Source organism: Canis lupus, chromosome 15 (genome assembly GCF_011100685.1).
Source record: "Canis lupus familiaris isolate Mischka breed German Shepherd chromosome 15, alternate assembly UU_Cfam_GSD_1.0, whole genome shotgun sequence".
Lineage (NCBI taxonomy): Eukaryota > Metazoa > Chordata > Mammalia > Carnivora > Canidae > Canis > Canis lupus.
Genome location: NC_049236.1, coordinates 15,171,651 through 15,651,687, shown reverse-complemented (window position 1 = coordinate 15,651,687; position 480,037 = coordinate 15,171,651). Strand labels below are relative to the sequence as shown.

Below are 480,037 nucleotides of genomic sequence, written 5' to 3'. Positions count from 1 at the left end.
ACTGGTAGAAAGTTTTCCCTTGGATGGCCTTCTGCCTATGTGGACTGGCGACTGGTGGAGCCGCCGCCCCCCCCCCCCCCCCCCCCGCCCTGCCCCATCTCGTCCTGGCTCTGGGAGGAGGGAAGGAGCCTTTAGTCCAGCTGTCTGCTGACTCTGGCCTGCCTTCCATGCCCTTGGGTCATGCACTATATCTTATAATTTAAAAAAAAAAGTCTTTGGGATCTCTTCCTTCCCTGGTATTTTATGTGTTTACACACTGTGTCTAGCAATAAAGAGGAAAAAAAATCCGTCTGTTGAGTGGTGTACAGGAAGGTCTTGAAAACTTAGAAGTTTGCCAGGTGGACTAAGAAACCAAGCATAAAAAAAAAAAAAAGAGAAACCAAGCATAGAGGATGGACAGTTTGGGAGCTGGAGGATTCCAGATTGTCATGGAACATTAGTTCTCTGAATAGTAATATGCTACTGAAACCTGCCACACAACCAAATGTGTGTTCTAGAAAGGCCCCCGGAAGATGGGTGGGGCGCATGGGGTGTATGGGCTACTGCAGAAACTCTAGAGAGGAGTTGGGTTGAACAGACTAGGCCCTGGCTCTCCCAGCCTCAGTTACTTCATTTGTAAAACAGGCACAGTCTCTGCCTCATTAATGAGTGGAAGGTGCCATTCAGTAACCAACTATGGCACCTGGGTTCAGAAATTCAGCTGAAAAAATTTTTTTCAGCTGAATCAAGTTCACAAAGCTGGCACTAGCTCTGAGGCCTTAAAAGCTTCCAGATACTTAACATTTCCCCCCACCCCCACCCCTATCTGTGAAATGCTACCAAAACCCACCTCACAGAATTGGAGAGATTACTTGAAGACCTTACCAGACCTCCCCTGGAATACTATGCATCACAAACAGGACCAGCCAGGGACATCCTTACAAGGCATCCCTTGCTTCGAGCCCTTTAATAGCATCCCTTCACACAACAGATAAATTCAGAATGTCCTACTGTGGCCTGGTCAGCTCCTTGCTCTATTGGTCCAGTTGGAATGCAGTTTGGGCAGAACAGTTTGGAGGTTAAAAGCCCCCAGCTTCTGAAGCCACACATCATTCTGTGACTGTAGAACTTTATGTGGGTTTAACATCTCTGTGCTGTGACATGGGGATAATACTGGCATAGAGGTGTTAGGAAGATTGAGTTGACATACACAAAGTAGTAAGTACAATGTCTCACATTTAATAAATGCTATCTAAGTGCTAGCTATTTAAGCACACAAGGACAAAGATTGTTCAATACTGTAGCCACAATGTCTAGAACATATGGTAAGCATACAACATATATTTTTGGACGAGTAAACACTATCTCCTATGGCTCACTGTTCTCCAGCTACACTGGCCTTTATTTCTTGAGTATGCCAAAAGTTTTTATTTTTTAAAAAGGTTTTATTTTTAAGATTTTTTAAAATTTATTTATTCATAGAGACACACAGAGAGAGAGGCAGAGACACAGAGGGAGAAGCGGGCTCCATGTAGGGAGCCTGATGTGGGACTCGATCCCAAGTCTCCAGGATCACGCCGGAGGCCGCAGGCGGCGCTAAACCGCTGTGCCACTGGGGCTGCCCAAAAAGGTTTTATTTACTCATGAGAGACACAGAGAGGCAGAGGGAGAAGCAGGCTCCATGCAGGAAGCCCGATGTGAGACTCAATCCTGGGTCTCCAGGATCATGCCCTGGACTAAAGGCAGTGCTAAACCACTGAGTCACCTGGACTACCTTTGTTTATTTTTTTTAAAAGATTTTATTTATTCATGAGAGACAGAGAGAGAGAGGCAGAGGGAGAAGCAGGCTCCATGCAGGGAGCCCGATGCAGGACTCGATCCCGGGACTCCAGGATCACGCTCTGGGCCAAAGGCAGGCGCTAAACCGCTGAGCCACCCAAGGGTCCCCCCTTGTTTATTTTTAAATAACAGCTTTATTGAGATATAATTCACATACTATAAGATTCACCCTTTTAAAATTCACAGGAAGGACACCTGGGTGGCTCAGTGGGTTAAGCTTCTGCCTTTGACTCAGGTTATGATCCAGAGTCCTGGGATTGAGCCCCGCATCAGATTCCCTGCTCAGCACAGAGTCTGCTGCTCACTTTCCCTCTGCCTCTCCCCTGCTCATTCTCTCAAATAAAATCTTTTAAAAAATAAAATTCATATACTATAAATTCAGTGGTTTTGATATATTCATTTAATTGGGCAACCTCAGGGCGCCTGGGTGGCTCAGTCAGTTCAGCATCTGCCTTCAGCTCAGGTCATGATCCCAGGGTCCTGTGATGGAGCTCTGCATCGGACTCCCTGCTTCAGCAGGGGTCTGCTTCTCCCTCTCCCTCTGCCCTTCTCCTCTGCTCATGCTCTCACTCTCACTCTCAGATTATTTTTAAAAAAATTAATTGGGCAGCCATCACCACTAATTTAGAATATTTTCATCCAAAATGAAAACCAAGTACCTGTTAGCAGGTACCCCCCACTCAACTCTTCCCCCCAGCCTCAGGCAACCACTAATCTGTACTTTCTCTATGGACTTGCGATTCTGGGTATTTTAAGTAAATGGAATAATACTGGGGTGCCTGGGTGGTTCAGTAGGTTAAGTGTCTGCCTTGGGCTCAAGACATGTTATCAGGGTCCTGAGTTCAAGCCCCATATTGGGTGTAGAGATTACTTGGAAAAATTAAAAGATTTGTCCATGTTGGTCCAGTGCTTCATTCCCTTTTATGGCCAAATATCCCATTCTGGGTACCACATTCTGTGTATCCGTGAGCTGGTGGACATTTAGGTTGCTTCTTTTTGGTATCAGGAATAATGCTCCTCTGAACATTTGTGTACAAATTTCTGTCTGGGCCTGGGTTTTCAATTTTCTTGGGTATATTCAGTCCTTTGCCCATTTTTTTTTATAAAGATTTTTTTTTTTTAATTACTGATGAGAGACACGGGACGGGGGGGTGCGGGGGGAAGCAGGCTCCATGCAGGGAGCCTGATGCAGGACTCGATCCCGGGTCTCCAGGATCATGCCCTGGGCTGAAGGCGGTGCTAAACCGCTGGGCCACCTGGGTTGCCCAAGAGTTCTTTATATATTCTGGATATTACACTCTTATCGTGTATGATTTGCAAATACTTGCCCTCATTCTGTGAGTTACCTTCACTTTCTTGCTAATGTCCAGGAAAGCACAGAAGTTTTCCATTTTGATGAAATCTAACTTACCTTTTTTCTTTTGCTCCTTGTGCTTCTGGTGTCATATCTAACATTCCATTGCTGAATCCAAGCCTGTGAAGATTTGTTTTCTTATAAGAATATTATGGTTTTAGCTCTTAAAATTAAATCATTGATCCAATTTGAGTTAATTTTTGTAAATGGTGTAAGGGGTCTGAATTCACTTTTTGGCATGTGGCTATCCAGTTTTAATAGCACTGTTTGTTGAAAAGACTGTTGTTTTCCCATTGAATTGACATGGCACCCTTGTTGAAAATCAATTGACCATATAGATGTATGGAGTGATTTCTGGACTTTTTTCTTTTTGATACATTATTCAAATACCTGTCTGATCACAGATGATCCAAGCACACTCAAATAATAAACCAAATATAAATAGATGTTAAAGATTGATCTTCAAACATTATCCCAATAGTGCCTTGCTTGTTTATTACCTCACCAACATAAAAATCACATCCACACCTTGGTGGCCACCAAGCCATTCAGCAGAGCTTCCTTAACTATGAGCTGTTTGAAGGACCCAGTTTGACCATTCTTGACTATTTTTTTCAAGCTCTGAATAGCTGTAGGGATCTCAGTGGGGGTTGGAAGAACCAGCTGAACCTTGGCATAGTGCCGAAATGTGGCCAATTGGGTCATTAAGGCTTAGAGTAAGTCACTGTAGTTTTATTTTTTTAATTTATTTATTTATTCATGAGAGACACACAGAGACAGAGAGAGAGAGGCAGGCTCCAGCAGGGAGCCCGATGTGGGACTCGATCCCGGGTCTCCAGGATCTTCCTGGGCTGAAGGCGGCGTTAAACCACTGAGCCACCCAGGCTGCCCCGTCACTGTAGTTTTCACTTGCACCAGAACCTTCTCTCCAAGGTTACAGACAAAACTGGGCCATGGTTTCAGGATAGAAAGTTGATTTCTGGACTTTAAATGCTATTCCATTTGTTTGTATATCTGTCCTTATGCCAATACTAGACTGTTTGATTACTATAGTTTTTTTTTTTTTAAGATTTTATTTATTCATAGAGATGCAGAGAGAGAGAGAGGCAGAGGGAGAAGCAGTCTCCATGCAGAGAGCCTGATGTGGGACTCTCTCTCTCTCTCAAATAAAATCTTTAAAAAGTATGATTTTAGCTACAAGTTCAAAAAAATTTTTTTTAATTTTATTTATTCATGAGAGAGAGAGAGAGAGAGGCAGAGACACAGGCAGAGGGAGAAGCAGGCTCCATGCAGGGAGCCCAACATGGGACTCTATCCGGGGTCTCCAGGATCATGCCCTGGGCCAAAGGCAGATGCTTAACCGCTGAGCCACCCAGGCATCCCTAGCTATGTTTTTTGTAGATAATCTTTATCAAAATGGAGGAAGTTCAAAAATTTTTTAAGATTTATTTATTTATGATAGAGAGAGAGAGAGGCAGAGACACAGGCAGAGGGAGAAGAAGGCCCCATGCCAGGAGCCCGACATGGGACTCGACCCTGGGACTCCAGGATCATGTCCTGGGCTGAAGGCAGGCGCCAAACCGCTGAGCCACCCAGGGATCCCCGAGGAAGTTCAATTTTGTTTCTAGTTTAAGTGTTTTTATCATGAAAGGTTATTGGATTTTGTCAAATGCTTTTTCTGTATTTTGAAGTGATCATATGTTTTTTCTCATGCCATTAACAAAGTGTATTATGTTAATTGATTTTCAGATGTTTAACCAATGTTGCAAACCTGGGATAAATCCCACTTGCCCATGGTGTATAACCTTCACTTTTTGCTTGTGCAGCTCCAAGATCAGCTGTATCTTACAAATAGCCAATATTGGGATCCCTGGGTGGCGCAGCAGTTTGGCGCCTGCCTTTGGCCCAGGGCGCGATCCTGGAGACCCGGGATCAAATCCCATATCGGGCTCCCGGTGCATGGAGCCTGCTTCTCCCTCTGCCTGTGTCTCTGCCTCTCGCTCTCTCTCTCTGTGACTATCATAAATTAGAGAGAAAAAAAAAAAACACAAATAACCAATATTAGGGTCTTCTCAGGTCTTCTGGGTATGTACTCAGCCCTGAATATGCATGTGGCCTTTAAATTCCCAGGAATATGTGGGAGTTTCCCCAATCCCCACATTCCCCTGCTTTTCCTTTTCAGTTTGTTTATTGATTTTGGGGGTTTTTGGTCAGCCTCTTTTTAGCCCCAACTGGTAATGGCACCTCAGCAGCTGTGCTGCCCCTGATTGATTGATTGATTTTTTTTTTTTTTTTTTTTTTTTTTTACAAACACCCTTAGGGATAGGGCTGTTTCCAGAGTGAACTGTGAGTGAGGTCAAATAAAGACAAGCACTGAGAATGGAGCTTTTCAGCAAGCTGCCAGACAGGTCCCATGGTGATGATTCTTTAGTGATGGGGCTTTGGGGAGCTCGAGACCCATCTTCCCCCTCCAATTGTTGGTCAGGCTGCTGTTTTTCACAACTAACATAGTTGAAAGGCTACTGGTTTTCTTTTTTTTTTTTTTAAGATTTTATTTATTCATAGAGACAGAGAGAGAGAGAGAGAGAGAGAGGCAGAGACACAGGCAGAGGGAGAAGCAGGCTCCATACAGGAAGCCTGATGCGGGACTCCATCCTGGGTCCCCAGGATCACACCCCAGTCTGTAGGCGGCGCTAAACCGCTGCGCCACCAGGGCTGCCCGGCTACTGGTTTTCAAAGCCTCCATGGAACTAGGGGAAGAAGATGGGACTAGGGCAAATTAAAAAGCAACAAAGATCACTATTCCCAGAGTCAGCTGCTATTTTTTTTTAACTTTATCCATTTATCATGAGAGACACACAGAGAGGCAGAGACATAGGCAGAGGGAGAAGCAGGCTCATGCAGGACTTGATCCCAGGACCCCGGGATCATGATCTGAGTCAAAGGTAGATAGATGCTCAACCACTGAGCCATCCAAGTGCCCCTCAGCTGCTATTCTTGAGTAAGGTCTCCTTGGATTGTTGCAAACCTTAGTTAATTTCAGAGTTCCGGAAAAGCTGATTTTGACAATTTGGATCAGTGTTCTTGTTGCTTTTATGGAGGAGTGGTTTTCTGAAGGTCCTTATTCCACCATTTCCAAAGTGCCAACCCTTCTCAGGGCTTTTTACATTTGACATCCTTTCTGCATGAAACCATCTTTGCTCTTCAAAAGGTTCTATTTGGGGAGTTGTCTGGTTGGCCCAGTCAGTAGAGCAGGTGACTCTTGATCTCAGGATCATGAGTTCAAGCCCCACATTGAGTACTGGGCCTACTTAGAGTACAAATTAAAACCATACAGGGGATCCCTGGATGGCTCAGCAGTTTGGCACCTGCCTTTGGCCCAGGGCGCGATCCTGGAGTCCCCTGCATCGGGCTCCTAGCGTGAAGCCTGCTCCTCCCTCTGCCTGTGTCTCTGCCTCTCTGCCTCTCTCTCTCTCTCTCTCTCTCTCTCTCTCTCTATCGTGAATAAATAAATAAAATCTTAAAAAAAAAGAAACATACAGTTTCTTTTTTTTCTTTCAGGTTTCAGTTTACTGCAGATCTCTGCCACCCTAGAGAGGGCATCTCATACCATCTTACCTCATTTGCCCCTTTACCTCATGATAGCATATTATTTCCTTCACAGCATTTATTAAAAATCTATTTATAATGTCTTCTCCAGTCAAGTTTATGCTTCAGGTAAGTCTTTCATTATAAAGATTTTCCAAAGTCTAATACCAGTTATTTTTAATTTCTAATGTTATTAGTCTGCAAGAGTTACATGACTTTATCTAGGTATCAGGGACAAGAGGTTGGATTGATCCCAGGTTTAAGGACTTACTGGGTGAGGAAGTGGTGAAAGGTAAAAGTGGAAAGAGATAAAGACACACATGTGTAGGCATCCAAAATATAACAGGAGTAGTAGTAATGAGAAAGTTACCATGACTCGAGATCTAAAATCTAGGCACAGGTTGGTGAGAACCAAAATTTATAGGTAACTACAGAAAAGAGGAGTAATGAGTGTTACTGTCTTTTTTATTATTATTCATGAGAGACACACAGAGAGAGAGAGAGAGAGAGAATGAGAGAGACAGGCAGAGGGAGAAGCAGGCTCCATGCAGAGAGCCTGACGTGGGACTTGATCCCGGGTCTCCAGGATCACGCCCTGGGCAGCACTAAACTGCTGAGCCACCTGGGCTGCCCTGAGTGTTACTGTTTTATAGCATAAGATTCAAAATCTACGGTTTTTAGGATAGAGTAAGAATGGTCCAAAATTGGCCAACACTTGTCTCTCATCCAGAGGAGTGTAGTCGTCCCCCACTTGAGAAGACCGACAAGGAAGAAAACCATGAGAGAACCAGATTTCTGTTAGAAGGCTATTATGAAGGCAAAGGAAACATTTCCAGAAGAGGTTGAAGAGACAGAGGATTTTTCACATAGGACATGATGAGATTTTAGGAAATAGAGAATGGTGAGATATCAGTTTTATTTTTATTTTTTAAAATATTTTATTTATCCATGAGAGACAGAGAGAGAAGCAGTCTCCCCGCATCACGCCCTGAGCTAAAGGCAGATGCTCAACCACTGAGCAACCCAGGCGTCCCAAGAGAGATCGATTTTAAAAAGATATTGTAGTAACCTATGTCAGGATTAGAATGTGGGTGATGGATTCAATTTGGGAGATTTTTTTTAAGGTGACTAATGAAAATAAGGACAAAGGCATAGTACGATTAATGCCAATGGTCTCAAAGCAAATGGAGTTGTTGCCAGGGTAAGGTGTTGGAGGGGAGCAGGAGAAAAAAAAAAATCTCTCCAGGATGACACAGAATTAGAGCTCCTATTTGACTTCTGCTAAAGCCAGAGTAGAAGCATGGTGTGGGACATGGAGAACTGTCATAGTCTGATTTCAAGAGCTACAGAGATGCCTCTAGAATATTACCCCCAAGAGATGCATATGCATTTATAATTATTCTGCTACTGAAGTACGTGACTGAAAAACCATGCTCATGTGATGCAAACTGGCTGACAGGGTGGAACCCTAAGTTAGATGCATAAAGGACCAAAACCATGGTGCACGGGGATGGGAATTATCAGTTCCCTTCTCTTCCAGGCTTCACACTCTGCTTTCCAATTACTTGCAATACAAAGAATAACCACCTATATGCTCCACAGGCAATTCAAGCTCATCCTAAGATTGAACTTTCTAGAAACCTGCCTGTGTTCTCTATTAATTGGAATCGCTCCCACTATTCACATGGTTACTCTTCTCTCATCTCCCTAATCCAGTCTACCTAATTCCATCACCTACCAAGTGCCCCTGGAAATCAACTCCTTTTTATGTCCAATACAATTGCCTTTTCCTTTTCTTGTGCCAAAGAGCTGGAGGTGGAAAGATGATTAAGATTCTTGCACTAGGGATGCCTGGGTGGCTCAGCGGTTTGACGCCTGCCTTCAGCACGGCATGATCCTGGAGTACCAGGATCGGGTCCCACATCGGGCTCCCTGCATAGAACCCAATGCTTCTCCCTCTGCCTACGTCTCTGCCTCTCTCTCTTTCTGTGTCTCTCATGAATAAATAAGTAAATAAAATATTTTTAAAAAAAAGGTCCTTGCACTGTACTCAAAGATCTCACAGTCTACTGGGGAAACATATTGAATAAAATGTGGTAAGTAGAACAAGAATTTGTTCAAATATTTGAGTGCCACTCAAGTATTTATTAATGCTTACTAAATGCTCGGCATTATTCTAAGTGTTAGAAACACAGTAGTTAAGCAACATAGTTTTTTTTTTTTTAATGTTATTTATTCGTGAGAGACACAGAAGCAGAGACATAGGCAGAGGGAGAAGCAGGCTCTCCGCGGGGAGCCTGATACAGGGCTCGATCCTAGGACCCTGGGATCACGACCTGAGCCTAAGGCATATGCTCAACCACTGAGCCATCCAGGTGCCCCAACAACACAGTTTCTACTCTCATGTTTATTATATTTTAGTGGGGAAGGCAGATAATGAATATGTAAAAACATTGTTAGTATTAAGTGAGTAAAGAAAGAGGAGTGTTGCTACTTTAGAGAAGTTTTTTTGGTTTGTTTTTAAGTAAACTCTACCCACAATATGGAGCTTGAACTCGCAACCTGGAGGTCAAGAGTCAAATGCTCTACAGACTAAGCAGGCCAGGCACCCCAAATGTTGCCACTTTAGAAAGCAGGCTCAGGGATCCCTGGGTGGCGCAGCGGTTTGGCACCTGCCTTTGTTTTTTTTGTTGTTGTTGTTGTTGTTTTTTAAAGATTTTATTTATTTATTCATGAGAGACACAGAGAGAGAGAGAGAGAGGCAGAGACGCAGGCAGAGGGAGAAGCAGGCTCCATGCAGGGAGCCTGATACGGGACTCGATCCTGGGTCTCCAGGATCACACCCCAGGCTGCAGGCGGCGCTAAACCGCTGCGCCACCGGGGCTGCCCTGGCACCTGCCTTTGGCCCAGGGCGCGATCCGGGAGACCCTGAATCGAATCCCACGTCGGGCTCCCGGTGCATGGAGCCTGCTTCTCCCTCTGCCTGTGTCTCTGCCTCTATCTCTCTCTCTGTGTGACTATCATAAATAAATAAATAAATTAATTAATTAATTAATTAATTAATTAAAAATAAATAAATAAATAAATAAATAAATAAATAAATAAATAAAAATTAAAAAAAGAAAAAAAAAAAGAAAGAAAGCAGGCTCAGGAGATCCCTGGGTGGTGCAGCGGCTTAGTGCCTGCCTTCAGCTCAGGGCGTGATCCTGGAGACCTGGGATGGAGTCCCAACATCGGGCTCCCTGCATGGAGCCTGCTTCTCCCTCTGCCTGTGTCTCTGCCTCTCTCTCTCTCTCTCTCTTTCTCTGTGTGTTTCTCATGAATAAATAAATAAAATCTTTTTTTTTTTTTTTTTATGATAGAGAGAGAGGGGGGGGGGGCAGAGACACAGGCAGAGGGAGAAGCAGGCTCCATGCACCGGGAGCCCGATGTGGGATTCGATACCGGGTCTCCAGGATCGCGCCCTGGGCCAAAGGCAGGCGCCAAACCGCTGCGCCACCCAGGGATCCCTAAATAAATAAAATCTTAAAAAAAAAAAAGCAGGCTCAGAAAAGTCCTCCCAGCGTGTGTATGTATGTAGAGGTGAGATTTTGAGCAGAAACTTGAAATGAGAGAAGAAGCCATGCTAAGACTTAAGAGCATTTTCTCTCAACTCACAAGGGCCTGAGGCAAGAACAGCAAGGTCACAGTGCCAGGAGTTGAGTGAGGGAGATAGTAGGAGATAAGAAGTCAAATTGGTAAAACCAACGAGATAAGCAGAGGTCAGATATTCCTGGGCCATAACAAGGAATTGAGATTTTATTCTGAATGTGGTAGGAAACCAGTGGAAGGTTGAAGATACAGGAGAAAGGATGATGTTGAGAGATTCCCTTCAAAGGGATGGGATAGGATTTGGAGCCGACTGTAAAAAGGCTTATTCTTCTTTCAATACTGCTGCATGATTCCCTCCAGCCACCAGCCTAATCGTCTCCTCCCATTTATTTATTTTTCTTTCTAATTTAAGTAATCTCTTCACCCAACGTGGGACTTGAATTTACAACCCGAAGATCTAAGAGCTGCATCTTCTATTGACTGAGCCAGCCAGGCGCCCCTGTTTTTTTTTTTTTTTTTTTTTAAGTTAAGTTTAAGTAATCTGGCAGCCCCAGTGGCTCAACAGTTTAACACCGCCTTCAGCCCAGGGTGTGATCCTGGAGACCCGGGATCGAGTTCCCACATCAGGCTCCCTGCATGGAGCCTGCTTCTCCCTCTGCCTGTGTCTCTGCCTCTCTCTGTGTCTCTCATGAATAAATAAAATCTGAAAAAAAAAATAGTTTCAATCTCTGCACTCAACGTGGGACTCAAATTCATGATCTCCCAAATCAAGAGCCACCACCTTCTTCAACTGAGCCAGCCAGGCACTCTTACTCTTCTCTCCTTGCTTTTTTGTTTTTTTTAAATTTTTATTTATTTATGATAGTCACAGAGAGAGAGAGAGAGGCAGAGACATAGGCAGAGGGAGAAGCAGGCTCCATGCACCGGGAGCCCGACGTGGGATTCGATCCCGGGTCTCCAGGATCCCGCCCTGAGCCAAAGGCAGGCGCCAAACCGCTGCGCCACCCAGGGATCCCTCGCCTTGCTTTTATTTTTATTTTTTTTTCCTCGCCTTGCTTTTAAAGTCATACTTCTTGAAAGAATTGCTTACATATGCTGTATTTTTTTCTTTTCTTTTTTTTTTTTAATTTTATTTATTCATGAGAGACAGAGGGAGAGAGGCAGAGACACAGGCAGAGGGAGAAGCAGGCTCCACACAGGGAGCCCAATGTGGGACTCAATACCGGGTCTCCAGGATCACACCCTGGGTGGAAGGCGGTGCTAAACCGCTGAGCCACCCGGGCTGCCGCACATGTACTGTATCTTTTCTAAAAAAACTTCCCTTTCTGGGGGTACCTGGTGGCTCAGTCAGGTAAGGAAGCATCTGCCTTCCGCACAAGTCATGATCTCAGGGTCCTGGGATCCAGCCCCGCATCCAGCTCCCCGCTCAGTGGCGTTTGCTTCTCCCTTTCTGACACCACCACTCCTGCGCTATCATAAATCTTTTAAAAAGATAAAACTTCCCATTCGATTTTAAGTTTTTGCCCAGTTTCCTTAAGTTTTGCCACTCCCCTTGCCAATATTACCCAAGACTTTTGAGTTACTAAACCCAAGAATCACTTTTTAGTCCTCATTTTAACTAGCCTTCACAGTAGCATTAGACCATGACCTCATTGTGTGCTGGCTTTCTTCCTGTCACTCAATTCCTCTGACAGTTTTCCTCTACCTGGCCTTAAATGTTCACATTCCTCAAGCCTTGGACCTAGAACAGAAGTTCTGGTCCACAACACCCTATGCTGATTGGGCCCATGCGTCAAGAATACTTGTTAAGTTGTTAAATGTTTGGAAAAAATGAAAAGCATAACATTTCATGAGAGGTGAATCCCATTATCGCAAGTTTTTTTTTTTTTTTTTTCTCCTCCAGGATTGCAAGTTTTATTGGAACACAGCCACACACATTTACTATTGCCCAGGGATGCTCTCGCGCTGCAGCAGCAAAGCTGAGTGGTCGCGACGGGCTCCATATCCCGCAAAGCCTATTTACTTGGTACGTTTTACAAGAAAAGTTTGCTTTATGCTCTCTCGCGGGGTTCCATTCATCCGGGTGACCTTAATCATCACCGTTTGTACACTACCGATTCCCAAAGTAGCATCTCCTATGCAAGACCTTCTCTAAGGAAGCCAGACATGCACACCCAGCGGCCTGTCATTCGAAGGGATCGAGTGAGGAATCGGGGATCCTTGACACCTCCCTTTCCCTAACCGCCCCCCACCCCATCTATCACCAAAGCCTTCAAAACAAAGTCCAAGTCCAGCACTCGTTTCCACCCCTACTGCCTCCCACCCTGGCCCACAGCAGCCGCGCCCGGCTCCGAAACGAGTCTTTTCAAAATGTAAACAGAGGGCAGCCCGGGTGGCTCAGTGGTTGAACGTCTGCCTTTGGCCCAGGGCGATCCTGCGGTCCCGGATCGAGTCCTGCGTCGGGCTCCCTGCATGGAGCCTGCTTCTCCCTCTGCCTGTGTCTCTGCCTCTCTCTCTCTGTCTCTCGTGAATAAATAATAAAAAATAAATAAAGGGACAGCCCTGGGTGGCGCAGCGGTTTAGCGCCGCCTGCAGCCTGGGGCCTGATCCTGGAGACCCAGGATCGAGTCCCACATCGGGCTCCCTGCATGGAGCCTGCTTCTCCCTCTGCCTGTGTCTCTGCCTCTCTCTCCTCTCTGTGTGTCTCTCATGAATAAATAAATAAAATCTTTAAAAATAAATAAATAAATAAATAAATAAATAGATAAATAAATAGATAATAATAAAATCTTTCAAAAATGTAAATCGAGCCGGTCGCCCCGCGCTGGCCTCGGGCGCAGCCGCTCGCCAACCCCTCCGGAGCTCCCACGCCCCCCTCGCGGTCGCAGAAGCGACGTCGCGCTCCGACTCCGGCTCCGGACCGCGGCGCCCGGAAATCACGTAAGGGGGCGGGGCAGCGTTTTACAAACCGGACCGTGAGGCTTTGCGTTTTCTCTTTCGCAGCCAGCGCCGAGAGCGATGGGTGAGTGTGACTGCGTCGGGGCCGGGGAAGGGGGTGAAGCTCCATCCGGCGCCATCCTGCCTCGCAGCCGCGTCGGGAGGGCGGGCGCCTCGGCCCCCGGCACCAAGCAGCCACGCGGAGGCTGCTGTGCTCGGTTCTGGCCTCCGAGGCCCGCGCCGGGGGCTTGCGGGGCTTTGGTGCCGCGGGCGCTGCCAACATGGCTGCCGCGGGAAGGAGCCCGGGCTGGGCCGCGCGTGGATGATGACACCTTGGTAATGCGGAAAACTCCCGAGTGCGCAGTGGGGGAGCCAACCTTGGAGAGCTGAGCGTGCGGCGCGCCCGGTGCAGGGGTCTCTGGGGCTCGCGGGGCGCCGGCTAAAGCTCCCGCCTCCTGCTCCCACACGCAGGCATCTCTCGGGACAACTGGCACAAGCGCCGCAAGACCGGGGGCAAGAGGAAGCCCTACCACAAGAAGCGGAAGTATGAGCTGGGACGCCCCGCGGCCAACACTAAGGTGCGTGCCGGGCCCTCGCCTCCCGCCCGCTCCCCCGTCTCCAGCGTGGTCTGGCCTCCGCGCGGTGCTTGAGGCTTCCCGGGGCTCGTGATTCGTCTGGGGGGCCGGGCGGCCTCCTCACCTTGACGTGTAGTTAAGACCCAAGAGGTTGCGCGGAGACTCATGCTGGTATTAGGACTTCAAGGGCGCCTGGAGGGCGTGGGCCCCTTGAGGGATAGTCAGAAACCCGGTATTTTTCTGTTGCATAGAGACTTCATTTTCAGGGTTTGGAAGCAGGGTTTCTCTCTTGGAGGTAACCGGAGTGATGAGAAAGAATCCTTAGGTGTGGTTGGGGCCGTCTTGGCCACCTGTGTGCCACATGCCAGTGCTAGGACTTGTCATAGTTACACTGACTGTGTTGCCTCCACGGGGTCTAGGGTTCCCCTGCCTCCTCTTGTCTTAATCTCCTGGATAACCTAGTTCCTGTCTCTGTGTTTTTCCAGATTGGCCCCCGCCGCATACACACAGTACGAGTCCGGGGAGGCAATAAGAAGTACCGAGCCTTGAGGCTAGACGTGGGGAACTTCTCCTGGGGCTCGGAGTGTGAGTGAGGCCCTTCAGGAGTGGGTGGGAACCCAACGCCTAAAACTTCTAAGATTCAGTCATTGCTTTTAACAGGAGGTTTATGGCTTCCACCAAGATACTGAAGTTTGTTTGAAAGCCCTTAAGGTTGTGGTAGCTGGAGAATTCTCTCCTTCCTGTTTTGTCTCTTAACTCCTGTAGCCTCAGGGATTGGGACTGAACCTAGAGACACTGTGTGTGGTTCCCAGTCCTCTCTGGAAAGGTGGCTTTGTGGAAGATGAGCTAACACCCCGTGGTAGGGTAAAGGCTTATTCCCTTGCTTCTCCTTAGGCACTTTGGGGGGAGAGGTGACAAGGCCAGTTGGCTTCTGGGACTTGATTCTAAATTTCCTCCATGAGCAGGTTGTACACGCAAAACCAGGATTATCGATGTTGTCTATAATGCATCCAACAATGAACTGGTCCGCACCAAGACCCTGGTGAAGAACTGTATCGTGCTCATTGACAGCACACCGTACCGACAGTGGTACGAGTCCCACTACGCACTGCCCCTGGGACGCAAGAAGGGGGCCAAGCTGGTGCGTGTTCTCTGGGAGCCACCTTCCCTGTGGGGGTGGGGGAAGGAAGGTCAGCCTCATTCCAGCCTTCTTATGATGAAAAGACTGTCCAGTTCTGCTACTGAAAGGAAAGAGATGAAAGCCTTTAGTGCTGAGGAAGGCAGCAGGGATTGGGATGTATAGGGTATTGAGGATACTTTCCCTGAGCCAGGGCCTTGGGAGCCCCAACTAACCTACCTTACCTCCTTTATTCAGACGCCTGAGGAGGAAGAGATTTTAAATAAAAAACGATCAAAGAAAATCCAGAAGAAGTATGATGAAAGGAAAAAGAATGCCAAAATCAGCAGTCTTCTGGAGGAGCAGTTCCAACAGGGCAAGCTTCTTGGTGAGACGGCTCTTGCAGTGGGGGGAGGAATCACAGTACTGTCTGCATTTCGTTCTTGCCTCTTCTTTCAACTGCCAGCTGTGTGGCAGAGGCTTGCTAGGAGAGTTGAATGATAGCAGCATATAAGCACGACTCAACATGTCATCCCATTGGCATGAAGCTGAAATGGGAAATAGTGGGCAGGAGAAGTCTGTGGGCTGAGGGGGCCGTCTTGGTGATGAAAACTTTGTCCAGTTCTGCTACTGACTTTAAAGTGACGATAAAGTATATCTGAGGAGACACTGGGCTTCAAGCCTGCCCCCGGGAGAACTGAACAAACATGGACTTTTAAGGAGACTGCTGGTTTGGGCAAGGCCCCATTGTCCTTTTGCTAATGAATGCATACATTTCTTGGTTTCTTGCAGCATGCATCGCTTCGAGACCAGGCCAGTGCGGCCGGGCAGATGGCTATGTGCTAGAGGGCAAGGAGCTGGAGTTCTATCTGAGGAAAATCAAAGCCCGGAAAGGCAAATAAATCTTCTGTCTTCGGTCATGTAATAAAGGTGTTTATTGTTCTGTCCTGTGTTCACGTATGAATGTCCAATTGCTCTGCATGCTTTCCTTGTAGGTCAGTCCTAGATGTGGGCTGTGCCTTTATAAAGCTGGGGGGACATTTCTCACCACAAAAGTTAAGTGTTCAGTGGGAGCAGGGATGTGACGTTCAGACCAAGCAGAGGCTGTGTGAAGGACATAGCCCAGCACTGGGTCCCCATATTACTGGGGTTGTGACTGGAACCTGAAGCCATGCTGCCTCTAAAAACGTGACTCTTTCAGGGGTACCTGGGTGGCTCAATTGGTTAAGCATCTGCATTCGACTAAGGTTATTATCCCAGGGTCCTGGGATCCAGTCCCAAATTAGTCTCCCTGCTTAAGTGGGGAGTCCACTTGTTCTGTCTCTCAAGTGAATGAATAAAATCTTTTAAAATAAGTAAAAACTTTGCTCTTAGAGATCTGTACCCTTTTCCTATGTGAACCTTTGTTTTTAGGTTTTAGCTTGATGTTTCTAGCGTCAAGTTCATGATGACCTTGATAATCTTGAAGTTGTGTTCCTTTTCTGCGTTGAGAGCAAGTTGTACACGTTGGGGACTATCCTGTCAGCTTTTGAATGTCTTTCTAAAGTAATTTTCTCTTGAACCCTAATCCCTTCCACCCTCACTCTACTCCTGTGTAAGATAACCAGTGATTTGTGCATTGCTAAATCCTTAAGGGTCTACTGTGTCTGCAGCTTGGCTACATTGTCTGCTGTCAGTTTTTTGTTTTTTTAAGATTATTTTTCATGAGAGACAGACAGGAGGAGAAGCAGGCTCCTGCGGGGAATCCACCTAAGATCCAATCCCAGGACCTGGGATCATGACCTGAGCCAAAGGCAGATGCTTAACCACGGAGCCACCCAGGTGTCCTGTGTGCTACATTTTTCTGACTAACCCAAACCTATTTAATACCTGCACTTGGGTATCATTATTGAATTCTCAAAAGTGAGCGTGTTAAAAACATGACTTTTCCTCAGCTTTCCCTTTTTAAATAGGTTCTTGGTTATTTGATTATAGCAAGTTATTGCCTTTATATAGCCGCTTAAATAAAAATCTTGGTCATTTTTACCTTAATACATCTAATGTCACCAAATCTCATTGGTTCAACTTTTAACACCACCTCTACCTCCTGATCACTCTTGCAAGTAGCATTCAGTGCTTCTGTTCTTCCCAACACAGTCCTAGCAATAGTGATCAATAGGGGTTTTTTGGTGAGCTTTTCGGTTTGTTTTTTTTTTAAGATTCCATTTATTTATTCGTGAGAGACCCAGGCAGAGGGAGGAGTAGGCTCCATGCAGGGACCCCATGCAGAACTCCATCCCAGGTCTCCAGGATCAAGCTGTGGACTGAAGGCGGTGCTAAACCTCTGAGCCACCAGGGCTGCCCCTGGTTGGGTTTTTTTTTAATTCATTAGAGGGAGGCAGAGACATAGGGAAAAGAAAGCTCCCTGCAGGGAGCCCAATGCAGGACTTGACCTCAGAACTCTGGGATCACGACCTGAGCCCAAACCAGACCCTCAACCACTGAGCCACCGAGGCGTTCCTGATCAATAGGTTTTTGATGGGACAGCGTCCCATCTCAGAAGTCTTTCCAAATTACAGAACTCAATGTGACCTGGTCCCTTTTTAATAGTGCTGATCATCCTGGCCTTACTGAGTCCTTCTGTTGAGAACATTTTCCTTCACATACCATGTGCATACACGAGGTCTTAGACCCTAGTGAGTTCTACTCTGATAATTCTGTTACACCCCCTTCTGTGCTGTTAACCTGGTCATAAATTTTTACTCATTTTGTCTTTTTTGTCCTATTAGAAAGGAATTCCAGGAGATGAGTATGTTTCCTACTGTGTCTAGTACTTAGAAGTGCATGGCAATAAACCAAGCACTCAGATCTGCTGAGTTAATTTTAAAAACTTAAGATTTTATTCAGGTTAAAGTTGAAAGTACAAGCATAACTTAAGAGCCAAAAAAAGTGAAAATTCCAGTTGGTTCATTAGCTTGGCTAAATTATAGACTTGTGTGAATAGACAATAGAGAAAGATGGAGATGACCCTCACCCCACCCCCTTTCGAGTACAAAAACTTCAGGATACAAAAAAGGCAACTCAACCTAAAACCTTACTATTGGCTCTGGGAGCCCTGTGCCCTCACCTCTCTTCCATCTAGTGGTTATATCTTTATTACCATAATTTTAGCTATTTACTGAGGTATGGGTCAAGAATAACAGCCATACAAGATGCTGCTTTTATTTCCTAATTTGAGCTGTACGAATCTGCCTCCCCTTCACTTCTGCCTCTATAAATAGAATCAGTGTGTTTAGTCTTGGATCCATCCACACCATTCCTGAAGCCTTCAGCTGACCATTCTTGCCCCAAACCAAGGCTAACTTCTATCAACCCCGTGAAAAATGTCAAATGTCTTCCACATAAAGGGCTGTCTTGGGTGCTATGGTCTCTAAAGACTTGGAGACCTATGCTTCGGCCTCCTTGTAACCCATGGTCATCCAGCAAGAAAGTAGCAAAGCTAGTGTTATCCTCTAGCCAGTCGACGATGTTAGAGGCTGTACTCAACCTCCACTACACCCTTGTTTCTTCCTTCAGAGTTCTGTCATTTGCCATCCTTTGACCTTGAGATTCAGTTTTGGCATTCGATTTTTTTTTAAGATTTAATTTATTCATGGGACACAAAGGCAGAAACAGAGGGAGAAGCAGGCTTGCTGTGGGGAGCCAAATAATGGGGTTGGATCCCAGGACCCCAGGATCATGAACTGAGCCAAAGGCAGATGCTCCACCGCTGAACCACCCAGGCGCCCCTCACCAATTCTTGAGTGGAAGCAGAACTTCCAGAGCTGGAGCTCAGTTCAGGCCACTTCAACCTAGTGCTCTGTGAGGCTGCTTTCCTTCAGCACTGTAGGCCCAACAGAGGTGGACCCCCCAGCTTTCACCCCGAGATCATCCTTTCTCCTGTTGGGCTGGTGGGAGCAGAGAAGGGTGTGGCACTCTGAAGTCCAAATTCCCACGGCTCAGGCTGGCTGGTGTACAACAACTGCCTTCACGTCTGAGTTGGATCAGCCTCCAGGACAAGATTCCCAAGCCCTTACTATATTCTCTTTATCCCACTTCACAGCATGCCAACTTGGTCTAAAACAATTGTAATTGCACAAGTAATGATTATTTTCTCATCGTACACAAAAAGTTGAATATTACAGGTAAAGCAAAAGTCCCCCAGCACACGGTGATTCCCTCTTCAGAGTAAGATAATCAGGATGGGGTATATGCTAACTTTTTTTTTTTAATATTTATGATAGACATATAGAGAAAGAGAGAGAGGCAGAGACACAGGAGGAGGGAGAAGCAGGCTGCATGCTGGGAGCCCGATGCGAGACTGGATCCCAGGACTCCAGGATCGCACCCTGGGCCAAAGGCAGGCGCTAAACCGCTGAGCCACCCAGGGATTCCCACTTTTTTTTTTTTTTTTTTTTTTTTTAAAGATTTTATTCATTCATAGAGACAGGGAGAGAGGGGCAGAGGGAGAAGCAGGCTCTCCATACAGGAAGCCCGACGTGGGACTCGATCCCGGGTCTCCAGGATCACACCCCGGGCTGCAGGCGGCACCAAACCGCTGCGCCACCAGGGCTGCCCCTAACTTCTTTTATATAGGACTCAAAGTGTGATGCCTGGACCAGCAGCAGCACCATCACCTGGGAACTTCCTACTTCCCTCCCAGATCTAATGAATCAGAGACACTGAGTGGACCCTGTGAACAGGCCCTTCAGTGCTGCTGATGCTCCCTCAGGTCTGAGAACAGGCCCAGCTCCCTAGTGCCCGGGAAATTAACTGCATCTGGGTTCTGGCCCACGTGTCCTAGCATCAGTTTCCTACCTTCTCCCGCCAAAACGTACAGATTCCCAGCCCTGGTGCTGGCCCCGCCCTCTTCCTCTTTCAAAGTCTGTCCCTAAATTCTCGGGCTCAGGACGCACAGTTAAGTACTCTGCGCTGGAGGGCAGCGGTGGCCGGGAGGGGAGGGGCGGCAGGCAGGACGGCCACCGCTCAGGGCTCCCTGGCCGCCTCCTCTGACCCCACCGACGCCTCCTCGATGCGGTCCGCAGCCTCGAGGTCGCCGCTCTCCTCCGCTCGGAAGCGCAGCAGATGAGGGGTCCGGGGGGCTCCTCGCGCGCGGCCGAAGGTCCTGAGGCTGATGGCCGGGGAGGGTGCCCCTGCGGCCAGCAAGCGGCCGAGCAACGGGGTCTGCGCGGTGGGCAGCGGCCGAGCGGACCCTGGAGACGCCTCCACCTGCATGCTCTGCTCCGGGTCGTCGCTCACGCTGCAGGGGGGAGGGCGGGCTGAGCGAACCTGGGCGGGGCCACCCCGGGGCTGGCTCTCCGGAGGGTGCAAGGAGCAGGGGCCACCGGGTCACTGGCGCTCGAGAGGGGTGGTGAGGACCTGGGGCCCGCTTGCCGGGTCAACTCCTGTCTCCACCCGCGCGGGCCACTCACCGAAGGTTGAAGGTGGAGCCCAGGAAGGAAGGCCGCAGAGCCTCGGCCGCCGTGGCCACCGTGTAGGGCGGCTGCGCAGAGTCATCGTCCCAGTACAGGTCCTTCTCAGCGGGAGGCAGGTTCTGATACATGTCATCCACGGATAACAGAGACACCTGGGGCAGGCAGCAAGTCACAAGGATCCCCCTGCCCTCTCCACACCCAGGTGGAGAGCGCAAGGAGCTGCCCCCAGGCCCCTGCACACCTGCAGGTTGCGGTCTATGAGCTTGTTGGTCTCAAAATCGTCATCATCCTCACCAAAGGGGTTGATAATCTGTTCAGCCACCTGCAGGTTGTAAGGCAGTGTTTCCTGGGCTTGGAGCCCCATTCTCTATCCCCAAAGTTGAGGTGGGCCCTGGGCCCACATCTCTACAGAACAAGCTGGTATGACCACCCTATGTGCCCACCTTGAGCCAGCCAGCATAGAAGAAGAACTGCAGCAGAGTGGTGAGAGGCACATACATGTCCAGGTCCCCCAGGGTGGATGCTGCCTCCTGGCCTGGCTCTAAAGGCTCCCGAGGTTTGGCTGGCCCTGCCTCTGGCTCCACAAACTGGCGGCCAACCAGGGAGAGGCCAAAGAAGGAGTATACGGCTATGGTCACCACCTGGAGGAGGAAGCCCGGCTGAGTAAAAGCGAGAAAAGCCTGCCCCGACCCTGGGGCCAGGGAGGGAATCTGACAAGGAAGTAAATCATGTAGCAAGGTGTGGCAGCATCAGAGGGGATGGGGTCATTTCAGTGGGGGCCCAGGGATGCTTTGAGGATGAGCCCGTGGTTGTTCAGTGTCTTGCTGGACTGAACTGCCACAGGGCAGGTATCATCTCTAATCCTCAGTGTCACACACAGCACGGGACATGCACTAGGCCCTGGGATGTGGGAGGGGAGAGGCAGTTACTTGGGTGTAGACGAGAGGGATGCTGATCCAGTCATAGTGGAATAGCATGCTGCACTTGGCCCGGTACTTGTTCAGCTCCTGGTGGAAAAGCAGGAAGAGGATGTCAGTGGAGGTGCAGAAGGAGGAATAGGGAAGAACAGGGGAGACCAGCATGAACTAGGCCTAGAGGCCCATTTTGCTATCAGAGGTCTTATGCAAGGGTGCCCGTGATGGGAAGCAGTTTAACAAAGTAGGTGCAAGCACAGACTGTGGAACCAGCATGCCTCGGTTAGTTAGCTCCACTAACTAGCTGTGGCGTTAGCTCCACTAACTAGCCGTATGACTTGGGCAAGTTTCTTTTCCACTCTGTGCCTGTTTGCTCACCTGTGAAAGAGGGATGGTAATAACGTCCCAAGGGCTGTGATGAGGGCTAAATGAGTTAATACATGCACAGTGCTTCCAACAGTGCAAGAATGGTACCATCTCATTGCTAATTACTAAAATTATTATTCCAGTTTGCAAAGCTACAGGGGACGGACAGGCCTGGTCCCGAGCAGACTCACTTCCAGGAGCAGACAGAGAGCGATGTCGTCACGGATTCGCCCATCCCTCCGGGCCTGGGCCGCCAGGTTAGTAAACCAGACACAGGGGATCCAGTACTTATTGAAATCGGATTTTAGGCTCTCAAACTTTTTCCTCTCTTCCTGGGACATGAAACCTGAGGAGATAAAGTGAGTGCGGCGCAGACACCTCTCCTGCCCCCCAGGACTTGCCCCCTGAGGGTCAGAACCCCTCTCCCAGGAGGCCCACGTTTGGGTCCTGACCCCGGGGCCACCCCCGGGCTCTCCAGCGGGGCTCGAGCCCCGAGGGCACCTGTCCACACCTGCATCCACCACATGCTCCATGGTGGGGAAGCGCTTGAGCACGCGGGTGCTCACCGAGCGCAGCACCAGCACGGACGCCAGGTTGGCATAGCGGATGAGGGTGCGGCGCAGCAGGCGGCCACGCTGGTCTACACCGTGCACGCTGGCCGAGATGACGCACATCAGCTGGTCTGGCAGCGGGATGCTTGTATACTGGGCCCACCAGCGGTTCACCACCAGGGTCACGTAGAAACCTGATCACCCGCGTGGAAGGGGAGATGGAAGGCCTGCCCTGTAGGAGTCAGCACGCCCTGTCCCCCAGCCAGAGAACCAAGGCGGGGAGAAGGATGCATTTGGCCCCAGTGCCCTGCCTCGCTGTCAGGAGGAGCGTCTCTTCCTAAAGCGTCTTCCTTGCTAAGCCGGGCCTGGAGGATGGAGGAATGCAAACCTCCTCCGGCAGAGAAGTGGTCAAGTAATGGTTAGCTCTGAGCCCTGCTTCCCACAAGGTGGAAAGGGAGTGTCACCTCTCTCCAGCTCCTCTCCAGTACCCATAGTGGGGTTTTGAGGCCAGCAGGTGTCTTGTCCCTTTGTGGAGTGAGGGTCTAGCAAGTGATAGGCAAGTCCAGCCCTCTGGAAATCCAGGATGCAACTTGCATGCCTGCTGAGCCTATTTTGTTGATCTCTAGGCTGTGCTGCTGGGGTAATTCTGCGCCTCAGACCTATCAGCTCAACCCAAAAGTCAGAGAAGATGGTAAGAAGGATGCCAGGAGAACAGGAGGGAGCCTTACCCAGTACGAAGGATAAGGGGATGAGATCTGCAGAACGATTGCAGTATCGGGCCACCTGAGCATACACGTGCCTCTGCTCCTGGGTCAGCAGCAGCCTGGGGAAGGTCAGTCGTGAGCCTGGGTGAGAGGGAAGCAGACTGCCTAGGCTCCCCCAGGCCAGCCCTGGGACCTCACCCTCACCGGTAGGTGATGCTGAGCAGAGCATACAGGGCCGTGAAGAGGAGGAACTCTTTGTAGAGGAGCTTGTAGATGCTTCCCCTCCACCTGAGAAGCAAGCCAGAGAAGCCTCCGAAGCGAGCCTCTGCTACTTTGAGGGTATATGAAACCGTCATGGTGCAGGGGGCCTGGGAAGGAGGTCACACGAACTGCCCCCAGAGCTGTCCCTCTTTCCTGCAAACCTTCTCCTTAGCTTGCCTTCTTATCACCAAGCAACCTCCCTTCAACTCTGGTCACACACAAACCCTGTGTTAGTAGACAGGGAGGAAGAAGCTTCAGCGCACATGAAGCACACCCCCATCCCCTCCAGAACTCAGCGGTACAGAGGTTGAACCAGGATGGGATGGGCCTGGGGAAGCTGAGATCTATAACCTCTTGTGCAAGAGGCTTCTCCAAGATCCGGTTCCACTTGCAGGGCCAGAAGTAACCAGATCATGAACTTCTGAGGACAGAAGATCCAACTCTAGCCCAAACCCACAACTACCCCTGGGGTCTTGCTCACAGCTGGTCTCCCAAGGCCCAGGGTACTGACACCTCCTACTCCACACCTGCCTACCTGCTCTGGGCAGCAGCTCGTGTTGAGGAAGGAGAACTGGGCTAGCCCACACACCACACGCACTTAAATATCTGCTGGACCCATAAAGCTTAGCTGGACGGAGGTTATCATTGATGGATAGAGGCTATCAGCCAGCTCAGCTTCCCCTGGCCCTGGGAACTAGATGTATCTCCCTACCCCTGCGGGGCTGGGCTGGCCTTTGGGTGGCAAAAGTGCTATCTGCACTGACCCTACCGCTCGTATCAATGATACCCTGTCCTTGAAACCAGGATGACAGGGATTACTGTCCCACGCTCCAGGTGAGAAGACAGATGCATGATGATAAATTGTTATAATCATAACAGCTACTGATCACAGAGCACTGACTGACAGGCACCATGCCAAAGGCACTAGTATATCAGCGTCTCCTGGAGTCCTCCTCTCAACTCGGTGGGGCAGGGATCAGCCCCGTTTACAGATGAGGCTCCAAGAGGTAAATGATTTGTTCAAGGTCGGACAGCTGAGACACACTGGAGGTAGGATTCAACGCCAGAGGTGATGGACTTGGTTGGGCTTGAAAATAAAATGGCCAGTAATTTTACCAGCAAAATAGGTTTGTTCAAAAATAGAGGAATGACAATTCAGGATACGCAAGCTACAGCAAACCATAGGCAAGTCCGGGAACAAAGGACAGGAATGTTATTATATAGAGAAAAAGGAGGAAGTTGAGAGGGGCTATTTGAGCAAAAGTCCACCGGAGGTTGGGGATGTTTTCTTATTGCCTGAGTTGCGGCAACGTCTCATTGACTGGACTTTTGCTCTACAAAGAAAAAGTCTTTCTCCCTCTTGCAGGGGTGGTAAAGTAGGTCCTTTCCAGTTGGAGAATGCAAGGTATGCTTCTTCCTGTTGGGGTCTGCAATTGATGCATTGATAGGTAGGGTGTGAGAACTCCCCTCATTCTGACCTTCAAATTCTATTTTTCTTAAAAAGATTTTCTTTATTTATTAATGAGAGACACACACAGAGAGGCAGAGACACAGGCAGAGGGAGAAGCAGACCCCATGCAGGGAGCCCGACGTGGGACTCGATCCTAGGACTCCAGGATCATGCCCTGGGCTAAAGGCAGGCACTAAACCGGTGAGCCACCCAAGCGTCCCTCAAAACTCTATTTTTTTTTTTTCAGATTTTATTTATTCATGAGAGACACAGAGGGGGGGTGGGCAGAAACAGAACCAGGCTCCATACAGGGAACCCAACATAGGACTCGATCCTGGGTCTCCAGGATCACGCCCTGGCCTGAAGACGGCACTAAACCACTGAGCCACCTGGGCTGCCTCCAAACTCTATTTTAAATGAGGTTTCCTTTATTCAGTTTCACAACTCCAAAGGCTGGAAGGGGCCCAGTGGGCAGAAACAAGGGCTTGAGCCCGGGGACCAGGGGCCTGTGCACTGGCCACACTACCAGGCTTCTGGTACAGGCTCTGAGGAGCTTGTCTTGACCACTCCACACCCCTATTCCACAGGGCTGACAGGGCCACGGGTCTGGGACTCAAGCCTAGGGATGCAGCACTCCCGCAGCCCTGTGTCCAGCATCTTGACTCCTAAGGGTATTTAGCATCCTGGGTGGCCATTTCTACTCCTAGGTCTCAATTTCTTCCTGTGTCAAACAGAGGAAATAATATTCGAGGCACCAGCTCAATTAGCCACCCAGTACTGAGATCATCCACAAAAACCCAGGAGAGGGGCTTGGGGAGCCCTACCTTGTCATGTACCATCAATAAAGTATACTGTACCCAGCCAAAAAAAAAAAAAAAAAAAAAAACAACCCAGGAGGGCTGGTCCCACTTCTGACCTGTCTTGGGAAGCTCCTTCCCCTGCACTGTGAGCTCATTCTCACCCACAGGTGTTTCCTAGAGAGGAAGCAGAGAGAGGGGGTTAGGAGCACAAGCTTTAGAGTCAGACAAACCTGGGTTTCAATTCTAGCTCTCTGGAGCCTTACACAAGTTACCTCATCTCTCTGAACCTCAGTTTCCTCCTCTACAAAACAAGATCAATAGCACCTTTCACCAGAGCAATTGGGGTTATTCAGTGAAACAAGGTCCAGAGACTTCAGCACGGCAGCCATTTAGCCCCGGCTGCCATTACCATGAAGAGCCAAGTCTGTTCCCCTTAGTTTCCACCTCCTGGTCCTCTGTTGTGTCCCAGAATCACACTGCATCTGTGTGTGTGTGTGTGTGTGTGTGTGTGTGTGTGTGTGTCCCATAGGTCTGGGAGACCCAGGACCTCTCTCCTAGGGAGGGTGAGATACCAGCTCTGAGACCCCAGCCATCATGCCCATGCAGCCCTTCCCAAGCTCTGATCTGTGGCTTTTCTAGAGGATTCTGGGTTGCATACCACTTAAAGAGTATCTGGGGACCAGGCCTAGGCCTAGAGGAGTTCACACCCTGAGATCCTGGGAGCTTTCTTGAGGAACAACCCAGATGACCCAGGCTGCTGCATTTCTGTCACTGCCACCCCCCCCCCCCCCATCTGCTTCTGTGGCTCTCACCTTCCTGCCTGTTACCAACAGTCTGGAGCACTGGGCTGTGAGTTTCCCACAGAGCCAAGGGTAAAGGTACAGGACCTGAAGCCTCACTCCAGGAAGGGGAGTCCCCAGTCCCCACCCAACCCTTCCCTCCTGAGTCATCTTATCTCCCTTCCCAGCACCTGACAGGTCCCTGTGGTTTATGGTCCAGGAGAGGGAACCACTCTAGCTGTAAATCATTTACTCCACCCTTCTTTACGGTCTTCTACTTCTTGCCTCCTGCTCCCTTCTGGTCCTGACTGCCCATGCCCTCTCTCCTCCTCACAGCCCAGAGTTGGATATATGACTTGACAGTTTACGGCATGGAGTCTGAAGCCAGACTGCCCAGATTTCCAAATCTGAACTCTACTGTGAACTACCTTTGTGACATTGGGCAAGCTGTTTAACATTTCTTTCTTTTTAAAAATATTTATTTATTTATTTATTTATCCATGAGAGACACAGAGAGAGGCAGAGACAGAGGCAGAGGGAGAAGCTGGCTCCCTCTGCAGGGAGCCTGATGTGAGACTCAGTCCCAGGACCCTGGGATCACGCCCTGAGCCAAAGGCTGGTGCTCAACTGCTGAGCCACCCAGGTGCCCTGTTTAACATTTCTGTGTTTAATTTCCCCATGGGGAATAGGGAGGATAATACCTTTCTCATAGAGTTAATAATGTGCATATTAAATGGATTAATATTTATAAAGTGCTCAGAATAGCACATGGTGAGTGTGAAATGCTACTGTAGCTATTAGCATCTCTCTGGTTTGGCTTTAGTACTTCTTTCTCTGCACCTGTCAAAGATACCCGAGGTCCTTTTTTTTTTTTTATACCTGGGGTCTTATTGCTGATTCCAGTGGCCCCCTCCCAAGTCCTACCCTTACTTGGCAGCTCTCTCTTTTTTTTTTAATTTTTATTTATTTATGATAGTCACACACACACACACACAGAGAGAGAGAGAGAGAGAGGCAGAGACACAGGCTAAGGGAGAAGCAGGCTCCATGCACCGGGAGCCCGACGTGGGATTCAATCCCGGGTCTCCAGGATCGCGCCCTGGGCCAAAGGCAGGTGCCAAATCGCTGCACCAACCAGGGATCCCTTATTTATTTATTTATTTATTTATTTATTTATTTATTTATTTATTTATTTATTTTATTTCAAGTAGGCTCCACATCTAATGTGGGGCTCAAACTCACAACCCTGAGATTAAGAGTCAGATGCTCTACCAATTGAGCCAGTCAGGTGCCTCTTGGTAGTTCTCATTCTTGAAAGAATCCCTTGGCCTCTGTGACCTGACATTGTCAAGAGATTCTGATTCTGAGGGGTGCCTGGGTGGCACAATGGGTTAAGATCTGTTTTTTTTTTTTTTTTAAAGATTTGTTTATTGGTTTGCTTATTTATTTATTTATTAAGGGGAGGGGCAGAGGGAGAGGGAGAGAGAGAGAGAATCTCCAGCAGAATCCCCACTGAGCATGGAGCCCAACATGGGGCTCAATCACCCAACATTGAGATTCTGAACTGAACCAAAATCAAGAGTTGGTTGCTGGGGATCCCTGGGTAGCTCAGCGGTTTAGCACCTGACTTTGGCCCAGGGCGTGGTCCTGGGTCCTGGGATCAAGTCCCGCATCGGGCTTCTTGCATGGAGCCTGCTTCTCCCTCTGCCTGTGTCCCTGCTTCTCTCTCTCTCTCTCTGTGTGTCTCATGAATAAATGAATAAAATCTTAAAAAAAAAAAAAAAAAGAGTTGGTTGTTAAACCCACTGAGCCACCTAGGCACTCCACATCAGGCTCTGTTTTCAGCCCATATTTCTGCTTGAGATTCTCTCCTTCTCCTTCTGCACCTCCCTCTGCTTATGTTGTCTCTCTCCCTCCCTCTCTCTCAGAGGAAGAAAGGAAGAAAGAAGAAAGAAAGAAAGAAAGAAAGAAAGAAAGAAAGAAAGAAAGAAAGAAAGAAAGAAAGAAAGAAAGAAAGAGTCTTAATAAAAAGAGGGAGATTCTGACTCTGAGCTGTCAAGAGGGCAAGAAGTGTGGGACAGGTCCTCAACTAGTGGCAACAGAGCCTAACAGCATCCTCTATGGGATGGAGACCCAGAGAACTCTCCAAAACCTCACTTGGGCAGAGATTGTGAGATTCTTGATGGGGAAAGAGAAAGCGCATTAATAATAGGGACATGGAATATGGTGTCACGGCTTCTGGAGGAGGGCTCAAAAATCTTGTTAACTTCCCAAGGGGAGAAGACAGTGAAGGGTAACAAAATATGGTACCCTGTATTCCATTTTGGCATATTGACTAATTTGAACTGTAGATACTTGAAAACCAGCAAATGCAGAAAGAGGGTTTCTCTGAATTCCTCTTATTTGTTTTTTGTTTTTAAGATTTTATTTATTTATTCATGAGAGACAGAGAGAGAGAGAGAGACACAGGCAGAGACACAGGCAGAGGGAGAAGCAGGCTCCACACAGGGAGCCCGACGTGGGACTCGATTCCGGGACCCCAGGATCACGCCCTGGGCTGAAGGCGGTGCTAAACCGCTGAGCCACCCGGGCTGCCCTTGAATTCCTCTTATTTGCTTAAAGACGGATCTCTAAAAGGACTTGATGGGCATAAATCCCTTTCCTAGGAATTTCTTCTCATATCAATGAAGAGGAAACTAGGAATCTATACATCCAGACAAACTTGGTCACAAATTATCATATCTCCCATCCATTCTACTAAGGGTCCATTCAGGGATCCCTGGGTGGCGCAGCGGTTTGGCGCCTGCCTTTGGCCCAGGGCGCGATCCTGGGGACCCGGGATCGAATCCCACATCGGGCTCCCGGTGCATGGAGCCTGCTTCTCCCTCTGCCTGTGTCTCTGCCTCTCTCTCTCTCTCTGTGACTATCATAAATAAATAAAAAAAAATTAAAAAAAAAAAAAAAACTAAGGGTCCATTCATTTTTTCTGGAAATCATTTATGTTTCCTAAGAGGCCTATATTTCCCTTCCCCATTCCCTATTAAGATAGTATTTAAGCACGAATTCTTTTCTTTTAAATTTTTATTTATTTATGATAGAGAGAGAGAGAGAGAGAGAGAGGCAGAGACACAGGCAGAGGGAGAAGCAGGCTCCATGCACCGGGAGCCCGACGTGGGATTCGATCTCGGGTCTCCAGGATCGCGCCCTGGGCCAAAGGCAGGCGCCAAACCGCTGCGCCACCCAGGGATCCCTTAAGCATGAATTCTAAGCTAAATGAGTTACTCATTCTTCCTTGGGTATCTCCCATTCTTCCATGCATAAATTGTACATGTTAATAAGCTTATGTCTGTTTTTCTTTTGTTAATGTTTTGTTTAAGAGTTTCATCTGAAGACCTAAGATGGGTGGAGGTAAAGTTTTGACTCCTGTACAAAGCCCTAGCCCCTAGTATCTTAGAATGTGACTATATTTGGAGATTAAATCTCTAAGGAGGTAAGTTAAAATGAGGCTGTCAGGTGGGCCCTAATCTGATTCAACTGGTGCTTTTTTTTTTTTTTTTAAGATTTTATTTATTTATTCATGAGAGACACACACACAGAGAGAGAGAGAGAGAGAGAGGCAGAGACACAGGCAGAGGGAGAAGCAGGCTACATGCAGGGAGCCTGACGTGGGACTTGATCCCAGGACTCCAGAATCACGCCCTGAGGCAAAGGCAGTTGCCAAACCACTGAGCCACCCAGGGATTCCCTCAACTGGTGTTTTTAAGAGAAGAAGAGATTAGGACACACAGAGAAAAAGGTCATGTAGATAAAGGGGATTAAGAGGTACAAATTTCCAGTTATAAAATAAGTCAGTCACACAGATGGAGATTAATAGTACAACATAGGGAATGTAGTCAATATTACAACAATGTTGTATGGTGACACATGGTGACTACATTTACGGTGGTGAGCACTGAGTAATGTGTAGAATTGTCGAATCCATATGCTGTATACCTGAAACTAATATAATATGTCCATTATACTTAAGTTAAAAAAAAAAGATCACATGAAATCAAAGGGAGAAGACCATCATCTACAAATCAAGAGAGAGACCTCAAAAGATATGGTTAAAAAACAAAATTCAGGGGCACCTGGGTGGCTCAGTTAGTTGAGCCTCTGACTCTTGATTTTGGCTTGGGTTATGGTCTCAAGGTCAAATTTGGTGATTGAGCCCCCTCCCTCCCCTGCTCCTACTGAAGTGCTAAGATTTATTTTATTTTATTTTTTATTTTTTCTAAGATTTTATTTATTTATTTTCATGACAGACACACACAGAGAGAGAGGCAGAGACACAGGCAGAGGGAGAAGCAGGCTCCATGCAGGGAGGTGACGTGGGACTCCATCCCGGGTCTCCAGGATCATACCCCAGGCTGAAGGCGGCGCCAAACCGCTTGGGCCATTGGGGCTGCCCTAAAATTTATTTTAGAGAGAGAGAGAGACTGAGATCACAAGCAGGGGGAGCAGCAGGAGAGAGAAGCAGGCTCCCAGCTGAGCAGGGAGCCCAATGGGGGGCTGGATACCAGGCAGACACTTAAATGACTGAGCCACCCAGGTGCCCCTAAAATAAACAAAATCTTAAAAAGAACAATTCAACTAAGTAAATTTGAAGACCTAATTGGCTTTATTAAATGAGTCATGAGTCAGGCAGCCTCTCATCTAGCCAGTTGAGGCCCTTCTGCGTAGTTTGTACAAAATGGAAGTTTTCATAAGAAGGAGCTTGGGGCAGGAAAGTTAGAAGCAAAATAAAAGAAAGGATTGTTTTAGGTAAGGTCGCTTTCCCTTAGGAGGAAGAGCAGAGATCTTATCATGCAGATCACCTCATCTTTCTTTGGGGGATGGGAAGGATTATGTGAAAGACTTACTGGCACCTATCAGAAAATTCCTGACAGGTTAGGATTTATATTTCTGGGGGAGGTGGAAACCGCACTTAGGTCAGGTATTAAGCCCTGGCTTGGTGACTTGGCCTGGCCCAAGGAATGCCATTAAAGGTCTGTGGTTTTCTTTCTTTCTTCCTCTTTTTAAAAGATTTTACTTATTTATGTTGTGCCCAAGATTGCGAATCCGAGGAACCACCGAGGAGCCGACACTGATGCAAACACAGGAGGGTTTATTTACAAGCTCGAGCTTGGTTCCAAGTATACCCGACACAGCGGAGCAGGGACTTGGACCCTGAAGTGGGTTACAGCTGGGTTTTTTATAGGCTGGTCTAGGGGATTTCCAGAAGGGATGGAAGAATTCTAAGATGGGACTTTCTTTTTTTTTTTTTTTAATTTTTATTTATTTATGATAGTCACACACACAGAGAGAGAGAGAGGCAGAGACACAGGCAGAGGGAGAAGCAGGCTCCATGCACCGGGAGCCCGACGTGGGATTCGATCTTGGGTCTCCAGGATCACGCCCTGGGCCAAAGGCAGGCGCTAAACCACTGAGCCACCCAGGGATCCCAAGATAGGACTTTCTACCACGGGCGTGGGCTCTGTTGTCTTTCTGATATGGGATTACCTGCCAAGGACATTGAGGACATTCTGCAGTTTTTCCCCTTAAAGTTCAGCTCTTATTCACAGGGACCTAAGATAGTTGTACTTGTGCTAATGCTAAACTTTAGGTGGGATGGCCTTAATTTTTCTCGGCCTCCACAATTTACTTGAGAGACAGCAAGAGGGAGAGCGAGAGCGAGAGCACAAAGGGAGAAGGAGGAGCAGGGAATCAGACTTGGGGACTTGATCCTAAAGCCCCAAGATCAAGCCTGAGCCAAAGGCAGCCGCCTAACTGACTGAGCCGCCCAGGCAGCCCTGTGGTTTTCTTTTTGACAGAATCAACCTTACCAATCAATACCTTGAGCTTGGACTTCCAGCCTTCAGAACTATGAGAAAATAAATTTCTGTTGTTTTAGCCACCTAGTGCATAGAATTTTGTTATGGCAGCCCTACCGAACTAATACAAAGGCTAATATAAATTTTGTTTTATTTTCCAAATATCAAATTGCAACACAAATGTGCCTCTTTTTTTAAGATTTTATTTTTTTATTTTTTTTAAGATTTTATTTATTTATGAGAGACAGAGACAGAGAGAGACAGGAACACAGGCAGAGGGAGAAGCAGGCTCCATGCAGGAAGCCTGGTACTCATCCCAGGTCTCCAGGATCACACCCTGGACTGAAGGCAGCATTAAACCGCTGAGCCACCTGGGCTGCCCTTTTTAAGATTTTATTTATTTATTCATGAGAAACACGGAGAGGCAGAGACACAGGCAAAAGAAGAAGCAGGCTCCCCAAGGGGAGCCTGATGCAGGACTTGATCCCAGGACCCCAGAATCCTGACCTGAGCCAAAGGCAGATGCTCAACCACTGAGCCACCCAGGTGCCCCCAAATATGCTTTTTCATACTACACATGCTTCAGCCCCATTTTGCCTGGAGAGCTTCCCTTCTGGCCTCACAACTACCATCTCCCCACTGGAAAATTATTGACTTGTCTGATAAAACCAAACTCCTGACTATGGCACTTAAGCACCCCCACCCCCACTCCTCCTCATTCATCTGAGCTATTAGTCATTATCCCCATTTCAGGCTGTTTGGTTTCTCCCATCAGTGGCCATGAAGGGCAAGGTTAGATGGCCTGACGAGGGGTTGAGTGGGCAGGCAACATGGAGGTACGATGCAATGGAGATGACTGTGAAGGCAGGGAGGGCAGCAAGATACTGTGGCAGTGATCGATAATCCCAACCAGGGCGACTGCAACTCACATTAGGCTGTGAGGGGAAGATGGAGGGAAGTGGGTACTTTGTAGAGATGTTTATCTTTTAGAAGATAAAACTGACAGGAATTAGTTTTTGTTTTTTTAAGACTTTATTCGTTTACTTGAGAGAGAAAGAGAGAGAGAGAACACATAAGAAGAGGGGAGGAGCAGAGGGAGAAGCAGCAGCAGACTCCCCACTGAGCAGGGAGCCTGATGCATGGCTCATCCCAGGATCCTGGGATCCTGACCTGAGCCAAAGGCAGACACTTAACTCACTGAGCCACCTAGACACCCCTAGGAATTAGGTTCTAATAAATATTTGTTGACTCTCCTGGCTACTCTTTCTTTTTTTTTTTAAGATTTTATTTATTTATTCATAGAGACAGAAAGAGAGGGCGGCAGAGGAGGCAGAGGCACAGCCAGAGGGAGAAGCAGGCTCCATGCAGGGAGCCTGATGTGGGACTCGATCCTGGGTCTCTAGGATCACACCCCGGGCTGCATGCAGGCGGCGCTAAACCGCTGTGCCACCGGGGCTGCCCTTGGCTACTCTTTCTAAAGCAAGCTTTTTGGTTACTCTTCTGTCCACTTCCTTCATATCCTTTTCAAAGCCTGCGACGACCTTGCTCCTATACTTGTCTATTGTTTGTTTCCATCTAAAAGCATGAATTAAACGAGGGCTGCCACCCTGAGGAGCCTTGTTCAGCCGGTGCTTGGCACTTAGCAGGTGCTCCCCATTAATCTCCGAGCCTGAATGGCTTAATAATTGAATGGGACAGAGTGAGGGCAGAGAGGTGAAAAGGACAAGGCCAGGGGGAGGCCTGTGATAACTGGGACAAACACTCTGGAGGGGTTAAGACCCTACCTCTCTGCGTTTCTGGCCCTGGGAAGGGCGGGCATGAACTGGGGGTCTAGAGGTCCACCTGGCTCCAGGACCACCTGCGCAATTGTCCGTCACTAGAATTGGGAAGATCCCAAATCCCAGTCTTCGCTTTCGGCTTTCTGAGGGCTGACTTAAGGCAGTAGGTGTTTCCAGGCAAAGGGAATAGGGGACCCCGCCAGAACCTGAGAGGTAATTCTCAAGAACGTGGAGGAGGGTAGCAGAGGATGTGACATGGCACATGATAAAAAAACCTTGAATGCTGGGCTGTTTGACCCCAAAACTCAGCGTGGCGGCCTCGCCCTTCCTCCACCCCTCCCTTCCCGGTCTCAAGCCAGGCTCAGGAGTGTGCAATTCTTCCCAAGCCCTAAAAAGGGGTGGTATCCGGCTGGGCCAGGGGGCGCTGGTCGAGGGCTTGGGACCCGCAGAAGGTCTCGCGCACTTAAAGGGGAGTGTTGGTGACGCCCCCTGGAGAAGGCGAGCGGCCCCCCTTTCCCCGCCCCGGCCCCGGCCCCGGCCTCTCCCTTCCCGCCAGCATCGCTAGTCCGTCTGGCTGCTTGGGGGAGCTCTCCAGATAGCCAGCCCCACTCGGACTTCAGAACAAGCCCCGAAAGATGGGGACGGAAAGGGAGTCCCCTCAGCGGGCCTCTCGGTCACCGGGGCGCAGGGAGAGGGCTTCGGAGGAAAGGCCGCCCCCGACTCGGGCCGCCCCCGCAAGGCTCCCGGCGGCAGGCGGGGCGGGCGGCGGGCGGGGCCTCGCGGTGACGCAGGGCCCGGGGGCGTGGCCTCCGGCGGACTCTCCGCCCGGGAGGGGGCGGGCTCTCGGTGACGGGCGCCGGGGAGGGGACAGGCGTTCATTGATAAAAACGCCGGGCTCCCCCGGGCGCGAGCGCAGAGTAGCAGAGCCCGGCAGCGCCACGCGAGGCCGCGGCCCGGCGGAACCGAAACGAGCCGGGCCCGCGCTGCGACGCGCCGCCTGCATGGAGCCCGCCGCCGGCTGCCAGTCCCCGCGCCCCTTCCCGCGTGCGGCCGCCCCGCCCGCGCCCCCTGCCGGGCCCGGGCCGCCTGGGAGCCCCGGGCCGGGCCCCGCGCTGGACGTGCTGGCGGGGCCACCGGCGGCGGACCCGGGGCGCCTCATCACCGACCCGCGCAGCGGCCGCACCTACTTCAAAGGCCGCCTGTTGGGCAAGGTGAGCTGCGGGGCGGGGTGCCCTGGGGGCAGCGGGGGGCTCCTGCTAGCCTCCTGGACGGCGCCGGGTGGGGCCGGGCGCTTGTCCGCGGCGCGGGGACGCGGGGACGCTTGTCCTCGGCGCGGGGACGCTTGTCCTCATCGCGGGGACGTCTGCGGGCCGGACGTGGCTGTCCTGGAGCGCTCCGCCTGATGCCCCCTCCCCGTAGGGGGGCTTTGCCCGCTGCTACGAGGCCACTGACACGGAGAGCGGCAGCGCCTACGCGGTCAAAGTCATCTCGCAGAACCGCATCACCAAGCCGCATCAGCGCGAGAAGGTGGGCCCAGGCCCAGCGGACCAGGGGTGGGGTGGGGACAGCGGTCAGGGAGCCCTTGAGGGATGACCACCCGGCGCCCCCATTGCAGATCCTAAACGAGATTGAGCTGCACCGCGGCCTGCAGCACCGCCACATCGTGCGTTTCTCCCACCACTTTGAGGATGCGGACAACATCTACATCTTCCTGGAGCTCTGCAGCCGAAAGGTGAGCGATGACTAGGAGAGGGGGCGAGGGAAAGGGGGGCCTTAAGACCCGGAGCTGGAGCCCTGTCGTCTCCTCCGTGAGCACGAATGGAGGGAGGGTCAGAGAGGGTGGATCAGGGGCTGAAGCAGTGGCTCTCTGCAGTCCTTGGCCCACATCTGGAAGGCCCGGCACACTCTGTTGGAGCCAGAGGTACGCTACTACCTGCGTCAGATCCTTTCCGGACTCAAGTACTTGCACCAGCAGGGCATCCTGCATCGAGATCTCAAGCTGGGTGAGACTCCTGGGCCAGCACGAGTGGGGTCTGGGGAGGCAGAGAGAAAGGATTCTGACACACCTCTCTGACCCCATTCAGGAAATTTTTTTATCACTGAGAATATGGAACTGAAGATGGGGGACTTTGGGCTGGCAACCCGGTTGGAACCCCCGGAACATAGGAAGAAGTGAGTGTTTGAGGAGAGGGGTGACCACAGTCTGTATGACACAGATGACATGTGTGACAGTGAGTATGTATGTGGGAGGCACGATGACTGCCTGATGTCTGTGTGTGTGTGATAGATGGGAAAGGGATGATGGGTCGTTTGGGAGGGGTTGGGGGGTGGAGGCGGCAGCCCGAGTCCCTAGGACTGCTGGAAAGGCTGAGGGGCCTTCCGGTGTTTGAGTCCCTGAGACAGATGGGGCTGTAAGGATCCGATGTGTAGATGGGGGAAGGTGACATTGGCAGTGTGTGTGTGTGTGTGTGTGTGTGAGACAGACTGAGTGTGGGAATGGCACGACATGCCACCCTGGATAAGAACACTCTGCTGTGGCCACGATGCCTAGGTGCGAGCGGCAACAGATAGCATGTGTGGCGGATGTGTGTTTTGGGGGGAATATGACAGCTGGTGTTGGTTTGTGTGTGGCACAGAGCATAGGAGGTGACAGCTTGTGTGGGTGTCTGACAGACGGGAGTGGGGGACTGAGGAAGGGATCCGTGAGGGACCCTTTGCTAACCGTGGAGGAGGGGGCTGGGGTGGGGGTCGAGGCCTCTGCCTGTCATGAGCAGCTGGGCCAGGCGGGTGGGCGGGGACTCAGCTGCCATCCCCAGCATCCATTGTCCCAGGACAAACAGGAGTTCTCTTGCCTCTGGTGACAGGCAGCTGCTTTGTCTGGACTCAGCAGTGGGGGCAGGGAAGGGGAGGGCTGGCCAGGCTGGGTCTGAAACTTCTCCTGTCTTCCTCCCTATCCCTTTTCAGAACCATCTGTGGCACCCCCAACTATGTGGCCCCAGAAGTGCTGCAGAGACAGGGTCACGGCCCCGAGTCAGACGTGTGGTCCCTGGGCTGTGTCATGTGAGTCCCGGGTCATCTGTACTGTACCAGCGGGTGCATGGATGGGGTGTACCTTCCGCTTTACTCCTGCCCCCCTTGTCTTGTCTCTGCCCTGCAGGTACACACTGCTGTGTGGGAATCCCCCCTTTGAGACAGTTGACCTGAAGGAGACGTATCGCTGCATCAAACAGGTTCACTACACACTGCCCGCCAGCCTCTCACTGCCTGCCCGGCAGCTCCTGGCTGCCATCCTTCGAGCTTCGCCCCAAGACCGCCCCTCAATTGACCAGATCCTGCGCCACGACTTCTTTACCAAGGTCTGTGGCTCCCCAGACATCTAAGTCAAGGCTGCATATTCCCAGGGGATTCAATGAGGGGAGGTGACAGGAGTCCTGGGGCCTCCCTTCTTTGCTCACATGCCTTTCCTCCTTAGGGCTACACCCCCGACCGGCTCCCTGTCAGCAGCTGCGTGACAGTCCCAGACCTGACACCCCTTAACCCAGCTAGGATTCTGTTTGTCAAAGTTACCAAGAGCCTATTTGGCAGGAAGAAGAAGAGTAAGTCTGGAATGTCCATGGTTTCCACTCTGTCTGGGTACAGAGTGGCAGGGTGGCTTGTTACATATATTGTGGGGGTGAGAGTATGAGTGCCTTTGAACCCCTGGGAGAGCATGTGTCCATCTGTATCCCTGCAGGAAGCCCGGGGGGATGGGCAGGACATGAGGGCTGTACCTTCCCCCACCCAGGTAAAAACTGTCCTGAGGAGCGGGACGAGGTCTCCTGTTTGGTGAGCGGCCTCACTCGGACGTCCATTGGCCATCAAGACGCCAGACCCGAGGTGAGCTACTCACATGGGTAGTGTGCCCTGACTCACTCTCACCCTAGCTGCTGCGGGAAGCCTGGGATAAAAGAAGCTAGTGAAGCATCTAGCCTCGTGGTGGCCTAATTGGCTGTGTCTCATTAGCCAGGCGGGGCTGACCTGGGGTGCCCCGGCTGCCAGAGCCGTGGACTCGAGGATTTGGATTTGGGGGCCTATCTCACTCCCTTCCCCTGCCCATCCCTCCAGGCTCCAGCAGCTTCTGGTCCAGCCCCGCTCGGCCTGGCAGAGACAGCACCTGAAGACAGCTCACCCCGTGGGACACTGGCGAGCAGTGGAGATGGTGAGCAGCTGGGAGTTTGAGAGGTGCTAGGGTTGTTGGGGCTAAGCCCAGGGACCAGAGGGAAGGTGTGTCAGAGACATGGCCTGTATCCTGGTGAACCACTGCCCAATTCCACATGTTCTGTTCTCTTCAGGGTTTGAAGAAGGTCTGACTGTGGCCACAGTGGTGGAGTCGGCCCTCTGCGCTCTGAGAAACTGCCTGGCCTTCATGCCCCCAGGTAAGGTTGGGGTCCTGTATGGGTGAATGGTGGTTGGGAGTTCTTTGGCTGAAAGGTCGGGAACAGCTCCTCACTCGTTCTTATTCCATGACAGCGGAACAGAACCCAGCTCCCCTTGCACAGCCAGAGCCTCTGGTATGGGTCAGCAAGTGGGTTGACTACTCCAACAAATTTGGCTTTGGGTATCAACTGTCCAGCCGCCGTGTGGCTGTGCTTTTCAACAATGGCACACACATGGCCCTTTCAGCCAACAGAAAGTAAGTGCTGTTATGGAGTGCCTTGAACCCAGGCTGTTGTGACCAGCACGTGTGCGCTCCTGCCCTTGGGCGTCCTGGGGTCTCCTAGGGATGGGCATTGGTGCAGGGCTCCTTCTGACCTCTTGTCTCCTCTCCTCCAGGACCGTGCACTACAACCCCACCAGCACAAAGCACTTCTCTTTCTCTGTGGGTGCTGTGCCTCCGGCCCTGCAGCCTCAGCTGGGTGTCCTCCGGTATTTTGCCTCCTACATGGAGCAGCGTCTCATGAAGGTGTGTGGATTGGAGTGGGACACACTGAGGATTGACACCTCCCGATCCCTTCCTGTTCCCCTTGCGGGAGGGGTGGAGGGCTCAGAGCTAGGGGCTGAGCCTCTAAGGGACACTTCCGTGGGGGGGGGGGCGCTGACTCACATCAGCAAGTGACCTGCTCCTGCTCCCAGGGTGGAGACCTGCCCAGCGTGGAAGAGGTGGAGGTGCGGGTCCCTCCACTCCTGCTGCAGTGGGTCAAGACTGATCAGGCGCTCCTCATGCTGTTTAGTGATGGCACCGTCCAGGTGAGAACCTCCTGGATTCGGGGAGGGCCTGGAGGGGTGGTGCTGGGGCCAAAGCTAGCCCCAGGCCCTGATCAGTGCCATCCTTCTGGGCATAGGTGAACTTCTACGGAGACCACACCAAGCTGATCCTCAGTGGCTGGGAGCCCCTCCTTGTGACTTTTGTGGCTCGCAATCGCAGTGCTTGTACTTACCTCGCTTCCCACCTTCGGCAGCTGGGCTGCTCCCCAGACCTGCGGCAGCGGCTCCGCTATGCTCTACGTCTGCTCCGGGACCGCTGCCCAGCCTAGGCCCTACCCTGCAGAGCAGGCCGTGGCCTAAAGCCTCAGGTCCGAGGCCTGTGCCTGTACGGCTCTGGCCCTGTCCCTTTGGTGCCTCACTGGGGGCTCTGGGCCGAATCCCCCAGGGAATCAGGGACCAGCTTTACTGGGGTCGGAGTCTGCCCCTCCTAGCAGCCTCCTGCCCCTTCTCCAAGAAAAGCCTGAGCCTTAGTCCCCAGCCAGGGGACGTTATTTATGGACCACTTTTATTTATTGACAGACATTTATTTATTGGGATTGAGCCCCGGGGAGGGCCTCCTCCTGGGATAATAAACCGTTTTTGCAGAACTTGGAGGCGTCCTCACTCGCAGTAGAGCCCGTGGACCATGGCCACGGCGAAGAGCGAGGCGTTGGTGAAGGTGGCGGAGGCCAGCCCGTCGCTCTCCGCGTCCCAGAGCGCGCGGCTGGCCACGTGCACGCCCTGGCCGGCGCGCGGCCCCAGCACCACGCCGCACACCAGCTTGTAGCGCGGGGGACAGAGCTCGCGCAGGCGCACTCGCAGCAGCTCGCACAGCTCCCGGGTCAGCGGCCCCGCCTCGGCGCCCGAGTAGCACGTGCTGCGCAGCCGCGCCGCCAGCGCCGCCTCCAGCGAGCGCTGTACCCGAGCGGCCTCCCAGCGCTCCCCGGGCGCGGGCTCCGTGCGGTAGGAGGGCGCCGCTCGCCGCAGGGGGGCCAGGGGCAACCCCGAGAAGCTAACCCTGGAGCCTAGGGGAGGCACTGGGCCCAGAGATGGTCGCCGGCCCCCGGGACCCGCGCCTGGTCCTGCCAGGGAGTTGCGACGTGAGAAGGACGAGGCTGGGCCCAGCACAGAGCCCCGGCGGGAGGACGGGCCCGGGCCTGCCAGGCGGGCCTCATCGATACTGGGCAGGTGGCCTGCAGGCCTCGCTGCTGGTAGTTTCGGGCCGGGATCTTTGGGAGTATCCTCCTCCTGGCGGCCGGGGGGCGCGGACCTGCCAGCCATGGACCTGTCGGCTGGAAGACCCGCACCTGGGCAGGATGGCCTAAACTGGCCATTTTTGTACTCCATCCGGTCTTTCACTCAGCGATAAGGGTTTTTATCCCCTAACCCCTTCTTTTTTTTTTTAAGATTCTATTTATTTATTAATTAGAGATAGAGAGAGGCAGAGACACAGGCAGAGGGAGAAGCAGGTTCCATGCAGGGAGCCTGACGTGGGACTCGATCCTGGGTCTCTAGGATCACGCCCTGGGCTGAAGGCAGGCGCCAAACCGCTAAGCCACCCAGGCGTCCCCCCCTAACCCCTTCTTACCTGTGTTCTGGGGGCAGGTGAATCAAATAGTCCCGGGCTGCGTGGATTCCTAGGCGCTTAAAGGGGTGAGGGCTGTCAGGGACATAAGGGGTGCTGCTCAGACTATCATCTTTGGGCTAGCCCCTGCCCCCCTGAGCTTCACTTCTCCCTGGGCACGGTGGAGGTAGCTCTAAGTACACCTTCTAGTCTCCCTTCTGCCGGACTTCCCCAGCAGAAGGGGGAGAATGAATCCGCCCTTTGCACCAGTCTAGACAGTGGGCCTCACCAAAAGGAGTCACAGAGACCCCACCTCCTTCAACCCCACAGATCCTTCTAGCCCCATAGGTTTTGAATCCGGCTGTCTTCTAGCCCTACCTACTTCTGGGGTGGCTGACACAAAACTCGCCCCCACAACTGGCTGAGGCTGGAAGCAGGTGACTCAGGAAGTGCCTTCCTTCCTCTGCATTTGGCCTCTGGCCCTACCTCCAGAATCAGTTCTGGGATGAATGCCCTCTTCTCCCGAAACTCCTGAAACTCCCGCAGGCACCTGAGTCACCAGCTGATTTTGGCTTCCAAACTCCTAGCTCCACAGCCTTGCCTGCCCAGCTGACCTGACCGGCAGGCAGGAGGGTAATGGCCTCTTGTGTTGGGAAGTTGCCCTGGGTTACCCGGCAGGCACTCCTGTTTGGTTTCCCTCCTTGCAGTCCCGGCTCTGGATTAACCTGGAAGTGTTCCTACTGTACGTGTCTAGTGTGGGGTACCTGAGTCCTCAGGGAAGAGGAGATCACCAGGGCCCAGAACCCAGGGCATACCACTGCGGGGGCAGATATAGAGCGTGGCTCCCGGGGCTCTTGAGCTGCTGTCCATTTCTCTCCTTGTGAAGTCTGGCTCTTCAGTTGTGAGCAAGTTGCAGAAGCCTGGGATATGGGGAGAGCTTGAGCCTGCAGGGGTGGCTGCTGGGGAATCAGGATCTGGGCCCACAGGAAGGAGAACGTCATGGCTCTTTCGTCTCCCCATCAGCCTCAACTGGGACAGACATTTCCGCTCCCTGTGCAGAGCTGGGGTGGGGTTTGGATGACTTCCTCAGCTCAGGGCTGTGTGCAGGGGGAGGGGAGGCCGGCAGCCTTGCCGATCCGGAGCCAACCTGACGCAATGGTGGTGCAAGAGTGGTGACTGGACTTGGCAGTGAACCAGGGCCTGGCCTCCTGACCCCTGATGACCTAAGTGCCCTAGGGCTTGTCCCTAGCTGGCCACACCTTTTGTCCCCAGCATGCCACCCTCTAGCCGTGGTTGCATTTTAGGGATGACAGATTGCATTTTAGGGATGCCACAGGCCATGACGCCTCTGTCGGGGCTGACAGCTCCTCACCTGACCTCCCTCTGGAAGGCACAGGACTGCCCCCCTCCAAGATGAGCCAGTCTGGGCTCTGAAAACTCCATGGGGGTGAGGAAGTTCCCTGTTGAGGGGGGTTCCCCAAGCCTGGCTAATCTGATCCTGACCCTGTGTGCAAGTGGGGGGAGGGGAGAGGGGCAGGGAGTTTGAAACCCCGACAGGCAGGGGCCTGGATGCTGAGACCCTCCACTCAGCTTCCCACCCCTCTGAGGCCTGAAGTTTTCCCGGGGCCTGTGGGAGATGGGCGGGGACTCTCAAGCTGGGCTCCAGTTTCCGTGGAAACCCACAGGCTACCCACCCACTGCTCCCTGGGCAGGCTCCCAGCTGGGGCCTCATCCGCTGCCAGCCTCTCCTCCCCAGTCCAGTCTGCTCCACCCTCAGCCTCTCTAGGGCTCCTCCCTGAGTCCCCATCCCCTAGCCCAGGCTCTGGCCTCTTCCACTGGCCTCTGATGCCTTCTTAGGGAAGCTGGGCCTCTCCTGCCCCATCCCTAAACTTTAGCTTCTCAGGAAACAGGCTTTCCCAGCTTCTGCCCCTCCCTCTCAGGCCTTTCTAGTCTCACACCAGCTGCTGGGCCTGGCCAGGCCTCCTGCTCCTTCCCACCTACCACCTCCCTACAGACAGACAACAGGCCTCCTAGGCTATTGTTCTACTTGCTTACTCCCCGCCCCCCACCCCATGGAGACCCCAGGACTGGTTGTGCAAGGGGAGGCTGCATCCTTTTCCACAGCACTCCGAAGCCTGCTCAACAATCCCCAATACAGGTGAGGGGGTGGGCTGTCTGTGAGGTTTCCCTAACTGGCTCTGCTGGGCCCCATGACCCCGAGGAAGCCTTGGGTACACAAGCGGTGGGGAAGACAATCCTCCCTGGTGCACTCAGTCTGGGGAAGTCAAGTGTGGAGAACGACTACAGGTCACTCAGCGTCCTTGATGTCCTGAGAACCAGAGGTGGGAGGCAGGGGTGTGGGAGGGTGTGGGGGCTGCAGCCCAGAGCAGCTGTGTGACTTCAGGCAAAGGCCTTCCTTTTTTGGCTCTTGAGCTCCTGGCAGAGAAGAGCCCTTTGCCCCCTGGATCCTGAGACATGAGATGTAACTTGAATCCCTCCCTGGGAGGCAGAGGAGCGGATGACCCTGTTCTGGGAACTGGGGATTCACAAGAGGAACAAAGCTCAAGGGACTGAGTGAGCCAGAGCCTCAGACAGGAAGTAGGGTGCTGCCTAGAGCTCACTGCCCAGGATGCTGGTGGTGTCTGCAACCAGGGACAGAAGATGGGGAGCAGGGCTGGTCAGAACAAGAGTGTACCTCTCTGTCCCCCCTCCCTGGAAGCTCAGCTCCTCCTCAAGGGCTGGTGACTCCTGTAACCCTACTGCTTTGGGGATTACAGTCTGGTCTGAGTAGTGGGAACCCCTGGCCTTGGACCAGGGACTAGGAGGCTCCAGAAGCTCAAGCTTCATTTCCTGCCTCCTACCCCCTATGCTGTTGGGAGGCCCAGAGGCTGGGGCAGGAAGTGATTGTGAAGATGGAAAATGTGGTCTGGTCTCATGATGGTGTATCGCTGCCATGTCTGTCTGCAGCCAGTGCACTCTGCGCCCCCGCTCCCCACCCCCTCCTGCGTGGAGGAGGCTGAGAAAGGCTGAGTTTGCAGTCTATGGAGGAGGAGCCAAGAAGAGCCTCCTTTGCCTCAAGACGCAGGCTGGGGTGGAGGGGGGTAGGTAGGATCAATGTTGCATCAGCCTTGGCGCCCCCTCAGTGATCAAGTGTAGCCACCTCCTCTAAGAACTGAGGGTTTGGGATTAAGATCTCGTTTCATGGATGAGAAATTTGAGATTCAAAGGTATAAAGTCACTTGCCCGAGGGGCCATCCGGTGGAGCTGGGACTAGAATCCAGGAACGTGTATCCCAGGCCTTTGGCTAGAAGACGAAGACCTGGCCCTTAGGACGGATGAGGAAATGAAGGCCCAGGGTGGGCAGAGGTGAAGCCCAGGGGTTGTACCCAAGATGCTGGCCTCTTCTTCCCTGGTTCTCTCCCCTTCCCCACAGTGATGTTTGCTTTGTGGTCGGTCAAGAGCGGCAGGAGGTGTTTGCCCATCGGTGCTTGTTGGCCTGTAGATGCAACTTCTTCCGAGGACTTCTTGGCCCAAAGCTGGGCCCCGGGATGCCTAGCCCTGTGGTGCTAAGCACCGTGCCAGCTGAGGCCTTCCTGGCAGTGCTGGAGTTCCTGTACACCAACAGTGTCAGGCTGCACCGCCACTCTGTGAGCCCATCGGGCATGGGGCTGGGGGCCTGGGGGCAGGGGAGGGGCAGGGAAACTCTCTCCCACTCCCCCAACCACCCACTCTGCAGGTGCTGGAGGTGCTGACCGCGGCTGTGGAATATGGGCTGGAGGAACTGCGAGAGGTGGGTTTATATGACAGGCCCGGGTCTCGCTTCGCTTTCCTCTCATGGGCTCAGTTCACACCCTGCCTCACACACACTGTGGCCTGCAGAGGAACATGTACCAACACACAAGTATGGATATCTCTGTGTAAACAGGCACGTATGTGTGCCTGTGTGCAAGAGGATGTGTGCGTGCTGTGTGTGTGCGCAGTAGGGGCACGTGGGGGTATTTAGGGCCAGTGCAGTAGATTCCAGGGTAAGTCAGCCTTGATCCTTGTCCTTTAGAGAGACACACGGAAACTCTTAACCCGGGGGCCTAAGAAGGGTGGTAGAGGAAGGTATGTGGTGCTGAGACTCTACAGAGGGTCTCAGCCATCAGGGAGAAAAGGAGGGAAGCCTCCTGGGAGGAGGAAACTTGTGTTAGATCAAGTAGAACAGGTCGGAGTTTGCTCGGAGGGGGAGTGGAAAGGTGGCATTCTGGTCACTGAGGCACAAAAGGAGCTAGGGAGCCGTTTAGTGTGGCTGGACCAAGAGTTTGAGAGGAGGAGAGACAGAGGAGATCGGAAAGGGAAGCCGGGGCTAGATCACGAAGGACCTTCAAGAATTTGGACTTTTTTTTTTATCCAGAGGGCATGGGTTCACTGGAGGTTTCAGGTAAGGGGTGAGGTGACTGGGAGAGATGGGAAGGGCTCCCCAGTGCGCTAGGGATGAGTAGCGGTGGAAACTCAAGAGAGCAGTGCGTGAGAAGTATAACTGGAATGACCCAGCACTTTTCTGGGTGTGAGGGTGAAAGGGACAGGTCATGATGAAATTCAAGTTTCTGGCTTACGACCAAAAGGTCTCTGAGTAGGAGGGGAACAGGTGGAAGAAGACAAATGTCCTCAGAGAAAAGGAGAGTGGATTTTCACGAGGCTTGCATCTAGTTTGATTATTGGGGAATGTGCTAGAAGGTAGACTGCTGCTAGCCTCTAATCCCTTCAGGCTTGCCAGGTCTCAGCCTCTGGTGATTCCTCGCCTCCCCTGGCTGTTAGGCTCACTGCTTCTGGGGTGAGGCCAGGGTCTTGGAACAGAGATGCCTCCGCACAACCCACTTTCATTTATTTCCAGCTGTGCCTGGAGTTTGTGGTGAAGGTGATGGATGTGGAAATGGTCTGTGAGGCCTTGCAGGTAGGTGCTGCTGGACGGGCTTGTAGGTGGGCCTCGGCGTGGAGGCCCGGGCCACATGGCCTTCCTGCCCCCAACCTGCTGCCCTTCCTTCTGTTCCCAGGTTGCCGTGACCTTTGGCCTGGGAGCCCTGCAGGAGCGTTGCGTAGCCTTCATAGAGGCCCACAGCCGGGTATCGCTCCCCATCTTCATCACCCCAAACCCGCACACCTCACTTGACTGCCCCCTGACCCATTCGTGGACCCACAGGAGGCGCTCCGGACCCGCGGCTTCTTGGAGCTGTCGGCGCCCGCCTTGCTGCCCCTGCTGCGCAGCGACAGGCTCTGCGTGGACGAGGCCGAGCTGGTCCTGGCCGCCCGGAGCTGGGCGCGCGTGGGCGCGGTGAGCGGGGGCGAAGGGGACCCCGCCCTGGGGCTGCGGGAGGAGGCTGGGGCGCAGGAACCAGGTACCCCGCCCGTCCGGGCTTAGGGCTGGCGTTCGCAGGCCGTGCTGGAGCGGCCTGTGGCGGAGGTGGCGGCCCCGGTGGTGCGGGAGCTGAGACTGGCCTTACTGGCCCCGGCGGAGCTGAGCGCCCTGGAGGAGCAGAACCAGCGGGAGCCGCTCATCCCGGTGCGGACGCGGGGGATGCCGCGGGCCAGGGTGGGCGGGCGAGGGGGTCCCGCCGACTCCGCGGTGACAGGCCTTCCCCTGCAGGTGGAGCAGATCGTGGAGGCGTGGAAGTGCCACGCTCTGCGGAGAGGGGATGCGAGCCGGGGCGCCCCGTGCCGCCGCCGGAGGGGAACCCTGCCCCGGGAGCACCACGGCTTTCTGGATCTGCCCCTTAAGTGACCGAAGGCCGCGATTCGCGGGGAATTCTGGGCCGGTCCCAAACTACAGCTCCCAACATGCCCGGCGCTCAGAGGGGGCTTCCGCCCCCAGCATGCCCTGCGAACGGGGGGCGGGAAGAACGGCTGTCGGCCCAGTGCGGGGGCGGGGCGGGGCGGGGCGGGGCGGGGCCCCAAAGCGATTCCTCAGCGGCTTACCCTGGCTCTGTCCCGGGGCTCTGGCCGCGCTGCCCCCCACCCCGCGTTTACTTCCGTAACCCCCACATGTTTTCAGCTCTGCTCCCTCTTTATTCCAGACCTGCTTCTTGAAGCTCTCTCTCCAGATCCCCGACACTCAGTCCAAGTCGAGCTGCCTTCTCATCTTCCCCAATTCCGCCCCCATCGTGTTTCTCATCCACGTGGGTGCCCCAGCCAGAAACCTGCATCTCGGCCTTGCCTTGTTCCTCTGCATCACAGCTGCCTCCTGCGGCTTCCACCTTCTAAGAGACTGAAGGGTCGCTGAATGTACCAACCCAAAATATGCCTCTTTGGGCTAACGATTATTTTAAGCTGGTTGTTTTGAGAAACAGCGGAAGCTCTGGAAAGTAGAAGTTACCCTTTTGTAAGGGAAATGTATATTTAAAAAGGAAATCTCCATTTGTAAGGGTGTCTCATTCTTGTGCCAGGAAAAGAAGGATGATGAACTCACAGGAGGATATTAGTGGAGAAGGCCCCCACTGAAATCTGCTTAACAAACCTCCTGTTGTTTACTGTGCTTTTCCTGGTAGCTTCCCCGTAACTATCCTCCCTACACTTTTCTTTGCTCTTTAGCTTAAGATGGTTTTTCAGCAGGTATTCAGACCGCTTTGGGGAGCCACTCATTTTTCCCTGGGTATCTTCCATGTACACTGAGATATACATACTAATAAACTTGTTTTCCTCTTGTTAATCTATTACAAGGGTCTCTTCCAAAGCTCAGAGAGTAGAGGGGAAGTTATTTTTCCTCCCCTACGAGATCTTTCCAGTTGGTTCCGTTTTCTTAGCTTTAGTTCACTCAATTTTTTTTTTTAAATTTTTATTTATTTATGATAGTCAGAGAGAAAGAGAGAGAGGCAGAGACACAGGCAGAGGGAGAAGCAGGCTCCATGCACCGGGAGCCCGACGTGGGACTCGATCCCGGGTCTCCAGGATCGCGCCCTGGGCCAAAGGCAGGCGCCAAACCGCTGCGCCACCCAGGGATCCCAAGATTTCATTTATTTATTAGAGAGTACACATGAACAGGGAGAGGGGCAGAGGGAGAGGGAGGAACAGACTCCCTGCTGAGCATGGAGACTGACATTGGGGCTCGATCCCAGGACCCTGAGATCATGACCTGAGCCAAAGTCAGACACTTAACTGAGCCATCTAGGTGCTCCTAGTTCACCTAATCCTGCATGTGTTAAGAATTAATGCAACAAGCTCATAATAGTCTTCCTGCCTTCACTCCAGCACACTGCCTCTGCACCTGTCATGCCCCATTTCCCACCCTGCAGCCAGACTTAAGATTGTTAGCCCTATTCCCCTTATTAAGCCACTCAACATCCCCGTTGCTCTCAGCACAAAATACACTCTATTTCACTTTGAGGACACTCCGAATTACTAGTGGTAATCTTCTCTCAAATACTACCTTTGCATAAAATCACTGGTTCTGAAGGCAGTAGTCCTCTGGCTGTGCATTCACTCTCTTAATTATTGAAGACTCCCCATGCTCCCTCTTTAATTCATTATGAATTTTGTCTTCCTGAAGGTCTGAATCTCCCTGAAGAAAGATCCCTGGGCCTAGAGTGGTGCTTTCTGCATCTCTTGTTCCCCAGTCCCTGTCATGTAATCAGTGCTCTGTAAATGTTCAATGAGGACTTTATTTCCGTATTTAAATGCTCTTTTATTCCATAAAGAGTTTAAAAGAGCTGTAAAACAGGACACTATCAATCTAAAATGAGGAACAGTTGATTAGAAGAAAATATGGTTAAACATCTGTCTCGGATTTTATACAAAAATATGTTGCACATGAATTAAAGATAGGCATTTGGCATTATCTCTTATGACTGAAAATGTGGTTACTCAGAGTACCACATGACAGCATTGTTTGGATAAAGAAAATTGAAAATAAACGATGTCCCAGTTTAACCTAGAAGACTGATTGGTGTATTCTCACCGTGATATAAAAAGATATCTGTGACCTTTGAAAAAAGTTCAGTGCAGACCAATCAAAGCATGATCCCTTTTGCCAAAAGAAAAGGTAGTGTAGGGGAGGAAGAAATTTTCCTTGCCCATCTTAGGGTTCCTGGTTGGGTCTGAAAATTAAACCAACAAAGACAGATTAACAGGAGAAAAGCATACAAATTTATTTAAGATGTTTCCTTTAAAAAAAAAAAAAAAAGATGTTTCCTTTATTATTTATTTATTTCAGTAATCTCTACACCCAAGGTGGGACTCATAACCCCAAGGTCAAGAGTCGCATACTTCTCCAATTGGGCTAGCCCGGCACCCCAATATAAGTTTTAGTGATATGGGAGTCTTCATAAGGAAATGAAGACCAGAAGAAACGGTTCAACCTTAGTACTTTTATGCTAGATTTGATAAGAATGGAGAGTCATGGAGGAATATAATGGCTTAAGGTATGACGTAGGGGCATCTGGGTGGTTCAGTAGGTTAAGCATCTGCCTTGGGCTCAGATCATGATCCCAGAATGGAGACCTTGATCGGGCTCCTGTTCACTGAAGAGTCTGCTTCTTCCTCTCCCTCTCCTTTTGCCCTTCCCCCTCAGTTCTCCCCCTCTCTCTCAAATAAATAAACTCTTAAAAAAATTAAGAGTATGAGGTATGCAGGAAACTTAGCAAGGTCTGTTTGTTTAGATTCTTCTTGGAGTCCTTTTGACTTTGGATAAGGATGACTCCGTGCCTCCAGTATAGGAGGGCAGGGCTCCCTTGGGGGTTTTATGACCTGTTTCAAGGTAGAAGGGAGGGCAGCCCGGGTAGCTCAGTGGTTTAGCGCCGCCTTCAGCCCAGGGCCTGATCCTGGAGACCTGGGATTGGGTCCCACATGTCGGGCTCCCTGCATGGAGCCTGCTTCTCCCTGTGCCTGTGTCTCTGCCTCTGTGTGTGTGTGTGTGTGTGTGTGTGTGTGTGTGTGTCATGAAGAAATAAATAAAATCTTAAAAAAAAAAAAAAAAAGGGAGAAGGGAGGGTGTCAGGGTAGGATGGGGAGGTAAGTTCCTGATTTTTCAAATAGCTTAAAAATATTCAATATGCCGGGGCAGCCCCGGTGGTGCAGTGGTTTGGCGCTGCCTGCAGCCTGGGGAGTGATCCTGGAGACCTGGGATCAAGTCCCGCATCAGGCTCCCTGCATGGAGCCTGCTTCACCCTCTGCCTGTGTCTCTGCCTCTCTGTGTGTCTATGAATAAATAAATAAAATCTTTAAAAAAAAATTCAATATGCTAAGGTACTGTGTTTTGGGGTAGCATGTGCTGAACCCCACTAGTAGTATAGTGATTAAGAGTATGTCTCTTCTGGAGCGAGGATGCCTGGGTGTGAGTCCTAGCTCCACCATTTTGGAGCTTCGTGACTTGAATGAGAGTCTGTAACCTTTCTGTGCCTCAATTTCCTTAAAGTGGAGCTAATAACAGAATCTACTTAGGGTTTTTAGGAAGATTGATTTTGTAAAGTGCTAAGAACCATACAGATTATCTTTGTATATGTGTTTAGAAAAGAAATCCAAACACACATACAAATAAAATTCATTAACTTGCTCCACAAATAGTAAGTGCTCTTGTGAAAGGCACTGATTTAGGATCCTGGAATCCATCAGAGAACAAGTCAGGTAAAGTCCTTGCTCGCCGAGCTTACATTTTAGGAGAAACATACAGCAGACAAGTTAATGTAGGAAACAATTTCAGGGATAGTTTGTACTCTGCAGAAAAATAAAACAGGTTAAGAGGATAAATCATGGTGTGGTGGGAGCTGGCTTGCTTCATACAGGGTGGTAAGGCTGAAGGAGGAAGGGTGTGAACCCCGTGTCCCGGGAAGGCATCTGGAGGGGTTCGTGCAGGAGTGGAGTGTGTGATCAGATTTACATTCAAACAATTTTTGTGTTGGGGCACCTGGGTGGCTCAGTAGGTTAAGCATCCAACTGGTGATTTTGGCTCAGGTCATGATCTCGTGGGTCCAGAGACCCCACAGTGCGGGGCTCCACGCTCAGCTGGGAGTTGCTTGGTATCCTTGCCCTCCCACCCTCCCCCCATTTGCATGTGGCTCTCTCGCTCAAATAAATCTTTAAAAATAGGCAATACTTTTTTTTTTTTAAGATTTTATGTATTTATTCATGGGAGACACACAGAGAGAGAGAGAGAGAGAGAGGCAGAGAGAGAAGCAGGCTCCATGCAGGGAGCCCGATGTGGGACCCAATCCTGCGTCTCCAGGACCACACCCTGGGCTGACAGCAGTGCTAAACCGCTGAGCCACCCGGGGTGCCTGAGATGGCATTTTCTTAAAGCCAAAGAATTAGGGGCACCTGGGTGGCTCAGTGCAGCGTCTGCCTTCAGCTCAGGTAGGTCATGGGGCCCTGGTTCTGGGATCCGGCCTCATGTAGGGCTCCCTGCTCAGTGGGGAGTCTGCTTCTCCCTGTCCTTTTGCCTGCTGCTCTCCTTGCTTGTTTTTTTTTCTTTCTCTCTCTCAAATAAATACAATCTTAAAAAAAAAAAAAAAAAATTTAAATGAGCTCCCTCGCAAAGGAAACGCAGATAGGTGGGAAGAGCTAGGCCTAAAATCCGAGGACACATTTGGCGGCCAGCCCTACCCATTCTCTCCTAGTGTAGGGCACACCACTGAGACTGTCAATTACTTATCCCGGTTATATTACTTGCCCAATTTTTTTTTTCAGTGCTTGGCTCTCCTGGTAAATTAAGCCCCTATTACGGTAAGGAACAGGGCTAGCGGGAGAGCTGGGTGGGGGTAAGCCACTGAGGAGGTCATACCCAACTGCTGGGGGACAACTGGGGAGTCTGAGGGCAGGTGCGAACTGTTTACCCCCTTTCTGCTGTATCTCAAGCCACATATACCGGCAGGAACATACCATACGAGATTATACACATATATATATGATTTTATTTATTCATATGAGAGCGAGAGAGCGAGAGCGAGAGCGAGAGGCAGAGACACAGGCAGAGGGAGAAGCAGGCTCCATGCCGGGACCCCAGGATCACGCCCTAGGCCGAAGGCAGGTGCTAAACCGCTGAGCACCCAGGGATCCCCAACATACGAGATTCCTACCTTCTCTCCTGTTCGCCTCCCCAGAAGGAAGTTGGGACGACCCACAGTTGACTGCTTCAAAACACCCAAGCAGCAAAAAAGAATTTTAAAGAAAAGTGACCCACAGGAAAGCACCGTGGAACAGCGCAGACCGGAAACTACCGAACTACGTACAGCACCACGGGTTACCAACCGACGCAAAGACGCACGAGCTCTAACCCCCACATCCTTAGTTCTGCTTTTCGAACCGGGAAAAGGGAGCCTCGTTAGCCGAGGCCTCAAAAAATTGGGTAAATACTCATAACTGTTCCTCTCCACGGAAATCTTTAGTAAAAGGCGAAAGATTTATGCGATCTGAAGAGAAACCAGAGCGTATGGCCCCGCCCCGCTCGGAAGCTCCTAGAGCCAGACAACACTCGGCTCAGTTATGGTTGTTCCGTGTCCGCAGGGTTCGTGCTCCCCGCCCGGAATTCGTGGGGAGCACATTGTTTCTGGCAAGCAGCGTGCCCCGCGACACTGCACAAACCTCCGTGGGGCTGGACCTCAAGCAGCGTGAAACTGCCTTTTCGTGGTGCACCATGGGTATGCAAATCACGGGCGCTCCCGGCGCGGAGACGCCGCCGGGGACCTCGGGGGGCAGCGCTCGCTCCTTGCCCTGGTCTGCGTGGGCACTCGCGCCGGGCTTGCTCCCAGTGAGGGGTGCTCCCCGCCGGTGCCCGGCCCTATACCGGGGCTGGGGTTGTTAGTCCCAGTGCTTGGGGTGCCGTCTAATGGCAAACCTGCAGCGATCCCCCGGCCCCCATCCCGGGACAGAGCAGAAGCGCTAGGGCAAAGACACCCGGGGACCCCGGGACCTCCTGGGAGGCAGGTCACGACCCCTCCTGCAGGAGGTGGCATCCGGTTTATATTACAGGCTGTTCCATCCAGGAGGAAAAGAGGGTGCAGTCCGGTGAATGATGGGGGGTGCTCAGGGAGCCTTGGGCCTGCCTAGGGTGTGGTGCGCCTGAATGAGGCGGGAGTCTGGCTGGGCCCCGGGAGAGCCGGTGAGCGCGAGGCTGCAGAGAGCTGCACCTGGAAGGGGCTCGGATTTCATCCTGTCCGTGATGCCACCCAGGGTGGGCTGCCCCGCACACCCCAGGACTTGTCTCTGAGACTGAATGTGATTCGTGCCCCTGGACTGTCCATTCTTGGGATGGCCCAACTCCAAGTGCCTGGGATCCGCTCAGTTGCTGCCACACCAGGGCACCCTTCTGTGTTTCAGGGTTATTCCCTAAGCGGTCGGAGCAAAAACCTTCAGCACAGCTAGTACCTGTACAAACTACAAAACCAGAGAGCACCAGGGAGATGCTGGGCTCTTCCTTACATCAATGATTTCATTCAAAATCATGAGAAAAGGGGGATCCCTGGGTGGCTTAGCGGTTTGGCGCCTGCCTTTGGCTCAGGGCGTGGCCCTGGAGTCCTCGGATCAATCGAGTCCCATCTCGGGCTCCCTGCATAGAGCCTGCTTCTCCCTCTGCCTGTCTCTCTCTCTCTCTCTCTCTCTGTCTATCATGAATAAATAAATAAATCTTTAAAAAAAAGATAAAAAATAAAAATCATGAGAAACCTGGGTGGCTCAGTGGTTGAGTATCTGTGTTTGGCTCAGGTTGTGATCCCAGGGTGGGGGCCTGGGACTGAGTTCCCCATCAGGCTTCCTGCAGGAAAGCCTGCTTCTCCCTTGCCTATGTCTCTGCCTCTCTGTCTCTCATGAATAAATAAAATCTTAAAGAATGAGAAAAAAAAAAAAAATAGCACCCTACAGGATAGGCTTTAATCTTTCCATTTCACAGATGAAGACACTGAGACAATGATGTTAGCTAGGTTTCCTAGGCCACTCTGCTTGTGTCAGCTTGTTGTTGGCTGATATGTTTTGCACTATTCCAGCTCAGTGAGCTCTCCTGCTCCACCCAGAAGCCCCCCGATAATGACCCAGACATGAGCAGACTGAAATCCTGCCCCCAATCCCTTGCACGTGGTGGATGCATGCCCCACTTTAGGTTCAAAGCCAATTACTCATTTCTCTTAGGTCTTTTCAGGCGCTGTAGTTTTTTTTTTTTTTTTTAAGATTTTATTTATTTATTCATGACAGAGAGAGAGAGAGAGAGAGAGAGAGAGGCAGAGAGAGAAGCAGGCTCCCTGCAGGGAACCCGACGCGGCACTCTATCCCGGGTCTCCAGGATCGCACCCTGGGCTGAAGGCGGCGCTAAACCGCTGCGCCACCTGGGGCTGCCCAAAGCGTCGTAGTGTTGATTCAACTGCTGAAGGTTTGTGTATTAAATTAATTCATCTCACATTTAGACAGAACGTGATTTCCTGGCCTTTAGCCTGGTGGGTGGGATGTGAGAAGGCGGTGCTCTTAAGGTGGGGTTGTTCCTGGTGAGTGGGTGGCTGGACCCCAGGGAGGATATCTGTCTCTTGAGACTGAGCCCTGGCATAGCTGGGGAAGGGCAACAAAAGGCCTCCCCCACTTCCTAGGCTGAGGTGCTGTGTTCTAGCTCAGGGGCGTGGCCAGAATCTTCAAGGCCTCTGTACCGTGGGGCTGTAGAACACCACAAAACCAAGAGCCTAAATACAGCACCTCACTGGCTGCTAGCACCATCTCAATTTCTGGACATTTCCCCCACTGATCCCCCGACTGTGCTGCCAGAGATGCCCCTGGGGCGCCAGACTGCTAACTTGCAGAGGCTTCTAGCCTTGGAGGTTGGCTTAGAAGTAAAACTCCTAAAATATCTCCTCAGACCCTGCTATTTCCATCCCAGCTTCACCTTCACCTGTTGCCTGGCTCTGCCCCTGTACCCATGCCCCCCATGATGCTGAAACAGAAAGGTGGGCGAGGAAGTCCGGGGAGGTGTGCAGGGCTGGATTACGGCCGCTCTAAGAGCCACACAGGGGGCAGCCCGAGTGGCTCAGCGGTTTAGCGCTGCCTTCAGCCCAGGGCTGATCCTGGAGACCCGGTATCAAGTCCCATGTCGGGCTCCCTGCATGGAGCCTGCTCCTCCCTCTGCCTGTGTCTCTGCCTCTCTCTCTCTTTGTGTGTCTCTCATGAATAAATAATAAAATAAAATCTTAAAAAAAAAAAAAGAGCCACACGGTAGTTTGACAACGAAAACATTTGTATCATTTCGTCTACCAAGCACTTGACCCAGTCCTGTTCTCAACTCTACGACCAGCATTATGTTTGCTGAACATCATCTTCACTTCCCAGGTGAATAAATAGGCCAAAGTTATGGGACAAAAATTTAGAACCTGGGGCCTTTCCCTCCTAGGACTAGAGCAGCCCCAGGAACGTAGGCCATGACACCTCTACTTGCAAACTCACCTTTGTTCAAAAGAAAAGAGCCAGTCATTTGAGAGGAGTTCATATAGAATATATTTCACTCTTTAAAAATAAAACTTTCAGCGTAGCTAACATCTATACAAACTACAAAAATAAACATCTTCATATAAATAATTTATGTGGTAGGATGTGGGCAGAGATACGGAGCTGTGTACTCCGGAGTTGCCAAGCAGTGGGGGGCCAGGCCTAGCAGAGGGTGCTGGAGGCCCCCCCAGTCTTGGCTTGCTAGGGGCCCGGGGCACAGGGCTGGGGACGGGGGAGAGGCTGGACGCGCCACCTGGTTGGCTGGCTCCACCCGCCCCCCGCCGGCACGGGCACTAGAGCCCGGTGTGCAAGGCGCTCCGAGCCTACTCGGGGCGGTTCTGTGGACAGCAGGGAGGTCCGTGATGGCTGAGGCAGGAGAGGGGACGCAAGGCGGACACAGCAGCAGGGCTCCCCAGGTGTCGTCCTGCCTTCAGTAGCACCCCCCACTGCTTCCCAGTGACTTCAGGTGGCCCTAGCAGGGTCTCCATGCTTCGGGTGCTTTCACCCAGTGGCTGGACATGGTCCCCTGGAACTGAGGTTGCTGGAGCCGCTGGCAGCTGGATGTGGCAACAGGGGACCAAGTGGGCTCGTCAGAGGCTGGGTGGATGTAGGCACCGGGCAGTGGGGGTGGGTGGAGGGCCACCGTCATGGAGGTAGTCACTCTGGCAAAGCTCTGGGGCAGGGTGGGGGGCAACCCCCACCTGAGCCCTCCTTCTCGTGGAGCTGGGGGGCTGAGGACCTTCTGGGCTCTCCTTGTACATCTGTACCACCTGGGGGAGACACAGGTCCACTGAGCCCAAGGATACCAGGACCTCAGTCCCCTTCAGCAGCTCACTGGTGCATCACCATGGCTTCCATAGGATACAGGAGCTGGCAAGGGACAGGATACCAAGGTCTGGGACAAGCCCGGTACCTTGCTCTGGACCCTAAATCCTAAGTGGGTCCCCAAAAGAAGCCAGGAAAACTGAAGTGCAGGACCATGGTGTTGGGGCAAAGGGAGAGGCTGCTGCCCTCCGAGGACCTAATGGGGAGGGTCCTGTGAGGTGAGCCCTATCTTTTGGCCACTGAGAACATTTTGTCCTGGCTCTGTCTCTTCCCTTGCCTGTCCCACCCCACCCCCTGGACTGGGAGCAGGGGGAGGGGGTGACTACCTCTGGCGGGGGGCCCAGGATGGACAGCAGCACAGGCAGCAGCACGAGCCCATGGAGGAGGCCCAGGAGTGTGAGCACAGTTAGCACCACGAAAAAGTACCTGTGGGGGCGAGGCAGTCACCTGGATGGCCCCTGCAGCCAGCGCCTGACCCTACCCCTAGGCCCAGCTCCCCCTACCGTATGATGAAGTCAAAGTTGGAGCCAGCAAGCATGAGCAGACCCAGCAACGTGGACACGGCCCCATCGGTCACTGGGGCAAACGTGCGCTCTAGGGCGTGGGCAGCCCGCAGGTTCCGGCTACCCTGGGTGGTCAGGAAGCCCTGGGGGCAGAAAGAGGCCTGTAGCTGCCCCCTGGCCACCCTTGCCCCCCAGCTCCTCATCAGCCCCCAGGGCTCCCAGGACCCTCCAGGAACACGAGGACTCTACTTAGGTAACAAAGGGAGACACACAGAGAGTTCTAGAAAGGCTGGCAAACAAGGCCTGCCCCCTGTGTTCCTAAAGTTTAGCTGAAAGAGCCACACGCAGGCACCCACACGGCGCCGTCTGTGGCCGTGTCGGGGGTACAAAGGCAGAGCTGCTCCCGAGCCTAGTGTTTGCTCTCTGGCTCTTCGGTTTGTCCAGGAGGATGGATACGAAATAGTCAGTTATTTGTTAGGATGGGGTTTCAAAAAAAAAAAAAAAAAAAAGGATGGGGTTTCAGAGGATCTCTAATTCTTTGTACTTCTCTGTATGCTGACTTCCCCCACCCCCTGCCCCCAGAGGATATACGTTCCCATCATCATCAGAACAGGGCCATTCTGTTTGTGGGGCCCAGCCAGGTTTGGGATGGCGCTCCCTGCGGGTCTGTGGCCCCCACTCCCGCTCCCCCTCCTCCTCACCAGGGACTGTGGAGCTCTGGGAGGGGCCGGGCCTGCCTCAGTTCTACAGTCTCTGTCTTGGAAGAATCTCTGTCTTGGAAGAATCTGTCCTTACCCCATCGTCATCCAGCTGCCACCCCACTTCTCTGACCCCTTCACAGTAAAACCATACCAAAGAATTACTGGTTCTCATTTCCTCACCTTCTGTTCTGTCCCCATTTTGGTCAAGGCTTTGTCTCCACTTCTATGCTGCAACGGCTGCTTATTTATATACGTGTTCCTCCTTTCTGTCTACACTCTAGACTAGAAGCTCCTTGAAGGTAAAGTCCGTCTGTATTGCTATTGTATCCCCGGTTCTCCTTTTGTTTGCTTATTTAAGTAATCTCTATACCCAACGTGGGCTGGCACTCGTGGCCCTGAGATCGAGTCACATGCTCTACAAATCAACTTGGCCAGGTGCCCCTATATTTCCCCCATTTTTTGAGGCGGGTGCCTGAACAGGGACTAGAACCAATTCTTAAGGGATACCTAGTGCATAGTAGGTGCTTGAAAAATATCTGTGGAATACTGAATCAGCTGGTCCACCCTCCCCCAGGGCCTGTGCTCACCAGAGCCACGTGGACTGTGAACTCAACACCAATGCCCACAGAGGCCACAAGGATCACCACGGGGATGGCACTCAGTTTGATGCCCAGGAAACCCATGATGCCAAAGAGCTCCACAGTCATCATCGCCAGGACCAGTACCTGGGGAAGGCAGGGCTCACCCAGGGCTCCTGGGAGAAGGGGTGATGGGCAGGGCAGGGCAGGGCAGGGCTGGGGAGCCACGGGTCTCTCCTGCCTCCTCCCTGCGAGGACTCACGATGAGGCCAGCCGTCCAGGGGTTGAGCAGCAGCAGGGCACAGACGAGGAAAGTGCATACCAGCAGGATGCAGATAGCCAGCAGGAAGTAGCGCCGCAGGCCCAGATACTGCTCCCAGAAGAGGAAGGGGGAGCCGCTGGGGTAGGCGCGCACCCCGGCCTGACCTGCCTCGGCGCATGCTGCCCGGGCCCCCTCGATGGCCTCCACGAAGTCCGCAGTCTTCTGGAGGCCACGCAGTAGGAAGGGGAACTGGGCAAACTCCAGGGGCTGGGCCGCCGGGACTGCGGAGGGCAGGGGGGGCAGGGAGAGAGGGAGGGTGGCCAGTGAGCGTGAGGAGCAGCGGGGAGGGCCTTAGGGAGGGGCCTGTGTGGGCCCAGGCCGGGGCTCTTGCTGGGCTCCCCTTGCCCGAGACTCACTGCGAAGGTTCTCCCCGGTGGTGTCGTACTTGTCGTGCAGCCACTCGGGAGGTGGGGGGTAGAAGTTGGCCTGTGAGGCCGCCAGGCCCAGCGGGTCACTGCTTACCCACATGGTCAGCCCCACGTAGAAGAGCTCAGGTGCAATCAGCCCCTCCTTGTCTACCAGCTTCCGTGTGGTCAGCTGCAGAGGCAGAGGGCGCTGAAGGCCGGGGCCCCTGGGCCTGGAGCCCCTCTGCGTCCTGACCCTGCCAGCCCCCTGCCAACCTGGCTGAAATCCAGAGGCTCTTGGGCATCCCCGGTCTGGAGGAGCAGCTTGTAGGCCAGGGCCCCGTCCTCGGAGCCATTGCGGCACGAGTGGCGGCTAATGCGCCCAGAAGCCCAGTCCTGGTCAAAGGCGGCCTGGATTCCTAGGGGAGAACAAGGTAGGGCGTGTTAGCCTGTGGTCCCCAGGCCTTCAGCTCGTGGCCGCCCTCCCTGCCCGCTTCCTTGCCTCTCACCCAGGAGCCAGTTCCGGTAATAGTGTAGCCAGGTGCGCGGCGCCTGGGTGGCAGGTGTGGGCAGCACGGCCTTGAGAGAGCTGAAGCGCTGGTGCAGATCAAAGAGGGCGCGTTGGGAGTGGGCGTAGTCAAAGCCACCCTGCGTCACCAGGGCCACCTCGTACAGGGAGAAGTACCTGAGCTGGGCGCTCAGGAAGGCGTGCTCCTTGGTGCCCCGAGGCACCACATCCGTCAGGGCCAGCCCATCCTGCACCAAGGTTGCTCCGTAGAGGCTCAGTCCCAGGAGAGCCCCAAAGAGCACCAGCACGATGGCCTGTGGGGAATGGCAACGAAGCTGGAGGCCCAGGGACAGCCGCGGCCTCAGGTGGTGGGGGTGGGGCCCAGAGACCCCTGCAGCTCACCCTGCCCGGGCTCAGCCCAACTTCTCCCGGGCCAGGCTCTTACCTTGCTGTGTGACTGGAGCAGCAAGGGTGCAAACTGAGAGCGGGCAAAATGGGCAAGATTCCAGCGGGCACAGGGCAGGGAGCTGCAGGTTGCCTTTTGTCTCGTCCCCTCCTCTTGGCCTAGAAGGTCCCGTGTGGATCCTCCTGGGCTGAAGAGCTCAGAGCCCAGTGGGTCAGAAGGTGGGGGCACCAAGCGGGCTCGGGGAGGCAGGATGGTGACGACGTGCTGGCTGCCGGCTTCGCAGTGGGCAAAGGCTTGAACCGTGGCGGTCAGGTGGGCGATGCCCACTGGCACCGTCCCGTCCCCCAGTTCCTGGGGCAGGATCTGAATTACCCGCGCAGAGCAGGGGCTGGAAGAGGCAGAGAGTGGGGGTGACGGTTCTGTGGAAATGCTGGGGCCACAGAGGAGAGGCCTGGGGTGAGGGTGGGGACGCAGGGACAGTACCTAGAGAAGCAGCAGAGCACGTCAAGGCGCTGGCAGTGGCGTCGGTGCAGGTCCAGACTGAGGACCGCTGGGAAGACAAGCATCACGGCTGCAAAGTTGCAGCCAACGACTATGGCTGCCTGGGGGTGGACAGGAGGGACACAGAGGCTGGATGAAGCGGCCCCCTTCACGCTCACCCCGAGCCTGGGCCCTTCCCCGAGGCCTCACCTGCAGGGAGAAGGCCCGCAGGGCCGGGATGGGAACCAGGGCGGCCATGAAGAAGGCAACCATGTGGCTGATGGACGTGAGCGCGACGCTGGTGCCCGTGCGCTGCAGACACTCGCCTGTGCGCTCCTGCCAGGACAGGGGAGAAGCCGTGGGTCCTCAAGGTAGAGCGAGGGGGAGGCATGGGAGCTTGGGATGGCAGAGGAGGGACAATAACCACACGGCGGCTCCCGCTTACGGAGTCCCACACACGTGCCATGCACACCGTCCCGAGCATTCAGCTGGAGTTATCTCTGACCCTCATAACACCCTTGCCACACAAGCACTACTGTCACCTCTGTTTACAGATGAGGAAACTGAGGCACAGGCAGGTTAATTACTAGCCTAAGGTCACTTAAGCCAAGAGGCCCTTTTTTTTTTTTTTAAACTTATTTATTTATTTGAGCAAGAGAGAGCATGAGGGAGCATGAGCAGGGGAAGGAGCAGAGGGAGAGGGAGAGAATCTCAAGCAGACTCCCTGCTGAGCACAAGGCCCATCATGAGGCTTGATTCCATGACCCTGAGATCATGACCTGAGCCGAAATCAAGAGTCAGATGCTGGGGATGCCTGGGTGGCTCAGCGGTTGAGCGTCTGCCTTTGGCCCAGGGCGTGACCCCGGGGTCCCTGGATCGAGTCCCGCATCGGGCTCCCCACAGGGAGCCTGCTTCTCCCTCTGCCTGTGTCTCTACCTTTCTCTCTATGTCTATTTATGAATAAATAAATAAAATTAAAAAAAAAAAAAAGAGTTGGATGCTCAACTGATTGAGCCACCTGGATGCCCCAGTCAAGAGGCTCTGAAGCCTACGCCGAATTGCTCCAGAGGATGAAGCCTTACCTGGAGAGGGGTGCCAGGTGGAGCCTCTGTGAAGGCATGTGCCAGCAGGAATATGTCATCCACGCCGATGCCCAGTGCCAAGAAGGGCAGCACCTGGAGGGGCACAGGGGTGAGAAGCTGGAGCGACTGAGCAGCCTCACTGGGGGCCCCGAGTCTGCCCCGCGGTCCTGGGGTACCTGGGTAGTGGCGGCATTGAAGGCGATGCCCAGCAGGGCGCAGAGCCCAAGGCCCGAGGCCACCGCCAGGGCTACCAGCAGCACCCCCGCAAGGCCCACGGCACCCTGGGACTGGGCACAGTCCCAGCGCAGCATCGTCACGCAAGCATAGGCTAGCTGTGGGGAGAGAGGACAGTCTTAGACGGTGGTTCTCGGGGTGGGCACTGGGTGGAGGCCGGGGCAAGGCGCCAGGAGCAGGACCCACCATGAGCAGATAGCCTCCGACCACACGGGCAGCACTGACTTCAGAGAAAGCATGCAGGATGTCATCCAGGGTGGTGGAGGAAAAGGCATGGATCTGCTGGGATGAATTCTGAGGCAGGGCCTCCTGAGCCAGCTGCAGAGACAGGGTGGATCTGAGGGGCAGGAGGAGGGAGCAGCCTCGGGCACCGCCCTTGCCCATCCGCACACTGACCTGCACGAAGCGCCGCTGCCAGGCCTGTAGCACTGTGCCCGCCTGCTCCTCGCTCCAGCCGATGTCATGCGTCTGGTAGTCGCCCCGGAAGTGCTCGTACAGCTGGCGGGGACTCATCAGCAGGAAGGTGCTCTGCAGGGCCTCCGCCCTGGCGAGGGTAGTGGAGAACTGGGGGTCAGAGCTGGCCTCAACAAGCAGCGGGGGTGAGGACGGGCTTGCGCGGAACCACCTAGATGGGAGTGTGGATTCCACGCCTGTGGCCCCCGCAACAGCCCCCAGGGAGGCCTTACCTCAGCAGCTGTCCTTGGGGGTCTCTGGCCATGCCCCCCAGCAAGCAGTTCCTCCTGCCAGTGCATGAACTTGTGGGAAAAGCCGTGACAGCCCCCACTCAACTCCTGAGCCACGTTGGGAGCCTGGAGGGGGACAGGAGAGGGGTCAAGGCCCCGGCTATGGGTAACTGGGCGTCCCTGGGCTGGGACCTCCGGGAACCCGGTCTGCCACGGGCTCTGGAGCCTGAAGTCTAGATAACTATTCTCCTGAGCCTCTCGCCTACCCTGAAAGTGAACAGCTGTCCTGCAGAGAGGAGGCCACCAGAGGAAGCAGAGGCCTGGAAATAAGCTTGGGGGAAGAGCTGGGATAACTTTGGTGGGTTTTGGAAAAAGGTTCACATTCACAGGGCCACAGAGACACTCAGGGAAGCTAGGTAAGATACTTGTGCTTAGCTAGCTTGTCCTCAGTTTCTATGTATAAATCTTTTTTTTTTTTAAGATTAAGTCTAGGGACACATGGGTGGCTCAGCGGTTGAGTGTCTGCCTTTGGCTCCGGTTGTGATCCTAGGGTTCTGGGACCAGGTCCCTCATAAAGCTCCCCGTGGGGAGCCTGCTTCCTCTCTCTGCCTATGTCTCTGCCTCTCTCTGTGTCTCTCATGAATAAATAAATAAAATCTTAAAAAAATAAAGATTAAATCTATTTGGATAAAGACCAGCTTTTCTGGGCTTAGAGAAGCACAAAGGGATTCATATATGACTTGAGGGTTCCTTAGGAGAACTGAACAGGAAGGGAACACTCTAGACATCTAGTACAGTGGGGGCAGGGTAACAGAGCACCACCTGCTCTCCAGACCTGAGGAACATACGGGGAAAGGGAAGTAAAATAGCCATTCTCTGGCAAACCTGGCTGGAACCCACCTGCTTGCTGTGATGGTTAGGGGCACTAGGCGGGCAGTGGAGGTCGTCAGGGTGCAGACAGGGCCGCCCCACATAGGCCTGGCCCACCTGTGCCTTGTCTAGCAGCTCCCGGAAGCCCTCGAGGGAGGCAAAGGGCCCCAGCTCCTCCAGCAGCTGCTCTGGATCCAGGTTGGTCCACTGGATGTCAGGGCGGCCACTGAGGGGAGAGCCCGTGGTTGGCGAGGATAAAGGATCACTTCCCACCCTCCAAAATGCAGCTGGGGATCCCTGCTGCACCCTACCCTCCTCCTAGCTCCTCATGCATCCCTCCATATGAAGGGTCTGCAATGCTGAGCTTCCCAGAACCTTCCAGGCTATAGGAGCCCACGAGGTTGCTGCACTGGGGTGACATGAGGACAGACAGTACTCAGGTGCAGAAGAGGCCCAGAAGAGGGTCCCTTCCCAAGCCATCTACCTTGGGTTCCAATACATAACCCGTGGGTACCCACATGGCACCTCTGACAGGCTTTCCTGCTGACCCGATGGCTTAGCTGACACCCAGCTACCTCTCCTGGGGCAAAGGCTCTTTCTGGGGACCTTTTTTCTTCTCTTTGTGGAATGAGCCTTGGGGCAGCCTGTGCTCTGGCCCTGGCCTGGGGGGGGGTGGTGGGGGGTGGTGGGGGAGTGGGGGGGTGGGGAGGGGTGGGCAGGCTCCCGGGAAGGTTCTGGTCATCAAGCTCACTCCCGCCCTCTCCCGGATGAAGTAGGGCCTGGGGGCGGCTGGGCAGCACTCACGGCAAGTAGGCTGAGCCCCCTTGGAGCTTGGCGCCCTCCCAGAAGCAGTCGAGGGGGGTGAGGATCACGCACGGAAACAGCTTCTCTATCATCTGCCGGGGACACCCAGGCCACATCAGTCCTGTCCCTGGGCTCCTTCCTCCGCAGTCTCTGCGGGATGCCCTCTGTGACCACCCCTGCTTACCCTCCTCGTCTCTCAGAACCCTCCCCTGCTTGCAGAAGAGGCTCCCCCTTGACCCAGGCTCAGGATACTCACCCGCTCAATCATTCCATTTTCAATTAGGGGAATCCCTGACTTGTAGCAGATTTTGTTCAAATCCCAGGACCTGAAATGGCCGAGGCACGAGAGATGAGCTCAAGAGGGGGATTCGCACAGCAGCCCGGCCACAGCGTGCCTCACTCCCAGCGGCTGGGGACTCAGCCAGACTCACTTTCCGTAGAGTGATACTTGCACTTTACTGGCGGTGAGGGCTGCCTGGAGGTGGAGGCCGAGCGCCTCGGGGGTGAGGACGTTCTCCCCTTCCTGGCGTGGGGTCTGTATCAGCATCTGGGAGGTGTATGCAGCCTCCTCCCCCAGCTTCTCCTTGGTGTAATGCAACTCCTGGCTCACCCGGCTGCCCACTGCCAGAGCAGAGAGAGAAAGCTGGGGGAGAAGAGCCTTGGTGGACCAGAGCTCTGGGGGATGGCCGACCCCAGCTTGCCGAGGCCTCCCAGGACGAGCAGGAGAAGTGCCCTGAGAGGAGCCCCTGCTCTGCCCCACGATGGTCATGTTGACTCCCCAGGCTCCTGGTACTCTGCTTAGAATCTGGAGCTTTGCACGGAAGGGAGAGACCTCATCGGATGGCTCTATGGAATTCTTGTGTGGTCTAAGATTTGAAGACGAATTAGGTCCGCTAGAGATGGGACAATCAACTTCAAAAGGAGAGGTCAGTAGGAGTTGGGCCGGGGCTGGGGTTAGGGAGGTATCCTGGTAAGGGGGTCATCACTCAGTCCCTCTGTGCCCTGGTGAGGAAGACGAGGGACAAAATTAATAGGGAGGCTGCCATCGGGAGGGTCTCCTAAAAGACTGGGTGGTGCTAGGGCTTGTTCCTGGTTTGGGTTGTCTCAGGCAGTGCTTGAGGAAGGGACGCAGGGTCTGGTAATGATGGCCCTGTGGTGGCACTGGCGAGGGGGAGGGTCGGACAGTCAGTGTGGTTGGTGCTGCATCCTGCCTCTGCTCATGTGCGAAGTACCTGGAATCAGCTCATGTAGCCTGAGGAGGTGACATCAACGGGAGCCAAGGGGAAGAAAGGCTTCCAGATCCCCTTCCTCAGTCTCACCGTCCAGGCCACAGGGAGGCCCAGTGCCAAGCCTGCCTTAGTCTCCTTGATCTTGGCACCCCTCAAGTCCTGCACTGTGCTGGTGCAGGGTCATGCTCTGTACTGGGGAGGGGTGCGGGGAGGAGAGCGGGCAGGGCTGCTGTGAGGGGCTATGGCCTGACGGTGGTTTGGAGGAGGCCAAGGGCAAGGGCCAAACCACCCCTGAAGCTTTCTGGACTTGGTCTGGTCTTGGGCCCAGTTGTGCTTCCACCTGTCTGGGGCCTCTTCCTGTTGGGTCATTGCTACCCCTGGGGCCCGCATGCGCATCTTCTCTAAGACTCCAGACCTACCCGCGATCATGATGTTCCCCTAATCTCTTTTTCAAACCCATGTAATCTCCTGAGTCATGAGAGCTGCACACCCCTAGTAACCCCTCGACACAGACTGACCCAGATGCTCACACTTTCCCACTCAGATCACATTCCTGGCCCTCCCTCACGAAGGTAATCTCCCACAGCCACGTTGCAGGCTTCCACGTTCTTCTTCCTTCTCTGACTCTCCAACTCCTTCCCCCAGGCCTGCACTGTATTGTTTATTTCACCAGGCTTAGGCCAGAGCTGCCACAAGGAGGAACAGGAGGAGTGAGAAATAAGCTCCTCACGGTGAGTCTGCTGAGGTGAGTGAGGCACGGGAGAAGGAAGGAACCCAGAAAGAGCCATCAAGAAAGCAAGAGAAAGAAACACAGAAAACGTAAAGTACAACATCAAAGAAAATAAAGAATCCTTAGAAAAAAGGAGAAGAGAAAAGTATACCTCAACTGACAATAATGATGATGACAGACATGAGGACAGATGGCCTGTTGTGTACTGTGGGGCAAGAAGAGACAGCAGGTGTAAGGGGGAGTGTGGGGCTCTGTACAGACCTTGCTTTGGGCCTTAATCTGACACCTGGTCTGTGCCTGGGGCAAATTACTTAGTCTCCCTGCCCTCAATTTCCTCATCTGTTAAATGGGGACAGGGCCCACCTTGGTAGAATCAGAATCAATGCAGGCAAAGTACTTAGGAAACTGCCTAACAGCACAAAGAAGGAAGAGAGAAGGAATTATTATTTATTATTTAATAGTTGCTAGAAAAGAGATTGTGGGGGACGCCTGAGTGGCTCAGTGGTTGAATGTCTGCCTTCGGCTCAGGGCGTGGTCCTGGAGTTTTCAGATCGAGTCCTTGCATGGAGCCTGCTTCTCCTCCCTCTTCCTATGTCTCTGCCTCTCTCTGTGTGTCTCTCATGAATAAATAAAATCTTAAAGAAGACAGATTGTGGGACAGAAAAATGAGAAAGAACTGGAGTGAAAAAAGACTGAGCGGGGAAAAAGTAGGAGAACGGGGGAAGGAGACCTCAAAATCAACACATCTGTTAACAACTCTTGTACCTTTATAAAAGGTGAAATATAACCTGTTAGCCATTATGGATAAGGAACCCACCTTATAGATAATCTTATAATGGTAATATGTATTATAGGTAATATGAATTAAAGCAGCAACAAATAACAGTCTATCAAATTAGGAAAAAAAAAAAAAGAGAGAGCGAGAGATAGCCCTCATTGCTGGCTTACAGGTTAGAGTTAGGGTTAGGGTTAGGGAGTTCACTCTAACCTACCACCAGAGTGTAATTTGGTATGATATTTGGAGGGAAGCAATATTGTAATAGGTATCAGACCCTGAGAAATGTTCAATCTTTGGTCCAGAAATTTTACATGTGAGGGCTTATAAGCTATTGTAGTGATACAGGCTTTCTCTGAGTGAATGGGGACCCATGGCAGGTTTTGAGCAGAGAAGTGAGATGACCTAACTTTTTCATCACCTAACAATATATTCTGGAGCTAAGCTGTGAATGAATAGGAATTGGCCAGGGGAAGAAGTCAGGAAAAGGCATTCTGGACCAAGTACATGTAGGGAACTGTCAAAGGCTCCGTATTGCTGAGTGAGGCAGAGACAATGCTGAAGAAGTCAAGAGTTAGGTTGCAGAGGGCCTAGAATGTGTGCTAAGGAGCTTGAATTTGATTCTGGAGACTCCCCAGAACCTAGTAGAAAGTAGTGGAAGGGCTCTAACCAGGGTACCGACTTGGCCAGAGTTAGATACACCACAGGAGGGCAGTGTGGGAGCACATTGGAAGGTGAGGCTTGCAGAAGATTGGTCACTTCTCTAATGCTTTGATTTTGTTGGCCATCCTCTGAAAGGCCCAGTGATTCAGGGAAGCTGGATCCCTCCGCAGCCTCAGGGGGTGAAATTTGATTAGTCAATCGCAGTAATTCCATTGCATTTGCCAAGTGGAGGGTTTAGGCATAGGATTAGGCATAGGATGCTACGCAGTTCTTGCCAAAGTGACTAAATGGGAAGTCAGCTGCGGGGCTTCTGGTAAATTTTTCTTCACTTCCATTAAGGGACCACACTGCCGTAGCCACTTGGGACAAGGAGGTGATAAGCCTGAGGAGAAAAGCCCGACATGCTGAAGAAGGCAGAGGAGAAAGACAGAAAGAACCTGGGTCCTTGCTGATGGCCTCAGATGGCTGAATTAAGCATCCTGGAACTTCTCTACTTCTACTACAGCTTTCTTGTGACAGGGGATAATAAATCAATCTTCTTCCTTCCTTCCTCCAGTCCTCCTTTCCTTTTCTTTTCCTTTCTCATGTGGCTAAAAGCATATTAAATGATACAATCCGGAGTGTACTACCAGAGACCAAGAAAGGCCTCAACTAGAGCAACGGCCACAAGGGTGTACGTAAGGGAGGGGTCTGCGTGACAGAGGTTAAGAAAGAAGAATTTGCTGGTTTAGTAACTGGTTAGGTAAGCAAGAAGAACTGAGGGTCACTCCCAAGGTTTTAGCCTTGGGTTTTTGAGTGGATAGTGGTTCCACCAATTGACATGTTCTACCCTGCCTTCTAGATACAGGCCCCTTGGTTTCACGGACAGCTCCAATTTCAAGCCATTTCTATCACTGTTCCTGTAAGTACTAGCTTAGCTATATGTTTGTTTGTTTGTTTGTTTTTAAGTTTCTTAGAGATGAATCTATCTCTGAGCCTTTTAGCTTTAAAACTGATCAGGAAAAAAATAAGTAAATAAAACTGATCAGGAAAGACAAGTCACATTTTGTCTGTCACCATGGCAAAGCTGGAGGGGACCCTGAACTCTGGTCCAGAACTCTGATGTCCAGTGTCCTGCTTCTTTCTTTGCTTTCTGTACTAGCAAAAAGGGAAAGGAACACAGAATACTCTTCAGTCCTCACCTTGATCAGCTCCTCATTGCCGAGGGCATTGCTGGGAGAAGCCTCAACTACAGATGTACAGAGAAAAGTTCAGGTCAGGGTCACTGCTTTTACCTCACCCCAGCCCTATCTGATACGGGACACAGCAGTATTCTGAAATAAAGGAAGGGGCAGCCAGGGTGGCTCAGCGGTTTAGCGCCGCCTTCAGTCCAGGGCCTGATCCTGGAGACCCAGGATCGAGTCCCACGTCAGGCTCTCTGCATGGAGCCTGCTTTTCCCTCTGCCTGTGTCTCTGCCTCTCTCTCTCTCTCTCTCTCTCTCTCGCTGTGTGAATAAATAAAATCTTAAAAAAAAAAAAAAAAAAGCCCTAGGAATTGGCTACCACCAATCACCCCGCTATAAACAGCAGCAAAAAAACCTGGTGGGATGTAGCCTGTCCTATGCTGGAGTGTAGGAGAGAAGATGAGGAACGTGGAGGTTCAAGCGGTGTTTAGATGGGCAAGATCTGGGAAATGGAGAAGGAGGAAGAGGGGGGAGACAGCTTCTATTGTGGCAGGAAATCCAGCAGTCATTTGGGACCACCCAGGCAGCAGTAGTGTGGGTGGGGGTATGTGTATGTGCATGTATGCACATGTGTGTCCTGGGGCTGGGGGCAGGCAGGCAGGCAGGCAGGCACAGAGAAACATCTGCTCTGGACTCCAGGGCTGGCCTGGAGTGTGTATGTATGTGTGAGCCTGCAGAGGGCTGGGGTAGGGGTGGGGATGGGGTGTGAGAGCCTAACAGGCAGGCAGGCAGGCTCCAAGAAACATCTGCTCTGCATCCTAGGGCTTGCCAGCATTTGAAATAACTCAAGGGTGTGAGACTCTAACCTGGCCCTGCCTTTGGGTGTGGGCCAGGGCTGGGGGAGGTTTGGGGGAACCCACAAATGCAGATTTCCCAGGAAAGAACAGAGGAGAGGGTGACTCTAATCAAGGGCCAGCATATGACACTGAGCCCCTGGACAGGGGAGTTATGCTAAAATTATTAATAAGAAATCATTTTTATCTAATGATTCCATTAGGAAGTGAGGATTTGGTTGCATTTGACATCGCTGTTGCCTCAAAGTGTAGACCCGGTACCATTTTTTTTTTCCCCACTAAATGGTTGTAGGGGGCCTAGGTGCATGGGACTCTAGGTGCATGGGACCTCTCCACTGAGGCCTGCCAGCAAATTTACTCAGTTTCCCCATCCCAGTTGTAATTTTCTTGATTCTCCTGGTCAGGTGTGATCTCTCCCTGCCTCCTCTTCTTCTTCATCATAATCATACTCTGCTCTATATTCTATGGTGTATTTTATCCCAGCACATATTTTACTTTCCTTGCTACCGAAAGATCTTGGCCGTCTTTGCAAACCCTGCCATGTAGTAAAAAATATACATAAAAAGTTGGCAAGAATTGCTAAATAAACAGACACACAAACTCACAGATAAACTATTCTATATACCTATTCTCAGGACTCCCCCATCAGCAGATGTCTATTTACAGGTGTAAGAGGGAGCTACTCCCAGATGCCCAGGTTCTGGCGGGCAGGTACCCTCCCCAGACCCAGAGCTGAGCCCACTAGAACTTGGCCGCCAGGTCCTCACCCTGCTCTTGTTTGGGGCTCACCATACCCAAGTCCATGACTAGTGTCCACAACTCACCTTCCACCCAGAGCTGTTCTAGGTCTGTCTCAACGATGGCCACGCGAAGACCCAGTGCCAGGGCTCCGAAGGCCAAGAGGCCCAGGAAGAGCACTTTGCCACAGTGTCTCTGGATCCCGCAGCCCAGAGAGAAGAGCAGGCCCTGGAAGTAAGCGCGAAGCCAGAGTGGAGCCTTCAGGCTCCCGGCTGGGATCTGGGATGGAGAGAGAAGGGTCAGCCAGGCATTACCGCAACGATGCATGAACTCCCCCCCTCCCCCCCCCCCCCCCCCCCCGCCCCTTTCTCCTTAGGGACACCCTCTGCCAAGCCCCAGGTTCTTGGCTTCTGGATGCAGGACAGGTGGGACCTACACGGACACAGGCCCAAAGCTGGAAAAGATCTGACTCTATTCCTAGCCTCCACCCAATACACACCCCAGGAAAGCGCAGGTCGTCTCCTGAGAGGAGGACACACACGCACACGTCTGTTCTCAGGTGGACAGAGGGGAGACCCAGACACCCTCACGGGGCAGATGCCCAGGAGGCGCAGAAGCGCGCGCACGCTTAACCGGGGCTAGAGCCCTGCACTTGGGCGACATCACACCTTGCGGAGTGACAGACCCGGGCCCAGGGTCTCTTCCCCCGGCTTCCCCTCCACTCACCTGGGGCGACGTGGCTCGAGCTGGGGGTGTATAGCCAGGGGGCAGCTCCTGGAGCGGCGGCGGCCGGGCCATGCCGGCGGGGATGGGGGGCGTGGGCGCCCCCAACCCGCGTTATCTGGGATTCCCCATAAGCCGGCCTCGGACCCCTGCCCGGGAGCCCCGCGTCGGGGCCCGCGGGGTGGGTGAGCGGCGGGGGCGGGGCGGGGCGGGGCGGCGGCGGGGGCGACGGGCCCGGGCGCAGGCACAGCTACCGGCCCGCGCCGGGCCGCGCCGCTGGAGGTGGCGAGCGCAGTGCGGAGGGGAGGCGTCCCTGGCTGCAGAAAAAGGGAGCGGGCCGGGACGCCGCCCTCCGATTGGCTGAGGGTCCGCAAATTACCCGGGGCCGCGCGGCAGGATCCGCTGCTAGGCGACGGCGCCGCGGGGGGCGGGGCGGGAGACCACCCAGGCAGGGCGCCCCCGCGCCTCGCTGCCGGCCGCCCGCGGGGGCCCCGGGGAGCCGCGGGGAGGGGATCCCGGGAGGCGCGGCGCTGGCCCGGCGGCGGCCAGGAGGCGCCAGAGCGGAGAAGGGGGATCTGCTGGCCGACCCAGCCGACGCCCCAAGACTTCACCCTTTTCTGCTTCCATTCCTGCCCCTACTGTCCGGTCTTTGCCGAGGCCAGACCCATCCCTCTCTAAAACGCAAATATGACGATAGCTCCCAAGTACAGAGCACATTTGGAGCACGGAGCCCTGCGCGATCTAACGCCTGCTCTCTGTAGTTCCTTCACACCCACCCAATGGTCCTTCCAGCCCCGCAGAGTTAGATGTAACTTCCTAAAGGCATCATGCTGTCGCAGGCTTCTCTGCCACTGGACGCGTCGTGGCCCTGTTGTCTTGGAAGGCAACCTTCAAAGCTGAACAGAAACCAACCATCCCTCTTTAAAAACAAAAAGATTTTATATATTTATTCACGAGGGACACACAGAGAGAGGCAGAGACATAGGCAGGGGGAGAAGCAGGCTAGATCCCAGGACCCAGGATAATGACCTGAGCCAAACTCAGACGCTCAACCACTGAGCCCCCCAGGCCCCCTCCAATCATCCCTTTGAAGCCTTCCTGGATTCACACCTCCCACCTGATAGTTGCTGCTTTCATTGTGCTCCTTATAACACACTACTTATTATTGCATTTATAACACAACTTATGTACTTGAAAGCCTGCCTCCCTCACTAGACAAGAAGTAGGTGCTCAGTAATGATTGAGTGACTCACTGAGAGTTGCAGAAACCAGAGCGGAAAGGACAGGAAACAGGGAACAGTTCCTTTATTAAATTTTCATCAACTATTCTGAGTATTGTTTCTGCCAGGTTTCTGAATGATTAACCCTGAGTGGTAGAGGAGGGTAAAGTCAACATTTTAACATGTAAGACTTGGAAAAGAGAAAAATAATCTTCAATAAACTCATTACTCTAACACAACTACTACTTTCTCTGGCCAATTTCTTGGTCAATTCTTCCAGACTTGTTTATCATTACATCATTAACATTTCATGTTACTACATAGTCTTTGTATCAGTCATTTGGAGAACGTCCTTAGGACACATTCCCAGAAGTGAGGGTGTTGGGTCAAAAAATATGAACATTTTTTACAGCTCTTGCTACACATTACCAAATTGCTTTTTGAAAATGTGTCCATTAACATTATTTTCGTTTATTTTCTTTTTTTTAAAGATTTTATTTATTTATTCACGACAGAGAGAGAGGCAGAGACACAGGCAGAGGGAGAAGCAGGCTCCGCCTAGGAAGCCTGATGTGGGACTCGATCCAGGGGCTCCAGGATCATAGTCTGGGCTCAAGGCGGCGCTGAACCGCTGGGCCACCGGGGCTGCCCTATTTTCGTTTTTTTTTTTATAAAGATTTTATTAATTAACATTATTTTCAGAGCCTTAGTCCTGTGGAAAGGGAAACTTTACGCTGAGGGGATTAACACCTAACAGGTTTGTGACATCTATTGGTCCACTCGTCCAGCCTATAGAGGAAATAACACATGTATGAGGCTGTTGGCCAGTAGTAACTACACATTGAAAGCAGCACATTTGGGACGCCCAGGTGGCTCAGCGGTTTGGCATCCGCCTTCAGCCCAGGGTGTGATCCTGGAGACCCGGATCTGTATCTCTCATTAATAAAATTATTATTTTTTAAAATTTATTTATTCATTCATGAGAGACACAGGGAGAGAGAGAGGCAGAGACACAGGCAGAGGGAGAAGCAGGCTCCATGCAGGGAGCCCGATGTGGGACTTGATCCCAGGTCCCCAGGACCAGCCCTGGTCTGAAGGCGGCACTAAACTGCTGAGGCACCCGGGGTGCCCTCTCATTAATAATTAAAATCTTATATATATATATAAAAAAAGAAAAGCAGCATATATACCTAGCACTTTCGTCTTCCCGGTTATCCTGTCATGGATAAACAAAGTGCGCCCCAGCAGCATCCTAAAATCGGAGGATCCAAGAAAGTGTACTCTCCGGGGCGCCTGGGTAGCTCAGGCGGTGGTTCAGTGGTTCGGTGGTTCGGTGGTTCCGTGGTTTGGTGGTTCGGTGGTTCGCTGTCTGCCTCGGCTCAGGTCATGATCCCAGAGTCCCCGATGGAGCCTGGCAGCAGGCTCCCTGCTGAGCAGGGAGTCTGCTTATCCCTCTTTCTTCCTCCCTCTGCCCCTCCCCCTGCTCGTGCTCTGCCAAAATAAAATAAAGCCGAAAAGAAAAGAAAAAAAGAAAAAAAAAAAAAAAAGAAAAGAAAAAAAGAAAGTGTACCCTCAGCAATTCTCTGGGTCTAGAAATGGCCTCTAAACTAGCTGTATAGGGCCCTGGATTGCTCTTGGGGCTACAGGTGAGTATGGCTGGATATCCACGCAGACAGACTGCTGTAAGTAACTTTTGAGACCTCATTCCCTCTTACCAGACTCTGCAAGACATCAAGTCCATGGAGAAAGATTTGTAATCGCCTGGGCCTTGGGACTCTGCTTCTACCACAGGCCCACCATTGCTAACAACTGTGGTGAAGTCCAGCATTTCTGTGGATGCTTCTAGGGCAGGGCTGGTCTGCTGGGAAAATTTCTTGCCAAAGACCAGTGTGGGAGAAACTGGTCTGCAGTTCTAACCATTCCAACGCAGGGCCTAGTGCCCTCTGGCTGCTCCAAGCTCCAAGATGACCTTTCTTTTCCCCAACAAAGTGATTTCCTGAGTGGAGATGAACTCAGCCAGGGAGAGCTAAAGCCACAGACCCCAGGGAACAGGAAGGGAAGTAGAAGCTCCTCTTCTCTCTCTATAAGCAGCCTGCTTCACTGTGGAACAGCCTGGTTCAGTGTCACATCCACTGGGTCTGGGAATGTGTTTTGGGCTCAGACCAGAGTAGTTCTCCAAAGAATAACAAAAGAGAAAAGCAATGTAATTAATTCATTATCACCAAGGAGTAAATCTAATTACTGATTGAGACAAATATCCCTTAAGGTCTGTTACGTGTCCGCTCCTTGCTAAGCTCTGGGTTTGTAGGGTACCTGCTTTTTCAAAGTTCATAATCTGGCGGGGGGGCACAGAGACCACAGGAGAAACTACTGTGACCTGGAATACTCAGTGAGGTTTAAGTTAGAGGGTTGGATGGGAGAGGTGGGAGGATGATCAAATCGAAAAGGAGACACATGGTTCAAGGTCTAGATCTTTCATGTATTGCTTATGAGAGTTTGGGCAAGTCACATGATCTATGACATTGACATAAGGATAAATGAGATAATATATGTGGCTAAGGACAGTACCAGGAAAAGTGAGGTCAAACACACATACAAACACACTGTTGGAAAATAACTAGCCTGGCTTCCGGGTATGGTCCATGTGGGAGGAACAAAGGCAGGCCTTCTTTCCTTGGCATTTCCCCAGGGTTCTCACTAATGCTTTGGGCTGGCTTCTGGTATCTGAGCCAGGCAGAGTCAGTAGCCCTGAGATGTAGAAGAGGGTAGCAGGGAGCCTTGGTATCACCAACTCTCCCACCCACCCTGCCATCCATTATGTTTAATGGCTAAGCCTGGGACTGCAATAGCACCTGTCGAGTCTCTAGTGTCAGAGGCTACAACCAGAGATCAGAAAATGGCCTTTTACCTTGAGGGTGGGGCAAGGAGAGAGGCTGAGAATCAAAACAGAATCTCCCCATTTGTCCACAGCAGAAAACCCCTGATGCAGTCCTTCTGGGTGGTGGCAGACGGCTCAGGTCAAGGACAAGTCTTCCTGGCTGCAAGTAGAATGCGTTCTCCTGCCCAGACTCTTTCCTTCCCTGTGAGCTCCATCAGAGCTAAGTTTTCTAGACCCTGTGTCTGGGTGGTCCTTCCCACACCCACTCCCTATTCCTCAGACATATTTAACTATTTAGAAGGCAGTATACAAAGGCCTGGCTTATATACCTTCTTAGGGGTAGGGATGGCTGTGGATAAAGAAAGTGTGCTTTCTGCAATCCTCTGGAAATAGAAACAGTTTATAAACTAGGCTGTGCAGGCCCCTAGATTGCTCTTGAGGCTCCAGCTAGACAATCCTCTGCTACCCCCCACCCCTCACCTCCGTGAATGGAGTGGGATAGTAAGAGTGATGTGGTGAAGGGCTGGGAAGAAGTTCAGCCTCTGGCCTTGGGAAAAAGCTTGGAGGGCAGTTTTGGCAGTCAGTCCCTTTACTGGCTCAGGAGCTCTTGCCAGCAGGTGGGGGTGAGGTGTACTCAGGGAGGGGTTCCTGTAGTAGTAGACATCAAATTTTGTCTGACCTGGCAAGCTCCCAGAACCCCAGGTGTTGTTGCTCAACACCTCCCCAGAGTGCTCCCTCATTGGCACTAAAAGCCCCCTTCCTTTTCTCCTCCACTTCCCTCATGGAGCATCATTGGGAGAGGCAGGGCAGGCAACTCTCTGACTTCTGTCCCATGGAGAGGTGGCTGGCCAGTGGAAATTCAGTTGCTCACTATATTTTAGATATATTCAAACTCTCTGTAGCTAGCTGCTGTCCAAAGGAAACAAAAATGGTCCCTGCCTTCTGGCAAACTGACCAAAGAGAAGAGAAATTAAAGCATCTTGGGCATCCAGTCAATCCTGGAGCAGTGTCCTGGGCTGGGGGTTGATCCCAGCTGGGACTTAAAAATAGCCAGGCCTTCCCCTGGGAAACTCTCACTTTGTTCTGTTTTCTCCAGTTCCCTCCTCTCCTTGGAGAAGGGCTGCTCATGCGCTTGTGCAAAGGGAAGGCTGAGGAGAGGTCTTTCCTTTCTCTTACAGTCAGGGATTCCAAGGGCTCTCAGTGGGGAAGACCAGGAAGAGGAATGGGAAGGCTCTGAGATAGTTTAATCATCGCCTCCTCTTCCCCCACCTACCTCCTCCCAACCCTATCCAGCTCCATCCCCTTTTTGTTGAAAAGAAGCAGCCTTCTGGCCTCTTGGGCCATCCAGATCCCAAGGGTCAGAGATCTCTGAGAGAGGGCACAGGACCCAAGAAGAGAAAGAGCCTTTAAAAGTTATCCAGTCTAACTTTCCCATTTTACAGATGTGGAAACACAGGGACAGAGGAGAGGCAGTGATTCAGCCACAGCCAAACAACATTCCGGAGGGCAGGTCTTCTTCCATACAGCATCACCTGGGCTCTACAAATTTCATTTCATTTCCGAAGAGGACCAACGGGGGCACTGCCACAGTTCTTTACTCCTGCCTCCCCCACAGTCCTATCTCTTTCAACCACTTCTGCTGGGCCATTTCAGCTCCTGTCTGATTAGGGCAAGCTTTCAGGAACCTCGACCAGTGGTAGGAATGTGGAGCTCTAGAGCTCCCAAAAGGCTGGTGGAGGTGGAGATCCCCCAGGGTAGGAATGCTCATCTAGTCTTTCACAAGTTCAATGAGAAGAGCTCTAAGATTCAGGCAAGATTACTCAAATAAAGTTTAGAGACTTCAGATTTTTGAAGCAATGTAGAAACCAGTATTTCAAATCATTCTTTATAATTACTGCCACCCACAGAGAGCACATCAAGGGAAACCTTTACTTTGATAATTCTAGGAGGTGAAATCTCACCCCAGGAACCACTTTTATCTTCCACCAAACACCTGCAGGTTGTAAAAGTAGTGGAGGGAGAGGCAAGAGCAGAGTGTATGTGTGTTTGGGAGTGGGGGTGGTAAAGGGAAGTTGGGTAGGATTCCAGAAGGGCTATGAGTATGGAAATCTCACTTCTTAATTATCTGAAGCAGGAGAGTCAGTATAATTAGGATATAAAGGAGTGCAGTTGGAGAAGAGTCAAAATAATTTCAAATCATGATATAGGTTCCTGGCTCTTACTTACCAGGTTGGATAGACCTTAGACTCCTCACTAAGGGGAGGTGAGAAGGAGTCTGGCTTCTTAGATCACAGCTTTCTTTTATTGCTCTTGCTTCCACTAAAACCAGTGGAGTTAGGCTTGAGGCTAGGCCCGGACTGCCTCCTGCCTGTTTTAAGTTTCCAAAAGGCAACAGTTGACTGGAAGGTAGGGACTGAATGGCAGGTAAGGCTGGGGGTGGGGTGGTGGCAAGGGCTGGGAATCTGTGTGGCAGGTATGGGAACAGAGGTCCTGGACTAAGGATTGGGGGCCAGGCTGCCCAAATTGGCAGCTGTAGAAGCAGTAGCACGTACGGAGGTGGCACGGCCAGCAGCTAGGCTGATGGGGCTAGAAAGCCTGATTAGGGTCAGGAATTGAAGTACTTCCAGGTCCTTTCAGGTGGAAAATGCTTTTATGGACTAGGCTGGGCCCCTCGTCAGGAAGCATTCCTCCTAAGAGCTTTACCCTGCCGCCCCTGCCTGATTGCCACAGTATACAAGAGCAAGGCCGTCGTGTCTTATCCTGTTCTACACACTGGCTCTAGATGGTTTTAACCTCGTGACTCATGAACCCATAGCGTATCCTTGGAGCCTACCTGATACGGAGCTTGCAACGACTCCACAAATCTCTGGCATGTCTTTGGGAACCCCCGCTCCTTTTTTAAAAGTTTATTTAAATAAGCTCTAAACACACACACACACACACACACACACACACACACAGAATAAAAAAACAAAACAAAACTCTACACTCAACGTGGGGCTTGAAATCACAACCCTGAGATCAAGAGCCTCATGCTCTATTGACTGAGCCAGGCAGGTACCCCATGGGAGCCCTTCTTTATTGGGAAATAAATACAGAGTCAAACAGGTGGGCCAGCCAACATCTGTAGTTCTGAGGGACAAGAGGAAGGAGTCTGTCTTGCTCAGAACTCAGATCTCCATGAGCTGGTCACTCCCCACGATCACTTCGTTCACTCGTTTGGCTACAAAAGAAAAGAGAGAGGTTGTTTGAAAACTGGTAGAAAGGTGTCAATTTCAAACCAAATTGTTTCTAATTTCTGTGTTCATAAACATTTATGTCTCCTAGGTGGCTCTGCTCTTGAAAAGGCTTTGAGAATACAACCTGCCGGGATCCCTGGGTGGCTCAGCGGTTTGGTGCCTGCCTTCAGCCCAGGGCATGATTCTGGAGTCCCGGGATCGAGTCCCACATCGGGCTCCCTGCATGGAGCCTGCTTCTCCCTCTGCCTGTGTCTCTGCCTCTCTCTCTGTGTGTGTCTCTCATGAATAAATGAATAAAATCTTAAAAAAAAAAAAAAAAAAAAGAGAATACAACCTGCCAAAGGGATTATAGGAGAGGCAGCATCTTCCCACACAGGAAGAAGGGACTGATTCTACACCTAGCTTCCAGGAGACTTCACATAGGAGGGGAACTGAATGGGCCCTAAAGGATGAATAGAGGTTTTTTCAGGCAGTGCATCAAGTGCTGGATAAGCAGTGGCCATTATTTTGTAAAGTCCAAACCTATATGGCCCTCCATGACTGATCCTTGCCTACCTCTCCACTTCATGTTCTACATTCTCCACTTATACCTACAAGCAATACTATTTTGTAGCTCTAGACCTTTGCACAGGCTGTTCTGTCTAGAAAGCCTTTCTTGACTCTCATCGCATCACACTCTTACCCTAAATGCCCTAAAACCAAGCACCTCCACTATTAGTGGTACCTTCCTGTCCAAACTGTCCATTTCCTGCTTTGTGAAAACACTACTTGATACATACTTCTGTCTCTATGTCATTATCGCATTCTCTTAGACTTCACTGCAAGAATCTCAAGGGGAGAGTTCATACCCCAGTGTCTAGCACAACTACTGGCATGGGAAAGATTTCAGAGGTCCCAGGTAATGATGAGAATAGCATATGATTATTAAGTAGACAGCAAAAGTTCAAAGGAGAAGAGGCTTGGTTAAGGTAGAGAAGCTCAGGGAATTGTAAAGCTGAGTATAAGTTGTCCAAGATGTTTAGAAGAGAAGGAGCAAAGAGGAAGATTATAAACCCTCAATATATTTAGGGGAACACCATGGAAGCTGACCAGTGATGGGGTAGAAGGTAAGAAGAGGGTTAGTATTCTAGGAATAACAGCTATAGAATGGAGGCAGTGAACAAATGGTCTGGGTGGGGTAGAGGGAACCAGGGGCATGCCATCTACTTTTTGCCCAGAGGATGGGGCACATACAGGAGGACAGAGTTTTCCTGTCCTCCATTGGCTCAGACAGAAAAAGCTATCAGCTGGCTGAAAATGGATTCTTTCTGGGCAAGCTTGCCATGGCTTCTAAGGGTCCAACATGTTTCTTGTCACATCTGGGAGCTTGAATGTGACCCTGATAAGTAAGGCAGAAATGTTTGCTTTCCTGAGGCTCTACTTTAGTTTCAGAAGGCTTTGGTGCAGCAAAATGAAGATTTTTTTTAAAGACTTTATTTATTTATTCATGAGAGACACAGAGAGAGGCAGAGACATAGACAAAGGGAAAGGGAGAAGCAGGCTCCCCTCAGGGAGCCCGACGTGGGACTTGATCCCTGAACTCCAGGATCATGCCCAGAGCCGAAAGCAGAGCTTAACCTGAGCCATCCAGGTATCCCTAAATGAAGATCCTTGATGATGGGACCAAGTTTCATAGAGACACATTTGGGTCTGTTCATACTGCCTATAGGCTGGAGCCTCTAGGTAGGTTTCTGACTGCAGCTTTGGAGACCTTAAGAATTCAGACATGTCTTCTGTTCTATCTACCTTTTCAGCTTTGTTTCTTGCTATATCTCCCTTGTACCCTATATTCTAGATTTCCCATATGATTTGCAGTTTCCAACACATCAGATTGTTTTTGCCTTCAAGTACTTGCTTATGTGGTTCACCTTTGTGTATTTGATAAATAGCCCAAAAGTTCAAGATTTATTTTATTTATTTTTTTAAAAAGATTTTATTTATTAATCCGTGAGAGACACACACACACACAGAGAAAGACACACACAGGCAGAGGGAGAAGCAGGATCCATGCAGGGAACCTGACGTGGGACTCCATCCCGGGTCTCCAGGATCACGCCCTGGGCTGAAGGCGTCACTAAACCGCTGAGCCACCTGGCCTGCCCAAGTTCAAGATTTAGTATTAATTCCTTCCTTGTGCCAGAACTGATCAATTTTTCTTTTATGTCCTTAATTAACCCTGACAGTCTCCTACCATGATATCTGGGACATTTTTTTTTTTTAAAGATTTTATTTATTTATTTGAGAGAGAGAGACAGTGAGAGCACGAGCAGGGCAGAGAGAAGAAGTAGGCTCCCTGCTGAGCCAGGATCTTGACGTGGAGCCCTATCCCAGGACCCTGGGATAATGACCCGAATCAAAAGCAGACATTTAATCAACTGAGCCACCCAGGCGTCCCCGGGAAACTTTTCTTTTCTTTTATTTTTATTTTTATTTTTATTTATTTATGATAGTCACAGAGAGAGAGAGGCAGAGACATAGGCAGAGGGAGAAGCAGGCTCCATGCACCGGGAGCCCAACGTGGGATTCGATCCCGGGTCTCCAAGATCGCGCCCTGGGCCAAAGGCAGGCGCCAAACCACTGCGCCACCCAGGGATCCCCCTGGGAAACTTTTCTATACTCATTTCTGTTTCTGTACTGGGGGCAGCTGGACAGCAAGAGGCAAATCTTTTTTTTTTTTTTTAAGATTTTATTTATTTATTCATGAGACACACACACATACACAGAGAAAGAGGCAGAGACACAGGCAGAGGGAGAAGCAGGCTCCATGCAGGGAGCCTGATGTGGGATTCGATCCTGGAACTCCAGGATCATGCCCTGGGCCGAAGGGAGGCGCCAAACCGCTGAGCCACCCAGGGATCCCAGGCAAATCTTTTTCATCTTTACACTTCTAGCCTACCATAGCCTAGAATATAGGAGGCAGTAATAGTTTACTGAATGTATGTGTGTTTTGGGAGTTATATGAGAGTATAGATGTAGGAAAAGAAGCATATACAGAAGAGAAGGCCTCCAACCTTTGTTGAGAGTATAACTGACACACGTGGTGCATTACAGCTAGGGTGTTTAGGGATCCAGAGCATCCTCAGGTCTATTTCTCTAACTTTCCCCACAGGAAGAGAAAACTAGGTCTTGGCTTTTCACAAAGTTTGCTATTATAGCACCATGTTAGACATAGGTAAACTCAGAGAAGAAAAGGATAGGAAAGGGACAAAGAAAAGGTGACAATGTGGGAAAGGAAAGACATTCTGAGTTTCTGGGTTAAAAGGACTTGAGTTTTTTTTTTTTTTTAAGATTTTATTTATTTATTTGACAGAGAGAGAGAGAGCAAGCACAAGTAGGGGGAGATGGAGAGGGAGAAGGAGAGGAAGAGGGAGAAGCAGGCTTCCCACTGAGCAGGGAGCCCGATGCGGGGCTCTATCCCAGGACCCTGGGATCATGACAGGAGCTGAAGGGAGATGCTAACTGACTGGAGCCCAGATGCCCTAACGAGTTCTAATTTGACTTTGAACAGATTATTTCATGTCTTTGGGCTTTAGTTTCCTCATCAAGTGGAGATTCTATAAGATGATTGACATAAAGAGCCCAGCACAATGCTCTGGTAAGTATTAAACAGAAATTACAGAATGGGGCTGGGGCTGGCTGTACTCCTGCCCTAGGAGGTGATCCTTACACTTCAGAGCCATCTGTTTTCTTCAGTGAAAGGAATGGGAAGGAGGCCCAGAGATACTGCTCAGGCTGCTAAATTCCCTAAAGCTGGGGATGGTCCTGGAGTGTGACTGTCAGTCAGGCTCCACCCTTGAGATAAGGTTGACCAGAAAAGAACAAAGGAAATATTTCTTTGGCTAGCTTCTCAGGGCATCTCTCAAAACTCCTTTTTACCCTTTATCCCTCTACAGCCATGAATCAGCCTCATCATCTCCTATCTAGACTCTGACATTTATTCTTCCTTCATCCAGTCTCTTCCTAGTTTCCAGAGATACTGGGCTGTACTGAAAACAGTCTCAGTTCTAATGAACACTCTACTTGGCCTTCAGTGCTCCAGACCAGAAGGGCAAATGAGGTGTCTGGCTGGCGCAAACAATGCTTTCTTCTGCTCTGCCAGGTTCCAAATAAACACCTGAGCCTTCTTTGGCCTGCCCTACCACTTTCCCCTCTACCCTCTGGTCTGCTCTTGATCTGGGGGTGGGAGAAGACTTACTCATTGGGATTCTGGGAAGAGAGACTAGATCTGGCATTTGGGGGATGGTTGTTATCTTCATGGGGATTCTATAAGGTAGAAAGAATCTGGAGGGAACCAACAAGCCATACTAGTTCTGCTTGGCTAGGGTTGGAAGCAGGTTGCAGTAAACACTTGAAAAGTTCCGGGCTGGAATCAGGTTGGGAAATATCTAGGATCCTAAGTATCCTTCCCGAAGAATACAAAGGGAGGCTGGTAAATTGAGGAGAAACCAATGGGATAGAAGGGAATGACAAGCTGCATATGAAAAGCTGCACTGTTGGGAAGCTGGGAAGGACTGCTGCCAGCCAGGACCTGACCTATACACCCATCAGGTCTACTTTCATGGCCACAGGACTGATCACTGTGGTCACAAGGAAGTGATCCAAGTTATCTCACTGACAATGAGAAGAGACATGAAGTCTCCAATTAGAGTCTCCAGGTTTTGACTTTGTTGGCAGTGGCTTTTCCACTGGCTTGAGCAGGAGGTCAAACTTGACTGCCAGGTTTTTTGCCAGAGACAATCTCATTAACTGAGCATGCTGGGGGGTGGGGGAAGACCCAGAGTTTTGTTAGAAAATGGCTGGTTCTGCTGGTGGTGCTAAAGAGGGCAGAGAGGGCTACACTGGGCTACAAGAGTCACATTTTTGGGGTATAAGACTCATATGGATGTAGTGATTCTGGCATGTAAATGATTGAAATCTGGAGAGAGGATAGTATTGCCTCTAAGGATGAATGTTTTTTCCTGAAATCCTTCCATGTAAAGAAGACTGGGGATTTTGCCATCGACCGAGCTGTTTGCTGCTGAGGATCTGAGTTGTTGTTTGTCTGGGTCATCCATAGTAACAGGTCTCAGAGTGTTGCACTAACGGCTAGGAATTTGCTTTCTCCATATGGCTCAGTTGCAAAGAAAAGTGACAGTGGAGTGAGTGCCTGTGGGGCTCAGCCAGTTAGGTGTTTGCCTTCGGGTCATGATTCTGGAGTCCCAGGATCAATCCCCACATCTGAGTGCCTGTGGGGCTCAGCCAGTTAGGTGTTTGCCTTCGGGTCATGATTCTGGAGTCTCAGGATCAATCCCCACATCGGGCTCCCTGCTCAGTGGGGAGTCGGCTTCTCTCTTTGCCCTCACTCTGCTGTGCTGTCTCTCAAATAAATAAAATCTTTTTTTTTTTTTAAGATTTATTTATTTATGATAGACATAGAGAGAGAGAGAGAGAGAGAGAGAGAAGTAGAGACACAGGAGGAGGGAGAAGCAGGCTCCATGCCGGGAGCCTACGTGGGACTCAATCCCTGGACTCCAGGATTGTGCCCTGGGCTAAAGGCAGGTGCTAAACCACTGAGCCACCCAGGGATCCCCTCAAATAAATAAAATCTTAAAAAAAAAAAAAAAAAAAAAAGAGAGAGAGAGAGATTGAGAGAGAAAGAAAAGTGACAGCAGGAACAGGTGACTGGCCAGGAGTACCTGTGGCAGGGAGGCACTGACTACTGTGCTGGATGCGCTGGTCCATCCAGCCTAGAGGGCAGAGCAGGAAATGTTGGGATTCTCCAGTTTAGAGTCCAGATGACTTCCCTGGCCACCTCTCTTTCAGGATGACCATTAAAGGGCCTCCTTGATAAAATGGGGACATACAGTGTTAGAGCCAAAAGTCCATGAGATACTAAAGCCTCTGACATTCTAGGAGTTTGGCTAGCCCAGCCTTGTGCTCCCTGATGGGAGATGCCATGACTCAAAACCTCGTATCTCGCATTCAGTTGTCATGCATGCATTCTGCACACAGAATAGAAAGGGTCCTTACAAAGTAAAAGGAAGGAGTACCATTATTTTGTTGGAAATGGGGAGGAGAAGCAGCAGAAACTGTTAGGTTCCAGGTTCCAGCACACAAGAAAGGAGGGATCCCCTAGGGTGGTGGCAAATGGAGTTCATGCATTCAAATATGCCTATGGAGTCTAAACTCTTACAAATCACAAAAGGAAGCAGCTCCTGGCTCCAGGAGGGACTGAAAGGAGAAAGCACTGGAGGATGCTTCTACTTTTTGCTGAGCAGGAAAGAATTTACAAAGACAAAGAGGCAGGAAGGAGGTGGAAGAAACATTGTTTGGGACTACAAACCCAAAGAGAAGAGAACAAAAGACAGACAAATGCAATGAGGTGACAGGAAGAAACAGGATAAGAAAGCAGCTTCATAAACCAGCTGAGCAGCTGCTTTTGAAACTCTGGGGACCCTTCCAAGGCCTTCCCTGGAGTCAGAGAAAAGGCTGAGCATTCTAAATCCTGTTAAAAAATTTTATTAAGAGTTTTTGTTTTTTAATTTTTTAAATGTAAACTGTAGGCCCAATACGGGGCTTAAACTCATGACCCCAAGATCAAGAGTTGTATGCTCTACAGACTGAGCCAGCCAGGCATCCCAATTGAATCCTATTTTATTTTATTTATTTATTTTATATTTATTTTATATTTTATTTTATTTTATTTATTATTTTATTTTATTTTGTATTTGTTTGTTTATTTATTTGAATCCTATTGTAAGGAAATTACCAACAGGCCCCAGCTACTCAAGAAAGAAGTGTCTTTGTAACCCAAGGGTAGGCCTGGGTAAGCTGGTGTGTTGAGTTAGAAGAAAGAACCAAGACCTGGGGTTCCTGAAGATCAGAAACAGCTGGGATATGGAGGCCAAATATATTTTTCCAATTGGTCTGCGAAAGATGGACTAAGGGGAGAAAAGGTTTATCACTGATCAGATTCTATTGGCAAGCCAGGTGTGGCTTCTTCCTCTGGTCTTTTTGGAGGTTGTCTGGCAATAATTCAGGATGAAGACCCAGTTTTGTCAATTACTAGTTATGTTCCTTGGGTAAATTTCAACTTTCCTTTTTGTTTTCTTTTTAAAGATATCTATTTATTTATTTATTTATTTATGTATGTATGTATGTATGTATGTATTTATTTATGAGAGAGAGAGAGAGAGAGAGAGAGAGAGAGAGAGAGAGATGGAGGCAGAGACACAGGCAGAGGGAGAAGCAGGCTCCCTGCAGGGAGCCTGATGTGTGACTCGATCCGGAGTCTCCATGATCATACTCCAGGCTGAAGGCGGCGCTAAACCGCTGAGCCACCCGGCTGCCCAAATTTCAACTTTTCAAAGTCTCTACTTTTCCACTTCATCAATTGGGTCAATAATGAATCCCTACCTCAGAGAGTTCAATAAGATAGTGTATTCGAGAACATTTTAAAGCTATAAACTGCCTGGATGGTGCAGTCAATTAAGCGTCTGACTCTTGGTTTCTGCTTGGGATCTCAGGATTGTGAGATTGATCAAACCCTGCGTTGAGCCCTGTGTGTGGTGTGGCTTGGCATTCAGCACAGAGTCTGCTTGTTCTTCTCCTTCTGCCCCTCATGGCTCAAGTACAAGTTGAATCTCAGATGAATCTTCAAAGCTATAAACAACAACTGTGAGCCAGTGGCATTCTAGGAGGAGAGTGTTATCCATGCATTCAGTGCTGGGAGTTTCAGTTGGTGTGCCAGCCTTCCCACCTCACACACCATCACAGAAGAAAACAGACAAGGCTGCGGTGTCACCATTGACCAACACTTCTGCTTGAAGGCTCTCTGGTGAGGCACTGGGTGGAATGTGTCTGCCACGAATTGAATAAAAATGCCAGCCTTCCTTGTAATAAGGGCATGGACCTATGACATTAGGCTTGACCTACAGAAGGAGCCACCCCAAACTGGGCTGGGAACTAGTGCTAAAAAGAAGTAGGAACCAGAGAGAATCCACTTCGGGCTTGCTGGGTGGTAGAAGCAGCAATCCAAGCTGTGATATCCAGCGTTCAGTGAGGATGGCAGCAGAGTCCCAGCAGAATGGTATAAATCTTGGCTGAGCCCATTTTCTAGGCTTGATTCTGCAGCCATCATAGAACCGTGGGCTTAAACTCTTTATCAGCTTAAATCAGCCAGAGTTCGTTTATGATGCTTATAACATCTTATAAAGAATTACTGATAAACTAGTGACACTCAGGAAAGGCCTCTCAGAAATGACCATTCTCACACACAGAGGAAGAAAGTGCTAAAATGTACTAAGAAAGGAACTGCAGAGGAGAGTTTCATCTAATCTCAAGTAGAGAAATAAAGGTGAAGGATGGTTTCAGGCCTAAACCTCACCTCCCCATTGCATTTATCAGTGTTACATGTGGGTCTTTTATCAGTGTTAAGTTTAGAAAAAAAGTAAGGAGAGATCTCATAATCGCAACCGTTTCAAATATGCCTTATGGATCCAAAATTCATTCACTCATTTGCTCCCTCCCATCTGTCCCCCACTATAAACTAGGACCTGTTCTGAGAGCTAGAAATGCATACTGAAATAAGTCCATCCTTGGCCCTAGGGATCTCAATCTAGTAGAGAGGCACATTCATAAATAATTGCCGTAACTTGTGAGTGTACTTTAATAAAGGTGTTGACAAAGTTCAGGGGTGCAAAAGAAGAAGGAATGCTTAGTTTGGCTGTGGGGAGCCATGGGAAGAATTAGGGAAGGTTCTATAAGGAGAAAACACTTGAGACGAGTCTTCAAAAGAGGAATTCCAGAAGGAGAAGGAATGTATAAAGGTTGTGTCTCCCTGGTTGTGCCCCGGGGAGACACAACCACACTGTGTGGATGGGGAGCTCTAAGGCCCTTGGTGTGCTCCAGGAGTTCTGTGTGCTCCTCACAACATTTAATTATATTTAATTGTCACAATAAAACATCATTATTATTGTCTCAATTTTCCTAGTTTCAAAAATAGAAGGTCCAGGGATGAAAAATCTAACCTGGTGCATACCCAGTGAGTTGCACAGCTGAGATGTGAATCCAGATCTGTTTGATTCTAAAGCTCAAAAGGGAAGTATGTGGCTTTAAAAAAGGGAAGGAGAAAAAACTGAAGAAGGCCTCTGTTTGCTAGGGAGAAGGAAAATCTTGTGGCTTCTACCAATTCAGAATTGGTGGGATTAATTCCTTCAGCAACTCTCCTACTCCACTGTATTTTATTTTATTTTTAAAAAAGATTTTATTTATTCATGAGAGAAAGAGAGAGAGAGAGAGGCAGAGACATAGGCAGAGGGAGAAGGGAGAAGCAGGCTCCATGCAGGGAGGCTGACATGGGACTCCATCCCAGATCTCCAGGATCAGGACCTGGGCTGAAGGCGGAGCTAAACCGCTGGGCCACGGGGGCTGCCCCTCCACTCTATTTTAGATGTAGAAATAAAAAGGAATTAGCCATTCTTATTGATCTTGAGTTTTTTTTGTCTACTTTTTGTTTAAAAACATCCAGCCAAATTATGGACCATTCAAATTCTTAGCCCAGCAGAGAAACACTGATGTTTCTATGTCTCTTATGTACTACACAGGCATACCTCAGAAATATTGCATGTTCAGTTCCACTCCAATAAACTGAGTATCCTACTAATGCAAGTCAAATGAATTTTTTGGTTTCCTAGTGCCTATAAAGTTATGTTTATACTATACGGTAGTCTATTAACTGTGTAATAGCATTATGTCTTAAAAAACCAGTTTACATACATTAAAAAAATACTTTATTGTTAAAAAATGCTATCATCTGAGCTTTCAGTGAGTCATCATCTTTTTGCTGGTAGAGGGTCTTGCCTCAATGTTGATGGCTGCAGCCTGGTCAGGGAGGTGGATGCTGAAGGCTGGCATGGCTATGGCAATTTCTTTCTTTTTCATTCATTCATTCATTCATTCATTCATTCATTCATTCATTCATTCATTTATGATAGTCACACAGAGAGAGACAGAGAGAGAGAGAGAGAGAGAGGCAGAGACACAGGCAGAGGGAGAAGCAGGCTCCATGCACCGGGAGCCCAACGTGGGACTCGATCCCGGGTCTCCAGGATCGCGCCCTGGGCCAAAGGCAGGCGCTAAACCACTGCGCCACCCAGGGATCCCCTCTTTTTCTTTTTTTAAAAAGACTATTTATTCATGAAAGACAGGCAGAGACATAGGCAGTGGGAGCAGGCTCCCTACTGGGAGCCAGATGCGGGACTCGATCCCAGGACCCAAGGATCACGACTTGAGACAAAGGCAGATGCTCAACCACTGAGCCACCCAAGTGCCCCCCTCCCTTTTTTTTTTTTTTAATTTTTATTTATTTATGATAGTCACACAGAGAGAAAGAGAGAGAGGCAGAGACACAGGCAGAGGGAGAAGCAGGCTTCACGCACCAGGAGCCCGATGTGGGATTCGATCCCGGGTCTCCAGGATCGCGCCCTGGGCCAAAGGCAGGCGCCAAACCGCTGCGTCACCCAGGGATCCCTCTTTTTTTTTTTTTTAAAGGCAATTTCTTAAAATAAGACAAGGAAGTTTGCCACACTGATTGACTCTTCCTCTCAGAAATGATTTCCCTATAGCATGTGATGTAGTTTGATAGCATTTTACCCACAGAACTTCTTTCAAAATTGGAGTCAATCCTCTGAAACCCTGCAGCTGCTTTAGCAACTAAGTCTATGTAATGTCCTAAATCCTTTGTTGTCATTTCCACAATCTTCACAGCATCTTCACCGGGAGTAGATTCCATCTCAAGAAATCACTTTGTTTGTCCATAAGATGTAACTCCTCATCTGTTCAGGTTTTATCATGAGATTGCAGCATTTCAGTCACATCTTCAGACTCCATTTCTAATTCTAGTTCTCTTGCTCTTTCCACCACATCTGTAGTTACTTCCTCCCCTGAAGTCTTAAACCCCTCAAAGTCATCCATGAGGGTTGGAATCACCTTCTTCCCAAGTCCTATTCATGTTGCTATCTTGATCTCTTCCTGTGGATCACAAATTTTCTTTTTTTTTTTTTTAAGATTTATCTATTTATTTTATATATAGAGAGATCATACGAATATGGGAGGAAGGAGCAGAAGGAAAGGAAGAGAGAGGATTTAAAAAAAAAAAGATTTTATTTATTTATTTATTCATGAGAGACAGAGAGAGAGCCAGAGACATAGGCAGGGGGAGAATATCCCAGGACCCCGGGATCACATCTGAGCCAAATGCAGTGCTCAACTGCTGAGCCACCCCGGTGCCCTGGAGAGAGATCTTAAGCAGACTCTTTATTGAGTGTGGAGCCCAATGCAGGGCTCGATCTCATGACCCTGAGATCATGACCTGAGCCAAAATCAAGAGGCAGATGCTCAACTGACTGAAACACCCAGGTACCCCTGAACCACAAATGTTCTAAGAACATTTAGAATGGTGAATCCTTTCTAGAAGGTTTCATTTTACTTTGCGTACATCCTTCAGAGGAATCACTCTGTATGGTAGCCTTAAGAAATGTACTTCTTTTTTTAGAGAGAGAGAGGGAGAGAGAACATGAGTGAGCAAGTGGGGTGGGGGAGGAGTAGTGTGTGGGGGAGGGGCAGAGGGAAAGAATCTTAAGCAGGCCTAGAATGGAGCCTAATTGGGCTTGATCTCATGACCCTGAGATCATGACCTAAGCCAAAATCAGGAGTCAGATGCTTAACTGAATGAGCCACTGAAGTGTGCCAAGAAATCTATTTCTTAAATAATAAGACTTTTATTCTTTGATCTGTGGGCTACAGAATGGATGTTGTGTTAGGCATGAAAACAATATGAATCTTATTGTACATCTCCACCAGAGTTCTTGGGTGACCAAGTGCATCATTAATGAACAGTATTCTGAAAATAATTTTTTTTCTAAGGAGTAATTCTCAACAGTGAGGTTAAACTATTTAGTAACTCATGCTATAAACATCCAGGCTTTGTTGTTGCATGTATAGAACATAGGCAGAGTAGATTTAGCATAATTCTTTTTTTAAAGATTTTATTTATTTATTCATGAGAGAGAGAGAGAGAGAGAGTAAGAGAGAGGCAGAGACACAAGCAGACTCCATGCAGGGAGCCTGACGTGGGACTCGATCCCAGGATTCCAGGATCATGCCCTGGGCTGAAGGCAGGAGCTAAACCTTTGAGCCACCAGGGCTGCCCTACTTCTCCTTTCTATGGAAGTACTAGATGGCATCTTCTTCCAATAGAAGGCTGTTTAGTGTGGCTACTTTCATTAATTGTCTTATAGACAGATCTTTTGGATAACTTACTGGAGCTTCTCTCTCAGCTCTTGCTGCTTCACCTTTACCTCTATGTTATGGAGATGGCTTCTTTCTTCCAAACTCATGAACCCACCTGTGGTAGTTTCCAACTTTTCTTCTGAAGCTTCCTTACCTGTCTCAGCCTCCACAGAATTAAAGAGTGAGGGCCTTGCTCTGGTTAGGCTTTGGTTTAAAGGGAATATTGTGGCTGATTTGATCTTCTACTCAGACCACTCAAACTTTCTCCATATCAGCAATAAAGTGGTTTTGCTAATCATTTGTGTGCTCACTACAGTAGCACTTTTAATTTCCTTCAAGAACTTTTCTTTTGAATTCACAACTTGGCTGTTTGGCACACAAGGCCCAGCTTTCACCCTATCTTGGCTCTTAACATGCCTGCCTCACTTAAAAGCTTGAATCATTTCTACCTTTAGATTTCAAGTGAGAGACCTGCAACTTTTCCTTTCACTTAAACACTAGAGGCCATTGTAGGGTTATTAATTGGTCTAATTTTAATATTGTCTCTCAGGGAATAGGGAGGCTAGAGGCTAGGAAAGAGGGTTATGACCAAGAGTAAGAACACACACAAGGTTTATCAGTTAAATTCACCATTTTATATGGATGCAGTTCATGGAGTCCCTCCCCCCCCCTTACAACAGTAACATCAAAAATCACTGACCACAGATCACCATAACAAATATAATAATAATGAAAAAGTTTGAAATACTGCAAGAATTACCAAAATGTGACAGAGAGACATGGAGTGAGCAAACATTGTTGGAAAAATGGCACCCACAGACTTGCACAACACAAGGTTGCAACTAACCTTCAATTTGTAAGACATACAGTATCTGTGAAGCACAATAAAAAGAAGTGCAATAAAACAAGATCTGTACAAGGTATGCCTGTACAGTTTTTCTCCAGCTACAGACCAGAGCTAACAGCATAGCTCGTAACATCACCTTGAAGAGAACAGAAGCCTTTGAGTGAATGGCTTCTAAAGAAGCTGCTAACCTTTCTCTGGGCCAGGAACCTATGGGACCACGTCTCTTAAATATCAGGTCAGACAAGGTACTCAAGGAGTTTAGGAGGTCAAAAGCTAGTTTTGTTGCTTTTGTTGGATTGCTGGCCTTTCTCACTTATGTCTAAGAGCCACTATGAAGATTTGGTAATACTCTGGGGGCCATTCGATCTTTTTGGTATGTTTTTAAATTTTAGATAATAAGGCTGCATATATTTATCTGTAAGATAAATTCCTAAAAATGGAACTGTTAAGTCAAAGGCAAAAGGTTTGACAGTGATGTCCATCCCCCTCCAAAATGGCTTTATTGATTCATGTTCTCCCCCACAGAGCATGCTTGTGCTTCCTTCCCTTAATTGTCACTGACACTGTGCACCATCTACACTACCGTGCTAAGTAAAAAATGGCATCTGTGATTGCAATTTGGTTTACCTTTGGCTTCAATCCTCTGGCCATTTCCAATTAGGCAGTTCTTGATGTCCACTCCCTTCTCGATCACAGCATTGTTGCAGATAACGCTGCCCTGGATGTTGCTTCTGTAATACAGTAGCCAAGTTAAAGAGTGTCCATGGCTCTCATCACCATCCTCACCACTGTGGGTTGGGGCTCTTCAGTGAGCTAGGAATAGAGGCTCCATCCAATTAATGGCTACATGCCTCAAGTTATCACTAGGAGACAGAATGGCTTAGCTGGGCCAACGGTAGATTTGACTTTAGCAAAGTCCAGAGTTTAGATATGCTCATAATGCTCTTTCCCACAATGGCTTGACAACTGCAGACCCTATGACTTCAGTTTTTTAGGTACCCCAGACCTGGAGGTCTAAACTCTACCCAGTCTCTCCTTTTTTGGTGTGGGGTGTGGCACTAGTCCCATACTGACCCATCAATCTAGCTTCTCACTTGGAAATATATTCCAAATTTCATTTAAGACTTAGATTAAAAAAAAAAAAAAGACTTAGATTCCATGAATCTTCCTAGGAAATCAGCTATGGAAACAATAGATGCCCCACAGCTCTCACAACAGACTCTGGTTAATCAAAACCATACTCATTTAGAAAACCAAAACCAAAACCCAATGTTTTTTATAACTAGCTCCATGCCACATCAAAGACTACTATAGATCCTAAAGCCAAGCCACACTCTCAAGAGTAGCACCTCTTGCTTTTAGCATCTGAATGTTGAAGGAGCATCCTTCTGGCTCCTGAAGACCTGGTGAGTGAGAAGAAAGGTCCTTTTGAAAGTCTTCACTAGGCACCCACTATCTACCTACTCCTAGGTGCTATGCTAATAATCTTTTTTTTTTTTTTAAGATTTTATTTATTTATTCATGATAGACATAGAGAGAGAGAGAGAGGCAGAGACACAGGCAGAGGGAGAAGCAGGCTCCATGCCGGGAGCCCGACGCGGGACTCAATCCCAGGACTCCAGGATCGCGCTCTGGGCCAAAGGCAGGCGCTAAACCGCTGAGCCACCCAGGGATCCCCTATGCTAATATTCTATGATAGGATGTAATGATAGGAGTGATAGGAGTGATAGGAGTAACTTACAAATCTAGCCATTTCACCAGAAAAATCATCTGAGCAGTGTAAAAAATAACAAACAAAGACACCCTCATTGTCCTGGCTTCCATCAATCTTTTTTGGTAGGTCTGAGATGGGGGTGCCTCACGTACTTAATTAGAAAAAAATTACATGATTCTGGGAGTATCATTTTTGCCTCTGATGCAGTACCAATAACAAACACATTTTGCAGATGAGGTAACAGATTTAGGGAAATTAAACCATTTACCCTAAACCACATAATTGCCAAGTAGCAGATTCAAATCCAGGTCTGCCTGACTCTAGAATCCATACATTTAATCATAAAGCCATATAAAGAAATCGAGGGAAGACAAGACTGGAGGAAGCTTGCTTGAAACTGCCAACTTGCTTTTCTGAGCCAAATGGCTGGCTCTGTGAAAAGGAAGGGCTCTGTCCTACCAAGGGAATAATCACTGCCCTCAAGAGTCAGAAGTGGGCAGCTAGAGGGGAGAAGGAAGGTGAGTAGGAAGGGTGTGAGCATCCATTTAAGCAAACAAAACAAAACAAAACAAAACAAAACAAAACAAACAAAACACCAATTAAGGAAAAATCCTCAGGCAACCCAGAAGGCAGGGAGGGGGGATGGGAGGAGGAGACATTCCAAAGACTGAAACTATTAATGCACAGGTCATTACAAAAGATTCTTCCCAAATGCCAAAACTTTAGTAAAATGCAGAAAAGGAATTCTAGCCCGTTTATGGCATTCCAGAGTCTTCTTTATCTCTATTCTTCTGGAAGGTTAAAATTGGTCAGAAAGCAGCAGAAGGCCAAAGCTACAGCACCTCTGTGGTGTGGGCTAGAGATAGGCAGACAGTATTAGTTTATTTTTTTGGCTTAAGTTCAGGATACACGAAAAAAAAATTTGGGATACATAGTGGGTCAGCATTAAGAGACCTTCCAGAACTTTCCAACTTGCCTTCTGTAAAGCCTTCTGCAAAGTAGTCCAATAAGCAGTTGGGGTGGTTTCTGCTTCTTGATGAAAATTCCCCCAAAAAGAGTAGTAAGGAAGTATAGAAAGCCTCAGAAACAGGCTCCTGGGACACAGCAGGCTCATAATTGGCCACTGGTTTGTACTGAAAAGTCTCCTGTCTTTTTTCAAAGTGGGAGTAGGAGAATACTTCCTGCTCAGTAGTTTAAGACCCTGAGAATGCATGTTCTGGAGCTAGGGAAGGGGTAAACATAGTTGGCAGACAAGAAACAGCCTAGAGGAATTGAAGCGGCCATAATTAGAGACTACTACATGGCTATTTTGGAATTTGGGATCTAAATGGGAACCATTTCTGGAAGGAAGAGGCTAGATTGACTGAGGTCAGATTCCCATAGCAATGGAGAGCCTGGTTCTCTTTAGGTCTGGCAAGTCTGATTGAGGTGTTCAGGAACCCTGTCTCATTTATTTTATGTATAACTCCCTCTAAGATACATAAACTACCAATGTAGAGCCTGCAGATGTGATGGGGGAAAAGTGGGTTAATTGAAAAGAAGTTGGGGGCTCTCCTGAAGCTCTTGGTCAAAAGATCTGTGGAAGGCTTAGAGATGAACACCTGACAAAATGCTTAGTGAGTGTGAAGCTCTTTTCTGCCATTTGTTTCTTCATTGTTTCGTATTGCCACTACTACGGTCACAAGTCACCTCCATTAGCAAGGCTGAGGTATTCAGGAAAAATGTCAAGTCAATACAGCTTTCCGCCTAACCAGAAGGAAATTCCAAGATTAAGGATTTTATTGAAAGTGTGTATGTGCTCCTGCTAGAGAGGAAGGACTGATACTACCTCATCAAATAAGCCCTCTCCATGGTGCCAATCTATAATAATGGCTTTGCCTTTTCTGTTCCATGTGTAAAGTGGAGGGGAGGTGACTTCCTCTATGGCTCAAGAAAAGAACTGGCCCAATTCCAAAACTATGGTTTTTGCAATGTAGTTTTAACTCTTAGCTTGATACTAAGGACTCCACTGTGCTAATACCAGTTGTGTTTTCTAAGAAGCCATTCAGATGGCTAAGATTAATGGGATTTTGGTCCTAATTTCTAGTTGGTGGGGTTAAATTATTATTTTTTTTGAGGAGGGGGAGGGGCAAAAGGAGCAGGAGAAAGAATCTTAACCGTTCCACACACAGCTCAGAGCTGAGCCAAAGGCTGGGCTCATTTCTACAACCCAGAGATCATGACCTGAACCAAAATTGAGTCTGATGTTTGACAGACTGAGGGACCCAGGAGCCCCTTGGTGTGCTTAAATCTTAAGCTAAACTGCAGGCTTTGGGGAATTACCCTGAAAATTCTAAGGCTTCAGTGGAGAAGACCATGAGAAAAAAACAGAGGTCTACAGTAAGATCTGTAGATCCACTGCTTGGTCAAGCACACTAGGCCGTACTATGTTGTGGCCTAGGACATAAGGAAGAAGGCCTGGCCAGGGAAGCAAGAGGGCCTCCAAATTCTAGTTGCTCTTCTGGTTTTGGTTAGAAGTTTCTTCAGTTTATTACAGAAGTAAAAGGAACTCACATGACTCTGATGTCGAATATTTCTCAGTCATTACACAAAGCATTTTATGTTCATTATGTAACTTAATCCTTTTAGCAAGCCTGCAAGGATGGTGGTATTTATTCTAATTTTTACAGGGAAATTTGAGGCTCACAGAAGTTGAGCAATGTGCCCAAGCCTACACAGTGGTAACTCTCCATTGTGTGAGGGACTCGGACTTGGCTGGTGACTGGGCAGTATTTGGCAAAGAGCCATGAAACTTTTCAGTAACTCTGAAGACAGGCAGGTTTTCTTTAGACAGAAGCTGGTAGGCTTTCTAAACTTACTCATAGTCTTGGGTGAGAAAAGAGTATGGAATTGGAGATACGCATAGTTTTTCTAGTCGCATGACTAAAGCCTGACTTTAGGCCAGCTCACTACTTTAGTCCAAAGATAATGGTTGAGTCACCTGGATTTCCCCAGAGGCAAGAGCCTCTAAACCTTAGCCCAAGGGATCTTGTCTAAGAATCCCTCTAGATGAAGAATCATGTATTATTATTATTAATTAAAGATTTTATTTATTTGACAGAGCGATAATAAAAGCACAAGCAAGGGGAGAGGGTAGGCAGAGGGAGAGGAAGAAGTAGGCTCCCTGCTGAGCTGGGAGCCCCATGTGGGGCTTGATCCCAGGACCCTAAGATCATGACCTGAGCTGAAGACAGACGCTTAACCCACTGAGCCACCCAGGCACCCACGCTTAACCCACTGAGCCACCCATGCATTTTTAATGAAATATTCCAGGCACAGAAAAAAGTCTGTATTAGTAGACAATATCGTTTTCCATGCTTTAAGATGGATATAAATAAATAAATAAGATGTATATAAATATATACATATATAATTCTCTATGTATCCCTCTGCAACTTGTTTTTTTTTCCGTTCAACATCATATTTGTGAGATTTACCAGGTTAATTCAAGTAATGAGACATAGTGCTTGAGAAATCTCTCACCTTCCTGTCTATGGTCAGTCTTGCTCCTGGTTCTCAGATGAAAATGTACTGGCTTCAGTGAGCAGGCTGAAAATGTCCTCCCTTAAGTTCCATGTGTCTCTCTTCACTATGTAAAGGTTTGGTGGTGAGAAATGTCTCCCTTCTAAGAAACCTAAGTCCTTCTATTCCCTAAACAGAAGCTAAGAAAAAGAAGGGTTTGGAGGGAATTAAAGAAATGAAGTAGTAACCTCAAAGAATTAGGATGTAGTATTCTCCATCCAAGAAGATGGGTTTAGTAGAGGCAAGGAATGAGTCAAAAGTCCTAAGGAACCCCTTTAAGTACAGGGGATCTTTCTAAAGTTTCACAATTTGGTATTTCCACGAATATTACAAAGAAACACGGACATGATTCTTCTAATAATCTAATAATCGCAAAAAATAATTTGTGACTCTAATTACCACAGATTAAATTTCATGTTTAAGGGAGTTCACTTTTATACACAACCTACCCATTTATCAATATTTTCCTTCCTCCCTTCCTCCCTTCCTTCCTTCCTTTCTGATTTTATTTATTAGAGACACAGAAAGAGAGACACAGGCAGAGGGAGAAGCAGGCTCCATGCAGGGAGCCCGACGTGGGACTCGATCCAGGGTCTTCAGGATCACACCCTGGACTGGAGGCGGCACTAAACTGCTCAGCCACCAGGGCTGCCTTTTTTTTTATTTTTTTTAATATTTATTTATTTATTTATTTATTTATTTATTTATTTATTTATTTATTTATTTATTATTTATTATTTATTTATTATTTATTTATTTATTTATTTATGATAGGCACACAGTGAGAGAGAGAGAGGCAGAGACACAGGCAGAGGGAGAAGCAGGCTCCATGCACCGGGAGCCCGACGTGGGATTCGATCCCGGGTCTCCAGGATCGCGCCCTGGGCCAAAGGCAGGCGCCAAACCTGCTGCGCCACCCAGGGATCCCCCAGGGCTGCCTTTTTGTTTCATTTCTTACTTGGCTATATTATGTCTTCAAATGGAGTTTTCCAAAACTCCATTTCATGGAGTTCATGGTTCATGGGTGACACATCTCCTGTGCCCTGGAATATTTCTGATGATTTCATATTTCAATCATAATTTGACTAAGCTATAAGATCCTTTTTTTTTTTTTTAAAGATTTTATTTATTTATTCATGATAGTCACACAGAGAGAGAGAGAGAGAGGCAGAGACATAGGCAGAGGGAGAAGCAGGCTCCATGCAGGGAGCCCGATGTGGGATTCGATCCCGGGTCTCCAGGATCGCGCCCTGGGCCAAAGGCAGGCGCCAAACCGCTGCGCCACCCAGGGATCCCCCAGGGCTGCCTTTTTGTTTCATTTCTTACTTGGCTATATTATGTCTTCAAATGGAGTTTTCCAAAACTCCATTTCATGGAGTTCATGGTTCATGGGTGACACATCTCCTGAGCCCTGGAATATTTCTGATGATTTCATATTTCAATCATAATTTGACTAAGCTATAAGATCCTTTTTAAAAAATATTTTATTTATTTATTCATGAGAGACACAGAGAGAGAGGCAGAGACATGGGCAGAGGGAGAAGCAGGCTCCATGCAGGGAGCCCGATGCGGGACTCGATCCCAGGACCCTGGGATCACACCCTGAGCCAAATGCAGAGGCTCAATCACCGAACTACTCAGGTGCCCCTAAGCTATAGGATTCTTAGGTTACGATCGTTTCTCCTCCAAATTTTCTAAATGTTGTCACAAAAATGTCTGAGGACAGCCCTCCTATGTGCCTCAATGTTTTTTTTTCTTTCAGTTCCATATGCCTTGAGATTTTGCAAAAGAGATGTTTGCCAATTCTCCTTTGGTTTACCCATGCCCTTATTCCTTATTCTGGTTGAATCTTGGTGTTTTCTTTGGATCTGATTTACATTCCATTGTGTCTGGAAGATATTCTTTAGTCTGTGTACAGGTATGTGGTGTTATCTAGTTTTTCGTTTTTTTATTTTATTTTTTTGTTTTAAAGATTTTATTTATTTATTTATGAGAGACATAGAGAGAGAGGCAGAGACACAGGCAGAGAAGAAGCAGGCTCCCTGGAGGGAGCCTGATGTGGGACTCCATCGCAGGACCCTGGGATCATACCCTGAGCCAAAGGCAGATGCTCAGCCACTGAGTCACCCAGGTGCCCTAGTATTATCTAGTTTTATAATAGATGAAGCTTCCTTTTCTAGTTTTGTTTGTATGTTTTTATTTTGGTGAGTTTCAAGGAATGAAGCACTTGACGCTTTTTTTCTAGAAGTAGACACAGCTTTTGGCTAATTATAATTATAGCAGGGGAGGTTAAATCAGAAATTTCTATGTCTCATTTGGAAAATACAAGATATCTAGTATATAAAAGGTACAGTATTAGCTATTAAGAGATACAAAGATATAGGAAAACCATTTCTGTATTCAAGGAAATCTACAGTTGAGGAAAAAAGAAAAATGCACTAAATGGCACACGAGCATACATTAAGTGTTATGGGTGCACAGGGAACAGAAGTAGGGGATGTAATTTCTGGCTGGGACAATTCAAGAAGGCTGCATGCAGGAGCTGGAATATATATTGGATTTTGAAAGATGAGTAGGAGGATTTCTATAGGTAAAGATCTCTAGAGAGAGGCAATTGAGGCAGAGTGAATGTCAGGAATAAAGGGGAGTAGAAAAGTAAGGGGCCCAGTGAGCAGGGCAGTCAGTTGAGTGTAGGTGAAGAGGACGCTCAGGGGTAACAGTGGGAAGCAATAATGTATTGTTTGGCTCTGAGCGCTGCACTTGCTACCTGTAGTAGCACAGAAAATCTAGATGAAAACTTGGCTCCCTGGCCTGCCTGCCTGCATGTGAAAGAACTACTTTACACTGCTGCTTGGGTCACTCATTTTGGACTAGGAGGAGCTACAGGAGATGTTGCACAAGACCAGAGAGCCAATGAGACAGAACACAGAACTGATACTGAAGCCTCGACAATGAAGTTTTCACTAGGCTTTGAATTGATGGGGATCGGCTGTCATACAACTTGGAATTTCTACCAAAAACTGAAAATGAGAAAGACAGGCAGGAGCCTTGTCTGCATAGTCTCGCCTACACGTTCCCCAAGGTGGTCCTATTAGCATCCCTCAAGCCCTGAGCACCTTGTTCAAGCCACTGTCCAGAAAGCCTCGGCAGCTCACCACTGCTGGCAGAGACAAGCAAGCCCGGAATATGAGAAACCCCCTTCTGGATAAATTCATGCTCCTACTCTGCCACTCAGTTCAGATATAACAGCAACAGGGTAATAAAGTCTCATGCGACTGCAATTTAATTACTTTTCCCAAATTTACCATAAGTAATTAAAACTAAATGACCTGGAAATAATGGGAAAAGGTTCATATGGGATGCAGGATGTCTGATCTTATCACCAGGAGCTAATTTGCCCCAGATTGGGTAATCTCTAATGCTTCCCTAGTCATTAGCCTCATGTAGGCTGCCTACATCTCTCCAAGTTTTTTAGTGGAAAAATAGCAGCCACCGCCATCTAAACCTTTACTGTTTCCTTAGCTTATAAACCCATCCAAGATTATACCTCCTCCAAAACAGCAATGGACTCTAGGGTATTATGCTAGCATTATTTATGGATTTCTCTCTCTTTTTTTTTTTAATAGTTTGGCAGTTTATTTTTTTTTAAGATTTTGTTTATTTATTTATAGAGACACAGAGAGAGAATGAGAGGCAGAGACACAGGCAGAGGGAGAAGCAGGCTCCACGCAGAGAGCCTGACGTGGGACTCGATCCAGGGTCTCCAGGATCACACCCCAGGCTGCAAGCGGCGCCAAACCACTGCGCCACTGGGGCTGCCCTGAATTTCTCTTATATGAGCAAGCTGGAGTTTCCTATGGAACCTTGGTTCCTTACCAAGTCTCTTCATGTCAATTCAGGACATCAACACTGGACTTTAAAGAGGTGCCAGAGAGTTGCTCCTTTGTCTGTCTGCCCACGAGAGGGGAGGAGGAGTTTGCTAATTAGAGCAAATGGGAAAGTTATGGCATTGTCTTCCTCAAGTCTGAGGCAGGATGAGACACAGTGGAAGTTATAAAGCTTCATGAACTACTCTGGAATTAGGTGATCAAATGGATAAAGGCAAGTGTGGTTCTGGTTTTCAGAAGAATGGTGGTACCATGATTCATGCGTGAATCTGGAATGGGACATAGAATTGCAAGGGTGCAATGAATAGAAAGTATGGAATTCCATAATTTGCTCATCTATAAGAATGCATAAGCTGAGCCAGGTGACTTCTGTAGCCCCAACTCACTAACATTCCTGGACTCAGTGCTGGAACTAGATCATGAGAAATCTGGAAGTTCAAACTGTATTCTAAAGGTAATGGGAAGTCTTCAAAAAAGTTTTTACAACAGGGACATGATCAGAGGTATCCTTTAGGAAGACAACACTGACAACATGCCACCTCTGTGAAATGAGAGAAAACAATGAGGATGATGATTACGATAAACAAATAACAGCTAACATTTTTTTGACAGCTAACATTCTATGTTCACACACTCTTCTAAGTGCTTTTGTTTATTTATTTAGTACTCCCAATAAACCTACAAGATAGTTTCAATTTTTACCCCATTTTATAGTGAGAAAATCATGCACAAAGACGTCAAGTCAATTCCTTAAGTGACTAGTAAGTGACAGAAGCAGGATTCAGTCTGGCAGCCTGACTCCAAAATTCATGTTCTAATCCATAGAAGGAATGGCACAAGGGCTGATTTGGAAGAATAAGAGGAAATAGAAACAGCAAAATAACTTAGAGAACACCACAATGATTCAGGAAGAGGTCTTTGGGGGTCTCTCTTCTCAGTCACAAACTGGCTACTAGATACCGCCACATACTTGGAAATCTTAGAGGTACTTCCAACTTCATGTGCCCCTTCACAAAGCCTTTTCTCCCCACAAATCTGCTCCTCCCTCACCCTTCCTCATCTGAGTATACCACCACCTACCTCGTTTTGCCAACTAGAAACTTGGGCTTCACCTACCAACTGTCCTCTCCCTCACCCCTTACATTCCTTCCTTGTCCTTTCCTTGTTAGTCACCTTAGATTCCTTTTCTTATGCCTAAAATTTTTGATGTTCCCCAAGGCCTTGTCTTGGTTTCTTTTCTTTTAAGGCCACACACCTCCGGGTGATCTCCTCTACTCTCACAGCTTCGGTTACCATCTCTATGCCCACCCCTCTCTCAAACCTGTACTTCAAACACAGGTTCCTTTCCTGAGCTCCATGCCTGCACATCAAGTCCTGCATGTCAAGGCCACCTGCCAGGAACTCATCTTATCCCATATGGAACTCGTCATTTCCCTGCCTCCCACCCTGCAAATCCTCTGCTGATTTCTATCTTAGTGAATAGAACACCAGAAACCTTATTGCTCAAGCAAGAAATCTGGAAGTCTTCCCTAATTTCTCTTTCACTTGACATTTCCAGGCAACCACCAAGCTATTCATAGTTTTTAATCACCTTATTATTTCTCTTCCCTACTGCCACTGCTACTGCCTTAGTTTAGGACCTCTTCTATTTTACCAGGATTGTTTCAGTAGTCTTCCTGCCTCCATGTTTACCCTCCTCACATCACTCTCTACACCATAGTGTAGCCAAAATGATCTTCATAAAATGTGGATTTTTATGTTATCCCTTTCCTTTAAACTCTTAAATTACTGTTACCTATTAAACTTCTTAGGGGACAGTCCATGATTTGGCCCTTGGCCATCTGTATAGCCTTATCTCCTATGTATCTATTCTTCTTTGAATTCTATATTTCAGTTATTATGAATTATTTATCATTCTTTCATATAACAAGTATTTATTGAGTTCCTGTAGGCCCTCAAGATAGAACAGTGAAAGAAAAGATAAGGTTACCTACATTCTCAAACTAACATTTATTTGAGACAGGTAAACAAGATATAGCCAGACAGTGTTAATGCTGGGAAGGAAATAAAGCAGGTTGATGTAGCAGAGAATATTGGGACAGATTACTTCCTTTTATTATTATTATTTTTTTTTCTTTTATTATTTTTTCAAAGATTTTACTTATTTATTCATGAGAGACATAGAGAGAAGACAGAGACACAGGCAGAGGGAGAAGCAGGCTCCATGCAAGGAGCCCAATGTGGGACTCGATCACGAAACTCTGGGATCATGGTCTGGACCAAAGGCAGACACTCAGGATCCCTGGGTGGCTCAGCGGTTTAGCGCCTGCCTTTGGCCCAGGGTGTGATCCTGGAGTTCTAGGATTGATTCCCACATCGGGCTCCCGGCATGGAGCCTGCTTCTCCCTCTGCCTGTGTCTCTGCCTCTCTCTCTGTATCTCATGAATAAATAAATAAAATTTAAAAAAACAAAACAAAACAAAACAAAACAAAAAAAAAACAAAGGCAGACACTCAACTGCTCAGGCATCCCACTTCCTTTTATTTTTTAAAGATTTATTTACTTATTTTATATATATAGAGAGAGACTGTGTGTGTGTGTGTGTGTGTGTGTGTGTGTGTGTGTGTGTATGCGTGCCTACAAGCAGGGAGGAGGGGCAGAGAGGGAGGGAGAGAGAATCTCAAGTAGACTCTGCAGCTGAGCACAGAGCCTGACATGGGGCTCAATCTCATGATCCTGAGATCATGACCTGAGCCAAAACCAAGAATCAGACACTTAACTAAGCTGCCCAGGTATCCTGGGACAGATTATATCTGACAGGATAGTCAATGAAGTCTCTTCTTTTTTTTTTTTTTTTTAATGAAGTCTCTTCTTAAGTGATGAAATTCAAGCTAAGATCAAAATGAAGAGATGTTTCTGGAATAAGATATGCTCTCTCACACTTCACACTCTTGACGTATCTAGAACATTCCTTTCTCCAGTCCAGTGGGACTCTACTCATTTTTCAAGATTCAGCTCAAGGGTTATATCCTTAATTAAGTTCTTTCCTGACTCTTTTCTCCTTTTTGACTATACAGAATTCTACCACGACACTCAGGCAGTCTTGAGCATCCAGTGGGTCTTTGTGTTTGATGAAAGAGTAAAATACTTGAGACAGAACTCTACGATCAGTGATGGGCTGGAGCCAGCCTGTTCTGCTTGTTTACTGATACTTTTGGAGAGCTGGTTGTTAACAATTTATCAGCACACCACTGGTAGCAGTGTACCACAAAATACTGACCTTTTTCTTGGCAGTTAAATTTATATATAGATGCATATATCCTTAAAAAATATTATTATTATTATTGTTATTTTTGAGAGAGAAAATAAGTAGGAGGAGGGGCAGAGGGAGAGGGAAAAGCAGGCTCCCCCCTGAGCAGGGAGCCCAATGTGGGGGTTGATCCCAGGACCCTGAGATTATGACCTGAGCTGAAGTCAGATACTTAACCAGCTGTGCCACCTAGGTGCCCTAATGCATGTATGTATCTAAAACCAAATCTTTCTGAAGGCTTTATTATGAAAAACAGCAGTCTTATGTTCCCCCTATTCATTTCCTTTTTCCCAAAGACAACTTTTTAGACTTATTTTTGATGAGTATTTTAGCATTTACCTCCCCATCTCTATATAATAACATTTTTTATATTATTACTTCTTGATTTTTTAGCTTTGGGTATTATCAACAGACTTCCCACAAAGGAAGATGCAGATTTAGCTTTCTCCCTGTTCTCTCTTTTTCTTCCTATCCCTCATCCTTTCAATACTGTTACAGCATCATTTTGGTCTATAGAGTTTGACTACATAAATTCTGTTTCATAGTTGAAATACATAGTGAACTATGATGTCTTTTCCTTTCCTGTACAACTTTTTATTTTATTTTATTTTATTTATTTTTTTAATTTTTATTTATTTATGATAGTCACAGAGAGAGAGAGAGAGGCAGAGACACAGGCAGAGGGAGAAGCAGGCTCCATGCACTGGGAGCCTGATGTGGGATTCAATCCCGGGTCTCCGGGATCGCGCCCTGGGCCAAATGCAGGCGCCAAAGCGCTGCACCACCCAGGGATCCCTCCTGTACAACTTTTTAAACAGAGTTCATAATTGTTTTGTTTTTGTTAGATAGTATTCTATGCTATTACTAATCCAACCCAAACTTTTAGCCAGTTGTTTAAATCTTTCAAGATGTTTATATGCATCTGGTATTTTATCACTTTCATCTTTTTGAATAAGTGCTTTGTGGATTACACTCTGGGCTAACCGCTCCCTTTATGCTCGTGCATAGTTGTCATCCTTGGATCTGCCTTCAGTATCATCCTATGGATTCTTTTTGCTTTTTTAGAGTTGGATCTCTTTTTAAATATTTTTAAAAAGATTTTATTTATTTATTTATTCATGAGAGAGAGAGAGAGAGAAAGAGAGAGAGAGAGGTAGAGACACAGGCAGAGGGAGAAGCAGGCTCTATTGCAGGGAACCCGATGTGGGACTCGATCCCAGGTCTCTAGGATCAGGCCCTGGGCTGAAGGCAGCACTAAACCGCTGAGCCACCCGGGCTGCCCTGGATCTCTTGTATCTTACCTCTTTGGTTTACTCTTCGTTTTGGTGGAACACATCTAGAAAAGTTTTTGAGACTTTTCCATGGTCACATTTAACATTTTGCTGGTATAGAATTTTAGGTTTTTTTTTTTTTTTAAATTTAAAAGATTTTATTTATTTATTTGAGAATAAATAATTTATAAAAATTTATTAAAAATTCATAAAAAAATTATCTCGTGCACACATGCATGAGAGTATGAGTGGTGGGGAAGGGCAGAGGGAGAGGGGCAAGTAGACTTTCTGCTGAGCAGGGACCCTGATGTGGGGCTCAATGTGGGGCTCAATCTCAGGACCCTGAGATCATGACCTATGACCTGAACTGAAGGTAGATGTCTGACTGAGCTACCCAGGTACCCCTAGAATTCTAGGTTGAAATTAGTTTTCCTTCACTTTTTTTTTTTTTAAGATTTTATTTTTATTCATGACACAGAGAGAGAGAGAGAGAAAGAGACAGAGAGAGAGAGAGAGAGACAGGCAGAGGGAGAAGCAGGCTCCATGCAGGGAGCCCAATGATGTGGGACTCGGCTGAAAAAGGCAGAGCCACCCAGGCATCCCAGCCATCCATTTGGTTCCTGATTGGTTGTATAGGATGCTTAACCAGCTGTGCCACCCAGCTATTATTCTTTCTTCTTTTCTCTTTTCTTTTCTTCCGTTTCTCTTTCTCTCTTTCTTTTTTTTTTTTTTTTTTTTTTTTTTTTTTTTTTTTTAATTTTTATTTATTTACTTATGATAGTCACAGAGAGAGAGAGAGAGTCAGAGACACAGGCAGAGGGAGAAGCAGGCTCCATGCATCGGGAGCCTGATATGGGATTCGATCCCGGGTCTCCAGGATCACGCCCTGGGCCAAAGGCAGGCGCCAAACCGCTGCGCCACCCAGGGATCCCTCTTTCTCTCTTTCTTTCTTTCTTTCTTTCTTTCTTTCTTTCTTTCTTTCTTTCTTTCTTTCTTTTCTTTCTTTTCTTTCTTTCTCTTTCTTTTCTTCCTTCCTTCCTTCCCTCCTTCCTTTTTCTTTGTTTTTTTTTTTTTTTAAAGATTTTATTTATTTGACAGAGAGAGCAAGAGAGCATAAGCAGGGAGAGCAGCAGCAGAGGGAGAAGGAGAAGGAGAAGCAGGCTCCCTGTTGAGCAGGGAGCCTAATGTGGAGCTCGATCCCAGGACCCTGGGATCATGACCTGAGCTGAAGGCAGAGGCTTAACCAACTGAGCCGCCCAGGCGCCCCCCTTTTATTTTTTCTTTGTAAGTTTGTAGCATATTTTTTTCTCCAGTGTTCCGAAATTTAATGATGTAGGTTTATTTTTACCCATTGTATTGGGCACATAGTAGGCTTTTTCATTCTGTAAATTCTTATCTCTCAGTTGTGAGACATTTTCCTATATTTATTTCTGAAATAATTTCTAACTCTGATTTCTGAACTGTATGTTTTTTTTTTTTAACAGAACTCCTATTCAGATGTTAAATACCCTGAACTGGTCCTCTCATCTCCTTATCTTTTCTATGTTCCATCTCTTTATCTCTCTGCTCAACTTTCTGGGAAATGTGACATTTATCTTCCAATTCTTTTATTGTAATTTTCCTTTTATAATCATGGTTTTAATTTTCTAGAGTTCTTCTTTTGCTCTTTGAAATAATAGATTGTTTGAAAGTATTTTTCTCTCCCTAAAGAGTCTCTGTTTCTTCTAAGTTGCTTTTTTTCTGTTTAATTTGTGGATCTTTCATGGTAGGCTTTCTTTAGATCTCTGGTAATCTTTGATTATCTCTTCATCTTTAGAAAAGGATTCAGGATGCCTGCGTGGCTCAGCGGTTAAGTGTCTGCCTTCGGCCCAGGGCGTGATCCTGGAGTCCAGGGATCGAGTCCCACATTGAGCTCCCTGTGAGGAGCCTGCTTCTCCCTCTGCCTATGTCTCTACCTCTCTCTCTGTGTCTCTCATGAATGAATGAATGAATGAATAAATAAATAAAAATCTTAAAAAAAAAAGAAAAGGATTTTAAAAAAGCTGATTGGAAGCTCTAAGCACATGAATAGAACCTGTCATCCATAATTTTTCACTGCAGGGTGATTTGACTGGGCTGTTAGAAATTTCTGATGTAAATAAATTTAGGTTTTTCTTCTTGGGCTAGTCAGAATGTCCAGAGAGGATTCTTCCAAACTCCTGACTGAAGGCTTTAGGCCTGGTTGTCAGGGTTTGGGAGTCAAGTTGGGAAGCGGGCTTGGGGGAGAACAGATCTTAGTGACCAATATCCCTATGGTCTCCAACTTTATTATTATTATTTTTTAAGATTTTATTCATTTACTTGAGAGAGATTCAGAGACAAAGCATGAGCAATGGGGAGGAGGCAGAGGGAGATGGAGAAGCAGACTCCCTGCCGAGCTGGGAGCTCAACATGGGGCTCAATCCCAAGATCCTGGGATCATGACCCACACTGAAGGCAGACCCTTAATCAACTGAGCCACCTAGGCACCCCACTTTCCTGGTTTTTAATTATGGTACTTACTCCGTCAATCCTGTCTACTGTCTTCCATGAGTCTTTCTAAAAGAGCAAAGGTTTAACCTTTAGCTATGTCCCTATGTAGCTTCTCTCTCCAAAATGCTTCCCCCAATCCCTCACTGGCAGCTAGGAGAGGCAGTTCAGCTTTCACTGAAATTGTAGTCTTCCCCATCCTTCTATCAGTTCTGGACAGAGAAATTGACAGATATCAGAACTAGAATCAAGGTTTTAGAATCTGCTCTTTCAGGCTGATTCATCCAGTCTGGTGTTCTCCAAAATTTGTTTTATAGATCTGCTTCACATCTCTAGGAAGGACAAATGCCCCTTCCCCGCTATACTGCAAACAACTGTGCTTTAACAGTTTTAAATACTGAGTTTTTTTTTTTTCTTTTAGATTTTATTTATTTATTAGAGAGAGAGAGAGAGAGAGAGAGAGGGAGAGGGAGAGAGAGAGAGAGAAAGGCAGAGACATAGGCAAGAGGAGAAGCAGGCTACCTGCTGGGAGCCTGATACAGGACTCAATCCCAGGACCCCTGGGGATCACAGCCTGAGCCAAAGGCAGACACTCAACCACTGAGCCACCCAGGTGCCCCATAAATACTGAGTTTCTGCATAAGAATTTATCTTAACAAAGAGTTTCCTTTCTAAAAAGTCTGAAGACCATTTCTTTGGTAATATCCTTCCACTCTTCCACTGCCTATGGTTGCATTTTATACAGGAAAAACCTGAGGTCCATGCAGAGGAATGATCTTATTAAATATCATTTAAGTTCTTCTTACTCCTAGGTCAGGCTGTTCATAAACCAAGATTTTAGGATACTCTAGATACTCCATAACTTGAAACAAAGAACCAGTCCCTTAAAAAATTGCATGTGGCTTAAATGACCACATCTCCTAGCCCTCTGCCTTCTTCAGGGCTGCTTTGGGACACTGAGATAAGGGAGGGTGACCCTTGGACATTGGTACAGTGTCATTCCAGCACTGCCAGTGGCGCACTACTTTGGCCATCCCATCAAGCAGCATATAGAAGCAAGAGAAAGTAGCTTCTCTCAGGACCACAACTGGGATAAATGTGAGAAAGTTGCTAGAAATGCTTTCAGAGACCATTTCTCTATGGAGCCAAAACCAAGGCCTTACAAAAGGCCTAGGCACTCTTCTTTCCTTCACCTTTTTCCTTTTCTTCTCTTCCTCAAGCTGAGCCCTTTCCTAGGCTGGACTGGCCCCCAAAACCTCCTGGGGATGCCAGGGACCTTGCCTCAAGCAGATACAAGGGAAAACATACCCTTCCTCCACGGTGACTGAGTTCATGAGAAGGCAACTGGTGATAGTCACTCTATCTCTTATGACACAGGATGAACCAACGACTGAATGCTTAATGGATGACTTCTCTCCAACCTGTGTATCTGGCCCAATGAGGCTGTCAACTCCAATCTGCAAAAGGCAAATATAAAACCTTGTCCATTCATCTCAACCAATTGCAAACCAACCCCTCAGATCCCTTGAGTTGGAGTCTATGCTATCTCTTCCCAGAGATACTTTAGCAGAGCTCCCTCTGCATGTCTCAGGGCCACAATGTCGCATAATACCTCTGAGATCAACTCAGACTTACACACTCATGCATTTGTGTATATAGATGTGCTTTTTTTTTTGTTAAAGATTTTATTTATTTATTCATGAGAGACACAGAGAGGCAGAGACACAGGCAGAGGGAGAAGCAGGCTCCACGCAGGGAGCCCGACGTGGGACTCGCTCTCGGGACTCCAGGACCACGGCCCGGGCCGAAAGCAGGAGCTAAACTGCTGAGCCACCCAGAGATCCCCTAGATGTGCTCTTTTAAAGAGAGTGCTCAAATCAGGGTAAGAAGAGGGACAGAGATGGAAAGCTCTGTCTGTGTCTGAGTCCCAAGACCATAATGGACCTTCCTTACTGAATTTTTTTTTTAAGATTTTATTTATTTATTCATGAGAGACACACACACACACACAGACACACAGACACACACACACACACACACACACACACACACAGAGAAAGAGGCAGAGACAGAAGCAGGCTCCATGCAGGGAGCCCGACGTGGGACTCGATCCCAGGTCTCCAGGATCACACCCTGGACTGAAGGCGGCGCTAAACTGCTGAGCCACTGGGGCTGCCCTCCTTACTGAATTTGTGTACCTGGGGTCAGCACCTGTCCAGGTAGTCTTCTTGCGTGTCTGGGATAGAAGATGGTATTTTATAATCAGAACCCAGTTGGGATTTCCTGAGGACTAATGAGTTTCAGAGCCTGAGAATCCCAATCCATCTTCAAGGACATACCTCAGTGCACCAGAGATTGTTCCATAATGCCCTGCCCAAGCTAGCACTTACCAGGTGTTTGTTGACAATCTGGGCTGATGAATGAATCAGTGATTCTTCTGGACAGAGAACAGACAGCAATTTGGGCACCTTGAGGAAAGAGATTTGATCACTAAAGTTAAGACTAGAAAACAACTGAAAGCATCTTCGGTAGAACTCAATGCTCAGTTAGAGGTATAGGGAGTTTTGAGCCACAGCTTTCCTGTTTGGGTGGGGCAGAGCAGGAGGCTGCTACATTTCTCCTAGGACAAGGACTGAATATGCAGCAAATTCTAGATGGTCTTATCCTTAGTTTCCTAGCTGAGAAATCTCCTCCCTGAAAGTAATGCCATGTCCCTCAACTGGGAGGCACTGAGAGAAGCCTTCAAGATACTCAGCAGCACTTGGCAGAGGCCTATTGAGGGCAAGTAGCATTCTGAGTCCTGACCATAATCATCCCAGGTTCCTGCTCCCCTCTTAGACCACTGTGGCCATGCATAAAGGGAGGGTAGGAGTAATGTTAGACAAATTCCACAAGCAGGACAATTCCTGAGAAGGCATCTATGTTCTTCACCAGCCAAAACATTGAAGGTGTTCAAACTATACTTTCTCCAGTATGAGAAAACTGAAAAGGCTATAGATGTGGAGAATTTTAGCTCTGGACTCATTAGGAAGGCACAGGTAGTATGCTTCTCTGTCATTCTCTAGCATGGACAGAATGCTAGTCAGAGCACTATGTGTGGTGGCCGAGGGACATCTTGCCAGGACTGGCTATGCTGGAAAGTGTGAAGGCTAATCCCTCAGCCCCTATCCCTGGGATCTTCTTCCTCTATTATACTTCAACCAAGGCCATTTGGGCCTCTGTGCTGCACAGCACCTGCTGGTACTTCAGAGGACACTTCTTCAGCCTCAGCCCCCAGGCTCCATGGACCTGCTTTCAGACCAGGCTGATAGACTGAATGAGAACTGAAAAGTCAAATTAAGGCATGTTTCTAATAACTCTGACTCTAACCTGAGGATAACTTTACTGAAGACTGCCCTGGATTACATGTGGGACTAGTTACGATTTCGCATAAACTCCCTGGCTTGGATTCTCTTGGATCTCTAACCAATTGAGGGTGAAGCCAGCTTGAGGTCGGGGGCAGGGCTATACCCATCATATAGCACAGGTCTTCAAGATTTCTGAGCCAGGTTTTCTTCAGGAACTACATTCCAATTCCGGTTTTCAAGAATATCTTTTATCACTCTACTTGACCTCCTCCTGTCTCCCCCACCCCCAAGTTTATACCTGTACTGACAGTTTTCAGAGTTCTACCATAAACCGTATCAACAGCTAATCTTTTCATCCTCTCACCAATGTTGTCCTTGTATGCATCCCCAGCATAGTTCCCTCAGGCACCTAACCTTTCCTCCTCTCATCTCAACCCCTTACTGCTGTTTCCTTTTCATGGTCTCTTCTCATCATCCCTCCCTCCTAAAACTTCCTCCTGTGCCTGCTACACAAAGAAGAGCTCCCTTATATCCTCAGTTCCTTCACTGTCTCCTCACTCCATCCCCTTTCAACTAAAACTTGGCCTATCTTTTAGAGCACTGCTTCTCCTTCAATAGAAGCTGCCCATTCTCCATATCTCCCAAACCTCATGGTTAAAGGGAGAGGTTAGCACTCTAATGCTGTTTCCAGATACTTCCCTCTCATACACTTCCCTCTCATAGACATTCCTTCTTTGAGGCTCTGCCATCTGACTACTCTATACTCTGTTCCTTTGCCTTTTTAGGAAAGCCTCCTCCTTGTGCTTATGTTTACTTCACCAGAGTAATGATCACATAGTATTTATTGGCTTGTTTATGAAGTACTGCAGATATCCTCATGCCCAGCAGAACTGGAGAAAGCTGCTGAACCCAGACGCCAAAAGTTAGCCTTCCTGGGGATCTTAGCCCTTCTTTGTAACCACTGAGGCTCTACCTCTATGGATTAGGCCCACAGCTTCTCTTTTCCTGTACCTGGGTACCCCAATGGTATCACCTGACATGCCGGGTCTTGCTCAACCTTGGGAAAGAGGGATACTGAACAAGTCACTGGGTATTTAATGAAGAAATAAGACAAAAGGCTCAGTCTGTTTCTGGAACAGGAGCTCCCCTGATTTCTCTTCTAAATCCATCCTCTTACCTGTCTGTTTGCTTCCATGTAGAGTCCTAGGGTGCTTACTCGAGAGCAGAGCCCCTCTTTCATGATATGGACATAGCAGCGCACCTGTGATTTGGACAAGTCTTCCCATCTTTCTCCTCGACAGACATTCCAGCAGGCATCATAAGGAGCAAAGGTCAGTGCATTGTCTTCTTTTATAAAACTGAAAATATCTTCAGAATAGACAGAGGAAATAGAGACTCAGTCACATTTTCAAAGAGGATAGAGCTCACACTTTTCTCCTTGGAACTTATTCATGCAGCATGGACCCTGGGGAAATCCCATTAAAACCTTAAAGACTAAGTGAAATTAAAAGAGGTAATGTGCTTTCCTGAACATCTGAAATACTGTATGATACAAAAATGCCTAAAAACGGGCAGCCCCAGTGGCGCAGCGGTTTGGTACTGCCTGCGGCCCAGGGTGTGATCCTGGAGACCTGGGATTGAGTCCTGGATTGGGCTCCCTGCGTGGAGCCTGCTTCTCTCTCTGCCTGTGTCTCTGCCTCTCTCTCTCTCTCTCTCTGTGTGTCTCTATGAATAAATAAATAAATAAATCTTTAAAAAAAATGCCTAAAAGCAAGTTTGACCAATAATCAAGTACTAGTAGAGAAAATAAAATAGAGAACCCTTGTAAATCATGACATAACATAAGCAAGGGTGCAGGCTTTAGTGACCAGCCATGTTAGCTATGTGCTGCTAGCCTTTAATACCATATCTAGTAGTTGTGCTATGTTAGAAATAGTACAGGACTTGGAGCCAGAGTTATCTGGGCTCCAGTTTTTCAATTCTTAAAACAACCATGTGAGATCTTTTATTGTATGATAAGAAAATGGGCTCAGGGAACTGAGTAACCTGCCTCAGGTCGCAGAGCTAATAAGAGGCAGAGTCAGATTTCAAACTGAGGTCTGTCTGATGCCAAGTCCTGATATCTTAACCATCATGCTACACTCTCTCCATTTATTCATTTGATAAATTTTCTTTTGGAATACCTACTATGAGCCCAGGACTGGCCAGGGACTAGGCAGAGATATGAGAGCAAACAAGACTGACTGCACCCCTACATTCTGGAAAGGAGACAGTCTGGTTGGCCTCTGGTTGAACTGTAATAGTATACTCCTTCACCTTTCTTCTCTTGATAGAAGAGGCTGACTTGAGTCAGGAGTGGAGCTGCCTGGAGCCTAGAGAACAGGGGAACTGAGAAGTAGGGGGCAGAGATTACTCACAACAGTCTAGTGAGGAACTCGGCCAAACCAGAGCTATGAACCAGAGAAAGGACTTGAGGCATGATTAGCCCAAAGAGCACGGTGACCAAATCAGCCTGAGCAAGCCTACCCAGAGCTCAGGGGATGGTGTCAACTACCCTGTCTTGCCTGGTGGCTAGATAAGAAGCTGGTGCCTTGGGACACGCATCCTGGCTAGCTACTCTTTCCAAAGGTGCTGCTACCCCTACCTTACTGCAGCAGCCCCAAGCACTGACCTAAGGACTTCAGCTCCTTTTTCTTTAGGTCCTCTTCTTTTTCATCTTGTCCTTGTTGTGAGGAAGCTGAGGAGAACTGTTTTCTTATCAAGTATGGAATCAGTTCACTCCGGATGGAAGTGATTGACCTAGGAAGAAAGAGTGGTCAAATATGAGAAATCTGACTGGATGCTATGGGATCAAAAACTCTGTGCATCCAAGGAGAAGCCAAATTCCTTCCTGTCATGCCACCTTAGGACTGACAGAGATCAAAAGTGACCTGGATCTGGTAATTCTGGAGAAGTGGAGGATCTAAGTTCTCTATTAGCTTCAGGCTGGAGGTGGGAGGGTAGTGCACTAAATCTAAGAATTTATGCAGAAAATAGTCTTTTACAAGATCTAATTTACACGGTGTGTACATGTGTTTATATGTATAAGTGTATTTTAACATGGTGCCTTAATTTTTAACCAGTAATAAACTATTTGAAAGAAGAATGTTCCAGTCTTGAAGAAAGTTGTTTATTTCTCTTTACTTTTCAAAGATTTATCTATTTATTTTAGAGATAGAGAAGAGAGAGGAGGGACAGAGATGGACAGAATCTCAAGTAGACTCCCTTCTGAGCTCAGAGCCCAATGCGGGGCTCAATCCCATGACCCTGAGATCACGACCTGAGTTGAAACCAAGAGTAGGATGCTCAACTGACTGAAACACCTAGGTGCCTCAAAAAAAAAATTGTTTAAAAATATTAAAAACTTTTCTCCATAAAGGACTTGCTTATCTTGTTAGATTAATCCTAAGTATTTTACTCTTTTTAAACAATTATTTTATTCTTGTTGGTTTGTAGAAATTTAATTTACTCTGTATTTTAATCTTCTAGCCAATTGCCTCACTAAACAATTTTACTAATTCTTTTTTTTGTTTTGTTTTTTAATTCTAATAATTTATTTGTACATTCTGACAATCATACCAACTATGAAAACAACAGTTTTTTTCTTCCTTTCTCATCCCTGTAACAGGGAAGAAGGGACCCAATTTTTAATACAGTGAGTATGCTTTTGAAATAAAGCATAGAAGACTGAGGGATCCCTGGGTGGCGCAGCGGTTTGGTGCCTGCCTTTGGCCCAAGGCGCGATCCTGGAGACCTGGGATCGAATCCCACATCAGGCTCCTGGTGCATGGAGCCTGCTTCTCCCTCTGCCTATGTCTCTGCCTCTCTCTCTCTCTCTCTCTCTCTGTGACTATCATAAATAAATAAAAAATTAAAAAAAAAAAAAAAGCATAGAAGACTGAGAGACCATGATTTTTAGTTTTCTCTCTCAAGCTGTGACCTTGTCAGAATTTTATTTTATTTTATTTATTTTTATTTTTTTTTCCTTGTCAGAATTTTAAATCACTAATTAATTTATTTAGGATTTAACAAGCATCTATTAATATGCCAGTTACTATGCTAAGCCTTGGAAATATACTGTTTTCAAGTTGAAAGAATTTATAATCCAGTGGACAGTAGCCTGATCCAGGATTTAAGGAAGAAGGTAGAAGAGGAGTCTGATCAGGTGGGCAAGGGAGCCAAATCATAGAAGCCTTCTGTGGAAGTCTCTAGTCTGGACTGAGAAGCTAGTGGTGACTTTTAAGAAGGAAAGTGACACGATCAGTTTTATTTCTTCGTAAGAGAACTATGGTAGCAGGTAGGCCTGATACAAGGAGGATGAAGACAGGGAGACCAGTTACAAGACTCTGAAAGAGGAGATACTATGGCCTGAGAGAGAGGGGTTAATGTATAAGCAGCCCTATAAACCCGACTGCTGCTACAAACTTCACGCCCCCTCCCCCATCCCCATTCAAAGAAGCTCTGCAGGCTGACAGGGGACCACACAGATGGAGTGTTGATAGGAAGGCAAGACAGAGGCAGAAGCTGAGGAGGGTAAGTAAAATTATGAACCCTGGAGCTACACAGTTCATGGTTTTTGTCATTTTTAAAGGATCAAGTCAGACATCTTAGAAAAATTCTGTGTAAGCTGGAAGCTCTTGTATTGAATTTCAATGTGATTTTTCTCCTGATCCTTTGATGGAGATTAAAAATTTCCATATGAATACAAAGAATGAAACAACACTTACTCTTAGCTCTTTTTCTCCCCTTTTAATGCACCAAACCAGTGTGGGCAGCAAATGTTCCTTGGCCCCCTCTGGTGGAAAACAAGTCAGTTCCCTTTGAAGAAATGACAAAGCATGGACAGCTGGGGGATTTCAGAGCCATGATATTTACATTATGGGCCAAACAGAACCGTCATTGCAAGAAGCAAGCAAACAAGCCTTGGCACACAGCCCCTTAGGGCAGAGCTCTTTAAGGACATCAACAGTGATTTAAAGAGAGGATATGAAGCAGTCCTGCCAGGTCCCACCTGCCTCTGCTGGCACTCAGCATCAGGCTAGTTCCCATAATGCAGTGAGCTCAGAAGCATTACGAGGACATTACTCTTCCTGCTTCCTACTCAAAGTAGAGGCAGCTCAATGCTATGCCAAGAAGTGGGATAGGCCACTGTGAACCTCTGTGAATGTCCTGACCTTCGGGCTGAAGATAAGCAGCTGGACCTACTGCCCTGGGCCTGGGCAACCTCACATTTCCCCTTCCTTCTTCTACACAAGCCTTCTCAGAAACACCTGCCTCATCTCATGACTTCTAAGCTTCCAAGAAATAAGAAATTACAAAGGAGAACAATAGATTTTGTCTATTAATTATAAACAAACAACTCCATCAAATTAAAAACAGAAACTGCTACAAATAAGACAAAAGATTAATATCCTAAATAGATAGATACGTGTTCAAAAAATATTTTTAAAGAAATAAAAATGAAAAGATACAATTTCTCCCCCAAACAAATTAGCAGATTAAAAAAGTTTTTTTTTGGGGGGGGGGATTACCTGGGTGGCTCAGTTGATTAAGTGTCTGCTTTCAGCCCAGGTCATGATCCTGGGGTCCTGGAATCAAGCCCCACGTGAGGTTCTCTACTCAGTGGGGAGCCTGCTTTTTCCTCTCCACCTGTCAGTCCTCCTGCTTATGGTCTCTCAAATAAATAAAATCTTAAAAAATGATTAAAATTTTATTTATTCATGAGAGACACACACACATACACACACAGAGAGAGAAAGAGAGAGAGAGGCAGAGACACAGGCAGAGGGAGAAGCAGGCTCCATGGAGGGAGCCCGATGCGGGACTTGATCCCGGGGCCTCCAGGATCACACCCTGGGCCAGAGGCAGCTCTAAACTGCTAAGCAACCGGGGCTGCCCTGATTTAAAAATATTTTAAAAAAGATTTTATTTATTTATTTGAGAGAGAGAGTGAAGGGGGAACCTTGGGGTGGGGGGTGTGGCTGCAGAAAGGAACAGAGCAGGAAGGAGAGGGAGGAGCAGACTCTGCGCTGAGCCTGGAGCCCGATGTGGGACTCAATCTCAGGACCCTGAGATCAAAACCAAGAGTCGGAGCTCAATAGACTAAGCCACCCAGGCGCCCCTCAAATTAACAGATTTAAAATAATTCTCATTACTGCTAAGGATGCCTTAAGACAGTGACTCATACAATGGGAGCCAGAGTATAAATTGGTAAAGTCTTTTCTGAAAAGTAACTGGCAATACATGGAAAAGGTGCTCAAGATACTCATATTATTTCACCCTCGAATTCTATTTCTTTTTTTTTTTTAAGATTTATTTGAGAGAGAGAGAGAGAGAGAGAGAATAAGAGAGCATGGTGAGCAGCAGAGGGAGAAGCAGACTCCCCACTGAGCAGATAGCCTGATGTGGGGCTGGGATCCCAGGACCCTGGGATTACAACCTGAGCCCAAGGCAGATGCTTAACCAACTGAGCCATCCAGGTGCTCCTGTAATTCTATTTCTATAAACCTAACAAAGGAAAATACATTATGCTCAATAAATATTTGCTGAATAAATGAATGAAATAATCAGATTATAAAAAGGCTCTTTGAGGGGTGCCTGGGTGGCGCAGTTGCTTGAGTATCTGACTCTTGGTTTTTGGCTCAGGTTGTGATCTCCGGATTGTGGGATTGAAACTTATGTTGGCTCCGTGCTTGGCATGGAGTCTGCTTGGGATTCTTTCTTTTTCTCCCTGTCCCTCCTACTTGTGCTCTCTCTCTCTCAAGTAAATAAATTAAAAAAAAAAAAAAAAAAAAAAAGGCAAGTGGGGTGTGTGTGTGTGTGTGTGTGTGTGCACGCGCCGCGCCTGAGTAGCTCAGTAGTTGAGCATCTGCCTTTGGCTCATGGCATGATTCCAGGATCCTGGAATTGAGTCCTAGATCAGGCTCCCTGCATGGAGCCTGCTTCTCCCTCTGCCTATGTCTCTGCCTCTTTCTCTCTTTCGTGAATAAATAAATAAAATCTTTAAAGAAAAAAAGAAGGACCTTTGGGAAAATAAAAGGTATTCCTCTTAATGTTATTTATAAAAATTGAGAACCAAATATTCAACAATGGAAGAATAGTAATATATCTATGTAATAGAATATCATATAGGCATAACTCTGTAAAGAATAGTTTAATGACATAGGAAAATACTCGTGAAATAGTACTGAAAAAGAAAATGAAATGCTCATGAAATAATACTGAATAAAGAAAAAACTATTTTTATAGCATGATTTCAAGTGTGTATGTGTATATATAAAAATAAACAAAATAATAGAATGCTATCAGTTATCCTACAGTAGATTTATGGGTAGTATTTTATTTTTATATTTTTTTAATTTTCCAAATTTAATTAGTCATTCCTTATTCCTTCTTCCCTTACTTTCTATGGCATCACTCTCTTGATCTGTTCCTATTTCTGATACCTCTCTCTCCGTTTCCCCTAAAATATTGGGTGTCTATGATTTCCCTTATGCTATTTATCTCCCTGAGAGAGATCATAACTTCGTGGCTTCTTTGCTACTCATTCTCAAATGTGGACCCATAGTCAAGACCTCTCTCCTTTTCTTTAGTCTTAAATTCCAACTGTTCAATGGACCCTGTCCTTTAGATGACCCACAGATACTTTAAACTCCATGTCTAAAACTGAACCCATCATCATTTCCCCAAACCTCCCCTCACCAACACTGGTTATCTTGCTTAGTGATATGAAGACTCATTTGGTCACCCAAGCAAGAAATCTAGTAATCACCTGACTTTTCTTTCTTCCTCCACTTTTTACATAACCATTCACCAAATATTCTTGATTTTTATGCCCTAAATCTCTTTCAAAAACTGTCAACTTCTCTCCATCTACTGTTACCACTTAGCCTCATCTGCTTGGATTCCTTCAACTGCTTTTAATTGGTCTTCCTCCCTCCAGTCTTACCTCTTGAAATCTGTCCTTCATATTGTAGACAGAATACTCTTTCTAAAGTATAATCTGATCACGTCTCTTCTTCCTTCTATCCACCCCCTTATATTATGGTTTTTCTAAAGTACAAATCTGATCTTATCTCTTTAAATTTAATGCTCAGGATAGTGGTTACTTTTGTGTGTTGTGGGGGATAGTTACTGTCTGGTATGTAGCATGAGGAGAGCTCCTGGGAATCTGGTAATGTTCTATTTCTTGATGAGAATAGTAGTTACAAGGGTGTGTTCACTTTGTGAAAATTTACTGAGCTGTAAGACTGCTCCCAGATATCATTTCTCCTTGGAAGCCTTACATAACACTTCTAGGCTTCTGAACTCTCAAAACAAAGACAACTATATACTGTTTTTAAATCCATATCATTTTTGAGTGTTATGCCAGGAAATTAACAGAGATCATTTCAAATTCTTATAACAATCCTCATGGTAGATATTATTGTCCATATTTTATAAATGAGGTAATTAGGGCTTAGAAAGATTAATTATCTTTAAGGTTAATACAGCTTTTATAATTGGCAGAGCTGAAACTTTCTCCATATCTATTCCAAAGCCCATGACTTCACTATACCACAAGAACCCTATTTACTGCAACCATAGTACTTTCCATAGGATTTATAATTTTTTGCTTATTTTCTCTATAAATAGATATGTAGAAGTGCTAAATAAATATTTGACTAAATGAATGGGTGAATGTGTGAATGACAGAATGTCATCCTTCTAGGCCAAACAGCTAGCAATAATTTCTTTTTTTCTTTTTTAAAAAAATTTATTTATTTATTCATGAGAGACACACAGAGAGAGAGAGAGAGGCAGAGACACAGGCAGAGGGAGAAGCAGGCTCCATGCAGGGAGCCTGACGTAGGACTCAATCCCAGGTCCCCAGGAACAGACAGACCCTGGGCTGAAGGCAGCGCTAAACCGCTGAGCCACCCGGGCTGCCCCAATAATTTCTCTTTCTGATTTAGACATATAAAGTAGAGCTTTTCTGATTTGGAATTGTAATGAACTCTAAATATGTTTCTCTATTATTAATATTACTACCATTAAAAAATCCAACATTTGAAAAAATATATGATTATCAGTTCTGAAATCTGCTATTTTTAGCATTTTGCCTTGGTCCCTCTGATCAGGTCCTCTTTGTGGCTATAAGCTTCCAGGGAAGGCCTAAAAATGATGCCTGTGGCAAAGGGAAAAATTTGGCTACTTTTGCATTATGGCTTTTCTCTTTGTAAGCAAATTGTAAGAGCAAATCCTCTAAATGTTTTCCACTTCAAGTCAGTCCTTCAAAATACTAGTTAGGAAAGAGGTAGTACAGGAAACCTACTTTTATAGGGCCTGGAACTCAAGTCTGCAGAGCAGAACATTAAAGGCTTGGGTTTTCTTGCCTTTTCTTTCAGCTCTCACAGCAGAGCTGTAATTGGGAGGATAAGGCGATTGCTGAGTTAACTCTATATTTTGTTTTCAGGCTTTTACCCCCCACCCCCTTTAAAGTAAATAGACATAATATGTAATAGTAAACAAGAAATTATTTTAAATTAAAAGGTACTGGAACACCTGGGTGGCTCAAGGAGTGATCCTGGGGTCCTGGGATCAAGTCCTGTATCAGGTTCCCCTGCAAGGAGCCTGTTTCTCCCTCGGCCTATGTCTCTGCCTTTCTCTCTGTGTCTCTCATGAATAAATAAAATCTTAAAAAAAAAAATTAAAAGCTACTGACTTTAAAGCTAGGTATTTGGCATACAGTATTCTGTGATACCATTTTCCTTTTTAACAAAAACACCAAGGGACGTCTGGGTGGCTCAGCAGTCGGGAGTGTGCCTTCCTCGCCCAGGGAGTGATCCTGGAGTCCCGGGATCGAGTCCCACATCGGGCTCCCTGCTTGGAGCCTGCTTCTCTCTCTGCCTGTGTCTCTGCCTCTTTCTCTGTGTCTCTCATGAATAAATAAAATCTTAAAAAAAAAATACTGAAAACTGCTATGAGAATAAATTTTAGTGCTTATAGCTTGAGAAAGAAAAACATGTTCACATCCACAAGCTGGAGAGAATGTGTAGGCTTATGTCAATCTAATAAGCACTCTAAGAATGTATTTGGGTATTTATTAAATGTCTATTGCTTTTAGGTTTTTTTTTTTTTTTTTGCTTTTAGTTTTTTAAAAATATTATGGTAAGTCCAACTCATTAGAAAATTTTTTTAAATAATTTTTTTTGAAATGTAATGTATGGGCACTCTGGGTGGTGCAGCGAGTTGGTGCTGCCTTCAGCCCAGGGAGTAATCCCGGGGTCCTGGGATCAAGTCTCACATCGGGCTCCCTGTGAGGAGCCTGCTTCTCCCTCTGCCTGTGTCTCCGCCTCTCTTTCTCTCGGTCTTTCATGAATAAATAAGTAAAATCTTAAAAAAAAAAATGAGGGCAGTCCGGGTGGCTCAGTGGTTTAGCGCCGCTTTCAGCCCAGGGCATGATCTTGGAGACCCAGGATCAAGTCCCACGTCAGGCTCCCTGCATGGAGCCTGCTTCTCCCTCTGCCTGTGTCTCTGCCTCTCTCTCCCTCTGTGTCTCTCATGAATAAATAAAATAAAATCTTAAAAAAAAAAGATGAATGAATGAAATGTAATGTATATTTAATAAAACACATCTATTCCAAAGGTACAGTTTGATGAATTCTGTCAAATGTATCCCACTGTAACCACTACCCCGAATCAAAATATGGAGTGTTTTCATCAACCTCCACCAATTCCCTTATTTTTCTATTATCCTACTCTACTATACTCTAATACTACTTTCCACATTTTATTGTAATAATTTATTTAACCTGTCCCCCTCTCCCTAAACAGTGAGCAACCTGAAGCAGAAGCTTCATGTTTTTATCTTCACCTAGCAACACAGTGCCTGACACACAGTAGGTGATCAATTGAAAGTTAATTTGAGTTCCTACTGTGCACCAATTACTTCTCTTTTTAAAATTTAAAAATTTTAATTTTATTTTTTTAAGTAGGCTCCCACACCAAGTATGGAGCCCAATGTGGGGCTTGAAGTCATGACCCTGAGATTAAGACCTGAGCTGAGATTAAGAGTTGTACCTTTAACTGACTGAGCCACCCAGGTGCCCCTGCTCTCAGCTCTTTACAAGTATTTTCCACAACAACCGTCTGGGTCAGGTATTATTCTTCTTAATTTTCAGATGAGAAAAGTAAGGACCAGAAAGTAGACACTCCTCTAAGGTCACACAGCTCAGTTATTAAACATCTCTTGTCAAAGAGAGTGCAGGTTTCTTGTCTCCACAGCTTTCTCTATAGCTTTTCTACTTGGTCAACTATAGAAATCTTCATCTCTTCTTCTACTGATGTATCACATTATTTCTGCTGTCTGAACGATCAGCACATCTCTTCTCATCCCATATACTGAAAGTGTTAGCAATTCAGGTAGGTAGCTAATCTCAAAAGATTTGGGGTGGAAGATATTAACATGTAAATGACTAAAACAACAACACCCCCCCTCCCCCTTAAACACAGGGCAGACTAAGTTGACTTTCATAGGTCAAAGACAGAAGATTGCTAAAGTGTTCTTTCTTCAAGAGGTGTCTATCAAGTTTACTTCTTCCCTTCCATCCTTAAAGGAGTCATCATTTCATAACCAGGTAATTATAAACGCCTCCTACTTACCTTGAAGGAGTCTCCTTCCCATCCAGCATGGTCTATGTTCCCCTGCCAGGTTGTACCACTGCTTATTCCAAAAGGGACTATTCTGTTTGAAGATCTGTATCTCGCTGTTAAGCTTTCAAAGCCTTCTACATGCTGCTCCTACCAACTATTCAAACCCATCTCCCACAACTTTGAGACAAGACCTCCACTATTGTAGCCAGGAACAAAGACACTCTCTTGACTACCATTCTAATGTGTCCTGTACAAAGGTACACTTTATACTTTCCCCAACACGTTGAAGTTTATTACTTTTCAATATAACGCCTTTAATCCCAAAGACTCTAACAGCTGAAGGGTAGATGGAGGGGAGAATGAAGAGATAGGGGTCTCTTTAACAGATCTTGAGACGTGGAGGTAGTTTGAGCTGAGGCTCTAATCATTCTCTATTGTAGCAGGCTCTGGGAAAGTTCCATTTGGCAGAGCTTCTGGCCAGGAGCCACAGAATCGCCAAATTAAAAGGCTTGTCCTCAAGGCACATATCACAGCACTATACTTGCCAGGTGTGGGAAGAGCTAACTGGTGGCCAAATGAGTTACAAAGAAGCTACAGCAGCCAGGATAAAGCTAGCTTTGGTGTAAAACTGCATATCCAGACACTGAAAGCTAAAATTCCATTTGGTTGTATTAAGGAATACTGTTAGTTAATTAATAAATATATGTATTTAGTTAAAAAATAAATTTATTTTTAAAGGTATGATAATGGTATTGAGATATTTGTTTTTTTTGTTTTTGTTTTTTTAAATTTTTATTTATTTATGATAGTCACACACACACAGAGAGAGAGGCAGAGACATAGGCAGAGGGAGGAGCAGGCTCCATGCATCGGGAGCCCGACGTGGGACTCGATCCCGGGTCTCCAGGATCGTGCCCTGGGCCAAAGGCGCCAAACCGCTGTGCCACCCAGGGATCCCGAGATATTTGTTTAAAAGATAAAAAGATTGTTTATATTTTATAGATATATACTCAGATATTTACAGATAATAACAATTGAAATAATTACAGATGAAATTATACCATAATGACTTGCTTTAAAATAATCTGGCATGACAGTGGAGAGATGGGTGGTGGCACATATAAGACAAGATTGGCTAGGAACTGGTAATTGCTGAAGCTGTGTGAAGGATACAGGGGAATTCATTACATTACTTTCCCTACTTTTATATTTGTGTGAAGTTTTCCATAGTAAATAGTAAAACAAAAATAATTTATTGGGACACCTGGGTGGCTCAGCAGTTGAGCGTCTATCTTTGGCCCAGGACGTGATCCTGGGATCCGGGATCGAGTCCCACATTGGGCTCCTGGTAGGGAGCCTGCTTCTCCTTCTGCCTGTGTCTCTGCCTCTCTCTCTGCATCTTTCACGAGTAAATAAATAAAATCTTTAAAACAAACAAACAAAAACCCCAAAACAAACAAACAAAATAATAATTTCTACCACTGTTCCATACTCTCTCAACACATCACAGTGCCTACTTCATTCACAAGGCTTTGTTTTCACTTGAGAATAAAAAACCTTAAAGACCAAGAGTTAACTTCATTTTTGGAATAAAGATAGCTCAGGTTGGTGACTGGAAAACAGGTCCTGAATTAATGTCTAATCTTGGCAGTAAGTTTTCTCATTATGTAAAAAACAAAGTCTCTGCAATCTATCCTGGAGCTTAGGCTGCAAATTTCCTAAAGGCAAGGCCTATGTCTGCTTATTTACCACTGATTCCACAGTTGACCTAGCACAATGCCTGCCTCATAACAAATGCTTAATAAATATTTGTTGCTTGAATGATAAAACAATAATAAGCCAGAGGGGAAGAGGGCAACAGTGTGCTAGGGTGGGGAAATAGAGAAACAACAATCCCTGTGAAAATTTTCTAGGAGTCCAAATGATTTATTTTATTTTTTATTTATTAATTTTTATTTACTTACTTACTTATCTATTTATTTATTTAAATGATTTCTTTTACTATTGGTTCTACATGGGTCTTCCTGGGCAGGTTTAGTAGCAGGTATTGTCAGGGATGAGAGTTAGGATGCCAAGAAATAGACTGCCCATAGAGGAACAGTTCCTCTTCCCCTTAATATTCCTGTATATATCCAAGTCTATCAGCCAAGGGCATGCTAGCATTTAAACTCAGGTTCTCAGACTCTCTTCCTCAGCTGGTCTGAGGGAACTTGCTGCTGTGGTACCAGCCTACTTGCTTTCCAGTGCATCAGTGTTATTCAAGGCAGAAACTTATCTAGCAGCCATCAAGGGAGATGAGCTGCTCCTCTACTTAACCATACAATTATGAAATCTTTTCCTACCTGTTCCTCTGGATTCTAACTGCATTTACTGTAAAAACAAACAAACAAACAAAAACCCTTGAGATTAACACCTCAGAGGAGGCTTTTTCCTTTGGAAACTCAAGTCCTGTGATCTGCCAGACACAGTCTGCAGAAAGTATTTAAAGGCCCACAATTCTGTTCTTGAAGTAGTCAGAAAAACTACCAATTTTTGTCTCTCTGCATTCATCAAAGTTCACTTAGTGAGGTGGACTTTTCCAAAATTGGAGGGAAACTTTTTGCCCCCCTCTTCCTGGGTAAGTCTCTGAACCTTTGCTAAGAGGGGAGGGACACCTGCTTGGAGATGAATTAGCACTAGAGTTAGTGAGCTCAACTTTGCAGAAGAAGAGTCTGGAATTGTGCAGAGAGGTATCATAGGTTACTATTATTTTACAAAAATATTTTGTTGGCTTAACAAAATTTCATTTTTAAAACAAAGGCGAGAATCAACCTATTTATATAAACCAGTTATCTAATATTCAAGGTTTAAAACCTTAACTAAGAACCAAGACAGTTTAAACACTGTTGAGTTTGATTCTATCTCTCTCTTTCTTACTTATTTTCCATTAGAAAGTCCACAACGTATTTTTTCAAGCAGTAGAGATGGGCGTCCACAAGGCCTGTGTGGAAATGTATTCTTGGGTGCCTGCAAAAACAATAAGAGAGAAGGGGCTCAAAATCAAGTAACATGGGTTCTATCATATTATTAGGTAGTAGGCATTAAAAAGTTTATAAGGGTTAAAGTCATGTTGCCCACTGGTCTTCTACTCTGGGGAGACCAAAATGGTGGATAATAGTTCTGATCCTACCACAAAAAAAAAGGTCTTCTATCTCACACTTAATGAGGCCTTTAGGTGAACCATCAAATCAATGACATGTCACATTCTTTTATTCTATCACAAACTCCTATTCACACTTTTTTTTTTTTAAGATTTTATTTATTTATTCATGAGAGACACAGATAGAGAGAGAGGCAGAGACACAGACAGAGGAGAAGCAGGCTCCACGCAGGGAGCCCGATGTGGGACTTGATCCCGGGACTCCAGGATCATGCCCTGGGCCAAAGGCAGATGCCAAACCACTGAGCCACCCGGGGATCCCAGCCACCTGGGGATCCCCACACTTTTTTTTTTTAAAGATTTATTCATTTTAAAGAGAGTGAGTAAGCATGAGGGCGAGCAGGGGGAGGAGCAGAGAGAGACTAGTGAAGCAGATTCCCCGCTGAGTGCAGAGCCCAACGTGGGGCTTGATCCTAGGCCACTTAACTGACTTAACCACCCAGTTGTTGACCAAAATTCTTATAACTAACATTTTCCTTTTACTCCAACTGACCTCCTTCCTGCAGGCCATACTTCAGCCATGCTTCCCTCTAGGATTTGGCCTGTATTACTTCATTTTCACAGAAGATGAAGTAAAATTCCATGAATACTCACTAACTCCCTACTCTTATGTATTCATTGGGACTTTTCCCACATATACTTCCTCCAGGAAACCTTCACTGACCACCCAAGTTTATGTTCCCACAGCAGTTCTGTCTATATCAGATAAGTTATCCAGTAAGGTAACAGCCTACTTACTTGGCTCTCTCTCCCCCTAGACTGGAAGTTCCCTGAGGCCAGACATTTATCTTTATAGCCTTAGCACTTAGCTTTGTACCTCACACAGAGATTATGTTTGATAAATAGCTGTTGAATAAACAAACAAATGAATGAATTAGGTCAAATTAAGGCATCTGCTTAGTTGCTATTTTAGTTTGCCATTTTGGTTTCAGTCTTAAGAAATGCCACACTTGGGGATCCCTGGCTGGCTCAGTGGTTTGGCACCTGCCTTCGGCCCAGGGCGCAGTCCTGGAGTCTTGGGATCGAGTCCTGTGTCGGGCTCCGGGCATGGGGCCTGCTTCTCCCTCTGCCTGTGTCTCTGCCTCTCTCTCTCTCTGTGTCTATCATGAATAAATAAATAAATCTTAAAAATAAAAAGAAAAAGAAATGCCATACTTATAATGTCCCAGGTAATTTTATTTAATAAAAATAGATAAATGACGGAGAGAAGAGAAGAAGCAAGGTAGAAAAACAGAGATTCTAATCATAGCTATTGGTTATCATTTTTCTTCTATATTGTGTTACTTTGCTTTGACTGGTTAGTTTAGTTTTTTTTTTTTAAGATTTTATTTATTTATAGACACACACAGAGAGGGGCAGAGACACAGGCAGAGGGAGAAGCAGGCTCCATTTAGGGAGCCCGACGTGGGACTCAATCCCGGGTCTCCAAGATCACACCCCAGGCTGCAGGCGGCGCTAAACTGCTGCATCACCGGGGCTGCCCTGACTGGTTAGTTTTAAGGAAAATTACTCTCATGAGATCTAGATACCCTAGAAATAATTTATCAAGTAAGTTAAGGTACACCACCCTAGGCTTCCACTCTTTTAGGAGATTAGGAGGGGGAAGCAACAGAGTTGTCAGACTTAGGACCCCACTCTCATAACCTGCTCACCTGCCCCGCAAGCCAATTAATGTATACAAAGAGGATGAAGAAAGTAGAAGATACTTCCCAATCTTTAGATTTTTGAGTACTAAGAAGTTCCTGAGAAAACAGAATTTTACAAATGTGAATGTGGTTACTTTGTGGTGCCGGAGTTTCATATGAAGTCCACATCCTAGGGACGCCTGGGTGGCTCAGTCTAAAGTATCTGCCACTGGCTCAGGTCATGGCCCCACAACGGGCTCCCTACTCGGTGACAAGTCTGCTTCTCTCTCTGCCCCTCCTCCTCATGTACTCTCTCTTTCTCAAATAAATAAAATCTTAAAAAATAATGAAGTCCACACTTTGATAATTCTCTCCCTTGACCTAACCAATTTGGAAAGTTACACTCTCCTGTTCAGGCCCTTGGCTTATAAATTTCTTGAATCATTCAATGCACTCTACCTATATTATTTAATCCTCATAATTACTTTATGAGGTAGATACATTACTCTCATTTTTATAGCTGAGGTCAACTTGTATTATACACACTGGAAAGGAATAACTTAAGAATTTGAAATAAGTAGCATGCCTGGGTGGCTCAGTCTGTTAGGCATCTGCCTTTGGCTCAGGTCATGATCTTGGTGTTGGGCTCAGTGGGGAGTGTGCTTTTCCCTTTGCCCCTCCCCCTGCTCATGATCTCTCTCTTTCTCTCTCTCTCTCTCAAATAAATAAAATCTTAAAAAAAAGTTTGAGGATGCCTGGGTTGTTCAGTGGTTGAGTGTCTGTCTTTGGCTCAAGGCATGATCTGGAGTCCCACATTGGGCTTCCTGCATGGTGCCTGCTTCTCCCTCTGCCTGTGTCTCTGCCTCCCTCTCTCTCTGTGTCTCCTATGAATAAATAAAATCTTTTATATAAAAAAATAAAAATTTAAAAAGTCTGAATAAATAAAAGTTTGAATAAACTCATCAACCCCTAGCATACATAGTAGTAACATTAATATATCATTTTATAATTTACAAAGGTTTTTCAGCTTATCCCTTCAAGTGGGTAAAACAACAACAATAAATTCTTCCATTTTTAAGAAAGAAAAGTTCTAAAAACTTACCTGGTATATTCAGGTTAGAGATTTAACTACATATCTGGAATATAATGAAGGAACAGAGATGGCCCAAAATGCAGAGATTTTTCTTTTCTTTCAGCTTAAATTTGTAGTGAATGTAAATCTCAGGACTGGAGACTAATGGTATTTAAGTTATCAAAATGGTGGTTTCCTTATTTCATTTTATTATTTTTGAATGATAGTAAAAGTAAGAAATAATGATTGATATTTTAAAGCAAAACAAATAAAACCAAAAACCTCAAAGAGGCACCAGTAAAATCTGGGTTAACAGACTGACTGCTCCAGGCCAGGAAGATCCTTTGAATTTGTAGAACATAAAGAAAACAGTAAATGGAAATGGGTAAGACATTAGAAATAGTTGTAATTTTATGTCTTAAAAATTTTTAAAGGGCAGCCCTGGTGGCTCAGCGGTTTAGCGCCACCTTCGGCCCAGGGCCTGATCCTGGAGACCTGGGATGGAGTCCCGTGTCAGGCTCCCTGCATGGAGCCCGCTTTCCCTCTGCCTGTGTCTCTGCCTCTCTCTCTCTTTCATGAATAAATGAATACAAATCTTAAAAAAAAAAAAAAAATTTAAAGACAGGGTCAGCCCCGGTGGCCCATGGGTTTAGCGCCGCCTTCAGCCCAGGGTGTGATCCTGGAGATCCGGGATCTTTAAATAAAATAATCTTTAAAAAAATGCTGTTAAAATGGTCTATTATAAAAAAAAAGAAATAGGGAATAGAGAAGAAAAGAAGAACTTTGAAAAGTAGAACAGATGATGGGGAAAGATACAAAAGTCTAGGAAACCTAAGACAACAGAAGCCATTAACATAAAGAATATATCTGGGTTATTTTTATAGACCTATTTTAGATTTTTTTTTTCCTATTTTAGATTTTTAAGTGGATTTTAGAATTTGAAGTTGTAATGTTTAAAATTTTGAGAGAGGCAGCCCTGGTGGCGCAGCGGTTTAGCGCCGCCTGCAGCCCGGGGTGTGATCCTGAGACCCAGGATCGAGTCCCACATCAGGCTTTCTGCATGGAGCCTGCTTCTCCCTCTGCCTGTGTCTCTGCCTCTCTCTCGCTCTCTCTGAATGAATAAATAAATAAATCCTTAAAAAAAAATAAAATTTTGAGAGAAATGTTTTTATGATTAGCATGTTTTTATGATTTTAAAAACAGGAATAGCTTTTTTTTTTAAAGATTTTTTTTTTTAAATTTATTCGTGAGAGACAGAGAGGCAGACACACAGGCAGAGGGAGAGGCAGACTCTCTGCAAGAAGCCCAGTGAGGGACTTGATCCTGGATCCCGGGATCACGAGCCCTGAGCCGAAGGCAGATGCTCAACTGCTGAGCCACCCAGGAATCCTAGGAATATCCATTTTTATTATTTATTTATTTATTTTTAAAAGATTTTATTTATTTATTCATGAGAGACACAGGGAGGGAGAGAGGCAGAGACACAGGCAGAGGGAGAAGCAGGCTCCATGCAGGGAGCCAGATGTGGAACTTGATCCTGGGTCTCCAGGATCATGCCTTGGGCCGAAGGTGGCACTAAATCGCTGAGCCACCCGGGCTGCCCGAATATCAATTTTTAAAGCAAGGAACAAAAACCAATAGGTGAAATAATTATAACAATTATTAATAGTTCATATTAATAATATTATTTTGGAATAAACAAGGAATGTATACACAAAAGAAATACTGGAAAAGATCCAAGAGTAGGCATTTACCGTTTAACCACAAAGATCAAGGGCTTTTAAAGTATCTTCATGAAAGTCCTTAGCCCGTCTGTATAATAGAGTGTCTACACCTGCCAAACTGAGTGTGCCAAACTGAGCTCTGGCTTTGACAGTTCTAACAAACTGCACACAAGCACACATGTCTGCATACTGCATTCCCGGAGTGAAGGCCTCATTCTGAGTCCTGCTGGGACAGATATCTCAGGTGGCATGATATTTAGCTGTCAGGCATTAGCCCCACAGCCTTATTTTCCTACATGAGTTCCAAATTTCTGTTGCTGATTTCACATATCCAAAAAGCTCTCCAAATTTCTGACTCCACTCATTCTGAAACAACTATTTGACTGCTAAGGTTCCTTCAACTTCTAACACCCTTGCAGTTTGACTATGGGTAAAGTGAGGTAGTGCAGGGTACTGGCACCACTGAGTCCCACTTTGCTCTAGAGAGGCAACTGTCTATTGTATTTCCCACTTCCTTCTGCCCTTCTCCTTTTGGCCTTTAGGTTTTTTTTTTTCTTCACTCTTTTATTCTGTCTCCCCATATCCTGAGCATTCTTTTCTATGTAAGTTTACTTCTCCAGGAATCCTTCCTTCTCTACACATTTTATTTTTAAACACACACTCTCTTTCTTTCTCTTTTTTAAAAAAATATTTTATTTATTTATTCATGAGACACACACACACACACACACACACACACACAGCAGAGAGAGAGAGAGGCAGAGACACAGGCAGAGGCAGAAGCAGGCTCCATGCAGCAAGCCCGACGCAGGACTTGGTCTTGGGACTCAAGGATCACACCTTGAGCCAAAGGCAGGCCCTAAATGGCTGAGGCACCCAGGGATCCCCAACTCTCTCTCATTTTAAAAAGATTTTATTAATTATTTTAGAGAAAGAGGGCTCAATCTTACAAACCTGAGATCATGACCTGAGCTGAAATCAAGAGCTAATGCTTAGCTGACTGAGCCATACAGGTCCCCTCTAGAGGCAAAATTTTAAAAAGTTTTTAAATTTTAATTCCAGTATAGTTAACACACAATGTTCTATCACTTTCAAGTGTACAATATAGTGATTCCACAATTCTATACATTACCCAGTACTCATCATAAGTGTACTATTTAATCCCCTATTTTATCCATCTCTCCCCCTACCTCACCTCCGGTAACCATCAGTTTGTTTACTGAAGTATAATTTTTTTTTAAAGATTTTATTTATTTATTCATGAGAGACACAGAGAGAGAGAGGCAGAGACATAGGCAGGGGGAGAAGCAGGCTCCCTGTGGGGAGCCTGATGCAGGACTCAATCCCAGGACCCCAGGATCATGACCTGAGCCAAAGGCACACTCTTAACCATTGAGCCACCCAGGTGCCCCTGAAGTATAATTTATATTAAAATTCACTTGTTTTAGGTGTACAAGTAAATTATTTTTAGAAAATATGTACAGCTGTACAACTACCACCACAAGCCAGTTACAGAACATTTCTATCATTTGGAAAAAAATATTTTTTTTTTTTAAAGATTTTATTTATTTATTCATGAGAGACACAGACAGAGAGAAAGAGGCAGAGACACAGGCAGAGGCAGAAGCAAGCTCCATGCAGGGAGCCTGACGTGGGACTTGAATTTGGGTCTCCAGAATCACACCCTGGGTGGAAGGCGGCGCTAAACCTGAGCCACCGGCTGCCCCTCATTCAGAAAAAATCTTACATGACAATGCAACCAACCAATTTTCCTTTCTCACTCTCAGTTTCAGGCAATCACCAATCTGCCTCTTGTCTATAGGTTTGCCTTTTTCTGTCTTTTTGATTATAGTCATTCTAGTGGGTGTGAAGGTTTAAATTTGCATTTCTCTAGTGACTAACGATTGAGAATTTTTTCATGTGCTTATTAGCCGTTTGTACATTTTTTAAAAGAAGATTTATTTATTTATAGTGCACATGCACACATGAGCAGGGGTGGAGGGCCAGAGGGCAGAGAGAAAATCTTAAGCAGGCTCCATGGCAAGCGCAGAGCCTGATGGAGGACCAGAACTTATGACCCTGAGATCATGACGTGTGCAGAAATCAAGTCAGAGGCTTAACCAACTTAACTACCCAAATGTCCTTAGGGTGGTTATTTATTTATTTATTTATTATTTATTTATTTATTATTAGATTTTATTTATTTATTCGTGAGAGACACACAGAGAAAGAGAGGCAGAGACACAGGCAGAGGGAGAAGCAGGCTCCATGCAGGAAGCCTGATGTGGGACTTGATCCCGGGTCTCCAGGATCACACCTTGAGCTGAAGGCGGCGCCAAACCACTAAGCCACCAGGGCTGCCCTAGGCTGGTTATTTTTGCCTTAAACATAATGATTTAAAGTTCCCTTTTGGGGTACCTGGGTGGCTCAGTTGGTTAAGCCTTTCTTTGGCCTTGGTCTGATTCAAGACACACACTAGGCTGCTGCTCTCTGCCAGAAATTCCTCCTGTGCCCAGAGTCCTATCCTCTTCTGAGTCTCAGGTTTCCTACTCGTAAAACAAAGGGGTCAGAGTTAAGAGGTCTACTACTGAGAGCTTCACAACAGAGTTAGAAGGCCCTAAGGTCCTTATGTCTGCTGTACTGCCTACTAACTCCTCGGTTTAATACACTCTTGGAGCACTTTGTAAGATGTCATTAGACGAGAGAAATTCATAAAGCAAGCTGGACTGTGTTCCCCTAATAGCTATAGACTTCAAGGCCAGAGTGACCAGTGCCCTGTTCTTCAGCACTAACCCACGCCTGTCATCCTCTAACACCAGAAGGGAAGTGCATCATGTCTGATTCTTTTTTTTTTTTTTTTTCATGTCTGATTCTTTATAGAATGAAATGCCTTTTGGTATTTTGAGGGCAGGAAATCCAGTGCTTTTGGCAACATGGAAGTAGTGGCTGCAAAGCAGAGCCAATATGGATTTAAAGAAATATACCATTTTAATCAGCCAGTACTGATTTAAAGAAATACTCGGTCATAAACAATCGTGGTATGAATGGAATCATTTTGGAGACTGTGAGGGGCTCATTTAACCCTATACATTCTCAACTCAACTCTTGCTATCTCTACTTAGGGTAAGGCAGTCTCTTAGAACCTACATCTTATCACCTATAAAATCAGGAGAGCGCCACCCTACTAAAACACTTAGCAGAATATATATTAAACTATAAAACTGTAAACAAATGTTTGGTATCCTCATGCTGCTGAAAATACAATGTGCTGTGTACTTTGTTCATTTTATACCTTCAGTGATGCTTATTATTTTATGTTCTTATTGGTGATTGATTGATTGATTTATTGATTTATAAGATTTTATTTATTTATTCATGAGAGACACACACACACAGAGAGGCAGAGACACAGGCAGAGGGAGAAGCAGGCTCCATACAAGGAGCCTGATGTGGGACTCAATCCTGGGTCTGCAGGATCACGCCCTGGACTGAAGGCGGTGCTAAACCACTGAGCCACGGGAGCTGCCCAGTGTTATATTTTTTAATTTTTATTTTTAATAAATTGAACTTAAAAAATATATGTATGAATAACAAAAATAGTCCTCTTCTTCATCTGAGTCATCTTCCAAAAGATTTTTCCTTTCGTTCTTCACAGAATGAGTGATATCATCAACATTTAGGTGGTGCGTGAACTTGAGAGGCATACTTTTTTTTTTTTTTTTTAGTTTAGCACCATTTATTAAGTGATCTCAGCTGTTTTTGTAGCTGCTGCGTATCAGCCTGTTCTTAAAACATAAAATGCTCTTCCAATTCCTCTTGTCCAGGACAGAAGGATCTTCCAGGTAGCACACCAACAGAGCAAGAGACTCCGATGATGCCAGCCTCAATGATGGTGCCATCCAGAGAGGGAGAGGGTCATGGCACATTCAACCGCAGCTTCCAGAGGTTTTGAAAAAGGAGCCTTTGGGGGCCCAGCCTGCCTGGCATTTTGATGCTGTTGGTGTGGGTTTTGTGCTCCATAATGGTGTTGGGAGGTAGTTTAAGCACTCGCCTAAGGGTATCCCGGATGTGGGCTGTAGTTGCTAGGTCACTGGCAGTCTTATTCCATATTGATATAATGTCCTCCTGAAACCGGACAGAGACCACAGCCCCACAGATCTCCCCAACTATGAACTGTTTCCCCAACATGGCCAGGATGAGATTCTCCCAGCAATGGGATGCCAAGCCCTTCTGCAGTTGAATAATCCACTTGCCACCATTTTTATTTGCATCATCCTCCCACATGGGCTTAATCCCTTCTTTGAAGAGATGGAAGTCACTGTGGCCTGTCAGGTCTCCAGGACATACCATGTGGCTATAAAACCTCCAGAACTGCTCCACAGAGGCAAAGGTGCCGATCTGTTTGATATTCTGTTCATAGCTCTGTGAGCTGGTGGAACGGCTGGGGGTTCTTCTGGAGTACCAGAAAGTATAGTTGTACTGCAGGGGATGCTCTGCTGGCCCAGGGACCACAGCCTTCCTCTTACTGCTGCCCTGACTTTTGTCTCGTTCCATTTTTTTCCTTCTCACTATCTTTCTTTGTGCTGCTTTCTTCATTCTGATCATGGTCCCCACTGTCATCATCTTTCAATGCGTCGAACTTTTCATCCTCTCACTGCCGCTGTCACCACTGCCTCATGGAGTGACTTCCGCTCCACCAGAGAGGCATACTTTTTGCTCAAGAAGTACTCTTCTGGGGCAGCCCCAGTGGCTCAGCGGTTTAGCGCCGCCTTCAGCCCAGGGTGGGATCCTGGAGACCCAGGATCTGCCTCTTTCTCTCTCCCCACCCCCCTTCTCTGTCTCTCTCTTCTCTCTCTCTCTCTCTATATATATATATTCATTATATATATATTCATTATATATATAATGAATGGATAAATAAAATCTTTTAAAAAATAGTACTCTTCTGTTTTCCAGCAGAATAAGTATTCACCACCTAGTCTTCTGGGGAGCTCTGGGCAGCTCTTCAGGGTCAGCAGCCTTGGGAGGGCATGGGGAGGAGTGGGAAGTGCAGGAAGAAAGTGGGGAAGGGAGACCATGGGTGCAGACGTGGTGTCCCCTCTGCTGCAGCTGCATGTCTAATCATTATAGTTTAAAAGAAACTAGAGACTAAGGTTGCTCAGAAGCAGTTATCTATAATTCTATCTATAATTCTAATGAGACAGATTCCGGGGCAAGCACCTGTTGCATAACTACCTGGTAGCTGTTTTATAGGGAGGCGCTTACTTGCCAGACCACCCCAAATGCCTGATCTTGGTGGTATTGTAAGTGGCAGGAATGACAGACCACTGATCATCACGTGTGCATATACAGTTCCAAAACAAAGGTCTGCCTATGCAGCAGGGTGGGCTAGGGCACCACTGGTGCTCAGGCCCCGTCCAAGAAAAGCAGCTGTGTTGAAGGGAAAGCCCTACACTCAAAGTAGCAGACAGAGACTTCCAGAGCTGGAAGAGCTCTTAAGAGTTCTAAGTGCTGGGGCACTTGCGTAGTTCAGTGGTTGAGCATCTAGACACCTTTGGCTCAGGTTGTGATTCGGGATCCTGGGATCAAGTTCTGCACTGGGCTCCTCTTAGGGAGCCTGCTTCTTCCTCTGCTATGTCTCTGTGTCTCTCATGAAAAAACAAGTAAAAACTAAGAAAAAAAAAGTTCTAAGTGCTGCTCCTCATTGTACTGACTGAAAAACAAAAGGAAATTATTTTAGTTCACGTTAAAAGCAATTAATTCAGGATTCCTGGGTAGCTCAGTTGTTGAGCGTCTGCCTTTGGCTCAGTTCCTGATCTCGGGATCCTGGGATGAGTCCCACATCAGGCCCTCTCCAGGGAGCCTGCTCCTCCCTCTGCTGATGTCTCTACCTCTCTGTGTCTCTCATGAAAAATAAGTAAAATCTTAAAAAAAAAAAAAATTGGGACACCTGGGTGGCTCAGCAGCTGAGCATCTGCTTTTGACTCAGGGTGTGACCCGGGGTCCCAGGATCGAGCCTCACATTGGGCTTCCTGTATGGAGCTTGCTTCTCCCTCTGCCTATGTCTCTGTCTCTTTCCCTCTGTGTCTCTCATGAATAAATAAATAAAATCTTAAAAAAAAAAGCAATGAATTCACACCTCTAGCCAACAGTCTCTAGCGCTTATATTCACTGAATAACTACTTTATGCCAAGCATATGGGATATTGAAGTGAACAAAATGGACATGAAAATTGCAGGAAGGGCAGCCCTGGTAGTTCAGGAGTTTAGCGCCGCCTTCAGTCCAGGGTGTGATCCTGGAGACTCGGGATCAAGTCCTGCATTGGGCTCCCCGCAGGGAGCCGGCTTCTCCCTCTGCCTGTGTCTCTGCCTCTCTCTCTGTGTCTCTTGTGAATAAATAAATAAAATCTTAAAAAAAAAAAAAAAGAAAGTTGCATGAAGTGTACAGTGTAATGGAAATGAATTATTTTAGGTGTGCAATAAATGAATGGCAAGCACAGAATGTTATGGAAGAGTGTAACAAGGGATCTTGCCTAGGCTGGAAGATGATGGGAAACTTCTGTTTAAGCTTAGACTTGAAAGATGAGCAGGAATTAGCAAGGTGAAAGGGGTGGAGAAACTGAGATGGGCACCCTGGCCGAGAAAACAAGCACCAAGATCTTGAGGCCGACTGGTGAGTGTGAGGAACTAAAGCTGCCCCGTAGTGATAAAACACACAAAAGAAGATGAGGAGAGGCACAAGATGAAGCTACAGAGGTTTTAGGCCACATTAAGGATTTTGATCTTTATTCTTTTTTTTTTTTTTTAAGATTTTATTTATTTATTATGAGAGAGACAGAGAAAGAGAGGCAGAGACATAGGCAGAGGGAGAAGCAAGGCTTCCCATAAGAACACCGATGTGGGACTTGATCCTGGACCCCGATTATACCCTGAGCTGAAGGCAGATGCTCAACCACTGAGCCACCCAGGTGTCCCTTGATCTTTATTCTAAAGAAGTAGGTCTTGGGTACCTGGGCTGGCTCAGTCAGTAGAGCATGTAAATCTTGATTTCAGGGTTGTGAGTTCAAGCCCCATATTAGGCATAGAACTTACTTAAACATAAATAAATAAAGGAAGTAGATGTCACGTTATATGTATAGGTCAAAGTAGAGGTATATAAAACAGAATCATCTCCTATGTCTCTAGCATATTTAGTATCTTGAGACTAATGGCAATTTATATTCTGTGATGGATATCACTGATTTAACAGTGAACTAAATCAAAATTAAAAGGCGGTTTGGTGTAGCACTGAGTTGAAAGTCAGGGTTCTGTTTTTTTTTTTTAAGATTTTATTTATTTATTCATGAGAGACACAGGCAGAAGGAGAAGCAGGCTTTGTGCAAGGAGCCCAATGTGGGACTTGATCCCCAGACTCCAGGATCATGCCCTGGGCCGAAGGCAGCCGCTAAACCACTGAGCCACCCAGGGAACCCCCAGGGTTCTGGCTTTCACCTTGCCACTACATATGGCAAAATCTTTCTTCATGCTAGTTTCCTTATTTTATTTTATTTTAATTTTTATTTTTTTTAATTTTTATTTATTTATGATAGTCACACAGAGAGAGGGAGAGGCAGAGACACAGGCAGAGGGAGAAGCAGGCTCCATGCACCGGGAGCCCAACGTGGGACTCGATCCCGGGTCTCCAGGACTGCGCCCTGGGCCAAAGGCAGGCGCTAAACCGCTACGCCACCCAGGGATCCCTAGTTTCCTTATTTTAAAATGAAGTATTGTACTTCAAAGTTCCAGAGTTTTGTAGAGGTACTTTAGGAAACTACAGGAAATCTGAATCAGAAAAACTCCATGTTCTTTGTTTTATGTGTTAAGCTTTTCCATAAGATTTCACCTAAAGAAAAGGTTCCACTGCCTTAAGAGAAGTTGGAAAATGATTGCAACTTTTTTTTTTAATTTGTATTTATTTATGATAGTCACAGAGAGAGAGAGAGAGAGAGAGAGAGAGAGAGAGGCAGAGACACAGGCAGAGGGAGAAGCAGGCTCAATGCACTGAGAGCCCGACGTGGGATTCGATCCCGGGTCTCCAGGATCGTGCCCTGGGCCAAAGGCAGGCGCCAAACCGCTGTGCCACCCAGGGATCCCTGATTGCAACTTTTAATCTTAGATTAATATATTCACTAATTTTATACAACAAATGTGGAGATTGATCATATTACCTACCTAATACAGAATTATTAGGATGATTAGAAATTACTCAAAGTACATTGAATGGTATTTGTGATACATTAGGTACCCATTAACTGACAACTGTTATTATTATTATCATGAGCCACGGTATCATGAGCTTGGTAAAAAGACAAGAGCTGAAATAAACAGATGTTGCCCTCAGCAGCTCAAAATCTAGTAGGGAAGACTACATGTCAAAAAAACCCATTGTATAGTATAACGTGGTATACAATACATATATTATTATGTAGGGAGCTGGTACAGAAGAGGATGCAATGAGCTGTCTAAGAAAGCAGGAATGTGATAAGGTTTTACAGGGATGGATGAAGCTGGAGGTTGGCTCTGCAAGATGAGAAACTTATGAAGCAGGCAAAGTAGGAAAAATATATTTTAATTGAGTGCTAGGGTCAATAAAGGCAAAGAGGTATAAAAAAAATTCCAAGATACAATGATAAAGGTTCAAGCTGGAGAGGCAGGCAGCCAGGTCAGATCCTGAAAAGCCTTCTATGCTTACACGTCATATTAAAGCATTTGGATTGAGGTGTCTGGGAGCTCAATTAAGAATCCGCCTTTGGTTCAGATCATGATCCCAGGGTCCTGGGACTGAGCCCTGCATCAGGCTCCCTGCTTAGTGGGAAGCCTGCTTCTCCCTCTCCTTTTGTTTGCTCTTTGTTAAATAAATAAAATCTTAAAAAAATAAAATAAAATACGGGATGCCTGGGTGGCTCAGTGGTTGAGCACCTGCCTTTGGCCCAGGGTGTGATCCTGGAGTCCCGGGATCGAGTCCCACATCGGGCTCCCTGCATGGAGCCTGCTTCTCCTTCTGCTTGTGTCTCTGCCTCTCTCTCTCTGTCTCTCATGAATAAATGAATAAAGTCTTTAAAAAAAATAAAAAAAATACAAGGCAGAAGTAAAGCCTCAGCCACATTTTTTACGTTTTAAAGGTCAGTGGATGGTATTGCATACTGGCAACTTGCTCATGATGTCACTCATATAGTAGGCATGGAACAATATCCAGACTTACAGCTCCTCTAGACCCTATCAGATATCTTCCTTTAGCTTCTCTTGAGTCCTGAGCCAATTATTGTGTAGTTCTGTGGTGAAGGATACCAGCTTCTCCTGCAGGTCCCCCACAGCAATGAGGCTGAAGGTGGTGACAAATATATGTAGGTTCCAGTTTGTCCTTGTGGGTCCCTGTTTGTTCTTGCTCTTGTCCACATCCAGCTTTCCTTTCTGACTGTTGGTCTGGCTGACTAATAGCAATCTCACTCTGAACACTAGACATAGAAGCAATAGCATGCATACACTGCTCTACCAGTTTTCACAATTGTATAATAAATCCTTAGTCTGTATCACTCACAGTAGTTCTGTTTTTCTGATTGATATAAAAATTGCTGTCAGAACTAGTCCTAAAAAGGGGCGCCTGGCTGGCTCAGTTGGTAGAGCATGCAACTCTTGATCTCAGGGTCATGAGTTCAGCTCCACGTTGGGCATGGAGGCTACATAAAAAATAAAAAAAAGAGAAGTGGGGATACCTGGGTGGCTCAGTGGTTGAGCATCTGCCTTTGGCCCAGGGCATGATCCTGGAGTCCCGAGATCGAGTCCTGCATCAGGCTCCCTGTATGGAGCCTGCTTCTCTCTCTGCCTGTGTTTCTGCTTCTCTCTCTCTCTTCCCCTCTCTGTGTGTGTGTGTCTCTCATGAATAAATAAATAAAATCTTTCAAAAAATAAATAAAAAAGAAGTGGTCCTGGGAGAAAAGAACCTTAAGGATAGGTTTGTGAATTAATTCTGTATTACTTACAATTAATTTTCTAGTTCGATTAGGTTTATTTTTATTTATTAAGTAATCTGGAACCTGCTGAGGTCTGGAATGTCCATCATCCTTCACAAGAGGTGCCCTAGACAGCAATATGCATAGCCTCATTGACAAAGAGCTCCTACTCAAAGACAAGCCCGGAAAAGAGAACTCTCTCAAGTTATTTTTCTTTTTTTTTTTTTTTTTTTTTTTTATTTTTTAATTTAATTTATTTATGATAGTCACAGAGAGAGAGAGAGAGGCAGAGACATAGGCAGAGGGAGAAGCAGGCTCCATGCACCGGGAGCCCGACGTGGGACTCGATCCCGGGTCTCCAGGATCGCGCCCCGGGCCAAAGGCAGGCGCCAAACCGCTGCGCCACCCAGGGATCCCTCAAGTTATTTTTCTAAACTGCCTGGTCCATTATGTCTAAAGAATTTAATAGGGATGCCTGGGTCGCTCAGTGGTTTAGCGCCTGCCTTTGGCCCAGGGCATGATCTTCGGAGTCCCGGGATTGAGTCCCATGTCAGGCTCCTTGCATGGAGCCTATTTCTCCCTCTGCCTGTGTCTCTGCCTCTCTCTCTCTGGGTCTCTCATGAATAAAAAATAAATATTAAAAAAAAAGAATGTAATAAACAAGATTTAAACCCTCTATAGAAACTGGGTAAAAACTGACATATTAATTTGCACTCCTGACCTAGCAAGACCTTTTAGCACATCTATCTTTCAGTCCTTAATTCTTCCAGGACACAAAGCATTATTCCTACTGTCTTTCAGATCTAGTTTCAAGCTGATTATGTAGATGGCCAGAGGCAAGGGACCCGTTAAGGATCACTGCGGGGGGGGGGGGGGGGGGGGGGGGGGGGGGGGGGGGGGGGGGGGAAATCCCTGGGTGGCTTAGCAGTTTAGCGCCTGCCTTTGGCCCGGGGCGTGATCCTGGAGTCCCGGGGTCGGGCTCCCGGCATGGAGCCTGTTTCTCCCTCCTCCTGTGTCTCTGCCTCTTTCTCTCTCTCTCTCTATGTCTATCATAAATAAATAAATAAATAAATAAATAAATAAATAAATAAATAAATAAATCTATCTTAAAAAAAAAAGAAAAAAAAAGGATCACTCGGGTTCATTTCTCAAAGCCTGGTTCTAGTCTTTGCATGGCTAGAGTTACAACAAATTAAAAAGTCATTACCAAAAAAAAAAAAAAAAAAAAAAAAAAAGTCATTACAAGACAACCTGCCAGGCACTCCCTACCCTTTGGATTCAATAGTTGAGTAAAAAAAAATTTCTCCTGAGTGACCGATACGTGTTAGGAACAGAACGGTATTAGGTCTATAATATTAAATGAAACACAGATATAACCTAGTAATCACTAATTTTTGTAAACCTTTAAGACTTACCTTTTGCTTATACTAGATGCTTTCATATAATATTATTATGCTTCAGAGAACTAAGTGACCTAGTTGTTTTGCTCTCCTTTCTCTGTGCCCTTGCTCATATGGTTCCTTCTAGAAAGACTGTCTCTATCCATGTGCACCACTACTCCTAAAATGTATAAATTCTTAAAGCTCCAGTCTCAAAAATCATTTTCTTCTAAAATTTTTCCTGATTCTCTTAATCTAGTAAGTTTTTTCCCTTCTTAATACAGAATTTCATCAGAAAAAATCTCTTATAGTACTAATGTTCCATTCATGATGTGTAACTATCACATCTTTCAGGGAAGGAAGATTTGAGACGAGATCTTAATTATAAGCAGCATAATGTCTAGAACAGTGCCTTATAAGGCAAGCATGAAATAATGCTTATTGAATGTCCTGAAAGAGTATACGTTCTTTTTTTCTTTTCTTTTCTTTTTTTTTTTTTTTTTATGATAGGCACACAGTGAGAGAGAGAGAGAGAGAGAGGCAGAAACATAGGCAGAGGGAGAAGCAGGCTCCATGCACCAGGAGCCCGACGTGGGATTCGATCCTGGGTCTCCAGGATTGCACCCTGGGCCAAAGGCAGGCGCCAAACCGCTGCGCCACCCAGGGATCCCCAAGAGTATATGTTCTGATAAGAGATACAGACTCGTTGGAAACAAAGGTTAGGAGACTTCAGGAAAGGCCTGATGAGTCTGGGTGTACTCCAGAATATTCCTGATAAGTTCAGAAGAGTTGGCAAGCTTAGGTGCACAGCAGGGAATGAGAAGCTGGGATAGGAATGGGGCAGACTACTGAATAAGAGAGCTAGTCCCAATGTAACAGTTATGCCTCTGATGGGGTAGCAGTTGAGGATCTCCTTCTCTCAATCCAGCTCTCACACAGCAGCTTTAGAAAGAGAGAGGCTGGATGGACCCTCAAGGGCTGCCTAATAGGAAACATCGCTTGTATAACCTTAATGCATGTTCTGTTTTTTTCAAAATTAAAATATCCTTTTTCAGGGATCCCTGGGTGGCGCAGCAGTTTAGCGCCTGCCTTTGGCCCAGGGCGCGATCCTGGAGACCCGGGATCGAATCCCACGTCGGGCTCCCTGCATGGAGCCTGCTTCTCCCTCTGCCTATGTCTCTGCCTCTCTCTCTCTCTCTCTCTCTCTCTCTGTGACTATCTTAAAAAAAAAAAATCCTTTTTCAAGCCTCCCTTTTCCTCCCTCAGTCCTTTCTCTCTCCTATCCTTCACAAACTATCAAAAGCATTTTCCAATGGGCTATCACCATCTCATCACCTTCCATTCTACCCACTTCAATAAGGCTTCCATTTTAGTAAAACACAGTGATCATTTTTACTTTATATATATATTTTTAACAAGGAAGTGGAAAGCTTTACAGTCTAGTGAAACTATCCTAAGTTTAGTATACAGATCTGATCCATTAATGTTCACTGTGGTAAAGTTACAGATTAATGAACCCAGTAAGTCTTTTTCATTTGCCTTCTATGTGCATAGCATAACATGTGGTCCCACACAAGTAATGAACTATTTTCAGTAATGGTGAGTATTCTGAATCCTACTCAAGATTGATCTGTAAACATTCAGAATGATAATGCCATCAATTGATAAAGACTCTCTATAATAACTCACTAGAGGGGATCCCTGGGTGGCTCAGTGGTTTAGAGCCTGCCTTTGGCCCGGGGCGCAATCCTGGAGTCCCGGGATTGAGTCCCGCGTTGGGCTCCGAGCATGGAGCCTGCTTCTCCCTCTGCCTCTGTCTCTGCCTTTCTGCACCCCACCCCCTCAGGAATAAATAAATAAATCTTAAAAAAAAAACCTCACTAGAGTTGCATCTGCTTATTCTAGAATATTTGTTCTCCAATCTCTTCTTCTCCTAGATTTTTTTTTTTTAAAGATTATTTATTTATTCATTGAGACACACAGAGGTTTGGTCCCTCTGCTATCACAGCTATCCACACAGAGAGAGAGAGGCAGAGACACAGGCAGAGGGAGAAGCAGGCACCATGCAGAGAGCCTGACGTGGGACTCGATCCAGGGTCTCCAGGATCATGCCCTAGGCTGCAGGTGGCACTAAACTGCTGCACCACCAGGGCTGCCCTCTCCTAGATGTTAATAATTAGAAAGATTGGGATCCCTGGGTGGCGCAGCGGTTTGGCGCCTGCCTTTGGCCCAGGGCGCGATCCTGGAGACCCGGGATCGAATCCCACATCGGGCTCCTGGTGCGTGGAGCCTGCTTCTCCCTCTGCCTGTGTCTCTGCCTCTCTCTCTTTCTCTCTGTGTGACTATCATAAATAAATAAAAATTAAAAAAAAATTTAAATAATTAGAAAGATTATGTGTTTGAACCTTGCTGTGAAGAATGAGAGAAGAAATATGCATGGTCAGTCGATAAAGAAGAAAATGTATGGGCAAGCCTTCCAAAGCAGGGGAGGCATCAGCAAAACTGCCATCTCAGTAGTAATGCAATTTAGTGGTAAAAGACAAAATCTTTGGGCTGGCTGGTTCAGTTGGGTTAATCATCTGCCTTTGGCTCAGGCTGTGATCCCGAGGTCCTGGGATGGAGCCACACATTGGGCTCCCTGCTCAATGGGGAACCTCTTCTTCCTCTCCCTCTGCTGCTCCCCGTAGTGCTCTCTCTCTCTGTGTGTCAAATAAATAAATAAAATCTTTAAAAAAGAAAAAAAAAAGACATCTTTAAAGAAAGGAAACTGCTAAAAAAAAAAAAATGCTACCTTGTCTAACAAAATTAAGAACTTTTTCTTTGGATCCAGTACACAACACAAATACATAAGGTGTTCTTACCTTGCAGACTTGTATTGGACACTTAATCCTAATGCACATTTAATGACAGGCTACCATGCTGGCCCAGTAAACCTTTCTCCAGTCTAGGTTTCTGCAATAGCACCATAATTTGGTCTCTCTGCTATCACAGCTATCTATCTATTGTTTATCAAACCCTCTTATTTGCCAGGTACCATTCTAGGGATCTGTCTGTCACACAGTAATCATTTTTAAATTATCATCTTACCTAACCTCAATATCAACACTACTGCTACTTCCTCACTCTGGCTCCTGCAATGTTATGTTCTCTTGGTTTTCTTTTTCTCTTCTATTTGCTGTTCTATGTTTCCTTTGGAGGCCCTTGATCCTCTAGCTGGTCTAAGTTTTTTTTTTTTTTTAATTAATTATTATTATTTATTTATGATAGTCACAGAGAGAGAGAGAGAGAGGCAGAGACACAGGCAGAGGGAGAAGCAGGCCCCATGCACCGGGAGCCCGACGTGGGATTCGATCCCGGGTCTCCAGGATCGTGCCCTGGGCCAAAGGCAGGCGCCAAACCGCTGCGCCACCCAGGGATCCCTAGCTGGTCTAAGTTTGTTCCTAATTCTCTTTTCTTCTCTTCTACGTGATTCGATCCATGTTCATTTCATTTAAAAAAAATTTTTTTTAAAATTTATTTATGATAGGCACACAGTGAGAGAGAGAGAGAGAGAGGCAGAGACATAGGCAGAGGGAGAAGCAGGCTCCATGCACCGGGAGCCCGACGTGGGATTCGATCCCGGGTCTCCAGGATCACGCCCTGGGCCAAAGGCAGGCGCTAAACCGCTGCACCACCCAGGGATCCCCCCATGTTCATTTCATTAATCACCATCTATATATTAATGATTACAAATTTTTATCTTAGGCATAGTCCTATCCTCTGAGCTCTAAGTATATACATAAGACTTGTTACACTTTTTTTAAAAAAAGATTTTATTGGGGCGCCTGGGTGGCTCAGTGGTTGAGCGGCTGCCTTTGGCTCCGGTCGTGATCCTAGAGTTCTGGGATCAGGTCCCACATAGGGCTTCCCGTGGGGAGCCTGCTTCTCCTTCTGCCTATGTCTCTGCCTCTCTGTGTGTCTCTCATGAATAAATAAATTAAATACTTAAAAAAAATAAAAGAAGATTTTATTTTATTTATTCAGGAGACATACAGAGAAAGAGGCAGAGACATAGGCAGAAGGAGAATCAGGCCCCCTGCGGGGAGCCTGATGGTGGGGGGAGATGGGTGGGGAGAGGGGCATGGGGACAACAACTTGATCCTGGAATTCTGGGATCACGTCCTGAGCCAAAGGCAGATGCTCAACCACTGAGCCACCCAGGCGTCTCTCTTACTGACACTTTTACCTGAATATCCTAAAAGTACCTCAAATTCAGCATATCCCAAACTGAACTTTGGATCTTATCTCTACAAACTTAGTTGCTCCCATCTCTTGATTTATCTTGCTGCTCAAACCAGAAATGTGAATCATTCCTGACACCTTTCCACATCTTAGCCCCAAGGTTCAATCACACACATGAACTCCTCAGTTTTTACCTGCTAAGTCCTTCTCTAATTTATCCACTTTTCTCCATCTCCACTGTCAATATCCTAGTCCAAACCATCATTATTTCTCACCTGGATTACTAGAATACCCTCCCTTACCTAGTCTCTCTATATCCTCTTACCAAATGCCAATCCATTCTTCACACTCTACCCAGAGTTACCTTTTCAAAAGGGAAATCTGGTCATGTCATTCTCCTACTTAAAACCTTTTGCCTAGTGCAAAGAGGGTCAGAAAAAGCTTCATAGAGAAGTAATATATGAACTTAGTCTTGAAAGAAGAGCAGGTATTTAGCCAGGTAGAGAAGGGTAGCTGGCTGAAGGAAGGTTAGGAATGGTGAAAACAAAAGGACAGAAGCTTGAAAAAGAAAGCAGAAGTCACAGAACTACAAGCACTTCTCCATCCTATAGGGTCAGAGTGTTGAGCAGGGTTTGTAGGTGGAATGGTGAGATATAAGGATGAAAGGGGTAGGCATGGTTAGATGACTAAGAGCCTTTAGGAATTTGTGCCTTATCCTACAAGCTATGTGCTTATAGGTGTAGGGGGGAAAGTAGTAGTAGAAAGCAAGTTGAAAATTGGGAGAGTGCTAGAAAAACTCACAGAACAAGGTTCCAGGGGAAACAGGCATTAAGTGAGGGGATCAGGAAACTTCTTCCTCTAAGGCTAGAGAAAAGAAAGTGAAGGTAGGTCTGGGTAAAGATAAAATTACGGATAGGGGTAGTATGCTGGGAAAATCAGTATCTGATAGCCAGGATTTTCTTGAAGGAGGAGGAGGCAAGTAATTTTCTAAGATAGGAAGGTGGTAATGGTTGACAATAACTGCTAAGAGAAGTGGAAGAGTGTTTCAGGAGAAATGTGCAAGAATTCAGAGTGGCTTTAAGGGTTCAGCTAAGATTGGAACCATGAATTTATAGTGGTGCCAATTTACAACCTGCTCAATATCTTTCCTGGTGTGACTTGAACAAAACAGATGTAGGAGTAGACAAAATAATAGATGTTAAAGTAATCCAAAGTTGAGGGTTATGAGGGTGGATATAGCAAAAGGACAGTGAGCAAGGATATGGAGGGGAAATGACTGAAGTCACACACCGCAGGGTCTAGACTGGATGAAGAAGGAAATGAGGGATAAAAAGAGGAAAAAGAGAAAGAGGGAAGGAGGGGCGAAAGCAAGGAACTGAAAGATAGAGACTGAAATGAAGGAAATAGGCTTCTAGGTAAAGACAGCAGATTAAACACAGGCATTAAGCCCTGTTCCTTCTTTTTTTTTTAAGATTTAAAAAATTTGTCTACTTAAGAGAGTGACCATGAGCAGCAGGGAGGGGCAGCGGGAGAGGGAGAAGCAGACTCCCTGCTCAGCAGGGAGCCCTGACATAACATAAGGGTTCCAGGGCTCCATCTAAGGACCCGGGACCACAAACTGAGCCAAAGACAGACAGTTAACCTACTGAGCCACCCAGGCACCCCAGCCCTATTCCTTTTTTTTTTTTTTTTTTAAGATTTTATTTATTTATTCACGAAAGACATAGAGAGAGAAGCAGAGACACATGCAGAGGAAGAAGCAGGCTCCCTGGGGAGCCTGATGCAGGGCTCATCCCAGGATGCTGGGATCACAACCTGAGCCAAAGGTAGATGCTCAACCACTGAGCCACCCAGGTGCCCCAGCCCTATTCCTCTTGAAAGCTCATTAAAGTGACAGTAAAGGGTTTTTGTTGTTGTCTTCATTGTTTTTTGGAAGAGTATAAACTCCAAGGACAAAGATTAAGAGAAGAGAGAGGGATCCCTGGGTGGCTCAGCGGTTTGGCGCCTGCCTTTGGCCCAGGGCGCGATCCTGGAGACCCGGGATCGAATCCCACATCGGGCTCCCAGTGCATGGGGCCTGCTTCTCCCTCTGCCTCTCTCTCTCTCTCTCTGTGTGACTATCATAAATAAATAAAAATTAAAAAAAAAAAAAAAAAAGAGAGAATAGTGAAACAATTTTGGAAGCTGGAAAGTAGGAAGGTGGTGGCAGATTCAGCATATCCAAAAGCTGAATCCCAAAATGGCCATATGGAAAGCTGAACAGCAACCTGATTTGTCCTCCAGAAGCCCTGAAATAATCAGGAATTGTCACCAGAGCTTTTACACACCTAGAAAGGAGACCGGAAGATTTTCCTCTGAAGTCTGTAGCCAGTCCAAAAGAAGAAGTTTCAGGACACTGACATGAAAGTTCTTTTACAAGTAATCTACATCACTTTAAAGAAGTGAGTTAAAAAAATGTCTAAACTTAAACAAGATGAACGTATAAACATTATATTCCATTTTAAAAGATATCCTTTAGAAGTTTGTTTTAATATTATCATTATCCTTCTAGTGAAAAACCTTGACTAGTGCTCAAAAAAAAAACAACATAATACTAGAGAAAAGTTACATGACTTTCTTATTAAATATTTGGCACAAACACCTTTTACTTATGAATTATTAAAAACACATGTCTTTCAGAAATAACACAGGAATCTGAGAGCTGGAGAGGCGTCTTTATTTTTTTATTTTTTATTTTTTTAGGTATTTATTTATTTATTTATGATAGTCACAGAGAGAGAGAGAGGCAGAGACACAGGCAGAGGGAGAAGCAGGCCCCATGCACCGGGAGCCTGACGTGGGATTCGATCCCGGGTCTCCAGGATCGCGCCCTGGGCCAAAGGCAGGCGCCAAACCGCTGCGCCATCCAGGGATCCCTGGAGAGGCGTCTTTAAAGAAAAACTAAGCCAATTTCAGTCAGGGAAACTGAGGTTTAGAGAAGCAAAGTTATTTGCTCAAGGTCATATACCTGATTGGTCTCATAACTCAATTTCAAAATCTCTAGACTTTAATTTCCAGTACATGCTCTTTCTACCAGCAACACTCTTTTCTACTCCTTATAATGCATCTCCAAGTCATGAATGCATCAATTTGACATGGAGGAAAGGAGTCGTGGTATCTTCAAATCCACTGAGGTTGTAGAATGTGGGCCCGCTGGAGTGAAGTGACCAGTACTGTCTGATGACTGAACAGCTTGTTGGGGAGACTGTTTCTTCTGTACCTGACTATAGGGACAGCAGAAGTCCTACTTGACCAAATGTCTTATAATATTTCCCTTTCCAGGACCAAACATGCCTGAGATCCTCAAAACAGAACTCTCTCTTTGCAATCAAGGAAACACTTCATCTTCTCTCAGAAGGGAGAAAACAAAGGAGATGTATATTCCATTATCACTGTCTCTTTCTCCTACAAGCAGTATGAAAAGTTAGAAAACCTTAAGAGGTTTCAGGCTCTCCATACACAAAGGCCTTTTCCAAGATAACTTTGGTGCCTTCCCAATAAGAACTAGCCCCCCGCCTTTGGAAATTCAGTTAAAAAAGAAGAAAAAAAGATAGGAAGTATCATATTCTCATATTTAAAAGTGCTTGAAAATCTGAATTTAATTATTTTTTACCCACCATCTTACTGAGGCCAGGAGGAGCACAATACCCTAGAGGGTCATAGGAATGGGGGCAAGAACATTTTTACTGCTCATTTATCTAGCCAGCTGCCCTATTATAACTACAAATCAAAGATCCTGAATCACTGGAGTGTAGATTACAAGTCAGAAGAATGGAGGGGAAAAAATCCACCAACAACTAAAATGTAATCTAGTTCTAGGAAACTTGTGTTAATGGTGTTAATGACCCCAGCGCTTACCCAAGGCCCCCAAATCAGCAGCTATGAAGGAATACATGTCCATCTGCTCTTCATTTTCACCTTGTCTGGCTATTTCCTTCTTTGCTCCCATCATGACCAAACCTTGCTCTCTTTGGCAGAGACCACTAGGACGAGGCCTTTTACTAACAGTCCACCATAAGGAGCCTTCAGCTAGTTCCCAGGGAGGTGAAAGAGAAAGCATGAGACAGTCTCCACCCTGTAGTAATTATAGAAATATATGACTAGCTTCTAAGAACTTAATGTCTAAGCCTGCCAACTCTACTATACAGCAAAGCATAAACATTAGTGCTTGATGGATGCATAAATGAGCCGGGTCCCTTGTTTCACATAATAATAGATAATCACAGTTAGTTCTTTCTGCATTCCAAAAGATACAATCCTTTCACTCTTTGGAGTCTTGCGAATTTAGCAATGCAACACTGTGATACTTTTTAGGTTTTATACTCTAAAATATTTTATTTATTTATTCATGATAGTCACACAGAGAGAGACAGAGAGGCAGAGACACAGGCAGAGGGAGAAGCAGGCTCCATGCAGGGAGCCTGACGTGGGATTCGATCCCAGGTCTCCAGGATCGCGCCCTGGGCCAAAGGCAGGCGCCAAACCGCTGCGCCACCCAGGGATCCCCAAATCTATCCTGCACACTGCTGTCAGATTATCTTTCTAGAATTCTGAATTTGAATCATTTCCCTTCTCAAAAAATTTTTAATAATTCCCCAGTGTTCAAGGCCCTCTGTTATTGTACCAACTTAACTTCCCAGCCTTATCTCCTAGTATTCCCCAATGGGTACCCTCAATTTGGGTCAGACTGTCCTTTTTTTTTGTTTTTTTTGTTTTTTGTTTTTTTGGGCCAGACTGTCCTTAAACAAATCTTGCATACCGTGTCTCCACACATTTGCTCATGGGATTCTCCCCACACAGGATCCAGTTTCCTATGTATCTTTCCATACTTGATCTATATATATCCATCTTTCAAGTCTAAATTATTCCCTTACATTTTCCTGACCACCTGAGCCCCTAGAGACTCCTGACCATAATTATTCAGTATCTGATATTGTTTGCTGTTGTTTGTTAACCTTTTTAAATTTTTTTTTTTAAAGATTTTATTTATTCGAGAAAGGGAGAGAGAGAGAGAGAGAGAGAGAGAGAGAGAGAAAGAGAAGCAGGCTCCCCGCAAGGAGCTTGATGTGGGACTTGATCCCGGACCCCAGGATCACACCCTGAGCCAAAGGCAGACGCTCAATGGCTGAGCCACCCAGGCATCCCTGTTAACCTTTTTTTTTTTTTTTTTTTTAAAGATTTTATTTATTTAATCATGAGAGACACAGACAGAGAGAGAGGCAGAGACACAGGCAGGGGGAGAAGCAGGCTCCATGCAGGGAGCCCGACACTGGATGCAGGACTCGATCCTGGGACTCTCGGTTCATGCCCCAAGCCAAAAGCAGAGGCTCAACTGCTGAGCCACCCAGGCGTCCCCTTGTTAACCTTTTTTTTTTTTTAAAACAAAGATTCACCTGAGCCAAAACCAAGAACCAAATCCTCAACCGACTGAGCCACCCAGGCTCCCCTGTTTGTTTCTTTTATATGCATAATCTTATCTTGCACCAAGGTGAACAAATTCTTTGAGATTGTCTCCTGCTTCAAGGATCCCCTTTAATACCAAAACAGTGGTTGGACCAGAGGAAGAAACTTGATAAGCATTTATCAGTTGAATAATGTGTTCCTGAAAAATAGAAAGGTTGAAATAATGGAAAAGGCCCAGCTCTGTCTCTAATTAGAGATAAAAGATATGAAACAAATCCTTCTTCCTCTGGCTTTCAGCATCATTATCTGAAATATAGGTGACTGGACTAAATGACATTCTAGCTGTGGCAGTCTATGATATGATCTTATAACTAAGATCATATTTTCAATGTATTAAGAGATATTATTTAATTGTATCTTATGGTGAGCTTTTCAAAAATACAAAGAACTCCCCTCTGTTTCCTAAAATTTGATTTTGACAAATGAACTTAGAAAAAAGAAAAAAAAATCCATAACAAACCCCTTGTTTTTAATAGAAAGGATTCCAGATGTAGTCAGCTATATCCTGACTAAGAAATAAATTGTGTTAACGCGGTACCATCATAGCTATTCATTATATAGGAAAAACAACAACAACAACAAACCCAAAACCTCCAGTGGAGCTGGCAAACTATAGCTTGCCAGTTGGATGGCCCTGATGTCTGTTTTTGTAGATAGTTTTATTGGAACACAGCCACGCTCATTTGTTACATATCTTAGGATGCTTTTGTGCTAAAACAGCAGAGTAGAATAAATGTAACACCATATGGCCTGCAAAGCCTAAAATATTTACTATTTGCTCTTATGGAAAAAGCCTGCCAATCTTTGTTTTATATCTCAACATTCATCACAAAGTGCCAAAACTCTAGATTACAGACCCTCACACCTGGTCACTATGTAATTTCCCACTAATTTGTTCAACATTTACTGTGATTTCTTATTTCTAACTGAATCTTGATTCAATCGCTTTTCGGCCTTTTGGGTAAGATCAAGTGTGAATTTTGATTCAATTTCCTCATCTGTAAAATGGCATATAATAGTATCTATTCATAGGGTTATTGTAAGAATTACTTAAAGCCTTTAACACAATGCCTGAAAAAAATCTGAAAAATGATAGCAATTATCATCATTATCACCACCACCACTACCATCATTCTTTCCTCATGTCCTAGGAAAAGCAGGCTCTCTCTGATGGCCATCATCACCAAGCCTCCCTGAGGCTTGACTTTATACTTAGGAAAGAGCAGAAAAAAATAGAGAATGCTTTTTTGATACAAAATAGCAGTTGACCTCACAAGTTCTCTGACACCAGATATATCAAGAACTCAGTATCTTTTTCAGAGTTTATCAGGAAAACAAATACAATTTGAATTTATGAACACTTCTCTAGAGAAATCAGAGCTTGCTTGCAGCACCAAACTCAAGCAACAACATTATAAGACAATGTGAAATTAAATGATGCCATTGATTTATCACTACCTCCTAAACCAACCATCTATCCAAATTTGGTAACAAACCAACTTTCTCACTTGTGACAACTATACTTTTCTTTTTTTTAAAGATTTTTTATTTATTTTATTTATTCATGAGAGACACACACACACACACACACACACAGAGAGAGAGGTGGAGACACAGGCAGAGGGAGAAGCAGGCTCCATGCAGGGAGCCTGGGACTCTATCCCGGGTCTCCAGGATCATGCCCTGGGCTGAAGGTGGCCCTAAACCGCTGAGCCACCGTGCTGCCCACAACTCTACTTTTTAAAAGTTGAATAGCCTAAAATATTTATATAGTTTTTTCTAATTCAATTCAACAAGTAAATGATGGGTGCCTATGTTTCTCCTTTTTTTAAAAAAAGATCGATCGATTGATTGATCTGATCTATCTAATTTGAGAGTGGGTGCATACATGAGTGGGGGCAGGGACAGAGAGAGTGGGAGAGAAGCAGACTCCCTGAGCAGGGAGCCTAATGCTGGGCTCGATCTCAGGACCTTGGGATCATGACCTGAGCTGATGGAAGATGCTTAGCTTAACCGACTGAGCCACCCAAGTGCCACCCTACTCCCACCCCCACCTTTTTAAAATTCGTTTTTAAAATTTATTTGACAGAGAGAGAGAGAGAGAGAGAGAGAGAGAGGGCGCCAAGCAAGAGAGGAGAGGGAACAGGAGAGGGAGAAACAGGATCCTCACTGAGCAGGGAGCCTGATGCAGGGCTCGATTCCAGGACTTTGCGATCATGACCTGAGCTGAAGGCAGATGCTTAACTGACTGAGCCACTCAAGTGCTCTGAAAATAAGTATATTTTATATTCATTGGGGATCCTTTAAAATTCTGAATAATGAAACCTAAATAATTCATTGGTGCAAAAAAAGAGGTTTTAAAAATCAAGTGCAGTGCCAACACCTACTGATAAATAGTGGATACCGAGAATGTGATATATTTCCATACAACAGAATATTATTCAACTTTAAAAAGAAATGAAGTACTGACATAAGTTACAATACAAACAAACCTTGGGAACATTATGCTAAGTGAATGAAACCAGCCACAAAAGGCCTGGTAGTATAATGGTTATATTTACATGAAATGTCCAGAATAGGCAAATATATATATATATAGATACAAAGTAGATCAGTTTTGGTTGCCTAGAGTGGGAGGGGAGGATTGGAGAAAAATAGGGAGTGATTTAATGGGTACTGAGTTTCCTACTGGGGTAGTAAAAATGCTGTAAGAATTGATTGTGGTGATTGTTGCACAACTCTGTGAATATATTAAAAACCACTGAATTGTCACTTTAAATGGGTGAATTGTATGTTGTATATTTATAGCTCAACAAAGCTGTTATATTTTAAAAAAACTGGGGCATCTGGGTAGCTCAGTCAGTTAAGTCTTCTTCTTTTTTTTGTTTTGTTTTGAACATTTATTTATTTATTCATGAGAGATACAGAGAGAGAGAGGCAGAGACACAGGCAGAGGGAGCAGAGGCAGGCTCCAAGCAATGCGGAACTCGATCCTGGATTCTGGGATCACGCCCCAGGCCGAAGACAGACACTCAACCGCTGAGCCACCCAGGCATCCCTCAGTTAAGTCTTCAACTCCTGATTTCTGCTCAGGTAATGATCTCAGAGTCGTGAGATCCAGCCCCACCTTGGGCTCCGTGCTGGACACGGAGCCGGCTTAAGATTCTCTTTCTCTCTCCTTTTGCCCCTCCCTTTCTAAAAAAAAATTAAAAATTAAAAAAGAAGAAAAAAAGAAAAATCACACCTTAAGCTTATACGATGCTGTATGTCAAATTTATTCAATAAAAATAAAAAATAAAAAAAATAAATAAAAATAAAAAATAAATTCTTAAAAGGGAAAATCAAGTGCTAGGATTTCCATCTTCCACCTAAGATTTTTAAAGCTAAAAGAGTTGCTTTCATCCAAATAACAAGAAAAAAAATTGAATTTACAAAATCATAGCTTTTCTTGAACTCATCATAGGGCAACTAAGCAGCCAAAACTCTACAGAAAGATAAGAGCTATGGGGGATCCCTGGGTGGCTCAGTAGTTTGGCGCCTGCCTTTGGCCCAGGGTGTGATCCTGGAGTCCCGGGATCGAGTCCCACGTCGGGCTCCCTGCAAGGAGCCTGCTTCTCCCTCTGCTTGTGTCTCTGCCTCTCTCTCTCTCATGAATAAATAAAATAAAATCTTAAAAAAAAAAAAAAAAGAGCCTCCAAGGAGAGATGAAACATCAATACCAGCTTGCTTATGGTACAGCAGGGAAGGATAAGGGCTGCCATGTAAATGGGTAAGAAGGATTCAGTTAAAATTCCTTTTTTTTTTCTAAAAAAAGATTTTATTTTGTTGTTTATTTGACAGAGAGAGAGAAAAAAAAGTGAGAGAGCACAAAAGCAGAGGGGAGAGGGAGAGAAAGACAGAGAAACAGGCTCCCCACTGAGCAGAGAGCCCAATGTGGAGGCTCTGTCCCGGGACTTGGGATCATGACCTGAGCCAACACTTAAGTGACTAAGCCACCCAGAGCCCCTCAGTTAAAATTCTTAACAAATTTCGAAAGGTTGAATGTGAGCCAGCACGAGGATGCCATCCCAGGAACCATAGACACATGGGTTTTGCACCTATTTTACTCAAATACATAGAGCTGTATACTAGAAAGAGTAAATTTTACTGCATATAAATGACACCTCAATGAACTTAACTTTAAAAAAAATCAAGTTCTTAGGTATAGAAACAATCTAAATGCCCAACACTGGTTATATTTAGATAAATGACAGTATATATTCATTTGACATAACCTGAGCCGAAGGCAGACACTTGACCAATGGCATCACCCAGGTGCCCCACTGACTAAGTACTTTCTAACTGATGTGTCATTTAATTCTCCAGAGTCATCTAGCCCTGAGTGCTCAAATGCCAGCCATATCACTGGGTCTGAGTGCAATACCACAAATCTAGTGGGTTGCCATTTGAATACTCTAGGGTTTATTTGGTTCTGCAAACATGTCTACAGTGTTGGACAGATGTTGCCTACACTAGCTGGAGCCCTCTCTTTGTGCTATGGACGTGGTCCACAGCCCCTGAAGAATGAGGATCAGGGCTCCACGCAGCAGTTTCAGGTGTTTGATCCATTTTCATTATGCTTCCATTTACTCCTGTGGTGCTGGAAAATTCTTTTAGATTCTGATAGACCAAATGACTATCCCTTTACCAAATATTTTTAGATAGGAGAGCAGCACTATTAGGCCACAAACTCTGGTAAGCTGAATAGGAGTGGGTTTTCAACCTTGGTACATTACCATCCTCCAAGAAGCTTTTTAAAAATGCCCATTCTATGCCAGACCAATTTTTTTAAATAAGATTTTTGCTTTTTTTTTTTTTTTTAAAGATTTTATTTATTTATTCATGAGAGAGACAGAGAGAGAGAGAGGCAGAGACACAGGCAGAGGGAGAAGCAGGCTCCATGCAGGGAGCCCGACATGGGACTCAATCCCGTTTCTCCAGGATCACACCCTGGGCTGAGGCGGTGCTAAACCGCTGAGCCACCCGGGTTGCCCTATGCCAGACCAATTAAATAAGAATCTCTTAGGGATGGGGCTCAGCCATCAGCATTTTATTTTATTTTATTATTTTATTTTATTTTATTTATTTATTTATTTTTTAGATTTTATTTATTTATTCATGAGACACACACACACACACACAGAAGAGAGAGAGAGAGAGAGAGAGAGATAGGCAGAGACACAGGCAGAGTGAAAAGCAGGCCCCTCGCAGGAAGCCTGATGTGGGACTCGATCCCGGGACTCCTAGGATCACACCTTGGGCTGAAGGCAGGTGCTAAACCGCTGAGCCACCCGGGCTGCCCTAGCCATCAGCATTTTAAAAAATGCTCCCTAGGGTTGAGAACTATTGGTTTTGTGGGAAGAGCAGACAAGAAATCAACAGTAGTGAAGCTGGAAAGACTCTGAACAAAATATATATATTTTTTGGTAGATGCTTAGTCAGGAGTTATAAGAGGCACACGTGTTATTACATAACATTTATCATAGTTTTTATACAGGCAGAAGCCAATGTATCAGGTATGCTTCCTGAGAAAGAAAACAATTTAATGATCCAGGCAGTTTAGTTTTACAGTTGCAAAAAATGATCATCCTGAGAGAGAAAATTTGCTTTGCCAGGTGGTAGCAAACCATGGGGAAAACGACTATAGTGTGTTGAAGGCTGGATTCTCAAGTGAGCTGAGAAAGTATTTGGGGTGCAAGACGTTTATTAGAGATTAATACCTGTGAAAGGAAGAGGAGAAAGCAAGACTGGGCAGAGGAAAAACTAAACTGAGATGCAGGTTCTACAAAGCCCTGGCCAACCCAGCCAGGAGCTCTGGGGCAAGTACTGCCTATCAAAGGGACCGAGCCTTTATACCCATCCCTCATTTAGTCTTGGGATGTATGACCTCAGGCAATGTGGCTCTTTACAGATGAGGTAGATCCTGAAGGTGACAACTACAGGCTGTCTGCTAACTACACTCCTTATAGATGAGCAGCAAGTCCTTCTTTGAAGGGGTCCCTAGGCATCTTCCCCCCGTGCCTATCATACGGCACTACAACAACAAATACTGTAGGTCAAGAGGAAGTTCCTTTTAAGAATTCATTCTAACCCAGGCCTCTCTCCCTAGAAACATAAGAAAGAAAAATTATGAGATTGTTTGTTGCCAATGTTTAAACAACAAAAACCCTTCAAGTTTAGTAAGACCATAGGATGACTGCCCATTCCTTAATGTTTTGGACAGAGCTGACGGTTTGTCCAAGATTTTAGCAAAGGCATCCAGCTAAGACAGGATGCATCCCACATACATAGCCATATGACTTTCCCTACTTCCAAGATACATGGGGAGCAAACTGAGGCTGAAAGGAAAGGAACTGTGCTATATAAGCACATCATTTTTTCCCCTCCAAGACGTCTTTCAATTTCTTTGTTTCTGAAAAAAATCTTGATCCAGAGCCTAGAGATTCAGAATTTTATTGGTCATCTATAGTTATATAACAAATTACCTCAAACTCAGAGGCTTAAAATAACAAACTATTATCTCAGTTTTTGGAATCGGGGAGTGGTTTCATGGTTCTGACTCAGGTTCTCTCATGAGGTTGCTGGCCAAGGGCTGCAGTCATCTCAAGACTGACTGGAGGAGAATCTGCTTTCAACATGGCTGTTGACAAGTCTCAGGATATCTGCTTCCAGGCTCACTAATGTGGCTGCTGGCAGACCTCTGTTCCTCACCACATGGGTTTCTCCATAACTTGCCTGAATGTTCTCATGACATGACAGCGAGCTGTCAAAAAGTCTTTCCCTGCCTCCCAAGAAGGGCTCATAGGTGTCATATCTGTGAGTCCTTTCATCTTCGAGAATGTTGCCTTTATATTTATTTTTTTAAAAAGATTTCACTTATTTATATATTTGAGAGAGAGGGAGAAAGTGAGGGTGAGCACGTGTGCATCAGTGGGGAGGGAGGGAGAAGGAAAGCATCTCAAGCAAATTCCATGCTGAGTGTGGAGACTAATGTAGGGCTCGATCTCATGACCCTGATATCATGACCTGAGCTGAAACCAAGAGTCAGACATTCAACCAATGGAGCCACCCTGGCCCCCACCTTTATATTTAAATGATATCTTTATTGTTTATAATATTCTTGAGTTCCACCGTCTTCCTCTGAGAACTCTACATATGGTTCCTCTGGTATTTAAGGTTGTGAAGAACTTGGAGGTAAGCTTGATTTTTCCTTTCATGTAAGTAATTAGCTTTTTGTCACTGGTGCTTGAAGAATCCTTTCTTTATCCTTAAAGTTTAATAAGTTGATTAGGATACCTCTGGTCAAATTTTCTTAGAACACAGTATTCTCTAAAAATTTGTAGATTCTTTTTTAAAGATTTTATTTGAGAGAGAGCATGATGGGGGTGGTGGTGGCGGGAGGGACAGAGAGACAAGCAGACTCCCTGCTGAGCAGGGAGCCCACACCAGGCTCGATTCCAGGACCCTGGGATCATGACCTGAGCTGAAGGCAGATGCTTAACCAACTGAGCCACCCAGGTGCCCCATAATATCTGCAGATTCTTAAGATTTGCAGGTTTTTACTTGATTCAGGAAATTTTATTGTATTTTATCTTTTTTAAAAAAAGTTTATCTATCTATCTATCTATCTATCTATCTATCTATCTATCTATCTATCTATCTATCTATCTGCCAGAGAGCAAAAGAGCAAAAGCAGGGGGAACAGCAGAGGGAGAGGGAGAGGGAGAGGGAGAAGCAGGCTCCATGCTGAATAGGGAGCCCCACATGGGGCTTGATCCCAGGACGCTGAGTTCATGACCTGAGCCAAAGGTAGGCGTTTAACCGACTGAGTCACCCAGATGTCCCTTTTATCTTGTTAATTAAAAAAAAAAAATGAAATTGCATATGTACATGAAGAGATAAGTAGTTTCTTAAGGCTTACAATGAAAAATTTCAGTCCTCCATTCCCTCCCCTCTTCATTTTCTGTTCCCCAGAAGCACCCACTTTCAATTCTTTTAGTGAATCCATTTAGTATTAATATTTGTATTTCTAGTAACATTTTAATATTATTGATATTGATATTTCTTAGTTTTTTCATTTCAGACATTATCTGTTGTTTTCCCATTATGGGAGATGAGGATTTAGCTTTCTTTCATCACTAGCCTTGCCCCTACCACATACCTACAGCTCATGTATCTTTTAACTTCCTAATATAATTTTACTATTTTGGTTAGTTCGATAATCAATGTTTAAGTTATCATACCTTCAGCTTCAGGTATTAGTTATTAACTTTTATTTTATTTATTTACTTATTTTTAAGATTTTATTTATTTATTCACGAGAGACAGAGAGAGAGAGAGAGAGAGAGAGAAGGGCAGAGACACAGGCAGAGGGAGAAGCAGGCTCCATGCAGGGAACCCGATGTAGGACTTGATCCCAGGACTCGAGGTTCACGCCCTGGGCTGAAGGCAGGCGCTAAACCGTGGAGCCATCCAGGGCATCCCCTGTTATTAACTTTTAAAGAGGATGTTTATCTCTCGTCTTCCCTTGGGTTTCCAACACATTAATCCTTCCTCTCATCATTCCAAAGTAATTATAATATAAATTTGGTTAGATCAAGTCAGTAATTACATTATGATGCATATATAAACATTAGCTACACCTGAGACATTCAGTAACTAATGGTTAATTTTTTCCTGCATATTTTTGTTTGCCTTGGCATTGTTTTCTCTCATTTCTTAGTTTTCCATATACTTGTCAATAATTCAATCCCAAACTAATCACCAAGTGCTCAAAACACTGAGATGCATCAAGTATTCTGTCATTTTCATCAGAAGAAATATGATCAACCTGAAGAAATTATTCCCAAAGCTTTCTGAGCTATTCCAACGTCTGATTGACATCTACACTGGGGGCATAGGTATTACCCAGAAATCTCCCTTCATCATCATCCTTGGGATTCTTTTTCCTATAATCCCATGTCTTTCTCTTTCTTAGTTTATGCCAGGGTTTTGGTGTTGTATATCCTCTAGCAGCTTTCTGAAAACAGATGCATGGAAAGCAAATGTTTGTGAAATTCTTATTTTACTCTCACACTTGATTGACAGCTTGACTACATATAGATTTAAAAATTTTGAAAGCTGTCCTCCACTGTTTTATAGTTTCTAGTGCTGCTGTTAAAAGTTCAAAGCTGCTTTAATTCCTTTATGTCTGATATCTCCTCCCCATCTGGAAGCTTGTTAGATCTTCTCTTTGACATCAATGGTCTAACAGTGAAATGTGTTACAACATTTCACAATGACAACCTTCGTCATTTTCTTTTCATGCATTCTGTGGGCACTGCTTCCTTTCAGTCTAGAAACCCAGTTCCTTTTATTCTAAGAAATGTTTTTATATTTCTTCATTGATGCTATTTCCTCTCTTCATTTTCTCTGTTCTTTCTTTCTGAAACTCCTAATATTCAAATGTTGGACCTCCTACGCTGCTCCTTTAATTCTCTTATTATTATTTCTTTATTTTTTATCAATTTGTTTTATTCTGTGTTGTGAAAAACAGTTTTCAAAAATTTTTTCCAACCTTTCTACTGAGTTTTTCCTTATTACCATTAACACTTTCTTGTTCTCTAAATGCTCCCCTTAAAAAATATTTGAGTATACTGGACTACAATGTAGTGATTCAACATCTCTATACCTTACCTTATGAGGCTATCCTCACCACAAGCGTAGCTACCATGTGTCACCACAGAATGCTATTACAATACCATTGATCATATATTCCCTGTGCTGTGCCCTTTATTCCTTTAACTTATTCATTTCATAACTGGAAGCCTCTGCCTCTCACTCCCCTTAATCCATCCCCTCACTCTCCTTCCCTCTGGCAACCATCAGTTTGTTCTCTGTATTAATAGGGCTGATTCTGCTTTTTGCTTTTTATACATTTGTTTCATTTTTTAGATTCCACATGTAAGCAAAATATATGGCATTTGTCGTCCCCATTCTAACTTTTTTCACTTAGCATAATACCCTCTAGGTCCATTCATGTTATTGCAAATGGCAAGATCTCACCCTTTTTTATGGCACCATAATATTCCTGTCTCTGTGTGACTGTACCACAACTGCTTTATCCATTCATCTATTTTTTTTTTTTTAAGATTCCATTTTGTTAACTCATGAGAATCACAGAGTGAGCGAGAGAGAGGCAGAGGGAGAAGCAGGCTCCACGCAGGGAGCCCGATATGGGACTGGATCCCGGGTCTCCAGGATCAGGCCCTGGGCTGCAGGCGGCGCTAAACCGCTGCGCCACCGGGGCTGCCCCATATCTATTCATCTATTGATGGACACCTGGTTTCTTCTGTATCTTGGCTATTATAAATAATGCTGCAATAAACATAGGGGTGCATATATCTTTCCAAATTAATGTTTTCACTTTCTTTGGAAAATATTGGGATCATATGGTATTTCTATTTTTAATTTTTTGAGGAATCTCGATCCTATTTTCTTTTCTTTTTTTTTTTTTTTTTTTTTATGATAGGCACACAGTGAGAGAGAGAGAGAGGCAGAGACACAGGCAGAGGGAGAAGCAGGCTCCATGCACCGGGAGCCTGACGTGGGATTCGATCCTGGGTCTCCAGGATCGCGCCCTGGGCCAAAGGCAGGCGCCAAACCGCTGCGCCACCCAGGGATCCCACGATCCTATTTTCTACCGTGACTGTACCAATTTACATCTTCACCAACATTGGACGAGGGTTCCTTTTTCTCCACATCTTCACCAACACTTGCTGCTTCTTGTCTTTTTGGTTTTTGTTTTGTTTTGTTTTGTTTTGTTTCTTGTCTTTTTGGTTTTAGCCATTCTGCCAGATGTAAAGTGATGTCTCATTGTGGTTTTGATTTGCATTTCCCTGATGACAAGTGATACTGAGCATCTCTTCATGTGTCTGTTGGCCATGTGTGTGTCTTCTTTGGAAAAATATCTATTCAGGTTCCCTGCCCACTTTTTGGGTCAGATTTTTTTTTCGGTGTTAAGTTCTTTTCTTTTTTTAAAGACTGAGAGCGAGAGAGAGAGAGTGTGTGTGTGTGTGTGTGTGTGTGTGCGCGCGCACACATGTTGGGGAAGGGGCAGGAGGAGAGAATTTAGAGTAAACTCCCTCCTGAGTGCAGAGCCTGATGTGCAGCTTGATCCCACGAACCATAAGATCATGAGTTGGACGCTTAACTGACTGAGCCGCTCAGGTGCCCCAATAAAAGTTCTTTATGAATATTTTGGGTATTAATCTCTTACTGGATATATTGCTTACAAATATATTCTCCCATTTAGTGGACTACCTGTTTGTTTTGATGGTTTCCTTCTCTGTGCACAAGCTTTTTATTTTAACGTAACCCCAATAGTTTATTTTTTTGTTTCCCTTGCCTTAGGAGACATATATAGAAAAATGGTTGTTATACTCAATGTCAGAGAAATTAGTGCCTGTGTGCTCTTCTAGGAATTTTGTTTTCAAGTCTCACATTTACTATTTAATTCATTTTGAGCTTATTTTTGTGTATGGTGTTAGAAAGTGATCCAGTTTCATGCTTTTGTATGTAGCTGTCCAGTTTCCTTAGCACCATTTATTTTTTTTAAACTTTTTTTGTTTGTTTAATTGATTAATTTATTTGTGATAGTCATACAGAGAGAGAGAGAGAGAGAGGCAGAGACATAGGCAGAGGGAGAAGCAGGCTCCACGCACCGGGAGCCCGACGTGGGATTCGATCCCGGGTCTCCAGGATTGCGCCCTGGGCCAAAGGCAGGCGCCAAACCGCTGCGTCACCCAGGGATCCCCTTAGCACCATTTATTGAAGAGACTGTCTTTTCTCTGTTGTATATTCTTCCTCCTGTGTCATGGATTAATTGACCATATAAACCATGCATTTATTTCTGGGCTTTCTACTCTGTTCCATTGATCTACATGTCTATTTTTGTGCCACTCAATGCTCCTTTTTTAATACACCATTCTGCTTTTTGGGTTCATGAATGCAGTATTCTCTTACCTCTCAATGAGGGCAAGGATTTTGGTGTATTTTGTTCACTGCTGTATTCCTAGCTCCTAGAACAGTGGTACTCAGATGCTCAAATATTAATGAATCTTTCTGAGTAATGTTACCTTTTTTGAAGTTTTCTTCTCTCTGAATAATTTGTTGGTTTTTCTGCTAACTTGTTGGTTTTTTTTTTTTTTTCTATTTGTTTTGGCCTCTAGATTTTATAATCCCTGTTTCTGTCTAAATTTAATAGTGGCATAATAAATATTTCATTGTGACACCTAACTCTGGGAAACAAACAAGGGATAGTGGAAAGGGAGGTGGGTGGGGGGTTGGGGTGAGTGACAGGCACTGAGGGGGACACCTGACGGGATGAGCACTGGGTGTTATGCTATATGTTGGCAAATTGAACTCTAATATAAAAAAGTATATATATTTCATTGTGAGCATCCAACATGTGGCTTTGCCAACTTTGAAATTCAATGTAGGATGACCCAAGAAGTGGGTTTTCTATTGGGAATTCCTCAATGTCTGTATCTTTAAGTCTCCTCTTGGACCATCTGTTACCATAGAGAAGAATCCTCTAATGTTCTTGCTTGACAGGTACAAGCCTGGCTGCTAGTATTTAGAAGATAAGTGGGAGACAAAAGCTGAAGATCTTAGGATATACATTCACTTAATCCTAATTTTTCTTTTTTTTTTTTTTTTTTTTGCTTATCACCAAGGCTTTTATTTTTTTTTATAAATTTATTTTTTATTGGTGTTCAATTTGCCAACATATAGAATAACACCCAGTGCTCATCCCATCAAGTGCCCCGGTCAGTGCCGGTCACCCAGTCACCCCCACCCCCCGCCCACCTCCCTTTCTACCACCCTTAGTTCGTTTCCCAGAGTTAGGAGTCGCTCATGTTCTGTCTCCCTTTCTCATATTTCCCACTCATTTTTTCTCCTTTCCCCTTTATCCCCTTTCACTATTTTTTATATTCCCCAAATGAATGAGGCCATATAATGTTTGTCCTTCTCCGATTGACTTATTTCACTCAGCATAATATCCTCCAGTTCCATCCACGTCAAAACAAATGGTGGGTATTTGTTGTTTCTAATGGCGGAGTACTATTCCATTGTATACATAAACCACATTTTCTTTATACATTCATCTTTCGATGGACACCCACTTAATCCTAATTTTAAGTATGGTACCTCCAACCTCATTTATGCCTAGTGCCCCAATCCAGAGATCTTCTATTTTACCCTCTTCTTCTTTTTTTTTTTTTAATTTTTATTTATTTATGATAGTCACAGAGAGAGAGAGAGAGAGAGAGAGAGAGAGGGGCAGAGACATAGGCAGAGGGAGTAGCAGGCTCCATGCACCGGGAGCCCGACGTGGGATTCGATCCCGGGTCTCCAGGATCGCGCCTTGGGCCAAAGGCAGGCGCCAAACCGCTGCGCCACCCAGGGACCCCCCCCCCCTTTTTTTTTTTTTAAGATTTTATTTATTTATTCATGAGAGACAGAGAGAGAGGCAGAGACACAGGCAGAGGGAGAAGCAGGCTCCATGCAGGGAGCCTAACATGGGACTCGATCCCGGGTCTTCAGGATCAGGGCTGAAGGCGGCGCTAAACCGCTGAGCCACCAGGGCTGCCCTATTTTACCGTCTTCTGAGAATAAATCTCCAGTCTCTTGCCAGCATTGTGAGGTTTAGGGAAGGAAATCTGAGGGTTTATCTACAGTTTGGACAAATTTTCAAGGGATCCAGTTTTTAGCTTCACTTGTGGATATAGCTGGTGCTGCTGAATCTTGACTCTTTAGAGTTTTGTAGGGTAAATGAGTTTGCAGTTCAGTTTTCCCCATTGCTGGCTTAGCATTCAGCTTTCTGAGGTATATTATATTGTCTTGCTTTCCTGCTTCCAAACTTCTGTTGTTGCTCTTTCCTTTTTCATATTCTTTAGTCTTCTGGATTTGTAACTCTCTAAAATCCCTGTATTGCTGTTTAAGTGGGATTTCATAGGTCATCATATTTACTCAGCCCTTCATCTTTATATTAAAATCCTTAAATAAAATTATTTTACCAAGAAGTCCTTCTATCTTTGTTTTTTAAAAATATTTTTTTTAAAAAATATTTTATTTATTTATTCATGAGAGGCACAAAGAGAGACAGGCAGAGACAGAGAGAGAAGCAGAGAGAGAAGCAGGCTCCATGCAGGGAGCCTGATGTGGGGCTCAATCCCGGGATTCCAGGATCACGCCCTGGGCCGAAGGCAGGCATTAAACCACTGAGCCACCCAGGGATCCCCTTCTTCTATCTTTGAATACATCTTTTGGTCACATGTTTAGTTCTCTATTTTAGAGACATTAATTTGTTTAAGTCATCTTTGTCTTTTTTTTTCCTATTAGATTCTGTATAATTTTTAATCATTTTCTTTTTCTTTGAAATCACTGAGTACCTCAATCCTTTCCTCTATGTCAATAATTCGATTTTCAGTGGTATCTGTTATGTTCTTTGCTATTTTAATTGGTCCTCAATTTATTTTCTTAGTTCCATCATTTCTCTTTTTATCTTATTTTGTTGTTTTATCACCTCATCACTTAACTTTCATTTATTAAATTCACTTTTTGATGAGTTGTTTTATAGTTTTACAGTTGTATAGTATAGGAAATTCTATTTATTGAGTTATGCCTTTTTCAGAATATGTTGTCTTTTGTAGAACATTTTTCTTGCCTTCATTTTGTTTGCTGTATGTCTGTATAGTTGATATACTGATTCTTTTGGTCTTGTCTGGGCCTGTTTTGTTTGTTTTGCTCTGGTTTGAATGAGTTCTTATCTCTCACCGTCCTGTATCTGACACCAACTACTGAGTGGTGGTTATTTTTTTCCTTTTTTTAAATTGAAGTATAGTTGATACACAATATTACATTAATTTCATGTGTATAATACTGTGATTTAACACCTTATGTTACGCTCAGACAAATGTAGCTACCATCTGTCACCATATAACACTATTACAATACCACTGACTATATTCCCTGTGTTGACCCTTTCATTCCAATGACTTATTCATCCCATAACTGGAAGCCTATACCTCCTACTCTCCTTTACCTCTTTTTGCTTACCTCCACTCCCCTCCCCTCTGGCTACCACCAGTTTGTTCTCTATTTATGGGTCTGTTTCTATTTTTTATTTTTTTAATTTCGTTTTTTTTAAAGATTTTATTTATTATTTATTTATTTATTTATTTATTTATTTATTTATTTATTTTTTTTTAGAGAGAGGGAGAGAGAAAGAAAAAGAGGGAGTTTGGGGCAGAGTGAGGAGAGAGAGAATCTTAAGCAAGCTCCATGCCTAGCGGGGAGCCCAAAATGGGACTCTATTTCACAATCCTGAAATCATGACCTGAGCCTAAATCAAAAGTCAGATGCTTAACCTACTGAGCCACCCAGGCGCCTCCAAAAGATTTTATTTTTAAGTGATAACTACACCTAACATGGGGCTCAAATTCATAAGGCCAAGATCAAGAGCAGCATGCTCTAATGACTAAGTCAGCCAGGTGCCCATTTCTGGTTATTTTATTTTTAAAAATTTATTTGAGAGAAAAAAAAATATTTGAGAGAGAGAAAGATTGTGTAGCACCAGAGCATGTGAGTGGGGGAGAGGGAGAGGGAGAGAGAATTCCAAGCAGGCTCCCGACTGAGTGCAGAGCCTGAGGTGGGGCTTGATGCCAAGAACTTGAGATCATGACCTGAGCTGAAATCAAGAGTGCAATGTCTAACCAACTGAGCAACCCAGGTGCCCAGCCCATTTCTGCTTTTTAAAATTTGTTTCTTTGTTTTGTTTTCTAGATTCAACATATAAGTGAAATCATATGGTATTTATCTTTCTCTGTCTGACTTTTTTACTTAGCATAATACCCTCTAGGTCCATCCTCATGTTGTTGCAAATGGCGAGATCTCATTCTTTTTTATGGCTAATATTTCATTGTATATATTACCACATCATCTTTATCCATTCATCTATAGATGGACACAAGTTGCTTCCTTATCTTGGCTACTGTAAATAATGCTGCAATAAACACAGGAATGTACAGATCTTTTCAAATACTATTTTTGTTTTCTTTGGGTAAATACCCAGTAGTGCCGGTTATTTTGTATTCTGTGTACGGTCCTATGGCTTTAGGGAATGATGAGTCAGAGGGACAGAAGGGGCATAGGAAACACAGCTACAGAACTGCAGGATCTTTGTTAAAACATTTTTCTTTCCTGAGATTCTTTTTTTTTAATTTTCAAAAAAATATTTTATTTATTTATTTACTGAGAGAGAATATGAGCAGGAGAGAAGGGCAGAGGGAGAGGGAGAGAGAGAGACTCTTAAGCAGACTCTGCACTGAACACAGAGCCTAACACAGGGCTTGATCTCACAACCCTGAGATCACGACCTGGGCTGAAATCAAGAGTTAGATGCTTAACTGACTGAGCCAACCAGGCGCCCCTCCTTCCTGAGATTCTGTTAAATATTCTTGTTTCATTCCATATAATTAAGGAGTATATTCTACTCCTACAGAGGAATAGTTTCCGGCTTTATATTACTTCACCTATTTATTCATTTTTAGGCTTGATCTCCTTTTTCTTTTTTTTTTTTCCAAAGATTTTATTTATTCATTCATGAGAGACACAAAGAGAGAGAGAGAGAGAGAGAGAGACAGAGGCAGAGGGAGAAGCAGGCTCCCTGTGGGGAGCCCAATACGAGATTTGATCCCAGGACCCCAGGATCACAACTTGAGCCAAAGGCAGATGCTCAAACACTGAGCCACCCCAGTGCTCCTTGATCTTTTGTTTCTGTTAAAGAGTCAGCCTCATTGTTCATTTTCCCTGGTTTATCATTTACTTGCAAATAGTTCTTCCCATTGATTCTCAGTCAGAAGAAGATAAAAGTACAGATATGTGCTCAGTTACTTCTTTCCAGCTTTGGAGCTATTAGTTGAGAATTTATGGAATTCATTAATATATCAGTATGGCTTCTAGGGAATGGTGATAGGGTGGAGTTGGGAGCCTATTTTTATTCCTTTTTGTTTCTCATCAGAATCTTGTTTCTTTCCTTGATCACTAGTTTTTAAGCTTTATTGTATTTAATTATCCTACTTTGCCATTGTTGAAATTTCTGCCAGTTTTATATTAATTTATTTTTTCACATTTAATTAGGAATTAGTAGTAGGAAGTCTGCAAGGCAATCGAAACAACCAATTTAATTTGGAAATGATATTATGCATGTATTTTCAAGTGTTGTTTATTTATTTAGAAATAATAATTGGGATGGCTGGGTGGTTCAGTGGTTGAGCATCTGCCTTCAGCTCAGGTCGTAATCCTGTGGTCCCAGGATGGAGTCCCATATAGGGCTCCCTGCATGGAGCCTGCTTCTCTCTCTGCCTCTCTCTCTCTCTCTCTCTCATGAATAAATAAATAAAATCTTAAAAAAAATTGTCTACAATTTTTTGGCTACTTATTATGAAACAGGTATTATGTTGTTTTATGTACATTTATTTCCTACGGCAGCCCTATTATTACTAAACCCATTTTTATAGATGAGACAACGAAGGCTCTAATATCAAACTCTAATCCACTGGGCTAACTGAAGCTAGAATTAAGTTTCATTTTCATTAGAATATATATTTTGAAATATGTCTCCTACCTCTGCTGTGCTAGAGAGCAAAACAATAAGCAAGACACTCTTCCTTCCCAACTTATTCCTTTCACATTCATTTCATCCAGGCTCCAAACATGTTTTTTGTTTGTTTTTAAAGCAACAAAAATGGGTTTAATAAAGAATAACAGAGGGAAAAAACAACAACAACAACAGAGTATTCCAATCTGGGACAAGGATGCTATGGTAAAACAATAGACAAGTCCAATACAAGTCCAATCCAGGCTCCAAACAGTTTTTCAACATTCCTGTGTACTGGTATCAGGTAGTAAAGCTCTGAGTATGGTGGCTTCTGATGAAAAAGTCCATGCTGGGGGAGCTCTCAATAAATGGTGATTAAAGAAGATGTGCCTAGGTTATCCATTAGTAGCCACTAGGGTGGTTACTATAAAAAATAGAAAACAGTAAGTGTTCATGAGGATGTACAGAAACTGGAATCTTTGTGCACTGCTGGTGGGATTGTAAAATGGCACAGCCAATATGAAAAACGGTAGGGAGATTCCTCGAAAAATTAAAAATAGAACTGTTGGGATGCCTGGGTGGCTCAGCGGTTGAGTGTCTGGCTTCAGCTCAGGGCATGATTCTGGAGTTCTGGGATCGAGTCCTGCATTGGGTTCCCTGCATGGAGCCTGCTTCTCCCTCTGCCTAAGTCTCTGCCTCTCTCTTTCTGTGTCTCTCATGAATAAATAAATAAAATATTTTTAAAAATAGAACTAAAAATAAATAAACAAACAAACAAATAAATAAATAAAAATAAAAAAATAGAGCTGTCATAATCCAGCAATCCCACTACTGGTAGTATATCTAGAAGAATTTAAAGTAGGCTCACAAAGGGATATGTGTACACTCATGTTCACTGCAGCATCATTCACAACAGCCACGAGGTGGAAGTAACCCAAATGTCTAGTGACAGATGAATAAATTTAAAAAATGTGGCATGTACACACAATGGGAGTATTATGTTGCTTTAAAAAAGAAGGAAATTCTGATACACGCTACAACATGGATGAACCCTGAGGATACTATACTAAATAAAATAAGCCAGTCAACAAAAGACAAATACTGTATAATTCTACTTATCTGAGGTATCTATCTATTTAAAGTAGTCAAGTTCATAGAAACTGAAAGTCAAGTGGTGGTTACCAGGAGCTCGGGATAGGGAAAAGAGAAGAGCCATTGTTTAACAGATGTAGAACTTCAGATTTGCAAGATGAAAAAGTTCTGGAGATCTGTTTCACAACAATGTCAATATGTTTAACACTAGTGAACTGTATACTTAAAAGTCGTTAAGATGGTAAATTTTTGTTGTGTGTTTACCGCAATTAAAAAAAAAAAAAGGAAGTTCTATAATACTGTTAGAAACACAGTCCTGTTTCCACTTCTCCCCACAGCTGCTTTGCCCTACTGCTATGCATGATTTGACTCTACCTTGGCAAGAAAAAGACACAGGGAAAAGCTAAGCTTGTGTGGTGAGGAGAAGCCTTCATTCTGTCTCATGGGAAAACAGTCACATACTTTTGTCAATTTCACACAGTATAATCTAGTTTTCATTCCCCCTTTCCCATCCACTGGGTGGTTTTATTTTGTTTTAAGACCAGGAAAATTGCCAGAAAGAAAAACCCTAGGGCTTACTTCTGCAGGATGGATCCCTTAATGACCAGCTCTTCATCCAAGTCCGCTTCATTAGCCATGAAGAGCAGCCTCTTTCCTGTGCTGTCCACTCCAATGAAGTCACGCTGCTCCACTGAATCATACAAAAGAAGGGAAATCAAACAAAGCCATTCACCCCTGCCTGCATGACTAAGTCAGGGGGACAGAGCACCTGCTCACAATTCTCTTGGAACTAAATACAAGATTGTTATATAGCACATACTTACCACAATGTTTAAACATAGATAGTCAAAATATTTTTGTATTGTTCTAAAGGATGTTATTAGGTAAGCTGGTAAAGTTTGAAAAGGGTCTGTAGATTAGAATATTGTAGCAGTGTAATTTCCTGTTTCAACAGAGTGTCCTTTTCAGGTGGCAGTGAGGGGTTGGGGGCAGGATACACACTGATGTATTTAAAGGCAAAAGGAATAATTATCGGGGATCCCTGGGTGGTTCAGCGGTTTGGCGCCTGCCTTTGGCCCAGGGCGTGATCCTGAGGTCCCGGGATCGAGTCCCACACTGGGCTCCCTGCATGGAACCTGCCTCACCCTCTGTGTCTCTGCCTCTCTCTCTCACTGTGTCTATCATGAATAAATAAATAAAATCTTAAAAAAAAAAAAAGAAAAAAAGGAATCATTATCTGCAACTTATTCTCAAATAGCTCATAAAAATAATAATAGTCTATGTAATATATATACATATTATATATTGAATGTATATCATGCGGAGAGAATAATAGAACTAATGTTAACATTTGGGGAATCTTGGTAAAGGATATATAAGTTCTCTGTACTAGTCTTGTAATCATTCTGTAAATATGAAATTATCTCAAAAACAAAGAGCTATGGAGGTGGTAGATACACTAATTAGTTTGACTATGGTAATCATTTCACAATCATGTCTACATACAGCAAAACATCACTGTACATTTTAAATATATGTAACATTTGTTAAAAAAAAAATGAGGGACACCTGGGAGGCTCAGGGGTTAAGCATCTGCTTTTAGCTTAGGTCATGATTTTGGAGACTCCGACTCCCTGCATGGAGCCTGCTTCATCCTCTGCCTATGTCTCTTGCCTCTCTCTCTCTCTCTGTGTCTCTCATGAATAAATAAAATCTTAATAAAAAGATAAAACTTCCTAAGGTTTAAAAAAAAAAAAAAAGATGGGGATCCCTGGGTGGCTCAGTGGTTTGGCGCCTGCCTTTGGCCCAGGGCGCGATCCTGGAGTCCCGGGATCGAGTCCCGCGTCAGTCTCCCGGCCTGACGGCCTGAAGCCTGCTTCTCCCTCCTCCTCTGCGCCCCCCCCCCCGTGTCTATCATAAATAAATAAATAAATAAATAAATAAATAAATAAATAAATAAATAAATAAATAAATAAATATATATTAAAAAAAAAAAAAAAGAAAAGCCACATCCGTGGATGATCTGTAAACTCACACACAGCACAGAAAGTATAACAAGGAATTCTTTCTCTGCAAATACCCTACATCTGCTCACTGTGGAAATGGGAATAACATCATTTAAGGACATGTACATTCAATCAACATTATCTATATGTCTATTATGCATTAGATTTTATGCCGTGTAAGAGAGGACTCAAAGAAAATAAGGTGCATATTTACTAATGTGGAGAGTTCCCTGGTAGACAGTGATGTTTCAGGCTGTCATGTTACTGCTGTTTTCTATGTTATATTTCTTTCTACCAACAAGATTATAAATTCTTCAGAGGCAGGCTTATATCTCCAATAACATCTAGTACAGTGTCAGGTACTTAATAAAAGCTCCTACTAACATCTGTACAGTATATATCTATAACTTACAAAGCATTTAATATAGAGGCAGCACAGCACTATATGATTAAGAAGAGAGCCTTTGAGGCCTAACCTCCTGGGTATAAATCCCACTTACTAGCTGTATGTCTTTAAGAAAGATACTAAACTTTTTTGTTCCTTAGTTTCATCTGCAAAATTGGTATCATAATAGTGTCTACTTCACAAAGGCTTGTTATGAGGATTAAATCAGTTAATATTTGTAAAGCTCTATTAACACAAAGATTAAATAAAATGTTTTAAAAAATTAAACAGAATATATGCTCTCATATGATCCTCACAACAATCAAATAAATCAAGGATTTAATACCTCTTTGGAAAAAGGAAAAAAAAGTTGAGCTCTAGAAAAATATTTTTTTATAAGCAGGCTCCATGCCCAATGTGGAGCCCAACATGGGGCTTGAACTCATGAACTCAAGACCAGAGCTGAGATCAAGAGCCTGACACTTAACCAACTAAGCCACCCAAATGTCCCTAGAAAAATAGTATTTCTATAGATGAATTTGTTTGCCTCATACTGACAACTGCTACTACATAACTGAACATGTTTCAGTGTTGGCTGCAGCTGCCTACACACCTAGAACCAAATGTATTACTCAAATGTGTAATGTGTTTAGCCTAGGTGCTTGAAAGCATTCTTTCCTTCAGATGATTTCTAGTCATTTTATCATATGCAGTGTCTGAATCTAAATAGAGAAAAACTACCATAAAAAGTTTTATATTGGGGTGCTCAGCTGGCTCAGTCAGAAGAGCATGTGACTCTTGATCTCATGTTCATGAATCTGAGCCCCACATTGGGTGTAGAGATAACTTAAATAAACAAATAAACTTTAAAAAAAATACGTTATATGTTTTTTTTCAATAACCAGGATTTGTGAACTCCAAAGAAGGAAGGGTAATTCCAATTTGAAGGTAAGTTTTACAGAAAATTTAGTTTGAAGCAAAATTTGCAGAGAATTTCAAATGTCACATAGTAGATATGACGTACATCAATTCATCCATTACACTGAAATTTGAGAATATAACAGTCTGCAACAGTCTGATTATGAGCCAACATTTTAAAAAGAAACACAGTGATGTTATTTTTGGATATAATTTGGAGTTCTTGTTCTATCCAAGTCCTTCAGCCCACAAAACCTTGAATTACTGAATGTCCTGGGACCAGTGATTTCTAACAAGTCCATGTTTCAGCTATGTGCTCTTGACTCACATTCCTCACTCTCAGGGTCTCCTTCCTTGTATTTGCTTCCTTGTAGCTACCATAGTAACTGAGATTTCAGAATATGCTACAAATTATAGGAATTGGGAAAGGTTTTTTTTTTCTGTTCTAACAAAGCAAATTCTACTTTTGGAGCAGAGCAGGTAACATCAGAATGTCCATCCTAAATAGACTACACAAATGAGATTAAGAAAACAGTTAAAGGGTGCTTGGGTAGCTCAGGTCATGATCCCAGGACCCTGGGATTGAGGCCCTTAGCAGGAAGCCTGCTTCTCCCTCTCCCTCTGCCTGCTGTTCCCTCTGCTTGTGCTTTCCCTCTCTGTCAAATAAATAAATAAAATATTTTTTTAATTTTTATTTATTTATGATAGTCACACAGAGAGAGAGAGAGAGAGAGAGAGAGAGAGAGGCAGAGACCCAGGCAGAGGGAGAAGCAGGCTCCATGCACTGGGAGCCTGATGTGGGGATTCGATCCCGGGTCTCCAGGATCGCGCCCTGGGCCAAAGGCAGGCGCCAAACTGCTGCGCCACCCAGGGATCCCCTAAAATCTTTAAAAAAAAAAAGCTAAAAGGGGAAAAATGGTTAAAACTATGAGTTTCCATTAAAAAAATTCTGTCAACTATTCATATTTTTTCCTAGTTGATTTTTACTTCTGACCTTCTTTACCTTCTTGACCCTTCTATCTCCTCTATAGTCACTTACTTGTCCATTCATTCATTCAACTAATAAATATACTTGTGCACCTTTCCTGTGACAAGCATTATGTTTATAGTAGGGAATTCCAATTCATTTTATAAGGCTAGCATAATCAATGCCAAGACCAGACAAAAATGCCAAGACCAGCCAAAAGTATTATAAGAAATGAAAATTATAGGCATATTCATTTATTATATAAGTACAAGGATCCTAAATAAAATATTAGCAAATCAAAACTAAGAATGTATATAGTAGCCCTTTTGCTTCATTGCAGCTGAGAGGGTAAGATGGGTTACCAGCAGTTCTACCGGAGTCATCTGGAAATCTGGTCGGGGTTCTTCTTGTTCTTGCCATGGCTGCTCAAATCAGCATGGTGTGATCTGAAATTCGGCCTCAATACATGCTGTCAGTGTTTCCATCAGTATACAAAGGATGTAGGCTTCATTAAGTTGTATTAAGAGAACTCCCTTGAATGGGTCATCCAAGATTCCTACCTTAATACCAACTCGTTGTACATAAAATAAAAATACTTCAATTATGGAAAAAAATGTAGACCGTAGATTTAAAGGGTTACAAATCTTTTTTTTTTTTAAGGTTTTATTTATTTATTCATCACACATACACACGCACACACAGAGAGAGAGAGAGAGAGAGAGAGAGAGAGAGAGAGAGAGAGGCAGAGACACAGGCAGAGGGAGAAGCAGGCTCCATGCAGGGAGCCTGACGTTGGAACTTGATCCTGGGTCTCCAGGATCACGCCCTGGGCTGAAGGCAGCGCTAAACGGCTGAGCCACCTGGGCTGCCCTAAAGGGTTACAAATCTGTTGTTCTTCTTCCCTTCAAGAGGTAAGGTCTAGAACAGAAAATAGTATAGCCATCATATAAAATAGTATAGTGGTTCTTCAAAAAATTAAAAATAGAATTACCATATGATTCAGCAATTCCACTTCTGGGTATACCACCCAAAAGAACTGGAAGCAGGGTTTCACAGAGAGATGTATACACCCCTGTTCATAACAGCATTATTCACAATAGCTAAAATGTGAAAGCAACCCAAGTGTCCACTGATGGAGTAACAGATAAGCAAACTATAATATATATATACACACAAGAAAATATTACTCAGCCTTAAAAATGAAGGCAATTCTGCAATATGCTAAACATAGATGAACCTTGAGGACATTATACTATGTGAAATAAGCCAGTGACAAAAAGATAAATACTGTATGACTCCACTTATATAGGGAACTTAAAATAGTCAAAATCATAGAGACAGAAAATATAATGGTTATTTCTGGGGGCTATGTCTGAAAGGGGGAAATGGGGATTATTGTTTAATGATATAGAGTCCCAGTTTCACGAGGTGGAAAGAGTTATGGAGAGAGATGATGGTGATGGCTCACAATATTATAAATGTAGATTTAATACCACTGAACTGTACATTTAAAAAAGATGGTAAATTTTCCATGTATCTTACTACCATAAAAAAAATTAAAGGAAAAGAAAGTGCTCGTAGGAGGGAAAAAAAAAAAGAGGTAAGGTCTAGTTCCCCATCCTTTATATCGAGACTGGCCTAGCAACTACTTTGAACAGAGTGCAAAAGAAGTGACAGTCTGAGTTCCAAGCTTAGCTTCATGAGACTTTGTAGCTTATATTACTCTTTTAGAACCTGCTGCTGTCATGTGAATAGCTTGGGCCTCCAGTACGTAACAGACTAGATGCAAAGAGAAACTCAACTATTACAGCTGAGGCCCTAGACATATCAGTGAGCCCAACTGTGGTAGGCTGTCTCCAAGAATGCTAATTGCCTCTTGGTATTCACACCCTCCTGTATCCCCACCCACTGAATACAGGCTGGCCTAGCAACTTGCTTCTAACCAACAGAATATGGCAAAAGTGATGAGATGTTACTTTTGTTATTCAGTCACATAACTTTGTAATTTCTGTCTTGCTAGAAGATTCTTCTCCTTGCTGGCTTTGGTGAAGCAAGTTGTTATGCTGAAGAGGCCCAAGTGATACAGAAATGAGGGCAGCCTCTGGCCAACAGCCAACAGCCAGTTAGAAATTAAGGTTTTCAGTCCAGTTAGTCCGTAGGGAACTAAATTTCTGCCAATAAACAAGTGAGCTTAGAAGGAAATCCTTGGGGAGGGGCAGCCTGGGTGGCTCAGCAGTTTGGCGCCACCTTCGGCCCTGGGTGTGATCCTGGAGACCCGGGATCGAGTCCCATGTTGGGCTCCCTGTGTGGAGCCTGCTTCTCCCTCTGCCTGTGTCTCTGCCTCTCTCTCTGTCTCTCATGAATAAATAAATAATTTAAAAAAGGGGGGGGGGGATCCCTGGGTGCCTTTGGTCCAGGGCGTGATCCTGGAGTCCCAGGATCGAGTCCCGCATCAGGCTCCTGGCATGGAGCCTGCTTCTCCCTCTGCCTGTGTCTCTGCCTCTCTCTCTCTCTCTATCATGAATAAATAAATAAAATCTTTAAAGAAAAAAAAAAAGAAGAAGGAAATCCTTTCCTAGTTGAGTCTTCAGATGAGACTTCAACCCTAGATGACACCTTGATTTTAGTTTTTTAAAAGACTGAATCAGAGGGTCCAACCAAGTAAAGCCTGGACTCCTGACCCACAGTATTGTTTTAAGATGTTACGTTTATGGTAACTTGTTATGCATGTATACACTTATACACTGGCAGCAACAGTTAATATATACTAGCTGATGTCAGAAACGAGCCAACTCAGTTACAACAGGCCAAACTGCCAACCTAAAGAATCATGAACAAGCAGAAGATTACATACATTACGTTTTTTTTTTTTTTTAATTTTATTTATTTATTCATGAGAGGCACACAGAGAGAGGCAGAGACATGGGCAGAGGGAGAAAGAGTCTTCCTGAGGGGAGCCCAATGTGGGACTTGATCCCAAGACCCCAGGATCATGCCCTGAGCTAAAGGCAGACATTCAACCGCTGGCCATCCAGGCGTCCCCCCCCCCCTTTTTTTTTTTTGCAGGTTTTAACCAAACATCTTTAAAAATTCAATTTATTGGGGCATGTGGGTGGCTCAGTCAGTTGAGTGTCTGCCTTTGGCTCAGGTAGTGATCCTAGGGTCCTGGGATCAAGCCCCACATCGGGCTCCCTGCTCTCTCCATCTGTTTCTCCTTCTGCCCCCTGACCCCTTCATGCTCTCTCTCTCTTGCTTGTTCTTTCTATCTCAAATAAATAAATAAATAAATAAAATCTTTTTTAAAAATTTCAATTTATTTAAACTAAAACAAAAAGCAGTTCACCCATTTCTCCCATCCCCCACTTACCACCTCTGGAAACCAGCAGCAATCTGTTCTCTGTATCTATGAGCTTGGTTAAAAAAATTTGTTTTAGATTCCACATGTAAAAGAGATCATATGATGTCTTTCTCTAACTTATTTCGCTTAGCATAATATCCTTGAGATCCATCTGTATTGTTGCAAATGGCAAGATTTCAGTCTTTTTTTTATGGCTAAATAATATTCCATTGTGTACAGATACCACAATTTCTTTATCCATTCATGGACTGAAGGACATTTAGATTGTTTCCACATCTTAGCCACTACATATAATGCTGCAAGGAATAAGGGGGTGCATGTATCTTTTTGCATTAGTGTTTTCATTTTCTTTGAAGAAATATTGAGAAGTGGAATCATTGTATCATATGGTAGTTCTATTTTTAGTTTTTTTTTTTTTTCTATTTTTAGTTTTTTAAGGAACTGCCATACTGTCTTCCAAAGTGGCTGTACCAATTTACATTCTCACCAATAGTACATGAGAGTTTCCTTTTCTACATATCCTCACCAACACTTATTACTTATCTTTTTGGTAATAGCCATTTTTTAAATGTAGACTCCATGCCCAGTGTGGAGCCCATTGTGGGACTTGAACTCACAACCCTGAGATTGAGACCTGAGCTGACATCAAGAGTTGGATGCTTAACCAACTGAACCACCCAGGCATCCTGGTAATAGCCATTCTAAAATGTATGAGATGATCTCTCATTGTAGTTTGCATTTCCCTTATGATTAATGATGTAAGGCATTTCCTTATGTGACTACTGACCCCCTATATGTTTTTTAGAAAAATGTCTATTCAAATCTCCTGCCCATTTTTTAATTAGATTGTTTGATTTTCTCTAAGTAAGTTATATGAGTTATTTATATATTTTGGATGTTACCCCTTATCAGATATATGACTTGCAAATATTTTCTCCAATTCAGTACACTGCCTTTTCATTTTGTTGATGGTTTCTTTTACTGCACAGAAGCTTTTTAGTTTGATATAGTCCCACTTGTTTATTTTTGCTTTTCTTGCTTTTGTTTTTGGTATTAGACAAAAAAATCAAGAGGACTTATGTCAACAAGCTTATGGCCTATGTTTTCTTTTGGGAATTTTATAGTTTCAGGTCTTAATTTAAGTTTTTAATTAATTTTGAGTTAATTTTTGTGTACAGTATAAGATAGTGATCCAGGTTCATTCTTTTGCATGTGGCTGTTCAATTTTCCCAACACTATTTCTTGAAGAGACTGTCCTTTCCCCATGGTATACTGGCTCCTTAGTCATAAACTGACCATATATGTGTGGGTTTAATTTTGTGCTCTTTACTCTGTTCCACTGATCTATGTGTCTGTTTTTATGCCAATACCACACTGTTTTAATTACTATAGCTTTATAATACAATTTGAGATCAGGGAGCACGATGCCTCCAATTTTGTTTTTTTCTCAAGATTGCTTTGGCTCAGGTCATGAGCCCAGGGTCCTCAGATTGAGCCTTGCATCGAGCTCTCTGCTCTATGGTGAATCTGCTATCTTAAAAAGAAAATAGTTCTAAGCCCCTTCAAGTAAGGGACTATGTCTTTAAAAAAAATTTTTTTTAAAGATTTTATTCATTTATTCACAAGAGACACACACACAGAGAGAGGCAGAGACACAGGCAGAGGGAGAAGCAGGCTCCATGCAGGGAGCCCGACGTGGGATTCAATTCCGGGACTCCAGGATCTCACCCTGGGCTGAAGGCAGGCTCTAAACCGCTGAGCCACCCAGGGATCCCAGGGACTGTGTCTTATTTGACTTTATGTCATCAACCCTTAGCACAGAGCCGGCAGTACAGACACTTCTCAGTAAATGTTTCTTTTTCCCTTTTTAAAAGATTTTATTTATTTATTTGACACAGAGAGAGAGAGAGCACAAGCAGAGGGAGCGGGAGAGGGATAAACAGGCTCCCTGCCGAGCAGGGAGCCCCATGCCAAGCAGGGAGCCCCATGCAGAGCTTGATCCTAGGACCCGGGGATCATGACCTGAGCCTAAGGCAGACACGTAACTGACTGAGCCACCCAGACGCCCCTCAGCAAATGTTTCTTAAGTGAAAGCATGAATGATAATAATAATTATAAAAACCCAATATACAAATAAATCAAACTCCTTACCTGCTTTTTTTTTTCCCTTTTGACCTGGAACTTGTTCTAAGTCATCTTGGCCTTTTCTCATTAACATGGCAAGTGATGCATCGTGAGCTCTGAACAGGTCCACAACTTCATGTAAGGCAACATCTGTTATCAGATCACAGCTCAGAACTAGTACATCTGTCTGTCAAATGGAGAAAGGGGAAGTCAGTATCACAAAAGACAATAGATCACACAAATCATTACAGGATAAACTTACAACGGCTTGGCAGCACACACAAACTGGACACTCACTTTCAAACCTTTTTTATAGCAGCAGAATAAGTAAAATAAATAGGGTTGTTTTAACTGAACTTTGCTAGGGGAGGGTCTGGAATATCTATCTCCTCTTGCGTTGTGCCTTATTGCTGCCCAATCTGAGGCACCACTGGAATCCTGGGCTCTAAGAAACAGTCTGAAAACTACCACATTGTCTATTTCCATGTGGAATTAATTATCTTAAATGTATACATTCCTTTATAGTTTGAAAAGTATTTTCATATAGTCTGATGATTCCAGGTGGTTATGAAATATTATAAAGCACTCTGCTATAGTACTAGAAAATAAAAGAATGAATATAATGCCTATTTTTCAGGAGACCAATCTAACTAGTAACAATTACTATACAACCTCAAGTATGTATAAAATCACTCATTTAATTCTTATAACAATACCATGGGGTAGGATTGTTACTATTAATATTATTTGTTCCCATTTTTATGGATAAGAAATATGAGACCTGACTACCACAGTGTCTGGCACATAATAGCCTTTTAGTAACTATATGATGAATGAATGAAAAAAATAAAAACAGATGTTCTCACGTGGTGGGTATTCTGATTGCATTTCTAGTAATTCAGATTAATTATAATAGCTAGTAATAGCAATTAATGTTTATTGAATGTATACTATTGGCCAGGAATTGTGATAACACTTTGCATGCATTTCCAATCTTTAGATTCCTATGCTATAAGCACTGTTATTATTTGTACTACAGACAAACAGGTTTACAGTAGCTAGGTAACTACCTAAGATCTAATAACCTGTAATGACTATTCATATAAATAAATAATCTTTTTTTTTATATAAATAAATAATCTTTATAGTGAATAGTGTCTAAAGAAATACAGCTTTACTAGTTTGAAGACCCACTTAAGGGAGTTTCTAGTCTATAGTATTAGATACCAAAGTCACTTAAATTTAGATCTTACTTTTTTTAAAAAGATTTATTTACTAATGAGAGTGTGTACACAGAGAGAAAGAGAGGCAGAGACACACAGGCAGAGGGAATGAGCAGGCTCCTCAGAGGGAGCCCAATGTGGGACTTGATCCCGGGTCTCCAGGGTCACGCCCTGGGCTGAAGGTGGCACTAAACCACTGAGCCACCCGGGCTGCCCTAGATCTTAGATACTTTTAAATTTTGGTCTGTCTTATACCCACTACTACTATGGGTACTAGCTATCAACTGGAGTATCATACTTTAAGAGTAACTTTGATAACTTTTGATTAAAAAAGTACAATAAGAAGATTAAGGTGGTGCAAGAGCTGGAAACAGGACAGCTTAAAGAAGAGAAGTTGTTTAGTAGGGAAAAGATTTTGTGGGGGAGACAGTGAGCATGACAAGGATTATGGGGTGGTGTTTAGGAAGAGATAATAGCAGTCTTTAAATATTTGGCAGCCTTAAGGAAAAACGAAATTTTACGTGACTAGCCCAAGACCAAACTAGGTAATGAGCAAATAGGTAAAACATGAAAAGTATTTTTGATTTCCATATTAACTTACATCTGTCAAAAAGAATAATTTTGTAAGGCGATGAGTTTCCCATCATAATAAGTACCCAGGCAGAAATTGGATTATCACTTGTAACAACTTATTTACTTAACATTTATGAGCACTTACTCTATGCTCAGCCAGGTCCTGTTCTGAAACATGGAGGGCACTTGGACTAGAAAGTGTTAAAATGTAAGCATCTAAAAAAGGCTACTTAATATTTTTAAAACAAATTCCTATCTATACATTCTGTTACTACATTTCATCATAAATGCAGAAAACAGATTTGCTAAAACAATATGTTGAAAAACAAATTCCTTACATTTCAGTTTAAATTGACTACATGAGTGTTTCCCAATAGCACACGTGCAGTTTCCCAGAGGTGCCTCAGGTAAAGCCTGGTACTTATTGCTCTTTCTGAGTCAGCCAGGGTTATTTTTTGAGTTTCTGTATAAGTTTTGGTTTGGAAAACAGGTTTTGCTACTTTAAAAAATCTGAAAAAGGGCAGCCCAAGTGGCTCAGCGGTTTAGCACCACCTTCAGCCCAGGGCCTGATCCTGGAGACCCTGGATTGAGTCCCACATCGGGCTCCCTGCATGGAGCCTGCTTCTCCCTTTGCTGTGTTTCTGCCTCTCTCTCTGTGTTTCTCATGAATAAATAAATAAAATCTTTTTAAAAATAATAAAAAGTCTGAAAAATATTTAACTAAATTATTCCAGGTTTAAGAGTAAAATAAATGTCTACACGGAAATTTTTGTAAGTGGTTCCTACTTTTCTACGTTTTTTTTTTTTTAGATTTATTTATTTACCCATTCATTCATTCATTCGAGACACAGAGAGAGAGAGAGAGGGAGAGAGAGAGGCAGAGACACAGGCAGAGGGAGAAGCAGGCTCCATGCAGGGAGCCCAATGTGGGACTCGATCTTGGGTCTCCAGGATCACGCCCCAGGCTGAAGGCAGCACTAAACCACTGAGCCATCCGGGCTGCCCCTTTTCTACGATTTTAATTGAAAAATCAAGATTCCTTGTGAAATGGTGCAGCCACTCTGGAAAACTGTGTGGAGGTTCCTCAAAGAGTTAAAAATAGACCTGCCCTACGACCCAGCAATTGCACTGTTGGGGATTTACCCTAAAGATTCAGATGCAATGAAACGCCGGGACACCTGCACCCCGATGTTTCTAGCAGCAATGTCCACAATAGCCAAACTGTGGAAGGAGCCTCGACGTCCATCAAAAGATGAATGGATAAAGAAGATGTGGTTTATGTATACAATGGAATATTACTCAGCCATTAGAAACGACAAATACCCACCATTTGCTTCAACATGGATGGAACTGGAGGGTATTATGCTGAGTGAAGTAAGTCAATCGGAGAGGAACAAACAGTGTATGTTCTCATTCATTTGGGGAATATAAATAATAGTGAAAGGGAATATAAGGGAAGGGAGAAGAAATGTGTGGGAAATATCAGAAAGGGAGACAGAACATAAAGACTTCTAACTCTGGGAAACGAACTAGGGGTAGTGGAAGGGGAGGAGGGCGGGGGGTGGGGGTGAATGGGTGACGGGCACTGAGGGGGGCACTTGACGGGATGAGCACTGCGTGTTATTCTCTATGTTGGTAAATTGAACACCAATAAAAAATAAATTTATTAAAAAAAAAAAGAAAAAGAAAAAGCAAGATTCCTGGGGCACATGGATGGCTCAGTCAGTTAACTATCTAATTTCAGTTCAGGTCATGATCTCAGGGTCCTGGGAGAGAGCCCCTGTATCAGGCTCTGTAGTCAGCAGGGAGTCTGTCTCTCTCTGCCCCTTGCCTTGCTTGTCCTCTCTCCTTCTCTCAAATAAACAAACAAACAAATAAAATCTTAAAAAAAAAAAAATCAAGATTCCTGCTTTAGGTGGGGAAAACGGATTTCAACTCACATTCTACTATAGTAGAAAGTCATGTTTGCTAGAAAGTGAGGCTCAACCATAAGAATGCCTTGGCTTGGGACCCCTGGGTGGCTCAGTGGTTAAATGTCTGCCTTCAGCCCAGGTCATGATCCTGGAGTCCCAGGATCGAGTCCCACATCGGGCTCCCGGCATGGAGCCTGCTTCTCCCTCTGCCTCTGTCTCTGCCTCTCTCTGTCTCTCTGTCTCATGAATAAATGAAATCTTAAAAAAAAAAAAAAAAAAAAAAAAAAAGAATGCCTTGGCTTACTGCTTGAAATTTCTTTTTTTTTTTTTTTTTTTTTTTATGATAGTCACAGATAGAGAGAGAGGCAGAGACACAGGCAGAGGGAGAAGCAGGCTCCATGCACCGGGAGCCCGATGTGGGATTCGATCCCGGGTCTCCAGGATCGCGCCCTGGGCCAAAGGCAGGCGCCAAACCGCTGCGCCACCCAGGGATCCTGCTTGAAATTTCTTATTTTGAATACAGAATCTGTACTAGAACCATCATTTCTTTTTCTACATGTAACTCATTACTTAGTGCCTAAACAATTCCTTTGGAAAACCTCTTCAAGTTAAGAAGTTCAAATTTGGACTTTTTTTCTACTCTTCTGCTTAAGGCTATCTGCTTAAAAAAAAAAAAAAAAATTCCTAGGCTCACCATCCAGAAACCACCAAACATTAGCAAATCAGCCCATGTATATGAAAGCTAAGGAAGAGATAGGCCATAGAGTCCTACTTCTCACAACAATGCTTAGGAAAGCTGGGAACATGGGCTATTATTAAAGACATGTCACTACAGTAATACAGAAGTTGCCTCATTTCATTATAATAAAAATGACAGTTTGCTGAGAAAAAAAAAAAACCTTCCTTTCTCTAATAAGCTGGTTGATTTCTGCAAACTGACTGTTCCACAATAAATTTAATTATCAAGTGTACTCCAAAGTGAAGAAAATGACCCCAGTGCAGATGCCTCTGACGTGGTGACAATGTTGTCTTGGAAAATAAATGCTGTTATCATTCAGTATCTGCAAAAAATAAATCTGTCAGTAAAGTGAATGCCAAACAAATTCTGCATAATTGTGAACAGTTGCAGCCTCATTTTTTTCTTTGCTTTTAGATGACTTTATGCTAAGCTGAATGCAAAATCCCCAAGGAGCACAAGAAACAGACCCCTCCTCCCAATGTCTGGTTGCCATCTGTTCTCACTGTGAAAAGAAAGGCGTCAGTCGGAAAGGGCAGGCCTGGGATACAGATGGAGGTGCTATTCCGTCAGGCCCTCTTCTACCTCTGTTCCCAGAAAATGCACCATCTAAGACTCAGTGAGGCCAAACACATTCCCATCCTCTTTACAACTCCACCACTTCCAAAGGAAAGTCTTTGCTGTTTGATCAATGTACTTTGTTTCCAAAGCTGGAAATCCTGGAATAAGAAATAAAAGGCTAACATCTTACATTCTTCATACTACTGCCTGTTTCTCTTTACATTTTTATAAAAGCTATAATAGAAAATCAGTGACTATTGCTTTGATTTGTATTCTAACGATGTAAAGCCTATTCTAGAAATGCAAAAATTCTTCTACTAACTGGAGCCCACAGAGAAAAAGTGGAAAAACTGTTAAGAGCCAGAGGTATTTCTGATCACGTGTGATCACAGCCATGAATAAACACAGACTGTTTGGACTGTGAAATAACTGTATATCTGAAATGTAATTAACTTGAAAGTTCCCTGGGCACACCAATCCTCAGCTGCCTTGAGTTTCAGGGCATTAGTTCTTTTCTAACACTGATGATAATGACTCTTTTGCAGAGACCAACTGGAATCTCCACAGACCTCCCTATTCAATATTCTAAGTCCTCAGTATCCCTTATCCCAAGCCTGTTCCTTTAGAGGAGACAAGGCAATGTCAAGGGCAAAAAGCATGGCTATAAAGGACAGCAAATGTGTGCACTTTGGACAAACTGGAAACATACAAGGTCTTTAAGGGAAGGTGAAGACAGCACATTAGTGTTTGGGAAGAAATCAAGATACCCAGGAACTCGAAATTCAAATTGCTGCCAGTTAGTTTTGGCTAAAGCAAACAAATTAAGCTCAGAAAACCCAATTACAAAGCTATGGCAAAGCCCAAAATCTCTCATTACAAGAACATTTTCAATCAAGCCAAAACCACTGAGTAAAACTAGAAGAAAAAAAACAAAAGTTAAGTCAGAAAACTGGATGTTATGTGTGTGTGGTGGTAGTGGTATGGTGGGAGGTGGTAAGAACTACTGGGAACAGCCCTCTCTTCTCTTCCTGGCAGCTGCTCCATGACAGATTGTTATAAATAACACAATCTGGCAAACAATTTCCTATGGCACAGAGAAAGAAAAATACTTACTCCCCTGGGGGGAAAAAAAAACGGTCAGGGCAAGGTAACCACGCTTTTACCCACCCAGCACTTCCACAAACAATGGCTATGATCCAAATCACCACCCTGCACTCCACCTCTGCCATATGGAACTAATGAATTCAGCTACTTGGTTCGACTATGAACGGTCACAATTTATATTTCCTATGTGGTCCAATCCCAATCCAACCCTCAAGAGTAGTTTGATGCTGTAATAAACATCAATGTCTAACTGCTAGAGACCTCACCACGTTTGATTTCTGTTGAAAATGTTTGGAAAAGACTCCTGGTCTGCAGTTCCCAAAGTGCATGGCAAAGGGCCAACTGCCATTTTGTTTTTAATGAGGCTAGAGCATTAGGTACAGGAAGGGATAACCAACTCAGTCTCTAAGTAAGAAATGTGATAATCCTTAGGCTTAGAACTAAACATACTTCCTGTGTTCCTTATTTTAATCAAAGTGTCACCACCACCAGAATCTGAAGTCAGAAATCTGGCCATAGTCTAGGGCTAAAATCCTCCCTTTCTTGCCCAGTTTCCCATCTCAACATCTTACTGGTCATCAAGTTCTCTTCTTGTTCTTCTTCTTTCCTCTTCTTCCTTTTCTTCTTTCTTCTTTCTTCTTCTTCCTTTTCTTTCTTCTTCTCTTTTCTTCTTCGTTCTTCTTTCTTCGTCTCTTTCCTTCGTCTTCTTCTCTTCTTTCTTCTTCTTCTTCTTCTTTCTTCTTCTTCTTCTTCTTCTTCTTCTTCTATTTATTTGTTTACTTATTTTAAGAGAGAGCAATGTGAGGGAAGGGACAGAGGGAGAGAATCTTTTTAAGCAGACTCCCTGCTGAGCAGGGAGCCTGAAGACATAGGCTTGATCCTATGACCCATGAGATCATGACCTGAGCCAAAACCAAGAGTTGGACACCCAACCAACTGAGCCACCTAGGAGCCCCCAAGTCCTCCTCTTTTATCTCCATTGCACTACCTTAGTTTAGGCCTCAAAATATTTTTCTGGTCTCTTAGCTGGTCTCATTCACTCCAGTTTTCCCTTATTCTAATCCATACTCCAATTTCCACTACTTATTTCACTTCCTTACTAAAGGCAGCCTAAAATAGCATTCTCGAAACAAAAGAAAAAGTTGAACTTATTCACTTATTCCCACTTACTTTCAAAATTTATTTTAAATACATGAATCATGATAAGTGATAGAATATGCTCTTCAGATAACATATACAAAAATTGGTATTTTGATATTTTTAAAATAAGAGATAAAAGAACTAGAGATTCTAATATCTTCCTTTGGTACTCCATCCTGCACACCCCTTTGCTTTGAGATCACCTCATTTAGGGTATTATTGCTCTGTAAGACTGAGTTTAAATTCCTTAGCATGACATTAAAGGTCTTTAAATACCGGGGATCCCTGGGTGGCTCAGCGGTTTCACGCCTGCCTTTGGCCCAGGGCGCAATCCTGGAGTCCCGGGATCGAGTCCCGCATCGGGCTCCCAGCATGGAACCTGCTTCTCCCTCTGCCTGTGTCTCTGCCTCTCTTTCTCTCTCTATGTCTATCATAAATAAATAAAAATAAATCTTAAAAAAATAAAAAAATAAAGGTCTTTAAATATGACTCCACCTACTTAATTCAGCCTTCTCTACCCCAATTCTCCTCCACATAGCTAATGTTAAAAAACTGCCAAAAATGCATTCCCCATTCTCTATTCTCACTCCACTACACAGTCATCCATCAAGTTTCAGGCCCTGTCATAGTTATTTTAAAAGGCAGAGCCAATATATTATCTCTAGAGATGAACTTTTCTGATCCATTGCAGACCTTAAATCACTAAAGTAGACTACATAGTTTTTTTTTTTTTTTTTTTCTAGACTGTGAGCTTCATAAGGAGCTCTTTTATCTTTTTATCTCCAGAGTTCACTCTAGTGCTGGCCAAAGAAGCATCAGCAAACATTAGCACTCTTCTTATTATTTCCCTCACCTTGTTTAAATGGACTAAAAAATGGAAACATCAAAGTTTAGATGTTTAGAAATGCATACTTTCTGACAGAGCTGAGAGCCCCCTTTATAGAGACTGTGACTGTTCAGAGTTAGGACAGGAGCCAAAAAGGTAACTCTGCAGCTTTGTAAAGCAATGAGGTAGGGAATAAACCTGCTGCCTCCAAAAAGGGAAAAGGCAGAAATGTCTGGAAAAAAAAAAAAAAAAAAAGAAACCAGATAGCTGTCCTGGAGGGTATGGCTGGAGAGAATATGCTAGATTTATAATTTTAAAATGGGGACTCTGGGACGCTTGGGTGGCTCAGTGGTTAAGTGTCTGCTTCCGGCTCAGGGCGTGATCTCAGGATATGGGATCCAGTCCCACATTGGGCTCCTTGCAAGGAGCCTGCTTCTCCTTCTGCCTGTATCTCTGCCTCTCTCTGGGTGTCTCTCATGAATGAATGAATGAATGAATGAATGAATGAATAAATAAATAAATCTTTAAAAAATAAAATAAAATGGGGACTCAACATTTATAGTTTCAATATTTATAGTTCATTCACCTTCCTACAGAAGTTCTCTTCTTTGGGTTAAGAACAAATAGAGGAGGGGATCCCTGGGTGGCTCAGAGGTTTGGCGCCTGCCTTTGGCCCAGAGCGCGATCCTGGAGTCCCACGTCGGGCTCCTGGCATGGAGCCTGCTTCTCCCTCTGCCTGTGTCTCTGCCTCTCTCTCTCTCTCTCTCTCTATCATAAATAAATTAATAAATCTTTAAAAAAAAAAAGAATAGAGGAATTCTACTAATGTTTCCTGTGTAAAGCTAAGAAGTAACTGAGAATCTGTTAATTTCTAACACTGCTAAATGAGTTAAATGCTAATCACATCTCTTTCAGGTTTTTCTTTTGGTGGGGGGCAAAATATTTATGTGACTCACTTTGTAACATTTAAGACAGAGAGGTTGTTTACAAAAATATAGAAGTTATTGGTCTTTCTTCCAGGATTTAAATATCTGCAATTTAATTTTAATATCTAAATGCATGGACATTAATAGAGAAATAACATATATTTTTTTGTTCTCTCAAATCAAACCTTCACTTTGAAAGAATTTACTATGCTGAATCTATCTTACATAATTTCATTCTTTTTTCTTCAGTAAGACACCAAGTACTCCACAGGATAAAAATATTATTGCTCCATTTCAAGACCATGAAATATGCTCTTAACAATTATGTTACTTATTTTGTTTGTAACTTGAATTTTAATTTTGTCCTGACGTATGAAATATGTAGAAATATTGTCCAGTTTACTTGGAAGCCAGAAAGCTTGGGAGAGGGGCAGCAAAGGGTAGTTAGGTACTATGACAAAGGGGAGTTTATAATAATATGAAAAAAAGACAACTAACAAATTAAAAAAAAAAAAAAGAAAAGAAACTAAAATCATCCTCAAAAAACAACTCTTAAAATTAGGTATGTCTCCTTCTCTTAGTAATTTTACGTATAACTTTGAAAGGGCCCCTCCCTTTTTGGGCCTCAACGTCTTCATCTATAAGATTAGATCTCTACATTTCCTTATGGCATAAAATCATATGATTACAAGGATCAAGCTATTTTAATTATTTTTTTAAAGATTTTATTTATTCATTTATGAGAGATACAAGGAGAGTCAGAGACATAGGCCGAAAGAGAAGCAGGCTCCTTGTGGGGAGTCTGATGTGGAACTCGATCCCAGGATCCCGGGATCACGACCTCAGCTAAAGGCAGATGCTCAACCTGAGCCTCCCAGGTGGCTCTATTCTTTTTTTTTTTTTTTTTTAAGATTTTATTCATTTATTCATGAGAGACACACACACACACACAGAGAAGCAGAGGGAGAAGCAGTCTCCATGCAGGAAGCCCGATGTGGGACTTGACCCCGGAACTCTGGGATCACACCCTGAGCCAAAGGCAGACACTCAACTGTTGAGCCAGCCAGGCGTCCCGAGGTGGCTCTATTCTTAATTCTTCATCTGGAGCTATGCTCTGGGTTCACTGGCATTAATAATTATGATGACCTTAAAGTTCTGAGTTTCTCATCTACTTTGGGCATCATCATGAAAGATTAAATCATATTAAGTATAATTTTGATGCTCAGCACATTTAATTAAACTTGAGTTCTTTCAAAAGTAATAACGTATGTGTGGCATGTATGGCAATCCTCAGTTTATCAGAGAAGTCAGTTAGGCAAAAAAACCCAGAACCAGCTTACCAACCTGGTTAAAGATTATGTTACTATCCAAGTTCATTCATTAAAGGATGTGTCTCTGAATATCTCTTTAGTAAAAGCCCAAGTAGTCACATACTTTTAGGATTCCAATCCATGATTCCAGTTTGGAACCAATGGTTACACTCTACCTGCTACTATCAGCTCAACTGGTTCTAAGGCTACACTATCTTTTAGTTGATGGCAAAACACTGGACATCATTAATGTTACAACCTTTTACACACACTTTATTTCACTTAAATCTCACATAATTCTGTAATATCAATATAGTTAAACCCATTTTATAGAGAATAGAAGCTCAGAAATATGTGATCTGCCCCTTTGCTATCATATTGCCTCCTAACACACACACACACACACACACACTACACCTTAATACATTAGTTTCAGGTGTACAACATAGTGATTCAACAAGTTTATACATATGCTATGCTCACCAGAAGTACAGCTACATCTGTCACCACACAATGTTATTACAATACCACTGACCATATTCCCTATGCTGTGAATATAGGCCCTCTTTAAATGTATTCATGTCGTATTTAAATTTGGTTAGGCATCTTACTATTTAAAACCAAATCGGGGTGCCTAGGTGGCTCAGTCAGTTAAGCATCTGCCTTCGGCTCAGGTCATGATCCCAGTGGGATTTAGCCCCACATGGGGTTCCTTGCTCAGTGGGGAGTCTGCTTCTCCCTCTCCCTCTGCCTGCTGCTCCCCCTGCTTGTGCTCTCTGTCAAATAAATTAATAAAATCTTAAAAAAATATACTGTTAAAAAAAAAATCATATGTGGAGAAAGAAAGGGGAACCCTCTTACACTGTTGGTGGGAATGCAAGCTGGTACAGCCACTATGGAAAACAGTATGGAAGTTTCTCAAAAAGTTGAAAATAGAGCTATACTACAACCCAGCAATTGCACTACTACGTATTTACCTCAAAGATACAAATGTAGTGATCCTATGGGGCACCTGTACCCCAATGTTTATAGGAGCAATGTTCACAATAGCCAAACTATGGAAAGGGTCCAGATGTCCAAACTGAGGAGGGAGGAGTTAAGAAGGCTGGTTGAAAGATCTCTTTTCCACTCTGTACAACCCAACTATTGCCTGGTCTCACCCTGGCAGAGGGCTGAAGAGAGTAAAATAGAGGATATCTAGACTGGGGAAGCACAAGCACAGTTGGGATAGGAAGAGGCAATGTACTTTACTGAAAAGGGAGAACTTTTTTTTTTTTTTTTTTAAATTAGAGGCAGAGAGCGAGAGAGAGAGAGAGAGAGAGAGAGAGAGAGGCAGAGACATAGGCAGAGGGAGAAGCAGGCTCCATGCAGGGAGCCTGATGTGGGACTCGATCCCAGGTCTCCAGGATCAGGCCCTGGACTGAAGGCGGCGCTAAACCGCTGAGCCACCCGGGCTGCCCTGAAAAGGGAGAACTTAAAAAAGAATGCATATAGGATTCTGAAACATCCTCCTCCGTCCTGACCCAACTCATTTTCTAGAATGCTAGGCCTTTAAAGACCTTTCAGGCAGGAGAATACTTTTCTTTAGGGAATCTGAGTAATCAAAGAGAAAAAGCCCTTAGGATACAGACATAGGAGATTCACATACACATACACACACACACACACACACACACACAAGAGCCTAATCACATCACCATATCACCCTACAGTGAAGCTCACAGTTGACATGCCCCATTCATATACAAAACTTGAGGAAAAAAAAAGATAAAGATATTGAAAATATGAAAGAAAAGATAACAAAATTAAAGAACCAGTCTAAGGAATCCACTATCAGAATAATCAGTTTCCAGGAAAAAAAGAACAGAAAAAAAAAACAGATATGAAGGGATCATCAACAAAATGATTTTTTTTTTAATTCCCCTAAACTGAAGGACAAGAATATCCAAATTGAAAGGGTTCACTGAGTAAAAGGGATCACATGAATAAAACAGATTCACAAGAAAAGACATCATCATGAAATTCTAGAACACTTGGTACAAAAAAAAGATGCTATAAATTTTGACAGAAAAAGTTGACCACATTAAAAACATTAGCAATTACAAAAACTTATGACTTCTCAACCACACTGGAAGCTCAAGACAACAAGCAATGCCTTCAAAATTCTTAGGAAATTTCTTAGGGAATGTTTTCTCACATTTTGAGATGATTTTGTATCTTCTTATCCTTCCTTGAAACTTTAACATTCCCCTCCCTTCTTAGTCTCAGCTGGTGGCTTCACCTCTTATTTCAATAAGAAAATAGAAACAGAAGCAGCAAACATCTTAGTGACACAAAATTAACGAAGCTACATGCATTACATGTTACATAATCTACCTCTAGTAATGTATTAACTGTCCCTAATCCAACAGAAGGCAAACCTATCTACCTGTATGCTGGATCACACTCCCCCTAATCTACTCAGTAAACTCTATGAGGGCAGGGACTTTGTTTTACTCACTGTTCATCCTAAGCACCTAGCACAGTGACTAGTACATCATAGACAGTAAAAATACAGTTGTTGAATTGAATAACTAAATGCTCTCTTTTCTCTGCCATCAATTTCTTTTTCTCCTGGATCATTTCCATCAGCACACACATATGCTAAAGTATATCCCACCTTGGGAAAAAAAAAGAACATTTAATTTTTGCAAGTTGAGCAAATGGACATTTATTTATATCACATACAGTCTTTCATAGGTGTGGAATATTTCATACCGTCTTATTCTCTTTTCATGTTGAAATTCCTCCAAACAGCTGTTTTACCATGTCCCATTTTTCTTTTCTTTACTCTTTATTTTTACTTTTTAAGTAATCTCTACATCCAACGTGGGGTTTGAATTCACAAACCCAAGATCAAGAGTCCCATGCTCCACCAAGTAAGCCAGCCAGGCCCCCCAATATCTCCCATTTTCAAATCCCTCAACTCTATTTTTTTTTCCTCCTCAACTCTTTTTTTAATATATATATTTTTTAAATTTTTATTTATTTATGATAGTCACAGAGAGAGAAAGAGAGGCAGAGACACAGGCAGAGAGAAGCAGGCTCCATGCACCGGGAGCCCGACGTGGGAATCGATCCTGGGTCTCCAGGATCGCGCCCTAGGCCAAAGGCAGGCGCCAAACCGCTGTGCCACCCAGGGATCCCCTCCTCAACTCTTTTTTTTAAAAATATATATATTTTTTTTAATTTTTTTATTTATTTATGATAGTCACAGAGAGAGAGAGAGGCAGAGACACAGGCAGAGGGAGAAGCAGGCTCCATGCACTGGGAGCCCGACGTGGGAATCGATCCCGGGGCTCCCGGATCGCGCCCTCCTCAACTCTTTTGATTGGACTTTTGTCCCTACTGCTCCAGCAAGGGAACCTATGAATTAACCCATCTTGCCAAATCTACTGATAAATTCTTAGTTCATATCTTATTAATTAATTAATTTCTACTTTTTTTCTACTTCAGTGGCTATAACTTTCTAATCACCTTTGTTTGCTCCTCCTCTGCTTCTTGACTTCTAAATACCAAGTTCAGTCTTACACTCCCTAGATGATTTCACTCTGTTGATCTCCAGATTTGTATCTCCAGCCCTGATCTCTCTTTTGAGATTCTGAATTGTAAAACCAACTGCCTAGTGGGTATCTCAACTTGGAAATCTAATACCCAGTGTTACAAATTTAACATCCAAAAATTATCTCGATTCCCAACTTGCTCTTCCTCCAGTCTCCCACACTGCAGTTAATCCTATTACTATCACTCCAATTGTTCAAGTAAAAAATCCAGAAGCTGTTGTTTGATTTCCCTTTTCCTCATTCTAAATATCCAATCCATAAAAAGTCCTGTCAACTCTACCTTCAAAATATGTCTTGAGGGCAGCCCCCGTGACTCAGCGGTTTAGCGCCGCCTGCGGCCTAGGGTGTGATCCTGGAGACCAGGGATCTAGTCCCACGTCAGGCTCCCTGCATGGAGCCTGCTTCTCCCTCTGCCTGTGTCTCTGCCTCTTTCTCTGTGTGTGTGTGTCTCTATGAATAAATAAATAAAATCTTAAAAAAGAAAACAAAAACAAAATATGTCTTGAATGCAACCACCTCTATCACTATTGTTCTTGCATTATCTTTCACCTGGACTATTGCAACTGTCTCCTTACTGATTTTTCTGATTCATTTCTGTTGTATTATAGATTTTCAGACAGCAGCTAGACAGACATTTTAAAAGCATAAACCAGGGATCCCTGGGGGGCTCAGTTGGTTAAGCGTGTGACTTCAGTTCAGGTCATGATCTCAGGGTCCTGGGATCAAGCCCACACGTTGAGCCCAACGTCAGGCTCTGCACTCATAGCGAGCCTGCTTCTCCCTCTCCCCCCACCCCCGGCCCACCCCTCTCATGCTCTCTTTCTCTCAAATGAATAAATAAAATGTTTAAAAAAAACATAAAAAATAAAAGCATAAACTGGATGATGTCACTCAAAACCCAAAAAAGGTTTCCCAACATAGAAAAAATGTAAATGCTAAATCCCTACTATGATCATAAGATCCTTTATGAACTGGCCCTCACATAACTTTCAGGCCCTCCATACTACTATTCTACTGCTTAATTACTGTGCTCTATATTGGTTTTGTTATAGCTTCCAAAACAGGTAGGGACACCTGGGTGGCTCAGCGGTTGAGTGTCTGCCTTCGGCTCGGAGCGTGATCCCAGTTTTGGGATTGAGTCCCACATCAGGCTCCCTGTGAGGAGCCTGCTTGTTTTTCTGCCTGTGTCTCTACCTCTCTCTATGTGTCTCTCATGAATAAATAAAAAAATTTTTAAAAAATAAAATAAAACAGGTTAAATTCTCTCCTAATTCAGGGCCTTTGCATTCTCTCTGCAAGAAAAGATCTTCCCAAGAAACTCATCAGAATTTCTCTTCAAATGTGATTTCCTATCTGAAGGACCTTTCCTTCCTCTGCCACTCTTTGTCTCCTTATCCTGCTTTATTTTTCTTCTTAGGACCTGTTATCATCTGAAGTTATTTGTTTTCCTGTTTATTATATATCTCTCTCTCCTTAGAGAGTAGCTCTAAGAGGACAGGGATCTTGTTTTTCTGGCTTACCCCTATATTTCTAGCATCAAGGACAGTGCTTGGTAAACAGCAGGTGAATAAACGAAAAATAGGAAGGACTATTTTATAGATAAATTAAATGCAAGCTTGGAAGGGGCTTATAACCTCTTAAAAGGCATATTCTAGTGAGTGATGCAATAATTAGAAACCAGGTCTACCCATTATTTGTGAAAGCCTGCATTCTCTTCATTACACCATTCCATCTCTTTGATAAGATAAAAAGATCCTCCCTCTGAGATAACCTGCTTGGGGTAGAGGGCTAGCCATGTCAATAAACTTAAGGCTTGGTGGAAACTTAACAGATACAAATAAAATGAACACCAAGCATCCAATGCTGTGATCTCTCTGGTCTACAATCATAGAAACTCATCCTTAGGCTCATATAGACATCTGTGTCTACAATAAAGGAGTAAGGAGCATGTTCCAAATGTTTACAAAGAGCTTGCCTCATCTGTCATTCATTCAATACACACATATTGAGCATCCTCTCTGTGACAGGCCCAGAAATAATTCCTGTCCCATAGTCCAGTTCATGGAGATGATGGTGTAACAAATAATTTTAATCCTCTGTGCAAGTATAAAAAAATGAAACCTAATCCAGTCTTAGAAAGCCAACAAGGCTTGTTGAAGCAGAAGATGTCTAAATTAAGAGCTGAAAAAATGTTGGGTAGCTACAGACTACTTCAAATGAACTCCCTGGTCATGATGGAAGATTGCTTACTGATTTCCCACAAACAGTATCTGTCCATTCCACTAATCAGGCTGGTCTTTGTTACCTTATGATTCAGAGCAGGACAGGTGGCCCTACCAAAAGTTTCCAAAAATCTAAGCCATATGGCTGCTTATCACCCAAAGATAAAGAAAGTGTGTGATGACAGCCTGGGTATTCTATCCTAATTCCTAGCTATCATGTTTCCATCCTACCCTACACCCCTCATTCCATAAAGCTGTGCATATATACACTAGGTTAGTACAGTCAAGGAAAAAACTCCACTGAGATTTCCTGGGGTGGGGTGGGCAGATAAAAAAAAATCCCCTCCTTCAACTTGTTAACTTATTTCTACCGTAAGTCCTGGACTTTTCATTATTCCACTAGCAAGCTCAAAGAAGGCATCAGTGGGGATATCCTGAGGCCTTCTAGGCAACCACAGCCCACCAAAGCAATCATAAGAAGGAAAGTTGCCACTTAAAGTCTTTAAGCAAGTTGGGACCAAGTTCTCAGATTTCCTCTTAACCAAAGCATACTCATTCTTTTTAAGCAGATAGAAATCTGTCAAAAACAAATCCTTGGGCAAAATGAAAGGTTCCAGGAAAGAATGACAGAGATTTGTAATTCGATAAAGACATCAAACACTCAACTGAAAATAACTTGTACTTAAGCTTTTTGAACATCTAAAAATAGCACATATGCTTAATCTTTCTAATAAGCTGTCCCTAGGATGGGGATTTCAAGGGTAGTTTGTTCTTTGCTGTAACATGTTAGCTGTTTCATAAGACATATAACAATAGTCCTTTTTCTACATCAAAGAATTTAAATAACTAAACCTTTAACTAGTGTGTTGGTATCATTATCCCTATTTTCTGGGTTGTGAAACTGAGGCAGAGGGCAAATGAGGCTTGCCTGAGGCTAAAGATTCCTGTCTAGATTAAACAGAAAATTATCAACTCCGAAATCTCTAAGTTAAGACAAGCCATGAGACCTGGAATATAAAGTAAGTGTTTTAAACACAGGCTATAGAACTCTATTATAGATTTAGTCTGCTGAGGTCTCTCTCTCTTTTTTTTTTTTTAAGATTTTTAATTTATTTATGACAGACAGAGAGAGAGAGAGAGAGGCAGAGACACAGGCAGAGGGAGAAGCAGGCTCCATGCAGGGAGCCCAACATGGGACTCAATCCCGTTTCTCCAGGATCACACCCTGGGCTGAGGCGGTGCTAAACTGCTGAGCCACCCGGGCTGCCCTGCTGAGGTCTCTTAAATATACCTCACTACTTTGTTCTCAAAAACACTTGTCTAAGGAATAATCATATTGTTTCTGAAGCACAAAAATGGCACCAATGGCTGATTCCCTCAGACAATCAGAGGAACATCTGATATGGGTCAGGCTCAATGTCCAAGGAGTCAGCCAGTTTTGCTTCATGTGCTGATCACAAACATCCTTACTAACTGCCCAAGGAGAAGAGCTCTTTTTGCTCCAGAAGAGCTGGAATTCTTGCTCATATAGTTCTAGACAGGATAGAAAGGCTTCCTACAACACTACATCTTCCTCTACTTGGCAAAAAGTATCAATAAACAAAGCTGCACAACTGTAACACAAGGATACTACATAGTTCCTTGAGTCCTGTTTGGATATTTGCTGATTTTTAAATATGTTTTACACAAAAGTATTTTTTTCTTTTTTTTTTTTAATTTTTATTTATTTATGATAGTCACAGAGAGAGAGAGAGAGAGGCAGAACACAGGCAGAGGGAGAAGCAGGCTCCATGCACCGGGAGCCTGATGTGGGATTCGATCCCGGGTCTCCAGGATCGCGCCCTGGGCCAAAGGCAGGCGCCAAACCGCTGCACCACCCAGGGATCCCTACACAAAAATATTTAAGTAAGAGTTCTACACGTACCAAGAACCACTGAATTGCATACTTAAAAAGAATTCTATATTTACATACAACCATCTAACGTACACAAAAACTTCTACACACATGGATCCCATAGACTTAAAAAGAGAAGGAAAATGTAATTTTGAAAATTCCAGACCATGGCAGCCCGGGTGGCTCAGCGGTTTAACTCCACCTTCAGCCCAGGGTGTGATCCTGGAGACCAGGGATCAAGTCCCACAGCGGGCTCCCTGAATGCATGGAGCCTGCTTGTGTCTGTCTCTCATGAATAAATAAATAAAATCTTAAAGAAAGGAAAGAAAGAAAGGAAAGAAAGAAAAGAAAGAAAGAAAGAAAAGAAAGAAAAGAAAAGAAAAAAAGAAAAAAGAAAAGAAAAGAAAAGAAAAGAAAAGAAAAGAAAAGAGAAAAGAAAAGAAAAGGAAGGAAGAAAATTCCAGACCAATTAAACCTATTCTGAAGCCAAGGGTCTTGAGTTAGAGTAGATTATAAAGACAACTGATGTTTGTCTTTTGGAGGTAATATGAGTGAAAAAAGCATGAACATTTGAGATGCACAGATATATCTCAAAACCCAGGCTGGGTTCTAGTTCTAGTCTGGCTCAGTACCTAACCAGACATGGGATTTGGGGGAGATTATTATTTAAGCTGAGTATCAATTTTCTCAACTGCAAAACAGAACAAATCTATCTTTCAAGGTGGCTATGGGGATTAGATATCCACAAGGTAGAAATCTACCTTTCAAAGTGGTTGTGGGATTAGAAATCCACAGTAAATATGAAATATCTCCCTTGTGATCTTCAGAGCACATTCAGGGTAACTCCAAAGGAAAAAATTACACTCTCATAATCAGCTAATAAATTAACTCCCTACTATAGGATAGTCTCTAAGAACAGAAACTAAGGTTCTGAAGTAAATTAATTAATTAAAAAAATATACTCATTTATAAAGCTTTACTAAATTTAAGTATTCTCAGAAGTATTCAACTGGTAACAGATCGAGATCTTATATGAATAATCAGCTGTTATTGCAAAGCAGGTCTCTGTTGCTTTTCATGTTTTTTTTTTTTTAATTTTTATTTATTTATGATAGTCACAGAGAGAGAGAGAGAAAGAGAGAGAGAGAGGCAGAGACACAGGCAGAGGGAGAAGCAGGCTCCATGCACTGGGAGCCCGACATGGGATTCAATCCCGGGTCTCCAGGATCACGCCCTGGGCCAAAGGCAGGCGCTAAACCGCTGTGCCACCCAGGGATCCCTCTCTGTTGCTTTTCATTTTCACTTTTTATCTGCTCTTCTATTCTCCCCCCCTCCAAATTGTTCAACTTCTAAATAAAAAAAGATCAAATTAAACCTTAAATGTATGTAATTCAGGCTGCCACCCAAAAGAAAGAAAGACCGCCAATTAAGTTATTTAATTGATATGTTTACTTTTTTTAGATATTTCAAAGAAATATAGATCTGGGTAAAAGTTTTAAAGGTATATGCTCACACTGAGTGAAGCCATCAGATCACATAATTTGAAACTAAAAATATCCCCTTTTATCTCAGCTTCATAGTAATTCTTAAACTGTTAAAGTATAGGATCTACCAACATATTCCTGCTTTTCTTTGATCTATTCTAACCTCTTTACACTAGGAATATCCCTACATATTGCCCCACCATCACAGATTTCTACTCTTCCTACAAGACTCAATTAGAAGGTAACATTCATGAAATGGTGCTTCTTCCATAAGTAGATCCAAGTACTGCCTGCAGATTCTTTTCTAGAGAGGACATAGTACTCTTTTTTACTAAATATCCCTAACCCACTCCACTACTGTACTGTCAAATAACAATTCAAATTCCACTGAGATATGTGCCATTTGGCCATATCTAGCAGACATTATCCTATTATCCCTGATTACTTAATGCATTTACTGATACTATGGTACGCAGGCATAGTCTTTCTTTCCACCTGAACTTTAGGCAAGTTACTCAAGCTCTCTGAGCTCTACTTTTCTAATTTTAAGATGGGGATAAAGACAGTATCTACCTCAGAAGTTGTTAGAAGATTAAATGAAATAATGCGCATTAAGTGTTTAGCATGGAGGGGGATCCCTGGGTGGCTCAGCGGTTTAGAGCCTGCCTTCGGCCCAGGGTGTGATCCTGGAGTCCTGGGATCGAGCCCCACATCAGGCTTCCTGCATGGAGTCTGCTTCTCCCTCTGCCTGTGTCTCTGCCTCTCTCTCTATGTCTCTCATAATAATAAAAAATCGTAAAAAAAAAAAAAAAAAAAAAAAAAGTGTTTAGCATGGAGGCTTCTGGTATTGGAAAATTGGTGTATTAAGAACCCAAAACTTCTGTTACAAGACCTAAAAATTTTGGACAAGACCTAACAAAAAATTATTCTAAAATGTATTCAAACTTACAAGAAAGAAAGAGAAAATATGAAGTGCCAGAACTGAAGAAGGAAGTAAAAACTGAATAGAAACCTTGGCTACCTGGGACGCCTGGGTGGCTCAGCGGATGAGTGTCTGCCTTCAACTCAGGGCGTGATCCTGGGGTTCCCGGATCGAGTCCCACATCAGGCTCCTTGCGTAGAGCCTGCTTCTCCCTCTGCCTGTGTCTCTGCCTCTCTCTGTCTCATGAAAAAATAAAATCTTAAAAAAGAAAAGAAGATTCTCTCTCTACCCTTCCCATGTCCCCCTAAAAAAAAAGTTTTGTTCCATGCTTATTCTTTTTTTTTTTAAGGATTTCATTCATTCACTCATTCATTCATTTATTTTTTGAGAGCGAGTACAGTCAGGGGAAGAGGGGGCAGGGAGGGAAAGAGGGAGAGAGACAAACAGACTCCATGCTGTGCAGGGAGCCCAACATAGGGTTCAATCCCAGGACCCTGGAATCATGACCTGAGCCTGAAGCTAGATGCTTAACTGACTGAGCCTTTAAAACCTTTAAAAATTTTTTTCAGGGATCCCTGGGTGGCACAGCAGTTTAGCGCCTGCCTTTGGCCCAGGGAGCGATCCTGGAGACCCAGGATCGAATCCCACGTCGGGCTCCAGGTGCATGGAGCCTGCTTCTCCCTCTGCCTGTGTCTCTGCCTCTCTCTCTCTCTCTGTGTGACTATCATAAATTAAAAATAAATAAATAAATACTTTTTTTTTCAAACTGTACATTTAAATTGGGTGTATTTTATCACAAATAAATCATAATTCAATAAAGTTGATTTTTAAAAAAGTATAATACTGGTACATTATATGGCTAAGCTATAAATGACTGATTTAAGAAAAAGCTAGGAAGTAACTATATTTGGGAGATTAAGAAAGAGGGAGGTTGGTGGGCAGCCCTGGGTGGCTCAGCAATTTAGTGCCACCTTCGCCCAGGGCGTGATCTTGGAGACCCGGGATGAGCCTGCTTCTCCCTCTGCCTATGTCTCTTCCTCTCTCTCTCTGTCTCTCATGAATAAATAAATAAAATCTTAAAAAAAAAAAAAAAGGAGGGAGGTTGTATACATAGGGGAGGGCGGATGTGATAGTAAGTGAATCAAATCCTTATCTTTCATAGTGGAAATTCAATAGATTATTTAAAACTAAAAATAAAAACACAGTAGCATAAATATGTTATTTAGAAATACCGAGGTTACCAGAAGGAAAAAGAAAAGAGCCAAAAGCAGTTGCCTCTGAAAAGCAAAAGTCACTTATAAGTATTTTTGCTGAATAAAGGAATAAATAAATGAGGTAATATTCTAGAAAAAAAATCATGAATGAAGAAGGATAGTGCAGGAAGCCTTTGTCCTTCATTCAGTCTTGAAGAACTATTTGATTTTTTAGGTTGTATACATTATGTGCATAACATATATACTTAAAAGAGAGAATGTGAAGACACAATTTGGTAATAAATTTGACGAAAGATAAGATTTTTATGAAAAAATTATAAAACTTCATTGAGATTTTTTTAAAAGCCTGAAGTAAACGGAGAGATTCTAAGTGAATTAGAGCCTAAAATATGGAAAGCAAAACTAAAACTTTAAAGAAAATATCTTTAAGACTTCATAAATAGAAGAATTTTTAAAGGTAGGCACAGAAATCACAAACCATTAAGGAAAAGATTAAAAAATCAATTACATCAAATTTAAAAGCTTCTATTTCTCCTTGAGCCCAGATTGCAATCTATAAACACCATCCTTCACAAAAAGAAACCAGGGCATTTTTTTTAAAACCACTTTGTTGAGGTTTGATTAACATGTAACAAACAGTACATAAGAAAATCAGGGCTTTTTAAAATGTCTGATTTCAGATCTGGATACAATGCAATATGAAATAAACATATGAAATATTATTGCAAAAAAGTTGAAACTGAATCTAATCAATGTTTAGATTCAAATTCAGTTTATAAGAAAATACTGGGGAAGAGAAACAAATTAAATGACATCAAAAGAGAGCAATCAAACACACCAGAGATATGGGAAATTCTTTAGGACAAATAACCTGTTTCCTTTGATAAGTCAATTGCATAAGGAAAGAAAATTGGGTAGAAGGGAGATTGTTCTAGAGTAAAAAACTAAAAAGACATAATCAAATATAATGTGTGGGCCTTAAAAAAATATCATTTGCATAACAACAAAATTAGAAAGTATCTACTAATAAGTTCAACACAGGATGTAGAAGTTTTTTTTATAGAAAAATTTTAAACTTTATTTAAAAATTAAAAAAACCAGCCTTAATAGAGATATATTATGCTTAAGGAATAGAAAGACTCTGTATTATAAAATGCCAACTCTCTCAAATTAATCTGAAAATCACTGTAATTCCAGTCAAATACCAAGAAAGATTTTTCATGGCTAATACTTAGAGTCATATGTCAAACGGGAAGAGACAGTTAGGATGACTTTAAAGATAAATAATAATAATGTGAGGTAGAGGGGAATCATCCTACTAGACAGGATTTCTATAAAGCTACAGTAATTAAAACAATAGCCTGGGGATCCCTGGGTGGCGCAGCGGTTTAGTGCCTGCCTTTGGCCCAGGGCGCGATCCTGGAGACCCAGGATCAAATCCTACGTCGGGCTCCTGGTGCCTGCTTCTCCCTCTGCCTGTGTCTCTGCCTCTCTCTCTCTCTCTCTCTGTGACTATCATAAATTAAAAACAAAACAAAACAAACAAAAAAAAAACAATAGCCTATTGGTGAGGAAAAGACAATGGGGCCAGTGGATGAGAAGAGAAAGTTTATAGTCTCAGGCTTATGTGGAACTTGGTAGAAGGGAGCAAAAGACAGATTATTCAATAAATAGCTGGAATAACCAACTATTCATTTGGGACAAGATAAATTTAGATATTTACTTCATATCATATATAAATATTAATACTGGTTTAAAGACCCAAATATGAAAAGCAAAACTGTAAATCTTTTAGAGGGCAGAAATCTGTTATTTTAGATACAAAAACACCAACCATAGAGGAAAAAACTGATCTAGTTAACCACAAAAAAACTGATCTAGTTAACCATGAAAACTTCTGTATGCTAGAAGATACTATAAACATAGGAAGGAGAGGTGACAAATGGGGAAAACTTGTAACCCACAGAACTGGCAAAGGATTAGTATACAGTATATACAGACTATACATATAAGTAAGAAAAAGACAACCCAAACACAAAATGAGCATAAGATATGAATAAGAAATTCACTGAAAAGGAAAATGGTCAACACACCTAGCAAAAAAACTCTTCAAATTCACAAGTAATCAAGGAAATGCAAAATTAAACCAACAATGGGGTACTGTTTCACACCACCATATTAATGAAAACCTAAGTTTGAGAATACCAATTGTTAGAGAGGACAGGGAGAAATCAGAACTCTAATTCATACTACTGATGGGAATATATATTAATATGACTACTTTGAAGGGCAATTTGCCACTATCTAGTAAACTGGAGATGGACATACCTTATGGACTCACACATCAATCCTACGTTGCAGCACTACACAGAGTGAAAGAAACCACTGCAAACTGTCCCATAGAAGAGGGATGGATAAACTGTTACCTGGGACCCAGATCCAATCTGGAGAGACTGGCTCTGGGAGGAAAGTTTTTGCTAACCTCATGCCAGAGAGAAGAAAGGGAAGGCCTTTGTCCATTGAGTCCTTAGCCAAATCTTATTCTTCTCAGCCTCAGTTCTCCCCTCTCCAGGGGGTACAAATACTGACCTTGCCCATAATCCTGATCAGTTGAAACATGTCTTCTCCTCTATATCTAGACACCTGAGCGATGGTGAAAGAGAGACAAGAAAAATGTCCAACCTCACAACTGTGCTAACTATAGTAGTTCTCATCTACACTCTTTGACCTCAGGTACACCCCTGCTGTTGTTCAGGTTCCCTGTTCAGTGTCCCTAGTCAGCTCTCTCCTATTTTCCAGGGACAGTTCTCAAGTTTCACTACTCACAGGTCCCAATCCCATCACCTTCTCTCTCCACATGCTCAACAGACAACTCTGGCTCCTACTTCATCAAGAATATAGAGGCTTCAGGAATGAATTATTTTAATTCCTGTCTCTCTTCCTGATGTGCATTTGACCTTTCCCTTTCCTCTTGTTTTCTCATTTCAGTGGAAGATACAGCCTTCCTCCCGCCCAAAGCTGCTCCTTCATTCCTGATTATCTCCTTGGGGACTTCATCCATCATCTATCTCCTTTCTTCTATGCCTCTCCACTGGCTCTTTTGCTCTCTTATAAAAATATTCAAGTTGCTTCCAACTTAGAATACCCTCAAAGTATAAGAAACTACTAACAGTGGTTGTTAATAGGGACACTAAGTAGATAAGGAAGGAAGGGAAATATTTCACCATAAAATTTTTACACTCTGAACCCCATGTATGTATTAGCTATTATTTATTATTTTAAAATATCCATGGTTGTGTCTCTCTTACTTCTTTCAGAGGATCCTCTTCTTTCACATGTCTAGTAAGCACTGGTGTTTCCTTAAGCCCTCTGTATTCTGTCCTTTTTTTATTTACTCTAACATTCTTGTGGGAAAGATGGCTCACACTCATAGCAAAGTATATTTAGTGAGCTAAATGTAGTTACATATCTTACTTCTCCCATAAACCTGTTCCTTATCCCACAGCCTCTAAATTTGTGAATGCTGCCACCATCCATCCAGGCGCTCTTGCTAGAAACTCAGGGGTCATGCTTGATCCTTCTTCTCTTTATCCTCTCACATCCAATTAATTAGCCATAAAGTTCTAAATATTTTCCAACTTACCCCATCTCTCTAATACTACTACCATTGTCTTAGTTTAGTCCTTCATCATTTCTTACTAGGATTATAACAGCCTCTCAGTGGTCTCTCTGACTCTCCTCATTCATGCAGTAGTATTTCTAAAATATTAAGCTGTTAACGATCCTTCAAAGTATCCCTACAGGATAAAGCATATATTTGATTTTCACCTCTATCCCAGACTGTAAAGACTGCATAGTACAGTGGTTAAGAGTACAGGATTTGAAGTAAGAGACCCATGTTCAATCACTAACTCCTTCATTAAACAGTCCCCTTTTCTAGTCTCAATAAAATTTAATAAGAGGTCTGAAGGAGGTGGAGCAGTCTTGGCCCTGTGAACTCTTAAAACTAGCAAACTAATATTCATTTTAAAAATGAAGCCCCATAAGACGCCTGGGTGGCTCTGTGGTTGAGCGTCTGTCTGCCTTTGGCTCAGGGTGACATACCAAGGCACTGGGATCGAGTCTCCTCGCATCAGGCTCCCCTTGGGGAGCCTGCTTCTCTCTCTACCTCTCTCTGTGTCTCTCGTGAATAAATAAATAAAATCTTTCACGAATAAATAAATAAAAATGAAATCCTGCATTGAGAATATGCTGGGAATTGAAGCCAAATTGAGCAGCACAGGGAAAACCAGTACACAACAAAGACAAAGGTTAGATAAAATGGAGATAATAGAGGAGAGGAGGAAGACCTTAAAAGAGGGGGCTCTATTGCTATGTAACTACAAAAGCTACCCTGACTTATCCTTCCCTTCTAAAAATTTAGGAAAATTAAATTTGGGTAAAATTAGCAATAGGAAAGGATTACAGTCAAATCCTGTACAAAGTTATTATTGAGAAAGATAATAGTAAGGGTTAGAATAACATCTCTACAATGAAGCACATGTCACAAAGACATGTTCATGAAATAGGTTAAATCTGCAGGTGAATATTTAGAAATAGACTAAAATAAGAAAATAACAGATGTGAATGGTTAAAGTAAATCTGAAAAAATTAGAAATTAGATGACAGAACTTAAGAAAGAATTAGAAATAAAAGAAAAAAATCCTTTCAGAAATAACAGCTAAACTAGAAAGGACACAAAAATGAATAAAACACAACTCTATGCATAATACCTCAAGGGAAACAGAATGTAAAAAAGGAAGAAAATCATAAAAAAGAAATAGATAAAAAGGATTTGAGGCAAAATATGAGAAGGTGAAGAAAAGCAACAAAAATTCGGCATATACATAAGAATCTCAAAAATTAGGGGCACCTGGGTGGCTCAGGTGGTTAAGTGTCTGTCTTTGGCTCAGGTCATGATCTCAGGGTCCTGGGATCCAGCCCTGCATCAGGCTCCCTGCTCAGTGGGGAACCTGCTTCTCCCTCTCCCTCTACCCCTCCTCCTTTTTTGTGCTCTCTCTCACTCAAATAAATAAAATCTTAAAAAAAAAAAAGGAATCCCGAAGGCTAAAACCAAAGTAATGAAACAGAACAAATACCTAAAACTGTAATTCCAGAAAACTTCTCAAAACAATAAAAAAGATGAAAACTTCACATGAAAAGGACATACTACATATCTAGAAAATATGATTCAGATCAATGGGATATATTATGTAGTAAAACCAGAAAAGTTTAAAGAAAAATAAAAACTTGGGGTGCCCAGCTGGCTTAGCTGGTAAAGCATGTGACTTAATCCTAGGGTCATGAGTTCAAGCCTCACACTGGACACAGAGTTTACTTAAAAAAATAAAATAGGGGGTGCACCTGGGTGGTGGAGTTGGCTAAGTGTCTGACTCTTGGTTTCAGCTCAGGTTGTGAGACTGAGCCCCACCTCAGGCTCTGCACTCAGCACAGAGTCTGCTTTAGATTCTCTCTCCCTCTCCCTTTGTCCTTCTCACTAGTGCTCTCTTTTCCTCTAATATAAATAAATAAATCTTTAAAAAATAAAATAAAATTGGGGTATTTGGCTCCCTCAGTCAGTGGAGCATGCAATTCTTGATCTTGGGGTTCTAAGTTTGAGCCCCTCGTTAGGTATTGAGATTAAAAATAAAATCTTTAAAAAACAAACAAACAAACAAACAAACCACCTTTGGGAATCCAGACAAAAAGATCAACTCACTCATAAGGTAAAGAAAGATTTTCACTAGCACTTTTTGGACAGCAACACTTTACAACAGAATCAATGAGGGAATTTAAGATATTCAAGGAAAAAATGTGAGTCAGAGATTTTATAACCATATAAATTGGCTTTGAAATATAAAGGCTGCAGCTAATCTGCTGAGCATCGATATCATGAAGACCTCCTACAGAATCTACTAGAAATAAGCTTCAGATAGCCAAAAGACTGGAGAGAAAAAAAGAAAGACAATCAAAAAATTATGTGCCTCCAAATAGAAGAACACACCTTAGAAAGTTTTATCCCTAAATTCAAAACTTGAATTTATTAAATTCAAGCCAAGAGCTTCTAAGTCCAACTACCAATACCAATACCAATATCAAGAGAGGGATACTTATTAAACACCACCACATGGTTGCAATCAATAAAATGCAGACTGTGGGAGGGGAAATATATAAGAAAATGAATTGCTGGGATCCCTGGATGGCGCAGCGGTTTAGCGCCTGCCTTTGGCCCAGGGCGCGATCCTGGAGACCCGGGATCAAATCCCACGTCGGGCTCTCAGTGCATGGAGCCTGCTTCTCCCTCTGCCTATGTCTCTGCCTCTCTCTCTCTCTCTCTCTCTCTCTCTGTGACTATCATAAATAAATAAAAACTTTAAAAAAATGTTAAAAAAAAAAAAGGAAAATGAATTGCTCAATTTCTCCAACAAATAAATTATAAGAAAAAGAAGAGATGGAGGGAAAATCTATATTTTAAAAGAGACATTTCAACCAACTGTAATTACAGTCCTTATTTGCCTCCTGATTTAAATAAACACTAAAATTATATTTATGAGGTAGCTGGAAACTCATATACTGAATAGATATTTGATAATGAAGAATTATTAATTTGTTTTTATTAATGGCATATGGCTTTTCTTTTTTTAAAGAGCTCTCATCTTAGTAATATATTCTGATACAGAGATAAAATAATATGTTTTGAGATTTGTTTCAAAAGAACATGAGAGGGAGCAAGATGGGTGGGGATATAAATGAAATAAGATTTGCTATGGGATGATAACTATTGAAGTTGGGTGATAGATACTTGAGCAATGTTCTATTTTTGTACATGTTTGAAATTTTCCCTGACAAGAAGTTAAAAAAACTATGGTCTATAATTGGTATTTAATAGATTAAGCAATTATAATCATTATTTTTATTTATTTATTTTTTATAATCATTATTTTTAGTAGACTCTGAATAAATATTTGCTAAATGAATGAGTTCAGACATAGATAAAACTGAATCATTCATCGACAAATCCGAAACGCTATGGTGGAGAAGATTTAAAATCTAAGAACTTTCATATTACCAACACCAGTTATAAGAATGGAGCTCGCTCACTCAGGGTGTGGGAGAATGAATGAGCCAATAATCTCTCTTGATAAGTCAGGGAAAGAGGGTGGGCAGCTGAAATAAAAAGTGAGAAGCCAGTAAGTCAGCAAAAATTGTGGAATGAGATAAGGCAAAATGAAGTAGAAAACAGTGCCAGAAGAATAAAACCAAATGGAATATGTATCTGTTAGTGGAAAAGACACATAGCAAAATATGATGTCCAGCTTCAATATCCTATAAGCACTAGTGATAAAGTTTCCACATATAAATAGAACTGCAATATACTTAGCAAATGCAATGTAAATGAAAAAGATTATCAATTAAAATGGTGAAATACATTTTAAACAAAATAGCCACGTAATGCCAATATGCTATGGTGGTCTTTCTCTAGAAAAGCAGAAGCCACATGGGATAACCTCACAGTAGTATTTGGGGAACTCAATGTGGAGGAAGTGGGTTAAAGATAAAAGAACTGAAAGCTAATAAACCCCCAAATCTCAAAGGGAATAATCTTACCTAAAATCTTATTTAAAACAGACCAAAACAGTCCCCAAAGGTTTAGGAAGCTGCTTTGTGGGCACAAGGTAAGATAAATAAATTGGCTCAAAGGGTCACTGCTTTTAAAGTACAGCACAGCCTGGGGGTACAACTTTGTACTTTAGATAGGTACTTGACATTTCTTAGCAAACACCAACAAACTGCTTTCTGAGGCTGCTTCACTTTCTTCAACTGTTTATATGTATTTCCATTACCTTTCCTACAAGTTTATGTTGATCCCAACCAGATGGTTCTAAATTTTGGCTTAGCTCAGGCCTTACTTTGATCTTAGTGGCTATTTAGGAGTCTACTAAGTTCCTCCACACGTTAGTTTTGTTGCCTCTGTTCCAGGTTGGAATGCAAGTTGATGCAAAGCCAGGATTTCAGAAGCCATTGGTATAGAAGAAACCAAGTTGAGAGAGCAAAGATAGCAGAGACCTGCTAGCCAAAGTCACAGCTCAAGAAGAAGGCACGCAAGTAGGATTATATGTAAAAGGTGCCATGTAAATGATGTAAAAACAAAATCATATTTAAAGGAGGAAAAGAAATGAGACTGTGCAGAATGACTTAATGAGGACTCTTACCTTAGGTTCAAGGGGGAGCCCTAATATAAGGATTCAATGGTCAAAACCGTAAGAGGCAGCAGTAACTTGGGAGTAAAATGCCCTACTGGCAGTTACTTTACTTGCTTCCACACGCCCACTCCTATTTATAGTTGTCACTAGTATCTCTCAAGCCTCTAAGAATTACTTATACAAGTCCCACATGAGACTTCTAGAATCTCTAGCTCCAGGTTAGGGTAAAAATAACATTTCTAAGACTTAAACATCAGGGAGCAAAGAGATTACACCTCCATCCTAAACGTTTAGACTGTAGCTAAAATAGTCCCTGGGAAGTCCACTAAATATCATAAGCTTCTTGGTAAACCTGGCATCCAATCCTATAAAAGAAAAGAATTATCATTTCATTTTCCTAGTGAAATTCCCCATATCTTCCCTAAGGAAATAAGCAGCTGTAGTCCAGAAAGTAACACACCCAACATTATGGTGTTGGAAATCTCCACTCCAGTCAGAAATACTAAAACCTACTTGGATGGAAGCACAGGAAAACAAAAAGAGAGGCCAAAAGTGAATGGAAATGTCTATAATACACCACACTGGAAGTCCTGGCCAGGGCAATAGACAATAAAAAAAAAACAAAAACAAATTATAAAGATTAAAAAGGAAGATGTAAGTAATACTGTTTTTATTTACAAGAAACATGATGATGTATATAGAAAATCCTGAAGAATCTACAATTTAACAAGATCAATATTCAAAAAACAATTTTATGTCTACATTTAAGGAACAAACAATTGAAAAATGGAGTTTTGAAAAAGCACCAGTTACAACATCATTAAAAACATTTACCTAGGAATAATTTATCAAGAGATGTTCAAAACTTCTACAATGGAAATTATAAAACACTACTGAGAGAAATTACAGGAAATCTAAATAAGTAGATGTTCAAGATTGGAAGAATCAATATTAAGATAGCAATTCTTCCCAAACTGATCTAAGATTCAGTTCAATTCTTACTATAAAGCTGAAATAAGACATCATTCAAAGGGTGCCTGGGTGGCTGAGTTGGTTAAATGTCTGCCTTTGGCTCAGGTCGTGATCTTAGGGTCCTGGGATCGAGCCCCACATTGGGCCTGTTTTTCCCTCTCCCCGTCCCCCACTTGCTCATTCTCTCTCTCGCTCTTTCTCTCTCTCTCTTAAATAAATAAAGAAAATGTTTTTAAAAGAAGACACTATTCAATGTGGTATTGAAGTAAAGACAAATAGACCAGTGAAACAAAATAGAGAAAACAGAAATAAACCAAACATATATGGTCAGTTGATCTTCAATGAAGGTACTGATGCAATTCAACAGAGACCGTAAAGTCTTTTTAACAAATAGTGCTGGAACAAATATCTATATAGAAAAAAAGTAAATTGGGATCCCTGGGTGGTGCAGCGGTTTGGCGCCTGCCTTTGGCCCAGGGCGCGATCCTGGAGACCCGGGATCGAATCCCACGTTGGGCTTCCGGTGCATGGAGCCTGCTTCTCCCTCTGCCTGTGTCTCTGCCTCTCTCTCTCTCTCTCTCTCTCTCTCTCTCTGTGACTATCATAAATAAATTAAAAAAAAAAAAAAAAAAAAAAAAAAAAAAGAAAAAAAGTAAATTTTATCTCTATTATCATACCACATACAAAATTAATCAAGATGGGGTAGACATCTAAACATAAAAGCTAATAAACCTTTTTAGAAGTAAACATAAAAGAGTATCTTTATTGGGGCATCTGGGTGGCTCAGTTGATTGCCTGACTCTTGGTTTCAACTCAGGTCATGATCTCAGCGTCATGAGACTGAACCTTATGTGGGGCTCCACGCTCAGCAGGAAGTCTGCCTGGGATTCCCTCCTCCCTCTGTTCCTCCCCTGCTTATGTGTTCCCTCTTTCTCTCAAACAAATAAATCTTAAAAAAAATAATGTCTTCACAAGATTGGGATAGGCGAAGATTTCTTAGGACACAAAAAGTATATTAACTATAAAAGAAAAAAAAGCAGTAATCTAAATTTCATCAACATTGAAAACCTCTGGTCATGAAAAGACACCATTAAGAAAGCAAAAAGGCAAGTCACAGACTGACAGAAGATATTCACAACACATATCTGACAAAGATTTGCATCTAGCATACTTAAGAAATTTCTATAATCAATAATAAAAAGGTAAACAATTCAATTTAAAAATATGCAAACGCTTTGAACACTCCATAAAAATATGCAAATGGCCAATAACCACATAGAAAGGTGGTTAGCATCATTATTATCGGAGAAACACAATTAAAACGAGATACTACTACATATATATATCCACTAAAATGGTTAAAATGTAAAAGACTGACAACACCAACTGTTGATGAAGATGTGAAACAAATGCAACCCTTATACATTGTTGATGGAAGTATAAAATGGTATAACCACTTGGAAAACCATAGAGCAGTTTCTAATACAGTAAACCCTACAAACTAGAATATTTTCCCAAAAGACTTGCAGAACAACGTTCACAATAACTTTATTTATGATATCCCAAAATTAGAAACAACACAAATGACCATCAATAGTAAATAGTGGTATATTTATGCAATGGAATAAAAAACTAGTTATATCCTCTATAATATGAATGAATCTATTTTTTAAAAAATTTTATTTATTTATGATAGTCACACAGGGAGAGAGAGAGAAAGAGGCAGAGACACAGGCAGAGGGAGAAGCAGGCTCCATGCACCGGGAGCCCGACGTGGGATTTGATCCCAGGTCTCCAGGATCGCGCCCTGGGCCAAAGGCAGGCGCCAAAGCGCTGCGCCACCCAGGGATCCCAATATGAATGAATCTAAAAAATATTATGTTGAACCAAAGAAACCAGAATAAAATTGTATGATTCTATTTATATCTAGTTCATGAACAACAAAGTTAACATATGAATTGACTCTAGAGGGGTGGAGTGCTGGGAGGTTGAGGGAGGCGCTCGCTAAAAAGAAGTACAAAGGAACTTTCAGAGGTAAAGGCAATGTTCTAGATTTGGGTAATGGTAATCAGGGTGTATACGTATCTGTCAAAACTCAATGAACTGTGTATTTAATATCTATATTTTACTGTGTATAAATTATTCCCCAATAAAGGTGGGGTGGAGAGAAAGGCCATGTACATTTCTGCATTAATTTTTTGTTCTATACAGCATAGGCAGGTTGAAAATATTATTACATTTGGTTGCAGTCACCAGAAATATCAGAAGAGTCTGCTCCCCAATTCAAACAAGATGACAACAGTATCATACAGACTGAATTTTTTCCAAAGGACATCAATTTAAAAACAGTTTACAGTGGATATTTCTCAGTTCATATGCCACAGGCCAGCAGGGAGACTATGTCCTCATATCCATATGCCCCTGCTAGTATCTAATCAAGTAGACCAAAAGGTCAAGTGTTATCATGTTGTAGGGGTGAGGGGCCAGAATTTTTGAAAATTCCTTTGTACTTCTTTCCAGTCAATCTGTCATCTGCAGAGTCAACTGCTACTCTGATTTTTATCACTATAGATTAATTTTGCTTGTTCATGGGGGATCCTAGGTGGCTCAGTCAGTTAAGCTTTTAGTTCTTGATTTCGGCTCAGGTCATGATATCAGGGTTGTGGAACTGAGTCCAGCTCCAAGCTGACCATGGAGTAGGCGTGGGATTCTCTTTCTCCCTCTGTCCTGAGATGGAGTCCTGTGTTGGGCTCCCTGCTCAGTGGGAAGTCTGCTTCTCACTGTACCTGTCACCCTTCCCTCTGTTCATGCTCTCGCTATCTCTCTGCCTCTCTCAAATGAATAAATAAAAAATCTTTTTAAAAAGTATATCTTTTTTATAAAGATGTACAATTACTCAAAAATATTGGAAATCAGTGACTATGATAACTAAATGTCTAAATTTTCATTAACAATCAAAATAGGGGTGCCTGGCTGGCTCAGAGGAGCATGTAACTCTTAATCTTGGGGTCATGAGTTTGAGCCCCATATTAGGTGTAGAGATCATTTAAATAAATAAATAAATACATAAACCTAAAAAAATAGTAAAAGTAAAATGAGGTTGAAGAGTACATGGGCAACAAAATATGTGACGCAAGAATATATTTTCAACAAAGCATTGTAAACTGAAATGCATTGAGAAAACATAAAGTAATATTTATCTTCAAGAAACAATAAAAATCAAGAATAGATTCTCACCTTAAGTTTTGGATATATTTGGCGCAGAGAATCTGCAGTCCCTTTGTCAGCTTCATCAGGAATACACACAATATCTAGCTTCATTTTCATCTTGAATTCTCCTGATAAAGCCTTTTGGACATCCCTGGTTGTGATGACAATGACTTCTACAGCACAAAAGGAAAAACACAAAAACTCTCATTCATTTAGATAATGGTTTCCTATGTCAATTACATGTGGTCTGTTTCAGGGACACCTGGATGGCTCGGTGGTTGAGCAGCTGGCTTTGGCTCAGGTTATGATCCCGGGGTCCTGGGATGGAGTCTTACACTGGGCTCATTGAGGGGAGTCTGCTTCTCACTCATCTATATCTCTGCCTCTTTCTCATGAATAAATAAAAATAAATTATTAAAAAGAAAAAAAAAAAGATGTGGTCTGTTCCTAGACGTAATAATAACAGCTAATATTATTGAGCCTTTTCAATATATTTACATGCATTCTCTCAATGCATACAACAATCTCATTTTACAAATGAGGAAACTTGGACTAAAAGATATTAGGTGACTTTGTTCAGGTTCACACAACTAGTGAGCAATGGATTCAAGATAAAACTCAGGTCTGATGATTAGAGGTTGCACATTAATATATTACATGCCACTTCTTGATAAAAAGAACTCAGAAGAACATTCATCAAAGCATATACAAATGGGATCACATTTTAAATCTTCATTTACTACAAAATAAATAAATAAATAAAAAATAAATCTTCATTTACTACAAAGGAAGAGCTATCACCACCTCCCACCAGGAAGCCATGAGTGCTTCATTGAGTATCACAATGAACCCTACTAAGAGGTAATTTTCAATAACAGGTGTCTTCATTTTACCCATATAGCTGGTAACCAATGACAGAAAACTGGAGATCTTTGTTACCAATCTTTGGTAGGGTAATGTAATTCACTGCAACATAACATGTGTTACTGATGTCTGAAGATCAGATTTTAGCATCTCATTTTCCACTTGTTCCATGATAGTGTTCCAGGTAACAATGATCTCTCCCTTTCAGAAAAGTAATCATACTTTTTTATTTTCTTCCCTTCTCTTCTTTCTTCCTTCCTCTTTCTTTCTTTTCCAAATAATTTAACTTCCCTTCCTTCCTTCTCCCATCTTTCTTCCATTCCCCACTTTGCTTTTAGTAACCAACTCATTCCACCAATAAATACAAATACATTTAATACATAAAGTAAAAATAGGCACTAAGAAGTCAGAAATGAACTCAACATGGTTTCTATTCTTAAGAAACTTAACATGGAGAAATTACACATATAAGTGACTAACTAAAGGAGGGCGCCTGGGTGGCTCAGTGGTTGAATGTCTGTCTTCGGCTCAGGGAGTGATCCTGGAGTCCTGGGATCGAGTCCCACATCGGGCTCCCTGCATGGAGTCTGTTCTCCCTCTGCCTATGTCTCTTCCTCTCTCTCTCTGTCTCTCATGAATAAATAAATAAAATCTTTTTTATTTTATTTATTTATTTATTTATTTATTTATTTATTTATTTATTTATTTATTTTTAATAAAATCTTTTTTAAAAAAATGACTAACTAAGGAAGGCTTCCTGGAAAGGATGGCCTTTGAGATACATAAAGATAAAATCAAGTCCACCAAAAACCTCTTTAGTACACACTTTATGTAGATGCTGATGGTACAAAGATGAATGAGATACAGTACCTGCTCTCAGAGAGATGTCTTCCGTGACACTAATTATAGCATAAAAGAGTATGTTGGTTAGTACTGAGATAGAAAAACAAAATGTAAAAAAATAAATAAATAAATAAAACAAAAAACAACAAAATGTGGGACACCTAGGTGGTTCAGCAGTTGAGTGTCTGCCTTCGGCTCAGGTGGTGATCCCAGGGTCCTGGGATTGAGTCCCACATCAGGCTCCCTGTGGGGAGCCTGCTTCTCTTTCTGCCTGTATCTCTGCCTCTCTCTGTGTGTCTCTCGTGAATAAATAAAATCTTAAGAAAAAGAAAAACAAAGTGTGAAGTATGATAAAACCATAGAGGACAGGGTGATTGATGCTGTTTAGAATTTTAGAGAGGATAACATCTTGGAGAGGACATTATTTTATTTTTTTGGAGAGAACATTATAGATAGAGTAGATAAAGTGAAGAGAGTAACTGCAAATATGGGACAGTCAGTCTAATAATTAGACTAAGACTCTTATGTGTGGAGAGAAACAAAAATGCTGACCAGGGCTACATTAACTTCTCTAAACTCATGAACAATATGAAGAAAATGAACTCAAGACTTTGCTATTAAACTCCAGAATCCTGGGCAGCCCGGGTGGCTCAGCAGTTTGGCGCGGCCTTCAGCCCGGAGCCTGATCCTGGAGTTCCGGGATCGAGTTCTGCGTCGGGCTCCTGCGTGGAGCCTGCTTCTCCCTCTGCCTGTGTTTCTGCCCCTCTCTCTCTCTCCTGTGTCTCTCAGGAATAAATAAATAAAATCTTAAAAAACAAAACAAAAAAACCCTCCAGAATCCTGTGTTTAGGAGGCACTCATCAATTTCTGAGTGAGCCTTAGTGAGACGAAATTTCCTATGTAATGGGTATTAAATATACCACAAAAGGCAACCCCAACCATAACTAAAGATATAGCAGAAAGAAAAAACAAGTTATTGATGACAAATCCATGAAAAGTTATGAAAGGATAGTATGATATTTTAAAGTGTATTAAAAAGAAAATCTTTGGGGCATCTGGCTGGCTCAATAGGTAGAACATGTCACTCCTGATCTCATGGTTGTGAGTTCAAGCCCCAAGTTGTGTATATAAATTACTTAAAAATAAAACCTTAAAAATAAAATATTAAAATCTTTTCTAAAACATCTCTCTCTTTTTTTAAGATTTTATTCATTTATTCATGAGAGACACAGAGACAGAGAGGCAGGTACATAGGCAGAGAGAGAAGCAGGCTCCAGGGAGCGAGCCCGATGCAGGACTGGATCCCATGACCCAAGCCAAAGGTAGACGCTCAACCACTGAGCCACCCAGGTACCCCTAAAACATCTCTTAACATCAATGTCATGTAGACCACTACATAGAAATGTTCATGGGTCTGTCTCAGGAAGGCAATTCACATAGTTCAATGAACAATGGAACGCAAGACTGTGCCCCAGGATCTGAAACCACTTCCATCTGGTACTTGGATTTGCTATTTCTCTTTTTCCTTTTCTTTTTTTTTTTTTAATTTTTATTTATTTATGATAGTCACACATAGAGAGAGAGAGAGAGAGAGAGAGGCAGAGACACAGGCAGAGGGAGAAGCAGGCTCCATGCACCGGGAGCCCGATGTGGGATTCGATCCAGGGTCTCCAGGATCACGCCCTGAGCCAAAGGCAGGCGCTAAACCGCTGCGCCACCCAGGGATCCCTCTTTTTTCTTTTTTTAAATTTTATTTATTCATTCATGAGAGACAGAGGGGGAGGTGGGAGGCAGAGACACAGGCAGAGGGAGAAGCAGGCTCCATGCAGGGAGCCTGACACGGGACTTGATCCTGGGACACCAAGATCAGGCCCTGGGCTGAAGGCAGGGCTAAACTGTTGAGCCACCCAGGCTGCCTGGATTTGCAATTTCTAACCACAGGACACCTCAAACTCATTGCGGCCAAAGTTGAACTCATTATATTCATTCAAACCTATTCTTTGACTCCTAATACCTTTCCTACTTACTGGCATCACCATCTAGTCACCCAAGCAAAAAGTAGAGGGAACTCTTCTTTTTTTTTTCCATTCTCTCTCCCCATTAATCATCAACTTTCTCAAATATTCCCTCTTCTCCATCTTTAGTACTACTTCTTTAGTTCAGGTCCTCTTTATTGCTGGTGTAGACTCTGTAACAATTTCCCGATTTATCTCCCTGCTTGTAGTCAACTCCCTCAAATCCATTCTTTATACAGTTTCCAAAGCATTATTTCTAAAATGTGCATCTAAGTTGTCAAATTTATTACCATAAAGTTGTTCATAATATTCACTTACTATCTCTTTAATGTTTGCAGGATCTGTAGTGATGTCCCCTCTATTTATATTTGTATCTAGACTTTAAGGTCCTAGAAATCAAGGCCTGAGTTATCTTTTCAATACTGTGCCCCTTAATATATTAATATGTCATTGGGTACATACAGATTCATAGTGAGCACTGACTATGAGGTACTAACTTGGATTCCCACTGTGCTCATTTCAGATCATTGTTTTGTTCTGTTTTTAAAGATTTATTTATTTATTCATGAGAGACACACACACACGGAGAGAGAGAGAGAGAGAGGCTGAGATACAGGCAGAGGGAGAAGCAAGCTCCCTGCAGGGAGCCCAATGCGGGACTCGATCCCAGGACCCCGGGATAACGCCCTGAGCCAAAGGCAGATGCCTAACCTCTGAACCACCCAGGCATCCCTCATCTCGGATCGTTGTGAAGAGCAGCTCTAACACAGTAATAGTGCTGTCTTTTCAACCTTTTTATACAGCAATAGAGCACTCCAATGTTCCTAATTTAGAGGACAGTCTCTAGCCAGTGCTGAGTCCTGGTCTTCCCTCATTCTCTCTCACTCTTATAAAGCTGATAAATCACTGAGATCAAACATCCTCAAAATTTTATGAGTACATCTAATTGTCAAAGCTCACCTTCAAATCCAACACGCTCAAGCAGGTTCAATGGGTACCAAATTAAAGGTTTGTTCCCAACTGGAAGCAGAGGTTTGGGAATGCTGGAAGTCAGGTCTGTCATTCGAGATCCCCCTCCAACTGCCATCACTACTGCTTGGAATTCCATTTTCACAAACTGTGGTCATAGAAAAAACAACAGAAAAAAAAATCAACAAAACTCAAAGCACATACAGTACTAACCACTAACCCTATTTCTATTTAGGTTATTGATACTCACTAATGTCAAATGTGTCATTTCCAACTCCAATAACCACAATAAGAAAGTTTAGCTATAGAGTAAACATACCTTTATTATAATTTCTGACTTGCCAATATATACTTTCAGCTCCAGCCAGGGCAGAGGGGCTAAAGGAGGCATATGAATTAAAGAAACCTGGCCCTTTCCCTTGAAGTGCTCACAATTATGTGGAAAAGACAAAATCAGTAAACTACAATATACTATCATTAATGTCATGGCAGGGATATATCCAAGATGCAGTAGGCATATAGTGAAGGTAACATCTAAGTCTTAGAAAAGACAGGGAAAGTTTTATAGGAAGGTAATATTTCAGCTGACTCTTAAAGGCGTAAGAGTTTACCAAGAGGTGTGTGTGTGTGTGTATGTGTATACATACACACACACACATACATATACACAATGGAATATTACTCAGCCATCAAAAAGAATGCAATCTTGCCATTAGCAATGACAGGCATGGAACTAGAGGGTATTATGTTAAGTGCAATAAATTAGTCAGAGAAAGATAAAACACCATATGATTTCACTCATATGTGGAATTTAAGAAACAAAACAGAGGAACATAGGGGAAGGGAAGGAAAAATAAATTAAGATGAAAACAGAGAGGGAGGCAAACAATAAGAGACTCTTGACTCCAGGAAACAAAGAGTTGCTGGAGGGGAGGTGGGTGGAGAGATGGGGTAACTGGGTGATGGGCATTAAGGAGGGCACTTGATGTAATGAGCACTGGGTGTTATATACAACTGATGAATCATTAAATTCTACCCCCGAAATCAATTACACAGTATATGTTACTTAAATCAAATTAGAATAAAAAGGGAAGCCCAGGTGGCTCAGTGGTTTAGTGCCGCCTTCAGCCCAGGGCCTGATCCTGGAGACCCGGGATCGAGTCCCACATTGGGCTCCCTGCATGGAGCCTGCTTCTCCCTCTGCCTGTGTTTCTGCCTCTCTCTCTCTATCTCTCATGGACAAATAAATAAATAAAATCTTAAAAAAAAAACAAATTTGAATAAAAAATTTATTTAAAAAGAGTTTACCAACTGGGCTTCTGATATGAGTATTTCTTGAAAAAAATTGAAAACTTCTAACTAGAATTAACAGTATAAATAAAAGTATATTAGGTCTCTGAAAAGTAAAAAATGACTTACGATGACTCCAATAACAGCCATTTGCTCCCATCTTCTCATTATCCCCAACTATGAAAGATATTACTATAAACACAAATGTAGGCTTGTATCTGAATCTAGATTTGCAGAACCCAATGGCAGAAACAAATCAGATTAATTTGTTTTTCTAAACTCAAGGTAATAAACTTGTTTGACCTTCAAAAGAATCTCTTTACAGTGGCTACCACAGATAAGGTGCATAGTAAAAGGTCATAAATCCTTACTGATTCAAAATAAAGGTACTCTTTGATTTACAATAAATGGTATCACTTTTGAAATACAAGTGTGAAATGCAATGTTCAGAAAAAAAATTTATTTGACAACAAATTGGCAAATAATGCTGCACCTTTACCCATAATTATGTTCAGTCCTGGGACCCTCATCAATATTTAAACAGCAGGACTTAAACCCAGTACACTCAGGCACAAAGTGAAGGTTCCTGTACAATGTCTACAACTTAAAGATATGGTAATTTCAATTCCAGCAAATATTTGCCTCAGACTGAAATTTAACTTCAATTTGGCTGGCACTATATAATTCCTATCACATCTGATGTTATTATAAAAGAGCATTGGAGCTTTGAGTCAAAAGCCCTGAGTTTGAGTTCTGGTTCTACCACTAATAGGTGAGGTGACCAGAGGCCTGACATTTAAAACTTTAAGTGTCCTCAGTTCCTAGAAGGGACCCTGGTACTTAAGCTCACAGACCCCTGAAGCAGACCGGCTGGATTTGAGTTCTAACATGTATTAGTTGTGTGAACTAGAGCAAGCTTCATAAATTTTCTATGCTTCAGTTTTCTTCATTTTTTTAAGATGAGGATAATTATAGTTTCTACTTCATAAAGTTGTGAAGAGATGGTTTATATATGTAAAGCACAGAAAATATTGTCAATCCCACTGTTTGATATCATTAGACAAAGGCTAGGTCATGGCAAGCCGCCCTTACCAAATGAACTATGCTGTTGTATAATTCTGGTCTCTCCTTGCTGCTCTTGTTTTCTAGGTTGTCTTTCTCCTTCGCCTAGAAATCACCTACTGAACTTTTTAAAAAACTATTTTGTTTATTTATTCATGAGGGAGAGAGAGAGAGAGAGAGAGAGGCAGAGACACAGGCAGAGGGAGAAGCAGGCTCCATGCAGGGAGCCTTATGCAGGACTCGATCCCTGGACTCCAGGATCAGCCCTGGGCCTGAAGGCAGCTGCTCAACCCCTGAGCCACCCAGGCGTCCCTCACCTACTTAAGTTTAAGGCTCAATCCAAGAACCACCTTCCTTAATTAAAAAAAAAAAAAAAAAAAATTCCTAACCTTTCCCACCCTCCTGGTAGAAGCAACTCCTTCCCTCTTAGGTGCTTCCACTCTATCATGTGCAGATCATCTCTTTCCAGGCTTTATTGCACAGGTATTTAAATGTCTATATCCCGTGAGTTCCGTGAAGGCAGGGACCGTGTTTATTATCACCGTTATTCCCAATACCTAACACAATTCCCATCAGATGCCTGGCACTCAATCAGTGTTTGTGGGATGAGCATCTGTGAACATCACAACAACTTCGACCCCCTGTAAAAGTCAAGCTCAACATGTGCACAAGGGATAGGAGACCCCTGATCACTAGGATCTAAGGCTCCTGCTCCCAGTGAGGTTCTGGGTGACAATCGTGAACACAACTAGCCATGACACCAGGCCGACTGTCAAATGCCTCAATGTCACTGCCGCGACTCTGGATGATGGGAATCACAGCCACCAGTGTCTTCAGCCTCCAAGCTTTAGAACCGGGTGTTCACGGCATCTCAGACACGCTTGCATCACAGCACTCACTGCCTTTTCCCTTCGTAAACCGGTGAGATAAAACACTATCATCCTTGGTCTCTCGTCTGGATTTCACCGTATTCGTATTGGACTGCCTTGCTTTATTTGTTTAAATAAAGTTAGGGAGAACAAATAAATGAAGAGCTGAAGTGGAAAGAGTCCCGGAGCTGGTTCTCACTCGCTGTGACTTTAAGCAGGTGCTCCCCTCCCCGAAACTCCTCTCCATCCGCTGCACAAAGCGCTGGCCCCGATTCTCCCCAAGCGCTCCTCTCGCGCGGCCCCTGAGCGGCCCCGCCGGGTCCGGAGACCCTGGGGCTCTGCACCCCTCCCACCCCCTCAGGCCTTCCTCAGCCGGGATCGAGGAGCCCGCTCCCCCACATGAAGCGGGGCCCCGCCGTCCCCACCGCGGTGCTCACCCCCAGCAGCCAGCTCGTAAGGGGCCCGGCAGCCCCAGCGCCGCAGCCTTACCTCTCAGCTCCCGGCGCGCCACGGCCGCTCCCAGCGCTCCCCACGCCGCCTCCGACTGACAGCCCGAGGGCGCAGGCGCGCGATGGCCGAGAGGGTCGATGGGACGCACGGGGCAGGGCGGCGGCGAAGGGACGAGCGCGGAGCGATAGATTGCGCCCGGGCGGAGGAGGCGGAGGAGGCGGAGGGGCCCGCTCCCTTTCCTTCATTCACAAATCGTCACCGCCCATTGAGTGTCCTTCCTGGAGCTGGGCGCCTGGAGTCCACATTGCAACAAGTCATTCAAGAAGTTGGCCCCGACCTCCACTCTGTGAAAGGAGAGCTCGTGGGAGCCACAGTCTCGGGCCGGCCAGGGGAGAAGTGTCCAAGAGCCTTTGCAGGCCAGGGATTGCCGAGGCTTTCTGGGTCTGCGGTGTCTAATGTAGAGACTCACCTCGGCTTTCTGAGCCAGACTCTTATCAAATGGAAAACAATCACCTTTAACCGTCAAAATTTGGGGAGGAAGGGTGTCAGTGAAGACCTCATTGAGACAGCGACACCAAACAGTGGCTTGACGAGGGCAGCCCGGGTGGGTCAGCGGTTTGGCGCCGCCTTCAGCCCAGAGCCTGATCCTGGAGTCCTGGGATCGAGTCCCACACCAGGCTCCCTGCATGGAGCCTGCTTCTCCCTCTGCCTGTGTCTCTGCCTCTCTGTGTGTGTCTTTCATGAATAAATAAGTAACATCTTAAAAAAAAAAAAAAAAAGAGTGTCTTGATGAGACTGAGTCAGTTGGGTATCTGGGGTAAGAGCCTTCCAGCTAGACTAGCTAGCAGGTGCAAAGGCCCTGAAGACAGCCTGCATGTTCAGTGGAGAGGCGAATATCCCTGAAGGGAAGTAAGTCGGTGGAAAGTGAATGATGGCAAAGGTCAAAAGAGACAATAGGAGAGGGTGGAGGATTCTGATCACTTGGGTCTTTTTTTTAAAAACTGTTTTATTTTTTTTAAGATTATTTATTTATTCATGAGAGAGAGAGAGAGAGAGAGGCAGAGACACAGGCAGAGGGAGAAGCAGGCTCCATGCAGGGAGCCCAACGGGGGACTCGATCCCAGGTCTCCAGGATCACACCCTGGGCTGAAGGCAGAGGCTTAACCGCTGAACCACCCAGGCGTCCCTAAAAATAAAATCTTTAAAAAGAATTATTGGATATCCCAAAGAACTTTTGTTTATATGTATTATATCTATTGATATTTATAAAAACTACTGAGGAATTTTTTTGAAAGATTTTATTTCTTTTTAGAGACACAGAGCACAAGCAGGGGGAGCAACAGGCAGAGGGAGAAGGAGATGCAGATTCCTCGTTGAGCAAAGAGCCCGATGTGGGGCTGGATCCGAGGCCCTGGGATCATGACCTGAGCCCAAGGCAGACGCCCAACTGACTAAGCCACCCAGGTGCCACTCAACCTGTGAAATTAAATAGTAATTCATTTTCAAAACAAAAATAAAACCATTAAATGTTAACACAAATACCATTTTTATGAAAATATATGTTTTCAAACAAAAAAATTAGAAGAATGCCATGGTTTCATCTTTTTTGCAGATCTCTTTAATGTCTGGCTTAGTAGAAAACAGTTGTATTTTCCCATCAGTTGCAATATATTGTTTTGGGTGAATTCTATGATAAAGCCTGACCTCACACAGGTACAGTTGGAAAAGGGAGAGATATTTTTTAGTTGTAGATAATATTCTTTGATACTACACAAAAACTCAATAAGTGGCAATTTGTTAAAGATTTGTTGCAAGGTAGAATCATTAAATCAATGAGCATTTGTACTCTAATGCTTTTTTTTTAAAGGCTTTATTTATTTATTCATGAGAGGTACAGAGAGAGGCAAAGACATAGGCCTTGCAGGGAGCCTGATGCGGGACTCAATCCCAGGACCTCAGGATCATGCCCCAAGCCAAAGGCAGACACTCAACCACTGAGCCACACAGACATCCCTAATACTTACACTTCAAATGAACATCTTATCCACGCATGACTTTACAACTCGATGCATTGATCACTTGTAAAATATCCTCCCAAATGTTGACTCATTATATTTTAAAAATTACATTTGCTAATATTACCACCAATCTTATGAGAAAAGTCCTTTAAATATTGGAAACCTGGCAAGCCTATGATGACGGATACAAGTTTTCCAAACTTCTGATTTTCTCTTGAAAGCTCAAATATTATCATTGGCAACAAATACTTTTAGTGATTTTCCTTGAAGTAAGTGGCTTACTTCATTAATTTTAGTATTTTGTGTGTACTCAAGGACCAAGATTTAATAAAATTATGTTACTGATTCATCAAAGACATTCTTGTTTGTTTGTTTTTTTTAAAGATGTATTTCTTTTAGAGACAGAATGCGAGTAGGGGGTGGAGGGAGAGAGGGAAAAAAAAGAAAATACCAAGTGAACTTCCACTGAGTACAGGGCCCAACACAACATGGACCCTGAAATCATGACCTGAGGTGAAACCAAGAGCTAGCCTCTTAACCATCTGAGCCATCCAGACACCCCCAAAGTAAGTGAAACTTACTTTGCTTTATTATTATTTTCTTTTTCTTTTTAATTTTTACTGCGCGTATGTGACAGTGAAGAAGACAATGCCTATCAATACAGTTTGATTCATGCCAAAGCACCAGCAGTTTTAGCCACCATTGCTTTTGCATCATTTATGCAAATATCAATACAATGAAAGGCAAATAACATTTTAGTATCATTATGAAAATAATTTTGACCTAACAGATACCTTGAAAGGGTCTTGAGGATTCCCAGAGGTCCATAGAACATACTTGAAGAACTGCTGCCTCATGGATTCCTTCTTTGTGGCTCTCACTGCTTCTGGTATTTACATTATGGTACTCATCATGAAGAATTTTCATACCTTTTTTCATGTTTTCTCCATCACACTGGGAGCCCTTGGAGGACAAAGACTATATGTTATTTGCTCCTCTCTCCCCAGGTCCTAGGACAGGATCTGGGACATGCTGAGTAAATAATATTGAATAAATTAAATATTCTGATAAAATTTACCTTGACCTCCTATTTGGTGGTGGAAAAACATAGCTGAGGGCCCAGGTCACTGACAACATCTCTTTTCTTGAACATTCCTTCTCACTAAGTCAATCTATATTATCATCTCTTATGCCTAGCCTCATGCTTATTATTTATTTATTTTTATTAATTACAGGGGAAGTACTTAATAAATGTGTATTGGATACAGGCTGTTCCCCATAATGTTTGTTTCCTGTTCACATTTCTTCCCCAAGGGATATTTATATTGTATGTTTTTATATGTGGTGGGGACTAGTTTAAGAAGGTCAAGCTCTAAAGTTCTCTTTGAACTGTGGGAGACAAAAGAAACCTTTCAAAAGTTGAGCCTTGGCTCAGAAATAGTCTTCCCACGGTCTGCAAGAGCTCTCTCTTTGGGAATTTGCTGGCCACATCATAATATTCATCTACTCCATTTGGCTGTAGACTTGTCAGTGGGGCAGGAAATTATTATTTTTAGAGTACTGAGTGAAAGATAAAAATGAAAGGAGAAACTCTACTTTGGCAATCAGTGGCAGGTCCTAAAATATTTGTGTTTTATTTTTGTACATAAGCCCACCAGTTGCCTAATAGATTCATAGTAAGTTAGAGAGCAGATGATGCTATAGTGTTTCTATAAAGAGCTTTGAAAGGAACTTCATTAATTGGGACTTCATTAGTTCCTTTCCAGGCACACAGAATTTTCATTGTTGGTAGTTTTAAAGGTCTGAATTCGGACATTTATGCTTTATACTGATGGGTCAGGGGGCATCTGGGTGACTCAGTTAAGTGTCCAACTCTTTCTTTTTTTAAAGATTTTATTTATCTATTTGAGAGGGAGAGAGAAAGTGTGAGAGCGAGCAAGAGCGTAAAAGCAGGGGGGGAAGAAGCAGATTCCCTGCTGAGCAGGGAGCCAGACATGGGGCTCCAGGCAGAAGTTCAATCCCAGGACCCTGGGATCATGACCTGAGCTGAAGGCAGAGGCTTAAACAGCTGAGCCACCCAGGCCTCCTAAGTGTCCAACTCTTGATCTCAGCTCAGGTCTTGATCTCAGGGCTGTAAGTTAAAGCCCCATATTGGGCTCCATGGTGGACCCTACTTTAAACAAACAAAGTGATGGGTCAATTAAAAAAAATAAGTGATTTAATCAATTTGGTCATTTTTTTTCCTCCTTTACTGAAAACAAGACTTTTCAAATGGCTGATTTTCCCTGTTTTTAAATTGGAAAGTATGGTTTATGAGCCACAGTTTATTTGTTGAATAGCTATTTACTGAGTGACTATTACATGCCAGTATATATATATACATAAGGTATATTAGTGAACAAAAAAAGGATCCAACCCTCATCCCAACAGGCAGAGGCAGCATACATTATAAATAAATTAAAATAATGAGTAAACTGTACAGCATATTAAAGGGTACTAAGTACTTTGGGAATATGAAAAAGTTAGGCAGGGAGGTAGGACAGGGAGAAGGAGAATACCACATTGGTTTTAGAGTTTTATGGAGGTTACTGAAATTTGAGACTTGTGTATCACTTAAATCTCTATAAATTTCTCTGTAATAAATTTATAAGCAAATACAAAATGAACTAGTGAAATCAGTAAAAATGGTGGAGAAGGGCCCTCCAAAAATTCTTTCCACTGTAAAAGCAATGAGAATACTGTAAGAAATTGTCAGAATCAACTTTTTTGAATGTGCATCATGAGCAGTGAAACAATCATGTCATTTGTTTCAGTATGTTGATAACTACTACACTGTGCACTGTGTATTCAGTTCACACACAGCAAGAATGTAGTTGTGTTGCTTCCTTGTCTTCTCGTGATAAACCCACATGACATTAGAAAAAAAAAAAAGATAACAGATTTGGCCAACAAAATGAAAGTGCAGCAAATAAATGAAAAATGGTAGGGCTGGAAGTGAAATTCAAATCGAACATAAGTGGAGTCAAAGAAGAAAGAGCTAATCATGGAAGTGTTAACCTTGCCATCATGTACAGATACGCAGCCAGAGGAATTTAGTGAAGGCTACTTCATCTACACAAAGGAGGAAAGTGGTTGTGACAAAAGGAATGAAGATATCCCAGGGGAACTGATGCCAGCAAAAAACCACTTTGCAATCATGAAATGCTTAGAGATATTTCATGAGATCGTACATACAAAGAATAGAATGTTGGAAGCTGATCCAAATGCAAAAAGGCGTATGACAAATCATCAAGGCTTAGTGAAGATACTTGTTCCACATTATAAGAAAAAAGAGGTGGGATGCTTGGTTGACTCAGTCAATTAAATGTCCAACTCTTGATTTTGGTTCAGGTCATCATCTCAGGGTTGTGTGATCAAGCCCTGCATTGAGCCCCAGGTCAGGCTCTGTGCTGAGCATGGAGTCTGCTTGAGATTCATCCTCACTCTCCCCCTACCCCTCCCTCTGCTCAAGCTATAAACCAACCAACCAACCAACCAACCAACCAACCAACCAACCAACCAATAAATAAATAAATCTTGAGGAAAAAGAGGCAAGCATTTCAAACTACACGGGATACGTTTTTTGCAAAGAAAATAATTTAATTCTCATGTTCTCTAAATGCTTTAGATTACAATGCACTAAATATTAGTTTTACCATGTTTTCATTTCCCTATACATTTATAACTGACAGTAAGAAAGTTTTTGATGCTTTGACAAAAAATTTTAAAGTTCACAGAACAATGGTAATTTTTCCCATTGACGATTAAGATCTCTGCTTGGGGGATCCCCGGGTGGCGCAGCGGTTTAGCGCCTGCCTTTGGCCCAGGGTGCGATCCTGGAGACCCGGGATTGAATCCCACGTTGGGCTCCCGGTGCATGGAGCCTGCTTCTCCCTCTGCCTGTGTCTCTGCCTCTCTCTCTCCCTCTGTGTGACTATCATAAATTAAAAAAAAAATCTTAAAAAAAAAGAAAAAAGATCTCTGCTTGGTTTCAACTCCCAGTGTCATTTTTACGTTCTGGCAGTACTGTGAAAAATGAAGATTTCTGTCTTTAATTTTCTGAGGATTTCTTATATATAAGAATGTAGCAGAAAATTATGATAAGTATGTGAAAAGATATCATTTCAAATCAACGGTAAAGAGATAAGTGCTTCAGAAAAGGAAGCTGAGGAAGCTTGGCCATGGTCAGCAGCTACTATGTGGAAAAACCAGGATATAAATACAGGCAAGCTAACTCTACAGAACATGCTCTTAACAAGTATACTATATGGCCTTCTTTTGGGATTTATCCAATATATGGTTTCTCCTATAAGGATTTTGAATTCATTAAAAAATTTAGAATTTTTTATTTTATTTTATTTTTTTAATTTAGAATTTTGTACATTAGGAAAGAACAGACATGAAATTAAATGGCAAAGTAACTGGGAAAGCTAAGCTATTGCAACACCTGACATGACAAAGGTATTAACGTACAAAATTTAGTTACCTTAGTTACCAGCGGGCTTTGGCATGGGCAGACCACCATCCAAATCCTAGCTTCATTACTACCTATGTGATGCTGGGAAAGTTACTTAATTCATCTTTGCTCTAGGTTTCTCATCTGGAAATAGGGACTATACAAGTATTTACTTCATAGAGTTAAGGTAAAACAAGATAATAGATGTACAGCAGTTAGCACAGTGCCTTCCTGTGTTCATTACTTTAGTACTGTACAAAGATTATTATATATCAATAAGAAAAGTGTAACAAAACCAATAGTCAAAAATACAAAAAGGGCATTTCATAAAGAAAAACAATTGCTCAGTATAGTAAACAATCAAAGCAGTGCACATTAAAATAACGATCCTATCATTTTCAGCATGTTAAATTTTTAAAAAAGATTTTATTTATTCATGAGACACAGAAAGAGAAGCAGAGACACAGGCAGAGGGAGAAACAGGCTCCATGCAGGAGCCCGATGGGACTCCAGGATCACGCCCTGAGCCGAAGGCAGATACGCTTAAACGCTGAGCCACCCAGATGTCTCATTCAGCATATTACATTATAAAAAAAATATTTTAAAGATTATTTATTTGGCAGAGAGATAGCGAGAGAGCGCAAGCTGGGAGAGCAGCAGAGGGAGAGGTAGAAGCAGTCTTCCCACTAAACAGGGAGCTGAACTTGGGGTTCGATCCCTGGGATCATGACCTGAGCCAAAGGCAGATGACCAGGTGCCCTCAAAAAATATTTTTAAGTGGAGGATCCCTGGGTGGCTCAGCGGTTTAGCACTTGCCTTTGGCATGGAGCCTGCTTCTCCCTCTGCCTATGTCTCTGCCCCTCTCTCTCTCTTTCTATATCTATCATGAATAAATAAATAAAATATTTAAAAAAATATTTTTAAGTGTTAATGCCTAAGATTGGTAAAGTTTAAGAAATATACTAAAAGGAGTAAAATAGGTATACATACTAGCAATTTGGCAGTTTGATGGTGTGTTTAGGATGTTATTCTAAGGAAATAATCAAATAGGTATGAAAGGATATATGCATAAGGGTGTTTATTATAATATTTATACTTTTCAACATAAAAAATTTGTAGACAACATCCATCTATAGAGGCAGCTTTTTTTTTTTTTTAAAGTAAGCTCTGTGCCCAATGTGGCTCCTGACCCTGAGATCAAGACCTGCTTTCTCTACAGACTGAGCCAGCCAGGCGCCCCAGTAGAGGGTTTTAAATGAGCAGAAGTTATGAAAATTTCTTAAAATGTAATAAAATGCAGCCAATAAAAATAGTAGTTACAATGACTAGCCCCTTTGTCCCAGTGACCATCACTTCCTGCCTGGATTACTCCCTGCTTCTAGTCTCTTCTCATTTTCTACACAGATGCCAAAGGCAAATCTAATCATGTCACTCCTTTGCTTGACACCCTCGTGGCTGGTCCATGTAAAAGCCTATAAAGTTGGAATCTCTTCTCTCTTCTCTTCATAGTCCAGTAACATAGGACTCAACATGCTCCTTGGCTGGATGTTGTGCGTGGTTATTCTCCCTAAGAATTCAGCATTCCACTGAGCCCCCCCTGGGTAGTATCACCCTCCTCTGTCTTCTAACAATATCCTTCACTACTTTTTTGGAGCCCTTACATAAATGTTATTAAATGTTGTTTATGTAATCATTTAATATACTGTTTCTCTCCAATTATAAATTCCAAATAAAATAATCTGCTTAGCTAATATTTTCCCCATTATACCTAGAATAGTGCCTGACATAGGTGTTTGATGCATTTACTGAATGAATGCATGAAAAGCAAGCTACAAAATATACAGTGTGAGCCCAGTTTGGTTAAAAAGGGACCAGACTTAAGTGGTTAGTACCAGATACAGAAACACTACTTCCAGCAGGTGCATGCTGGCCAGGCTCTTCCCCGAGAACAGAGGGATAATGCTGGGCAGCCCGGGTGGCTTAGCGGTTTAGCGCCACCTTCAGCCCAGGGCCTGATCCTGAAGACCCAAGATCAAGTCCCACATCAGGCTCCCTCCATGGAGCCTGTTTCTCCCTCTGCTTCTCCCTCTGCCTGTGTCTCTGCCTCTCTCTCTCTCATGAATAAATAAAATCTTAAAATTAAAAAAAAGCGGGGTGGGGGATGCTTTCTTCTGAGGGGGCAGGCTTCACAAGAGGGCAGGAGCTTGCTGGGAAGAACAGAGCTGATGGAAGTGGTGGCCTCTGGGGCTACTCCCCTTCCAGCTCCCTGGGCAAGAGGCTGCTGGAAGAAGGAGGTGTGTTTCCCATGGACCACCCAAGGCACAGGTATTGGAGAGCCAAAAGATGAGGGCTGCCCAGGAGGTTCAGCTGGGGGGTCAGACTCAGAGTTACTGGGAGATAGGCCTTGGGTTGCACAGCCCCAGGGGGCAGAGCTCATGGCCAAGGCCTGGCATTTCCCAGCCAGAGTAGAGTCAGGATTCACCCTAAAGGGCAGTAGGGAGAAGCGATGGGAGACAGGCCACTTCGCTGGAGACTGTGCTTGACGTTGACTCCTTCCGCTGGGGGAGGGAGGATGGTCTATATGCACAGATCTCTCACTGGGTACTTGTTCTTAAAGACAGCTTCTTAGCTGTGTGAGAACTGGAGGCAGAGTCGGGTGGATGGGTAGCTATGCTGCTGCCTCGGTTGTCAAGTTTGACCTAGCTGGTTTATCAACCATCTCAAAGATTTGTCTTTTACGATGTCAAGTTCTTCTGCCCATCTGGTTCCTGAAGGTGGGCTCCCATCCTCCAAATCACCACACCCATCCCAGAAGGTGCCAGGCCAGGCTCCGAGCACCACTCCCCTCCCCTGCATAGTAGCATCTTTAGTTCCCTGCTTGATTTCAGATTTAATGTTTGTCACTGTGAAGACCCACCACTCCCACATGACACACAATCTCCTTGGCTTCCAGCCAAGGGCCCTGAAGTCCTAGAAGAACCTTCTCTGCCATCCCTCAGTGGCCCAATAAACAGTCTGAAGGAATGAATACATCCATTTATTACACTTTCCCATGTGCAAGACCTTTGATGGAGTGTCACAGAGGCCCTTATGGGAGGGAGGACTGGGGCAAGGACCTGCCTAAGAGTTAGAAGCAGGTTTAAAGTCTAGGCTTTCAGTTTGCTGAAAGAGAGCCACTGAAGATTTCAGAAAGGATGTTAACTGGCCTTAACCTTGCACCATCTTGGGGATGACATGGCAGATGGGGAATCAGCCTGGAGGTGATGCTAAGTGTTGAATATGGTGTGATGGTGGTGCTATTAAAGATTTAATGTTGAGTAGATGTAGGTTCTGAGCCAGGGAAGATGGTGGCACTTTATCAGTTAAGACTGAGTTGGAAGAAGAACAGAGCTCACACTTTCGGTATGGGGGGAGGGGAGGAGAAAATAAGTATTCGAGGGAGAAGGTGCTCAGCGGCTGCTGCTTTCTTGGGGCAGGTGACCAAAGAGGATGGCCATTATGCTCTATCCCTGATGCCTTGTTTGGGGAGGAGCCTCCACCACCATACAAAGGTTTTAGCTTTGAGTCCAGGCTGAAGCCGAGAAAAACAAGGAGAAAGGAGGAGGAGCCAAAAAAACACCTGAAGTAAAATCCATGGGATGGGGAGCTAGAAGGCCCCCTTCAAGTAGCTCAGGCCTGGCAGCTTGTGCTGGGCTTGTGGAAGATTCCCTCTCACAGAGGCTAAATAACTCAGAAAGCAAGCCCGAGCACGCACAGGGCTCTTGTGGGTCTGCGGGGCTGGGTGATCAGGGTCAACCAACAGCCCCCACTCCAACCAGACTCAGGGGCGTGCTGTCTTCCTGAGTGGGTCCGCTCAGGTCAGGAGCACACACCCCAGCTGGTCCAGGTAATGAGTCTTCACCCTGAGCGCCACCTAGTGGGACCCGTGCAGGCACAGTCCCGCAGGCCGAGGCTGCCCCCTGGCGCCGCATCACTCTTCCCAAGGGCTCATGTCGGTGTCGATGGCCACGCAGTTGTATGCCGCATAGCGGAGCTTCTCCTCGCACAGCTTGGCACTGAGGGAGACAGGGACTGGGTCAGCGCCAGGCGCGGAGGTCTTCCATCACTACGAGGCCAGGGCTTGCGGGGCGATGGGTGATGGGGCTCTAGTTTGTGCACTTCAGGACTGGAAGTCCTCCTCCATTCTGGGAGGCCACTCCTTCCCCCACTCCTCACTCTCTAGGCTTGAGCCTAGGAAACCCACCTGGCATAGTGCGGTAGGAAGAGTGTGCTGGAACAAGTGGAAGACTCAGGCAGCGCATCTGTGGTTTCGTAGCTGGGGGTGTGGGGGGGCCACAGATTAGGAAGAATTGTAGGGATGCAGGGTAGGGTCTGTAGGGTCTGATGAGTAAGCGTGTGGGTGAAGGCAAAAGCCAGTCACAGTCCTTTTGGCAACCAACCCGTACCCTGTTCCCTCCATACTCACCCCAGTTTGTCGGGATAGATGTAGATCCGTGCGGGCAGACGGCTGCGGCCAGTGACGAAGCGCAGGAAGCGGCTCCGATCCTCTGGATGGAGAAGGAAATCTGTGGCCACACTAATGGTGATTGGGGGGGGGGGGGATTTCTACAATTTCTACCCTGCCTCTGTACCCCACAAGTGGATATGAACCCAGGCATCACTCTCTCCTCTTCCACTGACCGTTGGTGAAGTTATTCAGTGCTTCCCAGAAGTACTGCACCCGAGTGTCAGATGGCTCGAAGTCCTCAAACCGGGCTGGGGACAAGGTCAGAATTTGTTCTCAGGTCCCAACCTACTAGTCCTCAAGCCCCCATCCCTGTGCTACTCTGCCCCACACTCACTGAGCTTGCGCAGAGCATCCACAGTGACCTCTGGGTCTCCGCACACTTTCTTCTCCAATTCCTGCCAGGTCAGCAAGTCCAGCACAGCCTGTGGCACCACCTTTAGCAGACCTGCCTGCATGGCTGCCACCTGGGGAGAGGGGAGAAGGCCTGGCTAGGGAAGAGGGTACAACTCCCAAGTCAGTGTGTGGCGGGGGTACTTGGCCTCCGCTCATAGAGATAATGGGGGACACGATCTGTGCTCAGCACTGGGGGCCAATCTCTGACCCCACAGATAAGCAGGAACGTAAGGCAGAGGAATGGTGGGACCAGGGTTCTTGGGATTGGCTACTGGTGGCTTATCAGGCTGGGCTCTGCCTACTAGCAACTGTGCAAGGCTCTCTGTCCTCCTGGCCTTTGCGTAGTACCTGCTCCTTGCTCTCTTCTAGCCGTGTCTTCTGCACCAGTTGGATGAAACGAGAACGATCCTCATATCCCACCACGATGCCTGCACCCCCAGGGATCAACTCTACTACTTGCTGGTCACTTAGTACGGTGGTGAATGTCAGCTCCTTCCCAAATTTGAACTCAAATGTCTCCTTGTCCATTCCTTCCATCACTTCCAAGAGCTTCACCTGGGGGTTGGAGAGAGGCAAGGAGGTCAGCCTTTCATTGTGGAGACAGTCCTTGTTCTCTCTCAAGATGTTCACAGGGAAGGAGAGGCAGCTAAGCAAGGCAGTCTCCATGCAGGCAATGAAGGCAGAGAGGGTGTACGAGGGCTACGAAAGCATCAAGACAACAAGCCTAGGCTGCCAGGGAAGGTGTCCTGGAAGAAACGGCATCTAAGCTGAGACCTAAATGACAGCTGGGAGTTTGCTGGGCCTCATGGAGAGATAGAACACCTTGAAAAAAGGTAAAAAGAGGGCAGCCTGGGTGGCTCAGTGGTTTAGCGCCACCTTCAGCCCAGGGTGTGATCCTGGAGACCTGGGATCAAGTTCCATGTCGGGCTCCCTGCATGGAGCCTACTTCTCCTTCTGCCTGTGTCTCTGCCTCTCTCTCTCTCTCATTGTGTTTCTCATGAATAAATAAATTTAAAAATCTTAAAAAAAAAAAAAAGAGAAAAAAGGTAAAAAGAGCAAAAAGCCTGGAATCTGTTTGGCTGGAGCCTGAATGTGAACCCAGTGACCAGAGATACAGAGGTCATATAAGGCTTACCAGGTTCTGCATTTTACCCTAAGCCCAGGGCAGAGCCACTAAAGGGTTTAAACCAGGTGGGGAAGGGAATGAAGTGCTCTGACTGCTGGTGATCAGATGGGTAAGAATGGTAAGAATGGAGATAGGAACACTAGCTTTGCAGTCAGTGGTTGTCTCAGAAAGGAAGGTGGCCTGCACCAGGACGACAGTAGTCAGATGGAAGAAATGGACAGATTCCAGAGGGAGATGTGACAGGGAGTAGGAGGTGAGGACGGAGGACTGGAGGATGACATTGAGGGCCTTGGCATGGGGCGGGTGGATAGTGGTGCCATTCTGAGACAGGAGCCCTGAGGGCAGTAGAATAGGGGGGTGAGATAAAGAGTGTGCTGAGCCTGAGGCTCATCTTGGGGCAGATGTCCAGCGGGCAGATACATATATGGGTCCAGGCTTAGGAAAGAAGCTGGAGTTGGAGGTGAGGATTTGGGGAATAAAGATAGTAGTTGAAGCCGTGGGAATAGAAGGAATTGGCCAAGGAGCATGTGTGAGGTTAGAGAAGGTTCAGGATACTCTTGGGGAGCAGCAACCTTCAGGGGCTGTGCAGAGGAAACAGCCCTACTTACCAGCACAGAGTCCACGGCCGGGAAGTCTTTGCTCCAGCTCACCTCCTCACCAGAGAGCTGCTTCCACACGAAACCAGGCAGAGCCAGCACCTATGGGACAAATACTACCGTATTCTCATCTGGGGCTGCCCAGGTTTAGCTGGCCCTTTTTCTTTCCAGGGGCCAGGCTGGTGGGAGGGAGGTGCAGATTAGACTACTCACCAGGAATTCCTTACCCCGAAGGGCAGCCCCCATCAGCTGTCCAATCCACTCATATTTGGCAAAGTCTCGGCAGGAGGGGTTGGGCACATACATGTCCCGGGCCTCACCAGTGCCATTGCCCTGCCCCCAAGACAGAGCTGTCAGCATGGTGTGGAATGGACCCTACTTTGTTGCCCCACACGCTCCAAAGGCTTGCCTGCACACCTTCCACTGGATGCCCTGAATGATCTCTCTGTCCAATCTGTACAATGGCTCCTCTTTCCTTGTCTGCCCAAAGGCTGCCCCAGGCAACTTGGTCCCTCCTCTGCCTCCCCTCCCCCCGCCCAGTTCAGCACCTGAGAGGTTTGCAGAGATGAAAACAAACCACTTGAGAAGTAGGGATAGGAAGGTTACCTGGTTAGCTGTGCGCACAAAGAAGGGCAGAGGCACAGGGGTGTCTGCTGAGCTAGGGCACAGCTCTTCTGACATGTCTGCCAGGCTATCCCGAAAACCACCCCCTGAAATGACAGATAGATGCTCTCAGCTGGGGTGTTCAAGAGCCCCAGCACCCATAAAACGGCCCTCCACTTTGGTTAGCTGTGACCCAGGAAGCCTCCACTACTCTAAACAGGGCAGGACCCTCGTTATCCTTCCTCAGGGCTTTACCTTGGTCAATGATGCCTTCTGCAATGAATTTACACTCCCACCACTGGTCATAGCGCATTGGCCACCTGTAAGAAGTGTGGGTCTTTGTCACCAGGCTGGGTCAGGGTTTAGGACATTTCTCCAGCTCAGACACCAGCCAGGAGTAGGGGCTAGAGAGGGGTAATGGGGAGGGGTTACAGACGCGGTGTGCAGGCATATATATAGTTTATGCAGGCCCAGCACAAGTCCCTCACCCGCATGTCATACCTATAGTCCAAGGGCTTTTCATACTTGTCAGAGGGCTTGAGGCCTTCATAAACCTGGGGGCAGGGCAAAGGGAAGGGAGTTGTAGGAAAGTCTGTGTCAAGATCTTGCTTCACTCTGGCCCAAAGACTTTCCTTAGGTTCCTCATGGCCCAGCCCCTAGACCCTTTAGTGACCCTCCCTTAGTCTGACCCCAGGTAGTCCAGACCTGGGTGAAGACTGCGTTCTTGCAGGCAGGGTCCCTTAAGGGGCACGCACGATGCTCCATAGCGAGGCGCCGGTTGATGTACAAGCGTGGCATGAAGCTGGGCTTGCTGCTTTCTGAGTCACGTAGGCACTGGGCCACCAGGCCTGGCCTTTGGCGTGACAGCAGCAGGAACTGCTTCACTTGCTGGTGAGGAAAGGTGGCCAGAGAAAGACTGGCAGGCAGTTAGTGTCTGTCCAGACTCTGGAAACTTCCTCTATGCCTGGACCCAATTCCATGATTCCAGTCCATCTTTCTCCATCCCCCTACCACCCTCCCCCTTCCTTGTTTCCATCCCTCCCTTAGTCCAGCCACCAGGGGGAGCTTTCTAAAACAAAAAAATCATACTGTCATTACCTACTTAAAAGCCTTCCAATGGCTCCTCTGACCTAGGACATAGTTCTTCCTTCACAGCCTGGCCCATAGTGCCCTCTGCTATCAGGGCCTATTATTTGCCTACCACTCCCAGCCTCATCCCCAAGTCATACTCACATCTACCTGTGTGCTTCTCTCAAGTCACCTCTAGTGGCTCACAACTCCCAGTATGCAGCTTTCATGCAACCTCCCCTGTCTATGTTGTTACTTCTCACCCCCCAGCTCTTTGTATTTCACATACTGGCTGGGAGAATGGCATCCCAACACTAAACTTTAGCTATTTATGTCCAGCTTTCTTCCTACATTCCTAGAGCCCAGCAAAGGCCCAGGCCTAAGGTAGGTTTTAAGAACTTTGTAGAAGAGAGAACACTTGCATGAGCAGAAAGGAGGAGCCCACTGCTGACACCAATACCAGGTGGGCCAGACTTACCTTAATCTCACTGAAGGTGCCCAGTGTGTGGTCCCAGGCAGGTACCAGGTGGTGCAGGACACTGTCTAGGATCTTTATGAATCTGGGATGAATGGGTAAAGATAATGCAACTAAAGAGGGTGGTATGGATTTAAGATCCCTTCACTCCCCAACACACAAGGACAGGAGGAGGCAGGGCCCTGGGGATGCTCCGACCCTTAAAGTGGAACAGCTCACAGTATAGGGCCTTGGAGACCTCCTTCATACCAACAAATGAGATTCAGGATTGGGGAAGAGAAGGGCCTGGCAGGCCCAGGACCACAGCCACCTCTGCAGGAGAACAGCTCTGCGGTACAGTACTTCAGGGTCAGTGCCTTCCAGACGGGGATATCGCACCAGACTGGTCGGCTGGAACAGGTCTGCATTTAACCCTAGTTCCCGCTGTCTGGATGACTTGATCTTGATCCCTCGAAGACGCACGTCAATCCCATCATCTGGGGGAGGGAGTCAGGATGAAGTTACTTAGGACACCTGCTGTCTCCTTGACCCTCAGACCTGAGAATGGCTCCTTAATGCTCAGACCTTAGCCCCTAAAAACTCGGGACCTTTGAGATCCCCTTGTACTCATCTTACTCTGATTATCATATTCTTTGCTGGTTCCTCCATCCATCGCTATCCTATTGGAAGGCCTGAGGATCCCAACTCAGTTCCTTTTCTAGATAAGCCCAACCACCTCTATGGCTTTAAGGCAGGCCTATACCTGGCGCCTCCCACTTGGCTCAGGCCCAAAGCTTCAACTCCTGGAGTTAGTTCAGCTGTCACCTTCATCCCAACTCCAAGCCCATTTCTTCTCCACACTCACTGCCAGCTAGCCAAAGTCTATACACTGGGGCTCCACTCCCTCCTTATAGCCCGAAGCCCTACCTCGGCACTCGACAATGCGGATCTCGATGACTGGGAGGTGAACGGTCATGTCCTCCAGGACACAAACATCTCCGATCAGGGTCCTGAGGAGATGGATGTGAGGCACCTTGAGTACCCTTTGCCTTCATGCATTGCTAGGCTCTCATCTGACCTTATGCTTCCAAGTGGGGCCAGGCCCCATTGCTAGGATCATGCCCCATCTCCCCTCCCAGACCAGCTTGCTCACTCACTCATCAATGCTCACGTCACTCAGCTTCTTCAGGTTGTCCCCTTCGCCCCCATAGATCACCACCCGCTTAGGCATAAAGTTGTCATCTGTAGTATCCACTGTGAGTAGCAGCTTCCTGGATGGTCAGAGTATGCACATGGGCCTCTGTACACTTACAGGCATGAGGCCTACCCACTCCGTCCTACCTCAGAGCCCACTCACTTGACAATGGTGCCCTTTTTCATGGTAAGCCGTACCCAGTGCTGGCACTGGGACCCATCACTCTCCCAGTAGGTGTCTGCGTTGCTGTCTGTCAGGCACGACACGTTGAACTCCTCCTAGGGAGGGTAAGAGAGGTGGAGTCGGTGTTTATCCCACTCCGTGCACTGCAGAGTGTGCTTTGGGCCAGGGAGCAAAAGAGAGAAAACACATGGAGCTGGGTTGAAAGCGCAGCTGGTGAGTGGAAGTGTCTAGGGATTCCTATAGAACTTCCAGAATGGGGTGCTCGACTGAGTCTGGTGTGTGGGGTTTTGGCCCTGGCCTAAAGGTGAGGGTTCTGGATCTAGCAAGAAGCGACATCTTGCTTGGGGTGGGAAGAGTCCCAGAACCCACCGTGTAGGAGGAAACGTCTATGCTCTCCACATACTGCTTCACGCTACCCAGGTTCTCATCCTCCTTGCCCAGGTGGTCGTACAAGAAGTGGATCAGGTCCTCGTCGCACTCGTAGGTCCACGTCGGGGGCACATAGCTAAGCAACCCCAAGTCCCTAATTAGGTCAGGCCCGGACCCGGAGGTTCTTCCTCCCTATCCCACTCCGGTTCACTCACAGTAATCTTTGTACAGCTTCCGTGTACGCCTCGGCTGGCCGGGGCCTTGATCCAAGGCGGTGAGAATATGTCAGGTCCACCACCTGTTCCCATCTGCGGGCACAGAGTAGGGGATGGGACCGGGAGGCCTCGGCGGTCAACAGGACACCCCCGGAGAGCTGCCCCCAGCGTTGACTCTCCCCAACCGTGCCTCCAGAAGCTCCACCCCAGGCCCATTCAGGGCCCGCCCCTTCCTCTCCTCATCCCAGCTCCCAGCCGGTGCCAGGCTAGTTTCCGACCCTTCCGGGCCGTGCCGCCGAGCAGCCAGCCTCGGCCTTTCCAGTGCAGGACCTGAGCACCGGTCGGTAGTCCACGCCGAAGAGCTGCTGCTGCCGCTGGAGGTGGTCTGGGGTGTCGATGGGTACGAGGCGGGCCCCGCCCTCCGCCGGGCGGCACACCAGCAGCCAGCCCTCGTTCAGCCCGCAGTCGCCCAGGTGTTCCGCCAGCTGCTCCTGCCGAGACGCGCACGCTGGGGACAGCCGTCGGGGCCCTGCCCAGCGGCCGGCCCGCCCTGCCCTGCCCAGCCCCAGGCAAAGGACGCGGAACCGCGCGAGCGCCGTGCGGGGGATGGGAGGGGAGCCGCGTGGGGCGCCCCCGGCGCGGGCGGTACCTTGGTCAGCTTCACCCACAGCCCGTGGCCGTTGCACAGCTCCTCGCCGGTAGTACGCACGCAGGCGCCGCGCCGGAGCTCAATGCTGTCGCGGGCGGCGCGGAGCGGCCCGGAGCCGGTTCCGGGGGCCGGGCCCGCGGCTCCCACACGCAGCCCCAGGCCCTCCGCCTCCCACACCGGCAGCAGCACGCGCGACGGCCCCGCCGGGTCCTTGTAGAGCTTGTAGAGCACCTCGCGTGGCACGAAGGCCAGCGCCGCCGGCAGCGGCCGTCCTGCGCGGAGGCTCTGCGCCGCCTCTGCCAGGAAGCGCACGCGGCCCAGCAGCTGCCGCGGGGACTCGAGAGCCGCGCCCGGGCCGGGACCAGCCATGGCGAAGCGGCAGACCAGAGCCCGCGGCGGCCGTCCGGCTCCGGGAGCCGCCGCCGCCGAGGCCGACCGAGCTTCCCACCGCCTGCCCCGCCTGCGCCGTAAGTCCTGGACTAAAGGCACCCCGCGTGCTCGCCGTATTACCCTGTGTACTCGGATACGTCAATGTGTTACAAACCGATGTGCCTCCTACTCAGCCAACCAAACCCAAGTCCAGTAGTCTCTGGCTGATCGGTCTCTCCCTGTCTATCCTCATTGCTGCTGCCGTTTTTTACTCTCATCGAACCACCATCCTATCTAGCCTGGATCATTGCAACAGCCATTTTTCTGGCTCTCTGCCCTCTTGTTTTTTTTGCCTTCCCACCGCGAGTGCTAGACATCCTCTCAGGCTCCTCCTCATCCTAGGGATAGTGGTGCTAAAATGTTTGGGAGAATAATCCCCTCCTCGGGAGTCTTGAGTGGTTCGGGCTTCATCCCGGCGGCTACTCCTAATTCTAGGGCACTGGTGATCATGTTCCAATTTCTCTCAGTAATTCTGAACCAGATGAGAGGAAAGGTCTGATGTGGGAAGATAGGTTCAAGGTGGCTAGATAGGATGGAGGCAAAAACATGGACAGGAGCTGTTGATGAAGTATAATCATGGGGGAAAAAGGAAACTTTGTCTCCCCTGCAAACAGTTTTAAAAATGTTTTATTGGGATGTAATTCATACTCCATATAAGTCACTCATTTGAAGTGTACAATTCAGTGGTTTTTGATATATTAGTTTTTTAAAATTGTGATAAAATAAGTGCAACAAAATTTTTGCCATGTTAACCATTTTAAGAGTACAATTACCTATTTCCAAGACTTTCTCATCACTCCAAACAGAAAGGCTTTCTCTTTAAGCAGTAAAGAACTGCAATAAATTAAAAAAAAAATGGCTGCCATGGTAAACTCCAGTCTACTTTCTGCCTCTATGAATTAGCCTATTCTAGATATTTCATAAATGGACCCATATAATATTTGTCTTTTAGGGTCTGTCTTATTTCACTTACAATAGTATCACAACAATATGATAGCATGAATTGAACTTAATTCCTTTTTATGGGTTGACTAATAATCCCTTTTACCTATACCCCATTCATCTGTTGATGGACACTTGGATGGAAACTTTGTTTTGATATAGTTTTCAAATAATCAAAGTTACCAAGAAAGAAATAATATATGATCTCATATCATTTTGACAGTTTCCCCCTTTTTCTTTTCTTCCTAGTAAGTTGGGAACATAGTGCCCCTCTTCTCTTCTCTCTGAGCTATTTGTATGCTACCATGCTTCTACGGAATAAAGTGGACACATTACTCTAACGAGGGCCCCCAGGACCTGGACCCTGAAGACATCTAGAGTCTCTTTAATTCCACTAGGTTGATTTTTCTGGTTTCCGTAATAGCCATTTGTTCTTTTGCATCTTCTCTTTGCACGTGCTATTCCCTCTGCTTGGAACACCTCCACCGCTTTCCCCAGTTAAGGGAGGAGCCCTTGCTGTCTAGCTTTTTACTCTTAAAACGTTTACTATTATGATTGCTGATCCACCAGTCTGTAGCTCCTTAAAGGAAAGGGCTGTCTTGGTCATCATTGTAACTTCTGCACCAACTATAGTGCTAGCCTTAGTAGGTAATATATATTTTTAAAGATTTATTTATTCTAAAGAGAGAGTTGCCTGGATTTCGGACACATGAGTGGGGGGAAGGGCAGAGGGAGAGTCTCCCAAGCAGACTTCAGGAGGAGTGTGGAGCCCCACTGAGGGGAGGGGGAGATTACACCACCCATTAGATCATGACCTGAGCAGAAATCACAAGTCCCACACTTAACTGACTGAGCCACCCAGGTGCCCCAGTAATATAAGTATTTGATGATTTCATTTCCCTGTGCAGCTTGGTTCCTTAATCCACTGTGTGTCTGGTTGCTAGGCATAAGGTTATTAGAATCATGAGGCATGGGAGTAAAAGTGAGTGTTAGGCCGAAACTTCGGGATTTCCAGGTCATCAAAGGAGAGGAAGGTCCTGATGAGACCGAAAGGCGTAGTTATAGCGGAGTTCTTGGCCGGGGGTGGGGGGTGGGGGTGTTGCTGCGACGCTACAGCGGTCTTTACGGTGCAGAGAGGTAGTGGGGGTCCTCCGGGCAGCAGCTGGGGCAGCCCAGGAGCGTTTGCCGGGATCTGATCATGTGACTTTCAGCATGGCGGCGGCCTTGGCTCATTGCAGGAAGGGGTGGAGCCTGATCTCAGACTATGCTCCGGTTGAGGTTACAGCGAGGACTGCGCTCGCAGTTACCGAAGGCTTATCATGGAGACGAACGGGTTGGGGTGAGTTCTCTGCACCACGCCGGATGGCCAGTCTTCCAACTCAGGAATATGTCCCTATACCCCTTTCCCAGCCTGGAGAGCTCCCAATCTGACTCCAGTCTCTGGAATCCCGAGTCCTCCACCCATGGATTCCCGAGACTTTTACTGAGGGTTTGCCGCTAGGCCTTTCTAATCCTCAGTTAGGATCCGTATTTTGGAACCGTCTATTCTGATTCCTCATTCACTGTCCCCAGCTTGGGGACCTACCAGCTTCCGAGCTAGCCCATTGATACCCCCCGTTCCTGACATTTCTGATCCAAAGACCCCGATCAATCCTTACTGGACTTTCATTCTGCCCTTCCCCCAGTCTCTTTGAGCTTGGGGAAGTTGGGACTGTGTGGGAGATAGAGGCCCCAGCGCGGGCCCTTCTAGTCTTGTGCACTATCTGATAGGCAGGGAGGAGGCGGAATGGGTGGGGAGTCCCACTTAGAAGCTGGCCTGGAGAAGGCAGATAGTGTGGTGCAGTGAATCCGCCTTAAGAACCTGGGCCTTCCCCAACCCCTGGCCTAGCTTACTGACACCTACCACCTCTGCCCATCCTGATCTCCAGATCCCAGGGTTTTCCAGAGCTGAAGAATGACACGTTCCTGCGAGCAGCCTGGGGAGAAGACACAGACTACACTCCAGTTTGGTGCATGCGGCAGGCAGGCCGCTACTTACCAGGTCTGGAGTCTAAGTGAAACTCTGGAGGGTGAAAAGTTTTTGAGGGGAAGGGGAGGGATCCAGAGGTTCCTCAAGGTCGAGCCCTGCATTTCCTCTTCCATTGGCAGAGTTTAAGGAAACTCGGGCTGCCCAGGACTTTTTCAGCACCTGTCGCTCCCCAGAGGCCTGCTGTGAATTGACTTTGCAGGTGAGGCCTCCACAGAAAAGGGAGGGATATATGCCCTCAGCTTGCCTCCTAGTAACCTGTCTTCTATTCCCTACAGCCACTTCGTCGCTTCCCTCTGGATGCTGCCATCATCTTCTCCGACATCCTTGTTGTACCCCAGGTACCTGCTCAAACCTGATGGGTAAGAAAGGGTAAAGATAGTCAAGGCTCAAAATAAGCACTTAATCCTCACTGGACAGAGGGAAGACCATGGGCTGAAAGATGGAGTGTGGCCAAGTTTCATTCTCCTTTTTTTCCTTCTTGGCATGGGCTGAACAGAGCCTTTCCTCCTAGAGTTACAGGTTGGGAATCCAGATATTTTCTTTCCGTCCAGGCACTAGGTATGGAGGTGACTATGGTGCCTGGCAAAGGGCCCAGCTTCCCAGAGCCATTAAGAGAAGAACGGGACTTAGAACGCCTCCGGGATCCAGCAGCAGTGGCCTCTGAACTAGGCTATGTGTTCCAGGCCATCACCCTCACCCGACAACGGCTGGCTGGGCGTGTGCCACTGATTGGCTTTGCTGGTGCCCCGGTAATGTGGAACAGGGCAGGGACTTGGGCATGGGGAAAACACTGGCAGGTCTGGTGTAGACAAGGGAAGGAAGTATCAGCCTGGCTTCTACACCTGTGATATTCTCTTTGTATTCTTTTGCAGTGGACTCTGATGACATACATGATTGAGGGTGGTAGCTCAAGCACCATGGCTCAGGCCAAGCGTTGGCTTTACCAGAAACCACAGGCTAGTCACCAGCTGCTTCGAATCCTCACTGATGCTCTGGTCCCATATCTGGTGGGACAAGTGGCTGCTGGCGCCCAGGTGGGTCCTGAGGGAGAGAAATAGGCTGGGCTCTAGAAGGATGAGAAGTAACAGAGTTCCCTACACTTGAGAGGGTAGGTGTGTTAATAATGCCAGGCAGGAAAGAAGCTTGGCTTGCAACGATCTGGCTGAAACAGCTAGGTCCACCTTGTCATTGACATTGGCAATGCTATTTGTGTTCAAAGACCAATGCTAGCACTGGGATCTGGAGATGGCAAAACTTTTTGAATGGAATTGGATTTATAGGCTTAGGCAGTATGAGGATCCAAAATCACTAGGGGAAAATTGAGACACTTTGTGTGTGTGGGGCTTGAGATATTTCGTGTTTGTATGTTATGTATTTCTCTTTACTAACCCCCAACTGTAGGCATTGCAGCTCTTTGAGTCCCATGCAGGGCACCTTGGCCCACAGCTCTTCAATAAGTTTGCCCTGCCCTATGTCCGTGATGTGGCCAAGCGAGTGAAGGCCAGGGTGCAGGAGGCAGGCCTGGCACCAGTGCCTATGGTAAGGATGGAGGGTGAAGAAGTGAAGGTGGGCCTGTGGAACTTTCAGGGTATGTCCTGCATGGGCTGAAGTGACCACTAGAGGGCAGCAGAGGTGCAGCCAAGATAAGTTAGTTGGCATAGCAAGGCCCTTTGTAGCTTCAGAAATCTGTCCTTTCCTTCAGATCATCTTTGCTAAAGATGGACATTTTGCCCTGGAGGAGCTGGCCCAAGCTGGCTACGAGGTGGTTGGGCTTGACTGGACAGTGGCCCCAGAGAAAGCCCGGTGAGTGATAGAGGGTGTGGTGGAGAGGGTACAGTTGCCCTATGTGCAGTCACCAGAACTTGGCACTGACTCTGCTTTCAGGGAGCGTGTGGGGAAGATGGTGACCTTACAGGGCAACCTGGACCCCTGTGCTCTGTATGCATCTGAGGTAACCAGGGTCCCTATATATGAGTTTGTGTACTCCCATGGTTGTGGATATGGTCGTATTATTGTGTGTCTTTATTGTATGTTTGTTTCTCTATACATACCATGTGAGCTCAAGGAAAGCAAAAGTTTCTTTTTATAGTTGTCTGGCCTGTACTAAGCATCAAGTAAACTGTTTTGAATTAATGACTGAATGAGTAACACTGAGTAGGAGCATGCCTATGAGTGTGTGTCATGATTATGTATAGGGAGTACAGGGGCTTGCTGGCCCCCTGTAGTGAGTGCCTTGTTGGTCCTCCAGGAGGAGATCGGACGGCTGGTGCAGAAGATGCTGGACGACTTTGGGCCACAGCGTTATATTGCCAACCTGGGCCATGGACTCTACCCTGATATGGACCCAGAACACGTGGGGGCCTTTGTGGATGCCGTGCATAAATACTCACGTCTGCTTCGACAGAACTGAGCTTACACATTCACCCTCAACTACCACTAACAAAGATGATGTTTCTAGAAGAATAAAAATTCTAGAGTTGGAGTTTAGCATATGGTTTCATGTGTGGAAGATCTTTGCCCTTACCCTCAGTTCCTTCTTAGCCTCTGCTGCTTCCATGGGGCCCCTTTCTGCATCTTCTCCAAGTCATAGGAGCTCAGGTATCAATGAGTATATATTGTAGGACTTACTGTCAGGACCTCACCACCATCCTGCTCTCAGCTCTCGGAGCCTGAGGGCTACGTGGGGTTAGGTAAAACTTCCTAGCAGCTAAAGCTATTACATTTGCAGAGAAATGGGGTCTCCACAGTATACAAGGCCAAACTGATAGGGATTTGTGTCTGGGGATGGTGGGGAGTATAGATCAGAGTGGCATAGAAATTGCCAGGATATTTTAGAGAGGCCTGTTCAGGAAAATAGAATATAGGTGAGCTGGGAGAAGGTGAGAGGCCTTCAGCTTTGATACCAAAAGATGGGGGGAAGACATAAAGACTCCGAGCTAGGATGCTTAGGATTAGACTTATTTAGAATTGCATTTTTGAGGTGAGAAGGCCTCTGAGGCCAAAAAAGCCCTATGGCACACATCGTTGCTCTGCATTCTTTTCTGAGCATACCCTCTAATTTTCTTAGGACCTTGGTATTTCTGCCCATCATAGTGGTACCTATTTCCTGGGACAAGGTCTGAGGTGCCTGTGAGCTCTGGAGAGGGGTGTGGTGTGGCAGGAAATTCTTCATTTGTCATTCCACATCTCCTTAGACCATTAGGGACCCATTGCTCTATAGGTCCAATCAATTCCCTGTCCCAGCCTGGGGCAGAGCAAGAGAGAAAGAGAAGGGCCCCATTTATTGAGAGAACACAATTCTGATTTTAGAAAAATGATATTTTCTGTGATCCATGATTTATTCATAGAAAAGCACTGTGATTTCACACACCTGCTATAAAATGGCAATTGTGATACAGAAATGGGAGTGGCTTTTTTTTTTTTTTTTTAAAGCAGCCTGTTGGGCTGAGAGGTTGTGGAGGCCCACGGCTGGATAGTTAGACTTAAATAGCCACAAACAGCAAAAATGACTTACTGGTTAGTTTTGAGGAAAAGAAAAAGTGACATAGTTTGTCAAAGAAAGGAACATAAAGCAGACAAGTCCTTAGTTCACACTCTAGCTATACCACCCCTTCCCTATTACACCCCACCCCTACTTGGGAACTAAAACATGAAACAGTAAACACCAAGACACTGGCATCCAAATGACTCTTCTGAACGCCCCTGCTACCTCCTATAATAATTCCAGGCTGAGCACAGGAGCGAAGAAGGTAGAAGGAACATGATACACCAGAGGTCAGCTAGGGCTAAGACAGGCATTACCTGCTAGGGGTAGAAACTACTCAGAAAGGGAAAGGCCAAATGCATTCCAGCCCCAGCCTCCAGAACAGTGACTAGTGGGCAGGCAAAGGAAGCTTGAGGTAGAAAGGCAAGGGAAGAAAGCAAGTACCAGGCAAGAAGAACTGGAGCTGGATGAGTCACTCTTAGGGTAAAGGGAGACTGGTACTTAGGAGCTTGCTGAGAAAATGGTGAATAAGGGAGCCAAGGTGATGGGGAACGTGTTTAGCTGGTGAGAGATGAAGAACAGGAAAGAGATCTGGCAAAAAAGCGACACATTCATGCAGATTCTCAAACAAATTTACAGACGTACATGTCAAAATATACACACACATATAAAGACAGACCAAAGGAGAACAAGCATACACACAAACATGTTTATGCACATGCATCCATGTGTGCCCCCCACTAAACATGCATTGACAAACATGAACACACACGAATATGTGTTCTTACGTGTTCACGAATGTGTATACTCTCACACAGAAACCCACAGTCCAGCACACAGACACGTACTCACACAGACCTGACACACACTTAAGTATATGTGCAAGACACGTATGCACAGATACATCTATGCACACAGACACATGTACTTAGTCATACAGATACACACACATAGAGATAAAACCAGATACTCAACAAAAGCTGACCAGAGTAGATGAATATTATGAGCTCAGTGGCCTCCCAGACCATCACCCTCCGCCCGCACTTATTTCTCAGGAGCTCAACAGGCTCCTGTGTGTGGCAGGAGCAAGAGCTTCACTGTCCTTGTGGCTTTATGAGGCAAGAGTCTAAGTCCAGTCCTGGCTCTGCCCCTCTCCCACCACTGGGCTACAGATGCCCTGTGTCTGCAGGCTGGGGTTTCTGCATAGACTAGACCTGGGATTTTTTCTAACTGGCCATTGTTCTCCCTGCCACCCCCACTCTTCCACTGCAAACTGTATATATTCTGCAAGGGAAACCTGAGAAATGGTTGTGTCTCCTCAGAAAACAAGACTATCTTCCCACCCATAACTACTTCAAGTACCCATCAAATTAGAACCAGAATTATAAATAGTTACAACTTTACAATGTAATTGGCAACACATATACTATACTATTTACAGTACCATAAATGCTTCTGTTTCTCTGGTTAAGCAATCCCTGAGACGGAACAGTGTTCTGTGTTTGCCAAGGGAGAGGGGGCCAATGCCCAGGACACGCAGGATATAGGGGCGTGAGGTGGCCTGTTGTGGGATTTCTGATCGATCTGCAGGGCCCAGCTCCTTCAGGAACAGTGGGCTGTAGTGAGAACCTTGCCAAGGAAGGCATATTGGCTAGAGTTGGACTCTCCCATGCTTAGCCCTGTGGTGCTTTGGCTTTAGCCACAAGTGCTCAGAGTCCTCTCAGGGTGGACAAATGTTTCAGTGTCCTTGGCCTGACCTGGTACCTGGGAGCCCAGGCTGCCCCGGCAGTCAACTCTCTACTTTCTCAGCCAAAGCGCTCTCGCACCAGCAGCATCAGCTTCTTCTTGCCTTTGTAGATTTGTTTGAGGTTGTCGATGAATTGGGCAAACTGTAGGTGGCCATCCTGGGGCAGCAGGAAGGTCTCCCGAGCCTTGCTCAGAAACTCAATGAACTCTCCGTAGTGGCGAGGGCTTATGTGTGTCAGGCGTGAGTGTGTAGTGTTGATATAGGCATTGATGGTGGCATCCAGCAACTGGCGCAGTGGAGCTTTGTCGGTGGACATGAGCTTTCCTGAGCTGCGGCGGCCTGGGATGCCAGCCAGGCCAGGTGCAGTCACTGTACAGCGCCGCAAGATGTCTGAAAGCACTGTGGCACAGTGCACGCTTTTCACCACTAGGGGAATGAGGGCGGCCAGCTCATTTTTGCCCAGAGAGTGGCTGAGGGCACAGGCCCAGAGCACATCATTGATGGCTGGATGGGTATCCTGGTTGTAGGCCAGGTTGAGATGGCTCATGGCCAGTGAGGCCAACTTGAAGGCACGTAGCGGATAGCCACGGAGCTCCATGTAGCGGGCAATGGTGAACAGTTGTGAATGGGTCATGCCACCAGTGGCAGCATCAATGGCAATCTGGTAGGCTGCCTCAAAGGCGATGTGGTCTTTCTCACAGAGCGTGAGGGCTGACAGGGCACAGCTCTGGGGATCCTTCATGGCACACTGCAGGGCCAGTGTGCGAGCACAACTAGCCAGCTCCTCCCGCTGGGGATAGTCAAGACTGAGGCGCAGGATGGTGGTGTGGGATACAGCTGTGGCGGCCACAATGCTAGTAGCTTCAGTGGGGGTGAAGAGTGTGTACCAGCTCTGCAAAATGCTTACCAGGGCCCGCACACCTGTCAAGGAGAGCCGGAGCTCAGCCATGGCCATCTGGGTCCCAAACCAGGGCTGCCCAGATTACCACCTGGGGGCAGAACTTGGCCCACAGAGATGAGTTCTCCCTCCTCCTCAGCAGCCTTGAGATGATCTGAGGCAAACCAGAGAGCATCCCAGGTGGCCAGACCTTGTTTAGGGTCTCTTCCCATCCCTTCCTTCCCCAAGTCAGAGGGTTGAAGATTTCTGCAGGTGCTCTCAAGCCCCTCCCATGGATGGAGCAGCAGAGCCTGTGGTCTACCTGCCCCCAGGCAGGGGTTGCAGATCTACCTGGGGGTTTAGCTGAAGTGGAGCCTTTCAGGGTAGAGTCTTATCTTGGGACTTTGGGTTCTAGATGGTGCTGAGACTCCAAGTTGTTTGGGGTTTTTCAGAAGCATAGACAGATGGACCAAACCACTGGGCCAAGCACCTCCCAAGGGTGCACTTGTATACTGGTGATGAAAATTCATTCTCTCAAACATGTCTCTGATTGGAGGGCCAAAGTGCTGCTGACATCAGGGTATGGTCCAAGCAGTGAGGGCAGAGCCTGGGCTAGCTAAACAAAGGCTATCTTTCCTACCAGTAGCCCCATTCTTCCCCAGACCACCAGTAATAGGAATATGAGAACTCTGAGGATTCTCTGTCTTGTTCTATGAGTAGAGCCTAGGAACTCCTTTCCCCTGGGAGTTAGAGGGAGGTGGGAGACTCACCCACTTCTGTAGCACATGTCACCAACCACCGCACCATTTCCCGGCGCCTCCAGTTAAGAGTTGATAAGGTCATCCTCATCACCTGGGCAAAAAAGAGGCATTTCCACTTAGCTAAGCATAACTGTTAGGACTTCTTCATCCCCACTTCCCCCTGCCATTCATTTACACAACAAGTATTTACTGGTGCTTTAAGCAGCCATCTTTCTCCTGATAAGTACAGACAGGTTTGTTTAATTTCTGTCCACCCCTCCCACCAATCAGGTAGAAGGCTTTTCTGATGACCTGTAACAAATAAAGTCCTTATTATCACACCTTGCTTGACTTGACTTGGAAGGATGGGGGGTGGGTGGGGAGAAAATGAGAGCCCTATGGAGCCTAAAGCTACATAAGGACATTGCTTCTGTCCTTAACTTCAAAATGGAGCTGAATTTACAGAGTTCTTACCTAGAGGCCTAGCTGACAAGTTGTGTTCTGGGGACACAGAAAGAACCAGGCTTGGCTGGTTCAGGCCCAGGGCCTCTGGGATCTTATCTTCTACTGATGATCCCTAGACCAGAAGCCTAAAGCAGGAATGACCCACTCCTCCTTCATACCTGTAACCCCAGCTCCAGGGCCACATTGAGCAGGGTGCTGTCAGTACTACTGTCAGTGGGAGTGGCAATCTTGAATGCATCTTGGGCCAGTTTGAAGATGAGAGAGGAAGAATGGATGTGCTTCTGTATTGCTTCCAGAATCGTTCGGAGCCTCAGAGTGTCCCCTATAGGTGCAGAGACAAAGGGCAGTGACAGGTCTTCTTTAAAGCCTCCCTGAACAGTCCACTGATCACATAGGTACTAGCTGAACTGGCTACTATCAATTCACTGAATGCCTCTGAATGCAACCATCCCTTTTGGGCAGACAAGCTCTGTCTCCACTAAACCCACTGGAGACTGCTTCCTTCACCAGGCACCCACATGAATTCACTTCTCTCCACCTTTTCATTTTCCTCTACCCTTCACCTTCTTCCCTCAGACTCCTTAAGTCCCAGAAATAATTTTTATGAACACTTGACTTTTGAGAGCTAATTACAGAGGACATAGGAAGCTACGCTATTATCAAAAAAGTATGCTAATCCCATTGATTGCCTCCCACTGCAGCTTCCTAGAGCAAAAAGGAGCTGGGCTACCACTTCCCATTCAGCAGGCAAGGATTCTATACAAAGTACTAGTGCACAGAGTTAAACATATCACTGGAAGGGCATGTATACTATATGAAGTGAAGGTCACTGTATAAAGGTAATATATGAAAGACTGGTGTATTTTATGAAGGGATAAAATGGAAAGATAGAACAAAAAGTAGGTCTTCTTTGACAAAGAGGTGTAGTGATAAGAGTATATAGGCTTTGGAATGAAATGCATTGGGAATTGAACCTAGTTTAGCCATTTACTAATTCAGTTTCTTCATCTATAAAATAGAAACAAACTTTAGGGTTGTAAAAATTATAGATAACATATATAGTTAATATTCTATGATCCTACTTTTGTAAATAAAGATAAATAGCAACGTGTGTGTGTGTATGGTGTATGAGTGCATATACATGGTCAGAAAATCTCCAGGAATATTTATACCAATGTCTTAGCAGTAGTTATCTTTTGATGTCAGAGTTATGGGAGAGATTACCTTTATTCTTCTATCATCTTTAAAAACAATTTTTAAAATTAACAGACTTCATGTTATTTATGTTTTAAAAGATTTATTTGGGGGAGAGGGGCAAAGGGAGAGGGAGAGTCTCAAGCAGACTGCACTGAATGCAGAGCCTGACATGGGGCCACATCCCACAACCCTGAGATCATGGTCTGAGCTGAAACCAAGAGCTGGACACTCAACTAACTGAACCACCCAGCCACCCCAGACTTCATATTTTTTAAGTAGTTGTAGGTTTATAGAAAATTGAGCAGACAGTACAGAAAGTTCTTATATACCCTGTCCCCACTTCCAGTTTCCCCTATTATTATTATTATTATTATTATTATTATTTTTAATTTCACCATCTGCTGAGCAGCCCATGCAGAAGGAGGTATTTTTTAGGACTACAGAGAGAGGCAGAGACATAGGCAGAGGGAGCCTGATGTGGGACTTGATCCCAGGACCCCGGATCATGACTTGAGCCAAAGGCAGATGCTCAACAACTGAGCCACTTGGATGCCCCATCCCCTATTATTAAGGTCTTACATTAACGTGGTACATTTGACTAACCAACATTGACATATTATTATTAACTGAAGACCACAGTTTACATTAGGGTCCACTGTGTTATGTAGTTCTATGGGTTTTAATAAAGGCATGGCATGGTATTATGGACCCATCATTATTGTACAGCATAGATGGATTGCTTTCAATATCTCTTGTGCCTCCCTCTTCATGTCTCTCCTCATTCCCTCTAAGAATACTGATATTTTTATTGTCTCTATAATTTTGCCTTTTCCACAATGTCATACACTTGGAATCACAGTATGTAACCTTTCAGACTGGCTTCCTTCACCAAGCAATATACATTTAAGGTCGCTCCATGTTTTTTTTTTTAAATCTCGATAGCTCATTTCTTTTTATTGGGAAATAATATTGCATTATATGAGATGTACCGCAGTTTTTTAAAAATTAAATTTAATTAACATATACTGTATTACTATTTTCAGAGGTAGAACTTAGCGATTCATCTGTTACATGCCACACCCAGTCCTCAAAAGTGCCCTCCACAGTTTGTTTATCCAATAACCTTTGGAAGGACATCTTGGTTGCTTCTAGTTTTTGGCAGTTACAAATATAGCTGCTATAAACATCTGTGCGCGAGTTTTTGTGTGGACATGAGTTTTCAACTCATTTGGTAAAATACCTAGGAGCACGATGGTAAGCCTATGTTTAGCTTTGTAAAAAAACTGCCAAACTGTCTTCTTTGAAAGTGGCTGCACCTTTTGCATTACTACAAGCAGTGAGAGTTCCTGTTGCTCCATATCCTTACCAGTATTTGATGTCAATATTTTGGATTTTAGCCATTCTAATAGGTATGTAATGGTATCTCCTTTTTGTTTTAATTTTCATTTTCCTAATGACATATTAAGTAACTTGTTGGGAATTTGGCTATGATTGTATTAAAGCTACAGAGCAAGCTAGGAAGAACTAATGTAATAATAATATTGAGTATTCCTATCTATGGACATGGAAATTCTATTTATTTAGATCTTTGATTTCTTTCATCAAAGTTTTTTTTTTTTGATTTATTTATTTATTCACGAGAGACACAGACTGAGAGAGAGAGAGAGAGAGACGCAGAGACATAGGCAGAGGGAGAAGCACAGGGAGTCTCTTCACAGGGAGCCTAATGTGGGACTCAATCCTGGATCCCAGGATCATGACCTGAGCTGAAGGCAGGCGCCCAACCGCTGAGCCACCCAGGCGTCCCTCATCAAAGTTTTATAGTTTCCCTCATATAGATCTTGTATATATTTTGTTAGATTTACTGAGTACTTTTTTAGAGGGTGCTAACGTAAATGTATTGTTTTTTTTTAAAGATTTTATTTATTCATGAGAGACACAGGGATAGGCAGAAGGAGAAGCAGGCTTCCTGCAGGGAGCCTAATATGGGACTTGATCCCAGGACCCTGGGATCACTACCTGAGCCAAAGGCAGATGCTCAACCACTGAGCTACCCAGGTGCCCCTAAATATATTGTTGTTATTTTTATTTTATTTTTTTAAAGATTTATTTATTCATGATAGACACACACACACACACACACACACACACACACACACACAGAGGCAGAGACACAGGAGGAGGGAGAAGCAGGCTCCATGCCAGGAGCCCAACGTGGGACTCGATCCCGGGACTCCAGGAACGCGCCCTGGGCCAAAGGCAGGTGCTAAACTGCCGAGCCACCCAGGGATTCCCAATATATTGTTTTTAATTTCAAATTTCAATTGCTCATGGCTAGTATATAGGGAAGCAACTGACATACAATATAAATAAAAGTCAACTGCCTTCCTATATTCGTATGTTTTTGCCTACATACATATCTATTTATTTAAAGATGTTTCTTTTTCTAAAACTGCAGTATAGTTGACCCACAATGTTACATGTTACAGTTTCAAGTGTACAACATAGTGATTCAACTCTGTAAATTATGCTATGCTCACAAGTGTAGTGACCATCTGTCACCAAACAATGCTATTAGAACATGAGCGACTATATTCCCTATGTTGTACCTTTCATCCCTGTGACATGTTCATTCCATAACTGGAAGCGTGTATCTCCCACTCCCCTTTACCCATCTCGCCCATTCCCTTGCTTCTCTCCCTGCTGGCAACCACTAGTTTCTTTTCTGTATTTAGGGGTCTGCTTCTGCTTTTTCTTTATTCATTTGTTTTTTAGATTCCACATATAAGTGAAATCATATGGTAGACTTTTGTTTATATAGATTTTAAATTTTGCATGAAATCTTTAATTCTTAAAGTCAATAATCTCTAGGCTACAAACTAGGATGTTTTATGGGAACAGGTTCAAAGTATGCAATATGTGGAATACTTTTTTAAAAATCTGCATTTAGAAAACAGTGATTTTTTTATGTATTAACCTTGTATCTTGCAACCTTGTTAGAGTCACTTATTCTAGTATTTTGTTGTTGTTGATTGAAATTTTCTTTATAGACAATCATCTCATTTGCATACAAAGGCAGTTTTATTTTTTCTTTCCTAATCTATACACCTCTTACTTCCTTTCTTGTCTTACTGCATTAGCCAGGACTTCCAGTATGATATTGAATGGGAGTGAGTGGGAAGGAACATTCTTATCTTATTCCTGATTTTCAGGTTAAAGTAACTAGTTTCTCTCCACTGAGTATGATGATAGCTACAGGTTCTTTGTAGATATTCTTTATAAAGTTGAGCTGGTTCTCTTCTATTCCTGGTTTGCTAAGTTGTTGTTTTTAAATCATGAATAGATGTTGGATTTTGTCAAATATTTTTCTTGCATATATTGATATATAACCTTTCTTCTCTAATCTGTTGATGTGATGGGTTACATTAATTGATTTTCTTTTTTAAGATTTTATTTATTTATTCATGAGAGACACAGAGAAAGAGGCAGAGACATTGATAGAGGGAGAAGTGGGCTCTTCGCAGGAAGCCCAAAGCAGGACTCGATCACCGGACCGGGATCACCCCTGAGCTGAAGTCAGATGCTCAACCACTGAGCCACCCAGGTGTCCCCATTAATTGATTTTCAAGTGCTGAATCAGCCTGGCATATCCCATTTTGTCCTGATATAGAATTCTTTTTATACTTTGTTGGATTCAATTTGCTAATATTTTGTTGAGGATTTTTGTACTTATATTCATGAGTGATACTGGTGTGCAGTTTTCCTTTCTTGTACTGTCTTTATCTGGCTTTGGTATTAGAGTAATGCTGGCCTCATAAGATGAGGTAGCTGTTCTCTCTGCTTCTATTTTCTAGAACAGATTTTAGACAGTTTGTATAGTTTATTCTTTAAATATTTGATGTAATTTGATTTCTCCATATTTAAGTTTTGGTGGATTGTGTTTTTCAAGGAATTGGTTCATCATTGAAGATATCAAATTTGTGGAAATACAGCTGTTCATAATTTTCCATTTATGATATTAGTAATTTATGTCTTCTCTTTTCTTGGTTAGTCTGGCTAGGTGTTTATCAATTTTATTGATCTTTTCAAAGAAGTACCTTTTGCTTTCATTGAGTTTTCTGCATTTTTTCCCATTTTCAATTTCATTGATTTTTTTCTCTAGTTTTTATTTCTTTTCTTCTGCTGGCTTTAAGTTTACATTGTTCTTCTTTAGTTTTCTAACATGGAAGCTTAGATTATTGATTTTATTTTATCCCCCCTCAGCTTTACTGAGATATAAAACATTGTGTAAGTTTAAGGCATACAGTGTGATTTGATATACATATTACAAATGATTATCACAATAAGGTTAATTAACATATTCATCACCTCTCATCATTTTCTTTTTTTTTTTTTTTTTAAATAAAAAATTAAGTGCTGTTTATTTACTGGGTGCCCAGAACCTCTCATCATTTTCTGTGTGTGTGTGTGTGTGTGTGTGTGTGTGTGTGTCTGTGGTGAGAACATTTATTTTCTTAAGGGAGACAAACCATAAGAGACTTAATAATAGGAAACAGAGTCGCTGGAGAGGAAGGGAGTGAGGGGATACGATAACTGGGTGATGGACATTAAAGAGGACACGTGATCTAATGAGCAATGGGTATTATGTAAGACTGATGAGTCACTGACCTCTACCTCTGAAACCAATAGTAATTATATGTTAATTGAATTCAATAAAATAAAAAAATAAAATTTATTCTCTTAGCAGATTTCAAGAATACAACACAGTACTGTTAACTACAATCATTGTGTCACACATTATATTCCAAGAACTATTTAATTGTAACAGAAAATCTGTACCTTTTAACCAAAATCTTCCCATTTCTCCCAGCCCTCAGGCCCTGGCAACCACCAATCTACTCTCTGTTTTTATGAGTTTGGCATTTTTAGATTCCACATATAAGTGAGACCATACCATATTTGTCTTTTTCTGATTTATATATATACAGTGAAAACTAAACACAATGCCCTCAGGAGCATGTGTCATAAATGGCTGTGTTTTCTTTCTTTTTATGGCTGAATAAACTCCTCTGTGTGTGTGTGCACACTATATTTATCCATTGTTGGACACTTAGGTTGTTTCCAAATCTTGGCTATTGTGAATAATGCTGCAATGCAATCAATACAGGGGTGTAGATAACTCTTTGAGATAGTGATTTCATTTCCTTTGGATATACATTTGGAAGGATTGCTGGACCATATATGATAGTTCTACTTTAAATTTTTGAGGATGCTCCATGCTGTCTTCAAAAGTAGCTATACCAATTTGCATTTCTACAAACACTGCATTAGGTTTCCTTTTTCTCCATATCCTTGCCAACACTAACTCTCTCTCTTTTTTAATAATAACCATTCTAACAGGTGTGAGGTGATAGATTGATTTTAAATTTTCTTTCTTTTCTAACATATGCATTTAATGCTATAAATTTCCTTCCAAGCTGTTTTTGCTATATCCCATGTATTTTGATCACTTGTATTTTAACTTCCATTTAGTTCAAAATATTAAAAAATTTCTCGAGATTTCTTTGACCTACATGCAATTTATTTACTTATTTTTAAGATTTTATTTATTTATTCATGACAGACACACACAGACAGAGGCAGCGACACAGGCAGAGGGAGAAGCAGGCTCCATGCAGGGAACCCAACGCAGGACTCAATCCTGGGTCTCCAGGATCACGCCCCAGGCTGAAGGCGGTGCTAAACCCCTGAGCCACCGGGGCTGCCCAACCTACATGCAATTTAGAAGTATGTTGTTTAACCTTCATGTTTTTGGGATTTTTCCAGTTATCCTTCTGTTATTGATTTCTAGTTTAATTCCACTGTGGTCTGAGAGCATACTTTGTATAATTTCTTTCAAATTACTCAGGTGTGTTTTATGGTCCAGAATGTGATCTGTCTTGGTGAATGTTCCACGCGAGCTTGAGAAGAATGTGCATGCTGTTCTTATTTGATGAAGTATTATATAAATGTAAATTGGATACAGTTCATGGATATTGCTATTTAGTTCAAGTATATCCTTACTAATTTTCTGCCTCCTGGATTTGTCAATTACTGATAGAAGGATGTTGAATCCTCCAACTACAATAGATTTGTCTATTTTGCTTTGCTCAGTTTTTACCTCACACTTTGGTGTTCTTTTGTTAAATACACATTAAGGATTATGATGTCTTCTGGAGAACTGACCCCTTTTATCACTAAGGAATAATCCTCTTTATCTCTGTAATTTTCCATGTATTGATGTTGTCTTGTCTTAAATTTATACAGGCACTCAAGCTTTCTTTTGATTTGTGTTAGCATGGTATACCTTTCTCCATGTTTTGTTGTTGTTGAACTCTGTGTTTAAGAAATATTTTTAAAGATGAAAAAAACAGGGCAGCTCCGGTGGCACAGCGGTTTAGCGCCACCTGCAGCCTAGGGTGTGATCCTGGAGACCCTGGATCGAGTCCCACGTCAGGCTCTCTTGCATGGTGCCTGCTTCTCCCTCTGCCTGTGTCTCTGCTGATCTCTCTCTGTCTCTATGAATAAATAAATAAAAAACAATCTTAAAAAAATAAAGATGAAAAATACAGACTGGCTAAACTACCATGCATGCTTTCCTGGGAGAGTATCTTTCCCAGACTCTTCCTGTTTTCAGTGCAGCTAGTCTGGCAGTAGGCTATAGGGTATGGAAAGTGAGGGCCAGGGTGCTGACACTCTTTGTTTGTTTAAAGCCCTGGCCTCTGTTTTTTCTTTTAAGAGAGAGAGTGCACAAGTGAGGGGAGGATTAAAGAGAGAGAATCTCAAGCAAGCTCCGTGCCCAAAACAGAGCCTGATGCAGGGCTTGATCCCAAGACCCTGAGATCCTGACCTGAGCTGAAATCAAAAGTCAGATCCTTAACTGACTGAGCCACTCAGGTGCTCTGGGCCTCTGTTTGAAAGGCAAAGCATATAAGTTCACTCACAGAGAAATTAAATATCTGCCTAAAGGTACTGAGATAAAGATGAAGCCCAGTGATGTTCAGTGTTTGTCCATAGGGCCTATTTGCTTGTTCTAGCACTCTTTACCAGTTTATTAATTTATCTATCTATCTAATTTGAGGTAAATATATATAATAAAACTTGCTATTTTAACCATTTTAAGTGTACAACTGAATGGTCACATTCAAAATGTTGTGTAAATATTACCACTATTTGTAAAACTTTAATCACCCCGGACAGAAGCCCCTGGTAAAACTCTAAACTACTTTCTGTCTTTAGTAATTTATCTGTTGTAGCTATTTCATACAAATGTAATCATATAATATTTATCATTTTGTATCTGGATTATTTCACTTAGCATGTCTTCAAGGTTCCCTCAAGTTGTAGCATGTTATCATAATGCCATTTCTTTTTATGATTTAATATCCATTTGTGTGTGTGTATATATATATACATATACATAATATATATATTTTTACTTATCCATGCTTATGTTGAAAGATACTTCAGTTGTTTCCAACCTTTGGCTGTTATGAATAATGCGGCAATGAACATTGATGTGTAAGTATCTTTTAGAATCCCTCTTTTCAACAGTTTTGGGTGTATACCTAGAAGCAGAATAACTGGGTAATATGGTAATTCTATTTAAAATTTTCAGGAGTGGGGTGCCTAGCTGGCTCAATCAGTGGAGCCTGTGACTCTTGCTCCTGGAGTCATGAATTCAGGCCCCACACTGGGTCTAGAGCTTACATTAAAAAAAAGGAAAAAAGTAAAATTTTCAGGAACTGTTTTCCAACAGCAGCTGTTGGAATGTTTGACATCCCAATTTCTCCACATCTTTGCCAACACTTGTTTTATTATTTTTTATAATAGCCATCCTAGTGGATGTAAGTAGTATCCCATTGTGGTTTTGATTTGTATTTCCTTAATGACTAATGATGTTGAGTATGTTTTCATTTGCTTATTACTTATATATCATCTTTGAAAAAATGTTTAAGTCTTGCATATTTTTAAATTGGGTTGTCTATGAGAGATCCTAACTCTGGGAAACGAACTAGGGGTGGTGGAAGGGGAGGTGGGCGGGTGGTGGGGGAACTTGGTGACGGGCACTGAGGGGGGCACTTGATGGGATGAGCACTGGGTGTTATTCTATATGTTGGCAAATTGAACACCAATAAAAAATAAATTTATAAAAAATTGGGTTGTCTTTTTGTTGTTGGGTTGTAATTCTTCATATATTTATTTATTAAGCCTTTATCAGATATAAAAAATTTACAAATAGTTTCTTCCATCCTGCAAGTTGTCTTTTTTTACTTTCTTGACAACATTCTTTAAGTTTTTAATTTCTTTATGGACAGCCCTGGTGGCCCAGTGGTTCAGCGCCGCCTTCAGCCCAGGGCGTGATCCTGGAGACCCGGGATCGAGTCCCGTGTCAGGCTCCCTGCATGGAGCCTGCTTCTCCCTCTGCCTGTGTCTCTGCCTCTCTCTCTCTCTCTCTCTGTCTCTGTCTCTCATGAATAAATAATAAAATCTTTTTTTAAAATAAAAGTTTTTAATTTTTTAAAACATTTTACTTTTAAGTCACCTCTACACACAATGTAGAGGCACTTGAACTTACAACCCTGAGATCAAGAATCACATGCTCCACCAAATCAAGCCAGCCAGGCACCCCCAAAAGCTTTTAATTTTGATGAAGTCCAATTAGTTTTTTTCCTTTGCTGTTCATAGTTTGATGTCATATCTCTTTTTTTAAAGATTTTATTTATTTATTCATGAGAGGCACAGAGAGAGAGGCAGAGACACAGGCAGAGGAAGAAGCAGGCTCCATGCAGGGAGCCCGATGTGGGACTCGATCCTGGGTCTCCAGGATCACGCCCTGGGCTGAAGGCGGTGCTAAACTACTGAGCCACCTGGGCTGCCCTTGATGTCATATCTAAGATCCCACTGACAAGTCTGAGGTCATAAAGATTTATCCCTACATTTCCTTGTATGAAGTTTATGGCTTTAGCTCTTATATTTAGGTCATTGATCCCTCCCTTTACTTATTTATTTATTTATTTATTTCCCCTCACAGTTACATTTATTCACACCACAGAGGACATATCTACAAGTGTATGGCGGGGCTCCATGTTCCCGGGTAAGAGAGTGTGCTGAGATTTACAGCCAAACTGACGTTCCATCTGATATGTACTCTGAGCTGGCCATGAACTGGCGCAGGACTCGAAGCTTTCAAAGCTTTACTTCTTTTATCAGCACTCCTGATTTTATAAATGATGATGCTTATTAACCCCATTCCTAACTAAATCTCATGGTAAGCTTGGGTATAGTAGGGCTTCATGGGGATCCAAACATTTTTAACAAGGTTTTGAAGCATCTCAGTGCAAGACCCCCAGCTCAGGCTGCTGTGACACCCACTACCAATGACTTGGAAGGGTCACCCTGTGTCTTTATATTTAAACTGGGTTTCTTGTAGACAGCGTATAATTAAGCCTTCAGTTTTTTGTTTTAAATTTGCTGTCAGTCTCTGTCTTTTAAAGATTTGTATTTTTATTAAAGATTTATGCATTTGAGAGAGAACATTCCAGTGTCAGGAGGGGCAGAGGGAGAGCAAAATAACTCTCAAGCCGGCTCCCCAACTGAGCACAGAGTCTGATTCAGGGTTTGATCCCAAGACCCCAACATCATGACCCTAGCTGAAACCAAGAGTTGGATGCTCAACTGACTGAGTCACCCAGCATCCCAGTCTGTCTTTAATTGTCGTATTTAGACCACTAACACTTAAAGTGATTACTGATATAGTTGGATTAATATCTACCATATTTGTTATCTGTTTTCTATTCATTACACTGTTCTTCTTTTTTTTTAATTTTTTTTTGTGTTTTTTTTTTTTTTTTTTTGTTGTTGTTCTTTTTAAAAATCTCTTCCCTTTTTGGCCATATGGCTTACACTGAGCATTTTTTTAATGATTTATTTTTTTCTTCTTATCAATTATACTTCTCTTAAAAATTATTTTAGTGTTTGCCCTAGAGTTGCAGTATACATTTACAATAAATCTAAGTTTATTTTCAAATAACTATACCATTTAATAAGGTACCTCATAATAGTATTCTCAATTTTTCCTTTCCTTCTGTAACATCATTGCTGTCATTCATTTCATTATCTTTAAGCTATAATCACCCAATATATTGTGTCTATACATTGCTATTATTATTTAAATTTTTATTTTTATTTTTTTAAAGATTTTATTTATTTGAGGGAGAGAGAGAGAGCGAGCGAGCAAGCATGAATAGGGGTTGGAGTAGAGGGAGAAGGAGAAGCAAGCTCCCAGCTGCTTGAGCTGACTGAGCCTGATGTAGGGCTCAATCCAAGGATCCTGGGATCATGACCTGAGCTGCAGGCAGATGCTTAACCAACTGAGCCACTCAAGCCCTAAATTTTTTAAACAGATTTTTAAGATATTTATTTATTTATTTTTAGAGAGGGATGGAGGGAAGGAGGCAGAGAGAGTGAAAATAAGAATCTTAAGCAGGTTCATGTCCAGCATGGAGCCAGAAGTGTGGCTCATATCTCACAACCCTGAGATCATGACCTGTGCCAAAATCAAGAGTTTGATGCTTAAGTGATTGAGTCACCTAGGCATCCCTAAGATTTTATTTTATTTTTAAAGATTTATTTATTTATTCATGAGAGACACAGAGAGAGAGAGAGAGAGAGAGAGAGAGACATAGGCAGAGGGACAAGCAGGCTCCCCTCAGGGATCCTGATGTGGGACTTGATCCTGGATCCCGGGATCATGCCCTGAGCTGAAGGCAGATGCTCAACCGCTGAGGTGTCCAGGTGTCCCCTTAAGATTTTATTTTTAAGTAGTCTCTATACCCAACATGGGGCTCAAACTTACAGACCAGAGATCAAGAGTCACATGCTCTATCAGCTGAGCCAGCCAGGCACCCCTGCTATTATTATTTTAAACAAGTAGTTATCTATTAGCTCAACTAAGAATTTAAAATACCCAAAGGTTTTATTTTACCTTCATTTATTTCTTCTCTAATACTCTTCCCTTCTTTTTTTTTTAAATTCTTTTTTTTTAATTTTTATTTATTTATGATAGTCACAGAGAGAGAGAGAGAGAGGCAGAGACATAGGCAAAGGGAGAAGCAGGCTCCATGCAGTGAGCCCGATGCGGGACTCGATCCCGGGTCTCCAGGATCATACCCTGGGCTGCAGGCAGTGCTAAACCGCTGCGCCACAGGGGCTGCCCAATTTTCCTGAAGGACTTTTCGCAAAGCAAGTTACTGGCAAAAGATTCCCTCAGTTTTTGTCTGAGAAAGTCTTTATTTCTCCTTTACTTTTGGAGGGTAATTTATTTGGATACTGAATTCTAGGTTGGTGGTTTTTTCTTTTCAATACCTTATATATATTTCACTTCACTCTCTCTTGCATGCATAGTTTGTGTACTGGTGTAATTCCTATCTTTATTTCTCTATAGGTAAGGTGGTTTTGTTCTCTGGCTTCTTTCAGGATTTCTCTGTCTTTGGTCTCCTGCAGTTTGAATAGGATATGTTTAGAAGAAACTTTTTTGGTGTTCATACTTCTTGGTCTTCTTGGTCTTCCTGGATCTGTGTTCTGGTGTCTGTCACTAATTTTGGAAAATTCTCTGCCATTACTACTTCAAATATTTCTTCTGTTCCTTTCTTTCTTCTCCTTCTGGTAGTCCCATCATGTATATGCTAGATATCTTTTTTAATTGTCCCACAGTTCTCAGTATTCTATTCTAGGTACCCTCATCCCACCATTCTTTTTTTCTCTTTGTATTTCAATTTAAGGAGTTTCTATTGACAGTTATAATTTAAACATTTGGAAATATTCATATGGTTCAATGTTGAAAAGATACAAAAGATAAATAACTAAAAATTCTTTCTCCCCCCTCACCCCTGACCCTCATTCACCCACTTCTAACCCTATATGCAATCAATAGTATGGGTTTTTAAAAATTTCCTTCCAGGGGATCCCTGGGTGGCTCGGCAGTTTAGCGCCTGCCTTTGGCCCAGGGCGCGATCCTAGAGTCCCGGGATCGAGTCCCGCGTCAGGCTCCCGGCATGGAGCCTGCTTCTCCCTCCTCCTGTGTCTCTGCTTCTCTCTCTCTCTCTCTCTCTCTCTCTCTCTCTCTCTCATGAATAAATAAATAAATCTTTAAAAAAATAAAATTTCCTTCTAGGATATTTGATGGATATAAGAAAATACATTATCTAGTTCCACTCCTTAAAAAAGCCCTCATAAACAGTAGCCTAGTATACAAAGATTCACATGTTATTTTTCCCCCCACATATCAACATATCTTGGAGATTCTTCCACATTAGCACATAAAGAGCTCCTTTTCTTTTAAATGGCTGCACAGTATTCCATTTATGGATGTACAGATCCACAACTCCTTGTTCAAAACCCTTGGTGTTTTGGAATTCAGCACTTTTTTAACAGAAAGATAATTTATGCACACATTATACATAATCCTTGCAGTAGGCTTAGGGCAAGACCCCATAATTAAATACACTGTGAATAAAAAAATATTCACACTAGTTGGGATGAAGAGCAAAATCAGTTTTGTTATTCATCACTACAGCTGTAAACTGAGAAATGAAATGGTGTGATACAGATCACAAATACTTCGTATTCTTTATTTCTAAGAAAATATTCAATAAAATATTTTGTAAAACCAAACTAAATATCTCTATATATACATGCAACAAATATTTGCTACATTTCATTTCTTGAGGATCTAGGTCAAAAGGTTTCATCAAGTTTGTTATTATTGTTACCAAGGATCAGAATTAGATATTTAATGATGGGCCAGGAATGGAATTCTTTAATGATAAAGCAACACTACAATAGATGACCTTTAAAAATCTAGGGTAATGTATCTTATTAATATGGTTTTCTAGATAGTCAGTTTCTTTAATTAAGTAAGCAGCCACAACCTCGTCACTGATAAATGCATATTTTATTCAAGGTCAATTAAATGCTCATGCATTTCCCCTGTACTACCTATGGAGATTTTTTCCCATCTTTGTATCTCACCACTGTCATCACTACTAGTCTCATGCTTACTTAACATGAAACCAATGTTAACACTGCTGTAGCAAGTTTTTCTATCTTGCAAGGAATGTACAATAAATACTTTTATTCAGAATTTTTTGATATCAGATTGCTCTACCTCAGTGCTTCTACAACCGTAGTGATCATAAAGTCATCTTGAGAATTTGTTTAAATATATATTCTTGAGCTACACCCACGGAGATTCTTTCAGGGGGTCTGGAAATTTGCATTTCTAACAAGCCTCCAGGTGATGCTGATGCTGCTTGTCCACTGACCACACTTTGAGTAGCAAGATTCTGACTTATTTAGACTTCCAATGAATAAAGTTTTAGTGTAAGTAATACAACTATATATATCGTCTCATTAATGTCACAAAATCCTTCCAAGTCTTTATCTACAGGTTTACTTTCAAACATTATTGTAAGCCAAAGTCTCTGCCAAATCAATCATTCTGAGCACCAGCAACTGTGTAAATGGCATCATTATGGCTTGATCAAGCTTCTGCAATAACTTTTTATTTTTTTTTATTTTTTTATTTTTTTTTTAAATTTTTATTTATTTATGATAGTCACAGAGAGAGAGAGAGGCAGAGACACAGGCAGAGGGAGAAGCAGGCTCCATGCACCGGGAGCCTGACGTGGGATTCGATCCCGGGTCTCCAGGATCGTGCCCTGGGCCAAAGGCAGGCGCCAAACCACTGCGCCACCCAGGGATCCCTGCAATAACTTTTTAAAGAAGTCTTGGAAATTAACTGCTGCTAAGCATAGAGTATGAAAAAAGTATTTATATTTGCTCCTCATTGGGAGTGAAATTTCTTGGTCATAAGTTCAGGAGGGGTATGTGTGGAATGGTAGCAGTCCAGGAATAGTATATGGTTTTCTTCCAGTCCAGGTTCTGTGCAACAAGTTCATATCATTGGTACAGAGTATTGAGTCAGTTAGAAAAATCTCTTACTTATGCTTTTTTTTGTTTACACCCTAAAAAATAAATTGTGAACAACTTTTGAAACATCTTGGATATTGGCTGTTTCTAACTTTACCTGTCTGGTGCATTGACATATCCTGGGACTTTCAAGCTGTGCTTAAAACCTTTTGCTTATTAATCATTATTAGTTTTTTTAAAAAAAGAATACAGGCTAGAACAGAACTGTTTCATCAGCATTGTATACATGTTTGATACTAAGGTTTTCATTAAAAGTTATCTTAACAGGGGACCCCTGGGTGGCTCAGCAGTTTAGCGCTGCCTTCGGCTCAGGGCGTGATTCTGGAGACCCAGGATTGAGTCCCATATCAGGCTCCCTTGCATGGAGCCTGCTTCTCCCTCTGCCTGTGTCTCTGCCTCTCTCTGTGTATCTCATAAATAAATAAAAATCTTTAATAAAAAATTATATTAACAAATTTATCAAAATAATTTTTACTTCATGATAAATAGAAGCTTCTTCATCATAGATATTAAGATATTTTATACCATGATGCTTCCTAAATTTCTGCAGCCAGTCCTGATATTTTATACTCACCTTAAATATGTTCAGTCCTTCATGACATATTCTAGCTTTTTTCATGACCAAAAATCAGTCAGTGGCATAGTCACACTGCTTCATTGTTCAATCTATTCAATCATGGTCATGTCAACATCTTCATTTTTTGCCCTCTGAAAAATATTCTGTTCTTCATTAGGTCTGGGTATGTTGTCCTGGTAAAACTTCAACACTTTGTCTATTTTTTTAAGTCACATGTTGTGTCAATTCCCAAACCCTATTCTTTGGTAATATGCCTCACAGACATACCTAATCAAGCTTCTACACTAACTCTGTTTTCTGTGCTACTAAAAATGATAGATGCTTTCATTTCTTATCTTCAATTTTCTGGACATTTTTACAGGACAATTGAACTCAAGTGGACAAAATGACAACACAAAGAAGGCAATACAGTATCAGTGAACAGCAAAGATGTATGTGACTAAGAGTGTTGAACAACTAATGCCTAATGTCAGCAGAGGTCAGGTTTTGCTGTGAAACTTACAAATAGTTTGGATTTTCACAGCTTTTCAAATTCCATGTAAGAGATTTTGGACATAATATATTTTTATTTTTATTTTATTTTTATTTTTTTATTTTTTATTTTTATTTATTTATGATAGTCACACACACAGAGAGAGAGAGAGAGAGGCAGAGACATAGGCAGAGGGAGAAGCAGGCTCCATGCACCGGGAGCCCGACATGGGACTTGATCCCGGGTCTCCAGGATCGCACCCTGGGCCAAAGGCAGGCGCTAAACCTCTGCGCCACCCAGGGTTCCCGACATAATATATTTTTAATCTGTCTCCTATTGATGAATACCTAGAGTGTTTAAAATATTTTAAAATTACAAACAATGTTGGACTGAATAACCTAGTACAAACATCATTTCACATTTGGGCACAAATATATTTTTAAGATAAAATACTAGAAATGAAACTTCTGGGTCAAAGGAAATATGCACTGTAATTTTCCTAGCTATGCCAAACTACCCTCCACAAAGGATTACCAATCTATACTCCTACTCCATCCATACCTTTATAAACACAATGTTTTAGCAAAATGTTTTCTTTTAAAAAAAATGTTTTCTTTTATTATTTATTTTGAAATAATTTCAAATTTACAGAAATATTTCAAGAATAGTAGAGTGATCTTTTCTTAATGTTGAAGCATTCAAAGTAAGTATGTGACTTGATGCCCCATCACTCCTTAATACTGTAGTCTACACTTTTGGCAAACAAGGAAACTGTTCTACATACTCACTATACAACCATCAAAGTAAGGAAATTAATCTTGATATATTATTATCATCTACTACAGATTCTATTCAAGTTTCACCAATTGTTCCAATAATGTACCTTATAGCAAACATATTTTATACAAGATCATATGTTGTATTTAATTTGTCCTGCCTCTTTAGTCTTCATCATTTTGGAAAAATTCCTCCGTCTTCCCTGGACATTCATGACCTTGACACTTTGCAGATTAAACTAGTTATTTTGTAAGTATATCTTTCAATCTGGGTATGCCTGGTGTTTCCTGAAGTTCTTATAGCTTCCTAAGTGGTGATATATAATTTTGACTTGACTCATTTCTGATGGTCTTAAACTGTGATTATTTGATTAAAACGATGTCTGCCAAGTTTCTCTATTGTAAAGTTACATACTATCCCTTTATGATTGACAAGTATTTTGTGGAAAGATACTTTGAGTCAATGTAAATATCCCTCATCAAATGTTCATCCACTAGTTTTAGTATCCATTGGTGTTTTCTGGGCTGAATTAAATATTATTATATGGTCAACTCCAAAGTTGTTTCCTTGTGACCCTTAGTAATCCCTTCTTCCTTTTCACCATAGCTTGCCCCAGCTCCCATTCCCAGGAGACTACTGATCTTCTTTCTGTCACTATAGTGTGCATTTTCCAGAATTTTATATAAATGGAATAACACAATATGCAGTTTTCATTTGGTCTGACTTCTTTCACTTAGCAATAATTATTTTGAGATTCATCCATGTTGTAGTGTGTATCACTAGTTCATTCCTTTTCATAACTGAGTAGTATTCCACTGTATGGTTAAAATCACACTTTTTTTTTTGTCCTTTCACTTATGGATGGATATTTGGATTGTTTCCAGTTGTTGGATATTAAAAACAAAGCTGCTATGAACATTCATGTTGAAGAATTCATACAGATTACTTTAGAGTACTACCTAGGAGTGCAATGCAGATTGTATTTATAGGTATCCATTTAACTTTTTAAAAAATTATAAAATGTTTTTTCAAAGTGGTTTTGCCACTTATGTTCCTACCTGTAGTGTCTGAAAACTCCACTTGCTCCACATCCTTGCCAGTCCTTGTAGCTTTTTAAATTTAACCTTTTTCTTATTGTGATTTTACTGTATTTACCTAAGAACTAACAATATTGAACATTTTTTTCATGTGTTTATTTTCCATCAGAATATCTTCTTTGGTGGAGTTATCTCTTCATATCTTTGCTCATTTAAAAAAAAGAGTTCTTCTTCTTCTTATTGAGTTTTGAGAACTCTTTACATATTCTGGATGCTAATCCTTTAGGAGATAATGTGATTTGCAAATATTTCTCCCAGTCTGTGGCTTGTCTTCATTTTTTAAAACATTTATTTATTCATAACAGAGAGAGAGAGAGAGAGGCAGAGACACAGGCAGAGGAAGAAGCAGGCTCCATGCAGGGAGCCTGATGTGGGACTCGATCCCAGGTCTCCAGGATCAGGCCCTGGGCTGAAGGCGGTGCTAAACCACTGAGCCACCCAGGCTGCCCTTGTCTTCATTTCTTTTTTTTTTTTTTAAAGCTTTATTTTTTTTGTTTTATATTTTTTTTAATTTTTTTTTTAAATTTTTATTTATTTATGATAGTCACAGAGAGAGAGAGAGTGGCAGAGACACAGGCAGAGGGAGAAGCAGGCTCCATGCGCCGGGAGCCCGACGTGGGATTCGATCCCGGGTCTCCAGGATCGCGCCCTGGGCCAAAGGCAGGCGCCAAACCGCTGCGCCACCCAGGGATCCCTTGTCTTCATTTCAATAGAGACTTCATAAAGCAAAAGTTATTAATTTTGGTAAGTCCAATTTACCAACTTTTTCTTTTAAAAAGGGTTGTGCTTTTATTGTTGTATCCCCAAAATCTTTGCTTAACAAAAAATAAAAATTATTTTTCCAATGTTTTCTTCTAAAAGTCGTATAGTTTTGGTTTTTACATCTAAAAGCTTGATGTAAAACTTCTTGATCCATTATAAGACAATTTTTGTATCTATTGTAACATTTGTTGAGAAGACTATCCTTTTTTCTCAATGGAATTGGCTTTGCTGTTTATTAAAATAAACTGACCAAATATGCATGAGTCTAATTTGGGACTATTCTTTCTCACTGATTTGTCTATCTTAATACAAATAATTCCACATTGAATATTATGCTTTATAATAAGTCTTGAAATCAGATAGTGTTAGGTTTGCTACTTTTTCTCCTTCTGCAAAATTGTTTTTGGCTACTCTAGGTCCTCTGAATTTTCATACAAATTTTAGAATCAGATAATATCTATCTCAAAGGCTTTTTGGAATTTTGATTGGAATTGCATTGAATCTATACATCACTTTGTAGAAAATCAACATTTAATAATATTGAGTCTTCTAATCTATAGGTGCAGTATGTCTTTCCATTTATTTTATTTTTTTGTCTTTCCATTATTTAGGTCTTCTTTCATTTCTCTCTGTTTTGTGATTTTCATTGTATAAGTTTTGAACACTTTTTGTTGAGTTTATTCTCAAGTATTTCATATTTTCTTATACTATTATAATAGTATTGAATATTTTTAAAATTTCAATTTCTAATTGTTCATTGCTGGTACACTGATTTCTGTATACCGATTTTGTATCCTGCAACTTTGCTAAACTCATTATTAATTTTATTAGCTTCTTGTAAATTTCATAGGATTTCCTACATAGATGAGCATGTCATCTGAGAATAGACAGTTTTACTTCCTTTTTTTTTTTTTTTTTTTTAAATTTTATTTATTTATGATAGGCACACAGTGAGAGAGAGAGAGGCAGAGACACAGGCAGAGGGAGAAGCAGGCTCCATGCACTGGGAGCCTGACGTGGGATTCGATCCTGGGTCTCCAGGATCGCGCCCTGGGCCAAAGGCAGGCGCTAAACCGCTGCGCCACACAGGGATCCCAGTTTTACTTCCTTTTTAAGATTTTATTTTTAAGGGGGATCCCTGGGTGGCTCAGCGGTTTAGTGCTTGCCTTCGGCCCAGGGAGTGACCCTGGAGTCCCGGGATCGAGTCCCATGTCAGGCTTCCTGCATGGAGCCTGGTTCTCCCTCTACCTGTGTCTCTGCCTCTCTCTCTCTCTCTCATGAATAAATAAATATAATCTTAAAAAAAAAAGATTTTATTTTTAAGTAATCTCTACATCCAGTGTGGGGCTTGAATTCACACCCTGAGATCAAGAATCATATGCTCCACCAACCAAGCCAGCTAGGCATCGCTACTTCTTCCTTCCTAATTTGGATATCTTTTATTATTTTTTTTATTGTTTTATTCTAACAGAACCACCAGTATGATGCTGAATGAAGAGCTGAAGGCAAACATCTTTGCCTTGTTCCCGATGTTAGAAAGAAAGGATTCAATCTTTTACTATTAAATATAAGAGTAGCTGTATCTTAGATATCCTTTATCAAGTTGAGGAAGTTTATTTCTTTTCCTAGTTTGTTAAGAGTTTTTAATGTTCTTATTAGGAATTCATGTTAGATTTTATTAAATGTTTTCTCTGGATTATTAAAATGATGAAATAACCCATGGGTTTTCTCTTTTATTCTATTAGTATGGTGAATCACAGTGATTGATTTTTGAGTGTTAAACTAACCTTACATTTGGCATAAACCCTACTTTGTCATGTTTTATCTTTTTAACATATACTATTGGATCAAATCTGTTAACATTTTAATTAAGAAATTTTGCATCTATGCTCATAAGAATATTAGTTTATAGTGGCTTTTTAATTTTTATTTATTTTTAAAATATTTTATTTATTTATTCATGAGAGACACAGAGAGAGAGAGAAGCAGAGACCTAGGCAGAGGGAGAAGCAGGCTCCAAGCAGGGAGCCTGATGTGGGACTCGATCTCGGATACCAGGATCCCACCCTGAGCCAAAGGCAGACACTCAGTTGCTGAGCCACCCAAGTGTCCCTGTAGTGTGCTTTTTTTTTTTTTTTAAGATTTTTATTTATTTATTTATTTATTTATTTATTTATTTATTTATTTATTTATTTATTTATTTATTCATGACAGAGCGAGAGGGAGAGAGAGGCAGAGGGAGAGAGAGGCAGAGGGAGAAGCAGGCTCCGTGCAGGGAGCCCGATGTGGGACTCGATTTCGGGTCTCCACGATCACACCCAAGGCCGAAGGTGGTGCCAAACCGCTGGGCCCCCGGGGCTGCCCTGTTTTGTTTTGTTTTAAGATTTATTTATTTATTTATGATAGACATAGAGAGAGAGGCAGAGACACAGGAGGAGGGAGAAGCAGGCTCCACGCCAGGAGCCCAACATGGGACTCGATCCCAGGACTCCAGGATCGCACCCTGGGCCAAAGGCAGGCGCTAAACTGTTGAGCCACCGAGGGATCCCGTGTTTTTCTTTTTTTTTTTATCTTTTTAAATAATGATTTTTGACTGGTTTTATTATCAGAGTAATGTTGGCTTCATAGATCAAGCTGGGAAATATTTCCTCCTTTCCAATTTTCTGGAAGAGTTTGTATAGAATTGTTACACGTTTTCCTTAAATATTTGGTAGAAGTTACCAGTGAAGCCATGTAGGCCTGGATTTTTCTTTGTGGAAAGGTTTTTAACTACAAATTCAATTTTTTGATGTTCATTTTTTTTTAAAGATTTTATTTATCCATTCAAGAGAAACACAGAGAGAAGCAGAGACATAGGCAGAGGGAGAAGCAGGCTCCCTGCGGGGAGCCCAATGTGGGATTCAATCCGAGGACCCCTGGATCAGGACCTGAGCTAAAGGCAGACGCTCCATCACTGAGCCACCCAGGAGCCCTCTGATGTTCATTTCTATTTATTATTTTTATTGTGATAAAATATACATAAAATTCACCATTCTATTTAAACATACAATTCAATGACATTAAATTCATTTCACAATGCTATGCAGCTATGGCCACTATACATTTCCAGAACTTTTCATAATCCCAAACAGAAACTCTATGGTTCATTAAATAATAACTAACTTCCTCAGGCTCAGTATTCTACTTTCTTTTCTTTTTTTTTTTTTTTTTTAATTTCTCCTCTATGTTGCTTTCTGCCTCTTTGAATTTATATTAACTGCAGCCACTTTACTCTGCCAGCTTAAGCTTACTCTTTAGTAGGGTTGCACTTTTTCCTTTTATGATTAAGAAGTGCTTTGTAGAGAGATACGTTGAGACTACATAAATATCCCTTTCCTAATAAAATGTTTGCCCGTTAGTTTAGCATTTATTGATGTTTCTTTCCTGTGGCCATTCTACGTACCTCATATAAGCAGAATCATAGAATATTTATCCTTTTGTTGTTTATTTCATTTAGCATGTTTTTAAGGCCCATCCATGTTGTAGCAGGTATCAGAACTGCATTCTTTTTTATAGCTAAATTAATAATCCACTGAATGCATAGATCACATTTTATCTGTTTATCTATTGAAAGATACATTTCCAATTTTTTGCTATTGTGAATAATCCTGTTATCAACATTGATGTAACAAGTATCGGAGTCCAAGATTTTTTTTAAGATTATTTATTTATTTATTTATTTGGAGAGAGAGACTATAAGCAGGAGGAGCAGGAGAAGGAGAAGCAGACTCCCACTGAGCAGGGAACCTGATGAGGGGCTAGATCCCAGGCGCTTAACACACGGAGTCAGTTGCCCCATGAATCCAAGTTTTTAATTCTTTTGGGTATATTCCGAACTCATCCTTATTTATTCTTGAATGAGTTTTGGTAGTTTGTATTTTTCAAGGAATTAGACCACCCTGTTTATATTATTTAATTTATTTACAAAATTGTTCACAAAATTCCTTTGTTATAATTTTTATGTCTTTAGAATTTGTTGTGATATCACCTTTCTCATTCTTGGGATTGGTGATTTTCATCTTTCTTTTTTTCTTCATCAATCTGGAAAGAGATTTCAATTTTTTCTTTTCAAACAAACAGGGTTTGGTTTCATGGATTTTATCTACTGTTTTTCTACATTCTATTTATTGATTTATGCTATGATTTTTATCATTTCCTTTCTTCTGCTTACTTTTAGTTTCATTTGATCTTCTTTTACTGGTTTCTGATTAAGGTGGGAACTCAGATCACTGATTTGAAACCATTCTTCTTCTCAGATATAGGCATTTAGTGCAAAAATTTCCTTCTATGTAAAGCTTTAGACGTATTCCAAAAGCTTTGATATGCTTTTCTTTCATTTTCCTTCAGTTTAAATATATTCTAATCCTCTTTTTCCCCCCTTTGTCTAGTGAGTTATGTGGAAGTGTGTCATTTAATTCCCCCAAATTTGGTGGATCTTCCAGTTATCTTTTTATTGTTGATTTTTAATTCAATTGAGGTTGTCTGAAAAAGTTTATTTCACCTTTTTTTTAAAAGACTTTATTTATTTATTTATTAATGGGGGGGGGGGGCGGCGGCAGAGACACAGGCAGAGGGAGAAGCAGGCCCCATTCAGGGATCCCAATGCGGGACTCGATCCTGGGACTCCAGGATCATGCCCCGAGCCGAAGGCAGATGCCCAACCGCTGAGCCACTCAGGCGTCCCTCACCTTTGTTTTTGAAAGATATTTTAAAATTCTAGGTTGACAGTTTATGAAAAGTACTGAAGAATTTTCTCTACTTTTTTTCTGGTTTATACTGCTTCTGGTGAGAAACCTACTATCATATTTAATCTTCTGTAATTTTGTATATAATATGTGTTTTTTCTCTTTTTTACTCTTTTAAGTAACATTTTCTCTTTTAAGACTGGTTTTAAACAACTTGATTATGATGTGCTTTGGTACGGTTTTCTTCGTGTTTCTAGTGCTCGAGGTTAACTGAACATCTTGGATGTGTAGTCATCCTATACTGCTGGGAATCTGATACTCCATGCCATGCCACTAACACCCTCTTCCCAAGCCCCTACATGGATGCCTATTGTCAAATTTATTGATTTTTGCCTATAAGATTGGTGAAAAATGTTATCTCAGGGTAATTTTAATTTGTATTTTTCAAGGGAGTTCAGATATTTAATTGTTCAAAAGTTACTTATCTTCTGTGAACTGATCATATTCGTTGTTCAATTTTTGTGTTGGTGTATTCATCATTTTCACATTGATTTATCTGTATCTTTTACCTTTTCCATAAATACCTTTTCCATATATTTTAGGGGCAATAAGATATAACATAAAATTAATTTTAATAAAAAATACCTTAAAATATCTAGTTTTCTGGTATCAGAAAAATGCTCATAATTCATGCTAGCTAGTATTTCATTATAGCTTCTTAGGGGCTTATTTTCATTCTTTTTGTGGTGAAACCTATCTAGCTAATAGGGAAGTATGTGAGTTTGAAAACCTGAGAGTCACTCTGGGTTGCCTCTTCTGGAAATATCACAAACTTTCATATCTGTAAAGAGATTTACAGCTCTAAGTCATGACTTCACTGGACTTCCAGTGGCCCTGGAGAGGCTGATAGGATCACTGACAATGAATCCCATTTTATAGATTTTGAACCTGAGGCTTGCAAAGATGAAGTGACTGTTTCATATGGAAGGTTAGATTTAGAAATTACCTTAAAGATGATTTCATTTTATGTACTAAGCAACCCACAATTAGTGACAAAAGCAAAATTCTGCCTTGGGCCTGGGTGCTCATTTTAATGAGAGCAGTCAAAGTGAGGATCCCTATCACTCTAAGTAGTCAAGAATAGCTTTTCTTCTTCAGGAGACTGCAGACCAAGCCCCTAGCAGGCCATGACTGGGCCAACATAGTGGGGGTGCTGGAGCCTAAGGTCTATCTATGCTCACCTTTGGCAGCAGTCAGCATGGTGGAGGCCAGTTCACATTGCTGTGATTCCAAGTGTCCAAGCGTGAACCAGCGAGGGTAACGGCTGGGCACCACAGACACCATATGGTGAGGGTGAGAAGTGTCGCCTGTAGAAGTTGAGTTTTCTAGAACAGGTAACCTAGAAGACCCAGGGAGAGTCATCAGCCACCATCCAGACTCCTGACATTGAGCCACCTTAGAGAAGTTTGCTCTTTGCTGGGGAGGAACTGGGCAGGAAAGGATTAACTAAGAACTTTAAAGGCTGTTTTTTTATTTGTTTGTTTTTTTTAATGTAGGCTCCATACTCAGGATGGAGCCCAACACAGGGCTTGAATTGATGACCCTGAGATCAAGATCTGAGCTGAGATCAAGAGTTGGACACCTAACTGACTAAGCCACCCAGGCACTCTGAGCTTTAAGGGTTTTAAAACCTAGAGTACTATATTGTATGTAAGGTGAGTGCCTTGGCACTTGCAGAACTCAAGCTGAATACTCCTTACTGCAAATAGATTTGAAAGGCATTCAAAAGCCCTATGATTACTTTTTAAAGTATAAGAAATATATGCCAAGGAAGCCTTAGCAATCCCCTTCTGGTTGAAGTGAAGAACTCTCTTAGCCTTCTGATCTAACTAAAATTCTTCTTCTGTATAGTCTGCTGCATCCTAGAGGTCTACCTGCCTGATCCAAAGACCCCATTCTATTTTTTTGGAAACTGGATGCCTATAGCTCATTGTTCTCAAGTCCTGGTATAGAAATAATTATTTTTATTTCCTCCAGATGCATCTGGTGACTTATGCCTGGGAACCATGACTCATTTGAACTACAGAAGGGCTCAAACCTATTCTCAAGCTGCCTATTGGGCCCCAGAACAAAGATACTCAGGTCTTGGGTGCTCCATATCTATTAAAAACCCAGGGGCTTCCTCAGATGACCCACCAAGAATACAACCAGGGAGCCAAGTGAGTTACCAGCAAGGTATTCCAGATAGGAATCCTCGATCAGTATGAATATGCCTGAGCATATTAGGGTAGGCTTGATCCAATATTGTCAGGTCTAATAGAACAGACAAAGACGGAAAGAGAAGAAAGTGAGATAAAGAAAAAGAGCAAGGGAGACTTGCTTTGATGGAGGCAACTGGCCTGGGAAAGGGCTACCTACCTCATGGCACGTAAGGCTAGCTTATAGGACAGGTCTGGATCATGAGGCAGCAGAGCTGAGAACAAATACTTGGCAAAGGTATGCATGGGAACACTCTCTCGGTGAATGACTTCTCCTAGACCACTGAAGGGGCCTCCTGCAGGAAGAACATAGGACAGCCAGTTATTTATCTACATGCTTCTATTTGCCAAGCTGGACTTAAACTGTAGGATCCTGCACATGTTTGCTAGCCAGGGGAACTTGAACTACACTTTAATGTAAAAAACGATTCTGTACAGTGCTCTGTTAGAGAAGGGAACCCAGAGTTACAGGCCTAAGGTGCTGTGACAAAAGCCCTTCTCTACTTACCTTCCAGTAGTAAGATGCACTGTTTCTGCAGTGTTTGTACTAGCTCATCATCCAGCTGCAGCTCCTGAAGTCGACTCAGGAGCTGCTCCTCATTACGGCACACCTTGTCCTGTGCGTAGAGGCCTTCAGGCATCACCCTCTGTTGACCCATCCCCATCAGAGCAACTTCCAGGGCCAATGACAGGTAGGACTCATGGCTGTTTGGGCAGCCTGTAGCCACAGGTACATGCTGGTACACAGGGGGTCTGCTTTCATTCATATCTGAGGGCAACAGGGGACCAGATTCTTTAGGTCAGCTCTGTGGATTCTTGTACTCCTCTCTCCCTCCCACTTTGGAAATACAGTTAGGTCAGCAGATATCACAGGGAAGCTGAGTCAGAACCTCAGAGCAGTAAGGAAAATATCCTGAAAAAAGATTATACAGAGCCACAAAGATTTCTAATTCTTTCCCAATATGTGAACTGGCTAGACCAGTTAGGGAAGAAGTAGATCTTATATTAATCTTTTGCTAACACATTATCTAATACCATACTTATCTGGTTTTATGTCTGTTTCCCTAAAGTATGAGCACCTTGCCGTATGCATCTCCAGGGCCTGGTATATGAAAGAAGCTAAGTGTACGTCATTGGTGAATAAATTCCAAGTGCGATCTCAGGTTTTCAAGATGTAAGTGTCACTGTGCAGATGAAACAGACCAAAGGTGATGACTTCCTTTCAGGGGATTAGAGGGACAATAAGGGCAGCTCTAGCTTAGACTGGGGCCACCCCTTGTATCTCTACCCAGAGAAATCCAAATCCATCCAGTTAAGCTATTACTTCTGTAACATTTGCAACTTCTATGTTATTATTACTTTATATGTTCCACCTCTGGGCTCAGAGTTTCAGAAAAAGAGCACAGGTTTTAAGTATTACAGGAGTTTAAAGTCTTGGTTTCTTTTCTTTCCCCTCTACTCATCTGGTAATTATTTATGGAAGACTATTAAAGGAAAGGTATTGCATTTAAGTGCTGGGATCACAAAATAAGTAAGTTATAATTTCTACTTTCAAGGAGCTGAAGTCTAGTAAGATAATTACTTATAAATAAATTGTAATGCAGTGGGCTAAATACTCTAATAGATGTAGGTATATAATATGGTGGTGGCAAAAGGAGAGAAGAGCCAATTCTGTCTCTAGTCCTTGCTACATTCAGACTACTAAGTCTCTTCCCTTCTAGTTCTCATTGGTAAAATTAGAATATAACCATCATGAGGAAGAAAGTTCAAAGGACACATGAGAGTCTTATGCAATTGCAAGGGTTACACACACTCTTCTTGTTGGAAGTTCTCTTCCACTTCAAGACTGCTCTGATACTTGGCCTCTGCCTCCTGAAATCCCTGTTGCTCCTCTTATTCCCTTTGGATCATACTTTTCAGGCATTCATAGTATGGAAGTAAGAGGAGCAAAGGAAGGCTGGCAAGGTAAAATGGACAGGGCCAGTTCACAGGGTGGCAAAGAGATGAAGCCTAAGGAAACCTCTAAGGTGAGGTTGGATAAGAGGAAAAAGGCTTCAGTAAATGTAGAACAGAGTCTGGTAGGGAAGGGAGGCCAGACTAGGCCAAGGCCAGTTCTAGTTCTCCTCAGGCTGACCCCTATACCTGACACTTCCAGATAGCCATCATCATTCAGACGGCAGGCCTCAGTCAAAGTGAGAAACAGGCAGCCAATGGGATCCAGGGGGTGGCCCACCCAGCCTTCCAGGTTTGTGATGGTTGTGGTTCCTCTCTGTAACAGTTCTGGAAATAAACGGATCCAGATTTTAGAAAATGATAAAGTCACATTTCTCTCTGTCCCTGCCTGGGTCTCCTCACTAGTCTCTTTTAGGCATTGGCCTTGCAACTTAAAAATCTTCCCGGATTGTCTTGCCTTGGATTCATAGGACTGGTCACAAGCTTATTAGCCAGCTATACGGTCTTGAGGTCTGCATTTAGGCTTCTTGCTGGCAACACATATATGTAAATATAGTTTTACAGTTTAAAGAGAGTTTTCTTTTTTTTTTTTTTTAAAGAGAGTTTTCTTATGCAAGAACTTAGTGGGCCTTCCAGCTGCCTGTGAGGGAGGCAGACCAGCATTATTATTCCCATTTTGCAGATTAAAAAAACCCCTTAGGCTCACTTTTCTACCACTCAGCAGGTAGAAAAGCCTGAAATTCCCTAGCCCCTGCCACTCCATGAAACTTAATGAAAATTAAATAGTACGCCATATAGCCCCTAAATATTCCCATCAGATTCTCATCAGCCCCAGTCTAAAGAGTTAAGATGGCTCCTTATCACTAACCTTTCTTCTGATGCTTGTAGATTTCCAGCTGCCGTTGCTGCTGCAACCTCAGAGTATTGATAATGGCCACTGTGAGTCTGAGGGCCTCTTTTGGATAACCATGGGAACGCAGGGCATCAACCCGTGCACAGGCTGTAGGCACGTGTTCTAGCAGATGAGGAGAAAATATTTTGGTTGGGTTTGATTTTCCAACCAGGAAAATTCATGCTTGACAAAGGGAGTTTGTGTTGGCTCAGTTCCTAAAATTCAACTGACATCTACTGTGAACCAAGACCTATGTTTTATCTTTAAAGAATATAGAGTTGAGGGACGCCTTGGTGGTTGAGTGTCTGCCTTTGGCTCAGGTTGTGATCCTGGGGTCCTGGGATCAAGTCCTGCATCAGGTTCACTGCAGGGAACCTGCTTATCCTTCTGTCTCTCTCTTTGTGTCTCTCATGAATAAATAAAATATTAAAAAAAAAGAATATAGAGTTGAATAAGTCACAGGCACTACCTTCAAAGAGCTACCATGTAGCCTTCATAGAATGGTATGATATAGAAAGGAAGACACAACTATGACAATAAAATGTAGTACCTCTTTGTGAACTTGTACTATGGGAACCCAGTAGAGGTAGTAACTAACTGCCTAAAGAGAAAGGCCTCATTCATTTATTAATCCTACATTTCCTGAGAACCTATTATATGCCAGCTAGTTTGCCAGGCAAAGGAAGTACAAAGGTGAATAAGATGGTCACTTTCCTCAAAGACCTCACAAATGATATATAAACAGATTATTATAAAACAGTTAAAAATGAATGACATGACATAATATATACAGAGAGAAAATATTTGGGCTACACTTTGTAGAACTAGCAAGATTTTCTTTTCTTTTCTTTTATTTATTTTATTTTATTTTTATTTTTTTAATAATAAATTTATTTTTATTGGTGTTCAATTTGCCCTAGCAAGATTTTAAATAGGTGGACAAACAGGGAAAGGCATTCCTAGCAAAACAACATAAGCAAAGATAACATATAAATAAAGGCATATAAATAAACATATAAAAAATATTCTATACAGCATCTTCTGTATGGCAAATAGTTCTGTGTAGAGTTAGGTTATGTGACTAGAGACAACCTGGAAATGTAGAGTCTGGGATGCCATTATAAGGAGATTGGATTTAACTTAGGATAATGGAGGACCTGGACGCCTGGGTGGCTCAGCAGTTGAGTGTCTGCCTTCAGCTCAGGGCGTGATCCTGTGGTCCGGGATCGAGTCCCATGCTGGGCTCCTTGTGGGGAGCCTGCTTCTCCCTCTTTCTATGTCTCTGCCTCCCTCTGTCTCTCATGAATGAATAAATAAAAAAAAAATCTTAAAAAAAAAAAGGATAATGGAGGAGCATCAAAGGCTTATAAATGGGCAAGTGATTATAATGAGATTATTGGTTCATTTTGTGATTTTTTTAAATTTTAAATTTAAATAGGCTCCATGCCTAGCACAGAGCCTAGTGCAGGGCTCAAACTTGTGACCCTGAAATCAAGAACTGAACTGAGATCAAGAGTTGAATGCTTAACTGACTGAGCCACGTAGGTGCCCCCATTTTGTGATTTATTTTAAAGATAACATTAATCATCATAGAAATAATTGCAGAAAATTTGAAAATACAGATAAGCAAAATATAAAATAAAAATCAGAGGTAACCATTATTTCCAGTTTTGTGTATATGTATGCATATGTATGTGTGTATACATATATGTATAATATATGTGTGTGTGTGTATATATATACATTATATATATATGTATACACATGGGATGGTATGATTATTTTTTAAAGATTTATTTATTTGAGAGAGAGAGAGAGAGAAAACATGAACAAGGGTAGGGGTAGGCAGAAGGAGAGGGAGAGAGACAGAAGGAGAGGGAGAGAAATAGACTCCCCTCTGAGCATGAAGCCCAACTTGAGGCTTGATCTCACCACCCTGAGATCATGACCTGAGCCAAAAAATCAAGAGTCCAACTTAACCAACTGACCCACCCAGGTGCACCCATGGGATGATATTATAATTATTGTTTTGTAACTGGATTTTTCCATTGAGAAACATATTGTAAAATTTTTCTGTATCATTAAATATACCTCTATAACATTAAAAATGACGATATATCATTCCTCTGAATATATGTATATTATCCATTGACTCAATTAATCCACTATTGTTAGACATTTAGATTATTTCCAATTTTTCTCATCTGTACATTATTTACATCCATGCTCTAATAAACCCCCTAGCTTTACATATATTCTTAACTATAGCTCAGGATAAATTCCTAGATGTAGAATTCCTGGATCAAAGGGTATGAATATATTTTAATAGCTTTTGATAAGTATTATTGAAATATCCTTCAGATAGGCATTTACATTTCTGCCAGTAGTAAATGAGGGTAAGTATCTCCATGTAACCTTTCCCACACCATGAACTAATTATTTTTACTTTAAAAATCTCTGACCATCTGACAATCAAAAAATCGTAATTCAGTGTTGTTTTGATTTTCAGTTTTGTTTACTGATGAGGTGTATATTTTCATACGCTTGTTAGATTTATGTTTTAGATGTGTTATATCAGAGAAGAAAAAAGGTGACCAAAGGAGACTTCAGGTAGTGGCCCACAGCGAGTGGGGCCAAGGCTATCAAGAGAGAGATAGGGCATATGCATATTCAGCAAGATCTTGAGAAAGACAGACAAATGGGGTGAAGGATGGAGGTAGGGAATTGGGAGAAGATATAAAAATGTATATGTCGCTGTTGTAAGACTCAGAAAATGAGTATTTTTTAAAAGTGTCTGTTTTGGAATGGGAATCCTGTGATAAAGTCAAGAAGAGATCTGTTCCTTTATGATGAAGGAAGGAAGGAAAGGTGTAAGGGAAGAAAAGAAGACAGCTTGGTGACAAATACATTAATGCCCTAAGCTACTAGCACAGAGTAACTTAAGTTTCAAAATTAGTGCTTTTTTAGCAAAATATATTAATTTCAGAGTAGATTATACTGTTGCTCAGCAACTGCTGACTAAGGGACTATGAACTGATGTTTAATGGTTTTATTAGTACTCTTTGAGATTATTAACTCCTTACCCCTCCTAAAACTCAGGAAACAGAATACAAATTTCTCTGGTTGAGGGCATTATACCTCAGCTAAGTACACATGCAAATGGCTGAGGCCTCACATAAGTACTCTGAGTCCCTAGTTAAGGTCCTAAAAGATCTGTCCAAATTGTAGTTGTGTTGCCAGCACCTATGCAGTTCTGGCCTGGCATGAGGTAAGACTGGGCTCTGAAATTCTTAGAGTAGAGGAGAGGTACACTTACCAAGCCACAGCGGCTGGCCTTGGGAATTAAACAGTAGTCTCTCGCTTTCCTGCTGACAGGCAGGAGCTGTATATATATCGCTGCTTATTATTCGCTGTAAGTGGCTGTCCTGCCAATGTAATTCACGGCCCTCGATGGCTCTAGTGAACACTGTTCGTCTTGGTCGGGATAAGGAGTCTGGGAAAAGAAAGATATGCAGCAGTTCAATGACAGGTAATCTGAAACTCTAACTCTTACGTCTTCTTCAGAGTAGGAGGATGGGAAGGATAGTATGTGGTCAGTGAGAGCAGACACTCTGTCATCTGTCTGGGTGTTTGTTGTGCTACCTCTTTATTGGATAGCCCTTAATGTGTCTGTGCCATCTGTGAGAAGAACCTTTCTACAGAGACCTATGGTTGCCTTTCTACTTCTACAGGAGACCAATTTCTCCTAGGACTGAGAGCCACATAAAAGAGAAGAATGACAGTGGTGCTCAGCTGCTCAATTATGAGGATACAAACTGCTTCTACAGAAGTCAGAGGAAGAGAGAAGCAGCTAGGTAATTTCTCCGGCCAATCCATAACCTGTCTCATTTACAGCATGACCCTTATCAGACTAAGGACTTCCATGTAATTGATATTAAAAGCTGAAAGAAAGCAGAAGCCCTGTGTATTCTGGTCTCTTTATTATGCTGATAGCTATAGCTTACCGTCTTGTTCTCTAATATGCAAAATTGATGCTGACAAAAGACTAATTAACATGGACTCTTACCATGTCATTTCTCTTCAGGAAAAGGGCTGCAAGGAAACCAAAACAGTTTAGAGAAAGAATGCTCAATTCTTAAGGGTGGAGTGCAGAAAGACCAAATGAAAGATACCTTATCATAAACTGTGGAGATAGAAGGACTCATAGAAATTACATTTAAGGAAAAATTTAAAAACCCATAAAGGATTATTTAACTGACTCTCTGCCAGATTAAGGGCAACTGGAACTATTTTGGGATCAAGGGATAAAGTACCCTTGATACCTTATCAGATGTTTCCAGAGATGCCCAAATGAGGTGTACATCCACTGAGCCTATGCAAAAAAACTGGGAGGGAAAGCCAGAGGATTCAGAATGAAGATGAAAGAAATGAACATATTCATTCATTAAGCAAAAGTCCTTAGAATATGAACATCTCTTCAGAATGTGATACATTCCATAAAGTATGGGTTTAGATGATTAAATTAGAATAGCATGACAAGACCTACTGAAATAGCTTGAAATAATATTGTTATTTCAGTAGATATTGTCATGCTATTCTCCTTCATACTGTCCCTCAGTAGCACAATGCGCCTTCTACTGGCTGCAGTCTAAACCCCTCTCTTGCTGAACTGAGACTCTACCTTGGGTCTGCTCAGCCCACAGTGGGGATTAGGTGCTCTCTCTTCCTCTCTCTCAGTCTCTCTCTCTCTCTGTATGTGTGTGTGTGTGTGTGTGTGTATTAAAAATTTCATTCACCTATTCGTGAATAGAGAGAGGCAGAGACATAGGCAGAGGGAGAAGCAGGCTTCCCACTGGGAGCCCGATGTGGGACACGATCCCAAGACCCCAGGATCATGACCTGAGTCAAAGGCAAAGACTCAACCACTGAGCCACCCAGGTGCCCCTAGGCTCCCAATATTCATCAAGTCTGCAAATAATGAGAGCCTACTACATGGCAGGTACTTGTATAGATGCTGAGGATATATAAAGTCTCTGCCTTCTTGGAACTTTACATTTAAATGGGCAGAGATGGCTGAATAAATATATAGTATACCAGATATATTAGATGATCATGAGTGCTACAGAAAAGACTAACGCAGAATTAGGAAGAAAGAAAGGCGGGCTGGTTTTGGGTTGGGGTTATTGTCTTATTCAGAATGGTCTCTAATAAGGCAACATTTGAACAGACTTAAAGTCTTAGAGATATTAAGGGAAGAGCATTCCAGGCAAAAGGAATAGCAAATGCTAAAATCCTGATGTGGGTACATCTTTGGAGTGTTTGAGGGTAGTGAGGAGGCCAGTGTGCTTAGAATGGAATGAGCAAGCAGAAAAATCATAGGAGATGAGGTCAGAGGGATACTAAGAAGCTAGATCATTGAGGGCCTTCCAGGCCATGAGTGAAAGATAAGAAGCCACTGAGCTGTTGAAGGTGTATGATGTGACCTGCTTCTTAAGAGGATAACTGGCAACAGTACTGAGAAAAGACCATGAGGTGGAAAGGCAGAAGCAGGAAAGAGCAATTAGGTCAGTGCAATAATTTACGAAAGATGATGGCAACTTGGCTAGTTAATAAGCAGCAGAGGTATTAAGAATATATGGATTCCAGGGGATCCCTGGGTGGCTTAGTGGTTTAGTGCCTGCTTTCAGCCCAGGGTGTGATCCTGGAGTCCCGGGATTGAGTCCCGCCTTGGGGTCCCTGCATGGAACCTGCTTCTCCCTCTGCCTGCGTCTCTGCCTCTCTCTCTCTGTGTCTCATATGAAGAAATAAATAAAATCTTTTTTTTAAAAAAAGAATATATGGATTCTGATGGACAGAAGACACGAATAGATGCCTTTCCAAAGAAGACATCCAGATGGCTAATAGATACATGAAAAAAATGTATCTCATCATCAGGAGAAATACAAACCAAAGCCACGATGAGATACCATCTCGTACTTGTGAATGGCTAAAAGTAATAACACAAGAAATAATAGGTGTTGGTGAGGATGCAGAGAAAGGGGAACCCCCTTGCGCTGTTGGTGGGAATATAAACTGGTGCAGCCACTCTGTAGAACAGTTTGGAGGTTTCTCCAAAAGTTAAAAATAGAGATATGCTACAAAACAGCAACTATACTACTAGATATTTACCCAAAGGATATAAAAATACAGATAGGAAGGGGTATATGCATCCTGATGTTTATATACAGCAGTACTATCAACAATAGCCAAACTATGGAGAGAGCCCAAATGTCCATTAACTGTTGAACAAATAAAGATGTGGTGTGTGTGTGTGTGTGTGTGTGTGTGTGTGTGTGTGTGCGTGTAATGGAATATTACTCAGCCATCAAAAAGAATGAGATCTTACCATTTGCAATGATGTAGATGGAGCTACAGTGTATTATACTAAGTGAAAAAAGTCAGAGAAAGATAAATTTCATTCATATGTGTAACTTAAGAAACAAAACATGAAGATATGGGAGGGGGAAAAAAGTAAAAAGAGAGAGGGAAACAAACCATAAAGACTTAAAGACAGAGAACAAACCGAGGAGTGATTGACGGGGGTGGGTGGGAGATGGGCTAGAAGGGTGATGAGTATTAAGGAAGGCATTTGTTGAGATGAGCACTGGGTGCTGTATGTAAGTGATAAATCACTGATTTCTACTCCTGAAACCAGATATTGCACTGAATGTTAACTAAACAAAATTTAAATAAAAATTAGGAAAAAAATATGATGGATTCTGGACATATTCTGAAGGTAAAGCCAATAGGATTTACTTACGGATTAGATCTTGAGTGAGAGAAAACAGAATCAAGAATGACTACTCCAAGGTTTTTAAGGCAGACCTGTCATACAGGGAGATAGGGAAGGCTATAGGAGGAGCAGGTTTGGGTAGGGCTTGGCAGGTAAGATATCCTACTGAAGTGCCTATTAATATCTAAGTGGAGATACTGAAAAGGTAGTTGAGCATACAAGTCTGGAGTTTGGAGGAAAAGGTCAAGGTGATATAAATTAGGGAGTAGTTAGTATACAGATGATTATCAAAACAATGCAATCACCAAAGTAGTGTATATATAGAGGGAAGTGGTTTGATGATGGAGCCTTAACATTTTAGATTAGGAAGTGGGGAGGAGACAGTAAAAGAGGCTGAGAAGGAGGAACCAATGAAGAGCAGAACTAAGAGAGTAGTGTCTTGGAAATAAGATTAAAAAAGGTTTCAAGGAGAAAGTAAACAATTGTAACAAATATTGCTAGTAGGTCAGGTAAGATTATTATTGATAATTAGCCACCAGATTTGGCCATATTTAGCATGAGTAACTCATACAAGAGCGGTTTCAGTAGTGGAAGGATGAAAGCTGACTAGAGTGAGTTTAAGGGAGAATACGAGCAGAAGCAGAGATAATAAATATATACTATTTTTTAAATTACTTTTCTTAATTCTACCACTTATTTCTACTACCTTAGAGAAACAGGGTGGTAGCTAAACAGGCATATGGGAACAACATGAGTGTGTTTTGTTTTGTGATGAGAGAGAAAGCAATGTACTTGTATACTCACAGGAATACTCCACAAAAATCTGTGAAGCAGGAGAGGGGGAAGATAATTTCTGGAGTGATAAAAGAGATAGAATCCTGGATAAAAGAGAAGGATTAGGATCTTGAGAATAGGTAGAGGGCTTGGGCTTAGAAGCACAAATAAAAACTGGGGAAAAGGAAGAGGCACAGACAGAGGCAGATATATAGAGAGAGTCATTGAAATTCTCTTGTGATTGCTTCTATATCTCAGTCAACAGAAAGCAAGGCCATCAGCGGAAAGTGAGGAAGGAGAGGAAATAAAGTTTTCAAGGAAAGATGTATGAAACAGTAATTTAAAAGAGTAAAAGGAGGCATAGATTAGGGAAATGTGGTGGATGTATGGATAATACTATGGACCCATTTGAAATCAGTGGTCATAAACTTGAAGTAAGACTAGTTACCACATGGTTTTGTTTCTCTTCACTATGTTCAGCGGTGTGGGTGTGAGTATGAGGAGTTAGTGAGACTGAGCTACTAAGGTTAGTGGTTTTTGTTTTTTTAAAGATTTTATTTATTTATTCATGAGAGGCAGAGAGAGAGAGAGAGAGAGAGAGAGAGGCAGAGACACAGGCAGAGGGAGAAGCAGTCTCCAGGCAAGGAGCCCGATGTGGGACTCGATCCTGAGACCCTGGGATCACCCCCTAAGCTGAAGGCAGATGCTCAACCGATGAGCCACCTGGGCATCCCCTAAGGTTACTATCTGCGTGAAATGAAGGGAAAGAGGAGGTTGAGTGTGTATGTGAGGGAACGATTATAATTATTCACCAAGGAATCTAACCAAGATAAGGAAGAAAATGAGGCTACCAGGAGAATGAAAAAGTGGTAGAATCAAAAGTCTCAATGGGTCAAAGAATTATTGGAATTGGGATACTAAAGAAAATAAGCTAGCAAGTCTGATGATGGTATTTAGAGCTGCCTGAAATTGAGATTATGAAGAAGGCAGTTATTGGCAATGACAAGGTTTAGGGTGTGATCTTGGGATTATTTGGCTCAATTATGGTGGAAGGTAAGACATATTAAAAGAGAGGAGGTCAAAGAACTGAGGTTAGAATATTGGAAGGATCATCTGTGTGGCTATTGAAATTGCCAACAATTATAATAGAAGTAGTGACAGCAGTGTTACTGAGCCAATAGCCAAAAATCTTCAAGAAATGAAGGGGACTGGGATCCCTGGGTGGCTCAATGGTTTGGCGCCTGCCTTTGGCCCAGGGTGTGATCCTAGAGTCCCAGGATCAAGTCCCATGTCAGGCTCCTTGCATGGAGCCTGCCTTCTGCCTATGTCTCTCTCTGCCTCTCCCTCTCTCTCTCTCTCTGTGTCTTTCATGAATAAATGAATAAAATCTTAAAAAAAGAAAAGAAAAGAAAGAAATGAGGGGGACTGACCCAGGTGTACAAATGACCAAAACCAGAAGGGGAGCAGACAGTACATTTTGACAGCATAAACTTTAAAGCTGGGGGGGGGGGGGATATTTTAAGAAGGAGATAAGGACAATGATATGAGAATGGCAATGAAGAAAAAGTGAGATACCTATTGCTCCATTAGGTATAGAGACTCGAGAGCTAAATCAGCCACAATTTGAGAAGACTGCAGAAGAAGCAACATCCTCAAATGAGAACCAGTAACAGTAAGCAACCAGTACGATCAGGAAGAAATTGCCAGACTGGAGGCATGTCTCTATATGCATTTGACTCTATGCCAATCCAAAACCAATACTAAAGGGATGGTGTGTTGTGGAGGTTACATGAGTGCCAGTAAAACGCAGCATAAAGAAGTGGCAAAACTGTAGCCTTTTCAAACTTGTTTACCTTAGTTGCCTTAAATATACTGACAATCAGGTATGGTACAGTAGATGCAGGCCTGGCCAGAACAATAATTTAAATTACTTTCTCCTTGAGATTAAAAATACTAGATTTATCTCTTAAAATAGAAGGGACATGTGAAATCAGTGTCTGAAAAAAAATCTCCTACCAATAAAGTTTCCCAATGGGCTAAGGAGCAATTAGTTGCTAATAGCAAACAGCATGCTGATGCTCAGAGATATCTGTAGGCCAGGGGCTCAAAAGGCAGAGGGTACAGTATCACTGTACTGGATTTGTCTTAAAATGGGACAAGAGTATTAGCAGTAATTTGGGAAGATAGTCCATCCCAGCTATTTGCTTTTTAAAAATTTGAGGGGATCCCTGGGTGGCTCAGCGGTTTAGTGCTTGCCTTTGGCCCAGGGTGTGATCCTGGAGTCCTGGGATCAAGTCCCACATCGGGCTCCCTGCATGGAGCCTGCTTCTCCCTCTGCCTATGTCTCTGCTTCTCTCTCTCTGTGTCTCTCATGAATAAATAAATAAAAATCTTTTTAAAAAATTTAAAAAAATAAAAATTTGAGGAAAATAGAGAAAGTAAGAAAAGCAATTGTCAGGGCATTTTTAAAAATGAATGAATGAATGAATGAATGCATTCATGCATGCTGTTTTTTGCAGGCCTTCCATCCTTCCCTTGAGGTAGGCCTTCTAAGCTAAAACCAACCCCAACTGAGGCTCATTGGTCATGAGGAACTGAAAGGTAAAGAGGATTAATGCAGGAATTTATTGTGGGCACTGAAAGGACACTCTAGATATGGGAAAAGACACAGCATCCCCAATGTCAAAGGTAAAAAGCTTAACCTTATTTGAGGCGTGGAATTTCAAGAAAAACAAAAGGACAGGCTTTTCTTATTTAGGATGACAGTACTGATAGCCAACTGTCTGGCCACCTTTGTTCTAGAGCTTTACCCTCCCACTTTTGGTGTTCCAGGCACAAAGAACCTAGAAGGATATATAGCTCACCTGGGCTGTGACTGGCATTTTGGGGAAGCGCATTGGTGATGTTGGGTAGCTCATGCCCATAGTTCCCATCCTCTAGGGGACAGACATCCAGGTCATTCCACTTCTGCAGCTGCTGTAGCCAACAGGACTTCTCTTCCAGTTTGCAATGTGGATTTAAAATGATGCACACCCACAAGGCTCCTGGAAATAAAGGAACCAACATTCTGATATCTTTCCTTGGATGTATGTGTAAGTTTTAATTTTTCAGGCTACTCTTTCCTTCCATTTTTAGTTGGCAGGAAAAGTTCCCCAAAACATCAGCTTTTCTTAATATAAAAAATCAAATCTAGGGTGCCTGAGTGGCTCAGTCAGTTTAACATCTGCCTTCAGCTCAGGTCATGGGTCTTGGGATCCAGCCCCGCATCAGGATCCCTGCTCTGAAGGGACTCTACTTGTCCCTCTCCTTCTGCCTGTCACCCCCCCACACTTGTGCTCTCTCTCAAATAAATAAATAAATAAATAAATAAATAAATAAAATCTTAAACAAACAAACAAAACAAAACTTAAATCTGCTAAAGTTTTCAGAAATGGCTTATTTTTCCTCCCCAAAGCCTCCTTAAAGTATTGGTAATCTGGATATGTGGATGTGTGCCTGTAATGAGGAACAAGATAGATTTGAGCTTGAATTCTGAGCTCAGATTTATAGTCTAACATATTATTTATTGAGAGCTTTCTACATTTAAGGCCTATTCTACTGGAGAATAAGACATTGTTCCAACCCTTGAGGAACTGTCTAATGGGAGAGATACATAAACATGACATTTGAACAAGATGAGTGTTAAGATAATATATTTATTATATATTCAGGGTGCAACAGGGTGCTGTTGCACTCTGCTGTTCAGGGTGCAACAGCAGCATACAGGAAGAGCACTTAACGGGACAGAGGTCAGAGGGAGGTGCTCAGGAAAGATATCAATTTTTGATTAGTTCACCTTAGATTTTTTTGAACCTCAAATCCCTCAACTGTAAAACTGATAGCATAAAAGCAACTACTTTGTAGGGATATTATAAGAATTAAATGAAATAACATTTGTAAAAGGCCTAGCATATTACTTGGCACATAGAATTTTAGTATTTCCATTTTTCTAAGAAAAATGGTTTATTTCAGCTTGGATTTTGATACTGTTGATAACTATGATGCCTTAAAACTATCACATTCTTGGATCTTCTCTGTCACTGTAGCAGAATATTACATATTCCATATAACCAATGACTACTGTTTCTCTTACCACATCACCCTTTTTTTCAAGCAAACCTGCTTCTTCTTTTCAGGGTTGGCTATGTGGCTGAGCCAGATGTAGGCTCAATCTCAAATCAGCAATAAACCTGGCTGTAGAGTATTTCAAATAAAAAATCCTTTGAGATGAAGCTACATCTTTGGACAGAGGTACTTTGAAATACTATTTCAAGGCCCCTTAAACTCAAATAGGAATGTTTTAAAGGGCATTTTTAGCTCAATTTCAGATACTACGTGAAGATGGTGAAAATTCATTTCTACTGACTCAGTTTTTTTAAAAAGTTTATTTATGATAGTCACACACACACACACACACACACAGAGAGGCAGAGACATAGGCAGAGGGAGAAGCAGGCTCCATGCACTGGGAGCTCGATGTGGGATTCGATCCCGGGTCTCCAGGATCGCGCCCTGGGCCAAAGGCAGGCGCCAAACCGCTGCGCCACCCAGGGATCCCTATTGACTCAGTTTTTAAAAATCTACCATGAGGGATGCCTGGGTGGCTCAGTTGGTTAAGTGTCTGCCTTCAGCTCAGGTCATGATCCCAGGGTCCTGGGATCAAGCCCCACTTTGTGCTCCCTGCTTAATGAGGAGTCTGCTTCTCCCTCTCCCTCTGCTTGCTACTCCTCTTTGCTTGTGCTGTCAAATTAATAAATCTTTTTTAATAAGTATCTAACAAATTAAAATTTAACATGAAATATAAACTATGCTATGTAATAAGGGCACCTGGGTGCCTCAGTGGTTGAGCATCTGCCTTTGGATCAGGTCGTGATCCCAGGGACCTGTGGGGAGCCTGCTTCTCCCTCTGCCTATGTCTCTGCCTTTCTCTATGTCTCTCATGAATAAATAAAATACTTAAAAAAATAAACTATACTATGTAATAAAATATTATTATACTATGATAACTCTAAAGAGAATTACAGTTAGGATTCACTCAAATAATAAAATGAAGTATGGCAAAGACATACGTATCATAGACATACATAAAATCCCATGAGAATATACATGATGGAGCAATGAATTCTGCATGTGGACTCAGGAGAAGTTATAGAAAGGAAATGACATTTCAGTTGAAGAATAAACATGAATTAATTCTTGTTAAAGATAGCTAGCTAACCATTATTTCCTTCTGAAACCTCACTAAAATGAAAATAAACAGATAAAAACAGGCATAAACTCACATAGATACAGAGAATGGGAGAAATAAAGAGAACAGCCACAAAATTTTAGAATCTGGATAGTGTGTAGATGAGTAATAGCTAACAGCAGAACAAAGTTGAAACTTCCATCAACAGTTAGGAAAGCCCAGAAGCAGAACTGATTCATGCTGCAGAACCCTGCTGAAAGTGAGGCTGAAATTTGTAAAATTGTTTAGAAGTTTGTCAAAGATCTCAGGCTCTCAGAGTTCTTCCTCTATTCAGGATAGCTGGGTGCCTGCTCCTTCCCTCTCCTGGAAGAAGACCAGAGCTCTACTCACTGGGAAGGTTGACTCAGAGAGGCTCTGGATTGGAAATATTATGTACAGCCATGAGTGAGGTGTCCATACTACAAACTGAGGGATCAGGGAAGATATACATATTGAACAAATGGATACCCCCCCACCCCCCACCCGACCCAAACCTCTTCTCCCTAGTTGGTTCTAAGAAGACTGTGACAGGTTTATAACTCAGAGACAAGAGACTACAGGATTCATCTTGAAACAAATCAACCCAAGGGGGAAAAACATGGCAGATACTGGAGTTGGGGCTCTCCACTGAAAAAGCCAAGCCGGATCATCTTTGATTAAACTAATTAAGAGACCACCCCACCCGCCCTGAGCTTCCTTTTAGCTCTTAAGTGTTACTCTTCAATAGGAATGGACATCTAAGAAACTTTAGATATCTGAGGAAAGCATCTTACATAAAGGACAGAAAACAAAGCAAACAGAAAGAAGGAAAACTTAGAGGAAATACAAAAAAGGCAGAGAGGAGAGAAAACTTAAAGAAAAAAACCTTTGTAAGAGATCCTCAAAGAAGATAGCGCATCTATGAAAAAAGTACAGGATGCAACAACAAAAAATGGGCTCTTGGAAATTAAAAATATGATGGAAAAAATTGATTACAAATTAATAAGATGGTTGATGGGGTGCTGGGTGGCTCAGTTGGTAAAGCATCTGCCTTCCGCTCAAGTTGTAATCCAGGGGTCCTGAGATCTAGCTCCATGTCAGGCTTCCTACCCAGGGGGAAGTCTGCTTCTCCTTTTCCCTCTGCCCTCCCCCCACAACTCATGCTCTATCCCTCTCACACTCTCAAATAAACAAAGTCTTTAAGATGGCTGAAAGATAAAACTGAGGACACTTCCAGAAGATAAAAGACAAAAACAAAAATGCAACAAAACAATGAAAGAAAAAAAATAAAATTCGAGAATCAATCTCTATTTATTATGTTCAGTCACATGAAATAATCTAGCAATTTCACTACCTTCATTAGAGAAATCCCTCTGGAACCCTCTATTTTCTTATTCTTGATCTAGACTGTTTGTACTCTAAGCCTGTTGCATAGTAATCTAAAGCTAATATTCAAATAACAGATATAGTTCCAGACAAAGAGAGAAAATAAGGGTGAGGAAATGAAAAAATTTTTCAAGAAAACATTTCAAATTAAAAGGTGTAAGCTTCCCATTTGAGAAGACCTACTGAGTATTAAGCAAATTAGATTTTTTAAAGCTTGTTTGTTTATTTATTTATTTTTAGTTATCTATATACCTAATGTGAGGTTCAAACACACAATCCTGGGACCAAGAGTCACATGCTCTACTGACTGAGCCAGCCAGGTGCTTAAGCAGATTAGCTGAGTAATATTCCATCATATATGTATATACCACATCTTCTTGATCTATTTGTCAGTGGATGGATATCTGAGTTTTTTCCATTATTTGGCTATTGCTGACAGTGCTGCTATAAATACTGGGGTGCATGTGCCCCTTCAAATAACTATTTTTGTATTCTTTGGATAAATACTTAGTAGTGCCAATTGCTAGGTCGTAGGGTACTATTTTTAACTTTTGGAGGAACCTCCATACTGTTTTCCAGAGTGGCTGCACCAGTTTGCATTCCCACCAACAGTGTAAAAAGTTCCCCTTTCTCTGCATCCTCCCCAACACCTGTTGTTTCCTGTGTTAATTTTAGCCATTCTGACTGCTGTGAGGTGGTATCTCATTGTGCTTTTGATTTATATTTCCATGATGAGTGATGTTGAGCATTTCTTCATGTGGCCAAATGTATGTCTTCTTTGGAGAAATCTCTGTTCATGTCTTCTGCCCATTTCTTAACTGGATTATTTGTTTTTTGTTTTGTTTTGTTTTTAAAAGATTTTATTTATTTATTCATGAGAGACACAGGCAGAGGAAAAAGCAGGCTCCTCACAGGAAGCCTGATGTAGGACTTGATCCCCAGACCCCGGGATCACGATCCCAAGCCAAAGGCAGATACTCAACCACTGAGCCACCCAGGTGTCCTGGATTATTTGTTCTTTGGATGTTGAGTTTGATAAGTTTTTAAAAATAAGTTCTTTATAGATTTTGGATACTAGCCCTTTATCTGTCATTTGCAACTATCTTCTCCCATTCTGTCAGTTGTTGCCTTTTAGTTATGCTGATTGTTTCTTTTGCAAAAGCTTTTTATCTTGATGAAGCCCCATTATTCATTTTTGCTTTTGTTTCTGGAGACATGTCTAGTAAGAAGTTGCTGTGGCCAGGATCAAAGAGGCTGCTGCCTGTGTTCTCCTCTAGGATTTTGATGGATTCCTGTCTCACATTTAGGTCTTTCAACCATTTTGAGACTATTTTTCTGTATGGTGTGAGGAAACAGACCAGTTTCATTCTTCTACATGTAGCTGTCCAGTGTTCCCAACACCATTTGTTGAAGAGACCGTCTTTTTTCCATTGGATATTCTTTCCTGCTTTGTCGAAGATTAGTTGACCATAGAATTGAGGGTCCATTTCTGGGTTCTGTTCTACTGATCCATGTGTCTGTTTTTGTGCCAGTACCATACTGTCTTAATGATTACAGCTTTGTAATACAGCTTGAAGTCGAATTGTGATGCCTCCAGCTTTGGCTTTTTCAACCCTACTTTGGTTATTTGGGATCTTTTGTGGTTCCATAAAAATTTTAGGATTGTTTGTTCTAGCTCCATGAAAAATGCCTGGCAGTATTTTTTTTTTTTATAGGGATTGCACTGAATGTGTAGATTGTTTTGGGTAGTATAGACATTTTAACAATATTTGTTCTTTCAAACCATGAGCACGGAATGTTTTTCCATTCCTTTGTGTCTTCTTCAACTGCCTTCCTAAGTGTTCCATATTTTTCAAAATACAGATCTTTTACAACTCTTTGGTTAGGTTTATTCCTAGGTATCTTATGGGTTTTCGTGCAATTGTAAATGGGATCGATTCCTTGATTTCTCCTGCTGCTGCTTTGTTATGTGTATACAGGAATGCAACAGATTTCTGTATGTTGATTTTTATATCCTGCGACTTTGCTGAATTCATGTATTATTTCTAGCAATTTTTTTGTGGAGTCTTTCAGGTTTCCTACATGGAGTATCATGTCATTTGCAAATAGTGAAAGTTTAACTTCATCCTTGCTGATTTGGGTGCCTTTATTTCCTGTTGTTGTCTGACTGCTGAGGCTAGGATTTTCAGTACTATGTTGAACAACATTGGTGAAAGTGAACATCCTTATCTTGTTCCCGATCTTAAGGGAAAAGCTCTCAGTTTTTCCCCATTGAGGATGATATTAGCTGTGGGTCTTTTGTATATAGCCTTTATGATGTTGAGGGTATGTTTCCTCTATCCCTAGTTTCTTGAGGGTTTGCATCAAGAAAGATGCTGGGCAGCCCGGGTCTCAGCGGTTTAGCGCCACCTTCAGCCTGCGGCGGGATCCTGGAGACCCAGGCTTCCTGAATGGAGCCTGCTTCTCCCTCTACCTGTGTCTGTGCCTCTCTCTCTCTCTCTCTGTGTGTGTCTCTCACAAATAAATAAAATCTTAAAAAAAAAGATGCTGTATTTTGTCAAATGCTTTTTCTGCATTAAGAGGACCATATGGTTCTTACCCTTTCTTTTATTAATGTGGTGATCACACTCATTGATGTGTGTGTTTGTTGAGCCACCCACAGCCCAGGAATAAATCCCAGTTGATCATGGTGAATAATCCTTTTAATGTACTGTTGGATTTGATTAGCTAGTATCTTGTTGATAATTTTTGCATCCATGTTCATCAAGGATATTGGTCTGTAATTCTCCCTTTTAGTGTGGTCTTTGTCTGCTTTTGGAATCAAGGTAATGCTGGCCTCATAGAATGAGTTTGGAAGTTTTCCTCCCATTTCTTTTTTCTTTTTTTTTTTTTTAAGATTTTTATTTATTTATTCATGAGAGACACAGAGAGGAAGAGACATAGGCAAAGGGAGAAGCAGGCTCCCTGTGGGGAGTCTGATTCGGTACTTGATCCCAGGACTTGATCACAACCTGAACCAAAGGCAGACACTCAACCACTGACCCACCCAGGTGCCCCCCTTTGATTTCTATTTTTGGGAACAGTTTCAGAAGAATAGGTATTCTTTAAATGTTTGGTAGAATTCCCCTGGGAAGCCATTCAGCCTTGGACCCTTTGTTGGGAGATTTTTGATTACTGATTCAATTTCTTTGCTGCTTAGGAGTCTGTTCAGATTTTCTATTTCTTCCTGTTTCAGTTTTGGTAGTTTATACGTTTCTAGGAATTTATCCATTTCTTCCAGATTGCCTAATTTGTTGGCATATAATTGTTCATAATATTCTATAATTGTTTGTATTTCTGCAGTGTTGATTGTGATCTCTGCTCTTTCATTCATGATTTTATTTGGGTGCTTTTCTTTTTGAAAAGTCTGGCTAGAGGTTTATCAATCTTGTTAATTCTTTCAAAGAACTAGCTCCTAGTTTTGTTGATCTGTTCTGTTTTTAAAAATATTCTGTATCATTTAATTCTGCTCTAATCTTTTAAAAAAGATTTTATGTATTTGAGAGAGAGAGAGAGAGAGAGAGGGAGAGAGAGTGTGCACAAGCAGGGGAAGTATAGGCTCCCTGTCTGGTAGGGAGCCTAATGCAGGGGTCTATCCCAGGACCCTGGGATCATGACCTCAGCTGAAGACAGATGCTTAACTGACTGAACCACCCAGGCTCCCTGAATTCTGCTCTAATCTTAATTATTTCCCTTCTTCTGCTGGTTTTGGGCTTTATTTGGTTTTCTTTCTCCAGCTCCTTTAGGTGTAAGATTAGGTTGTATATTTGAGACTTTTCTTGCTTCTTGAGGAAGACTTGTACTGCTATATACTCCCCCCCGCCCCTTAGGATAGCTTTTGCTTCATCCCAAAGGCTTTGGACTGTTGTGTTTTCATTTTCAATTGTTTTCATGTATTTTTTTTTAATGTCTTCTTCAATTTCCTGGTTAACCCAATCATTCCTAAGTAGGATGTTTTTTAGCCTCCACATATTTTGTGGTCTTTCCGATTTTTTTCTTTTTTCTTTTTTAGGATTTCATTTGTTTATTCATGAGACACACACACACACACACACACACAGAGGCAGAGACACAGGCAGAGGGAGAAGCAGGCTCCATGCAGGGAGCCTGATGTGGGACTTGATTCTGGGATTCCAGGATTGTGCCCTGGGCCAAAGGCAGGTGCTAAACCACTGAGCCACCCAGGGATCCCCCAATTTTTTTCTTATGGTTGATTTCAAGTTTCACAGCATTGTGGTCCGAAAATATGCATAGTACTATCTCAATCTTTTAGTACCAGTTGAGGCCTGACTTGTGACCCAGTATGTGATCTATTCTGGAGAATGTTCTGTTGTGCACTTCAAAAGAATGTGCATTCTGCTGTGAGTGGGGTATCAAAGTCCCTACTAATTGAAAGTTCCTACTAATACATGATTGATAATTATGTATTATTATCAATGAGTTTCTTTAAGTTTGTTATTAACTGATACATAATTTATCTGCTCCCAAGTTGGGGGTGTAAATATTTAATTATTAGATCTTCTTATTGTATAGATCCCTTTATTATGATATGGTGCCCTTTTCCATCTCTTATTACAGTCTTTGGTTTAAAATCTAATTTTTAATAAAAATAAAATCTAATTTGTCTGATATAAGGATGGCTACTCCAGATTTCTTTTGATGTCCAACAGCATGATAGATGGTTCTCCACCAGCTCACTTTCAATTTAGAGGTGTCTTTGGGTCTGAAATGAGACTCTTGTAAGCACCATATCAATGGGTGTTTTATTTTTTATCCATTCTGATACTGTATAATTGATTGAAGCATTTAGTCCATTTACATTCATAGTAATTACTGATAGATATGATTTAATGCCACTGTATTATCTGTAAAGTCACTGTTCCTGTAGGTTGTCCCTTTTTAGTCTTTGCTTTTAGTCTCTCTTTAGGATCCCCTTTAATATTTCTCGCAGAGCTGATTTAGTGTTCATGAACTCCTTTAGTTTTTGTTTGTCTTGGAAACTCTTTATCTCTCCTATTCTGAATGACAGCCTTGCTGGATAAAGTATTCTTGGCTGCATATTTTCCCCATTTAGCATGTTCAATATATCATGACACTCTCTTCTGACCTGCCACATTTCTGTGGCGAGGTCTGCTGCCAACGTTATGCATTTACCCTTATAGGCTAAGGACCTTTTGTCCCTAGCTGCTTTCAGAATTCTCTTTATCTTTATAGTTTGTAAGTTTCCCTCTGATATGTCTTGGTGTTACCCTATTTTGTTGATCTTGAGGGGAGTTCTCTGTGCCTCTTGGTCTTGAATGCCTGTTTCTTTTCCATATTGGGGAAATTCTCAGCTATAATTTGTTCAAATAAACTTTCTGACCCCTTTCCTGTTCTTCATCTTCTGGAATTTTTATGATATGGATGTTTTTGTGCTTGATGAACTGCTGAATTCCCTAAGTCTATATTTGTGATCTAATAGCTTTCTTTCCCTCTTCTTTTCAGCTTCATTATTTTCTATAATTTTGTCTTTTATCCAGGTTTTGCATCTTGATTATAACATTTTTTTATTTTGGCCTGACTAGTTTTTAAGTCTTTTATCTCTGCAGCAAAGGTTTCTCTGGTGTCTTCTATGCTTCTTTCAATCCCAGCCAGTGTTCTCATGACTGTTGTTTTAAGTTCTTTTTCAGATTTACTGCATATATTTGTTTTGAGCAAGTCTCTGGCTGTGATTTCTTGATCTTTCTTTTGGGGAGAATTCCTCTGTCTTGTCATTATGTCTAGGTGTCTGTCTTTTGTATGTTATGAAAGCTTGTTATGTTTCCTGCTCCTGAGAGAAATACTATATAAAGAGTAAGAGTATTAAGGAGTCATACACTGCCCAGGGCCTGGCAGTTCACGAAGTATTTCTCGTGTATGCTATGTGCACTCTGCTATTGTGTTTTTGCTTGCGCTTTCCCGCAGGCCAGTCAGTCCTCTGCAGAGTTTCCTCCTTGCTTGCAGTGGGGAGTGTCTGGACCTTTAACTAGGTATACTTGGATTTGTTTCCTTTTTTTTTTTTAATTGGAGTTCAATTTGCCAACATATAGCATATCATTCAGTGCTCATCCCATCAAGTGCCCCCCTCAGTGCCTGTCACCCAGTCACCCCAACTCCCCGTCCACCTCCCTTTCCACTACCCCTTGTTCGTTTCCCAGAATTAGTCTCTCATGTTCTGTCATTGGGTTCATTTCTTAAGATGAGCCTGAAAAAGAAATAGACTGACCCAAGAAAAAAGGGAAAAAAAATGAGAGAGACAAACTAAAAATTACAAACCTGATTAAAAAAAGAAAGAAAGAAAGAAAGAAAGAAAGAAAGAAAGAAAGAAAGAAAGAAAGAAAGGAAGGACGGACGGACGGGCGCCTAGGTGGCTCAGTTGGTTAAATGTTGGATTCTTGATTTCAGCTCAAGTCATGATCCCAGGATCATAAGATTAAGTCCAGCGTTGGGCTCTGTACTGTGCATGGAGCCTGCTTAGGATTACTCTCTCCTTCTCTCTCTGTCCTTCCTCCTCTGCATTTCTTAAAAAAAAGGGGGGGGGGGGGAGAAAAAAAAAAGAAGCCTGATCCAAAAAATGAGAAAAAGAAAACCAGCCAACTAACCAACAAATAGAAAACCATAAGCCTGATTCAAAAGGGGAAAAATAAATAAATAGCCTAGTCCTATTTCTACCAGAACTGAAGCTGATGCTTTGGGACACTCTATAATTAGTGGACTTGGTACATGCAGAGGGCTTGTGTTGGTCCCCACTACACTGGCTCACAGTCAGACCTGCCCTAGTAAAGATGCCCCTGGAGAGTGGTGGGGTTTGGTGTAAGTAATTCCAGCCCCCCCTGGGGTTTCTGTGTTTCTCTCTGACATCTGACTGTGCTGGTGGGGGTGGGACCTGGAAGTGCAGGTGGAAGATAATGTCATCCCACCCTCTTGTCCTGAAGGGAGTGGAACGTGCGGCCACCACAGTTCAGAAGGCCCTCACAGAAAAGTGAACAATCTCCCCTTCTGTGTTCCAGGCTTTGGCAGATCCCTGCCCTAAACCTGTCAGTGCCTTGGGCCGCTGGCAGATCCAACACCACAGTTCTCCTGTGTTTTATCTCTGGCTGGAGGCTGGGATTCAAAACTCCAAATCTTAAAGGATCTGGCAAGGTGTGGACCACTCGCTTCCTCTGGAGGAGATACAGCGCTGTGGCCACACTGTTCTGTTCCAGAAAAGCAGTCCCATGGCCATGTAGGTGCCTGGAATCTATGGTGAAGCACTGCCAAAAACTGCAACCAGGTTATCTGCCCTTTGCACCTGCCTCTGTACCCTGCTATTAAATGGCTGCTCAGTGGTGCCCAGTGGGTCTTTTGTCCTTCGAGAGGCAATATACCCTCTTCCAAATGTATTCCTGGAAGGGGATCATTCTCTCCTAGTGCAACCCAGGGGATCCCCACACCACAGATTTTGGCATCTTGTGCAAACTTGACACACTAGTCTCTCTCCAGCTCCCTCCCCACCACAGCACTGTGGCTTTTCTCTCCTCCAATTCATATCTCCAAACCTTGCATCTGCCACATTCTCTCCCTCAAATTGTGCATATTATTTTCTTAATCTTCAGATCAATTTCCCATTGTTCAAAATGATTTGATGTTGGTCTAGCTATGTCTGAAGGACAAGACAAGCCCAGGGTTTCCCTACCACTCCTCCGTCCTAACTCCTTCTCCAAGAAGGTTGATTTAAAAAAAGATTAGAAGACCAACAGTAAGTGATATCAGTGTGAAATTTCAGATTAATGATGACAAAGAGAAAACATATGGTTCCACAGAGAAAAGACACGATATTCTCCTGAACCAGAATGGCCTGGTACTTCACAACGGCAAGTGGAAGCTGGAGGGCAACGGAGAAATGTCTTCAAAGTTCTAAGAATGTTTGTAAGTCACCTAGTCTATGGTTCTTTTGTAGCACCCCAAACAGACTAAGACAAAAATTGTTACCAACAAGTGGAGTGCTATATAAGAAATACCTGAAAATCTGAAAGCAGTTTTGGAACTGGGTAAAGGGTAGAGGCTGGAAGAATTTTGAGTTGCCTGCTTGAAAAAGCCTTTGCTGTTGTGAAAAGACCTTTAAAGATGATTCTGGTGAGGTCCCAGAAGGAAAAGCAGAGGCTTGTAAAGTCTTAATTTCCTTAGTAATCCTGAATGGAGTGTTGGTAGCAATATGGATGGTAAAGGCCATCCTGATGAGGTCTTTGGATGGAAATGAGGAACATGTCAGTGGAAACTGACCATGCCCTGCTAAAAAGTCAAATAAGATAACAACAGAAAATTGACCACTGTGTCTAACAATACTGAAGTCACTGGTGATTTTGACAAGAGCAACTTGAATAAAGTGGCAGCAATGAAAACTCAATTATAGTGGGCTCAATATAGAATGTATGTGAGACAAAGTGGAAAGGGTGACTGCAGACAAGTTTTTCAAGAAATATGCTTTGTAGAGAATCCAGAAGTGGACCCTCAACTTTATGGTCAACTAATATTCAACAAAGTAGGAAAGACTATCCACTGGAAAAAAGACAGTCTATTCAATAAATGGTGCTGAGAATATTGGACATCCACATGCAGAAGAATGAAATTAGACCATTCTCTTACATCATACATAAAGATAAACTCAAAATGGATGAAAGATCTAAATGTGAGACAAGATTCCATCAAAATCCTAGAGGAGAACACAGGCAACATCTTTTTTGAACTTGGCCACAGCCACTTCTTGCAAGATACATCCATGAAGGCAAGAGAAACAAAAGCAAAAATGAATTATTGTGACTTCATCAAGATAAAAAGCTTCTGCACAGCAAAAGAAACAGTCCACAAAACTAAAAGACAACCTACAGAAGTGGGAGAAGATATTGGCAAATGACCTATCAGATAAAGGGCTAGTATCCAAGATCTATAAAGAACTTCTTAAACTCAACAGCAAAGAAGCAAACAATCCAATCATGAAATGGGCAAAAGACATGAACAGAAGTTTCACAGAGGAAGACACAGACATGGCCAATACGCACATGAGAAAATGCTCTGCATCATTTGCCATTAGGGAAATATAAATCAAAACCACAATGAGATACCACCTCACACCAGTGAGAATGGGGAAAATTAACAAGACAGGGAACAACAAATGTTGGAGAGGATGTGGAGAAAGGGGAACCCTCTTGCACTGTTGGTGGGAATGTGAACTGGTGCAGCCACTCTGGAAAACTGTGTGGAGGTTCCTCAAAGAGTTAAAAATAGATCTGCCCTACGACCCAGCAAGTGCACTGCTGGGGATTTACCCCAAAGATACAGATGCAGTGAAACGCCAGGACACCTGCACCCCGATGTTTATAGCAGCAATGTCCACAATAGTCAAACTGTGGAAGGAGCCTCAGTGTCCATCAAAAGATGAATGGAGGGATCCCTGGGTGGCGCAGTGGTTTGGCGCCTGCCTTTGGCCCAGGGCGCGATCCTGGAGACCCGGGATCGAATCCCACATCGGGCTCCTGGTGCATGGAGCCTGCTTCTCCCTCTGCCTCCTATGTCTCAGTCTCTCTCTCTCTCTCTGTATGACTATCACAAAAAAAAAAAAAAAAAAAAAAAAAAGATGAATGGATAAAGAAGGTGTGGTGTATGTATACAACGGAATATTACTCAGCCATTAGAAACGGCAAATACCCACCATTTGCTTCGACGTGGATGGACCTGGAAGGTATTATGCTAAGTGCAATAAGTCAATCGGAAAAGGACAAACATTATATGGTCTCATTCATTTGGGGAATATAAAAATTAGTGAAAGGGAATAAAGGGTAAGGAGAGAAAATAAGTGAAAATATCAGTGAGGGTGACAAAACATAAGCGACTCCTAACTCTGGGAAATGAACAAGGGGTAGTGGAAGGGGATGTGGGTGGGGGGTTGGGGTGATTGGGTGATGGGCACTGAAGGGGGCACTTGGCGGGATGAGCACTGGGTGTTATGCTATATGTTGGCAAATTGAACTCTAATAAAAAAAAAAGAACTATGCTTTGACTTCTGCACAGGGAAGGAAACAATCAACAAAACTCAAAGGCAACCTAAAGAATGGGAAAAGATATTTGCAAATGAGGTATCTGATAAAGGATTATATCCAAAATATATAAAAGAACCAAATAATCCAGTTAAAAAATGGGTAGAAGAAATGAATAGACATTTTCTAAAGCAGACATCCAGAAGGCCAACAGACACCTGAAAAGATGCTCCACATCACTCATCATTAGAGAAATGCAAATCAAAACTATAATGAGGTATCACTTCACATGTCAGAATGACTTAAATCAAAAACACAAGAAACAACAGATGTTGGTGAGGATGCAGAGAAAGGAGAACCCTCTTACAGTGTTGGTGGGAATGCAACCTGGAATAGCCACTGTGCAAAACAGTATGGAGGTTCCTCAAAAAGTTAAAAATAGAACTACCCTACAATCCAGCAATTGCACTACTAGATACTTAACCAAAGAATACAAGAATACTAATTCAAGGGATACATGCACCCCTATGTTTACAGCAGCATCAACAATAGCCAAACTATGGAGAGAGCCCAAATGTCCACTGACTGACAAATGGATAAAGAAGATGTGGCATAAAAAAAAAAAAGAAGAAGATGTGGCATATATACACAAATGGAATATTACTCAGCCACAAAAAAGAGTGAAATCTTGCCATTTGCAATGACATGGATGGAGCTAGAGAGTATAATCCTTAGTGAAATAACTCAAGAAAGACAAATGCCATATAATTTCACTCAGATATGGAATTTAAGAAACAAAGAAAGAAGCAAAGGAAGAAAAAGGCAAATCAAGAAACAGACTCATAACTATAGAGAACAAACTGATAGTTATCAGAATGGAGGTGGGTAGAAGGATGGGTTAAATAGGTAATGGGGATTAAGGAATGCACTTGTGATGAGCACTGGGTGCTATAGAGAAGTGCTGAATCATTATATTGTACATCTGAAACTAATATTACGCTGTATGTTAACCAAATGGAATTTAAATAAAATCCTAAAAAAATACTGCTTTGAGAGGAAGAAGGGAAATGGGGTAATAATTGGAGGGGGATGGGAACAACAAAGGCACTTTTTTTGAGATTGAAGATAGTAAAGTATTTTTGTATGCTGATTGGACAAAGGTCCAATAGAAAGGGAGAAACTAATAATGTCAGAGAAAGGAGATAATTGCAGAAACAAAATTCTTGAGAAAAGGAGATGGCATAGGACCCAAAGAAAATATGTAAGAATTTCCCTTTTACAGGACCAGAGATACTTCATAGATTTTAACAGAATACAAAGCAAAGCATATAGGTACTGATATGGGGAGATGAGAAAACTTCATGTCTGACTGCTTCTATCTTCTCTGGTTCAGGATCTGAAAATAGTGAGTCCATTCGTCTAAATTCCTACACACCCTGTCTAGGCCCTCCCAAGTGAGTAGACCCTGTGAACAATAAGGAAACCTCGGAGTAGTAAGGGGAAGCATGCATACAACATACTCTAGTGTATAACCCAATAAGGCTCTCTTAGTGTAGTGGTTCCCAAATTGTGGTCTCTGGAACAGGAGTAACAGCATTCTTTAGGAATTTGTTAGAAATGCAAATTATCAGTCCCTACTCCAACCTACTAAATTAGAAACTCTGGGGATAGGACCCAGAAACCTGTTTAAATAAGTACTCTTGGGGGGATCCCTGGGTGGCTCAGCAGTTTGGCGCCTGCCTTTGGCCCGGGGCGCGATCTTGGAGTCCCGGTATCGAGTCCCGAGTCGGGCTCCTGGCATGGACCCTGCTTCTCCCTCCTCCTTGTGTCTCTGCCTCTCTCTGTCTCTCTCTCTATGTCTATCATAAATAAATAAAAATAAATAAATCTTTAAAAAAATAAGTACTCTTGGTGATTTTGAGAAGTTTGAGAACCACTATCTTTGCAGAATGCTGAGGGTTTCTTGTAAGATCGATATAGCAATTTCTTAGTTACAAAAATGTCAGAAGGATGGGACGCCTGGGTGAGCAGTTGAGCGTCTGCCTTTGGCTCAGGGAGCGATCCTGGGGTCCTGGGATATGGTCCAGCATCCGGTTTCCCGCAGGGAGCTTGCTTTTCCTTCTGCTGCCTCTCTCTCTGCGTCTTGTGTCTCTCATGAATAAATAAATAATTCATGAGAGACACAAAGAGAGAGAGAGGCAGAGACACAGGCAGAGGGAGAAGCAGGCTCCATGCAGGAAGCCCAATGTGGGACTCAATCCCTGGTCTCCAGGATCAGGCCCTGGGCTGAAGGCGCTAAACTGCAGAGCCACCTGGGTTGCCCAATAAATAAAATCTTAAAAAAAAAAAAAATGTCAGAAGGAAGAGCTTTTCATGATAAACCTAAATATATGACAAATGCTTTAAAAGTACCAGCTATGTTAACTTCTTCTCACCTATCTTTGGCCCAAAGGCCAAGCCCAAGTCCACAACACAATCCCATGAATATGACAGAAACCACTCCATGAGATTCAGGCCTCAGATGAAACTGATTCACTGAAGAAGGCTGATTTTAAATTTATAAACATGCACTTTGGAGAAAAAAAAAAGTACATAACAAATAGAATTAAGGGAGATGTCGCAGAAGATGCTTGATTTGGATGGAGTCAAAAAGACTGCAGTTCCATCAGTAGAATCACCACTCACTAGTGTGTGATCTTGAATAAAATACTTAACTTTCCTAAGCTCAATTTTCTCATTTAAAAATATGAAGATGCCCAAATCTTACAATGGAAGGGAGTCCATGACTATACTCCATTATGATTAAAGAGTCTAGAAGTAGTGCCCAAGTTGCCATGTGCTGTATCATGCGACTCTGGTCACAACCGGTTGGACCAGTAGCTTTAGATTAATAGTGCAACATTCCTATACTTCAGAAAGTGTGACTATGTCATGGTAGAGACAGTTTTCTATTTTATTCTGTACCCAAAAGTAACCAGAGCCATCTCTGTTTCTTTGCAATAAATACATTATTACCTAATAGGGTGGTTATGAGAATTAAGTGAAAGAATGTGAGTGTAATCTTTAACACAAAGACTGGCACATAACACTCAGAAATATAGCTATTTGTTAGTATTGAGAGCTCCAGAGCCATTAGTGCCATAGGTGAAATAAAAAAGCCTCAGCATTCAAAACGAAACCACACACTTACCAGCCCCAAAGTAAATGAATATAGTTGCAGAGTCATGAAGCCTCACTCTGCAGGGCTTTTAGCTTTGAGGCTATGAAACATAGGTTCCAGAGGCTTCAGTCCAGAAGAACTCAATAAACTCCTAACCTGAGGTTTTCTCTTGTATTACTTTGTATGAGAAGAAAGTTTGTTGTTGCTTTCTGGCATGGAGATAGGAGGAGCTATATTAGAAATTTTAGAATATGTTGCACAGAAGTTTTCCAGCATAACGGAAAAGTGGGGCCATGATTGGATTTAGGGTATGGAAGATTCTGAAAACAGAGAGAGAGGGGTTGAATATTAGCAAAGCAAAACTGGCCTTGGAGCAGTAGAATGATACAGAGAAACAATGACCAAAGAAGATGGCCTTGATGAGGAGAATCTAGAACAGAGAGTCCACATCTAACTTAATCTAAAAGTTTCCAGGGCAGCGCGGGTGGCTCAGCGGTTTAGCGCCACCTTCAGCCCAGGGCCTGATCCTGGAGACCTGGGATGGAGTCCCATGTCAGGCTCCCTGCATGGAGCCTGCTTCTCCTTCTGCCTGTGTCTCTGCCTCTCTCTCTCTCTCTCTTTCTCTCTCTTTCTGCATGTCTCTCATGAATAAATAAATAAAATCTTAAAAAAAAAGTTCCCAAAAGTGTAAATGGACACTGAATTGCATTTTGAAGGTCAAGGCATCACATCAAATGAGACTGGTGACTGAATGTTGGGAATGAAAAAAAAAATGAAGGCTTGCCAGTAAGTTCGGTAGAGTGAGGAATGGTGATGCCACTGCGAGAGTTAGTGGAACCTTTTTTGGTAGAAGGCCTGAATTCATTTTTTGATTTCTCAAGCTTGAGGTGATCAGGGGATTTTTTCAGTGGAAATGGTTATAGGGCAGCATCAATATGGGACTGGAACTCAGGTAAATGGAAAGAAGATGAAGCTGAGATCAACAGAGAGGTAAGCTCTGAAGCCATGACATCTTAAAATACAAGTTCTCAAGGGGGTATAGAGGAAGAAGAATAGAAGTCCAAGGCCCAAGTCTTGGAAACTGCCCTACATCTAAGGGGTGTGTCTAGTAGTGATAAAAAGAGCAGACCCAGGGAAAGCAAGAAATGTAGTTGATAAGTATCTGGAGAGCCAGGCTAGTGCTAAGCAACAAATGCCAAGGGAAGACATTTTCCTTCAGCAATGGCTTCTACGTGGTAACATCTGGAACAGAAAGAATACTGATGTCAACAGCAAAGCACAATAATGTGGAAGCAACACAAATGAGTTCAGAATACTCTGGGTGGCCTTTGTATAGCCTTTATCTCCCACAGTTAGGCTAAAGTTCATTTGGCAAGACCCAGGTAATGACTGATGGCAAGTGTTCACTAACACTGATGCAGGGAGCAAACTAGTGGGACAGACGTAGCACTTCTCTGAGATCTGGGGACTTACCTAGCTCATCCCAGAGTTGCCTGCACTTATCTGTCATGCTTGTTCCTTGCTGCCTCCAGAGTGTGAGTCGTGGGTCAGCCATAAACTGCTCAGTTATCAGCGTCAGCATCCTGGCTCCATTGGAATCCCTCATCCGCAGCATCTCTCGAACCTGACACATAAGGAGGGGCCAGGGGTTGGTGACTGCACATCATAAAAAAGCAGGAGGAGAAGGAGGGGAGGAGAAGATGAAGTATCCAAGCATAACATACCCAAAGAGCCAAAAAGAAGGCTTCTTGTTCTATAAGCAAGTTCTCTGCATATATCAAGAAAGCCTGCTGTGCACAATGAGATGCTACTTCATATCCACTAGGATGGTTAGAATCAAAAAGTCAGATAACCACAAGTGTTGATAAAGATATAGAGAAATTGACCCTGAAACACTGTTGGTGGGACTGTAAAATGATGTAGCCACTTCAGAAATCAGTATAGTAGTGTCTCAAATGACTAAATGTAGAACTATATGACCTATCAATTCCAATTCTAGAGAGATATGAAAACACCATATAGAAACGTCCATATAGAAACTTGCATGAGAATGCTTAAAAAGGCATTACTTTTAATAGCCCAAAGGTGGAAATAATCCAAATATCCACTAACAGAGAATAGATATACAAAAGTGGTATACCCTACAGTGGAATATTATTCAACCACAAAAAGGAATTAAGTACAGGTAATGTTACAACATGGATGATCCTTGAAAATATTATGTTAAGTTAAAGAAGCCAGTCACAAAAGACTATATTCCATTCCCAGGAAAGCCCAGAATAGGGAAATCTATAGAGACAGAAAGGAGATTAGTGGTGGCTTAGGGCTGGGGGCAGGGGAGTGAGGGATAGAGAAGTGACAGGTAAGGGTGCAGGGTTTCTTTTTAAAGTGATAAAAATGTTCTAAAATTGGTTATGGTGACTGGTGCACATATCTTTGAATATATTAAAAAACACTGAACTGCACACTTGAAATGGGTGAATTATCTCACTAAAGGTGTTAAGAAAAAAAAAAAAGTAAGTCTGCGGTGAGAGCCCACAGTTCCAAAATATCACATCTCTTCAAGGCCTCATCCAGCAGCTTTGGGTTCAAAGTACAGAGTTGGTGGCTTCCTTACTAAAACCCCCAGCAATGCTAACTTATTTAGAGTGGAGCAGAAGGAAGAGGATTACCAGGGTGAGGTAGTAGGGGCTGGGGGGTCCCTGGATGCCACCTGCTCTGGATTAGGTCTGCTCTGATTAGCCCTCCCATTAGTTTTCAAGTATTCAGTACAGATAGATCAAGTGAGCTAACCACAATGCAAGAAGCCAGGAGTGTGGTGAGCCCAGTTTACTTAAAGGAAAAAAAGTACCTTTCATATCTTACCTTGGCAAACATTGAATTGAGCTGCTTTCCAGAGCCATAGTAACCACCCTGGGAGAGAAATAGCTTCACTTGTTCTTTCACCTGTTCTTCATCCAAATGCCAACAGTTCTCATCATCAATGCTGGCCCCAGCTGTGGGGTCAGGGGCACCTGCAAGGAATGGGAATGGTGAAATGAATCCCCTGAATTCATATGCTACACACTTGGCAGGAGGGGTATTCTGTGAATATATTAAAAAATGGATGGCTTATTCTGCCTTATTCTGGGCTTCGTCAACTGTGTGGTCCTAAATAAATATAAGAGGGCCAATGCTAGTTTCACATGCACTGATGTCTCCGTCATATCCCCTTCCAAGGTCTTCAAATACCATTCTAGGGGGAAAAAATCCCAGAACGAAATGCCCAAACATGAAAATAGTGATGTATTTTTTTTCCTAGGAGGGTGACATTTATTTTTTTTTCCTTTTGCCCTTCTATGAAGTTCAAATAAACCTGAAAATACAGGTTAAAAAATTCTGTTTTTAGGGATCCCTGGGTGGCGCAGCGGTTTAGCGCCTGCCTTTGGCCCAGGGCGCGATCCTGGAGACCCGGGATCGAATCCCACAGTCGGGCTCCCGGTGCATGGAGCCTGCTTCTCCCTCTGTCTGTGTCTCTGCCTCTCTCTCTCTCTCTCTCTCTCTCTGACTATCATAAATAAATAAAAATTATTAAAAAAAAAAGAAAACCCGCCTCAAGACCCTTAATTTAAAAAAAAAAAATTCTGTTTTTAAAGTTCATTACAAAATTGTAGCTTCTTGGCAGTCAACACTTCTAAATTTCTAGAAACTTGATACAAAGTGACAAAATTTTATAAATTTATACTCAAAAATATCTTTCATTTCTGGACTCACTGCAACACCTGAAAACAGTTTTAGTTATTTACCCATCCCTCTCCCTTAGTGCCCTGTTAACTGCTTGCTCACAGTTGAATCACCAATAGCACAGGGATGGTAATGAGACAGGCACCTAGGAAATATTTATGGAATGAAAACTCTATCTTCTCTCACTTTTTCTTTTTTAAAGATTTTATTTATTTATTTATTCGAGAGAGAGAGAGAGAGAGAGAGAGAGAGAGAGAGGTAGAGACACAGGCAGAGGGAGAAGCAGGCTCCATGCAGGAAGCCTGACACAGGACTCGATCCCAGGTCTCCAGGATCATACCCTGGGCCGAAGGCGGCGCTAAACTGCCGAGCCACCCAGGGATCCCCTTCTCTCACTTTTTCAAAGCCAGAATCCTGTGTTAAGTTTTTAGAAATCTGCCTTCAAGTGATACAAGGGTATAAATCAAACACTCTACAGGTGTGGTCACATGCAATAGATTATAAATTCATGTCATGTTTCATCAGTCTACTTTTTCTTTTGTCTTCCTGTATCAAAGTCCTGTTTAAATGAAATTCAAGTCTACATAGAAAATCTGCTCTTTTGCTGAGCTTTTTTAGTGCATCTGATTCTCCACGAAATCAGGTGGGTTCACAGTTCAGTTATTTTACAAGTACTAATTAATACATTTGACTGTCCAATTTATGGTTATCTACTTATATGCTACTTTTCTTCAAATGTATTTTTCTAGACACAGTTCTGATTATGTCACTTTCCCACTCAGAAATCTTCAATGAGATGCACCATTTTTATCATATTAAGTCCAAAAGCCTTAAGCTTGGCATTCAAGGCTCTCCATGCTCTGGCCTTATCTTTCAATTCTAGCTTTGTGTACCCTATATTTATGCTGTTTCATCTAGAAACTTAGTGCTCCCAGAAGTCAATCACATTTCCTTATGACTTTACTTAGTCAATCACATTTCCTTAGGACTTTACTTCTGCTTTTTCCTTTATTTCTTTCCCCCTCCTACAACCTGTTCTTTGGCCAAACAAATAATACTTCTTACTGTCAGTATTGCCTCAGCTCTAGTCAGGGCTGCAATGAGCAATGGAAACCATAAAATAAGTATACAGAAAGGCCAACATGCTTTATGTGCTACTTAGTTCATTTAGCAGGAGAGGTTCTTTTTATCCTCTCATTGAATTAGCCATAAAACCCGTTTCCACCTGTCAAAAGTATGTCTATTTTATGCTCAAATACATATAAAAGGAGTAATACTCTTAGCATTTTATTATTACTTTTCCTAAAGACCTGTTGCATTTTGTTCTATATCAGAATTGTGCATTTCTCATATATTCCCCAAACTGAAGTTTTTAAAGGGTGTTTAGTTTTGTACCTCACAGTGCCTGGCTGATTACAGCACTAAGTTAATATTCATAGAATGAACAAAAAGATGTCTCACTGGCCATCCAGATTTAAACTCCAGGTGGGCAAATAATATATCCTATACTTCTTTTGTATCCCTAAACTGTCAAAGAAGAGCCATTTCTTTAGTGCTTCCTACATGCCAGAGTCTAAGCACTCTTTATACATATCCTCACTAGAACATACTGTCCTTGAGGGCATATATGATCTTGTTTGCTGGTATATTTGCAATGTGTAGAACAGTACCTGGCACACAGTAGGTGCTCAGTGATTATTTGGTAAGTAAATTCCAATGAACTCATAACTCTATAAGGTAGTATTATTATCCTAACTTTAAAATGGTAAAACTAAAGCTTATACAAGTAAGTAATATAACAAATGGAAAGTACATGAGCCAATATCTATATGTTGGTCTCTCTTCAAAGTCTGTTTTTCACTACAACACTACACTTGAACCTCTAGTCTCATAGGCCTGAGCATGAAGAGCCACCAGCTAGTTTCAGGGCCCTGAACTTAGTAAAGCTGGATGGTGTGTTTGAATAGTCAAATCCTTTTTTGGCCTATTCCACTACATAGAATATAAGATTAGTCAAAATAAGGCATTTTCTCCTTAGTGGGGATAATAGAGTTCTCACCAGTACAGTGATTCTTAAATGTTAATATACAGAATAATCACCTGGGGTTTGTGTTAAAAATGCAAATTATAGAGTTTCATCTCTAATGATTCTAGTTTTCAGTAGCTCTATAAAGACAGAACTGAGATAAAATGAGGTATACTAGGTATGAACCAAGCCTGGGCTTCTGAGTATCTTGTTACCAAGGATGGGGATGAGGGAGGATAGAAACGGTGTTCCAAAAACCAGAAATGGTCTGAATACCAATTCTGACCTTTGGGTGATTCAATTAGGATACAAAAAAGCAGGAACAGGACCCAGTCCTCTCCCAGGGGAGATGGCCTTAATTAACTGACTAGAAATGTGGAGTGATACTCCCTCTAAAAGCTCAAAGGGGTATGGAGAAAACTGAAGAATCTTCTGGGCCCAGGTGGTGCTAGTGGCAGCAGCTCTGGAAGAAATAAGGCACAGTTTATAAATATGCAGTGTACAGACTATAGAAAACTGCTGGGATAGGGCTAGGATAAGGCAAAGCCTTGAAGTTACTAACAGTAAAATTTCAACCAGAACTTCATAAGGATTTGTTTATTTGATAGGAAAGAAAGGAAGGTAAACTATGTAAATGTTTGCTGATCTACAATGAACCCAGGAGATGAGAAATGGAGCTGCCAAAATGGATGGTTGCAGAAAAAAAAAAAAAAAAAAAAAAAAGGAGTGAGTCAGTATTTGAGGCATCCAGATAACATTATTATAAGGAGTTGGTATGACTGTTGAAGGAATTAAAGTCATCTGGGAGAGCATGAATTGGCAAGAGGCCTCAAGAAGGATTTTCTAAGACATATTCATTTACTCAACCAATATTAATTGAGAGCCTACTATGTGCAGGACCTGTGCCAAATACTGGATATATAGTGTCAACAAAGCAGATACAGTTCTTATCCTTGTGGAGCTGATAGATTAGTTGGGGAAAGGGGCATTAAACAAATAATTACACATAAACAAATTTGTGTGGGAAGAAAGGTCAAAATTTTCCCTGAGAAAGTGGCATATAAGCGAACACCCTGAGGAATGAATTAGGAGTTGGCCTAGAAAAGAGTGGAGGATATACTGTGTGTACTTTTTGCTCAAAAAAGCATAAAGTCACAAATTATTGTAGTAAGTACATTTATAATAAGGGGTAGAGAGGACAGGAAAAGTATTTCAGGAAGAGGGAAGAGTCACGTGAAAATGTAAGCAAAAGCCAGACCATGTAAGGTTTTGTAGGCCATGTGAAATTTGGACTTTATCCATGACAAAATCTGTAGATATAGAAAAGTTACTTTGGATCACTGTGTGGAGAATGGACTAGAAGGGAGCAATAGTGGAAATGGAAAGATAAGTTAGAACTGTACAGTAGCAATCTAGGTGAGAGATTATAGTAGTTTGATTTAGGGTGATGGTTGTATCAAAAGTGAGAAGTGAAAAATGAAATATATTTTAGAGGTAAAATTAACAGGTCTTGTAATCAAATGCCTATGGGTTATAAATGAAAAAGTATAAGGGATGACTATAAGATTTCTATCATGATCCAGTGGGTAAATGGTGATGCTATTTATTGAACAAGTTTGGGGAGAAAGATAAATTCACATCTGGATATGTTGATCCGGGGATGTCTCTGTGATACGGAATAGTCAGCTGGATACAGGAGAAATAATCTGTGAGTCATAGTACAAGATGACATTTCAAGTCAAGGATGTAGCTGAGATTTCCTAAAGAGATCATGTAGAATAAGAACAGGAGAAAAGATTAATCTGTAAGAAATGTCAAGATTAAAGGTCAGATTGTAGAGGAGGGTAGAGCATGTAGGAATGAATGAACAAGAACACGGATAATTTTAATTAGATAAACCAGGTCTGTAGTTCATAGTCTCTCCAGCTGTGGGCTGTCTCTCACTAACTCCCAGGCAAAATCCTTAAAAAAAGTCCTTTGGTTAAAAAAAGAGAGAAAAATGTTTCTATATATGTTCATGTTAGATTATTTTTATGAAAATAAAAAGAGATGAGTATGAAACTAATTATCTTCAGTAGTGGTAAAGTGTACCCAGTCGGTGCAAATGACACATTAATGTTATAGTGTGAAATTTTCCACAGGATTGTATGAGAAATGGTAACAAGTGAAGATAAAAATAAAATAGAAAGGATGTCTTTTATAAATAATTATGGAACAAATCATCATGTGGATTGAGGCTCTAAGTTAGTTAGCATTGAGGCTGTAAAAAAGAGACCTGTCCTGAGGAAACTATTAAGCCTGTGGAACCAATTTTTCTTTCATTGTTAAACATCCTTTTTTAAATTATAAAAATAATACATGCTATTGTGTAAAATATAAAAGCACAAAGAAAATAAAATCCACCTATAATGCTACCAGTCATAGATCACTATTGTTCATATTATGGCTTATTTCCTTCCAGTCTTTGTGTACACATGTACATATACGCATATACACACACTGCTTTTAAAATTACATTGAGGGATCCCTGGGTGGCGCAGCGGTTTAGATCCACTGAGCCACCCAGGGATCCCTTATCCTTTAGTTTCCTATGATAATTTTCCTATGATTAGTTTCCTTTACAACCTGGCTTCATTAAAATAAAAAAAAAAGCATTTGTTTCAAACTTAGCTATCTTTTCTACTAGATTTTTAAGCCACTTGAAGGCAGGAAGCATGTCTGTTTTATGCCTGCAACAATCAGCACTACTGCTTGCACAAAGCAGGTACTCAAATATATACTTGTTGAACAAATAAGTGAGCATATCTTTCTCCATCCATGTACTCTTCCATCACACATAGCACATAAGCACAATGTTAACAGATGCTATTTAAAATAACCTTCATGTGGGATCCCTGGGTGGCGCAGCGGTTTGGCGCCTGCCTTTGGCCCAGGGCGTGATCCTGGAGACCCAGGATCGAATCCCATGTCGGGCTCCCGGTGCATGGAGCCTGCTTCTCCCTCTGCCTGTGTCTCTGCCCCTCTCTCTCTCTCTCTCTGTGTGACTATCATAAATAAATTTAAAAAATTTTTAAAAATAAAAAAATAAAATAACCTCATGTTATGTGGGATTCTAAAATGTTAAGAGAATTGTCATATCCATCTAATTTCATCAAATGACACAAATTATTTTAGGCTTTCTCTCACTCCTGAATATTCCAGGCTCCTGGGGACAGGATTATATGGACGAATAAAGTCCATAAACTAGATCAATATATAACTCTAACATTCTCTGTCCTTTTTTTTGCCAAAACCTTTATAAGGCAGACAATTGGACTGCTTTAAGAAACTAAGAGTTAGGGGATCCCTGGGTGGCTCAGTGGTTTGGCTCCTGCCTTTGGCCCAGGGCATGATCCTGGAGTCTCAGGATCAAATCCCGCATCAGGCTACCTGCATGGAGCCTGCTTCTCCCTCTGCCTGTGTCTCTGCCTCTCTCTGTGTGTCTCTCATGAATAAATAAAATCTTAAAAAAAAAAAAAAGAAAGAAAGAAACTAAGAGTTAAATAGTTGTTTGGATAGAATGGATTCATTAAAAATAAATGATTGCAATTGCAAAAATATCCCCCCTCCTGCAAATTTCAACCTCTAAATATGCAAAAAAGCAACAAAGTAGGTTTTTAGCAATAAAAATGTTGTATAATTACCATTCACTTGGTTGATTTCTGAGTTGGAGGAAAGAATCTCATCTGCCAGTTTCTGTGCAGTAGGAAGAACTTCAGTGTGGTGTGCCGTAATTAAATATTGAATAAACTTTTGTAACTGGTCCCTATTCATCTGGAAAAGGGTTTCTGAGATAGGAAGACGCAATTTGACTTGGTCTGGTTTACGGATCCTGTAGAGTGAGAGTGCTACCACATGAGCACAGTAGAATATGTCTTTGTTCCCACAGCCACATGTCACTGAAGTGATTTTGCATCTATCAAAACTGATTGCAACTTTGTAAGTCACTGCTGGTTCAGAAGTAGTAGCTGCCTCAGTTACTGTGCCACTGAGATGGAAGCCTAAGGAAACAAAGAAAGTGTGATTAGAGATTCTGTAGTAGGAAACTTGAAGATTTTCATTTTGCATTTCAATTAATTCAGAAACTTTTTTACTGAGTATCTTCTATCTATGTAGTAGGCTCTACCATAATAAAAGGTCAATGAAATGAAGATATAGCTCTTAAGGAATACAATATTGAGAAAAAGAGTCCTTACACTGGAGTCCACCAACCTCCTGAACTAATTATGAAAACTCTTATTTGTATATATGTACATATGTACATTTGCTCAGGGGAAGGGGTAATGGTTCAAAGCTTTCATTATAGTCTCAAAAGGTTAAAAACAAACCCCAAATAAGTTAGAACCTCTAAGGTAGATTTTAAGCTCTTTGGGGGCAAAGACAAGTCTTCAAACAACATCAGTACAATCTAGATTAAGGTAAGTGCTATAAATGCAAGAGAAACAAAAAAAAAAACGCCATGACAAGGACAAGAAAAGGCCATGGAGAATATGGACACTTCTTCCTCAAAACATACAATTTCAAAATGGTGGCCATGTGGAATACCTAAAAGGCAAGAAACCTCATAAAATACAGAAAGCACAGCTTAGTGCAATGACACTATGCAGTGTTACCCCTCTACTCACTAGCACATGGCACTGATAGTTTTGAAATGTAGGAATAATTCAGTCATTCAAATCAAAGTTTAATGAGACCTTAAGTATCAGAAGACCCCTAGGCTTAGGGATATTAGCAGAAAAAGGAAAAGAATATCAAATATTTGTAAAGCACCTATCATGTAGCAGAACTGTATTGAGTGGTTTTAATAATTTATCATAATATGAAGTTGGTATTATATTCTTTATTTTTAAAAATGTTTTTCTTTTCAAATGTTTATTTAAATTCTAGTTAACATACAGCGCAATATTGGTTTCAGGAATAGGATTTACAAAAAACACCCAGTGCTCATCATAACAAGTGCCCTCCTTAATTACCCATCACCCACCTAGCCCATTCCCTACCCACCTCCTTCCATCAATCCTCACTTCGTTCTCTATCATTAAGAGTGTCTTATCGTGTTTCTCTTTTTTTAATCTTCCCTTCTCATATCGTCATCTGTTTTGTTTCTTAAATTCCACATATGAGTGAAATCATATGGTATTTGTCTTTCTCTGAGTGACGTATTTTAACTTAGCATAACACTCTCTAGTTCCATCCACATCATTGCAAATGGCAAGATTTCATTCTTTTTGAGGTTGAGTAAATCCACTCTGTGTGTGTGTGTGTGTGTGTGTGTGTGTGTGTGTATCACATCTTCTTTATCCATTCATCTATTGATAGACATTTGGGCTCTTTCCATAGTTTGGCTATTGTGGACATTGTTGCTATTGGGGTGCATGTGCCCCTTCAAATCCCGATTTGTATCCTTTGGATAAATACCTAGTAGTGCAATTGCTGGGTTGTACGGCAGTGCTATTTTTAACTCATTAAGGAACCTCCATATTGTTTTTATTTTTTATTTATTTTTTAAAAAGATTTTATTTATTTATTCATGAGACACACAGAGAAAGAGAGAGAGAGAGAGAGAGAGGCGGAGACACAGGCAGAGGGAGAAGCAGACTCCCTGCAGGGAGCCTGATGTGGGACTCGATCCCAGGTCTCCAGGATCACACCTCAGGCTGCAGGTAGCACTAAACCGCTGCGCCACCAGGGTCACCCTCCATATTGTTTTCAGAATGGCTACACCAGTTTGCATTTCCACCAACAGTTCAAGAGGGTTCCTCTTTCTTTCCATCCTCACCAACACCTGTTGTTTCTTGTATTGTTAATTTTAGCCACTCTAATAGGTGTGAAGTGTTATCTCATTGTGGTTTTCATTTGTATTTTCCTGATGATGAATAATGCTGAAAATTTTTTTGTCTGTTAGCCACCTGTATGATGTTTGGAAAAATGTCTATTCATATCTTCTGAAGATTTTTTAAAAAAAATTTTAAATTTATTTATGATAGTCACAGAGAGAAAGAGAGGCAGAGACACAGGCAGAGGGAGAAGCAGGCTCCATGCACCGGGAGCCCAACGTGGGATTCGATCCCGGGTCTCCAGGATCGCGCCCTGGGCCAAAGGCAGGCGCCAAACCGCTGCGCCACCCAGGGATCCCTTCTGAAGATTTTTTAAACTGGATTCTTTTTTGGATGTTGAGCTTGGTAAGTTCCTTATAGATTTTAGATACTAATCCTTCTTCAGATACATCATTTGCAAATATCTTCTCCCATTCCATAGGCTGCCTTATAGTTTTGCTGATTGTTTCCTTTGCTGTGCAGCTTTTTATCTTTTTTTTTTTATCTTGATGAAGTCCCAATAGTTCATTTTTGCTTTTGTTTCCCTTACCTCCAGAGACATGTCTAGTAAGAAGTTGCTATGGCCATGGTCAAAGAGGTTGCTGCCTGTGTTCTCTAGGATGTTGACAGTTTCCTGACTCACATTTGGCCCTTTCATCCATTTTGAATTTATTTTTGTGTATAGTTAAAGAAAGTGGTCCAGTTTCATTCTTCTTCATATTGCTCTCCAGTTTTCCCAACACAATTTGTTGAGGAGACTGTATTTTTTTTCCCCATTGGGTATTCTTTCCTGCTTTGTCAAAGATTAGTTACCATATAATTGAGGGCCCATTTCTGGGTTTTCTTTTTTGTTCCATTGATCTATGTGTCTGTTTTTGTGCCAGTACAATACTGTCTTGATGACTACAGTTTTGTAACATTGCTTGAAGTCCAAAATCATGATGCTTCCAGATTTTCTTTTCTTTTTCAGGACTGCTTAGCTATCAGGGTCTTATGTGGTTCTACACAAATTTTAGGATTGTCTGTTGTATCTCTGTGAAAAATACTGGTGGTATTTTTTTTTTAATTTTTATTTATTTATGATAGTCACACACACACAGAGAGAGAGAGAGAGAGAGAGAGGCAGAGACAGAAGCAGGCTCCATGCACCGGGAGCCCGACGTGGGATTCGATCCCGGGACTCCAGGATCGCGCCCTGGGCCAAAGGCAGGCGCCAAACCGCTGCGCCACCCAGGGATCCCTACTGGTGGTATTTTGATAGGGTTTGCATTAAATGTGTAGATTCCTTTGGGTAGTATAGACATTTTGACAATGTTTTTTCTTCCGATCCATGAGCATGGAATGTTTGTTCATTTTTGTGTGTGTCTTCAACTGCTTTCCTAAGTGTTCCATAGTTTTCAGAGTACAGATGTTTTACTTCTTTGGTTAAGGTTATTCCTAGATATCTTATGGTTTTTGATGCAGTTGTAAATGGGATCAATAACTTGATTTCTTTTCCTACTGCTTCATTATGTGTATATAGAAATGCAACAGATTTCTGCATATTGATTTTATATCCTGCAACTTTGCTGAATTCACGTATGAATTCTAGCAATTTTGTGGTAGAATCTTTTGGGTTTTCTATGGGGAATATCATGTTGTCTGCAAATAGTGAATATCTGACTTCTTCCTTGCTGATTTGGATGCCTTTTATTTCTTTTTGTTGTCTGACTGCTGAGGCTAAGACTTCCAGTACTATGTTAAATAGTAATGGTGAGAGTGAACATCCTTATCTTGTTGCTGATCTTAGGGGAAAGGCTCTCAGTTTTTCCCCACTGAGGATGATGTTAGCTATGGGTTATTCAAATGTTGAGGTATGTTCCCTCTAAACTTACTTTGTTGAGAGCTTTATCACAAATGGATGTTGTACTTTGTCAAATGTCTTTACTGCATCTGTTGAAATGGTCATATGGTTTTTATTCTTTCTCTTAATATAATGTATCACATTGATTGATTTGTGAATATTGAACCATCCTTGCAACCTAGGAGGAAATCCCACTGAATTGTGGTGAATGATTTCTTTAATGTATTGTTTGATTTAGTTTGCTAGTATTTTCTTGAGGATTTTTCCATCTATGTTCATCAGATACATTGCCCTGTAGTTCTCTTTTCTAGTGGTGTCTTAGTCAGGTTTTGGTATCAGGATAATGCTGGCCTCACAGAATAAATTTGGAAGTTTTCCTTCCTTATCTATTTTTTGGAATAGTTTGAGAAGAATAGGCATTAGCTCTTCTTTAAATGCTTTTTACCTTTTAAAAAAGATTTTATTTATTTATTTTGAGAAAGAGATAACAAGGGGGAGGGGCAGAGGGAAAGGGAGAAGTAGACTCCCTGCTGACCACAGCTACCAATGTGGGGCTAGATCCCAGGACCCTAGGATCATGACCTGAGCTGAAGCCAGACGCTTAACTGACTGAGCCACCCTGGTACTCCTTAAATGTTTTATAGAATTCACCTGTGAAGCCATCTAGTCCTGGACTTTGGTTTGCTGGGAGTATTCGGATTACCAATTCAATTTCTTTGCTTGTAATCAGCCTGCTCAAGTTTTTTATTTCTTCTGTTTCACTTTTGTTAGATTATATGGTTCTGGAATCTACCCATTTCTTTTTTCTTTTTTTTTTTAATTTTTATTTATTTATGATAGTCACACAGAGAGAGAGAGAGAGAGAGGCAGAGACACAGGCAGGGGGAGAAGCAGGCTCCATGCACCGGGAGCCCGATGTGGGATTCGATCCCGGGTCTCCAGGATCACGCCCTGGGCCAAAGGCAGGCGCCAAACCGCTGCGCCACCCAGGGATCCCTGGAATCTACCCATTTCTTATAGATTGTCCAATTTGTTGGCAGGTAGTTTTTCATAATATTCTCTTACAATTTTATTTCCATGGTGTTTGTTGTTATTTCTCTTCTCTCATTTGTGCTTTCATTTATTTGGGTTTTTTCCCTTTTTCTTGATAAGTCTGACTAGAGGTTTGTCAATTTTATTGATTTTTTTTTTCCAAAGAAACAGCTCCTGGTTTCATTGCTGTGTTCTATGTTTTTTTAGTTTCTATATCATTTATTTCTGCTCTAACCTTTATTTTTTTCTTTTCTTTGGCTGGTTTTAGTTTCATTTGTTGTTGTTGTTGTTCTTTTAGTTCTTTTAGGTGTAAGGTTAGGTTCTCTATTAGAAGTTTTTCTTGCTTCCTGGGGTAGGCCTGTATTGCTATAAACTTCCCTCTTAGAACTGCTTTTGCTGTGTCCCAAAAGTTTTGAATTGTTGTTTTCATTTTCATTTGTTCCATGTACTTTTTAATTTCTTCTTTTATTTCCTGGTTGAACTATTCATTGTTCAACAGCATGTTATTCAACCTCCATGTATTTGTGGTCTTTCCAAATTTTTTCTTGTGGTTGACTTCTAGTTTCATAGCATTGTGGTCAGAAAAGATGCATGGTATGACTTCGATCCTTTTGAATTTACTGAAGCTTATTTTGTGGCCTACTATGTGATCTATTCTGGAGAATGTTCCATATGCACTTGAAAAGAATGTGTATTCTGCTATTCTGGACTGAAATGTTCTGAATATATCTGTTAAATCCATCTGGTTCACTGTGTCATTCAAAGCCATTGTTTCCTTACTGAATTTCTGTTTAGATGATCTGTCCATTGCTGTTAAGTGTGGTGTTAAAGTCCTCTACTGCTATTGTATTATTATTGATTAGTTCTTTTATGTTTGTTCTTAACTATCTTGTGTATTTGGGGGCTCCCATGTTGTGTCTATAAATATTTAGAATTGTATCTTCTTGTTGGATTGCCTTTTTTTTATGATATGGTATCCTTCTTTGACTCTTGTTACAGTCTTTGCTTTAAAGTCTATTTCATCTGATAGAAATACTGCCACTTTGGCTTCCTTTTGACATCCATTTGCATGATAGATATTTCTCTATCCCCTCACTTTCAATCTGCAGGTGTCTTTAGGTCTAAAAGGAGTCTCTTGTAGACAGTGTATAGATGGGTCTTGTTTTTTTAATCCTTTCTATCACCCTCTATCTTTTGATTGGAGCATTTAGTTCATTTATAGTCAAAGTAATTACTGATTGGGATGCCCGGGAGTGGCTCAGTAGCTTAAGTCTGACTCTTAATCTCAGCTCAGGTTTTGATCTTGGGGTCATGAATTAGGGTCCCCTCCCTGTTAGGCCCAGGATGGGAATGGAGCCTACTTAAAAAAATAATTATTGGTAGATATGTATTTATTGTTATTTTATTATTTGTTTTGCAGTTGTTCTAAAGATTTTCTCTGATGCTTTCTTGTCTTCCTCTGTTTCATGGTTTTCTGTTTTTCTTCAGTAACATATATGAATTTCTTTCTCTTTATTCTTTGCATATTTATCAGTGGCTTTTGACACATAGTTACCAGTTTGCATATAACCTCTTCCGTATATTGAAGTCTATACTAAATTGATGATCATTTAAGTTTGAACCCATTCTTTACTCTTCTCCTCCCCAGGTTTTAGGTATACACATCCTTTTGTGAGTTCCTTGACTGATTTTTTACAGAAATATTAATTTTTACTGCTTTTGTGTTTCCTACCATCATACTGTCATTTGTAAATCTTTCCTTTCTACTCAAAGAGTTCCCTTTAATATTTCTTGCAGGGCTAGTTTAGAGGTCATGAACTCCTTTAGTTTTTGTTTGTCTGGGAAACTCTTTATCTCTTCTTCTAGTCTGAATGACAGCTTTGCTGGATAGAGTATTCTTAGCTGTAAGTTCTTCCCATTCACCACTTTGACTACATCATGCTACCCTTTCTGGTTTGGAAGGTTTTTTTGTTGAAAAATCTGCTGAGATCTTTGTGGGGGTTTCCTTTGTATGTAACTGTCTTCTTTTATCTTGCTGTTTTTCATTATTATTATTTTTAAAATTTTTATTGATTTGAGAGGAGAGAGGGAGAGAGAGGCAGAGAAGGGGGAGGAACAGAGGGAGAGAAACAAGTGGACTCCATGCTGAGCATGGAGCCTGACACAGAGCTTGATTCCATGACCCTGAGACTATGACTTAGACAAAATCAAGAGTCAGACACTTAACTGATTGAGCTACCCAGGTGCCCTTATCTTGCTGCTTTTTAGCATTTTTTTATCACTATATTTTGCTAATTTAATTATAATATGTCCTTCTCCTTCTTCTTCTCCTATAATACAAATGTGTTTATGTTTGATGGAGTCACCATCATATTCTCGTTTGTAAGTGTGGATAATTGTTCTCGTTTTGGATAATTGTTTTTTCTCTCCTTCATTCAGCTTGATTACTTTCCATTACTCTGTCTTCTAGGTCATTAAGTCCTTCCCCTACTTCTTCCAGCCTGCTGTTCATTCCATCAAGCACGTTTCTCTCTGCTATGTTATTCCTTATCTCTGTGTTAAGGTTTTACTGATGTCCTCCACTCTTTTCTCAAGTTTAGTGAGTATCTTTATGATTATTACCTTAAATTATTTATCAGGCATGTTACTTATGTTTTTTTCCCCTTAGATCCTTGTCCATGACCTTATCCTGTTCTTTCATTTGGGATAAATTTTTCTGTCTTCTTATTTTGTCTAAATCTCTGTGCCTTTTTCTGTGTGTTAGGAAAATCAGCTATGTCTCCTATTCTTTAGAGTAATGGCCTTATACAGAAGAGGTCCTGTACTGCCTTGCCAAGTAGTGTACCCTGTTCCCAGTGCCTGTTTTGAGAATATCTCCAAGACTGCTTTCATTTTAGAACTACAGAAAAGAACTGCAGAGTTGAAAAGCAGCTCTTTTCCAGAACTATATTCATGGGACATGGCCAGTGGAGTTATAGAGCAGAGAGCATATTATACTGGGATTAGGCAGTCAGCATTTGCTATTAACTATGTTGTCTTAGGAGACTTTACAACTCTGAGCTTTAGCTTCCTCCTCAGTAAAGTGGGGATAATAATACTTGCCCTCTCTCAAAAGTGGTTTATAAAATTGTAAAATGTCCTATAAGCTTATTATTCATGCTTTTATGTAATTTTTGTTAATGAGTCTCTGTGTGAAGAGCATCAGAGAGAACTTCCCCAATGGCCAAGTTTTCACAGTGATTGAAAACCAGCTGCTAAAAAAGTACACTCTTAATTTCACTTAGGCTACTCAGAAGAATTTAGTACATCTATGAGAAATGACAGGTCCAAATGAAAAAGTAACTTTAAAATTTCAAATATGATAGTGATGTCAATGTAGGAAGAACTTGGGTTCTAAGCTTCTGAATCTAAAAGGTGAGTATAAACATTTCTACTTCATCAGTTCAATGTTTTGGGGCACCTGGCCTACAGAACAGTCTCTGAACCCAAATCTCTAATTCCTTTCCTGCTTAAAAATGAATAAGACTATTGATGAGATCTGGGACAGAAACAATGAGTATCTTATTAAGCTATAAGCCCCACTATGGCAGGGCTCTGTGTGTGTTCATCACTATCAAAATAAAAATCACTCTGGCTATATGAAAAAGAGATTGGACCTCAGCATCCATGTTTTTAAAATGAAAGTCTGGCTTAAAAGACCTCCAAGATTCATTCTAATGAGAATATTAATTGATTTTATAGTGACTATCACCGAATTTATTATATTTCCTAAACCAGGTTACTTTTGAGGTTTAAAGAGTATGTAATAATAGCTAACTTTCATGAGTGCCTCCTATGTGTTAGGCTCTATTCTAAGTGCTTTAAATGCCATTAAATTTTCACAATTCTTATGAATCTCATAGTAGGTATGATTTAAGTTTTATGTGCCAATTTGATTAGGCTATAGGACTCCATCATTCAATCAAATACTAATCTAGGTGTTGCTGTAGAGGTATTTTGTAGTGTAGATGTGGTTAACATATACAATCAGTTGACTTTAAATAAAGGAAATTATCCTCAATAATGTGGGTAGACCTCATCCAATCAGTTAAAAGGCCTTATGAATAAAATTAAGGTTTTTCTGGAAAAGAAGAAATTCTGCCTCAAGACTGCAGAATCAGATCCTGCTCAAGAATTTTCAAACTTCTGGCCTGCCCTACAGATTTCAGACTTGCCAGCTCCGATAATTGTGTAGACCCATTCCTTGAAATAAATCATACATACACACATGTATGTGTGTATATACATCTATCCTACTGATTCTGTTATGGAAAACTCTGATTACTACTATATTTTTTAGATTTTTATTTTATTTTATTTATTATTTTTTAATTTAATTTAATTTTTTATTTTTATTATATATTATATTTTTAGATTTTATTTTATTTTTTATTTTTTATTTTTATTTTATTTATTTAGATATAGGGGGAGAGAGAGAGAGAGAGAGAGAGAGAGAGAGAGAGGCAGAGACACAGGCAGAGGGAGTAGCAGGCTCCATGCAGGGAGCCTGATGTGGTTCTCCAGGATCAGGCCCTGGGCTGAAGGCAGCGCTAAACTGCTGAGTCATCCAGGCTGCCCTCAACATACTCTATTACACTGCACTGCCTCTGTATATAATATTGTGTTGCATGGCAATCAATACCACATTTACATAAATCACAGAACAACACAACTAGAAACATTATTAGAAAATAACTTTCAGGTTAATGAAATTCTAGAAATTCAGTTTTTATAGCATAGGAAATGGTTTGAATCCTCTTTGTTAATCTGGAATTAGAGACAAAATGTTAAGTATCAATTTAGATTCCAGTGGTCTCCACAGTAGGTCAAAGTTAAACAACTCAGAAACTTTCTACAAAATACTTTTTTTAAAAAGATTTTATTTATTCATGAGAGACACAGAAAGAGAGAGAGAGAGGCAGAGACACAGGCAGAGGCAGAAGCAGGCTCCATGCAGGGAGCCTGACGTGGGACTCGATCCCAGGACTCCAGGATCACGCCCTGGGCCGAAGGTGGCGCTAAACTGCCGAGCCACTCAGGCTGCCCTACAAAATATTTTTTAAAAGCAGTCAGACATGACTTCCTAGAGGCTTTGATAAAAGCCCATGATACTCTTGGGAACATGTTCATTTGAGTTTGGTAAATCTTTGGGCTCCAGGCCCAAATCTTTTATCTATCTATCTATCTATCTATCTATCTATCTATCTATCTATCTATCATCTATCTATCTATCTATTTGATATGCATCTTAAGTATTTATTTATTTTATTTTTTAATAAATTAATTTTTTATTGGTGTTCAATTTACCAACATACAGAATAACACCCAGTGCTCATCCCGTCAAGTGCCCACCTCAGTGCCCGTCACCCATTCATCCCCACCCCCCGCCCTCCTCCCCTTCCACCACCCCTAGTTCGTTTCCCAGAGTTAGGAGTCTTTATGTTCTGTCTCCCTTTCTGATATTTCCCACACATTTCTTCTCCCTTCCCTTATATTCCCTTTCACTATTATTTATATTCCCCAAATGAATGAGAACATACACTGTTTGTCCTTCTCCGATTGACTTACTTCATTCAGCATAATACCTTCCAGTTCCATGCACGTTGAAGCAAATGGTGGGTATTTGTCGTTTCTAATGGCTGAGGAATATTCCATTGTATACATAAACCACATCTTCTTTATCCATTCATCTTTCGATGGACACCGAGGCTCCTTCCACAGTTTGGCTATTGTGGACATTGCTGCTAGAAACATCGGGGTGCAGGTGTCCCGGCGTTTCATTGCATCTGAATCTTTGGGGTAAATCCCCAGCAGTGCAATTGCTGAGTCATAGGGCAGGTCTATTTTTAACTCTTTGAGGAACCTCCACACAGTTTTCCAGAGTGGCTGCACCAGTTCACATTCCCACCAACAGTGTAAGAGGGTTCCCTTTTTTCCGCATCCTCTCCAACATTTGTGGTTTCCTGCCTTGTTAACGTTCCCCATTCTCACTGGTGTGAGGTGGTATCTCATTGTGGTTTTGATTTGTATTTCCCTGATGGCAAGTGATGCGGAGCATTTTCTCATGTGCTTGTTGGCCATGTCTATGTCTTCCTCTGTGAGATTTCTCTTCATGTCTTTTGCCCATTTCATGATTGGATTGTTTGTTTCTTTGGTGTTGAGTTTAATAAGTTCTTTATAGATCTTGGAAACTAGCCCTTTATCTGATACGTCATTTGCAAATATCTTCTCCCATTCTGTAGGTTGTCTTTGAGTTTTGTTGACTGTATCCTTTGCTGTGCAAAAGTTTCTTATCTTGATGAAGTCCTAATAGTTCATTTTTGCTTTTGTTTCTTTTGCCTTCGTGGATGTATCTTGCAAGAAGTGGCTGTGGCTGAGTTCAAAAAGGGTGTTGCCTGTGTTCTCCTCTAGGATTTTGATGGACTCTTGTCTCACATTTAGATCTTTCATCCATTTTGAGTTTATCTTTGTGTATGGTGAAAGAGAGTGGTCTAGTTTCATTCTTCTGCATGTGGATGTCCAATTTTCCCAGCACCATTTATTGAAGAGACTGTCTTTCTTCCAATGGATAGTCTTTCCTCCTTTATCGAATATTAGTTGACCATAAAGTTCAGGGTCCACTTCTGGGTTCTCTATTCTGTTCCATTGATCTATGTGTCTGTTTTTGTGCCAGTTCCACACTGTCTTGATGACCACAGCTTTGTAGTACAACCTGAAATCTGGCATTGTGATGCCCCCAGATATGGTTTTCTTTTTTTTAAATTCCCCTGACTATTCGGGGTCTTTTCTGATTCCACACAAATCTTAAAATAATTTGTTCTAACTCTCTGAAGAAAGTCCATGGTATTTTGATAGGGATTGCATTAAAAGTGTAAATTGCCCTGGGTAACATTGACATTTTCACAATATTAATTCTGCCAATCCATGAGCATGGAATATTTTTCCATCTCTTTGTGTCTTCCTCAATTTCTTTCAGAAGTGTCTATAGTTATTAGGGTATAGATCCTTTACCTCTTTGGTTAGGTTTATTCCTAGGTATCTTATGCTTTTGGGTACAATTGTAAATGGGATTGACTCCTTAATTTCTCTTTCTTTAGTCTCATTGTTAGTGTATAGAAACGCCATTGATTTCTGGGCATTGATTTTATATCCTGCCACACTACCAAATTGCTATATGAGTTCTAGCAATCTTGGGGTGGAGGCTTTTGGGTTTTCTATGTAGAATATCATGTCATTGGTGAAGAGGGAGAGTTTGACTTCTTCTTTGCCAATTTGTCCAGGCCCAAATCTTTGGTCATGCTCCAGGCCTAAGCCCATTTGAAAGGCAGAAGTTTGTGAGTGGCTCTGTGGAAGCTTCCTTGCTCTGAGTTCTTTTTTTCCTTCATATCTCTTAGAATGTAAACTGCTTAGAATGTAAACTGAAAGCCAGTTTCACATATTTGTACTTCGTGCCTTATTGTAACCTAGTAACTTTAAGTTTAATTACTCCTGAGAATAGGTTCAGTGTAGTGTTTCTTTCCCCTTGCAAACCTAACTGCCATAAACGTGTCCATCAATAATCTGCTGATATAAACAAACATGCAGAAGCCTCAAAATCTCTACTGAATCCAGCATGTATTTACTGAATAGCCACTGTATGCTCTGAGTTTTTACTTTTTAACTCTTTAATTTGTACATTTTCAAACAAATAAGTAGAGAGCGCTTAGTGTAATGAGACCCCATGTTTCTATTACTTAGCTTTAATAATTTTCAGAGACATACACTGGTTAATCTTTACCCTTTCCCAACTCCTTCTCTATCCTCTCCAATGGATTATATTAAAGTAAATCCCAGAAATATAATTTCATTGCTATATACCTCTGTATACATTTCTAAAAAATAAGAATTTAGAATGAATAGTAATTCCTTAAAATCAAATATCCAGTGTTCAGATTGCCACAAGTGACTTTTAAAAGCCTCTCAAACAACAAACAAAAACAGGAGGTTTTGTTCAAGTCAGGATACAAAGTCTAGCCATTATATTTGGCTGATTTGTCTCTTAAGCTGTAAGTCTCTCTCCTCCTCTTACTCCCTCCACCCAATTATTTACTGAAAAATAGGAAGTTAGCTCTAGAGTGACTTGACCAGATTCAGAGTTTTGGGTAAAATTACTTCATAGGTTGGGCTGCATACTTTCTAATATTTCACATCAGGAGATACATAATGCCTCATTATTTTTCTTTTTGTGCTCTTAGGACTGATCAGTGCATTCAGGTGTTGTGAGCCTGATCCATCCATTATAAAGTTCCCTGTCAACTTTCTACCTAATAGTTTTAGTAGTCATTGATGATCATTGTCTCAATCAATTATTTCATTAGAGTGGCTTTATTTTTTATTTCAATTTTGACTCTCTCACCTTCTCTCTTAACACTCTCATCTGTAAAATGAGGAAAGAAAGAAAAAAAAATGAGGAAAGAAACATGTAAAGTGCCAAATTCAGCATCTAGAACATGGTGGGCTTTAAAAAAAATGACAGGGATCCCTGGGTGGCGCAGCAGTTTAGCGCCTGCCTTTGGCCCAGGGTGCGATCCTGGAGACCCGGGATCGAATCCCACATCGGGCTCCCGGTGCATGGAGCCTGCTTCTCCCTCTGCCTATGTCTCTGCTTCTCTCTCTCTCTCTCTCTGTGTGACTCTCATAAATAAAATAAAAAATTTAAAAAAATTAAAAAAAATTTAAAAAATGACAGAAATGACAACCACAAAAATTGCTTAGAATTCATGGGAAAAACAACTACTTTAGAGAATATCATATTTGTGATGATCCTTCAATCACATTTTTCTAAAATACAAAAACAAAATGCATATATTATGAAATCATCCTGCTTATCAAATATTCAAATGTCCAAGAACTACTGGCTTTTAAAAACTCTTTTATCAATTGTGGTCTTAGAATGATTAAGATAATGGACGGACTGGTGGGAGAAGGCATAGGCAAACACACACAGGGAAACAATCAATATACGTTTGCTTCACTAGTGGCTCCAGAAGGCCATAATGGTCAAACTCCCAATATTTCCTTCCTTCATACAGCATATATTTTTGGTGCAAAGCAGTCAGGGATGGTAGGTCTGGGAGACGAGACCTGGCTTTTTGAAGAAAACAATCAGGCAGTTGTTCCCCTGGTGGCCTTATCACTTCATACAGAAGGAGAAACAAAAACAAAAACAAAAAAACCTCAAGTGCTTTAACACTGAGCAAGCCCTGAATAATGTACCAAATACTTTCAAGGAGTTTTTGTTTCATTTTGCAAGCATTACATACTCCCCTCAAAACTATCCCTAAATCACAAAGTGAGCTTTGCCTTGAGAAAAAGAGAGATTTCATTCCAACTTTTTGTTCTGTGGCTGAGATACCTTTCCCACTTGGTCTTCACACTGATTAGAAATTTAAGAATAAAACTGTATCACAGTCCCTTCTCCATTCATATCACAATGGCTCTGATATCTCAATTTCCCTTGCCTTCAACATGTTCCAATTGCCAACTGTAGAATGGGGCAAGTCTCAAAAAGTTTGCAGAAATGGCCCCATAGGCTCCTAACTACCAAGTTATTCGCCGGTGGTCTTGCTAGAGCTTGCCATGCTTAAATATGCAGCAAGAACTCTGAGAACCTGATGATTAACAAGAATTGTTAACAATCCACGAATGGCTCATGGATTAAAAGAGTTCTTATTCTCCTGTCTTCTAAACCAAATAGTGACCCAGAGGAAATGGAAATGACTGAAATTGTTTACTTAATAATTTTATTTTCCAGAATCAAGGCTGAAGAATCTAGGGCATGGGCTGGACACCAGCTTGGACTAATCAGAAAGTACCAAAGACCAGTTTTCCATTTGTGGAAAATATAAATAAAGTTTCCCTTCCCCAAATAAGGAATCCTATGTTCTTCATGGCTTAGTTCAAAATCACCTTCATATGAAACTCTACCTGTTGCCCTAGTGCTGAATTCAATCATATTAAATGAAGGTGCTTTAACATTTATGCCAATGGAGTTTATAATCTTGTTTACAAGAGAGAGATTTTACTCAGAATCAGATATTAAGAGATACTCATTTCACAGATGAGGAACAGACTCAGAAAAGTTACACAATTTGACCCAACTTCATTGCATGATTACAGTCACAATAACAGAAATTAAAATGACCATAACTTTACATTCTGAAACATCTTGTGCTTTAAAAACTATAAAAAATAAACTAGTAAAGGATTCCTTCAAGTTAATATACTTCTTAAATACAGCCAAATTGCTTCTTTTGGTCAAAAAAGAAAATAATTTTTAATTACTAACAGTTTTTGAGTACTTACCACGTGCTAGACCCTAAGACATCCTACAAGCACGATTTCATTTAATTCTAACCATAATGTTGTGTGTTTAATACTATTATTATCTCTGTTTTTTGGTAGGTAAAGAAACCTGAGGCTTAGAGAAATTAATTAACTTGCCTAAATTTACACAGCCAGTAAGAGGCAGAGATAGGAATTGAACCTAGGTAGTCTATATTTCTATTAGAATGTGCTCAAACATCAACCTAATTTTCCTAGTTTAGGAAAATCAGAGTAATGTTTGGTATTACTTCTTAAAAGTTTTTAAAGTTTTTTTTAACACTGCAAAATCATTCTAATCCAATTTTCATCTTTTGTTTACATATACTCAGCTACTATGATAATTACCAAACTGATAGAAATATGGAATCCTAACAGAGACAAATGGTAGAGAATATGCAATATTTGGCCTCTCTGGTCAGATTTAATTTGGTAACCTATAGCATACGTCTTTCCTTCAGAGATTATAAGAAATTCAAAGAGCCAAAACACATAAAGATGTTAATCTCTCTCTCTCTCTTTTTAAAAAGTAAATCTTAAATCAAGGTCAATTCATCCATTCAACTAGTAATTATTTAACATCTACTATGTGTTAGGTACTGAGAATAAACACATGAAAAGATCAAATAATATCTGACCTTATGGCATTTATATTCTAGCTGGAAAGACAGATATTAAATGATTAAGTCCAGAAGTAATTTAACTCTAATTGTGGTAAGTGGTATGAAAGAAAAGTTACAGGATGACAGGATAGCATATAATATGAAGACCAGACCTTGTTTAGGGCAAGGGATTTCTTTGAGGAAATAACATTTTGAGCAAAATTTTATAGAATAAATAAGAATTAATTAGGTATAAAGATGGGGAATGACTAGAAGAGTGGTAAAGAGTATTCTAGGTAGCAAAAAAAAAAAAAAAGCATATATGCAGAGGTGCTGAGGTAGGAGGAAGAAAAAGGTTATACTAAGGCTAAAGGTACTAAGGATGGAGTAACATGGAATATTCAAAGAACAGAAAGAAGGCTAGCAACTGGAGAGCCAACAGGAAGAGGTAAAGTGGCAGGTGTTGAGACTGGGAGAAGCAGACAAGAGTCATGGCTCTGGGATTCATCCCAACTCCTCCCTCTGCTCTGTATTCAAGAGGTCACAAAATCCTGTGGATTCTGCTTCCTGAATATCTCTCCATTCTAGCTCCTCCCCCTAACTCTTCTAACACTGCCTCAGCTCAAGATCCTAACAATCTCCTGCCTAAATGAACTAATCTTCCTGCCTCCACAACTTATTGCCTCTACCCAACTACAACAACATGAACAGAATGTCCTTTCTAAAAAAGAAAGAAAATCATGTCATTCCTAGTAAACGGTGACTTAGTGACTTATTCCTTTTATATTCTTGCTACCTAATACAGAGTATGGCATAGAATAAACATTTATAAAAATGTTTGCTGAAATGAGTTGCTTAAAATTTTTCAAATAGCTCCTAACTGGGACGCCTGGGTGGCTCAGTGGTTGAGCATCTGTCTTTGGCTCAGGGCGTGATCCTGTAGTCCCAGGATCGAGTCCCACGTCAGGCTCCCTGCATGGAGTCTGCTTCTCCCTCTGTCTATGTCTCTGCTTCTCTCTGTGTCTCTCAGGAATAAATAAATAAAATCTTTAAAAAAAATAGTTCCTAACTGATCACAGGATAAAGTTCAAACTCTTGTAATGTGGCCTCTTTCTAGACTTGCTTCCTACCACCTCCTAACACACTAAACTATTTGCATATTCTTAACTATGCTGTTCTATTAGCCTCTATTCCTTTGGGTATATGAAGTTCCCATACCACGTGTGACCATCTCACCTTCTTATCCTTAATTCTCCACTCAAATGATACCTATTCCAGAAAGTCTTCCCTGATCCCTGATCTCTTTGAAGAATTAAATGTTTCTCCTTGAGCTCTCATTTTTAAATCAGTGGTATCTCTCTTACAGCACTTGGCATCAGTGTAATTAATAGATTGTATATTTGTCTTTTCCTTTTAGATTGTAAGCTCCTAGAAAGAAGGGTCATGTGTTTCTCATCTTTACCTTTTCATCTCAGGCACACTGAGGGCACACACATGGTACACACATGGCATACTATTAGAGCTTAGTGTTTGTTGATCTGTGAATGAATAAATGAACACTAAACTGAATCTTTAACTTACATACTCACATCCATGATTCATAGAGAATTAAGCATGTTTATAAAATTATAAAAGCATGTTTATAAAATTACAAATTCTAAAATGATAAAATTCCTGATTTTATAATTAAAATGTAACTGGAGGGCAGCCCCGGTGGCCCAGTGGTTTAACGCCACCTTCAGCCCAAGGTGTGATCCTGGAGTCCTGGGATCGAGTCCCAGGTCAGGCTCCCTGCATGGAGCCTGCTTCTCCCTCTGCCTGTGTCTCTGCCTCTTTCTCTCTCTCTGTGTGTGTCTCTCATGAATAAATAAATAAAATCTTAAAAAAAAATAAAAAAATAAAAAATGAAAATAAAATGTAACTGGAGGCTCTCTGCTCCTCCCACTTGACAGACAGCCACATCTTCTGGTGCAGTGCCAGCTATGTCCCTGAGACATGATGGATGGTTCACTCCATGAAGATTGGAGTGAACAGATTTGGCCATATTGGGCATCTGGACACCAGGCCTGCTTATAACTCTGGCAAAGTGGATAGTGTCACCATCAATGACCTCTTCATTGACCTCAACTACATGGTGTACATGTTCCAGTATGATTCCACCCACGGCAAATTCCACAGCACTGTTAAGGCTGAGAAAGAGAAACTTTATCAATCTCCATCTTCCAGGAGCAAGATCCCACCAACAACAAATGGGGTGATGCTGGTGCTGAGTATGTTGTGGAGTCCACTGGGGTCTTCGCCACCGTGGAGAAAGCTGGGGTTCATTTGAAGGGTGAGGACAAGAGGGTCATCATCTCCACTCCTTTTGCTGATGCTCCCATGTGTTTGTGATGGGTGTGAACTATGAGAAGTATGACAACTCCTTCAAGATTATCAGCAATGCCTCCTGCACCAACTGCTTGGTCCCTCTGGCCAAGGTCATCCATGACAACTTTGGCATCATGGAGAGACCCATGACTACTGTCCATGCCATTATTGCCACCCAGAAGACTATTGACGGCCCCTCTAGCTGAGGTGTGACGGCCTGAGGGGCTGCCCAGAACATCGTCCCTCTTTCCAATGGTGGTGCCAAGGCTATAGGTAAGGTCATCCCTGAGCTGAATGGGAAGCTCACTGGCATGGCCTTCCATGTCCCTACTCCCAACGTGTCAGTCGTGGATCTGACCTACCACCTGCAGAAAGCTGCCAAATACGACAACATCAAGAAGGTTGGTGAAGCAGGCATCAGACAGCTCCCTCAAGGGCATTCTGGGGTTCACCAGGCATCAGACAGCCCCCTCAAGGGCATTCTGGGGTATACTGAGAACCAGGTTGTCTCCTGTGATGTTAACAGTGACACCCACTCTTCCATTTTATAAAATAATAAATTTATTTCTTATTGGTGTTCAATTTGCCAACATACAGAATAACACCCAGTGCTCATCCCGTCAAGTGCCCCCATCAGTGCCCACCAACCAGTCACCCCCACCCCCCGCCCCCACTCTTCCATTTTGATGCCAAGTCTGGCATTCCTCTCAATGACCACTTTGTCAAGCTCATTTCCTGGTCTGACAATGAATTTGGCTACAGCAACTAGGTGGTGGACTTTATGGTCCACATAGCCTCCGAGGAGTAAGAGCCCCCCTGACCATAGCTCCAGAGAGTAAAAGGAAGAGAGAGTCCCTCAGCTGCTGGGGAGTCCCTGCCCCAACTTATCCTCCAACACACTGAGAATCTCCTTACCTCCAGTTTCCATCCTAGACCCCCCTGAAGAAGAGGAGAGGTTTGGGGAGCCCTACCTTGTTATGTACCATCAGTAAAGTATACTGTACCCAACCAAAAAAAAAAAGAAAAAGAAACCAGACAATAATTAAACAATTTTACTGGGATGCTGAGCACAGTAACAATATTTACACCATGCTAAAAATAGTAAGGCACCAAGATAATTTCCATAATTCATATTTATATCTCAAATGGACAGCTGTTATGCTTCTGCCAATTTTCAACCCATTTTTAAAAACATAAAATTTGAGCAGTTTTATTAGCTAATAATTACTGGATACTTACTATGTACCAGTGTTCTAATTATTTTCCATGTATTAACTAAATCCTCAAAACAACCCTACAAGATACATTCATTTAGAGGATACTGAAGCTCAGAGAGGTAAAGAAATTGTCTAAGATCACACAGCCTATAAGAAGTAAAGTTGGGATTTGAACACAGGTAATCTGGCTTTAGAGCCTATGGTCTTAACTACTAAGATACATCAAATATGACTATGCAAGTACAATTCTACAAAGATGCACTAATGACAAGTCAGTAAACTCTGATGTTTGCCCAGTTTCCTGGGCAATTAATTGTTCAAGACAACTAAAATTGACAAGTGGTTTGTGATGCTTTCACAGTTGGAATGAAGATGGACTCATGAACTCATCTGTACAAGACAATGTTTCTGCACAGTGAGTGAGTGAATTATCAGCTGAAAGTTCTAAAGGAAAGCACTTCTCAGCATAGCCCTCTGACACCACTCAAAGTCTTTGTGTTTCTGAGTGCAAGAAAGGCTCTAGTAAAGCTTGGGCAATTAAAACCACTTTGCTCATTGCTCTTTTGATTCACCAGACCCGTGAGCAGGTGCTAATGCATGAAAATGAATGTAGTTTCAGCCAATGGCAGAGAAAAGGAGAGCTGAGGTTTACAAAAAGAATAATTTTTTCTTATAGTCATTTTAAGTGTGTGTGTGTGTGTATACACACACAGAGATATATAAACTAGGTAGCTCCTTTGAATGAGAACGCTTTCCTCCTGAATAAATTAGGTTTTGATGAAACTGCATAGTATAAATTAGACCTTCTCACTTAATTCCTGTCTCCTGGAAGGCCATAGCAGTATCAGCAGGCACTCTTCCTCCTTTCTATGAACTGACAAAATAGTAGCCACAAGAACACTTAAAACGATGAAAGTGACATTCTCAAAACAACTAATTTCTTTTCCAGAAAGCCCATTCAAAAGCTGGATAATAACTACCGCCTAACCAAGAGCACTGCAATGGCTTTGTGGACTCATATTATGATATATGAATCAGGGAATCAGGGTACTTGAGTTCTAATTCCAGTATTCCTCAATTCCACTTTGCCTCAGTTTCTTAATTATGCAAATGGACATAATAATAGTTATATGCCTATCAGACTCACGTGAAAGTAATTTGTAAAGAACACATTTCCCAGAGATACCATTCAATAGCAATCCCAACTGGCCAGGGCCAGGGCCTATATAAGTTCACAAGAAGCAGATGGCACCCACACACTGGGTGAGGGTGCGAGAGGCTGCAAGTGAGGAGCAGTATTGTTATTCAAGAATACAAATGATGATGCCCCATTACTCTGAGAGCTACTTGGTTTGTTTTTATTAGAGAGGTCGGTCTAAGCTTCTTGGAGCAGCTGAGTAAGCTGGGGGGCCCTCCTTGTGGCCATCTGCTCCCCTCCCAGACTCTTCTGGCAAATCAAGAGGTTTTCCTTGTATTAACCTCTGAAGAGCAGCCACAGGCCCTTCTCAGCACCAGTTTTAGCAGGCAATGGTCTCTGCTGTCCATCTGTGCCAGTAACTACAGTTAAAGAACAACGAGGCTTCCCAAACCCAAGCATTCATTCACTTAGTTTTCCAGTACTCTTACTTGGATCTCTATAAGGGGATTAAATGTATATTTTAGAAGATTGAGTTATTTCTCTTTTACTTTAGAAACACTTTATGGAGAAAAAATTAAATAGGAAGACTGTCTGGAAAATTCACTTAAAAATCTAACATGTATAAAATATAATCACTTTAAAAATAGTAATTTCATTTCTCCCCAACCACTCTCCGGAGCCTAAGACTTAGAGCACAAGTTGTCTTGTACGTTGATAGATAACCAGTCTATTCAGAACTGCAGATCTGATGCATGCTCCTCAGTTCACAGATTTGAACACAGACTAGGAAAAAATATACCAGTACTCCTTATGCAGTTGTCTGCCAGAAACAATGTGCATAATACAAGGTACACATGTTGCCAAAATGAATGTTATAGGCTAGTAATTACCACCTGGATTATTCATTTGGAGAGAGAAAAGGGCAACATGTAATTGTAAAATGATTTCAGAAATTACCCCATTACAGTCAGTAGGCTACATCAATGGGGGAAAATAAAAACTAAACCATAAGCTGCTTTTTGAAAGGAAAAGGATACATATAGCTATTTTTGATCAACTACAATATTGTGTGATCAAATGTTTATTTTCAAGAGTCTTCAAAATAGCATTCAGGTTTTTTTTTTAATTTTTTTTCTTTTATTTATTATTTATGATAGTCACAGAGAGAGAGAGAGAGGCAGAGACATAGGCAGAGGGAGAAGCAGGCTCCAAGCACCGGGAACCCGATGTGGGATTCGATCCCGGGTCTCCAGGATCACGCCCTGGGCCAAAGGCAGGCGCCAAACCGCTGCGCCACCCAGGGATCCCTCAGGTTTATTTTAAAGCATTAAAATATTACCCAGATACTTTTTTTCTAGAGGAAAATGATTTCCTGGCTACTTCTCCAAGACTGTGTACACTGAATCAAGTCATCAGAATATAATGAAATTATACTTCAATGAGTTAATATATATATCAGTATCTGGCATACCATGTTATTAGCATTCTGACTATAAATGTCACAAGCTCCCTTATTCTAATACCTAAAGACGTCTCATTTAAAGCCAAGTCTAACCTCAAATGAGCTAAAGAAAAATGCTATATTTTTGCTTCTGCATAAATATCATATGAACTGTAATCAAATTCTTATAGCAATCAAAAGACTCATTTTCAGGAGATCTTAACTCCATGACATTTTATTTCCAACATGGCCTTTTTAATATGGAGATAAATGCATATTCCACATAACATTCTTTATTTAAAGATTTCATACTCTCGTAAGAATGCCATTCCTAACATTTACAGCATTTTGGACAAGGCCTCATATTACCCTCTAGCTTTATTCTTTTGTTCCATCTTGCAACTTGACCTGTGTGGGGCGGCAAGAATGTCAAAACAAATTCAATTAGGACAATGCTTTTCATTTTGTTGAGAAACTGGAGCAAAACCATTTTTCCACATTCTAGAGTAACCTGATTCCATACAAACACCAATCAAATAAAAGACTTTCTCATTAAGCCTTCACTCAAGGTTCTAAATACATTCACATCATACACTGGATCTAAGGAGCACCTCTTCACAGGAAAAAAATCCCTCGGGTCAGCAACTTTTCTGAATCAAAATTACATTCTTACTGTAAGATCCCATCCCATTAATTGGCCAGCAATTCCTTGTGAGCGCTGCTCTTACATGGCTTTTAACTCCTTTGCTGCTCTAACCCCAAAGGCAGGGGATAAATTTGCTAAATGGAGTATTTTTCCACTTGTATGCTTTTTCTTTAGAAAGACTCCCTGAAATTCTTTAGAATATCTAAACTGTGAATAATGCATTTATGGATTCTCACTGTGTGATATAATTTATTTTTCTCTTTTAACTTGACTTAAATTTGTGTATAAAACAAAATTAGCCATCATCTGAACCAAAGGTCAACTTATTCTAGCCTGGTCACAGAATTACAGAGACTAGAACTCAGAAGGTATATATACCAAGAAAAGAAAAGCTTCCTTCTATGAGTCATACAAAGCGAATTTGCCTTTTGAGTAGCCTGTAGGAGAAAACAGCTACCTGAAGCTTTCTCCCATATAATCCAGGTCTAGATTCAAGAGTTCCTCTGTGGTCATGCAGGGATTTGCAAGACCAAGAATGCTGGTGAAGAAGAGGGCTGTTTTTTGTAGGTAAGGAAATGCAGTGTCATCCTAGAGGGAGAATAAAATACTCTTAATAAAATACTCTTACTGGAGAGGTTGCTAAAAGATAAAAATCTACAAAGTTCACATAGATGAGAGACAAAGAAGTTTCTTTCTTTATCTCAAAGAACTAGGACCACATTGTAGAATCCCAGTCTCTGCACCACAACATTATGCCACGTTAAATTTTTTTTTCTAATGCAAAATTGGGAGAGAAAAAGAAAAATAGTCAGGCTATAATCTAGGGAAATAGTGCTAAAATTTAATGATCATTTGAGAGAATGAACACTGAAAGGGACACACCTCAGATCAGCAGGGCTACCATATTTTGGGTAGTGGCCACAGTGAGTTCTTTTTCTCATTTTTTTTTTTTTTGTACTGTGCTGGAGAAAAAAAGTGATTTTCAACCTCAGAATGAATATAATATTCCAGCAGCAATTCCAAGTGATTTATCATACATAATTTAAATCTTTACTGTTGCTAGATACTAAGCTGAATACCAAGGATACTAAATTGAGAAGGAACAGTGTCTACTGGGAGAGACAGACAAGTAAACATTTATAGTTGAGGGAGTAAATGTTATGACAAAGATTAGCAAATGGTATTATAGAAGGACAGAGCAAAAATACCTAGTTCAGGCTGAAGGTCTGTGGTTTAGGAAAGACTTCCAGAAAGTAGGGATATTTGAGTTAAATCTTGAAAGGTGAGTAGAAGATGAACAACAACAAAAAATATATACATTATTTTACAAGTAATATGAGAAGTGGTACAGAGTAAGATGGAACACACAGGTGAAACAACCAATCTAAGCTGAAGAGAGGGCCAGGTAAGGGTCTCTGAAAGGGTCTCCAAAGTAGGGAAAGGAACCAGAATGTCATATGCAAAAGCAAGGCCTGGCAGCATGAAGGATAGTACAATATGAGACGCGATATAATATGTAGTGATTGTAGTAGTTTCCTGCTATTGTAACAAATTACTACAAACTTAGTGGTTTAAAACAACACAAATTTATTACATGACAATTCCAGAAGCTGGAAGTCCAAAATGGGTCTCACTGGGCTAAAATCAAAGTGTTGGCAAGGCTGCATTCCTTCAAGAGGCTCTAGGGGAAAATCCATTTCCTAGCTTTATCCAGCTATTATTTTATTTTTTTCAAACATTTTATTTATTTGAGAGAGAGAGTATGCAAGAGAGAAAGCATGAGCAGGCGGGGGGCGGGGCACGGGCAGAGGGAAAAGGAAAAACAGACTCCACACTGAACAAGAAGCCCTAAGCACAGCTCGACACAGGGCTCAATCCCAGGACCCTGGATCATGACCTGAGCCAAAGGCAGACACCTAACTAAGCCACCAGGGTGCCCCATCCAGCTTTTAGAGTTCACCTGTTTTCCTTGGCTTGTGGCCCTTTCCTCCATCTCCATCATTAGTAATGGCTAAATCTCCATTGTATCAACCTGACACTGAATCTTTTTTATCTCTCTTTCACTTACAAGGATCCTTGTGGTTGCATTGGGACCATCTGGATAATCCAGGATAATCATGCCATCTCAAGATAAACTGATTAGTAAATTCCTACTGCAACCTAAATTCCTTCTTGCCACTATTGACATAACATAGTCACAGGTTCCAGGGATTTGGATGTGGACATCTGTGGAGAGCTATCATTCTGCCTAACATAGTGATTCAGAGTGTACATGCTGGAGTCACACTGCCTGGGTTCATGTTTACCATCTTGACTAATAGTTGTATGACCTTGAGGAAGTTACATAACCTCTCTGTACATAACCTTGTCTGTAAATGGGATAATAATAGTAACTACCTTATTTTGTTGTAGGGAGGAATAGTTTACTATGTGATTGGGTAAAGGGTTAGCAAAAACTCTTTCCCTTTCTTCATGAGACTTTGGCTTTTGATTTAAATTTTTAACTATGTTTCCCTGAAAACCTGATAAAGGTAAAATGTCAACTATGGTCTTAAGCAATGTTATATTAAAAATGACACTTGATTGGTAATAATGGGAAGAAGTGTAAATACCTAGTTGTAAGCCAAATCTTTTGGTTCCCCTAAGTGTTGATGACTCGTATAACTTGGCGCAATCCTTTTGGGGACCCTGGATACTATGCCTATATAACTGCCATAAGAGATATTTGCTCCTGTAGAACATGAGTCTGTTAAGTCAGGGCAACTTCCAGATATGGCCAATGTGGATCTTATTTCTTTCACATGAGCATCACCTAGGGGAATGGGGGCAAAGAGTAGCTCCTGAACAGCTGCAGAGACAACTCTACAAACTGTTACAAAACTCTCACTGAAGAATGCCTGATGTTGTCTTGCTAAGAAGCTTTGGTTCCTGTCCTATATGTTTTGTTTTCTTTTTTTTTTATTGTATTAAAATACACATAATATAAAATTTACTGTCATTTTAAAGTGTGCAGTTCAGTGGTATTAAACACATTCATATTGTTGCACAGCCAACACCACCATCCATCCCCACAACCCATTTCATCTTGTAAAACTGAAACTCTATTATCTATTAAATAATAATTCCCCATTCTTCCCTCTTCTAGCTCCTGGCAAACACATCCTACTTTCTGTTTCTATTACTTTAACTACTCTAAGTACCTCATGTAAGTGGAATCATATGGTATTTGTCTGTCATTGACTTACTTCACTTAGCATAATGTCCTCAAGGTTCATCCATGTTGTGGCATATTAGAGAAATTCCTTCCTTTTAAAGGCTAAATGATATTCTATTGTATATACATTATCAGAGGTCACTTAAGCCATTCATCTATCAAATAGACATTTGGGTTACTTCCATATTTTAGCTTTGTAAACTGCTGTTATGAACATGAGTGTACAATTTCTTTGAGAGTCTTTAAGTTTTTTTCTTAAATATTTTATTTATTTATTTGAGAGAGAGAAAGTGTGCATGAGTGGGGAGGGGCAGAGGGTGAGACATAGCGAGAGAAGCACACTCTGTGATGAGCGTGGAGCCTGATGTGGGGCCTAATCCCAGGTCCCTGAGATCATGACCTGAGTGGAAATCAAGAGTCAGACACTTAACCAACTGAGCCACCTAAGTACCCCGAGTCTTTAAGACATATACCAACAAGTGCAATATCTAGGTCATATGGTAATTCTATTTTTAATTTTTTTCTTAAATATTTTATTTGTTTGTTTGTTTGACAGAGAGGTAGTAAGAGCCAGAGAGCACAACTGTGGGGAACAGCAGTGGGAGAGGAAGCAGGCTCCCTCCTCACCAATGTGGGACTTGATCCCAGGACCCTGATATTATGACCTGAGCCAAAGGTAGACACTTAACTGACTGAGCCACCCAGGTGCTCTATTTTTAGTTTTTTGAGGAAACTCCACACTGTTTCCCACAGTGGCTGTACCATTTTACATTCCTACAAATAGTGTACAGGCTTCCAATTTTTCCACATGCTTCTTAATACTTCTTTTCTGGTTTTTTGATAACAGCCATTCTAATGAATATGAGCTAGTTTCTCATTATAATTTTGATATGCATTTTCCTAATGATTAGTGAGGTGAGCATCTTTTCATGTACTTATTGGACATTTGTTTATCTTTTTGGGAGAAATGTCTTTCAAGTCCTTAGCCCATTTTTGAATCAAGCTCTTTGGTTTTGTAGTTGACATGTAGGAGTTCTTTATATATTTTACATATTAATCTCATACTAGATTTATGATTTGCAAATAATTTCAGCTATTCTATGGGTTAACTTCTTACTTTGTAGATACTGTCTTTGATGTACAAAAATTTTTGTTTTTCATGACATCCAATTTCTTTGTTACCTCTGCCTTTGGCATCATATCCAAAAAAAATCACTGTCAAATACAAATAAAAAGATTTGTCCTATGCTTTCTTCTAAGAGTTTTATTGTTTTAGGTCTTACATTTAGGTTTTTGATTCTTTTGAGATAATTTTTGTATATGGAGTTAGGTAAGGGCCTAATAACTTCATTCTTTTGCATGGGGACACCCAGTTTTCCCAGCACCAACTGTTAAAAAGACTATCCTTTCTCCATTGAATGGTCTTGGTACCCGTGTGTGTGTGTGTGTGTGTGTGTGTGTGTGTGTGTGTGTACACACATATATAAGGGCTTATTTCTGGGCTTCCATTCTATTCCACTGGTCTATATGTCTGTCTTTATGCCAATACCACACAGTTTTGATAACTGTAGTTTTATAGCACATTTTAAAATGTCCTATATAGTTTTGAGTAGACTAATGTCAAGTATGGCCTATTACAGTCTTGTGAGTTTGAATGTTTAATTGAACCTAAGAAGACACCTTTCTCTGCTGGGTGCAGCAAAGTGTTAAGTTCTTAGGTAGGTGCTGTTACATGGTACATGCTATCCAAATTGTTAGCTATTACTATTACATATAAATTGCACAGAAGAAGGACTGGCACAATCCTAACATTTATAGGAAAAATACTGGTATTGGTAGTAGTATCACCACCACCACCTCCACCACCAATACTACTATAATGCTGGCCTATACATAGCATTGCAAGTAGTCCTGTATGGCTGAAGGGTACAATATAAAGAAGAGAATGGTAGAGGTGTGCCCAAAGAAGTAGGGAGGGTTGAGATTATACGGAAGTAGAGAGTTTTCTTTTCTGAAAACAAGAAACAACCATTAAAAATATTTTAAATAAGGCAATATCATGATCAGATCTATATTTTAGGAAGATCATTCTGATAGGAATGTGGAAAATGGACTGAAAGAGAGATGCTGGAACAGAAGCAGAGAGCTTAGTCAGGAGGCTATTAAAGTTATTTATAGAAGAGAAATGATGTGAGAACAGCATAGTTTCAAGTAATCTGAAAGACTGCTTTTTGCTTATAACACACACACACACACACACACACACACACACACACACACCTCTAAAAATCTTCTAGGCTCCAGATCTACACTTCCAACTACTTGCTGGACATCTCCTAAGGAAGTCACTTAAATTCAACATGTTCCAAACTGAACTTGTCATCCTTCCCCTAAAAATTATGCTTCTCCTGATTTCCTAAACCCTATTAAGGAAAACATCCTGGTCACTCAATGTTGAACCTTGTCTCCGAAAAACTAAGTTTACAAGTTCTCCAAAAATGGTTCTATAATCTATTCATTCACTCAGCTAAGCAAGCAAACAATCAAATACCATCTTTTGAACAATGTGCTAATATTGAGTAGTGAAGATATATAAATTAGACACAGCCCTTGAGTATTTTATAATCTGAAGAGAGAGATATGTAAATAGGTAGTTATGATACATGATAGGGAAAGACCTCCTATGATAGAACTGAGTAAAATTTATAAAAAAAAATAGCAAAGAGAATGGCAAAATACAATTTGCATGTTATATCCTATTTCATTCTTACCACTGCTCTTTAGTTTAGGATCTCATTCTTACTACTTCCAATGATCTATAAGCTAGTCTCTTTTCACCAAACTAACCAACATTCAGGCATAAGTATTAAGTAGCAATGATACAATGAAGAACACGTTACACTTTATTTTTAAAAAGATTTTATTTATTTATTATTAGGGAGAGAGAGAGAGCACGAGCAAGGGTGGGAGAGAGGCAGAGGGGGAGGTGAAGCAGGATTCCCGCTGAGGAAGGAGCCCAACTTGGGGCTTGACCCCAGGCCCCCAGGATCATACCAGCCGAAGGTAGATGCTTAACCCACTGAGCCACCCAAGTGCCTATATAGTATACTTTAAATAAAAATATGTTAAGTCTGGGTCCTGCCAGTCACTAGATAGATTATTTTAGGCAAGCCCTAATCAGAGAGCTAGTCTTTACATCACACCATTGTATTTAATGATATTAATCTGTTTACTTATAATCTATCTATTGTATCTATTTACTGGATTACAGTGAGGCTTAAAATAGAGTGAAAGTGTAACATGCAGTACATCTGGTTAAAAATAAGCTACATTGGGTACCTCAGTGGCTCAGTCAGTTAAGCATCAACTCTTGATCTCAGCTCAGCTCAGGTCTTGATCTCAGGGTCCTAAGTTCAAGCCCCATGCTGCGATCCATACTGGGCATGGTGCCTACTTAAAAAAAACAGGGATCCCTGGGTGGCGCAGCGGTTTGGCGCCTGCCTTTGGCCCAGGGCGCGATCCTGGAGACCCGGGATCGAATCCCACATCGGGCTCCCGGTGCATGGAGCCTGCTTCTCCCTCTGCCTGTGTCTCTGCCTCTCTCTCTCTCTCTGTGACTATCATAAATAAATAAAAATTTAAAAAAAATTAAAAAAACAAACAAACAAAACAAAACAAAAACAAGAATCAGAGGCTTCGGCTCATTCTAGGTGCCTATATATATGTATCAATACTCAGAAGGATAATTTTCTATTTCTTCCTGTTTCAGTTTTGGTACTTTATATGCTTCTTGGAATTTATCTATTTCTTCTAGATTGCTTAATTTGTTGGCATATCATTTCTCATAACATTCTCTTATAATTATATTTCTTTGGTGTTGGTTGCGAACTCTCATTCGTGATTTTATTTATTTTGGTCCTTTCTCTTTTCTTTTTGAAAAGTCTGGCTCAGGGTTTATCGATCTTGTTAATTCTTTCAAAGAACCAGTTCTTAGTTTTGTTGATCTGTTCTATTACTTTTAAAAATTTCTGTATCATTGATTTTTGCTCTAATCTTTGTTATTCCTCTTCTGTTGGAATTAGGCTTTATTTGCTGTTCTTTTTTTCAGCTCCTTCAGGTGTAAGGTTAGGTTGTATATTTCAGACCTTTCTTGCTTCTTGAGGAAGGCCTGTATTGCTGTATACGTCCTACTTAGGACCACCTTTCTGCATCTCAAAGGTTTTAAACTGTCATGTTTTATTTTCATTTGCTTCCATGTATTTTTAAAATTCTTTTTCAATTTCCTGGTTAATCCATTCATTCTTCTGGAGGATGATACCTCCATGTATTTGTGGTCTTTCCAAATTTTTTCTTGTGGTTGACTTCAAGTTTCATAGCATTGTGGTCTCAAACTATGCATGGTTATGATCTCAATCTTTTTGTAGCAGTTGAGGTCTGATATGTGACCTAGTATGTGATCTATTCTGGAGAATGTTCCATGGGCACTCAAAAAGAATGTGTATTCTGCTGCTTTAGTATAAAATGCTCTGAATGTATCCATTAAGTCCATCTGATCCAGTGTATCATTCAAAGCCTTTGTTTCCTTGTTTATCTTCTGCTTAGGTCATCTGTCCATTGTTGTGAGTGGGGTGTTAAAGTCCCCTATTAATATTGTCTTATCAATGAGTTTCATGTTTGTTACTAATCTATTTATATATTTGGCTGCTCCCAAGTTACGGGCAAAAATATTTATAATTGTTAGACCTTCTTGTGGGATAGACCCCTTTATTTTTTTTTTTGATAGACCCCTTTATTATGATATAGTGTCCTTCTCTATCTCTTATTACCATGTTTCGTTTTAAAATCTAGTTTGTCTGATATAAGTATAGCTACTCTAGTTTTATTTTGATGTACATTAGCATGATAAATGGTTCTCCAACCCCTCACTTTTTTTTAAGATTTATTTATTTATTCATGAGAGACACAGACTGAGAGAGAGAAGCAGAGACATAGGAGAGGGAGAAGCAGGTTCCTTGCAGGGAGCCTGATGTGGGACTCGATCCGGGATCCTGGGATCAAGACCTGAGCCGAAGGCAGGCGCTCAACTGCTGAGCCACCCAGGCGTCCCTCCAACCCCTCATTTTCAATCTGGAAATGTCTTTGAGTCTAAAAATGAGTCTCTTACAACCAACATATTAATGGGTCTTGTTTTTAATCCATTCTGATACCCTATGTCTTTTGATGGGAATATTTAGTCCATTTACATTCAGAGTAATTATTGAAAGATATGAATTTAGTACCATTTTATTACCTATAAAGTCTCTGTTCCTGTAGATTGTCTCTGTTCCTTTCTAGTCGTTGTTACTTTTGTTCTCTCTTTCCACTCAAAGGATCCCCTTTAATATTTCTTGCAAGGCTGGTTTAGTGTTGACAAAATCCTTTAGTTTTATGTTTGTCTTGGAGACTCTATCTCTCCTTCTATTCTAAATGAAAGCACTGCTGAATGCAGTATTCTTGGCTGCATATTTTTCTTATTTGACACACTGAATATATTATGCCAGTCCTTTCTGATCTGCCAGGTCTCTGTGGACAGGTTTGCTGCCAGCCTTATGTGTCTACCCTTGTAGATTAAGGACTTTTTCTCATGGCTGCTTTCAGGATTCTATTTTTTTTAAAGATGTTATTTATTTATTCATGAGAGACACAGAGAGAGAAAGAGAGAGAGGCAGAGACACAGGCAGAGGGAGAAGCAGGCTCCATGCAGGGAGCCTGATGTGGGACTCAATCCCAGGTCTCCAGGATCAGACCCTGGTCTGAAGGCGGCGCTAAACCACTGGGCCACCTGGGCTACCAGATTCTATATATTTTTAAAGATTTTATTTATTTATTTGAGATAGAGAGCAAGGGAGAGTGAGAGAGAGAGAGAGCATGAGTTGAGGGGAAGGTGAGGAAGAGGGAGAAGCAGACTCCCTACTGAGCAGGGAGCCTGATATGGGGCTTGATCCTAGGACCCTGGCTGGGATTATGACCTGAGCTGAAGGCAGGCACCTACCCAACTGAGCCATCTAGGCACCCCCAGGATTCTCTATCTTTGCATTCTGCAAGTTTCACTATGATGCGTTCTGGTGTTTACCTATTTTTTGTTGATTTTGAGGCGAGTTCTCTGCCTCTTGCTCTTGAATGCCTGTTTCCTTCCCCAGATTAGTGAAGTTCTCAGCTATAATTTGTTCAAATAAACTTTCTGCCCCCTTTTCCTACTTTTACTTTTCTGGGACTCCTATGATATGGATATTATTTTGCTTATGGACTTGCTTCATGATCTAATAGTTTTCTTTCCCTCTTTTTCAGCTTTGTTATTTTTCATAATTTTATCTTCTATATCACCTATCCTCTTCTCTGCTTCTTCAACCCTCATAGTGATTATATCCAGTCTGTTTTGCATCTCAGTTATAGCATTTTTTATTTCAGCTGTCCCTGACTAGTTTTTAGGTCTTTTATTTCTGCAGCAAGTGTTTCTCTGCTGTCTTCTATGTTCTTTTTTTCCAAGTCCAGCTAGTAGTCTTATAATTGTTGATCTAAATTCTTGTTCATATATATTGCTTACATGTGCTTTGAACAGGTTCCTGGTTGTGTGTGATATCTTCCTGACCTTTCTTTTGGGGAGAAAAACCTAACCAAAGAGGTAAAAGATCTGTATTTTGAAAACTATGGAACACTTAGGAAAGCAGTTGACGAAGACACAAAGAAATGGAAAAACATTCCATGCTCATGGTTTGGAAGAACAAATATTGTTAAAATGTTTATACTACCCAAAACAATCTACACATTCAGTGCAATCCCTATGAAAATACTCCCAGCATTTTTCATAGAGCTAGAACAAACAATCCTAAAATTTGTATGGAACCACAAAAGACCCCAAATAGCCAAACCAGGGTTGAAAAAGAAAGCCAATGAGCAGCTATGCGCCAATAAATTAGGCAGTCTAGAAGAAATGGATGCATTTCTGGAAAACCACAAACTACCAAAACTGGAACAGGAAGAAATAGAAAACCTGAACAGGCTGATAACCAGGGAGGAAATTGAAGCAGCCATCAAAAACCTCCCAAGACACAAAAGTCCAGGGCCAGATGGCTTCCCAGGGGAATTCTATCAAACGTTTAAAGAAGAAACAATACCTAGTCTACTAAAGCTGTTCTGAAAGAAAGAAATGGAATACTTCCAAACTTGTTCTATGAGGCCAGCCATCACCTTAATTCCAAAATCAGACAAAGACCCCACCAAAAAGGAGAATTATAGACCAATATCCCTGATGAACACAGATGCAAAAATTCTCAACAAGATACTAGCCAATAGGATCCAACAGTACATTAAGAAGATTACTCACCATGACCAAGTGGGATTTATCCCCGGGATGCAAGGCTGGTTCAACACTAATAAAGCAATCAATGTGATAGATCATATCAACACGAGAAAAAGCCAGAACCACATGATCCTCTCAATAGATGCAGAGAAAACATTTGACAAATACAGCATCCATTCCTGATCAAAACTCTTCAGAGTGTAGGGATAGAGGGAACATTCCTCAGCACCTTAAAAGCCATCCACAAAAAGCCCACAGCAAATATCACTCTCAAAGGGGAAACACTGGGAGCCTTTCCCCTAAGATCAGGAACATGACAGGGATGTCCACTCTCACCACTGCTCTTCAACATAGTAGAAGTCCTAGCCTCAGCAATCAGGTAACGAAAAGAAATAAAAGGCATTCAAATTGGCAAAGAAGAAGTCAAACTCTTCCTCTTTGCAGATGACACGATACTGTACATAGAAAACCCAGAAGACTCCACCCCAAGATTGCTAGAACTCATATAGCAATTCAGCAGTGTGGCAGGATACAAAATCAATGCCCAGAAATCAGTGGCATTTCTATACACTAACGATGAGACTGAAGAAAGAGAAATTAAGGAGTCAATCCCATTTACAATTGCACTCAAAAGTATAAGATACCTAGGAATATACCTAACCAAAGAGGTAAAGATCTATACCCTAAAAACTATAGAACACTTCTGAAAGAAATTGAGGAAGACACAAAGAGATGGAAAAATATTCCATACTCGTGGATTGTAAGAATTAATATTGTGAAAATGTCAATGATACCCAGGGCAATTTACACATTTAATGTAATCCCTATCAAAATACCATGGACTTTCTTCAGACAGTTGGAACAAATCATCTTGAGATTTGTGTGGAATCAGAAAGACCCCGAATAGCCAGGGGAATATTGAAAAAGAAAACCAGAGTGGGGGGCATCACAATGCCAGATTTCAGGTTGTACTACAAAGCTATGATCATCAAGACAGTGTGGTACTGGCACAAAAACAGACACATAGATCAATGGAACAGAATCTCTATTCTGAAATGGGCCCTATCCATTTCTATCCAGAAATGGGCCCTCAACTCTATGGTCAACTAATATTCGACAAAGCAGGAAAGACTATCCACTGGAAAAAGAACAGTCTCTTCAATAAATGATGCTGGGAAAATCGGACAGCCACGTGCAAAAGAATGAAACTACACCATACACAAAGATAAACTAAAAATGGATGAAAGACCTAAATGTGAGACAAGAATCCATCCAAATCCTAGAGGAGAACACAGGAAACACCCTTTTTGAACCTGGCCACAGCAACTTCTTGCAAGATACATCTATGACGGCAAGGGAAACAAAAGCAAAAATGAATTATTGGGACTTAATCGAGATAAAAAGCTGCTGTACAGCTAAAGAAACAGTCAACAAAACTAAAAGACAACCTACAGAATGGGAGAAGATATTTGCAAATGACATATCCAATAAAGAGCTAGTATCCAAGATCTATAAAGAACTTATTAAACTCAACAGCAAAGAAACAAAAAAATCCAATCATGAAATGGTCAAAAAACATGAACAGAAATTTCTCAGAGGAAGACAGACATGGCCAACAAACACATGAGAAAATGCTCTGCATCACTGGCCATCAGGGAAATACAAATCAAAATCACACACCAATCTCACACCAGTGAGAATGGTGAAAATTAACAAGACAGGAAACAACAAATGGAGGATGTGGAGAAAGGGGAACCCTCTTGCACTGTTGGTGGGAATGTGAACTGGTACAGCCACTCTGGAAAACTGTGTAGAGGTTCCTCAAAGAGTTAAAAATAGAACTGCCCTATGACCCAGCAACTGCACTGCTGGGGATTTACCCAAAAGATACAGATGCAGTGAAATGCCAGGACACCTGCACCTGATGTTTATAGCAGCAATGACAACAAGAGCCAAACTGTGGAAGAAGCCTCAGTGTCCATCAAAAGATGAATGGATAAAGAAGATGTATGTATACAATGGAATATTACTCAGCCATTAGAAATGACAAATACCCACCATTTGCTTCAACGTGGTTAGAACTGGAGGGTAATATGCTGAGTGAAGTAAGTCAACTGGAGAAGGACAAACGTTGTATGGTCTCATTCATTTGGGGAATATAAAAAATAGTTAAAGGGAATAAAGGGGAAAGGAGAGAAAATGAGTGGGAAATATCAGTGAGGGTGACAGAACATGAGAGACTCCTAACTCTGGGAAATGAACAAGGGGTGGTGGAAAGGGAGGTGGGGAGGGGTTGGGATGACTGGGTGATGGGCACTGAGGTGGGCACTTGGCGGGATGACCACTGGGTGATATGCTATATGTTGGCAAACTGAACTCCAATAAAAAAAAAAGAGAGAGAGAGATAGAGAGAGAGAGAGAGAGAGAGAGAAAGAAAAAAGAAAAGGAAAGCCAAAGCTGAAGGCATCACAATTCCAGACTTCAAGCTGTATTACAAAGCTGTAATCATTAAGACAGTATGGTACTGGGGATCCCTGGGTGGCTCAGCGGTTCAGTGCCTGCCTTTGGCCCAGGGCGTGATCCTAGGGTCTGGGGTCTCTCTCTCTCTCTCTATCATGAATAAATAAATAAATCTTAAAAAAAAAAAAAAAGACAGTATGGTACTGGTACAAAATAGACACATAGATCAGTAGAACAGAACCCAGAAATGGATCCTCAATTCTATGGTCAACTAATCTTCGACAAAGCAGGAAAGAATATCCAATGGAAAAGACTGTCTCTTCAACAAATGGTGTTGGGAACACTGGACAGCCACATGCAGAAGAATGAAACTGGACCATTTCCTCACACCATACAGAAAAAATAGATAAAAGACCTAAATGTGAGACAGGAAACTAACAAAATCTGGGAAGAAAATACAGGCAGCAGCCTCTTTGACCCTGGCCACAGCAACTTCTTACTAGACATGTCTCCAGAGGCAAGGGAAACAAAAGCAAAAATGAATAATGGAACTTCATCAAGATAAAAAGCATTTGCACAGCAAAGGAAAACAATCAACATAACTAAAAGGCAACAACTAACAGAATGGGAGAAGATAGTTGCAAATGACATATCAGATAAAGGGCTAGTATCCAAAATCTATAAAGAGCTTATCAAACTCAATACCCAAGAAATAAATAATCCCATTAAGAAATGGGCAGAAGCCATGAATAGACATTTCTCCAAAGAAGACATACAAATGGCTAATAGACACATGAAAAAATGCTCAACATCACTCATCATCATGGAAATACAAATCAGAACCACAATGAGATACTACCTCACACCAGTCAGAATGGCTCAAATTAACACCTCAGGAAACAACAAATGTTTCTGAGGATGTGGAGAAAGGAGAACCCTCTTACACTGTTGGTGGGAATGCAAACTGGTTGCAGCCATTCTGGAAAACAGCATGGAGGTTCTTCCAAAGTTAAAAATAGAAAAATGGAACTACTCTACAACCCAGCAATCACCCTACGAGGTATTTATGCAAAGGATACAAAAATAGTGATTTGAAGGGGTACATGCACCCCAATGTTTACAGCAGCAATGTCCACAATAGCCAAACTATGGAAAGAGCCCAGATGTCCATCGATGGATGAATGGATAAAGAAGATGTGATAATATACAGATAGATAGATAGATAGATATCACATTCCATAATATATATTTATGGAATATTATTTATATTTACATAATATATAAACATATAACTTATTATATATTAATATATAAATATATAAATATATAAATATGTAATTTATATATATAATGGAATATTATTTATGTATATAAAATGGAATATTACTAAATCATCAAAAGTAATGAAATCTTGCCATTTGCAATGATGCGGATGGAACTAGAGTATATTATGCCAAGCGAAATAAGTCAGTCAGAGAAAGACAAATACCATATAATTTCAATCATATGTGGAATTTAAGAAACGAAATTGATGAACACAGGGGAAGGGAAGGAAAAATAAGTTGGATAAAAATAGAGAGTAAGACAAACCATAAGAGATTCTTAATGAGAACCAACTGAGAGTTACTGGAGGGGAGGTGGGTAGGGGGATATGGTAATGAAGTAATAGGCAATAAGGAGGGCACCTGACATAATTAGTATTGGGTATTACATGCAACTGGTAAAAAACTAATTTTGACCCCCAAATTAATAATATAGTATTTGGGGGATCTCTGGGTGGCTCAGCGGTTTAGTGCCTGCCTTTGGCCAAGGGTGTGATCATGGAGTCCCAGGATCGAGTCCCATGTCAGGCTCCCTGCATGGAGCCTGCTTCTCCCTTCTGCCTGTGTCTCTGCCTCTCTCTCTCTCTCTCTCTCTCTCATAAATAAAATCTTAAAAAAATATATACTATTTATTAACTGACTTGAATTTAAATAAAATTAAAAAAATTAAAATAAAAAAATTTTCAAACCCACAAAACCAATTTTTTTAAATGGGAAAAAAAACCCCAAATCGAACATACTTCATAAAGGAAGATGTACAACTGATTAATGAATACATGAAAAAATGCTCAACTCAACTCTTTCATCATTACAAAAATGTAAACTAAAACCATAATGAGATACCATTACACATGCACTAAAATGGTTAAAATGAAGAAGAATGAAACTGTCATAAGTTGGCCAAGAAGTGGAGCAAACTGAACTTTCATATACTGCTAGGGAGAATTGCCATAAATAAGCTGATGAATTCCAAAATTATATAATCATTTACATAAAGGTACACTTTGACACAACCATTCAACCTCAGGTAGTTAGCTGAGAGAAACGAAAAAAAAAAAAAAAAAGCCCACACAACACAGTCTTATATAAGAATATTTATAGTAGCTACAATCACAATAGCAAAAAAATTGACAAAATTCAAATATTATTCAAAGAGTGGACAAATTGTGATATATTCATACAATCAAATACTACTTAAGTATTAAAAAGGAATGAACTACTGATACATACTATAATACAATGAATCTTATAACCATAATGCCCAGCACAAACAGATAATACACTACATACACTATATATAAAATCTCATTTATATGATGCTCTAGAACAGGAAAACTAATCTATGGTGGAAAATATTAAGAGTGGTTATCTCTTAGTAGGTTGGGGATCACTACAAGGAGCCACATGAAGTAAATTTTTGCAGACACAAAAATGTTCTGTATCATGTAAGTGTGGATTATACTACAGTATTACAACAGTATTACAACATTTAACAACATAGATGTATGTCATAAATGCAATGTTGAATAAGTCAGATAAAAGTATACTTAGTGCATGATTACATTTATATAAAGTTTAAAAATACCCAACTTTAAATCATAGTATTTAGAGATATATGCTTAAGTGGAACAACAAAGAAAAGCAAGAAACTGATTACCATCAAATCAGTGCAGTTCTTATATTTGTCAGGAAGGTGGACACAGTGATTGGGATGCAGCATGAATCAGTGTTAAAGGGTGGTGGCAATATTCTATTTCTTGGTCTAGAAGTGGTTAAATGAATGGTTTTCTTTGTAATAAAACACTGAGTTATATAAAATAAAACCATGATAAAAGAGCATGTTTTAACTAAAAGGAGAGCAGCTAATTTTCCAGGTTTCCCTATTATAATTTCATTTTTAATTTGTAAAATTGCAAATTATTATTTATTTACAGGAAAACTAGTGCATGTATATAAGTATACAATAATGTATAATAATAAATGATAATATAATCATAATTTATATTAGAAACCCAGGGAAAGTTAACTTTATTTTTTTGAGATTTTATTTATTTTAGAGAGGTGAGGAAGGGGCAGAGGGGAACAGAGAGACAAGCAGACTCTGGGCTGAGCATGGAGCCTGATGTGGGGCTGGATCTCACAACCCTGATCATAGCCTGAGCTGAAACAAAGAGTTGGATGTTCAATCAACTGAGCCACCTAGGTACCCTGGGAAAGTTAACTTTAAAAATAGGAGATCCTGGGGATCCCTGGGTGGCTCAGTGGTTTGGCGCCTGCCTTTGGCCCAGGGTGCAATCCTGGAGTCCCAGGATCGAGTCCCGCATCAGGCTCCTGGCATGGAGCCTGCTTCTCCCTCTGCCTGTATCTCTCCCTCTCTCTCTATGTCTATCGTGAATAAATAAATAAAATCTTTAAAAAAAAATAGGGGATCCCTGGGTGGCTCAGTGGTTTAGAGCCTGCCTTTAGCCCAGGGCGTGATCCTGGATTCCCGGGATTGAGTCCCACATTGGGATCCCTGCATGGAGCCTGCTTCTCCCTCTGCCTGTGTCTCTGCCTCTCTCTCTCTCTCTCTTATGAATAAATAAATAAAATCTTAAAAAAATATATGAAGAGGGAGGTGGGCAGGGGGTTGGGGTTACTGGGTGATGGGCACTAAGGAGGGAACTTGAGGACTGGGTGTTATACTGTATGTTGGCAAATCAAACTTCAATAAAAACATTAAAAATAATAAAAATATGAAGACCATTTTGAAGACAGGAGGAAAAATTAGTTTAGGATTCTTCACTGAAAGTGGCATTTGACTTAAATTACTTAACAAAAAAGGGAATGTCACCTCATTTAATCAGGCAATTCAAGTGGGTGACTCCAAATTTAGACATGGCTGGATGCAGTGATTCAAGTAATGTTACGGAAAATCTGCCTTAACTTTGCCTTCACAATAGCAAACATGAGTCATTCCTACCAACATAAAAACATGATATAATTTTTCTCATCTTTGAAAACAAAAGCACTAAAACAATACAAAACAAAAGCCCCAAAATAAATAAAAACAAAAGCATCTCCTATTGACTTCACTTTTCCTGCCCCATCATCTTATTTCTTTGTTCCCTTTAGGGCAAGACTAGAATCGTTCATAGTTTGTAATTTGTTTCTTGCCATTCTTTCTGAACCATTCTAACCAGGTGCCCCTGCCTTTCCAGTGAAAATGATTTCATCCAAGTGACCAATGACCTCCATATTGCTAAATTCAATCAGCATTTCTGAGTCCTTATCTTCCATTTGACACAATTAATAACTCCCGCATCTTTGATACTTTCTTCACTGGCTTCCAGGACAACATACTGTCTTGCTTTTCATTTTACCTTATTGGACTCCCCCGCTTCTGAGTTTTCTTTGCTGGTTCCTCCTCCTCTCCCCAGTTCTCAATGTCGGAATGCCCCAAGGCTCAGTCCTTTTCTCAACTTCTACTTAACTCCCTTTGTTACTTCAATGAGTGCCTTTGCTTTTAAATAACATCTATGTGCCAATAACTCTCAAGTATAGATCTCAGATAAAGATTTCTCTCCCCAAAACCAGACTCATACATCCAACTCCCTACTTGGAGGTCTACATAAACACTTAGAGGTCTTGTTAAACATCACAAATTTAACAAGTCCAAAGCCTGTTTCACTTGTAGCTTCCCCACTTCAATTGATGGCAAACATCATCCTTTCAATTGCTCAGACCCAAAACTTTGCAGGCATCCTTGATTCTATATTCTATATTCAATCCATCAGGAAATTATACTTGCCCTACTTATATAATACTTCCAAAACAATTTCTCAACATTTCCACTATTTCAATCTGGTCCAAACATAGATTATTTCACTAGCCTCTTAACAGGTGTACCTGCTCTACTTTCCATTCCTTCAATCTATCCTCCACATAGCAGTCAGAGTGATCTTTTAAAAATCTCTCAGATCCTGAGACTCCTCTACTCAGATATTTCCAGTGGTTTCCCATTTCATTCAAAGCTGAGAGTCTTATTATTATTTTTTTGTTTGTTTTTTATGATAGTCACAGAGAGAGAGAGAGGCAGAGACATAGGCAGAGGGAGAAGCAGGCTCCATGCACGGGGAGCCCGGTGTGGATTCGATCCTGGGTCTCCAGGATTGCACCCTGGGCCAAAGGCAGGCGCCAAACCGCTGCGCCACCCAGGGATCCCCAAAGCTGAGAGTCTTACAATGGCCTACATAGGCTATGAACTGGTTCTCATTTACTTCTCTGACTTCTTATTACCCTGCTTCTTATAGTTTTTGCTGCTCTTCAAACATACTAGGCATAGTCCTACCATAAAGCCTTTGGTCTAGGTGTTCCTTCCAAATATCTCCTTGGTACACTCTTCTCTCATTTAATTAAGTTTTCTCAGATGTTACCTTCTACCATGTGTCTCCCCTATTAGTCCCATTAAATACTGAAACTGTTCTTTCTGCTGCCATTCCTGTGTTCTAAATTCCTTCAGACCATACTCTCCCATTCCCTTTTTCTATAGCACTTACCAACATGGTATGTAATGTATTTGCTTATTGTATTTATCATTGCTTTCTTTTGCTACAGTGTAAGCTACCACAAGGGCAGGGATCTTTGCTTTTTTTTTTTTAAGATTTTATTTGAGAGAGCATGAGAAAGAGAGAGCATGCACATGAGTGGGGGCAGGGGGCTGAGGCAGAGGGAGAAGCAGATTCCCCATGGAGCAGAAGCCAACATGGGATTCAATCCCAGAACCCTGGGATCATGACCTGAGCTGAAGACAGACAACCTAACCGACTGAACCACCCAGGTGACCAGGATCTTTGCTTTATTCATTAATGTATCTTATGTGCCTAAAATGTTTGGCACTCAGTTAATACTTATTAAATGTGAAATGATTTGCTATTGTTTACTTTAGGCTCATGGAACCCTTATGACTAATATCACCAGTCAAAAGCACATGCATTTGATTGAATCCTGAATCAATCATCCCAGTCAGCCAAGCCTCTCATGTACTTTCATATAGAGTTAAGAAGAGAAGTGGTCAACCCTATCTGGACCACATTAAATGATTTCCTCACAAGAACAAAGGATAGCATTACTAAAAGATGTAAGGGAAAGTATGCTGGATAGACAAAACGGCACAAATGGAGGGAAGTATAGAGTAGTAAAGGGTGTTTAAGGGACAGACTCTGGAATCAGGAAGCCTCAATTGTATTTGAGCCATGCTACTTGCTAGCTATGAGAACCTAAGCAAATTATTTATGCTTCTCTTGCTTCAGTTTTTTCACTTGTAAAACAGGGATAAATAATAACTACCTCAAAGAGTTGTAGTAAGTATTAAAATGGTTTTAATGCATATAAAACCACTTAGAGGAGGACCTGGCATATAGTAAGCATTACAGAAATGTTAGCTATTGTTGTTGTTGTTACTGTTATTATTATTAATTGAGGCAAAGTATTCCTCATCACAGCAATTGTATCACAGTACTTGAGGCTTGGTGAGACACAATCAAGAATAAGAACTGCAGGGTGCCTTGCTTAATTCATCATCTTATCAAGGTGGTTTGCTTAATCATCTACACATCCATTACATGCTTATGCTGTGCCTGGCACTTGGCCAGTCCAGCCTTTAAGGAGGGCACAGTCTTACTGTGGGGAGGTATTTAGCAAATAAAAGCAATCAAGTTTTATAGGTGCTATTTTAGTTCCACTCTTCCTACAATCTCTCATCTTTCTATTCTAAGACCCAATTTAGATACTAAGGCCATAAAAGTGAGAGATGTCTTCTGCTTTATATCATTATTAGGCAATTTCTAAAATATTTAAGCCTTACACCCAATATGGGACTGAACTCATGACCCCAAGACCTCATGACTGAGTCAGCCAGGCACCCCAAGCATTCTCTAAATTTTTAAATAATCATCATAATTCTAGGTCTAGTGGCAGCTCTTGACTCTGAACCTTAATGCCACAGTATAATCAAGTATCTCATTTCTGTGGCAGATGACTGTTGGCCTATTCAGTTTTTGGTTTATGATCAATTACTACACTTTTTATTTACTTTAGGTTGTCTTCTACATAACCTGTGGAACTTACCATGATCAACTCTGAGGTACAAGGATAGGATTGGGAGTCTTGAAATTATAAGAAGACAATGGATAAACCTCATAATATTTCACTCAGACACTCATGGATCACTATATCACCATTTGAAATGTCGACTGAATGTAATGGCTGCCTTTTATTTGATTACCTTTGAAGATAAAAAGCTCCCTGTCATTGGAGATATTAAAGAAAATATGACCACCTATTTTATTCATTTTAATCATTCATTTGCATTCAAGATCCTAGGGAAAGTATTAAAAATATAGTAATGAGTAAGGTATAATCCCTAACATTGATCTCAGTGTCTAATAGTTGAAGGGGATCCAAGTATAAAGATTTTTGAATCATATAAGGTTCATTTTTTTCATTCATCCATTCATTCATTTAAACTACAATACTGACTGCCTAATCTGTGCCATGGACCGTGGGAATATAACTGTAAAGAAGACAGAAACAATTTCTACTCTTATGAAGCATAAAATACAGTAGTAGCAGAGATGCTGATGGAGTTGGTATAGACAACTTCCAAGATTTCTTCCAAACATAAAGTTCTTTTATTTCCCTACAAATCAAGGTGTGATATACGACATGTCAGGCTTAAACTGATGGCTATGACCCACAACTACAGGCTGGGAAGAGGTTAGGAGGTATATAGAAAAGGAAAGAGAGGGGGAAAGGCAAGGCAGAAATAACAGAAAGGGACTAACATAATAAACACTTGCATTGTTATTTTTCTTTTCATCTTACAAATAAAATACTTGAAATTTATAGAGATTAAAGAACTTTCCTGGGGTCACACAGTTAATAAAGAGCAGAGCCAGAACTTAGTCTAGCAGTCTAGCACTGTTTGTTCTTCATCTTATAGATACAGAAGAAAAAGATGTTAAAGGGGAAAGGTTCTTTTTCTTTTTTTTAAGATTTTTATTTATTTATTTGAGAAAGAGAGAACATAAACAAGATGAGGGGTAGAGGGAGAAGCAGACTCCCTGTCAAGCTGGGAGCCCAATGTGGGGCTCAATACTGGGACTTCAGGTTCATGACCTGAGCCGAAGGCAGATGCTAAACTGACTGAGCTACCCAGGAACTCCAAGAGTTTTTTTTTTTTAAAGATGTTTTACTTATTTATTTGACAGAAAGAGAGAGAGCCAGAGAGCACAAGCAGGGGCCCAATGTAGGGCTTGATCCCAGAACCCTGGGATCAAGAGCCAAGCTAGAGGCAGACACTTAACTGACTGAGCCACCCAGGTGCCCCTGGCATTCAGGCTGCTTATATTCTATGCTCTCCTAATTGCTAAGCACCTAGAAATTCCTCACAGGTTATGACAGGCGGGAGTTACAGGCAAAGACAGATACTCATCCACGAAAAGGCTCTCTGGATGCTGAGCAGGTGGCACAGATGGAAAGGTGTGCCCCAAGCTGACTGGGAACTCTGGACAGGAAAGATTGCCTAGCTGATGTGCAGCTGAAGTCGTTAGGCGCCTCTTAATGAAGTAATCCCTCACCAGGCTTAAAGAGGTGACCCTAGAAAGACAGTCTATGCCACCACAAATGTGGACCTAGCTCTAGAATCATCTGACATCCCCATTGTTAGCCAACACCAATTGGTGAAAATGTTCTGACAGACTTGTAACCAAGAATAAAAGGAGACGGGTCAAGTAAAAAAAAAAATTTCAAAAATAAAAAAAAATAAAGAGGCAAAGAAGCACATTAGCAAAAGCAGGCTAGAGGGAGCACTGGATGATAGATGGCCACTCAGAAGCAGAGTAAAACTCAAGCCTTTGCTAGAGGATTGGCATGCTGCCCATCAACCATATTCTACCCTGTGTCTCAAGGCAGCTCTATTCTTTTTCAGCCAGATTTATTCTACCTTAAGATCAGCCTCAATTTAGCTTCCTCATATCGACGACCAAATTTACTAAACTTTTCCCACCTTCAGCTAACAATTTCTTTGAATAGGATAAAAAAAAAATCAGAATACTTAATTTAAGAAAATACAATGAGTTAAAAAAAAAAAAGAAAGAAAATACAATGACTATAGCCAAGTCCTTCAAATAGGCTGTTTTGCTGAAAACCACTACTCTGAGTTTCAAGAATGTGCTACTTGTCAAAATGCATATTTCTAAGCTCCATTCCACATATAGTCTCTTGGCCAAAGGACTATAATCCAGTTTTTAAATAAGCTTATTGTGTGGTTCTGATACAAAGTAAAATATACCAAATACTGGGACTCTAAAGGAATTATAAAACCATGTTATCTGATCTATCCAGCATTTTTTCAGAAGGCCATGTATCTTAATGGGATAGTACATCCTTACAAAAGGGATAAAATGGAGCACTTGATAAGGTAAAAAAAAAACAAAAACAAAAACAGTTAAGAGCTCCCTTATACTGAGTGCCCTTCAGCTGGATATCTTTTATATCTCATTCTTACAACAACCTCATGATAGTGTCATTTTTCACATTAATAACTTAAGGTTTAGAGAAGTTTACTTCTTAACTTCACTCAGAAGTGACTTTACTACATAACTCATAAGTAGGAGAGCCAGAGAGGCCTGATGATGCCAGGAGCCAGTGGCCTAATGTTGATTTGCTTCAGAAGAAAAAACTTTTATAGGGATCCAAGTCTGAAGTGATCAATCAACCAAAAGGAAGCCTGATGTGATACATAACAAATCTTGTATTCAGAACTGGAACAAGTCTGAGTTATAACAAGTTATAACTAACTGTAGCAATATGAGAGTGGGCCAGTTACCTCACCTCTGCTCTTTTTCTCAACTCCTCGTTTTATAAACTGCCTTATTTATTTATTTATTTATTTATTGCTGAAAGAGTCCAATTTGTAGATTAGTCTTTTGGTGCTGTATACATTTATATGACTCTAATGTATTTAAACAAACTATTTCTCTTCTCCTAATCTCAGAGTAACAGTGAATTATAATACCACTTACAGATAGAAAACATGCCTTGTCCTCTGCAAATGTTTCCATATTTAAGAACCTACTCCTGACTACTAATTAATCTTTAGAAACCTCTATTAAAACTATAGCTAGGCATCTTCTATTTTCACCCAAATTATACCATTTCTAAGGTGCATTGAGCAATATTTAATCTAGTATTAAATTCCTCCCTTATATTTCTCACATAGACTAAAGTCACCATGAAAACTGATTACTTTCACAAACAGAACAAAACTAGTTTGACTTTAATGCTACAAAAGTTCACTTTGAAAAATGAACTTCATAAAAACTTATCTCTGGGGCAGCCAGGGTGGCTCAGCGGTTTAGCGCCGCCTTCAGCTCAGGGTGTGATCGTGGAGACCCGGGATCAAGTCCCACATGGGGTCCCAGCATGGAGCCTGCTTCCTCCCTCTGCCTGTGTCTCTGCCTCTCTCGCTCTGTGTCTCTCATGAATAAATAAATAAAATATTTTAAAAAATATCTCTGGTATGACTTGAGTTTCAAAAATCATGGGCTATGGTTCCTTTTTCTATAAAATAATACTGTTAAATATTAATTGACAAAGAAAGGTTTTGCTCAATGCAACAAGACTTACATAGGTAAGATTATCAATGTCAAATTATTCATGTAGAGAACTGTTTTTCTTTGTTGTGTGATTTTCATAATACTAAACATTTGTTTTGGTACACTCTTAAGCTACTGCAAAACAAAGGAACCAGACAGACCTTTTCACGTAAACAACAAGCTATGTGATAATTATCTAAAAATATGGTGGTGGGAATCCCTGGGTGGCTCAGCGGTTTGGTGCCTGCCTTCGGCCCAGGGCGTGATCCTGGAGTCCTGGGATTGAGTCCCACGTCGGGCTCCCTGAATGGAGCCTGCTTCTCCCTCTGCCTGTGTCTCTGCCTCTGTGTGTGTGTGTGTGTGTGTGTGTGTGTGTGTGTGTCTTTCATGAATAAATAAATAAAATCTTAAAAATAAATAAAAATAAAAAATATGGTGGTACATTTTGCAAGATATTTTTTCAAGGGTTTCAACAACTTAAAGAAAACTTTCTGAATTTATTTTATTACTACCTGAAATAATTTTTAAAGTATCATGAGCAAAATTCAGGAGATCTGATTTCTTGTCCTGGCTTTGTCAGTATTAACTGAGTGTTCTCAAAAAAAGTTACAATTAATTTCACTCATCAGTAAGACTAAGTTTTAGAACAGTCTTCTTTTAATTTCCTCTCTTTACATTTTCAACTCTGTAGTGAAAGAGAAAGGATTAAACCAACCTGTGGATCCTGGTCAACTACAACCTCTCAATAATCTTTCATTAAATAAAGGACAGTGACTGACTCAGAATTAGTAGGTCAGTAACTATTCATTTAGTATTTACTACTTTCTCCAAAGTTTTTGAAAGCCGTAGGAATTGCTTCAAAAGTTGCCAAGGGAGGCTCAACAAAGGTCCCTGTTTCAACCATAATGGTTTTGCTTATAAGTAAAAATCTTATGGATGAAAGATCTAAATGTGAGACAAGATTCCATCAAAATCCTAGAGGAGACAGGCAACACCCTTTTTGAACTCAGCCACAGTAACTTCTTGTAAGATACATCCACGAAGGCAAAAGAAACAAAAGCAAAAATGAACTATTGGGACTTCATCAAGATAAGAAGCTTTTGCACAGCAAAGGATACAGTCAACAAAACTAAAAGATAACCTACAGAATGGGAGAAGATATTTGCAAATGACGTATCAGATAAAGGGCTAGTTTCCAAGATCTATAAAGAACTTATTAAACTCAACACCAAAGAAACCAACAATCCAATCATGAAATGGGCAAAAGACATGAAGAGAAATCTCACAGAGGAAGACATAGACATGGCCAACAAGCACATGAGAAAATGCTCCGCATCACTTGCCATCAGGGAAATACAAATCAAAACCACAATGAGATACCACCTCACACCAGTGAGAATGGGGAACATTAACAAGGCAGGAAACCACAAATGTTGGAGAGGATGCGGAAAAAAGGGAACCCTCTTACACTGTTGGTGGGAATGTGAACTGGTGCAGCCACTCTGGAAAACTGTGTGGAGGTTCCTCAAAGAGTTAAAAATAGACCTGCCCTATGACCCAGCAATTGCACTGCTGGAGATTTACCCCAAAGATTCAGATGCAATGAAACGCCGGGACACCTGCACCCCGATGTTTCTAGCAGCAATGTCCACAATAGCCAAACTGTGGAAGGAGCCTCGGTGTCCATCGAAAGATGAATGGATAAAGAAGATGTGGTTTATGTATACAATGGAATATTCCTCAGCCATTAGAAACGACAAATACCCACCATTTGCTTCAACGTGGATGGAACTGGAGGGTATTATGCTGAGTGAACGAAGTCAATCGGAGAAGGACATTGTATGTTCTCATTCATTTGGGGAATATAAATAATAGTGAAAGGGAATATAAGGGAAGGGAGAAGAAATGTGTGGGAAATATCAGAAAGAGAGACAGAACATAAAGACTCCTAACTCTGGGAAACGAACTAGGGGTGGTGGAAGGGGAGGAGGGCGAGGGGGTGGGGGTGAATGGGTGACGGATACTGAGGGGGGCACTTGACGGGATGAGCACTGGGTGTTATTCTGTATGTTGGTAAATTGAACACCAATAAAAAATAAATTTATTAAAAAATAAAAAATAAAAAAAACTGATTTTACACACTGTGGTTCTATATTAATGTGGTATCTTTTCAAAGAGTGTTTTAATACAACTAAAAAAATATTTGGTGTAATTTAAAAAAGCATATATTCTGAAGTCAAAGTAGCTGGGGTTTGGATGCTGACTCCTTCAATTCTGGTTTGGTGTATTTGGGTAATTTTTCTCTAAAACTTTAGGACTATTCTACTCTCCAGGACTGAACATTATAATTTAGCCTTATCTTCAGTGTTCTCATTTACAAAATGGAGATAAGAGCCCCTCCACCCGAGTGGTCCAGTTGGGTAAGCAGCCAACTCTTGATTTCAGTTCAGGTTATGATCTCAGGGTCCTAGGATCAAGCTCTGTGTTGGGCTCTGTGTTCAGTGGGGAGTCTCAACTTGGAGATTCTCTCTCTCCCATGAAGAGAGGAAAAAATAAAAAGACAAAATCAGAAGGGGAGACAAACCACAAGAGACTCCTAATCATAGGAAACAAACAGGGTCACTGGAGGAGGGGCAGTGGGGTAACAGGGTAACTAGGTGATGGGCATTAAGGAGGGCAAGTGATATAATGAGCAGTGGGTGTTATATAAGACAGATGAATCACTGACCTCTACCGCTGAAACCAATAATATATGTTAACTGAATTTAAATTAAAAACAAAACAAAAAAAGATTCTCTCCCTCTCCCTCTACTCATGCTCTCATAAACACATACATACATACTGTTTAACCAGAGTCCAGATTTGTGGACCTAGAGTTTCACACACCGCACATGCTAGGTATAAATGTGCTGCGTTGATCTTCCAGCTACTCCAATCCTAGAAATCAGTGGAACTGAAACCACATTTATAAAATAGAGATAAGAATCACCTCACAGTGTTACTGTAAGGATTAACTGAGATAAATACATAACGCATGTACACAGGGGACTACAACATATTAGTGATTCAAAAAATGTGAGTTAATAACATTCCTAATTTGTAAAGTTTAAGAGTTTCACTGAGATATACCATATAATAAAAGCTCACATTTAAAGGGTACAATTAGGTGAGTTTTGGCATATGTATGTACCTATGCAATCATCACAACATCAAGATATGAACATATCCATTATCCCCAAAAGTATCTCATGCACCCTTGTAGTACCCAACTCATGTTCCTTCTTGCCCCACCCCTCCCTTGGACTCCAGGTAAACACTGATCTATTTTCTGTCACTATAAATTAGCTTGTTTTTTCCAGAATTTTATATAAATGGAATCATTCCTGTATGTGCTTTTTTTTTTTTTTTTTGGTCTGGTTTATCACGTTCAGTATAATTATGTATCAACAACAAAGTTCATTCCTATATACTGCGAATTTACTCCACTGTAATGATATGCCATAATTTGGAATTTTTTATTTTAATTTCAGTATAGTTAACATACAGTGTTATATTAGTTTCAAATGTACAATATAGTGATTCAACCAACACTTCTATACATTACTCAGTGCTCATGATGATATTCTTTAATCCCCATCACCGGGTACGCCTAGGTGGCTCAGTGGTTAAGCGTCTTCCTTTGGCTCAGGGTGTGATCCTGGAGCCCCGGGATCGAGTCCCACATCAGGTTCCTGATGGAGCCTGCTTCTCCCTCTGCCTCTGTCTCTGCCTCTCTCCCTCTGTGTCTCTCATGAATAAGTAAATAAAATCTTTTAAAAAATAATAATAATCCCCATCATCTATTTCACCCATCCTCCACCCCATTTCCCTTCTAGTAACTTATCAACCTATTCTCTCTAGTTAAGAGTCTATTTCTTAGTTTGTTCCTCTTTTTGTTTCTTAAATTCCACATGAGTGAAATCATATAGTATTTGTCTTTCTCTGACTTATTATCCTTAGCACTATACTCTCTAGCTCCATCAATGTTGCAAATGGTAAGATTTCATTCTTTTTTATGGTGGAATAATACTGTAGTGTGTATTTGTGTGTGTGTGTATATACGCGCCACATATTCTTTATCCATTCATCTTATCGCTGGACACTTGCTGCTTCTATAATTTGCCTACTGTAAATAATGCTGCCATAAACATAGGGATGCATATATTATTTTCAATTAGTGTTTTTGTATTCTTTGGGTAAATATCCAGTCGTGTGATTACTGGATCATACAGTGGTTCTATTTTTAACTTTTTGGAGAACTTCCATGCTGTTTTCCACTGTGACTGCACCTGTTCGTATTTCTACCAAATAGCACAAGGGTTCCTTTTTATGCACATCCTCACCAACACCTATTGTTGCTTATGTTTTTTATTTTAATGATTCTGACACATATGAGGTGATATCTCATTATAGCTTCAATTTGAATTTCCCTGATGATGAGTAATGTGGAACATTTTTTCATGTGTGGCAGAATATTGGCTAGTAGTAATTAGCCTTCTGTTATGTCTTCTTTGGAGAAATGTCTGTTCATGTCTTCTGCCCATTTTTTTAAATTGGATTATTTCTTTTTTGGATGTTGAGTTTTAGAAGTTCTTTATATATTTTGGATACTAACCCTTTATCAGATGTCACTTGCAAATATCTTCTCCCGTTCCAAAGACTGCTTTTTAGTTTTATTGATTGTTTTCTTTGCTGTGCAGAAGCTCTTTATTTTTATGCAGTCCCAACAGTTTATTTTTGCTTTTGTTTCCTTTGCCTCAGGAGACATATCTAGAAAAATCTTGCTATGTGCTCTCTTCAAGGATTTTTATGGTGTCAGGTCTCACATTTAAGTCCTTAATCATGCCCACATTCTCCACCAAAAACAAACAACAACAACAACAAAAAAAAACAAAAAACAAAAACCCCAAAAAACAAACAAACAAAAAGTCCTTAATCAATCCATTTTGGGTTTATTTTTTGTACATAGTTTCTTATGTGTGTTGCATGCACCCTGCTGTTGTGGCTGAGACACTTTTGCCTTCAGTCCAGTTGTCTACAATGGCTCTCTTTTCCTGTTGTGGGCAGCAGGGTTTAGTCCCTTTGTTGTTAAGGTGCCAGTCTGGTGTTTGCCAGAGATGCAGTAGCACTGAACTGCAGAAGATCGCAGAGGCAGGGTATGTACTGCCAGCAAAGTCTGTGCCAGTGGGAAGGGCCCAGCAGCTGCCCAGACCAAGGCAGGCTGGGCTGAAGGGAGCAAATCTGCAGAAGGACAGGGATGGGACACATGATGTTAGTTAGCAAGATATGCACAGGTATGCTATAGGAGGGGACCTGGAGCTCAGGGCTGGCTAAAGGGGGGTGTGTCCACAGGAGAACTCAGGGATGGGGCATGCTATTAGTAAGTTGTGTCTCATCTGGGGGGCTGGAGAGGGAAGTGGTGCTTGCCAGCTCCTCTGTTCCTAGAGAAGTTACCCAAAGATCCCTGCCCCTCTAGCACACACTCTGTGATTAGTAAACAAATCCCCCTCATGTTTACTCCAGGCTTTTTTTTCAAACTGTTTCTATGCTGTATCACCATGGGGTTACTGAGCTGACTCTTTAAGGGCAGGAATTCTGTTTCTTTTGGCTCTCCCTGCTCTCCCATGAGCCTGCCTATTTTTAAAGTTCTAGGTCTTAAGCCCCACTGATATATCCTTTTGAATTAGTGAAAATTGACTTGTGAAATCAACTCCTCTGTTTTTCAAAACCAAATGTTATAGGGATTCATCTTCCCAAGACTCTCTACTGTGAGAGTCTGTTTGTCTCCTCTCTCTGTGCCTGTGGTGGCCCTCTCTCCCACTACAGTCCCACAGGTCCATTTACTCCCCACCATAACTCCATCTTTCCTACCCTCTTTGATATGGCCTCTTCTCTACATTTAGCTGTGGGAGTTTGTTCTGTGAGTCTTCAGATCATTTTTTGGATAATTTACACTGATGTGGCTGTTATTTAGTTATATCTGTAGGACAAGGTGAGGTTAGGGTCCTCCTACTCCATCATCTTCCCTGGAACTCAGTCTTATAGTAGTTCTATTTTTATTTTTATTTTAAAAATATTTTATGTATTTATGGCAGCGGAGGTGGGGGGGAAGCACAGAGGAAGAGTGAGAGGAAAAGTAGTGGAAAAAGCAGACTCCCTGATGAGCAGAGAGCCCAAATGGGACTCAATCCTAGGACCCTGAGATCATGACCTAAGCCATAGACAGATACTTAACCGAGCCATCTAGGTGCCCTATTTTGAATTTTTTTAGGAGTTTCCATAGTGCCTGTACCAATTTACATCCCCACCAACAGTGTACAAGGGTTCCTTTTTTTCTACATCCTTGCCAACACTTATTTCTTGTCTTTTGCTAATAACCATTCCTTTTTTTTTGAGAGAGAGCATGTACAAGTGGGCGTGGGGTGGGTGGGCAGTTGGAGGGGGGCAGAGGGAAAGGGAGAGAAAGAGAATCTTAAATAGGTTCCATGTCCAGCATAGAGCTGGACAAAGGCCTCGATCTCATGACTCTGATATCATGACCTGAGTCAAAACCAAGAGTCAGACATTTAACTGACTGAGCCACCCAGACACCCCTTTTTTCATTGTTTATCAAGAAAAGATGCTGGATTTTGTTAAATGCATTATTTGCATCCTTGAATTTTGTTAACATAATGAATTACACATATTAATTTTTTAATCTTAAACTTGCATTACTGAGTGAAAAAATCTCATTCAGTGAGATTCATTATCCTCATATATTGTTGGGTTTGATTTATTAAAATATTGGTCATAATTTTTGTGTCTTTGGCTATGGGGGATATCGGTCTGTAGTTCTCTCTTTAAAAAAAAGATTTTATTTATTTATTATTTATTCATGAGAGACAGAGAGAGAGAAAGAGAGAGGAGAGAGAGATGCAAAAACAGCAGAGGGAGAAGTAGGCTGCCTGCAAGGAGCCCAGTGCGGGACTCGATCCTGGATCCTGGGATCAAACCTGAGCCAAAGGCAGACACTCAACACTGAGCCGCCCAAGTGCCCTTGGTCTGTAGTTTTTTTATAATGTCTTTGGTTTTGATAGCAGTGTAACATTGGCCTCATAAAATGCATTGGAAAGTATGCCTTCCTTTTCAAATTTTTAGAAGTGTTTGTGTAGAGTTAGGATTCTTCCTTAAATGTTTTCTAGAATTCACCAGTGAAGCCATCTGGGCCTGGTGTTTTTGTTAGTAGAATGACTTTTAACTACAAATTCAATTTCTTTATTACAGCTTCTTCTCCTTAGCACTTACCACCTCCTGTATTCTTATTTATTATCTATCTACCCCCAGTAGAATATGTGTTCCATGAGTATAAAGTTGTTTTGTCTTTTTTTTTTTAAATCTGTTTTGTTCTCTGCAGTATTCTTAGCGCTTAGTGCATGGCAGCGTGGTACACACTAAGTGCTCAATGTACTGATGAATTAAATTCATAGCTTGTTTTCGGGAGGTGAGTCAAGGCAAAGGTGGCACTAGTTATGGAAAAGTTTCACATAACAGTGGAGAAATATTCAAAAGGCACTATACATCCTTGAAAGTAGATATGGATGGAGTGTTGGGACTCCAGGACTGGGATTTCCCTTGATTGGCATCATCTCTACTTTGTAGGTACACAGGAAAAGACTCAAGCAATCGAAAACCTGTTTCTCTATGCTACCTTGATGCAATGAGAAAGCTCAGAATCATGAAAGTTCATGAGAAAGAAGAGGGAAATTTTATAATGATAAAAAGAATCAGTACAACAGGAAGATATTAAAATCATAAATGTAGATGTATCTAATAATAGTACTCCAACAAAATATATGAAGTCACAGCAGACAGAACTGAACAATAAAGGCAAATTAACAAAGTTAGAGATTTCCATGCTCTTTAACAGTAACTGATAGAACAAGAATGTATATATAATTCTAATCTCTTTTCAACTGACAGCTTGTTTGTATTCCATGTCTCCCTTTTTTGCAGCCAAACATATTAATCCTATATCCTTGTGTTCACTGAAGTTCTCTATAGCACAGCAATGAGTTTTATTCCTTCCTTGACATAGAAAATCAGAAATAAGGAACTAGTTTCAATTTTTCAGATTTTTCTCCAAGAGCACATAAGAGATATAATCAGCATCTGGCACTTGAGCTATTCTTATGGTAATCAGGTTTATTTTTTTTTTTGATTGAAGTATTGGGGCAACCTGGCTGGCTCAGCGGTTTAGCACTGCCTTCGGCCCGGGATGTGATCCTAGAGACCCAGGATCAAGTCCCACGTTGGGCTCCCTGCATGGAGCCAGTTTCTCCCTCTGCCTGTGTCTCTGCACCTCTCTCTCTTCTGTGTCTCTCATGAATAAATAAATAAAATCTTTAAAAAATAATAATAATTGGGGGATCCCTGGGTGGCTCAGCGGTTTGGCACCTGCCTTTGGCCCAGGGCGCAGTCCTGGAGTCCCGGGATCGAGTCCCGCATTGGGCTCCCAGCATGGAGCCTGCTTCTCCCTCTGCCTGTGTCTCTGCCTCTCTCTCTCTCTGTCTATCATGAATAAATAAAATCTTAAAAAAATAATAATTGAAGCATTGTTGACATAGTTTTAGTATAATACCCTCTAGGTCCAACCATGTTCTTGTAAATGGCAAGATTCACTCTTTTTTTATGCCTGAGTTATGTTCCATTCTATAGATATAGATATAGAATCAATGTAATATTGTAATATTATATATACATAATATAATATATATATATATATTACATCTTCTTTATAACATCATCTATGTATGGATGCTTAGGTACTTAGGTTGCTTCCATAACTTGGCTATTATAAATAATGCTATAATAAACATAGGCTGCATATACTTTTTGAATTAGTGTTTTGTTTTCCTTGGGTAAATACCCAGCAGTAGAATTATTGAACTGTATGGTATTTCAATTTTTTTTTTAATTTTTTTTTTTTATTTATTTATGATAGTCACAGAGAGAGAGAGAGAGAGAGGCACAGAGACATAGGCAGAGGGAGAAGCAGGCTCCATGCACCGGGAGCCTGATGTGGGATTCGATCCCGGGTCTCCAGGATCGCGCCCTGGGCCAAAGGCAGGCGCCAAACCGCTGCGCCACCCAGGGATCCCTCAATTTTTAATTTTTTGAGAAAACTTCATATTGTTTTCTATAGTGCTATACCAATTTATGCTCCCATCAACAGTGCACAAGGGTTCTCCTTTCTCCGCATCCTTGCCAACACTTGTTATTTCTTGTCCTTTTGATAATAGCCATTCTGGCAGGTATAAGATGATATCTCATTGTGGTTTTAATTTGCATTTCCCTGATGATGAGCGATATTGAACATCTTTTCATGTGTTTGACTATCTGAATGTCTTCTTTGGAAAAATGTCTGTTCAGATCCTTTGCCCATTTTTAAATTAGACTGAGTTTTTGTTTGTTTCTGCTACTGACTCATATGAGTTCTCTTTATATACAGATATATGTTTTGGAAATTAACCCATTATCTGATATATGATTTGCAAATATTTTCTCCCATTTAGTAGGCTACCTTTTCATTTTGTTGATGGTTTCTTTTGCCATCCAGAAACTTTTTAGTTTGATGGGAGTCCTACTTATATTTGCTTTTGTTACCTTTGCTATTGTGTGTCAAATTGAAAAAATTATCACCAACACTGATGTTAAGGAGCTTACCACATATGTTTTCTTCAAGGAGTTTTATGAGTTCAGGTCTTATGTTCATGTCGTTAATATGTTTTGAGTTCATTTTTGTGTATGGTGTCAGATAGTGGTCAAGTTAGGAAAGTATGGTTATCTTATTAATATCCTTCTGCTCCCTTTAAACACAGACTAGCTCATTTCTATCTTTGTCTACTAAAATAATCATTGTTTTCCTCTCTCCAATTCTAGTCATCCCTCTTGACCAATTCAAATCCCATTAATGGTAGGGTCTCTTCTTTGATGATATCAAACTATATTGATTTCTCCCTTTGCTAACTTATCTGACATTTATTATGTTTCACAATTGATAAATTACATTGTCTTATTGATTACTCATATTCACACCTGGCAGTAATGAGGCAGCTCCCTTCCTACCACTGCCACAATAGAGTGAGAAGAAGCCAGCTAAATGAATAAAATGACTTAAATAAAATGAAAAGTCTTAAAACAAAAACCCAAATGTCTAGGTTTCAACTGAAAATTACTCATCATACCAAGAATCAAGAAAATCTCAACTTGAATGAAAAAAAGCCAACCATTACAAACCAACACCAAAATAAGAGATATTAAAATTATTTGACTACCTTAGAGAAACCAACATAAAAATGCTTCGATGAAGAATCATACACACCACTAGAGCAAATTTTTAAAATAAAAACTCTGAGGAAAGAAATAAAAGACATAAAGTAGAATTGAGTAGAAATTTTTGAACTAGAAAATACAAAACTGAAACTCAATGGATGGACTTAACAGCAGAATAAAGGGGACAGAGAAAGTAACCAGTAAACTTGAAGACTGAGTAATAGAAATTACCCAGGCTGACAGATGGAAAATAAAACCAAAAATCTCCAACATACTAAAACAGCCGCACAATACTGTTGGTACTGTAACAACAACAACAACTCTAACACCATTGGGGTCCCACAGAGAGAGAAAAAAGGATAATACTTGGAGAAATAATATTTGAAAATGTACTAAATTGGGCAGAAGACATAAACTTAACATTCAAGAAGATGAGCAAACTCCAAACAACAATATACCCAGAGAAATCCACAAAATATATCAAAGTTCTGAAAAAAAAAATTCTTAAAAGCAGCAAGAGAAATAACACATCTATAAGGGGAAAACAATTCAAGTAACAGGAGCTTTCTCGTCAGAAACCAGAGAGGCCAGAAAAATGTGGCACATTTTTCTACTGTTGAAGGAAACTTGTTCTATTTTTTTCTATTTGTTCTATTGTTAAACTTAGACATCTATATACAGTAAAAATATCCTTTAGGAATGAAGGTGAAATCAGGGTATTGTCCAATGAAGAAATCTGTTGCCAGCATACTTACTTTTATAAAGTACCTAAAGGACGTTCTCTAAATGGAAAGAAAATGATAACAGAAGGAATTTTGGAACACTAAGAAGGCATCAAGCAGAAATATGGGTCAGCGAAATTATGTTTGCTGCTTAAAGAAAAAACTATAACACTGCTGTGCTTCTACACGTATAGAGGGAATATTTAAGACAATTTATAATATAAATGAAGAAGTTAAGAAATGTAAAGAAAAGTAAGGTATCCCCATTTCACTTGAAGTGATAAAATGTCAACATCAGTAAACTATAAGTTATTTATAATATAAAACCTAGAGCAATTACTATTAAAAAACTATACAAATGATACACTAAAAAACACTATAAAGACTGAATTCCAAAAAATGTTTAAGTAACCCTCGGAAAAAAAGAAATAGGAAAGAAAAAACAAAACACAAAAATAAAATAAAATAAAATAAAATAAAATAAAATAAAATAAAATAAATAAGTCATAACATACCAATAATTATACTAAATGTATCTCTGTCTCATGAATCAATAAATAAAATCTTTTAAAAAAAAGAATTAAATAGCAATTAAATATCTGTAGAAATCAGGACTTTGTGCTATTGGAGGAATAGATACAAAGATTAATGGAAGACAGTAGAGAACCCCAAAATAGACCTATACAAAAATGCCCAAATGATATTTAAAATTCATAAAGATTCACTCTAAATTTGACATATAATGTCACATATCTACCACTATAGCATCATAGTCATTTTACTGCCGTATATATCCCATTCTCCAGTAATTCACCCTTCCCAGCTCCACCACTCCTCAAACCCTTATAAACCACTAATATTTTTTACTGTCCCTAACAGTTTTGTCTTTTCCAGAATGTCATATACTTGGAATCATACAGTTTAAGCCTTTCCAGACTGGCCTTTTACTTAATGATAAGCACTTTAAGGTTCTTCCATGTCTTTCCATGGCTCAAATCTTCATTTTTCTTTTTTTTTTTTTAATATTTTTAAAATATATTTATTCATGAGAGAGACACAGAGAGAGAGAGCGAGGCAGAGACACAGGCATAGGGAGAAGCAGGCTCCATGCAGGGAGCCCAACATGGGACTCGATCTGGGGACTCCAGGATCACACCCTGGGCCGAAGGCGGGCGCTAAACCACTGAGTCACCCAGGGATCCCTCATTTCATTTTTCTGTCGTATGGATGTACCACAGTTTATTTATCCACTTGCCTTCTGAAGTACGTTTTGTTTGCTTTCAAAATTTGGCAACTATGGGGAAAAAACCTGCTATAAACATTCCCATGCTACTTTTTATGTAGAAGTTTTCAATTCATTTGAGTAAATGCCTAGAAGCACAATTGCTGGATTATATGGTAAAATTATGTTTTGCTTTGTAAAACAAAACAAAAACAAAATAAAACAACAAAAAAACCCTTCCAGACTATCTTCCAAAGTGATTAGACGTGCGTTCCTACCAAAAATGAATGAGAGTTCCTGTTGCTTTACAAACTTGTCAGCATTTGGTGTTATCAGTGTTCTGGATTTTAACCATTCTAATAGGTATGTAGTGGTATCTAATTGTTATTATAATTTGCAATTCCCTAATGGCATATGATGTTGAACATTCTTTCATTTGATTATTTGCCATCTGTATATCTTCTTTAACAGGGTGTCTAGATCTTTTGTTCATTTTTTAATTGGGTTGTTTTTGTAATTTTTACCCTTAAGACTTCTTTATATTTTGGGGTAACAGTCCTTTGTCAGATATATCTTTTATAAATATTTTCTCCAAGTCTATGGCTTGCCTTTTCATTCTCTTAACAGTGTCTTTCACAGATTGATCCATTTTAACATAAAGAAGTCTATCATAACTACTTTTTTCCTTTCATAGATCATGCTTTTGGCGTTATATCTAAAAACTCACTGCCACACCCAACCTCACATAGATTTTCTCCCATATAGCTTATAGAAGTTTTATAGTTTTACATTTTACATTTATATCTTTAATTTTGAGTTAATTTTTTGTGAAAGATGTACCATCATGGTCTATATCCATTTCTTACCTAAATTAACTCATTTCATTTTCACAACACCCCTATGAAGTAGGTATTATTATTATTATTATTATTATTTTATGGATGAAAAAACTTAAGTACTGAGATGTTCAGTGACTTGCACAAGATCCCACAACATGTACCTAACTAGCACTATAAAAGTTATTATATACAATGTATGCAGAGAAGAGATTGGAGTGTCTGACTATATCCAAAGGGTCAAGGGTAAACACAAAGTTTTATAGAAGAACTGAATCTTAATAGATATTAAGTAATTTATCTGGAATTTTAAACAGGTAAATCAATACATAAAAAGTTCAGTGACGTGAAGAAAATACTACTAAGGAAAAGTCATTTAAGTTCCCTTGTTCTCAGTCTTCTTCCTCATAAAATAAGTAGTTTGGATGTTATCTATAAAGGACCTCCTAACTCCTACAGTCTATGATTCTATGCTACTAATATAGAGAGTTAAACAAATTATTGGGACGCTGTTTCTTGCCTCTATGCTATACTAACTTATGGGCAAGGTGTCAGTGTGTCCAAGAAATAAGGGTAGAGCTATTGTCAATTATAAATGAAATACCGGCCAGCCCAGGTGGCTCAGCCATTTAGCGCCGCCTTCAGCCCAGGGCCTGATCCTGGAGACCCAGGATCAAGTCCCACATCAGGCTCCCTTCATGGAGCCTGCTCTCCCTCTGCCTGTGTCTCTGCCTCTCTCTCTCTCTCTCTGTGTATCTCATGAATAAATAAATAAAATCTTTATAAATAAATAAATGAATAAATAAATAAATAAATGAAATAACACTTGACACAAGGCTTTGGAGTTAGCTGGGGAAACCAAACCACCATTTATACTATTGTTTCTATGGGAAAATAACTTTCAAACTAAATATAGCATATAAAGCAATTGTTTGAAAATCATGCACGGTCATTCAAATGGATTCTAATATGTCAGTTCTAAAGAAAAGAAAGAGTTCCTTTAAAAAATTAGAATCAGGCTTGGAAGAAGCTGTGAGTCTTAGAGAAAAGTTAATGAATAATCTTTTGTGTCTGATGCCAATTAGCTTTTATGACAGTTTCAGGCTCAAAGAACAGGAAGCGGCAGAGAAGAATTCAAGAAAGAATTTCCAACCAAACTGGAAAAAAGCAGCAGAGGATAATCTTAGAAAATAGTGCACATGTAAACAAAATCATTTCCTTTCTTTCTGGTTTAGATTGGGAAAAAAGCAGGATGCTGAAAGATACTAGGAAGGAAGCAAATCCTGAGCAGCAGTAGCAGAATACACACAGCTTCTAGCGGAACCCAGTAGTTTAAGAGGAACTAAGAGCAGTACTTTCTCTTAGCTCTTCATCCCTACCAGGGAGAAGAAAAGTCAGAATTCTTGTTCCACCAAAGTAAAGCCAAGATCAAATCACAACAGTGGAAGTTTTCTTATGATGAAATACATAATGTGTTGAGGTGTTTTATTCAATTGTGCTCTCAATTATGTGCTTTATACTGAAGTTGCAGGCAAAAACAGACACACAGATCAATGGAACAGAATAGAGAACCCAGAAATGGACCCTCAACTCTTTGGTCAACTAATCTTCAACAAAGCAGGAAAGAATATCCAATGGAAAAAAAAGACAATCTCTTCAACAAATAGTGTTGGGAAAACTGGACAGTGACATGCAGAAAAATGAAATTGGACCACTTTCTTACACCATACACAAAAATAAATAGAAAATGAATGAAAGATTTAAATGTAAGATGGGAAATCATCAAAATCCTACAGGAGAAAACAGGCAGCAACCTCTCTGACCTTGGCTGCCGCAACTTCTCACTAGACACGTCTCTGGAGGCAAGGGAAACAAAAGCAAAAATGAACTACTGAGACTTCATCAAGATAAAAAAGCTTTGGCACAGCAAAGGAAACAATCAACAAAACTAAAAGGCAACTGACAGAATGGGAGAAGGTATTTGTAAATGACGTATCAGATAAAGTAAGTCCAAAAAGACCGTGAGGCTAATAAACATATTCAGTAAAGTTGAAGGATACAAAATTAAAATATAAAAATCAGCTGCATTTCTATACATGAAAAAAAGAACTATCAGAAAGAGAAATTAACAAAACAATCCCACGTCCAATTACACCAAAAAGAATAAAATACCTACAAATAAATTTAACCAAGATGAAAAACTTGTACAATGAACACCATAAGACACTAATGAAAGCAAGTGAAGAAGACACATATAAAGCAAAAGATATTCCATGCTCATGAATTAGAAGAATTAATACAGCTAAAATGTCCATACTACCTATAGCAAACTACAGCTTCAATGCAATCCTTACCAAAATTCCAATGGCACTTTTCACAGAAATTGAATATACGATCCTAAAATATGTATGAAACTATGAAAGACTGCAAATAGCCAAAGCACTCTTGAGAGAAAAAAAAAAAAAGCTGGAGGCATCAAGTTCTTAATTTCAAACTATATTACAAAGCTTATAATAATCAAAACAGTATGGTATTAGCATCAAAACAGCCACATATCAATAGAACAGAGAGACTAGAAATAAAACCACACATATATGGCTTATTTATGACAATGGAGCCAAGAATATTCAATAGGGAGAGTACAGTTTCTTCAATAAATGGTACTGGGAAAATTGAACAGCTACATGCAAAAAAATGAAACTGGACCACTATCCTATACCATGCATAAAAACTAACTCAAAATGAAATAAAGACTTGAATATATGACCTGAAATTATAAAGATCCTAGAAGAAAACATAAAGGTAAGCTCCTAGATATCAGTCTCAGCAATGATTTTTCAGATGACACCAAAAGTAAAGGCAAGAAATGTAAAAATAAACAAATGGGACTATATCAAACTAACAAGCTTCTGCTCAACAAAGAAAATAATAGAAAAAAAACTAAAAGGCAACCTTCAGAATGGGAGGAGATATTTGCAAATGACATATCTGATAAAGGGTTAGCATCCAAAATCTATAAAGAATTTATCAAACTCAACACCCAAAACCCAAATAATCTGGTTAAGAAATGGGCAGAAGACATGAACAGATATTTTTCCAAAGAAGGCATACAGATGGCCAATAGACACATGAATACCAACATCACTCCTCATGAAAGAAATACAAATCAAAACGACAATGAGATACCACCTCACACCTGTCAGAATGGCTACAATTAACAACACAGGAAACAACAGATGTTGGCAAGGATGCAGAGAAAGGAGACTGTTGGTGGGAATGCAAACTAGTGCAGTCACTCTAGAAAACAGTACGGAGGTTCCTCAGAAAGTTAAAAATAGAACTACCCTATTATCTAGCAATTGCACTGCGAGGCATTTACCCAAATGATATAAAAATACTGATTTGAAGGGACTTATGCACCCCAGTGTTTACAGCAGCAATATCAACAATATTCAAATTATGGAAAGAACCCAGATGTCCAAGGACTGATGAATGGATAAAGAAGATGTGGTGTATATGCACAACTAAATATTACTCAGCCATCAAAAAGAATGAAATCCTCTCACCTGCAACTTCATGGATGGAGCTAGAGTGTATTATGCTAAGTGAAAAAGTCAGAGAAAGACAATACCATATTTCACTCATGTGAAATTTAAGGGAAGAAAAACAACAGAAGAACATAGGGGAAAGAGAAAAAAAAAGAGAGGGAAGCAAACCATAAGGGACTCACAACTATAGAGAACAAACTGAGGGATGATGGAGGGGAGGTGGGCAGAGGATGGGCTAAATGGGTGATGGGCTTTAAGGAGGGCTCTTGTTACGATGAGCACTGGATGTTGTATGTAAGTGATGAATCACTGAGTTCTACTCCTGAAACCAATATTACACCGCATTTTAACTAACCAGCATTCAACTGAAAACTTGAAACAACAACAACAGAAATAAAGAAACAAAACAGATGAACATATGGGAAGATGTAAAAAAAGAGAGACAAGAGTTTGGATGCCTGGGTGGCTCAGCTGGTTAAGCGTCTGACTCTTGATTTCAGCTCAATCTTAGGGTTGTGAGACTGAACCCTGCATCAGGTTCTGTGCTTGGTGGGGAATCTGCTTGAGATTCTCTCTCTCCCTCTCTGTCTCTCTCTGCTCATCCCATACTTGCATGTGTGCTCTCTCCCTCAAATAAATAAATCTTTAAGTAAAAAGAGAGGGAAGCAAACCATAAAAGACTTTTTTTTTACTGTTTTAGTTTAATAAACATTTACTCCTTTAGTTGAACAGCCTCTATACCCAAAATACATAGGGGATCTCTTTTTGAGTGGAAAGAAATTTAGGTCTCAAGAGGTCTTCAGTCTGCTGTTTTCTGGAAATCATTTAACTGAGCCTAAGACCTCTGAACAAAATATAAAAACTGGCCCAAGGAAATAAGCAATTAGGGCAGGCATGCCCAGGGCATGATCTTGGAGACCCAGAATCGAGTCCCACATCGGGCTCCCTGCATGGACCCTGCGTCTCCCTCTGCCCATGTCTCTGCCTCTCTGTGTCTCTCATGAATCTTTAAAAAAAAAAAAAGGAAATAAGCAATTAGATTTCAAATCAAACTATGGATTAAGTCAGCAAACTTAGAATTGGGGCAATTCCTCTTCTGTATTTCCTACACACTCAAACTTACCCTGGGAAACAGAAACCTCATCTACTGTTAGAATGGAAACAGAATGTGGTGCTATGCTTAACATCAAGGTGGGCACAACTGATGGGCTGGCAAGTTTATGGAATGGCAAGAACTTTGAGGGGTTTGAGCAAGGATGAGAAAGTGATTGCAAACAACACATAAGATTAGATTGGAAGCTATTCTTGTATTGACACCAACTACATGACTTTCCTCAGTAGCCTATGGGAATGGATAAGGTGGGCTAATCCAAGATGACCCAGGACTTAGAATGAGCAATGCTGTACTTTTATAGCCAATCATATTTCTCCCCCTAAGTTGGATTCACAAATGGACACAAACACCACGGATTAACCATTTAAAATTCTGACAAAGCCAACTTTTTTCAATCCTCACACTTAAAAGGTTATCTGATGGCCACCAGTTTCTCAATTTTGGTATTGGTTACTAGCTTACAAATCTCAAGGTGAAGTCTTCTCCTTCCTCTTTACCTAATCATTGTTTTTCTTAAAAGATTTTATTTATTTATTCATGAGAGACACAGAGAGAAAGAGAGGCAGAGACACAGGCAGAGGGAGAAGCAGGCCCTAAGTAGGGAGCCTGATGTGGGACCCGATCCCAGGTCCCCAGGATCAGGCCTGGGGCCCAAGGCGGCACTAAACTGTTGAGCCCTGCCCTGCCCCTTAATCAGTTTAATATAGACCAGTGTAAGTATCATTACTACTCTTCTGTATGAAATTCAGTATTCTGCAGATCCCATGGAATCATGGGATAGAATCAGGAGCCTCCACCTTTTATGTGAACTTTAATGGTACTGTGGAGATCAAGGCAATTTTGCTTTGGTTAAGCAGGATTTATTTTCATTTGTAAGAGAACCCTCTTGCAACAGGTTTATTCAACTCTCCTAAAAATGGTGACATTCACTTAAAGTATTTTTTCAGAAGCAGCAGTTACATAAATGGAATGCTGGATTCAACCTAAAAATGTGGCTCCTAGTTAACATTATTCTTCATATGATCATGATAAAAAGATTAGGATATTCTTCACATTTCCAAGCAAAATCCAATTTTAAAAGCTTGTTCTTACCAAATTCCTAAAAACAACCATTTGAGATTAAGTTTCATTACATGAACCAACAAATCTACATGGCTAGTTTTTGCATTCCACTTTTACAGAATTTATTTTACACCTATTATACCAAACAGCACTTTAAACACTGACATATTAACTCCCTAGTAAGATAAAGCAAAAACAAAAGTGTTTATCTTATTAGAAACAAGATATACCATCACTTATAGTCTTCAAATATTACTGTACTTTAACTTTCATAATTTAATAATGCATTCATGGAACAATCCACAGACAACTAATTTTAGACAAATTAAAGAACACTTTTAAGCAGACATGACTGTCCTAAATTGTTTATTAGGTAAGGATTTTACAAACATTACTTATATTAGCAGTAATGGTGGAGCTGGAGAGTATTTGCATCTTCTCTATGAGTCATGGCGAGAACCACAAATAGTGTGGTGGAACTTGTGACCCTTTCCAAAGCCATGGCTCTTGAGGCCTGCAGATGTCAGGCCTCACATCTCTCTGTGCTTATGGACTGGTCTGGTGATCCACTGGATGTCAGGATTTTTCTGGTAGCTTTATGGAAAGGATCAATGAGGATAACCTCAAAGAATTTGTACATGCAAACTCCACCAACCCAGTAAGAATTCAAGACTCTCAGAGCCCCACAGTAGCATCCAGCTCATTCCTCTGCAATGGACTGAAGGTTTGGGGCAAACTTTAGTTGGTTAACACCATGATGGACAAGCTTGCTGCAGCACCCTTAGGAATTGAGCATTTGTGGATACCATATTGCACATGAATCTGATATATGACATAACCTGGCTTGGCCTTGTAATCCAGTCTGCACACTTGATCAGGCTTGGCTGGGTGGGGGGCCTTGTGGAGCAGTACTGCCAGCAGCACACCCTGAGAGAAAAGCACATCGTATCAGACCACTTCTTCCTCCATGGCTCCTAGATATACTTGTAAATGCCCATCTTGGCTTACCTCTGAGCCAGTGGTTGCCACTGGACAGAAAGTAAAGAAAGAGTCTTTCTCCCTAAGACCCTTTAACTATAGAGAACAAACTGAGAGTTGCAGAAGGGGAGGTGGGTGGAGAATGGGTAATGGTATTACGGAGGGCACTTGTGATGAGCCCTGGGTACTATATATAAGTGATGACTCATGGAGCTCTACTCCTGAAATCAATATTGCACTGTATATTACCTAACTAGAATTTAAATAAAAACCTGAAACATAAAAATATAAAAGTTAAGAAATTAAAAATAAAACTAATTTATATAATAGTTATATCTCAAATGAGTCTCTTATAGACAGCAATTACATTTCTCAAAGGGATATTTGTGTATTCATGTTCATAGCAGTATTATTCACAATAGCTCAAACATGGAAATGATCCAAGAGTCCATCAAACAATAAATCACCAAGCAAAATACAGTGGAATATTACTCAGTCTTAAGAAGGAAGTCTGCAATATGCTACAACATGGAAGAAGTTTGAAGACATTATGCTAAATAAAATAAGCCAGTGACCAAAGAAAAATACTGTATGATTTCACGTAGATGGGGTACTAAGAGTACTCAATAATCACAGAGACAGAAAATAAAACTGTGGAGGTGCCTGGGTGGCTCAGTTGGTTACGTGTCTGTCTTCAGCTCAGGTCATGATCTCAGTGTCCTGGGATCGAGCTCCATGGCAGGCTCCCTGCACAGTGGAGAGTCTGCTTCTCCCTCTCTCTCTCTGCCCTTTTCCACTGCTCATGCATATGTACACTCTTTCAAATAAATAAATAAATAAAATATTTTTTAAAAAGATAAAAGGAGGGGATCCCTCCCTGGGTGGCGCAGCAGTTTAGCGCCTGCCTTTGGCCCAGGGAGCGATCCTGGAGACCTGAGATCGAATCCCACGTCGGGCTCCCAATGCATGGAGCCTGCTTCTCCCTCTGCCTATGTCTCTGCCTCTCTCTCTCTCTCTCTCTCTCTCTCTCTGTGTGTGTGTGTGACTATCATAAATAAATAAAAGTTAAAAAAAAAAAAACTTAAAAAAAAAAGATAAAAGGAGGGCAGCCTGGTGGCTCAGGGGTTTAGCGCCACCTTCAGCCCAGGGCGTGATGCTGAGACCTGGGATTGAGTCCCACCTCAGGCTCCCTGCATGGAGCCTGCTTCTCCCTCTCTCTCTCTCTCTCTCTCTCTTTGTGTGTCTCTCATAAATAAACAAAATCTTTAAAAAGGAAAAAAGAAAAAAGGAAACTAGTTGCTATGGACTAGAAAGATGAGTAGAAAAGGGGGCTTTGTTGAATGTGTATAGGGTTTCAGTTTTACAAGTTGAAAAGATGTATGGACATGTATGGTAGTGGCAGTTATACAACATTATAAACGTACTTAATACCACTGAACTCTATACTTAAAAATAGTTAGATGATAAATTTTATGTTATATGTATTTTACCACAACAAAAAATTTTAAATTAAAAAAGGAGAAATTAAAAGAGTCACAAATAAACAAAATCAGAATTCACTGCTAATAAATTTGTTCTATAAGAGTAAATGGAGTCCTTCAGACTAAAATGAAGGGACACTAGATATTAATTCAAATGAACCAAAGAAAAAGAACACTGATAAACTATATAGGTAAATACAAAAGACAGTATAAATGGGACTTTTGCTTATATCCTGTATTGTTAAGATGGCAATACTACCCAAATTGATCTACATACTCACTGAAATACATGTCAAAATCCTGGCTATCTTTTTTGGAGAAACTCCAAACTGATCCTAAAATTCATATAGAAATGCAAAGCATCCCCAATAGCTAAAACAATCTTCCAAAGGAACAAAATTGGAAAACTCACACTTCTCAGTTTCAAAATTTACTATATAGCTATAGTAATCAAGACAGTAGATACTGACATAAAGACAGTATATATAAATATACAAAGGCACATATTTAAATGGAATAGAATTGAGAACATAGAAATCAACTCTTATATTTATGGCAAACTGATTTTCCACAAGAGTGCCACGACCATTCAATGTGAGAAAAAAATAATCTTTTTCTACAAGTGGTACTGGGAAAACTGGATATTCACATGCAAAAGAATAAAGTTAAACTACATCTTTATACCATACACCAAAATTAACTCAAAATGGACCACTGATTTAAATGCTAGAGCTAAAATTATACCACTCTTAAAGAGTGGTATAACAAAGAAGTCTCTGTGACCTTGCATTAGGCAATAATCTCTTAGCTATGACACCAAGAGCAAAAGCAACCAAAAAAAGTAAGTAGACTTCATCAAAATTAAAACCTTTTTGACTTCAAAGGATACCATTAAGTAAGTGAAAAGACAATGCACAGAAAGGAAGAATTTTTTTGCAAATCATTTATGACAGAGAAATGTACCCAGAATATATGAAGACTTCTTACAGCTCAACAATAAAAAGACAAGCTAATGTTGGGGTGTCTGAGTGGCTCAGTTGGTTAATGTCCTACTCTTGATTTTTGTCTTAGGTCATAATCTCAGGGTCGTGGAATTGAGCCCTACATCAGTCTCCATGCCAGGTGTGGAGTCTGCTTGAGAGTTTCTCCTCTCTCTCTGCCCCTCTCCCTGCCCTAAAATAAATAAATAAAATCTTTTTTTTAAAAAAAGAGAGAAGTCAATGTTTAAAATGAGCAAAAGATTTGAATAAACATTATCAAGTATTTGTGTATCTTCTTTGGAGAAATAAGGACATGGAAAGATGCACAACATCATTAGTCATTGGGAAAATGCAAATCAAAATCACAGTAAGAGACTAATTCACATCCACTAGGATGACTACTTTTTTCCTAGGATGACTAATATTAAAAGACAGCCATAGGGGCACCTAGGAGGCTCAGCTGGTTGGGCATCTACCTTTAGATCGGGTCATGATCCCGGCATCCTGGGATCGAGCCCCACGTCTGGCTCCCTTTAGCTCCCTATTTAGCTCAGTGGGGAGCCTGCTTCTCCCTCTCCCTCTGCTGCTCCCCCTGCTGATGCTCACTGTCTCCTGCTCTCTGTCATATCAATAGACAAAATCTTAATTTAAAAAGCCAATAATGAGTGTTGACAAGGATGCAGAGAAACTGAACTTCATATAATGCTGATGGAAATGTAAAACGCTGTATTCATTCCAAAAATAGGCAGCTTCTGAAAATGTTAATAAACACAGAGTTACCATATTGACTCTGTAATTCTACTCCTAGGTATCTATTTGAGATAAATGAAGACCTATGTCCACACTAAAACTTATATTCAACTGTTCATATCATTCATAAGAGCCAAGAAATGCCTACAAGCTAAATGTCCATCAATTGATAAGTGGGTAAACAAATGTGATCTATTCATACGATGGAATATTATTTGAACTAAAAAAGGAATAAAGTACTGCTATAACATGAAAGAATCCTGAAAACATTGTGCCAAGTCAAAGTCCATCACAAAAGACTACACATACTGTATCATTCCATAAACATGACATGTCTAGAAAAGACAAGTCCACAGAGACAGAAATTATATTAGTGGTTGCCAGTGGGGGAATACTGAGAGTAACTGCTAATAGGCACAGGGTTTCATTTTTAGGTGGCAAAATTATAAAATTAGTGATGATGGTGGTACATTTTTGTGAATACAATAAAGCCCACTAAAGGATATACTTTTAAAAGGTGAATTTTATGATATTTGAATTACATCTCAATAAAGTTGTTTTTTACTGAGACAGAATCTTAACAAGAGCCAGGGAAATAGGGGCACCTGGGTGGCTCAGTCAGTTAAGCATTTGCCTTTGGCTCAAGTCATCATCTCAGGGATCCCATGATCCCAGAAAATATAACTGACTTTTCAAAGTAAAAACAAGAACAATGTTAATTACACATATTCTATACAATTTATATCATATGTAAAATGTAATAAAATAATACTGCAAAGGCTGGTAAGGAAGTAATGGAAGTGTATATTTTTTAAAAGATTTTGTTTATTTATTTGAAAGAGAGAGCATGACAGAGGGAGGGACAGAGGAAGAGGAAGAAGCAGGCTCCCCACTGAGAAGGGAGCCCCAGGACACAGGGTTTGATCCCAGGACCAGGGATCATGACCTGAGCTGAAGGCAGACACTTAACAGACTGAGTCACTCAGGCATCTCAGAAATTGAAAGTATATTGTGGAAAGGTTATAATACGATAAGTGAAGTAGTATAATATCACTTGAAAGTAGATTGTGTTAAATTAAAGATATGACCAGATGTTGGCAAACTATTGGAGGCCAAATCTGACCTGCTACCTGTTTTCATAAATAGAAGTTTTACTGGAACAATCACAGTCATTCATTAACATATTGTGTCTGGCTACTTTTGTACAATAATGGCAGATTTAAATAGTTATAATAACGATAGTATAGTGCATCAAGCCCAAAATATTTACAACATGGATCTTTATAGAGAAAGTATGCTGGCAGCCTGGGTGGCTCAGCGGTTTAGCACCGCTTTCAGCCCAGGGTGTGATCCTGGGGTCCCAGGATTGCGTCCCACGTCGGGCTCCCTGCATGGAGCCTGCTTCTCACTCTGCCTGTGTCTCTGCCTCTCTCTCTCTGTGTGTCTCTCATGAATAAATAAATAAAATATTTTTTTAAAAAAAGTATGCTAATCTCTGGTGTATACTATACACCCTCAAACAGGCACACAAGGAATTATAGCTAATAAACCAAAAAAAGGAGATAAAATGGAAACATGTAAGATATCCAATCCAAAAAGAAGGAGAAAAATAAAAAGAGAACAAAATACAGGTAGGACAAATAGAAAACAAATAGCCTCAGTAGATTTGATCATAATTATATCAATAATCCTCAATAAACGGTCTAAATATCCTACTAAAAAGGCAAAGATTATCAGGTTGGAAAAAAAGTAAGACCCAACCATATGCTGCTTTCAAGAAACCCACTAAAAATATAGACATAAATAGGTTAAGACAAATGATAGGGATTCCGGAGCTGGATAAGATAAAATAAGCACACTTCACTCTATCTCTCCTATTGAATGCAACTACAAAACTTGGACAGAATACATGGAGTAGTATTTGAGGACTCTGAAAAGTTATTATCAGCAGGCAGACTGGGGAAAACCAGAATTCCAACATATACGTAAGTTTTTTTCTCCTTTAGTATCCTAAAGCCTGAACTCAATACCTCAAAAAAAAAAAATTTAGCAGTGAAAACGGGTACACCTAGAGACAGCTCCAAGAGAAGCCCTTTTTCTGGTTCAGTATATGAAAATCCCCAATTTTTTCTCTTTCTTTTCTCTATTCTCTCATACTTGAACCCCCAGGCAATCCTGTAGTGGCAGTAATGAAGGCAGCAGCAGCAATAAGTGGTAATAAACAGTGGTAATAAGAATCATCAGAAGCCAGGGTGCTTCCATCAGCTAATAAGTGTCTGTCTTCAGCTTAGGTTATGATCTCAGGGTCCTGGGATTGAGCCCTGCAGCGAGTTCCCTGCTCAGTGGGGAGTCTGCTCATCCTGTTGCCTCTCCTTCCACTCATGCTCTCTCTCTCTCCCTCTCTCTCTAATAAAATCTTTAAAAAAAATTTTTTTTTCAGAAGCCAAAACTAAAGAGAAAGACCTTCTTATTTGGTAGAAGCTGTGGTTCTAACAGGGTAGGACCAACACCCAGCTTTTTTCCTTTCTCTGATCTCACACTGCTTGGACCTGGATGTGGAAATACACAACCAGAAAGGGCTAACTAGTGCCAAATTTCTGGCTGCAGAGCAGAAAAGGGGAGCCCCAGAGAACCAGAAAGTATATTAGGAAGATCACTGAGATAGAGGAACTCAGGAGAGTAACCCCACAAAGGTTTATGAACCCATGGCTCAGGCCAAGCTAAAAATATGTGGACCTGATTCCATTCAACATACCAAAGACTCTGAGAACTGAACTAACAAACAGACAAAGCTCCAAGTTGGTCACTTAGTGGCACACATACTGGCTTTAAAAACTATTTAGGGGGACGCCTGGGTGACTCAGCAGTTAAGCGTCTGCCTTCGGCTCAGGGTGTGATCCCGGAGTCGTGGGATTGAGTCCCACATCAGGCTCCCTGCATGGAGCCTGCTTCTCCCTCTGCCTGTGTCTCTGCCTCTCTCTCTCTCTCTCTCTCTCTCTCTCTGTGTCTCTCATGAATAAATAAATAAAATCTTTAAAAATAATAAAAATAAATAAATAAAATCTTTAAAATAAATAAAAGAATGGAAAATATACTATGAAAACACTAATGAAAACAAAGTTGGAATGGCTATTAATATGAGACAAAGTAGACTGGGCAAAAAAAACCCTGCAGATAATGAAGAATATTTTGTAATGATGAAAGGGTCAATTCACCAAGAAAACAATAATCCTAAATGTATATTCACCTAACAGTGCTTCAAAACATACAAAGTGAAAAATGAAGAGATATACACAGATTCACAATTTTAACTAGAGATTTCCACACTCTTCTATCGATAATAAATTGAATAGTAGAGAGAAAATGTACAAGGATATAGACAACTGAACAATGCCATCAACCAACTGAATGTAACTGAGATTTTTAGAATACCACTCAACAACTAAACTTTTACACATTCTTTCCTTTCTTTTTTCTTTTTTTTTTTTAAAGATTTTATTTATTTATTCATGAGAGGCACAGAGAGAGAGAGAAAGAGGCAGAGACACAGGCAGAGGGAGAAGCAGGCTCCATGCAGGGAGCCTGATGTGGGACTTGATCCTGGATCTCCAGGATCACACCCGGGGCTGAAGATGGTGCTAAACCGTTGAGCCACTGGGGCTGCCCTTACACATTCTTTCCAAAAGCATGAGGAACATTCATATCCAGGGTTTATAAAATAAACCTTAACAATTTTAAAAGAATTGAAATTATATGAAGTATGTTTTCAGATAATGGGATTAAATTAGAAGTCAATACAGAAAGAGGAATATAATCAATAATATTGAAATAACTTTGGTAACCGAGAGTAACTACACTTCTCATGGTAAGCATTTCATAACATATATACTGTTGACCCTTGAACAACAGAGGTTTGAACTGCATGGGTCCACTTATACATGGATTTTTTTCTATAATTACGCTATAAAAATTTTTAGAGATTTGCCACAATTTGAAAAAACTCACAGAAAAACTAAATAGCTTAGAAATATTGAAAAAAAATTAAGTTAGGTATGTCATGAATGTATAAAATATATGTAAATACTAGTCTTTTTTATTACTTACTACCATAAAATACACACAAATCTATTATAAAAAGTTAAGGGGTGCCTTGTTGGCTCAGTTGGTTAAGCATCTTGCCTTTGGCTCAGGTCATGATCTCAGGGTCCTGGGATTGAGCCCCACATTGGGCTCCCTGCTCATCTGGTATTCTGCTTCTCTCTCTCCCTTTACCCTCCCCCCCCCCATTTGTGTGCGCTTTCTTTCTCTCTCTCTAATAAATAAATAAAAATCTTTAAAAAGGAAAAAAGTTAAAAGTTATCAAAACTTAAGCACACACAGACTATACATGGTGCCATTTGCAGTCTAGAGAAATGTAAGCAAATGTAAAGATATGCTATTATATCATAACTGCTTAAAATTAACTCTAATGTATATGCACTACTATAATAATTTCATAGCCACCTCCTGTTGCTCTTGTGGTGAGCTCAAGTGTTGCAAGTACCTACTTAAAATACCATGTGACACTAATCATCTCTGTGTGAGCAGTTTGTTTCTCTAGTAAATTGCACGTATTGCAGTAAAAAAGTGATTTCTCGTGGTTCTCACGTATTTTTCATCGTGTTTAGTATATATCATAAAACTTGAGTAACACCATGTGTTACTCACACAAAGTGATGAGTAGTGATGCTGGAAGTGCTACCAAGAAGCAGACATTTTAAGAAAAAGTTGAATTGCTTGGTATGTACCATAGATTGAGGTTAACAGCTGCAGTTGTCGGTCACTTCAAGGTAAATGAATACAGTGTAAGGACATGGTAAAAATAATTAATTAATTAAAAATTTTAAAAAGAAAATTCATGAAGATGTTGCTGCAGCCATACGAGCAGATATGAAAACATTGCACTTTGTGTAAAATATCTTTTTATCTCACACTGAAAGTGCAGCTTTTATGTAAGTGTAGGACTGCATGAAGCCTGCTTCTCCCTCTGCCTGTGTCACTGCCTCGCTCTCTGTGTCTCTCATGAATAAGTAAAATCTTTAAAAAAAAAAAAAAGGTAGACTTATAGCCTCTAATATGATTCCAGAAAAATGAAGTCATTATACAACAACTTAAAGCAAAAGGAAGGTGAAGGATTTAAACCTGGAGAATTTAATGCCAGCAAAAGGTGGTTTGATAATTTTAGAAAGAGGTTTTACCTAAAAAACGTCAAGATAACAGAAGCAGCAGACAAGTTCCCAGATACCATTAAAATAATCATAGAGGAGGAAAGATATGTGCCTGAACAGGTTTTTAATGCAGACAGAGTGCCTTTATCTGGGAAAAAATGCCACTAAGAACATTAGAAAGAGAAGCAAGCACCAGGATTTAAAGCAGGAAGAGATAGGCTAACTCTACTGTTTTGTACAAATACAGTCAGGTTTATGATCAGGACGGCCCTTATCTATAAAGTTGCTAACCCCCAAGCCTTGAAGGGAAAAGATAAACACCAGCTGCCAGTCTTTTGGTTATTCAACAAGAAGGCTGGACAATAACACTTTTTCTGTACTGGTTCTGTCACTGCTTTGTCCCCAAAGTCAGGAAGTACCTTACTAGTAGGGACTGCCTTTTAAAGTTCTTCTGATATTGGACAATGCCCCTGGTTAGCCAAAACCCCATAAGTTCAACACCAAAGGCATCAAAGTGGTCTAGTTGTCCCCAAACACAATGTCTCTAATTCAGTGTCTAGATCAGGGGCCATTAAGAACTTTAAGACTCATTATGCACAGTATCCTATTGAAAAGATTGTCAACAGAAAGGAAGAATCCCAACAGAGAGAACATCACGAAAGTTTGGAAGGATTATATCACTGAAAATGCCATTGTTGTTATAGAAAAAGCCATGAAAGTCATCAAGCCCAAAACAGTAAATTCCTGCTGGAAAAACTATGTCCAGATCTTGTGCATGACTTCGTAAGATTTATGACAGGGTCAATCAAGGAAATGATAGATATGGCAAAGAAAGGTGGGGGGGTGAAGGGTTTCAAGATACATTTCTTGGAGAAATTCAAGAGCTAAGTGACACCACACCAGAGGAATTAACAGAAGACAACTTAATGGAGATGAGTACTACTGAACCAGTGCCAGACCATGAGGAAGAAAATGTAGAAGCAGCAGTTCTGGGAAACAAACTGAGGTTAGACAATCTGACTGAAGGGCCAGATTTGACTTCATTTATGACATGGACCCTTGGAGGATACAAACACTGAAACAAAACAAATGGTGAAAGAAGGATTGGTACTATATAGAAATGTTTTTAGAAAAGTGAAAAAGCAAAAATGTCAGACAGAAATTTACAATGTATTCCTATAAAGTTATACCAAGTGTGTCTGCCTCTCCTGCCTCTTCTCTCACCTCCCCCCACTCTTCTGCCCCTGTGCCCCTGAGACAGCAAGACCAACGCTTCCTCTTCCTTCTCCTCAGCCTACTTAATGTGAGGATGAGAATAAAGTTCTTTATGATGACCCACTTCCAGTTAATGAATAAGTAAATACGTAATCATGAATAAGTAAATAAGTAATCATGTTGTACATTAATAAACTTATCTGTTGTGTACATGTATATCTTTGTGTGAACATCTAATAACTGTGCAGAAAGAACTGTATGAGATGGTTTTGTGTCAGCAGCAGTAGCAGCATCTAAGTATTCATCATGTAGAACATCATGTGCAAGACTTGAAAGGAAATAGCCTATCTTTATACAAGCATAAGGTGAGTGATATTTAATATAAAATTAATAATGTGTTAGTTTTCTTGCCGTTTTAAAACTTTACTTTCAACAATAGCATTCAGTATATACATCCCTCTCTCACCTCCCCCCACCTCTCCCAAAATGGGGAAAGCGTCAGCCTATCATCACAGGTAAGTAGGGTTTTTTAAAATGTAACAATGTTTCCAATACTGTATTAGGAATATGACTGTAATATTTTATACCATAAAATTTTATAATGACTCATTCACTACGGTATAGATTAGCATGAAGCAATCATGTCGATTATAGGCTACCATAAAAAGCAATTTTATTGCTGTTCCTTTGTTACCAATGCACTAATTCTTACACTTGTAAATAAATATGAATTTCTTTTTCACATTACCTTTTCATTTTTGATGTCTTGTATGAGTAATACATATAATATCTACAGTACTTTGTATCATAGAAAACAATATTTTTAAAAAAGATTTTATTCATTCATGAGAAACACAGAGAGAGAGGCAGAGACACAGGCAGAGGGAGGAGAGACACGCTCCATGCAGGGAGCCCAATGCGGACTTGATCCCGGGGATCACTCCCTGAGCCGAAGGCAGAGGCTCAACCACTAAGTCACCCAGGCGTCCCTCATAGAAGACAATATTGATGTAGGTATTGACAGACAATTCATTTTGTGAACGGATATTGTAAGCTTACAGTACCAATATAGTACAGTACTGTATATGTATTTTCTCTACCTTATAATTTTCTTTATAACATTTTTTCTCTAGTTTACTTTATTGTAAAAATACAGTATATAATACATACACAAAATACATGTTAATCGACTATTTATATTATCAGTAAGGCCTGCAGTCAACAGTAGGGTATTAGTAGTTAAGTTTTAGAGAAGTCAAAAGTTATTAAGTGAATTTTTGACTGTGCAGAGGTTGGCGCCCCTAATCCTCAGGTTGTCAATTGTAATTGTCAAATCACTATGTTGTACACCTGAAACTAATAATATAATATTATATTATTATAATATATATATACAGTTGAACTATACTTCAACTAAAAGTAAAAAAAAAAAAAAAAAAAAAAGGAAAATTTCCAAACTTTTGAAGTTTAAAAACAGAAAAACAACAGAGAAAAATCATTGAGGCCAAAAGCTAATTCTCTAGAAGATTAATATAAAAGATAAACTTCTATCAAGACTGACAAAGAGAATAGGACACCTCAGTGGCTTAGTGGTTGAGTATCTGCCTTAGGCTCAGCATCTGCTTCTCCCTCTGTCTATGTCTCTGACTCTCTCTGTGTGTCTCTCAGGAATAAATAAATAGGGCAGCCCCAGTGGCTCAGTGGTTTAGCGTTGCCTTCAGCCCAGGGTCTGATCCTGGAGACCCAGGATTGAGTCCCACGTTGGGCTCCCTGCATGGAGTCTGCTTTTCCCTCTGCCTGTGTCTCTGCCTCTCTCTCTCTCTCTCTCTCATGAATAAATAAATAAAATCTTAAAAAAAAAAAGGAATAAATAAAATCTTAAAAAAAAGACTGACAGAATAAAAAGAGAAGACACAAATTACCAATTTTAGGAATGAAAGAGATAATATCACTACAGACCATGTAGACATTAAAAGGATTATGAAGAATGATTAGGGATAATTCTACACATACAAATCCAAAAAACTGGATTAAATGAATGAATCTCTCAAAAACTCAAACTGCCAAAACTCACCAGAAATTAAATATGTAATTGAATAGTTCTATATTTATTAAAGAAATTAAATGTGTAGTTAAAATTCTTCTGGTGGCGCCTGAGTGGCTCAAACAGTTAAGCGTCTGATTCTTGATTTCGGCTCAGGTCACAATCTCAGAATTGCAAGATCAAGCTCCAAGTTGGGCTCTGTACTGGGTATGGAGTCTGCTTAAGATTCACTCTCTCCCTCTCCCCTCCCCCCCAGTGAGTGAGTGAGTGAGTAAATAAATAAATAAATACTTTTGAAAAATAAATCTACCGATAACAAAAATTCCCAAGAATTTCCCAGGCAAATTCTTCCAAACATTTATTTATTTTATTTTTATTTTTTTAAAAAAAGATTTATTTATTTATTTATTTGTTGTGCAGGAGCACAACGCAGGACTCGATCCCAGGATTCCAGGATTGCGCCCTGGGCCAAAGGCAGGCGCCAAACTGCTGAGCCACCCAGGGATCCCCTCTTCCAAACATTTAGAGAAGAAATAGCACCAGTTTTACACAATTTCTTCCAGAAAACAGAAGTAAAAGAAACACTTCAAAATTCATGTTATGAGGCCAGCACCACCCTGGTACTAAAATCAGACAAAATCAGATAAAGGAAGGAAGGAAGGAAAAGGGAAACAAAAGAAGAAAACAATAGACCAATATTTCTCACGAACACAGACACAAGAATTCTCGTCAAAATGTCTGCATATTGAATCCAGAATAACATACCACAACAGGTTGGCTTTATCCTGTAAAGTGCAAGCCTGGCTCAATATTTGAAAATCAATCTACATAATCCACCGTATTAACAGTCTACATTAAAAAAATATGACCCTACCAACAGACATAGAAGAAAGTATTTGACAAAACATAACATCCATTCGTGATTTTAAAAAATTAATTAAAAAAAAAAAACTCTTAACAAACTAGGAATAGAAGGAAATTTCCTCAACCTGGTAAAGGGTATTATCTACAAAAAACCCTCCAGCCACATCATACTAACTGATCAAAGACTCAATGTCTTCCTTCTAAGACCCAGAATAAAGATAGAATATATACTTTCACCACTCCTATTCAACATCATTCTGGAAATCTCAGCTGGTGTCTCATGGCAAGAAAAAGTGACATAAATCCTACAGATCGAAAAGGAAGAAATACAACCATCACTTTTCAAAGATGACATGACTACATAAAAAGTCCCAAGGAATTTACCAAAAAACTCCTAGAACTAATAAGTGCATTTATCAAGGAGGAAGTTACAGGTCAACATATAAAAATCAATATTTCCTAATACTAGCAATGTATAAATGGACTAGAATTCATTATAAAAACTTCAAAAAAGTAAAATATATAAATATGAGTCTAACAAAACATGTACAGGATCTATATGCTGGAAACTACAAAAGAGTGATGAAAGAAATCCAGGAAGACCTACACAGAGATACCTACTGTGTTCACAGATTGAAGACTCAACTTAGCAAAGACTTCAATTTTCCTAAAATTGATATATAGGTTCAATATGATGCCAGTCAAATTCAGCAGAATTTTTAAAAATATAGATAACCTAATTCTAAAAAGAACTGGAACAGCTAAAATAATTCTGAAAGATAATAAAGTTAGAAGAATCACACTAACTGATTTTAAGATTTACTATAAATACAGTAATCAAGACAGTGTAGTAATGATAATAGGATAAACACACAAATCAATGAAACCAAACAGAAAATCTAGAAATAGATCTACATAAATATAGCCAATTGATTTTTGGCAAAGATGCAAAAGCAATTCAATGAAATAGGAACAGTCTTTTCAACAAATAGGACTGGACACAGAACATCTATCTGAAAGAAAAAAAAGGAATGTTGGCCTAAACTTTACCTTTTGTACAAAAAATAAAATGGATTACAGACTAGATGTAAAATATAAAAGTATGAAAATTTTAGAATAAAACACTGAAATCGTTGTGACCTGGGATTATAGAAGGAGTTGTTAGACAAGTCACCAAAAGCACAATCCATAAAACAAAGAAACTGATAAGTTGGACTTCATTAATATTAAAAAAATCTTTGCTCTATCAAACATACCGCTAAAAAGATGTATAAACAAGCCATAGGGTAGGAGAAAATATTTGCAAAATACATATCCAATGAAGGACTTACACCCAGAATACATAATGAACTCTCAAAACTCAAAATGAGAGAACTGAATTCAAAAACAAGCAAAAGATTTAGACACCTAAGAAAATGTGCAAACAGCAAGTAAGCAAATAAAAAGATGTTCAACATCATTAGTCCTTAGAGATATGCAAATTAAAATTATGATGAGATACTACTACATACTAATGAGAATGGATAAAATTTAAAAATATTGACAATACCAAGTGCTGATGAGGATACAGAACAACTAAGACTTCTGTTGATGGTGGAAATGCAAAACGGTACAGGCATTTTGGAAAAGCATTTGGCAGTTGCTTACAAAGTTAAATATATACTTACCATATTACCAAGCAATCCTACTCCTGGGATTTCTCCCTAGGGAAATGAAAACCTGATTATCAATGTTTATAACAGTTCTGTTCATAATTGCCAAAAACAACTCAAACTGGAAAAAACCCAAATGTCCTTTAAGAGGCGAATGGATAAACAAATTGTGGTACATCCACACAAAGGATACTAGTCAGCAATAAGAAGAAACAAACAATAGATACATGCAACAATTCAGAGAAAATAACAAAGGCATTATGTTGAGTAAAAGAAGGCAGTCTAGAAAGGTTACACACTGTATGATAGTCTCAAAAAGACAAAACTATGATGATGGAGAATGGTGGTTCCAGGTTACTACCAAGTTGTAACTATACAAGGGATGACATGAGAGAAGTTTGGGGGATGATAGAATCATGTATCTTGATTATGGAACCAGTTACACAAATCTGTATGTGTTAAAATTCATAGAACTGTACACCAAAAGAAAAACAGCCAACTTTTTTAATGTGGTATTTTTCTAAATTTTTTTTTAAGTTGAGGGGAAAAAGAAGAGGAAGAACAAGTCAAAGAGACTGAGAAATAGGTGCCTGCCAATAAGGTAAGAGAAAAACTAAGAGAATGTCATATCCTGGAAACCTTGTGAGGAAAATAAATCAAGGATGAGGGAGTAATCAAATTCTACTACTGATAGCAGTTATCAATACTACTAATAGGCAAATGAGACAAGGACTAAGAAATGACAATTAGCAATGTAGAGGTTATTGGTGACTTTGATGAGGACAGATTGAGAATAGTATAAACACTGGCTGAAATGGTTTAAGAGAAAATAGGAGCAAAGAAATTGGGAGTTAGCAAGTATAGAGAGACCTCTTAAAGTTTTCCTGCAGATAGTAAAATAAAACAATAGCTGACAGAAGAAGTTAACAGAGTTACAAAAAAGATTTTTTTAAGAGGCAAGAAATAAAAGTATGCTTATCCGATAATGGGATACCCAATAAAGAATGAAACCAGTGATCCAATCCAAATTATTTTGCAAACAGCTTGTCTAAGTACTTACACTTAAAAACTATTAACTTTGCTTACACATATACACACACCATATGGTAACCAAAAAGTCTGGAAACACAGGCAAATATACCTGTCATCAAGGACTTTTGATCTTAAATATATATAAAAATATCTATGTTTCCAGACTTCGTGGATATCATATACACACAACTGTAAATATATATACTCATACTGAAGAAGCTCCCTAAGAATAACTATTATATCTTACTCATCTCTGCAGTCCTAGTAGCTAGGGAAGTATATGGAACACAGTCAGTATTCAGTTAAAAATATTTGCTAAATGGATCAAGTTTGTAGTAAGTCAGTCAGACTTAAAAAAAAAAAAAAAAAGATTCAACTCTACTGGCCAGCTCTACTATAAAGCAATTTACTTTATCTGATACGCCATAAATTAATTCCCTGATTTCCCTGTCCACTCCTGACCCACAACATGATCATCCTTGGTCCTATACACCTAATTTCTGGTATCAACTATGAACTAGCTGAATTTTTCGGAGTTTTCACTGCTGTAAAATAGAGTCCTTGGGCATAAGAGAAAAGCTCTAGATAAGATGTCTTTTTGTTTGTTTGTTTTTATTAATAAAGGTTTTATCTTTAATAAAAAAATGAAAATTATCAGCTTCAAAAAGAGTTAAATATTATACCTAAAAACCTAAATTCTGTGAGAAATCCTAATTCAAAACATGGCTAAACGTTCTATGTAGATACCAGTCTACATGAAATGCCATATTCAAGAAATAATTTTCCATATAAACCCTACTCCAATTACTAAAAAGATGAAAAAAAAAAAATATATATATATATATATAGGCAACTTGCTAGCTTTACTAGTAAATGTACAATTACCATCATAGGAAAGGTTCCTGCTTTGCAGAACTCTGCTGTGCATTCAAAATAGTTCTAAGAAAGGCCTCTAATCTGTTCCATTGTTAGTCAAGTGGTTTATATATGCAGAAAAAAAGAAAAGAAAATCAGTTAGATGTATATAATATGGAAAGAAAAAACAGGGACAGAAGAAATCACCTAAACAACTCTTACTTTTCTCCTTTCCAAAAATTCCTTCTTATTAGTACCCTCTTTTCTCATTCCTCCCTCCCGAAAGGGGGGAGAAAAAAAGCAGGACCCTTGCCAAACCCCACAAAAACCCTTAGGCCTCTCTCAGGCATGCAAATGTAATTTTCTACCCAGACAACACACTCTCTTTTTAATGAACTCCAAAAACAATCTATGAATGCCCACAGAAGAGAAAAGAGGAAAATTGCAATGAAAGAAAATACAAACAGAGAGATGTGGGGGAGGGTCAAGATGGATATGGCAAGTCCAGAGTTTAAATAGACATAAAAGATAATGAAGGTGAAGGGACTGTAATCAAACAAAATGGTCTACAGGCTGTCATTTCATACAAATTAGAGTCAGAGAAATATATGAATATTCACTTGAATAAAAATCATTCATTATAGGAATAGTCCTTCAAGTAAAAAGATCTCTGTCAAGGCCCAATGTGGCTGTCACTCTTTGTTCCATTTCGTAATTTAAAAACAAAAACAAAAAAAATTGTATATAGACAAAAAAGAGAAAAAATAATTTTTCATATGCACCCACCTCTAAAACAGTTAAAAGCAGAAGCAAGCTTCCTCATGATATAACCAAATACTATGTCAAAAATTAGATATTCAAAGAATGTTAATAAATGACAAGAGACACTTCAGTCAGTCACATGATTCAGGATCCCTCCAGATGCACATTATGATTCAGCTTTGAACAGTAAACAGAGTAGGCCACAGGGTAGGGTAGGAGGACTTGAAGAAAAACACAATGCAGGAAAGGTCGTCAAAATGAAAACTGTCTTCTTGCCTTGCAATTTGAAGAGAAGTTTTATTGAAAAAAAAAAAAAAACAGCTTTAAACCAATTTAGGCTGAAATAATTACAACATTTTACAACCCAACCTCTTAATGATGAATAGAATTCTTCTCCCTGCTTAAGGATCAAATTGGTTGGGCTCTACACTTGTCTGGCACCATGCTGTGGGCTATTTCCTTTAATATATAACCAATCAAAGATGTATTCAGGCTTTTGAGATCCAAAGCTTTGCTAACTGCATATTCTAGAGCATATGAAGTTTCTTTAAAAGGAGCAGACAAAGCTATATATACAGCGATAGCCTCCCTTGGACAGCTAATGTTCAGTAGCTTCCTTTCTCAAAGGTAGGCACTGAACCCTTTTATGATACACCAAATAGACACTTTTCTTATAATACTTAGAGTACTTCCTATAATATTTATATTAACTTTTTCTCCTATCAATTCATATCAATATACCACAAGATCACAGCTGCTTAGGAGAGTGACAAAAGAAAACAAATTCTTCAAAATATCTAATTGTTAAAAAACAGTAATCTGCAAGTACTAAAGGAAAGATAATACTACTTTATCAGATTTAATGATAAATGCCATCAACTGAATATACAATTTAGCATAGATCTTTATGGGGTGACTATGCCAATATAAGGTATACATAAATCCTATACCACACTGCTAAATTTATGATTTATAGGTGAAAGTAATGTTACATATTGGTACACATTACACAGCATTATTTATATAAGTAGAATCCCGAACATATAAGCCTTTTAAGAGCTTCCTAACAAAATTCATTAAGGTAACCGAGTTAAATCAAAGATTTAATGTGAAAACATACATTAACAGTATTACATCAGTTAAATCTTGCTTTCATTTATTTATATATAGCAGGTGTGCTACCCAGAACACCCACATGGGAGTACAGAACACAAATATCTGTTCGTACTGGAAAATGACATGTATCTTTGTAATAAAACTATTTCAAGTTTATTACTTTTTTTTAAAAGATTTTATTTATTCATGAAAGACACAGAGAGAGAGAGGCAGAGACACAGGCAGAGGGAAAGCAGATTCCATGTAGGGAGCCTGATGTGGGACTCAATCCCGGGACTCAGGATCACGCCCTGGGTCAAAGGCAGGTGCTAAACCACTGAGCCACCCAGGGATCCCCAAGTTTATTACATTTTTTACAAAACAATATTTTGTTCATTTTCTCTTTAAAATCATGTGAAAACACAAATTAATGATACAATAACATTTAGACTACCATAGAAAAGATGCTGTAAAGAAACTCATTAAAAATATTTGGCTTTTTTTTTTAAGATTAATTTATTTATTCCAGAGAGAGCATGAACCAACATGAGTAAGCAGGGAGGGAAGGAGTGCAGAGGGAGAGAGAGAGAGAATCCAAAGCAGACTCAACGCTGAGGGCAGATCCCAATGTGGGGCTCAATCCCATAACCTGAGCTGAAGCCAGGAGTCACTTAACTGACTGCACCACCCAGGTGCGCCTGATTAAAAAATGTTTAACATCATTGATCATTAAGAAAATGTAAATCAAAACCACAGCAAGCAGGACGCCTGGGTGGCTCAGCGGTTGAGCATCTGCCTTTGGCTCAGGGTGTGATCCCGGAGGCCCAGGATCGAGTCCCACACTGGGCTTCCTGCATGGAGCCTGCTTCTCCCTCTGCCTATGTCTCTGCCTCTGTGTGTATGTATGTGTGTCTCATGAATAAATAAATAAAATCTTAAAAAAAAAAACCCACAATGAGCTACCACTTCACACCCCTATAGTGGCCATAATCAAAACAACAGAAAATAACAAGTGTTGACAAGGATGTAGAGAAAGAGGAACCCTTTTACATTGCTGGTTGAAAGGTAAAATGGTGCAGGCACTGTAGGAAACAATTTGGCAGTTCCTTAAAAAGTTGAACACAGAATTACCATATGACCCAGTAACTCCTCTCCTAGGTATACACCCAAGAGAAATAAAAACATATGACCACCCAACATATGGCCAACTTGTACACAAATGTACTAAGCATTATTTATATAAGTAAAATAATAATATCCAATAGGTAGAAACAACCCAATATCCATCAACAGATGAATGGATAAACAAATTGTGGTAGGTCCATATAATGGAGTATTATTCAACCATAAAATAAAAAGGTATGATGCTACAACTTGAGTAAACTCGAAAACATTAAGAGAGAGAAGTCAGACACAAAAGGTCGTATGTGGGATGATTCGTTTACATGAAATACCCAGAATAGGGACACCTAGTGGGGGCTGAGCAGTTGAGTGTCTGCCTTCAGCTCAGGATGTGATCCTAGAGTCCCGGGATCAAGTCCCACATCGGGCTCCCTGCGAGGAGCCTGGTCCTCCCTCTGCCTATGTCTCTGCCTCTCTCTGTGTCTCTCCTGAGTAAATGGATAAAATCTTTAAAAGAAAAAGAAAAAAAATACCCAGAATAAGCAAATTCACAGAGACAGAAAGCAGATTAGAGGTTTCCAGAAGTTAGGAATGACAATTTAATAAATAGAAGGTGTTCTCCTGGGGTTATGAAAAAGAAATCTCTCTCTCAAAATGTAAGAAAGGTAGTGGTGAACAATTCTGTCAATGCATCAAATGCCAGTAACGTGGTATACTTTAAAATGACTGTGTTGTGTGAATTTCATCTCAATAAAAATAAGTAAAAGCTTTTATATTTTTAAAAGTTAGGACAAAATAGTATATAAAGTAATATGTTATATGCTCTGGGAAGAAAAAGAGAGAAAGTGGAAAGTAAAATAAGATTATGGTAAAGGTAATAGTGAGATTCAAAGCATATCACTTAAAACAGGGTGCATGGCTGGCTCAGTTGGTAGAACATGTGACTCTTGATCTCAGGGTTGTAGGTTTGAGCCCCACACTGGGTGCAGAGATTATTTAAAAATAAAGTCTTTTTAAAAACTTTAAAATAAAATAAAACTGACAGGGCACCTGGATGGGTCAGTGGTTGAGCCTTTGGCTCAGGTTGTGATCCCAGGGTCCTGGGTCCGAGTTCCGCATCAAGCTCCCAACAGGAGCCTGCTTCTCCCTCTGCCTGTGTCTCTGCCTCTCTCTCTATCTCTCATGAATAAACAAATAAAATCTTTAAGTAAATAAATAAAGTCCTGGCCCTTTGAAAAAAGTCAATAAAATATGACAATAGAAAACTCCTTTATAACAGCAACAAAAAGGACAAATACGCAGAATAAATTTAAGAAATGTGAGAGTCTGTTTAAGGAAACATATAAAACATTCCGGAAAGATCAAAAGTGCTTGTTCAAAGATGTACCTCACTCAGGATGTTTCAACCTCTTCAAGATTTCAGTATGTCCTAAGTTAACATGATGAATACCAACAAACTTTTTTTTCTGGAGCTAAACAAGTTGTATTAATATTCATATGGAAGGGCATCTGGGTGGCTCAGTCGGTTAAGTGTCTGCCTATGGCTCAGGTCATGATCCCAGGGTGCTAAGATCGAGCCCCACATCAGCTCCTTGCTAAACAAGGAGCTCCCCCTGCTTGTGTTCTGTCAAATAAAATCTTTTTTTAAAAAAATAAAGCTCATATGGAAAAATAGATATAAATCAAAAGCTAAGAAAACACTAAAAAGGGAAAGCTCTAAGTAGGTATTACTAAAAGATATAAAACATACAAAGCCTTTAAAAGTAAAACAACATAATAGTCCTGGCACAAAAGTACACAGAAAGACCAACGGAATAAAACAGCAAGTCCAGAAACTGACTCAGTTTGGAAGTATATGATAAAAGTGGCATTTCAAATCACAAAGGCAAAGATAGACTTTTAAATAAATGATGTTGTTAGGGACGCCTGGATGGCTCAGTGGTTGAGTGTCTGCCTTCAGCTCAGGGCATGATCCTGGAGTCCCTGGACAGGATTGGGATTGAGACCAGCATTGGGCTCCCCGCAGAGAGACTGCTTCTCCCTCTGCCTGTCTCTGCCTCTCTCTCTCTGTGCCTCTCATGAATAAATAAAATCCTTAAAAAAAATAATGTTGGAACTGGAAAAATAAATAAAATTAGATCTACTTTTCATATCACATACAATAATAAACTTCAAATGGCTCAGAGATCTAAATGTAGAAGTATGAAACTATAAAAATACTAGAAGAAAGCATGAGTCAGTTTCTCTATAACCTGGATATAGGGAGAAGCTTTTAACTATACTCAAAATACAGATGCATAAAAGAAAAGACTGTTACACTTGATTACATAAAAATGAAAAAACTGTGTGGTCCCAAACATCATAAAGTCAAAAGACAAATGACAACTTGCTAAAGAACTTCTAAAAATCAAGAGAGAAGATAATAAAATCTGGGGGTCCTTTTAAAAACTGAGAGAAAGGGCAGCCCTTGGTGGCTCAGCGGTTTAGCACCGCCTACAGCTCAGGGCGTGATCCTGGAGACCCGGAATCGAGTCCCACGTCAGGCTCCCTGCGTGGAGCCTGCTTCTCCCTCTGCCTCTCTCTCTCTCTCCTGTGTATTCTCATGAATAAATAAATAAAAATCTTAAAAAAAAAACTGAGAGAAAAACAAAAACCCTCCTAAAATTTAAAGCAAAAAGCCCTCACCAGTCCTTTGAAATATTGAGGAAAAAAATGGGGAAAAGACATGAACAGAAAATTTACAAAGGCAGATATAAAAATGCATTCAATTTTTAAACAATCTTTAAACATATGAAAAAGATGTTCAACTTTACTCATAATTTTAAAAATGCAAATTAGGGATGTCTGGGTGGATCAGCAGTTGGGCATCTGCCTTCAGCTCAGGGTGTGATCCTGGGATGACTGGATCAAGTCCCGCATTGGGTTCTCTGCCTGGACCCTTCTTCTTTCTCCTCCTTCTTCCTATGTCTCTGCCTCTTTCTGTGTGTCTCTCATGAATAAATAAATAAAATCTAAAAATAAATAAATAATAAAAAATAAAAATGCAATTAAAAATATACTACCATTTCTCACCCTTTAGATGGGCAAAAATTTTAAAGTATGACAACTCATTCTCTTGGTGAGTCCATGTGGAAATAGGCACTCATAAGCTGCCATTGAGAATGGAAACTGGTATAACCCTTTTGAAGGGGAATTTGGCAGTAACTACAAAGCTACATATGCAGTTTTATCCTTTGACCTAGCAATCCCACTAATAAGAATTTATTCTGCAATAATACCTACATAATCATGTGCAAGGTTATTTATTGCAGCAAAATAATACCCAAACGTAGGAAACTGACTGAATAAACCATAGTACTATAATGCATACATACATTAAGGTACTGTAGAGTTGTTTAAAAAAATTTCTATTAACTGATATGGAGTGATTTCCAACATATATTGTTAAGTGGGAAAATCAAATTTCCAAACAGTATATAAACTATGCTATTTTTTACTTGTTACAATATGAATGGACCCAGAGGGTATCACACTAAGTGAAATAAATCAGGCAAAGAAAGACAAATACCATATGATTTCACTTATATATGGAATCTAAAAAACAAAACAAACTAACAAACGGAAATGGATGCATAAACACAGAGAACAATGGTGCTGCCAGACAGGAGGTGTGTATAGGGAAGGTGGGCAAAATAGTCAGGGGGATTAAGAGGTACAAACTTCCAGTTATAAAATAAATAAGTCACAGAGATGAAAAGCATAAGGAATATAGTCAATATTATTGTAATTACATTGCACAGTGACAGATGGTGACTACACTTATGGTGAGCACTAAATAATGTACAGAACTGTCCAAACAGTATGCTATACACCTGAAACTAACATTGTATGTCCACTATATTTCAATAATAAAAAAATTTTTAATAAAAATAAAGCATGCTACTTTTGTGTGATAAAGAATTAGGAAATAAAAATACATAACTGTATCTACTTATTTTTACAAAAAGAGGAAGAATAAACCAGAAACCAATGAAATTAACTGCAATGATAGAGAGATATGGTGGAGAGTAACACCCCTTCAGCATATTTGCACAGTTTTGACTACATAAACGTGTTTATAATGTTCTACATACTCAAAAACTAAAATTAAATCAACAAAGATGGGGGGTAGGAACTGAATGCAAACAGTAACAAATGACCCCAACAGCATTTCAAAGGAGTAATATAACCAAATCCCAGAAAGTTCGCTCAGGCCACTTCCTAGTCAATCCCTAACTGTTTCAATGACAGCTACTATTCTAATTTTGGGGGGAGGGGGCACAGGTTAGCCTTGCCCATTCTAGAACTTCATATGAATGGAACCATATTGTATATATTCTTCTAAATAAAGCTTCTTTCACTAAGCATAATGTTTATGAGATTCATCCATCTTGCGATATAGACCAGACAAGACACTGTTAAATATCACATAATTAGGGTGAGTAGTATTATTGAAAATTCAGGTTCACCAATTTTATTTGGGCCCACTACATTATCAGGCATTCATATCATATTTTCTTCACTGGCTTGCTCTCCCATTCTCAACATCAAACCTCTTCCTCTTTCTTTGAAACTCCACTTGTTATATACACTTGGATGTCTCATGGACATTTCAAATCCAACACGTTAAAGACTGAACTCAACAGCTTTCCCCACCTAACACTGCACTCAACCATCCTAACACATTCCTTCCCCCTTTTCAGCAAGATGATACCACCATAAGGCCAGAAAACTGGCAGTCATTCTTGTCTCCAACTGTTGCCTTACCAGCAATCCTCCCAATGTCTAATCACAAACTCATGTTGACCTACTTTCTATATATGTCTAGAATCCAATCACTTTTTTTCATGGATTCCACTAACCCAGATCGACACTATTTTTTAACAGCTAGAGTTTTTCAAAACCCCTTCTCTCTGCCTGCACTTAAGGTAACCTAATGCTAAACTGCAGAGTTAGTTTTCTAATTGGCTTACGATTTAGAAGACCTTCTTTGATCTGACCCTAGCCAAACTTTTCTAGTTTTAAATTTCTTTCCGTCTTGAATGTGTCACTCTCACCTCTAGGATTTTTTGCATTCTCTCTACTTGAGATACTTTCCTTTTTTTTTTTTTTTTTTTTTAAGGATTTTATTTATTTATTTGTGAGAGACACAGAAAAAAGCAGAGACCTAGGCACAGGGAGAAGCGGGCTCCTCGTAGGGAGCCTGATGCGGGACTTGATCACCAGACCAGGATCACGCCCTGAGCCAAAGGCAAACGCTCAACCGCTGAGCCACCCAGGTGTCCCAGAGATAGTTTTTAGTCCTTATAGCTTTTATTTGGTTAATTCTTACTCAAACTTCAGATCTCAATTAAACATCACTTGCTCTAGCTCTAATATTCCAGAATAGTTAATCTGCTATTGTTTCTCACCTATATTTGTCCCCGTCCTCAAGGAATTTACAATCTAATGTAAACAATTTAGAGTGGTACTTACAATACATAAGAAACAGTACCAAAAAAAGAGTCTTTTTTTTTCCTACCTGGAAGACTTATAGAAAAGGTGACATCTGAATACAGATCTTTTTAAGCTTTTATTTATTTAAGAGAGAGAGAGAGCATGAGAGCGTGTAGGGGAGAGGAGCAGAGGGAGAGGGAGAAGCAGACTCCCCACTGAGCAGGGAGCCTTATTGTGGGGCTAGATCCAAAATTCCAGGATCATGACGTAAGCTGACAGCAGAAGCTCAACCAACTGAGCTACCCAGGCACCCCTGAATACAGTTTTAAAGGATAAAGAGAGATTTGGCAGAATAATGAAGATGCTACTTCCCCACTCCTCAAAACACACACACACAGAAGAGGGGAATATGGAAAGTGTATGAACATGTACATATGAAAGGCATGAATAAGGCTTTAAGGAGGAGGGAAGAGAGAGGAGAAAGGGAGGGAGTTCAGGGACAAGTAATTATAATTATAATGGCATAAATTTCAAGAGCGTGAGACAAACTCCTCAGTATTTCCCAAAGATGGTTTGCAGGCCATCTGCTTTGGAATGAACACACATTTGTTAAAATATACTGATTTCTAGGTCTTCTATTAGATCTGATCAATCAGAATCTCTGGAGTAGGGGGTCCAGTAATATGTAATCATAACAACAGTCAAAGAGATCTTAAGTACATCAGAATTTCAGAACTGTAGCTGATAGTTATTTTTTAAACAAACTGGCCTTTATCCTAAAAAAGGTCACTAAAGTAGTTTCATTTTTTATGTAAATATAAAGAAATCAAAAAGGTTTAGTGATTAGAATGTAGCAAAATATTTTGATACTCTCAAGAACAGATACCACATGGGCTGCCTTAGTGGCTCAATCGGTTAAGCATCCAGCTTTGGCTCAGGTCATGATCCCAGAGTCTTGGGATCAAGCCCCACATCAGGCTCCCTGCTCCTCCCTCTTCCTCTGCCAACCCCCCCACACTCGTGTTCTCTCTCAGCTGCCCAGCTTGCTCTGCTTTCTCTCTCTCAAATAAATAAATAATCTTAAAAAAAAAAAAAAAAAAAAAGGATACCACACTCTTGGGGCACCTGGATGGCTCAGTCAGTTAAGCACCTGAATCTTGATTTCAGCTCAGGTCATGATCTCAGGGTCATGGGATGAAGCCTGATGCCATGGGCACCATGCTGGGCATGGAACCTGCTTAGGATTCTCTCTCTTTCTGCTCCTCTCCTACCACCAGGGCACACATGTGCACTCATGTGCTCTTTCTCTCTCTCAAAAAAAAAAAAAAAAAAAAAAAGGATTAGATACTACACTCTGGATCTCTCCATTCTCAGTTACCAGGGAGAATTAATTGTCTTAAACAAACCAAGACTCTGGGAGTAACACCAGAGGACACATTCTACATTTTGGTAGTAGAAAAAGAATTGCTTTATTCTTAGGGGATTCTCACAAAGAGATTTTGATTTTGTGGGCTCTATAATGAGATGATACCTGAACTTAGCTGAGTACAACTTCTCTGTGACAACAAGGCCTTATAAAAGAATAGACTGTGTTGTATGCCTGAACAGACTGGAACTAAAAGTATACAAAAAGGAATACCCTGGGTCAACTGGACCACCAAGAGAGTGAACTTGTCTACGGAATCATCTTCATTTGGAAGGAATTTACCAGCCTTCACCAAAAGCTGTGCCAGTGAAATTTTATTGTATGAGGATAAGCAGCAAGAGTATGGAGGTTATGGAGGTATCTGACATCTATACCATCTGGCAATAACAGTAATAGCCAACTGAGAGTCACCATGATTCTTCCCTGTTCATAAGTAGAAACCAGATACACTTTCTGTTTACAATTAAAAAAAAAAAAAAAACAACCCTTTGATGCTTTCAGACAATACAGCGGAAAGAGAAATGTCTTAGAAAAGAGTGATATTGATCTTTCTATTAAACACATTATAGGGACTTGGGTTGGTCATAATTTTAGAGAAATAAGAGATGGACTGGATTTTCACCTTGAGTTTTGTAAAGCAGATCATACCAGCTGCATAATGTAAAATATTTAGCACAAAGTCTGGATCACCTCAATGAACCAATAATGGTAGTCATTATGGTTTTTATTATTATTATTTTTTTTTTTTATTTTAGAGGGAAAGAGTGGTTATAAGGTTTACAGTTTGGGTATTGGAAAGAATGATCACAAACAAGGAAATTAGGAAAAAGTTTGTGGAAAATATCTACTTTACACATGCTAAGTTTGAAGTAAAAGAAAGACATTTTTTTCCTTTTTTCTTTAAAGATTTTATTTATTTATTCATGAAAGACACAGAGAGAGAGAGAAGCAGAGACACAGGCAGAGGGAGAAACAGGCTCCATGCAGGGAGCCCGATGTGGGACTCGATCCCAGGACTCCAGGATCACGCCCTGGGCCAAAGGCAGCCGCTAAACCGCTGAGCCACCCAGGGATCCCCAAGAAAGACATTTAAACAGAAATGTTCATTTGCTTAAAATGCACTTCCTACCACTTCCGCTGGTTGAAATCTTACCTTCCTCTACCCTATTTCACCTTCCAGCTTCCTTTCTGTCCCCATACTCTTTGCAATTAATTATTCTTACCTTCTTTGATCCCTTAGCAATTTACATTTCTATTTCTTTTATTACACTGTTTTATTTTTTTTTTAAGATTTTATTTATTTATTCATGATAGTCACAGAGGAGAGAGAGAGAGAGGCAGAGACACAGGCAGAGGGAGAAGCAGGCTCCATGCACCGGGAGCCTGACGTGGGATTCGATCCCGGGTCTCCAGGATCGCGCCCTGGGCCAAAGGCAGGCGCCAAACCGCTGCGCCACCCAGGGATCCCTATTACATTGTTTTATATCATAATTATTTTTCCCATATATGTCTTGCCAACTACATTGTGAGTTTCTGAGGAGAACTGAGAACAGTACTTAGCTCATGGTAGAGCTCAAATGGATATCTACAGAATAAATAAATGGATATATATTTTATTTGTTATATGTGCCTATAATATATCCCTAGAATATATTAGTGAACAAGAAAGGCATAGTTCCTATCTTCATGAAGCCTATAGTGTAGAGGAAAAGATGATATTAAACAAGTATATAAGTATACAAAATTATGAGAAATGCTCTGAAGGAAAGTATAGGATGTGTAATAGGGAGACCTAATCTGGAGAATGGGTAGAGGGGTTCCAAGTTAGATTCTGAAGAATTATATTTGAGCCAAGACTGAAAAAATAGGTAGGAATTGGGTAAACAAAGAAGAGCAGGAACATATAGTTGTTTGTTTAGTAGCTTTATTGAGGAAAAAACTGGCATGCAATAAATTGTACCCAGTTAAAGTGTACAACTGGTTATGGTTAAGCATATATTAAGTTTGACATAAGTTTTGACATACATACACGAAACCATCATCACAATCAAGATAATGAACACACACATCTCCACCTTGGTACATAATCTACCATGTCAGGCCCTAACTATACACTGGGGCATGATCCCTGTTTTTCTGGTACTTAAAGTTCAATAGTGTCTAGTTCAAGAAAGCAAAAGAAAGCCAGTGTGATACTCTCTGGGGAGGTAGGCAGAGGCCGTATCTTGCAGGGCCTTGCAGACCATATTTTAATTTTTATACAAAGAACAATGGGAAGCAAGAAGGCAGTGACTCAAGCCATTTTGACTTGAACAGGAAGTCATTAGAAAGTTGTAAGTAGGGTAGTGACATGATCACATCAGTCTTTTCAGAAAGATCAGACTGATAGAAAGGTAAAGAACAGATAACAGAAAATCAAGCTTCTGAGAAAACCAGTTAGGCAAGTGCAATAATCCTAGCAAGAGATGATGGTAATTTGGCCAAAGGTAGTGGTAATAGAGAAGATAACATTTAGAATGATTCAAGAAATATTTAGCAAGGAGAACCATCAGGACTTACAAGTAGATTAGATATGATAGGTAAGGAAAAATGGAGGAGTCAGGGATGATTTCTACCCGAACAATTAGTTGGATGTGATGTCATTACCAAGATAGGAGCTCTGGAGGAGGAGGATTTTTGCAGAAAAGTTCAGTCATAGATTCTGAGTTCAGACTTGGACATAGTGAGTTTGATGATCTAAAGAGATATGTAAATGGACATACCCAGGAGATGCTTATTCCAAGGCAGGGAAGAGTAGGAAGAGACTGCAAAGATGACCGAGAAAGGGCAATTAGCAAAGAAAAATAAAAAGCATCCAAATTGGAAGAGAAGAAATAAAACTGCTAACACTATTCATAGATGGCAAGATCTTATACATAGAAAATCCTACAGGATCTACACAGAAACTATTAGAGATAATAACTAAGGTCAGCAAGGTTACAAGATCAACCTACCAAAATTAATTGTACTTACGTGCTCTTGCAATGAACAATCCAAAAATAATTTTTAAAAAAATCAAGATATAGAACCTTATCATTACCCTAGAAAATTTTCTCATGCCCTTAACCAGCCAATCTCTTCCATAGGCAAACACTGTCCTGATTTTATTAAACTATTGATTAGTCTTGCCTTTTGAAAAAACTTGCTATAATAAAATCAAACAACATATATCCTTTTAAGTGAGGCTTTTATCACTCAGCTTAATATTTTTGAGCTGTATTCATGTTCTTGTATGTATCAGTAGTTTACTCCTTTGTACTGCTGAGTAGTAGTCCATGTATAATAGTTTTTTTTAGCCATTCTTCTGTTCATGTACAATCAGGCTATTTCCAGGTTTGGGGTTATTATGACTAAAGTTACTATTAACATTCTTGTACAAGGTTTTTTCTTGATATTTTTGAAATGTGCTTTAATTTACCTTAAGTAAATATTTGAGTGGAATTTCTGGATTATAGTATAGATGAATGTATAGACCTTTTTCCAAAATAGTTATAACAACAATGTGTAAGAAGACTTCTGATTGCTCCACATCCTTGCTTTTTATTTTTCACCATGCTGGCAGGAATTTGGTAATATCTCACTGAGGTTTTAGTTTACATTTCACTGATGATTAATGATGTTGAGGTTTTTTTTAATATGTTTATTAGCCATTTGGGTTTTTTAAAAGATTTTATTTCACTTGAAAGAGTGAGTGAGCAGGGGAGAAACAGAGAGGGAGAGAATCTCAAGCAGACTTCCAATGAGCATGGAGCTCACAAGGCTGAGATCATGATCTGGGTGGAAATCACGAGTTGGACACCTAACTGACTGAGCCACCCAGGGGCCCCTGTTTGTTAGCCATTTGTATATAAACTTTTGTGATGTTTTTATTTACATCTTTGCCCATATTATATTGGGCTGTTTGTCTTGCTATTATTGAGCTGCAAAAGTTCTTTATATATCTTAAATGTACAATATTTATATTGTATATTGAACTTATATATAAGTTCTTTATATATCTTATATGTATAATCTTTTGTTGTACATGTTTGGCAAATATTATCTCCCAAGTGACAAGTATTTATCGACTAAACTGCTTACAGTTTTTAAGTAATGTGACAGAACTTCTCCCTTTGAAATCATATACACTTGGGTTTAAATCCTGGCTCTACCTATACCTAGCTGTGGGAATTTGAATGAGGTATTTAACTTGGGGGAGCATTTTTTTCCCATCTGTAGAATAGAGATAATACCTTTATAGGATTGTTGTGGTGATTTAGACAATGTATTTCAATGTATCTGACAAATGAAAGGTTTTCTATAAATGTCTGTTCTTTTTGGATTTTAGTTCTATGATAGCATAGCAGTTGCTGCTTTAGAAAGCTGAACTGCAATTTTTACACTGTAAAGCTCTATAAAAATTTGAATTTTCACAATGGTAAAAATCATTGCAATAGTGGAGGCCATAAACAAACAAGGGCTCCTGGGAAAAGAGTAATGTATCTTTCTTTTATTCTAGTTCAGGAACATAGTCAAAATAAATCTGAATCTAAAAGTAGTTGAATCAAATGAAATTCATCTGGTGTAAAACTGAAAAGAAAAAGGTGAAAAATTCAAATCTTGTTGTGCTAATAACAGTCATCTGCCATAGCACATGGAATATTTAAATGACATGGCATTGCAAACTATAACTAACTGTACTGACTCCTATCTATACTAGCTAGTTGTATTTCACCTCATAAAATTCACATAAAAGCAGGTTTAATCCAGGAGCTCCTGGTGTTAAGTGTTGGACTCTTGGTTCTGGCTCAGGTCACATGGGATCAAGCCACGCACAGGGTTCGTGCTCTGTAGTCTGCTGGAAATTATCTCCCTCTCCTTCTCCTACTGATCCTCCCCACCCTCCCCGACCATGCACACACTCTTTCCTCTTCTCTCAAATAAAATCTTTTAAAAAAGTAAGTTTAACTCAAAGTCATTTTTAAGGAATAACTTAAACATTTTAATAATACTTTAAGAGTTATACTAATAACTCACTATAAGCTAGTGCAAGTTATAGTAATTACTAAAACTAGGAGTTATTATACAGTGCAGGACTTGCTTTATTGTTTGCTATTCCTACACTTATTTGTTACAAAAAATTTCAGGTTGTAGATCCAACTTCTGTCCCCTTAATTTAGTAGTCAAGTTAGTTGACTCCTGAAATCTCTTCTCTCTCATTTGTAAAATGAGGATAATAATATTATGTAGCTTTTATAATTACTATGAGGCTTAAATGGTAAAAGCTTATAAAGCCCTTAGCACAGAACACTTTTATGTGTAGTAAGTCATGAATAAATATTAGTCATTACTATTGTCATTAAAGTATGTTAATCAAGCTTTTCCTAAGTTTCTGTGACTAGCCTGGGCTTCACATTTGCCAACTTGGAGAGGTACTGAGAAATGATTATGATTCATTTCTCAAACTGACTGGAAACACTGACATTTTATATTTTGCATTCTTCAGATCTCAGCTTAGATGTCTCTTTCTTAGAGAGATCTAATTCCAAAGCAGGTCCCTTATTTAAATTTTCATTTCTAATATGGTAAATATTGATAGATATGACCCACATGAGCAAATGTTCTTTGGGAGTCCTTGATAATTTTTAAAAATGTAAAGGGGTCCTGAGACCAAAATGTTTGAGATTGATATAATGAATTGTTTAAAAGATGTGTATTCTCATGATTCAAAATATAATATGGCCTATCAAACTTGTAATTTATTTTTCCTTTTTTTAGATAGACATAATTAGAGTAGTAATTAAGAATTGTACACATTCACTTTTCCCTATTGTAGTTATACTTATAGTAAGGTTATAAAAGCTAATTACAATTTCAGGGTTTGGGTTTTTTATGTTTTGGTGTGTGTGTTTTTTTTTTTTTTTTTACTATGAACTAGAATTGCACAACTCAATACTGTATGCACTAGTCATCTTGTGCCTACAGGGCCCCATAAGTGGCAATCTAATTTTTATGGCAATATGATTATTAATAAACATAGCTTTCTTGCAGGACATAAATCTTTGGAAACAGTAAATCCATAGTAGCCCATGAAAGAGAAAATATTCAAAAGTACTGCGCTGAAATTCTGTCTTTAATTCATCTCCCATTCCTCTTCTAGTCCTAATGCCACTCCTCTTCTTAGGTTAACCACTCCTCGTCTCTCACATTTTCTGTTACAATTGCCATTCTATGTTCATTCATTATTCTCACCAATACAATCTCCCTCCACAGTGAGATGAGATCTATCTTAAAATCAAATCTGGCCATGTCAGTTACCCTTATTAAAAAGCAAGTAGGCTTCCACAGCTATCTTTAACAGAAGCCATAAACTGATGAGTTGAATAAATAAGGCTTTTGTCCCCATACACAGGTGTTTTGAAAACAGGAAGACTTCACATTAAAAATACGGATATCTGGTTTCACTTTTAAAAATTAGAAAATTTTGGAATCCCCGGGTGGCGCAGCGGTTTGGCGCCTGCCTTTGGCCCAGGGCGCGATCCTGGAGACCCGGGATCGAATCCCACGTCGGGCTCCCGGTGCATGGCGCCTGCTTCTCCCTCTGCCTATGTCTCTGCCTCTTCTCTCTCTCACTGTGTGCCTATCATAAATTAAAAAAAAAAAAAAAAATTAGAAAATTTAGCAACACTGGGCCCAAATTTCCACACAGCAAAATTCAGCTGGAGTAGAAGAGAGGATATTTAGGTAGGAAAGGGCATACATGATTTGAGACTTCTGGCTTACCACAGTCCTTACCCAATCCAATTCACTCATTTATCTTACCTGCTTGGTTCCCCATAAACAACTGAATTTATGCAACGTGCTTTACAGAAAAAGTCCAGACTCCTTAGAAAGACAGACCTCTGATCATCTGAGTACACGCTAAATTTCCACTCTCAACTCTCATCAATGTTCTGCCTTCACACACATGCACATCATTTCTCAAACACACCCTGTTCTTTCACACATTCTTTTACACTTGCAAGCTGTACATCTAGTTTCTTCTGCTTGAAATGTCCTTCTTACATTCATTTCCCCACCCCACCAGCACTAAGGAGTTCCTCTACTTCTTCAAAATCCAACCATACAATAGGTAAGGAAATATAAATGAGGTAATGCTTGTAAACCTTTAGCACAGAGCCTGGCATATAGTAACCTTAAATGTCCTAACAGTGATTCTAAGAGGTAGGTATTATGACCTCATATAAAAGGATGTTGTTGCTTAAAGAAAATAATTACTTAGCCAAGACCAAGGAGCTAGTAAGTGATACACATAGTTGGAAATATGAACCCCAATCTTATCACCAGGCTATACTTTTTTTTTTTTTAACTCAAATGACACAGAACTGTCAGATTCTTTCCTAATATATTTTGTGTAATTTTTCTAATCAGGTACCTCCAACAGTTCCCTATTATCAACAAATCCAAATCATTCTGTCTTTATATTCCTATTGCATATCACAGTTTGGCCCACAATACAAGCTTAATATATAGTCTCAACTAATTCAACTCATATTGCTGAATTAATGAATAAATAAATAAGAAAACTATTGTACTGATAATCTGTATTAGAGGGTAGAATCTGAATGCTTTAAGCATTTCCCACATCACCAATCTTTTTTGTTTTTAAGATTTTATTTATTCATGAGACAGAGAGAAGGGCAGAGACATAAGCAGAGGGAGAAGCAGGCTGCAGGGAGCCCGATGTGGGACTCTCCCAGGACCCTAGGATCACGACCTGAGCCAAAGGCAGATGTTCAACCACTGAGCTACCCAGGTGTCCCCCACATCACCAATTTTAATGCACAATATGCAGTGAATGAAAAAGACTTACTAAAACCTGTAATACACATATAAGCACTAGCAGTTTTTAATCTCCCCACAGATAACATTATTCCTCTAAACTGATGAAATACTAAAACTCAGCAATATTGATGTGCGTATACACACATATGTATGTGTATGTAAACTATTTTATTTCATTTTAAACAAATGATCTAAAACAACTCAAAGGTTGCACATACTACTATGAGCCTACTTATAAAATTATATGCATATATTTCTGTGCCTGTATACTGAGAAAACTATCTGGGAACATGTTCAGATGACTTTTACCTTTTTCCTCTGAATTTTTATATATTTCTGTAATTAATTAGTACATAATTTTTTAATAAAATCAGGCTGTCTAAACTATTTTTTAAAATAATTCTTTTTGAATCCTCAACAGTAATGGGATTAATCATAATCCCTCCAACTTCACTCAGAAACACAGTGAATCACGTTTGGGAAATAAATATTGAAGTCCTAAAAACAGGCAGCTATATAAATTAAAAGGCAGTTTTAATTTTAGAAATGCATATTATACACTCAAATAAAGGCCATGAAATAACATTAAAAATGATCACAGAACTACCAATATTTAGCAGAGTATTAAATTTACATTATTTCACATAATTATTAAAAAGTATTTATCTCACAACACAGCAATCTGGGTTTTTAGAAATTATTCGTCATACCTACTCTAAATATAATTTTTAGGGAAAAAAACATTTAACAGTATAGAACTAAGAAATTTCAACATAAGGATTTATTCAAACAACAATTAACTGTTATATCATTTACTGAAAAATTCTGCCAATGGAACAACTACTCCATGCTGGCTTCCAGGATGGCTCTGTTCCTGCATTTACATTTTCAATTTCCTAAAATCAAGCTTTGCTAAAAAAAAATTTAATAAAATGCCAATAACCTCCTCTGTTGCTTTTTCAATAACTTCTAGGATTATACCACAGCAACTAAGACTCAAAAATTAATTTTATATTGAAAAAAATAGTGTATGGTATTTCTTTGTTCTAAGGGTAGAAAGTCTATTGAATTTGAATTGACTATAGTATGTATCTCACAAAGATTAATTTATTTTTAAAGACTTTATTTATCCATTCATGAGAGACACAGAGAGAAGGAGGCAGAGACACAGGCAGAGGGAGAAGCAGGCTCCATGCAGGGAGCCTGATGAGGACCACGCCCTGAGGCAGCCATTCAACTGCTGAGCCACCCAGGCGTCCCACAAAGATTAATTTAAAACAGGTATTGTTGGGCACCTGGGTGGCTCAGCGATTGAATGTCTGTCTTTGGCTCCAGGCATGATCCTGGACTCACGGGATCAAATCCCACATCCGGCTCCCTGCATGGAGCCTGCTTCTCTCTCTCTGCCTATGTCTCTGCCTTTCTCTCTGTGTCTCTCATGAATAAATAAATAAAATCTTAAAAAAAAAAAAAAAAAGGTATTGTCTCTCACACCAAAATCCACTGAACAGTTTCACAGCCTATAGCTTATAAGCAGCAGGAAAACCTCTCTTGCTGCAGCTTTGCTGACCCTTACACTCCATATGGAAATAGTTCAGCCTATTTTCAGAAGATAGAAGAATATTTCGTATTTTATATTCTATAACCCCGTAAGAATCACAAAAGTACAGAAGTATAATTATAAAGATATAAAGCATGATCTAAGAGGCTTTGTGAGAATGAACATTAACCAATTTAGAAATATGCTGAGGGAATACTGTATGGAACATTATATGACTATAACCAATTTTTGGTAATTATAAGTAATTCAACAAATATACTTTAAAAGAAGTTTTACCAACTGGCCAACAAATTATTATAGTTACATTATATCACTGTAATCATTTTTTGTTAATTATGAACAATTCAACAAATATATTTTATTTTATTTTTTTTTAACAAATATATTTTAAAAGATACTTAACCAACTGTCCAGAAATTATTTTAGTAAAATCTTTACACAATTATTTGGAATTCCAACTGTTTCTATATTCACCCTTTTTATAAAGGTAAAAAATATTTGAGATTTAGGGTGCCTGGGTGGCTCAGTGGTTGAGTGTCTGTCTTTGGCTCAGGGTGTGATCCCAGAGCCCTGGGATTGAGTCCCGCATCAGGCTCCCCTTTGGGGAGCCTCTGCCTTTGTCTCTGCCTCTCTGTGTGTCTCTCATGAGTAAATAAACAATCTTTAAAAAAAAAGATATTTGAGATTTAAATGAGGCTATTCAAGTAACAGTTTACCTTTTTTGCCCACTTCCTGCTTTAAAGAATCATAAACTTCACTATATGAATTTTTCAGCCTAAAAATTCTTCTAAAATCCTTCCAATCCATATCATCCAAAATTCAGAAAGAAATCAAAACATATTATAAGAATGTGTATTCAGGGGATCTCTGGGTGGCTTCGCGGTTAGGCGCCAGCCTTCCGCCTAGGGCGTGATCTTGGAGTCCTGGGATTGAGACCCACATCAGGCTCCCTGCATGGAGCCTGCTTCTCCCTCTGCTTGTGTCTCTGCCTCTCTCTCTGTGTCTCTCATGAATAAATAAATATTTTTAAAAAAAGAATATGTATTCAGATGTAATGTTCAAAATAAAAATAAAGAAAAGATTGTCCACTTAATGTTAGAGCCAAAATGTAACCCAAATGGTTATGAAGCTGAACCAACAGGATACTGTTCAGGTTCTACTCATATACTTTGTTTTGACCATATTTGTTGAACAAATACTAATAGTTTGTATTTTCCTCTCAAAAACATTAATCTACTCAAAAAAAGAGATAAAATGTCAACTTCAGTTGTAAGTAAATAGCATATATGCTAGTTAAAGGCAACAGTATATAAGTGAAGAACTGAGAGCCAAATTGGCACTCAAAAATATACTTTTAGCGGAATGAATAAAAACAAAACAAAATATATTCTTAAAAGAAGAAATATTTTACTGTTCATAAAACTGAAAAAAATGCTAATGTACAGTTCTGCAGCAAATTTAATACACATGATGTTAGAAAAGTCACTACTAGTATCAATACAGAACTGTGTATTTTAACAAGTACTTCAGATATATTATCTCCTGCAGTGGAAATATGGGGAAAACTATCCTCCCTTTATATTTCCCCCATATTTCCACTGCAGGAGATAATATATCTGAAGTACACGCCTGGGTGGCTCAGTGGTTGAGCATCTGTCCTTGGCCCAGGGCATGATCCCGGGATCCAGGATCAAGTCCCACATCAGGCTCCCTGCAGGGAGCCTGCTTCTCCCTCTGCCTGTCTCTCTGCCTCTCTCTGTGTGTCTCTCATGAATAAATAAATAAAAATCTTAAAAAAAAAAAAAAGGAGCTACAAAATTTGCTGCACACTTTTTTCTCCTACAATATAATAATCTTAGAATCTTCCTAGGACCTCTAGGATCACGGGGTTTAGAGCAGTTAGTAAATGAGACACATATTTAGATTACAACCATCATGCAAATCATTCTTTTCATTATTATTATTATGAAAGTTAGTTTCATAAACCACTCCTCAGTAAAGCTTCCAAATGTTCTGCCTCTTTTCTTCCTTTGTAAAAACCTACTGCTTTCTGACAAATTCCATAACATAAGGAAAACTGAAAATATCCAAATTGCTATGGGTAAATCATAAAGCCAAATAAAGATAAGCTTAATAAAATCAATAACACATTTCCCATTTATGAAGTCACCTGTTTGACTTTTTCTATCTATACTGCAAAGTGAATTATTTCCTTGTGTTAAAATTATAACCATCACCAATTTATATGAATACATAATAGGTCCATGATTATATGAATTTAATATATTGGGCTCAACAGTAGAATTATGGTTCTAGTATAGCACCAGCTAATTTTTTTAAAGTCTGCACATTAAAGATGTGATATAATATAGAAGGCAAGATTGTGTGTTATTAAAGGCAATAAAGATTTGTCACACACTATACAAAATCTACATCTGAATTTTCTTATTTATGGACAGCAAAGGAAACATAATTTTGGTATATTCTATCTTCATTTAACTATTTTCCCCCCTTCTCAATCACTCTGTTGGACCTAAATTGCTCATTTTATTTTTCATTATGTATAACTGAATACAGTATAATGATTAAGATCTTAAACACAGGCACCAGACTACCTGGGTTCTAACCTCAGCTCTACCACTTAACTGACTATGGGAACTTACATAAATTGCTTATGTGAGCACCATATCCTCATCTGTAAAACTGGGATAAAATCCCAGTATATACCTCAAAAGATTGGTTTAAGAATTAAATTAAGGGGCGCCTAGGTGGCTCATTCAACTATGCTTCTAACTCTTGATTTCGGTTCAGGCCATGATCTCAGGGTTGTGAGATCAAGCCCCGTGCCTGCGCGGGATGTGGAGCGTGCTTAGGATGCTCTTTCCCTCTTCCTTTGCCCGTCCCCCCACCCCCACCCCAGCTCACATACACTCTTTCTCTAGGGGGGAATAAATAAATAAATATATATATATATATATAAGCTTAATATATTATATATAATATATATATATATATAATAAATTGGAAGAGTGTATAACCAGGAAAGACATAATCATTTTTTAAAACTTAAAATTCAGCTTACAATTTGAATAAGAAACCAAGTATCATTTAAAATGAGTGATGGGTTTGAACTGTTGATAATTTAACCTTCAGAATGAACATGAAATAAATCTAAAATGTTAAAAAAATGATTCTTATTCAAGTAACTTTGCGGATTTGAAATATAAGTTAAGAAACAAAAAAATTCTTTTTTTAATTGAAGTATAGTTGACACACAATGTTATACTGGTTTCAGGTATACAACATTCATTTGACAAGTCTATACATTACGCTATACTTAGTACAAGTGTAGCTGCCAACTGTCACCATGCAATGCTATTGCAATACCTCTAACTACATTTTCTATGCTGCACCTTTTATCTCCAGGACTACAAAAAATATTCCCTTAAACAGCTCAAAGTAAACAGATAATGAGGAAATACTATTAAATAAAGTTCACACAAGATTATCATATTTATTTCTTTTTATTTTGAAACAATCTCACACTTGCATAAAAGTTGCAAGTATATTTCAAATAATTTTTTGGAGGGAGGAATACATTTTTTCCAGCTTTACTGAAGTATGATTGACAAATAAAAATTGTATATATTTAGGTTGTATGATGTGATTTTTAAGATGTGTAATATGATTTAATATACATATATAGTGAAATGCTTCCCACTATCAAGTTAATTAACATATCCATTACTTCATATATTTAGGTTGTATGATGTGATTTTTAAGATGTGTAATATGATTTAATATACATATATAGTGAAATGCTTCCCACTATCAAGTTAATTAACATATCCATTACTTCATATAATTACCATTTGTGTGCATGTATGTGTGCATGTGCACGTGTGAGTGATAAGAACACCTAAGATCTACTCTCTTAGGGATCCCTGGGTGGTGCAGCGGTTTGGCGCCTGCCTTTGGCCCGGGGCGCGATCCTGGAGACCAGGGATCGAATCCCACGTCGGGCTTCCGGTGCGTGGAGCCTGCTTCTCCCTCTGCCTGTGTCTCTGCCTCTCTCTCTCTCTGTGTGACTATCATAAATAAATAAAAATTTTTAAAAATTAAAAAAAAAAAGATCTACTCTCTTAGCAAATTTCAAGTATACAATATAGTATAGGAACTATAATCACCACGCTATATATTAGATCCTAACAATTTACTCATCTTGTAACTGAAAATTTGTTACCCTTCACAACCATTATCTCCCCTTTCCCCCATTCCCTGGCAACCACCATTCTATTCCATGGTTCTATGAGTCCAATTTTTTAGATTCTCAAATAATTTTTTATGGGTCATTTGAGAGTAAGTTGCTGGGCTCCAAGTGTTCCTTTTAGACTGCTACCACTTGGTGCTGCCTCTTTCCCTCCTTCCCTGTCTCACTTTTCTTTCTTGCTTCCTCCTGGTTTGGACTGAATTTTTCAGGAAGGGAAGATAGAAGAGAGAAGAGAACAGTTAAGAGTTCAAGGACTAAAGAAAAGAAAGAGGAAGAATAAATATCATTTTATAAGTTCTTACAATTAGCTATTTTGTTAAATTATGATCCTTATGTTCCCAAAATCTCCTCAGAAAATAAAGAATAAAGAGTGCAAAAAAAAAAAAAAAGAAAAGAAAAATAACAGGGAAGAGAATATGATACTAAAAAAGAAAAAATTTTCTTAAATGTACTGAATTTTTGTTCTTACTTATTTTATGCTTTCAACCATTAAGAGTTGTCACAGATTATAACAAAAGTATGACCTATAGCCAATCCCATTTTCTCATCTTGTAACTGAAAAAACAAACAAACAAACAAATAAAACACCACACACGGGAAACTTAAATTCACAGACTATGCAGAGTAGCACAGCAGAACAATTCCTATAATCTTACAATCCCTATAACCCAAACTGTATAATCAATAATGGTTAAAATCAGAAAGGTATATGTTAAATAGACCTTTAAAAATTTTTTTTTATTTATGCATGAGAGACACAGAGAGGCAGAGACATAGGCAGAGGGAGAAGCAGGCTCCTTGCAGGAGCCCGATGCAAGACTTGATCCCCAGACCCGGGAAGGCAAATCTCAACCACTGAGGCCCCCGGGCACCCCTAAAATATACTTCTAATAGGAAAACACTTCCCAGTACTGAATCTTGTTAAATGCGAAATAAGAGCCAGGAAGATAGTCTTTGTCCTGTCTATAAGGCAATTCAGGGAGTCTGAGCAATCAGTTGCCACTTGATACCAAATGGTAACCACCTCTATAACATATCATTATATTATCTCTCCCTCATTCTCTGTCTCACTCCCTTTTCTCTCACTCTTGCTTCCCTAGGAATGCACTTCCTAATAACATAATAGCATATTAAAAAGCACTTCCAAGTTCACTGAAAGGCAGGAAATCTTCCTTAGTCCAATGCATTCTATGGAACTAACAACACTGAGTTTTGTGAGTGTTGTGACCTGCAAGAATAAGGCCCACATGTTCCAGATTGGAAAGGAAGAAAAAAATTATCTCTTTTGACAAAAATAATAAATGAATTCAACAAGGTTAGAGGTACAAGATCAATATAAAAAAATCAATTATATTTAAACACACTAGCAATGAACAATCTAGAAATGAAATCAAGAAAACAATTCCACTTAAAATAGCATAAAAAAGAATAAAACACATAAATTCAGCTCTGAAAGTATGGGGTCTGTATTCTTCTAAGCACAAAACATTATTGAAAGAAGTTAAAGAGGACCCAAATAAATGGGAAAAGATCCCATGTTCTTGAGTCAGAAGATTGGATACTGTTAGAATGGTATGGTGGACAAAACAATGCCCTCCACTAAAACATGTCCATATCCTAATCTCCAGAACTTGGCAAAAGGGACTTGCAGATGTAATTAAATTAAGGTTCCTAAAATGTGCAGATTATCTTATTAGGCCCAATGTAATCATAGGGTCCTTATAACAGGGAGGCAAGAGGCTTAAAGTCAGACAAAAATATGACAATGGAAGCAGAGGTTGCTGTGATATGCTATGAAAATGGAGGAAAGAACCATGAGCCAAGGAATGTAGGTGGCTTCTAGAGGCTGGAAAAAAGCATGGAAAGAGATTTTCCCCTTGATCCTGCATATGGGACACAGCTCTGCCAACATCTTTGTTTTTTTTTTAATTAAAGTATAATTAACATACAATGTTATATTAGTTTCAGGTATACAACATATTGATTCAGCAATTCTATATATTTCTCAATGGTCACCATTCTAAGTATAGTCACCAGCTGTCACTGTATAACATTATTGCAATATTAGTGATTGTATTCCCTATGCTATGCTTTCCATCTCCATGACTTATTTATTTTATAATTAGAAGTTTGTAATTCTTAATCCCCTTTATCTATTTCGCCCATTCCCCCACCTACCTCCCCTCTGGCAACCACCAGTTTGTTATCTGTATTTAAGAGTTTGCTTGGTCTGTTGTTTGTTTTGTTTTTTAGATTCCACATATAAGTGAAATCATTTGGTATTTTTCTTTGTCTAACTTATTTCATTTAACATAATATCCTCTAGGTCCATCTATGTTGTTATGAAAGGCAAGATTACATCTTTTATGGCTGAATAATATTCCATTGTACACATTTACATCTTTTTTATCCATTTATCTATCAATTGACACTTGACCAACAACTTGATTTTTGCCCAGCAAGACCAATTTCAGATTTCTGACCTCTAGAACTATAAAATATTAAATTTGTGCTGTTTTAAGCCACGATGTTTGTGGTATTTGTTAAGTAGCAACAAAAAACTAATATAAATGGCAATACTCACTTATACAAATAGATCTGCAGATTCAATGCAATTCCTATCAAAATCCCAGCTTGCTTTTTTTTGCAAAAATTGACAGCTGATCCTAATATTCATATGAAAATTCAAGGGAACCAGGACAGGCAAAACAATCTTGAAAAAGAACAAAAGTAACCAAAACAGTACGGTACTGCATAAAAATAGACCAGTGGAACTGAATCAAAAAGCAGAAATAAACCCGTGTGTGTGTGTGTATGTATATATATATATATATATATATATATATATATATATTCAACTAATATTTGACAAGGAAGCCAAGAATACTCAATGGGAGAATGAATGATAGTCTCTTTAATAATGGTGTTGGGAAAACTGGATACCCACGTGCAAAAGAAAAACTGGACACCTCTCATACCACTCACAAAAATTAAATGAAAATGCGTTAAAGAAATTATACATAAGACCCAAAACCATAAAACTCCTAGACAAAAATATAAAGACAGGCACCTGGGTGACTCAGTCAATTAAGGGTCCAACGCTTGATCTTGGCTCACATCTTGATCTCAGGGTCATGAGTTCAAACCCCACATTGGGCTCCACACTGGGCATGGAATATAAATACATATTATATATTACATATATTACAGAATATATATATATATATATATATGGAAAAAGCTCCTTAACCTACTTCTTGACAATGATCTTTTGGATATCAAAAGCACAAACAACAAAAGCAAAAATTTTTCTTTCTTTCTTTTTTTTTTATTACGATTTTATTTATTCATGAGAGTCACAGAGAGAGAGAGAGAGGCAGAGACACAGGCAGAGAGAGAAGCAGGCTCCATGCAGGGAGCCTGATGTGGGACTCAATCCTGGGTCTCCAGGATCACATCCTGAGCTGAAGGCGGTGCTAAACAGCTGAGCTACCAGGGCTACCCAACAAAAGCAAAAATTAACAAGTGAAACTAAAATACTCTGCACAGCAAAGGAAAATCAACAAAATGAAAAGGCAACCTATAGAATAGGAGAGAATAGGGCAGCCCAGGTGGCTCAGCGATTTAGCACTGCCTTTAGCCCAGATGTGATCCTGGAGACCTGGGATCAAGTCCCATGTCGGGCCCCCTGCATGGAGCCTGCTTCTCCCTCTGCCTATGTCTCTGCCCCCCACCCCCTCTCTCTCTGTGTGTGTCTCTCAGGAATAAATAAATAAAGTCTTAAAAAAAAAGAATGGGAGAGAATATTTGCAAACTATATATTAGATTGGGCTTAATATCCAACATTTACAAGGAACTCCTACACTGAATAGCAGAAAAACAAACAATCCAGTTTTTAAAAATAGGGAGAGGACATGAATAGACATTTTTCTAATGAAGACATACAAACGAACAGCAAGTACATGAAAAGGTGCTCAAAGTCATCAGGGAAATGTAAATCAAAAATTACAATAAGATACCATCTCATATCTTTTAGAATGGCTATTATAAAAAATGAGAGAAGAGAACAAATGCTGTCAAGGATGTGGAAAAAAGGAAACTCTGGCACACTACTGGTAGGATTGTAAATTGGTACAGCCACTATGAAAATAGCATGAACATTCCTCAAAAAATTAGAAATTGAACTACCATATGAGCCAGCAATCCCACTTCTGGGACTCAAAGAAGTGAAAGAAATATCTGCACTCCCACGTTCACTGCACCATTTACAATAGCCAAGACATGGACACAACCTAAGTGCCCATCGAGGTATGAACAGATAAAGAAAATGTGGTCTGTGTATATACATACAAAAGAATATTATTCAGCATAAATAAAGGAAATCCTACCATTTGTAACAACATGGAAGGACCATAACGGCATTATGGTAGGTAAAATAAGTCAGACAGAAAAAAGAGGGGATCTCTGGGTGGCTCAGTGGTTTAGTGCCTGCCTTTGGCCTAAGGCATGATCCTGGAGTCCTGGGATCGAGTTCCGCATCAGGCTCCTTGCATGGAGCCTGCTTCTCCCTCCGCCTGTGTCTCTGCCCACCCCCTCTCTGAGTCTCTCATGAATAAATAAAATCTTAAAAAAAAAAAGAATACTATATGTTCTCACTTTTTTTTTGTTTATTTAATTTTTTAAAAATAACCTCTACACCCAACGTGGGGCTCAAACTTACAACTCTGAGATCAAGAGTGGCATGTTCTTCCAACTGAGCCAGCCAGGCAACTCTGCGTGATCTCATTTTTATGTGGAATCTAAAAATAGCAAATTCATTCATATAAAGGCACCTGGCTGACTCATCAGTAGAACATGCATGCAGCTTTTGATCTCAGAGTTGTGGGTTCGAGCCCCAATATGGGTAGAGACTACTTAAAAATAGAATCTTTTAAAAAAATAAAAAATAAAAAACATCAAACTCAGAAACAGAGAACAGAATGGTGGTTGCCAAGGGCTCAGAAGGGGGACATGGGGAAGTAAGTCAAAGGCTACAAACTTTCAGTTATAAGATGAATAAGTTCCAGGAATCTAATGTACATTATGATTATTATAATTAAAAATATTACACTGTGTATTTGAAAGTTGTTAATGATAATACAGCTTTAATGTTCTCACCATAGTTACTGTGTGAGGTGAAGAATGTGTTAACTAATTCTACTATGGCAGATGCTTTGCAATATACACATATATCAAATCATCACATTGTACACCTTAAACTTATACTAAATGTCAATTACCTCAGTAAAACTGTAGAAAGAAAAAGAATAAAGTAGGAAACTCAAACTTCTCAATTTCAAAACTTACTATGGACCAAGAGTAAGCAAAAGAGTGTAGGGGCACCTGGTGGCTCAATCGGTTAGGTATCTGCCTTTGGCTCAGGTTATGATCCTGGGGTCCTGGAATGGAGCCCCATAATGTGCTCCCTGCTCAGCAGGGGGTTGGCTTCTTCCTCTCCCTCTCTCTCCTTCTGTGTGCTCTCTCAAATCAATAATCTTTTTTAAAAGGACAGTGTAGTATTAGCATAAGGACAGACACATAGATCAATGGAATAAAATTGAGAGTCCAGAAATAAACCTGTCTATGATCAACTAATTTTCAACAGAAATGCCAAAACCATTCAATGGAGAAAGAACAGTCTTTTATAATACATATGATGCTGGGTCAACTGGCTAGCCACATTTGGAGAATGAAATTCAAGACCTTTTTTGACACCATATATAAAAATCAACTCAAAATGGAGCTAAAACTATAAAACTCTTAGAAGAAAACATAGAAGTAAACCTTCTTGGGGATCCCTGGGTGGCTCAGCGGTTTAGCGCCTGCCTTTGGCCCAGGGCGCAATCCTGGAGTCCCGGGATCGAGTTCCACTTCGGGCTCCTGGCATGGAGCCTGCTTCTCCCTCCTCCTGTGTCTGTGCTCTCTATGTCTATCATGAATAATTAAATAAATAAATCTTTAAAAAAATAAAATAATAAAATAAAATAAAATCTTTAAAAAAAAAAGTAAACCTTCATGACTATGTGTTAGGCAACGGTTTCTTAGACATGCTATCAAAAAAACAAGGGATCCCTGGGTGGCGCAGCGGTTTGGCGCCTGCCTTTGGCCCAGGGCGTGATCCTGGAGACCCGGGATCGAATCCCACGTTGGGCTCCCGGTGCATGGAGCCTGCTTCTCCCTCTGCCTGTGTCTCTGCCTCTCTCTCTCTCTCTCTCTCTCTCTGTGACTATCATAAATAAATAAATAAAAAAAAAAAAAAAAAACAAGCATCAAAGGAAAAAACAGATAAGCTGTCATCAAAATTTTTTAAAAAGTGCTATGAAAATGGAGGAAATGCTCCAAAAAGTATTAGTAAAGTAAAAAGTATTTGTGCTCCAAAAAGTATTAGTAAAGTAAAAAGATAACTCAGAAAACAGAATGGTGCCTGGGTAGTACAGTCGGTTAAGCATCAGACTCTGTTTCAGCTCAGGGTTGTGAGACTGAGCCCCACATGGGACTCTGCACTCAGCACAGAGCCTGCTTGAATATTCTCCCTCCTACTCCCTCTACCTTTGCCTGCACTGCACTCTCCCTACCCCTCAAACAAATAAATCTTTAAAAAAAAAAAACAACAGGGGGATATGTTTGCATATCTAATAAGGGACTAGTATCTAAAATAAGTAACAAACTCTTAACATCTCAACAACAGAAAGACAAATGATCCAATTTAAAAATAAGCAGGGCGCCTGGGTGGCTCAGTGGGTTAAGCATCTGACTTTGGCTCAGGTCATGATCTCAGGATCCTAGGATTGAGCCCCATGGCAGGCTCCCTGCTTAGCAGAGAGGCTGCTTATCCCTTTCCCTCTCTCTTTGCCCCTCCCCCTGCTCATGCTCTCTCTCTCTTTCTCTCTCTCTCAAATAGTCTTTAAAAAATTAAAAAATAAAATAAAAATGGGCAAAGAATCTGAATAGTCATTTCCTCAAAGAAGATATACAAATGACCAATAACCACATAAACAGGTGCTCAACATCATTAGTCATCAGGGAAATGAAAAACATATCAAAAACAACCACAGTGGAATGAATACTGCTTCACCTCCACTTGGATAGCAGTAATAAAAAAGATAGGATAATAATAAGTGTTGGCAAAAGATGTGGAGAAGCTAGAGCCCTCATACATTGCTGGTGGGATTATAAAATGGTATACCGCTTGGGAAAATAGTTTGGCAGTTCCTCAAGAAGTTAAACATACAGTTATCATATAACCCAAAAATTCTATTCCCAAAAGATGTTTTAATATATGTCCACACAAAAGCTTATACTGAATGTTCATGGCACCATTATTCATAATAAAAAGGGAAACTCAAAAGTATAACAACTGGGATGACTGGCTGATTCAGTGCAGCATTCGACTCTTGATATCAGGGTTATAAGTTCAAGCCCCAAGTTGGATATAGAGATTACTTAAAAATAAAATATATATTTTAAAGTATAACAATGGGCACCCCTTGTGGTGCAGCGGTTTAGCGCCTCCTGCAGCCCGCCTGTGATCCTGGAGACCTGGGATCGAGTCCCACGTCGGGCTCCCTGCATGGAGCCTGCTTCTCCCTCTGCCTGTGTCTCTGCCTCTCTCTCTCTCTCTCTCTCTCTCTCTCTCTGTCTCTCATGAATAAATAAAATCTTAAAAAAAAAGTATAACAACTAGTAAATGGAAACAATGTAGTGTATTCATGATAGAATATTATTCAGCCATAAAAAAAAAAAATGAAATTCTGGGATCCCTGGGTGGCGCGGTGGTTTAGCATCTGCCTTTGGCCCAGGGCGCAATCCTGGAGACCGGGATCGAATCCCACATCGGGCTCCCGGTGCATGGAGCCTGCTTCTCCCTCTGCCTGTGTCTCTGCCCCTCTCTCTCTCTCTCTCTCTCTCTGTGACTATCATAAATAAATAAATAAATAAATAAATAAATAAATAAATAAATAAATAAATAAAATATTAAGAAAAAAAGAAAAAGAAATTCTGATCCATGCTACAATACAGATGAACCTTGAAAAGCTAATGCTGAGTGAAAAAAGCCAGTCACAAGACTATATACTATGTGATTCTATTTATATGATATGTCCAGAATAGGCATAGAGACAGAAAGCAGTATTTGCTTAGGGCTGGGGGTGGGGTTGGAGGGAGGTTGGAAAGTGATATTAAAGGGTACAGGGTTTCTTCTGAGATGATGAAAATATTCTAGGAATGCCTGGGTGGCTCAGTTGGTTAAGCATCTGCCTTCAGCTCATATTATAATCCCAGGGTCCTGGGATTGAGCCCCATGTGGGGCTCTCTGCTCAGCAAAGAGTCTGGTTCTCCCTCTCCCCCCTGTTCATGCTCTCTCTTGTTCTCTCAAAAAAACAAATAAAGTCTTTTAAAAATATATTCTAAAATTGACTGTGGTGATGGTAGCCCACATCTGTAAATATACTAAAAATCATTTAATTTTATACTTTAAATGGGTGAGTCATGAGTTATGTGAATTATATCTTACTAAAAGTGTAAAGAAAAAAAAAAAGAAACGGCTGTTGTGAGCCCCCAATTCCAAAATACTGAATCTCTTCAGGGACACTGCTGACACTCTCCTCTTTAAGGCCTCATCAGGCAGCCATGGGCTCAAAGTTTCCTTACTGAGGTTAGCAATGCTACTTATTATTTACTTCTTGCTTTCCTTACCACAAGTTAGCAATGTGAATTTGTCTAGATGGTTTGCTAAATGGCATATTTATCACAAGGCTTGATAACTGCAGTAAATTATACTCCAACTCCTTTACAATTTTTCAAGTCTAACCTCTAAGTGAATAGGTAAAGGGGACTAGGTGTTAGAAAACCACTCACTACTAAATAAAACTATGCTAAAATACTAGAAATAAAAATTTATGTTGTGTGAGTTCTTTTGTTGATAATTATCCCGATAATATACTAATAATATGTGCAAGGGACAACACAAAAGGTGACATCTATAAACCTCTGCAGTTACGACCCTGATAATGTATCAAAGAAACAATAATAAAGCAAAATCAATGTAATCTTGATCTTTAAGGGATGCGTAGGTGGCTCAGTGGTTGAGCATGTCTGCCTCCGGCTCAGGTCGTAATCCTGAGATCCTGGGATCGAGTTCCACATCAGGCTCCCCATGGGGAGCCTACTTTTTCCTCTACCCATGTCTCTGCTTCTCTCTGTTTCAAATAAATAAATAAATAAATAAATAAATAAATAAATAAATAAATCTTTTTAAAAAATTGATCTTTAAAACTAAAATAACAGACCTGATTTTAATGTTACATAATGTGCTATCTTAGCAACATACGGTGTTTATGAAATAACATAGAGTCACCAACACACAGAAAAGTAACATAAAGGAGTAGATGAATTTAGCATCTGGGTTGTCCCTGGGGTATCTCTTGGTATTTCCCTGCCCAATTTTGACAGTAAATGTACAAGTACAATGGTCAACGCCTAAAAAGGGCATGGTAACTATGCTCGGGTTCCTCAGTCATGACAGTCACCCTACCTGGTAAGGCATCTAGACAAGTGGAGATATTGGCCAAGAATCTAGAATGGAGCTTAGAGAGAGACAGTAAGTATTAGTTGTGACCTAGAGACTACCTGTAGTGGTAGAGGTTGTAATTAATTCATCTACTAATCTTAACTATTGTCAGTCAGTCCTCAGAAAAAGAAACCAAAGAGAATGCTGAGGAGTTGTTCTCACATGGTGTGAATTCATATGAAATGAATTCAAGAGGCAAAAGGAGTGCAGTGACCAGATATTCCCTTCAAGACCAAGGCATTCATTCCTCCAACTGCCTGGAGAGTTCCTCTAACTCCAGGAGTCTAGCAGCTAAGCCCTCCTCAACAAACTGTATCAGGGGACCGAGTTCTCTGGAAGCAGTCCCTGAGATGGAGTTTAAGATGCAAGATACTTAACAGAAATTGATACCTATGAAGCAAAGGCAGCAGAAGCAAGACTAGAAGAAGTCAAACTACATGCATGTCTTTGACAATCAGGTACAACTCCCAGGAGCAAGTACTGCCTATCAGGGAGCTCCATGTTAAGCTAAAATAGCTGGAATCTTTACCCAAACTTGTTCGGCCATTTGCAAGGTGACTGTAGAGGAACTGTGATCTCAGGTAAAGCAGCTCTCTGTAGCTGAGGCAGATTTGAACCAGGTGACAGTTGGAAACCATCCACTGAAAGCACTTCCTACAGCTGGAAAGGGAAACTTGTAGTTTGGAAATTATGTAGTTTCATTTCCATCTCTACCACAGAAACTGCCCCACCCAAGGTTATACCTTCTCCCCTCAGGTCAGCCCACATCTAATTCCAAATAACTCTTTTTTTTTTTTTTTAAGATTTTGTTTATTTATTCATAAGAGACACAGAGAGAAAGGCAGAGACATAGGCAGAGGAAGAAGCAGGTTCCTCGCAGGAAGCCCCACGCAGGACTTGATCCAGGACCTGGGATCACGCCCTGAGCCGAAGGTAGACACTCAACCGCTGAGCTACCCAGGCGTCTCTAATTCCAAATAACTCTTAAATATGATACTAGCTCCAAAGTTCCCAAAAGGATTGACTGAAGTCTCCAAGGCAACTCCATCAGTTCAATCTCTCTGCCCTCCAAATCTTGCATCCCTTACTCTATTACAAGTCTTGTTCCTCAATAAACCTTCCACAAGCCAATCTCCATCTCAGAGTCCACTTCCCAAAAATATAATCTAAAAAACCCAATTCCTTAGAAAGATTCCATAAAGAAATAGCTATGGCCTACTCTGTTCAGTAACTTCACAGGCTATTACTTTATTTCAGATAGTGCAAATCCTTAAACTTCAGCTGTAGGTGGCACAATAATGTCAAGCCATCATTCTGAAATAAACAAAAAGTAATGTATACACCAGCATTTAGATTAGTAGAAAAAGATGAATATGTCAGAAATGCCAAAACTGAAATATTTAACTAGTAGAGGAGCAAATAGTAGAGCTGTGTCAATCCTTAAGAAAAACCATTGAGGGCAGCCCGGGTGGCTCAGCAGTTTAGCGCCACCTTCAGCCTAGGGCGTGATCCTGGAGACACAGGATAGAGGCCCATGTCCGGCTCCCTGCATGAAGCCTGCTTCTTCCTCTGCCTGTGCCTCTTTTTCTCTCTCTCTCTGTCTCAAACCATTCATAACCTGAAAATGGGTAGAATAAAAAAAAAGTTACTAAATCACATTCACCCATATTATATACATCAAGGCTCAAAGGCAATAGAAGAATTAATTGCAGAATTGTTATCAAAGTAGATTCTTCTACATAAATTAGTGGTTCCTGAACTTATTTGAGTCATGGATCCCTTTGAGTATCCAATGAAAGTTATAAACTGTCTTCTTTGAAAAATGTCCATATCCAAGGGTACTTGGGTGGCTCAATGGGTTAAGCATCCAACTCTTGATTTCAGCACAGGTCATGATCTCAGAGTTGAGGATCAAGACCCATTTTGGGCTCCATGATCAGTGGGGAGTCAGCTTGATATTCTTTCTTTCCCTCTTCAGCTGCCCCTGCACCTCCATGATCTCTCTAAATCAATCTTAAAAAAAAAAAAGTAAAGAAAAATGTCCATATCCATTTGTAAAATCTGAAAATAATTTCAGGAATTCATGGATCCCTGAAAGCTATTTACAGATGCCAGGTTAAAAGCCCCTGATGTATATCAGGTTTATAAAAGTAAGATGACATTTCTCTAAATCATGTTAACTTAAAAGGCTAAAAAATGCTAAACAAAATAATGCAGCTGAATAAACTATATTATTATCTGTTACTTATTTTAATTGCTTTATTATATAAGAAATACTTAAATAGGCTGTCATCATAAAATGATTCAAGCAATACAGACTAAACTAAACTTCCTTTTGGTCACCACTCATTCCACTTCCTCAGAGATTACTTATCAATTCTGTTCAAATCCTTTTAGATTTTTCAATACCTTTTCAAAAACTTACATAACTATTAAAATGTATAGAATTATTTTGGGGTAAATATGTTAAGAACTAGCATTTAAAAACAACAAAGGATGGGAGAAGATATTTGCAAATGACGTATCAGATAAAGGGCTAGTTTCCAAGATCTATAAAGAACTTATTAAACTCAACACCAAAGAAACAAACACATTCAATCATGAAATGGGCAAAAGACATGAAGAGAAATCTCACAGAGGAAGACATAGACATGGCCAACATGCACATGAGAAAATGCTCTGCATCACTTGCCATCAGGGAAATACAAATCAAAACCACAATGAGATACCACCTCACACCAGTGAGAATGGGGAACATTAACAAGGCAGGAAACCACAAATGTTGGAGAGGATGTGGAGAAAAGGGAACCCTCTTACACTGTTGGTGGGAATGTGAACTGGTGCAGCCACTCTGGAAAACTGTGTGGAGGTTCCTCAAAGAGTTAAAAATAGATCTGCCCCAGGACCCAGCAATTGCACTGTTGGGGATTTACCCCAAAGATTCAGATGCAATGAAACGCCGGGACATCTGCACCCCGATGTTTCTAGCAGCAATGTCCACAATAGCCAAACTGTGGAAGGAGCCTCGGTGTCCATCGAAAGATGAATGGATAAAGAAGATGTGGTTTATGTATACAATGGAATATTCCTCAGCCATTAGAAACGACAAATACCCACCATTTGCTTCAACGTGGATGGAACTGGAGGGTATTATGCTGAGTGAAGTAAGTCAATCGGAGAAGGACAAACGGTGTATGTTCTCATTCATTTGGGGAATATAAATAATAGTGAAAGGGAATATAAAAGAAGGGAGAAGAAATGTGTGGGAAATATCAGAAAGGGAGACAGAACATAAAGACTCCTAACTCTGGGAAACGAACTAGGGGTGGTGGAAGGGGAGGAGGGCGGGGGGTGGGGATGAATGGATGACGGGCACTGAGGGGGGCACTTGATGGGATGAGCACTGGGTGTTATTCTGTATGTTGGTAAATTGAACACCAATAAAAAAATTAATTTATTAAAATAAATAAATAAATAAATAAAAATAAAATAAAATAATAAAATAAAAACAACAAAGGCGGTGCCTGGGTGGCTTAATCTGATAAACATCCTGTTGATTTCGACTCAGGTCATGATTTTAAGAGTTGTGGGATTGTGGGATTAAGCCCTGCATTGGGCTCCATGCTCCAGGAAGTAGGCTTAAGATTGTCTCTCTCCTTCTCCCTCTGCCCCTTCCCCACTCTCTCAAATAAATAAATCTTTAAAAAAATAAAAATAAAAACAACAAAGGATAGATACTAGTGATTTTACTAACATTAGCGAATTGCAGTATTGCTGAGCTTAATGATGTTTTCATGTAACTCTTTCCTGAATCCAGTCTATCCATTTAATTTGATTTGACCCACAAGTTCCAAATCCAATTTGGAACAAGCTATTGTATAAATGAAGCAATAAATTAATTCAACCAACACTACCATGCACATTCTATGTAAACCAGTGTACTGAACACTATGGAGCAATGGTTCCCAAATGTTTAAATCTGGACAGCTTATCAAAAGTAGATTCCTAAGTCCCATTCCAATCTTAGTTAACTAGAATTTCCAAGGGTAGAAGCACAGAATCTGTATTTTACCAAAACTCCTCAAGTGACTAAAGTGTAAAGTAGTCAGTGCTGGAAATCACGATTATGAAAGTCACAGAGGGGCACCCAGGTGGCTCAGTCAGTTAAGCAACCCACTCTTGACTTTGACTCAGGTCATGATCTCACAGTTGTGAGATCAAGCCCTGTGACCAACTCCATATTCACTACAGAGTATGCTTAAGATTTTCCTTCACCTTCTCCCTCCACCTTTGCCCAGACTAATGTATGCTTGCTTTCTTGCTCGCTCCCTCGCTCTAAATCAATCAATCAATCAATCTTTTTTAAAAAAGGAAAAGGAAGTCATGAATAAGTTCACAATTCATTCCACAAAGACCTCTTAAGGGGTCATTTAGGAAACCTACTAGGTATGGTACTGGATATTGCACATATTGCAGGATACAGTTCTTGCCCTGGAAGCACTTGCAGACTGGAAGGGAAGATAATACCTGTAACAAATTAAAACACAAACTGAAAATGGAAAGTGCTGTCTCCTCACTAAAATTTATGCTCCATGAAAACAGGAAGTTTGTTTGAATAAAACACTGTCATGTCTCCAATGGCTAGACCAGAGTCTAGAACAAAATAGGTAATCAAACAACTGCTGATCAATGCATAGGACCAAAGTGGAAGGAAAATTTAATTTCAACTAAGCAGATAAGGAAATGGCACTTTTTAGAATGGAGGAACAGGCTATTAAGAGGCAGGGAAGGAGAATAGAAATAGAACTAAGAATCACAACCCCCTAAAATATAAGAAACTCCAAGCTGACTTTGCATACATTATCAAATTTAACTGTGATATAAATTTTCTGAGACAGTATTGTATCACCATTTTATGGATGAAGAATTGAAGCACAAAGAGGTTAAGTAACTTGTCATCCAGGATTATACATCTGGAAAGCAGCATAAGGTCTTCAAGGTTCATCCATGCTGTAGTATGTATCACGATTTCCTTCCTTTTTCAAGGCTGGATAATATTCCATTGTATACATCTACCACATTTTGTTTATCCATTAATCTGTCAATGGACGCTTAAGTTGCTTCTACCCTTGGCTATTAAAATTAATGCTGCTGTTAAACATAAGTGTATGAATATCTATTTGAGTTCCTGCACTCAATTTTTTGGTATATATCCAGAAGCAGAATCGCTGGATCATATGATAATTTTATGTTTAATATTTTTGAGAAACTGTCATACTATTTTCACAGCAGCTGCACTACTTTATACTCCTATGAGTGATGCACAAGGGTTCTAATTTCTCCATATTCTCACTAACATTTGTTATTTTCTGTGTTTTTAATATCTGACATCCTAATGGGTGTGAAGTGATGTCCCTTGTGGTTTTTATTTGCATTTCTTCTTCTCGTGCTTATGGGACATCTACATACCTTCTCTGGAGAAGTATTTATTCAGCTCTTTCACCTATTTTTTAATCAGGCTATTTTTTGTTGTTAAGTTGGAGTTCTTAATATATTCTGGACATTTATCCTTTACTAGACATGTTGATTTTCAGTGGCCAGGAGGTTATCCATTTAGAAATAACTAATAGGCAAATGTACATGGTGATCTTGAATTCCAGAGGGAGAAACAACACAGATTTAATATTTATATTATTTGCACAATGATATTTATATAGTGCTTCCACTGTATAATATTAGTTTATTTAAAATCTCACAAAAAAAAAATCTCACAAAAATCCTGACACTTTTACAGATGAGAAAACTAAGGCAGATCTTCTGACTTCAAATCCCAACATTATTAGTTGGAAGTGTTGGATGGAAGCAAAAAAGATGCTGGCCAAGCTGATAGAGTTGTGGGCCCCTCCCCAATCCTCCAAACAGCTCAATTTTTCTGCTGCAAAAACTAGAATACCATCTGAGATTTAATTTGAAAATGAACAGTTGCTTTAAACAAAATTTAAACCACTACATTATATCTCGTGTTCATAAAACAATTATTAAAGTTATAGAAATAAATAAGATTGCTAAATTAGAAAGCTTGGGACAAAAAGGTACATCCTACTTTTGTGGGATAAGAAAAAAAAAGAAGGTAGGCAGAAAGAAAGCCAGAATGTTGAAGTAACTGAAACCTAATTAGTATTTCAAGAGGAAGATACAATAGACTATAGAAAATTCTATACAGAGTTCATGAAGGATAAAGACTGGAAAAAGAAGACTAAGCTTGGCAATCATGAGGTCACTGGTGACCTTTAAGAGATCAATTATAATACAGTGAATAAAAGCAGAAGTCAAACTGAAAGGGCTTCAGATATGGGGAGAATGTTGAAGAAGGAAAGGTAACAAATAGAGAATACTTTCAGAAATTGTAGTATATTAATAATAGAAAACACTTACATAGCACTAATAAGTGCTAGGCTCTGGTCTAAATATTTAACATATTAATTAATTTATCCTCAGGGGCACCTGGGTAATTCAGCCGTTAAGTGTCCAACTCTTGATTTCAGATCAGATCATGACCTCAAATCAGGGTCATGAGATGGAGCCCCACCTCAGGCTTGTCCCTGGGCATGAAGCCTGCTTAACATTCCCTCTCCCTCTCTACCCCTCCCCACTCCCTTCACCCTCTTCCCTACTCAAAGGTACGCACAGGGCGCTCGCTCATGCGCGCTCTCTCTCTCTCTCTCTCTCTCTAAAAAAAAAAAAAAAAAAAGACAGGTGCCTGGGTGGCTTAGTTGGTTAAGTGTCATTCTCTGGCCCAGGTCATGATTCCAGCATCCTGGAACCAAACCTCTTGGAAGCCCTGCTTCTCCCTCTCCTCCCTGCTCGTACTCTCTCCCTATGTCTGTCGCTATTCTCCCTCAAACAATAAAATCTTTAAAAAAAAGATAATTTATCCTCAAAACAATGGTTGGTATCATCATTCTGCCCATCTACAGGTAATGAAACAGACACAGTGAGAAGCCAGAATTCTGAGGCTACCAGCTGCATAGTCCCTGCACATATGAGACAATATTTAATATTATATAATATATACCCTACATCATATTAGGTAATATTAATTTAATATTATATAATATATATCCTACATCATATTAAGTTGATACATGTAAACATATATGGTAGCAAAGAATATAATAATATTGAGAGAAAAAATTAACAAGATTATTTTTCACAATAGAGAACCATAACGTGAGTTTGAATTTTATATTGCTAACATCAACTATGTACATGATACTTGCCAGTCATGTCAGTTTATCAGGTGTTGACAGGCTGGCTTTTCCTGAAAGTATTAATGCTGCAGGCTTCCATTCAATAAAACCATGAATGAATAGGGGGAAAAATATAATGATCTCCAAGGCTTGCAAAGCCTTAATACAGTTCCCTGTTGTTTACAGACCATTGATAATGAATGGATAGACCAAAATCCATTTTGTTGATTGGCTCTATCATATGTTTATACCTAAAGGAAGCAATATTTTTTTAAAAAACAAAGAGAAAAAAGAGATTATATGAAGGTAACAAAACTGTTCTAAAGACAGAAATCTGTAAAATTTATTCTGAGAAAAAAGGATTAACACCTGGCAATATTTCTATCATCTTCCTGCCTGCCAATGTTACTCCTTTGAATCATTATGGACTAGAGTATTATGGGGCATAGCAATGTCAATACAGAAGAAATTTCACGAAGGGTTAATCTAACTTATAAGCAATAAATTGTGTTTCCAAACTTTATAATAATATTAGACATAATTTTAATGTTTTTTATAATTAGAACTATATCTTAGAATTATATCAAAATACAACAATACATCCAGCTGTCCCCATTTCTTCTGTTAATCACTTCCTACTTTTTGCCCCCATAGTAACTACCTCTATTATTATGAAATATTATGCTAAATGCTATTTTACATGTGTATCCTAAATTATGTACTCAAGTATAGAAATTATGTTCTATTTGGTACAGAACATTAAAAATGTTAAATATAAATTTCAAAAATGAGTAAATGAACAAACATTTAGAAAATTATATGTTGATATTACATTCAGACAAATGTCTTTTGATGGTGATAAGACAAAGAATTTAGATATTTTTGCATAAGACCTTTCCAAAACACAGGCACACTTTCTTTAAGTGGTAAGAAAATAATTTTCCTTGAAATCCATTAATAAACCTAAAGATAGGTAAGAAAGATGACATGGTCCATAGCATTTTTGTAATATGTATTACATAATGTTTTGACTGCCCACAGTAAGTTTAAAAACACTGGTAACACTAATAACGATAATTATTTTTCTATAGCATTGTTTCAACATGGCTGTACAAAACAATTTAGGACCTTTTTTAAAATTCTGAAGTTGAGTCTTCATTCTCAATTAATTTGGGGTGAGTTCTGGATGGACACTGTCTTTTAAAAAAATCTCCCCAGGTGATTTTAATGTGAAACTCACTATTCTTTCCTTTAAAATCAAATTTTTGGAGCATAATTCACATTCAAAAAAATTTACCAATTTTAAGTATACAAAATTCAGTAAGTTTTGATAAGTAAGTGCAGTCATGCAACTACTACCATGATCATGACATAGAACATTTCCATCACCCAAAAAAGTTTCCTCATACCTTACCCTGGACCCTAGCAACTACTTTATGTCACAATAGCTTCTGCTTTCTAAAATTTCATATACATGGAACTATGTTGTAGGTACTCTTTTTGGTCTAGGTTCTTTTATTCAGCATAATGCTTTTTAGACTCATTCATGTTTCTAGGCTATCAATACTTTGTTCTTTCTTATTGCTGAAAAGTAGTCATTGTATGGATATACAATTTCTCTATTTACACATCCGATAGACATTTGGAATATTTCCAGTTTAGGGCTATTCTGAAATAAACTGCTCTGAATATTCAAGTCTTTTTATGAACAGATGTTTTCACTTCTCTAAGTAAATATCTAGGAATAGGGTTGCTGAATCTTATCATTAAGTATATTATTAACTTAATATGAAACTGTTTTTCAAAGTGACTGTATCATTTGGCATCCCTACCAATTGCTCCACATCCTTGTTAGCACTAGTATAGCATTACTTTTAGCTATACTAGTGTGTATGTATGTAGTAATATCTCTTTGGTTATAATTTGCATTTCCCTAAGGACTAAATGATAAGAAGTATACATATATAACTGTTCTTAAAGCAAGAAAAGCACTAAGATTAAGGGTATTTTATCTTTTGATTCAATAGCCCATTATTAAAGAAGGTAACAATGTTAATCTGCCTGTATACCACATTCATCACTCCGTTATAATGGGAAACAAGCAAATGACCAAAAAACATATACACATAAGACTTCCAAAACAGGTTTCTGAGAATCGTAGAGTCAAGTACCCACTCAGTTTATAACCACTCACCTACAAAAAATGTCAACATAATGTAGTCCTTAGACACTTAGGCTTTAGTGTCCACCTTGGGTTTCTATTCTAATGTAGGAAAATATTTTGGAATGAGGTCCACTAAAAGCAGGTAAACCGTTATTTATTGAGACTTACACAAAACAAGTGACTAAATATTCAATGAATGAGGGGCGCCTGGGTGGCTCAGTCAGTTAAGCATCAGACTCTAATTTCAGCTCAGGTCATGATCTCAGAGTCGTGGAATCAAGCCCCACATCAAGCTCCAACCTCAGCACTGAGTCTGCTTGGGATTTTTCTCTCTCCCTTTCCCTCTGCCCCTGTCCCCACTCTCACATACACACTCTCTCTAAAATAAATAAAATCTTTAAAAAAATTCAATGAGTGAATCAAGAACTAGTTAATAATAAGTTTCAAGGGTATTTTTTAATCTATGTAATGTTTTAAAAATCAGACACACCCAGAAATTACAAAATGCCAATATATCTCCTAGGCTCCCATTACATATAAATCAATGAAGAGATATGTCCATACTACATAAATATTAAAAAATCATTTGGGACGCTTGGGTGGCTCAGCAGTTGAGCATCTGCCTTTGGCTCAGGGCATGATCCCAGAGTCCCAGGTCAAAGTCCCACATCGGGCTTCCTGCATGGAACCTGCTTCTCCCTCTACCTATGTCTCTACCTCTCTTTCATTTCTCATGAATAAATAAATAAAATCTAAATAAATAAATAAATATTTAACAATTTACTCATTTATTTAAGGAACATTTACTGAACACCAACATAGGGCATGTCACATTATGCATTCTAAGGGGGCAAAAAATGTTTTCAATGCTGAAAACCAAAAATTAATCAGTTGGCTACATATGATTATAAAAAGTAACAGTAAGTTAGCAGATGATAACATAATGCTAAAGCTAGTATTAAAATGAGTGTAATTTCCCTGGCATACTAGTTCAATGACAAGCTAAAAGAGGCCAAGAAGCATACTGCCTGTATCAGGAAAGAAATAAGCCTATAAATAAGCTAGAAGGTAGAAAATATACAAAAAAGTGATCTGGAATGAGTTGTAGTCTAATATCAAACACTAATTCTAAGCCATATTAACTTGGATTTGGAAACAGAGTAAAACAAGGTTCATATGCTTTCAGGGTTACCTATTTCCAAAGACAAAAAAAAAACTCCTACAGTAATCTGTTCATCCATGCATATATACCGAGTGCTGTATTGCAGTCGTCATTTATAAAAAAAATGACAGGTTTAACCTTTAAATAACCACCTACTTGTCAAAAAAGTTCCACATGTACTAAAAATACTAAATAATATCAATCATGCAAAGCAAATCAATTAAATTGAAGTAATGTTTACCTAATAAAATGAATGTGATTTCTAATTTAAGCCATATCCAATGTAAAAAAGTTTAAAATTCACATGAAACTGTTATACAACAAGAAATAAGTATGAGAAGCTGTTATGAATTGAATTATGTCCCTCTAAAAATGGTATGTTGAAGTTCCTAACCCCCAGCACCTCAGAATGTGACCTTAGTTGGAAATAGGGTCACTGCACATGTAATTAGTTAAAATGAGGTCATACTGGAGTAGGGTGGGCCCCTAATCCAATATGACTGCTATCCTTATAAAATGGCCATGTGAAGATAGAGACACATAGCAAGAATGCCATGTGACAACAAAGGCAGAGATTAGAGTTACATGCCAAGGAATGCCAGCAAACCCCCAGAAGCTAGGAAAAAGCAAGGAAGAACTCTCCTATAGGTTTCAGAGGGAGCATGGCTGTGCCACATCTTGATTTCAGACTTCTGGCCTCCAGAATTGTAAGACAATAAATATGTGTTGTTTTAAGCCACACAGTTTGTGGCACTTTATTACAGCAGCCATAGGAAACTAATACAGCATTTCAGTATCTCTTTTGTATTCATTCATTAATTTACTGACATATTAATGCTTTGATTTTTAGAAGTTATTCTCTAAGGTATAATACAGTAAACTTGACTGGGTACAGTTCTATATATTTTAACATATTTACGTATATTTATATAACCATCACCATAATAGAATACTGATAGTTAAGTCTTGATTTTTAATAGCCACTGTTGAAACAACATAAATGAAATTGTTTCACATAGGCATAAGTAAATTTCTAGCCCTTTCACTTCAAAATTTTAGAGTTTGTACTCAACTTCAATAATGTATTTTTTTAATTCCTAAAATAGAGATAATCTCTAAAATAAATCCACTATCTTTAATTTATTCATTATCTTTCAAATCCAAAGCTCTAATCACTGAATTCTACTCCTGAAACCAATATTGCGCTGTATGTTAATTAGCTAGAATTTAAATAATTTTTTTAAAATCTAAAGCTCTATCTTTGAGAAAATCACCTTCAGTAAGAATTTATCTAAAGCTTTCATTTGAAGAAAATAAGTCACCATTCTTCACACAAAACAGATGGTCAACACAGAAGATACACACATGTAACATTCACACTACTTAATGCTATCAATTTAGTAATATGCACAAGTATGAAGTCTTCCCATAGTCTTCTAATACCACATGAATACTAAAATCCAGCTTCACTCTTTTTTTTTTTTTAAGTTTTATAACACTGAGAAGTCACTCTTAACCTTCACTATTCAACAAACATTCATTAAATATTAAGATGTATGTATGGTGCATTGGGAGGGAGGTAGAAAGAGAGAAATTATTGCTTAAAAAAGAACTAGTGTGGTTTTAAAACTTGGTAAGTTTCTACTCTAAAAAATGTTACCACTTACCCCCTAAAGGCATGCAGCTACCTTCTATGCTGGAACAGCTTAAATATAAATTCATTTTTTCCCCACATGAAGTTTTATTATTATTTTAATAGCTATTCTAACTTAAAAACACAATGCTACAAAGCTTTTTAGGTGAGGGTATTTTTTGTTCCCCCCCAATACAGATCAAAATAAATTATACATAAAAATCAACAACAGTGGGCAGCCCGGGTAGCTCAGCGGTTTTAGCGCCGCCTTTAGTTCAGGGTGTAATCCTGGAGACCCAGGATCAAGTCCCATGTCGGGTTCCCTGCATGAAGCCTGCTTCTCTCTCTGCCAGTGTCTATGCCTCTCTCTCTCTGTCTTTCTCCTGAGTGAATAAGTAAAATCTTAAAAAAAAAAAAAAAAAAAAATCAACAGTAATACTTGTCACAATGTACTTCACAAAAGTTATGCTATAGAAAAATTTCATAGAAGTTCATTGATAATATACAAGTACTCATAATTATAAACTTTTTACTTGTTATTTAAGCTATGAATAATTTTCTGAAATGGATCTTTTAATTATTGTCTTTGTAATTATACTTTTTCTATATAAGGTAGTACATTAGCATTGTGGCTCTAATCTTGGAAGACTATCCAAGGACAAATTACACTTGCTAGAAACTGTATGGACTAAAAAAACATGGGGTTCTGTCAAAGTCAACAGTCATAATCTGTGAAAATTTCTGGGTAAATAAATAAAATTACAATATATGAATATATATAATATACATAAGATATATATACTAATATATAATTTATATAGCTAAGATATACCAGCACAGAAAGCCCATCTAATTTTTTAAAAATCTAAATATCCAAATAAACATTTCTGCATTTAAGGAAGAAAAACCGTTAATGTTTAAAAAAAAAAAAAAAAAAAGCACAATTGCATTTATTTTTAACAGCATTTAGTTGAGATATAATAGACCAATGTCCTGGATCACCCACAAAATCTGATTTCATTTGGAATTTGACATTATAGTCACTTACAAAATATATACCCTTTTAAAAATTTTCCAGGTACCTCATCTGTTTCCTAAAGTTAGAAAATTCTTTCAAATTATACATTCCAATTGAGCAAAAGGAACTGAACAGCAAAAGGAATTAGTATAAGGTGGATATCCAACAACTACAACCTAGGTTCAGACATAGAGCATTGTCAGACCACCTAAAGACCCCTGGGTACTTCTTCTTAGTCATGTTAATGCTTCTTTCCCCTGAATTAATCCAGATTTCCCTGAGAAGACACAAACCTACTTTAAGTTTTACCACAGATAAATTAATTTAAAATATGAGTTGCAAAAAAGGGTCAACATCTTAAACTATTAGTAAATTATAATTATTCCATTCTTATACCATCTGCAGACTCCTAAATAAGTACTTTTTTCCAAAGTTTATACTACTGCTAATTTCCATGGGCTTCTTAAACAGGTTAGAAAGCAAATACCTAAAACATCTGAACTCTCTTACCGTCATAATACTGAGAGATCAGACTATAAGTCTATTCACACAGCTTTAAATTTACAGATGTCCATGAAAAGACTAATTTACAATTTTCCCTTTTTAAAAGGAACAATACTTCTGATTCTACTGTTATGTAGAAGAAATGTATCTTTTGAGGATAACAACCTATAGTTCTCCCATTTGTTTATATCAAGCTGGGGAAGTTTCAGTTCTGACTCAAAATTTGATGTTTTCTACAGAGTACTTGCTTTTCAGTAAGTCCATTACTTCCCATTACCAGATTCCATGTGGAAAGTAATTGGAAGTTACAGAATGTAACCTACTCTTTCCTACTCTTTGCACATGTCTTTTTGTTATTGTCTATTTTCTTTTTTTTTTTTTTAATTTTTATTTATTTATGATAGTCACAGAGAGAGAGAGAGAGGCAGAGACACAGGCAGAGGAAGAAGCAGGCTCCATGCACCGGGAACCCGACGTGGGATTTGATCCCGGGTCTCCAGGATCGCGCCCTGGGCCAAAGGCAGGCGCCAAACCGCTGCGCCTACCCAGGGATCCCTATTGTCTATTTTCCTTCAAAATTTTTGTTTTGTGTTGTGCTGTTCTCTTCATTTTTAAAAATTTGTTTTTTTTTAATTTTGAGGTATTTTTGTTTTCTCCATTTAAATACCCTTATGAATTCTTTCCTTAAAAGGATATTGCTATAAACATACCCTAATCTCCTTTCCTTTCTAAACCATCAGCCTTCAATAACTTCCCAATTCTGAGGTTATGACTCTGGTTTAAAAACAGCAAGGAAATATGTGGTATTTTAAAATTAGCACCACTGAGCAATTAAATTGAGTTTAAGTTATAAACTGAAGAACACGATTACTATCTTCCTATATACAAATCACTTTCTCACTCATCTCTTGGCAATACTTTTATAAAGCCTATCATCTAGATTAAGTCACATACTCACATTTTTAAGAGATGAGAGATGAGTCTTAATGTCAGGTATTAAAAGGTGATTCAAAAAAAAAAAAGGTGATTCATGCCAACATACAGAACTCAAAATGCTACAGAATGGAATATCCTTCTCTTTCACACTTATTAGCATAAATGAAGATAAGAAAAATAAAGATTACACAGCTCACAGTTCTCAAATAGCATTATCTAAAAGTCATAATTCATTCTCCTACCTTCATCTATGAAATCCACAGTGAGAATCAGAAAATGTGCTTATGTGTCTTTTCTCCAGACCCCACAATTCCCATCCAAGAGCTCATTACCCCAATAAGCATGCCAACTGTCATATCATGAAAGAAAAATAACTGATTTAAACATGACCTGGATCACCCACAAAATCTGATTTCATTTGGAATTTGACATTATAGTCACTTAAAAGATATACACCCTTTTAAAACTCTTCCTGTAGCTCATTTGCTCCCTCAAGTTTGAAAATTCTTTCAAGTCCATCCCTTACTATAAAACGACCACTTAAATTGACATTTTTCTATTTAAAATATTTTAAACAAGAATTATAAAAGCTGATCAAAACTCATACAAAGTTTACAGACTAATAGACATTCACCTTCATATTTTTAATATTTAGTACTAAAGCTGAACACTTTAATTATCTGATTATTCAACTCATTCTTTCAAAAACACAAATGCACAAAGGACAAGCTAGCCTTTTCCAAAGAAAACTTTCTCAATCCACTGTCACTGTTTTCTGACACAGGATGAATTTAGATAAATTTACATTTCACATTTGCAAAACAAATTGTGATATACTGTTGTTTAAAAAGAAACAGAGGATTCAATGATTCTCAATAACCAGAAGTAGATTGCTTTATAGGAAACACCACAATGCACCACTCTTCAAAAAAAATTTTTTTCAAATATATTAGTTTTACCTGGAGGAAAGAAAGCTAGATGTCTGGCGTGCCTGTGTATGTGTTCCAGTGCTTGTTTAATTCTAAAAACAACCCTTCTCCAACTCCTTTCAAAAATCAATATTTTTTCAATAAATATGAGCATATACAGGGCAATAAAATGCATAATATGCACTTCCAGAATGTTACAATAACCCAAATAGAAAAAAAAAATTCTGTGTTTTAATTTTCTACACAGCAATTCAATGTTAAACAATGTCATTTTTCCCCCTTTCTCCCTATTCCACTATTCAGGTCTTCTACTGTATCTGTGTATTTAGTAGGATTAACAAATTGACTAGAGGATCCGGAGGAGTAAAAGAAATCATTTTTCACTTTTCCACAACCAAAAAAGATAAAAACAAAAGCAAATCCGAAGACTCATTAAATGAGAAGCATTTGAAAAACCCAACGTGACCAGCTTTTGATTTACCCTAGTCTGACAAGGAAGACAGACCCCACCCCCACTCCAGATTGTGTGGCTTTTTTTTTTTCCTTGGGTGGGGGTGTAGAGAAGAGAGCTGTCACATTTCCATCTTCGGTTATTGTTAAGTCCGCAGCCTAGATTCCCAAGTACCACTGGTCCAAGGGAAAAAAAATATTAAGGCAGATAATTTTAATTGTCTGAAATGCACAGTATTTTTTTTTCCAATCTTAAAGTTAATTATACCCAGCTTCAATCTGCTAAATCTACAGATTGCCTTTGACAGCCTGTCCCTCAAACATTCCCTGTAAGGCTGCTTGCTCCAGATTCACTAAGAATTTTCTTCTCTCCAAACTTAAAATTTTAAAAACGCATTTCTGAAATTATTGCATCCAAAAAGGCATTCCTTTCCATCCTTTTGCCTTTGGTGTGGAGTGTAGAATAAAGAGTAAAAAAAGAAAAGAGCGATCTATTTGCTCTTCGAACAAAAAGAAATGGGGTAGAGGGCCAGTTGGGGAAAGAGCAGCAGTGGACCTGAATGAAATGTTGAGAAAAGTTTTTTATGTGACTACTGTGTCCTTAGGCAGGGGAACAAGAGTTGGACAGAAAGCCTGAATCTCGGCCCCGGGCTCCGGCAGAGAGAAGGCACCTGCGGAAAAGAAGGCCAGGCACCAGAGAGGAGCCGGGCGAGCACCTACCGACTTGCAGCACGTTCTCCACCGAGCCGCTGTCCAGCAGACGGATGCCCCGGCGGAACGGCAGCCCCTCGCCGCCGCCGCCCGCCGCTCCGGCCGCTGTGCCCAGCCCGGGGGATGCCCCCGCCGCGGCGGCCCCGGGGGCGGAGCTGGTCGGAGCGGCGGCCCCGGGGGGCGGCGGCGGCCCCTCCTCGGCCGGCGAAGCCCCCGCGGCGCCGCCAAGCGCTCCGGCGCCGGGGCCGCCGCGGTACTGGAAACTGGAGTACATGCAGATCTCCCGCTCATTCCGCGGGAAGGACCAGTAGACGATGCGGCGCTGCACGGGCTCCGGGATCCGCTCGAAGCGCTCCTCCACCCTCTCGTACGCCCACTTTTCCGCCACCGTCTTGGCGGCGCAGTCCAGCAGGGACTCCGGCTGCAGGTGGGGGCGGGCCCCGGGGGCCAGGCAGCTGCCGCCGACGCCCCCTACCCCGCCGCTGGCCGCCCCGGGCGAACCGCGAGGGTGGTGAGCCTGCGGGCTGGGCCACGAGCACAGGCGCTTAGCCGGAGAGACCGGCGACGGCGAGAGCAGCTCCTCTCGCTCACCTCCTTCCGCCATTGCTGGGAACTGACTGACTGAGGCGGCGGCGGAGGCGGAGGCGGCGGCGGCGGCGGCGGCACCGACTGCGGCGGAGACCCCGGCCACGGCCACGCGCCCCGCGCAAGCGCCCAACTGCGGCGCCGGGGGGCGGGGCGAGCAACCCCGCGAGCCGGCCGGCCCGAGTGGGGAGCCTGGGCCGGCCCGGTGCGCGCGCCGCAAGCGCCGGCGAGGGCGGCCTCAGGACGAGCGTGAGGCGGCGCGCGCCGTCCGGGCCGCCACGGGCGCGAGAGGGGGCGGGAGCGAGCGCCGGCTGGTGGCGCGCGCCAGGCGCAGACAGCCCAGAACGCGCGCCGAGCGCTTGCGCGGGGCCGACGGCCACCTAGGGGCGAGGAGCGCCGCGCACAGCTGCCGACCGGCGCGCCACTAGCCCACCTGCAGCCCGGCCAGGAGGAGGGCTGGACTGTGGGGCCAAGAGAAATGGCCGGGCCGGGAGCCCTCCGAGGAGCCGCCTCCGCGAACTTCTAGGCTTGCCGGGCACAGGCTGAGAGAAAGTTCGAAACCAGGCTGCTGTGGTAGAAGTAATGACAGGAGACCGCCGAGCAGAGGAGCCGGCAGAAAGATGCTGGGAAGACACCGGGGAAAAAAACCGGTAAGTTCGAGTGATGTAAACTTTCCTCACGCCGCAGTGACGTAGGATGAAGTCGGCGGTCCCCTCCAGAGCTGATCAAAGCTGCACCGGCCGGTGCCTGGACAGTGGGACGCCAAGGTCTCACCGCCCGGGCGGCTGCACCATCCCAGGTTTTGGCAGGTTTAGCACCTTGCATCCTAGGAAAGAAAATTTCTGTCTGTGTTTTTGGTAGAATTCTCTGATCCTCTGCCTCCAGTCTAAATTAGGTCTTTGATGTTTTTCTCACTTGGCTCAGTTTTTTACACCTCTGTATTACGACAATTACAATTACAACAAATTGTACACATTTAAAAAAAATATTTGTGTAATGTCTGTCCACCTGCGTGTAAACTCCATGAGAGCCAGGATCACTCACAAGTATTTTCTTCACTGTAATTTATCTTCTGCCTGGCATATAGTGGATGCTCAAGAACAGCAACTTCACTAACTCCTCCAGAAACAACACTGAGTTGTAAGCGGCCGTCTGTTGCTCGGTCAAGAAAACTCATTATTGGGGATCCCTGGGTGGCTCAGTGGTTTAGCGCGCCTGCCTTGGGCCCAGGGCGTGACCCTGGGGTCCAGGGATCAAGTCCCACGTTGGGCTCCCTGCGTGGAGCCTGCTTCTCTCTCTGCCTGTGTCTCTGCCTCTCTCTCTCTCTCATAAATAAATAATCTTAAATGGATTTACCAAAAAAAAGAAAACTCATTATTTCAGATTTGCTGACTAATCTCTATAACTTTAAAATATTCCAAGAACTGTATGTTCCTTTAATTGCAGTCAACCTTTAAAATGAATGAGTTCTAGGGTATAAAGTAAGAAGAGAGTAAATGATTGAAGACAACCGAGCCAAAGTAGTAGTTTAGTTTTGCTATAACCTCAGAAATACAGAGCACAGGCTGTAGAGGCAGAATTGGTTGTCAATCACACTTATTACTTGTGGGATGTTAGTCATGACTCACTTAAATGATTTGTAAAAGGGAGCTAGTAATTATGCTCATATAATTGTAAGGATTACAAATATTTCAAATCAAGTGTTTATGTGGTACTTGATATCAATAAATGGATTTATATCTATAGACGTCTTAATTGGTTGTTGTGAAATAGCATAATCTCTACTCCTTCTTAAATCTGATACTACAATTAGACTTCCATGGCATTCATTCTTCTCCCTCCTAGAACTTACAGGTTTGAGGGGGGCGGGATTTCTTTAATGCCTTTCTCCCTAACTAGACTACAGGTATGAGAATGTAAAGGCAGAAACCATTTCTATGTAAGGAAGGGCCTATCTCTATCACTTGCCACAATGCTTTACACATGGAAGATATCAAAAAATACTTGATTTTTGAGTCAATGAATATGTTACTCTGATTTAATCAGCAGCTGGTAAATACGGTTAATAGACGTTGGGACATAGGAAGAAATGTCACTTAAACATATTTATTAAAAGTTAAGTTGAGGGGTACCTTGGTGGTGCAGTTGGTTAAGTATCCAACTGGGTGGAGATGTTAGGGTGGTGAGATCGAGCCCTGCATGAGGCTCTACTGAGCATAGAGTCTGCTAAAGTTTTTCCCTCCCTCTCCTGCCCCTCCCCACCTTGAGCACTCTCTCTCTCAAATAAATAAATCTTTAAAAAAAACAAAGTTTGATTCTTATGAGTTTGATTTAACTAGGTACTCTTTCTTTATTTTGAGAACATTAAACAATATAGAAAAGTACAAAGAATAACATAACCTACACCCATATTCTCACCACTCAGAATGAATAATTATTACTTAATATATCAAAAGTCCACTTCAACCCTCTGCATTTAGCATTCCCAGAGCAAGTACAACCATAGTTTGCAGCCCATTTTTAAATCACGTGGAAGTGTAACATTGTTTCCTGTGTATCTTAATTAATTAAATGGTATCACACTGCCTAACATACTGATACCCTTCTTTTTTCTGTGCATATTGATACACAAACATCTCACTCATTCCTTCTAAGTGCTATAAAAATATACCTTCTTGACAATATATCACATTTTATTTCAAAGCCTCCCTCCATCATTTGTTAGCTATATATAAAGAAGTTACTTAAACCCTCCATGCCTCAGTTTTCAAATTTATAAAATGGGAATAATAAGAGTTCTTACATAGTATGTTTTGTAATTAATATATGTGAATTGAATGGAATAGTACTTACCACGTGGTAAGTACTCAATAAATGTTAGCTATTATTTATGTATGTATTTCACTAATGATGGATATTTACATGTTTCCTTTTTATTATTACTAAGTATTAGAAATAGTACTTCAATGAACACTCAGTGCCTCAATGAACATCTTTGTTCTTTGAGCATATATTCCAGAATGTCTCCTTGGCATATAGCCAGAATGGAATTACTGATCATAGGATAGAAATAAGTTCAGTTTTGCTAAATGTTGCCAATTTGTGTTCCAATGTAGCTATACCATATTAGTTATTTATGCTGAGAACAACTCTAAAACTTAAGAGGTTTCAAATAACACTAGGAATTATTATCTCTCACAATTTCTATGAGTAAGGAATTTGGGAGCAGCTTAACTGTGTGATTCTAGCTCAAAATAGCCCATAAATTTAGCATTAGATATTGGCTAAGGCTGCAATCATCTGAAGGCTTGATTGGGATTGGAGGATCCTCTTCCAAAATGGCTCCCTCATACAGCTGGTAAATTGATGCTGGCGCTTGGCAGGAAGCCTCAGATCCTCTCCATCTGAGCTTCTGCAATGGGCTATTTGAATATCCTTATGACATGGCTGGTTTTCTCCAAAGGAATTAAGGGAGCAAGCCAGAAGCTACAATGCTTTTTATGACCTAACCTGACCTAACCTACAATGCTTTTTATGAATAACCTGAGAAGTCATTTACCATCACTTCTACCATATTCTATTTTCTTTCTTTTTTTTTTTTTTTATTATTTATGATAGGCACACAGTGAGAGAGAGAGGCAGAGACACAGGCAGAGGGAGAAGCAGGCTCCATGCACCGGGAGCCCAACGTGGGATTAGATCCTGGGTCTCCAGGATCGCGCCCTGGGCCAAAGGCAGGCGCTAAACCGCTGCGCCACCCAGGGATTCCCATATTCTATTTTCTCAGAACAGTTCTGACTCAGTGTGGGAAAAGACTACAAAAGTGTGAACACCAAGGAAGAGGCAAGGATCAGTGGAAGCCATGTTGGATATTGGCTACAACAACCAACTCCCACAAGCACTGAGTAAGAATACTATTTCCCTATATTCTTACCAATAAGCAATATGCAATATTGTCAGACTTAATTTTTAACAGCTGATTAACAAGAAGTGTTTATGCTTTATTTTTATTTGTTTACTGGTGTGGTTGAACATCACTTTACATATTCTTGGCCACAATATACCTCTTCTATATTTTGCCTAATTACATTTTTTTCTATTGGATTGTTTAATTTTTTTTGATTTGTAGTAATTTATATGTTCTGGATAGAATTTCTTTGTTATATACATTGCAAATATCTTCTTCCAGTATGTGTTCTGTCTTTTAAATTTATTATGTTTTTTATTATACTTTGCTATACTGAGATTTTAAATTTTGGCGACACCAAATTACCTAACTATTCTTTTAAGTTTTGCACATATTTTATCTTATTTAAGGAAGCTTTATCTGGTCTGTATTTTCTTCTAATTGTTTTGAAATATTTTCACTTTTTGGCCTTTTTTCCTAGTAGAATTTTTTTTCTTTCTATGGATGTAATTTTAATTATTTTTCTATGAAGGCAGTTGGTAATTGCTCTAAAATCATTTGTCAAATAGTTCAGCCTTTCCTGAATTGATTTGTGATGTACCAAATTGTCTTACATCTGTAGGTTTGTTTCTGGTCCTTTTTTTCTGTTTCACCTACCTACCTTTTTACCTCTTCCTATTACAAAAATACATTTTTATTAATAATTTGGTAATAAGTAACTAACTTTGGAAATGTTTAGATAACTGGTAGGATGAATCTCCCTTCTTTGTCCTTGTTTTTCAATTTTGTTTTTGCTATCCATGCACCAATTTTAGTATGTTTCAAAAAAGTCCTGCAGGGATTTTTCTTTTCTTTTTTTCCTGGTATTGGTGTTTTGTATGGTAACTATTTTTTTACATTTGTTTTTATTTAAGTTCGATTTACCAACATATAGTATAACACCCAGTGCTCATCCCATCAAGTGTCCTTCTCAGTGCCCATCACCCCTTACCCCATCCCCCTGCCCACCTCCCCTTCCACAACCCTTTGTTTCTCAGAGTTAGGAATCTCTCATGGTTTGTCTCCCTAGTTTTTCCTACTCAGTTCCCCTCCTTCCCCTATAATCCCTTTCACTATCTCTTATATTCCATGTGTGAGTGAAACTATATGATGATTGTCCTTCACCGATTGACTTACTTCAGTCAGCATAATACCCTCCAGTTCCATCCACGTCAAAGCAGATGGTGGGTATTCGTCCTTTCTGATGACTAATAATATTCCATTGTGTATATATACCATATCTTCTTTATCCATTCATCTGTCGAAGACATCGTGGCTCCTTCCACAATTTGGCTATTGTGGACATTGCTGCTTTGAACATTGGGGTGCAGGTGTCCTGGCATTTCACTACATCTGTTATCTTTGGGGTAAATACCCAGTAGTGCAATTGCTGGGTCGTAGGGTAGCTCTATTTTTAACTTCTTGAGGAACCTCCACACTGTATTCCAAAGTGGCTGTACCAGTTTGCATTCCCACCAACAGTGCAAGAGGGTTCCCCCTTCTCCACATCCTCTCCAACATTTGTTGTTTCCTCTCTTGTTAATTTTCGCCATTCTCACTGGTGTAAGGGTGTCTCATTGTGATTCTGATTTGTATTTCCCTGCAGGGATTTTTCTTGGAATTACATTGAATTTCTTGGGGACAGCTAATATTTTTATAATTCAGTCTTCATTAAAAAAATAGTCATTCAGGCTTCATAAATGTAGTTATCTCTTCATTTATATGAGTCTTCTTTGCTAATATTTTTTAAAGAACTAAATATTTTATTATTACTCATATTTATTTTGTGGCCTTAGTGATGGCTAGATCTTTTCCAAGATACCATTAAACAGGAAATAATTTCACTTCTGGTAGCTTAACATCCAGTTAGTAAGATAAGATGAAACACAGGAAAAAAATAACAGTAGAAGATTGAAAGAATACAAAAAAGCAATAGGTACAAGAAGCTTCAAAGGATTGTCAAGTGACTTGAAGAAGCAGTGATTATTTTGGGAATCAGAAGGATCACTTTAGTAGAAACTGTGAGATGGAGTTCTACTATAGTCTTCTTTCATCTAGATCTTGGAGAATGAGTAGAATTCAAAAGGCCCAAAGGCTTAGGGAAGGAATTCAAATTGAGTTGAGCTACTTCAACAGAAACCCAAAAGCTCTGAAAAGTACAAAACATTTTAATGGAACAGTTTTTAAAAATCCATGTAGCTAGGGATGCCTGGGTGGCTAAGCGGTTTGGCGCCTGCCTTTGGCCCAGGGCGTGTTCCCAGGATCCTGGGATTGAGTCCTGCATCAGGTCCCTGTGGAGGAGGCTGCTTCTCCCTCTGCCTGTGTCTCTATGTGTCTCTCATAAATAAATAAATAAAATATTTTTAAAAATCCATTTGGCTATAATAATGGAAAATAAGATTAGAAGGGTCTTTTAAAAGCCAAATCGTTAAAAAAAAAAAAAAAAAGCCAAATTATGGATAATCTTAAATGCCAGGTAAGGAATTTGAAGTTGAGTATACAGAATGAACAATGGGAAACCAAGGTTATTAGACAGCTATATAACATTACAAAACTGAGTATAACCTATTTTCTGTTTGTTTTTTCACATCTTTCCTCCCATTAGTCTGTGCTTTGTAGTTAGTACATAATAGATTCTCAGTAAACATTTTATGAATAAATGGGTGAGTGATCTGGCTATAATGCAGAGAACCTATCTGAAGGGAAAAAAATGGAAGACATAGGAACCTATTCCATTAATCTGGTCATGAGTTAGTTATTAGTGGCCTCAATTCAGATGACATAGGAAAAGAAAAATTTCCCTGAATAAAGTGTTTCTGAAAAAAAATAAAATGCTTCTGCCATATTGTTCCTGAAAACTGATACAATGAATATTTAGTAATATCAGCACTGTACCTTAGAGTAGCAGAGTGATTTTTTTTTAATAGACTATGAAGCTACATTTTGAGTTTTCTGGTATTTGTGCCATTTTGAAACAAATAAAATGAATAAACCATTTTTTGTGAGGCATTATAAGTTAAACATAGCAAAGGATACTAAATTTTTTTAAGATTTATTTATTTATTTATTTATTTATTTATTTATTTATTTATTTATTTATGATAGACAGAGAGAAAGAGAGGCAGAGATACAGGAGGAGGGCGAAGCAGGCTCCATGCCGGCAGCCTGACGCGGGACTCGATCCCGGGACTCCAGGATCACGCCCTGGGCCAAAGGCAGGCGCCAAACCACTGAGCCACCCAGGGATCCCGAAAGGATACTAAATTAATTAAAACAGTCTAGCCCTGATCTGGGACTGGGAATTGATAGAGCAAGTTGCCAAAAGATAAGGAAGCAAGGACATCTAATAATAATATTTAAAATTGATACAATATTTTACAGTTTCAGCTGGAAAATAAAGCAATGTTGAAGAAAATTCACTGAGTTGTGTTGACCAAAAATACTAATTTAATTCTTATTTCAGATCAAAATAAAGCCCTAGGGCAGCCTGGGTAGCTCAGCAGTTTAGCGCCACTTCAGCCTAGGGCGTGATCCTGGAGACCCGAGATCGAGTCCCATGTCCGGCTCCCTGCGTGGAGCCTGCTTCTCCCTCTGCCTGTGTCTCTGCCTCTCTCTCTCTCTCTCTGTGTCTCTCATGAGTAAATAAATAAAATCTTTTTTAAAATAAAATAAAATAAAATAAAATAAAATAAAATAAAGCCCTAAACGCTGCTTAGTAAACTCTCTTATTCATCCCTGATTAGCACCTTTATCCCATTTTACCAATGAAGAAAGGTTCAAAATGTTGTTTCTTAATCAAGGTCACTAGCATGTGAGTGACAGAACTCAAATCCATGTTGTTGAATTCTGAGCCTAGTGAAATTTCATTTCTGTACCATAGTTGTCTCACCTAAGAGCCAAAGGCTTTTGTAAGGATAGCATGAAAGTGAATATATATTTTCTTTCCTGGACAAGGACTCAAATTTGGCTAGAAAGAAGTTCTCAGATTGATTCACTTAAAAGGGAATAAGCAATTAGACTTCTCAATGAAGCATGAGAACCATTCATTGGCTATAGTCAAATAGTGAAACTCAAGGAAAGAAAAAGGAAAAAGAGGGCAAAAACAAGATGAAGGAGAGGGGGAAGGTGAGAAGGAAAAGGAAAAGCAGCAGTGACTTATAAGAGAGAGACCATAATACACTGGAAATATCAGCAGGTGGAATAATAATGATACCCAAAGTAAGGCCTTGTTGATATGTGGCTTGTGTGGAGTAAATACAGAGGTCAGTAGTGTTATTGAGGGCTATGTGAGCCCATTGTTGACATCTGCTAGCTCTTTTCAAGACTAGTCTAAATACTGGATCAGATTAAAACAATTGTTGTTGATGTTAATGTTGGTTGTTCTATTGCTTTAAATACAAAAGTCAACATACAATGTAGAGCTTATAGTCTAGTTTGGGAAACAGACATTAAATAAATACATAAATATATAAATACAGAAGGTAATAATATGGTGTATAAGATATTTATGAATATGCAAAATGTGTTTGGGAACAGCAAGTGCTCCGTGTTGATTGGAACACCAAGACTGTGGTAAGAAGTAGCAGAAAAGGACTGCAAAGAAGACTTAAGAGACATCACACAAAACTTTAAAATGCTAATTAAAGAACCTGAACTCCCTTAGGTTGGCTGAAAGAAGTTGAAAAAGATGTTTGGGCAGGAGAATAACATGATAAAAGGAAATATTTCAGGAAAATTAATCAGACAGAAGTGTGCAGGATGAATGAGGAGGAGCATTAAGTGTCTAGAGTCAGAAGATAAATTAGGAGGCTATGGCAATGTGTGACATGGAGATGGTAAAGTCCTGTAGAGAGCACAGAGCATCTAGATCTAGGGGCTGAAATCCAGCCTGCACTCCATTTGCCGAGCCCTGCACCTAAAGGGTTGCATCTGGGTGCCTTTTTCTATTTCTCACCAAGTGGCTATATAAGCAGTGGCTCTAGATCTATATTACTCTGTTTGATCTCTCTCCTCTAGTGAGAGAATTGACCCATCCCAAAGAGACTGTGGAAGTCTAAAATACTTCTTTTACAGCATTGCAATGTCCTGGGTGAAAACACACATATCAAAATCAATGACCAAGAATATATGACATCTTACAACAGATCTTATGATGTCAGGAAAATTTTGAGCCAACCTTAAAAACAAATCTTTTAAATTGCATTTGTGGGCAGCCCGGTGGCTCAGCAGTTTGGCCCCGCCTTCAGCCCAGGGCATGATCCTGGAGACCCAGATCGAGTCCCACGTCAGGCTCCCTGCGTGGAGCCTGCTTCTCCCTCTGCCTATGTCTCTGCCTCTCTCTCTCTCTCTCTCTCTGTCTCTCATGAATGAATAAATAAAATCTTAAAATAAAATTGCATTTGTGAAACATCCTCAACCCCTCAGGAATGGAACAAAAATCAGTGCTGAGATGAGAGTGAGGGGCAAAGTGAGACTCAGATGAAGATTTAGGCATTGTCCAGCAAGCAAACCATATGCAATCTAGAGTCATTTGTTTAGTAATGGCATTTATTCTAGTTTCCCTTTCAAGGAATAAAAGCTAGACACCTGTGCTTGCTGATAATGCTAACTTTGAAAGGGAATATATTAAAAACTGGATGAAGTAGGGGTAGGGAAAGGTATTTGGGAAATGGAAAAGAGACCCATGATTAAAGCAATATTGAACCAATTGGACTTATTACCCAACTCTGCCATATTTCTTATAGTAGACTTTGTGGTTGTTTTCCTTAAATCCATTACACCCCTCTTCAGTGTGGAATAGCCACACTAAATTAAAGGAATTTAGCTCCAAGGGTTAGCCCCAACCTAATTGATTGAAATAATCCCATACCCCATTCTAAAGGTATTCACTCAGAGATAAGCAGATATAAGTCAGTCAGTGAATGGCATTTCCCTGGTCATAGAGTTTGGTTCAGGAATGAACATAACTCATTGGGGCCAATAAGACATGTGGTTTGCTAGCAACTTCCAGGAAAAAAAAAATGTTCTCACTGTTTTAGGAGAGCCTTTGGAAGCAATTCTCTTAGTGTCCTGACATAGAAGAGGAGATTGTTTAGCATATCACATATACAAAGGGAAAGCTAGACTTGAGTTGAAGCTGATGGAAAAAATAGAAAATAATTAGATTTCTGATGGCATTGTTGGCATTTCTGATGGCAATACATCAGCTTTATTATTTTTTCAGTACTTTATTGTTGGCATTTCTGATGGCAATACATCAGCTTTATTATTTTTTCAGTACTTTATAATTTACATGCACTAAAATGAACCAATCTTAAGCATACAGCTTGATGACTTTTTACATATATACACACACATGGGGCCAACACACAGATCAAGATATAGAACATTTCTATCGGGGGCACCTGGGTGGCTCAGTTGGTTAAGCGTCTACCTTGAGCTCAGATCATGATACCAGGTCCTGGGATGGAGCCCCATATTGGGCTCCCTGCTCAGTGGGGAGTCTGGTTCTCCCTCTCTCTCTGCCCCTCCCCCTGCTCATGCTCCCACTCTCTTGCTCCCTCTCATAAATAACTGATTAGCACCTTTATCCCATTTTACCAATGAAGAAAGGTTCAAAAAGTTGTTTCTTAATAAAAAAAAAAGTTGTTTCTTAATCTTTAAAAAAACATTTCTATCATTCCAGAAAGTCCCCTTGTACTCCTTTATAGTCAATATCCATTCCCCCAGAAAGAACCATAATTCATTTAAATGGAATCATACAGTATGAATTCTTTTATGTATGCTTTTTTCACTAAGCATGTCTTTGAGAATCATCTGTGTTATTCAGGTGTATCTGTTCTAATTCTCAGTAGTATTCCCATTATATAAATGTAGCACACATTGCTTACCCCTTCTTTCTGATGGACACTTGGTATGTATGTTAGTCCAGACAGGATTAGATGTGTAAGAGATTTATTAGAGGTTATGCTTGATGGGGAACATGGAGAGGAGCTAGGAACTAGGGAATACTGTGAGAGCCATCAGACCTCAATGCAGAAAGAGGACAAAGGAAAGGCAGGTTAGTCAAGTAGAAGAGTCTTAGGCTGCAATGTAATTCTAAGAAATTTAGGCAAGACCAAAATCACCCATCAGAAGAGTCTTCCATCTCCCAGAAACAGGCCTGCCTTAGTACTCCTTCTATACTTAATGAGTGGAGCAACATGTGGAAACCATGGCCTCTGAGTGGATGCAGGAATGGATTTTAGAGCACAGCAGCTAAGATGATCAATAAATATGATCCCTGAAGCCAGAAATCAAAAAACACTTTCATGGCTGCCACAGTCCATTCTTTTACCTCACAGATATACTTTTCCATGCAGGATCAAGAAGCAGATCCTCTATGGTTCTGTAACTAAGAGGAAACTCAGAAGAGGAAGATTGGTGGAGTGAACTACAACCCTCATTGCTGAAGTGTTGGTCTTAGGGCCAAAACTTCATCCTCATCTTCATCCTCAATATATCTATTCTAAATACCTCTCACACTCAGCTGTCAGCTAAGCAGGTCTTAGAGCTTGCTCAGTAGTATGACCCAAACCCTCAGTCCTTAGGATTCTGAGCCCTTAGTAATAATCCCAGGATTGTTTTCTCTGTTCACAGTTATGGGGCAAAGGAATACCAGTGTGTGTGTGTGTGTGTGTGTGTGTGTGTGTGTGTGTGTGTGTATCTCCTAATGTGTGCATATGTATAATCCTAATGGTTCTTTTTCTCTGAATAATCCTAATACAATAACTATGTTCCATGTGAACATAATTCTTTCTGATCCTTTTTCTCAAGTAAGATAGAAAAGAATGCATTTGCCAACTTAATGGCTACATACTATGAACCTCAGGCCATATTAATCTAATTTAACAATGATGCCATGTCTGGTATAGCAGTTACAATTAGGGCTGCTACTTGGTTGAGTAATCTAACAACCAATCTAGGTTTGTGGAAATCTACAGGCATCCTGTAGAATCCCCTTTGTGAAGGGGTCAGACTGGCAAATTAAATGTAGTTATAGTAGGATGGATTCTTTGCATCCTTTTGATCTTTAAATGTAACATTAATCTCCTCTATCCCCCTACTCCCACTCCAAGGATGCATGGAAGTGGGGCATTTTCAGAGGCTTACATTTGGCCTTTCACACTAAGATAATTTATCCCATAGGCTAAGAACTCAATGTGGGAGTTACCCCAACTGCCAAGTATATGAACTCCAATTATACATATTAAGGGCCAAGGAAATAACTAGAAAGGACTGGATAGTCTGTGGACCCACTGTAGTTGAGAACTTGTCCCCAATTCCATTTATTACCTGGCCTCCATGTGCCCCCACTCTCTAACGTGAGGATCATGATGACATCTCAGGTCTCTGGGTATCAGTATCAATTCAAATCCTGTCTTCAAAAGTCCTCAAAATATCTGGATATTCCCCTTTCCTAAATATGTAGCTATTCAAAGAAATGGCCATTGCTTTGGCAAATCATTATCACATATATTTGCTGTGGTGTGTGAGGGTCCTTCTCCTTGAGAACTCAGTCACCTTTCAGTCATTAGGTTCCAGGTCTGTAAATTGGCTCAGATCTAGAAACTGGGCAAAAGATCATTACTTTTTTTTTTTTAAAGATTATTACTTTTAATTGAAGTGACTTCAATTTGGTTTTATACTTAATTTTATTATTCATAATTTTGTGTTCCTTTTTTTAAGATGTACTTATTTATTTATTTGAGAGGGAGAAAGGGAGCATGTACACAGGGGGTGGGCAAAAGGAGGGGGAAAAGAGTTTCAAGCAGACTGTGCTGAGCACAGAGCCCAACATAGGGCTCAATCTCATGATCCCTGGATTAGGACCTGAGCCAAAACCAAGAGTCAGACGCTTAGCTGACTGTGCCACCCAGGCACCCCGTGTTCTTTTTCATAAAGAGAGTCCCCAAGTTTGCATAGACTCTTGCCACACAAAACTTAGGTCTGTCCCATTTCTGAAAAGTAATGAGGAATAATCACAAGAACCATATACAAAAAGAGATCAAGAACAAGATTGGCTAGACCTGAGTCACTGAGCTCGTAGCCCTGGGGCTCCTGATATGACCATGTCTAGGAACTGGATGGGTCTTAAGATGTGGAACATAAGTGAACATAAGGTAGATTAAAGGAACCCCCAGCCATGTAGATTTATAAGAAGTGAACCAAGCAGAAAGTCACCTTGTAAAAGTCAGGTTAGCCAGTATTCAACAACATTTCAGCTATTAGAGATGAGGAAACAGGTTTGAAGAGCCTGATCTGCCCAAGATCACACATGGTTAAGGTACACTGAAATTCAAAACCACATCCCACTTCAAGCCTTTGCTCTTAATCACTGTATAATGCCTCTCAAACATGCTGTGAAAAAACTGATGTGATAACTCAAAGAGCATCTCAAAGACTTTTATTCAATTCCCTCTGCTTTACAGCAGCACTTACATCACCTCAACCACACTGTGATTTTAAATTCTACCGAAGTTTGCATAGTGATGGATCAGTGACTTGTTTAGAAGCCAATGAGAATAATGAGAATCAACATCATTAAAGAAGTACTATTGTGGGGTAGAATGGAGAATGGGAGTATGAGATATAGGCTTTCAGTTATGGACTGAGTAAGTTGTGGGAATAAAAGGTACAGCCTAGGGAATATAGTCAATGATATTGTACTAGTGTTGAATGGTGAAAGACAGTAGCTACACTTGTGGTGAGCATAGCATAATATATGGAGATATTGAATAACTATGTTGTAACCTGAAACTAATGTAACATTTTTATCAACTATATTCAAATAAGTAAATTAAAATAATTTAAAAAGTACTATGCAAGTTTTCACCTATTCAAGTTCAGTTTTCACAGACTTGTAATAGCATTGCTTCCTTAGAAATCACATTCTGTGTTATAGTGAGGACTCTGCTAAGAGGGCAGCCTGAGAATGCTGCCCAGCAGATAAGGACAGAATGCAGGTTAAGCATGAATCTTAGAGATGGATGAGAGAGAAAGGTAGGAGAGATCATATCAAAGGCAAAGAACCTAGAATTAGTCCTTCATCCAGGAAAAAACAAGGATGCTGGCTTCTTCTTGCTGTTTCTTGCCTCTTCCCTTCTACAGGTTATAATTAGGAACCAAAGAATTTAGATCTCAAATTTCTTTATTCTTTCTTCCAATCATTTAGCCAAAAGCTCCTGTGGAATATATATCTGTGTTCCTGCTTTGGACTACCAGTATTACTGCTGCTAAACTAACCATTTTGCCTTTAAATTGGTTACTTCTCAAATAGGATCTTGCTTGCAATGAGAGGACAGGAAGAACTGTCACTATAGTTACCACAATCAGTCTTTCTTCTTGAAAGATGGCAATCATGGTGGAATCTTTGAAATTTGTGGCATTTCTTTTATACTCCATATGTTAATAAAGTTTGCACAGATATGTTAAGCAAAACCTCTTAACCTTAACTTCTGCTTTAAAATATTTTTTAATTTGGTTAATCCTCTGACCTACTTCCCACAGTATCTATTCCAAATCTTCATCAAGACTCTACTTAAAGCTCTCAGCCTGTCCTTCTCATTAGATAAGCTATCTGCCTATTCTACCAAAACAATAAGCTGTTGACTAGTCTTCATCTGTCCTCGTTTCCATCTCTAAAAATCACAACCTTCCTTTCTGCCTTCTTTTCATCTTGCTTCCTACCAAAATTAACCTCTCTGCCTGTATTCTCAATCCTACCCTCTCTATGTCCTTTAGGATCTTTCTGCTACAATTATCCCTAGTTTTTCAAGTGTTCCAATTTCTCTCTCTCCACTGGGTCTTTGCACTCTCCTTTCTAGTATGTACAAAACCTCTCATTTTGAGGGGGAAAGGAGCCTCTAGTTGACTCCTCAGTTATCCCTAACTTCTGTTTTTTGTCACATTCTCTTCATTATCACACTTTTTGAAAAAATGTGATACACATAAAGGTCTCTATTTCCTCACCACGATCTCCTTAATGCCCTGGCATCCATCCATTAAGGAAAACTCACAGGCACCAAGTACACCAAGCACCAAGGAACTAGGGATAAAGGACAGTGGCTGAGGGGATCCCTGGGTGACTCAGCAGTTTAGTGCCTGCCTTCAGCTCAGAGTGTGATCCTGGAGTCCCAGGATCGAGTCTCACGTCGGACTCCCTAGATAGAAGCCTGCTTCTCCCTCTGCTTGTGTCTCTGCCTCTCTCTCTCTCTTCTCTCTCTCTCTCTCTCTCAATAAATAATATTTTTTTAAATTTTTATTTATTTATGGTAGTGACACAGAGAGAGAGAGGCAGAGACACAAGCAGGCTCCACGCACCGGGAGCCCGACGTGGGACTCGATCCGGGGTCTCCAGGATCGCGCCCTGGGCCAAAGTCAGGCGCTAAACCGCTGCGCCACCCAGGGATCCCTCTCTGAATAAATAATAAAATCTCTCATGAATAAATAAATAAAATCTTGGGCAGCCCCTTTGGCGCAGCGGTTTAGCGCCGCCTGCAGCCCGGGGCGTGATCCTGGAGACCCTGGATCGAGTCCCGCGTCGGGCTCTCAGCATGGAGCCTGCTTCTCCCTCTGCCTGTGTTTCTGCCTCTCTCTCTGTGTCTATCATGAATAAATCAATTAAATCTTTTAAAAAGAGAGAGAGAGAGAGAAGTAACTACTTCCCTAAGTCTTCTCCCAGATTCCATGTGGCTACATAAATGTCCCTCTGTTACTACAACAGAAGTCTGGAACTGATTTTCTGGAGAAGATGTGGTGAGGAACTCTGGATTAGGGGATTCCAGGCAAAATTAAGGGTGTGGGTACCTTGCAAAACAGGGAGATTGAATGACCAGATGTATATTAAATGCTGAGATGTCTCTAACCCATCCCCCACACTGCTTCCAGAGCATTGGCAGCTGCTTAAACTTCTACTCCTCAAGCATGAAATTCAAGACTCTTCTCTGAGGAGTCTACTATCCGAAGAGAAAGAAATAAAGACACAAACAAACATCAAGGGTTTCCCCAAACAAATGGCTTGTCCAGGTCTGTCCACAGAGAGACTCACAGTCAATAAGCCCTGCATCATGCTCAAGCTTCCAGTGAGCTCTTTAACTTGTAATCATGAACAGAAAACCAAAAATTATCATCTCTGAAGAAAGCCTCTGATACGAAAGACATAGATCAAAACAACCAAACAATAAACAGAAAAGGAAAATCTCTGGATGGGAGGGAAATGGAGGGACAGGGGAACTAGGTGATGGACATTAAGGAGGGCATGTGATATAATGAGCACTGGGTGTTACATAAGACAGACAAATCACTGAACTCTACCTCTGAAACTAATATATTGTATGTTAATTAATTGAATTTAAATTAAAAAAAAATCTGTGAGGAAATAAAGCCTCTTTATGTAGTAAAAAATTCCTCAGAGAGAAGAGAGAAGAACACATCTATAAAACAAAAATAGGATGTCATTAATAAATTAATAAAAGGAGCATTCAGAAAGAAAAGAAAAATCTTGGAGTGGAGGGCATTAAAGAGTACAAACTTACAGTTGTAAAATAATAAGTCATTGAGATGTAATGTACAGCATGGTAACTATAGTTACTACTTTATTGCACATTTGAAAATTGCTAAGAGCATAAATCTTAACAATTCTCATCACATGCACAAAAACTTTGTAACTATGAATGGTGATGGATGCTAACTAGACTTATTGTGATCATTTTGCAATATATACAAATATCGAATCATGTTGTGTATCTAAAACTAATGTAATTTTTATAGCAATTATACCTCAATAAAACAATAATTAAAAAAAACAGAAAAAAACTCTTGGAAATTATTATTTTTTTTTTTTTTTTTAATTTATGATAGTCACAGAGAGAGAGAGAGGCAGAGACACAGGCAGAGGGAGAAGCAGGCTCCATGCACTGGGAGCCCGACGTGGGATTCGATCCCGGGTCTCCAGGATCACGCCCTGGGCCAAAGGCAGGCGCTAAACCACTGCACCACCCAGGGATCCCAACTCTTGGAAATTAAATGCATGATAGAAGAAATCTAACTATTAATAAATATTAAAAAAAACTCTTAAAAGTAGTGCAAAATGAGTTAGAGGTAGAAAATAAGAGAGAAAAGATGAAAAAGTTAGATGACCACTCCAAAAGTTATAACATCAGAATAATAGGCATCCTAGAAAAAGCAGAGAGGAGTGAATCATTAATGAAACAATTCCAGAAAATTTCCCAGAACTGAGGTCTCTAGATTTGAAAGAGCCATGGCAAAAAGTTTGAAGTGACTAGAGAGCATGAGGAGGTTAGAACCACTTGGTAAAGGACCTTTTAAGCTATTCCTAGGGGCTCAAATTTTATCCAGGAGGCACATCAGAGGTTTTAAGCAGGGAATGACGAGATTGGATTGTATATTAAGGAGATAGATGAGGCAGACTTAGAGCAGTAAAGGAAATTTGAAGGAAATCAAAGTAGAAACTGTTTCCCAGGTTTCTAATTTGTATAGCATACTAAAAATTAAGTCAATAACCAAAATGGAAAATTCAGGAGTAAGAGATTTAAAGGAAAGGATTACAAGTTCACTTTGGGACATATTAGGCTTGAGATGCTTGTGAGACAACTAGGTAAAAATGGACTGAAGCTCAAGAGAGTAACTTAGGACAAGGGAGAATTTGGTCCAGCTTAAGGTAAGAGTTGGAGTCTTATGGAAGAAATGGGACCCCTCTGAGCAAGTATATAGAATTGAGGAGTGGGGCAGACAGGGAAGACGTAGAATGAAATCAAATGATTACCAACAATTAAGAGGTGGACACACAGGGAGAAGTGAACAAAGGAGAGTGGAGTTATACAAGAAGCAGAGAATGAGATCATATAAGCCAAATGAAGAATGGATGTTAAGAAGGAAAGGCAGGACACCTGGGTGGCTCAGTGGTTGAGCGTCTGCCTTTGGCTCAAGGTATGATCTGGGGGGGATCCTGGGATCAAATCCTGCATCGGGCTCCCTACAGGGAGCCTGCTTCTCCCTCTGCCTGTGTCTCTGCCTCTCTCTGTGTGTCTCTTATGAATAAATAAATAAATAAGATCTTTTTTAAAAAAGGAAAGGGAAAGCAAGACAAACAAAAAACATTGAAGAGGTGAAATAAGATAAAGATAGAAAAAAATTGGGTTTGACAATTAAGAGATTCAGTTTTATTATTGTGGTGGGTCATACACCAGATTTTAGTTTCTTAAGGATTGAATAGGAAAGGAAGAAATGAGGACATGTAAACACAAATAACTGTAATACAAGGCAGTATGTGTATTGTGTTAGAAGGTAAACATATAGGGGCATCTGGGTGGCTCAGTCGGTTAAGCGTCCAACTCTTGATTTCGGCTCAGGTCATGATCTCATGGTCGTGGGATCAAGTCCCACATTGGGCTTTGCACTCAGCATGAAGTGTGCTTGTCCCTCTTCCTTCACTCCCTCCATTTCTAAAATAAATAATATTTTTTAAAAAAAAAAAAGAACTTAAACATATATTCTTCTACTCTCTTAGTAGTAGTCTGCTGCCCATGGTCTGTTGTCTACATGGTAGATGCCTTCCTTCAGACTGCTGGACTCCAAATTACCCAGACGACACTGCCCTTATGCCAACCTCTAATATTCCTCCCCTTGCCTATTCAACAGGAGAACACATTCTGTTTCCATAGAACCAGCAGCTCAGCAGAGCTAATGGGCCTCTACTACTCAAGATTTCTTCCATTCAGCTCTCTTCTTTCTAGAACACATAGGCACTCCAGAAGGGGTTGGAGAGAGCTAGATTATATTATGGTCAGCACAATTTCCCCACACCTGCAACTTCTATAGCCACCACTCCTAGGACTTGCCACGTAGTCTAGTTCCCTATATCAGACTTTTTCATTCATAATGTTTTTCTCTCATATGATCTACGAACTCTTCCTCAAATCTTGTCCTGCAAACAAATATGTATATCCCAATTTCAAGTTCTTTCTCAGATTTCTGGACTTAAAGCAAACCACAGAATTTCACTGGAAATATTTTTCAATGTCCTCAAAAGTCCCATGGCAAATAAAAGGCTGGAGATAGGTAGGAAATAATGAAGAAAAATATTCATAACTAACATAAATTGAGCATTTACTATGCATCAGGCACTGAGCTAATTCTTTATTTTTTACAGGAAAGGAAACTGATTCAGAAAGTAACAAACTAATGTGGCTGCTAAATAGCAGAGATATTATTTGAACCTATCCAGTGTTAGTCCAGAGTTCTTGCTAGGTTAAGGGCAAAGAATTAAGCTCTGAATAAAAAACAACACAAATACATTGTCTCTGCCCCCAATTATCCATTTTTAATTGGAGGTTCAGTTTAATAAAAGGACTAAAAAGTAAACAAAGAAAATGCCAAGGAATCATAAGAGCCAAATACATAAAACAAGTTCTGAAAAACAGAATCAAACATCAGTTATGATGATAGAAGCAAGCAATTTAAAATCTTACATTAAAAAATGAACTTACATTAAAAAAAAACTTACATTAAAGGACTAAGACTGAGGAATTCCATGCCAAGCTGATAACTCCCTTTGTATCAGTCAGAATCCAACTTGCTGGGTAGAAGAGAAATATGCTGAGGAATGCAGGTCACAGCTAGTCCATGAGGATTGCTGGGTGAGCACTTCTAGGCTTCCATCATGTTGTAAAAACACGGTTCACTGGAACCAGGAAATGAAGTATTTTTCTCCTATGAACTGCTGTGTCCCTTCAGAACTTTCTATTGATAAAGGCTAATATCAAGCCAACTGACAAAGTTTACAGGGCCCATTATCAAAAATGAAACAAAGAAGAGTACATTTGGATCTAAGAAACAGTAAATAACTGGCCCAGTTCATCCCTTTAACTTCCATATACACCCTTCTTCATACACTCAAACTTCGATAAAACAGTAAAAGAACTGTTTCCACCTAACAAGTTGGCCAATAGCAATTGTATAGAAAATAATAAAGAGTAAAGAGAAGAATAAAATAGTTAAATGTGCAAATAAATATACTACACATAATCAGTGAAGAGAAAATAGGCGAAGCTACTATAGTCCTTATTTTGGCAATTGGTCCTGAGGCCATGGTTAGTATTTGTGACTTCCTTCTTCCACTAACCACAGTAACTATTTTGGTCTCTTATACATTAGGGTGATCTGAACCGTCATTTTGGAAGGGCCCTCCAATAGTTGTGCCCTTGTTTGATTGCTATAGTTTTCCATAACCTTTACTTTGTGTGTGGGAGTGTTAAAAGTAGCCCAGGGGGCAGTCCGGGTGGCTCAGTGGTTTACCACTGCCTTCAGCCCAGGGCCTGATCCTAGAGACCCGGGATCGAGTCCCATGTCAGGCTCCCTGTATGGAGCCTGCTTCTCTCTCTGCCTGTGACTCTGCCTTTCTCTCTCTCACTCTCTCTTTCTCTCTCTTACCTCTCTCTCTCTCTCTCTCTCATGAATAAATAAATAGAATCTTTAAAAGTAGCCCAGGGAGTTCCCTGGTTCCAGAATCACTCTTTTTGCTCCACATAGCAACAACTTGATTTACCATGGTAATCAGGAAGTAATCATCCAGTAGAGTATTCTTTTATCTGCCTGCTGGTTCAGTGACGTAAAAAGCCCAAATAGCCAAATGGAGTTTCATCTTCTAATTCAATGGAACGATTGTATGTATTCCCTGTTAGAAGCAAAGATCTCCAAACCAGCAGAACTCAAAGTAGCTGAAAGAGGAAGCAAAAATCCTGTGAGTGGGTTACTAAGTATTAATGGTGAGAGGAGCCATCTCTTCTTCCTTTGATTTTTTAGATTCTGAATATGGAGGAGACAGCACCATATGATGGTAATATGGTAAGACATACCATAAGACAGAATCCTATCCTTTCATGGTGTTATCTCCTAACCTGATAATCTAGTCATTCTTTAAGATTCATCCAACTTCTCCAGAGGCCAAACAGGTGTGTTAAATGCAGATGTGCTGGTATCAGCATCCTAGTATGTGTTAAGTCTTTGGTGGTGGTACTAATATCCGCAATTCCTGCAGGGACACAGTATTGCTTCTGGTTTGCTATCTTCATAGAAAGGGTTAGCCTCTCTACCACAGTGGCTCTCATAAGCATGTTTATTCTAATTATACATAAAGAACTGGGGTAATAGCCATAGGATATGTCTATGGACCAACCAGTCCCACCTTAACTTAGGCTAAAACTCCCATCTATCACCTCCCAATCATAGCCCCCACTGGGATCCACAGTGTCATTTTGGATCCCCTGTGATTAACATTAATACCTGAAATATCTATTATTCCCTTTTTTCCAGTGCATAGCCTCTCTAGCCAAAGGGTGAACATCCCTTTGGAGAAGGCCAGGAGGAAGATTTATGATGTATTCATGCAGCAATGCTGTAAGATCATTCTTCATGGGAAGGAAGCCATTCAATCAAAAGATTCTACGTTTATGAACTGGCTTAAGTTTGGAAACTGGGCAAGAAGCCATGACCCTCCATTGTGGTAACTCAAGTCAGATTTTTGGCCATCCAACATATACCAGGCTGTTCATCTCTTTTACTCCAAGGAATATCATGATCAATTAGCCACAACCAAAGGTCTCTATGGGCCAGAGCATTCTTATTACTAATAATATACCTCCTTCTCTTTAGACTAAACATGCCCACCTTGTCTTTTACGGTTAAGTGCTGCCACTTGACCTCTGCTACTTGGGATCCCATCATTTCTAGTGAAATCAGGGAGTTCATCACAATGGCAGCATCTTGCATGGTCATACCTTTTCCTACAAAGGAGAGCAACCACAAACCTCTCTACTGTATTTCTCAATGTTTAGTATTTCTCTTCTCACTAATGTATGTTTCAGTGTCTTAGTGGCAGGAGTGCTGTCCAGGCCACCCCAGGAGTTTGCCATTTGTACAAATAAATCCACTCTAACCTGCCTGTCTCCTTAAGTCTTTGGATACCCTTCTTTACTTCAGGCCAGTGAAGCTCTGGTATCTTATTCTCATTCAACAAGCCACCAGTGAACCAAAATTTTAGTCAACCAACCCATTAAGTTGTTAGAGCCACCTCCATTTACATAAATTAACACGTTAAATCTAGAATCTCTAGTAAGCAGCCCCAAATCAATGAATTCTTCCTGATATAGTTATGTTTTGCCTTCTTTGATCTGATACCCTTAGAATCTACTCCTACACATTTCCAGGTTTGTGCTAACACTGTATATATTAGCTAAACCTTGTGATAATTCATTTGATGTACTAGCTACTCTTTTCCGGGTCATATTGTATACCTGACTCCCTAGAGTAGACTGAGATTTGACCCTACTTATGATTCTACTAGCAACCATGTATGATTGTGGTATTTCTTACAGAGGATGCACACCCCCTTGCAAGGCATCTGTCCTCAATCAGGTTATTGTCAAGTTTTCAAGCAAAACAAGGCTAGTTCCCTCAGAGTCCTGCCTTTGGAGATGATGGATATGTTTATGGCATAAATTGTGGTGATGGTTTCATGGATGTATATACTTCTCTCCAAATTCATCAAGTTGTCGGGATCCCTGGGTTGCGCAGTGGTTTGGCGCCTGCCTTTGGCCCAGGGCGTGATCCTGGAGACCCGGGATCGAATCCCACATCGGGCTACCGGTGCATGGAGCCTACTTCTCCCTCTGCCTGTGTCTCTGCCTCTCTCTCTCTGTGACTATCATAAATAAATAAAAATTAAAAAAAAAATAAATCCCATTAAAAAAAAATTCATCAAGTTGTATACATTAAATATGTACTACTTTTTATATGAGTTCACTTTTTGAACTCAATGTGGCTTAAAAAAAGAAATTGTAGGGGCACCTGGGTGGCTCAGTTGGTTAAGCATCCGCCTTTAGCTCAGGAGGTCATGATCCTGGGTTCCTGAGATCAAGCCCCGTGTCAGACTCCTTGCTCAGGCGGGAAGTCTGCTTCTCTTCCCTCTGCTCTTCCCCACTTGTGCTCTCTCTTTCTCTTTCTCAAGTAAATAAATAAATAAAATCTTCTAAAATTTTTAATGAAAAAAATAATTGTATTGTCTTTAGTTTTGCCCATTCCTCTACTAGAGGAAGAAGGGGATAGCAAGAGGTTTACCACTGCTCAGGAAGTTCTCCCCTCTACTCCACCATCTAAACCAGGCAGGCAGCATAAAGCAGTCTCTCACTGTCACTAACACATGCTACCCACTCTTACCAGTTTTCTCCACCAGTGTCAGGTCACACTTTCCCAAGTCAATATGACCTTTTTTTAAATGCTGAAAATATAAGGGGACATGGAGTTTGAGAAGAGGGAACCTAATAGGTTTTAATTTCTCAGTTACCCCATGTAGGAAGAATATTGATTTTGGACTAACAGCTAAAATTTTGAGGAAGGAATATAAAATAATTTTGAGGAATATAAAATAAAAAAATGAGTGAAGATTCTCCCTCCACAGAAACTTTAAATGTTTTAAAAACTATAATTAAAACAAAAACAAAAACAAAAACTATAATTAAAACAGTGGTAAAACTCTCAGAAGAATTCCAAATAATCGGGATGCCTGGGTGGCTCAGTGGTTGAGCATCTGGCATGGGCTCAGGGTATGATCCCTGGTAGGGGGATCAAGTCCCACATCAGGCTCCCTGGAGGAGCCTGCTTCTCCCTTTGCCTATGTCTCTGCCTCTCTCTGTGTGTCTCTCATGAATAAATAAATAATTTTTTTATTTTAAAAAATAAAATAATAAAATTTTGGGAAGAGGGTTTACAGAACAAGTAACTATTTTTTAAAGAGCTAACAACTATTAAAATTCACTGGCAGTCATTCTTAGTGATAACAGGAGCCTTTAAGTTCAAAGAAAATGGAGAAATAGTGCTATAAAAAAAAAAACCAGAAACATAATGAAGTCCTATAAATCATGGGGAGCTTCTAGGAATGATCATGTATTTACAGTAAGCTTATTCTTCTTGGTCTAAAGTCAAAGATCTGAAGAAGGAGATATAGACAAGTAATAAACTCATCAAAGAATATATCAAAAACTTTTGGAATAAAAACTACATCTAGAATCAATGAATTTAGTAAGTTCATACCTTTATTTTGGCTAATGTTACACTTCATGATTTACACATTAGAGGATGTATCTTTTGGGGGCCCCTAAGCTATGTTATTCAACTTCCCACATCTATTTATAACTAAATTATTTATTAGTTATCCTTCTTAGGTTCAAACCATAACTCTCGGGATCCCTGGGTGGCGCAGTGGTTTGGCGCCTGCCTTTGGCCCAGGGCGCGATCCTGGAGACCCGGGATCGAATCCCACGTCGGGCTCCCGGTGCATGGAGCCTGCTTCTCCCTCTGCCTGTGTCTCTGCCTCTCTCTCTCTCTCTCTGTGACTATCATAAATAAATTAAAAAAAAAAAAAAAAAAAAAAAAAAAAACCATAACTCTCCCATTGTTGCCCATGCAGATGCCCTTCCAACATGTTACCCATATGGTGGGTAGAGTGCTGTCCATGATGATATCAGGATTCCTTATGGAAAATATCTAGCCAGCTAATTACTTTGTAGTTATATCAAATGCAGTTAGTTGCCTTTTAGGCTACAAGTTCTTATGAGAGTAAACATTTTTTTGAGAGTAAACATTTTAAAATATAGGTTGAAGACATATTCAGATCTGGAAAAAATCACCATCTTTTTCCTCCCAGGAACAAAAACTAAGAGCAGATAAGAATCTAGACAGTTGGGATCCCTGGGTGGTGCAGCAGTTTGGCGCCTGCCTTTGGCCCAGGGCGCGATCCTGGAGACCCGGGATCGAATCCCACATCGGGCTCCCAGTGCATGGAGCCTGCTTCTCCCTCTGCCTGTGTCTCTGCCTCTCTCTCTCTGTGACTGTCATAAAAAAAAAAAAAAAAAAAAAAGAAGAAGAATCTAGACAGTTACTTGTCAGTGTATAAAAACAGGCTTAGAGTCTTTCCTTTGCTGCCAGAGTGGTGCTGATTTCAGCACAAAGGCATCCTTCAGTTGAGAGGCCCTGTCACTCATCAATGATGTTCACTTTGGTTAATTAGAAATACTAAAATAACATGGGAATTATTTTGCTAGCCTAAAAGAGCATGAATAAATTATATAAAAGCCATGAGTAAACAGAACATTCATATTAGCTTTTCATAATGGTTCCCATCTCAACTTCACAGACTTAAAATGTCTCCAAAGTTCAATGTGACACAGTCAGAATAAAGCTCAACTAGGCTCAACCACACTTTAGATATATAATGAGTTCCTGTGCCAGAGACAGCAGGCTGCAGGGGTAAGGAATCAGCTTTCTTGAAATGTATATTGGCCATATAATTATGTGTACTTAAATAGAAATAAGGGATAAATTTTTGACCAAGGATGCAATGTAACATTGGGATAAAATATTTTACTATGATGACTAATTTCAGAGGCTTCACTGGAAATAGTGGTGAAGAACGAAAGGTAGTAACTACCCTTCTCTTGGGTCTCAGAAAGATACAGAGTAGTGGTTCTTGCCAGAATGAATGATATCACAAAGGAGAGAAGATAAGTCCCCTGACATGTTGTTTATCTCCTCCTTCAAGAAGGACAACCACAATCCTAGTCAGGGCTACCCCTAGGGAATTTAGAGCTTAGAAAAAGTTTTGTATAGGACCTCTATAGGTATAAACAATTTACTTCATCAAAAACCAGCATGTCAGTGCCATTCTGGTGACCCAATTTCACGCAATCCCATAAAAGAATACCTTGATGGGGGCACCTGGGTGGCCCAGTCAGTTAAGTGTCTGACTTTGGCTCAGGTCACAATCTCAGGATCCTGGGACCAAGACCCTGAGAGCATTGGGTTCCACGCTCAGCAAGAAATCTCCTTGTCCCTCTGCCCCTTCTCACTCATGCTCTCTCTCAAATAAATAAATAAAATCTTTTAAAAAAATACCTTGATTCCTAGAGAGTATTCAATCTCTAGACCACCTTCCTGAAACTGGGACTTAACCATGGGACCCTATAACACCCCCATAGTATGAATCCCATAGTTACTCAGAATATCTGATCAACTCCATGAATGATGTAGAAATAATTAGAAAATGAGATTTAGAATAATTTTATTTCAATAGCATCAAAAAACATCAAATATTTAAGTATAAGTATGAAAAGCTACAAAACCAAGAAAAAATTAAAGAAAACCTAAATGAACAGAGAGATATATCATGTTTGTGGACCAAAAGACTCAATATTATTAAGATGCCAATTCTCTCCAAATTGGTTCAATTAGTTTATACAAGTGTATCTTTTGTTGTTATTGTTGTTTTAAGAAATTTACAACTAGTTTCATAAATGTATGTGGAAATGCAAAGGACTTAGAAGGAACCAAACAATCCTGGAAAAGGAAACAAGCTGGAGGAGTTATACTACCTGACTTCAATATCTACTATAAAACTTTAATATTAAGACAGTGTGATGCTGACATATAGACATATATGGATATATGTGGAAAGACATATAAATCAATGGTACTGAATAGTGAACTCATACATAGACTCGCATGTATATGGTGAGTCAAAGGCACCAAACCAATCCATTAGGAAAAGGAAATCCCTTCAATAAATAGTGCTTAAACAGATGATTATCCATTTAAAGAAAATGAATCTCAACTCCTACCTCATACAACACACAAATATTAATTCACATCAGACCTAGATGTAAAACCTAAAACTATAAAACTTTTAGAAAAAATAGGAGACATGGGAGCAGGCAAATTTTCTTAGACATGACACAGAAAGCAGTAATCAGAAAAGAAAACAAGTAATAAGTTAGACTTCATCAAAACATAAAACTTCTGTTCATCAAAAAATATTAAGAAAATCATAGGCAAGCCACATATGAAAGAATATATACTTAAAACATATATCTGGGATCCCTGGGTGGCGCAGTGGTTTGGCGCCTGCCTTTGGCCCAGGGCGCGATCCTGGTAGACCCGGGATCGAATCCCACATCGGGCCCCCCAGTGCATGGAGCCTGCTTCTCCCTCTGCCTGTGTCTCTGCGCCTCTCTCTCTCTGTGACTATCATAAATAAATAAAAATTTAAAAAAATTTAAAAATAAATAAATAAATAAAACATATATCTGACAAAGGATTTATATTCAAAATATATAAAGGATTCCTAAAGTTAATAAATAGGCAAAATCTTTGACACAGATCATTCAGAAAGGAAGATATATAAAAGGCCAATATGCACATGAAAAAGTATTCAACATCATTACTCACCAAGAAAATGCTAATTTAAACCACCATGAAATACCACTAACACCCACTACAATGGCTAAAAAAATTTTAAAACTAGCATCACCAAATATTGAAAAGGATGTGCAGCAAACAACTCTCAGACATTGTTGGTCGGAATTAAAAATGGAAAACTTTGGGAAAAGGCTAGGCAATTTTTTTTTAAAGATTTATTTATTTATGATAGACATAGAGAGAGAGGCAGAGACAGGCTCCAAGCCGGGGACCCCGACGTGGGACTCGATCCCGGGACTGCAGGATCACGCCCTGGGCCAAAGGCAGGCGCTAAACCGCTGAGCCACCCAAGGATCCTTAAGGCTAGGCAATTTTAAACATAAATGTATTCTTTATTTAGAAGTTTCACTCCTAAGTATTTAGCCAGAAGAACTAAAAATACATAGCCACAAAAAGACCGTAGGGGAATGAATGTTCATAGCAGCTTTATTTATAATAGCATCAAACAGCAAACAACCCAAACGTCCTTCAGCTATTGAATGGATAAACAAATTACAGCATATTTCTATAATTACTCAGAAATATGAAGAAATGGGCACCTGGATAACTCAGTTAAGCATCTGACTCTCAATTTTGACTCAGGTCCTGATCTCAAGGTCATAGGATCAAGCCCCATACTGGGGTCTGTACTCAGCACAGAGTCTGCTTGTCCCTCTCCCTCCGCTCCTCCCCCGGCTCACTCTCTCTCTCTTCCTCTCCTTCTCTCTTGAATGAATGAATTAATTAATTAATTAATATTTTTTAAAAAGAAAGAAATATGAAGAAACAAACTCCTGATACGTATACCAACATGGGTAAACTTTATGAACATAATGCTAAGTACAAGAAGCTATACACAAAAGAGTATGATTCCATTTGTAAGAAGTTCTAAAGTAGGTGGGGCACCTGGGTGGCTCAGTTGGTTAAAAGTTCAACTCTTGATCTAGACTCAGGTCATGACCTCAGGGTTGTGAGATCATGCCCCACATCGGGCTCCATGCTGGGCATACAGCCTGCTTAAAATTTTCTTTCCCTTTCCCTCTGCCCCTCCCCGCAATTGCTCTCTCAACCATGCATGCTCTCCCTCTCCCTCTCTCTCTCTCAAGAATAAATAAATAAATATTTTAAATTTTTTTTTAAAGTTTAAAACTTATCTGAGCCCACCACATTTCCTAGTAAGACCCTGGTGGTCAAAGAGCTCATTTTCCCCATTACCTAAAGACTATTTTAAACCTCCTCTTCTACTCTTCTCCAACCTTCCACCTTCCCTATCTCCTATTACAAAAAATTCTTCCTATCACTAAACTTATAGGTCTGCTAGTATCCACATCCACACTTTTATCCTCCCTCCTAATCCAAAGAAAGAAGTGGCATTTCTTCTCTCCAATGTCAGTTCTTCTACCTGAGCCCTAAATTCCTGCCCCCAATCCCCACCATCCCACTTTCTCAAAAATCTTATGCCTTTATCACTTTCTTCTCTATCTTCACTGCTGGCTCCTTTCCATCAACTTTCAACCACACTCAAGTCTCTTCTATCCTAAAAACAAAACCTTAATTACACATTTTCCCTAATTACTGCCTTATTTCCCTCCCTCTTCAGAAACAAATTTCTTGAAAGAATTATGACACTAATTGTGTCAACTTCTTCCATTTCCCTCATTCTTTGGCCACTCTAGTCTGGCTTCCACCTCTACCACTTCATCTGAAATGGCTCTTACCGGGCAGCCTGGGTGGCTCAGTGGTTTAGTGCTATCTTTGGCCCAGGGCATGATCCTGGAGACCCGGGATCGAGTCCCATATCAGGCTCCCTGCATGGAGCCTACTTCTCTCTCTGCCTGTGTCTCTGCCCCTCTGTGTGTGTATGTGTCTCTTGAATAAATAAAATATTTTAAAAAAATGAAATGGCTCTTACTAAGATCACCAATGACCTCCATATTATTAAAACAAAAGAATAGTTTTCGGTCCTTATCTTCCTTGGGCACTAGGTAGCATTTGATATCCCCTCCCTATCAAAAACCCTCTCAAAGTTTGTGACTCCATATCCCTGGCCTCAGTTTCATTTGCTAACCTCTTCTCTTCTACCAGAACCTTATATGCTGGAGTTTCTTCCTAGGTCAGTGTCATAGGCCTCTCTCAACACATTATTCCTCTCCTGGGTGATCTCATTTGCTCCCATCTATATGCTAAGGGCTCCCAAATGGATTTTTCCAGCCTAAATTTTGCTTCATACTCCAGAACAATATATTTAACTCTCTATAGTGCTTTCAGATGTTGTAGGGGCATCTCAAACTCTGCATGTCCAAGTTGAAATCCCACACCTGCTTCCCACAGGACTCCCTGTATCAGTGTCTGACACGACTTTCCACACAATAGCTCAAGCTAAAAATCTAGACATTCTTGACTTTTACATTTCCCTTACCACCTATATCCAATAAACCACCAAATTTTGGAAATTCTACTTTTAAATATCTTTCAAATCTTCATTGTCTCTGGTTCATCCTAATCTAAGACACTATTCCCTCTTCTTAGACTCCAGTTATAGCATGCCTACTGATCTTCTTGTCTTCAATCTCATAGGCCTCCAGCCTTTTTAACATACAACAGCCAGAGTGGTCTTTCTAAATTTTACATTTGATCACTTTCCCCACCTCTCCCCAATATGCTTAAAAATGTGCAGTGACTTCCAACTGCCCTAATGATAAAGTAAAAAATATTTAGTGTGGCCTATTAAGTCCTGTGTGTTGTGGCTTTGCTTACCTCTACAGCCTGGTTTTATGCCTTTCCCTTCAGTTTCTTTCTTCCAACAATACCAAGACAAGTATAGCAGTTGAATCCTCTGGGAAGGAATGCTGAGATAGAGTTAGAAAGGCAAAAGGCTTATTGAGAGTAAGACCTATTAAAGGAAAAGGGAAGAGAAGCAAGCAGGATTGGACAAGAGAGGCAATGAGAATTACAATACAAATCTGTCAAAGTCTTTGCCAGTCCAATGGGAGGCTCTGAAGAAAAGACTGCACCTTATAGGATTTCTACATGGGCAGAAAAGCCAGTCTCTTAAACCACAATCTTAGTCACTGGCTGAAGCCATGGGAAAAGAGTGTAACCTCCTCTCAAAAGCTGAGGTGGAACTGAAGGAGTTAACAGCTAGCTGTCAGTCTGCCTTACTCTTAATAGTCCTTTTTTTGAGAAGGAGCAGTCATTTCATTGCTGCCCCCATATTCACAAGATGGCATATAACAAAAGCTCTTTCTGCAGCCTAGGGTTTGGGGGAACACTTCCTAAAGAAGTAACATTTGAATATGTATTTGATAAATATTTGACAAGTGAATAAATGACAAATAAAATATGGAAGCAGGGCCATGTAATAAGGATACCTAAAACTACCTTGTCAACTATAAATAAAATGTTCTATATTATAAACAGCGACTTTCAATTTTTTTTACCATATCCCATTCTAAGAAATACATTTTACATTATGACCTGGCACACGCACACACCACACGTACACACTATACACTATAAACACGACTATAAAACAACAGATTGACATACCTATACTTAGC

General features: G+C 41.6%; 10 protein-coding genes, 3 long non-coding RNA genes, 5 other non-coding genes and 3 pseudogenes across 35 annotated transcripts; 12 read left to right on the top strand and 9 right to left on the bottom strand.

Annotated features, from left to right (window-relative positions):
* Nucleotides 1-13,318: 13,318 nt before the first annotated feature.
* On the top strand, nucleotides 13,319-15,932 carry RPS8 (ribosomal protein S8). The gene is made up of 6 exons (XM_038558273.1): nucleotides 13,319-13,373; nucleotides 13,760-13,866; nucleotides 14,349-14,448; nucleotides 14,829-15,004; nucleotides 15,239-15,368; nucleotides 15,773-15,932. Exons 1-6 carry the CDS (start codon nucleotides 13,370-13,372, stop codon nucleotides 15,880-15,882), a joined length of 627 nt encoding a protein of 208 aa, XP_038414201.1. The 5' UTR covers nucleotides 13,319-13,369; the 3' UTR covers nucleotides 15,883-15,932.
* Nucleotides 13,606-13,685, top strand: LOC119869424. Its single transcript, XR_005370995.1, has one exon. It is a non-coding gene; the product is annotated as a small nucleolar RNA SNORD55/SNORD39 (small nucleolar RNA).
* LOC119869428 lies at nucleotides 14,161-14,264 on the top strand. Its single transcript, XR_005370998.1, has one exon. It is a non-coding gene; the product is annotated as a small nucleolar RNA SNORD46 (small nucleolar RNA).
* LOC119869427 lies at nucleotides 15,073-15,142 on the top strand. Its single transcript, XR_005370997.1, has one exon. It is a non-coding gene; the product is annotated as a small nucleolar RNA SNORD38 (small nucleolar RNA).
* On the top strand, nucleotides 15,578-15,647 carry LOC119869426. The gene has a single exon (XR_005370996.1). It is a non-coding gene; the product is annotated as a small nucleolar RNA SNORD38 (small nucleolar RNA).
* A 3,521-nt stretch (nucleotides 15,933-19,453) lies between the features above and the next one.
* On the bottom strand, nucleotides 19,454-23,795 carry BEST4 (bestrophin 4). Its single transcript, XM_038557580.1, has 10 exons — nucleotides 23,765-23,795; nucleotides 23,173-23,454; nucleotides 22,993-23,087; nucleotides 22,225-22,458; nucleotides 21,905-22,059; nucleotides 21,363-21,440; nucleotides 20,877-21,074; nucleotides 20,675-20,755; nucleotides 20,431-20,585; nucleotides 19,454-20,258 (listed from the first exon to the last, which is right to left on the bottom strand). The coding sequence occupies exons 2-10, from the start codon at nucleotides 23,322-23,324 to the stop codon at nucleotides 19,985-19,987; spliced, it is 1,422 nt and encodes a 473-aa protein (XP_038413508.1). The 5' UTR covers nucleotides 23,325-23,454; nucleotides 23,765-23,795; the 3' UTR covers nucleotides 19,454-19,984.
* Nucleotides 23,796-34,889: 11,094 nt separating this feature from the next.
* On the top strand, nucleotides 34,890-39,719 carry PLK3 (polo like kinase 3). Its single transcript, XM_038558256.1, has 15 exons — nucleotides 34,890-35,099; nucleotides 35,308-35,415; nucleotides 35,504-35,620; nucleotides 35,762-35,891; nucleotides 35,973-36,060; nucleotides 36,853-36,948; nucleotides 37,046-37,244; nucleotides 37,361-37,484; nucleotides 37,673-37,764; nucleotides 37,993-38,086; nucleotides 38,220-38,303; nucleotides 38,398-38,560; nucleotides 38,701-38,830; nucleotides 39,001-39,114; nucleotides 39,210-39,719. Exons 1-15 carry the CDS (start codon nucleotides 34,890-34,892, stop codon nucleotides 39,399-39,401), a joined length of 1,941 nt encoding a protein of 646 aa, XP_038414184.1. The 3' UTR covers nucleotides 39,402-39,719.
* DYNLT4 (dynein light chain Tctex-type 4) lies at nucleotides 39,624-46,241 on the bottom strand. 6 transcript variants are annotated; one of them, XM_038558271.1, is made up of 3 exons: nucleotides 41,162-46,241; nucleotides 40,700-40,771; nucleotides 39,624-40,403 (listed from the first exon to the last, which is right to left on the bottom strand). In XM_038558271.1, the coding sequence occupies exon 3, from the start codon at nucleotides 40,390-40,392 to the stop codon at nucleotides 39,733-39,735; it is 660 nt and encodes a 219-aa protein (XP_038414199.1). In that variant the 5' UTR covers nucleotides 40,393-40,403; nucleotides 40,700-40,771; nucleotides 41,162-46,241; the 3' UTR covers nucleotides 39,624-39,732. The 6 variants fall into 6 exon arrangements, with proteins under 6 accessions (XP_038414199.1, XP_038414200.1, XP_038414198.1 ...); XM_038558272.1 differs by having other exon boundaries at nucleotides 41,440-46,241; XM_038558270.1 differs by having other exon boundaries at nucleotides 41,491-46,241.
* On the top strand, nucleotides 40,091-47,363 carry BTBD19 (BTB domain containing 19). Of its 9 annotated transcripts, none has more exons than XM_038558265.1 (9): nucleotides 40,091-41,308; nucleotides 42,800-42,833; nucleotides 44,109-44,322; nucleotides 44,412-44,465; nucleotides 45,552-45,611; nucleotides 45,712-45,780; nucleotides 45,858-45,989; nucleotides 46,092-46,217; nucleotides 46,729-47,363. In XM_038558265.1, the coding sequence occupies exons 3-9, from the start codon at nucleotides 44,224-44,226 to the stop codon at nucleotides 46,921-46,923; spliced, it is 735 nt and encodes a 244-aa protein (XP_038414193.1). In that variant the 5' UTR covers nucleotides 40,091-41,308; nucleotides 42,800-42,833; nucleotides 44,109-44,223; the 3' UTR covers nucleotides 46,924-47,363. The 9 variants fall into 9 exon arrangements, with proteins under 9 accessions (XP_038414193.1, XP_038414191.1, XP_038414188.1 ...); XM_038558263.1 differs by having other exon boundaries at nucleotides 40,091-42,122; XM_038558258.1 differs by lacking the exons at nucleotides 40,091-41,308; nucleotides 42,800-42,833 and adding exons at nucleotides 43,052-43,780; nucleotides 46,302-46,432 and having other exon boundaries at nucleotides 46,729-46,884.
* Nucleotides 47,364-50,898: 3,535 nt separating this feature from the next.
* Nucleotides 50,899-53,208, top strand: LOC119869327. Its single transcript, XR_005370289.1, has 3 exons — nucleotides 50,899-50,995; nucleotides 51,742-51,986; nucleotides 52,145-53,208. It is a non-coding gene; the product is annotated as an uncharacterized LOC119869327 (long non-coding RNA).
* On the bottom strand, nucleotides 51,956-52,070 carry LOC119869453. The gene has a single exon (XR_005371012.1). It is a non-coding gene; the product is annotated as a U5 spliceosomal RNA (small nuclear RNA).
* Nucleotides 53,209-55,080: 1,872 nt separating the features above from the next.
* PTCH2 (patched 2) lies at nucleotides 55,081-70,498 on the bottom strand. The gene is given in 24 exon segments (XM_038558255.1): nucleotides 55,081-55,835; nucleotides 55,837-55,866; nucleotides 56,248-56,347; nucleotides 56,425-56,567; nucleotides 57,713-57,850; nucleotides 57,966-58,246; nucleotides 58,382-58,562; nucleotides 58,646-58,788; nucleotides 58,879-59,191; nucleotides 59,323-59,671; nucleotides 59,767-59,885; nucleotides 59,974-60,099; nucleotides 60,846-60,938; nucleotides 61,022-61,177; nucleotides 61,266-61,397; nucleotides 61,476-61,623; nucleotides 61,766-61,809; nucleotides 61,811-61,888; nucleotides 62,663-62,858; nucleotides 63,437-63,528; nucleotides 63,693-63,762; nucleotides 63,868-64,057; nucleotides 69,675-69,867; nucleotides 70,315-70,498. Coding segments are annotated over 24 exon segments (3,654 nt in total). The 5' UTR covers nucleotides 70,387-70,498; the 3' UTR covers nucleotides 55,081-55,568.
* A 6,946-nt stretch (nucleotides 70,499-77,444) lies between these two features.
* EIF2B3 (eukaryotic translation initiation factor 2B subunit gamma) lies at nucleotides 77,445-221,892 on the bottom strand. Its single transcript, XM_038558254.1, has 12 exons — nucleotides 221,795-221,892; nucleotides 218,076-218,232; nucleotides 213,421-213,566; nucleotides 179,346-179,505; nucleotides 170,140-170,251; nucleotides 124,992-125,081; nucleotides 113,074-113,201; nucleotides 111,580-111,770; nucleotides 109,446-109,523; nucleotides 108,364-108,512; nucleotides 91,432-91,535; nucleotides 77,445-77,632 (listed from the first exon to the last, which is right to left on the bottom strand). The coding sequence occupies exons 2-12, from the start codon at nucleotides 218,221-218,223 to the stop codon at nucleotides 77,580-77,582; spliced, it is 1,359 nt and encodes a 452-aa protein (XP_038414182.1). The 5' UTR covers nucleotides 218,224-218,232; nucleotides 221,795-221,892; the 3' UTR covers nucleotides 77,445-77,579.
* LOC102153900 lies at nucleotides 133,366-149,271 on the bottom strand (annotated as a pseudogene).
* Nucleotides 174,068-174,360, top strand: LOC102157080 (annotated as a pseudogene).
* Nucleotides 221,893-231,289: 9,397 nt separating the features above from the next.
* Nucleotides 231,290-240,058, bottom strand: HECTD3 (HECT domain E3 ubiquitin protein ligase 3). 2 transcript variants are annotated; one of them, XM_038558249.1, is made up of 21 exons: nucleotides 239,627-240,058; nucleotides 239,308-239,468; nucleotides 238,978-239,070; nucleotides 238,763-238,898; nucleotides 238,373-238,488; nucleotides 238,173-238,286; nucleotides 237,943-238,025; nucleotides 237,347-237,512; nucleotides 237,040-237,121; nucleotides 236,199-236,381; nucleotides 235,995-236,047; nucleotides 235,749-235,813; nucleotides 235,497-235,600; nucleotides 235,104-235,223; nucleotides 234,903-234,992; nucleotides 233,517-233,723; nucleotides 233,110-233,239; nucleotides 232,949-233,023; nucleotides 232,734-232,844; nucleotides 232,512-232,583; nucleotides 231,290-232,323 (listed from the first exon to the last, which is right to left on the bottom strand). In XM_038558249.1, exons 1-21 carry the CDS (start codon nucleotides 239,993-239,995, stop codon nucleotides 232,256-232,258), a joined length of 2,598 nt encoding a protein of 865 aa, XP_038414177.1. In that variant the 5' UTR covers nucleotides 239,996-240,058; the 3' UTR covers nucleotides 231,290-232,255. The 2 variants fall into 2 exon arrangements, with proteins under 2 accessions (XP_038414177.1, XP_038414178.1); XM_038558250.1 differs by having other exon boundaries at nucleotides 232,734-232,815.
* Nucleotides 240,059-242,216: 2,158 nt separating this feature from the next.
* Nucleotides 242,217-245,662, top strand: UROD (uroporphyrinogen decarboxylase). 3 transcript variants are annotated; one of them, XM_038558252.1, is made up of 10 exons: nucleotides 242,236-242,336; nucleotides 242,926-243,038; nucleotides 243,146-243,225; nucleotides 243,302-243,364; nucleotides 243,578-243,775; nucleotides 243,899-244,060; nucleotides 244,428-244,565; nucleotides 244,729-244,829; nucleotides 244,911-244,977; nucleotides 245,275-245,513. In XM_038558252.1, exons 1-10 carry the CDS (start codon nucleotides 242,317-242,319, stop codon nucleotides 245,434-245,436), a joined length of 1,104 nt encoding a protein of 367 aa, XP_038414180.1. In that variant the 5' UTR covers nucleotides 242,236-242,316; the 3' UTR covers nucleotides 245,437-245,513. The 3 variants fall into 3 exon arrangements, with proteins under 3 accessions (XP_038414179.1, XP_038414180.1, XP_038414181.1); XM_038558251.1 differs by lacking the exon at nucleotides 244,911-244,977 and having other exon boundaries at nucleotides 242,217-242,336; nucleotides 245,275-245,662; XM_038558253.1 differs by lacking the exons at nucleotides 242,236-242,336; nucleotides 242,926-243,038; nucleotides 244,911-244,977 and having other exon boundaries at nucleotides 243,181-243,225; nucleotides 243,302-243,385; nucleotides 245,275-245,662.
* A 732-nt stretch (nucleotides 245,663-246,394) lies between these two features.
* On the bottom strand, nucleotides 246,395-449,260 carry ZSWIM5 (zinc finger SWIM-type containing 5). The gene is made up of 14 exons (XM_038558248.1): nucleotides 448,610-449,260; nucleotides 315,919-316,275; nucleotides 309,352-309,500; nucleotides 307,960-308,110; nucleotides 289,490-289,669; nucleotides 282,396-282,572; nucleotides 279,056-279,202; nucleotides 278,377-278,514; nucleotides 276,743-277,003; nucleotides 276,395-276,530; nucleotides 275,218-275,375; nucleotides 250,498-250,661; nucleotides 249,905-249,986; nucleotides 246,395-249,178 (listed from the first exon to the last, which is right to left on the bottom strand). Exons 1-14 carry the CDS (start codon nucleotides 449,202-449,204, stop codon nucleotides 248,316-248,318), a joined length of 3,558 nt encoding a protein of 1,185 aa, XP_038414176.1. The 5' UTR covers nucleotides 449,205-449,260; the 3' UTR covers nucleotides 246,395-248,315.
* On the bottom strand, nucleotides 260,482-261,811 carry LOC102157011 (annotated as a pseudogene).
* LOC111098983 lies at nucleotides 406,056-409,076 on the top strand. The gene is made up of 2 exons (XR_005370288.1): nucleotides 406,056-406,118; nucleotides 408,596-409,076. It is a non-coding gene; the product is annotated as an uncharacterized LOC111098983 (long non-coding RNA).
* A 249-nt stretch (nucleotides 449,261-449,509) lies between the features above and the next one.
* LOC119869339 lies at nucleotides 449,510-472,112 on the top strand. 2 transcript variants are annotated; one of them, XR_005370286.1, is made up of 3 exons: nucleotides 449,510-449,835; nucleotides 452,973-453,090; nucleotides 470,505-472,112. It is a non-coding gene; the product is annotated as an uncharacterized LOC119869339 (long non-coding RNA). The 2 variants fall into 2 exon arrangements; XR_005370287.1 differs by having other exon boundaries at nucleotides 452,804-453,090.
* The last annotated feature ends 7,925 nt before the right edge of the window (nucleotides 472,113-480,037 follow it).

Bases quoted from the DNA above. Each gene is read 5' to 3' on its own strand.
- RPS8 (XM_038558273.1), top strand. The intron at 14,449-14,828 runs GTGAGTGAGGCC...CTCCATGAGCAG, and splicing joins CTTCTCCTGGGGCTCGGAGT to GTTGTACACGCAAAACCAGG. The intron at 15,005-15,238 runs GTGCGTGTTCTC...TCCTTTATTCAG, and splicing joins GCAAGAAGGGGGCCAAGCTG to ACGCCTGAGGAGGAAGAGAT.
- BEST4 (XM_038557580.1), bottom strand. From the start codon at position 23,324: ATGACGGTTTCATATACCCTCAAAGTAGCAGAGGCTCGCTTCGGAGGC. The intron at 22,459-22,992 runs GTAAGGCTCCCT...GCGGGTGATCAG, and splicing joins CCCCTTATCCTTCGTACTGG to GTTTCTACGTGACCCTGGTG. The intron at 20,756-20,876 runs GTGGGCACATAG...TACAACCTGCAG, and splicing joins TCTATGCTGGCTGGCTCAAG to GTGGCTGAACAGATTATCAA.
- PLK3 (XM_038558256.1), top strand. From the start codon at position 34,890: ATGGAGCCCGCCGCCGGCTGCCAGTCCCCGCGCCCCTTCCCGCGTGCG. The intron at 35,621-35,761 runs GTGAGCGATGAC...GGCTCTCTGCAG, and splicing joins TGGAGCTCTGCAGCCGAAAG to TCCTTGGCCCACATCTGGAA. The intron at 38,831-39,000 runs GTGTGTGGATTG...TCCTGCTCCCAG, and splicing joins TGGAGCAGCGTCTCATGAAG to GGTGGAGACCTGCCCAGCGT.
- DYNLT4 (XM_038558268.1), bottom strand. From the start codon at position 40,458: ATGGAGTACAAAAATGGCCAGTTTAGGCCATCCTGCCCAGGTGCGGGT.
- BTBD19 (XM_038558257.1), top strand. From the start codon at position 43,629: ATGTCTGTCTGCAGCCAGTGCACTCTGCGCCCCCGCTCCCCACCCCCT. The intron at 45,612-45,711 runs GTAGGTGCTGCT...TTCTGTTCCCAG, and splicing joins TGGTCTGTGAGGCCTTGCAG to GTTGCCGTGACCTTTGGCCT. The intron at 45,781-45,857 runs GTATCGCTCCCC...GTGGACCCACAG, and splicing joins TCATAGAGGCCCACAGCCGG to GAGGCGCTCCGGACCCGCGG.
- EIF2B3 (XM_038558254.1), bottom strand. From the start codon at position 218,223: ATGGAATTCCAAGCAGTAGTGATGGCAGTTGGAGGGGGATCTCGAATG. The intron at 213,567-218,075 runs GTGAGCTTTGAC...TTTGTGCTGTAG, and splicing joins TGAGCGTGTTGGATTTGAAG to AAGTCATTGTCATCACAACC. The intron at 113,202-124,991 runs GTAAGAAAGAGA...CTTTCTTCCTAG, and splicing joins GACTTTCTAATGGAAAATAA to GTCAATCACTTCCATCCGGA.
- HECTD3 (XM_038558249.1), bottom strand. From the start codon at position 239,995: ATGGCTGGTCCCGGCCCGGGCGCGGCTCTCGAGTCCCCGCGGCAGCTG. The intron at 237,513-237,942 runs GTAGGGCTTCGG...TCCCTCCCCCAG, and splicing joins CCGCATTGTCGAGTGCCGAG to ATGATGGGATTGACGTGCGT. The intron at 234,993-235,103 runs GTGAGTAGTCTA...TTTGTCCCATAG, and splicing joins TTCGGGGTAAGGAATTCCTG to GTGCTGGCTCTGCCTGGTTT.
- UROD (XM_038558251.1), top strand. From the start codon at position 242,317: ATGGAGACGAACGGGTTGGG. The intron at 243,039-243,145 runs GTCTGGAGTCTA...TTCCATTGGCAG, and splicing joins GGCAGGCCGCTACTTACCAG to AGTTTAAGGAAACTCGGGCT. The intron at 243,226-243,301 runs GTGAGGCCTCCA...TATTCCCTACAG, and splicing joins GCTGTGAATTGACTTTGCAG to CCACTTCGTCGCTTCCCTCT.
- ZSWIM5 (XM_038558248.1), bottom strand. From the start codon at position 449,204: ATGGCGGAAGGAGGTGAGCGAGAGGAGCTGCTCTCGCCGTCGCCGGTC. The intron at 277,004-278,376 runs GTATAGGGGTCA...TGTTGCCCTCAG, and splicing joins TGGCTATCTGGAAGTGTCAG to ATATGAATGAAAGCAGACCC. The intron at 275,376-276,394 runs GTAGGTAGCCCT...TGGGTCTTCTAG, and splicing joins CTAGCCTTACGTGCCATGAG to GTTACCTGTTCTAGAAAACT.